The 484,593-nt window shown below is 43.3% G+C and overlaps 4 protein-coding genes and 1 long non-coding RNA gene across 13 annotated transcripts; all 5 read right to left on the reverse strand.

The window, feature by feature from the left end:
* Nucleotides 1-1,260: 1,260 nt before the first annotated feature.
* Nucleotides 1,261-249,928, reverse strand: nlrc5 (NLR family, CARD domain containing 5). 6 transcript variants are annotated; one of them, XM_068049596.1, is made up of 55 exons: nucleotides 235,849-235,996; nucleotides 229,145-229,281; nucleotides 228,383-228,501; nucleotides 208,111-208,418; nucleotides 195,676-195,750; nucleotides 186,287-186,367; nucleotides 184,687-184,827; nucleotides 179,073-180,813; nucleotides 171,343-171,426; nucleotides 167,711-167,794; nucleotides 167,535-167,618; nucleotides 160,606-160,695; nucleotides 158,377-158,439; nucleotides 158,209-158,277; nucleotides 132,532-132,615; nucleotides 130,193-130,276; nucleotides 129,509-129,598; nucleotides 120,227-120,289; nucleotides 118,996-119,082; nucleotides 118,386-118,469; nucleotides 114,936-115,019; nucleotides 111,846-111,935; nucleotides 110,085-110,132; nucleotides 109,780-109,875; nucleotides 109,489-109,572; nucleotides 108,252-108,335; nucleotides 107,426-107,515; nucleotides 104,445-104,489; nucleotides 102,928-102,978; nucleotides 102,763-102,846; nucleotides 102,287-102,370; nucleotides 101,171-101,260; nucleotides 94,647-94,709; nucleotides 93,458-93,541; nucleotides 82,792-82,875; nucleotides 81,561-81,644; nucleotides 81,115-81,201; nucleotides 72,054-72,134; nucleotides 68,079-68,126; nucleotides 67,780-67,863; nucleotides 61,546-61,629; nucleotides 60,143-60,226; nucleotides 45,033-45,116; nucleotides 43,760-43,849; nucleotides 35,661-35,744; nucleotides 34,265-34,348; nucleotides 30,812-30,895; nucleotides 29,539-29,622; nucleotides 25,889-25,972; nucleotides 22,506-22,589; nucleotides 19,493-19,576; nucleotides 15,975-16,058; nucleotides 14,440-14,523; nucleotides 9,018-9,101; nucleotides 1,261-1,555 (listed from the first exon to the last, which is right to left on the reverse strand). In XM_068049596.1, the coding sequence occupies exons 4-55, from the start codon at nucleotides 208,415-208,417 to the stop codon at nucleotides 1,474-1,476; spliced, it is 6,120 nt and encodes a 2,039-aa protein (XP_067905697.1). In that variant the 5' UTR covers nucleotide 208,418; nucleotides 228,383-228,501; nucleotides 229,145-229,281; nucleotides 235,849-235,996; the 3' UTR covers nucleotides 1,261-1,473. The 6 variants fall into 6 exon arrangements, with proteins under 6 accessions (XP_067905697.1, XP_067905695.1, XP_067905694.1 ...); XM_068049594.1 differs by lacking the exons at nucleotides 228,383-228,501; nucleotides 235,849-235,996 and adding an exon at nucleotides 249,872-249,928; XM_068049593.1 differs by lacking the exons at nucleotides 228,383-228,501; nucleotides 235,849-235,996 and adding an exon at nucleotides 244,933-245,608.
* A 7,579-nt stretch (nucleotides 249,929-257,507) lies between these two features.
* Nucleotides 257,508-305,938, reverse strand: cetp (cholesteryl ester transfer protein, plasma). Of its 2 annotated transcripts, none has more exons than XM_068049599.1 (16): nucleotides 305,839-305,938; nucleotides 301,539-301,653; nucleotides 289,626-289,757; nucleotides 285,435-285,505; nucleotides 284,292-284,379; nucleotides 280,836-280,905; nucleotides 278,551-278,611; nucleotides 277,607-277,698; nucleotides 275,265-275,441; nucleotides 269,352-269,402; nucleotides 268,485-268,652; nucleotides 264,063-264,130; nucleotides 263,927-263,969; nucleotides 262,548-262,617; nucleotides 260,505-260,590; nucleotides 257,508-260,413 (listed from the first exon to the last, which is right to left on the reverse strand). In XM_068049599.1, the coding sequence occupies exons 3-16, from the start codon at nucleotides 289,739-289,741 to the stop codon at nucleotides 260,324-260,326; spliced, it is 1,251 nt and encodes a 416-aa protein (XP_067905700.1). In that variant the 5' UTR covers nucleotides 289,742-289,757; nucleotides 301,539-301,653; nucleotides 305,839-305,938; the 3' UTR covers nucleotides 257,508-260,323. The 2 variants fall into 2 exon arrangements, with proteins under 2 accessions (XP_067905700.1, XP_067905699.1); XM_068049598.1 differs by having other exon boundaries at nucleotides 305,673-305,938.
* A 33,007-nt stretch (nucleotides 305,939-338,945) lies between these two features.
* On the reverse strand, nucleotides 338,946-361,397 carry herpud1 (homocysteine-inducible, endoplasmic reticulum stress-inducible, ubiquitin-like domain member 1). Of its 2 annotated transcripts, none has more exons than XM_068049601.1 (8): nucleotides 360,922-361,397; nucleotides 352,717-352,794; nucleotides 350,392-350,469; nucleotides 347,871-347,986; nucleotides 347,658-347,780; nucleotides 344,736-345,074; nucleotides 342,289-342,436; nucleotides 338,946-341,018 (listed from the first exon to the last, which is right to left on the reverse strand). In XM_068049601.1, exons 1-8 carry the CDS (start codon nucleotides 361,060-361,062, stop codon nucleotides 340,836-340,838), a joined length of 1,206 nt encoding a protein of 401 aa, XP_067905702.1. In that variant the 5' UTR covers nucleotides 361,063-361,397; the 3' UTR covers nucleotides 338,946-340,835. The 2 variants fall into 2 exon arrangements, with proteins under 2 accessions (XP_067905702.1, XP_067905701.1); XM_068049600.1 differs by having other exon boundaries at nucleotides 347,871-347,989; nucleotides 360,922-361,396.
* Nucleotides 361,398-412,848: 51,451 nt separating this feature from the next.
* On the reverse strand, nucleotides 412,849-470,232 carry slc12a3 (solute carrier family 12 member 3). 2 transcript variants are annotated; one of them, XM_068049602.1, is made up of 25 exons: nucleotides 469,841-470,232; nucleotides 466,075-466,212; nucleotides 463,106-463,181; nucleotides 460,756-460,851; nucleotides 458,491-458,630; nucleotides 456,924-457,034; nucleotides 454,996-455,107; nucleotides 453,950-454,080; nucleotides 451,965-452,049; nucleotides 448,945-449,099; nucleotides 445,804-445,911; nucleotides 443,316-443,439; nucleotides 442,552-442,653; nucleotides 441,712-441,867; nucleotides 441,037-441,136; nucleotides 439,954-440,059; nucleotides 437,944-438,078; nucleotides 433,464-433,570; nucleotides 428,785-428,867; nucleotides 425,912-426,013; nucleotides 424,988-425,099; nucleotides 422,640-422,726; nucleotides 422,376-422,511; nucleotides 420,798-420,865; nucleotides 412,849-416,628 (listed from the first exon to the last, which is right to left on the reverse strand). In XM_068049602.1, the coding sequence occupies exons 1-25, from the start codon at nucleotides 470,156-470,158 to the stop codon at nucleotides 416,487-416,489; spliced, it is 3,030 nt and encodes a 1,009-aa protein (XP_067905703.1). In that variant the 5' UTR covers nucleotides 470,159-470,232; the 3' UTR covers nucleotides 412,849-416,486. The 2 variants fall into 2 exon arrangements, with proteins under 2 accessions (XP_067905703.1, XP_067905704.1); XM_068049603.1 differs by lacking the exon at nucleotides 425,912-426,013.
* A 5,542-nt stretch (nucleotides 470,233-475,774) lies between these two features.
* LOC137379013 (uncharacterized) lies at nucleotides 475,775-483,532 on the reverse strand. Its single transcript, XR_010976720.1, has 3 exons — nucleotides 483,489-483,532; nucleotides 482,126-482,372; nucleotides 475,775-476,237 (listed from the first exon to the last, which is right to left on the reverse strand). It is a non-coding gene; the product is annotated as an uncharacterized lncRNA (long non-coding RNA).
* Nucleotides 483,533-484,593: the final 1,061 nt, after the last annotated feature.

A 484,593-nucleotide genomic window follows, 5' to 3' on the forward strand; every position in this document is an offset into this window, starting at 1 on the left:
GGGGCCCAGTATTCTTCTTAAACCTTGTTCGCTGTAGGAGACTTTTCTCTCTTGGGGTTCATGTGTCTTCAGTGGATTCAGAAGCTTGTGAGAAAGAGATGGGAGCAGACAGGAGAGGCTGTGGCGAGCCAGCCAGGAGAAGTCTTTGGAGTCCAGGAGCAAACAGACATTCTCAGTTCAAACTCTGTGGCTAGTTCAAAAAACCCTGGAACAGCCAGTTAGTCATGTGACCAGCTGGTCCAACCAGCCCTAGCCGCTGTGGATTGCTTCACCCCAGCAGGCCCTGGAATGCGGTTCCCCACTGTCCGGTGACCAACATCCATTGTGGGTTGAATGTGACAGGGAATGGTCCTTTGTCTACACAAGCACCATTTGTTAGTATGCAAATGTTTTTCCAGCCACGGCTGATCTATTCAACAAGTCATTTCCTTGCTCCAGCAACAGATCAAAATCAATGTTCATATGACAAAACCAATGTGCCTCATTCTTAGCAGGTGGGGGCCTGCATGACAATATATATATTAGAAATTACATATTTCAAAGCTACCTATTCCCATGATTTCACAGGAACACAAGAAATAGGAGCAGAAGTAGACCATATATCCCCTCGAGCCTGATCCGCCATTCAATACGATCATGGCTGATTTTGGGCTTCAATTTCACTTTCCTGCCCCCTCCCCATATCCCTTGATTCCCTGTGAGACCAAAAGTCTATCCCTCCCAGTCTTAAATGTATTCAATGATGGAGCATCCACAACCCTCTGGGGTAGAGAATTCAAAAGATTCACAACCCTTTGAATGAAGTAATTTCTCCTCATCTCAGTCCTGAATGATCGGCCCCTTATCCTGAGACTATGTCCCCAACGTTCTAGATTCTCTAGATTTCTTTAGAGAATTGTTAATTATGGAAAAAAAATATAGACATTCTCCTATATGTCCTTGGCAGAGGGAATTTCACCCCTCTGCTGCATGTTTAAATCTCTTCCCGTCTCTTGATAATCTGCTTCAGCAGAGAGAGGAGAGGAGTGAGCTCGCTGCTTGTGAACCCTCACAGGGAAGAAGCCCGAACCTCGACGAGAGGAAATACATGGTGAAGAACTGGCAGAAAAAGGCAAGGGGAGCAAGGCCAACACTAAAAACAGAACACCAGAAGAAAATAAAGTAACCCATTGATTAACTTTCAACAATTTTGTTGCTCATAAAACATGATAAATAAAGAGAAAAGTGAGTGAGGAGAACAAGGAGAGGCAAACCCATCAAATAGATACAAAAGTTTTTATTCCCATGTGTGACATATGAAATGGCTGGTAAAGTTAGCAAAACAGATGGTCTTAGAATAAATATAATAAATAGATTTTAAAAAACGTGTTGAGGACAAAGTGCATGAAATTGTGCAAAATTCAATGCTGCTAATACTGCAAACAACTCAATTCAAATAACCTGGAAGATCTTCCAGTGTTATACAGTGCAGCTCTAAACAGAGAAAAAATTTAATCTTGGATCCTGTTCCTGAAGGTTCTGTTCCCTGTCCTTGGATATACTGTTCTTCCATAACCTGTATAGATAGGAAGGTAACATCTGGTTAATGACCATGTTCCGTTTGCTGGCTATAGTTGAAAGAATGGAAGATTGAAGAAAACATGTAGGTTCAGAACATTTAGGCCTGAATTTTATTGTGGGTGTTGGGATCCCAATGTCGTGGTAAAAATCAGGTCCTGAGCCCACACTTGCCAGCAGTGGGACCTGCTCGACAATTTTGCCACAGGTGGCTTCCTAATTGTCCACCTGCAGACCCATTATCTAATTAAAGATGGAGGGCAAGCTCCTGATGCTGGCTGCTCAATCAGAGGGCCAGCAGCTCTGAAGCCTCGGTAGCATCGGCAGGAGAGGTGGTCGGTGCTGAGGCAGGCAGGAGACATAAGAAAATAAGAAACAGGAGCAGGAGTAGGCCATTCGTCCCTTCAAGCCTGCCCCGCCATTCAATAAGATCATGGCTGATCTGCCCCAGACCTCAACTCTTCTTTCGTGCTAGCTCCTCATAGCCCTCAACTCGCCGATATTTCAAAAATCTATCTACCTCCTCTTTAAATACTTTCAGTGATCGAGCCTCCACCACTCCCTGGGGTAGAGAATTCCAGACATTTACTACTGTCTGAGAGAAGAAGTTCCTTCGCATCTCAGTTTTAAATGGGTGTCCCCTTATTCTGTAACTATGTCCCCTAGTTCGAGATTCCCCCACTAGTGGAAACATCTGCTCAACATCTAACCTGTCAAGCCCCCTCAGAATCTTGTACAAGAGCTGGGCCAGGTATGTATAAAAAAAATGATAGGGCCCACTGGCAGAGGGCCAATCCCTCTAGGGAGGCTGATGGGGCCACAAAGACTGCCCTACCTGTCCGCAGTCCCATCTTTGTGCCATGGAGCCTGATCCCCCAGGCTACCACAGGGAGGCTGTTTCTATTTAGCTGGCAAAATGCCGATGGCACCGTAAAATGGCCCTCAATTGGCCCTTTGGTTATGACAATTGGATGTCCACCTCCTTGGAATAGGCGGCCTCTCCGTCTCCGGTCCCACCACTGGGAAAAACGCCCCAGGGGCAGGACTGCTTTGGGGAGCCAATCTGACTCTCCATGACTTTACTGCCCCCATTCCACCCCCCCACTCCCCACTGCCTCCCGGGGCTAGTTACATCCTCATCAATTGGGCTGTGGTAAGATACTGTCACTGTCATACAGCTAGAGAAATGAAGCAACATTAGTTTGGTTCCATGGGAACAGGAACTGAGCCCTTTAAGCCTATTACATTGTTCAATGGCTGATCTGTAACTCAACTCCATTTATGCTTCATCCCAAATTCATTGAACTTCAGCTGCATTTTCGGTTGCTTTCCATTGCAACTGATGCCCTTTTGAGGCTTCTAGCTGCTCTTCATTATCCCACCGATTGGTTTCATGTGGGTATAGAAAGAGCACCCAGATCCTGAAACGTGCAAACACTGTACCAATATACACAATATTATCGGATGTATTAAATTACATGTATCCTCCTATAAACAACCTGCTAAATAACATAACTATATAAACGTGCATAATTTTCTGTTTTTCAGTAAAAAAGCACATATTATTCCTTTAGTGTTCAGTATTTTTCTTAACTATTGATCAAATAACTGTTTTCAGTGGGTGATAAGCTAATTTAAGTTTTTATTCTCTTCAAGGTCCTCACTAAACTACAACAAACCTTGGAACTATTTTTCCTAGGACTTTGCAGGTGAGAGGAAAAGTTGGTAAGGCTGCTAAAAAGGCATGTAGGATCCTTGGCTTTATTAATTGAGGCAGAATACAAAAACAAGGAAGTTATGCTCAATCTTTATAAATCATTGGCTAGGCCTCAGCTAGAGTACTGTCTCCAGTTCTGGGCTTCACACGTTAAGAAGGATGTCATGGCCTTCAAGAGATTGAAGAGGAGATTTACTAGAAGCGTAGCATGGATGAAGTACTTGAGTTATGTGGAAAAACCACGAAATTAGGGTTGTTCTCCTTAGAGTAGAGAAGGTTAAGGTGAGATTTAATACAATGGTTTAAAATGATGAGTGGTTTGATAGAGTAAATAAGGAGAAGCTGTTTCCACTGGCAGGAACGTCAGTTGGGGATAAAAACAAGAAATGCTGGAACCACTCAGCAGGTCTGGCAGCATCTGTGGAAAGAGAAGCAGAGTTAACGTTTGGGGTCAGTGACCCTTCTTCGGAACTGACAAATATTAGAAATGTCACAGGTTATAAGCAAGTGAGGTGGGGGTGGGGCAAGAGATAACAAAGGAGAAGGTGTAGATTGGACAAGGCTATATAGCTGACCAAAAGGTCATGGAGCAAAGGCAAACAATATGTTAATGGTGTGTTGAAAGACAAAGCATTAGTACAGATAAGGTGTTAACGGACTGAAGATTGAACAGCAGCAAGTACAAACATGAAAAAAACAGTGAGTAAGCAAACTGAACAAACTAAGATGAAATGAAATAAATGCAAAAAAAAAAGATAGTAAAAAATGTAAAAAAGAAAAAATAACTAAAAATGAAAGTAAAATGGGGGGCTGTCATGCTCTGAAATTATTGAATTCAATGTTGAGTCCGGCAGGCTGTAGTGTACCTAATCGGTAGATGAGGAATAGCACACCCCTGTCAGCATTCCGAAGGGATCGTTCCCTCCGCGACACTCTGGTCCACTCCTCCATTACCCCCACCACCTCGTCCCCGTCCCATGGCACCTTCCCCTGCAATCACAGGAGGTGTAATACCAGCCCATTTACCTCCTCTCTCCTCACTATCCCATGCCCCAAACACTCCTTTCAGGTGAAGCAGCGATTTACTTGTACTTCTTTCAATGTAGTATACTGTATTCGCTGCTCACAATGTGGTCTCCTCTACATTGGGGAGACCAAACGCAGACTGGGTGACCGCTTTGCGGAACACCTCCGCTCAGTCCGCAAGCAGGACCCTGAGCTTCCAGTTGCTTGCCATTTCAACACTCCCCCCTGCTCTCATGCTTACATCTCTATCCTGGGCTTGCTGCAGTGTTCCACTGAACATCAATGCAAGCTCGAGGAACAGCATCTCATTTACCGATTAGGCACACTACAGCCTACCGGACTGAACATGGAGTTCAATAATTTCAGAGCATGACAGGCCCCCCCATTTTACTTTTATTTTTAGTTATTTTTTATTTTTTTACATTTTTTATATATTTTTTTTCTTTGTTTATTTCACTTCATTGTAGTTTGTTCAGTTTGCTTACCCACTGTTTTTTTTCATGTTTGTACTTGCTGCTGCTCAATCTCCAGTTCGTTAACACCCTATCTGTACTAATGCTTTGTCTTTCAACACACCCTTAACATATTGTTTGGCTTTGCTCCATGACCTTTTGGTCAGTTATGTGGCCTTGTCCAATTTACACCTTCTCCTTTGTTATCTCTTGCCCCACCCCCGGCTCACTTGCTTATAACCTTTGACATTTCTAATATTTGCTAGTTCCGAAGAAGGGTCACTGACCCGAAACGTTAACTCTGCTTCTCTTTCCACAGATGCTGCCAGACCTGCTGAGTGGTTCCAGCATTTCTTGTTTTTATTTCAGATTTCCAGCATCCGCAGTATTTTGCTTTTCTTACACTATTAACATATTGTTTGGCTTTGCTCCATGACCTTTTGGTCAGTTATGTGGCCTTGTCCAATTTACACCTTCTCCTTTGTTATCTCTTGCCCCACCCCCACCTCACTTGCTTATAACCTGTGACATTTCTAATATTTGTCAGTTCCAAAGAAGGGTCACTGACCCGAAACGTTAACTCTGCTTCTCTTTCCACAGATGCTGCCAGACCTGCTGAGTGGTTCCAGCATTTCTTGTTTTTATTTCAGATTTCCAGCATCCGCAGTATTTTGCTTTTATGTCAGTTGGGGAGATAGTGGTGTAGTGGTAATGTCACTGGACTAGTAATCCAGAGGCCCAGGTTAATTCCCTGGGGACATGGGTTCAAATTCCATCATGGTAGCTGGTGGAATTTAAATTCATTTATTTCATTAAAAATGTGGACTTGAAAGCTAGTCTCAGTAATGGTAACCATTAAACTTAGGAGAATAGGAACAGGTGTAGGCCATTCAGCCCCTCGAGCCTATTCCGCCATTCAATACGACCATCCACTTCAATGCCTTTTGCCCCACACAGTCCCCATATCCTTTTATGTCATTGCTATTTAGAAATCTGTCAAACTCTACTTTAAACATACTCAATGACTGAGTTTCCAAAGCCCTCTGGGGGAGAGAATTCCAAAGATTCACAATCCTCTGAGTAAAGAAATTTCTCCTCATCTCTGTCCTAAGTGGCTTCCCCCTTATTTTGAAATTGTGACCCCTGATTCTAAACTCCCTAACCAGGGGAAACATCTTACCTGCATCTACCCTGTCTATCCCTTTAAGTATTTTGTAGGTGTCAGTGAAACTCTCGAGAATACAAGTCCAGTTGGGCAGCACAGTGGTGCAGTGGTTAGCACCGCAGCCTCACAGCTCCAGCGACCCGGGTTCAATTCTGGGTACTGCCTGTGTGGAGTTTGCAAGTTCTCCCTGTGTCTGCGTGGGTTTCCTCCGGGTGCTCCGGTTTCCTCCCACAGCCAAAAGACTTGCAGGTTGATAGGTAAATTGGCCATTATAAATTGCCCCTAGTATAGGTAGGTGGTAGGGAAATATAGGGACAGGTGGGGATGTGGTAGGAATATGGGATAAGTGTAGGATTAGTATAAATGGGTGGTTAATGGTCGGCACAGACTCTGTGGGCCGAAGGGCCTGTTTCAGTGCTGTATCTCTAAATCATAAATCTAAATCAAATCAGTTTCCCCAATCTCTCTTCCTAGGACAGTCCCGCCATCCTGGGAACTACCACTGATTGTCATAAAAACCCATCTGGTTCACTAGTGTCCTTTAGGGAAGGAAATCTGATGTCCTTACTTGGTCTGGCCTACATGTGACTCCAGATCCACAGCAATGTGGCTGTCTCTTAACTGCCCTCTGAAATGGCCTAGCAAGCCACTCAGTTGTACCAAACCACTACAGAGAAGTCAATGGACTGCAGCCGTTCAAGAAGGTGGCTCACTGCAACCTTCTCAAGGGCAATTAGGGATGGGCAACCAATGCTAGCCTTGCCAGTGATGCCCGCATCCCATGAAAGAAAAAAAAGCAACCAGAGAACACAGATTTAAAATAATTGGCAAAAGAACTGGAAGAAATCGATAAATAATGTTTTCATATAGCAAGCTATGATCTGGAATGCAGTGCCTGAAAGGGTGATGGAAGCAGATTCAATAGTAATTTTCAAATGGGAATTGAAGAAATACTTGAAGGGAATAAAAGTGCAGGGCTATAGGGAAAGAGCAGGGGAGTGAGACTAATTGGAGAGGTCTTCCAAAGAGCTGTCACAGGCACGATGGGCTGAATGGCCACAGTCCATACTTTTTTTCTTGCCAATGTCCTCACTAAGGTGTGATGTTTATTTCAATGTGTGGGATTGATGGAACTGCCCAATTGTTTCTATGACAGTTGATGTCTCTGGGATATTGCCTACAATCATTAAAACACTCACTTGCACTCTGTACTGACAGTCTGTCATAGCTAAAGATGTTATTTTGCTAATATAAGATTGTGAGCAATCCAGAGCATCCCATGTCAGATGCTCATAAAACACTCCACACTGCCAAGCCTTGCAACTGAAGCAAAAATAACAGGCATTTTAATTTATTTTGTCCACAATGTAGCAAAAATATTGTTAAGAATATCAGTTACCACATTGGGCTATCCCATTGGCTCAGTGATTAAATGTACCACATGATGTGATAGTATCAGCTGTTGCTCAGTGGTAGCACACTTACCTCTGGCTCAGAAAGCTGTGGGTTTAAGTCGCACTCCAGAGACCTGAGCACAAAATCTAGGCGAACACTCCATTGCAGTACTGAGGGACTGCTGCACTGTTGGAGGTGCTGTCTTTCAGATGAGACATTGAATTGAGGATGTAAAAGATCCCATAGCACTATTATATCGCCCTGGTGTCCCGGACAACATTATATCCTCAATCAACATCTAAAAACAGATGATCTAATCACATTGTTGTTTGTGGGAACCTGCTCTCTGCAAGTTGGCTGCTGCTTTTCCTACATTACAATACTGACTGCATTTCAAAACTAATGCATTGGCTGCAAAATGCTTTGTGATGTTCTGAGGTTGTGACAGCCGCTATGTAAATGCAAGTCTTTTTCTTGTTGGTACTGAGCCATACAGACCAGAATAGTCCTATTTTCAATCCCCAACCTATGCTGAACCAGCTAACTTTACCCAGGGTATCCATAGGGGATTTGCCAACCAGCATCCGTGTCCTAGGTCAAAGGAGAGGAGGGAAAGGAGGGGGAGGGGATGTCACCCAATATGGGTTCTCTTGTTTGGCATCTAGTGACACTGGCAGGAGAGTGGGTACATGTGGCTGTTGGGTAAAGGCAGGGTCAGGACCAGCTGTGATACCTTCATGGTTAAATAGCCTGCCAACATGCACCTGTCTTGGCTCACACACAAAATATGGCCATTTGCGGTAAGGCACATGTGAATGCCTCATGGACAATGCTGCACGTTCAGGAGAGGAGAAAAATTAGAGACATAAACAAAAAACATTCAATAAAAACCTGGCTGCCATCATGGGAAATAGTAATGGCAGAAACTGGGGTATATTAGAGTTAAGGAAAAGTGAAATTCCAGTCAAAACCCAGAAAACTGAGAATCAGTAGGAAGTATAGGCATGAGATTGAATGCTGAATAATCTATATATCCTCTACAAATTCTCAAGTGACCACTATATGGGTGTAAGTCTCACATGCCAGATCACAATCTCCTGCCTTATACCTCCCACCTCCCCACTTCAGGATCACAATCTCCCACCTCCCCACTTCAGGATCACAATCTCCCACCTCCCCGCTTCAGGATCGCAATCTCCCACCTCCCCGCTTTAGGATCGCAATCTCCCACCTCCCCGCTTCAGGATCGCAATCTCCCAGCTCCCCGCTTCAGGATCGCAATCTCCCACCTCCCCGCTTCAGGATCGCAATCTCCCAGCTCCCCGCTTCAGGATCGCAATCTCCCACCTCCCCGCTTTAAAGAAAGGGCCTTCACAAGTTCAGGACATCTCAAAGCACTTTACAGCTGTTTAAGTACTTTTGAAGTGCAGTCAATGTTGTAATGTAAGAAAACACAGCAGCCAATTTGTGCACAGCAAGATCCCACAACTAACAATGAAATAAATCACCAGATATCTGTTTTAGTCATGATGGTTGAGGGATAAATGTTTAGGATCTCAATCTCACACCTTTTCCCTTTAGAATGATCATTTCATGTTTGATCAGTGGGTATACTGAAGTGCACAGATTCTCAGAACTCTCAAGGCTATGTCATGCACCACTGCAAGGGTCAGTTCACAACATAAGCTACCGTTCCAGCACTTACCGAATTGCTTCAATAAAGGAGCACTGTTGGAGACTTGCTGCTAGCTTTTCTGCTCCAGCTGCTGTGATTTTGTTTCCTTCCAAACTGGAATAAAGGCCAGAAAATGTTTTGTTATTCAGAATAATGCCCATGTATAAATGGCAACAGAAAACACATGCACCCAAAAACAAGAAAACATTTTGTGAGGGTTACTCATAAGGACCCTCTGTTGATTTCCAATGTTTGCTCAGAACTTAGAATGTAATTGGACAACCAAGAGACTAAAGCCTATTTATTGCAATCAAAAGTGTTCCTATTGGGCTGATATTTTTTAAATAGCAGCAAGCAAGTCAACATTAAACTAGGGACCTCACATAATCAAAATGTTGAAATGTTGGGCTGTGATGTCTCTCATAACTTAACATATCACAAGAATATTGCTTTAGGTTATCTCAAAGAGATTACATCCAGATAGACACTTTACGAAGACCCTATACATTATGGTTACATGTCCAATGCAGCAGTACATAGATATAATAAGGTTCCTTATCATACACGTACTGGGAGTAATGCAGATTCAAGAGTTGTAACAATTAGTTGCTTTTACATCCTAAATGTTCAAATGGGTCAGGGAAAACAGGGTTTGGGCTGTTTGTGGTCCTGTTGTTGTGGTCACTGTCTTTGCTTCTTCTGGTGAGCTTCCTACTGCTGACTTATTCCTCTCACCTCCACACATATGTTCGGCTGCCTTCAATTCCTGGGATAAGACTTTTCTACTTGGATGTCCAACTTGTTCACAGATCCCCAGAGAAGGTAGACAGGGTCCTAGATGCATTGCAATGCCGCATGAACCCTCTGCTTGAAGAGAGACTTGGACCTTCCTTCCTGAAGGTCTCCCTGGGTTGGTCTATTTCTGTCCAGTCAGATGCAAATGACAACTTTCAGGAGCACTAACTCGAATGGATTTAGAGCCTGACACAAGAAACAGCATCACCAGACCAGGTCAGCTCCTCCAGGAGGTCCACAAATTTGTCCACTAACTGTTAGAAGGGCATATTATCTTACCAAGCATGATCAATATTGCTACATCTGGAACCCAAATCTTCCACCATCCCCTGATTACCCCAAAAGATACTTCTCCATCCTGTGACACATAACACACAGACATCCTGAAGAGTTTCTGGGAATGGGACACAGGCCTTAATAAAACACAAATGGCAAAAGGTTTGGCCCAGAAACCTCTGAGCCCTTACTGCATCAAATTGTGTAAGCCTTAAATTTATGATCGTTTGTAAAATAACAACGGAAAGGTTAGAATTTTTTTTAAAACATAAAGGTGTTTTTAGGACTAGAAGCAGTGGTGAAATAGAATCCACTTTTAAAATAGAAGTGGATAAATATTTGAACATTTTGAATGGGCTGACACCTCCATTAAAATACCAGTGAGAGGAACTTCAGACAGACAGACTCATTGAGGGTTTGTCCACTTGTGTACCAAGATGTAAATTGGAGAGTTAGATTAAAGCCACTTACTCCTTTTTACACAATATTCTGTAATTCAAAAAATAAACAAGTCTTCATTATCCAAAGAAGGATTTCACATTTTAATTTAAGCCTTCATTCTACTTTGTATTGTGTCTCATATTTGACCCCAAGATGAGCTTTCAATCACATATCCATGTCATCACTAAGGCTACCTATTACCAATTCGTAACATTGCTCAACTCTGTTCCCTGCTCTGTCCCTGCCTCAGCTGTTCTGTTGCTGAAACTTCATCCATGCTTTTGTTATGTATTCTAATGTAATTCTGGCCAGGCTGTCACATTCTACCGTCCATAAACATGAGGTCATCCAAAACTCTGCTGCCCGTGTCCTAACTTGCACCAAATCCCACTCACCCATCACCCCTGTGCTCGCTGATCTACATTGGCTCCCGGTTAAGCAATGCCTTGATGTTAAAATTCTCATCCTTTTTTTAAAAAATCCTTCCATGGCCTGGCCTGCACTTCCCTATCTCTGTAATCTCCTCCAGCTCTCCTACCCTCGGAGATATCTGCACTCCTCTAATTTTGATGTCTTGAGCATTCCTGATTTTAAGCACTCCACCATTGGTGGCCGTGCCTTCAGCTACCTAGGCCCAACGCTCTGGGATTTCCTCCCTAAACCCCTCTGTCTCTCAAGCTCACTTTCCTCCTTTAAGACACTCTTTGACATCTTAACATCTACCTCTTTGACCAACCTTTTGGTCATCTAACCTAAATACTCCTGATGTGGCTTGGTGTCAAATTTTGTTTTATACTGATTCTGTGAAGCACTTTGGGACATTTATTATATTAAAAGTGCCATATAAATACAAGTTGTTGTTGTGTATTCCATTGCTCTCTAAGGTTTCCGCTGAGCTAAACGTTAACCCTGCTCATAAGTTAATGTAAAGAAAACTTACAGAGCTAAGAAAAAAGATTTATTGATGAGGCTGGTGTGCACACTTTTGAAGTTTAGGACACAGATCATCATGCAGTATTCAGCTTAAAGTGTATAATATGGATGGCTTTAAATTATTCCAAATCTTAAGCCTGATGAAAGGCTACAAATATATTTATATGGTAGAAACCTCTACATTGCCAGCTACAGGTTAATAGGTTTGATTAAACTGGGAAATGCGGACAGAATGATGTCTAGGCTTCACTGAGATGGCCAAAATGTAGAAATATACGTTTTCTTTTTCATGGGACTGACTCAATAATAGAGTATTAAAAGACAACACTGTCTGGGTAGAGTTAAAGTTCCCACCCCTCCTGCTTTGGGCAGGAGTCTACCGGAAAAGACATTTGGTCTCCTGGGCAATGCTGCTGGTGACTTGGGAGAAATGGTCCCTATTTCACACATGCACAATAATCTGACAACATTAGATGTGATTCTGCAAATGGACAACATTTGCTAAATAATCCTCAGTGTGCTAAGAATTATGCTGACAACCAATTTAAGATTGTCAGGAGGGCTCGCAGTGTGGTGCATGTGTGTGTACTGGAAGCTACATATTTCAATACACAGGGCCTTGTTCTTTGCAGACAGAAAGAATATGTACAAACATTGCACCTGTTTTAGCTGAACAAAATAAGTGACAGCCATTCGCTGGTTCATTCCTCAGGACAATCAATGCTTTGATCAAGCTGCCTGGTTTAAATTTCAAACAAAGCTTGGCAGTTAACTGTCAGTCACTGTAAACTGGTCCATTCCCCATTACAAAGCCTCTACCAACCAGAGTTCACTTGCCAACCAATTAGCACTCTCTTCTCATGCAGTATTGGTTGTTGTTTTCCCTTACATTGTTTATTCTTGCAGATTGCCCTGATGAGTGCAAGACGAAAAGCTTTGACAACATTTTCAGCAATACTCAAGTTCTGTACTACTAAACGACTATTAATAATCTGACAGTTGTCGCTTGCAACCAAACCATATCTTCTGAGCCCCGCTGGTCACCTCACCCCATGTTATTTGGAACTCACTGCTTCATTGCCCGTTATGAAGATGACTGCAGCGGGGCGAATTAAAATCACCTGGAAACTCTGAATCCTGAGAGAGCAACTGGGTAAGGGAGAGAGAGAGAGAGAAAAAAAAAACACAAATAAAAACAAGAAATGCTGAAAATACTCAGCAAGTCTAGCAGCATCTGCGGAGAGAGAAGCAGAATTAATGTTTCAGGTCAGTGACCCTTCATCTCCCTGACCTGAAATGTTAACTCTGCTTCTCTCTCCACAGATGCTGCCAGACCTGCTGAGTATTTCCAGCATTTCTTGTTTTTATTTCAGATTTCCAGCATCTGCAGTATTTTGCTTTTTAAAAAAAAGCACAAAGTGGGGAAGGGAAAAGAGGAACACCATTTGGGGGACAGAGAGAGCAAGGGAAACACAAACTGGAGAGGGAAAGCAAGAGAGCAACAAACTGGAGGGAGAGTTCATGTCAGCCTGTGTTGTGCACTGTTGTACATTGTGTTTTATTACGGGAGTCAGGCAGCTTCAATGCTTCTCTCTGAGGGCTAAGCCTAACCTCCGGAATCTGGGCCTTAGTGGTGGGGTGTGATGGCACTGAATCGTTCTGGTTTTATTTATTATTTTTATAACTTGCTGTGTATTGTAAAAAGTCATAAAATTACATGAAAACTTTATTAGCAGTTACATATATTCATGATGTTTTGTTGAATCAGTGGTTATTCACTTGCTGTTTTTCTCTGCAGTCAAACTGTAGAAACATCACAGAAGTAGTTTTTTTGTATTGAAACATTACTTATCCTTAAATCTTTTCATTCTTCTGTATTCTTTCTTTGACTTACAAACTGTTATTCATCTCACTATATGAGCTGAATGAGAAGTTAAAGTACAATCCCACATTGAAGTACAAGACTGTAAGAAAGATAGCTGGAATAAGCACAGGGAATTTCTTGGATAATTAGTTGTGGGAAAAGGTGTCAAGATTGTATGTGCTAAATTACCCTAAAATGGATGCTTTTGGAGAATATTTGATGTGAGAAATATTTCCACATCACAGACCCAATATGAGTGAAATAATTAATAATGCTCCAGTTTTCCATGTGGTTATCCCTCCCCAACACCTGCTTGTATCCAGTAATGGGAAGAAAGGCTGGTTAAGTGCTAGGATTCCAAGAATGTTAGGAGAGCAGCAATCACAGTCAAACATCAGTCATGGCTGTTAATACATTGGAATTTTAAATTTCTGGGACTGTAGGGATTAGCTATAGGGTTTGAGATACATTCTGACCCTTTGAACTGTGGGCACAATAAGGAACCAATTTACATATAGGAGGAAAGAAAAAGTCAACAGTGAATCATACAGAGCTGCTAACATGACTTCTCCGCACCTTCAGTTCCTCGCTTAAATAGCATCACCTCCAGGATGATGATGAAAATTCTATCAGTCCTGTTTATCTGAGGCAGTCACACGTAAAAGTCACTGCAAGCAATGATACCAACTAAAGTGTATAGATACAGCCACAATTTTCTAAGTGACAAGAGCATGAAATGCTTTTATGTTCATCATTACATATACAATCATCTACTAATAATTAAAAATACAACATAAATCGATATCACAACTGTATAAGCAGTACCAACCATGATTTTTTTTTTACACACACATTAAGTATAGTGGGGTTTGTGTAGGTCCCTGTGTGATCACCTACACATTTATACTGTAAACTGGATGAACCCTATATCCAGCAGAGGAATTGCTGAGCTTCTAAGATATATATACTGCAGCCATATACTCCATGGATGATAACCTTCAAGTCCTGCATATTATTGTTAGGTACTACACAGTGTGCCATTGTCATAACTGTTGACAGTTAAGACCCTTTTGGTTGAATATCTTGCACCAGTTCAGAGCCTTGTCAACATTATCTGTCACTGGGGTTCAGTGTTGTACTCACTCTAGTTTCTTTAAACACAGCATTCTCGGTAGAACTTCAGCCAGCCTCATTGCACCCTCGTCACTGATGTTATTCCAGGATAAGCTGTGCGGAAGTGCAGGAAAAAGTGGGCACATTTAGAATTTTCAAAAACATCTTTGACAGGATCTCAGTTATCAAACTATAGGATATGACATCGCAGACCTGTGACTGTCTCCCACAACTGGGGAAAACCTAGAACTCATGAGTAACTCTGCTACATGTAGAAAAAGGCTCATGGTTTAGCATTTGATGTTTCAACATCATTCACTCCTTCATATTAAAGAAACATTTCAAGTGGAAATGCTTCTGCAATACGCTGCGATCCCCATGCTTACAACTTGGGGCTGAATTGACAGCACTGCCCTACTCTTCTTCACATAGTGCCAGGGGGTCTTTTAGGTCCATCTGAGATCCTGAGCCTCTGCTTTCAAACACAGTACAAAGGCTGAGGACTCAACTTCGGATGTGGCATTCTGAATCTGTGCCTTCCAACTCCGATTTTAACCTTTTCTGGAGGAGGTAGTGTGTGCTGAATACCCTTAAAATGATATTTTGGGCATGAAGTTCCCTTCGCAGTTTGATGAAGGATACATTATCTGGCGATGTATAATGCCCGTTGCTGGGATGGTCAAGAAATCAACTGCAACTGTCCATAAAACCAATCACCAGACCAAATAGGGGACACATGTCTGCAAGTCCAGTCACCATAAGAGGAATGAAAAAAGAAAAATGTGCCTCTATTATACAATCTGGATGGCTGCATTAGCTGCTGTTGTCTCAGCCACAGTTGGCAGCTTGGCACTGGGCCTGAGTTGGCGCTGGAGAAATGTACAGTAGAACAGGATGAACTACCCACATGAACATCTTGGGGGTCATTTTCTGAATTCACACTGCTGGTGACAGCTTTACTCACAAGCTGGAAATTCACGCAGCGCGCTCCCTAATTTCTGGCATGCATTACCAGTGACGTCAAGAAGTCGGGAAATTAACCGTCAGCCGACATTTCTTTTTAAAGACTCTGGCTAATCGTAAAACAAAGCTATCAGATTGATCAAAATGTGTTTGCAGAAATGAATCCAACACAGGTCAACTCAGGTCACAAATTTGCCTGCTCCACATTGATGCATAGCCAGAGTGCACTCCGTTGCTGCACAGTGAGGTCAACAATGCAACTGGATAAGTTTGCTATTCCAGTACATTTCGATCCAGAGAAGAGAGAGAGAGGGAGCTCTTCCGCATTTGAACAACGCTTCAACTGTTCAATCTAAACAAAATAAAAAATGTTAAATTTCCATATGGTCATCAGAGGGAGGGAGAAACAGGAAGGAAACTGCTAAATTGAACCCTTTTGTGACTAACTAGAAATCTGTTCATGTGTCTTGAAATGACAGCCGGCTTGATGTTGTTGATTAAAACCGTGACAACCGCATTAAGCTAAAGCTTCAATTTATTTGAATATGCAGATGCCAGCAGTCACATGCAACTATTTTGCATCCAGGAAATTTAACACTTACATGACCTCTTCAATGCAGGGACAGCATACAAGTCCAGCTGCAAGCTTCTCAGCCACGCTGTCATCTAAGCTGTTCAACTGAAGACTAGAAGAGAGAATACTGAGGTTAGTAAATCCTGATACCCTGAGGAACACAGAAGTGTTTATAAAGTCTTCTACAGAGCAAACATGCTTTTCTTCTCCCTTGTATACTTTCCATCTCTCCTGGTTCCATAAATCCCAGCAAACTCCTGGCACCTCACCCCAGTAAATATTCAAGTGTGACCCAAACCAATCGGTGTTTGGCTATGGAACCATCACAGTTGAGCCAGATCTTGTCCTCCTCAATGCGTAAACCTGTGTATTTTCCAGCTCCAGCATAGGGCCATGCTTAGCCTTCAGGAGGAGGGTTCCCTGGATGATTTATTTACCCCCTCTCCCTCTGGCCAGTGCTAGTGAAAGACAATGCGAGTGCCCCTTACTATCACCCTGGTTGATATCAGCCAGCTCAACACAGACCAGAAGCTGAACATAGGCCCTTCCTGTATTAAATCGGGAAGGACACTTACCATCTGTTACATGGGGAGCTCTGAGCACTCAAAAGATCTGTGGTTTCCAGTGCTACAAATGCACATTAGTGAAGCTTTACAAATAATTTTATGGTAATAGCTTTTAACATTCCTAACGATGCATAACTTAGCATATGCTTCATATCTCAGTGTGTTATTCTTTTCTGTTTAAAGATGCACTGCCTCATTGGTTTTTTTGTGGAGGATACTTGGGGATTAAAAAACAAATCATTTGTGATTGGTACCACGATCCCCAAGAGGGTTGCTGTCCACAATGGTTATATCTTCCTTAATCTGAAGGTGGGTAGCTCACCCTGCAAATATTCCATGGATACTGATCCACCATTAGGTACATTCAAACAGTGTGGGAGTCAATCCTACCACTGTCAGGTTTCCATGTGCAACTTTCACCTTGTGGGACCCAGCTAATAATCATAATAATAACAATGACAACAATAACAACAACTTGCATTTATATGGCACCTTTAACATGGTAAACCGTCCAAAGGCACATCACAGGAGCATTATCAGGCCGAATTTGACACCGTTCAATCACCATTAGGAGATATTAGGCTGAGCCCTGCAACTTTGCCATCTGAGACTTTCAGTGAGGACTCAGTCCTGTGTCTCTGAGTTAAAGGTACATGAACACGCTTCACAAAATGATGCTCACACTGTGGAGTATCCCTGTTTCTTTGCATTGTTTTAGTTTTTGGCTTTCTTTGTGCCAAGTTCCCACCAATTGGGCAACCAACCACTGAACCTCCAGCAATGCCACTGTGAGAATGACAAGCAGCTGATCCTGCCACATGCTTTGTCTTCCCTCCCTCATAAGAAGTAACAGGGTTTCACTGCATGACTGACAACATGGCTGAAACCAGAGGGCTCACCATGTGCAGCACTACAGGGGAACTGAGGTCCACAAATTCTGTCGTATCACAGCACCACCCCCGCCACCGCCCCCACCCCGCCCCCAGAATAAACCATTCCAACCTCAGTTCACCAGCTTAAGCCACCTGCTTTCTGAAGAATTTATTGCAAAGAGGATGTTTTTAATACTGGAGGCGGGAGGTGGGAGGGGGAGTTGGTTTCAGACAGAACACGGTCATGAGACCACCAGGATTGGCCTGCTCTCAAAGCTCAGCTAAAGGTCTGCTGCACTGGTCACCAGGGAACATTCACATTGCAGCAGGTGAACAATTTGTTGATGGTGAACTTTACTGGTTATCATAGAACCATCGAAATTTACAGCATGGAAGGCGGCCAATTGGGCAACCAACCACTGAACCTCCAGCCCATCATGACTGCGCCAGCTGACAAGTAGCAAGTCCGAGGCATTGTAGGTTACGGCACTTCAAGTGCATATCCAAATACTTCTTAAATGTTATAAGGGTTTCTGCCTCTACTACCCTTTCAGGATGTGAGTTCCAGATCCCCACCACCCTCTGGGTGAGAAAAATTTCCCCTCGAATTCCCTCTAAACCTCTTACATTTTACCCTAAATCTATGTCCCCTGGTTATGGACCCCTCAAACAAGGGGAAAAGAGCCTTCCTATCCACTCAGAATTTTATACACTTAATTTAGGTTTCCCCTCAGTCTCCTCTGTTCCAAAGAAAACAACCTTAGCCTATCCAATCTTTCGTCATAACTAAAAAAGTGTTTCCTGATTTAACATCAAGTGATCCTGTCACAGTCTTATTATTATTGTTGAAAAATTCTCACTATGAGGCAGAATAAATAAACATTCTACCAGGAGTAGCCATTCAGCCCCTTGAGCCTGTTCCATCGTTAAAGCATATCATGACTGATATGTATCTTAATTCCAATTACCCACATTAGCTCCATATTCCTTAATACTCTCAACTAACAAATTTTCAGTTTGACGTTTTCCAATTAACCTCAAGCTACAACAGCTATTTAGGAGACAGAGTTGTAGATTTAGACTGCCTTTGTGTGACAATACAATGTTGGAGCTTCATAACATTAATACAGAAATAAAATAGTTATTTATCAAATAATTGCAACACTTTTCAGGGAAAAATCTGGATAGCTGAATGAAAATAAAGGCATGATAAATTAAAGACAGAAGGAAGAACCTTATTAAAAACCCCTGTATCAAGGCCTGGGTTTTCCCACTTAGTGGGCTGAATTTTATGAGCGTGCCGCGACCGCGCTGGTCTTCCCGCGCGGATGAGCAATCGCTGAGCCCCCGCGATATTTTGTGCGGGGGCTCATTTAAATGGAGGGGGCAGAGTGGGAGCCCCCGCTACATCATCGGGGGTGGCCGCCCCGTCCCTGGCAATGGCGTCCAGTGCCACCATGCAGGTGTCGGCGCCATTTTTAAAGGGCTTCAGGCCCTTCAGTCTCATTTAAATTTTTAAAGGTCCGGTTTCAAAGAAAATTGCGAATACTTTTGATTTTACTATGATTTCCCTCTCCCCCCCCACCCCTATGTCTTCATTTAATAATTTGACATATCCCCACAAAAATCACCTTTTGATATTCTGATCTTTCCCCCCTGACTTCAGCACCTTTGACCCTCAATCCCTTCCCATCATCCCCGCAACCACCAACAATAGTTTTCCCCGCTCCTCCGCCCCCTGTGAATTACACTCCTCCCGACTCTCCACTAGTGTCTCACCTCGGTTCCCCGAATGGGGATCTGAGGGCATGCGACTTCCGGCCATTGGCCGGAATATCACCGTGGGACAGCCGCCTGGTCCAGGTAAGTTATTTAATATTTATTTGCATTCATTATAATATGCAAATGAAGGCGCTGCTGCCGTGCAACGGGGAGTCCGCACCAAGGCCTCGTTGCCACCAGTAAAAAGCGGCGGAGCCTGCCTGGCATCGGAGGTCATGGCGGGCCTCTCCTGGAAGAATTTTCCGGGCACCCCGCCATGATCCCCGACATCGGACGGCCTGTAAAATCCATCCCAGTCTTGTGCACACTGCATGCAAGGCACTTACTCCAGCTTCTTTAATAATTTCATTACTCGTAGTGCCATTGCAAGCTCCATCACTCCTTTGTTCCCAATGTTATTTTCAGGTAAACTGCAGGGGGAAAAGAAAATTTTCAATGAGTATTATCACACAGCATTTTAATATCAACAAGGCAGAGCTGGCCATGTATTAACACATGGGCCTGTGGGGCTCCTGCCAAATGTGGGCCCCTTTTCCCTCCACCGCATGTCCGTGAGCAGGGCAGGGAGCTTCTAGAAACCTCTGTGGCTCTTTGCAAAGTTGGATATTTAATCTTTAGGCCATTTATTTGGCATTTGCATTTTAATGCATGCAGACAGGGGAAGGGGGGGACGTGAGATAATGTTCTTGGTGCCTAGGAGTCTGAAGATTTCTTAATGCGGCAATGAGTTCCGTGCAATTATTTTAATTTTAAATATTAATCTTCATGAAATTCTTAGGGATGCAAAACAATTGCAGTCTGTGAAGTGGGCAGCACCCTCTGATGGATAATTGTGTGATGAAAACCCCACATGCTAAATGGAAAATATTACGTTCCTCATGTGGAACTTTGCCTGAGATTTTTACTGGAAATTGTTACAAATAACTTTTAAAACAGAACAGCTAGCAGCCAAGAGGGCCACAAACATTTGCATTTGAAAGAACCAAAGGATTAGGCTGGGGACAGTCATGATTGACGTAGCCTAGCCAGAACAATGGGTGCTCTTTGATTCAATTATCTGAGATATCCTTGTCAATGTTGGTCATCAAAGCCATCGACACCCACTGACTTTGAAAGAGCCAACTCTCCCACCCCCCTCTACACCACCCCCCCACCCCCCCAACCAAGTATGTCTGGGCAGCCTGAGGGGAGAGCCTTGAATTTCAGAGTCCATTCCAGAAGATTCTGATTTAAACACAACAAGGTGGTCATATCATGTGACTGCTTGGGCCAGTCTAGAGATTGTGAGTAGTGACTCAAAGGGCAGTCTGTAATTGTAAGTCATCAAGGGAGCTGCAATCTCTTTCCTCTATCCCTCTTTCCAGAAAAGACCCAGAGAAGCCTCAGCTGCAACTACTAAGCCTCAAACCTCAAAGCCCAACACAGCCAGCAACTAGGGGACATTGATAAAGCCTCTCTTCTGCCTTCCAGTACCTAAGATGCAAGCCTGAACCATGCACAGGCCCAGTAAGGACTTCAGGACTACAATTTCAACTAAGAACCCTAGGTCTGAGATTCAGTATTTGAATTCCATTTATTACAGACTCTACTCCAACCTCCCAATTCTGTTTTTCCCTCGGTAATCTACTTGTGTGTGTGGCTCTTGTGTGAGTGTGGGGCATGGATGCGTAGCGTATTTTAATAATTTTAACTGCTTTAGAGTGAAAATGCTAATAAACGTACACTTTTCTTGTTTAAATTCAAGAAAACCTGTCTGATTGGTTAATTTGCAATTATATTAGAGGAACAGGAGCAAGTGCTCACTGAGGTGGTAAGCTCAATCACTGTGTTAAAAAAGGAAAAACCCTGTTGCGGTCAAACTAGAGAAGGAGCGAAAGGGGAGCCTGAGACCCCCTCCTCACCTGGTCGTAACAATTGGAAGAAGGAAAGAACATCCATGTGTATAGCGTCTTTTATGACCTCCCAATTGGGGTTTACAGCCAATGAGGTAATTTGTTTGAAGTGCAGTCACTATTATAATGTAGGAAATGCAGCAACTAATTTACACACAGCAAGTCCCACAAACAACAATGAGATAAATTGCCAGGTGCATCTGTTTTTAATGATGCTGGTTGAGGGATAAATATATTCAGGATACAGGGAGAGCCTTCCCCCCCACTCCACCCCCTCCCCCGACTGTTTCTCTAAACAGCCGTATGGGATCTTTTGCATATACCTGAGAAGTTTAACTTCTTTTCCAAAAGACAGCACCTCTGACAATGCAGCACTGCAGTGAACTATCTGGCTGGATTATGTGCTCAAGTCTCGAGGGGCAGAAGCTCGAACCCATGACCTCTGATTCAGAGACAGGTGCTATCTTAGTCAATTCCATGAGGCATGGGGAGTACAGTTTGGCAAGGATAGTGGCAATAAAGATGAGGGACTTAGTGTGGGTAACAATGGTGCTATGGATGACTTGTAGCTTACATAGGATGGAATGGTGGGAGATGTCAACAGATAGCAAAGAGGACAGTGGAGAAATCCAGCATCAAGTTGATAGAGGTGTGGATTGGGGTTACTGGCAGCAGAGAGGGTAAGGCAAGGGCAGAGCTGAGTGAAATAACTGTGGGCAGTGAGCAGAACAGATTTCTTCATTTATTGGCCTGCAGTAGGCAAGAAAAAAACATCTTACTTGCTTATTTATTTCCCAGTAAGTAATGAAAAACTATTTACATCACTGTCTCTGTAATCTTAAATCATTTCAGTTCGTCTTAAGTTGTGTCTGCTGCAAAGAGTCATTGAGAAAGTAAAGGAGGCATGTCTAGATATGGGTTAAATGGGTAATAGCGTCACTAATTAGCATAGGTTGGTTAGGGGTAGATAAAGAACTGCCTCAAAGGGGAGGGGTAAAACAAGAGTAAAGAACAAAAAAACCGTTGCAACATATGATTGCCTGTTCGCCAAAGGACTGGGGTAATTGCAATCTTTTGTACTGACTACCTTGTCACTGTGTGTAACTAGTTGCACTGTAAGCATTAAAATTACTGATCACCACTGTATTGATGGTCTTGTTAAACTGATCGACATCTCTCAGCATATCTCTTACATGTTTTTTTCTAAATCTCCCTCCCTCACCTTTTTAACAGTGTAATCACCACCTTTCAGTGAGCAATGCAGTGGAGAGTCAGTAGCAACATTTAGTATTCAAGGCTTCTTTACAAAAAAAGACAAATTGACAGCATCTTTACAAGACATTCTTCATCAGAAGGTATTTTTAATATTTAAGTGACAACCTTCAGTTCAGACTTTGCTGTTTGCTTCTGTTAACAAGAAGAGAATGAATCCTAGAGCATCCCTTACCTTATCTCTTCAAGACTCGGGCAGTGCACAAGGCCCTGTGCCAGGCTTATTCCACCATCGGCGCTGAGCTCACTGCAATGAAGGCTGAACAGAGAGGTAGATAAGTGTAGATTATTATTTGCTCGAGTTATGCTATGGCCTTCAGCCAAACAAACAAATACCAATGGATTCATTTTAACCTAATTGCAAGTGGGAAATCCATGGAATTGGGTGGAACACCAGTGTTAGGCATTGCCCATAGAACCATAGCAAAATTACGGTACAGATGGAGGCCATTCAGCCCATCGTGTCTATGCCAACTGACAAAACTAGTGGCCCAATCTAATCCCACCTTCCAGCACCTGGTCCATGGCCTTGCCCGTTACAGCACTTCAGGTTAAAGGCCGGCTACCCGACCCGAACCCGACGGGACCCGACGACATGTGCCAGGTTCGGGTCGGGTCGCACTTCCGGGTCCGGCATCCAGGCTCGGATCAGGTTGGGCCGGGTCGGATATGCTCTATCGCAACCTCAGGTAAGTGGCTCCACTGTTAATTTATTTTTTGGGCTTGAAAGGTGGTTTTGTTAGTTATTTTAAGCTTGTGCAGATAAGCAAAGTGAAAAACGGAAGGGAGGTTAACTGATGGTCGGGTTGGGTCGGACACGGGAAAAAATGGAAGGACTCGGGCTGGGTCAAGCTCGGGGTCGGATACGGATCTGTCGGGCTTGGGTCAGGTTTAATTTGCAGACCTGAGCCGGCCTTTACTTCAGGTGCATGTCCAGGTACCTGAACTGAGGGTTTCTGCCTACACCATCATTCCTGGCAGTAAATTCCCGACACCCACCACCCTCTGGGTGAAAATGTTTTTCCTCATGTCCCCTCTAATCCTTCTACCTTAAATCTATGCCCCCTGGTAATTGACCTCTCCGCTTGGAGAAACAGATCCTTCCTGTCTACTGTATCTAGACCCCTCATAATTTTGTACACCTCAATTAAGTCAGCTCTCAGCCTCCTCTGTTCTAAGGTAAACAGCCCTAAGCTTATCCAATCTTTCCTCATAGCTGCAACTTTCGAGCTCTGACAACATTCTTGTAAATATCCTCTGTACTCTCTCCAGAGCAATTATGTCCTTCCTGTAATGTGGTGACCAGAACTGCACGCAATACTCCAACTGTGGCCTAACCAGCATTTTATCCTTGCTTTTGAATTCTATACCTCGGCCAATAAAGGAAAACATTCCATATGCCCAATCCTCCTCTCCATTTTCAATGTATAAAGCCAGCATTGCACTCAATCCTAGCAGGTTCCTGGCAGATGGGTGAGGTTAAAAACTTCCTCTAACAGAATCACAGAATAATACAGTGCAGAAGAGGCCCTTCGGCCCATCGAGTCTGCACCGATGCATTAAAGACACCTGACCTGTCTACCTAATCCCATTTGCCAGCACTTGGCCCATAGACTTGAATGTTATGATGTGCCAAGTGCTCATCCAGGTACTTTTTAAAGGATGTGAGGCAACCTACCTCTACCACCCTCCCAGGCAGTGCATTCCAGACCATCACCACCCTCTGGGTAAAAAAGTTCTTCCTCAAATCCCCCTTAAACCTCCTGCCCCTCACCTTAAACTTGTGTCCCCTCGTAACTGACCCTTCAACTAAAGGGAACAGCTGCTCCCTATCCACCCTGTCCATGCCCCTCATAATCTTGTACATCTCGATCAGGTCACCCCTCAGTCTTCACTGCTCCAGCGAAAACAACCCAAGCCTATCCAACCTCTCTTCATTGCTTAAATGTTCCATCCCAGGCAACATCCTGGTGAATCGCCTCTGCACCCCCTCCAGTGCAATCACATCCTTCCTATAATGTGGCGACCAGAATTGCACACAGTACTCCAGCTGTGGACTTACCAAAGTTCTGAACAACTCCAACATGACCTCCCTGCTTTTGTAATCTATGCCTCGATTGATAAAGGCAAGTGTCCCATATGCCTTTTTCACCACCCTATTAACCTGCCCTTCTGCCTTCAGAGATCTATGGACAAACACGCCAAGGTCCCTTTGTTCCTCGGAACTTCCCAGTATCAGGCCATTCATTGAATACTTCCGTGTCACATTACTCCTTCCAAAGTGTATCACCTCACACTTTTCAGCGTTAAATTCCATCTGTCACTTTTCTGCCCATTTGACATATATCTTCCTGTAATCCAAAACACTCAACCTCACTGTCAGCCACTCGGCCAATCTTTGCGTCATCCGCGAACTTACTGATCCTTCCCCCCCACATAGTCATCTATGTCGTTTATATAAACGACAAATAATAGGGGACCCAGCACAGATCCCTGTGGTACACCACGGGCTTCCAGTCACTAAAACAGCCGTCTGTCATCACTCTCTGTCTCCGACAGCTAAGCCAATTTTGAATCCATCTTATCAAGTTACCCTGTATCCCATGTGCATTTGCTTTCTTGATAAGTCTCCCATGTGGGACCTTGTCAAAGGCTTTGCTGAAATCCATGTAAACTACATCAACTGCACTACCCTCATCTACACACCTGGTCACATGCTCAAAAAATTCAATCAAATTTGTTAGGCATGACCTCCCTCTGACAAAGCCATGCTGACTATTCCTAATCAAATTTTGCCTCTCCAAGTGGAGATAGATTCTCTCCTTCAGAATTTTCTCCACTAGTTTCCCGACCACTAACGTGAGACTCACTGGTCTGTAGTTCCCTGGCTTATCTCTACAACCTTTCTTAAATAGTGGGACCACATTAGCTGTTCTCCAGTCCTCTGGCACCTCCCCTGTGGCCAGAGAGGAATTAAAAATTAGGGTCAGAGCCCCTGCAATCTCCACCCTCGCCTTCCACAGCATCCTGGGACACAAATCATCTAGACCTGGAGATTTGTCCACTTTTAAGCCTGCCAAAACCTCCAATACCTTGTCACTCCCTATGACAATTTGCTCAAGAACCTCACAGTCTCTCTCTCTGAGTTCCATATTTACATCCTCATTCTCTTGGGTGAAGTGAAGTATTCGTTCAACACCCTACCAATGTCCTCTGGCTCCACCCACAAATTTCCCCCTTGGTCCCTAATGGGTCCTATTCTTTCCCTGGTTATCCTCTTCCCATTGATATACTTGTAGAATATTTTCCCTACTTTTACCAGCCAGAGACTCTAATCTCCCTCTATATTTCATTGAACTTTTCTTTGAAATGAGCTCCAAATTACTGGACGTAGTAAATCAACATGAATTTTAGAAGAGTGGAAATAGCCAACAAAACATTCTCATTCAACTGATTATAGAAACAGATTGAACCTTAATAAATTACACCAAGAACACTGATACACATTGGCACAGCATGCACACACACACACAGGAGTGAACATCAGACAACACTTACTTCAGAATCTTTAAGCAGGGCAGCTTCGGCAGGGCTTGAGCCAACTTTGTTGCAGTTTGATCACCGATCTTGTTCGTGGACAAACTACATGTTTACATTGGTTGAGTGGATTGAAAAAGATTGTCATCAGTATTCAACAATTCTTAGCCAAACATGGGGAATACAGTGAGCTGTTGCATCAGATATAAGTGATAAGACAAGGACACTTGGCTCAAGAAAATGCTGAACAATATTTGGGCTGAAATATCTTCAGGTTGGAGCCAAAGTAGGGAAAGTAATGTCCATTTCTGATTTGATTTTAATAGAAGGAGCACACAAAAATTAAAGAAAAACTGAATTTAAAGATAAACATTAGGAAAATGGCTGACTTGCAGATAGAATAAAAACAACAAAATGACTCCTGACAACACAGAGCATGTGCAGAGCGATCACAGACATCATCAGTGTGTGTGAACATTTGCCAGCCTGCCAGTCTGAATGCGTGCATGATGTCACCATGCAATGATGCCCTCCCACCAGCCCTGCTTCAATTGACGCTACTCGTTCCCCCTGCCCGCTTCCCCCTCCCCCCACTCAGCTGCTCGCTCCCGCCTCACTGGCCGCTCTTCCCCCCTCGGCCACTCGCTCCAGGCCTCGACGTTTTCTCCCCCTCCCCCTCCTCCCCACCGGCCGCTCCCCCCCTCAGCCGCTTGCTCCAGACCTCACCACTGCTCCCCCCTCCCCTTGGCTGATTGTTCCCCACTCCTCGCTTCCCACTGGCCCCCTGCCAACCCGCTCTCCAGCCACTCGCTCCCCACTTCCCCCTCTCCCCCTCATTGCCCTGTTACCCCTTGCAGCCCACCTTGCTTCTTCAGGCGACGCACTGAGAATGATCGAACGTAGTAGCGAGTGGCCGAGAGGAGGGAAGCAGCGCAGCCTGGAGCTGGCGGCTGGAGGGGGAGGGTGGAAGCAGGATATGAGCAGCTGGAGAGCGGGCTGGTGGTGGGGGGGTGGGGAAGTGAGGGGAGCAGTGGTGAGGTCTGGAACGAGTGGTTGAGGGAAAGGGGGGGAGCAGTGAGGCTGTAGCGCTTAAGGGAAGGCAGTGGGGAGCCAGCGGCGCTAAGACGGGCGCAGGAGGGACCGATAGAGAGAAGCACAATGGCAGGAGGGAGCAGGGGACTGTGAAGGCAGCGATGGCAGCCATTGAGGGGATTTTTGGGTTGAATTTGTTTTTTGTGATAAATTGAGCAGCGCCATCTTTAATCCTGGCAGCTGCCTGAGATGTCGCAGACAGTGACGTTTCAGTGGAAGCGGCTGCATTTGCACTTGTGATAGTACTGCGCCACCTACTGGTTGTGTTGTCAGCAAACGCAGCCGAAAAACAATAGTTTTCAGGCTCCTTTTAACAATGTGTCAGAAGCAAATAGCATGCAGGAACTGGCAGTATTGCAGCAATAACAACAACTACTAATATTTATATAGCACCTTTAATGTAATAAAATGTCCCAAGGTGCTTCACAGAAGCATTATGAAACAAAATATGACACTGACCCATATAAGGAGACATTCAGTCAGATGACCAAAAGCTTTGAGTCATAGAGTTATACAGCACAGAAACAGGCCCTTCGGCCCACCGTGTCTATGCCGGCCATCAAGCACCTATCTATTCTATTCACATTTTCCAGCACTTGGCCTGCAGCCTTGTATGCTATGGCTCATCTAACTACTTCTTAAATGTTGTGAGGGTTCCTGCCTCTACCACCCCTTCAGGGCTTGGTCAAAGAGATAGGTTTTAAGGAGTGTCTTAAAGGAGGAAAGCGAGGTGCAGAGGCAGAGACGTGTAGGGAGGGTATTTCCAGAGTTTGGGGCCTAATCAATTAAAGGTGCAGGGATGCACAAGAGGCCAGAATTAGAGGAGTGCAGATATCTCAGAGGGCTGTGGAGCTGGAGGAGATTACAGAGATAGGAGAAGAGATGCCATGAGAGGATTTGAAAACAAGGATGAGAATATTAAAATCAAGACTTTGCTTGACTGGGACCCAATGTAGGTCAGTAAGCACAGGTTCACTTTGACAAACCAGCAAAGGTTGTGAACAGAAATTGTAGGGTATATTTTCCAGAGCAATTTTTCAATTCATGCACATAGTGGGTAAGGTGCCTCACCAAGGGAGAGAATCCAGAATATTTGCCCTGAATAGTGAGCGTAGAAATAGTTTTGGATTTTCAGTTTCTTTTTGCTCTGCTGCTGACTTAAAGCCCACTCTTTTTAATTGTACACTCTTCAAAGTGGAAAGATTTTAAAGCTAAGTGTTTTTGATCATTTATGGGATTTTTCTGTTTTCTTGCTGGTACTGTATTAGGGGGTTAGGCTTTCATGAGCCTTTGTGTAAATTATTAGTTATTGCCTTTGTCTCAGCTCCTTTTACTGGTGGATTTCCAAATGGAAACCTCTGAGCCAATGTGTTTGGAGAGGCAATCCAGCCGGCTAGCGAGGTGCTCCAGGCCCTCACATCAGCACCTGTACACCCACATCTGCAGAGAAATATGAAAGTACGTCACTTTGGCAGGATGAAGTGCTGATGGGGCTTCTCTTTCCAACTGATTCCCTCCCTCTCTCCATAATAGATCTGATGTGAATGCCTGATTAGTCTGGATAGCTCTACAGAAACCCTCTAAACACAGTGTGCCATGCTTTAGGTGGGATGTACAGTAAAAGAAAGCATGCTGGATTGGTCAAGCGCCAGCTTTATCAGATAGACTATACCCACCAAGGTGACACCAACTCATTTCTACAAGCCCTGGCACAACTAACTGCCTTCTGAGTGTCTGGGTCAGCAAAGAGGCAGATGCTGAGCTGTGCCAACTGGGAGCCTGAAATTTGGCTGCACCTTCATGGCCTTTGGGATAATGTAGTGGAATGGCACAGAGGGCACCACGCCTCACGAGAACATCATACACCAACTCCTCAATGTTAGTGAGCATCAAACGTTGCTCTGTCTTTACACAAGATTTCCCTTTCCTTTGAGTTTTTCCACCACTTCTTAATCCCTTGTCCCTTCAGATTTTGTAAAGGGCGCTTCATGGGTTGAGATGGGTTTCTGAAACTCCCCAACTTTTCAGATACTCCCTTCGATTCGCCGCATCTCTTCACATGCACATAATTTCCCTGCCCCATCACTAATCTCCTTCCTACACCTGCCTCAGTCTGCACCCGGTGCTATGAATATTTAAGCAGTGAGGCTCTTAACAGGAGAATTGAACACTACCTGAAATGACCCTTTGGGTGGAATTGGCAGCAGTTCTGAACCATTTAGAAGTTGATAAATTTACCCCCTTTTCAAAAACAAAACTCAGGGGAAGTCAAATTGTTTGCAGTGATCTGATGGTAGACAAAGCAAGCTGCTGTCAGTGCTCACTCTTCAATTCAGGTGGATCGTATTACTTCAAACCGTAACATGACCAATCAGCATGACAATACACGTTAACGTTCCAGGTCAATGACCTTTCATCGGAACTGAGTTTGGATGCAAGGTCATCGATCTGAAATGTTAACTCTGTTCCTCTGTCCACAGATGCTGCCAGGCCTGCTGAGTATTTCCAGCATCTTCTGTTTTTATTTCAGTTTTCCACATCCACAATATTATGCTTTTGTGACTACACACTGCACTCACTGAATCTCTTCCAGCGATGGGCACTGTCTCAGAGCTTCTGCCAGCATCTCTCCGCCAGTTGCTGTGATGTTGTTCTGTGTCAAGCTGGTGGTGAAAAAGAAAAGGTTGCAAAACATATTTAAATGTACCCAATGCTGAAGCTACTCTTGGTTTAATATATCACTTACCGCCTCACAATAACAATAAACGGTTCGCTAAAACTATCTGTAGCTGTGTTAATGTCATACATTACATAAGAATCTTACAAGAATCTGAGGATGGACTGTGCACTACATGCATGTACAAGCAGATTATTATTTAAGTAAAATCCAATGTTGATTGATATTTTGTTGTCTCCCACACTCCATGGGGTTGTGTGAGATTTGAATCTTTAACCACCTTACTTTAGGATAAAGCGACTGAAAACCTTGAACATTTTCAGCTGATCAGAGAGAGCCAACTTGGATTTTTAAAGGGTAGGACATGCCTGATAAATCTGATAGAAATCTTTGAAGAGGTGACTCGAGCAGGGATAGGCACCAACATGTTGCACCATGGACAGGTGACAAAATTATTGACTCAGCCATGGACATGGGTGCAATTAATTTGTATATAAAGTGTATAGCCGATCTCTTATCTGCAAATGGTAATTGCTAGATTAATTGTTAATTTTAAATCTGAGATTGAAAGATTTTCTTTAATCAAAGGTATTAAGGATATAGCGCAAAGGCGGGCATATGGAATTAGGTTGCAGTTCAGCAACTATCTAATTGAATGGTGGAACAGGTTCAAGGGGTTAAATGACCCATATTTAGGCCTACACAGTCCATGAAAACAAAGCTTGAACATCTACATGAATTGAAACTGCCCTGTACCTTTCTTCTGAAAATGTTGATTTAAGTTGGCGTTTAAAGGTCACAGATACCAGCAGGCCTCTGGCATCTCCTCCAAGTGGGCTCTTCATCTGTGACCATAGGCAATGTACATAGACAGCATCATCGCTAAGCCTAATCCTGCCTGACCTGACATCCACATGCATGCACTTTCCTGTGTGGAACATGAGATTGTGAGTGGAAAAAGGGGCATGGCTGAATTTTCTCATCCCAAGGAGGAGTATGGAGACCAATTATACAGCTCCAGTGAGATCTGTTAACTCAGCACAGACTGGGGAATGAACTTGGGACCCTCCTGGTTGCAATGGCTCAGTACTACACTGTGCGGTGCCTGTACCAACTGAGCCACCGGACAAGCCTATGGGAAAATACATATTTATGATCAAAACACAACCACTTACTTCAGTGTCTTCAAACTTTTCATAACGGGCAGTACATCTGCTAGTTTCATTGCTCCCACATCCTCGATACAGTTGCCACATAAGCTGAAAGGAACAGATGGTCTATTTAATTAGGAGTTTACAGGTAAGTAGCTGTTCTCACTCAACAGCAAAATGATAAAATAATATGTCTTGCATTTCTATTATGACTTGGTTTTTCATGCATTTTGATAGCGTGTTGTATGTTTGACATCAGTGATATTAAACCCACACTAGACTGAATTCTTTTAGTCCATGCTTCAGGAATATAGGATGTTGTGTGATTTCAGTAACAAACCCGTTAATACAGTTATGTGAAATTTCTTTGTCTGCTTTTTGAACTAAAGCATTACCCTGGGTTATGAACCTTGCCCAGACAGCAGCCAAGTGAATTTAATACAATGTGTTGATTGCCGATATTGGGCAGATATCAAACTGCTAGTGTGAAACACAAGAGGATACAATCAAACCTTATATCAGATTGCAAACTGGCCTTTTTCCTATTTATATCCAAGTAGTTGTGAGTTCATCTTAAAGCTGGAAACCCTCTGCATCGGAGGTGCAAGCATTTAGGATAAGGAAAGTGCTGCATTTCATCCTATCAATTAGACCATCTCCAAGAAGCAGTCTTGGGTTATTTTCATTTGACATCCCCTTTCATTTATTTATTTTTTTTAACAACTTCCATTCCATTCTCTGTTCTAGCAATTGGAAAGTGCCGAATGTCCTGCTAGCTCTTTTCAATCAGCAGCAGTACAATAGACCAGGAAGGGGTACACCATGCCCTTTGAGGCCCACCTACTCTACAGCAAGAAAAAGCACAGTGCAGTGTGGCAGCAGCATCATGACCATAAAGTAAAGGTCTGCTGATTCCTTCTTTACAGTTGGAGGTTCTTTATCATTTCTTAAACATTCCTTTTTTTTCTTTCATGGGATTTGGGTGTCACTGGCAAAGCCAGCATCTGTTGCCCATCCCTAACTGCTCTTGACAACTCTGTCTTGCTAGGCCATTTCAGAGGGCAATTAAGAATCAACCGCATTGCTATGGGTCTAGAGTCACATGTAGGCCAGACCAGGTAAGGATGGCAGAAAAGTTATGGCACAGAAGGAGGCCGTTCAGCCCATCGTGTCTGCGCCAGCTTTCCAAAGGACATCAGTGAACCAGATAGATTTTAACAACAATCGATGATAGTTCCATTACTTAACTTTCAATTCCAGATTTTTATCAATTAGTTGGGGAATTTTTAAAATTCCACCAGCTGCCATGGTGGGATTTGAACTCATGCTCCCAGAGCATCAGCTTGGATCTTGGGATTACTAGCCAAGTGACATTACCACTACATCACCATCCCATCAGGAAATTATATTGCAAAGATAACAACAGTCTCATCACTTGCTGGGGGATGTTACTGAGGCTCCAATAGTCTCAAGTTGCTATGAATCACCATCATCCTTCACTATTTATTCCATAACTGGAACAACTGTGGAAAGAGTGTTGGAGTTACTTTCCTTTCATCTCAATTAGAAAACATGCACCAGTTGGCAGGCATGATCTAACTGAAGGGTCAGACTACTTGCTAAAAACACAATTAGGGAGGCAACATCGGTTATTTTTACTTTATAGGGATAGTTGGGTGGCTTCTCCCTTTTATATAAATGATCTTCATCCTTCCAGCTGGTCTCCTTCAGATTGGTGCCCAGCCTGTTCGCAGGCTGCTGACCTTCCCTACAGGTGGTCAGAAGGAGGCACCAGGGACCACCCAGGAATGACTCTCCACAACTGATTTTCTCTCCACTAAATTAAATGGATGGCAAATCAGCCAAGTTCCCTGACAGGCATGCTCCGATCCAGCAGAGGCACCAAAATCTTGCACCATGAACATTTGACAAAATTATTGACTCAGCCACGGACATGGGGGCAATGAATCTGTATATAAAGTGTACAGTCAATCTAATGACATCAAAACACAGTCCGATTTAAAACACATTTCTCCCTATTTAGTGAGATACCTGGCATTGTTTTTGCTTGCACAACTAGTCAATGTCTGCCTGCATACTTGATGTCACGATGTGGAGAATCTGGATAGATGTCCATCTGTCAGGTGTGATCTTGATCTTTTTCTCTCCCCTCTCACTCGCTCTCTCCTTCTCTGTGTCAATCCCTATCCCCTCTCTGTGTCCATCTCTCTCCCCTCTCTCTCCTCATTCTGCGTCTATCCCTCTCCCCTCTCTCTCCCCCCTCTGTGTCCATCCCTCTCCCCCCTCTCTCTCCCTGCCCGCCTCACCCCCCTTTCTCTCTCTCTCTCCCCCTCCCCTCTCTCTTCCCTCTCTCTCTCCCCTCTCTTTCCCTCCCCCCTCGCTCTCTCTCCCCCCCTCCCTCTCTCTCTCTCTCTGACCGTTACTGAGACCGGGAACAGCAGTTTCTTAACGTCGGACAGATTCGGGATTTTCCAGCAGGCTTTTAAAAAAAACTTCAGAACCCTCTAGAAAGCCCCGAATTTGTCCGAAGTTGGGAGACCGTTGTTCCCACTCCCAGCACCTGTCAGCTGTGAAACTGACAGCATGATTTAAAAAAAAAGCTGGTCTGAAAGAAGCCAATGGGAAATTTCTCATCCCTGAAATTACCAGTCACGGACCCCAAAATCTTTTACCACAGACATTGGTGCCCGTGTACGATCACGTTGCCGAGCCCTGCTCCGATCCCCACTCCATTCTCCTGAACATTCTTCACCCAGGAGATTCAATAGCCCCAGCTGCTGGAACAGGAAATCTGCCTCTGTATTTCTCCACAACACAGTGCCAGATAATTCAAAGGATTTGTATTTGTGAAAGAACTGTTAAAGTGCATTCATTGGCTACGTAACAGTCACTGGACTTCAAAGTGAAAAGAACTTGCATTTATATAGCGTCTTTCATCACCTCAGGATGTCCCAAGTGCTTTACAGCCAATGAAGGATTTTTGAAGTGTAGTCATTGTTGTAATGTAGGAAACGCGGAAACCAATTTGTGCACAGCAAAATTCCACAAGCAGTGATCTGATAACAACCAGATAATCTGTATTTAGTGATGTTGGTTGAGGGATAAATATTGACTAGGAATCTGAGGAGAATTCCCCTGCTCTTTTTCAAAATAGTGCTGTGAAATCTTTTATGTTCACATGGGAGGGCAGATGGGGCTCGTCCAAAAGACAGCACCACCAATGGTGCAGCATTCCCTCAGTACTGCACGGGATTGTTGGCCTAGATTTTGCACCCAGTTCACTGGAGTGAGATTCATTCAAAGCAATTAGCTGTATGCAAAGTATCTTGAAGTGTTTCTGAAGGATCCCATAAGGTGCTATATAGATGCAAACCTTTTTAAAATTAAGTACACCAGCGTATATTCTGAGCAATGCACGTAGTGGAATCAGGCAGATCAATGTAACGATGTACTTACTCTATTTCTACAATCCCAGTGCTGTGCTTCAGTCCATTTGCAAGATGTGCTGCCCCTTGGCAACCAATGGCGTTAGACCTCAAACTAAGAGAACAACATTAGATGATTTTAATAATAACTGCAAGGACACTCTCATCTATGCCAAAAACAATTTGGAGATGCAGAGAAGGTGTTGGAAGAAAGTGTTTGAGTTTCTCAGTAATGCCCCTTTCTTTAATTTTCCTGGGTAACCTCAATTCAACGCCAGACACATTCACCAGTTGACAGGCATGGCCTAACTGTACAGACAGCTTGTTAAAAGTGCAATTGACGGGGGTAACCGTTTTCTTTTTGTATATTACATTAATGGGGATATTTATGTTGTTGGCTCCTCCCTTTTGTTTTTGTAATCTTCTTCCCTTTCTTTATCCTTCCATTCAGGTACCTTAAGCTGAGGTGCACAGCCTGCTTCCAGGTTCCTGACAGTGATTCCTATTACTGGCCACAAGGAGGCACCAGAGACACAAACAGCAGCAGAATGGTGTTGGTTGCTATCAAGACACCAGAATTCACCTGCTCTTGTTCAAATAGTGCCTTGGGATCTTTTGTATCTAAAAATACAGGGCCTCGGCACCTCTGACAATATAAAGCTTTCTCAAAACAGTACTGAATGCTTGTATACTCAAGACTCTGTACTGGGAGGGACTTGAACCCATAACCTTCTAACTTAAGCACTACATGTGCTATCACTGAGCCATGTTTGAGACAAAACTTAGCTTACTAGGCACAGTCTGGAATTTCACTAGACTTCAACGAAGCCTACAAATTTATACTAGATTACAGAAGACAGGGATTGAAGATGAAAATCTATTTCCACTGGTTGTGGTGAGTCGATAACTGTTCATCATAAATTGAAGGACATCAATAGAACAAACCGAGAGGTTAGGAGCATTTACTTCTGCGCAGAAGGACATGGAATTCCTGACCAAAAACAGTGGTGGAAGCAGAATACAAAATATAAGAGAAATGGATAACTAGTTGTAAAAGAAAATGGTCAAAAGGCATGATGGGCCAAATGACCTCCTTCAGTAAATTCTTTGGTTTTATGAGGTAGATTCTTTCACTTGTTGCCCAGCAATGCGGATTGTCTGCCTGTCATTGAAAGCACCCAACTTTCAACTCGGGCGGTTTCTGTAATGGGCAATCAATTGGCAATGAAAGCTTCATGTCCAGGGGATCACCTGAAAACCTACCCTAATGATTCATATATCAGGAATTTAGATGCAGAAGTCTGTATAGCCCAGGGGATTTCCTGTCCAGTTATTTGCAAGTTGTGAAATCTACCCTGTAGCTTTCTTTCGCCCTACCAACCTCACTTTGATCTTTGTTCAATCTGAATAGAATGCTGAGAACTCACTTTAATTTCTTCAGACGCATCATTCTTAGTATTCCTTCAGCTAACAGCTGTACACCGCTGTCCTTCAGCATCAAGGAATCCAAGCTGCACAAGAATCAAGAGGACAGGTATGCATTAATGTTTCCTGTGCCATTCCTGCAAGTGTCACAGATTTCAATTGCTTTGCTGCATATTAATTAAAGAGCACACAGTGTCTATTAATCAATGGATCAAAATGGATAGCTTCATTGATTGACTGATGGGATTTGTTACAATGTTGCAACTCCACAGGCCTTCATTATGCGAGTGTTACCTAGTTTCATACTTGCATTATGATGTTTTAATAATGCAACAAAACACACAAATGAATGTTATATCTAAGTTTGACTGAAAGTCCCGACTTCAAAATGTAAAAAAAACAAGCAATCATTTCAAGCAGTTCTTTTAAGTTCTGGTCAGATAAAATCCTCCGTTTTGTTCCTTGTGCCTGGGTTCCTGTGTGATAAATTAAACTACACAGCAAATTGACACAGCAAAACCTAAACTGTCACGAAAGGCAAAAGCAAGAGGAGTTTGCCATTTTATGGCAGAACAATTCAACAGTATCAATGTCTTTCATTTCCTGTTGGAATCTATTCTTACCGACTTTCTTGTATGACATTTTAAATTGTAATTTTTGTATTTGTAACTTTTCTGCTTCAGATCTCTTTTTAAGTGTAAATAAATATTAGTTACAACAGTCTGTGTGATAAAACCGCCATTTTCAATTTAGTTGATTGTTGTCATGGACCACACAGAGTATTCCACATGAAAGGCGGAATTTAGTGCGGCCGTTTGGAATGGTAATCGAGGCGTGGGGGGCCTGGAGAACAGCATTGGAGATGTCCGCCTGGAAATCCGACATCATGATGTCGATTCAGGACTTAGCCAGTGGAAGGAAAGCTCCAAGGTGGCATTGCTGCCTCAACACGACGGGAGTGTAATTTAAATCGCTGAACAGATTCTTATAATATATTTGCATGTAATTGATAGCGGCTTCATAAATAAAGGCAGAGAGTACAAAAGCAGAGAACTAATGCTGAATCTTTATAAAGCTCTGATTTGGCCCCAACTAGAGTATTGCGCCCAGTTCTGGTCACCACACTTTAGGAAGGGTGTGAGGCTCCTTGAGAGGGTGCAAAGGAGATTTTCCAGAATGGTTCCAGGGATGGAAGATTTTAGTTACAAGGTTAGATTGGAAAAGCTGGGGTTGTTCACCTTAGAACAAAGGAGATTGAGGGAAGATTTAATAGAAGTGTATTCGAGATCAGTGAAGAGTATAAGGTTAACTACACTATTCTATCTGGGTTGGGAGAAATATCAGTCCAGCATTTCCCAGATACTTGTGCCTACAATGTTGGGTTAGTTTTACATGATAGAAATCAGGATAGAAATTATGGTGTAAGTGAGTAATGCCTTTATTTACACTGTTCTGCCAATACCCTCACTGAAACTGTACAAAGTTGATGACTCTCAGTTGGACAGCAATCGGAAATTTTCTGGATTTTCACTGGTTTTCTTGCTATCGTCACAACTGAAAACTAATGATGCAGGTGAATATATTTAAATTCATTAGGTCAGAATAATTGATTAAAGCAAAATAACATCTCCGCTCTTGAAATTTTTGTTTCTTAGCTAAAATAGATCAAAACACTTCTTCTTCTTTGTGGTTTTATGGGCGTTGTGTGCACATTGTGGGAAACCGAAGTGCCTGCATGTGATACAGATGAAATGGAGAGCAGGGGAGAAATTTGTTTAGGATCCTTTTCAGGCCCAAAATGATGGTGCGCTCGCAGCAACTCCAGAAGCCGGCTGCCCGAGACTCATCTGAAATTAGGCCTCAGGCCTCATCTGAATAATTCCGATGAGTTGCAGGCACCTGACTTTGTCTCCTGAAGCAGCTTGCTGTTTTTCTTGGGGCCAGTTTGGGCCAAGTTGTGGTGCCAGCCTCAGGTAGGTTCTGGGAGGCAGGGGAGGGCTAAGCGTGGGTTGGCAGCGACAATAGCGCTGAGGACCTTACACCTGTGTTAAGCCCTCTTAGCATATGCAAAGGGCCTAATGCCTGTTTAAGGCAGCTGCCAGGATGCCCGAGTGTTGCTCGAGTTGATATCACATGGGACATATCTCAGGTGCCTTCGTGGCGCAGGACATAGCTCTCGTAATTGAACTTCATGCTGCCATTTCACACCCAACAATTGGGTGAACTGATGTCCAATTTTGCAACCTCTCCATCCCCACCCCATTTGTTTAATCTGAGACATTTTAGATGGTTTACATTAATAATGCAATCTTCTAAATAAATGTTAAAAAATAAATCTGTAATTTGGAGCATTTCTGAAAAGTGGACACAGCTGTCGAATGTGTCCAATACTCAAACAATTTACTGCAGTTGATGAAGTTCAGAACAGTGAAAGGATTCAGCATTAGGCGTCCTATCACTCAGCTCAGGCTGTATTGACCTGTTGAATTGATGGAGATGGGAGCCGACCATTGGCTGCACCACGTCGGTGGTCCCTGATTTGCTATTAAGGTCACTGCGGCGTATTCAAATTAAATTTCCAGTGAGTTCACAAGAGAAGATAAGGGCAGGAAAGTGCAAGTTTCCAGAATCTCCTGGCCAATAAACTTCCTGGGAAATCGTCAGACTGATACAATTAAAAGGTCTTCTTGGAGAAAGTGAATGGCATGCTATGATATTCAGTCTTATAGGCAAGGAAGGGCCCTGTTTTGATGTACAGATCTCTAACTTGAGGGTCTTCCCCAAAAATTGTGAGCACTGTTGTTTATGCAGTAAACCGACTTATGTAGAACCGACTAGGGAGAAAGCTATCTTAGATCTCGTATTGTGTAATGAAGTAGGGTTAATAAGCAACGTCATAGTAAAAGATCCACTGGGAAATAGTGATCATAATACCACTGAATTTTATGTTAAGTTTGAAAGTGACACATTTCAATCATAAACAAGAATCTTAAACTTAAACAAAGCCAGTAACAAAGGTATGAGGGGAGAACTGGCTAAGGTTAATTGAGTAAATAGACTGGAAGGTATGGTGGTAAATGAACAGTGGGAAACATTTAAAGAAACAATTCAATGGGTTCAACAAAAATACATTTCGTTCAAAAGCAAAAACTTGTCAAGAAAGACCCATCCATGGCTCACTCAGGAGGTTAAGGAGAGTATTAGACTAAAAGAAGAGCCTTACAATGTTGCAAAACATAGCAACAAGTCTGAGAATCGGGAGTGTTTTAGAAAGCAGCAAATGGTCAGCAAAAAGTTGAAAAAAAGGGAAAAAATAGAATGAGAGTAAATAGTGAGCAATATAAAAACAGATTGTAAGAGCTTTCATAAGTACATAAAAAGAGAGTAGCTAAAGTAGACGTTGGTCCCTTAGAGGCAGAGACAGGAGAAAGCATCATGGGGAATGAGGAAATGGCAGAGGCATTGAACAAATATTTTGTGTCTGTCTTCACAGTAGAAGACGCAAGTTTCATACCAGAAGTAGGCAGTAACCTAGGGACTAAGAAGAGTGAGGAAATTAAGGATATTGATATCAGCTGAGAAAAAGTATTGGAGAAACTTGAGGGACTAAAATCTGACAAGTCCCCGGGACCAGATGGCCTACATCCTAGGGTTCTAAAAGAGATAGCTGAAGAGATAGTGGATGCGCTGGCTATGATTTTCCAGAATTCCTTAGATTCAGAAGAGCCGGTGGCGTCAGATTGGAAGTTGGCAAATGTTCCACTGCTTTTCAAGAAAGGGGGTGGAATGAAAATGGGGAACTAGAGGCCAGTTAGCCTAACATCAGTCATTGGGAAGATGCTGGAAACTATTATTAAAGAAGTCTTAACATTGCACTTGGAAAAGCATAGTATGATTAGAACAAGTCAGCATGGTTTTACTAAAGGGAGATCCTGTTTGACAAATTTATCAGAGTTTTTTGGGAATGTAACTAGTAGGGTAGATAAAGGGGAACCAGTAGATGTAGTATACCTGGATTTTCAAAAGGCATTCGATAAGGTGCCACATAAAAGATTAATAGGCAAGATAAGGGCTCATGGTGTTGGGGTAATATATTAGTGTGGACAGAGGACTGGTTAACAGACAGGAAGCAGAGAGTGGGCATAAATGGGGTATTTTCAAGTTGGCAAGCAGTGAATAGTGGAGTGCCGCAAGGATCAGTGCTGGGGCCTCAGCTATTTACAATTTTATTAATGACTTGGATGAAGAGACAGAGAGTAGTTTATCTAAGTTTGCTGATGATACAAAGCTTGGGGAAAGGGTAAGCTGCAGGGAGGATGTAGAGAGGCTGCAAAGAGATATAGACAGGTTAAGTTTGACAGAGGTATTCAAAACCATGAGGGGTCTGGACAGAGTAGATTGAGAGAAACTGTTCCCACTCGTGAAAGGATCGAGAAGAGAGGGCACGGATTTAAAGTATTTGGTAAGAGAAGCAAAAGCGACATGATGAAAAACTTTTTCACGCAGCGAGTGGTTAAGGTCTGGAATGCTGTGCCTGAGAGTGTGGTGGAGGCAGGTTCAATTGAAGCATTCAAAAGGGAATTAGACAGTTATATGAAAGGGAAGAATGTGCAGGGTTATGGGAAGAAGGCTGGGGAATGGAACTGAGGGAATGGCTCTTTCAGAGAGCCGGTGCGAACACGATGGGCCGAATGGCCTCCTTCTGCACTGTAACGATTCTGTGATTCTGAAGTTAGTGGACAACAAGATGGCAAATGGAGTATAATGTAGGGAAGAGTGAAGTTGTTCACTTTGGTCGTAAAAATAAAAAAGCAGAACCTTTTTTAAAAGGTATGAAACTTGTAAATGTTGATGTTCAGGGAGACTTGGGTGTGCTCGTACAAGGAACACAGAAAGTTAACATGCAGGTGCAACAGGCTATTAGGAAGGCAAATGGCATGTTGGGCTTTATTGCAAGGGGATTGGAGTACAGGAATAAAGACATCTTACTAAAATTGTACAGGGCTTTGGTGAGACCGCACCTGGAATACTGTGCACAGTTTTGGTCTCCACATTTAAGAAAGGATTTACTTGCACTGGAGGCAATGCAGCAAAGATTTACTAAATTGGTCCCTGGGATGAGGGGGTTGTCCTATGATGAGAGGCCTATATTCTCTGGAGTTTAGGAGAATGAGAGGCGATCTAATTGAGACATACAAGGTTCTGAAAGGCTTGATAGGGTAGAAGCTGAGAGATTGTTTCCACGGGTTGGGGGAATCTAGAACACGGGGACACAGTCTCAGGATAAGGGACCAATCATTCAGGACTGAGATGAGGAGAAATTACTTCACTGAAAGGGCTGTGAATGTTTGGAATTCTCTATCCCAGAGGGTTGTGGATGCTTCATCATTGAACATATAATAGGCTGGGATAGACAGATTTTTGGTCTTGCAGGGAATCAAGGGATATGGGGAGCGGGCAGGAAAGTGGAATTGAAGCCCAAGATCAGCCATGATCATATTGAATGGCAGAGTAGACTCGATTGACCATATTGTCAACTTCTGCTCCTATTTCTTGTGTTCTTGTGTTCATGAGTAGGCAGGGCTCTTTCATTTGATTGTTTCAATGTTTTATTGACTAATCTCAGCTGGAGCCAAGATAGACAATTATAAAATTGTCTTCAGTGCCTTTAGGATATAGGGAATGGGAAAAAACATCCGAGGCTGACCTCTACCCTGTGACACCCCCCCCACCCACCCCCCCCCCCCCCTCTCCCGCATAGACAAGACAGGAAGGGGTCAGACTCCAATCCTATCATTAATTATATTGTAACACAACTCTTCCCCTGTACCCAGCTAGTCAAACAGGAATAATAGCCTCTTTGTTGGGGCAGCAAAGAGGTGGAACCATCCCTCAGAATGGGTCAGTGCCTTTAGGACAGGAGGAAGGACCAGTAGGGGAAACTCTGAGGAGGGAGGCAAGACAAAAAGACCACCTTCCTCTGCACATCTTGCTACTTTGCTGAGAGGTAGTCATACATGATAGGAAGTGGTGGTTGAGGAAACATTATAAAGAGTGACATTGGGCCTCATAAACCACAAGATGGTGGACAAGTGGGTTATAGAGCCTGCACTTCGTTTGTGATTTAGTTCTGCAGAAACCACAGGGCCCCATCGTGAATTATATTTAGTCCAATGGCATTTAGAATGAAAAAGAGAACTGAAATGTATTTCATACACACAGAAGCATTGAATCAGCAAGATAGACAGTAAAATAGCAAAGTTGTTGGAGGTGTAGGGCCTCTTCTGTATGTTACACAAACATCATAGCCACTACTACTGCCCCTGCCAATGCCTCCAGCCCCCCCACCCCCAAATTCTCCTCAGAAGGCCAAGAGCCTGATGAAAAAGTGGAGTGAACAATGGGAGACGGGGTTCAGATAAAGAAAACGATTTACAAAGAACCATGGAATCACACAGGAGACCACCGGCCCATCATGCCTTTGCCAGCTATTTGAAAGAGCACACAGGCTGATAGGAAATGAAAAGCAAAGATAGAGAAATAAAATGGGGAGCGGGGGGAGGATAAGACACACACATAGAAAACAACCATACCATCTGGTCATGAGAGGATGGGCTCCAAAACAACCTATGTTCAGTCCAAAACAATGATAATAATATAATTATTGTCATTGGAAATCAGTTCAAATAACCCCTAGACTTGACTGTGCTTATTCCACAGGTAACCTTCACTTCCCTGCTACAATATAAAGGATTCATGTCCTTTTACAGCCTTCCAGACTCAACATTGAGTTCAACAACTTCAGATCATAACCACTGCTCCCATTTTCTTCAGACAGAATCACCAATGATTGTGTTTTTGCCATTAATTGCTCCTCTAGACCCATCCTTTGTTTTTTTTATTCGTCCCATTACCATCCTGTTTTGCTTTGCACCATCGTCCCTTTTGTCATTTAAGCACTCCTGTCTTCTCATCCTATCATAGACCTTCCCTTTAGTTCATTCCCCCCACCCCATAGCCCTGCACCTGTATTACTTACAACCAGTTACGTCAGTAACATTTTCCAGTTCTGACAAGGGGTCACAGGCCTGAAATGTTAACTGTTTCTTTTCCATAGATGCTGCCAGATGTGCTGAGTGGGTGCAGCATTTTCAGTTTATATTTCAGATTTCCAGCATCTGCAGTATTTTGACACCAGCCACATGATAGATTTTTTAATAAATGTGACATTGTGAACAATTGCAGAGCTCTGAGATGCAGAGGGATCTGGATGTCCTAGTGCATGAATCGCAAAAGGTTAGTATGCAGGTACAACATGTAATTAGAAAAGCTAATAGAATGTTATCATTTATTGTGAGGGGAATTGAATACAAAGATAGGGAGGTTATGCTTCAGTTATACAAGGTATTGGTGAGACCACATCTAGAGTACTGTGTACAGTATTGGTCTCCTTATTTAAGGAAGGATGTAAATGCATTGGAAACAGTCCAGACAAGGTTTACTGGACTAATATCTGGAATGGGCAGGTTGTCTTATGAAGAAAGATTGGACAGGCTAGACTTGTATCCGCTGGAGTTTAGAAGAGTAAGAGGCGACTTGATTGAAACATATAAGATCCTGAGGGGTCTTGACAGGGTGGATGTGGAAAGGATGTTTCCTCTCATCAGAGAATCTAGAACTAGGGGTCACAGTTTAAAAATAATGAGTCGTCCATTTAAGACAGAGATGAGAATTTTTTTTTCTCTGAGAGTTGTGAGTCTTTGGAACCCTCTTCCTCAAAAGGCGGTGGAAGCAGTGTCTTTGAATATTTTTAAGGCAGAGTTAGATAGATTCTTGATAAGCATAGGGGTGAAAGGTTATTGGGGGTAGACGGGAATGTGGAGTTGAGGTTACAATCAGATCATCCATGATCGTGTTGAATGGTGGAGCAGGCTCGAGGGGCCGAGTGGCCTACTCCTGCTCCGAATTCATATGTTCTTATGTGACATTCTGAAAAGTTACTTTCATTACATTGTTCCAACCAATTCCTATCAGCATGTGGATGAAGTTCCTGGAATACTTTATGGCTTGTGTAAGAGAAAAAAGGCAGTATTTCACTCACTTTATCTCTTCCAGTCTGGTGCAGTTACTGAGCCCTTTGGCCAATCTATTTGTTCCAATCAAACCAGCATCTGTAAGGATTCTGGACAAGCTGAAACAACAACAAAAAATACTCATCAGAAACCTTACGGCAACACTTAACCCTGCTCACAATGCCCTGCTTCCTAACCGTATGATGTCAATTCTGCCAGGTGTCTAATCTGCCAGCCACTGTTGGGACTCACTGAGTTTGTGTCCTCATTTCATATAACTTACAAAAGACCTGGCCTCATTTTATGGAAAGCAGAGGAAAGAAAAAGTGAGACTGGCAGCTGGTTACATAGCACTGACAATGGTCAAGCAGCCCTCAAGTATAAATGATTGCACAAGGGCAACAAATGCCAATCTTGCCAGCAACACTTAAATTACATGAATGAATAAAGCAAAACTATGAAATGCAAGATTTAATGACATCCTAAAGCATTATCTGGTGCCTTGATGATTCTATTAGAGCAGCTTTATTTGGAGATAGTTGTACAAAGATGAGGTATACAAAATTATGAGGGGCATTGATAGGATAGATAGGAAGAAACTTTTTCCCTTAGCAGAGAGGTCAATAACCAGGGGGCATAGATTTAAGGTAAGGGGCAGGAGGTTTAGAGGGGATTTGAGGAGGAATTTTTTCACCCAGAGGGTGGTTGGAATCTGGAACACACTGCCTGAAGGGGTGGTAGAGGCAGGAACACTTACGACATTCAAGAAATATTTAGATGAGCAGGTGAAACGCCATAACATACAAGGCTATGGGCCAAGTGTGGGGAAATGGGATTAGTTAGGTCAGGTGCTTGATGGTCGGCATAGGCTCATTGGGCTGAAGGGCCTGTTTCTGTGCTGTAAAACTCTATGACTCTATGAGTCTAGCTTACAGGGAAGCATTATACCTGCAAATATGGATGGTTGAAAACAGTGGCAAATGAATTGAGGATTTGAGATGAAACCAGAACCATGAGGGGTGAACCCAAGATTAAACTCCAGCCTCATGTGGATTCCCATTTTCCCTGGATTATAGTTTCAAGCAAGTGAAAGCAATGTTAAGGACTGGTAAATCCATGGAACTACAGGAACTGAGAAATTATGATGAGGAAATCAGTATGGAATACTAGTGTCACATGGTTTACAAGAAGGTTTAAGGGACTGAATCAAAATTAGGGAACAAGTTTCTTATAACTTTAAAACTAGACTGTACGGTACAATGGTTAAAAAAAATTAAGACAAATCTGATCTTGAGTTCATACTTGATCTTCTTCAGCTGTTCCAACCCTGGTAGGATTTTCCCCAGTTCAGTTGCTCCCTCCTCTCCCAGTTCATTTTGTGACAAGCTGAAATGAAAGAAAAGCAACAGAGACTTCATGAGCAGCAGGACCTCAGCTTTAAACAATGAGGAAGACCTTGAAACTTTACCTGCTGACCTTAAACACTTTTACAAGCTGATAATCTATTTTAGTGATGTTAGTTGAGGGATACATTTTGTCCAGGGCACCGAAGAGAACTCCTCTTCTTTAAAATGGTGCCATTGGATTGTTTATGCCCACCTGAGGGGGCAGGCAGGGCCTCTGTTTAAGGTCTCATCAGGAAAACGGCACCTCCAACAGTGCTGCACGAGTTCAGATGAACACAAAGGCACTGGCGATTTAGACAAGGAATGGCATAGTTTAGACCAGCATGCATCCTGATCCTCCAGTGGTGAATTGATGCCAAAATTTACAGAAATGCTGGTCTAAATATGCCACAAATGGTGAATCACAAATGGTACAGATAATGGCCACATAAGGTCTGAATTTTCCTGCGGGTGTTGGGAATCTAACGTCAGGACCATTTCCAGGTGAGCCTGTGCGCTTCGGTAGCATGTCCTCTGGCTTAATTTTACAGGAGGCAGTGAAGCAGTAGGCCTCCTCCACATTTGCTGTCCAACCAGGGACAGCAGGCAGCACTCGGATGTGGGAGAGGCAATCGGATGTGCTGAAAGGAGGGCCGGCCGGCAGCCCACTGGGAAAGGAGATTGCTGCTCAGGCAAAGGGAGAACGCAAGGGCACCAGAAGATGGAGGTGCTCACCTAATGGTCCAAACGACAAGCAAAACTAAGGGCCAGAACTGTCAGGGGCATCAGTCTGCAGGGGCAACACCTCCAGATAAATGCATTTGGCTGCGAATGGGCCACATAAAACCTTTCTGCTCCTTTATACCCAAATGTGCTTAATTATATGATAGCGTTCCAACCACCTGCCTTGAAATCGCCTCCGATGCATTGCTAGCCACCTGACACAGCATGGGGCCCATACGCCATTTGGAAAATTTCAGTGAAGTGCAAAAATAGGGGCTAATTCCCTTTTTAAATCCCCTAATTGGCTACTGTTGTCGGATGTGTAGCCATTGCCACTGAGAGTCCGCCTCTGGGAAACCCCCCGGAAAGTAGAACACACTGGGAGCCAACCCGAAGTGCTGTTTTAAATTTTCAGGCCACCTCCTGCCTCCAAAGTCACCTCCATGGGGCTGGGAAAATTCTGACCATTGTACCTATTGAGAAATTTGTATAATGGGCACCGTTCAAAAAGATCAAGGTTACTGAATCAAGAAAGGAGGAATAACTTTCATTTTGATAGCTTTTAATTGTATTTCTAGGATATTTACAGCACCAACAGTTGCAACTCTTTCAGTTATTTGTGTATCAAACTGTGGCTCAGTGGTAGCACTCTTACCCCAGAGTCAGAAGATAGTGGTTCAAATTCCACTCCAAAAACTTGAGTGCATAACTTTGGCTGACACTCGAGTGTCATACTGAAGGAGTGCTGCACTGTCAGAGGTGACATCTTTCAGATCAGAAGTTAAACTGAGACTGTCTGCCATGAAAGATCCCATCGCACTAGTTGAAGAAGTGAAGTTTTCCTCTGTGTCCTGGCCAATATTTATCCCTCAACCAATACCTAAATTATAGATCATCTAGTCATTTAACTCATTGCAAGCACCCTACCAAATTTACGGTATGCAAAATGATTCACGGACTGTGAAATCTCAGGTCCTCTGTGAAATTGGCCATTTCACGACCTTCATGCATTTTAGTGATTGACACAAGGCTCAACTCGCTGATTGGTAGATGAGGGAGGGCTTCAGGTGCAGTTTTTATAGAAGCAGTCTCAAATATTAGCAGACAAGTGAGAATGCCAGAATGAACAAATCAAAAACAGTCACAACCATTACTGCAGCACATCGAGTGAAAGAATTTGGAAGCCAAATTCTGTATACCGATAGTGGAATATTGCTTTGTACCAGTTGCAATGTTTCATTGGATCACACATGGCAGGCAATGGTTCAGCACCACTTAGAGTCTGAAAGCCATCACAGGAGAAAGAGAGCATGTGATGCCACACTGCTGGAAAACGAACACGCAAAAAAACGAGCAACTACTTCATCTCTTTTTAAGAATTTGACAGAGAGCTCAGAAAATAGTCAGTTGGTTACAATGGAACTGGTAGATGCTTTTGCAAGCGCCAACATACCATTGGAGAAACTTGATCGCCCAAAGCAATGTAATTCAATGTAATGCAAAAAATGGTGGCTGCTTGCCAGGTGCAAATAAACTATGACAGAACTACCTACCGAAGGTTTTTGCTACACATTGTGAGGACAATTCCAACAAACTCTATGGACAAGGAGAGAGCTGTGTCTAAACACGAACAGGTGTTCACAGCGCTGAGACAGGGAATGAAGAAAGAGACAGTTACAGATTGCTCCATGCTCACATTCAACCACTGACTTCAGTGAGTAAAGAATGTGACCAGTTATAGTCAGCTTTTTTTTTTAGATTAGAGATACAGCACTGAAACAGGCCCTTCGGCCCACCGAGTCTGTGCCGACCATCAACCACCCATTTATACTAATCCTATATTCCTACCAAACATCCCCACCTGTTCCTATATTTTCCTACCACCTACCTATACTAGTGACAATTTATAATGGCCAATTTACCTATCAACCTGCAAGTCTTTTGGCTTGTGGGAGGAAACCGGAGCACCCGGAGAAAACCCACGCAGACACAGGGAGAACTTGCAAACTCCACACAGGCAGTGCCCAGAATCGAACCCGGGTCCCTGGAGCTGTGAGGCTGCAGTGCTAACCACTGCACCACTGTGCCGCAGTTTTTGAGTATACAATAAATGCCATTTGAAACCAGAAACTTCCTTTGTCTTTTTCTTTTGTTTCAAATAGATCATTTTCATGGCTTGTTGTGACACCGTGAAATTTATGATTTAAAAAACGTGAAATTTTCGATCCTTAAAATGCCATGACCATGAAATTTGTAAAATTTGACCATGAATATGGTAGGGCCCTATTCTTCCTGTGGGATCTTGCTGTGCGTAAATTGGCTGTCATGTTTCCTACATTACAAGAGTGGCTAAGCTTCAAACAGTATTTCATTGGCTGTAAAGCACTTTGTCCTGAAACCATGAAAGAGGCTACAAAAATACAAGTTTCTTTTTTTCCTTCACCTCACACTAGTATCAGACGCTGATTAGTGTCTGCAAAGACTCTGTAACCATAGTAATGCAGGGCCAAGCTGCTGTTTTATCTGAAGTAAAGAGTTTGACTTTAACACACAGGGAGACACAGGAAGTGGACTCTCTGTGGCCACAGCAATGCACAGCCAGTCAACCTGACCACCTGATGGCAAGAATACTTCACAGAAGGTCCACCCACGGCCCTCTGACAAGAAAAGGAATAGTTTGCTTAAAGCCTCTATAAAAATAACAGTAAACAACGCTTCCCAATCAGATTGCCCAATCGCAAGTTTGCCAGAATCAATCTCAATGCATGTACGTGGACTAATTTTTATTTTAAAATTAGCAAATGGCCAGAAACCTAATGCAAATTAAAGAAATTCACCATTGCTGCTGTTTAGGATGAAGGTGGAGGTTTTAACATGAACGTTTACCTGTTTTGGTTAGGTTAGTAAATCGTATAGGAAATTTTGGCATTACATAGTAAGTGGCATGACTCCGTCTTGCCAGAATTGTCTGACATTTCAGCTCTAGAGCAATGGCATATGCCACAGATGCACCATTACTGTGGCACAGGCCACCGTGCATTGATATTTCACGGTGCAATTTCAGGGTCAGTGTGAATAGCCACCAACAGTGACTCCAAAACACATCCATTTGCTGTCCATCCCTCACCGGAATCAGGTTATCATGATCAGTTTGCACCGGTTCCAAATGATCTCTATAACCAAATGATCATTCTGCCAGAAGGTGGCAGTGCCTCATAGGACATCTGATAGAGCAGTGGCATTAAGTGGCTCAACAGCACCCACCAACACATTAACGTTCACCCTTTCACACAGCCATCTAGTTGTGCCTCTCAGCTTTTCAACAATAACTTTGGTAGTATAAAATCAATCATTACTGTTGCCTAAGGCTTTTGTTCTGGTTCCCATTCATTATAGAGCAATGCTCGGTTTAAACTGCAGAGGACTGTGACTCTGACAACATTTACTGGCCGGGTATGTGAACAGCAGGCAGGTGCTGCACAGCTGTTCAACAACACTGCACACTGACACTCTGAGGTAGAAAACAGTGGGGAGTAAGTACAACTGACAACAAATGTGAAGACTTAAGACAAATGAGTTGATACAAGCAGGATTTGAGCAAAATAGCTTCAGAATCACTGCAGACAGCTTCCTCTTTATTGTATTAATAATTGTGATGGAATCCATGGTTGCAAAGCTTATTTTTTTTCAGATCCTAATTGAGAGGAAAACTAGAATTGAAGCAGAAACTAGAACTGAAACAGAAACATAAACCAAAACTGAAACAAAAGCTGAAAAAACAACTTCAGGTTTTTGGGGAAACTGACACCGGTTAGAACCAGATAAAAGGAGATTGAGCTCTTCCCAGACCAGGCAGGTCATCCAGGAGTGGAGCATGGAAAGCAGAAGAAAGTGACCACTGAATCCAGGAGCTGTTTCTGCTCCTTAAAGGAGCTGACTAACCAGATCCAGCCATACAGTGCACAGGTTGTCACTAAAGGGCTCTGATAAAGGGAAGGCTGGTAAATCAATGCCATCAAGACTGTCGTGAGCAGAGCTGAGGAGGTTCTGGAAAGTGCATCTGTGGTGAAGACTGTACCCGTGGAGTGTGGATTGAGAGGGAACTGCTGTCAGAAGAAGAACAGCAGCTAATTCCTTGAAGTAAGGAGCTGAAAATCTACCTGAGGAACTTCAGAATTGTGAAGAACTGTGTGACTGGGCTTGTTACTATATATGCTAAGTGGACTGCCCAGTGAAACCATGAGACCCATCTCTCTTGTATCTGATAGTTAAGGGGAAATTTGTAATATATATTTACCATCATCTGCCTTTTCCTTCATGTTTAATTTAACTTGATTTTGGTTTGAGTGTTAAAGTAAAATTTATAAAAGTGAAATCTTGTCTGTTTAGTTTGGTTTCCTAAATTGGGGTCATTTGGTGGATTTGATTCTTTTCGTTTGTTAGTGTCTCCACAAGGATCAGAACATAATGAATGCACTTGTGGGGCAAGCCGGGTGGGTATTTTATACACTTACTTGCGGCATACCATCTGCTCAGATTGGGTCTATAGCTGGGCTGCCAATCACAATGGCTCCACCAATCTGTGCCCTGTCTATAGCATTCAGGCAATGATATTATTAAAGCTACAGATAGCCGGCCTGATTGAGTGAATGTAACAAGCTAGAGATTATGGAAGGGGATTATCCATCAATGAAATCAGTTGACACTTGGCAGCTATGCAGGTCTATGGCAAATGATGTTTGACAGAGAAGTATGCAATGACAAGTAGAGGTGCTAAAAATTGTAATGTAACAGAAAAGGGGTCTGGGTATAGACTTCAACAGCGAAAATGTAGTTCCTCAATGTGAGTGAAGCCTTTTTCTATTCGTCCTTGGGATGTGGGTGTCTCTGGCAAGGCTAGCATTTATTACCCATCCATAATTTCCCTCGAGAAGGTGGTGGTGAACTGCCTTCTTGAATCGTTGCAGTCCATAGGGTGTAGGTACACCCACAGTGCTGTTAGAGAGAAAGTTCCAGAATTTTGACCCAGCGATAGTGAAGCAACAGCCAGAGATGTCCAAGTCAGGATGGTGTGTGGCTTGAAGTGGCCTTAGAAATAGTGGATGCATTGGTGGTCATCTTCCAAAATTCTATAGACTCTGGAGCAGTTCCTACAGATTGGAGGGTGGCAAATGTAACCCCACTAGTTAAAAAAGGAGGGAGAGAAAAAACAGGGAATTACAGACTCCTTACATCAGTGGTGGGGAAAATGCTAGAGTCTATTATAAAGGATGTGATAGCAGAACACCCGGAAAGCATAAACGGGATTGGACAAAGTCAGCATGGGTTTACGAAAGGGAAATCATGCTCAACAAATCTACTGGAGTTTTTTTGAGGATGTAACTAGTAGAATTGATAAGGGAGAACCAGTGGATGTGGTGTATTTGGATTTTCAGAAGGCTTTTGATAAAGTCCCACATAAGAGGTTAGTGTGCAAAATTGAAGCACATGGGATTGAGGGTAATATACTGGCATGGATTGAGAATTGGTTGACAGACAGGAAACAGAGAGTGGGAATAAATGGGTCTTTTTCTGGGTGGCAGACAGTAACCAGTGGGGTACCGCAGGGATCAGTGCTAGGACCCCAGCTATTCACAATATATATTAATGATTTGGGTTAGGGAAATGTAACATTTCCAAGTTTGCAGATGACACAAAGCTGGGGAGGGGGTGGGGGGGGGGGAATGTGAGCTGTGAGGAGGATGCAAAGAGGCGCCAATGTGATTTGGACAAGTTGGATGAGTGGGTAAATGCATGGCAGATGCAGTAAAACATGGATAAATGTGAGGTTATCCACTTTGGTTGTAAAAACAGAAAGGCAGATTATCTAGATTGGGAAAGGGGGAGGTGCAACGTGACCTGGGTGTCCTTGTACACCAGTTGCTGAAAGCAAGCATTCAGGTGCAGCAAGCAGTTAGGAAGGCGAATGGTATGTTGGCCTTCACTGCAAGAGGATTTGAGTACAGGAGCAATGATGTCTTACTGCAATTATACAGGTGAGAATTATGTGCAGTTTTGGTCTCCTTATCTGAGGAAGGACATCTTTGCCATGGAGGGAGTGCAAAGAAGATTTACTAGGCTGATTCCTGGGTTGGCAGGATTGACGTATGAGGAGAGATTGGGTCGACTCGGCCTATATTCAGTCGAGTTTAGAAGAATGAGAGGGGAATCTCATAGAAACCCATAAAATTCTAACAGGACTAGACAGGCTAGATGCAGGGAGGATGTTCCCGATGTCTGTGGAGTCCAGAACCAGGGGTCACAGTCTCAGGATACGGGGTATGCCATTTAGAACCGAGATGAGGAGAAATTTCTTCACTCAGAGGGTGGTGAACCTGTGGAATTCTTTGCCGCAGAAGGCAGTGGAGGCCAAGTCATTAAATATATTCAAGAAGGAGACAGATATATTTCTTAATGCCAAGGGGATCAAGAGATATGGGGAGAAAGCAGGAACAGGGTACTGAATTAGACGATCAGCCATGATCTTTTTTGAAAAGCGGAGCAGGCTCGAAGGGCTGAATGGCCTACTCCTACTTTTTATGTTTCTATGTTTTGAAGGGGAACTTGCTGGTGATGGTGTTCCTATGTGCCTGCTGCTTTTGTCCTTCTAGGTGGCAGAGGTCACGGGTTTGGAAGGTGCTGTTGAAGAAGCTGCAGTGCATCTCATAGATGGTACACACTGCTGTCACTTGCTTCGATGGTGGTGTATGTGAATGTTGAAGGTGGTGGATCGGTGCCAATCAAGCGGGCGGCTTTGTCTCACATGTTGTCAAGCTTCTTAGGTGTTGTTGGAGCACTCACCCATTCAGGCAAGTGGAGAGTATTCCATCACACTCCTGACTTATGCCTTGTAGATGGTGGACAGGCTTTGGGCAGTCAGGAGGTGAGTTACGCATCAGAATTTCCAGCCTCTACCTGCTCTTGTAGCTATTGTATTTACATAGGAACACAGGACTTAGGAGCAGGAGTAGGCCATTCAGCCCTTCAAGCCTGCTCCACCATTCAATAAGATCATGGCTGATCTGGTTGTGATCTCAACTCCACTTTCCTGTCAATCCCCCATAACCCTCGACTCCCTTGTTTATCAAAAATCTATCTAACTCAGCCTTGAATAAATTTAATCAAGCAGCCTCCACTGCTTTCTGGGGAAGAGAATTCCACAGACTAACTACCCTTTGAGAAAAAAAAATTCTCCTCTTCTCCATCTTAAAAGGGAGCCTTCTTATTCTTAAACTCTGTCCCCTAGTTCTAGTCTGTCTCACAAGAGGAACCATCCTTCCAGAATCCACTCTATCAAGTCCCTTCAGGATCTTATATGTCCCAATAAGATCACCTCTCATTCTTCTAAACTCCAAAGGGTGTAGGCGCATATGGCTGGTCTAGTTAAATTTCTGGTCAATGGTAACCACCCCACCCCGCCCCCAGGATGTTGATAGTGGGGGTTTCAGCAATGGTAATGCCGTTGAATGTCAAGTGGTTAGGTTCTCCCTTGTTGGAGATGATCATTACCTGGCACTTGTGTGGTGCTTGCCATTTATCAGCACAAGCCTGTATGCTGTCCAGGTCTTGCTGCATGCTGTCTTGAACTGCTTCAGTATTTGAGGAGTTATGAATGGTACTGAATACTATGAATCAGCGGACATCCCCACTTCTGACCTCATGTTGGAGGATAGGTAATTGATGAAGCTGCTGAAGATGGTTGGTCTGAAGACACTACCCTGAGGAACTCCTGCAATGATGTCCTGGGGCAGAGATGATTGGCCTCCAACATCCATCTTCCATAATCTAACCAGCCATGATCTTATCAAATGGCACAGCATGCTCGAGGGGTCAAATTACCTACTCCTGCTCCTAAAAAAAATTCATGTGTTTATGCTAGATATGACTGCAACCAGTGCAGAGTTTTCCCCTGATTCTCACTAACTTCAATTTTGCTAGGACTGCTTGATGCCATACTTGGTCAAATGCTGCCTTGATGTCACTTTTACCTCACCTCTGGAATTCAGCTCTTTAGTCCATGTTTGGACCAAAGCTGGAAGGAGGTCAGGAGCAAAGCGGGCCTGATGGAAGCCAAACTGAGCATTGGTAAGCAGGCTGTAGCTGAGTGAGTGCTGCTCGATAGCATTGTCAATGACACCTTCCACCACTTCACTGATGATTGCAAGTAGTCTGATGGGGTGGTAATTGGCTGGATTGGATTTGTCCTACTTTTTCTGGACAGGCCATACCTGGGTAATTTTCCACATTGCCGGGCAGATGCCAGTGCTGTAGCTGTTCTAGAACAGCTTGGCTAGGGGCGCAGCTAGTTCTGAAGCACAAGTCTTCAATACTACAGATGGAATGTTGTCAGGGCCCATAGCCTCTGCAGTATCCAGTGCTTTCTGCCGTTTCTTGATATCACATGGAGTGAATTGAATTGCCTGAAGACTAGCATCTGTGACGGTGGGTAACTCAAGAGGAGGCTGAGCTGGATCATCCAATCGGCACTTCTGGCTAATGATGGTTGTAAATGCTTCAGTCTTGTCTTTTGCACTGACGTGCTGGGCCCTGCCATCATTCAGGATGGGGAAGTTTTTGGACCCTCCTCCTCCAGTTAGTTGTCCACCACCATTCACAACTGGATGTGGCAGGACTGGAGAGCTTTGATCTGATCCGTTGTTTGTGGGATCGCTTAGCTCTGTCTATCGCATGCTGCTTCCACTGTCTAGCATGCATGTAGTCATGTAGTGCTGTGTTGTAGCTTCACCAGGTTGGGACCTTATTTTTAAGTACGCTTGGAGCGACTCCTGTCATACTCTCCTGCACTCCTGGTCCCCTGGCTTGACAGCAATGGTAGAGTGAGGGATACGCCGGGTCATGAGGTTACAGATTGTGGTTGAGTAAAATTCTGCTGCTGCTGATGGTCGACACCGCCTCATGGGATGCCCAGTTTTGAGCTGCTATATCTGTTCTGAATCTATCCCATTGAGCACAGTGCTAGTGCCACACAACATGATGGAGGATGTCCTCAGTGTGAAGATGGTACTTTTTCTCCACAAGGACTGTGCAGTGGTCACTCCTACCGATACTGTCAGGGATAGATGCATCTGCGACAGGAAGATTGGTGAGGGTAGGGACAAGCAGGTTTTCCCACTTGTTTGGCTGGATTTTACCAGCCCCCCGACATCGGGAGTCGTGGCAGGGGGCCCAGAAAATACCTCCGGGTAAGGCCCGCCACGAGGGCCTCGACATAGGGAAGGACCCACCCCATATTACTGGTGGCAGTGAGGCCTCGTGGCACCCGCCACCACCCCCACCCCCCCACCCGCTTGGCGGCAGAATCTTAATTTAAATATTTAAATAAATGTTAATGAATGCATAATCACTTACCTCGTCCTGACGGCCGTCCCACGCCGATATTCCAGCTGGTTGCCGGAACTCCTGCGCCTTCGGATCTCCACTTGGAGATTCGAGGCAAGGCACTGGTGGGGAGGGGGAGGGGTGAAGTTTTTAGTGGGGGAGCAGGGGTTGGGGAACAGGGAAAACACTTGCTATTGGTTGCGGGGATGGTGGGAAGGAGTTTAGCGTCAAAGTTTATGAAGTTCTGGGGGGAAGTTCGGGTTCGGAATAAAAGGTTTTTTATGGGAAGCGGGTAATTTATAGATTGATTACTCATTGTGGGGGTGTGGGAGAGGGGATTTAAAGTGTTATTCAAATTTTACTTTTAGCAGATTGGGACCTTTAAAAATGTTAATGGCCCTGAAGGGCTTGAAGCCCTTTAAAAATGGCACTGGCGCCTGCGTGGTGGTGCCGGACACCATTGCTGGGGAGGGTGCACCCACCCTCTCCATGTAAATGAGCCACTGTGCTAAATATTGTGGTGACTCAGCGGCACACATCTCACGCATGCGCCACACCATTTTTGAAACTCACCGGCGAGATTGGAGGCAAGCTGTAAAGATTCGGCCCGTTGATTCTCTCACCATCTGACGCAGGTCCAGTCTGGCAGATATATCCTTCAGGGCTCAACCACTCTTGGTGATAGGCATTGAAGTCACCTACCCAGCGTACACCCTTGCTATCCTCAGTGCTTCTTCCAAGTGTTATTCAACATGGAGGAATACTGCTTCATCAGCTGAGGGAGGGTGGCAGGTGGTAATCAGCAGGAGGTTTTCTTCTCCATGTTTGATCTAATGCCATGAGACTTCATGGAGTTTGGAGTCAATGTTGAGTACTCCGAGGGCCACTCCTGTTAGGATCTGAAGTTCTGTTAATGGATGATAAATACCTGGTAGTTCAAGATAATAAGGTGAACAGGTGTTGTGTGTTAATTAGTTAATTGTATTCAAGTGTGTATATATAAAGAGCCAGGCAGCACTAGCTAGTGGTGTTGTTTGGAGAGCAGAAGTGAGCTCTGGTGACAAGCAATAAACAATTGACACCAAAGCATCCCAGTCTTAGTGTCTTCTTCACAAACAGGCTTGGAGATTTCTCTAACATTGATAGCAGAGGATGGTTGCCTGAAAGTGAAGATTGGAGACTAAGATTTGTTTTCAGACAGGATATTAAAATTGGAATTTTTGGGGGGGGAAGAAAGATGACTGAAACCAAGCGTAAGGTGTCAGGATATGATTTTTCCTCCACTGTTTTGTGAAGCCAAACCTTTACATCAATGGAAGAATGATGTTGATATATGGACACAGGTTATGTCTTTACCTTAAAATGAAGCAAGATTGGGGCAAAGTGTTCTTGGAGTTAGAGGCTCATCATCTGGACGATGCAGAAGGTTTGGACAAACTCTTGAAATATATGGATAAAATTTATATGAAAGAGGACTTATTAAGTGCCTATGAGGTGTGGTCAGACTTCCATAAATTTAGAAAAATGGATGGTTCTTTCATAGAAGAATATATTCTGGAGTTTAAACGACTATATGCAAGGTTGCAGTGATTCTGCTTGGAAATTCCTAGATCAGTATTTGCCTTCAAATTGTTGGATTGTGCTTAGATATTGATTCAACGAAAAAGATATGCTGTTTGATCAGAGGTCTGACGCTCGAGAACAATTCTTGGAACAGTCCTTTCCGGCTGCTTTCATGGTGCCGATGGGCTCTTTTGCGGTGACTCCGAAGGTGGAGGATACAATGCTAGCAGCATTTCGAGGCCGTTCAAGTATGGAGCCCAGAGGTCAGTATGAAAGGAGAAACACTCATAAAACGAATGAGGATAGAGACCCTTTTGGCAGCTATAACAGATGGCAGGAATTGGATAATTATGGCAGAAGGATGAACCCCAGAAATAACCAAGGGGTGGTCAACAGCTGTTTCCGATGTGACTCAAAGTATCACTATGCGTTGCATTGTCCAAAAAGGGATAACAAGGTTTTTGAGATGACATATGATGTGGAAGGCGAGGATGACGCTACTGATCAATCAGAAGGAATTGTACTCTTCATGAGAAGCATCAGTCTGGTAATGAGTGTCCTAGTCACAGATTCGTTCAATTGCGCAGTACTAGACAGTGGGCGTACATCCACGGTATGTGGAGTGGACTGGTTAAGGTGTTGCATTTCTTTAAGTAAAGAAGACTGAAATATGGTCAAAGAATGTGATAGTTCCACCTGTCTCAGGTTTTGGGATGACAACACATTGAAATCACTAAAAAGAGTGGTAATTCCGTGTAAAACAGCAAGAGTAAACCATTTTATTAGTACGGATGTAGTATCCAGTGATGTACCTTTTCTGTTAAGTAAACTGTCTATGAAAACAGCATGGATGACATTGTATATGAAACATGATTAGGCGAATGTCTTTGGGAAATCTGTAGTTTACGCAGTCGGGACATTATTGTATTTCTTTAGCAAGACCTAACATCTCTAAGCAGGATGTTAAAGAAGTATTAATCGCATCCGGGAGGGTAGGGATTTAAAGGAGAAAAGGCAAATTATTTCAAAACTACATCGACAGTTTGCACATCCATCTAGTCATAGGCTGAAGATTCTATTAAAAGATGCAGGGGTAATAGATGATGACTACACTAAACGTATCGAGAATATCAGTGAAAAATGTGATATCTGTTTTTTTAAAAAAAATACAGGAGGATGCCATCACGACCCATAGTGAGTCTTCCATTAGCAAGGGACTTGAATGAAACCGTAGCAATGGACCTGAAGGTATGGGATTATAAAAATTTTTATTCTACCACTATACTACCCTGAGCAAATTTGTCCCAACAAATATCAAGAAGGGAGGGAGAGAAAAAACCAGGAATTACTGACCTGTTAGCCTTACATCAGTCGTTGGGAAAATGCTAGAATCTATTCTAAAGGATGTGATAAATGGACACTCGAATAATCTTATTGGGCATAGTCAACATGGATTTATGAATGGGAAGTCATGTTTGACGAACCTGTTGGACTTTTTTGAGGATTTTACTAACAGAATTGATAAAGGGGAGTCGGTATACCTGGATTTTCAGAAGGCTTTTGATAAAGTCCCCCACAAGAGGTCAGTTAGCAAAATTAAAGCACATGGTATAGGAGGTAATATACTGGCATAGATTGGCTAACAGGCAGAAAACAGTAGGAATAAATGGTCATTCTCGTATTGGCAGGCTGTGACTAGTGGGGTACTGCAGGGATCAGTGCTTGGGCCCCAGCTCGATGGGCTGAATGGCCAACTCCTGCTCCTATGTTCCAACGCAACTATTTGAGACTGTACCTATCTTTGTAACCTCCATTCCACATTAGATGGTAATCTAGTTGCTTTTTGAAGGAACTAATGATGGTACTTCAACACTAGAGTGAGTTTCTTCTGAAACTTAAACCAATTCTAGTACAAAAATGTAAAAAGTTTATATTTTCCCCCAGGGATCTTGCACATTAAAAAAAATGCTGTATTTATTGTGATCAAAGAATGGGAAGGTGGGGTGGGGGCATGGCAATAAGGAAGAAGGAAGCAATGTTTATACTGGCAGAAAGTTGGTCATGCCTAGCATTTCTGATGGACAAGGCAGCTCACCCAGTGCCACTCTGGTCCATTTATTAGTGACTGCTTCAAGAATGTAAATGCCAGCTGCCCAAGACCAGATAACCTGCTCATAGATGGTACAAGCCACAACCTAAAGCACAGGGACTGAAATGAAATTAGAATTTAAGAGTCAGGGAATAACAAAGCTCTGAAATAAAAAGGTACTCATTGCATCTTTCCCAGACATATATTAGAGTTCATTTTTATTCTGTTAATACAAGAGTTGGTTCACTTGTTACTCACCAGGAACATAAAGTAAAACATCAGTACTTGGAACAGAAACCTGCAGCTGCAGTATTTGCCAAACACTGGGAGTTGTCCTCTGTTTCTGTAAGTGTCGCTCTATAAAATGTTGGAACAGGATGCCCTAGAGTGGTGCTCTAACTGCATGTTTGGCACATAATAATTTTCCTTTTTGGAAAAGCTTAAAAAAACCTTTAGTTTTCTCATTTGAGAGCAGAACACCTAAATAGAACCAGTGGGTTTGCCCTATACTGTCCTTGGTGAGTCCAAGTTTGGAGAAAGATATGATCAGATGAAGTATCTGTTGGCAAGGCAAGGGTTATCAAAGATTACAGAGTCAAGGCAGGGAGATGGAGTTAAGATACAGATGAGCCAGTTTCTGCTGCCATTGTTGAGCAGAGATCTGGATGAGGATCCATGGTGCAAGTTCCCTCAAATTAATCTTTAAGATGAGGCTTTTACCATATGGCTAGTGGGCCTCCTTTGGCATTTCTCAGATGATCTACTGTTTATAGCATATTCTGCTTCTAAAAAAGACTTACATTTATATAGCACCTTTCTTAGGACATCCCAAAGTGTTTCACAGCCAATTATGTACTTTTGAAATGCAGTCACTGTTACAATGTGGGAAACACAGCAGCTAAATTGCACACAGCAAGATCCCACAAGCAGCAATGTGATCATCTGTTTTTTTTAAGTGTTGCTTGAGGGATAAATATTGGCCTGGATACTGAGGAAAACACCCCTGTGCTAAGGTGTTTCAGCTGACTGATCTTACCTAAAGTATATGAGCTGGGGAGGTGCAGAGATCAAAAGCTGCAGTGTCACCCAGCAAAGCGAAGGAACATCAAGGGAGAGAGCTGCATTGAGGTCCCTGGCCCTCCTGGAGGCAGGATATATGGAATATAGGTAGTGGCAATGGAGCAAAGGTCAAATGAGGTGGCTCAAGAGACCTACAAGAAACACCCAGAAAAGAAAATTTAAAGGGAACATAATATCAAAAAAATCAAACTTGCTTTATCTCCTCGATGCTGCGGCATTTGCAAAGTCCTGCTGCCATCGTCACCATCCCTTTGGTACTAATGTTGATGGATTCAAGGCTGTGAGGAGAGATGAAATGTAACTGGTCACAACAGCAACATGCTATATATAGTAGGACCTGTCAACAGTCATGATCAAGGCAGATTTTGTGCTTGGGAATGATTAGCACAGTACATCTCTAAAGCCAGGTAAAGTAAAGCATTTTCCCAAAGTGAGGAAGGAAGCTGATTTTAAGTCATTAGGAAAAAGCAGTCAGCTCCAGCCCATCCTACTGAGATTTCTAGATTCTGCTTTCAAGACTTGAGCTCACCTGCTTGTCCTCTGGGTTGAGGCATACATGCCTCAGTGGGCAAGAAAATAACTAATGATATAGCCATCTGGAGTATAGGCAGTGAAGAACTCCAGAAACCAAACCTGGACACTCTATGAAAATCACACCCTACCATAGCCCCCTTCCCCTTAATCGTCTTCCCTTCTCTCAAAGATACCAACTACTTTTTAAGGTACAATTCCACTGGCACTAACTGCCCTCCAGTCCCTCAATCAAGTGGCTATTGTCATGTGAGGCCAGACATAAAGCGATGGCCGGCTTTCAGACCACGAGTCATCACAGCTGAGGCTGATCTTAGTATCTAATACGTCCGACAGCAGATAGCAATCAGGAGGTGTCTGATTTACCCCTGCCTCTTCCCTCCTCAGCCTAGTAGCACTGATGCTTGCGATAGAACCTCTACCATTGTACTGAGTGGGGGGATGGTGGCGTAGTGGTAATGTCACTGAACCAGCACTCCAGAAGCCCAGGCTAATGCCCTGGGGACATGGGTTTAAATCCCACCATATCAACTGATGGAATTTAAATTCAATTAATTAATAAAATCTGGAATTGAAAGCTAATCCAATGGTGACTATGAAACCACTGTCAATTGTTGTAAAAACTCATCTGGTTCACTAATGTCCTTTTTAGGGAAGGAAATCTGCCGGCCTTACCTGGTCTGGCCTACATGTGATTCCAGACCCACAGCAATGTTGTTGACTCTTAACTGCCCTCTGAAATGGCCTAGCAAGCCACTCAGTTGTCAAAGGCAATTAAGGGTGGTCAACAAATGCTGGCCTTGCCAGCGACATCCATATCCCATGAAAGAATAAAAAAAAGTTAACTCATTACAGGCTGAGGATTAAAAACAGGACCGGTCAGTTGTGTTGGCTCAGTTTCACATTATGTAGCACATACAAACACCACAAACACCAAGGGAGCTACACATCCCTTATGAATCAATGTAATGTCAAATCAGACAGATTTACAAAAGGCTCTCCAATATTCATGAGGGCTTTAAAAACAGGCATCAAATGCCAGCTTACTGGCCATACCAGAACTTACCTAAGCTTCCTCAGCCCCTGGAAAATATGAAGGATCTCAGCCAGTGTTTCTGCTCCTTTGTTGCCGATGTTGATTTGGTGTAAACTGAAAGTACAAGAGGAAGATCTGTAACTCCATAATCCAGGATGGAGTGATATCACTGACCAGCACAAACAACAACTGAACAATTATTTCCATCTCAGTACGACACAGGAGTCTGCAAACTTTTTCACTTGAAGAGTCTTTTTAAAAAAAAAACTGCTGAAAATAAAAACTATTCAGAGCCGCAAGACGAAATTTTGGCATTTTGAAACCAAATGCTTGGCAAATTTCCAAATGTCTCTAGTAGAATTAATAATTTGCATATCTAAATGAAATATACATTGCATTTATATTTCAATAGAGAAAAGAAATCAAAATTATACCTAACTCTGAATTATGTTTTTTTAAAACTTTTTTTAACCATAATTTTGCCAGTAAAGTTGCGTAGAATTATTATAAATTTTCAGCTATTGATTCTTGTGATGAAAAAAAGCTTCTAATAGCACATCCAGAATAATTTGTTGTCTCAGCTATATTAGAAACATAAAACCTGTACCTTGAACCAAAGGCATTATCTATAATGATGTAGCTGTTCCACACAAACAGGCTTATTTAGAGAATGATGTTTTTTGTTTAAAAAAAACATTTGAAACTATAAAGTGCAGCATAATTAGCTTTTTATCCCACAATAAAAACACAACTCCTACTTTTTGTGACAATTTTCTTTAGGCTTTTTTCACGTTAATATGATCCCACTAGAAAATATTGGTAACTGCAAATAAGATGTCAAAGAGCCACATGTGGCTCCGGAGCCACAGGTTGCAGATCCCTGGTAGAGTAAATTCATGACGTGACTTGTGGAGTGCAGACCTGCACCTGGATAACATTCACCCATTGTCCTAGCCATCCCAATATCAAACACAGCAGAAATTTCCAATGACTTCTGCTCAGCAATTATGGTCACTGAATAAGTATCTGGTGATTGCAGCATGCAATCCCCAGTCTATTCCTTCTTGCTTTAAATCACAGCACTACCACCGACGACCACCTGAACTGCAGAGGCAGTGCCACCTCTCGTAGCCAATCCCCTCAAGAGATGCCTTTCTGCTTCTCTGGAGGGAGCTGTGCAACTGGTATCAAAATTAACAGCTGCACCGGGCTGGCAGCAATCGCTGTCATTTGGTTCTTCTTAAGAAGAGACAGAAGGACACATCCTCCCAGAACCTCCGATCATAACAACACACAGATGTTAGAAAGACTTGTAGTTTATGCAGCCGTTCATCGATCCTCTTTGAAACTTCCCAATTCAGTCTACATGCAGTAAATTCATTTGAATCGCAGTGATTGTTGTTAAATATAGCAAGCATATTACATATAACTGAAAATGACAAACTGCAATAGGAATGACCAGCTAATCTGTTCTTGCTGGTGCTAGTTGAGGGAAGAATCTTGGCCAAGACACCAAGAGACCTGCTTGCTCTTCCGTGAGCGCTGAGAGATATTTAACAACCAACTGAACAAGAGGAGAAAACTTTGGCTTACTGTCCCATCCAAAAGATGCCATCTCTGACAATGCAGCACTGCACTGGACTATCAGGTTAGATTAGAGGGCTGGAATGGGATTTAAGCTCAACCTTTGGACACAGAAAATTAAAATTGCAAGCAAATGCACTTGATGCACCGAAACGCCATATCGTGTGGTAGGAGGGAGAAGACCTACATGGGTTCCTGCTTTGGGCAGGATCACTATTTAATTCACTGTGTAATAGATATACAGCACAAGAGTTAGAGAGCAAGCGAACGTCAGAAACTTTATACATTCAGGGCTGGACTTTATTATCCTGCCGCTATAAGCAGTGAAAGTGAAAAAAAATGGCGGCAGTCCTGCCTGTGATGTTTGCGGCCATGCCACTGCGATTACGTAGCGGGCGGTCACCCTCACCAACCCCTCCCAATCATATGGCGGGGGCAGCATTGATGACACCGTTAACGGCGTCACCTGAAGTTGGATCAGGTGCTGGTGCCATCTTTAAAAGAATGTCAGCCTTGCATTTACCCTCCTTGCATTGAAATGCAACTTACTGCAGCAACACCTCAATGGTTCACTAGAATTTTGCAACTCGGCAAGTATCTTCCCACCTCCAGGCATCATTCTGACCATGTCAGATGCCAGAGCAAGGGTGGCCCCACAGTTCAGTGATGCCTCCCTGTTGATTCTCCTCCAGGCTCAAAAGAAAGGTGGCAGGTCCTCTTCCCCAGCAAAGGCACGAGGAGATCCTCCTGCCTGAGCAAGCAAGTCTGGACAGAGGTTGCAGAGGAGGTTAGTAGCCGTGGGGTCACCTGTCGTAACTGGGTGCAGTGCAGGAAGAAGATCAATGACCTCCTACATTCAGCCAATGTAAGTTGTGCGGTTTCACTTAGCTTACTGTGATCTGCTTGTTCTCAAATGTAAAGGCACACGGTTGACGCAGCCATCCTAATGATAGCAGGCTCATATCATAATGATAGCTGATTACTGACTGCATAGATGAGACCAGTCTCCCTTGTTTCTATCTTAGCTGAGTTTAGACCCATGTCAGATAGTCATTATGACAGCAGTGACATTCCCCAGATGCAGAATAGGGGCACATGTTAGTACAGACATTTAGAACTTAATAGTGACTGCATCCTTGATCTTTCAGAAGAGGGCCCACAACAGTAGGGAGGCGGCCAGGATCGGTGGCGGAGTGTCCAACCTGCGGTTTCTATCTCGAGCTGAAGAGGAGGCGCTGGAGTTAGTCGGGAGCCAAAGAGCACATGCCATCGAGCTCAGGGTCCCAGTTGAAGAGTGATTATTGACAAGCACAGAATGAATCCAAATTACATTTTATAGAGAAACACAATGCTGTAATTATTGTGATATGCGTACCATAACACCTAAATGTCTGTTCTTTACATTGTATCTTGCAGGACATGGCTCAAATACTTGGGGACAATGAGGAAACAATGACAACCTCTGTGGATGAGCTACACTTAGAGGATGCCCCATCCCATGACACTCCTGCACCTTTCACTAGCACAGCTACACTCATTTCTGTGGGTATCCAATCAGCATTCGATTCATGGTCACAAGCTGGTGAGAGCACCACAGATGTATTTGAGCAGCTGGCTGAGGCCTCCGACAGTTGGAGGACTGTGGGTGGCCAGGCCCGTGCTCAGCCCCAGGCTGTTGGCAAGCCTCTGGTGTCGACAGCACAGGGCATGCTGAGGTTGCAAGGAGAGGTAAGGCAACATCTGTTGGAGATGCCAGAGGCCTTGAGCAGAGGATGGAGGAGTCCATCCATGCCATGAATGCTGCCATATCCCAGACATGTGAGCACATGGCTTCTTCCATCGAGAGGATGGCAACCCTCATGGATAGCCAGATCTCTCAGATACGCCATGACCTGCAAACCCTTGCCTTGGTCATGACTTCAAATCAGCAGTGGCAAGGCGAGAGAAGGACCAGGAGCCTGGAGACTTTCCTGCTCTTAGTCCTTCTCTGGAGAGCAGGGAGTGCCAACAAGCTTTGAGAGGGAGGAGGAGAGGCTGCACTCCATATCTGGGGGCTCCCCTCAGAGCGACTTGAGTGTGGACACAGGCTCCTCAGCACATCCGCCAGTGAGTCCAGCTCCAGCAGTCGCAACGCCTGAAGACAGTCCTGTACCGTCAGTCATTCCCAGGCCAAGGGGCATCCAGATCAGCAGCCTGCCACCAGTCCAACTGTTGTTGAAAAATCCAATCACTCTGGAGTCCACGGGATTAAAGCAAATAAAGACTCTGTGACCTTTCTTCAGACCTGAAACGTTAACTCTGCTTCTCGCTCAAAAATCTCTGCCTGACCTGCTGAGCATTTACATCACTTTGTTTTTATTTCAGATTTCCAGCATCTGCAGTATTTTGCTCATTAATTGAAAGAAACCCCTTTCTGTTTATGAAGGCATCTGATTAGTCCATGGGAGCCTTGATGGCCACATGCGTGCTGTTGATCACACCTTGGACCTGTGGGAATTCCACAATGGCCCTAAATCCAATGGCCCTCTCAGACTGACTCTCAGGGTCTTTCCTGTAGTGTACATAGTCACTGGCCCTCCTGAACAGAGCATTGGTCACCTCCTTGATGCAGCGGTGCACTGTGGATTGAGATACCCCACACATGTCACTGGTGATCCAGTGGCATAAAAGTTTAGGGCCATGGTAATTTTGAGGGCCACAGGCATAGGGTAACCACCAAAACCCATTGGTTGCAAATCATCATTCAGCAGTGCGCAGAGGTGTGTGACGACCTCTCTGGACATCGACAGTCATCTCTGGCACTGGCTGTCAGACATCTGCAGGAATGCCATCTGAGTCCTATGGACTTGCTGGCATATCTGGGCTCTTCCTTGCCTTGGTGGCTGCTGCTGCTCGCATCTAGGAGCTGCCTCTTGGGCCTGCCTCCGGCGGAGATGCCTCATCACAGCAAGGGGATCCAGGCAAACAGGGTGAATCATACCCATCTCTTGTAACTTCGGCTTCCTTCAAAATGTCAAGTACGCCTATCTGGACAAAAATTTGTGTTAATTTTGTTTCTGCAAAATTCTGGCACGTGCTCTATGGTGTGGCTTGATATTGCTCTCTCAATTTTTCAATAAGTACAATCCATCATGACTATATCAATACCATTTGAGTTGCTTGCACTGGACCTCCAAAAAAAAATCCTATACAGTTGTCGATTTCTGACCACATCCCCCAGCTCCACAGCAACCACTTGCAGAGTCCCCTTCCCGCTCAACAGTTTCCACTTGCAGAGTTCCATCCTCCCCTCACATCTGCAGATTGAGCTTAGTGACAATGTCCGATGCTAAAAACAATTCCACAAGATAACACATAACTTACCGAACCTTTGCTGGCACCGAGGACTCTCGCCTGGTGGTGCCAGTCTTTTAAAGACAGGAAAATGAACGCATGCAAGTGCTGCACATTATGCAGAAGATTGCAAATGCCTGGTAGGATCATGGTGAATTAGATACAAATTCATGCAAAGCAGTATTTAACAGATTTTAAACTATGATACCGTCGCATCGCGGTGTAGGTGCCGCCATGGAACTTCACTGTCTGAGAAAATCAGAAACTGGCATTACAGCGTTAGCTTCCATGGTGGATAAATCTATGCTCACTTATGATTCTCTTTCCACCTCCCCTTCCCCACCCTGAAAAACCACCCTCAGAATTTTGTAATAGTAATGTACAAGAAGTCTGTACATTGCTCAAAACAATACTATGTTGGCATCAGCACCAGACTGCAAGTAATACAGCTCACTACACCTTTGCATGATACACAACCATAATACTTTTAGACTCACACTCAACATACATCAAACTCTTAAGAATTAGGATTAATCCTAAACTTTCTTTTGTAATATCTGTGGAGTATGGGGATACTTTTGTTTAAACACATTATTATGATAACAGGTTTGATCAGTTCTGGAGCCTGACGTGACGGAATGGGAGCTGAAATGACCTCACTGTTGGAGCACTTCCACCCAGATTAATAGCCAAGGGATGGATGTGGTTTTTTTTTTTGCATCTAAAGATGGCAATGGGAAGCTGATAATTTGAATATTCCACTGGTGTTATTCTGATATATTGACAGAGGAGGAGAAAGCAGTGGGAAGAAAAGAGAAGGACATTGGCTAGGAGGCATAGAGACTAGTTATACACAAACTTTTGAAAAGATATCACAATGAGGAGGCCATGGGCAGGGCCACTGCTTTACAGTAACAAAATACATTCAATGCTGTTTGAATTATGTGAGGTTCCTGGATTCTTGTTGGTGTTTGGAGTTGAAATTTGCAATTCCACCCTTTTCCTTGTGACAAACAATACACAACACTGAAAACTCTGGCTACACATTTGTAGGAGGAACATTGTAGGACAATGCTTACATAAACAAGCACAGCATAGAACTGCTCTCCCTCAGAAAATAATCACTCCAGTAAACCATGCGGCTTATATTGCAAAAGATCTAAAAGATTGTGGGCTGTCATTGGATCATGTGACTACCAGAATGGTCAAAGGTGAACGAGACGGAGCTCGGTCTTTCTTAGCCTAGCAATTCCTGTGTTCCTGTGGGTTTGCGGCTCAGCCTATAAGCATATCATGTGCCTACACATAAATAATATAACAGAATGGTATGATAAGTGGGAAACTTACTGGAGCTCCAATAGGTGCGGACACTGTTTAATGATAGATGAGAGATGAAGAAGTTGGGGAGCTTCAATTCCACATTGGTACAAACTGAAAATTAGCAAGGGACAAATACATTGATTTGACACTCAGGAATATTAAGAACAAATAATTCATCCCATACAATTTAACACTTTTACATAAATGCTCACAGATCAGCCGTCTGTATATTAGGTATAAAAACAACGACCATTGAACATGTTCAAAATGTGGTTTTGGTTCAGATAATCAAAAGTATTTTACAGTAAATCAAATGGAATGGTTACCTGATTAATCGCAGAGAAGGATGCTGTGCTCCAGTATCCATTCGGGTGCTGGAAGGGATCAGAAAGATTTCAGATCAGCTTTCGTTATTGTGGTATCCCTGGAGTTCAGAGGAGCTGTGAATGTGTAACGCTGGTGAACCATGTGTCTTTAAAGGCAGAATACGGTTCAGTCAAACACAGACTGTACACCTGTGCTGCCTTAATTTCCCATGCGTTTACTTCCCACACTGTGAAGCTGATTTGACTGGTGCCAGAAGGTTTAATTAAAGTACGGAGACACCCGCACTCAGTTCATTCACAAGGAGGCGTGTCAGCTAGACAAAGGGGCCGTGCAATGGGGCAGGCTCCTTTTAGGAACCACTGTGAATACAGTAGGTACATGGCTTAGTGAAGCCGAATCCGCATTTTCTTTATGTGAAGCCAGGAAAAGCGAATGTAGTAAAAAAATTGTCCCAAGCAGCGACCTCCTGTCCCTTTATGAACTGCTGCTTAATACGCTCAGCGGCAGTATTCACAGGGGTAAGACCTCTGGAGGGCTGTCCACTGAGCCCATTACTGCCCAGTTAACACTGATTAAAATCGACCCCAGTCGGAGAATTAAAATTGGTAGCAGGAGCCAGGCTAGTGACCTACTGTTTATTGTAGGGCTTTGTCACTGATCCTGTTTATGTCCTCACATGTTTCTAAGGCAGTGGGTTTATTTATATACAAACCACATCATAATTTTGTTTGTGACTAGTATGGAATTGCCATCAGGTTTTTGGTAAGTCTGGTTATAAGCACTTAGCTGTCATATTTCTTTCAGTACCAGGAGCTGAGTACATATATTACACAGGATTATAGTTAAGTCCCACCTCCTCTCCACCCCTGGGTCAAATAATTACTCCACTGACACTTGCAGTTCAGAGCAATACTGAAGAAAACCTTTGATAGACCGAGTGAGAACCTATTATAAATGGATGGTCAAAAATCAGACATTATCAAAATACATTTAACAATAGAAATAAATAGGACATTTCTTCCTGTAATATATGCATCATACAAGTTTAAATCTCTTCAGAAGCAGACGGTGTCAGATGTGTCTTTCCCACGTTTCATTCTATTGCTTGTTATGGAAAGTGGAAGGAGATGAATGTGGACCCAATGTATGAACCATATTTTCTCTACCCACCCGATTCGCTCAAAGCTGGAGATTATAACTTTAGAACTTACAATTTACTTCCTAAAAATGGGATAATTTAATGCTGTTACCACCACCCCCACACCCCCAGCGATGTCCTTCACTGATGAATCTTTCATCGCTGACCTGAACACAGTGCCAGGAATAATGCTTTGACATGCAGTGCTTATGGTCGAGGGCAAATAGTTTTAGTATTCTGCAAAATAACAACGGACTAGCTATCTTGCTGCTTACAGGGTGGGGTCTCTACCTGTTTGGGTTTAGGAACATGTTATTCCCCTTCAGACTTTTTTCCAGATATACACTTAATTCATAAAATTTGTAAAAGTTCAAATTTCACATTACATAAAGTGCCATACAGTTCAGTTTCTTTCAATACAGTATGTGGCACTCTGAGGTGTCACACTACAATATATATTTTGTGTTAAATATACAGCCCACAGGGTTTTACATGGGTTCCGGTCTCTCGGAGTACTATGGCAGGAGGGCCTTAGACTGTGGCCTTTCCCCATTGAGCCTTTGTGGCGGCTGCTCCAAGCTTTAGTGAGTCCCCCAGCGGGTAGTCCTGGATCTTGGAATGTGCCAGTCTGCAACACTCGGCTGTGGACAGCTCCTTGCACTGGAAGACGAACAAGTTTTGGACAGACTAAACAGCATCTTTTACTGGGTTGATGGTCCTCCAGCAGCAATTGATGTTTATCTCGGTGTGCAACCCTGGGAACAGCCCCTACAGCAGAGTCCTGTGTTACATGCAGCTTGGATGAACCTTGACAAAAACCACTGCATCTCTTTCCAGACTTGCTTTGCAAAGGCACATTCCAGAAGGATGTGGATGACAGTCTTGTCCCCACCACTACTGCTGTGAGTGAGGACAGCGCACAGTGATGCTGAGACTCTGGGTGTGCAGGAAGGATCTGACAGGGATCTACACCTTGGTGCTTGTTTGAAAGTTCTGTTGATGAAGTATTCTGCCAAATGAGTTTGACAGTCTGCTCTGGGAACCATCTGACAAGATCCACCATCTCCTTTTCCTGCAGGGCCTCGAGGACATTACGTGTGGATCACTGCCTGATGGACTTGTGGTCAAAGGAGCTTTTCTGCACAAACTTTTCCACAAGGGGCAGGTAGTACGACATGTCCCAATTGAATGGAGCGTTCCGCAGCAATGTGGCCAGATCTATTCTTCATAACACCAGGGACAGATAGAACCTCAGCACATGAGGACACTTGGCGTTTGTGTAACAAGGCTCCTCGCACAGCTTGATGCAGCCACACACAAAGGTGACCATCAGAATCAGGTCGACATTGGGTACGTTTTTCCCCTCTTTAGAGATTTGTACATGGTGTTGCTGTGGACATGGGCCATTTTTGATGTCCAGATAAAGTGTAGAGCACCTTGCACCTGATGACCAGATTCTTACCCACAATGGAAAGTGAGTATCGCTCCCACCTGCCCAGTTTCTGTTTGACCATGGCTACATGCACCTCCAGTTTTTGGTGCACGCTCCAGCCACTCTGAACCCTATCTCCAGCAACTTCAGGTAGCCTGTTCTGACGGTGAAGGGAACAAAGGATCGGTCAGTCCCATTCCCAAAGAACATGGCCTCACTCTTGTCGCGCTTTAGTTTGGCTTCCGAGGTCAATTCATACTAGTCGCAAATCCTCATTAGTCTGCGAATAGACAACAGATCTGAGCAGAAGATGGCAACGTCGTCTGTGTACAGGGAGGCTTTGACTTGAATGCCTCCACTGCCTGGGATTGTCACCCCTCTTATGCCCACATCCTTCCTGATGGACTCTGCAAAAGGTTTGATACAACACACAAACAAGACAGAGCAGAAAGGGCAGCCTTATCTGACTTCAGATTTGATCGGAAAGCTTTCAGATTCCCACCCATTGATTGAAACAGCTCTACTAATGTTTTGTGTAGAGCGTTGGATTCAACTGCAGATTCCCTCCCCAAACTCCATTTTGGAGAACACGTCCATCATGTAGGTATGCGATATTCTATCAAATGCATTTTCCTGGTCCAAGCTGATGAGGCAGGTGTCTGCTCCCCTGTCCTGCATGGAGGTAATCACATTCCTGAGTAACATGAGGCTATCAGAGGTCTTCCTGCTAGGTACAGCACAGGTCTGATCAGGGTGGATCATCAAATCCAGAGCAGACTTGATTCGATTGATAATGATCGTGAACAGAATTTTGTAGTCCACACTAAGCAGTGATATGGGCCACCAATTTCCAATTTCCTCCCTCTGCCCCTTCTCTTTGTTGATGAGGGTAATGATGCCTTTCCTTTTGGATTCTGACATGCTGCCGGCCAGAAGCATACTCTCGTACACATCCCACAGATCTGGGCCAATCCAGCCCCAGAGTGGAATATAATTCGGCCAGTAAGCTTTCACTTCCGGGGATTTTACTCATCTTGAAGGACATGACGGCCTTTGTCAGCTCGTCCAGAGTTAGCGGTTTGTCCAGATATCATTGACACAGTGATGCCCCTACTGAAAGGGTAAATGTATTTGAAAGAACCCGTTTATGATTTAGCTAGAAATAACAAACTGAAGAAATCTTCATTTACGACATAGGACAGCCAAAGAAACTTGTGTGTTTCCTTTTTGGTTGGGATATAAAAGTGTTTTGAGAATTAAACTGAGTTAAAACTAAGTTCAATTTCCCAGGAACTGCATCCCTCATTTTAATAAACACAAAGAAAGATAAAAGTCTACATTACAGGGTAGGATTCTCAAATTGGGATCAGCTCATTCTCTATATAATGTCATCAATCTCCATACCTGTCATAATCAGACTGAAGGGTTACAGCAGATTGGCAACTATTGTCCACCAGCCTTATCAAAACTTTGTTGTTCTTTACCCTGAAAAAATAAGTTTTCATTGACATCAACAAAAATAAAATGTAGATGCTTAAGCTTGGATTGTTTCTCTTTGAAGTCCTTATCCAGCACCCCACACAAACTGGGACTGAAATGAAAATGGTGAGAACAGGTGGCCAGCCATAGCAGATTTGCTTTAAGGTAATAGTTTATTGTTAGTAAATGAATCACAGTCAACTCCAGAGAAAGCCGATTGTAGCGACTTCTCCTTCAGTATTCTTTACAGCCACTACACAGCAGTGCTGGTGTCTCCAGTGAAGCAGAGAACCACCTCAAGGGAGGTGGCATCACTTGAGGCAAAGGGAAAAGATGTCACCAGATGATGCCAGTTGGCAACTTGCTGGCCATAGCCAGGCTGAGTGCCGTCACCAGTCTGATACCAGGGCTTGGAGGGTTAAATTATGAGGGCAGGCTGCATAACCTTGGCTTGTATTTCAATAAGTATAGGGAATTGAGGGGTGATCTTACCAAAGTGTCTAAAACGTTGAAAGGATTTGATAGAGTAGAAACGGAGAAACTATTTCCTTTGGTGGGAGAATCAGAAATGAGGGGACATGATCTAAAAATTAGAGCTAGGCCATTTAGGAGGGAAATCAGGAAGCACCTCTTCACATAAAGGATATTAGAAATCTGAAAATCTCTCCCTCAAAAGGATGTGGATTTTTAGGACAATCGGAGCTTTCAAGACTGAGATTGAAAGATTTTTGTTAGCTAAGGGTTTAAAGGGATAAAGAACAAAGGTAGGGAAATGGAGTTGAGCTGCAGATCAGGTATGATCTAATTGAATGTGTGGAGCAGGTTTGAGATGCTGGATGGCCCACTCCTGTTCCTATGATCCTGGATGAATAGGCCTACAGTGCAGCTTCCTGATTGGTCAACTGTCCAGAACCTCTCCAGCCACTGGGAAAGGCCTCCAGGCAATTAAACAAATTGAAAAATACAGATTCACTAATTTCTAATGACTGTGCATGCACAAAACTTTCCACATGGGCAGCTGTTTGTGGTGAATCTGCCATGCACAGGACATGTGGTGGGTTCCACATCAAGACAGCCGCAGCATGCTATGAAACCACTTTAATAGGAGCAGTTCCACACGGCACAGATGGTGTCAGTCTGAAGAGGTTTCATTTTGTTTCACTTTACCTTTGTCTTTCACCTCAGATCACTGCAGAAACCTCAAGTACCATGGATGCAGGAGACCAAACCATTTCTAAATACTGCAATTCAACTATAAATACGTGTTATTATCAAACAGCAGTTTGAGGAGAATGTTCCTGGAATAGGTCATTCTGCCCCAGCATTGATCATCAGCCCCAATTCTCCTTCACATTTCCAGTGTGAAAATTTTCAATGCAGATTTTATGGAAAATAATTGAATTTTAATGAGATGGGTGGATGATTCAATATAATTCATGTTATATGACAACTCAAAGTCAAAATTACCCCCACTGAGTTCTTGCTACATGGCAAATTCCTGATCTCACACTCCCAGCAACTATCAGGGAATATACCTTTAACCTACCCCCTAAAAATCATTAGAACTCTAAGACCATTGTTTTTTTTCATATATCATAGAATGGTTACAGCACAGAAGGAGGCCATTTGGAGATTCAGCGATCGTAATGTCAAGGGGAGATGGTTAGATTCTCTCTTGTTGGAGATGGTCATTGCCTGGCATTTGTGTAGCGCAAATGTTATTTGCTGCTTATCAGCCCAAGCCTGGATATTGTCCAGGTTTTTCTGCATTTCTACACGGACTGCTTCAGTATCTGAGGAGTTGCGAATGGTCCTGAATATTGTGCAATCATCAGCGAATATCCCCACTTCTGACCTTATGACTGAAGGAAGGTCATTGATGAAGCAGCTGAAGATGGCTGGGCCAAGGACACTATCCTGAGGAACTCCTGCAGTGATGTCCTGGAGCTGAGATGATTGATCTCCAACAACCACAACCATATTTCTTTGCGCTAAGTATGACTCCAACCAGCAGAGAGTTTTTCCCCTATTCCCATTGACTCCAGTTTTGCTCGGGCTCCTTGATGCCAAACTCGGTCAAATGCTGCCTTGATGTCAAGGGCATTCACTCTCACCTCACCTGTATCCCTGCACATTCTTCCTTTTCAGATAATAATCCGATTCCCTCTTGAATGCCTCGATTGAACTTGTCTCCACCACACTATCCGGCACTGCATCCAGATCCTAATCATTCACTGCGTTGAAAAGATTTTCCTCATCTTGCCATTGCTTCTTTTGTCAATTACCTTAAATCTGTGCCCTCTGGTTCTCGATCATCCCACATCTACTCTGTTCAGACTCCTCATGCTTTTGAATACCTCTATTAAATCTGGGTGGGAGGGTGAGTTGTGAAGGGGATGCAGAGAGGCTTCAGGGTGATTTGAACAAGTTGAGTGAGTGGGCAAATGCATAGCAGATGCAGTATAATGTGGATAAATGTGAGGTTATCCACTTTGGTAGCAAAAACAGGAAGACAGATTATTATCTGAACGGCTATAAACTGAGAAAGGGAAATATGCAGCGAGACCTGGGTGTTCTCATACAACAGTCGCTGAAGGTAAGCATGCAGGTCCAACAGGCAGTAAAAAAGGCAAATGGTATGTTGGCCTTCATAGCGAGAGGATTCGAATACAGGAGAAGGGCTGTCTTGCTGCAATTATACAGGGCCTTGGTGAGGCCACACCTGAAATATTGTGTGCAGTTTTGGTCTCATCTGAGGAAGGATGTTCTTGCAATAGAGGGAGTGCAGCGAAGGTTTACCAGACTGATTCCTGGGATGGCGGGACTGACTTATGAGGAGAGATTGAGTCGGTTAGGATTATATTCGCTGGAGTTCAGAAGAGTGAGGGGGGATCTCATAGAAACCTATAAAATTCTAACAGGACATGACAGGGTAGATGCAGGAAGGATGTTCCTGATGGTGGGGGAGTCCAGAACCAGGGGTCATAGTCTAAGAATACGGGGTAAACCATTCAGGACTGAGATGAGGAGAAATTTCTTCACCCAGAGAGTGGTGAACCTTTGGAATTGACTACCACAGAAAGCAGTTGAGGCCAAAACATTGTATGTTTTCAAGAAGGAGTTAGATATAGCTCTTGGATTTAAAGGGATCAAAGGGTATGGGGCGAAAGTGGGAACAGGTTACTGAGTTGGATGATCAGCCATGATCATAATGAATGGCGGAGCAGGCTCGAAGGGCCAAATGGCCTACTCCTGCTCCTATTTTCTACATTTCTATGTTTCCTCTCAACCTTCTCCAAGGAAAGCAATCCCAACTTCTCCAATCTAGCTTCATAACTGAAGTTCTTCATCCCTGGAACCATTCTCGTGAATCTTTTCCGCACTCTCTTTAACGCCTTCACATCCTTCCTGAAGTGTGGCGCCCAGAATTGGACGCAATACTCCATTTGAGACTGAATCAGTGTTTTATACAAATTTAACATAACTTTCTTGCTTTTGTACTCTACGCCCCTATTAACAAAGCCTAGGATACCGCATGTTTTATTAACTGTGCTCTTAACCTGTCTGCCACCTTCAAAGACTTATGCACATATACACCCAGGTCCCTCTGCTCCTGCACCTCCTTTAGAATTGTACCCTTTTATTTTATATTGCTTCTCGCATTCTTTCTACCAAAACATTTCCTGTTTCCCTGCATTAAATTCCATTTGCCATGCGTCAGCTCATTCCACTAACCTGTCTATGTCCTTTTGAAGTTCTACACTATCCTCCTCACAGTTCACATTGCTTCCAAGTTTTGTATCATCTGCAAATTTTGAAATTGTGCCCAATACACTAAGGTGTAGGTCATTAATATTCATCAGGAAGAGCAGGGGTCCTAACACCAACCCCTGGGGAACTCCACTATAAACCTTCCTCTAGTCCAAAAAACAACCATTAACCACTACTCTCTGTTTCCTGTCACTCAGCCAATTTTGTATCCATGTTGCTACTGTCCCTTTTATTCCATGAGCTACAACTTTGCTCACATGTCTCTTGTGCAGCACTTTATCAAATGCCTTTTAAAAATCCATGTACACCACATCAACAGCGTTACCCTCATCACCCCTTTCTGCTACCACATCAAAAAACTCAAACAAATTAGTTGGATATGATTTGCCCTTAACAAATCCATGCTGGCCTTCCTTAATTAACCCACATTTGTCCAAGTAACTATCATTTTGTCCTGAATTATTGTTTCGAGAAGCTTTCGCACCACTGAGGTTAAACTGATTGGCCTGTAGTTGCTGGACCTATCTTTACACCCTTTTTTGAACAAGGGTGTAATATTAGCAATTCTCCAGTCCTCTGGCACCACCCGAGTCTAAGGAAGATTGGAAAATTACCAGTGCCTCTGCAGTTTCTACTCTCACTTCCCTCAGTATCCTTGGAAGCATCTCATCCAGTCTTGATGCCTTATCAACTTTACGTACAGACAGCCTATCCAATACCTCCTCCTTATCAATTTTAAATCCTTCTAATGTCTGAATTATTTCCTCTTTCACCATAACCTGCACGCCATCTTCTTCCTTGGTAAAGACAGATGCAATGTATTCATTTCATACCTCAGCTATGCCCCCTACCTCCATGCGTAAATCTCCTTTTTGGTTCCACTCCTCCTTTTACCACCCTTTTACTATTTATTTGCCTATAGAGGACTTTTAGATTCCCTTTTACGTTAGCTCCCAATCTCTTCTCATATTCTCTGATTTTTCATTTCCTCCTCTGAACCTTCTATATTCAGCCTGGTTCTTGGTTGTCTTATCCCCTTGACGTCTGTCACAAGCACAATTTCTCTTCTTCATAATTTCTATCTCTCTTGTCATCCAGGGAGCTCTGGATTTATTTGGCCTATATTTCCCTTTGTGGGAATATACTTTGTGCGTGAACTATCTCTTCTTTAAAGGTAGCCCATTGTTTAGTTATCACTTTGCCTGTCAACCTTTGACTCCAATTTATCTGGGTCAGGTCCACTATTAATCCATTGAAGTTGTGTTTGCCCTAGTTAATTATTCTTACTCTGGATTCAATAGTCACAGAATCACAGAACCGTTACCATGCAGAAGGAGGCCATTCGGCCCATCGTGTCCGCACTGGCTCTCTGAAAGAGCAATTCCCCTCAGTTCCATTCCCAACCTTCTCCCCGTAACCATACACATTCTTCCTTTTCATGTAACTGTCTAATTCCCTTTTGAATGCTTCAATTGAACCTGCCTCCACCATGTCCTTTTCTATACCTTACCTAAACCTTATGATACAATGATCACTGTCCCCTAAATGTTCCCCTACTGACACTTGATCCACTTGGCCCACTTCATTCCGAAGAACCAGGTCTAGCAATGCCTCCATTCATGTTGGACTGGAAACACACTGCTGTAGAAAATTTTCCTGAACACACTCTAGGAACCCATGCCCCTCTCTGCCCTTGACACTACTGCAATCACAGTTAATAGGACTTAGATATTGGAACACAGAGTAAAATTTCAAAATTTGCTGATGATACCACACTTGGAGGTGTGACAAACAGTGAGGATAATAGCAATTGACTGCAACAGGACGTACACAGGCTAGCAGAATGGGCAGACAAGTGGTAGGTGGAATTTAATACAGAGATGTGAGAGGTGATACATTTTGGCAGAAGGGATAGGAAGACAAAACATAGATTTAATGCTTAAAACCTAATTCTTTTCTAACTTTGTCAGTTTTGATGAAAGGTCACAGACCTGAAACGTTAACTTTACTTCTCTCTCCATAGATGCTGCCAGACCTGCTGAGTATTTCCAGCATTTTTTGCTTTTATTTCAGATTTCCAGCATCTGCAGTATTTTGCTTTTAATATAGACTTTAAAAGTGGACAGAGGGACCTGGGGGTTCATGTGCATAGATCTTTGAAGGTGGCAGGACATATTGAGAACAGTTAGCAAAGTATATGGGATTTTGGGCTTTATAAATAAAGGTATTGAGTACAGAAGCAGGGAAGCTATGCTGAACCTTTATAAACCTCTGGTTAGGCCACAACTGGAGCATTGCATCTAGTTCTGGTCACCACACATTAGGAAGGATGTGAGGGTTCTTGAGAGGGTGAAGAGGAGATTTATCAGAAATGGATCCAGGGATGAGGAATTTTAGCTACAAGGTTAGATTGGAGAAGCTGCGGTTGTTCTCCTTGGAGCAAAGGAGATTGAGGGGAGATTTTGGTAACGGTGTACAAAATTATGACAGGTTTACATAAGGTAGACAATGAAAAGCTGTTCCCATTAGCTGATGGTACAAGGACTAGGGGACACAGATTTAAGGTTTTGAGTAATAGACGCAGGGGGAATGTAAGGAAGACCTGGAGCCACTGCCTATGAGGGTGTTGGAAGCGGAGATGATGAATTAATTAGATGGTCACTTGCAGGAAATAGTCTAAGAGGGCTAGAGGGATAGAGGGGGGTGGCGGAATGGGGCTGATTGGATTGCTATGCAGAGAGAAGGCATGGACTTGATGTGCTGAATGGCCTCCTTCTGTGCTGTAATTACTCTTATGACATGGCTTTCAAAGCTGTTACCAGCTGGATGCAATGGGTGTCCTTGAATGAAAGGGTTTAATACATTTGGTGAAATGTTGAGCAATTCCTATTTTAACCAGTTTATTAGAACAGCATTTAAACAGAATTACACAGCCTTGTGCATCAAAACAGGTACTCTCCATTCTGAGAATTTGATTCAAATTCACCCAGAAGGACATGATTAAAATCTCCTTTCTCTGTTTTTAGATATAAGGCACCTAAGTGAAATTTGTTTGAACAATCTTGTGCCAGGTTCTAGTGGGTACAGATCCACAGAAAGAACAAATATGGTCCTACCCCAGCACTAACTGGTACTGGCACTCAGTGAGGGCACAAGGAAAGCTGGTGCAGAAATTAAAAAGTTCACATTGCACTTTATGAGAGGTATTTTCTGAGTTTGAAAATTGAGGCACTTCGGAGCAGAGGTCTGGGAGCTTCCCTCCATGTCTGACCAAAACTCTTAGCTAATTCAGATTGCTTGACACTGACATGGAGAGAATGGGGTGGGCTCGCATTGGATTTTCCAGTTTTTTTTCCCTTATTGGCCCTTTCTTTTCCTTGGTCCCGCATGGCAGACTGGTGCAAAAGGTGAAGTCACACGGGATCAGAGGTGAGCTGGCAAGGTGGATACAGAACTGGCTCAGTCACGGAAGACAGAGGGTAACAGTGGATGGGTGTTTTTCTGAATGGAGGGATGTGACTAGTGGTGTTCCGCAGGGATCAGTGCTGTTTGTAGTATATATAAATGATTTGGAGGAAAATGTCGCTGGTCTGATTAGTAAGTTTGCGGACGACGCAAAGGTTGGTGGAGTTGCGGATAATGATGAGGATTGTCAGAGGATACAGCAGGATATCGATCAGTTGGAGATTTGGGCGGAGAAATGGCAGATGGAGTTTAATCCGGACAAATGTGAGGTAATGCATTTTGGAAGGTCCAATGCAGGTGGGAGGTATACAGTAAATGGAAGAACCCTTAGGAGTATTGACAGGCAGAGAGATCTGGGCGTACAGGTCCACAGGTCACTGAAAGTGGCAACGCAGGTGGATAAGGTAATCAAGAAGGCATACGGCATGCTTGTCTTCATCGGTCGGGGCATAGAGTATAAAAATTGGCAAGTCATGTTGCAGCTGTACAGAACCTTAGTTAGGCCACATTTAGAATATTGCGTGCAATTCTGGTCACCACACTACCAGAAGGACGTGGAGGCTTTGGAGAGGGTACAGAGGAGGTTTACCAGGATGTTGCCTGGTCTTGAGGGCATTAGCTATGAGGAGAGGTTGGAAAAACTCGGATTGTTTTCACTGGAACGACGGAGGTGGAGGGGCGACATGATAGAGGTTTACAAAGTTATGAGCGGCATGGACAGAGTGGATAGTCAGAAGCTTTTTCCCAGGGTGGAAGAGTCAGTTACTCGGGGACATAGGTTTAAGGTGCGAGGGGCAAAGTTTAGAGGGGATGTGCGAGGCAAGTTTTTTTTACACAGAGGGTGGTGAGTGCCTGGAACTTGCTGCCAGGGGAGGTGGTGGAAGCAGATACGATAGCGACGTTTAAGAGACATCTTGACAAATATATGAATAGCAAGGGAAGAGAGAGATAAGGGCCCCGGAAGTGCAGAAGGTGTTAGTTTCGGCAGGCATCAAGATCGGCGCAGGCTTGGAGGGCCGAATGGCCTGTTCCTGTGCTGTACTGTTCTTTGTTCTTGTTTTGGTCTCTCCTAGGAGATTGAGTGGCTATGGCAAGGTAGGAAGTGTCCAATCATAATGCTCCAGGCATCATGAGTGTGGGGTAGGTTTGATGGACCAGCTGGTCTTTTCCTGCCCGTCATTTTCTTATGTATGGATAGGTATGGATACCCAATTTACACCCAGTCTGATTTTACACTCATTGTGCGGTGGCCGAAAACGCACCACCATGTTGCTGCGCAGCAGCTTATTTAAATACCCTGGTCAGCCCACCCCCTCCAATCACGTGGAGGGGGTGGGCTCTCTGACGCTGGCAATGGCATCAGGTGCCTGTGCGCTGGTGCTGGCGCCATCTTTAAAGGGAACCGCACCCCCTACTGCTCAAACCAAAATTTTTTCCCACCTGCCAATAACAAAATTAAGTATCTGCCCTTACCCACAAAATACCTTACAATTATGACATTCCCCTCCCAAACTGTACAAAGTTCACAGTTCACCCCTTCCCCCCATCCCCTACACTAATGACGAGTGTCTGACCCCACTCCCCCCTTCAGTTTCCAGAATTGCTCATCTCAACCCCAATGAACAAACATAAAAATGAAAGAATAAATTTTAAATCCAAACAGCCAAACATACAGTCCATTAATAACAGTACAACATTTCAATCAGACAGGTGATAGAATAATCGTTCCTTTTGATCAGTTCTTACTGACCTTATGTCTTCAATCTTCATATGGGTACAGACACACTTCACTACAAGATTAGCAGCATCTGCACCATATATCCAACACTCTTCAAACCTGAAATAGAAACCAAAATCAGCAATGTCAACATCTGCGTTTCAATTTAAACACTACAGATTCTTATATGATCAAGTGTCAATTTGGGATCTTGAATTGACATTCCTTCAGTCTTTGTTGGAATTTTCAATGTACCAGTATATTAAAGATTAAAAAGGACTCCCTTGATAATTCACGAGCAGCAGCCTGGCAAGTTTGGTCATAATTCAGTCAAAAGGCCACAGATAGAATTGTTAACAGGTATGCAAAGCTGAAAATAGCAAAGTCAGTACCATTAGGAAAGGCTGTGGGAAGTCGAAGAATTTGAAAATAAAGAACACTTGCACTATTCCTTTCACCTCAGACAGTAAGGCTCTTACCTGACCGTTAATGCTTTCGGACAATCTTTCAGTGCCATTAAGAGATTTTCCATGGCAACAAGAGAAATCCCGTTCTTCTGCAGGCTGGAAAATAAAACAACTTTCTAAAGTCTGCATTTCCCAGGAGGCAGAGGATTATTCCCTGTCTGACAGCTCTGTGGGGACTGGCCATATTTCTGCACCCCAAACAAAACTACTATGACGCTGTAATCCTGACTTGGTGCTTTAATTCGGCCATGTGATGCCCTCTTTTATCTGGATGTATACAGCCTCACATCTTGAAAGCTGTATGAGAGTGTACTGGCTCTGAAATTCCATGGAATTGCCACTGGTCTCCTGCTGTAACTCCATTGTGAAACCAGCAGAACCCCCAGCAGACGTAGCTGAAGATGGCTGGCTATGCTGTTTCCTGGTGTTTCTTCCAGTTTCTCACTGAAGTTACCATGGGAGATTGGTGGCTGCCCAGCAGAGTTACAGGGTCACCTTTTATTGTACTGTGCAACTTTAAATCTCTAATCAATACTTAAACACACAGTGTTGACAAATTGTAGGTGTTGTCAGCAGTCTAAGTCTCAGTGCTTACCAAGTTGATACTGGGCATGTAATTTATGCTCCCTCAGGCTTTATCTGTTGAATTATGATTTTCTTGGCGTACAGGGGTGGAGTTAAGCATACGACTGAAAGTTTGAAATAAATTTGTAGGAAAGACATTGTTTTGTGGCCACCTTTATTCACAAACCAGGCAAAGTCTCTTTTGGATATTTAGCCAGGCGAGTACAGTATATTCCTTTAATGTTACTATATATTCTTTTTAAAAGTACAATGTTCTCCCTGTCCCCACCACCAAATGTTCAGTGTAGAAAGCACTGCTGAATTCTGCTCCAATTCAGAAGTGCTGGGACAAATGGAGCTTTCAAGACTGAGTTAAGATAATTTTTGTTAGGTAAGGGTATCAAGGGATATGAAGCTAAGGTGGGAAAATGGAGTTAAGATACAGGTCAGCCATTATCTAACTGAATGGCAGAGCAGGCCCAAGGGGCTGAATGGCCCAGCCTGTTTCAATGCTCCTAACTGGAGGCTTCTAATACCTCAATGATATTGGTGCTTGCCAGGAAAATAAAGAAACTAGATTCACAAAATGCCTCCTATCCCATTAATGTGACTGAATCAGCTTTTCAGGTCTCCTTGCAGATGTTGTACTGTACATCTGTTTGATTGGTGCTCTACTCACTTGAGTTCCTTTAAGTCTTTGAGATTGGCCATGACTTCCGTCAGATTTCGCAGGCCCTCATCCCCCAGCATGTTGCAGGCCAAGCTACGATAGAACATAACAGTTCAGTTTGACAATGACTCAAGCAGCTCTCCTTATACAACATTTCCTCATGACTAACAAACTGCCTTCGCAACTGCTTGCCTTGAATTACGAAGTCAATTTGGAAGGGTAGCAAAATCTTTACCGTAACTGTGTGAATTCCAGACTAAAAACTAGCATTCAAATAATATGGCACAAGTCACAGGAAATCATACTACACTGCACAGACTCTGGTCAGACCACATGTCCAGAAAGACATCCAATTCTTGGAAACAGCAGAGAAGAGTTGCAAGATCTGGTCACTGAGATACAAAGAAAGACTGGAAAACTTGGGATTTTAACATTGGAAGTGGGATAGCGTTGGAGAAACACAAAACATTAAATAGTATAGGAAACGTAGATGCAGAACACTACTGGGGGGTAAGTTTGACTTTGGTAAATAAGTATAAAAGAGACAACATCAGATCAGATACTGATTACACATCTCTCTCCCGATCCCAATGACGACAACGGAAATGAAAATCGAGAGAGATAAATTTTGGGTTCCTTCGGAATGGATGAGCTGTCCTTATTTTTATTTATCTGTGACCCAGAATAGATCTGGGGAGATCACTTGGCTGATAGGAGTCTTAAATTCTACGTAAAATCTCAAGGTGACCTCTTTTGCTTAGAACAGATTAGTGTGGTGTGTGTTGAAAGTAGTATTCAGTGATCTAAAACATTGGTCACTTACTTGATTATAACTATTGTGTTTCTCCAACTTTGGAAGCAGTTCAATACAAATGGAACTCCCACCCCCACTCCACTCCTGCCCATCATAATGGAGAGAACCTTACCCCCAAACGCCATCAGATAATGGAATTTGTCAGATAATCAAGATTCGATGGTGCATTCTTGGGATTAACTATGCCCAGTAGTTCTCATGCACTTTATACTGTTGTCAGTTTTGGTACTTTTATTTTATACAATTACTCTCCTTCAGGTCTGAAATAGGACTTTCTACTGGCCTCCCCGCCCTTGACTTACACAAATACCATCATGGATGATCAAGAACACAGGTATTGAGACATGGATAATCAAGGTTCCATGGTAATGTAATGCATTTTCCTCTCCTGATCCGTGAGATAGGTAGGTGATTGGATCTCTTGTACTGACCACTGGGAAACATATAAGAATACTTTCTGATGATTATCTCTCTGCCACCCTCCCTCTCATTTGGGAAAGTGTCCAGCCTCTGCTCTGCAGTTCCTGATATTGGAAATACACTTGTGAGAAACATGACCATGAAGTCTTACATTATAAGTACATGAGGACATCAGTGCACAATGCTACCAGGTGGGCATGTTTTTTTTTTCTCCACTTCTGTTTCTCTTACCCTTGCTCCTCATCCCTTTACATAGGTTCAATCCTCACACCATTGAATTCCCATTGTTAAATACCAGTAAGCTTGTTATGGAAGGATAATGCTGGAGCCTATCTTTACTCAGTTTCACATTTATTGTACAGAGTAAAAGGATTACAAACATGTAGCTCCTCACTCAAGTCCTCCACCAGACTCAGTAAGAGTCTCCTTATAAGTGCTCAAGTAAGATCCCAGTTAACACCCTCTACCTGCATATAATTAAACAATTGATACACAATTAACAAATTCCCTTCTTTCTTTTATAATAAAACTTAAATTAATATGCTCAAACAACATTTCAAAATTCCATATTAGGTACAATGTATTAACATGCTCAAAGAACATTTCAAAATAAATCAAAATAACTTCCATATTAGGTACAAAATATTATGTTGCGAGACGCCCCTCCTCTAGCACCCCTAACAATTTCTTTATCACCAGCATTTGTTTCCATCACACTTTTTGTAGAGTATACATTGTCCCACAAAGAATGATTACCCACATAACATTCAATGGATATCCTATCTTCAGTATATCCCTCGTTCAGAATTTCAGCTAAAATATTTGGCAAATAGAACCACATGTTCACTGCCTCCACAAGACCCAGTGTTTCTGCAGTTAAAATGCTTTTAATGACCACTTTTATTTTCTTAGCCTCCCAAGCTAAAGGACAACATTTCCCATTTTCACCCATCAGGAAGATTAACATGGGAAGCATCACTAAAGATGACTAGCTTCATGTTCTTTGGGTCACCTAAGGATGGGAACTTCAGCACACATTTCTCCAGATTTAATTTTTCTGATGTTTTATTTGCCCTTAAAACATTCTCAACTTTTGGGTCTTTCATCATTGTACTTATCTCTAGCACATTAAAACTAGTATCAGGTCTAGTCTGAGTACACAACCAATTTAATTGACCAATCAAGCTTTGCAATTGCTCAGTCTCTGCTTTAGATATAACATCATCGTTCTGTGATGACCTAGCATGATTAAGCGGGATGGGACTAATATTCCCTAAATAGGATTTTTGATTTAAAGTTATTCCAGACCTCGTCTGCTTAATATGTAAACCTTAAATATTTAAAGGCCTCACAAGCCTGACTCCCAATCTTAAATTCTGCCCTAATCTTATTAACATATTTCCCAAAATCTGCAGTACCACCCCATAGGAAATCATCAACGTGCATCATGAAGATGCCTGAAAGTTTCCCTTTATGATACCAATAAAACATTGCAGGATCTGCTTTTAGTTGAACACAACCAATTTTCAACAAAACAGATCTCACTGAGAAATACCACACCCTGGAAGCATCATTAAGGCCATAGACGCATTTGTTCAGTTTCCATAATTTTCCTTCTGCATCTGCTGCCTCTTTGGGTGGTTTCAGAAACACTTCTCTCTGAAAGGTTTCACCCTGCAGAAATGCGGCTTTTATTTCAATGGATCTACACTCCCATGAATATGTGGCCAAAAGAGCTAAGAAGACTTTCAAGATTACTTTTCTAGCTGTGAGAGAGTCCACTCTAACATCTGTATCACCCAATCGCTCTTCAAAGCCCCTCACAACTTGCCTCGCTTTAGCCATATAATTCCCATCGGCAAGGACATTCTCAGTACAAATCCATCTATGTGACAAGGCTGGTTGTCCCCTATCTGGTACCTCAGAATAAACTCCAAACTCTCTTCAACTGTCTAATTCCTTATGCTTTGCTGGCATGAAAGAGGAGTTGAGGTCTGGGGCAGATTAGCCATGATCTTATTGAATAGCGGGGCAAGCTTGAGGGGCCAAATGCCTACTCCTGCTCCTATTTCTTATGTTCTTATCAGTTTATCCTCAAGTTCGTTGGCAGCCACTAAAACTTCAGTCATGAGGACTTCTGCTTCTATTCTGAGACTGCTCTCTAGTCTTCATTTCATTGTGGAATCTGTTCAAACTATGGCCTCTATTAGCACTTTAATGTCTTTCGAGACTATTGCTAGAAGATCTCCCTCACGCGCTATCGGAGGCTCTTTCTCCAGTACAGGATCATTTCCTGATGCAAGAGTCACTTGCAGACCCACTATTAGAACTTGCACTGATCTTTCTTACTCTCCACTCTTTCAAACCCATTCTGCCAGTCCATGGATCTTGCTTCTTGGCCATCTTCTTGAACATTCAACCAATATTTAAACTTGCCAGTACATTTTCCTGCACATCCCACAATTGTTGCATCCCTCCATTTATTAGACCCTCTGGAATATATGTTACCCAAGTACCTACTTGGGGTGATTGTTCTTTGGATGCGATAGCTCTTTCTTGAGCGTCATGATCGCTCACATTACTATCCAACCCTTCATCTACCTCATTCTGTTCCTCAGGACCTTCATCACAAAACACATGATCATTTGAGGTACAAGGTGCCTTGCTTCCCTCTTTCAGCTGCTCAACTTCTGAGATTTTGTAATCAACCCTGAATAAATGTGAGGAATGAACCTTAACAGTTTGATTTCCATGCTTGATAACTATTATCTTACCATCATGACCTATTACCTTACCAGGGCCCTTCCATTCCCTATGATCCTCTCCTTTTATAATACACCAAATGTCCTGGATGAAATTCTCAGAGCTCTCAACTTTGATTAAAGCCCATCTCCCTGAATGTAAAGCATTCAAATGTGCAGAAAAAACTGAACTAATTATAGTACTTTCTTGAGCAGAAGGCAATTTGGGATTCTGCCCATTGATCAATTGATAGGAACTGTATCCCCCAACCATCTGAAGTGAATTCTTTGCATGAACCCCCCATGCCAGGACAGTTGTCAATTTGCAGCTTGGTTGGTCAGCTCAGATTTTATGCAGCATTTCATTAATCACTGCATTATTCCTTTCACAGAGCCCATTGCTGAAAGGACTTCCAGCTGCAGTATTCATAACTATAATGTTCATGTTCTCACACATGTCTCTGAACTCATCATTCGCAAATTCCCCTCCATTATCAGTCAGAAACTTAGCTGGTTCACCAAGTCCAGTCCCTATCTATTTCTCTATGATTTTATCTATAATCATCTTTTTGTCTTTGCTATTATTGTAGAAAGACTAAATCTAGTTGCTAGGTCTATAAAATGTAGAATTAAAGTATTCTTGCCTTTGTCCCATACCTTTAAATCCATGGCAACTACCTCGTTAAAGTCACCTGCCAATGGAAGGCTTACAATAGGACTTGATGGCGTCCTCTGATACTTCTTACAGATTTCACACTTTTCACTAATCTCTTCTATAATCCTTGTATACTCTTCATCAATCACACCTGCATCCTTTAGCAAGGTTTTTAATCTTTGACGAGAAGGGTGAGCAAATTGTCTGTGCAACTTTAAGACAATTTGCTTTTTATCTCTTTGATTCTTATCACCTAATGCCATTAATACTGCTTCAACACTCTGACTAGAAATATCAGGTTTTGTTAAGGGAATACAATAATGCCCTGACGGGGTAAACTGCAAATTCACTAACTTTCCAAAAACAATTGCCTTATAATGCTCCATATCAAGTTTCATTTGTGCCTTTTTCATTGAAGGTTTACTCAACAGTAAAGGTATCTCACTAGAGACTACATCAGTACTGATAAAGTAGCTTATGGCTTACTCCAGCTATTTTACATTGAATTACGACTCTTTTCAGTGACTTCAATGTGTTGTTACTATCAAACCTGGTAGTACTTTTATACTCCTTGCGATGATCCTCACTACTGAGTGAATCCAGATAGCATTGTAACCAAGCACTATCTAATATAGTGTAGTTGAATGAATCCACAACTAACACATTTACCACAGGACTAAAACTCCTTTTAACTGGTAAAATTTGTTCAGGTTTATCAGTATCTTCCTCTTTTGCCTCAGAATTCTCTGTGTCATGTGTTATTTCGAGGACTCTGCCCCTCCACTTTGGGCAGTTCATTGCATAATGATACTTTCAGTCACACCTGAAGCACCGATTAAGAGTTCCTTGGGCATTTATGGGATTCATTTGCCTGTAATTGGTGTTCCAATTCTGTCTTTCACTGTAATAGTCAGCCCTGCTAAAGGTGCTTCATCCTCATTCCTCCTATCTTTAACTCTTCCATTGTACTTATGCCTGCGTTCAGTATCTGGACCATTTTGAAATCCAGTAAACATCAAGTCCTCCATTGTTTGTGTCACTGCAGAATGCCCTGTTGTGCTACCAGGGCTGCTGGCAATGACTATTTCCCCAGGAATTACTTTAAAGCAGCAGACATTTGATCTAACAGGGAGTCTTTTTTCCAAGAACCGAACCCAGTCAGAACCAGGAGCCTGTCCATATGCCACACCTTAGCATAATCTAGCAAGTTAAATCCTAGTGCTGAACCAGGGATTTCCAAATTGAATTTCCTCAATGTTCTATACAGTTTGTTAAAGTCCATGATATATTCCTCCATTGAATAACTATCTGTTTCCAAAATCTATCAAAGTCTGACCATGCCTCATTAAATGGGTCATCTTTCTTGTAAATTTCATGCAGAAATTCAAACCGAAGATCCAAACTTTCTTGGGTATTCAACTGACAAGCATCCAGTTCACAAAACATTTTACTTTTGATTTCACTTTTTGTAGGAAGTGACAACACCAAGACCATACCTTGTTTCCTCTTTGGTAGGGATGAAACCTGTGTCCACATGTCCACTTCATTCTTCCACTGGTCATATGGTTCAGACACAGAGAACATCGGAGGGTAATCATACCCTGACAAGTTACACTTGCTTTCTGCCATATTTTCCACATTAGCCAGTGAGATTTTAGTTTTCTATGTCAAAAAAAAAAATCCTAGTTTCTAACTTTCAGCTTTAGGCAACCATCCTCTGCCACCATGTTAAACTCCAGAAAGCTTGTTATGGAAGGACAATGCTGGAGCCTATCTTTACTCAGTTTCAAATTTATTGTGCAGAGTAAAAGGATTACAAACATGTAGCTCCTCACGCAAACCCTCCACCAGTCTCAGTAAGTGTCTGCTTATAAGTGCTCAAGTAAGACCCTCCACCTGCATATAATTAAACAATTGATACTCAATAAACACCAATCTTAGCTATGCTGCAATGGGCTTGTACTGAAAAAGGAGACTAGGCCAGAGAAGTTCCTGTTAGGGAGAGGAGATGCCCTGGTGAATGCACGCATTTGCTGTTAATATGTGCTCCTGCTGCTGACTAAGAATAGCACTGATGGTGCCTGAGGATAAGCTGTCCACCCACCTTTTGGTACGCAGGATTTGCGTGACCTGCACGGTAGGCAACAATGGGAGCATATCATTTGGGAGGGGGTGGGGGAACAGGTGTAGTGCCCTCAGAAGTGGGTGCAACCCCTAAAAAAAATCCTCATCTTGGAGTTGCTGTACACCATGTTGGAGCACAAGCTTCAGCTAGTGAGTATAAGTACTTACCCTTTGGGCTGGGGTTGGGGTAAATGAGAACAGTCATTCATGGGCCACTGTCATGCACCTCCTAGTGGTGTTTGTATAATTTGGATCTATAAGAATATTCTTTACCATTGCATATTGCTTGCAAAGTATATAATGAACAAAGAACCCACCTAAATCCTTTTCTGTGGTTGTCCTGAGGAGACAGAGTCTTACCTTAAATATGAAGCAAAAAAAACTAATCTGCCAGTACAGGTATCTCAATAGACATGAAGTAAGAACAAATATCACCAGATCTTATTCAAACTTTGGCAGTCATTAAATTGTTGTTTTGTGGTTTTGAATACTGAAGTGAAACCAACTGTAGCAGAGATTAATGGATACCAAGTACTGCTTAGATCACTGCCATAATTTAATACCAACAGTAGGGTAATTACATTTCACCTGTAACACCATGACAGCATCTGATGTGAATAGTTTGACTCAATAAAATGTCTGTAATTGCTAAGTGGAGTGTCAGGAAGGTCTGACAGATGAGGAACAATGGACTCCGTGTGTACCAGTTCCTGACAATTAGAGTTCAATCTCAAAGATCACAGTATTTTAATCCTAATGGTGAGAGTACATTCCCATATGACAACTATGAATCATCACTGAACTCATTTAAATGAGCGAGAATAGAGTTTGGAAGAAGAGGAAGTAATATTCCAGTGACAAACATTCAGTATGGCACTTTTAATTTATAGATCAATACAAGTAACCTTTACTGTTTTATAGTATTCGTATATCTGTGGACAATTGGGGTGATGGTTCGTTCAGTTTAAGTAGTCAGTGAAAGGGGCACAGTTTGGCTTCTTAGCATGCCCCAAAATTCAATGAGGAACAACATGTGCAGAAACTGCTGACAGCCTTGTGCTACTAGAGTCAATAGTTTATTTAAATTTTTCTGATATTTGTGGTCAAACTGAGCCATGCCAATGCAGGGAAATGGGTCCATTTCCATGTTTGGCACCTTATGTCAGTGCCAGTTCAAAGCTTAGGTTCAATGTAGTTTAAAGGCAGTGTAATACCCCTCTGCATTCCCCAGAAATGTGACTTATTGTACACTGGCTATTGTTGCAAAACTATCAAGTACTGTGGGGATTGGATTGAACTCAGGCTCATTGCAATTAGGTCATAAGACCCAAGACCAGATGAGAAAGGCCATTCAGCCTATTTTAGTTTATACAACTAGGATAATCCAGAGATCATGCCACTGGTCTGTAAGAGGTTCTTAAGTGATTCCAAGGTTTTCAGCTCTACATGGGAGTCCAATGACGTATTTGTTTAGTTTCCATAGTTTCCGTTCTGCATCTGCTGCCTCTTTGGGCCATTTCAGAAACTCTGAAAAGTAGCATCCTGCAGAAAAGGGGCTTTTATGTCGATTAATCTACATTCCCATGAATATGTGGCTAAAAGAGCTAAAAATATTTTCAAGATTACTTTTCCAGCTGTCAGAGTGTCCACTCTAACATCCATAACACTCAGTCACTCTTCAAAACCCCTAGCAAATAACATCGTTTTAACTTTAAGTCCAATCTGCAAGGACTTTTTCAGTACAAATCCAGCAATTTGAGAAATATGCGATTAATAAGATCAGAGTAGAATTTAAAATTGGGAGTTAGACTTATGGGGCTTCTAAATGTATTGGTTTAGATATTAAGTGGAGTCAATCTGGAATAACTTTGAATCTACAATGCTGGTTGTCCCTTATCTGACACCTCAGAATAAACTCCAAACTCTCTCCAACTAAATAATTTCTGTTGTTTTGCTTCTCTTATTAGTTTATCCTCAAGTTTACTGGTAGCTACCAAACCTCATGATCATGAGGACTTCTGCTTCTAGTCCTGTTATGAGAGTGTTCTGTGGCCTTTACTTCATTGAATAATCTATTCAAGATATGGTCTTGACTTGCATTTTTATGCTTGTGGGACTACTACTGCAAGATCTCCCTCTTGCCGCTATCGGAGGCTCTTTCTCCAATATGTACTTATTTTCTGACGCAAGACTCACTTCCAGACCAACTATCAGTACTTGCACTGCGCTTTCTTACTCTCCACTCTTTTACCCCGATCTGCCAGTCTATGGACCTTGCTTCTTGGTCATCATCCTGAACATTCAACAAATATTTAAACTTGCCAGTAGCCTTTCCTGCACATCCCATAATGTTGCATCCTTCCATTCACTAGACGCCTCTGGAGTATATGTCACCCACTCTAGGCAATTGGCCTTTGGATGCGGTAGCTTTGTCCTGTGCGTGATGATCACTCACATTGCCACTATCCAGCCCTTGATCAACCTTATTCTGTTCTTCAGGATCTTCATCACAAAACACGTGAGCGCTTGAGGTATAAGGTGCCTTGTTTACTTCTATTAGCTGCTCAGAGTCCAATATTTTTAAATTAATTCTGAGTAATCACGAGGAATAAACCTTAACAGTTTGATTGCCATGTTTGATAAGTACTGTCTTACCATCATATCCTATTACCTTACCAGGCCCTTTTCACTCCCTATGATCCTCTTTTTTTATAATACACCAAATCTCCTGAATTAAATCTGTCTTGGATGGTCTTATATGATGCCTCAGCGATCTCATAATTTTCTCTGAGAACTCAGCCTTGATGAAAACCCATCTCCCTGCAAGTAAAGCATTCAAATATGCAGGAAAAAATAGAACTAATTGTAGTACTTTTAGTGCATGAGGACAATTGCACAGCACAGAAGGCAATTTGGGATTTCACCCCTAGACTAATTGATAGGGACTTTACCCTCCAACTATCTGAAGTGAATACTCTGCATGAACTGCCCATGACCAGGATCATTGTCAACTTGCACTCTGGTTAATCAGCTAAACTCTGATGCAGCATTTCATTGATCACTAAATAATTCTTTTCAAAGAGTCCATTGCTGAAAGGACTTTCAGCTGCAGTATTCATGACCATAATGTTCATGTTTTCACACATGTCTCTAAACTTGTCATTGGCAAATTTCCCATCATTATCAATCAGCAACTTCACTTGTGCCCCAAGTCCAACCCTATCCATTTCTCCATGATTTTGGCTATAATAACCATTTTGTCCTTACTACGTATCATTGTAGAAAGATTAAATCTGGTCATCAGGTCTACAAAAAGTAGAATGAAAATATTTCTGTCTTTGTCCCATACCTTTAGATCCATGACAACCACCTTGTTAAAATCACGTGCCAATAGAAGGCTTACAAAGAATGTGACAGTATCCTCTGATGCATTTTTCAGATTTCACACTTATTGCTAATCTTTCCTATTTTTGTTTTTCCACCCCACCTCACCTTCATTTACTCAAAGCCGACTACATTTCTAATCTTTGCCAGTTCTGATGAAAGGTAACAGACCTGAAATGTTAACTCTGTTTCTCTCTCCACAGATGCTGCCTGACCTACTGTGAATTTCCAGCACTTTCTGTTTTTATTAACCACAGTTTTAGACTGTGTCTACTTACAGAGACTCAAGTGAATACCAAGTTAATGCCACCACCTGCATACAATTAAACACAATTAATATACAATTAACACCAATCTACTATAAACATATACCCCTTACATTGTGGACACCATTGTCCTCAAGTACAAGGGACACACTACTACTGTGGGTCAAATCAATATTTGCTGTAGTGTGACGAGAGTTGCAAGACATCAAATATAAGGCCATACTCAAACACCACTGAAATAGGCAACATCTTAGGGGGAAACTGTACTTACTTCAGTTCTGTCAGATGGGTGCATTGTTCAATAATGGAGAAGAATTGCACCAGCTCTTCCTTTTTAAATCTGCATTCCTTCACACTGTACACAACCCCATGAAGAAGAGAAATAATGCACGTCAATATTATCAAAGAGAGTTCTGCATTCATTAGTCCCTGCAGTGTGTAAAACTTAACCAAGCAATGAAAGATAACTGGTGCTACAGAATATCAACTAAACAGCAAGCATCAAGTTACAAAGAAAATTAAGCAGGAAAGATAGCAATCAAGAATAATTAGGAACTGAAAGCTGGTAAGAGAAAAGTACCTAAGTGGAAATATAGGAATTCATATAATAAGGGAATGAAATGAATATAAACAAAGGTACAAGGAAATAGTGCAAGTGATGAAAGTCGATCATTTCATAACCTTGGATAAACGTGATCCCTAGTTATGAAATATATTGATAAATTGGGTGCAAAATTCGGAACCGTATTGCTCTTTTTTGGACGTTGTTAATGTCCATACAGGTTCGAAATGGCATTCACGGCACACGTGCACATTTCGGGTTTGAGTTGTGCTGGTCACTATTTTGATGAGGGCATTAGCATGCGCACAGTGAGTGTCTGATGAAAGTATTCAGGACGAAACAAAACCATCTAATAGAAATTAATAACTACCCAACTGTAGTTGTAGTGACAGTGTTTTAGCCACATGCACTAATTGTATTAGAAAAGATCTTAATATACTCACGAATTACAGGTAAACATGAATCATGTATTTATATTTATTTAACAAACATCTATCCCCAGTTAGTAACCAAGGAAATAAAGCGATCACAATGATGAAGAAAACTCACACATTTGCTTTTTTATCTTACTATTTTACCAACAAATGCAGAAAATATAAAAGAACATGTGCAAAAACCATGCAATTGTGAGTATTGAGATCACATGCCCAACAACAATGTCTGTTACTTATTTTTTATTTACTAATCAGCAATGCAATCAGTCATATTTGAATTTCCAACTAGCCACATGTGGCTAATGGCTTATGTATTGGGCACCTGGGTTAAGGACCCAAATCCAGTTAAATCTCATTTAGTGACACTCTATGCTGGTTGAAGATCTAATCATTTAGAAGTGCAAAATGTGATGATGGAACAAGAAAAAAACAAAAGGGGGAAAAAAATCAATGAACTCACTCACTTGCACACTTTCTTTCCACATCTCTTCACAAACTTGATAAGGGATCTACAATTTGAAGCCAAGCTATGGAAACAAATGAAGACATGCAATAAATTTCATCTGTGTTTCAAAGACCCTAACACAAAATGTGTTAAAAGATTACTGTAACAGCCGACCTCAGACAAATCCAGCCTAAATCCTGATTGATCCAAGTTTAGTACCTGATTATCCAATCAACTGCCCATTAATTTTGTTGTACAGAGTTCTGACAGACCAAACTACTGTCATTGTAGGGATTGCTAATGGATTGAGCTTTCCCTACTCTCTGGTCCTTTATACAATTCCTGATTATCACAAAACCTCACCCAGCTATGTGGCTTATAAATCCTAGGCTCGCTATATGGTCAATCCACTGCCATGTTTCAGTGAGACAGCAGTGATTTTACATGATATAGGATCTGCAATACTTGCTGAATGCCCCATTTTATTTGTGTTCACTGGAAATTCTGAACCAAGTATAAATCCTGTTCCAGGGCAACATTTCACGGCAAATTAACCATGTGTTTGTCAAGATCTATCAACACTAATGCATGGGGAAGAAACAAACATTAGTCAATTTTGACTGCATGCCTTTTTAAGAGTAGGTCAGAAGAGCCAAGCAATAGAACAGAAAATATTAAGAATACACTGCAGGTCGATTAGTACTTGACAGGAGCAAGGTTTCTGGGGAGACCTCTCCTCGCAATTCAGTTTTTATGAAGGATCTCAGCTCTAAACCATAAGCTGTTTTTTTCCCTTTACAGATACTGACTGACCTGCTGGGTATTTCCAGTATTTTCTGTTTTTATTTTTGATTGCCAGTCTCCCTAGTAGTTTTTCTTTTTATACCCGCAACTGACTCTACAATCTTACTCAGAGTCTTGTTACCAGATAGGATAAGTCACTGGTATCACTGTTTACTGATCAAATTAGCCTATATTCCTGGCAGAGAGTTTATTATAATTAGATAATCTAATGAATTGGCATTCAGGTTTCAATTCATATAAAGGCCTATTTCAAACAGTTGTGAAAGAGAATGCGTCAGGACTTTCTAAAGCTGCATGATTTTAAAAATCAAATTAATTGTTTAAATGAGAGTGGTGTAAGATGCATATAGAACTAGAACTGTTTCCTACAACGAATGCAGCACAGCCAGAATCAGAAGAGAATTCCAGTTGTAAAGAATAAGAATTACTGACTCGGAAATGTTAAAACAATCAGAGGTCAGCTCAGTGCCACTTACAGTCTGTGCGTTCTGTACTAGGAACACAATCAAAGACATTACCTGATAAAGAGTTACAATGGACTAATTTATTTGACTAAGTTAACAGTTCTTCACCAAGAAGAGCCAATGACAGTCTCCCCACCGAACTATAAAGATTTATTTATGTTTAAGAATAAGTAATCTGACAATCTGTGCACGTTTTGGCCTGTACTAAAGTAAGAATCCCTGCTCCTCCACCACACTAGACGGGTTAGAGGAGGAGGAAGGCACTTGCTTTAGCATTTGTTTCATGTATAAAAGATCACTGGGATTGAAGCTGTAAAACTCAAAGATTATTTTAAAGGAATCTAACTTCTCAAAATTGTTGATACAGCTGAATAATTATATAAAAAAGTAAGAGAATTCACAGCAAAGAAAGATCCCTCAGTCCATTACAATCACTCCATCAAGCCACCTGCTAATCCCTCACTTCATGAAACAGTGAGTTATTTTCCCTACCTCCCCTGAAAAAAACTAATAATGCTATTAATCTTCCTATAAACCACAATCCCTTGGTCAACACTGTTAGGATCATCTAGTTCATGGTTTATATGAATTGTTTTATATGAATTGTTTCTTTTAGGAGGTTACTTTTAGTTTTGGGGAAATTAAAATTGTAGATGTAAGGGAAGTGAAATTTTGGAATTTGAAAAGTTCAGACCACCCAAGATATTTACACTTTAAAGGTCTCTACATGTATACTTACAGGGTCAGGGTTAGGGGGATGAGAGCCATAAAACAGTAGATAGACCTGTTTAGTTGGGAACTGAAGTCTGAAGTAAGTCTGAAGAGAATTACCCTATCTCTGTTAGCAATGTGAATTATTCGTGTGGGTACCCAGAACCAAAGGGATGTTTTGGAGTTGGAGTTAATTAGCTTAAATTTCTATCTGGGACATCCCAGTGTACCACATTACTATGGAGCTAGATTATGCAGGGAGATGCCTTTTGGTTAGGTGTTTCATCTCTGTGTTTTCTCACAGAATGTCAGTTGGTGTTTGGAAGCAGCTTGAACCAGGTGGAGAGAGAAACTGCCAGAAACTGGGGCAAAGAGCAGAGATTTGGAGTCACTATGCAAGGATGCGAGTGAAGCCCATCCTCAGGCTGGGGAGGGTTCACCTAGCTGGTTACTCGAGGAAGAATCCCTAAGAAATGTCTCATTTCAGAAGATAGCTGGGGAAACTAAGGAAAATTGAAATGAACTCCTGTGAGCCTTGGATTGGTCCCAGAAGAAATGAAGGAACCCGCAAGATCCTGTACAGAAGAACTCTTGAGTGGAAGTAAAAGTCAAACGGGGAAAGTTCTGTTGAGATTCTCAGGTTTAAAGTATAAGACATTATGTTCCGTTGAGATTTTGGATTTAAAATCTAAGTGATTACAAATTATAATATTAAATTAGTAGTGCTTGCTTTGTTTAACTTTTGTACAGTAAAGGTTTTTGTTGAAAACGTGAAATCTAGTGGCGTAGATCATTCAGTTAATAACTGGGAGATCAAATTTCTCTTGAAAAGTTATTGGTCTCTAACAAGATCGTAACAACACATTGATTCAATTCCTTTTACAAGAGATAACTGACTCTGAATCAACTTTTTTCTTTGGGAGTTTGTTCCACACGACCACTGTCCTGTGGGGGGAGAAGATTTTTCCAATCTTGCTGTAGATTTGTACATCTTGTACTTGTGTCCTCTAGTATTCTGTTCATTGTCCAAGTTAAACAGATTGTTTACATTTCATGATTTTGATGATCTGTAATAAGTCTCTCCTCAAACTTTTTTCTCCATTCTTTTTTTTCTTTTCTTTCTTTTGGGCCTCCTTATCTCGAGAGACAATGGATACGCGCCTGGAGGTGGTCAGTGGTTTGTGAAGCAGCGCCTGGAGTGGCTATAAAGGCCAATTCTGGAGTGACAGGCTCTTCCACAGGTGCTGCAGAGAAATTTGTTTGTTGGGGCTGTTGCACAGTTGGCTCTCCCCTTGCGCCTCTGTCTTTTTTCCTGCCAACTACTAAGTCTCTTCGACTCGCCACAATTTAGCCCTGTCTTTATGGCTGCCCGCCAGCTCTGGCGAATGCTGGCAACTGACTCCCACGACTTGTGATCAATGTCACACGATTTCATGTCGCGTTTGCAGACGTCTTTATAACGGAGACATGGACGGCCGGTGGGTCTGATACCAGTGGCGAGCTCGCTGTACAATGTGTCTTTGGGGATCCTGCCATCTTCCATGCGGCTCACATGGCCAAGCCATCTCAAGCGCCGCTGACTCAGTAGTGTGTATAAGCTGGGGGTGTTGGCCGCTTCAAGGACTTCTGTGTTGGAGATATAGTCCTGCCACCTGATGCCAAGTATTCTCCGAAGGCAGCGAAGATGGAATGAATTGAGACGTCGCTCTTGGCTGGCATACGTTGTCCAGGCCTCGCTGCCGTAGAGCAAGGTACTGAGGACACAGGCCTGATACACTCGGACTTTTGTGTTCCGTGTCAGTGCGCCATTTTCCCACACTCTCTTGGCCAGTCTGGACATAGCAGTGGAAGCCTTTCCCATGCGCTTGTTGATTTCTGCATCTAGAGACAGGTTACTGGTGATAGTTGAGCCTAGGTAGGTGAACTCTTGAACCACTTCCAGAGCGTGGTCGCCAATATTGATGGATGGAGCATTTCTGACATCCTGCCCCATGATGTTCGTTTTCTTGAGGCTGATGGTTAGGCCAAATTCATTGCAGGCAGACGCAAACCTGTCGATGAGACTCTGCAGGCATTCTTCAGTGTGAGATGTTAAAGCAGCATCGTCAGCAAAGAGGAGTTCTCTGATGAGGACTTTCCGTACTTTGGACTTCGCTCTTAGACGGGCAAGGTTGAACAACCTGCCCCCTGATCTTGTGTGGAGGAAAATTCCTTCTTCAGAGGATTTGAACGCATGTGAAAGCAGCAGGGAGAAGAAAATCCCAAAAAGTGTGGGTGCGAGAACACAGCCCTGTTTCACACCACTCAGGATAGGAAAGGGCTCTGATGAGGAGCCACCATGTTGAATTGTGCCTTTCATATTGTCATGGAATGAGGTGATGATACTTAGTAGCTTTGGTGGACATCCGATCTTTTCTAGTAGTCTGAAGAGACCACGTCTGCTGACGAGGTCAAAGGCTTTGGTGAGATCAATGAAAGCAATGTAGAGGGGCATCTGTTGTTCACGGCATTTCTCCTGTATCTGACGAAGGGAGAACAGCATGTCAATAGTCGATCTCTCTGCACGAAAGCCACACTGTGCCTCAGGGTAGACGCGCTCGGCCAGCTTCTGGAGCCTGTTCAGAGCGACTCGAGCAAAGACTTTCCCCACTATGCTGAGCAGGGAGATTCCACGGTAGTTGTTGCAGTCACCGCGGTCACCTTTGTTTTTATAGAGGGTGATGATATTGGCATCGCGCATGTCCTGGGGTACTGCTCCCTCGTCCCAGCACAGGCATAGCAGTTCATGTAGTGCTGAGAGTATAGCAGGCTTGGCACTCTTGATTATTTCAGGGGTAATGCTGTCCTTCCCAGGGGCTTTTCCGCTGGCTAGGGAATCAATGGCATCACTGAGTTCCGATTTGGTTGGCTGTATGTCCAGCTCATCCATGACTGGTAGAGGCTGGGCTGCATTGAGGGCAGTCTCAGTGACAGCATTCTCCCTGGAGTACAGTTCTAGGTAGTGCTCAACCCAGCGGTCCATCTGTTTGCGTTGGTCAGTGATTATGTCCCCCGATTTAGATTTGAGGGGGGTGATCTTCTTGATGGTTGGCCCAAGAGCTCTCTTCATGCCATCATACATTCCTCTGATGTTTCCGGTGTCTGAGGCCAGCTGAATATGACTGCATAGGTGTTGCCAGTAGTCGTTTGCGCAACGCCTAGCTGTTCTTTGTGCAGTACTTCTGGCTGCTTTAAGTGCTGCGGATGTTAAATCGCTGGGGGCTTTCTTGTAGTTCAAAAGTGCAATGCGCTTAGCGGCTATGACAGGTTCCAGCTCTTCATTATGAGATTGAAACCAGTCTGCATTTCTCTTCGCACTTTTGCCGTAGGTGGTCAAAGCTGACTCATAGATGGCGTCTCTGATGTGGGCCCACTTGGTCTCAGCATCCCCTGTGGGAGTGTTTTGAAGGGATGTTACAAGTGAATTTAGAAATTTTTGTAACAGCTGTGGGTGAGAAATTCTGCTCGTGTTGATGCGCGGGTGGCCCTTCTGCTTGGAATGATGCAACTTCTTTGGTCTGAGTCTAACCTTGCTGCACACCAGGGAGTGGTCGGTGTCGCAGTCCGCACTGTGGAAGCTGCGTGTGATTTGAACACTGTTTAAGGCGGCTCGCCTTGTGACAATGAGGTCTAGCTGGTGCCAACGACGTGATCTTGGGTGCCTCCATGAAACCTGGTGACAGGGTTTAGTGTGAAAGAACGAGTTGGTGATGCAGAGGTTTTTTTCTCCATTAATACTGAGTTTAGTTACTTGACGGTTTCTTTATAACTTAGTTCCTTAAGATCAGATCACTCTCCTCTAAACCCTTTCTGGTGCAGCATATATTCTTTTTCAGATAAGTAATTCATTATAATGTTCTCACTTGTAGACCAATGCCCTGCAAAGACATCCCAGTACTCAGTCTACCTTACACTGATCTGATGCTTTTGGACAATTAACAACCATTTCCAAATCCTGTTCATTCTTGGCCTTTGCCAATACACCCTTTAAAGGAAGCACTTGACTGTGTTCCTGTGGGGTCAGGTATCTCTGTGCAAAATAGAGTTCTTTTGTGTTGCCACTTTAATAGGATGCACTTGCTGTATCCTGATGAAACTGCCAGAGTTCCAATGGCCTAGTTAAAATAGGGTCCTTTTATGCTTGACGTTTATTGTTACCTGTTCCTATGCACATCACCTGACATTTACTCACATTGAAATCCACCTGCCATATTTCTGCCAATCTACATACTTTATGCTTGACCATTTCTACATTACATATATTATAAACATACAAAAATGACAGGGGCAGGAAAAGACCAGCTGGCCCATCGAGCCTACCCCACACTCATGATGCCTGCACCATGACTTAAGACCTCCCAGAAGCCATATTGTCCTCAAGTATATAGATAGCACGAGCGATTCATATTTGTGACAGATCAGAATTGTACAAATACATTGCCAGCTCCTAAAAGAGGGACATTTTATCAGTAGAAGAGAGCACAGCCTGCAGAGAAAATGAAAAGGAAGATTACGGTGTGCTTACCTCACTTCAACCTCCACCACATTCCTGCAGGTATTGAGAGATTCCACCAGGTACAGAACGCCGGCTGAGGAGATTCTGTTGTTGCTAACACTGGAGCAGAATCAGACATAAAACACTGGTTTCGGCAAAATTATTCAGTCTTACTCTGTGAGCAAGACTATAAATAACAAGGAGGAAAAGCTGATACACTAAATAGAATTAGTCCAATTTACTTCATCAAGTATGTTTAATATAAACTTCAAAAACACACTGGTAGTATACTCTGGGCCCTCACTCTGGCTACACTCTTCTGTAGTTCTGAGGGTAATGGTTTGCAGCACTCATTAATGGCAGTAGCAGCATTTGGTAAAGAGCTGAACCATGTGTCTGACCATTCCCATTATGCTTGTTGGACTGATCAGGGAGGAAACACTGGAATATATTTTTTAATTTTCCCCTAGGTGTAAAACTGGCATTGCAGATTGCCCACCTTACATTCATTTCCATTGATTACAGTGTCTATAGCAGGCAGGGTCTACCATGGGCAGGTTCTACAGAGGATGGGTCTACTGCGGCCAGGGTCTACAGTGGACAAAGGCTACAGTGGGCAGCTACAGAGAGCTGGGTCTATAGAGTGCAGCGTCTACAGCAGATACTATCTACAGCATGCATGCCAAAGCGAAGAGCCGATCTGCCATGCCAGTTTTCTGCCTGGGCGACAATTTGAGAATCTTCCCCAGTTTATTCAAAACAGTCTATGTTTGACTTCTGCAGTAGATCCTGGCTATAATGCAATGCTTGGGAAATCAAACTTTCTAGTCAGCAGTCACTGCTAATGAAGTAGTGAGAATCAATTAGTAAAAGACGAGAGCAATTGGTGCAGAAACACAATTAAACTTAAGGCATAACAATCAGCGTTTATACAGCATCAGACTATTTGACCCACGAGTTTTATATAAGCAGAAACAGAAAGACTTATTTCAGTCATCATTGTTCTTATACATTTCAATAGCTGTAATGTAAGAGTGACATTAATTGTGCAGTTGCTATTAAACTTGAAGGTGGTGAAGGAAGACGGTTTAAGGATTTGATTTTTCAGACTCCATAGTTTTCAGCATAATAAAAACAGATACTCACTCCATTAGTTTTAAAACATGCAGCTTTGGTAAGAAATCCCGCAGACATTGCAATCCTTCATCTCCAAGTAAATTGCTGGACAGGCTAAAGAATGATCAATAAAACTCATTTTACTTCACATCGGAGGAGTACATAATGCACATCAGCAGTTAGCTAGGCCATTTATAACACTTCCTTAAAGTTTAATCTCCAGGAGGAGATTGAGATCAAGCTTTTCCATTCAATACTGGCAGTTTGCATGAGCTCCAAAGTAACAGCTTACTCTGCTATCTTCACCATTTAAATTGGACTCAACCTTCAGATACTGCAAGGGATGTTCACAGTTGTGTCTTGTAAGGCAGATAGATGCCACCCTCTCCTCACAATGACATCGAGGTATATAAATGGGCACTAACTAGGATATACCAACTAAACTATGCCAGCCTAACAATGTGCTCCAGGTACTCAGTTATAGCTCTGGTCAACAATGTACTTACTCCAGTTCAGTCAGGTCTTTGCAGTGTTCAAGAATCTTGAATAGTTTTTCCACACTCCTCTTGTCCAGGTTACACTCCTTCAGACTTTGAAAACAAGAGAGAATGTTGATTTTGCTGCAGAGTGAACCAAATTACCACTCCCCATAGCAGAAGGTGAAGGATTACCTGAGAATCCGTGAGCAAGGAGGTTCTGGTTTCTTCCCATTTCCTTCGAGTCTGCAAAAAAGAGACAGCATTGACACAGGAACAAAGGAGATCACACAAACAGGGTTGTTACTGATACTGCAACAGAATCACAGAATCGTTACAGCACAGAAGGAGGCCATTCGGCCTATCGTGTCTGCGCTGGCTCTCTGAAGGAGCAATTTACCTAGTGCCACTCCCCCACCTTCTCCCTCAAGCCCTGCACATCCTTCCTCTTCAGATAACAATCCAATTCCCCCTCTTGAATGTCTTGATTGAATCTGCCTCCACCACACTCTCAGGCAGTGCATTCCAGATCCTAACCACTTGCTGTGTGAAAAGGTTTTTCTTCATATTGCCATTGCTTCTTTTGCCAATTATCTTAAATCTGGGCCCTCTTGTTCTCGATCATTCCACCAATGAGAACAGTTTTCCCTGTACTCTGTTCAGACCCCTCATGATTTTGAACACCTCTATCAAATTTCCTCTCAACCCTCTCTTCTACAAGGAAAACAGTCCCAACTTCTCCAATCTATCCACGTAACTCAATTCCTCATCCTTGGAACCATTCTCTTGGAACTTTTCTGCATCCTCTCTAATTTCTTCACATCTTTCCTAAAGTGTGGTGCCCAGAACTCAACACAATACCCCAGTTGAGGGCAAACCAGTGTTCTATACAAGTTTAACATAACTTCCTTGCTTTTGTAATTTATGCCCCTATTAATTAAGCCGAGGATACTATATGCTTTATTAACTGTGCTCTCAACCTGTCCTGCCACCTTCAATGATTTATGCACATATACACCCAGGTCCCTCTGCTCCTGCACCCCCTTTAGAATTGTATCCTTTTATATTGCCTCTCCACATTCTTCCTACCAAAATGAATCACTTCACACTTCTCTGCATTAAATTTCATCTGACACTTCTCCGCCCATTCCACCAATCTATCTATGTTCTTTTGAAGTTCTACACTATCCTCCTCAAAGTTCACAATGCCTCCAAGTTTCCTATCATCTGCGAATTTTGAAATTGTGCCCTCTATGCCAAGGTCTAGTGATCTCACCCACAAAACACTGAGGTTTAGAGATTGGGAATAGATAACAGCAACTCCTCCATTACAAATGCATTCTCAATATCAGTTCCTATGCTGTTGTGGGAAGAAAAGTGGCAGAATACTTGTACTTGATTGGGTCATATTTTTAAATTAGCCTGTAATGTATTCCAACACCATGCCAGAGGTTTTACACTGAGCGCAGTGGAAAGCTCTGCAAATCAGAAGAGGTAATGGGAGACGAGCTTAAACAAATGGCTCTTTTCACAATATTGCTGCATAACTCTGATCCTTGCTTAACCCTGAAAAAATATAAATCCCCAATAAACCTCAGATACCACAGAAAAATAGGTAGTTCTACAGGAAGACATGAAATAGTGTCAGCTTACAGGCTATGCAGGTGCAAAACAGGAATAAGGCTCATAGGGAAATATTACAAATACATTACCTGTAAACTCTCTTCATGAAACTTATTGAGGCTCTCCTACTTGCTCTACAACAGAAAACATGATAACATATTAAGATTCTGTTCCTCTCTGTTGTATTTGTGTAGAGTGTTCTGTAATCATTGGAGAGTTTGGCTAGGGAGTAATGGGGTGGATTATTAAGAAGAATGCTCATGTCTTATCATAAGCGTACTTCCCCTGAAAATTCACAGGGCTCGTACCTATCTCCTCTGTTCTGAGTTGTTTCTCCAGGGCTTCTGTTGGCCTCCTGCCGGAGCTAACATAGGAGACTGCCAGTAACTGAATGGAATTCCTTTCTAAAGTCACTTACACGGTCACGAGCGACCAGAGCAGTTCTTGTCGCTGGCTCCCATTCAGTTGTGTGAGTGAAAGCAAACCCCTTTATAGAGAACTCTGGCTCATCACAAAGATTTTTGTACACCCTCAGGAGTATTTCTGACTGCTTGATGAAGCAGACTGTAGTTAGCGGTTCACAAACTGTCAACATGAACTACAATTGCTTGCTTCATGTTAGTTCAAGGCCTGAAAAAGGTGCTGTGCTTTTTGCTCCTTTGAATTGTAAGTCTGACTAAGATTGACATTATGAAGAAAGCACTGTGACCTTGCGAGTGATCGTCTTTGATGCAGAACAGATACACAAGAGTGGGGAAGACGTTTAGCTCAGTGAACAGACTGGCATCACTACATCCTTTGAATGGAACATTAAAGCTGAGGTCTAGCTGGTTCCTATAGCTTAGGTGAATGTTAAAGGCCCCATGACACTATTAAAAAAGCAGGGAGCTCCCTGACAAACAATTATCCCTCAACCTGCACCACTATAAACAGAGTAACTGCTCATTTGTCTCATTGCTGCTTGTGGGATCTTGCAGGGGATATAATTGTTATCCCTCTTGCATAGATAACAACAGCATTTCAAACTATCTCATTGTCTACAAAGCGAGTTGAGATGGTTCTGACAGACTACATCTTCCTCCATGGTGGGGTTTCAAACAGAACTGTATCAGGACAAGGCTTTCACGCATATGGTGTGACCCTGCTCTGACTTCAATAAATTTTCCAGAGCCAGGTTGACTAAAATATTCATGGAAGTGTCACCGAAGACATTTTTTTCTTTACAAATACATTTTAATCCCCTTAATTTCCACATGCAATCAGTCATCCAATAATTAGCGGTGAGAGGCTAGTTGGCTGCCATTTTGTAGCTCCCCACCCCCACCCCCACCTCCTCCTCACTAATATTGGGCAGGAATACAATGACATTTTTTTTATTCATTCATGGGATGTAGGCGTCACTGGCTATGCCAGCATTTATTGCCCATCCCTAACTGCCCTTGAGAAGGTGGTGGTGAGCTGCCTTCTTGAACCGCTGCAATCCATGTGGGATAGGTATACCCACAGTGCTGTTAGGAAGGGAGTTCCAGGATTTTGACCCAGCGACAGTGAAGGAACAATGATATAGTTCCAAGTCAGGATGGTGTGTGACTTGGAGGGGAACTTGCAGGTAGTGGTGTTCCCATGTACTTGCTGCCCTTGTCCTTCTAGTTGGTAGAGGTCGCGGGTTTGGAAGGTGCTGTCTAAGGAGCCTTGGTGCACTGCTGCAGTGCAGCTTGTAAATGGTACACACTGCTGCTACTGTGCGTCGGTGGTGGAGGGAGTGAATGTTTGTAGATGGTGTGCCAATCAAGCGGGCTGCTTTGTCCTGGATGGTGTCGAGCTTCTTGCGTGTTGTTGGAGCTGCACCCATCCAGGCAAGTGGAGAGTATTCCATCACATTCCTGACTTGTGCCTTGTAGATGGTGGACAGGCTTTGGGGAGTCAGGAGGTGAGTTACTCGCCTCAGGATTCCTAGCCTCTGACCTGCTCTTGTAGCCACAGTATTTATATGGCTACTCCAGTTCAGTTTCTGGTCAATGATAGCCCCTAGGTTGTTGATAGTGGGGGATACAGCGATGCTAATGCCGTTGAATGTCAAGGGGAGATGGTTAGATACTCTCTTGTTGAAGATGGTCATTGCCTGGCACTTGTGTGGCGCAAATGTTACTTGCCACTTATCAACCTAAGCCTGGATATTGTCCAGGTCTTTCTGCATTTCTACATGGACTGCTTCAGTATCTGAGGAGTCACGAATGGTGCTGAACATTGTGCAATCATCAGCGAACATCCCCACTTCTGATCTTATGATTGAAGGAAGGTCATTGATGAAACAGTTGAAGATGGTTGGGCCTAGGACACTACCCTGAGGAACTCCTGCAGTGATGTCCTGGAGCTGATATGATTGACCTCCAACAACCACAACATTTCCCAATGCCCACGTTTTACCGTCACCATCCTATAATTCGATCACACTGTCCCTTTTGGCAGGAAATTCTGGAAGTGGCAGCAGGTACTCGAGAGCTGGTGAAGTGGCTCCATGACTCAATTCCCACTCCAGAAATTCCCCCAAAATGGACATAAATACAGAAAAAAAATCAGAGTCATGGCTATTTAAATGCAATGCCCAGTGGCTGTTGCCTGGTCTTTCTGCCTTTGCTATTCTGAAGCAGTTGCCGGGAAAAATGTAAGCACTTCAATGGAACTCTAGAACTTCCCCAAAAATGCTGTTGAAGAGACTTTAATTGATAACTTTACAACTGTGATTGAGAGACTTTTGCTTGGTAAGGGATATGGAACCAAGGTGGGTAGATGGAGATCAGATACAGATCGGCCATGGTCTGACCAAATGGTGGAATAGGCTCAAGGTCCTGTTCCCATGACTTTCCTATTTCCTCCCCCACCCACCTCCCCACTCGCTGTTGAGGGATAGATGTCTGACTCTCCTCAGCACTTTCCACAACGGTATAGCTGAGACTAACAACTCAGGTAACTGGACTTTGCTGATCTGACCCGGCTTACAGTAAAGTGCATTTTTTTTCATTTTATAATCATTACATTTGATTTCAATGCAAGATCTCTATACACTTACCTCACTTTTACTTCTAGAACATTTTCACAAATGTTCAGGGAATTAGCCAGCAAAAGGATAGTGTCTGGTGCGATGATGCTATCTGTAATGCTGTGGGGTGTAAGGGGTGGAGAAAGACAAATCAACAATTGAGTTTTTCTAACGTAAACATAAAGCACTTTGGTTGGTATAAGAGACAGGCTATCCTTCTATATGCTATCACATCAGTTTCAACTGGCCAAAGACATCACAAACTCAGTCTGAGAAAGGTAGTTTTCAACCAAGTATTTTGCTAATGTTGCCATTTTGTAGTACACAGCTGTACTGCACTGTAGATATGGCAAGAAAAAAATATTACAAGCATCTGTGACAAAATGTCACACTGATGCATCCTGCACCGGACCAAATTGTTCACATCTCCATACTGCATGTTAATATGCAAATTCAAGTGAACTGTTGAACCTCAACATGTAAAATAATCCTTGCGCAGCTTAGTATGAAGGAGCAGTGTAGGTCCTCAATAAGCCAGTATCCAACTAATTTTACTTCCTGCATTACAGCAGTAACTACATTTCAAAAGGATTTCATTGGCTGTAAAGCACTTTCAGACATCCTGTGTTCATGGAAGGCACTACATAAATGCAAGTCTTTCTTTCTTTAGTTATTTTTATTTGTAATAAAGCTACTCCTCAGTAGCACTGTTCCTGCTGTATTTGGAGATCTTCTCAACATCATAGTGTGTCAGTTCATAAATTACAGGGATTCAGAATTCCCTGGAGCTTTCAGTAGTCTAAATATAATGTGGCAATAATGAATCACAGTGCAGAAAAGGTATTGGATGGATTACTTCAAAATCTTCAAGTCACGTAGTTTTGGTAGATGATCCAGTAGTTTCGTAATAGCCTCATCACTCAGTGCATTATTTGACAAGCTGCAAATAGAAAGAGCACAGGTCAAACTACAGTAAATTGTTTACCATTTGAGGTATTCTACAATTAATTCTTATAAATGCTTGCAAGTCTGAGTGCATGGTGAAACAGAAGTTTAACTGGGGGAGCATTAACTTCAGCAGAAATCCTGGAGAAATAGCACCAATGGCCACTTTTACCCGTTTACTCTGTTTCTCCAAGGGTTTCACTAATTTTCTGCTAAAGTTAAACCAGTAGATTTGGAGAATTCCCACTGAAATTCCAGACTAACAAGTTAGGTGCTGTCCCATATTCTCCAATTATTGGGACATCTTGGAATGTAGAGATCCCTTTTTAGAATGCTGTTATACTACACCTACCAGTCTTAGACCAATAGGCACAGTTTATTACAGACACCAGAAGACCAAAGGAATACTGTACTTCAGTGCTCAGTTTAAGAGACTCTTTGCATGGAAATTTACTATTCACTCCTCAAATAGTAAGCTTTTGATGTTTTGACAGCACAGCTTGGAGCAGCAACATACTCTTAATGTTGAAAAACATGCTGCAATAAGGTTATAAAGTGCTCAGGCTCTCCAAATGACCACTTGGACATTTTAAATGATGTAACATGCCTGGTACAAAGCAAAAGGGTGTGTGACTCCAATTATTGGAGAAGTCACTCCATGAGCAACACTACACTCCAGGAATAAGATCACCAATCTAATTCCTAAGTGATATTGTAGATTATGCATTGATATTTTCTCCCCACTTTCCCTAAAGGTGTCAATCACACTGACCGGTGGGGCAGTGAGTTGGAAGTGGGAGGGATGCAGGTCTCTGATACCTCACCCAAGTGCTCTTTGACCCTGTCAGCATCATATTCTGATGGAAGGTTGTAAAATTGTGTTCCTGGGCCAATCTGTTTCCAGTTCTAAATAAGCTTTATTGCATGTTGTTTTTAACTCATCTTTGATACAAGTCATTGTTGCCAGCTGGACTTTATTTGCAACAACTCAGATTGCTTATCCGCTTTTCCAAAATGAAATACTTCTATGAAGTACAGCCCAAGTACTGACTGTTGCTGCCAAGTTGATTAAAAAGAAGTGTTTGATCTTTGGTCCCTTTATCCAATGTCTTTCTAGAGCCCATTTTTCATCACCATATTTTACTTACTCAAGTTCTGTAAGTCCAGAACACTGTTCAAGTACTAAGCAGAGATCTCCCATGGTTTCACCATCCATTTCACACTCTTCAAGACTGTAATACAAAGCACCATATTTCATTGAAGGATGAAGTATTAAAGAGCTGTACATATACACACACACACACAACTCTAAACTTCTGGACCTATGATAAGAACTGTGAGTATATTTGTTTTAAATCAGCCTTTTCCAATATTCTTAAAATATTTCAAAAAATAACCTGCAATGAAATTCTGTTTTTTTAATAACAAGATACCCATACCTAATTTTCTTTGGCACACATAAATCCTGCTTTCCATATTTAGCTCCTAATGACAAGACTTCTGACGATTCTTGAAATTCTTTTTCCTGTTGAAATCTAGAGAAGTTGAAACAAAAGAAATCATCTGACAATTCTTCTTCTTTGGCCTCCTTGTCTCGAGAGACAATGCTGACAATTACTCAATGCATTTTCATGTGGATGAACATAAAGTGATGTCGAGTGGAACAGGAAACATACCAGGGTATGGGTGAAAAAAGTAAAAGATTTGGGCCATTTGATTATTGACCATTCATTACAAGAATTACCTGTATTTCCCATGGAACTTGATTAATCCTTTTCCACTCTTCCCCAAACTAAAATAGAAATGAAAAGGTGGGTGAAGTTTACTAAACATCAAACTGAAAGCAGTTAGAAAGTGTATTGCTCCAAATCTTTCCTCCTGCAAGTCACCACCATCCTGACATGGACATATATCAGCATAGCTTCATCACTGTGGAGATAACTTCACCATACGGACTACAGCCATTCAAGATTCACTACCACCTTCTCTAGAGCACCTAGGGATGACCAATAAATACTGGCCTTGCCAGTGATGCCCACAACCCATGAGTAAATACAAATTTTAAAACATTTGATTGTGACAGCTCACTGCTTGTGGTCTAGGCATTCTGTGTTTTAAAGTGGCAGTGCCATTAGTGCCCCGACAGCATGATTTGGAGCAGCTAATAGTACAATAGATTTTACTGAAACACTGAAATGTTTCTGCTGCCCAGTATGACCTAGGCATTTCAACTAACTTGGTAGTGGGAACTTCACTGCAGCAGTTCAGAGGCATAAACCTGCCCCTCATTGCCATAATCATGAACCTTTTACTTAAATCTCTGAAGTAATACAATGCCACTTGTGTGTACATAGTAAACAGTGTGCCATCGTGTAGATATCAGAGGCTGAAAACTGCTTTAGAGCTGCCCCTACCCCCACATCATGTGAAAACAACCCCTGAAACATTTTGTACTATGCAGACGTGATGGCAAACTTCATTTGCTCTGATGACAAAACAGGGAGTGTTCTGTATACTAAACAGTTGTTATTTACACTCCACAGTTTGCCCATGGAGCTGCTTAAAAAGGAAACTCCATTTATCATAACCAAAAAAAGTCTTTGATTCGAATGCAGAGAATATCCTTCGGGGTTTTCCCTGATCAGCAGTGTAACTTCCACAGCAAATCAACATAAACCCAGTTTATGCACGTGTCCAGCATTTTCACGGATCTTCCACCAAAGTTACGGTGGCCAATTCGAAGGAACTCCCCTCCCCGCGCCCCCAGGTAATTTCTGGCCTAAGTTGCTAACTAAACACTTATTTACCATTCCAGTGATTCAGATGGAAAATCACAGTACTATTTCTTACAAAGATAAAAAATATTGAGATGGTTTTTTAAATAGAATTTTGATTTTGCATCATGCTTTGAAAGTGGATGATGTAGATCAGCTGCATGGAGGGACATGGGGCACTCTGATTGTGTCATTCATAAAATCAAAGACTGAATACATATAAAGTGGGAGCAGGGATTCCATATGTGGAAGAAAAGAAGATTTTGTACTTAAAAAACTGGTGGTGGCTTTTAACTTCACACTTTAACACTGGTTTGCAAGAGCACTCTGGTTTAGCATGGAATTAAATGGTTAAGTACAAACTGAATGCTGTGTGAAGGGAGGGTTCCCATGCTCCTGAGATCTTGGAATTATCATCAGAAAGAAGGCAGAACTTTTCCTCACAGGGTTAAATGGGTGAGGTGGAGACGATGGTAAAACAAATTGTACACGATCTGTGCAAGGAATGGGACAAATAGCTTTCTCCCCTTCAGTGCCTTTTTATTTCTTAATGGGTTTAAGCTTTCTTGGAATTTCCCTCTGAGAACATCTTACTCCCAAACAGCAATTTTAGCTTCATGGTTGAACAATGGGATGAACATCCTAACCTTTAAAATTGGAAAATATAGATGTTTTTCTTCAGTCAAATGCAATTAATGATTTTTTCAGTCTCCTTAACATTTTTAACTTACCTTATTGCCACCTCAGTTATGTTTCTGACCATCTTCAGACATCCAGCCAAGCAAAGGGCTCCAGCCAATGAAATGAAATTATTGCTGACACTGCAGTGAAGGTAGAAAGTTACTTTGAACATCTTTGTGTATGGCTTGTTGTGGAGACAATTGCTGTGGTTATCAATAATCAATAGCATTAAAAACAGATCTCTCCAAGAAAACTTTGGGGAATTGTTTTAAAAACTGACAGTTAACTCATCCCAAGAGGGTCAAAATCTTGAACTTACATCTAAATAATAACTACCAAGTGACAACACTACCCTTTTCTGTTCCAACCATTTTTTTTAAAGCAAAGGCTTCGCTATGGTCTGCAGCTAATAGCACTGTCATTTATTTTCTAGCCACCATCTGGTGGAAATCTAGACTTCCCTGGGTATCAATTAGCTTTTTTTTCATTCATTCATGGGATGTGGGTGTCGCTGACCAGGCCAGCATTTATTGCCCATCCCTAATTGCCCTTGAGAAGGTGGTGGTGAGCTGCCTTCTTGAACCGCTGCAGCCCATGTGGGGTAGGTACACCCACAGTGCTGTTAGGAAGGGAGTTCCAGGATTTTGACCCAGCGACAATGAAGGAACGGCGATATAGTTCCAAGTCAGGATGGTGTGTGTGACTTGGAGGGGAACTTGGTGGTGTTCCCATGTACTTGCTACCCTTGTCCTTCTAGTTGGTAGAGGTCGCGGGTTTGGAAGGTGCTGTCTAAGGAGCCTTGGTGCATTGCTGCAGTGCATCTTGTAGATGGTACACACTGCTGCCACTGTGCGTCGGTGATGGAGGGAGTGAATGTTTGTAGATGGTGTGCCAATCAAGCAGGCTGCTTTGTCCTGGATGGTGTCGAGCTTCTTGTGTGTTGTTGGAGCTGCACCCATCCAGGCAAGTGGAGAGTATTCCATCACACAGCTGACTTGTGCCTTGTAGATGGTGGACAGGCTTTGGGGAGTCAGGAGGTGAGTTACTCACTGCAGGATTCCTAGCCTCTGACCTGCTCTTGTAACCACAGTAGTTATATGGCTACTCCAGTTAGATTCTCTCTTGTTGGAGATGGTCATTGCCTGGCACTTGTGTGGCGCAAATGTTACTTGCCACTTATCAGCTCAAGCCTGGATATTGTCCAAGTCTTGCTGCATTTCTACATGGACTGCTTCAGTATCTGAGGAGTCACGAATGGTGCTGAACATTGTGCAATCATCAGCGAACATCCCCACTTCTGACCTTATGATTGAAGGAAGGTCATTGATGAAGCAGCTGAAGATGGTTGGGCCTTGGACACTACCCTGAGGAACTCCTGCAGTGATGTCCTGGAGCTCAGATGATTGACCTCCAACAACCAAAACCATCTTCCTTTGCGCTAGGTATGACTCCAACCAGCGGAGGGTTTTCCCCCTGGTTCCCATTGACTTCAGTTTTGCTTGGGCTCCTTGATGCCATACTCGGTCAAATGCTGCCTTGATGTCAAGGGCAGTCACTCTCACCTCACCTCTTGAGTTCAGCTCTTTTGCAGGTTAGCAGATGACTCAGAGGGTTTCCTTGCTAATTAAAGATTTAGTCTCCCACTGTCCACAAATTGCAGGAAGAACATTGGAGCCACACAGCTGACAGGGAAATAGGCGAGTCAGATATTTTGCTTACTCTACAAATGTTATTTTGCTTCCAGTGACTCAGCCCAAAGGCCAGCTAGCTGAAAGGAGATCACTAAGTGCATATGGTGAAGAGAACTGTTACTATATACCAGATTCAATCTAACACTCAACATTGCACTTTGTGCTTCCGGGTTAGTTCAATTTGTGGGTACTGTAAATGAAGATAAACGCTTTGGGGGGAATTTTATGCTCTCCCCCATGGCAACTTTGGAGGCGCCAAGAGTATATAATTGGGTGGGATAGTGGCAGGGGGACACCGGCATCCTTGTGCCTCCACAAAAGTTAAGTCCGGGGCGGGAAGGCTTGTGAACGGCCTTCCCACCCCACCACCAATTGAGGCCCTTAATTGGGCAATTAATACCCAATTAAAGGGCCTGATCCTGCCACTGCCGGTATTAGCCCGGCAACACTGGGCCTGTCACTACACGGCAGAGCACAAGCAAACCCATATGACTTGCTTTCCAGCTCCAGGGCTGGCGGGGGGAGGGAGGGGTCTCTGATTAAAAGGCACTTAAGTGCCTGATTGAGGGACCCAGCATCGGGAATGTGGGAGGCCCACTGAGAGCCACCCTCACCCCTCACCCTTACTGCCAACCCCACTACAACCCCCTCCCCCGCAACCCCATCCCACAAAATCTCTCCCGCTGTGACTTACCTGTGGCCTGGTTTCAGGGCTCGGGTAATTCCAGTACTAGCAGCAGTCGCCGCCTCCGCGGTGGCGCTGCTCAGTTAAAGAGCTACTAGCTTCTGATTGGCCAACAGCTCTCAGCAGGCGGGACTTCCGTCACCAGGGTCATTAATCCCGGGGAAGGCCCACTGCTATCCACTTAAGTGCCTAATTGGCACTTGATTTCGCGGGCCCTCTCCAAAGGAGGCAACGTGGACCTGTTGCTGGAGCTTTTGCCGGTGATCGAGACCCTCCTCGCCAAGAAAAAATCCCGGCCTGTACGTCTGTGTTACAAAGCAATATGGAGATAAATTTTATCCTTGATGGATCACTGCTAACAGGAGTTTCTTTCATAACTGTCATTGTTTCTGCAGTTTAGCAATCCACAAACTTTGCATCATATAACAATCACCTATTTGTGGTATCCTTGCTATTTCCTGCTTCAGATCTATGCTGGGACAGGGAAGGATTCTATAATGTACCACAGCAAGTGCCATCATAACACATGGATATAACAGCACAAAATACAACTTGGAAGCATTGCAGTAACGCTCCCCTTTACATTTGCGACAGCAAAATTTATCGAACCTAATTCATAATATGCTTAGATTTTAACTGCAATTCAATCCATTTATTCTATAAAGTATGTTGACAGAGGGCAGAATAAAATGCCACTGAATGTTAGTAAAAGTTTACGTTTTGTCTTGCATGATGATATCAATTGGGTTTTCACATGAACTTACTTTATTAGTCTTGAAACATGTAGTTTTGGTAGGAGCTCAACTAACTTTCTAAATCCTCCATCTCCAAGTGAGTTATTAGATAAACTGCAAAGAGAAATGAGTTGTGAGTACAGAGCCATAGAATGTTAGAACAGTACAGCACAAAAGGAGACCACTTGACTATAAAGTCTGCGCCAGCTCTCCCAAAGGGCAATCCAGTTAGTCCCACTCCCCAGCTCTTTCCACATACCCTGCAATCCTTTCTCCTTCAAGTATTTATCCAATTCCCTTTTGAAGGCTACTACTGAATCTAATCCATCACCCTATCAGGCAATGCATTCCAAATCCTAACCACTCATTCCCTAAAATGATTTTCCTCATGTCACCTCTGGTTCTTTTGCCAATCATTTTAAATCTGTGCCCTCTGGTTATTGATCCTTCAGCTATTGGAATCAGTTTGTCTTTCTTTACTCTATCTAATCCCTCGATCTAAAGAAGGACAATCTCAGCTTCTCCAATCTATTCATGTAACTGTAATCCCTCATCCCTGTAACTATTCTAGTAAATCTCTTCTGCACCCTCTCCAAAGCCTTCACATCCTTCCGAAAGTGTAGTGCCCAGAATTGGACACAATACTCCAGCTGGGGCCGAAGTAGTGTTTTATACAGATTTAGGATAACTTCTGGCTTTTGTACCATATTCCTCTAATTATAAAGCCCAGGATCACATATTCTTTATCAACTGCTTTGTTAACCTGTCCTGCCATCTTTAAAGATTTGGGTGCAAACAGCCCAGTTCTCTCTGATCTTGCACCCCTTTAAAATTGTACCATTTAGCTGATATTGTCTTTCCTCATTATTCCTACCAAAATGTATCATCTTACACTTATCCATGGTGAATTTCATCTACCAAGTGTCCACCCATTTCACCAGCCTGTCTATGCCCTATTGAAGTCTATTGCTATCTTCCTCAGTGTTTACTACACTTTCAAGTTTCACATCATCTGCAAATTTCAAAATTGTGCCCAGTACCCCCAGGTCCATGTCATTAATTTAAATCAAAAACAGCAGCAGTTCTACTACTGAACATTGGGGAACTCCACTGTATACCTCCCTCCAGTCTGGAAAACAGCTATTCACCACAACTGCTTTCTATCCCCTAGATATTTTTGTCTTCATGCTGCTACTTCCTCTTTTATCCCATGGATTTCAGTTTTGTTAACAAGCCTAATACGTGGTATTTTATCAACCACCTCAAATAAAAACGTTATTCAAAAAAATCCCTCACTGTCTTTTTTATTCAGTTAGTAAGTTTGCAAGTTCTCCCTGTATTCTGATTTCGAAATCACCCCTATATATTGAGTTTCGGCTCATCTCATCTATCGAGTTAGAGATCTCCCATATATTGAGTTAGAGGTGCCCCTTCTACTGATTTTGAGCTCTCCCGTATATACAAAATAAGCATACTCAAGTAAAAATGTTAGAGTCACAAGAACGGCCACCACCCCCCACTATTTTTTTTGGTTCGTAGGTTTGAGAGTTCTTCCCATATACTGATTTTGAAATCACCCCTAGTGATTTCAGTCTAGGATCATCTAATGTATTGGGCTTGCGATCCTTTCATATATTGGCAGAATTTTATCTTAACAGATCTGCACAGAGTGGGGAGGCCGCTAAGGGATCGGAAACCCATTTGTCCTGTGAGCAGGCTTTGCTATTGGTCTTTAACACAGCCACGGCATTAGTATCCTGCTTCCAAATTTCCCAACCAATCACAGAGTGAAGGTGTGATGATGATCCCGCACTCTGTGAATGAAGGCTCTCTATTTAAAGGGACCCTGGCAAGGGTCAGAATGGCTTTTGGAAAACTTGTTTGTGAAGGCTACTGGAGGCAAGAACATGGAAGGAAGATGTGGGAAGGCTGAAACCCCCACCACCACCCCTCCCCTTCCTTCCCTGGCTCTTCCCTGGAGGTCATGCTGAAGGCCAGAAATGACATTTCTTTCCTCTTGGTGACACTGCCACTTGGCACTTAACTGTCACTTATGTTGAATTGATATCACCACTAACTGAAATGTCATGTTATACAACATGTTGGGTTTGTGCCCTTTACCTGCGTCAGCTCTAATTCATGTCTTTGATCTCCCACAGGCCTTTCAGGAGTGATGGAGAAACTGATGAGGGAGGAAACTGAGAAGTCCCCAGAGGAGGGTGAACATTCTGAGGATGTACAGTCACATGACTCCTGCACATCCTCCACCAGATACACACACCTCAGTGGGTCCTGCATTAGAGATAATTAGGTTGTTACATGATGAGGCGCACATCACACGTGAGTAGGAGCAGGTGCTGGAGACAGCATTGGAGATTCCTCATCGGAGGGCGTAGGACACTCTAAGCTCTGCTCAGCCTCGGGGGTCATCCACGAAAAGGGGACTTGTGGAGCAGCAATGGGAAACGTGTGTGCCTCTGACAGCATTTCCAGAGGCAGTGTGCACCCTTGGAGGGAGATCGAAGGAGTCCATATCTAGCATGGGTGCCATGATGTCTCAGGCATGTGCACTGAAGATGACCTCCATAGAAGGAGTGGCCACCTGCATGGAGAATCAAACAAGGCAGGCCACTGAGTGCATGCTCGCCCAGACCAGTCGCCTGCACACTCTGGCTGCCACTTCACACAGGATGGAGCAAAGCCTTGCCTTGATGGCTCAGTACCTCACTGACATGTAACCAAGTGCTCTCCAGCAATTGGCCAGCAGGGAAGGGCAGGTGGGCCATGAAAGGGAAGATGGTGAAAGGGCGCATGCAGATGTTCTTACTGTGGGAGGCTTCACTGAAATTACAGACTCTATTTTAACCCCGAGTGGATTGCATGGCAGGGGGTGGGTGCAGTGGGTAGGGAGGGGAGAGGCACCAGGGCAATTACCAAATACACTTGGCAGCTTAAGTTTCAGGCCAGAGATATTTTAATTCCTAGGCCTTACTTAAATGCCACTGGTCCACTCTCTGCCCAGAAGAAGCAGGAATAGGGCACAGAGCTGGCAGGCAAAGATTGGGCAATCTAAAGCCACCCTCCAGTGTCCAAGTAAATGGCCTCACAAAGGAAATGTTTTGACTTAGCTGGAGGGCCTCTTCCTGCCTCCCACAGACTGCCAACCAGCTTCAGCCAAGGAGAAAAGCTGCCACAGTTAAACTGCATTCCTACTCAAGACTCCCCTTGGCCAAACTATTAAACTAACAGTTAAAAAACTATCATTTCTATCTTTGTGATGGCACACAGCTGAGCTGCTGTGATATTAAAGCACTTATTGTAACTTGAAAAAATAGCTAAATAAGGAGCAATATTATTGAATAATTTTTAACTGTATATCTACACACGGAGCTAAAAGGACAACTGCTAATGAAAACAAGAGCAAACTTTTTGAAGACACTAAAATAGCTTGGTGGATAAAACTCTTTTGCCATCACTTACTCTAGTTCTGCTAGATCATTGCAGTTTTCCAGTGTAGAGCCCAGCTCTTCCAAATGCTTCAGTTGAAAGTGACAGTTGGTGAGACTGCAAAAAAATTTCATGGAAAGATTATTTAAATTGTTCAGCACAGGGAGTTCAGTGATTACCCAATTGACTACATGCCTCAGCAACTGACCCCTAGGACCTCTTACATAACAACACTTCCCTGGAACCTGAAATATTGGGCAGGATTGAACAAGGAGGCAGTGGCCCCAGTTGGGGGCAAGCCCACCTGTGCCAGCCCTGGAAGCCACAACTGTATTTTACTGATGAAAGGTCACAGACCTAAAATGTTAACTCTGCTTTTCACTCTACAGATGATGCATGACCTGCTGAGTATTTCCAGCATTTTCTGTTTTTGTTTCAGATAGCCAACATCTGCTGTACTTTGCTTTCGTATGGAATTTGATGCTTATTGTGCTTCTCTGCATTAAAACAGTAATCATGAAACTTCAATCCATCGGTTGTGAAGCGTTTTAGGGAATCCTGAGGAGATAAGACAGGTTCCTTCTTTGGACACTTATCTTGGCTACTCATTAAATGCTTTCACTTACTCCTTAGACCAGATTACCTTAGTTTTCTTAATGGTCCGGGCATGGTCTTTGAATCTCCAGTGCTGCTCAATCTAAAATCAACCAGCTGGGCATTTAGTTCATCTCTGTAAAAGGAAAAGGATTGTCAGATCACTGAAATATCAGTCCTTTGATATACAAAAAGGAATTTAGAATAGAACTAGTTCTTATCAATAATGATAAATCCCAATGCAAATACAACAAACCAATATCTGGAGTTGATATGGATGCAATATAAACCTGAAACCTTTTCCTACACTTGGACCTCTGTGTCTGGCTGGTAGCTTACCTTTGCTTGGGATAGAAAGAAGTTTAAGTGACCAATCCACCATATTTTTAGCAAAGCTGAAACATTCCACTCACTCACTGGTCAAACACAACCGCCTAGAATATCTGGCGGGGTTCTCCCCAATCGACCACTGTAACTCTGATAGAAAGGCCACTTACATGGTATATTCAGGATTTCAGATTGATAGAACCCCACCCCACACTGAGGAAATTCACAGTGAACTTATTTTCCAACACAGGAAAGCTGGAAGACAAGGTAACCCATCAGCTTCCAAGTCCCAGCAGTGTGATTGTTCCTCCAGCTCTAAACCTAACTGACTAGCTCATTGTTTACAACAAAATGGTGAGTTCTTTTCTTATTCAAGGCTCAAGTTGTCTGCTGATTGTTCAAGTAAAATCTTAATCTATGTGAATTCAAACATTGTACTTGCCAAGTGAGTCCCAGCACATTTACCAATTTGGACCAGTTTCAGTGTGATGGACCGAACTAAAATTGCGCCCAATGAAATGAAACCAAACCCAAGCATCACATGAAGACTATTCAACCATCACAACAAAGAATATTTATTTGGAAAGGTCATTGACAACAAATGGTAGAAGCCACCATTCTGTGGTTTTCACGGAAACATAAATGGAATCATGGAATGTAAAGCCCAAAATACCAGAAACTACCAAGACAATCCCACTATTTCCATCTAACAAAATCCACAAACCAATGGCCCCAATTATAAATTGACAGATCCCAAAACACCAGCAAAAGTCCTAGAATCCCATGTGATAAAATCAGAATTTGACTGATTCCATCACCATAAATCAATGACACTGATAATAGTGGGTAAGCAAAAAGAAAGGAGTTTGGAAAGCAGCATTCAGGAGTTCTCTATTGTGTACAAGTTTTTGAAGAAGCTGTAAACATATACCTTTCTGTATAGAATTTCTCACCTCACTTCAGTGTCTTCATGCTGTTCTGAAAATTTAAGTAACACTGTCTGGTGATGTTTCAGGCTGTAGAAAGTAAATTACAAGCACAAAATTAAAGTTAAATGCATGTGGACACGTAGATCACCTTTTGTTTGCAAGGTCTATGAAACCAGTTATCTTGCCTCAATAAACCATTAATGCATGGTGGTGAAGGTTACTACTCATTTAATCTGGACGTTAGAGCATGAATCTCCTCCATATAGCCTCAATCCTAATACCACTGTTCTGTTAATGAGAGATTGTGACAATGTAATATTCAGATGAATCATTTGTATAAGTATTGTGATGAAAGTACCTCTGTCTTTGTTAAATGTATTTTTTGAGGATTCAAAGAACAAAGAACAGTACAGCACAGGAACGGGCCATTCGGCCCTCCAAGCCTGCGCCGATCTTGATGCCTGCCTAAACTAAAACCTTCTGCACTTCCGGGGTCCATATCCCTCTATTCCCATCCTATTCATGTATTTGTCAAGATGTCTCTCAAACGTCTCTATGGTACCTGCTTCCACCACCTCCCCCGGCAACAAGTTCCAGGCACTCACCACCCTCTGTGTAAAGAGCTTGCCTCGCACATCCCCTCTAAACTTTGCCCCTCTCACCTTAAACCTATGTCCCCTAGTAACTGACTCTTCCACCCTGGGAAAAAGCTTCTGACTATCCACTCTGTCCATGCCGCTTATAACTTTGTAAACCTCTATCATGTCGCCCCTCCACCTCCGTCGTTCCAGTGAAAACAATCCGCGTTTATCCAACCTCTCCTCATAGCTAATGCCCTCCAGACCAGACAAAATCCTGGTAAACCTCTTCTGTACCCTCTCCAAAGCCTCCACGTCCTTCTGGTAGTGTGGCGACCAGAATTGCACGCAATATTCTAAGTGTGGCCTAACTAAAGTTCTGTGCAGCTGCAGCATGACTTGCCAATTTTTATACTCTATGCCTTGACCGATGAAGGCAAGCATGCCATATGCCTTCTTGACTACCTTATCCACCTGCTTTGCCACTTTCAGTGACCTGTGGACCTGTACGCCCAGATCTCTCTGCCTGTCAATACTCCTAAGGGTTCTGCCATTTACTGTATACTTCCCACCTGCATTAGACCTTCCAAAATGCATTACCTCACATTTGTCCTAATTAAACTCCATCTGCCATTTCTCCGCCCAAGTCTCCAGCCGATCGATATCCTGCTGTATCCTCTGACAATCCTCATCACTGTCCGCAACTCCACCAACCTTTGTGTCGTCCGCAAACTTACTAATCAGACCAGCTACATTTTCCTCCAAATCATTTATATATACTACAAACAGCAAAGGTCCCAGCACTGATCCCTGCGGAAAACCACTAGTCACATCCCTCCATTCAGAAAAGCACCCTTCCACTGCTACCCTCTGTCTTCTATGACCGAGCCAGTTCTGTATCCATCTTGCCAGCTCCCCTCTGATCCCATGTGACTTCACTTTTTATATCAGTCTGCCATGAGGGACCTTGTCAAAGGCTTTACTGAAGTCCATATAGATAACATCCACTGCCCTTCCTTCATTAATTATCTTTGTCACTTCCTCAAAAAACTCAATCAAATTAGTGAGACACGACCTCCCCTTCACAAAACCATGCTGCCTCTCGCTAATAAGTCCATTCGTTTCCAAATGGGAGTAAATCCTGTCCTGAAGAATCCTCTCTAATAATTTCCCTACCACTGACGTAAGGCTCACCGGCCTATAATTTCCTGGATTATCCTTGCTACCTTTCTTAAACAAAGGAACAACATTGGCTATTCTCCAGTCCTCTGGGACCTCACCTGTAGCCAATGAGGATGCAAAGATTTCTGTCATTTTTGAAAGATTGAAGAAATGGTAAAATTAGGGGTTTTCAAAAGGGGGGGTCATGTAAAGGCCATTTGACTTTGGAAAACAGTGCCTGGAGATGTTTTTTAAAAGGGGCACTGAGAGGTCTTGTGAGGAAACCAAGCCTTTCTGGGAAATCACCTGACTTTCAGCAACAACAACGAGCCTTTCTGGGAAACTACCCAACCTCCAGCTCAATAAACAACAGAGAACTTTGGACTAAAACAGAAAGTTCTAGAAATACTCAGTAGCTCAGAGAGCATCTGTGGAGATCTTTGGACACCTGGTGAAGTTGTTTACAAGGAAGTGACAGGCCACGATTGATGGAGGTCAAAAGGTTGAACTCCTGTTGTTGGTTTTGCTTTTGAACTGTTTTGAGTTGGGGTTGAATTGTATAAAATGGGGAGAACTTTCAAGGAGGGAAGAGAACTTCCAAAGAAAGAACACAATTCCCAAGGAAGGACAGAAGACCACAATCCAGCTCATCTTTCCAGCACCTCACTAAAAGACCCTGAGAAGTCCACTGTGTCAACTCATCTCATCTCCTGTCTTTGAAGAAAAGCCTATTAAATTAATTTTCAACACCGCCTAGAAAGAACTGTTCGAAAAGATCCCAGTAACCTGTCTACGTGTACTCGGAGGCCAGACTGTATGCCAGTTTTGGAACACAGCATATGTCATCTACTGTTTCTTCAAGAATGAACAAGTATCCTTTTGTCTGTAATAGAATTCTAAAAACAAAAATACCTTTATTTTTCCAGTTAACCGATATATTTGTGTATGTGTGAGTATGAGGGGCTAAGGTAAAAAGGGAACTTTAATATTTCAATCTGTGTGTTTATGCTTTAATTCATTACCGGTTAAGACTTGTTTTATTAAAAAAACGGATAATTTTGTTGTTTATTAAAGAAACCTGGTTGGCGTGTTTTATTCTGGGATAAAAATAGAGGCTATGATTGACTGTAACGGTAAGTGGGAAAACATTTAAATATATGTTGTGACCCTTGGAGCAGTGGAACTAGAATAAACAGTGCACTCCTCCTGCCTCAGTCATAACAGTGTCATGTGTTCTGTCATATAGCGAGGCAATGTTCAGTGCATAGTGAGTTGTAGGAACAGGATTAGGGCATGTAGGTCCTCTCGCCCACGGGTTATCTATTCTTAACACCTAATAAATCCAAAATCTGATGGCTCAGTAGATAAATGCACTCGGTGATATGATATTCAGTCATACAGGCCAAAAAATGCAGAGATCCATTAGCTAATTTAGGAACATAGGAAATGGGAGACAAAAAAGACCAAGATCGATCTAGTTCACCTTCTACTATCCTGGTAGTCACATGTTTTAATGGTATGGAGTTGTTTACTACTCATAGCAATCAATCTATCAATTAGTCTACAACAGATACAGATTTAAGACTATCAGGTGACTAATCAGAATACTAATTGCTAAAATCTAGCTATTATAAACTAAAGGCCTGCTACCCGACCCAAACCTGATGGGACCCGATGACGTTTCGGGTTCAGGTTGGGTCGGGTTGCACTTCAGGGTCCGACATTCGGGCTCGGGTCGGGCCGGGTTGGACACGCTCAATCACAGGTAAGTGGCTCCACTGTTAATTTAATTTTTGGACTAGAAAGGTGGTTTCGTTACAGTTTTATTAAGCTGTGCAGATCAGCAACAAAGTGAAAAACGGAAGGTAAGTTAACTGATGGTTGGGTCGAGTCGGGTCAGGCGTGGGAAAAAAATGGAAGGACTCGGGCTGAGTTGGGCTCAGGTGGGATGTGGTTCTGTTGGACTTGGGTCGGGTTTTTTTTGTGCAGACCCGAGCAGGCCTTTATTATAAACTAACAACTGACATATTATCATTAACTAACATTTATCTTTATTAGAACCCTTCTTTGCAGAATGGTAAATGGGAAAACTTAGGAAATAGGATACAGTATAGACAAGATGTCAAAGTAGTGGGATCCTGGGAAATTATGTCAAGATTTAAAATGCTTACTTGCAGCAAAAGGGTGAGACCTTGGAGCAGTCAGTGAAAACATCTTCTATGAAAACGAAATGTAGATTTGTCTCTCAGTGAGATAAGGAACCATGGAATGTGAAAGCATGGAGATAAAGTAGTCAACACAAAAGGAATTACCTACGTAAATCGGAAGGGTTAGAATGAGCCAAAGAATGATCCTCAGTTGGTTAAGGAAAGCATCCATTAACACAAGGCTAAAGATGATTGGGGAACGGCAAGGGTTAATTGGAAAGCAGCCAGGATAAAAGATGCCCTGTCTTTGTCCCTATACAGCTGAGAGAATTTTCGAACAACCAAGACCAAAAGAGTCGAGAGAAAAAGCGAGAGAGAGAAAGCTTGAAGACCAAAGCTGCAAGAGAAACTAGTCATCCGCTCTAGCCATCCAGTTCCTACTATGCGTAGTATAATCTGTGTTAGACTGTTAATCATTGCCTGCCTGAGTTGTGACAACAGTTTATCTGAAATCTTAATAAACTTGTCCTTCCCTTTATCTGAATAAAGTCGATTCACAACAAAGCTTTGCTGCCAAGTCTGTTCCTGCCTTAGAAGGGGGCATAAAGCCCCACAAAGATCTTATCCTACACAGACATGAGGTGAGGAAAATCCTAGTGGTGGAGAGCTATGGGACTCATAGGTCCAAAGTCACCTGTTCCTCCCAAACTACACTTACATGTCATATCTTAAATTCCTCATATAGTGTATCTCAAAATATTATTTTCTGAAATAAACCTATCTCATTTTCATTTAAATAAATGCTTCCACCATTTCCCGAGGGAGCCTATTCCATAGATTGACCTCTCGCTCACTGAAATATTGTCTCTGTAGATTAGTATTAAAATTACTCCCCCTTCATGCTGTGCACTACAGTTCTGGTCAAACTAAAATAGTTTGTCATGGGCTACATTATCTAGTCTCTTTAGAATCCTAAAACCAGCAATTAATGTGACACTTCTCTGCTGCAATTGACTTGGCAGCTGGTTCGACATGGGGAGATGAGGAAGAGCGAAGACTCAACTCGAAATTTAGCTTCCTGATGGCTACTGGAATACCGGAAATTGTGCATGCTTAATCGTGGGTGGTGATAGGATTAAGCTTGGCTGTCATACTCTTAATGAGAAAATCGCCAGCCAACAATTGCAAGGCAGATAATGCAATGTTTGGTACCTGTACCACTGCTACACATTGGGTGCTGGCTCTCTGCAGTAGGAGGTGTTGAATCTTGAGCCCTGCTCAGTGCCCCATTCACCCACCATGTGAAAACATGCCTCCAAAACCGACCCTGAGCACCTACCATGTGCTGGGTTCATTACAGCCCTACCTTCTGTAGAATTACATAGAGATTACAACATGGAAACAGGCCAGTCGACCCAACTGGTCCAAATTGGTTCTTATTCTCCACAAATAAGCCAACTTTAACACAAATTAGGAGCCATTCCCACAATGCATTGGATTGTCTGAGTAGTGCTTCAGGCACGAAACACCCCCTTCTGGTTCAGGGGTGGCCAGGGTAAAGATATAAAATTCTGCTCTTGAATGATCCTCTCCTTGTTACAGGGCCACCAACGGCTTGTACTTGAACTCAAATGGCTAATTCCTGAAAGGGTCGTATTCCCCAATGTAATAAAAAAAGGAAAGACTTGCATTTATATAGCACTTTTCATGACCACTGGATGTCTCAAAGCACTTTATTGCCAATGTTATGAAAATGATTCTGTTCTGTTAAAAATATTTTTTTTAAAAAGGAATTTTTAGTTAAACTAAAAGAAATGTTTAATATCAAGAGGACAGTGAGGGATGGATTGGCAACAGTGTTACTTTTTGTCACCTGGTTCGGGCTAGGCTTAGAGCAGAAGCCATGGCAACTGGGGCAGAAAATTGACAACTCTTCTTTGATTGGACAAGCCTAGTAGCAGGCACAGCACATCTGGGTGGGCAAAAACTGCCAAGCTGTTCAGATGTTGTGAATGTGTGCGTGTGTCAAGCTTGGAGAAGGAGTCAAGAAAGAACAGAAGACCAGAACCCAGCTTCTTTTTCCAATATCTCTGAAGGATCCTGTGAAGTCCACCATGAATTTGTCTTGTTTCCTGTGTTTCAAAAAGGCCTGCTAAATTACTTTCAACGCTGCCTGAAGAGAACTAATTTCTGGAAGATTTTAACGATCTTAAAGATTCGTGTGCTCAGAAGGTTGGACTGTATGCTAGTTTGGAACAACATATGTCATCTGCTGTTTACTTCAAAAAATGAGCATGTGATCTATTAGTGTTTTATTGTCTGTCACATAGCTCTGATCTAAGAATCCTTTTTACTTTTTCCTGTTAACCGATTTATGTATAGGAATATATATATATGTGTGTATGTGAGTGTGAGTGTGAAGGGTCTAAGGTAAAAAGGGATTTTAAAAATTGGTTAAGGTAGAAAAGAGGACTTTCTAAAAAAATTAATGTTGGATATTTTAACATGTAATCTATGCGCTATTGTTTTACTTCATGACTAGTTGAGACTTGTTTTATCATAAATGGTTAATTTTATTGTTCAGTAAAGAAACCTTGCCTAGTGTGTTCTATTCTGTGGTGGGGTTGTGGGGGCGGGGGTGAAATAGTGTATCCGATTGACTGTTTCAACAAGGCAAAATTTAAAGAATATGTTGTGACTTGTGGAGAAGTGGGATTGAATGAACAGTGCACTCCTCCTGCCTCAGTTGTAACACCAATGAATTACTTTTGAAGTGTAGTCACTATTATAATGTAGGAAACGTAGCAGCCAATTTGTGCACAGCAAGCTCCCACAAACAGCAATGTGATAATGACCAGATAATCTGTTTTTTGTCATGTAGATTGAGGGATAAATATTAGCCAGGACATCAGGATAGCTCCCCTGCTCTTCTTCAAAATCGTGCCATGCGATCTTTTACATCCACAAGAGCAGGCAGCTGGAGCTTCAGTTTAGCTTCTCATCTGAAAGACGGCACCCCCGACAGTGCAGTGTTCCCTCGGTACTGCACTGGAGTATCAGCCCTGATTTTTGACTCAAGCCCTGGAGTAGGACTTGCACTGGGAATCTTGTGACTCAGAGGCAAGAGCGCTGCCCATTGAGCCATGGCTAATACTAAGACACTAAAATAAAACAGTGATGCTTACAAGAACAATCAGGGGCCCTTCACTGATACTGCTCCAGGTATCCCAACTCTGAGTCCTGGAGGTGCTCCCAGCAAGTCACACAGTATGGGCTGGATTTTATGGGACCCCTGAGGTGGGGCCCATAGAATCGTGATGGGTGGAATGGGGTGGAGGGCCCATTGCCAAGCAATTTTCCCGGAGGTGGGAAAGGTCAACAACGGTCTTTCCACTCAGAGGTCAATTGAGACCCTTAAGTTGCCTATGGAGTTGCCTAAGTTGCAGTGGCCGATACTGCTGAGCTGCTGGCCCTGTGATTGGCCGGCAGCTATTGGAGGCAAGATCCTTGTCTTTAAAGGGACGTTGATCCCGGCTCCGGAAACTTCACCTCCGGAACAACAGAGGATCGTGCCGGTGTAGGAGGCATGAAAAGGCCGAGGCTGGGTTCTCCCCCACTTTTCGGCCCAGTGCTAGGAGCACCCCATCCTCCCAAAAATCCAGCCCTATGTGGCAGGAGTACCCAAGAAATATTGAAAGGAGTTGATCCCGGTTGTACGGGGAAGCACGGTCTCGGCTCATACTGAAGAATGGGCAGTTGGCCGAGGCAGCAGATGTTTGTGGCTCTGCATCCTGCTGAATCACCACAATTAACGGAGATGGGTTCGTGAAATTATCCAGGAAAAAAGTTAAATAAGCAAGAACAGGGCACCAATTACACTGTTAGAACATTGGACTTGATGAAGTTTTTGACTTATTTCTCAATAAATATTTAATCGGCACCCCATCCACTGGTTTATAGAACTATTCCCTCCACAGCATACCATGACAGCAGGATACAGTGCAACGTTCCCAAGATTTTTTTAAAAAATTGATTCATGGAATGTGGGAGTCGTTGGCATTTATTGTCTATCCCAACTGCCTGGCAAAGGTGATGATGGGCTTTCTTCTTGATACTGCATTATAGTGGGTTGATACAACTGGATGCTTTGCTAGGCCACTTCAGAAGGCACTTAAATGTCAACCACATTGGTGTGGGACTGGAGACACATGTAGGTCAGGCTAGGTAAGGATAACAGGTTTCCTTCCCTAAAGAACATTAGTGAATGAGTTGTTTTTTTACGATAACCAACAGCTTCATGGTCACTTTTACTGAGATCAGCATTTAATTTCCAGAATTTTTTAAACTGAGTTCAAATTCTCAAATTGCCATTGTGAAATTTGAACTCGTTCTCTGGATTAGTCGTTTAGTAGTACAGAACTTGAGTACTGCTGAAAATAGAGACATGTTGTCGAAGCTTTTCGTCTTGCACTCATCAGGACAATTGCAAGAATAACCAATGTAAAGGAAAATGTGGGCGGCACAGTGGTTAGCACCACAGCCTCACAGCTCCAGGGACCCGGTTTCAATTCTGGGTACTGCCTGTGTGGAGTTTGCAAGTTCTCCCTGTGACCGCGTGGGTTTCCGCCGGGTGCTCCGGTTTCCTCCCACAGCCAAAGACTTGCAGGTGATAGGTAAATTGGCTGTTGTAAATTGCCCCTCATGTAGGTAGGTGGTAGGGAATATGGGATTACTGTAGGGTTAGTATAAATGGGTGGTTCTTGGTCAGCACAGACTCGGTGGGCCGAAGGGCCTGTTTCAGTGCTGTATCTCTAAATAAATAAATAAACAAACATGTCTCTATTTTCAGCAATACTCAAGTTCTCTGGATTATTCGTCCAGGCCTCTGGATTACTACTCTAGTAACATAAGCACTACATGACCATACCCGTCTTTGGGGGCAACTTGATGTCATTTCTGTTTATGAAATCTCACTTCTCTGTTGGCTTTATTAACCAATTTTCAGCCTGATCCAAATGGACAGATGATTGAGATGTTTATGAATTCATTGTATGGGTTGATTCTGATTTATATGGGGTCTGTGACTGGGAGCGGTAGGTAGGCAACGTGCAAGGACAAGAAAAGGAGATTCCTTACCAAGATCCCATAACAAGATTTTGAATATATCGTTAAAAAATCAGGTTTTAACTAACTCTGCATTGCCATTTGCAGATATAGTAATGCAGCACAAACCCACTAATTGGTACTCAGAACATTAATTTTTTTACTTCTACATTCTGTAATGTACATTTAGCTGAATGGGATGTTCTGCTCATAATCATCAGATTAAGAGGCCACTGTACCTCTGAGCCTCACCTCGTGCTCTGCACCCTGCATGTTACTATCTCCATTAACAAAGGCTTTAATTTGTTCTTATTTACCTCACTTCAACCTCAAGCATCCTGGGACATTTCTTCAGGACAGTTGCCAAGCAGAGAATACCATCTTCAGAGATGCCATTGTTGCTGAGGCTAAGATAAAAAGGATTTTAAAAAGCTTGAACACTAGCAATGGATATATAAACACATTTTATTTCTCAAGGTATCAGTAAGCACATGAAATACTGGTTGAATCACAGTAAAGCATGGTCAGTATTCCTCTTCACTAATGTATACATGGCACTTGAGCCCCTTTGATTGAATGGAAATGATATCCTTGAGCTTAAACTACCCACTCTTTCCTCACATCCCAATTCTACTCTGGTTAACTCTGACAAATGCTCATTTACAAGTAACATTACTCACTCAATGTCCTTCTGTATAGACCACATCCTCACCTCAGTGCAATGTGGCAGCAGTAGTTTTTCATAAATAAAAGAATAAAAAGTTACTTATCTAATGCACCGAGTAATGTTTTGGACTGAATTTCAGATGGTTAAAGAGTCCCTCACTGGCCATTGTGTGTTATGTACTTACATTCTGTCTGAAAAGAAACTGCGTCACACATCTGTAATTCAACCCTGAACCATCATTTAATATAAAACAAGTGTGCTTACTGTTACCAGTTAATAAACCATGAGTTGAACACACATCTTACTGTTAATAATCAATGATCTATGGACTTACTTAATCAGTTTGGAAATATGAAAACTTGGTAGGATCTCAACAAGTCTTCTTAAACCATCATCTTTCAGTTCATTTCCAGACAAACTAAAGAAAAACATAGGAAGGATTGATACTCCTGATAGAAAAATGCATTCTATTTAAGATTTAGAATCAGCTGCAACATAACCAGAGATGTGTGTGAAATATCGGGGAAGCTTTTTCCTTAAGGGGCAGTATCACCATCAGAAGTGGGCCAGGCTGGACCTCTGCCCAACAGTCAACCTCGCCGTGAGCCTGACCATTTTCCTGTGTAGGATCAATTTAAATTAGGGCCTGCTCAGGTTTAAATTGAAACCCGACCCGACCACGCCCGACTGGGCGCTTTAATTTTTTTCACGCCCGACCCGACCCGAATATCACAATAAATTTAATGATATCAAACATGTTATTGTGCTCTACCTTGTCCAAATGGTAATACTTGTGATCCTATTCATTCGTTCCGGCAGCAGGCTATTCCTGCAGATGGAGTTGTGGGGAATCATGGCTGAGGCTGATCCCGTCACCAGGAACCAACCCAACACCCCGCCCCCTACCGACCCCCACCCTCCCACCAACCCCCTCCCCACCTATCCCACCAACACCCACTTTCACACACAAATCTTGACTAATGTGTTATTCTCACATCAAAGGAATTGTCGGTCATAATGAGGAAGATGAATTAACGAATGCCATTCTCGGGGTTGCTCAGGCCTCCCTGGGAGAAGGCGACTGTATCAAAGATGATGCTCTATAAACATTCAGTAAATATTGCCTCTTGGGTTTTCCAGCTATAATTTCAGTGCTTTTCAACATCTTGTGATTGGTGCTGTAGCCTGGTTATCAAGGTTATCTGCGTGTTACATTCCTTTGTGTCTGTGTGAACTTCAAAGTGAAGAGCGGGTATAATGAGTTCTGTATCAAGGTTTTTTCAGTGAATCTTGGGCTACAGTACAAGCGCGATGACGTCACACAGACGCTCGCTCACTCACTGCAGAGTGCAGACTGCACGTTTCCTGCCTTGACCTTAATGTTGAATGGAAGATTACTTCCCGGAGGCAGCACTATCCAACCTGACCTGAGCCCAAATGCTGGACTTGGAATATAGACCTGACCCCGACACATAGTCGGGTCTAATCCGGTTTGGGTCGGGTTACAGAGTTTCGGTCAATTTGCTTCTATGTTGTGGGCTTCTGGTGGTATCTGCACTCATCAGAGGGACTCATCACTGCCAGAGAGGAAAGGATCATGTTACTGCAGAGAGAAACTTACTGCAGCAGATGAGATAGTTCAGGCTCAATGTTCCCTCTAAGCTGTGTGGCTGCTTAGCAAGCCGATAGTTCTTGTGCAGACTGCGCACAAGTTGGTCCCTCGAAGTTACTGCACAAAAAAATTTAAAGGGCCCATGCAGTCAAACAAATTACAGTGCACTACAATAAAAAATTAGAGGGTGTGTTGGTAATCACTATTTGAAAGGAGGCAGAAATCCTTTAAATGTTCCAGCACTGAATTTTGGATGGGTTCTGAATGAAGTTAGGTGAAGCAAGGAACCAATAAAAAGTGGGCTCAAAGGAGATTTGCAGCAGGTCAGTGGAAGGATGTGGCCAGAATGTTGCCAGGATGATCAATGCCAATACTAAAACATAGGGTTGATGCGAAAAGACATAAAAGCAGATGGTCAAGTATTGCTAACTGCAAAAAAAAAAATCAAAATTGAGTTGGAAATAGGGAGTGCATTTCTACTGGGATTTCCTCTTTATGCCATTTTTCCAGGGTTTCTGTTGCTCTTCCTCTGAAGTTATTGTGGTTGAGTGGAGAATCCCCAGGGTTTCTGGAAATCTTACTAATCCAGTCACTGGACCCCTCAAATTCACCCCAATCTTTTTTTTGCAGTGCCTAGTAACCCTGGATACCTGTTGTGTTCACTTTCAGCTGACCTGTTTTAAATTATTCTATGTTGGGAGTTTGCCTATTGGTGGCATTATGCAATTAAAGTCACTCCTTCACTTCCCCTCACAAACACTATAGATTTCTATAAACAGTTCAACATGGATAACAGGCATATTGCATTAGCACCAATGTGCCGGCTATAAGCAGTGGGGACTGCATTTACGAAACAGAAAGACAAGAAGGTTCCAAAAGGAAGATAGAGAAGTTGAGCTTCATAAACTAGAAGTTGAGAGGAGAAAGAAGAAAATGAACCATGATATATGTGTGCTCTTGTCTACACAGCTCATCTGTGACACTTATTTCAATTGTTTTGAACCTCACAGGCCAGGGAACTTTACTATTTCAAGACATTACAAAGAAGCTATTGGACTTACTCGAGAGATGCCAGCTGGGGACAGCGTTGCAGGATTATGCTGAGAGTTTGCACATGTTCTGCTGCTAATGTGCAGTTCACGAGACTGTAAAAGAAAAATATCTGATAAACACCAGTGCTAACAATTTAATGATAAAATAAACCATTTAACACAATTACTCTTCCCCTCCCCACGCCAATCACCTGATACTTAATTTTTTTAATTTTAATTTTTTAATTTAGAGATACAGCACTGAAACAGGCCCTTCGGCCCACCGAGTCTGTGCCGACCATCAACCACCCATTTATACCAATCCTACACTAATCCCATATTCCTACCACATCCCCACCTGTCCCTATATTTCCCTACCACCTACCTATACCAGGGGCAATTTATAATGGCCAATCTACCTACCAACCTGCAAGTCTTTTGGCTTGTGGGAGGAAACCGGAGCACCCGGAGGAAACCCACGCAGACACAGGGAGAACTTGCAAACTCCACACAGGCAGTACCCAGAATTGAACCCGGGTCGCTGGAGCTGTGAGGCTGCGGTGCTAACCACTGCGCCACTGCGCCGCCCAATGATAATATTTAAGGTGTTAGCCGAGCTTTGGTTGGTGGCACACTTGCCTCTGAGTTAGAAGTCCCATTCCAGAGACCTCAGCACCTAATCTAAGCCAACACTCCTCTGTAGTTCTGAGGCAGTGCAGGATTGTTGGATGAGATGTTAAACCAAGGTTTCATCTGCCCTCTAAGGTGAGCATAAGAACATAAAAAATAGGAGCAGGAGTAGGCCATTCAACCCCTCAAGCCTGCTCTGCCATTCAATAAGATCATGACTGATCTGTCCCAGTCCTCAACTTCTCTTTCGTGCCTGCTCTGCCTAACACTCGACTCCCCAAGATTTCAAAAATCTATCTACCTTCTCCTTAACTACATTTAGTGATCTAGCCTCCACAACTCTCTGAGGTAGAGAATTCCAGAGATTCACCACCCTCTGAGAGAAGAATTTCCTTCACATCTCAGTTTTAAATGTGTGCCCCCTTATTCTGTAATTATGTCCCCTAGTTCGAGATTCCCCCACTAGTGGAAACATCTTCTCAACATCTCTGGGGATAGGCTGTCTACTGATATTCATTATAAGCCCACCGACTCCCACAGCTACCTCGACTACACTTCTTCACACCCTGCCTCCTGTAAGGACTCCATTCCATTCTCCCAGTTTTTCCGTCTCCGATGCATCTGCTCTGATGATGCTACCTTCCATGACAGCGCTTCTGCTATGTCTTCCTTTTCCCTCAACCGAGGACTCCCCCCCCCGACTGTGGTTGACAGGGCCCTCAACCGTGTCCGGCCCATTTCCCGCACCTCTATCCTAAACCCTTCCCCTGCCTCCCAGAACCACGACAGGGTTCCCCTTGTCCTCACTTTCCACCCTATCAGCCTCCATACCCAAAGGATCATCCTCCGCCATTTCCGCCGCCTCTAGCGTGATGCCACTACCAAACGCATCTTCCCCTCCCTTCCCCTGTCAGCATTGCAAAGGGATCGTTCCCTCCATGACACCGTGGTCCACTCCTCCATTACCCCCAACACCTTGTCCCCTTCCCTTGGCACCTTCTCCTGCAATCGCAGGAGGTGTAATACCTGTCCATTTACCTCCTCTCTCCTCACTAACCCAGGGCCCAAACACTCCTTTCAGGTGAAGCAGCAATTTACTTGTACTTCTTTCAATGTAGTATACTGTATTCATTGCTCACAATGTGCTCTCCTCTACATTGGGGAGACCAAGCGCAGACTGGATGACCGCTTTGCGGAACACCTCCGCTCAGTCCGCAAGCAGGACCCCGAGCTTCTGGTTGTTTGCCATTTCAACACTCCCCACTCCTCTCATGCTCACATCTCTGTCCTGGGATTGCTGCAGTGTTCCAGTGAACATCAACGCAAGCTCGAGGAACAGCATCTCATTTACCGATAACGCACACTACAGCCTGTCGGACTGAACATTGAGTTCAATAATTTCAGAGCATGACAGCCCCCCAGTTTACTTTCATTTTTAGGTTTTATTTCTTTAAAAAAAAAAATTTTTGTGTTTATTTTATTTTATCTTAGTTTGTTCAGTTTGCTTACTTACGATTTTTTTTCATGTTTGTACTTGCGGCTGTTCAATTTTCAGTCCGTTAACACCCTATCTGTACTAATGCTTTGTCTTTCAACACACCATTAACATATTGTTTGCCTTTGCTCCACGACCTCCTGGTCAGCTATTCTGTGACCTTGTCCTATCTACACCTTCTCCTTTGTAATCTCTTGCCCCACCCCCGCTTTACTTGCTTATAACCTTTCACATTTCTAATATTTGCCAGTTCTGAAGAAGGGTCAGTGACCTGAAAGGTTAACTCTGCTTCTCTTCCACAGATGCTGCCAGACCTGCTGAGTATTTCCAGCATTTCTTGTTTTTATTTCAGATTTCCAGCAAATGCAGTATTTTGCTTTTATTCTCAACATCTACCCTGGCGAGAGCCCTTAAAATCCTATATGTTTCTATAAGATCACCCCTCATTCTTCTAAACTCCAATGAATAAAGGCCTAACCTGTTTAGCCGCTCTTGATAAGACAACCCCTTCATCCCAGGAATCAGCCTAGTGAACCTTTTCTGAACTGCCTCCAATGCTAGAATATCCTTCCTTAAATACAGGGACCAAAACTGTACACAGTACTCCAGGTGTGGCCTCACCAACACCCTGTCCAGTTGTAACAGCACTTTCCTATTTTTAAACTGTAACCCCCTAGCAATAAAGGCCAAAATTTAATTTGCCTTCCTAATTACTTGCTGCACCTGCATGCTAACCTTTTGTGTTTCATGCATAAGAACACCCGATCCCTCTGTACTGCAGTATTTTGTAGTCTTTCTCCTTCTAAATAATAAACTGCCTTTTTATTCTTTCCACCAAAGTGGATGACCTCACACTTTCCCACATTGAACACCATCTACCAAATTTTTGCCCACTCACAACCTATCTATATCCCTTTGCAGATTCTTTGTGTCCTCATCACAACATGCCTTCCCGCCTATTTTTGTATCATCAGCAAATTTGGATGCACTACACTTTGTCCCTTCCTCTAAGTCACTAATATAGATAGTAAATAGCTCAGGCCCTAGGACCGATCCTTGTGGCACCCCACCAGTTACGGCTTTCCAACCTGAAAAAGACCCATTGATCCCGACTCTCTGCCTTCTGTGTGTTAGCCAATCCTCAATCCATGCCAACACATTACCCCCAATACCCTGAGATCCTATTTTGTGCAATAACCTTTTATGTGGCACCTTATCAAACGCCTTCTGAAAATCCAAATACACATCTACTGGTTCATCTTTATCCACTCTGCTTGTTATATCCTCAAAGAACTCTAACAAATTTGTCAAACATGATTTCCCTTTCATAAAACCATGTTGACTCTGTTTGATTGCATTATGTTTTTCTAAATGGCCTGCTATTTCTTCCTTAATAATCAACTCAAGCATTTTCCCAATGACAGATGTTAAGCTAACTGGTCTATAGTTTCCTACTTTCTGTCTCCCTCCTTTCTTGAATAGAGGTGTCACGTTAGCGGTTTTCCAATCTGCTGGTACCCTACCGGAATCCAGTGAGTTTTGGTATATTATGACCAATGCCTCTACTATCTCTGCAGCCACTTCTTTTAAAACCCTTGGGTGCAGGCCATCAGGTCCTGGCGACTTGTCTGCCTTTAGTGCCATCAGTTTCTCCAGCACCTTTTCCCTTGTGATAGAGATTGTTACAAGTTCCTCCCTCCCATTTACACCTTGTTCATCTATTATTGTTGGGTTGTTTATAGTGTCCTCCACCGTGAAGACTGATGCAAAATATTGGTTTAACTTATCTGCCATTTCCCTGTTCCCGGTTATTAATTCCCCATTCTCATCCTCTACTCGACTTACACTTACTTTTGCTACTCTCTTCCTTTTAATATACCCGTAGAAGCTCTTACTGTTTGTTTTTATATTTCTTGCCAATTTACTCTCATAATCAATTTTCTCCCTCTTTATTAGTTTTTTAGTCATCCGCTGCTGGTTCCTAAAAACTTCCCAATCCTCTGGACTACCACTCGTTTTTGCCACATTGTACGCCTTTGTTTTTGATTTGATACTCTCCTTAACTTCCTTTGTTATCCGCAGGTGGTTCATCGTTCTCTTCAAGTCCTTCCTTCTGACTGGAATAAATGTTTGCTGAGTGTTATGAAATATCTGCTTAAAGGTCTGCCACTGCTCATCTACTGACTTCCCCTGTAGTCTATCTTCCCAGCCCACTTTAAGACAACTCTTTCTTCATTCCTCTGCAATTGCTCTTGTTTAATCTGAAGACACTGGTTTGAGACCCGAGTTGCTCACCCTCAAACTGAATTTGAAATTCTATCATGTTATGATCGGTTCCCCCTCGAGGATCCTTAACTACGAGATCTTATTAATCCTACCTCATTACACAATACCAAATCTAAAATAGCCTGTTCCCTGGTAAGTTCTGCAACATATTGCTCTATGTAACAATCCCTGATGCACTCTACAAATTCGTCTTCCATGCTACCCTTGCCAATTTGCTTTGTCCAGTCTATATGCAGATTAAAATCACCCATGATAATTGCAGTGCCCTTCTTACATGCCTCAAGTGGCAACTCTTCGGGGGCCTATAGACCACTCCCACCCGTGATTTCTTTCCCTTGCTATTCCTTATTTTCACCCAAACTGATTCTACATTACGATCTATTACATCTATATCATTACTCACAATTGCACTGATCCCTTCACTTAATAGCAAAGCTACCCCACCTCCTTTTCCTTTCTGCCTATTTTTCCGGAACGTTGAATATCCTTGAATATCCCATGCCCTTCTTACACACCCCCATTATTTCCTGATTGTTATATCCTCAAAGAACTCTAACAAATTTGTCAAATTTACATTAAGATTCCAGACCTGGTTATCCTGCAACCACGTCTCAGTGATAGCTATCAAATCACATTCATTTATTTCTATCTGTGCCGTCAGCTCATCTATCTTGTTACAAATGCTACGTGCATTCAGATAAAGAGCCTTAAGCTTTGACTTTTTACTATTTTTACCTACTCTGGTTCTAATTTCTGCTGTCTTGTGCTTGTATTCTCTGTCCCTTCCTGTCACTCTCTGATTAATGTATGTTCTTTCACTATGCTGCACCTCTCCTCTCTCGTTACTTTTTGACTTTTTAAACTTCCTTTCAATTGAACCCTCCCCCCCACTATTTAGTTACCCTAGTTATATGATTCGCCAGGACACTGGTCCCAGCATGGTTCAAGTGAAGACCATCCCAATGGAAGAGCTCTCTCTTTCCCCAGTACTGGTGCCAGAGTCCCAAGAATCGGAACCCATTTCTCCTACACCAATCTTTGAGCCACGCGTTTACCTCTATAATCTTATTTACCCTGCGCCAATTTGCACGTGGCTCAAGTAGTAATCCAGAGATTATTACCTTTGTGGTTCTGCTTTTTAATTTGACCCTGAGCTGCTCATAGTCCCTCAGCAGAACCTCTTTCCTAGTCCTACCTATGTCGTTGGTACCTACGTGGACCACGACAACTGGATCTTTTCCCTCCCACTCCAAGTTCCTCTCCAGCCCAGAAGAGATGTCCTTAACGTTGGCTCAAGGTAGGCAACACAGCCTTCAGGACTTTCTATCTTTGCTGCAGAGAACAGTATCTATTCACCTAACTATGCTATCCCCTACTACAACTATATTTCTATTTTCTCCCCCCATTTGAATGGCACTCTGACCCATGGTGCTGTGGTCAGTTCACTCATCCTCCCTGCAGTCTGTGACCTCATCCACACCGGGAGCAAGAACCTCGTACCTATTGGATAAGGGCACTGGCTGAGGTTCCTCCAAAGCTAAATTCTGGATCCCCATACCTGCCTGAGTCACAGTCACACCCTCCTGTCCCTGACCACGGTCCAGATTGGATGTAATTAATCTAAGGGATGTGACTGTCTCCTGAAACACACTGTCCAGGTAACTTACCCCCCTCCCTGATGTGTCACAGTGTCCGCAGCTCGGACTCCAGCTTATCAACTCTGAGCCGAAGCTCCTCGAGCAACCAACACTTGCTGTAGATGTGGTCACCGTGGATCGCACAGGCGTCCACCAGCTCCCACATACTACAGCTGCAACACATCGCCTGCCCAGCCAGCTCTATTCTAGTTCATTCATTAATTTGGATCACAGTATTTAAGAAAAAAACTATTTAAGTGCAGTTAACCTGCAATGATGTCGCCTGATTTAAATTACTCGGCCAAAACCAAAACAAAACAAGAAAATACAACACGAGACACGGAAGAAGCAAAGAAATACCCACCAATCACTTACCAGCCCTCCTGTGACATCACGCTTTGATTTTTTTTGCTGGTCTGGTAGTTCCACTGAACAGAACAGAACGCTCTCACCACTGCCACTGCTTCTGGTCTTACGCCTCGCTCTCCGCTCCTTTTATACCCCGGCTCCTCTCACTGCCGCCGCCGTTGCTTCTGGCGTTGGGCCTTGCTCTCCGCTCCTTTTATACCCCGGCTCCTCTCACTGCCGCCGCCGCTGCTTCTGGTGTCGGGCCTCGCTCTCCGCTCACTGTCTCCGCCGTTGCTTCTGGTCTTACGCCTCGCTCTCCGCTCCTTTTACACACCGGCTCCTCTCACTGTCTCCGCCGTTGCTTCTGGTCTTACGCCTCGCTCTCCGCTCCTTTTATATCCCGTCTCCTCTCACTGCCGCCGCTGCTTCTGGTGTCGGGCCTCGCTATACTACACTTGTGTACGTCTATTGTACCTTTAAAAATGTAAATCTTTGCTAAGGGTTTACACTATTCCAAAGAAGAGCAGGGGAGTTTTTCCTGGTGTCCAACCGATGTTGATTCCTCAACCAACATCACAAAAAAAAATTGCCTGGTCATTATCACATTGCTGTTTGTGGGGCCTTGCTCTGTGCAAATTGGTCCCACCATTTCCTACATTACAACAACGACTACAATTCAAAAGTTATTCCATTGGCTATAAAGCGTTTTGGGGCATCGGGAGGTCATGGAATGTGCTGTATAAATGCAAGTGCTTTTTTTTCTATTAAGTGGGTGCACTCCTGCTGCCAGGTTCTTGCTGATAATACAACCTATGAATCATGGCTGTAAATTCAACCACTACCATTTCTTGAGGCAGTGGACCAGTACATTATACAGTGAGGCCAAACAATCTAAATAGCAGCTGGGGTCAATATAATGTTGCACATAAATCTATTTTGTTATTTACACATTGTTATGTCTTCTGGTTCCCATAATCACACTTTAGGCTTAAAAATACCAGAGCTCTTTGTTTATTTCATTCAACTCACCATACTGCTTGGTAAGGACTGCCTGCAGACCAGTGTAGTGTTAGGTGTCACATGACTGTCCAGTGTAACAGTGAATGTGGTCCCGAAACACTTCCATATAACAATTAGTTCCTAGCTCTTTACAGATATTATAACAACACATTAAAGCTAAATTTTCACCAATACAACTTGAGGTCATGCTGTGTGTGTATGCAATGAGTAATGAGCAGTCTTTCTCCTGAAGTGATTTTTATCTGATGCGTGCACATGGTAAGACCTGCACATTATATCTTTAACACAGCTGTCAAATTGCTTCACACCAGTGAGCATACAACAGCGACAGCATTGGGGGAGTTTTAACTGTGAGCAGAATTCAGGAGGGCAGGGGGTGGAGCAAGTGTCACACTAATATCAGCAGGGGCTGATTTCAATAGAGGGGGCGGATCGGCCTCCCCCAATGACGTAGAGGGGGTGGCTGCTGTGCCCCCGGCAACAGTGTCCGGCACCACCGCACAGGCGCTGATGCCATTTTTAAAGGTCTTTAAGCCCTTAGCAAAGATTTACATTTTTAAAGGTACAGTAGACGTGATTTTAAAAAAATAAATAATTAGGAGATAGAGGCCCTTTCCCAACTCCCCCAATGGTCTTTTCATTGCCTGATATTAACAAAATTTACTTTATTCCCTGCCCAAACATCCCCCCAACCTTCTAACATTTGCCCTTCAACTCCTTCCCACCATCCCCACAGCCAATAAAAAGTGTTTCCCCGCTCCCCCACTCCTCCCGCCCTGAAAATTTTATTCTTCCCCCCTCCCCACCAGTGTCTCGCCTTGGAACTCCATATGGAGTTCTGAGGGCACGCAAGTTGTGATCGGCAGCCGCAAAATCGCTGTGGGATGGCAGCTGCCAGCTGGTAAATTCTGATTTATGTTAATTTACATATTTAGATGAAGACCCCGCCGCTTGGTGGGGGGGTCTGCACCGAGGACCCCCTCACCGCCGGTAATATGCTGCAGGCCCTTCTCGACGTCGGGGGTCGAGGCCGGCCTCTTCCTGAAGAATTTTATGGGCTCCCCCCCCACCACTGCGATCCATGGCATCGTGGGGCTGGTAAACTTCAGCCCAACAGCTGGTAAAGGAAGGTTGTGAAGCCCGGAAGCCTCCTGCTGGCTCTCAGGTTAAGTCATGAAAAGGTGTGTTGGAGAAACCTGGAGCAATAGAAGCCCAGAAGTTCTTTTGGGAGAATTCCTACTCCTCTGGGTCCCACAAGATCAGTTTAACATTACCTTTCAGGACCTCTCCTTCTTTCCCTACAGGTTTTACAGAGCGGATGGCCACAGTAGGCACTAGGCCCAGTCGACGGTTAAAATGCCATCAGGGTCCTAATGGCATCATAGGATGTTAGTTGCTGGAATGCCCTCCCCACTGCTCAACTGGATGTGATAGGGCTGCAGAGCTTTGCTCTGGTACATTGATAGTAGAACACCTTAACTCTGCTGCTAAATTCTGAATTCTGCTGCTTTTTACCTTCAGCATATCAGGAGCCATGATTTGTAGCTTTACTTGGCTAGTGTTTCATTCTAAGGTATGCCTGGTGCTGCTCCTGGAGTGCCTTTCTACACTCTCTTTTGAACCAGGATTGGGCTGCCAACTTGATAATGATGGAGGAATGAGGGACATGTTGTGTCATGAGGTTACAGATTATGGTGGTGCACACTCTGCTGCCACATCCACTCAAGACCTCATGGCTGTCTGGGACTGTTCGACCTATCACAGCAATGTTATCACAACTGATGGTGGGTGTTTAACACTATGAAGATGAGACTTTATATTCGCAAGGACTGTGTAGTGATCACACCTGCCAATGCTACTGTGCACAAACATGTCTGCAACAGCTAAGTTGGTGAGGACAAGGTTAAGTAGGTTATATACTCGATTTATTCCTTCACCACCTGTTGCAGGCCCATTCCTACAACCAGAACTCAACTACCTTGGTCACTGGTGATACTAAAGAGCCACACTTGGTGGACATTTTATGACTTGCTTCCTCCAGGTAACATTAAATATGATAGAGTACTGATTTGTCAGCTGAACGGGAGCAATAGTTAATAATCTGCAGGCGTTTTCCTTGGCCTTGTTTGACCTGAAGCCACAAAACTTCATGTTGAAGACTCTCAAAGTCAGGGCCACCCAACTGTATATCACCAAGCCCCAATGCAGGGATTTGAACTCATGGGGGAGGAATCTCATGCTCTCCCCTGCAGTGGGTTTGGAGGTAGGGAGAGTATGAAATTGGGGGGGATGGTGGCGAGGGGATTCCCGCCACCTTCCCGCCTTCACCAAAATTTAGACCAGGGTGGGAAAGCCTGCGAATGGCCTTCCCGTCCTGCTGCCAATTGAGGCCCTTAACTTGGTATTTAATCCCAAATTAAGGGCCTCATCGCACCGCTGCCGCAATTAGCCATGTGGCAGGTGGCCTTGTCGCCACACAGGAAGCACGGTATGAAGAAACGTGTGGGCTGCTTCCTGGCTCCAGGGTCGAGGGGGCGGTTCTCTTGTTAAAAGGCACTTAGATGCATCGGGAATGGGGTGCCTGCTGACAGCCACCTCCCTGCCCTTGCTACTAACCCCGCTACACCCTGCTCCTCCGCGCCCCCTCCCGCGCTGACCTACTTGTGGCCAGGGTCCAGCGCCGCTCCTGGGCCTTGGGTAGGTGCTCCTTCAGCAGCAGCCTACACCTCCACTGATCAGTGGAAGAGCTGATGGCCTCTGATTGGCTGGCAGCTCTCCGAGGGCAAGACTTTCGGCACTGGGGTCCTTGATCCTGTGGAAGGCCCGCTGCTGTCCGCTTAAGTGCCTAATTGGCACTAGATTTGGTGGGCATTCCGGAGAAGAGATGACGCGGGGCACTTAGTGTTGCTTTTTCCAGATGTCAAAACCCCCAGTGCCAGCATAAAATCCTGGCCATGATCTCTGGTTTGCAGTACAATATGGTATGCATGACCATATCTTAGGGTAGGTAATAGGAATCTTTTCATGGCATGTTACCACAGTAACTGCCCCCAACAACTCATATGTCGCTCTATATTTTCATGGTTGCCTGAATAAACATTGTCCTAAACTTTGTTGTGCATTCTGGCAGCAGCCTGTGTATATTCTGGATTCTCCCCGGTAAAAGCTCCACACAATTACTCCCCTCACCTAAAGATAAACTAGTCACATTTCAGATTATTCATCATGCTACCTTCCACTAACAACATGCCCAACTCCCAGTAAAAAGCACCCGGCCTATATTCTTTCCTTCTGCCTTTTTCCCTCTGGTCCTGAAGGTGCTGTCGCACATCCGTGTTAGGTCCACAGATGGCAGCACCTCCTATGTGGATATTCTGTCCTTCATCTGTTTACCGCCCTTACTTCTTCTGTTTTGCATTTTGTAGAAGCTCAGCGTTTAGCATTCGGGCTTTCCACTCTGTCACCCACTTGTTTACTTCCCTGCTCAAAATTAAAAAGGTGACAGTAGGGGAACATAAGTATCTGCAGCCTCTGATATGGTTCAGTTTGTGCTCACATGCACCACCAAATAGCAACACATTTGATGAGAGAAACAAAACCGCTCATTGCTGGAAAGTCCCCTCATCGAGAGTAAAGAGAAAACATTTGCTTCCATTTTCAGTTGCCCTCCTGGAACCGCACCAACATGCTCTGGCACGCAGGACAGAACAGAGCTGCAACGTTGCTTTCACAAAGCAGCACAGTTTGCAGCCAGCTGACTCAGAGTGAGAAGGCATCACAGTAAGGTATTTGCCCATTTAGTTTAACAGCAGTCGCTACCACTTAACAAATAAAGCTGAATAAATACTTAACCAGTTCCTGGCTGTCACATATTGTTATATTATCTGTAAAGAGCTAGGAACTAATTGTTCCAGGGAGCCACATTCACAGCTGCACTGGAGAATCATGTGGCATGTAACACGACATGGGTCTAGAGCAGATCCTACCAGGCAGCATGGAAGCTGAGTGAAATAAATAAAAAGCTACAGTATTTTTAAGCTTAAAGAGTTATTATCTCTAACTTATGGAAACCAGAAGACATAAAATGGTGGCAAGAGGTGTCTGTGAGTAAGCCTAAAACATTTTAAACGAATTTAATGCTGAATTAGATTGGGAAAAATCAACCCAAATTAGTGCCAGAGAGAGAGAGGGGGAAAAAAAACTGAGTAATTCATGCGGAAACGAAAAATTAAATATCGGCTGCCAAAGCAATGAATGCACAGCTACAGCCCATAATGAATTGGGAAGCTGATGATGTCATAGAGACATAGAGACATTTGAGAAGCTTAAACAAAAGTGCAAATTGACATTCAGTAGTTTTCTAAAAGGCACTAGTGAAGAGGAAAGGATCAACTATATCCTTCTGTGGGCATGTGATAAAGGGTTAAATTTGTTTAATAGCTGGGAGCTGAGAGAAGAGGACAGCAGAAAACCCGACAAAATTTTTGAAAAATTCAGCACCCATCTCCAGCCAAAATCAAATCATCTGATCTACATATATAAATTTCAAGGCCTCAGACATGAATTAGGTGAGCCTATTGACAATTTTGCAACACGATTGAAAAATGCAGCCAGAAAATGTAAATTTTAGGACACACATGAAAGGCTGATAGATCAGCTAATTTGGGGTTCTGCACAACCTGAAGTACAGAAAGCTCTAATTGGAAAGGATAAGCTCATAATACCACAGACTGTAGACACTGCCAAAGCACATGAAGCCACAAAGAGACAGATGAAGGCACAGTGACTACCCAAATAGATAGCCTTCAGTTAAGCCAAGAGAAAGGCAGCAGGGTTGAGGCAGTAAAACAACAAAAGAATACACACCAGACAGAGAGAAAGATGTGCAGGCACTGTGAACAACCATATGAATTCACAGACAAGGAAATGTCCTGCATATGGACCAATCTGCAGAGCTTGCAGAAAGACCAATTACTGGGAAAAGACGTGCAGAACAGAGGAAGAAGGTGGTAGATGAGTCACCAGAGTCAGAGAAACAGGGCGAATGAGTAGGAAAAGAAACCAAAACATCCATAACCTGGAAAATGCTGATGCGCTTGAGAACACGCTAGACATAGAAACCATACAATTGCACAAAATGGATGCAACATTTCCCAGAGAAACGAAATTCAAATGACCATTCCAATCAGGAAGAGGGTGAGAAATAAACACACAATGATAAATCTGAAGGTGAAGATGGATACTGGAGCACAGAGTAACATCATCTCACTCAGACTATACAAGAAGATCTTTCCTGAAAATTTGGAAGAAAATGGTTATCCAAGGAAAGGTGCTCTGAAACCGAACAACATCACGCGAACAGCATACGGGGGAACTGAGATTTGACAGCTAGGAACAATCCAAATCAGAGGCACACACAAAGGAAAAGATATTAAATGTATGTTCTACGTCACTGAAACAGATGGTCCTGTTATCCTGGGGTTGAGTAGTTGCGAAGAGCTGCAGATTATCTCAGTAAACTATGAGGTGATGGAGGCAACACTGCAGGTTGACGACAGTACTCCCATTGAAGAGCGCCCTCCAATCTGAAGCAAAGAGGATCTGGTACAAATATACCGAGCATGTTTCAATGAGACGGTCGGATGCTTTGAAGATTTTGAGTATCATATCACAATTGACCCAGCAATGAAATCAGTGATTCATCCCCCACATAATGCACCAATAGAACTAAAAGGAAAGCTCAAAAGAGAGCTCCAAGAAATGGAAACAAAGAAGATGATTGCCAGAGTCACAGAGCCTGCAGATTGGGTAAATTCTATTGTGGTGAGAGAGAACCAAAAGGACAACTAAGAATTTGCCCAGATCCCAAAGATCTTGACCAAGCAATATAGAGGAATCACTACCCGATTCCAGCACTGGAAGAGATCACACCAGCACTGGCAAGGGGTAAAGGTTTTCAGCAAGCTTGATGCCAGAAATGGCAACTGGAACGTGAAGCTTGATGAGGAATCTTCGCTGTTGACAACATTCAACACAACCTTAGGACGTACAAATTCCTGCGTCTACCTTTAGGCCTTAAAGTGTGCCAGGATGTGTTCCAGCCAAAAGTAGACAAGATATACAGGGAATGCAAAGTAACAGTCAGCATGGCAGGTGATACCCAGATATATGGTGAAGATGAGAAAGATCATGACTACCATCTACATGAAGCCATGGAGAGAACCTGGAAATCTGGGATCAAGTTAAATGCAGACAAATGCATTGTGAAGGTGATAGAATGTCAGTTCTTCAGAATAGTGTACACACTGAGTGCTGAAAGAACCTCACCTATCTCTGGGTTGGAAGCCTCAAGAGATAAGAGAGAGTTAAGAAGTTTCCTTGGCTTGATCCAATACATGAGCTCCTTCGTACCGCATATGTCAGAACACACAACAAATCTGATGAAAGAAGATGTAGAGTACCAGTGGTCAGAATCACATGACAAGAGTTTCAACAAACTCAAAAAGGTAGTATGCAAGGAGACAAGTCTGTCATACCACAAAGGAAAGAAACCTATCACTCTGCAAGTAGATGCTTCCACAAAATGACCTGGTACAAGAGGGAAAGCCAATAGCAATCACATCCAAAGCTCTAACATCAGCTGAGACCAGATATACCAATATATAGAAAGAGAGCTTTTGGCAGTTGTGTACGGATGTGAGAAGTTCCATATATATCTCTATGGGAGAAAGTTCATAGTGGAGAGTGATCATCATCTATTGGGTCAGATCTACAAGAAAAATCTATGTAAAGCACCAACAAGACCTGGTAATTATAGACCTGTGAGCCTTACTTCGGTTGTGGGTAAAATGTTGGAAAAGGTTATAAGAGACAGGATTTATAATCTTCTTGAAAAGAATAAGTTCATTAGCGATAGTCAGCACGGTTTTGTGACGGGTAGGTCGTGCCTCACAAACCTTATTGAGTTTTTCGAGAAGGTGACCAAACAGGTGGATGAGGGTAAAGCAGTGGATGTGGTGTATATGGATTTCAGTAAGGCGTTTGATAAGGTTCCCCACGGTAGGCTATTGCAGAAAATACGGAAGTATGGGGTTGAAGGTGATTTAGAGCTTTGGATCAGAAATTGGCTAGCTGAAAGAAGACAGAGGGTGGTGGTTGATGGCAAATGTTCATCCTGGAGTTTAGTTACTAGTGGTGTACCGCAAGGATCTGTTTTGGGGCCACTGCTGTTTGTCATTTTTATAAATGACCTGGAAGAGGGTGTAGAAGGGTGGGTTAGTAAATTTGCGGATGACACTAAGGTCGGTGGAGTTGTGGATAGTGCCGAAGGATGTTGTAGGGTACAGAGGGACATAGATAGGCTGCAGAGCTGGGCTGAGAGATGGCAAATGGAGTTTAATGCGGAAAAGTGCGAGGTGATTCACTTTGGAAGGAGTGACAGGAATGCAGAGTACTGGGCTAATGGGAAGATTCTTGGTAGTGTAGATGAACAGAGAGATCTTGGTGTCCAGGTGCATAAATCCCTGAAGGTTGCTACCCAGGTTAATAGGGCTGTTAAGAAGGCATATGGTGTGTTAGCTTTTATTAGTAGGGGGATCGAGTTTCGGAGCCACGATGTCATGCTGCAGCTGTACAAAACTCTGGTGAGACCGCACCTGGAGTATTGCGTGCAGTTCTGGTCACCGCATTATAGGAAGGATGTGGAAGCTATGGAAAGGGTGCAGAGGAGATTTACTAGGATGTTGCCTGGTATGGAGGGAAGGTCTTACGAGGAAAGGCTGAGGGACTTGAGGTTGTTTTCGTTGGAGAGAAGGAGGAGGAGAGGTGACTTAATAGAGACATATAAGATAATCAGAGGGTTAGATAGGGTGGATAGTGAGAGTCTTTTTCCTCGGATGGTGATGGCAAACACGAGGGGACATAGCTTTAAGTTGAGGGGTGATAGATATAGGACAGATGTGAGAGGTAGTTTCTTTACTCAGAGAGTAGTAGGGGCGTGGAACGCCCTGCCTGCAACAGTAGTAGACTCGCCAACTTTAAGGGCATTTAAGTGGTCATTGGATAGACATATGGATGAAAATGGAATAGTGTAGGTCAGATGGTTTCACAGGTCGGCGCAACATCGAGGGCCGAAGGGCCTGTACTGTGCTGTAATGTTCTAAAAAAAGACCACAGAGGTTACTCTTGAGGCTTCACAGTTACGATTTCACTCTGAAGTACAAGCCAGGAAGAGAAGTGGTGCTGGCAGATACTCTATCTCAGTCGTCGTCACAGGAGAAACACAAGATAAAAGATCTACGTATAAAGATTCATCACCTAGTGAACGTAACACCACCTAAACTGTGACAAAGTATAGATAAGACCAGCAAAGACAAAGAGTTACAGATGCTCTTTCAGCAAGTGATCCAGGGATGGCCTGATAAGATACAGCAAACACAGCCAGCATTACGGCAGTACTGGTCTATCAGAGATGACATCTCACTAGAAGATGGTGTTCTGCTAGCCGGATCCAGAATAATCATACCCAAAACAATGCAGGAAGAACTTCTCCAGAAGATACATGAAGGCCATATGGAAATGGAGAAGTGTAAGCTCAGAGCCAGATCAGCTGTGTACTGGATAGGCATTTACAAAGACATCAAAAACATGGTGTCTACAAGCAATGTGTGCCAGAAGTACAGAAACACACAGCAGGAAGAGATGATGATAGCTACTGAAATACCACCCAGACCATGGCATACTGTAGGAGCTGATTTATTCACACACAATCAAGAATGGTATCTCATAGTCGCAGACTATTTCAAAGTTCCCTTTTATCCAGAAAGTGAAAGATTTGAGAGCCACAACAATCATTTCATCATTTTGCTCATTATTCTGTCATTAACATTCTCTCTGGACTAATGCTTTGTCTTTCACCACAAGCATTAACACACTCTTTGCCTTTGTCCCAGGACAGCTTTGTTATTTAATCTCTCCTGCCCTATCCCCTTTCCCTTTGTTCTCTCCCCCTTCCCCTCCCCTTCACTTACTTAAAACCTAATTCTTTTCTAACCTTTGCCCGTTCTGATGAAAGGTCACAGACCTGAAACGTTAACTTTGCTTCTCTCTCCACAGATGCTGCCAGATCTGCTGAGTATTTCCAGCACTTATTGTTTTTATTTCAGATGTCCAGCATTTGCAGTACTTTGCTTTGATTTATATTAATCATCTCAGCAGTACGAGTTCTGTTCGCTGAGCAAGGGATTCCTGAAAGATTAAAATGTGACAATGGCACCAAATTCACATCCAGAGAATTTAAGGAATTCACTGAACAGTACGGGTTCAACACCTTCACCTCATCACCACACTACCTATGGGGACAAAGATTTATAGAAAGACATGTCCAGGCGGTCAAAAGAACCCTTGTGAAATACCAAGAGACAAAGGAAGACCCAAATCTGGCCTTATTGTCACTCCGATCTACACCTCACAAGGCTGACATGAAATCACCTGCAGAGCGGTTGAATGGTAGAAAATATAAGACAAATCTGTCAAGCAAAATACATCCTCCAAGTGACCAGGAGGAAGTGAGACAACAACTCACGGAAGCACAGGCAGAAGGAGGTCAACACTTCAACAAGCATGCTAAATCCCTGCCTGAGCTGTTCAAAGGACAAACTGTACATGTACAGGATCCAATCATGAAAACCTGCAGCCTGGCAAAATTTGTTGGTGAAACTGAGACTCCAAAATCAAACATCATTGAAACTGAAACTGGTAAGCAAATGAGAAGGAACAGAATCCATATTCAATCTATAGCTGAGCTGGAAAAACAGAAAAGACCATCAACAACACTGGAAACATAACTATCCAGCGACACAACATTAACAACGTCACCAGCAAGTGACACAGCATTAGTAACAGCAAGCTCAGCTCCTACACCAGGAGCAACAAGCACATTGCCTGTGCAGCGTGCCAATTCACCCCTGACAGCAATAAATGCCAAGTCTACAAGATGGGGGCACAAATCTTTCCACCAATGCAATGCTGTGAATAATATTCTTAGAAAAGAAAACAAGATAAAGAAGACTCTAAAAGGGGTTCGGTTTATTTCCAAAAGTTGATTGTTAATCTTTTTTAGTTTAGAAAAAGGTTGATGACTATAACAGTTATATTGATATAGAAACATTATGTTTTTGAAGAAAGATGGATGTTATATGTTGTTATATTATATTTGTTATATTCACGAATTGTTGTAAGTTTTCCAGGGGGTCATATTCATGGCTGCACTGGAGAGTCATGTGACACATAACACAACACCAGTCTTGAGCAGTCCCTACCAGGCAGCATGGAAGCTGAATGAAATAAACAAAGATCTCCAGTATTTTTAAGCTTGTAGTGTAATTATTTCTAACTTATGGGAACCAGAAGACATAACACTGGCAGACCTTCACTTCCCCTGTAGGTCACCACAGCCATCTTACAATCTACTGGTGGATTTCCACTGAGGTACACTTCAAAAAGCAGTTCGACAATGCTATCTCAGGACCCTTGGAGCCTGGCATCTGTGTCAAATGTACTGCAGGTTGCGTTATATTGCGACACTGGAACAAAAGACTACTGGCTGCTCCTGCACAGGATTGCACACATGTGCAATTGAAGATTAATCACCTGGAAACTGCTGCAAGCAAACCTGGAGAAAAATCATAGGAACCTTAAAATAAAATTATGCATTTTTAAAAGTTTTCCTTGATTTGTTTGTTAAATATTAGAGATGAGGGAAAAGGCTGTTTGATTGGGCAGGATGGTTGGAGGCAGGAGATCATGTGATGAAACTTCCATGAACACATTCAAACAGAGTTGGTAACTCCAAGCCTGAGCTGCTCTGCCTCTGCCAGTCAGAAAAGATGGCTGGCCATGCCTTTGCTGGCAAGGCTAAGATTGCTGCTAGAGGTGGAGTCACTGGAGAAACTCGACCCCTTGGTTTGATCTATAAGTCTCCAGCAGCACCTACGTGTTTGCCTAAAATGGTGGAGAGTGCATCATCACAAAGTAGATCCAGCATAAATAAACCATGGAAGAGTGGGCACATAATAGGCACATCATTCCATTTTGGCCACACATCAGTCATACAAGTGCCATAACTAACTGAGGTGATAGACACAATTAACGGCAGCCTTCTTCCATAAAGCTGATGGAATCACTCTCAAATTTCTGCATTCAGGGGAAGCAGCTTCACCTGTTTACAGTAAACAAGTTTGGAGTTCACCAAAAACAAACACTGTACCCAATTGGAGTTGCACATAAACATTGAGTCAGAGAACAACAGCCAACTTCCTCTGCTGCTGTGGGATTCCATGTCAAGTTGTGCACTTCAACAGGGCACATCAGGTAAAAGATAATGGGGACAGATTTTCAGCTTGCCACCTGGGTGTAAAACAGGCGCTGTTAATCGGACGCCCTTAATAGAAATTGCCCAATCCTCATTTCTATTGAAATGAATGGAATTAAAATCGGGTGATTTCTACAAGGGCCACCAATCTACCAGGTCAGTTTAACACCCTGGGTCGCCAAGCTGAAAATCTACCCCAATGGCCTCCCCTTCCACATATTTTGGCAATTCTGGAGTGAGTGGCACCAGAAAATTCCCTTCTTCTCCGGCAACCCCTCTACCATTTTTTGCTTACAGAACTCAGTAGCAAATGGTACACCTGCCCCATACATGGGTGGGCATATTGTATTTAATTTAATTTAATTTTAATTTAGAGATACAGCACTGAAACAGGCCCTTCGGCCCACCGAGTCCGTGCCGACCAACAACCACCCATTTATACTAACCCTACAGTAATCCCATATTCCCTATCACCTCCCTAGACTAGGGACAATTTACAACGGCCAATTTACCTATCACCTGCAAGTCTTTAGATGTGGGAGGAAACCGGAGCACCCGGCGAAAACCCACGCAGACACAGGGAGAACTTGCAAACTCCACACAGGCAGTACCCAGAATCGAACCCGGGTCCCTGGAGCTGTGAGGCTGCGGTGCTAACCACTGCGCCACTGTGCCGCCCATTTAGATGCAAATGAGGGAGTATGTCTCTAATGTATTTCCCGAGATTCATGCTCTTTGAATAGGTTGGAGGACATCAGTAAAGAAAATATAAAGAAAGTGACACTATCTCCAAACTATTTCAGTTTCTGCAGCAAACTTGAGTCATAGAGTCAGAGAGTTATACAGCACAGTAACAGGCCCTTCGGCCCACCGTATCTGTGCCGGCCATCAAGCACCTAACTATTCTAATCCCATTTTCCAGCACTTGGCCTGTAGCCTTGTATGCTATGGCATTTCAAGTGCTCATCTAAATTCTTCCTAAATGTTCTGAGGGTACCTGCCTCTACCACCTCTTCAGGTAGTGTGTTCCAGATTCCACCAGCCTCAGGGTGAAAAATGTTTTCCTCAAATCCCCTCTAAATCTCCTGCCCCTTACCTTAAATCGATGCCCCCTGGTTATTGATCCCTCCGCTAAGAGAAAAAGTCTCTTCCTAGCTAACCTATCATTGCCCCTCATAATTTTGTATACCTCAATCATGTCCCCTCTCAGCCTTCTCTGCTCTAAGGAAAACAACCCTAGCCTATCCAGTCTCTCTTCATAGCTGAAATGCTCCAGCCCAGGCAACATCCTGGTGAATCTCCTCTGCACCCTTTCCAGTGCAATCACATCCTTCCTATAGTGTGGTGCCCAGAACTGTACACAGTACTCCAGCTGTGGCCTAACTAGCGTTTTATACAGCTCCATCATAACCTCCCTGCTCTAATATTCTATGCCTCAGCTAATAAAGGTAAGTATCCCATATGCCTTCCTAACCACCTTATCTACCTGTGCTGCTGCCTTCAGTGAACAATGGACAAGTACATCAAGGTCTCTCTGACCCTCTGTACTTCCTAGGGTCCTACCATCCATTGTATATTCCCTTGCCTTTTTAGTCTTCCCAAAATGCATCACCTCATACTTGTCAGGATTAAATTCCATTTTCCACTGCTCTGCCCATCTTACCAGCCCATCTATATCTCCCTGTAATCTAAGGCTTTTCTCCTCACTATTTAAGACAACACCAATTTTCGTGTCATTTGCAAACTTACTGATCATACTTCCTATATTCACGTCAAATCATTAATGTACAGTACAAACAACAAGGTTCCCAGCACCGATCCCTGTGTACACCACTGGTCACAGGCTTCCACTCGCAAAAACAACCCTCGACCATTATCCTCTGCCTCCTGCCACTAAACCAATTTTGGATCCAATTTGCCAAATTGCCTGGATCCCATGAGCTCTTACCTTCTTAACCAATCTCCCATGCGGGACCTTATCAAAAGCCTTACTGAAGTCCATGTTGACTACATCGACTGCTTTACCCTCATCTACACATCTAGTCACCATCTCTAAAAATTCAAACAAGTTAGTTAAACACGATCTCCCCCTGACAAAGCTATGCTATCTCTGATTAATCCCTGCCTCTCGAAGTGGAGATTAATCCTGTCCCTCAGAATTTTTTCCAGTAGTTTCCCTACCACTGATGTTAGACTCACCGGCCTGTAATTATTTGGTTTATCCCTGCTACCCTTCTTGAATAATGGTACCACATTCGCTGTCCTCCAATCCTCTGGTACCTCTCCTGTGGCCACAGCAGATTTGAAAATTTGCGTCAGAGCCCCTGCTATCTCCTCCCTTGCCTCACATAACAGCCTGGGATACATCTCACCTGGGCCTGGGGATTTATCCACTTTTAAGCCTGCTAATACAACTAATACTTCCTCCCTTTCAATACTAATATGTTCAAGTATATCACAATTCCCCTCCCTGATCTCTACACCTACATCGTCCTTCTCCATAGTGAACACAGATGAAAAGTAATCATTTAAAGCCTCACCTATGTCCTCCGGCTCCACACACAGATTGCCACTTAGGTCCCTAATGGGCCCTACTCTTTCCCTGGTTATCCTCTTGCCCTTAATATACTTATAAAACGCCTTAGGATTTTCCAGTCAGTTTCAACAACCAGAAGTAACAAAATACACCTTAAGGTTAGGTGTCAGCCATGATTCATTGGCTCTTGCCTTTGAATTAGAAGGTCATGGGGTCAAGCCCCTCTCCTGAGACTTAAAAACGTTCTCCCACTGTCAACTCACTCCTGTATTGAAGAAAACTGATTTCCATTGCACTTTTTGGAATGTCAACTTGGTGCTGTTTTGAACTGTGTTGTAATGTATTTTTTACAGATTTTTATGAATAAAGTATATTTTTGGAAACAAATAATAACGTTCTCCCATAAGTAAGGTCCTCCCACCAAAGTGAACTGAGGTGCTGGACCCATGGGAAACCCCTCGGGCTGTCTCCACCAAATATGGGTTTGCTGTAAAATGTACATGGCATATAAAATGGAATGGAAGGGTTATGAGGCAACTCACTCCTGCATTGAAGAAAACTGATTTCCTTTGCACTGTTTGGAATGTCAACTTGGTGCTGTTTTGAACTGTGTTATAATGTATATTTTTACAGATTTTTATGAATAAAGTATATTTTTGGGATTTTAAAAAAACCCACAGGAGGAAAAATTCACTCACATCGCACTGCTTCTGGCAGCACAACACAGACTTCGTTTGATTCCCCTGGGGGGCAGATATCACTGTGGGCCACTACCTGCTCAACCTAGATTTTTTTTTTATTAATATCATTGGAGCATGCCACCCAGGCTGCGCAGATAGCGGCCTGCGGTGCTGTCTGCCCCTGGAGAATCAACAGAGTCTGAATAGCACTGTTTGAAGTGGGACTATGCGAACAAATTTTTCCCCTATAATCTCAGCTGACTACTGCACTACTGAGGGAATGTTGCACTGTCGGAGGTGCAGGTTATTGGTGAGCAAGTGATAGCACTGTTGACGACCCCTTTCATCATTTTGCTGCTGATTGAGAGTACACTGATGATTGGCCGGGTTGGATTTGTCCTCCTTTTTGTGGACAGGGCATACCTCAGCAATCATCCACTTTGTCGGGTGCATGAGCCCATGTGCCTGATTTTCCAGCCTGCGGTTGCCGCTGGAGATGCTCTGAGCCGCTTGTGAGGCTCTGCACTGTTAACGATGCCTCGGAAATTCAAGGCCTTAATATCCACAAAATAAATTTGTGAGAGAAATGTGCGGTGAGTACACACAGAGAAATGATTTAACACAAAAGGGCTCAGTCGAAAATCTTTTTTTTAGACTGATACACCCAAATTTAAATGGATCTAAAAATAACATGAGCATTTGACTTTGTGCTAATTAGATGCAGAGACTGTGTCAGCACCTGTATAAAACAACAAAGTTGCTCCGTTGCCAAGTGATTTTCAACAGCGGCTGGTTGAACAATGGCAGTTTGTAAAGGAAGTGATCAATAACAATACTAAAGGAGTATGTGAGAGAGTGGTATAAGGTGTCAGAACATAACTGAGCAGATTTAGCAGAACATTCAAGCATTTGACATTGGCAATATTAACAGCACCTGAGACTGACAGAGCAGCTCTCAACCTGAAACTGAAATGTTATGTTGAGTTATATAAATGAGTTAAGTCTCATTTAGCAGCCTGCAAGATCTTGCAGACATAGGATGCCTTTTATGGACCTAGTAAATGCATTCTGTCACATGGCAGACACTGCAAATGGCGCACTGCATATTCAAAGTTCAACAATAGCTGACTGTTCTGTGCTGGAGAATGGTGGAGAGGCCTGACCTGTCTGAAGGACAAGGGAAGTAGGGTAGATCTCTCAAGTCCTCACACATGCCTTGCACGCATTGAGGGACTTGGGCCCACCATTTTCTAATGTGTGTCTGCAGTATGTGGGGGGCTTCATTGTGTGCCAAAAATTAGAAAAGCCACACCAAGAGGTACGGTACTGGTGGAGTCATTTATTACAATCCAACCAACTTCATCTGACAGCTGGTCTTTTCTGGCTCACACTGTGGACACATTTGTCAGGCCTGATTAAACACAATTTGCGAGCCCTGATCAGAGCAGGAGTCAGTAACGTGTCTCTACATGAACACCAGTATCTGTGCTAAAAATTTTGAGGTCTGTGACTCGTAATTTTGAATGTCTTGCTCCAAGCCTTTAAACTTGTGTTTTAAAATAATCCAGCAGCTAAGTTATTTTAAAACACAAGTTTAAAGGCTTGTGTTATGTAAACTCATATTAAAATGACAAAAGTCACGTAGGGAATGTCTTGATTTCCACCTCTGGCACATATTATGTTTGCTTGGGACACAAGTTCAGTGACATGTTGAAAGTTGCTGGTCATTTACTTCGATATAAATGTCGCAATTTCCCTACTATCCATTTGGAATCATATCATTCCAGAACTTGTATTGAGGGGAAAAAGGCAAGAAAATTCAAGGAATCTCAAGAGGTCAGCACTGTAAGTTCCTCAGGAATACAAGAATATGGTCTAATGGGACAGAGTGATATTGACGAAAACAGGGTGCTGTTGACCCATACACAATAATTAGTAAATACAATGTAACCCATAGCTTTAATAAACCTTGATCTATGATGAACTATCTACAATTCCGTAACAAAATCCATGCTGCATTTGCAGATTTTAAAACTGTCAGGGAAGACATAGTAAAAACTTATTATGTTTCAATGGCCATTTAGAAACAGTCATTAACTGATGTATTTGTGCTGCAAATTGGATGAAAGGGCAAGTTTTACAATTACATCAAAGATCAGTAACTGCAATGTGCATCATTTACTATCCAGCTTGAGGGCAGGTAATCTGAGCAGGCAATGTCATTTGAAAGTTGTCTGTAGTATGTAATTACATTACTTTAAAAGTGCACCTTTGCTAAAAGGTAGGAGGTTTGGCTTGGACATAAATTGGTTAGTCTGGTGTATAATCATATAGATCGTGACTAAACATTGCATAACTGATTAATACATGCAGTTACAACTGTTCAACTTTTTGCAGAAAAGATTTTTGGTAATAATTATCTTGTCAGAGCTGAATCAGAATCGACAGTGACAAACAGATATAGACATCAGTGAATTTAAGAGAATGGCTTTATTGGAGGAACTGAAGGGTGCTCTTCACTTATAATTGTGTTTTATCTAATTTTGTCACTAGCTTTGGTGAGCAAATAACATTTTGTCCATGAGAGATACTGTTGTTTCCGTATTTTAGAATCCAACAGCCTGTCAAGATGACTAAACTAGTCTTGGTTACCTACCATTAATCTCTATGTCCCTTCCTGTCCCACTCTGCTTTTCTGTTTTACATGACTTTTCTGAAGTACTATCTGCTCCATCCTAAAAAATTCCCCTGATTTGGAGATCATTGCACTTTTGTTGGCTGTCCTGTCTTCAGGCACATATTACAAGCAAGTGGAGAAGTTGCACATACAATGGCCACCACGGGTTGAATTGTCTTGTAACAACAGCAGTGTAAGAAATGGGTTGTCTTCCTATTGCTGATTTTTCTACTGCCTCACCTCAATAATCACAATAACAATCCTCTCCTTGAATTTCATTGGATGAATTTGCACTACTGACAGAGTGTGAATCCACAGAGGTCATCCTACCACCCCATGACATAGTGTATTCTGTCAACAAAAGTAATTTACATTGGCATTGCATACTGTTTTGCTTGCTAGCTAGCTGTTACAGTTGTGCTGCTCTCCACTGATGCTTGAATGCTTAGTTACTTTATTGATAGGGAGAAATGTATTTTAAATCGCATTGTGTTTTGATAGCATTAGGTTGGCTATACACTTTATATACAGATTAATTGCCCCCATGTCCATGGCTAAGTTAATAATTTTGTCAAATGTCCATGGTGCAACATATCGGTGCCTATCCATGGATCAGAGGCAGTGGAAGGGGCTGAGGCACTTTGAAAGGGCAGAGTGCAGGGTATTCTACACCTAACTATGTGATGCTAGGAAGAATGCCTGAAATGGAACTTAATCGACTTGCCAGCAGTAACCTTCCACACAAAATTTTTAAAAACTGGATTAGAACAGCCTCCAACGTTACACTTGAGTCAAACTACAATCTCCATGTTCTCTTCCTACCTCCACCATAATACTGTAATTGTCTTAGAACGGTATCTCCCACCTCCCCCTCATCCACCATCCACTGCAGTCGGTATAGAATTTTTCTCCAGCACCATAGTACACTCAGTGTAGAATGGTTGAATTGGAGCTGGGCATCACAGCCTGTGTGTACTGAGAAAGGTGAGATGCCAGAATGCAACCCTCTTTTAATGCCACCTGTTACCTGAGTCTCCTGAGCATGGCCTCGTGACTGCCTTCATATTCCATCGCAGGTGATAAAGACCTGGAGGACCTGCACAGTGAAAGTAAAATGAGTGTAGGAACTCTGGAACACCATAATCATCCGAGTCAATTCACTGGTACTTAATACTTCTAATTTAAACTGAAATACCTGTTAATTGGGATGCTTGTTGAGCCTGCGAAAAATCTAATTGTTGCAACATTCCCACCATCACTGGAAGAAATTCAATTTATATATTAGTTTGAATTCTTTGTCACCTTTACATCAGTATCTCCACAATAGTGTCTCTTAGCGAATAAGAATGACCAGAACTAGTGACTTGAATTTTCCTCTGATACTAAAAAGTACCAACATTAGACAACAGCTGATAAAAGCTAATATGATATCACACATAAAGATAGTGAGGGAATGAAATCGCAGCTGTTTGAATCTAAAAGGATTAGTTGCTTATTCCAAGTAGATATTGCCACCATGCTTCCCTGAAGAAATTTTTCACTGCTGCACAGCCTCCTTAAGCCAGGGTTACAGGGCCTGTGTTCGAGTTCAGCATTCCCACTTTCAGTGCCAATCGAACCAGGTTATTAAACGTGTAGCAAATCGTTCCCAGCCCCCATCAGAGATTTGTTAGAGTCAGAAGATGGAAGTCGATCTTGAAAAGATTTGTCTCTGAGGAGAACTGCTTGGGTGAGCTTGAATCCACAGAAACTTAGGTATAACTCGGTCTCCCTTGCATGCTTCTGCACTTGTCAGTAGTTAAGTTTTGGGCCCGTGTCTGCAATACACAGACTAAAGAGTTGCATTGACCAAAACTTTTGTCAGAAACCACATTCTGCAAAAACATAGACCATGTGTATGAACACATCACGTGTTTGACTGCAACCATTTCCGCTATTATTTAAGTGAAGATATTTAATTAGTTTAAAATAAATGAGTGAACACCTCCACTAAATGGCATTAAGGGTTTACACATCAGTATCTCAAAGTGGGAATTCAGGGCAAAAGAGGATATTTTTATTTTTGATAAATAGTTTTTCTTCCTGAAGTCGTTGATTCACATTAGGGTGTCTTTTACGTCAGTCAAGTGACTATTATCATATGTAAACCTAGAAAGTACGTGTTGGCAGACTCTCTAGCCAGAGGGTGGAGGGGCATCACAGCTGACTTCACATCCACAACTTTCCAGCAGGAGTTACTGGTGAGCGGTTAAGAACGGGGTGATTTTTCTTTGCTCCTTAATCTGGGGACAGGAGAGACAATTGTAACTTCCTTAATACTGCCCTAGCTGGCATATGTTAACTCAGCCCAAACAAGGATGAGCATTTTAAAATGGAGGAGTTGACAGTCTGGGAGCCAGTGTACGTCAGCGAGCGCATGGGTAATGGGTGAACAGGACTCGGTGTGAGTCAGGATATAGGCAGCAGAGTTTTGGATGGCTGACGTTTGCAAAGGTTGAAAGATGGGTGATCAGCCAGTTGAGCAACGGAATAGTCACGTCTGGAGGTGGACCTTCCTGGACTCGGCTCCACGCTGAGCTGTGCACTTAGCAACAACCATGAGGGAACTTGAAAAGAAATAGAACTTTGCACCTAATTATAACAAACATGTAGGGCTTTTCTCTCTAGTCTTAGATTTAATGCTAAATTGACCAATCTCATGTTCCCTCATCGGGGGCTTTCCTTGAAGGAAGCATAGTTCAGAGATGGGACCACAACATTGTGGCACCAATTCCCTGACCCACAATTGCTTTCAGCACTGCTCCTCCCCGCCAGAAAGTGGGAGCACTGAATTTACCCTGTAAATGTGAGCCCTGCATCAACAGCAATATAAGGTGAAAACAGCCAGAATGGTGCAAATCTGGTTATTATTACTATTGTGTGATACATTTATCAACACAACCACCTCGCGACATTCCAGCAATCAGACTCACAGTCAGCTCAGTGTCAAAAACAAAACAAAGGGAGCAGATATGGAGACAGAAAGAGTCCTTCCAAAAGAAGCTTTAAAAAAGCTCAATCACTCCCAACCCCAGCATTCGGCTCGACCTCTCCAGCCATTCGCTGCTGCCTGCAACCACGGCCCAATTAAAAGTCCTACCCGCTCTTTCAGCCTCAACCCCCAAGACATTCTAGTCCACCCGAATAGGAATAACCTCAGGGCTTATCACTCAGCAACAACCCACCCCCAACACCCACCACCACCCCCCACCCCCCCCCCCCCCCCCCCACCACCTTATGTAGGGGTCTGTATTACTATATACGATCCTCAGTGTATGTATCCAGAAGGATGGTGCAGTCTATTATAAAGGATTTATTCCGTATCACATCATATCAGAGAATGAGCAAATAGCTTGTATAAATGTTGTTCAAAGATCTCTCCTACCTGACTTGGATATCCAAGATATTCGAACAGGTGCTTATAGCATTTGCTATAGTAAGAACACCTTGTACAGTGATGTCATTGCAACCCAATCTGGAGTAAAAGAAGGAATTTAAGTTACATTTATAGAGTTCTTATTTCTTATGAACTTACATGGAAATAGATAAGGACCAGCTGGTACATCAAGCCTGTCCTATATGGTCATGGTGTGGCTTCTGCACACCATCACCCCCATTCTCATCAACACACACTCCCACCAACGAGCCACCCATCTCCTGGGAGAAGCAACAAAAGAGAAAAATCCCAGATCAATTTAGGAAAAAAACTCTTGGAATTTCCTCTCTGATCACCACCCCCCCCCCCCCCCACCAACTGAACCCCAAAATGATAAAACAAGTTTCAGGGGACCACGGTGACTAGAAAACATATCCAAGGGTTGGCAACAGTCACCAGTGTTGCGGTAAAATTTTTGAGGTCCGTGACTAGTAATTTCAGGGATGAGAAATTTCCCATTGGTTTCTTCTTTCCTGACAAGTCCAACTTTAAAAAAATTCACTGCTGGCAGTTTCAGTTTCACACTGACAGGTTCTGGGAGCAGGAACAGCGGCGTCCAAACTCAGGACAAGTTCAGGGTTTTCTGGCGGGTTCCGCTTTTTTAAATGCCCGCCGAAAACCCCCAAACTTGTCCTGATTTTGGAAGCCGTTGTTACTGCTCCCAGCACCTGTCAGCTGTGAAACAGATGGCTGTGAATATTTTTAAAAATTGGCCAATCACAAAGCAGCTCTGGGGAGAGTTCCCACTCTCTGCAACTGTCAGAGAGAGAGAGAAACAGGGAGCAAGAGGGAGAGGGGGGAGAGAAAGGGAGGGGGGGAAAGTGGGGAAGGAGAGAGAGGGGGAGGGAGGGAGAAGTAGAGTGAGGCAGAGGAGGGGGAGGGAGAGATGGGGAAAGGAGAGAGAGGGGGAGGAAGAGAGAGGTGGAGAACAGAGAGAGAAAGGGGGAGAAAGGGAGAGGGAGAGAGAGGGAGGGGGGAGAGAGAGAGATGGGGAGAGAGAGAGATGGGGAGAGAGAGAGATGGGGGGAGAGAGAGTGGACAGGATGGATGCAGAGAAGAGACAGAAAGAGGGGGAGGGGAGAGAGAGAGATGGAGAGGGATGGACAGAGGGGGGAGAGAGGGGAGAGATGGATGGACATAGAGGGAGGAGGGAGGAGAGATGGGGGACAGGGAGGGAGAGAGAGATGAACACAGAGGAGAGAGTGAGAGAGGAGAGAGCTGGACAGAGAGTGAGAGTGAGAGGGAGAGAAAGAGATCAAGATTACTCCTGACAGATGGACATCTATCCAGATTCTCTGCATCGCTACATCAAGTATGCAGGCAGACATTGACTACTTGTGCAAGCATAAACAACGCCAGGTACTCACTAAATAGGGAGAATTGTGTTTTAAATCGGACTGTGTTTTGATGGTAGATTGATTTTATATACAAATTAATTGCACCCATGTCCATGGCTGAGTCAATAATTTTGTCAAATGTGCATGGTGCAACATGTTGGTGCCTATCCCTGGGCATATCTGCTGTTGCTCATCTATCTGCTTACTTAGTAACAAATACGCAGGCATAGTACAACAGTGCAAAATGATATGGAAACAAGATATAAGAAATATCACTTTGAAAGTGTTAGTAACAGATTATAAAAACTTTACTGTAACTGATATATCTCATGCATAACACTTTGCCTACAGTGAGGTCAGTATCCCCTCACAAGGTATAGCCACAAACTGACCCAGACTAGTGCAAATGCAGCACAGTTCAGGAACAGAGGGCTGGATTTTAAGTTCCTGAACTGTGGGGTGCGGTCCTCTAGTATGTGAAAACCCAGAAATAAGTACAGCATGTCTACCAGTGGCTTTTTAACCCAGCAAATGCATTACCATTTAATTTCCAGCTTTCCCGACCAATTAGCATAATTGGGCACAATGACGACCTACATGAGTCGATTTCAACCCCAGTATTTAAAGGGACAGTCCAAACCTGCAATTTGCTGGAGTTTGGAATTGGGAGCACAACAGAAATAATTGGCAGAATGGAGTCCAGATGTTCAGATGCTGCGCCTTGTTTTACTAACACCTCCGTGGATGTGATGCTGGGAACTGTAAGGGCCCACAGGGAGAGACTCTTCAGTACTCATATGAGGAAGAAGCTTGCAAGTGAGACAAAGAAAGCATAGCTGGAGGTTGTCCATGAGGTCAGCAGTAGGAGTGTGGTGTCACGCTCATGGATTCAATGCTGAAAGTGGTTTAATGACACAAGCAGGGCAGGAAAGGGTTTACAGTAGTACATTCACCAGCATCCTGATGTGTGATTCACCCCAACCCCCTCATACTGCATCTCAAGCCTACTCCATCACATCACTTCTCATTACTCCAGTAATGTTACTGGACTAGTAATCCAGGGGCCTGGACTAATGCTCCAGAGACAAGAGTTCAAATCCCACCATAGCACTGCTGGAATTTAAATTCAATCAATTAATAAATCTGGAATTGAAAGCTAGTCTCAGTAATGGTGACCATGAAACCACCGGATTGTCGCCAAAACCCATCTGGTTCATTAATTTCCTTTAGGGGAGGAAATCTGCCATCCTTACCCGGTCTGGCCTACATGTGACTCCAGACCCACAGCAATGTAGTTGACTCTTAACTGCCCTCTGAAATGGCCACTAAGTTCTATCAAACCACTATAAGAAAAGTAGCACTATGGGTGTACCTACACCACATGGACTGCAGTGGTTCAAGAAGGCAGTTCACCTTCTCAAGGGCAATTAGGAATGGACAATAAATGCTGGCCTTGCCAGCAATGCTCACATCCATGAAAGAATAAAAAATTTACCTTGAAGGTACACCCATCACTCTCTGCCTATGGACTTCCTTCCATCCCTTGTCCATCTACTCATCCACCACTGACACTAACCCTCATCCTTATGCAATGTCATGCCTCTCCCTCAGTCACTCTCAATAAATTATCTCAATCCATCTGTTCAACACATGTCATTACTCTCACTCATAGGTTTCTTCTTTCTTTCCTCGCAGAAGAGAGCACAAAACATGTGAGAAAGTCATAGGACTGGAGGTGGCCCTCCACAGATCTCACAGCTAACAAGTGCAGAGGAGGAGGCACTGGGTATTAGTGGCATCTCGGCGTGCTTGGCCATCAGAGGTGGTGACCTCCCAGCTGCCTGGCGACAGAATTAAATATCAGACTGCCACATGGTATACAACACTCAGTCACACTGACTTATGTCAGCAGTGAATGAAATATGATCAGGTGCACAATGATCACTTAAAGCATTCATACCATGACACGTCTAATTCATGTCTTTAATCTCCCTCAGGGCCTGCAACCCTCCCCCAGGAAGTGGTCTAGGTGGGCAACAATGACTCCTCAGAGGAGTTCAGTCCCTCTCAGGTTTAACTGTCACAAACCATGCACCAGCTCAGATACTCTCACTTCGGTGGGACTGGAAAGGCAGATAGTTGGGTTTTCACCTTGTGACTCAAACATCACAAGTGAGCAAAAGCAGATAGTGGAGACAGGGACAGCAGTAGCGAGTCTGCATCGGAGGCCACAGGATGCTCCAAGTTCTGCTCAGTTGATGCAGATGCTGTATCCTGGGGGCTGTTGACAAATTGGATACTTCTGGAGCAGCAGCAATAAATGCACAATGTACTGGCAGACGTCCAACTACACCATGCACGCATGTAGATAGATTGGAGGAGTTCACCTAAAGTATGAATGACATGATGTCGCAGGCCTTTGTGATGATGATTTTGGTCCAAGGAAAGGGTAGCATGCTGCATGAAGCATCAAATGCAGTAATCAAATGCAGACTATGAATGTCACCTTAAATAGGATGACCAATATCCTAGCCTTGGCCGTCCATCGCCCCAGCGATTTATAGCAAAGTTTTCGCCATTTCATTGCCAGCAGGGAAGTGTGGGTGGACCATGAGAGTGATGATGGTGAAAAGGGACATGGAAGGGAAGACTCAGCTCAAAGCACTTCCACTTCTCACCCGTTGTCCCCCTCAGTCAGTGTTCTACATGCTGCCTTGTGTCCCAGTGGTCAAGTCTGTCCCTGCACATGCACTGATGGAGCAGTCTTTGGCAGGGCCCTCAGGGGCTCCAAAACCCAAAGGACATCAGCCAAGAACATCTCAGCAGTCAGAGCAGTGGAATGAACAGCTTGCATCTACCACTGCTGAAGTCACAGGGTGTGCACCACGCAGTACTAGGAAGAGGAAGAGTAAAGATTTGCAGTTGCAGTGGGTGTGCACATAGCTGTGTTACACAATGTTAGATTGGTAAGTTTCTGTTTTACTTCTGAGTCACATAAATATTATTTCTGTTTGAAGCAGGTATTGCTTATCTCCAAACAGCCAGATGGTTCGAAGTGCAGAGATCTGGGAGGGTGGATGGACTGCTGCAGGATGAAAGCAACATGGCAGCTTTCCGGGAATCTTGCACACATGTGCATAAGGATCTTTTTTGTGGTTGCACATCAGCTGCACATTGATGGAGTGGAAGCGTTTATGGTTGATGAACGCTCCTGGATGATCTTGTGGGGGGCAGGGGGGGGGGGGTGCCTTAATTGCTACATGTGCAGTCAATGACACCCTGCACCAATGGGAAACCAGTCAGAGACGTAAACCTGAGCACCCGCTCACTCTGACAGCATTGTCACCGGCAAAGTTGACATCATTGCTGACCCCTGATTGCTGGCCCTGGAAACAAGCCATCAGTCACCTGTATTATGTATTTGTGGAACTTTGACTGTGAGATCCTGCAAATGTCTCCAGTAGAGTCCTGGAAGGATCCAGAGAGAAAGAAGTTGAGAGCAATGGTGATTTTGAGAGCCTCTGGTAAAGTGTGGCCACAAGTCCAGCTGACAGCAGGTCTTGTTCCAACAGACTGTAAATATCTGCCCTCCCCCTGGTGCAAGACCCTAAGCTTCCTGAGACACTGGCGTTCTGACATAGCAAGGAAGCTTATCCTCTGTCTGTACAGCCTGTTTCACAGTCCTGTGAGCTGCATCTCTTCATTGATCCTCTCTCTTTTGTGGAGCTGCAGGTCTGTGAGGAGCAGGCTGTTGTTGCTGGTGCTGCCCCTACTGCTCCTGCTGGTGCTTGTGTTACTGGACCTGTTACTGCTCCTGCTGCTGGTCAACTTGGTCTTCACCCGAGGTCCAAAGAACACAGCGTGAGTGACATCCATTCTGATCCATTACACCAGAGCTCCAAAGTGCAGATCAGACATACAAACCTCCAAAGTGTGTAAAGTTACTTCTCAGCACAAGTACTGTGAACAAAACCTTTCACACAAGCAGGCAAGAAAGCAGCTGTGAGGCTTCAGTATATATTGGCATATCCCCCTGTCATGACTTCAACCCTCTCAATCAACACTGTGTTCTCGTCTTGCTTTCACTGCCACACTCCAGGAAGTTCAGGAAACCCTTGGACCCTCAGTTAAATTGCAAAAGCCATGTTAATATCGCTGAAATTGAGCAATTAACATATTGAAAATGACAACCCGCCTCCCTGGAGAGGGTTGTTCACAAGCAGCCTAATGCACTGTAGTTAAATGTCAATTTCCCCTGCTTTAATCCCCCATCCCCGACAGCTGCCAAACCCACTTGCTCCTGCCCTTAAAATATAAGCCCAGGGAGATAGGAAAGCCACATTTGCCTAGAGATGATAACAGAAGGATGATCACAAAACAAAAATATAAACAAGGGATTCAAAATGAACTGTTTTCTTTTGTACTAAGAAAATCCAAGGTTGAATAGAGTAAAGGATGGAATATACCAGGAAGTAATGAGCAGGTTGAAGACCAGAAGGTATCAAAGGACAAGGAAAGACTGAGGGTGGTAAGGAGGTTTACAGTTCTGAAGTTCTAGCAAAGAAAGAATCTGAATGAAAAACTGTGCTGTAAGGAAGAGGATACACTCCTTGGATTACAGAACTGAGAAGAAAGTTCAAAGGACAGTGGCCAAAGGTGCATTGATAAAATAAGGAAAGGCAAGAAAGGTTCCAATGAAGATGAATGGAGTGATTACAAGTAAGTAGTCTAAAAGAACGGTGTCAGGGCATTTTATAGAAAATAATGGATAGCCAGGAGTGTTTACAAGGCACTACTCAGAATGAATGATTCAGCTGATATATACAGGGAATCATCAGTACCTGATAATAATTCTATGGTTAGAATCCAATCAATGGGTTCATATCATCCATACAGGCAATAAAGAATACTTAGGTTAATCATTGACAAGAATTTAATTTAGGGATACAGATAGTTTATGATTGACAGGTATTAATCTTATAGGTTAAACACCGTCTTAAAGTAACGTTGGTAGCAAGCTGGCACAAGTGCCTCAAGTGTTGAATCAAAAGAACACCCATTTGAAAATGTTCTCTTATGTTTCATATTGCACAAGGCGGACCTGATGTTTTAGCCAGAATGATCCACGTACTTGTTGGATATTGACATCCACACTGAAACATTAATGGTTGCAACATTATCTTTGCAATGTAATTCAGTTCATGAAAATCTGCAGTTGATTCAGCAAAAGAAAAATTATAGAACTGGCAAATAATGGTGTGGAGTGGATGGGATCTTCCTCTGCAATCCCAACTGAAATCTGGTGGGATTGTGGCAAAAATGGTGAGAAATTGGATGGAGCCTCGCTCTCCCTACTAGCAGTTCCCTTCCGCAGCCTCCACCAGGACGACCACTGTCTGCTCCTTCCCTACCCTCCACATGTTAGGGTCAGAGACTGGGTCCCCAGTTGCTTTTTCTTCTTTCCACCCAGGTTTCTGGATGCATGAATTAAGATGTCCTACTTTATCCAGATGTACCTAGTGATATAAAAATTCTACTTACTCAATTTTTCTCAAGCTTCCTGTTTGAGGAAGTGCGTCAACAACCGTTGCTATCCCAACATCCCCCAGTTCATTATCATGCAAGCTGGAAAGAAATTGAAGCACAAAATGGTAAGAAAAATCAGGCATGAGTTGAAGAGAATCATGCAACTTGGTAGAATTGTTTGTGATACTTGCTTTATTTCTTCCAGGTGATGACAGGTTTTCAATGCAGAAGACAAGTGGGTAACACCCTTCAAACTAATACTGCAAGATGTAAGGCTGGAATCAGAAGTTTGGCTTACGTTAATATCTCCAAGTAAAGCAACAACAATTTAGAAGGAAAATGATTAATACTATTGTGATACACAACAAACAGCAAAAAGAACAACTTGCATTTATATAGCGCCTTTAATGTAGTAAAACATCCCATTACCTGACAAAACTAACACTGAGCCAGGAAGGATATATTAGGACAGGTGACCAAAAGCTTGGTCAGAAGGGTAAGTTTTAAGAGCCATCTTAAAGGATGGGGGAGAGGCAGAGAGATTTAGGGAAGGAATTCCAGAGCTTAGGGCCTAGAAAGGGACGGCAACCAATGGTGGAGGAAGGAAGTGGGGGATGGTCAAGAGGACAGAGTTGGAGGAACACAGAGCTCTCAAAAGGTTTTTGGGTTGGAAGAAATTATAGAGATAGAGAGGAGTGACGCCTTGAGATTACTGCCAAGTCTCAATCTCTCCTTACCCATTGCCCAAAAACGTACACTTTCCAGCAGTGGTCACTGGTGACTGAGAAGGAACGGGAATGTTGGCTGATTCTCCCCTTCGCTAGTGCAGGAGCCATTGTACAATTATATTATCCATACTTTCACACTAAACCCTGTCACCAGGTTTCATGGGGGCACCCAAGATCGCGTCGTTGGCACCAGCTCGACCTCATTGTCACAAGGCGAGCCGCCTTAAACAGTGTTCAAATCACACGCAGCTTCCACAGTGCAGACTGCGACACCGACCACTCCCTGGTGTGCAGCAAGGTTAGACTCAGACCAAAGAAGTTGCATCACTCCAAGCAGAAGGGCCACCCGCGCATCAACACTAGCAGATTTTCTCACCCACAGCTGTTACAAAAATTTCTAAATTCACTTGTAACAGCCCTTCAAAACACTCCCACATGGGATGCTGAGACCAAGTGGGCCCACATCAGAGACGCCATCTATGAGTCAGCTTTGACCACCTACGGCAAAAGTGCGAAGAGAAATGCAGACTGGTTTCAATCTCATAATGAAGAGCTGGAACCTGTCATAGCCGCTAAGCGCATTGCACTGTTGAACTACAAGAAAGCCCCCAGCGATTTAACATCCGCAGCACTTAAAGCAGCCAGAAGCACTGCACAAAGAACAGCCAGGCGCTGCGCAAACGACTACTGGCAACACCTATGCAGTCATATTCAGCTGGCCTCAGACACCGGAAACATCAGAGGAATGTATGATGGCATGAAGAGAGCTCTTGGGCCAACCATCAAGAAGATCGCCCCCCCCTCAAATCTAAATCAGGGGACATAATCACTGACCAACACAAACAAATGGACCGCTGGGTTGAGCACTACCTAGAACTGTACTCCAGGGAGAATGCTGTCACTGAGACTGCCCTCAATGCAGCCCAGCCTCTACCAGTCATGGATGAGCTGGACATACAGCCAACCAAATCAGAACTCAGTGATGCCATTGATTCTCTAGCCAGTGGAAAAGCCCCTGGGAAGGACAGCATTACCCCTGAAATAATCAAGAGTGCCAAGCCTGCTATACTCTCAGCACTACATGAACTGCTGTGCCTGTGCTGGGACGAGGGAGCAGTACCCCAGGACATGCGCGATGCCAATATCATCACCCTCTATAAAAACAAAGGTGACCGTGGTGACTGCAACAACTACCGTGGAATCTCCCTGCTCAGCATAGTGGGGAAAGTCTTTGCTCGAGTCGCTCTGAACAGGCTCCAGAAGCTGGCCGAGCGCGTCTACCCTGAGGCACAGTGTGGCTTTCGTGCAGAGAGATGGACCGTCGACATGCTGTTCTCCCTTCGTCAGATACAGGAGAAATGCCGTGAACAACAGATGCCCCTCTACATTGCTTTCATTGATCTCACCAAAGCCTTTGACCTCGTCAGCAGACGTGGTCTCTTCAGACTACTAGAAAAGATTGGATGCCCACCAAAACTACTAAGTATCATCACCTCATTCCATGACAATATGAAAGGCACAATTCAACATGGTGGCTCCTCCTCAGAGCCCTTCCCTATCCTGAGTGGCGTGAAACAGGGCTGTGTTCTCGCACCCACACTTTTTGGGATTTTCTTCTCCTTGCTGCTTTCACATGCGTTCAAGTCCTATGAAGAAGGAATTTTCCTCCACACAAGATCAGGGGGCAGGTTGTTCAACTTGCCCGTCTAAGAGCGAAGTCCAAAGTACGGAAAGTCCTCATCAGGGAACTCCTCTTTGCTGACGATGCTACTTTAACATCTCACACTGAAGAGTGCCTGCAGAGTCTCATCGACAGGTTTGCGGCGGCCTGCAATGAATTTGGCCTAACCATCAGCCTCAAGAAAACAAACATCATGGGGCAGGATGTCAGAAATGCTCCATCCATCAATATTGGCGACCACGCTCTGGAAGTGGTTCAAGAGTTCACCTACCTAGGCTCAACTATCACCAGTAACCTGTCTCTAGATGCAGAAATCAACAAGCGCATGGGAAAGGCTTCCACTGCTATGTCCAGACTGGCCAAGAGAGTGTGGGAAAATGGCGCACTGACACGGAACACAAAAGTCCGAGTGTATCAGGCCTGTGTCCTCAGTACCTTGCTCTATGGCAGCAAGGCCTGGACAACGTATGTCAGCCAAGAACGACGTCTCAATTCATTCCATCTTCGCTGCCTCCGGAGAATACTTGGCATCAGGTGGCAGGACCGTATCTCCAACACAGAAGTCCTCGAGGCGGCCAACATCCCCAGCTTGTACACACTACTGAGTCAGCGGCGCTTGAGATGGCTTGGCCATGTGAGCCGCATGGAAGATGGCAGGATCCCCAAAGACACATTGTACAGCGAGCTCGCCACTGGTATCAGACCCACCGGCCGTCCATGTCTCCGCTATAAAGACGTCTGCAAACGCGACATTGATCACAAGTCGTGGGAGTCAGTTGCCAGCGTTCGCCAGAGCTGGCGGGCAGCCATAAAGACGGGGCTAAATTGTGGCGAGTCGAAGAGACTAAGTAGTTGGCAGGAAAAAAGACAGAGGCGCAAGGGGAGAGCCAACTGTGCAACAGCCCCGACAAACAAATTTCTCTGCAGCACCTGTGGAAAAGCCTGTCACTCTAGAATTGGCCTTTATAGCCACTCCAGGCGCTGCTTCACAAACCACTGACCACCTCCAGGCGCGTATCCATTGTCTCTCGAGATAAGGAGGCCCAAAAGAAAAGAAAAAGAACAGGGTTCAGCCAACTCAACACACCTAAAGATAGCTCAGTACCACTAAGCAGTTAGGGGAGTTTCAGTCTCCTGCACTAGTAACACCAGAAGGAGATTTTATTAACTTCATTCATGGGTTTAAATATGTAGCACCAAATAGTAACCAGATAGGTGCCCACTAAAAAGAGTATCAAGTTGTTGCATAAGGTGATATTCAGTTAGGGTCACATTTTTATTACAGGACTGGAACTCCTTGCATTTTTACTGTCATTCCTTATCATAATTGGCGCAATTCCAACATGAGTTATCAATCAAATGGATTCAATTAGATAATATATTTATTAAAATACAGTCTTAGTGAATTTCTTACATAAGCTTCTTTAGGCTGTTGACTTGAGGAATGATTTCAGATAATGTTCCAGCAAATTTGTCCTCGTATTTTCTGCTTTTGAAACTGAAATTGGAATAGTGAGAATTAAAACATATTTCTTTTGTATTATTTTATAAGTAAAACAAAATTCTAACATTCTTTGTCAGACAGTATTGAACTTTGGATTTCAGATATCAATAAATTTGCTTTTCACCATCATAGCCATAGCATCTAGAATCTGAAGGGTCATATTATAGGAAAGCATGTTGCACACAGATTCTCTCTGTTCGTATAGGGGCACAACCACTGTGGAATGGGGGGAAATGATGCAGTCACCTTTTCTCCTCCTCCACAATTTGTGAGATATACTTAACAAATGGATTTGTACCATGGCGTAAGGAATCTTGTAAATCAAAGATTCTATGAGCCTGTCATTGGGATACAGTAGTTGTATGCAGTGATATTGTAAATTGTAAACACATTCTTTTTCAACAGAGTAATTCTTCCCTTTCTCCATTTAAGAAATGGTTTAAAAAATGGTTACAAATGATTCAACATCCCTTCACCCTGGAACCTGTGTTTGAATCCAACTGATGCATCCTCTTTATCATGGGTCATGGTCCTACGTTAAATGAAATCAGTTAATCTCTGCCCAGTTTCTACTTAGGATAGGCCCCACAGCACAACATCATGCACTACATGCCACCAATTGTTAATTTACCAATCTGGTTCAGGGAAGCCCATGGACATCTGGTATGCGAAATGGGAAACAAGGCACTGATAGAGGGCATTTTACTAACATTGGGGTTAAGGAACATTGCTAGAACAGGGCAGGAAGATCTTTACCCTGCTGCTGACCTGTGCACATCATCTGCAAGTGGTTGAGAGGTCTGGTCTCAGACCACCATCAATCCCACTCTTAGCAGCCAATGGGAGAAGTGAAAGAGTTGTCCAGAACTCCCGCCTTCCCCCTCCCCCCTCTGGTTTTCTTTCCCTCCCCAAGGTTTTAGCTGGTCTCAGTGTCTCCCTCAGTTGTGTGGCTGAAGTACCATAGTGTTGTTCTGATATAGCTCTTCACCTGTGGTTAGACACCAGAAATAGAAGGAAGAAAGATGAAGAGCAATCAGTGCACTAGTTGCTGAAAAGTGTAAGTATTACTCTGGTCAAATATGAGTCAGTACCTCATTGCCAGTCTAACTCAAGTATGTAGGTGCTAAGAATGAAAAGGTCAGAAGTGAGGGGTAAGGGAGGGAGATAAAGTTTAATTGCTGTTCTACCTACAACCTGAGCTCTTTAGCTGAAGGAGGACAAATGAGGAATGGGGAGTTTGCAGTTCCATAGAAACTCCAGTCTGTTAAATTTGCATTTAATAAATTTCATGTTGTACAATAAAAGAGTGATGCAATTGTGTAAGGGAATATATTATTTGCATGCAAGTTTGATATTTCTGGCTGGACCCAATTAAAAATAATGAAATATAAACAGAAAATATTGGAAATGCTCAGGAGGTGAGGCAGCATCTGTGGAGAGAGAAACAGAGTTAATATTTTTGTCAGAAAAGGATGAAGTTAAGATTTAACAGTTTACAAACAAGTACAGAGACAGGTAAGTGGGGGTGCAGAAGAACAAAAAGGAAGATTTGTGATGGAATGGAAGGAGGAGTGATTAAATGACAAAGGGATGATGGTGCAAGGCAAAAGGGGATGGTCATGGGACAAGTAAGGAAACAAAAGATAGGTCTAGTATTAATTGTATATTAATTGCATTTACTTGTAAGCAGGTGGTGGGCATTAACTGGGGATTACTTGTGCCCCTATAAATCGAGATAGACTGAAACTGTGGTTGTTGGGTTAGGAGGTGCATGCTTGCAATGTGTAATACTGTAAACAAATGCTTATAAAATTGTGTGAAGATTGGCTCCAGTTCTATCCTTCACCAACTGGTTTTCTGGAGTACACAATCCCACAGAGGTGTTACAGTAGAACTAGTACCAGCACCTGCTGCCCGAGAAAATGGGAGCAGTGATTATGATCTGAAGTTGTTGAACTCAATGTTGAGGACGGAAGGCTGTAAAGTGCCTAATTGAAAGTTGATGTGCTGTTTCCCCTTTTCCTTGGCTCTGATCTTGCTTATAGTGGCAAATCTCTAACCTCATACAGTTCTAATGACAGGTCATCAGCCTGAAACATTAACTCTGTTTCTCGCTCCACAGATGCTGTCTGACCTGCTGAGCATTTCCAGCATTTTCTGTTTGTATGTCAAATCTCCAGCATCTGCAGTACTTAGCTTTTTTAAAAAAGTAATAATGCCTCTGGCTTATTTCAATGGTATATTTATCCAACAATCTATAAGACATTGGGGTACAATTTCAACTTTACCTCCTGCTTGAAAACATCACCAGGGTGTGCAGAAAGAGAAGCATCTATCAGGGAGAGACACCTGTCAGGGAGGGGCATTTGGCAGGGAGGGGCCATCTGGCAGGAAGGATCACAAACCCATTGTAGAGCCACGCAATTGTCCTTCCATTTACAGAAGGTCATATAGGTTCTGTTATGGACGTGTGATCCTCGTGTTGAAATGTTTTCTTTGTACTCTGTCCAAGGCAATGCTTTATGCCTGGGGTAAAGACAAAATGCTATTCCACTCTAGGTTTACTCTTTGCTGATTTGGGACTTCTTTTGCCTCATTTGCATATGTGCAAGAAAATGTGGTGTATTCAAGTTTTGCATTCAGCATTTTATACTTTCATTTCTGCTCTTCATTGGTCTCCATTTTCCATCTTCTGCTTTCTTCTTGAACTTCCCTGTTGTTACTGGAACTGACAGACTGTCTGTTCCTTCATATCAAGTTGCAGACAGAGAAAAGCACCATTGAACGCATATGCGCTACATTCTCCATCATTTCCAGTGTCCTTTTGTCTATATTCTGGTGTCTGAATTTTGCAGGGATGAAAGCGGAGGCTCTCACTTTTGCTGGGAGTGATCCAGAGGCTAGGTGGCTGGAATGGGAATGGTGAATCTCCGTGTGATGGAGTGGAGCAGCCAACAATAACAAGGAGATAAGAGATAGAGAAAGGGGTAAAGGGATCTGTGAAAAGGAACAGAGGGAGGAGGACAGGGAGACAAAGCAACAAGGAACATTTTCAAAAACTTTAAACACAGCAGAAAACAATAATAAAAACTGTCACCAGGGAGAGGGACAGGATGAATTACAAACAGGTTATTTTGATTAAAGTTGCTTCTCCGTTTCCCTCCCCTCCATTGTCTCCTATAAACAGAACTGGATTCTCATTGTGGATGTTTGCTGATTTTCATTCTATGAATGGCGAGACAAGAAGCAATGAGTCCTCAATACTCAGAGCTGACAAGCTCGTTCAGTTGGAATATGTTTTACTCATTTTGATATGAAAATTTTGATCTATTGCATTCTAAGCAGTAACAGGTGTGTAATCTGCTCCACTCTTTATGGTGACATAAATCTCACTCTATTCCCCTTATTGGCCTGTTGCTGACTGCTCTATATCCTATGCTGCCAATTTAGTGCACCCAAAATATACGGAGTGGATCACCATCCTCAAGTTGTTAAAGAAAATAATTTTGGAGGAAAATTTCAAGTTTGGTGGGGGCACAAAACAGGCAGTAGTGGATCAGTCACTTGTAATACACCATGCTCAATTATCCTCACCACTGAAGATCGTGATGTACCCTCGCAGAGGTTGAATTTAACCCCATTTGACTCTTCCAATATTCTGACCAACTCTGCTCTCCAAATAATGCATCCATTAAGTGAGCAGTGGGAAGAATTATAGACAGCCGTAATCAGTGTATCTGTTTTAATATCCCATTGTATAATTAGGAGCCAACATTTTAACGTACATCTGTCTCCTTCTCTACACCACATTTCGCTATCCACTTCTTTTTTTTACCTCTAACCAACTTTGCATGGGACAACACATAGATAGAAAGAGAGAAATGAATGGAGATGGAGACAAACAAATACATTAGTTTTGAACATCAGTTACAAAAACTGAAGGAAAAACATGGGTCTGGGGGATGCTTTCCTCTGAGCCCTGGTGTAACAAAACAGCAAAAGCATTCTTTATAAATAACTTCAACCATAGCATCACAACCCTCCCTGTAGATTTCAGACAGGTGGAAAGAATGGGTAATGAGGTTTAAGTATAGTGGGGAAGAGTGCTGGCTGAAGGCTTATTATGGTTTTGAAGTATGTAGATTAAGAAAAAGGAAAGTCCCCAAGCCAGGGAATAGAGAAATCAACCTACCGAGAAAATAAAATGTTTCACACTGCAAGCTGTACACAACTAAATCTGATTTTCCAGTGTTCAATGTTCTTTAGTTCTTCCTGAGGAGAGCAATAAAGACAATTGCCGACTTCACTTAAACTTCTATCCAAACTACACTGGGTATGATTCGCTCAAGATACAGGTCAATGGTCTGCAACATTTGCAATAAACCTAAAGATCCAGCCATACCAAGCAACCTAGGAAGCAGGCCATATCAATCCAATACTATCAATCCATGTTGACGCTGGTCAAGTGACACAGAACAGAATTTAGATTCTTGTTCCACACTGGACTGATGTCCATAGATTCTGAGAGGATGGTTCCCTTCATGGGGGAATCTAGAACTAGGAGGCACAGTTTAAAAATAAGGGGTCTCCCATTTAAGACAGCGATGAGGAGGAATTTCTTCGCTCAGAGGGTCATTAATCTTTGGAATTATCTTCCCCAGAGAGCAGTGGAGGATGGGTCATTGAAAATATTCAAGGCTGAGTTGGACTGATTTTTGATCTACAAGGGAGTCAAGGGTTATGGGGCAGGCAGGAAAGTGGAGTTAAGGCCACAATCAGATAGTGAACAGCAGAACAGGCTCGAGGGGCCAAATGGCCTACCCCTGCTCCTATTTCTTATGATCTTCTATCCACCCTGTGAACTCCACTCCAGTGCTAGCATCAAATTCATGGCCAGCAGGAGATAGAGAGGTGAGACTTTACCAGCAACAATGATGTCAACGGTTTAGATGAAATTTTACAAGACTCTATTCCTGGTAAAAAGCCTTGCCCAATGGGAGCCAAGCACCACAGATCAGTATGATCTCTGTGCCTGATTCTCCAATCTGCACTCTTATGAAGTGACATTCCTCACTGGGAATGACAAAAGAACAAAGAACAAAGAACAAAGAAAATTACAGCACAGGAACAGGCCCTTCGGCCCTCCAAGCCGACGCCGATCCAAATCCTCTATCTAAACATGTCGCCTATTTTCTAAGGGTCTGTCTCTCTTTACTTCCTGCCCATTCATGTATCTGTCTAGATACATCTTAAAAGACGCTATCGTGCCCACGTCTACCACCTCCGCTGGTAATGCGTTCCATGCACCCACCACCCTCTGCGTAAAGAACTTTCCACGCATATCCCCCCTAAACTTTTCCCCTTTCACTTTGAACTCATGTCCCCTTGTAATTGAATCCCCCACACTGGGAAAAAGCTTCTTGCTATCCACCCTGTCTATACCTCTCATGATTTTGTACACCTCAATCAGGTCCCCCCTCAACCTCCGTCTTTCTAATGAAAATAATCCTAATCTACTCAACCTCTCTTCATAGCTAGCGCCCTCCATACCAGGCAACATCCTGGTGAACCTCCTCTGCACCCTCTCCAAAGCATCTACATCCTTTTGGTAATGTGGCGACCAGAACTGCACGCAGTATTCCAAATGTGGCCGAACCAAAGTCTCATACAACTGTAACATGACCTGCCAACTCTTGTACTCAATACCCCGTCCGATGAAGGAAAGCATGCCGTATGCCTTCTTGACCACTCTATTGACCTGCGTTGCCACCTTCAGGGAACAATGGACCTGAACACCCAAATCTCTCTGTACATCAATTTTCCCCAGGACTTTTCCATTTACTGTATAGTTCACTCTTGAATTGGATCTTCCAAAATGCATCACCTCGCATTTGCCCTGATTGAACTCCATCTGCCATTTCTCTGCCCAACTCTCCAGTCTATCTATATTCTGCTGTATTCTCTGACAGTCCCCTTCAGTATCTGCTACTCCACCAATCTTAGTGTCATCTGCAAACTTGCTAATCAGACCACCTATACTTTCCTCCAAATCATTTATGTATATCACAAACAACAGTGGTCCCAGCACGGATCCCTGTGGAACACCACTGGTCACACGTCTCCATTTTGAGAAACTCCCTTCCACTGCTACTCTCTGTCGCCTGTTGCCCAGCCAGTTCTTTATCCATCTAGCTAGTACACCTTGGACCCCATGCGCCTTCACTTTCTCCATCAGCCTACCATGGGGAACCTTATCAAACGCCTTACTGAAGTCCATGTATATGACATCTACAGCCCTTCCCTCATAAATCAACTTTGTCACTTCCTCAAAGAATTCTATTAAGTTGGTAAGACATGACCTTCCCTGCACAAAACCATGTTGCCTATCACAGTTTTTTAAAAGGCAGCTGCAGGATTTTTTCCGTTAAAAGTTTAATGTAAGTTTCCAACTGGTGAGTTAAAATTTCTCATTTGGCATATCTACCTGGAATACTTTGCATCACTACAAATGTGAAGGCAATCATTGACTGCTTGTGCAAGCAAAAAAAGCAGTGGTTAGCACTGCAGCCTCACAGCTCCAGGGACCCGGGTTCGATTCTGGGTACTGCCTGTGCGGAGTTTGCAAGTTCTCCCTGTGTCTGCGTGGGTTTCCTCCGGGTGCTCCGGTTTCCTCCCACATGCCAAAGACTTGCAGGTTGATAGGTTAATTGGCCATCATAAATTGCCCCTAGTATAGGTAGGTGGTAGGGAAATATATAGGGACAGGTGGGGATGTGATAGGAATACGGGATTAGTGTAGGATTAGTATAAATGGGTGGTTGATGGTCGGCACAGACTCGGTGGGCCGAAGGGCCTGTTAAAGTGCTGTATCTCTAAACTAAACTAAACTAAACTGATAAGCCCATTTTCTTCCAAATGGGAATAGATCCTATCCCTCAGTATCTTCTCCAGCAGCTTCCCTACCACTGACGTCAGGCTCACCGGTCTATAATTACCTGGATTATCCCTGCTACCCTTCTTAAGCAAGGGGACAACATTAGCAATTCTCCAGTCCTCCGGGACCTCACCCGTGTTTAAGGATGTTGCAAAGATATCTGTTAAGGCCCCAACTATTTCCTCTCTCGCTTCCCACAGTAACCTGGGATAGATCCCATCCGGACCTGGGGACTTGTCCACCTTAATGCCTTTTAGAATACCCAACACTTCCTCCCTCCTTATGCCGACTTGACCTAGAGTAATCAAACATCTGTCCCTAACCTCAACATCCGTCATGTCCCTCTCCTCGGTGAATACCGATGCAAAGTACTCGTTTAGAATCTCACCCATTTTCTCTGACTCCACGCATAACTTTCCTCCTTTGTCCTTGAGTGGGCCAATCCTTTCTCTAGTTACCCTCTTGCTCCTTATATATGAATAAAAGGATTTGGGATTTTCCTTAACCCTGTTTGCTAAAGATATTTCATGACCCCTTTTAGCCCTCTTTTAATCTCTAGTGCACAAAGCCTGCACTGCCTTAAGATATGCTGTAGATTGAAGTGGACAGCAATATTCAGGCAATGCAAGGCCCTTGAGATTCTATGGTATGCCCACGAAGACAACAAAATTGAAAACTCCTGATGTAGATCACTTTATTTACTTACATTAAAACTTCTACGTTCTTGCAAGTGCCCAAGACGGCCACACATTCTAGGTCCATGGCACAACCTCCAATATCCAGGCAGATGCAGCTGGCTCCACTATTTATAACAAAAGTCAAAACAGTCATATCCGCTGGAGTAAGCCTGAAGTTTCGAAGCTCAAACTTGTACTTCAAATGTGCCGCAACATCCCGCGCAAGGTCACAGTCATGTGTCTCGTACACACAGTGGCACAACTCGATTATTTTTGGCCCAGTTAGATTTGTGGTGGCTAATTTCCGCAAGTTCTGTAAAATGGCCTTCTGCTTCTTTTGCACCCACACTTCATTCTTGCTCGCCAAGATACTAAGGAACTGCTTACATTCTTTTGAAGCTAACCCAGATAGAAATATATGAACGGCATCTGTGAACTCATTTTTCATGTCATTCTTCGACGTCCATTTTGATTTCAGGTAAAACCTGCGTTTTAGCATTTGGTCAGTAATCTTGTTGTCAATCATCTGATGAAGTGCTGCCAGGAACTCTTGCAGGGTCAAGTGCACAAAGGCGTGTCCATTCTCTTGGTTCTGGTCAATCGTCTTCACTTCAAAAGTGGTAAGAAATCCATACGAAGAAGCAAAATTGGTGACCTTTTCAGAAAGGAGATCTCTTAAATAAAACACAGACTTACTTTCCTGAAGCCCTTTTATTGCGAGATTGCAAAGTCCATGAATCTCTTCTCTGTGGTTGTTTAGCAGCAAGGTTTCAGTGGTCTCTTTAATCTTGCTACCTTTCCTTAAAAACACAGTGAGCATCTTGATGTAGAATTGTGTCATTGTATGAGGTAGCTTGGGTTCTAAATGACTCTGAGATAACAAGTGCTCAAGGCAAAGGAAAACTACCCAGCACAAGGCAGGAATGTAGCACATGTTTAAAATCTTCATATTCTTCTGCAAGTGGGAGGTCGCCTGACAATTGTGTTCACTGTCCTTGAAAAAACGACCTGCGTATTCTTTGATTTTACACTGGTTGAACCCCGAGACTTCCCCGACCTGACCCACGACATCTAAAGACAAGCAGAGGATGTCTTTGGGCCTGGAAGTTATTAGGATCGTACATCCAGGGAGCAGTTTCCCATTATACAGGCTGGAAAATAACTGTCCCACTGATAGTGGCGCGTTGGGGTTGCTGGAAACAGCCAAGTTGTGGACAGAGGCTTTCCCTGCAAATTCGTCGAAACCATCAAACAGGATCAAAATCTTCTGCGGGTTTCTTATTATAAATCTAAATACGGCATGGGAGTTCCTTTCTGGCTGAAGAAACAAGTCGAACAGCATACTCTTCAGATCTATATTTTTGTTAATCAAATTCAGTTGACGGAACTCAAACAAAAATACATACTGGAACTGACTGATAGCTCCTCGCGCCCACTCGTAGCAAATTTTGTGCATCAACTTGGTCTTTCCAGTTCCTGCTTTTCCAAGTAGGATGTTGACTCTATAATTGGAGACATGCTTTTTGCTGAGGAATGCCACTAGGTTTACAGCTTCGTCCTGATTCTCTTCAAGCCCCTGTGAACTGAGCACATCGTCCCGGCTGGCATCTATTCTCTCCTTCAGTTTGGCTACATTTCCGTCTTTCATGGTGAGACTTCTAAACGTCTGGTCAAGGGTCACTTGTTTCATTTGGTCTGCTTTTGCCATGTTGGCTTCATACTTCTGAGAGATGATCTTTACCAACAACGATCTATAATCCTCTGCAAAATCTGTTGACACAAAACATAAAGATCTTCAGAGTCTGAAAAATGAAAAATCAGTCTAGTATCATAAAACTATCTGTAACTTTAAAAATCTAGTGCACATCCATTATAGGAGAGCTCGCTCCAGTGTCTTGGCCAATATTTATCCCTCAACGAAAATCACTTGAAAAAAATTCTGGTCATTATGATATTGCTGTTTGGGGGAGCTTGCTCTGAGTAAATTTGCTGCCGCAATTCTTTCATTGCAACGGTCACCACACTTCAAAAGTACTTCACTGGCTGTAAAGCACTTTGGGACATCCAAAGGTCATGAAAAGTGCTTCATAAATGCAAGTCCTTTCTTTTATTGCATCGCAACTTATAAAAGTATAAAATCTGAATGAATCCCCTGAAAATATCGCACCTCAGTGTCACACTTCTGGATAAAAGTTCATGGTTACTGACATGTGGATATATCTACTAAATTATCCATCAACTGTGAGCCAATCGAAGGATGTTTGATTGATTCAGTAAGCAGTAGAACCCTGAGCAATCAAATTGCACAGTTCCTTTTTGAGAGCGATCAATTTCAAACTGTCATGTGGCAGGAAGCAAAAAATCAAATCGCTCCAAAAGTATTCCGACTTTAATTTCAGCTGCTATCTTGAACTTTTCCCTCAGCTAAAAATGTATTTAAAGTAACCTTTATAACATTAAAAAATGTTAATTTTTACTCCTAAGGCTCCCTCCATGGTGTAGTAAATTCCTGGAAAGTATTTTCTCTAAATGGCTTACTGCTGTTGAGAACCTGGAGTTCAATTTGGCGTATTGGACTGGAGCTTGGGTCATTGTGTAGGTTTTCTGAGAAGCGCTCGAGCTGATGTGTGAACACTTGGCCAATGAGTACTTGGGATAGGTGGGGACAATGCTTTGTTGATAATCTTTTACAGCCTTAGTTCATCCAGATTGGCCACAACCCATTGGCAACCGTGAAAAACCCTTGGCCTCTTCAATTTTGCTCCAGAATGTCAGTTAGGGCTCCTTACCTGCTGAGTTTAGTGAACCCGACCACCTACTGGAGCTGGAAGCAGCACACCGGATTGACATTGCTGCTTGCAAACCCTGTCATATTTCTTCACTTCCTAATGTTGGAAAAGTGCAGAAGCTTGTGTGTCATGTGGAATAACCCTCCTGCCAGTGTAATGCATTGTGTGTCACATGGTGTAACCTTCCTGTCATTATAAAGTAAAGCTCACTCAGTCGCACATGCCACAAGATATCAATTAGAATATGTAATTAATGTACATGCTTTGTGCCTACTGCATACATGTCAACACTTTGGATAGTGCACTTCAAAATTTCAAAAGCACAAAAGAAACTCAGAGGGAGAAATTAGTTCACATAGCACTGCTTCTACAGCACTGATATTACTGAAGAAGACTGTGTAGGATGTGCAGGTAACAGCCTGAGGTGCTGCCAGCCCTGGTGAATTGACATAAGTCTGCGGAGCGCCAAGTGAATTTGTCCCCCTCAGCCATGTCCTGCTGGTTTCCCGAGCTTCACAATCAGACCTTCCTCCAGGGACAGGAGCCAGGGATTCACAAGGAGCTGGCAACCTGGACAAAATCCCCTCAATTTACCCTCAGGATATGCCTTTATTAGACCACTTGTCCACAGGGAATACCTGAGCTATGAGCTTAAAAGTGACAGGAAAGATTGAAAACAACCTCGCCTTTGCAGCTAAATATCACAAATTTGCTTCATACCCAACACCACCCCTGAGCAATGCTAGTGCAAGCCATTTGGCTAGTACAGTGTGAGACGGCTGCCTACAAGACTGCAGCACCCTCGAGGCTTTCAGAGAACATCATAAACTGCAAGCAGAATTTACATACTCCATCACACAAGCTTCAACACTCTATCCAAGGCACATGCCTCCTACCTCAAAAAGTACACTTTCTGTCAGATGATTACATGTTACACTAATCTGCTGAAGGAAGGAGCATGAAGATGTAGGAGACAACATGGAAATAAAAATCTATACTGATATCCTGTTAGCACAGTGTAGGGGTTGCTTTTTGTGTCTTTGAAGTGTTTCTATTGAGAATCATAAAATAGAATCATAGGGGGCAAAATCGGATAGGTTGAGGCAGGTGAATTGTTCCCCGTAGACCCTGGGTAGATATGGCATCTTGCTGAGCACCCTTCTCCCCTTCCTCTTCCTCCCTCTATGAGCAGCTTCTCCTCCTCTGTGTCACCTCTGCTCATTCTGCCTGTCACGCTGCAGGTCAAGAGGCATGGAAATTAAAGGCCTGCTCCCTGACCCGGACCTGACGACATGTGTCGGGTTCAAGTCGGGTCGGGCCCCTCTTCTGGGTCCGGCTTTTGGGCTCGGGTCGGGTCAGGCCAAGTCCAGGTCATGCTCGGGTCGGGTCGGGTCGGGCCGGACACACTTGGTAAGTGCTCTGCCGGTAAGTATTAAAAATATAAAACTTACCTGAGCTGGAAGTCTGGGACGAAACTGAGTCTGCGCAGTGAGCGAGTGAGACGTCACTATGACATCTCACGCATGCGCTGCAGCTTCGTGAAGCTTCCCAGTTGGAAGATAAGTAAAGGGATGGTTGGGTCGGGCTCGGGTCGGGTTGTGTGGGGTCGGGCTCGGGGCAAAATTGGAGGGACTCGGGCTGGGCTGGGTCGGGCTCGGGTCCTCTGTGGATTGGTCAGGTTCGGGTCGGGTTCTTTGTCCCAATCTAAGCAGGCCTTTAATGAAAACTACTTGGAGAAAGTGACGTGAGCAGAACCCTTAAAGTCAAAAGCAAAGACTTCACCACATGTCGCATCACTCCCTGTAGACTTCACCAACTTTAATTACCAATACAAAGCACCAAAGACTTCTGCAAACTCAGCAACCGCCAGTAAAAATCAATCAGCAAACAAGTTGTTGATGATCCCTATAAAAAGTGCAGGGGTCAGGGGGGTGAAGAGGGGGTGTTCTTTCCTGTTGTGGACACATGTTCAGCTGTGTGAGGTTAAGTGAAGATGTTGGCTGGAGCATTAAAGTGCGAAAATGGCACCTCTACAGTCAAATCAGCATTATACGCTGACTGTCATCATGATCTGGCTATTCTGCCTACTTCTGGCACATGATCCCATCACCACCACTAACAACTTAACTAAAATGGCATCCTCCACAGCCTGAACCATTAGTGTGCGGTCGTCATTTTGGACCCAAAACTGCATCCACGGTGCCAAAAATATAGGTGCTTTGCATCCAAATTTTGCAGCCACAGAATTTGACAGCACAGAATAAGGCCGTTCAGCCCATCATACCTGTGCCAGCTCTTTACAAGAGCTCTCCAATTAGACTGCTCTTTCCCCATAACCCTGCAAATGGTTCTTTTCTAGTAGACATGCTTTTGAAAGTTACTATTGAATCTGCTTCTATAGTGAATCCCAGATCATAACAACTCACTGTGTAAAAAAACTCTTCATCTCCCAGTGGTTCTTTTGAAATTATATTAAATCTGTATCTTCTGGTTATTGGATCTCCTGCCACTGGAGACAATTTGTTCTTATTTTCTCTGTCAAAACCCTTCATAATTCTGAACACCTCTTTTAAATTTCTCCTTAACTTTCTCTGCTCTAAGGAGCTTAACCTCCCTTTCTCTACTATCTCCACATCACTGACGTCCCTCATCCCTAGAACCATTCTACTAAATCTCTTCTGCACCCTCTGAAAGGACTTGACAAACTTCCTAGAGTGTGATGCCCAGAATTAGACCCAATACACCAGCTGGGTGATTTATAAAGGTTCAGCATAACTTACTGGCTTTTGTACTCCATGCCTCTATTGGTAAAGAGAAAGAACAATTTGACTTAAAAATAGTATGTAAAAATGACCTGAAATTGCCGGCAAATTCAAGTACTCTTCTCCTGTTTGAAGTAGCGTGTTGTCCATTTCTTCAGGGTCAGGGGTCAACATAGTGTTGGTGAATGCAGCCATAGAACTGGATTTTAGTGCGGCTGCTTTGTGACGATTACCTAAAACGGAATAGGAAATCTGCTTTCAGGCTTACATACAAACAAATTAAAATAACGGGCAGGAAACGACCAGCTGATCCGTCAAGCCTGCCCCACACAAATATGGAGTGAGGACAAATCAGGAGCATCATGACTAGACATTTCCTGCCCCCCCCCCCCACCCTTCCCCACAGCCATATAATCTCCCGGGAGAGGCAAAAAGGAGGAAACAAAATAGGGTTAGTAAGGGAAAAAGACTCTGAAAAATTGCTGTCTGACCCAGTCAAGTGTTTGAAACCAATCCAGGAGATCATTATCAACAGTGAGATCAGCAGGATAAATATACAGTGTGAGTCATCAAACTCAACATTGTAGGACTGTCTGGGCCACCATGTCCATGTACTCATTCAGCCAAACACATGTCAATATCCTTCCTTGATGCTGGGTCAAAATCCTGCAATGAACAACCTACTGTCAATGTGATTGCACCATCGCCACATGGACATTCAGGATTGGGTAATAAATCGGGCCTTGTTCCACGAACAAATCAGGCAGTTGAACTGTATAAAGCACTGGCATGAACATGGGCTCCTGATCACAGCAAGCCTCCATTCTAAGTCAGGGGGCTGAATTTTCCTGGCTCTGGGATGGCAGGCGAGGAGCTGGGTGGGGGGCCAGGAAAATAGCGGGGACCAGAATCGGGACAACTTCCCAAAGCATTCCCACCACCAGGCAGATTTCCTAAAGGCAGGCCAGCATGCAGATTGGTTGCCCGCACGACAGAGGTGGGCAGCCAACTGAAGTAATTAAGGCCCCAATTAGAGGCGATTTTTCACACTCGTCGTCTTTTTGCCAGTTGTGGAGCAGCCCCCACAGCATTGCAGAGACCACCAGATCAATGGGGGACGCCTCCCTGCAGCAGTCCGGGGGGTGGGGGAGTGGCCATCAGAGCCACAGGCTTCATCTCCTAAAGAAGGGGCCATGGGCATCAAAGGTCACCCCAACAGTCCCAACGATCCAAGCAGAGAGGTTTCTACTCTGATCCAAGGGGCCTACCACCTTCCCGCCTCCTAAATTATTATTTATCTTTTAGGCTCCGAGGGTGCCTCCATTTTGAAGTGTCCTCGTGTTCTCTGAGTTGCCTCAGCAGTGCCACCTCTCCCAGTGGGGCTGCCGAGGCTCCAGAGCTGCCCATCCACTGATTGGGCCAGAACCATCGAGAGCCTAGCCGCCCTCTTTAATTGGACAGAGAGCTCAGAGGCAGCCAATTAGGAGGCCGCCTCTGGGAATCTCCCTGTGCTGGTCTCGCTGCCAGCAAGTGTGGGCTTGGGACCCCCATTTGCAGGGAAACTAAGTCTATCGCGGAGTGAGCATGAATGCCGAGCACAAGGATTTACCATAGATCTACCTATCATTAGGCTAGCTTCTATTGCAACTCAAAGCTATTGCTATCTACATCATTGTTAGTGCTTCTATTTACCTTTTCTCAATCGTTTTACTTCTGTAGGTTTAAGGCTCTCCACTTGTGCTGCTTTTCGTTTTCTTCCACTCTGTGAAATATCTAAAGAAGTTGTGAAAATTTCAATGACATGCTACTGAACAGACTAAGAGGGAATGTTAGTTCATGGCAACAAGTCCGAAGTGGGATTATTCAGATTGCTGGAAACTCAGTCAAAGCATTTCAAATACTGCCATGCAGGTTAGTTTTATGGTAAGTTATTAAATATTTATGTAACAAGCCACATTTTACAATGTGCTGTTCACACGCACAAATGAATTACATACAAATATTATGCAAAGACTATTCCCTAGTTAGGTCTCAAACATGGCTCAAAGGTAGCACTCTTATCTCTGAGTTAGAAGGTTGTGGGTTCAAGCACCACTCCAGAGACTTGAGCACAAAATATAGCCTGACACTTCACGGCAGTACAGAGGGAGTGCTGCACTATTGGAGGTGCTGTCTTTTGGGTGAGAAGTGAAATCCGTCTGCGCTCTCAGGTAGATGTGTAAGATCCCACCTCATGACTTTGAAGAAGAGCAGGGGAGACCTTCCCAGTGTCCTGGCCAATATTTATCCCTCAATCAAAACAGCAAAAAAACAGATGATCTAGTCATGTATCTCATTGCTGTTTATGGGACCTTGCTCTGAATTAACTGCCTTGTTTCCTATATAAATGCAAGTCTTCTTTTTTGTTCCTTAAGTCTGCCAGGCCTCTGCCAGTGCCATCCTTGTGTTGGCTGAGGAAGCTGCCCAAAATTGGCCTGGGGAAGTTCACTGTATAACTTCTCTCCTCTATCACGGCCCCAGCAACATGGGCAAACACTGAAATAAAAGCAAAATACTGCAGGTGCTGGAAATCTGAAATAAAAACAAAAATTGCTGGAAATACTCAGCAGGTCTGGCAGCATCTGTGGAGAGAGAAGCAGAGTTAACGTTTCAGGTCAGTGACCTTTCATCAGAACTTTTTGTTTTTATTATAGGCAAACACTGCACTGATATAATTCATCCTAAGACCACAAATGGATAAACACATCCTCTTTAAAAAATATCTAGACCTGAGTGTTGCATCTTTGTTTTAATGACAGATCTATTATGTTCCTTAGTTTTGGTGCCATCACATAGTAACTGATCCATGGGTTTTATTTGCATTGTTCCTTTTGAGTGTTCATGTCACTACTTAAACAAAAGGCAGGCTTAGGTTACCCAATGAATGACAAGCTTCTATTACAACTGCCCCATCTTCATTCTTTCATGTATAGATTGATGCAGTTCAGGGTGTTGTAATTGATACAGTTACAGGATTACTGCAGTGTAAACTTAGCAAAGGCATTCCCAAAGAACACCTCAGCCCGATGACCAGTTATTTGGGGGCGCTGAGGTGGAGAATGATAGTTTAACATTACGGCCATTATAGCTAAAATCTTCACTATAATTCCAGTTCGAATTCTAGGCTGGATAGAACATAAGAAATCGGAGCAGGAGTAGGCCATTCAGCCCCTCAAGCCTGCCCCGCTATTCAATAAGATCATGACTGATCTGTCCCAGTCCTCAACACCTCTTTCATGCCTACTCCGCCAAACCCTCAATTCCCCAAGATTTCAAAAATCGATTTACCTCCTCCTTAAATACATTTAGTGAACCAGCCTCCACAACTCTCTGAGGTAGAGAATTCCAGAGATTCACCACCCTCAGAGAGAAGAAATTCCTTCGAATCTCAGTTTTAAATGTGTGACCCTTTATTCTGTACTAGGTCCCCTAGTTCGGGATTCCCCCACTAGTAGAAACATCTTCTCAACATCTACCCTGGCGAGAGCCCTTAAAATCTTATATGTTTCTATAAGATCACCTCTCATTCTTCTAAACTCCAATGAATAAAGGCCTAAACTGTTTAGCCATTCTTGATAAGACAACCCCTTCATCCCAGGAATCAGCCTAGTGAACCTTTTCTGAACTGCCTCCAATGCTAGTATATCCTTCTCTAAATATGGGGACCAAAACTGTACGTAGTACTCCAGGTGTGGCCTCACCAACACCCTGTACAGTTGTAACAGGTCTTCCCTATTTTTAAACTCTAACCCCCTAGCAATAAAGGCCAAAATTCCATTTGCCTTCCTAATTACTTGCTGCACCTGCATGCTAACCTTTTGTGTTTCATGCACAAGAACACCCAGATCCATCTGTACTGCAGTACTTTGTAGTCTTTCTCCGTCTAAATAATAATCTGCCTTTTTATTCTTCCTATCAAAGTGGATGACCTCACACTTTCCCACATTGAACACCATCTGCCAAATTTTATGCCAACTCACTGAACCTATCTATATCCCTTTGCAGATTCTTTGTGTCCTCATCACAACATGCCTTTCCACCTATTTTTGTATCGTCAGCAAATGTGGATATGCTACACTCTGTCCCTTCCTCTAAGTCATTAATGTAGATAGTAAATAGCTGAGGCCCTAGGACCGATACTTGTGGCACTCCACTAGTTATGGCCTTCCAATCTGAAAAAGACCCATTAATCCCGACTCTCTGCCTTCTGTGTGTTAGCCAATCCTCAATCCATGCCAACACATTACCCCCAATACCCTGAGATCCTATTTTGTGCAATAACCTTTTATGTGGCATCTTTTCAAACGCCTTCTGGAAATCCAAATACACATCTATTGGTTCATCTTTATCCACTCTGTTTGTTATATCCTCAAAGATCTCTAACAAATTTGTCAAACATGATTTCCCTTTCATAAAACCATGTTGACTGTTTGATTGCATTATGTTTTTCTAAATGCCCTGCTATTTCTTCCTTAATAATCAACTCAAGCATTTTCCCAATGACTGATCTTAAGCTCTTAAGGTCTGTCGTTTCCTGCTTTCTGTCTCCCTCCTTTCTTGAATAGAGGTGTCACGTTAGCGGTTTTCCAATCCGCTGGTACCCTACCGGAATACAGTGAGTTTTGGTATATTATGACCAATGCCTCCACTATCTCTGTAGCCACTTCTTTTAAAACCCTTGGGTGCAGGCCATCAGATCCTGGCGACTTGTCTGCCTTTAGTGCCATCAGTTTCTCCAGCACCTTTTCCCTCGTGATAGAGATTGTTACATGTTCCTCCCTCCCATTTACACCTTGTTCATCTATTATTATTGGGTTGTTTATAGTGTCCTCCACTGTGAAGACTGATGCAAAATATTGGTTTAACTTATCTGCCATTTCCCTGTTCCCGGTTATTAATTCCCCATTCTCATCCTCTACTCGACTTACACTTACTTTAGCTACTCTCTTCCTTTTAATATACCCGTAGAAGCTCTTGCTGTTTGTTTTTATATTTCTTGCCAATTTACTCTCATAATCAATTTTCTCCCTCTTAATTTTTTAGTCATCCGCTGCTGGTTTCTAAAAACTTCCCAATCCTCTGGCCTACCACTTGTTTTTGCCACATTGTACACCTTTGTTTTTGATTTGATACTCTCCTTAACTTCTTTTGTTATCCACGGGTGGTTCATCGTTCTCTTCAAGTCCTTCCTTCTGACCGGAATAAATGTTTGCTGAGTGTTATGAAATATCTGCTTAAAGGTCTGCCACTGCTCATCTACTGACTTCCCCTGTAGTCTATCTTCCCAGCCCACTTTAAGACAACTCTTTCTTCATTCCTCTGCAATTGCTCTTGTTTAATCTGAAGACACTGGTTTGAGACCCGAGTTGCTCACCCTCAAACTGAATTTGAAATTCTACCATGTTATGATCGGTTCCCCCTCGAGGATCCTTAACTACGAGATCTCTTATTAATCCTACCTCATTACACAATACCAAATCTAAAATAGCCTGTTCCCTGGTATGTTCTGCAATATCTTGATTTAAGTAACAACCCCTGAGGCACTCTACAAATTCGTCTTCCATGCTACCCTTGCTAATTTGATTTGTCCAGTCTATATGCAGATTAAAATCACCCATGATAATTGCAGTGCCCTTCTTACACGCCTCCACTATTTCCTGATTAATATCTTGTTCTACGGAGAGGCAACTCTTCGGGGGCCTTAAGACCACTCCCACCCGTGATTTCTTTCCCTTGCTATTTGTTATTTCCACCCAAACTGATTCTACATCACGATCCATTACACCTATATCATTACTCAAAACTGCACTGATCCCTTCCTTTAAAAGCAAAGCTACCCCACCTCCTTTTCCTTTCTGCCTATTCTTCCGGAACGTTGAATATCCTTGAACATTTAGATTCTAGTCTTGGTCATCCTGCAACCACATCTCAGTGATAGCTATCAAATCATATGCATTTATTTCTATCTGTGCCATCAGCTCATCTATCTTGTTACAAATGCTATGTGCATTCAGATAAAGAGCCTTAAGTTTTGAATTTTTATCATTTTTACCTACTCTGGTTCTAATTTCTGCTGTACTCTTGTGCTTGTATTCTCTGTCTCTTCCTGTCACTCTCTGATTAATGTATGTTCCTTCACTACGCTGCACCTCTGCTCTCTCGTTACGTTTCGACTTTTTAAACATCCTTTCAATTGAACCCACCCCCCCACTATTTAGTTTAAAGTCTTATCTACAACCCTTATACAATTTGCCAGGACACTAGTCCCAGCATAGTTCAAGTGAAGCCCATCCCAATGGAACAACTTTCTCTTTCTCCAGTACTGGTGACAATGCCCCATGAATCGGAACCCATTTGTCCCACACCAATCTTTGAGCCACGCGTTTACCTCTCTAATCTTATTTACCCTATACCAATTTGCACGTGACTCAGGTAGTAATCCGAAGATTATTACCTTTGTGGTTCTGCTTTTTAATTTGGCCCCGAGCTGCTCATAGTCCCTCAGCAGAACCTCTTTCCTAGTCCTACCTATGTCGTTGGTACCTACGTGGACCACAACAACTGGATCCTTCCCCTCCCACTCCAAGATCCTCTCCAGCCCAGAAGAGATGTCCTTAACCATGGCTCCAGGTAGGCAACACAGCCCTCAGGACTCTCTATCTTTGCTGCAGAGAACAGTATCTATTCCCCTAACTATGCTATCCCGTATTACTACTACATTTCTCTTTTCTCCCCCCACTTGAATGGCACTCTGAACCACAGTGCTGTGGTTAGTTCACTCATCCTCCCTGCAGTCTGTGACCTCGTCCGCACCAGGAGCAAGAACCTCGTACCAATCGGATAAGGGCACTGGCTGAGGCTCCTCCAAAGCTAAATTCTGGATTCCCATACCTGCCTCACTTGCAGTCACACCCTCCTGTCCCTGACCACGGTCCAGATTGGATGTAATTAATCTAATGGGTGTGACTGTCTCCTGAAACACACTGTCCAGGTAACTCTCCCCATCCCTGATGTGTCGCAGTGTCCGCAGCTCAACTCTGAGCCGAAGCTCCTCGAGCAACCAACACTTGCTGCAGATGTGGTCACCGTGGATCGCACAGGCGTCCACCAGCTCCCACATACTACAGCTGCAACACATCACCTGCCCAATAATCTCTATTCTATTTAATTAATTAATTTGGATCACAGTATTTAAGAAAAAAACTATTTAAGTGCATTGTTAACCTGTAATGACGTCGCCTGATTTAAATTACTCGGCCAAAACCAAAAAACACAAGAAAAAACAACATGAGACACGGAAGAAGAAAAGAAATACCCACCAATCACTTACCAGCCTTCCTGTGACATCACACTTTGATTTTTTTTGCTGGTCTGGTAGTTCCACTGAACAGAACAGAACGCTCTCACCACCGCCACTGCTTCTGGTCTTACGCCTCGCTCTCCGCTCCTTTTATACCCCGGCTCCTCTCACTGCCGCCGCCACTGCTTCTGGGTTGAATCTTTGTTTTGCCTCATCATTTCTCACATTAGGAACATAGCAACATAGGAACAGGAGTAGGCCATTTCGCCCCCAAGACAGTTGCGCCACTCAATAAGATCATGGCATCTGCGATCTAACTCCAGAAACCTGCCTTTGCCCATGTCCCTAAATACCTTTGGTTAATAAACATATCAAATCTAAAATCAACAATCGATCAAGCATCAAATACCATTTGTTGACAATAGTTGCAGACCTGTACCATCCTGAGTGTAAAAGTGTACTCCCAAGTCCCTCTGAACATCAACATTTACAAGTTTCATGCCATAAAGTATTCTGCTTTTCTATTCTTAATACTAAAGTGAATAACCGACATTATACTTCATCTGTTATCTTGTTGCCCACTCAATTAACCTGTATATATCTCTTTGCAGCCTCTTTGTGTTCTCCTTACAGCTTACATTCACACCTAGCTTTGTATCATTGGCAATCTTGGAAACATTACTCCGTCTCTTCATCTAAATCATTAATATAAATGGTAAATAGCTGAGGCCCCAACACCTGCGGCACTCCACTATTTGCAGTCTGCCAACTTGAAAATACCCAGTTTATCTCTACTCTCTGCTTCCTATCCATGAACCAATCCTCCATCCATGCTAATATATCACCCCCCAATTCCATGAGCCCATATCTTGCATATTAATCTTTTGTGTGACACTTCATCAATGCCTTTTGGAAATTCAACTATACTAAATCTACTGGCTCCCCTTTATCTACCTACCAGTTACATCCTCAAAAAACTCAAATAAAGTTGTCAAACACGATTTCCCTTTCCTAAAATCATGTTGGCTTTGTCTGATCATATTGTGATTTTCTTAATAATAAATACCAGCATTTTTCCAATGACAAATGTCAGGCTAACTGGCCTGTAGTTCCCCGTTTTCTTTCTCCCTCCTTTCTTGAATAGTGGTGTTATATTTGCTAACTTCCAATCTGCTGGGACAGTTCCAGAATCTGGGGAATTGTGTAAAATCATAATCAGTGCATCCACTATCTCTGCAGCTATCTCTTATCGAACCCTAGGATGTAGACCATCAAGTCCTGGGGTTTGTCATCTTCTAGTCCTTTAAATTTCTCTAATACTAATATTAATCACTTTAAGTTCCTCACTTTTATTAGCCCCTTGGTTATCCTGCATTTCTGGCATGTAATTTGTGTTTCCTTCTATGAAAACAGACATAGGAACATAGGAGCAGGAGTAGGCCATTAAGCCCATCGAGCCTGCTCCGCCATTCAATTAGATCATGGCTGATCATCTACCTCAATGCCACTTCCCTGCATTATCCCCATATCCGTAGATGTCATTAGTTCCCAAATATCAATCGATTTCCGTCTTGAACCCCTCTGGGGTAGAATTTTTCCAGCCCTTGGGAGACAGGCTGGGAGGTGGGGAGGGGCCATAAAATTGCAAGAAAAGGTGGGGGTGGAATGCCTGTTGCATTCCCAATGCTTGTCGATTTTGTTGGGGGCGGGGAGGGCCAAAGACAGCCTTGCTACCCAGAGGGCAATTGAGGCCGTTAAGTAGCCAACTAATGGCCACTTTTGCCTCTTCCTGCCATCGCTGGCTTTTTACCAGCAGCTGGTGGGAGCCCCACCATTTGGGGAGGTCATCCAATAAAACCAGGCAGCCTTCCTGTGGCTGGTGGCGGCTCCTCCATGGGAAATCTGTGGTCCATGGAGGGATACTGGCAGCAAAAGCTGTCCCTCTGCAAACAACCTCTTCCTCGCCCTCAATGACCAGCCTCCCCCTTACCTCCCCTAGCCAGGCCTGCCTGACTGGCCCTGTTGAGCCCGCCCAACTTACCTGAGGTCCAGGGCTTTAGCGCTGCTCCTGGTTCTGGGCCTCCTGTAGTCCCGCCAGTGGCAAGTGCTCCCAGTGACACAGACAGTACTGCAGAGCTGCCAGCCCTCTGATTGGACAGGGACACTGTTGCCAGACAGTTAATTGGCTTCCAGCCGTGGAACCCGGCCGGGTGTGCAAAACAGGGCTAAGGTAGGGTCACCTTCCAGCCTATCACCAGGACCCCAGCTATCAGGGTAAGAACCAGCCCACAAAGTGTGGAATCCTATCGATCCCACAATGGTGAGTTTGATGGCAGGACAGGGAGGATGCTAGGATGGGAGGGCATCGGGTTGGCAGGCCGACAAATTCCTGCCTCCAGCCGATCTTGCAGGAGGTGGGGTGGAAGCAGCTAGGGATCCCCGCCAATTTAAATATCTAACTGCCAACTTGTAGACAGATTGGGGAGGGCCTTCACTGAAGGCAAATCCTGGCAGGTGCCTGGAAGCAGCTTGACAGTAGCCAGCCGGGGGAGCTGCAAGGCCTGTTATACTTACCCCACCACCGGAGCCACAGGGTTCAGCAGGCCAGAGCTGTGGCTGCAGACCATCCTGCGATGGGTCAGAGCTTTTTTTTTAAATGGAAAATTTTTCTGAGGACACCTCAAGATGGAGGCACTTTTGCGGTCCCCGTCCTTCAGTGGCAGCAGCCACATCTACCAGTGGGGCTACTGTCCTTCCAAGGCTTATTTTATTCATTCGATTTTTTTCCCCTTTTTGTCAATTTTTTGCTCACTCTTTGCTGCTTTCGAAAACTCACCCAATCCTCAGGATTATTCTTCTTCACAACATTATAAGCCTCTTCTTTTAATCTAATATTCTCAAAATCCCTAGTAAGCCACAGATGGATCTTTGTATTCTAGCCCTCTATATATAAAGCCTAGCAGTCAATTAGCTTTTTTGATTATTTCCTGTACCTTTTCATGATATTTTAATGGCCTATTTAACTGGACCCACAAGCCTCTATTGTTTCCAGCTATTCGCCATTTAGAAAGTATCCTGTTCTATCCTTTTTAGATCCAAAGTGGATGACATCACATTCACCAACGTTGAAATCCATTTAATACAGTTTTGCCCATTCACTTCATCTTAATTTTAGGCTTCCATCTACCCTGCTTACAATGTTGCCTGTCTTTGTGTCATCAGCAAATTTGGATATGTGGCTTTCTGTCCTGTCATCTCAGTCATTAATAAATATAGTGAATAGTTGAGGCCCCAACACAGACCCATGCCGGACACCACTAGTCACATCCTGCCAATTAGAGTACCTACCCATTGTCCCTAATTTCTGTCACCTGCCACTCAGCCATTTCCTCACCAGATCAATAATTTGCCTTCAATTCCATGAAATTCAACTTTATCTAACAGTCTTTCATGAGGAACTTTATCAACTGTCTTCTGAAGGTCCATATAAATCACATCCATAAATATTCCCCTATCCATTACTTTAGTCACCTCTTCAAAAATTTAATCTATGCAGACCCTTTCTGATCATCTGGAAATGTTCAAGGTGTTCAGTCACCCTGCTCTTAATTGTTGACTCCAGCAATTTCCCAACAATAGATGTAAGCTAACTGGTCTACAATTTTCTGGGTTTCCTCTGTCACCTTTCTTAAATATCCTTTTGTTTTTTTCTAAAAATCTATCCTCTAATTTCCAACCTTACCTTTTGCACTTGATTCTACTTCAGAGTATGATGTGTTGTCGAAATTAGATTCATTCCCTTGCTGGAATAACACACCTGGAAAAAAAAAAGGCATTTATGCTGCAGTGACATTTTTCATAAACTGGAGGAATTGCAGAATTGTGCCTGCCAGGCATAGCCAATTATACTCAAGGCCTAAACCTTTCCTTTGTGGAAGCTGACCAGAACAGTGCTCATGCCATTCAAATTCTATACAGCCTATAAGCATCTGAACTTGCTGTTTTGTCCCCGGACAATTAAAAGAAACAAAATGATGTCAGGCAGCTTCGATGCAAACATTTTTGGGTCAGGCCAAAGGCCAAACCAGACAAATTTTGCACATGCAAATAGAAAGTAGTGGAGAAGATAAATAGGCATCCATTTCAATAAAAGTAAAATACTGCAGATGCTGGAAATCTGAAATAAAAACAAACAGTGTTAGAAATACTCAGCAGGCCACAGCATCTTCCCATGCAATCACAGGAGGTGTAATACCTGCCCTTTTGCCTCCTCTCTCCTCACTATCGAAGGCCCCAAACATTCCTTTCAGGCGAAGCAGTGATTTACTTGTACTTCTTTCAGTTTAGTATACTGTATTCGCTGCTCACAATGCGGTCTCCTCTACATTGGGTGACCGCTTTGCAGAACACCTCCACTCAGTCCGAAAACATGACCCCGAGTTTCCTGTTGCTTGCTATTTCAACAAACACCCCTGCTCTCATGTCCACATCTCTGTCCTGGGCTTACTTCAGTGTTCCAGTGAACATCAACGCAAGCTCAAGGAGCAGCACCTCATTTATCGATTAGGCATGCTACAGCCTGCTGGACTGAACATTGAGTTCAATAATTTCAGAGCATGACTGGCCCTTTCTTACTTTAATTTTAATTTTTAATTTTTATTTTATTTTAGTTTGTTTCATCATTCATTTTTTTTACCATGTGCCTGCCCACTGTTTTTTTCATGTTTGTGCTTTTGGCTAAGGATGTTCATTATTCTGACATTTAACACCCTCTCTGCACTAATGCTTTGTCTTTCACCACACCATTAACACACTCTTTGCCTATGCCCCATGACCTCCTTGTCAGTTATTCTCTGCGACTCTTTGTCCTATCAACACCTTCTCTTTTGTTCTATTTTCCCCCACCCCTACTTTATTTGCTTAAAACCTATTACATTTCTAACTTTTACCAGTTCTAATGAAAGGTCACTGACCAGAAACGTTAACTCTGCTTCTCTCTCCACAGATGCTGCCAGACCTGCTGAGTACTTCCAGCACTTTTTGTTTTTATTTCAGGCATCCATTTCAGGTCTCTTTAATTTCCTTTAGTAATTTATAATTTCTTTCATTCATAGTTATTTTCTTTTTGACTATTTCCTTCTATGCACTGTTTGCTGCCCAATTGAAAATGGCCCTTTTTGCACCCATGCTTGACCACTGGTGAAAATAGGGCCACTGTCTGTTCTTTCCCGTTAGGGATCAAACCTACACAATGGAATGTAGGTCTCGGCTCTGATGATTGTTAACAAAATTAGTTTTCAGACATTTTGCGGTGGATGTAGATTTGTTCAAAAACTATCTACAATTCAGTATTGGTTAGCTAATTGAGCCATTTCTGTATCGGAAATAGAAGTATAAGAACATAAGAAATAGGAGCAGGGGCAGACCGCATGACTCCTCCAGTCTGCTCTGCCAGCAAATATGATCATGGTTGATCTTCAGCCTCAACTCCACTTTCCCACACACTTCCCATATCCCTTGCTTCCCCGAGTGACCAAAAATCTATCTCAGCCTTGCATATGCACAAAGATGGCGCATTCATCTCTGGGATAGGGAATTTCAAACATTCACAACTCGTCCAAAATGATCTACCCCTTATCCTGAGATTGTACCCCCATGTTCTAGATTTCCTCAGCCAGGGGAAACAGCCTCTCAGTATCTACCCTGTTAAGCTCCTTCAGAATCTTTTATGCTTCAATGAGATCACCTCTCATTCTTCTAAACTCCAGTGAGTATAGGCCCAATATACTCAGCCTCTCATCATAGGACAACCCTCTCATCCCTGGAACCAATCTAGTGAAACTTCAATGGAACCGCCTCCAATGCAAGTGTATTAGGTATGGAGACCAAAACTGAAGAGGGTACTCCAGGTGTGGTCTCACCAAAGCCCTACACAATTGTCGCAAGACTTCCTTATTCTTGTACGCCAATCCCCTTACAATAAAGGCCAACATACCATTTGCTTTCCTAACTGCTTGCTATACCTGTATGCTAACTTTCTGTGTTCCTTGTATGAGTACTTCAAGTCTCCCTGAACATCAACATTTTAAAGTCTCATGCCTTTTAAAAAAGTATTCTGTTTTTCAATTCTTACTACCAAAGTGAATAACCTCACATTGCCCCACATTATACTCCATCTGCCACCCTGTTGCCCACTCACTTAAACTGTCTATAGCTCTTTGCAGCCTGTTTGTGTTCTCCTCACAGCTTACATTCTCACCTAGCTTTGCATCATCAGCAAATTTGGGTACACTACGCTCAGTCTTTTTGTCTCAACCATTAATATAGATTGTAAATAGCTGAGGCCTCAGCACTGATTCTTGCGGCACTTCACTAATTATCGCCTGCCAACTTGAAAATGCCCCATTTATCTGTACTCGCTGCTTCCTGTCTGTCAACCAATCCTCCATCCATGCTAATATATAATAGAGTCATAGAGTCATTTACAGCATAGAAGGAAGTTATTCGACCCATTGAGTCCATGCTGGCTCTCCACAGAGCTATGCAGCCAGTCCCACTCCCCAGCTCAATTCCCGTTGCCCTGCAAGTCTATTTCTCTCCAGTGAACATCCAACTTCCTCTTGAAGTTATTGATCGTCTCCACTTCCACCACCCTGTGGGCAGCGAGTTCCATTTCAATATCACCTACTGCGTAAAAACTGCTTCCTCATATTCCCCCTGCATCTTTTGCCCAAAACCTTCAATCTGTGTCCGCTAGTCCTTGTACCATTTGTTATGGAGAACAGCTTTTCCTTGTCTACTAATCTAAGCCTGTCATAATCTTGTACACTTCTATTAAATCTTCACTCAATCTCCTATGTTCTGAGGAGAACAAACCCAGCTTTTCCAACCTGACCTTGTAACTAAAATCTTCCATCCCTGGAACCATTCCGGTAAATCTCCTCTGTACCCTCGCAAGGACCCTCACATCCTTCCTGAGTGTGGTGACCAGAACTGGACCCAATACTCTGGTTGGGGCCTAACCAGAGTTTTATAAACATTCAGCATAACTTCGCTGCTTTTGTACTCAATGCCTCTATTTATGAAGCCCAGGATCTCATATGCTTTACTAATCACCCTCTCAATATATCCTGTCACCTTCAAAGAATGATGCATATGCACCCCCAAGTCCCTCTGTTCCTGCACACTCTTTAGAACCGCACCATTAAGTTTATATTGCCTCTCCCTATTCCTTCTTCCTTCTCCCTTTTTATCAACATTTTGGTCATAAGATCATAAGAACTAGGAGCAGGAGTAGGCCGTCTGGCCCCTCGAGCCTGCTCCGCCATTCAATAAGATCATAGCTGATCTTTTTGTGGACTCAGATCCACTTACCCGTGCTCCCACCGTATCCCTTAATTCCTTTATTGTTCAAAAAGATATCTACCTTAGCTTTAAAGACGTTTACTGAAGAAGCATCAACTACTTCACTGGGCAAGGAACTCCATAGATTATCAACCCTCTGGGTGAAGAAGTTCCTTCTTAATTCAGTCCTAAATCTGCTCCCTCTAATCTTGAGGCTATGCCCTCTTGTCCTAGCTTCACCTGCCAGTGGAAACATCCTCTCTACTTGTATCTTATCTATTCCCTTCATGATTTTATATGTTTCTATAAGATCCCCCCTCATTCTTCTGAACTCCAATGAATATAATCCCAATCTACTCAGTCTCTCCTCATAAGCCAACCCCCTCAACTCCGGAATCAACCTAGTGAACCTCCTCTGCAGCCTCTCCAGTGCCAGTATATCCTTTCTCAAGTAAGGAGGCCAAAACTGCACACAGTACTCCAGGTGCGGCCTCACCAGTACCTTATACAGCTGCAACATAACCTCTCTGCTTTTAAACTCAATCCCTTTAGCAATGAAGGACAAAATTCCATTTACCTTCCTAATTACTTGCTGTACCTGCAGACCAACCTTCTGCGATTCATGCACAAGGACACCTAGGTCCCTCTGCATAGCAGCATACTGCAACTTTTTACCATTCAAGTAATAATCCTTTTTCCTGTTACTCCTACCAAAATGAATGACTTCACATTTATTAACATTGTATTCCATCTGCCAGACCTTTGCCCACTCACTCAATGTATCTATCTTCCTCTGCAAAGTTTCACAGTCATCTGCACACTTTGCTCTGCTACTCATCTTAGTGTCATCTGCAAACTTTGACACCCTACACGTGGTCCCCAACTCCAAATCATCTATATAAATTGCAAATAATTGAGGTCCCAACACTGATCCCTGAGGCACACCACTAGTGACTGATTGCCACCCAGAATAGCACTCATTTATCCCCACTCTCTGCTTCCTGTGAGTCAACCAAACCTCTATCCATGCTAATACTTTACTCCTAACGCCATGCACCCTTATCTTATGCAGCAGCCTCTTGCGCGGCACCTTGTCGAAGGCCTTTTGGAAATCTAGGTACACCACATCCACTGGGTCCCCATTGTCCACCTTGCTTGTAATGTCATCATAGAATTCCAAAAGATTTGTCAAGCATGACCTGCCCTTCATGAACCCATGCTGCGTCTGCCCAACGGGACAATTTCTATCATATTCTGCTGGTTTCTGAAACTCTTCCAATCCTCACGCTTACTACTATCCTTCACAACATTATAGCCTCCTCTTTTAATTTAATACTATCCTTAACTTCCCTAGTAAGCCATCCAGATCTTTCTCACTGAGTTCTTGTTTTTTAATGAAATGTATTTTGTTGAACATTTTGAATCGTTTCTGTAAATGTTTTCCACTGTTTATTTACCACCATCCCTTTTAATCTGTTTACCCAATCAACCTCAGCCTGCCCTCCCCTCATAACTATGTAATTGGCTTTGTTTAAGTTTAAGATTTTGTTTTAGACTCATGTATGTCATTCTCCAACTTAAAATGGAATTCAATTGCATTATAATCACTTTTTCCCAGAGGATCTTTTACTATGAGATTATTAATTAACTCCTCTTCACTACACTATACTAGATCTGAAATAACTTAATCCCTCATTAGTTCCACAACGTATTGTTCCAGGAAACTGTCGTGAAAGCAGCCTACAGGTCATCTTCCAGACTACCTTTGCCAAGTTGATTTGTCCAGTCTATATGAAGATTAAAGTCCCCCACTATTATTACATTGCTTTTGTTACCCAATTATTTCTTGCTTAATGTTCTGTTCAATGGCAACTCTAGTCCCACCAACATTTTCTGAATCTTGTTATTCCTAAACTCCATCCATACTGATTCTACTTCCTGATTTTCTGAGCAAAGATCATTTCTTACTACTGTCATCTTTTACTCTCAGGGCTACTCCACCTTCTTTTCCATTCTGCCTGTCTTTGCCCTGGAATATTTAATTCCCAACCTTGGTCACCTTGTAACAGGCCCCCAACGTCAGAGGTCACGACGGGGGGCCCAGAAAATTCCTCCAGGAGAGGCCCGCCACAGGCCTTGACCCTGGGAAGGCCCCGCCCTATTTTACTGGTGGTGGCGAGGCCTCGTGGTGCCCCACTGCCCCCGCCGCTCGGCAATGGAACCTTAATTTAAATAGTAAAATAAATGTTAATGAATGAATAATCACTTACCTCGTCCCGACAGCCATCCCACACTGATGTTCCAGTTGGATGCTGGAACTCCCGCACCTTTGGATCTCTGAACAGAGATTCGAGGCGTAACACTGGTGGGAGGGGGAAGGAGTGAAATTTTCAGGGCCAGGGCAGGGTTGGGGGAGCGGGGAAAACTGTTCCTATTGGTTGCAGGGGTGGTGGGAAGGGGTTGAGGGTCAAAGTTTATAGAGTTCGGGGGAGAAGTTCAGGATCACAAAAACTCTTTGGGGGAAGAGGGCAATTTGTATATTGATTACTCAGTGGGGGGGGGATGTGGGAGAAGGTATTCAAAGCGCAACTAAAATTGTAATTTTATTTTCTGAAGACTGGGACCTTTAAAACTTTCAATCTAACTGAAGGGCTTGAAGCCCTTTAAAAGTGGTGCGGCGCCTGGGCGGTAGCGCTGGACGCTGCTGCCGGGGATGGAGCACCCGCCCCTCTACATCATCAGGGCGGGCGGTCCGCCCCTTCCATGTTAATGAGCTGCCGCGCTAAATATCGTGGTGGCTCTGCGGCGCACATCACGCGTGTGCGCCGCACCGTTTCTGAGGCGGTGAGCTGTAAAAATTCAGCAATTAGATCAGGTTGTCCAACCTTTTCGGGCAAAGGACAGCATTGCAATTTTTGCTCGATCCGGGGGGCCAGTGAGCAAATTTCGAAAGATAAAGGCATTAAAAATTTATCTTACATATAAAAACAACAAATGTGCATTTTTGTGAAGAAGCTTTAAATGAGGAGACTAATTTATTGACTTACTTTCTCGTCACGATATTGAAAACTGATTTAGTGACAATGGCATTGTTTTTGCTTTAATAATTAATCAATCTCTGCCCGCACACTTGATGTAGCGATGCAGAGTATTCTGGATAGATGTCCAACTTTCAGGCTGATTTCTCTTCCCCCTCTCCCTGCGCTGTGTGTGTGTGTGTCTCGATCTCTCTTCCCTCCCCCCTCCCCTCTAGGACTAGGCAACATAGATTGAAAGTTTTGTGCAAAAGATGCAGGGGGAATATGAGGAAGCATTGTTTTTACACAGTGCGTGGTAATGACCTGGAACTCGCTGCCCACACGGGTGCTGGAAGTGGAGACAATCAGTGACTTCAGGAGGAAGTTGGATGGCCACCTGAGAGAAATAGACTTGCAGGGCTGCGGGGATCAAGCGAGGGAGTGAGACCTACTGCAGAGCTCTGTGGAGAGCCAACATGGGCTCAATGGACAGAATGGCCTCCTTCTGTGCCATAAGTAAATGACTCTTTGACTCTCTCTCCCCCCTCTCTCCCGTCTTACTGTCTCTCTCTCTCCTCCTCTCTGTATGTCTGTTTCCCTCTTCCCCCTCTCTCTGTCTTCCTTTCCCCTGTCTCCCTCTCCCCCCTCTCCCTGTCCCTCTCCATCCCCCCCTCTGTATCTCTGTCCCCTCTCTCTCCACCACCCCCCCATGTCTCCAGTGTTCCCCACTCCCCGCTCAGTGTTCCTCGCTCTCTCTTTCCCCCGTCTCTCTATCCCCCTGTCTCTTTGTTCCCCCTTCCCCTTTCTCTCTCTCTCTGTCCCCCTCTCTGTCTTTGTCCCCCCTTCTCTCCCTCTCTCTCTCTCTCTCCCTGTTCCCCCCCTATCTCTCTCAGTATCTCCCCCTCTCTCCACCACTATCTCTCACACAATTGCAGAGTGGAACACTCTTTTAAGTCCTTTTAAAAGTCAGTTCTTTTAAAAAAGACCATTGTCAGTTTCACAGGTGACAGCTGCTGACATCAGGAACAGCCATTTCCCAAGAGGCTCAGGGTTTTTATAAAAACAAGTCAGAACCCGCCGGAAATCCCAGTGTCCGTTGGGAAACAGCTGTTCCCGATGTCAGCAGCTGTCGCCTGTGAAACTGACAATGGTCTTTTTCAAAAGAACTGATTTTTAGAAAAACATTAAAAGAGTGTTCCACTCTCTGTAACCTGTGAAACTGACAGCACAATAGTTTAAAAACCAGACTAACAAAGGGAAATATCTCATCTCCAGTCGCGGTGAGGATGAGGAACGGCCCCGGGTACAGTTTACACCTCTGGGCTGGATGGAAACGTTTGGCGGGCCAGATCCTGGCCCATGGGCCGTATGTTGGACAACCTTGGATTAGATCGAAATGATTTATCTATATTTGTGCCGCTGATTTGTCTATCTTATTATGAATATTTCCTGCATTCAGGTAAAGAGCCTTTAATTTAACTTTTTTACCACTATTCTTTGCATGTATCTTATTTGCTGATGCACTTTTGCTGTTGTGTTCTTTCCTGTCCCACTCTGCTTGTCTTTACCCAAATTGCAGCACTGCTCTGTTGCCTTGACTTTTCTCTTTAGATTTCTAAATCTCCCTTCAACTGACCCCTCCCCCACCCTTTTAGTTTAAAGCCCTATTCACAGCCTTAGTTGCATTATTCGCCAGGATGCTGAATCCAGTGGAATTAAACAGAGCCCATCCCAATAGAATAACTCCCGCTTCCTGGTGATAGTGCCCCATGTATTGAAACCCTTTCTTCCCACATCATTCTTTGAGCTGCATGTTTAATTCTCTAATCTACTTGACTTTATACCAAGTCACACATGGTTTAAGTAGTAATCCAGAGATTATTACCCTTGAGGGTCTGCTTATTAATTTACAACGAGTTCTATAAACTCTGTCCACAGAGCCTCATTCTTAGGTCTACCTATGTTGTTGGTTCCTACATGGACCACGATAACTGGACCCTCCCCGCCCACTCCAAGTTCATCCCCAGCTAGGAGGAGATGTCTTTAACCCTGACACCAGACAGACAACACAAGCTTCGAAATTCCCAGTCTTGGCTGCACAGAACAGTATTCATTCCCCTGACAATACTGTCCCCTATCACATTGCTTTTCAGTCCCCCCACTTGAATGGGCTATTCCACCATGGTGCTATGGTCAGATTGCCCATCCATCCTGCAGTCCTTGTTCTCACCCACACAGGCAACAAAAACCGTGTATCTGTTGGACAAAGACAAGGGCCGAGGCTCCTCCATCACTACAGCCTGGATCCCCATACCTGTCTGGCTTGCAGAAAGTATACAAACTGGTGCTGTAGGAGATAGCGTTGTGAAGCAAAGGATGAAGTTTTTTAAAATTCCATTTCGGGATATAAGCGGCACTGCCAAAGCCACAATTTATTGCCCATTCCTAACTGCCCTTGAGAAGGTGATGGTGGACCGCCATCTTCAACCACTGTAGTTTGTGAGGTGAAGGTACTCTGACAGTGCTGATTGGTAGGGAATACCAGGATTTTCACCCAGCAATGATGAAGAAAGATCAGTGATAAATGTCCATGTTGGGATGGTGTTTGTGATATGTAGGGGAACTTAGGGTGATGGTGTTCCTCTGCATTTGCTGTCCTTCTCCTTCTAAGTAGTGGAGGTCACAGGTTTGGGAGGTGCTATTGATATACACTGTGTAGACAGTGTAGAGGGAGATCCATATTACATCTCATCTGTGCCACACACCTGCGTCAGAAGGACCCAGTGCTGGGTATAAAAAAAAGGAAATCTGGTCCACAACACAACTGCAATGGTTTGTAACACATAGTGTAAATACAGCTTAAATCCTGAGTCATGGCTTGATGCAACGTAAGAAAGTAGCCACAGGACAAGCAAGTCTAACAGTCTTTGCTCTGTGATCAAGTCAGATCTTAACTCCGATTTGCACGACACAAGTAATGCAAGCATACCCTTTGATAAACCAAGAGTTTACACACAAAATACATGTGATTTCTTGAAAACAGATATCTCATATCTCAAAATAAAGTATAAAACAATTAAAATTAATTTAACACAATCCCCAAATATTTTTGGTTTTATTTTGTGCACTGATGTGGATAAATTACTAGTTGTATTCACTTAGACTGTTTTGAAACACTGATTCTGATGTTTAATGGAATCCAATAGAACAAAAACTGAACAAGAACAGAATGGCAAAGTTTAAATATTTAACATCAGGTTCAGGAATTAATATTTTGGGGGTACAGTATCTCAGAAATCTGAACCATGATCGGCTGGATTTTGTTTCCAGCCACATCAGGTTCCATGGCGGAGGGTGGGCCGGAGAACCGGAGCGCCACGGAACCCAACGCCGGGATAGTCGGGCCCGATCTTCCTGGTGGTGGGGAAGCTCCATGGGCAGCCCCTCTGCCGCTGTGCAACAGGACCTGGCTTAGCATATTTAAGTAACATATTTGCATGGATTAAAATATAAAGCGCAATGATCTTAAGTTCAGTTTCCGATCTTCAGCGTGATGTGCAGTACTCAGTGCCTTCACTTTCCCAACCAGGGAAAGCTGGCGCCACTGAGGTGGGGAAGGGGTGAACTCTGCACTCTGATGGGTGGTGGGGAGGGGTGAACTCTACACTTTGATGGGTGGGTGGGGAAGGGGTGAACTCTGCACTCTGATGGGTGGTGGGGGGAAGGGGTGAACTCTGCACTCTGATGGGTGGGGGGGGGGGGGGAAGGGGTGAACTCTGCACTCCGATAGGTGGTGGGGAGGGGTGAACTCTACACTTTGATGGGTGGGTGGGGAAGGGGTGAACTCTGCACTCTGATGGGTGGTGGGGGGAAGGGGTGAACTCTGCAATCTGATGGGTGGGGGGGGAAGGGGTGAACTCTGCACTCTAATGGGTGGGGGGGGAAGGGGTGAACTCTGCACTCTGATGGGTGGTGGGGGGAAGGGGTGAACTCTGCACTCTGATGGGTGGGGGGGGGGAAGGGGTGAACTCTGCACTCCGATAGGTGGTGGGGAGGGGTGAACTCTACACTTTGATGGGTGGGGGGGGGGGGAAGGGGTGAACTCTGCACTCTGATGGGTGGGGGGGGGAAGGGGTGAACTCTGCACTCTGATGGGTGGGGGGGGGAAGGGGTGAACTCTGCACTCCGATGGGTGGGGGGGGGGAAGGGGTGAACTCTGCACTCCGATAGGTGGTGGGGAGGGGTGAACTCTACACTTTGATGGGTGGGGGGGGGGGTGAAGGGGTGAACTCTGCAATCTGATGGGTGGGGGGGGAAGGGGTGAACTCTGCACTCTGATGGGTGGGGGGGGGAAGGGGTGAACTCTGCACTCTGATGGGTGGGGGGGAAGGGGTGAACTCTGCACTCTGATGGGTGGGGGGGGAAGGGGTGAACTGTGCACTCTCTTGGGTGGCGGGGTAGGGATGAACTGTGCACTCTGATGGGTGGAGGGGGGGGGGGAGGGAACTTTGCACTCTGATGGGTGGGGGGGGGGAAGGGAACTTTGCACTCTCTTGGGTGGCGGGGTAGGGATGAACTGTGCACTCTGATGGGTGGAGGGGGGGGAGGGAACTTTGCACTCTGATGGGTGGGGGGGGAAGGGATGAACTCTGCACTCTCATGGGGGGAGGGGGGAAGGGAACTTAGCACTCTCTTGGGTGGCGGGGTAGGGATGAACTGTGCACTCTGATGGGTGGAGGGGGGGAGGGAACTTTGCACTCTGATGGGTGGGGGGGGGGAAGGAGTGAACTGTGCACTCTCACGAGGGAGTGGGGAAGGGAACTTTGCACTCTCTTGGGTGGCGGGGTAGGGATGAACTGTGCACTCTGATGGGTGGAGGGGGGGAGGGAACTTTGCACTCTGATGGGTGGGGCGGGGAAGGGATGAACTCTGCACTCTCATGGGGGGAGGGGGGAAGGGAACTTAGCACTCTCTTGGGTGGCGGGGTAGGGATGAACTGTGCACTCTGATGGGTGGAGGGGGGGAGGGAACTTTGCACTCTGATGGGTGGGGGGGGGGAAGGGGTGAACTGTGCACTCTCACGAGGGAGTGGGGAAGGGAACTTTGCACTCTCTTGGGTGGCGGGGTAGGGATGAACTGTGCACTCTGATGGATGGAGGGGGGGAGGGAACTTTGCACTCTGATGGGTGGGGGTGAAGGGATGAACTCTGCATTAAGGTGTACTGTTTACAGGCCTGACAGACTTTTAAAAATGGCGCCAGTACCTGCTCCTTCAACAGGTGGCATTGTCGCTGAGGCCGCCCCCACCATATGATTGGGGGGGGGAGGGGGGGGGGCACCATGCATATGTAAAATGGCCGCCCACCGTATAATTGCATCGGAGCAGCGGCACGGGTCCTGTGGAGGACAGCTGTCATGTTCTGCACTAGAATACAAAATCCAGCTCTATATATAGTATGTGTTATATATTTAGGAGGAATAGGTGACTTTGGACCTATGGTTCTCAAAGCTTTCCATCACTAGGGTTTTCCTGGTGTCAATTGTGAGTCTGTTGTTGACTAATCGATAGAGATTGACTGCTATGATTAGTCAACATCTCCATTACTGTTGTCTCATGTAGCTACCAGATAGAAGGAGAACTAAATGGACCTTGGTCTTTTTTCATCTACCAATCTGTATGTTGGACAAAGTGAACCAATTCCAATTAGTTTGGGTCAAAATTGAATAATTCCAAATTCACTCTACTTTATAGTTCTACTTCACAGACTCCATGGATTCATATGCTCCATAATCTATTTAAGCACACCATAAATTACCTTCTGTGTTGTCATCTCCGGCTGTCATAAGCAAGTTCTCCAGACACATGGGGAATGAGTTACAGGGCATAATGATAATGAGCATTTCAATGAATTTCTTGCAGGTGTCATTATCTTTGGTCATCAATCTGTTTAGCAGCATTGAAACTTTCTCCACATTGGTTCTTTGGCTCATGACAAGTTCCAGCTCCTCCTTGTTGAGGATACTCTTGGCCTCTTCAAGGACATGGTTAGCTTCTTGGCTGAGACATTCCACCAGTTGCCCATGGTTACTCTCCAGCACTTCCTTAATTCCACTGGTGCTCATCCTGGGAAATAAATTAGATGGACAAGTTGGACATGAATATACTGTGAGATGTTTAAATAATTCAATTAACCTTTGAAGTTGAAAAAGAAAAGTTTAACAAGGCTCACTCCACTTGAAGCTAATTTAAACAACTACTTGCATTTATATAACACCTTTACTGCAGTAAATCATCCCAGGCACTGAATTTAAAATCACAAACTTTAGTCCAGAGTGAATTTGGTGAGGATTTTCATAAACCGTGTAGTCATACCAGCACCTAAACTCTTCTCGGTGAGGTTCATGCGAGGTAGTTCAGTTTGATGCCATTCCCCACTGCTAATCCCCACATGGCCAATCTAGCTAAAAAAAAGTTGTCATTGTATTTGATTTTCAGTCAGGCACACTGTTTGCTTCTCTGCATTTACTGCATATCTTTTGTTTGTGAAGTGAAAACAATTGCGTTTTAATATACACTTAAAGGCTCATTCAAACGACAGCCTTGCATTGCTCTGATGCCAAATCTGGAGTTAGACCATGATTTGACTTTTGAGTGAAACACCGTGAGAATCTCTTGTCAAGGAGCCTCAGTCTGGATTTACACTACACCTAAAGTTAATGCAAAATCAAATGTCACCGTGATAGATGTAGTGTAAATGCAGCCTAAAATTTATTTTTTAACGTTGGCACAACTAGAACCAACCCTGGTTCAATGAAGAGTGCAGGAGAGCATGCCAGGAGCAGCACCAGGCATACCTCAAAATGAGGTGTCAACCTGGTGAAGCTACAACACAGGACTATCTGTGTGCCAAACTGCGTAAGCAGCTTGCGATAGACAGCTAAGCGCTCCCATAACCAACCGATCAGATCTAAACTCTGCAGTCCTGCCACATCTAGTCGTGAATGGTGGTGGACAATTAAACAACTAACTGGAGGAGGTGGCTCCACAAATATCACCATCCCCAATGATGGGGAGCCCAGCACATCAGTGCAAGAGATAAGGCAGAAGCATCTGCAACAATCTTCAGCCAGAAGTGCTGAGTTGATGATACATCTCAGCCTCCTCCTGAAGTCCCCAGCATCACAGATGCCAGACTTCAGCCAATTCAATTCACACCACATGATATCAAGAAACGACTGAAGGCACTGGATACTGCAAAGGCTATGGGCCCTGACAATATTCCGGCAATAGTACTGAAGACCTGTGCTCCAAAACTTGCTGCGCCCCTAGCCAAGCTGTTCCAGTACAGCGACAACACTGGCATCTACCCTGCAAAGTGGAAAATTGCCCAGGTATGTCCTGTCCACAAAAAGCAGGACAAGTCCAACCCGGCCAATTACCGCCCCATCAGCCTACTCTCAATCATCAGTAAAGTGATGGAAGGTGTCATCAACAGTGCTATCAAGCAGAACTTGCTTAGCAATAACCTGCTCAGTGACGCTCAGTTTGTGTTCCGCCAGGGCCACTCAGCTCCTGACCTCATTACAGCCTTGGTTCAAACATGGACAAAAGAGCTGAACTCAAGAGGTGAGGTGAGAGTGACTGCCCTTGACATCAAGGCAGCATTTGACCGAGTATGGCATCAAGGAGCCCTATCAAAACTGAGGTCAATGGGAACCAGGGGGAAAACCCTCCGCTGGTTGGAGTCATACCTAGCGCATAGGAAGATGGTTGTGGTTGTTGGAGGTCAATCATCTGAGCTCCAGGACATCACTGCAGGAGTTCCTCAGGGTAGTGTCCTAGGCCCAACGATCTTCTGCTGCTTCATCAATGACCTTCCTTCAATCGTAAGGTCAGAAGTGGGGATGTTTGCTGATGATTGCACAACGTTCAGCACCATTCGTGACTCCTCAGATACTGAAGCAGTCTGTGTAGAAATGCAGCAAGACTTGGACAATATCCTGGCTTGGGCTGATAAGTGGCAAGTAACATTCGTGCCACACAAGTGCCAGGCAATGACCATCTCCAACAAGAGAATCTAACCACCTCCCCTTGACATTCAACGGCATTGCCATCGCTGAATCCCCCACTATCAACATCCTAGGGGGTACCATTGACCAGAAACTGAACTGGGGTAGCCATATAAATACCGTGGCTACAAGAGCAGGTCAGAGGCTAGGAATCCTGTGGTGAGTAACTCACCTCCTGACTCCCCAAAGCCTATCCACCATCTACAAGTCACAAGTCAGGAGTGTGATGGAATACTCTCCACTTGCCTGGATGGGTGCAGCTCCAACAACACTCAAGAAGCTCGACACCATCTAGGACAAAGCAGCCCCCTTGATTGGCACCCCATCTACAAACATTCACTCCCTCCACCACCGACGCACAGTGGCAGCAGTGTGTACTATCTACAAGATGCACTGCAGCAACGCACCAAGACTCCTTCGAAAGCACCTTCCAAACCTGTGACCTCTACCAACTAGAAGGGCAAGGACAGCAAATGCATGGGAACACCGCCACCTGCAAGTTCCCATTCAAGTCACACAATCCTCACTTGGAACTATAATCGCCATTCCTTCACTGTTGCTGGGTCAAAATCCTGGAACTCCCTTCCTAACAGCACTGTGGGTGTACCTACCCCACATGGACTGCAGCAGTTCAAGAAGGCAGCTCACCACCACCTTCTCAAGGGCAATTAGGGATGGGCAATAAATGCTGGCCTGGCCAGCAACGCCCACATCCCATGAATGAATAAAATAAATGAAAGAATAAAAAAAGTAACTTTCTTTGAAACACACGAGAGGAGGCATTACTAATTTTAGATGGTACACTGCTTCCACAGTGCTCTGGTGGTGGAGGGAGTGATTGTTTAAAGTGGTGAATGGGGTGCCAATCAAATGCCCTGCTTTGTCCTGGATGATGTCAAGCTTCTCGATTGTTCTTGGAGCTGTAGTCATCCAGGCAAATCGAGCATATTCCATTGCACTCTGACCTATTTATTGTAGATGGTGGAAAGGCTTTTGGAACTCAGAAGGTGACTTACTTGCCACAGACTTCTCAGCCTCTGATCTGCTCTTATCGCCACACTACTTATGTGGCTGGTCCAATTAGATTTCGGTGGCCACCAGGTTTTTGATGGTGGTGGTTCAGCATGGTAATGCCATTGAACATCAATGGGAGATGGTTAGAATCCCTCTTGTTGGAGATGATCAATGCCTGGCACTTGTGTGGCGTGAATGTTACTTGCCACTTATCAGGTCAAGCCTGAATATTGTCCAGGTCATGCTACATGCGGGCACAGACTGCTTCAGTATCTGAGGAGTCTAAATGGTACCCAACACTGCATAATCATCAATGAACATCCCCAATTCTGACCTTATGATGGAGGGAAGGGCATTGGTGAAGCAGCTGAGGATGGTTGGGCTGGGACACTGCCCTAAGGAACTCCTGCAGCAATGTCCTGCAGCTGAGATGATTGACCTCCAACAACCACAACTATCGTACTTTCTGCTAGGTATGATTCCAGCCAATTAGGAGTTTTTGCTTAATTTCCAATTACTTCAATTTTACTCGGCTCTTGACCACACTCAAAATTCTATCCTTGTTTTCAAATCCCTCCATGGCCTCACCCCGCCCTGTCACTGTAACTTCCTCTAGCCCTACAACCCTCAGATATCTGCACTCCTTCAATTCTAGTTTTTTGAGCATTCCTGATTTTAATTACTTCACCATTAGCAGTTGTGCCTTTAGCTGCAAATGCCCCAAACTCTGGAATGCCTTCCCTAAACTTCGCAACCTCTTTACATCTCTCTCCCCCTTTAAGACACTCCTTAAAATCTACCTCTTTGACCAGGATTTTGGTCATCTGCCCTAATATTTTCTTCTGTGGTTCAATGTCAAATTTTGTTTGCTAATGCTCCTGCAAAGCATCTTAAGGTGTTTTACTGTTATAGGTGCTATATAAATACACGTTTTTGTATCGGCACTCTGTTAATATTGAGTAAATCAGACAGCAACCTCCAGCATCTGTACATGCATTACTAAATGCGGAATCAACAAGTTGCTCTCTGAATTGCCCCACTCCTCCACAAGCATTGCTTCATAGGTAACTTGCTGATACATTCATCATTGCAACACATGAACAGCATGAATTTCTGGTACTTACCATTAAACATGCCAGAAAAAAAAAGGGTTCAACCATTCTGAGCAGATGATTTTTTTAAGGCATAATAAGTCATAATTACTGCCAAACAACCTCTCTGCATTGAAAATTTACCGATGTAAATATGGAGTCTCATTTCTTTAGAATTTAATTATTCTTGGAGATTTTTTTCTTTCTTTTGGCTATCTCTGCCTTAATCCCATCTTTCTTTCCCTCACTCTTTATTTCACTTTCTGTACATGATTTTTCATTGAACAAAATATATTAGCTTACACTTCCTCGTTTAGACTCTGCATGCCTCAGTGAGGATTCTTCAATATGATTGGTTGGGGACAGACATTGAAGCTTGCCCTGTTCACACATGCCACAGATCACCTGTAGAGGACACCTTGCCAAAAAGGCTCTCTAATTGCCATGAATTGCCACACAAAAGCCTGTGAACATTCTGCAGGCAATTGCAAGCATAATGAACGGTGAGTGCAATTCGTTCACCACTGAGCGCAAAATCCAGACCAGTTCTATAGGAGGTGCTATACTAAAATATATCTTCCATTGGAGATGTTCCCAGGAGAGATATTTTCTATAGGAAGTGTCCCAGGACATATATTTTCTATAGGAAGCATTTTGAGAGATACCATGGGAGTAGAAAAAAGTGACACAGCTATCAGCAACACAGAAATAGAATGTAAGTTAATAGGAAAGCATCAATTACACTAATAGGAGGTGGTCTACAGACTGCCTAATAGTGGAAGGGAGGTGGAGGAAGAAATATGCAAACAATTTAGGTAGTTGAGTAAAAAAAATAATCACAGGGAATTTTAAATAACCCCAAATTATAGGTCAGCAGAGGTAGATGAAGGGGTTAAGGGAATGGAGTTCCCATAATGTGTACAGGACCCCTTTCTAGCCTAGTATGTATGAAACCCAACAAGAATTCACCACTGGCTCTAGGAATGGGGAATGAGCCAGAGCAGATAAGAGACGTAAAAGTAAGTGAATATCTAGGCAATAGTGACCATAATATAATACGGTTTGAGATGATAATTTAGAGACACATAAGCATGACAAAGACCAGGATAATAGATTGGAGAAAAGCTGATTTTGAGGGGCTGAGAATAGAACTTTGGAAAATAAATTGGACAACAATATCGGCAAACAATGATATAGAACAGCAGTGGGAAACATTTAAAATAGTGATCAACAGAGCTCAGGAAAAATATATTCCATTAACAAACAACAGCAAACTAAGCATAAATGACACACCATGGATGAATTAAAACATGAGGGAAAAACTGAGGAAAAGGAAAGAAATACACTAAGTACATGGACAACAGCGGAGAGCAGGACAAGGGGGAATATGAACAGACTAGGACAGAAATTTTTAAAAATCAATTAGGAAGGCAGAGGGAACTATGACATGAAATTATCAAGGAACAGTAAACAGAATAGTAAATTATTCCACAGACACATAGGTAAAAAAAAAGAAAAGTCAGGATGGAAATATGGCCATTAAGAGTAAATCATAGTGTGCCGAAAACCACACCTACCAAAAATGGGACATATTAACCAGATGGATTTTGATCAAGAGGCAATGAATGGGCAAAAGGTCAGCATTCCATCTGCACCCCATCCCCTGCCACCTCCACTCCCCCACCCCACTGAGAGTGTCTGCCAAGCTTGGGGGAAAATCCACAAACCTCGCTGTGCAGGTTGTTCTAAATAAGGAGCTAGTCGCATCACTAACCTGCTGGCCCACTTGGAGTTTTTTAAATTGTGCCACACAGTTGGAGAACAGACTGCAACTGAACTTGAAGAATAGAGTACCCATCTCTCTCTCTCTCAAACAAAGTTCCAGGGACCCATGGAAATATCTCAAGCCTCAAGAGAGAAGACTCCTGCAGCATTTTGATACCAGCTAAACAATTGAAAGTGTGCACTAGGCCCCAACAAGAACTGCAAGACTTAACTATAATCAAAGGCTCTACATCAAATCCCAAAATGAGTAACTGAACTCCATATTACTTCAAACCTCTCCTCTTTAATTCTTTCTCATTCTCTATTTGCAGGTTTATTTATTGCATATGCATGCTAGAGTGGTCATGTCATGCATTTTTAGTAGTTTTAACTGAAATAGAGTTTTAAGGCTAATAAACTTACACCTTTCTTGTTTAAATCTGAGAAAACCTGTCTGGCTGATTGCCATTACAATTAGAGGGATGTAAACAAGGATTCACTGAGGGGAAGCTAAAAACATGGTGTTTTAAAAATTAAACCCTGTTACGACCAAACCAGGAATAGGCTGAGGGGGGAGCCCTAGACCCTTCTCCTAACAGAAATCTGGGGGCTAGTGTCCGCGATTGGACCCACAAACGGGAAATTCTAAGTGGGAAATCAAATTTATCCCAATCAAAAAGAGAAAAGATTTCAATACAGGTTTTCTTGTGGTTGTGTGTGCTAGAATACTAACATGTCCGCGACTGAAGCCAGGAACTCCCAAAGCGAGGGTGAAGTAACTTGGGATAAGTTAAAGGCATTGTCTATGGAGGAGTTGAGAAATATGGCTGAGCAGTGTGGGATCACAGTGCCAGGGCTCGGAAGTCTGAACTCCTAAGACTTGTGGCCAACCATTTTTCCCTCGAATCTGAAGAAGCAGAGACAGGGTTAGTGTTACAACCCAGTGAGAAAGAGATCTAGGGGTCCCTTTCAGCCTTCACCTGGTCTAACCATAACACGGTTTAATTTTAAACACGTGTTTTTAGCTTCCCCTTGGTGAATCCTTGTTCATCGGTTTCCAATTGTAAGACAAAGAAACCAAAACAAACAGGTTTTCTTAGGTTTAAAGAAAAGAAGGTTGAAATTTATTAAACTTGAACCTAAATTCTAATTCAGTTGATGCCTACGGATACACACGTGCCCACGCTAGCATGCATAAGCAATACACACATGCAAATAGAGAAAGAAAAGAGCAGAAGAAAAATAAAGTGGAAAAGTTTGAGGCAATATCTGAAGAGTTTTTATTACGGTCCTTCGAGCTCACTGTAGAGTCCTTGATTGTACGTAGATCTTGCTTTTTGTTGGGGCCCAGTATTCTTCTTAAACCTTGTTGGTTGTAGGACGCTTTTCTCTCCTGGGGTTCATGTGTCTTCAATGGATTCAGAGGCTTGTGAGAAAGAGATGGGAGCAGACAGGAGAGATCTTCTCAGTCCAGGAGAAAACAGTCTTTCGCAGTTCAAACTCTCCGTACCCGGTCCAAAAAAAAACCCTGGAACAGCCTGTTAGTCATGTGACCAACTAGTCTAACCAGTCCTGGCCCTCCTTAGCAGGCCCTGGAATGCGTATCCTCACCTTCGATGTCTGTTAGTATGTAAATTATTTTTCCAGCCACGACCGATCTGTTAAAGAAGTCATTTCCTCGCTCCAACAACAGTTAAAAATCAATGTTCACGACAAAATTGATGTGTATCATTCTTGGCAGGTGGGGGCCTAGCATGACGACTCCACACCCAGCAGAATGAAATGCAGTTTGAGAAAGGCACTTTTCATTAAAAGGGTCCAGAGAAAATATAAGAGATAAAACCATGCATTTCTCTCATTCATTCCCATTCATTCATAAATCCTAAAACTTATTACAGCCTGTCTTGTTGCCAGTGCTGCTTTAATTTCCCCCTTTTTGGCATCCCAGTAAACATGTGGTTCTTTGGGGAAGTTTTTTTTCAGTTTGCCCATTTCCATGGCTGCCTAGAGTCTTTGAAATCGTTAGGTTTAATTAGCCCTAAGTTGGACTTTTTTTCTCAGGAGAATCAATAGTGGGCGGGTCTAACCTGAACTCTCTTTCAGTGCTTTGCTGGGTTATGCAAAGGCTTTTGATTTTGGGGGATGGGTGGTTCTCTTTGATTCTTTGCTAATCTCTGCACTGTCCTCTGGGACACCTCTGCTTGCAGGTATTTGTGCAGACTCCACTGCATTCCCCTGTGGCACCTTGACTAGGTGAGGCAACACCCTCATGGTCTTTCTTTGTCTCTGCAGGTTCCTGTACATGCTGCTAGCAACTCTGGTGGGGTGCATATAGTGTCTGTATTAACATTGGAGGATGTGGGGTCTAAATTTTCAAATTTTTCGGGGTTGGCTGAGCAGACAGTAGGGGTTTTCATCTGGGATTTCTCCCGGACTTCCTTTAACCTGCCCTCTTGGTCACTTTTTCCACTTCCCTATCTAACCTTTTGCCAGCCGTGTGCCCACCTGTCCCTTTTTGGTCTCGGCAGGGCTCCCTTACAGTTCACCAGCCCTCTGCTGGAGGGTCCTCCTGACACCTGTACAGGACTTAGGGGTGCAAGTTTCAGTGTAGGTTGGGGTTTCCCCAGAACCTGGCACATGTGGCAACTCCTGCAGTACTCCACCACATCTTTGTGGAGTTTTGGCCAGTCAAACTGCTGTCTTATGCAGGCTTTGGTCTTTCGTATACCAGCATGTACAGCCACTATAGTCTCGTGGGCCCTTCTTAATATTTCTCTCCGGTACCTCTGCGGCACCACTAACTGGTGAACTACTGTCCACTCCTTGTCCTCAGGTCTGTGTGGAGAATTCCATTTCCTCATCAGTACCTCATTCTTTAAATAGTAGCAATTAGGTACTCCCTCTGCTTAACTTTCAGACTGGGCAGCCTGTGCTAACTCTTGCAATATTGGGTCGGCTCGCTAAGCCTCAGCTAGGGAAAATCCATTTAATTCATTTAGACAGTCCTGGTCATCTGTCTGCAGGGCGAATTCAGTCTCCTCTGGGGGAGCTGGTTTGATCATGGCCTGATCCACTACACATTCAGGGAAACTGCAGGGGTCCGTCTCCTGCCACTGCCCTGTCTCTCTGACCTCCTGCGGTCTTTCTTTCACACTGGGGGCTACCACCTTCATCCCCGCCAGATCATTACCTAGTAGCAGGTCAACCCCGTCCACAGGCAAACTAGGGATATTCCCTACGGTCACTGGTCCCGAAACTAGGGCGGCACAGTGGCGCAGTGGTTAGCACTGCAGCCTCACAGCTCCAGCGACCCGGGTTCAATTCTGGGTACTGCCTGTGTGGAGTTTGCAAGTTCTCCCTGTGTCTGCGTGGGTTTTCTCCGGGTGCTCCGGTTTCCTCCCACAAGCCAAAAGACTTGCAGGTTGATAGGTAAATTGGCCATTATAAATTGTCACTAGTATAGGTAGGTGGTAGGGAAATATAGGAACAGGTGGGGATGTTTGGTGGGAATATGGGATTAGTATAAATGGGTGGTTGATGTTCGGCACAGACTCGGTGGGCCGAAGGGCCTGTTTCAGTGCTGTATCTCTAATCTAATCTAATCTAATCTAATCACTCCAGGTGCACCCAGTGTAAAGGTACAGGCATACACTGCCCTCCAATACCATTCACCACCACTCTGGTGTTCACTGCACTCTCTGGGGGAAAGGTCAGGCTGTTTGCCAGTAAAAGGGATCTAGTGGTCCCTGTGTCCCTGAGAATTACTATAGTCTTGCTTGCCCCACTCAAGCGGTATGGGGTTACTTTCCCTTCAGACACAAAACCTTGATAACCCTCAGGAATACTATTGAATTTTCCTGCACTTGCAGCCGTAAGCTTCCTGGGACTTACTCTTACTGCAGTTAAAGCCACAGCTTATTCTGCTGTGCTTTCCAGCAGGGTCCCATCTTCACTGAGTAGGTGTGCCCTGATTAACCCTACAGGTTTTCCCTTTAGTTTCCAGCCATCAGTTTTTAAATGACCCTACCTTATGACAATGGAAGCACACAGATCTCCGGGTCTCACTCCTGCTCACAGCACCTTTTTTGGCTAGAGGAGGACCCCCTGTGTCTCCTGCTTTTCTTTCTCTCCCAGGACTGCTTGGGCAGATATTACCTTCCCACCCTTTGTCCTTTTTGGATTTGTGGGGGTGACTAGGAAAGGTTCTCCCCTGGGAAACCAACTTACAAATTAAAGCAAACTCATTGGCCAGAACGGCCGCTTGTTGGGCTCTCTGGACCCACTGCTCCTCTACATGTGTCTTTGTGGAGAGTTGGAGAGTGTTTAAATTCCTCTAAAAGAATTACTTCTCTGAGATTCTCATAGCTGAGCTGTACTTTAAGAGCCCTCAGCCATTGGTCAAAAGCCAGCAGCTTACTTCTTTCAAACTCCAGATAATTTTGATTAGCTTGCTTCGTGAGGGTTCTAAACTTTTGGCGATAGGCTTCGGGTACTAATTCATATGCGCCAAGGATAGCATTTTTGGTCAGTTCATAATTTTATGAAGTCTCATCTGGCAACAAGGAATAAACCTCATGGGCTTTTCCAGTTAGCTTGCTTTGCAGTGGCAGAGACCAGGTCTCAGCTGGCCATTTTAGCTGCCTTGCCAGTTTCTCAAAGGACACAAAAAATTAGTTGAGCTAGTTTTAACAATTTTGTACCCAGCCGTGAATTACGCTCCTCCATATTGGCCATGCTTTCACTGGGATTACTCTGTCGCCCCCTAGTTAACTCCAGCCATTTCAACTCTCTCTCTTTGCATTCTTTCCGGAAGGTTCTTTCTCTTTCTCTCTCCTCTCTTGCTTTTTCTCTCTCCTCTCATTCTGTTTCTTCACGTTCCTTCTGGAAGGCTTTCTTCCTCCCTCTCCTACCTAAACAGGGAAAAATGTGATGTAGTATCTGAAGAGTTTTTGTTACGGTTCTTCGAACTCACTGTGGAGTCCTTGATTGTAGGTAGATCATGCTTTTCATTGGGGCCCAATATTTTTCTTAAACTTTGTTCACTGTAGGAGACTTTTCTCTCCTGGGGTTCATGTGTCTTCAGTGGATTCAGAGGCTTGTGAGAAAGAGATGGGAGCAGACAGAAGAGATCTGTGGCCAGTTCAAAAAAAAACCCTGGAACAGCCAGTTAGTCATGTGACCAGCTGGTCTAACCAGTCCTGGCCCTTCTGGATTGTATCCTCCTTAGCAGGCGCTGGAATACGCTTCCTCACCTTCGATGTCTGTTAGTATGTAAATGATTTTTTCCAGCCACAGTTGATCTGTTTAACAAGTCATTTCCTCGCTCCAACAACAGTTAAAAATCAATGTTCATGACAAAATTGATGTGCCCCATTCTTGGCAGGTGGGGGCCTAGAATGACAGTTAGAAATAGACTCCAACAGGGTATTGCTAGCAAAGATACAATTGGAATAGAGGAAACCTGAATTAGAAGACAGAGAGACAGAAAGACAGGAGAGAGAGAGAGAGAGAACCTTTCAGTGAGGAAAGAGAGCTGAGGCGGTTTGAGTTAGCTAAGGGGCAACAGAGTAACCCCAGTGAAAGCATGGAGAATACAAGTTTGGGGCTGTGTATGGAATTGTTAAAATTTTCCCAATTGATTCCAAAATTCAATGAGGAAGACATGGAAGCATTTTTTGTACCTTTTGAAAAACTTGCAAGGCAGTTGAAATGGCTGGCTGAGACTTGGACTCTCCTGCTGCAAAGCAAGTTAACAGGAAAACTCCATGAGGTTCATTCCCTGTTTCCAGATGAGAGTTCATCAAATTATGAACTGACAAAAAATGCTATCCTCGGTGCATATGAGCTAGTACCGGAAGCATGCTGCCAGAAATTTCGAACCCTCAAGAAGCAAGCTGATCAAGCATACTTGGAGTTTGAGAGAAGCTTTTAACCAGTGGTTGAGGGTTTTTAAAGTGCAGCCCAGCTGTGAAAACTTCAGAGAGGTAATTCTGCTGGAGGAATTTAAAAACACTCTCCCACTCTCCACAAAGACTCATGTAGAAGAACAAAAAGTTCATAGAGCAAGACAAGCCGCAGGTCTTGCTGATGAGTTTGCTGTAATATACAAGTTGCTAACAGCATTTACAGAAACCTGCAGAGGCAAAGAGAGTCCTCAAGAGGGCAGAGAAACTGTGAGGGTGATGCCTCACCTAGCTGAAGTGCCGCAGGGGAGGACAGTAGAATCTGGACAAATACCTGTAAGCAGGAGTGTCCCAGAGGACAAAGGGAAGATTAGCAAAGAATCCGCCCCCTAAAGTCAAGAAAAAAGGGAACCAACCACACCCTAACGTGAAAAGACCTGCATGACTCAGCAAAGCACTGAGAGATCAGAGTGGAGCCATCCACTGACGACTCACATGAGCAGGACTCCAAACAAGGACTAATTACATCTAACCCTACCCCCTGCAGACCTCAACAGGAGCAAAAGGCACCCGAGGCAGTCATGGCAATGTGCAAACTGCAAACCTCCCCAAAAATCACATGTTTATTGGGATGCCAAAAGGGGCAGTTTAAAGCAGCACTGCTACAAAGGAAAGACAGGCTGTAACAATTTTTTAGGATTTCTGAATGAATTAGAATGAATGAGAGAAATGTATGAGCGTTTTCCTGTTCTTTCTCCCCTTTCTATTTTTTTTAATTGAAATGTTCTCTTAATATCGCGTTTCATTCCGCTGGATGTGAAAGTGTGATGAAAACCACACCTACCAAAAATGGGATATATTAATTTCATCATATGGAACATATTGAACTGTTACTGGATTTACAATAACTTGCTTAAAGACACCATAGCAGTGGCTGAAAATATGGCTGCATATTTGCATTCTAAAAGACAGTTGAATAAGAGAGACAATGGAACTGCTCCCTAATTCAAGTAACCAGATGGATTTTGATCAAGAGGCATTGAATGTGTAAAAGTCCAGCATTCCAGCAACCCCACCCCACTGAGAGTGTCTGCCACGCTTGGGGAAAAATCCACAAACCTTGCTGGGCAGGTTGCTCCAGATAAGGAGCTAGTCACATGACTAACTTGCTGGCCAACTTGGAGTTTTTTAAATTGTCCCACACAGTTGGAGAACAGATTGCAACTGAACTTGAAGAAGAAAGCACCTATCTCTCTCTCTCTCTCACACACGCAAGGTTCCAGGGACCCATGGAAATATCTCAAGCCACAAGAGAGAAGACTCCTGCAGCCTTCTGATACCAGCTAAGCAAGTGAAAGTGTGCACTGGGCCCCAACGGGAACTGCAAGACTTAATTGCAATCAAAGGCTCTACATCAAATCCCAAAACGGGTAACTGAACTCCATATTACTTCAAACTTCTCCTCTTTAATTCTTTTTCCTTCTCTGTCTCTGTTTGTGAGTGTGTTTATCGCGTATGCATGCTAGAGTGGTCACATCACGTATTTTTAGTAGTTTTAACTGAATTAGAGTTTTAAGGCTAATAAACTTACACCTTTCTTGTTTAAATCTGAGGAAACCTGTCTGGTTGATTTCTTTGCCATTACAATTAGAGGGAAATGAACAAGGATTCACTGAGGGGAAGCTAAAAACACGGTTTTAAAAATTAAACACTGTAATGGCCAAACCAGGAATAGACTGAGAGGGGAGCCCTAGACCCCATCATCACCCTGCCGTAACATTAGGATAAAAATTAAAGGCAGCAACAGTGAAATGGCAGAAATATTAAATCATTTTTTTGCTTCAGTATCTACCAAGGAGAAGGATCGGGTAGATATGACATCAGAAAACAAGATTAGAAATGATACAACTGCATTTAAAATAAAAAGAGGAGAAATATTTTTTAAACTAATCAAACTCTAAGAGGATAAACAACTGGTCCAGACAGATTGCTTCTGTGCATTTTAAAATAATCTGGGGAAGATAGCAGAGGCACCAATACACATATTTAATAATTCATTAGAAAAAGATGCAGTGCCAAAGGGCTGGTGAATAGCTAATACTATACCTATATTTAAAAAAGGAAAAAGAACATATCCAGGGAACTATAGGTTAGCCAAATTAACATTGGTGGTAGGAAAGAATATGGAATTCCTATTAAAGGAGAAAATGGGAAAGCATCTAGAAAACAAAACTATAGTAATGAATAGTCAGCATGGATTTCAAAAGGAAAAGTATTGCCTGATCAACCAGATTGAATTCTTTGAAGAGGTAAGAGAATAGACAACGGTACTGTAGTAGATGTAATATATCTAGATTTCCAAAAGGCCTTTGATAAGTTGCCACTGAAGAGATTAATGAATAAGGAATTAATGCATGCAGAGTCAAGAGACAAATAGCAGAATAGATTGCGAGCTGACTGCAAGACAGAAAGCAGAGATTATGGGTAAGGATAACTCTTCAAGGCGGTAGACAGTGGGAGGTGGAACCCATGAGGATCAGTGTTGGGACCATAGTTGTTCATAATTTATATTAATGATTTAGTGTGAATGACACCAAATTGTGGGAGATAGTCAATACTGAGGAGTCTGCAACAAATTACAAGAAGACTTTCATAATCTTGATAATGGCATATAATTGGCAACTGAATTTCAACATAGCTAAGTGTGGGTATTATACTTTGGTAAAACAAAAGATCACATATTACTTGGAAAATAAGAATCTAAGTTGGGTAGATGAGCAAAGGAGTACAAATACGCAAATCACTAAAGGTAGCAATGCAGTTAATGAGATCATAAAAAGGCAATCAAGCACTAGGGTTTATTTCTCGAGGAAAAGAATTGAAAGCAGAGAAGTTATGCTTAACCAATATTGAACCTTGGTTAGACAACATTTGGGAGTGCTGTGTACAGTTCAGTTCAGAATGGTTAGGATATAGTGACACCAGAGAGGGTGCAAAAAAATTACAAGGATGATACCAGAAGTGCCACGTTATGCCCATCAGGAAAGGATGAAGAATCTGGGTCTCTTTTCACTTCAAAAGAGAAGACTCAGGGGTAACTATTAGGGTTCTTTAAAATTCTGAAAGGTTTTGATCGAGTAGACACAGAGTGAATGGGCTGAATTTTACAAGCGCGCTGCCAATTGCGGTGGAGCACTTTGAAGATGACAGTCCGCCCATCGCTGAGCGCCCGCTATATTTAGCGCAGTGGCTCATTATACTAATCATGGTGCGGCATCCCCCAAAATAACATGGAGGGGGCTGTATTTCCGGCGCCAGTATCAGCGCCGGATCACCTGGTGTCAGGAGCTACGTCTCCAAGAAGCCACCCCTCCATCTGAGCCAGTTCAGTGAACAGCAGGATGAACACATCATGGCAGCTGCCTGAGAAGCATGCACACATTTGCATGAAGCGTCTCCAGTGATCAAATACCAGCTGTACCTATAATGAGAGGGATCCCTTAATGTTAACGTCTGCAGCTAGTAGTCTAGCGGGAGCCCTGATGGCCACATGGGTGCAGCCTATGACCCCTTGCACCTTTGATTATCCGGCGATGGTGCCGAAACTGATAGCCCTCTGGGCCTGGCTGTCAGGGTCCGTCCTGAAGCAGAGATACTCACTGGCCCTCCGGTATAGGGCATCGGTGACCTCCCTGATGCAGTGGTGCATTGCTGACTGTGTGACCCCAGAAGGTAATCGATGGGCCCCTGGAATGGTGCATAGGCGTAAAGTTTAAGAGTCACTGTCACTATGAGGGCCACAGGCATAGGATGTCCACCAAATCCCATGGGCTGCAAGTCATCGTAGAGCAGGGCACAGAGACAATCGGTTAACTGAAGTGCCCTGTTCCTGACAGTGTGCTCCAGATTATTTCAAAAAAACAAATTTCTTCAAGAGTAAACTGTCTCTATTTTATCAGAATTAATATATTTGGGACTTAGGACAGGTAAAGAATCAACACATCTCTACGTATTGGCTTCTGCGCTCTGACTCTTGCCTTGCTTATGCTTTGTTGCCTGCCATTTCCAAAGACACCGCCCAGACGTTTACAGACCTTTGGCTCATGGCCAACTTCCTGTAATCTCTCCTTTTAAGCCAATAGCATCCTGTTGCTTTGAATCGCTCGTTTCAACAGATCTATTAAGATGAAGGCTGAACACATTAGGATATTGTTACATCGTCCCAGCTTGCCAAAATTGCACATTTCAACCTTCACTGGCAACCATGCAGCACTGTCCCTCGCTCACACACTTCAATTGGTTTGTGAAAACTGCCAACTACCAGCTAAACAAAACCAAGTTCTTCAGTTAGCATAAAATTATAGAATCATAGGAAGTTTAAGGCACAGAAAGAGGCCACTTGGCCCATCATGTCTGTGCCGGCCAAAAAATGATCCACCGATTCTAATCCCACCTTCCAGCATTTGGTCCGTAGTCCTGCAGATTACAGCATTTGAGGTGCATATCCAGACTCCTTTTGAATGAGTTGAGGGTTTCTGCCTCAACTACCCTTTCTGGCAGTGAGTTCCAGACTCCCACCACCCTCTGGATGTGAGCATCTCTTCTGTCACAAGATTCCACGAGAAAATTTCTACAGCAATTGGACCACTGTCTTTCCAAAGGTTGGCCCTGCTTTCACAGCACTTCACAAAGCTGTCCCACAGATCTAAATGTATAGTCATCAGGGGAACCCAGAGAGAATAGGGACAGAGAAGGTAACAAACGGCACACTATTTTTCTTGTTTTATTGATCAAGTGGCCCTTCAGCTTCCAGGTCACTAGAAACCCGATAACTGAACTTTATTCTGATAAACATAGTCACGGTCTGATCAATATGTGACTCCTGCCTAACAGCAGTGTGGTTGATTCTTCCTTGCTCAATTAAGGGCGGATGACAAATAGCAGGCTAGTGAGTAACACCCATACTCATACCCACTGCTGCAACTTTAAAACAACTCAGTATTGCGTGGCTCTAAAAATGAACACCATCAATTCATCAAATGTCTGTGGCTGATCCACCACACGTGGCTAGTGGCGAGTGTATTGGACAACACTGTTCTATAGGAATAAAAGAAAAATACTGTGGATGCTGGAAATCTGAAATAAAAACAGAAAATGCTGGAAATACTCAGCAGGTCTGGCAGCATCTGTTGAGAGAGGAACAAAGTTAACACTTCAGGTCGGTGACCTTTCATCAGAACTGCAAAGATTAGAAATGTAATAGGTTTTAAGCAAGTGAAGCAGGGGTGGGAGGTAAAAGAACAAACAGGAAGGTGTGTGATAGGGCAGAGGGCAGCAGAGATTGAGCGACAAAGATGTCATGGGACAAAGGCAAAGGGAGTTGCTAATGGTGTGGTGAAAGACAAAGCATTAGTCCCAAGACAGTGTTAATAACAGAATAATAGACTGCTCTGTCCAAAAGTACAAACATGAAAAAACAAGTTTAAGGCAGGCACATAGTTAAAAATAAATTTAAACAATAATAAAAAAGGTCAGTCAAACTCTGAAATTAGTGAACTCAATGCTGAGTCCAGAAGGCTGTACAGTGCCTAATCAGAAAATGAGATGCTGTTCCTCAAGCTTGTGTTGATGTTCACTGGAACACTGCAGCAGACCAAGGACAGAAATGTGGATGTGAGAGCAGGGTGCTGAATTGAAATGGCAAGCAACCAGAAGCTTGGGGTCATGCATGCAGACTGAGCGGTATGCTATCAGCATTCCGAAGGGATTGTTCCCTCCTCGACACGCTGGTCCACTCCTCCATTACCCTCAACACCTCGCCCTCTTCCCTTGGTACCTTCCCATGCAATCGCAGGAGGTGTAATACCTGCCCTTTTACCTCCTCTCTCCTCACCATCCAAGACCCCAGGTGAAGCAGCGATTTACTTGTACTTCCTTCAATGTAGTATACTGTATTCGTTATCCACAATGCGGCTTGCCTCTACATTGGGGAGACCAAACGCAGATTGGGAGACAGCTTTTCAGAACATCTCTGCTCAGTCCACAAGTATGACCCTGAGCTTCCAGTTGATTTAGGGAATATACATTGCCTACTAACATGTTCGAGGGCAAGATATTTCCTATAGATGGTCTGAGGAAAAATATTTTCTATAGGAAATATTCTGAACATCTAAAGTGACCTTTCAATGAATATTTCAGAATATACAATTTTCCATTTTTTTTCTATTTAACATAGAAAAAATTGACATATTGGGATGTCAAAAAGTAAAAGGTGAATAAAATATAACTGTAGCATTCAGCATATGAAGAAATTATTTGCAATTATAGGTTACAAACACACTTAAGTGAGTTATCACATCAAATAGAAAACCAAATCAAATTCATTATATGAGACAATTATGTTTTATTGGAATCGTATGTGCCAGAACAATTTTCTCAGCAAATGTGTATAAATGGGTGGTTGATGGTTGGCACAGACTCGGTGGGCCGAAGGGCCTGTTTCAGTGCTGTATCCTTATAAACTAAAGACCACTGACTTTTGCATTAAGTGTTTGAGGTGGAAGTACTTGTAATGAGTGAGGTGAGGGTGGGTGGGGGACGGTGTCTATTATGTTATAGAAGGACAGTGATTGTTGTTTGAAGTTCCTAGCATTCCTCTTTTCAAATATAGCCGCCCTGAGCCACGTGATTTTCTGTAAATCAGCACTGAGTACATTCTGTAATCTGGGACAGTAGCCAGCAGTTACTTTCAGTTCGGTGCAAGGGATGTTGGTGCTCAGGCAGGCGAATGGAGCCGATTAGTATAAATGGGTGGTTGATGGTTGGCACAGACTCGGTGGGCCGAAGGGCCTGTTTCAGTGCTGTATCTCTATAAACTAAAGACCACTGACTTTTGCATTAAGTGTTTGAGAATCGTGACAGCTGCAGATCCTCATCTGTTTACAGTATCTTACACTGCAACACCCAGACTCAAACATCATCTATAGATACATAGCATCTCTTCATGGATATTACTAAATTGTTCTCTTCTTACTCTTTAAATATGTTTGAAAGAAAAAAGAAAGAATTGCATTTATATTATGCTTTTCATGAGCTCAAGATATTCCAAAGCTCATTTTATCAAATAAAGTACTTTTGAACTGTAGTTACTATTGTAATGTAGGAAACATGCAACAAATTTGTGCACAAGGTCCCACGAAGAGCAATAGGATAATGACCAGATAATCTGTTCTCGTGCTATCGGTTGAGGGATAAATATTGGTCAGGATACCATGGAGAACTCTCTTACTCTTCCTCAAAGTAATTCCATGGGATCTTTTGGGCCTTTGTTTAACATATCAATCAAAAGACAGCAGCTCCAACAGTGCAGCACTCCCTCAGCACTGTACTGGAATGCCAACCTTAATTTCATGGTGGCTCCCAGAGCTGTATTGCAAGTCCAATGGGTGCTGGCGGAAATCAATTTAAAGATGTTATAAATGTACAAATCAGATGGGCACTGCAAGTGGCCTCAGTGCTGCTGAATGCAGGGAGTGAGATGGGGTTCCTGATCCTGGTCGCTTTGCAGTTGGAAGGTCTGGATGTGTGGACATTGACTGAGGGCAGAAATGAGCCACTGAAAGTAGCAATAGCCAGTTGGCAAGATAGAGGACAGCGCCCATGGAACACACCAGTGTAAATGAAGGGAGAGAATTGGGCCATTAAAAATTGAATTGTTAGGGGAAGAATATACGAAGGAAAGCACATGGAAGGAAAGAGTCCACAATATAATACATTGTTCACCACATATGGCCCAGAGCATTTCTATACTGTACTCTATTGGCCAACGTATTTCCTTGGATGTCCTGAGATCATGAAATAAATTCAAAATTTTTTCCACGTGATGTTTTTCTCACTTTGGACCCAAACCCTGCAGCCCCGATTTGCATTTACAAGCGAGTCCTCGCAGGAGTTCTCGTCTCAAGACACACCTCATCTTAGCATCAGCTATGGATGTCAGGTATCAGGTACAGGACTAATTACAAATCATCAAACCAGCTTACAAGCATGCAGAAGTTAACTCTCCAAAATGCCACAGCAAGTTCACCACAATGTGCTAATTGTTTAGACCTCGGTGTAAAAGTTGTATTTATTACTGGTTACAAAGTCCTGCCATAGCACTGAATTATTTTGCCAGTTTCTCTGTCACTGTGGCCGTTCTTTCATTTTGTACACGTCCCCCCTATTTTTAAAAATTACTCTCTTACTTTTCCTGTACGTCGCTTCTGATTTGCTCTCCGTTCCCTTCCCATTATAGAAAAGATAAAAGATACTGCCCGCCGTTTCCCTGTAGCTGCCGGCTCCGTCCTTCTCACACTGCTAACACCTTGAAAGGAAAGACGCACGTTCATTTAACTCCCTCAGTCACTGCATCCCTCGACTTTCATAAAACTGAATCAAACTTAAAAAATATAATTTTTGCAGTTCTGACAATCTCTCAATTCTTTCTATAGTGTTTCAGCTACGAGCTCGCTAAGCAATAATGTTACTCATCCATGTACCCATTATATTTCGCTGTTGGGTGATTCACCCCAGGCTTCATTGAAATAGCCCCTTAAACAATTAAGGAGCCAAAAGCAGCTCCACACCTACCCAGTAACCGGCGGCTCTTCATCGAGTTGCTGCCACAAAGAGAAATAAACGGCTCCATTCGCCTGCCTGAGCACCAACATCCCTTGCACCGAAACTGAAAGTAACTGCTGGCTACTGTCCCAGTTTACAGAATGTACACCGTGCTGATTTATAGAAAATCACGTGGCTTAGGGCGGCAATATTTGAAAAGAGGAATGCTAGGAACTCCAAACAACAATCACTGTCCTTCTATAACACAATAGACACCGTCCCCCACCTACCCTCACCTCACTCATTTACAAGTACTTCCACCGATAGACACGTTATTACTCAGAATCAAAACAAGTGCTGCAGCCCATTGACATTGAAATTCCAATAATAGGTGAACACCGGGTTACCTTGTGGAGTTCTCGTCATGTGGGTGGAATCATGCTTGCAGCCTTTTCAACCTGACAAGCGATTTGGTCTCAATATGTGCCCAGAAGAATGCTCCTGAAGTGATCAGAGGGCCAGCAAAATCTTCATGGTAGGAATCCTAGAAGAAAAAGTAATCACGTCATCTTTCTTATTTTTCATCGTCCATACTTTATGCCCTGGCAGCTAAAGAGAGTTAATGTTTCAGGTCTGTGACCTTTCAAAGGAACTGAAACGATAATATCCTAGTTCGGTTACTGGCCTAAGCAGAATCATCCAATCATACAGCTCAGAAAAAGCTATCTACTCAGTCCCACTCCCCTGCTCTTTCCTTGTATTCCTGTACATTTCCTCCTTCAAGTATTTATTCACTTCCCTTTTGAAAGTTATTATGGAATCTGCTTCCACCATCCCTTCATTCTACATCATAACACCCAACTGTGTATTTTTCCTCATGTCAATTACCTTAAATCTGCGTCCTCTAGTTACCAACATTTCTGCGACTGGAAACAGTTTCTCCTTCACTAGTGTTTGTTGCATTGTGCGGTCTTTTTAAAGTTGCTGTATGGTCACTCATGAGCAAACATTGGGTGGCACAGTGGTTAGCACCATTAACACTATTAAAACCCTTCATGATTTTGAATCATTGTATCAAATCTCTTTTTTTTTAAACCAAAATATACTTTATTCATAAAAATCTGTAAAAATTACATTACCAGTTTCAAACAGCACCAAGTCAAAAAATACAAACAGTGCAAAGGAGGTCCGTTTGCATCATTACAATCATGAGTTGCCTCACAACCCTTCCATTTCACATTTACCATGCCAATTGCATTTTTACATTTTACAGCAAATGAAAGTTTTTTCCGATACAGTTCGAGGGGTTTCCCATGGATCCAGCCCCTCAGTTCAGCTTGGTGGGGGGACCTTACACTGTGGTCTTTCCCCATTGAGCCTTTGCTGCGACTGCCCCAAGCTTTAGTGCGTCCCTCAGTACCATTGTATCAAATCTCCCTTTAACCTTCCCTGCACTAAGGAGAACAACCCCAGTATCTCTCGTCTCTCCATGTAACTGAAGTCCTTCATCCCGAGTACCATTCTGGTAAATCTCCTCTGCACCCTCTCTCAGGCCTTGACATCCTCCTAAATAGAGTCATAGAGAAATACAGCACTGAAACAGGCCCTTTGGTCCACCAAGTCTGTGCCGACCAACAACCACCCATTTATACTAATCCTACATTAATCCCATATTCCCTACCACATCTCCACCATTCTCCTGTCACCTACCAACACTAGGGGCAATTTATAATGGCCAATTTACCTATCAACCTGCAAGTCTTTGGCTGTGTGAGGAAACCGGAGCACCCGATCCAGGCCCTGCCACTCCATAAAATACCTCTCACTATTTACCACTCCCTGGAATATTATTCCAAATATAGCCTATTCATGATGATATCAGTCCAGACCTTGCCATTTTATCGCATATGAATCTAAATCTTATTGTTATGACCAGGTCTTACCGTAACAGGGTTTGATTTTAAACACACTGTGTTTTAGCTCCCCCTTGGTTTATCCTTGTTCACTGCTTTCCACTTATAAGGCAAAGAAACCAGCACAAACAGATTTTCTTAGGTTTAAAGAAGGTTGAAATTTATTAAACTTGAACTTTAATTCGGTTAACACCTACAGATACATGACGCGCCCACGTTAGCATGCATACACGATACACACATGCAAATAGAGATAGAAAAGAGCAGAAGAAAAATAAAGTGGAAAAGTTTGAGGCAATCTCTGAAGAGGGTTTTTGTTACGGTTCTTCGAGCTCACTGTAGAGTCCTTGGACTGTGCCGTATCACCTATCCTTCATGGAAAAGTGTCTGCGGGAAAACACCTTTGACCACCAATCCAACGTGGATGGATCCAAAAGGGAAATTCCTTGAAGAGATACTTACTGACCCTTCTATGGAAGCCCCTGACAGATGCACAGAGGCAAAACGACCAATGCCACCTGCTCAGCAGGCCAAGCATTGAACAGGCCATCAGGTTTCTGAAGATGCGATTCCAGTGCCTGGATCAGTTGGGTGATGCCCTGCAATACCCTGCAAGGGTTTCAGTCATTATGGTTATCTGCTGTGTTCTCCATAACATGACCCTCCAGACAGGTGTGGATCTTGAGGACAGTGAGGCCCTGCAAGGAGACAGTTCTTCAGGGGAGGAGCAAGAGTCAAGAGAGGAAGAGGGGGATAACACTGAAGAGAGGGGTGCCCCTGCTGCACGATGAGGTGGCCTCCACCTGCTACCCTCTGGGAAGAGGACCTCCCTCCTCTCCCTCACAGACTCCAGCATTAGATCCAGGTTGGCATTGATGAAGCAAGAGTCTGCCCTGCCCCTAGTGCCAGCTCTCCAGCTTTCCAGTGGCATCTCACCTCCCTCTGGTACTGTGAAAAGCAGATCTCTCCTTCAGGATAACAAGCAACCTCAGTGTTGGCTGCACTAGGAGTCTACATGAGCCCCACACAAACTGACCCACTGCTATTTTCAATCCCACTGGCTTTAAGTGGACAGAAAATCCATCCCCATACCAATTAAGGGCTTACCTTTGAAAATTACAATCTGAATCAGTTTCCCCAGTTCCGAAGAAGGGTCACTGACCCGAAACGTTGGCTCTGCTTCTCTTTCCACAGATGCTGCCAGACCTGCTGAGTGATTCCAGCATTTCTTGTTTTTGTTTCAGATTTCCAGCATCCGCAGCATTTTGCTTTTATCCCACAGGAGGTGGGTTTGTGACCCAAACCAGACCCAGTTCCTGTTTCCTGCCTCCATAATAAAAATTCAGCCCATGGAATTTTTCATCATAAAAGAGAAACTTGACATTCCACAAATATAAAATTATTTTTTCAGAGCCAGAGAAGTTTTTCAGCAGTAATTATAAACTTAGCATGCCATTATAAACCCAGCCGCAAGGTATAATTTTAACAAGGTGTAACTTTTTCAAGGGTTTTACAGTAAGACCAACAGCAGAAAAGTGGAAGTTCTCATCAGTTCAATAATTTCTATCTGATTGCAGTCTTGGAAGACTTCAACTCTCTCTGTTCACCCACTCTCTCAATATATAAAAAACACTTTTTCCCTCTCTCTGTCTGTCACCTTCTCTATATACAACACTCTCCTCGCTGTCTGTCACCCTCTCTATATACTTAGCACTCTGTCCTTTGTGTCTGTTACCCTCTCTATATATCTGTAACACTCTCTCCACTTTCTCTGTTATTGCAAAAGGATTTGAGTACAGGAGAAAAGAAGTCTTGCTTCAATTGTATAGAGCCTCGGTGAGACCGCACTTGGAGTACTGTGTACAGTTTTGGTCTCCTTACCTAAGGAAGGGTATACTTGCCATAGAGGGGGTGCAACAAAGGTTCATCAGACTGATCCTTGGGATGACAGGATTGTCCAATGAGGAGAGATCGAGGAGACTGGACCTATATTCTCTGAAGTTTAGAAGACTGAGAGGTGATATCATTGAGGCATACAAAATTCTTATAGCACTTGATAAGGTAGATGCAGGAAGGATGTTTCCATTAGCTAGGGGTCCAGAACCAGAGTTCACAGTCTCAGAATAAGAGGTAGACCATTTAGGACTGAGATAAGGAGGAATTTCTTCACTCAGAATGGTGAATCTTTGGAATTCTCAAATGGCTGTAGAGGCTCAGTCATTGAGTATATTCAAGACAGAGATCGGTAGATTTCTAGATATCAAAGAGATCAACGGATATAGGGATAGTGCAGAAAAATGGCGTTGAGGTAGTAGATCAGCCATAATCTAGTTGAATGGTGGGGCAGGCTCAAGGGGCTGAATGACCTACTCCTGCTCCTATTTCCTATGTTCCTAACAGTGCACCCTAAGGTGAAGCATAGAATTTCTCACATCAACTTCTAGATTTCTGTGTTTAGCAGTGCATATGCAGACTCTAGAATTTGCTGTTAGTTTCAGAGGAATAATGATGGTGAATGCTCACAGTTGTGCCATTGTTACTACCATAAAACCTCAAAACCCAGCCCATGATCTCTCAATTCTGGTATCATCCTACTAAATCGTTTTGCACCTTCACTTTCCTTTTTACAATATGGAGACCAGAGCTCTTCAAAGTACTCCAAGTGTGGTGTAACTAAGGTTAAACTGAGGTCCTGCCTATCCTCTCAGGTGGACGTAAAAGATGCCACTGCACTCTGCCCAGAAGAGTAGCAGTGTTCCCCCAGGGTCCTAGTCAATATATATCCCTCCATCAATATCATTGAAACATATATCATATATCTCATTTCAAAAGTACTTCATTGGCTGTAAAGCACTTTTGAACTTCCTATGGTGGTGAGAGGCACTATATAAATGCAAATTCTTTCCATTACTAGTCTCAAAGTTGTTGTTTATGTGAGAGTATAAGTACATTCTTTAATAGCAGTGTGGGTGTGAAGGAAACCACATTGCATCTAGACTATATAGCACCCTAAACAGTGTATTCATCTGAATTCACCCAAGGGCAGCTGCAGATGACAGTTTCATGTACTATTCAAGCTATAGAGAGTTCCTCACAGTAGGCAGTTCTTGTCTTGCAGTTATCTATGCCTTGGAATAAAACACATTGGCCCAGATTTTGTGGTAAAAATGACCTGCACTCACCATTATTAAAGTGTAAATTGGACAGCAATGTCCAGTGACCACACAATGCACACTAAACATGGAAACCATGAAGCTGCTCGCCTAGTTGTCCTCCAGAAGCTTTGTTACACCTCCCTGGGAAACTTGGCATTGAAACACATGAAGGGCATCAGGTTGGGATGCTTACGTGATAGTTACCCACTAAACACGTCAGAAAATGTTAAGGCTTGTCCATTCAGTTTAAGTGAATTCTTACGTCGTGTTAAGTCATAATTATTGCCAAACAACCTTACATGCACTGAAAATTAACTATGGAGATTTGTTTTTACTTTTTTTTTGCAAATCTTTTCTCTCTGTCTTAATCCTATCTTTCTTTCTCTATTTCACTTTTTGTACATGATTTAGCACTGATTTTCATTTTAATTTTGGAAGGTGGGCATCACCAGCAAGGCCAGCATTATTGTCCATTCCTAATTGCCCTTGTGAAGGTAATGGTAAGCCACCTGCTTGAATACAATGGAATGGTTTGTTAGTTGAGAGTCAACTACACATTGCTGTGGGTCCAGAAACATTTGTAAGCAGCCAGATAAGGATCACAGATTTCCTTCCCGAAAGGGGATTAGTGAACCACATCTGTGTTTATAACAACCAGTAGCTTTATGGTCACTATTACTGATGCTAGTTTCTTTTTATTCCATATTTATTTCATTAAATTTAAATCAGTTACTTAATTGAATTTAAACTCCCTAGCTCCAAGATGGGATTTGAACTCAAATCTCCAGATTATTAATCCAGGCCTCTGGATTGCCAGTCCAGTAACATAACCACTATGCTACCATAAAGGGACCTGGGGGTGCATGTGCATTGATCTTTGAAGGTGGCAGTACATATTGAAAGAGTGGTTTGTAAAGCATATGGGATCTTGGGCTTCATAAACAGAGGCATTGAGTACAAACGCAGAGAAGTTATGCTGAACCTTCATAGAGCTCTGGTTAAACCCGAACTAGAGTACATAGTCCAGTTCTGGTCACCACACTTTAGGAATGGTCCTTGACAGGGTGCAGAGGAGATTTGGTACAAGGAATAGGGGACACAGATTGAAGGTTTTGGGTAAGAGATGCAGGGGGAACATGAGAAAGAACTTTATACACAGTGGGTGGCAATGAGCTGGAACTCACTGCCCACAAGGGTGGTGGAAATGGAGACAATCAATGCCTTCAAAAGGAAATTGGATGACCACTTGGAGGAAATAGCCTTGCATGACGACTGAGATGGTGCGGGAAGTGGGATTCACAGGACAGCTCTGTGGAGAGCTGGCATAGACTTGATGGGTCGAATGGCCTCCTGTGCCGTAAATGGCTCTTTGACGCTAAGGTCTTACGTTTAATTAACACTTCCTGGTTTAGACTGTATGGCTCAGTAAGGATTCCACAATCTGATTAGTTGAAGATAATACAGTTGCTTTCCCTGTTCACATAGGTCCCAGATTCACTGTAAAGGGCTGTTCCCAAATGGGTTTCTAACTACTCCAAAGTCCAGTATCTATTAGAAAGTTTATGGACAAGTTGAAGTGCAATGAACCACTGGCACCTGTTGGTTCACTGCTGACCTCAAGATCTGGGCACGATGGAAATGAAGAGCTCACTTCCAGATGGAATCCCGCCCAGAAAACTTCATAAAATCGACAAGTAGCCAAAAACATTTAAATTAAAAGATTAAATGAAAGTCCGAGAACCAGATTCGGGGTGTAGTGAAACTGAAACTAACTTGTTAAGTAATAAGACAGTATCGCTGATACTAAAAGGGAATTAATTCAGAAAATTTCACAAATTACAGTAAGGTGGAAAACTCAATAACCCCGTTTACTATGTAAAGAAGCGCCGTTAAAGGGCCCAGGTAAAGGTGCAATGTAGGAATCCACGGAAATAACATCTTCCTGAAACTCTGTCGCTGTCCTTTGTTACAGACTTCTCAATACCAATGGCATTGGATGGGTTAGGAACCTGTCCCAATCTTACATTGTTAGAGGTTACATACCTTCCCAATTTCAGATTCCTACGCGTCTGCCGCCTTTGCTCCGTGTTATTTTTTGAATATTTAAGTTTAAAAGAGACGTATTCATTTCAATCCCTTGCTAATTACTGAGAATAGATTCATTGTTGCGAGATTTCTCTTTTAAGTTAGCCATGCCAAAGGCGTGGTCTAAATTCAGGGTACTTCTCGTGCAGTTCACAGAATCGCTTTCACTTGCGCTATTTTGCGATATTTTCAGTTTATCCTCTGTCCTTAGCCGAGGCCAGTTCGGGGTTTGAACTTTAAATGGCAGCGTTTATTGATCTCAAGAACGTTTGAGTCAAATACCCAGTTCGATTCAAAGTATGAGCTTTTAGAGATAACTTTAAAGTAAAAGTTCAATTAGCGTTTTCTCTCTCTTGTTTTCTCTTTCCTTCCCTATCATTCTCTCCCTCTCTGTGTAAGTTCTGCCTCCAATCTTAAGTTGCTATCCATCGCCGTTACATTAAGTCTTCAACATCCCCATTTTAAATGGTCTGTATTATTCGCCATTACATTAATAGTTTCTCTGTTTAAAGGTGTAACTTCACCATTGTGTTAATCGTCTACTTTGAAAGTTTAACGACTGTTCACCATCACATTCTTTCGGTCTCCAAAATATTTTATAACGTTTACAATGCCATTTCCTCACTTCATCGCCCACATACACACACTTAAGTCAGTGCAGCTGTATTTTAAAAGTTACACTGCTATTACAAGGGAGAATATTGCTGTTTTGGATATAAATACTTTAAATATTTTAAAATCTCCTTCTGCTAGGAAATATTCCTATTTGTAATCATCTTAGTGAGCTCCCACGGCTGGAATTTCATCTCCTCACACCGTTATGTGGGGTCAGCGTTGAGGGCGGCCTGTTTGTACATTAAATCAATTTAAGCTATTGGGGTTTTCTCCTGCAAGTTACACAAATCGGAGTGGCCTTTTTATAAACATTTTTGTTTGTCTTCGGAGAATGGGAAAACTATTTCAAGGCGGAATATAATACATTAGATATATATCAATATTTAATATCACAAATACAAACCATACAGCATCAAGGATGGAGAACAATGTTTACAGTTTCCATCCTGAGGCTGCTGTCATACAAACACAATTAAATCCCTGCGGCATGAATATATGAAAAGTTAACTAACTTACAAACCACCAACTTATTTAAATATTTGAAGTGTATGTGAGAATCAGACTGCAACAAAAAATGAGAAGCCAAGTCACACAGCAACTTTAAACCATTTAAATCAAGTTCCTACAGTATAAGGGCGGTACAGTGGTGCAGTGGTTAGCACCGCAGCCTCACAGCTCCAGAGACCCGGGTTCGATTCCGGGTACTGCCTGCGTGGGTTTTCTCCGGTTTCCTCCCACAAGCCAAAAGACTTGCAGGTTGATAGGTAAATTGGCCATTATAAATTGCCACTAGTATAGGTAGGTGGTAGGGAAATATAGGGACAGGTGGGAATATGGGATTCGTGTAGGATTAGTATAAATGGGTGGTTGATGTTCGGCACAGACTCGGTGGGCCGAAGGGCCTGTTTCAGTGCTGTATCTCTAATCTAATCTAAACAGTGACCACACTTCGAAAAGTATTTCATTGGCTATAAAGCGGGTTGAGGCGGCCTTAGGCAGCTATGTAAATGCAAACTATTTCTTTTATTTTTCTTTCACAACTATGAGTATTTGTTCCTCATGGGGGTCAGGAACTGGAACTTGATGGATATAAAAACATCACCGCTTAAAAGTAATGTTTGTCAAGATACAGAGATATTTTATCCATATATTCCAATTATGGCCACCTGGGTTTTGTTATTATAGTCCCGGTGTCAATGTTTCCTTGGTTTTCTTTATTGAGATTCCCACTAGTCCTCTCCTTAAGTAAGTGTTCACATTTTAGTTGCCTAAATACAGACAGCTGACAGCTTAAGCACCATTTAGCCGTTTCTATAGCTGATGCTGATGGTAAACAAAGATGAACCTGATTTCACCAGTAACTTTAACAGCGCCATTCACTGATCCAACGCCCCAGCCCCTGCAGTCAGAATTCAAACACACTCCAAATCAAACAGATGAACTCTAAGCCCAATACAAAGCATAGCATTACATTAGGACCCCGAACAAACACAACCCGCAACACAGGAACCCCAACCATAGCTCAAAACAGTCCCACCGAGCCAACACGAATCTTCACCAAGCAAACGTGAGGATCCGTAACCTCGAGCCAATCATTTATTTATGCACACTAACACCAAAACACTGCCGGCGAACAGAAATCTGTCCAAACCATAACCATACTACAAACATCCTAATCCTTATAAGAATTTATTACATTTTGCTGCGTGGAAATTAATGTTCTCCTTTAAATGGGAATAAATTGCCTAAAATGATAAATACGGGAGAGAGAATTGATGCAACTTTGAATACAACTTTAAACATGGACAACCAATGTGATAGTGAATATAAGTACAGCTTAAAGGGACAACAGAGAGAACGAATACAACCGTAAATAAGCTTGAACATTTAAAATAGCGAAATACAAAATGATGACTGTAATGAAGAGAGAAAAACAATGTACAGTAGATGTAAATTAAACTTTAACTGGAGAGTTATTCAGAGACAGAGACGGGAGGAGAGACAAAGAGAAGTGAAGTATTTATGGGTTATTTACCATAAAGTCATTGGCATAAGGAATACTAATACATAACTTGAGCACAAACACTAGCCATATTAAACCTAACACACGAACCCTGCTCCTAATCCAACTCGAGTTCTACCTCTTAAAATCACAAGTGAGTTATGATAACTTTTGAATGCGATTCCATCCGCCGTTTACCGCATTAGTCAAACAGGTGGATATGAGGGGAGAGAGCGGCTCTTCATAAGCTGAAAGGATCAGCAATACAAATAATATTCAGAAAATATAAGTAGCCATTCATGTTCATATAAAAATCTAAAATCTCATCATCAAGGCCTTCATTGAAACCAAGAGTCAGGGAGTCAATGTAGGTTTCCACTTGCCTGGATGGGTTCAGCTCCAACAACATTCAAGAAGCTTGATAGCATCCAGGACAAAGCAGCCCACTTTATTGGCTCCCCATCCACCACCTTCAACATTCACTCCCTCCACCACCGACGCACAGTGACAGCAGTGTGCACCATCTACAAGATGCACTGCAGCAACGCACCAAGGCTCCTTCGACAGCACCTTCGAATCCCACAGCCTCTACCAACTAGAAGGACAAGGGCAGCAGATGCACAGGAATATTACCACCTGCAAATTCCCCTCCAAGCCACACACCATCCTAACTTGGATTGCCGTTCCTTCATGTCGCTGGGTCAAAATCCTGGAACTCCCTTCCTAACAGCATTGTTGGTGTACCTACATCACATGGGCTGCAGCAGTTCAAGAAGGCGGCTCACCACCACCTTCTCAAGGGCAATTGGGAATGGGCAATAAATGCTGGCCTAATCAGCGACACCCACATCCCATGAATGAATATAAAATAAATAAACTGAGCACAGGGTAATGGGCTAGCAGTGCTTAGCATGGGTTGTGAATGGCTGCTGAGTCTTGGATGAGCTGAAGTTGAAGGCGAGTGGAGGTTGGGAGGTTAGACTGGGTAGCAGTTGTTTACACATAATTTATGGATATTTAAAGGCCTAGGTTTTGACCAGGACTTCTGAATTGTTCATGGTAACGTTGAGTCTGGAGAGAACCGAGGGCTGAAGACCAGATGGACTGAAGTAAATGTATTTCAAGGCATGAAAAATCACAATGGAACTGTTCAAATCAATCTATAATGGAACAAACACCATTTGATACAGTAATGCAGTTTGCTGCACCCCTCACTGGGCTGGTTTTCAGTTAGTCTGAATAGCCCAAAAGACAAAACAGCACCATTTATATTTCTCACCATTTGGTAATATTTTCTTGCTTTTCGACCTATGTCCATGTTAGTGAAGGGAGGAACATATCCATTGATTCATCATTTAGGACTGAGATGAGGAGAAATTTCTTCACTCAAAGCATTGTGAATCTTTGGAATTCTCTACCCCAGTGGATTCTCCATTGCTGAATATATTTAAGGCTGAAATAGACAGATTTTTGGGGCTGAATTTTCAATCCAGGTTGGGAACCCGACACCCGGAGCATTTCTGGTTCGCAACCCCAGGTTGCATCAGCAGCATTGATGTGATAATATTTTCAAATGCAAAGGGCTTAACTGGCCCCGGGGTGAGTTTGGAGCCCAACTAGCAATGCCAGGAGTGGCCTGGAGGCAGGACATAGTAACAGAGGGGCCAGTGAAATGGGGCATGGCAGCCATGACTGGGCTTGCCATTCACTGAAGCTATGGAGGAGCAGAGAGCTCAGAGGGCCAGCGCTGGCATAGGCAGCCATCCCCAGGTGGCACCATGAGTTTCTGATGCCTCTCTTGAGGCTGTAACGGTCACAGTAACAGACAAGAGAGATGTTTTGTTTCCAGCATCTGGAAGATGGTATCCACAGAGGGAAACCAAGAGAGCAGATAGAGGTGGTGACAGAGGTCGGCAGCTAGGGAGCCACAAGAAGGACGTGGGTCCAGTGTCGAAAGAGATTCAATGATCTGATAAGGTCTGGTAAGGTGTGTGGCCAGCAGCACCCAGGTGATAGGTCACCAAATCTCTGAACACCAGCATGCAGATGAGCTGACCTCACTTAATGGGTCACCTGGGTGCTGTTCTCCACATTTGTCTGCTCTCCTGTTTTCATTACAATATCACTTGTTTATGTGCTCAAACTGATGTGTGTTATTTGTTGTCAAAAGGTATATGGCGTTTTGTTGGGGTGGTGCAGCTGGGGTGGGTGGGGGGTGGTCACCTGGGATTGCTGTATTTCCATGCTTTGTGATGTTGGAGAGTGATAGCGATGGAAACCTTCTACTCCATAGTCATGGCTGGAAATGGGACTTCACAAATGTGAAATTTCGAGGAGTGATAGCTCTCCATTCTGGAAGGTGTATTCACGTTTCTTTGGTCATAAGGGCTGAAGGGAGATCAAGTGAAACAGTGCTGAATCAGTGTGGCCCTTGCGGTCATGACAGCCTGCAGTTCACCCCCATCACTGGGGGTCCTCTAGTGCCTGGACGCCGGCCACCTCTAGCACGATCTCTTCGTCCTCTTCTTCCACCTCCCAGACCTCCTCCAAGGTGAAGTGGCATTCCAGGTCCTTCTCCTAAACCATCTCCAAGCCTCTTTGTATTGTCATTTGTGCAGGGCCCAACAGACGACCACAATATGAGACACTCTGGAGGGAATCCATCGATGCTACTGGAGAGCACAACCTGACCAGGCAAGGCAACAGACGCACATCTTTCAAGATGCCAATGGTCTGTTCAATGCAGGTCCATGTTAGAGGTAACTCTGGTTGTAGTGCCTCACTCCATCCGTGTCTGGGTAGTGAATGGGCGCTCTCACAGGCTCGCTGCCCGGGACCCGGGTGCAGACCTGCAAGATTCACTTCCTGTGGTCACAAACCAGCTGGGCATTCAATGAGTGGTAGACCTTTTGGTGCGGGAATCTGACTGGTTCGACAGTCACTGCCTTGATGACCATGTGGGTGTAATCAATGACACCCTGGACCTGAGGGAATCCGTTGATTGGGGCAAAGCCCGAAGCCCTCTGTGCCTGTGCTGGCCCATCTGTGTCAATGTGGATATATTGCCCCCACCCTCTAGAATAGGGCATCCATGACCTGCCCGATGGCATGATGAGCTGCTGACTGTTACCTAGGTCCACAGCTGATCCGTGAAACAATCCGGTTGCAGAAAAATACAGGGTGACAGTGACCTTGATGGCTGCAGGTATGTTATTGCCACAGGGGCTGCGAGGTCTCAGGTCATTGTGGATCAGGGCACAAATGGCTGCATCCATCTGGATACATAGAGAGATACAGCACTGAAACAGGCCCTTTGGCCCACTGAGTCTGTGCCGACCAACTACTACCCATTTATACTAATCCTACATTAATCCCACATTCCTACCACATCCCCACCTTCCCTCAATTCTCCTACCACCTACCTACACTAGGGGCAATTTACAATGGCCAATTTACCTATCAACCTGCAAGTCTTTGGCTGTGGGAGGAAACTGGAGCACCCGGCGGAAACCCACGCGGTCACAGGGAGAACTTGCAAACTCCACACAGGCAGTACCCAGAACTGAACCCAGGTTGCTGGAGCTGTGCTGCTAACCACTGCACCACTGTGCCGCCCACATAGGCATAGTCTCCTATGACACTGGTGCTCTTTCACTTGCAGGTAGATGACTCTTGGGCAGTAGATCCAATGTGTTGGGCAGCGCCTTCTTCCCCTTGCAAGCCCCCTGCTGTGCGATACTCTGGCCTCTTCCTGTCCGGGAGGTTGAATCTGCTGCAGCTCATCCTGGCTGCTCTGTTCAATGTCAAAGAAGCCTGTTCCCATCTGACCGCTATCATCAGGGCTTTGTGTGTTCACCAGGCCTTCCCTGCCAACCCCAGCTGCCCAAGTGATGCCAGTGGCCCATGACCCTCTCCAGATTCCCACCATTCACCACTGAGAAATGCAAGTCTTTTAATTCCAGCAATGGCTACTCTATGGTACTGTTTGAGCAGCTGAGCTTCATTCTGCACTTCTACAATATATTAATCAACCCTTCCAATAACCCTTATGGCCCCATGCAACGTGCAGGGCTTCTACATCCTGCCATATTCCAGACATGGCGATTTTCCCACGCCCTTCTACTGAAACTTGCAAACTGCTCCTGCCAAGCCACTTAATTTGAGGCATGTGGGCTTCCTGTTCTCTCCCTCCCAGAATCCCTTTAAAAATTGCACTGCGTTTGGGAGGCAGTGAGTCTCAGTGCCAACCTCCGAGAACACAATTTTCAAATCACGTATGCACTTACCCCCACTCCCACTGGCATTTCAAAATTCAGCCCTTGGTCTCTCAGGGAATCAAGGGATATGGGGAGCAGGCAGGAAAGTGGAATGGAGACCGAAGATCAGCCATGATCATACTGAATGGCGGAGCAGGCTCCAGGGCCCGTATGGTCTCCTCCTGCTCCTATTTCTTGTGTTCTTATGTTCAGACTACCAGGAACTTTTGGGAAGAAAAATTCAAGATTGTAGACTGGGTTTCAAAAGTTATCGACCTGAAACAATGCTTCTCTCAGATGCTGTCTGATCTGCTGAGTGTTTCCAACATTCTCTCTTCGTGTTAAGTGGCCTGCACAATATATTTTGAGATGACCTGAACACCTCCCATTGGCAGCTGGTAAGCGGTTAACTCGTTCCTTCTAAAGCAAGTGGCTGAGGTGTTCACATTGCTCCATACGCATGTGAATTCAAGGTCTGTGTAAAAGGCCAAGCCACAAACTGACTTCTCCAGAGTTGTACAAATATAGAATGAGTGAAATCATCACTTTCAGCAACCATACAATCCAGGAGCATTTCAAAATGATTGATGAATGATGAGCCTCTTATATGAGCATATGAAACAGATAATGGTGAAACATCAGATATGTTTTAGATACATATTCAGAGTGATCACTGAGTTCTAAAGGAAGTAACAATTCTTTACATGTATTACATAGAGATTTGGTGGCCTGGGTATTAATGGTAACACTGAATGTGTGTGTGTAACTTGGCTGCATAAAGTATGTACAGAAAAAATGCTTTAAGCCAGGAAAACTCAAATATATAAATGATTTCTACAATTGCTTGCACTTATTTGTAATGTAGCTTAATCACCTTTTTCTGAAAGGTCCTTGACCTGAAACGTTAACTCTGTTTCTCTCTCCACAGATGCTGCCAGACCTGCTGAGTATTTCCAGCACTTAGTTTTTATTTCATCTATGACTCTAAACACACGCTCACTCTTTCTGTGTTAGGCTCTGTGCATTCTAATCTGGTGTGGGATTTAAACAGATATCGGAGTTGTATTAAACAACCTATGCTTAATAACTATTACAGTAATTGGTGATCACCTGATATCAGTAAGTGTGGTTATAGCATCTGACCTTGTAACAGCCGAATCAATCTTCGCAATGGAGGTTAGATCACTGGGACCATTACCTAACTTTAGAAGCAAAGTTTGGTCCTCTATTTATTTATACTTCCTTTTCTCCCAATTTACTCCTCTCTTCTTAACTGAAGATTTTTGGCAGGGTGCAACTTCAGTCGTTGTGGCATCCTCACAAACCTTTAAACCCAAGTGACCATTTTAACCTCTGAGCCTTCACATTGTGTGTTTGGCAGTTTTTCTTTCTGGGGTGGGGGTGGGGGGCGCGGTGGGTGATCACAGCCTGACTTTATCAAATGTCTCCATACCCACACTGCTAGCAGGGTTGGCCATGAGGAACATCTGGCGCACTGTCCCTTCTGAATGGGACATCCAGTCTAATTACCATGTCCCCATCACCACCAACACCGGGGAATAAACCTGGCGCCTTCCTCGTGTGACTCAGAATCACAGTGTGGGGAGGCCATTCGGCCCATCGTGTCCGCACCGGCTAAACTGTAACCAACTGAGACTTAGGGAAACCAACCGAAAATACTATTTCACTGTGTAATAAGGAGGCTGTACAAATGAGTACGTGTTTATTTCACCATGTGAGCTCCGCCCCTCCCCCTCACATGAGCAATAACATACAACTTGAGATACTTTGAAAACATTTCAACAAGTCTTTCCAAAAGCTCACAATTCCCTCTTATTGGTGTCATCCGGCCAATTGCAACATTGGGTATTGAGATACTGAACAACAGTCGCCATCACCTCTGAGGATTCTGCCCCGGACCTGAATAGCAATTGGAGGTTCTCTCTGTATCCGGGCTGCCTGCAGTAATATTTGTATAGGGGAGGAGCAGACTCAGCGCTGGCACTGCCCTGGCACACCTGCAGCAAGGTGGCAGCTAACTGGCAGACCTTTGAACATCACAGGTTACCTTTTACGCTGTTTATTTTCCCACTCCTCCTTCGAAAGATCAAACCACAGGGAATTAAGTTTAATATACCTTTTATTTAATAATCACTTATCCCGCCTTACCTTCTGTTAAACTGTCTGATTGGTCAGATCTCTAGAAGTTCAGGCACACTGCCCAGGCTTCTCTGCATTTGTCTATCGCTCTGAACAGATGGTGAAGTTAATCAACCTGTTCGTCCGCCTCTGGACCACCCGGTATTTTTTTGAGAGAGAGCCTGTTATTTCCTTTTCAATTTAACAGTATCCCTTAACCTGGGGATGCATGGTAGCAGCAGACACGCGCGAGGAAGCAAGGCTTCGGTAACTGGATGGATGAAAGTGAAAGTTAAAATTGAACATTGCGGAGGATGGCGCAGTAAATATGCACAGGCTGCCAAGGAGAGCGCACTGAGCCTTGTGCTATTCTGCCACCTTTCCATGAATGGGCTCCTAACGCTTTCGAGAACTCAACTTGTGTACGAGAGAAAGGGAACCATTGCGAAAGTTTGAAATCAAATGTTAAACGCTACTGGAACCCCTGCTGTACCTTTTCCTCCAAGCGACAGTTTCCAAAGGGGTCGGGGGCGGAATGTAAATGTCCATACTCCGAGGGGGTCACGGCTGGACGTCATCCTTAACCCCAAGTGTTCAGGCTCCGCCGGCACAGACAACATTTAAAGACTCACACCCACACGTTAAAACTATCAAAAACGTCGATGCCGAGCAAATGGAAAGACTTTTCCATCCAGTGTTGGCTTCAGGTGCTCTCATAGACCATTGAGAGCAGGCATCAGGTGTGGTGTAAGACTGCCTCTGGTCTTTCCCCAGTAAGGTAACTTGACATCACACCTGCTCTGGACCCATCTTTTCCACCCCCCTTTGCCTTGCACCATAACCCCCGTCATTCCCTCCCGCCCTTCACCCGATCACAGACCTTCCCCTTTGGTCTTTCCTCCCCTTCCAATTCCTTTTTCCATGGCTCTGCACTTGCTTATAAACTGTTCAATCTCTCCTTCCAGTGAAAGGTGAAAGGTCACTGAGCTGAAACGTTAACTTTGTTTCTCTCCGCACAGATGCTGCCAGACCTGCTGAGTATTTCCAGCAGTTTTTTTTTATTTTAAATAGTTTGACTGCAGTCGCAGATAAGCACATGGATGTGGCAGTTCTGTTTCCCATGCCTGAGCTTTATTTCAAGGCCAACTTTTTAACCACTAATTGGGCAATTTTTCCACACAGGGTCGTCTCCACCAGAAATTGGCTGCTTATATTTATGGAATCGATTCCGGTAACAGCAAGAGATTGTTATACCACGGGTCTGAACTTGACTCAGTCGGGAAAAGGTAAATAATTAACAATGCCACTCGGGGCCTATACTTACACTTCTATCCAGATCTTAGGAATATGGCTTCTTTTTTTCAGGACTGCATTTTCTAGAAGCAAGGATTTGACACTAAGAGGATCTTTCCATGGGGTTGTCCAGCAATTGTTAGCAATGATGGCAAATTGGAACACTGGCAAGCTAGTTAAATAGAAGAGCAACGTTATCCCACTGACTCCATAAATGAGGAAAACTTGAGGGGAGGGCTCTAAGTTCTTTCAAGGTTCACTCATTGTCTTCACTATACTCAACAGAAGAGTTCTTGAACCTTCTATAGAAACATAGAAAGTTTAAGTCACAGAAAGAGGCCACTTGGCCATCGTGTCTGTACCAGCCAAAAAACGATCCACCTATTCTAATCCCACCTTCCAGCATTTGGTCCGTAGCCCTGCAGATTACAGCACTTGAGGTGCATTTCCAGACTCTTTTTGAATGAGTTGAAGGTTTCTGCCTCAAATATCCTTTCAGGCAGTGAGTTCCAGACCCACACCACCCTCTGGGTGAAAGTCTTTCCTCATCTCCCCTCTAATTTTTCTACCAATCACTTTAAATCTATGAAGCCAGATGTAACCATACTAATCACTGAAGGAACTAATTCATAAACTAAACAAACCTGCAAGGGATCTAGTATGAAAGGGCAATTCTCGGGAAGGTAAAGTAAAGGAGTTCCTGGGTAAAAGGTAACCATCTCATGTCAGCCAGTACTACATGGATAGTCTCATTATTAACTGTGTATATCCAGGATACATATATTGTACACTAAAATAAAAGCAAAATACTGCAGATGCTGGAAATCTGAAATAAAAACAAAAAATTGCTGGAAATACTCAGCGGATCTGGCAGCATCTGTGGAGACAGAAGCAGAGTTAACGCTTCAGGTCAGTAACCTTTCATCAGAACTGGCAAAGGTTAGAAATGTAATAGGGCTTAAGGAAATAAAGCAGGGGTGGGGCAAGAGATAACAAAAGGGAAGGTGTTGATAGGACAGAGGGTCACAGAGAATAACTGACAAGAAGGTCATGGAACAGAGGCAAAGGGTGCGTTAATGGTGTGGTGAAAGACAAAGCGTTAGTGCAGAGAGGGTGTTAACTGACAGAATAGCAGCCCTGGCCAAAGCAAAAACATGAAAGTAAAATGGGCAGGCACATGGTTTAAAAAAATGATAAAACAAACTAAAGTAAAAAGAAAAAATATTACTAAAAATAAAACAGACCCCTTTTTTATTTTTAGTAATCTTTTTTCTTTTTCTGTCAATTAACACCCTCTCTTAAATTAGCTCACCCCTTAATCTTCTTTGTTCATGGGATTACAAATCTGGTAAATGCAACCTGTCCTAATAATTTAACCCCTTTAGTTCAGATACCATTCTGATGAATCGGCACGGCACCCACTCCAACGCTAATATATCCTTCTTAAGGTGTGGTGCCCAGAACTGAATGCAGTCCTCCAGCTGCAGTCTAATCAGCCATCTTTACAGATGTAACATAACGTCCACCCCTTTATATTCCAGTCCCCTTGAGATAAAGGCCACAATTCCATGAGACCTATTAATTATTTTTTTGCAACAGTAGCTTTGAGTGATTTCTGTGCTTGGACCCCTAAGTTTCTCTGCTCATTCACAGTTCCTAGCTACGTGCCATTTGAAAATATTCAGATTTATCTGTCTTTGGACCAATGTGGATGATCTCAGATTTATCTACATTGACCTCCATCCACCACAGTTTTGCCCACTCACAATCTATTAATGTTCCTTTGGAACTTTCTTATCCCATCTACAATATTTTCTATGCCACCTAACTTGGTGTCATCAGTAAACTTGGACATATGTCTCTCTATTACTTCATCCAAGTAAATTATAAATATAAAGGTGTCTCCCAGTATCCAGCCTTGAGGACACCCATTAATCACTTCCTGCCAATTTGAGTTCATACATTACATTATCCCTAATCTTTGTCACCTACCTCCCAACTAATTCCCGATCCAAGCCAATGGGTTGCCTTCAATTCCATGCGCTCTTATTTTTGTTAACAATCTCTTATGTGAAACCTTACTGAATTGTTTCTGGAAGTTATCCACAGCCACTCCCCTACCTACCATATTAATTACCTTCTCAAAAAGTTCAACTAGGTTCATTAAACATGCCTTACCCTTTACAAATCCATGCTGAATCTGCTCATATTTGTCCAAATGCTCATCACTCTGTACTTAATATTATACATTTGGTGAATGTGCAAAAGTGGATGATAGTGAATTGACAGTCCATTTTAGTCCATACCTATTTTCTTTTCCTCCCTGACTTCAATAGAAAAGGAAATCAGGTACAATGCAACTTGGATTGCAAATTCACTATTGCCCATTTCACACTTTCATAAAAGACCAAAATTCATCCCACAATGAGGTTTGGCCAACCATGAATGCAAACCACCCGATTTTCATTTCATGCCTGGCGCAGGGTTGGGGTGGGGGAAGGGGGTAATCTCAGGGCAACAGTGGCCCTGATTATTTTTGTAGGGCCCAAGATGCATTCCCCACAAAAGTAATTCCAAATTTACCGTTGCTGACCCATGGAACTGATCAGAGCTTGCACAGCACACGCACCAACCAGTTCCAGCCTAAAATGACAACTGGGCTCTATTTTCATCATAGGACTCCTATTTGCATATTAAAAAAGGGGCCTACTGTGTAAAACAGGCTCTTTGGATGTCCAGCAGTAGGCCCCTTTCAAAACGGAGCCAGCTGTGTCATCACAGTTGATGGGTTGGTAAGGATACTGGCCCCATTTTAAGGCCCTAAGGGAAGTAAATGAAAATCAACACCAACAGCCACTAGCTGGTTATGTAAATAACTGCAATTCATACACATCAGTTTCCTCATTCACCAATACACACACATAACCGAGCTGTATAATGTGACAAAACGAACCCTCCAGGATCTAGAATTGGACCTATAATGATAATTTAACTACTCACATGGAGAAGGGGCCACCTAAAATGGTCCTCTTTTTCCATTATTGCTCTCTCATTCTCCTCCATAGTGTAGTAAAACAATGAATCTATACAAATTTACATATCATTTCTCATGAACCTTTCTGCCACTCCCACTGCCACATTTTGAAGATTCTTAGTTATTTTTCTCTACTACTTTGCCTGACAGATTATTCTACAGATTATTCTCAAGGGTCACCCTTTGAGATCTGTTTCAATTCTATTTTTTAATCATTTAAGTTGATCTCCAATCCTAGCATTCTGTTTCATATTGAAGTAATGTCATGGGCGCATCTTATCTTTATACTTTTACACTGTTCCCCTGCCCCATCACCGTCTTATGTAAAACATAAGATTCTCTCATTTTTACACCTAGTTTATCCCCTTTGCACTTGAGGTCAGTCCTGTGGCCCATCTGTCGACCTTTACCAATGTATACCTTTTTTGCGGCATGATTGCTGGACCCAAGTGTACACTATGCACAGTCTGAGCACTCCATTGCAAAGTTTGAAGGTGACTTCATGCATCAATCAGATAGAATGTTTAATGTACCAGCAATAGGCTAAATGCGTCCTTCCCACCATATCAACTACGAATGAGGGAGAATTCTAGCCATGTTTTCAATCCAATATTTTATGATATTATTTGAAGTACAGCTTACCGAAAGATGAATATCCGCAACAGCTGTATGAAGTGATAGCTCTGCACTATGTGAAAATGAAACCTAAAGCTTCATGCACCTTTTGGCACTATATCAAACCACTGTCGATTTGAATGTACACAAAAATAATATGTGTGCTGATCGTTTTTACTATAAAATTATTTCGCTTTCAAATGTGCTTCAAGACTGGACAGCAAACTAAATTCAATAAAACATGTTTTCTTAGAAAGTTGTAGATCCAATATCTGAACTTAGTTTCACTTGTGAGTGATATTATCCTCACCTAGTGGCGGATTCGAGAATGAAAATTCATAAAACTCAGCAAAAACAAATTTTCATCACATGACAGGGATTGGGAGGATCCATTTCAAAATGCTACAAACAAACCTGATCACTGATATAATATTAAAAAACAAGAAGCTACTGCACCAAAATCCAGAGGATGCGGGTGGTAGGGGAGATGGGGGGCAGGGATGGGCACGGAAGGATAAACCGAATTGAACACATCACAAGTGAGATAAGAAGTTTACCTAGCCAAAATTAGCTGGGTAGAAAAGCTACCAAGCAGGTTGACAGATCAGCAATAGGAAATCTTCAGGCTGGGTAGAGTACTACTACTACTACAACTACAACTTGTATTTATATAGTGCCTTTAATGGAATAAAACATCCCAAGATGCTTCACTGGAGCACTATAAAACAAAATTTGCCACTGAGTTACGTAAGGAAATATTAGGTCAGATGACCGAATGTTTGGTCAAAGAGAAAGGTTTAAGGAGTGTCTTAAAGGAGGAAAGCTGGATAGAAAGGAAACAGGTTTAAATTGGGAATTCCAGAGCTTAGGGCCTTGGCAACTGAAGGCACAGCCATCAATGGCAGACTGATTAAAAACCAGGGATGTGCAAGAGGCCAGAATTAGAGGAGCACAGGTATTTCAGAGTGTTGTGGGGCTGGAGGAGGTTTCAGAGAGAGGGAGGGGTGAGGCCATGAAGGGATTGGAAAACAAGGGTGCAAATTTTAAAATCAAGACGTTGCTTAACTGGAAGCCTATATAGGTCAGCGAGCACAAGGATGATGAGTGAATAAATTAATCATTGAGATGAATGGAAGGAAAATCAGTCGTGTTTTACAATGGGCAGCTGATCTGCTCCATCAGAGTATCACCCAGGCAGTGATGGTGAATATCAACCCAGGGATTCTAATTGTGAAGATTGAAAATAAGGTAGTTATTAAATAAATATTTTGTATCAGTTTGTATAAATTATAATGTAAGCGAAAATGTAAGTACACTAGAGGTCTGGTCAATACGTGATTCCAGTCCCACAGCAACATAGTTGACTCTTATCTGCCCTGAGGTGGTCTGGCAAGCTACTCAATTGTTTGAAACTACTGCCTGCAGTGGGTCAAGAAGAAGGATAATTAGGAACGGTCAATAAATGCCCATTGTCAGCAATGCCCACATTCTGGAATGAATTTATTTAAAAGCCCAGGGCAGAGGATAAGTTCATGTCTGATCAGTATTAAAATTTCCTCAACCTTTTTGAACAGTATACCGTCTAACCTTCCAAAAGTTACTTTTTCCTTTAATTTTTGTTTACAGTGCCATTTTATATTTTAATAAATATATTTTAAAAATGCCCCAATGGTTTGTCATTTCAAATATATATTTTTCTATTTTCTATCCTTTGCCTGTTCTGCATGACTGCTGCTGCCTCAGAGTGATAGAACTTTTGGAAACATCATACATTTAATTCTGATTTTAGATACTTACACATTATAGGAGTGGACTCAGAAGCAGACAGGTGTTTCTTCAGCTCCGAGCTAGATATAAGCAGCAATCTGCTCGGCACAAAATGCACAAGTATCATGCATTTGCACCCTCTGGCGATCAGGTCTCTGAGCTTCACTTCAAAATCCGGTGGATCCATAGGAGTGGATTTTCATCTTCGCCACCCAGGAGGTGGGGGAGTCTTGTAATAGAACTAGTTGAGGTCAGTGGAATGACGACCGGGCGGATGGTCTACTCCACCAGATTAGTCCCCAGGCGGTGAAGGTGAAATTCTACTCCATAGTAAACAAATATCAGTAAGAAATATTAGATGAAATCAGTGCACATAGATCGTTCTCCCAAGACAGGAACAAGGTGAAAGAAAGGAAAGATAAAGCACTTCAGAAGACCCAGAACTCAGATCCTTTGGATTCGTGCCTTAATCTGATGGCCAAATAAAGAAGTTAGTGCATAGGGAGGGTGTTGCCTCTCTCAACCCATTAGGGATTTGGTACGGAATTCCCATTAAAGTGTCATGATTTCCCATCGCTAAACTAAGAGGATCAGATATAGTTGCTACATTAGACTGCTGGGCATCAGATCCATAACCACTCTCCTCCTGCAGCTTAATAGATCACCAAGAAATTAATATGTAGCTCCCATTAGCACACACAATTAAATAAACTAGCACCAACAATACAGGTAAGCTAATAATCAGGTTTTTTTTAAATGATAATGAAAAATAGAAGGATTATAGTCACCCACCATCACTCCTACAAAGAGGGACAAATTCTGCACAAGATGACATGCATGGTTTGTTAAAGGAACAGGCTCTTTCAACACTTCAAATTCTCTTAACTTTCTCTCAGTTAGAATCATAGAATCTTACAGCACAGAAGGAGGCCATTTGGTCTGTCATGTTCTTTGACAAAACCATCCAATTTACTCCCACATGCACCAGCTTTATCACCATAAACCTGCAAAGTAGGCCTCTTCAAGTATATGGCCCAATTGCATTTTTAAAGTTCCAATGGAATTTGATTCCACCACAAACTTTGCAATTGTACTTCCTATACCCAAGTCCAGGTCCTTTATGTACAACAAGAAAATCAATGATCCTAACACTGACCTCTGGGGTGGAAGGTCGTGGGGTTGTGGGGGGGAACCCTGCTGCACATTTCTCTCCAGTCAGAAAAAACATCTGTTCACCACCCCTCTCTGCTTCCTTTCCCTTAAACAATTTCATACCCAAGTTACCATTGTCGTTTCAATGCCACGAACATGTATTTTCCAGATATAGTCCATTATCAAATGCCTTTTGAAATCCCATAAATATATCTACTGCATTACCTTCATTAACCTTCTCCTGTGGCGCAGGCGGCACAGTGGTTAGCACCGCAGTCTCACAGCTCCAGCGACCCGGGTTCAATTCTGGGTACTGCCTGTGTGGAGTTTGCAAGTTCTCCGTGTCTGCGTGGGTTTCCTCCGGGTGCTCCGGTGTCCTCCCACAGCCAAAAGACTTGCAGGTTGATAGGTAAATTGGCCATTATAAATTGCCCCTAGTATAGGTAGGTAGTAGGGGAATATAGGGACAGGTGAGGATGTGGTAGGAATAGGGGATTAGTGTAGGATTAGTATAAATGGGTGGTTAATGGTTGGCACAGACTTGGTGGGCCGAAGGGCCTGTCTCAGTGCTGTATATCAAAATCAAATCATTACTTCATCAAAGAACTCAATCAGGTTAGTCAGACATGATTTGCCTTTAATAAATAAATGCTGGCTGCCCCTTATCAACTCAGGCTTCTCCAAGTGAGAATTAATTTTGTTATTGACAATTATCTCTAGTAGTTTTCCTGCCACTGACATTAGACTGATAGGTTTGCCAGTTTATCTCTGTGCTGTTTTTTGAATGTGGTGTAACACTCGCAGTCTTCTGGCACCTCTCCAACATCCAAGGAGGATTGAAAGATTGTGGTCAGAACTTCTGCTATCAGCATCCCAGCTTCCCTCTGCAACCAAGGATGCATCACATCTGTACAGGGTGACTTGTTGACTTTGAATGATGCCAACCTATTTCGAACCTGCTTTCTATTTTTATCCTATCCAATATCTCTAATGGTACACCCCACCCCTGACAATGACTTCATCCTCTTCTTTCGTGAAGACAAAAGCAAAGTACTTCTTCAGTACCTCGGTCACGCCCACTGCCCCTCAAGAAGATTTCCTATTTGTCCCTAATCAGTTTCACCATTCCCTTAGCTATCATTTTACTTTTTACATAGCTACAAAAAAAATGTTGGGTTCCCTTTTATGTAAGCTGCTAATTTTTTTATCATGCTCGCTCTTTTCTCTTCTTATATCCTTTTTCAATATCCCCCGTCCTGTTCTATCTCCTACTTTAATATAATGTGAGTATGAAATATATAATTGTTGATGGATTTATAATAGAAGTGAAGTGGAGACAATCTCTTGTACAGTGCCAAACATCATAACTGCTGAACTTTGTTTTATCTTACCAGTCATTTGGTTCAGTAAGTTTCAGTTACAGCACTATTTAGAGGAAACACAGTTTAAGTCCATTACTTTATGTAATAGTTTGTGGAAAACCAACAGTAATCCTAAAACCATCAGACACCTGGTATCACCGCTTACTATTTCCTAAGTGCTGCTGGTGCTCTTCAACTTTCAGAAGGGTCTAGTTCTTAAACTCCTCCATGTCAGTCTATTGTAGACATGTCCTACTGGCTGTCAAGTAGCTGGACCATATTCAGGGGCTGTTGCTTGGAAATGTCTTTCATTTCATCCTTGTCTCCTGTTGAACAGTTGCATTGGCCCAGATTTTGCAGTAAGAATACTGATGAGGCTATCAGTATTCACTGTTATTATGGAGTAAAGTGAACAGCAACTTCCAGCATCCACACATGCACAGTTACATCTCGAAATCAGGAAGTTGCTGTGTGATTTTCCCTGCTGTTCTACAAGCTTTGCTACACCAGTACCTTGCTGAGACACTGTGTATTGGAACTCATGAAGGGCATGAAGTTGTGGTACTGTCCAACTGATACACACTAAATAAAGTAGAAATAGTTAGGCCACGTCCATTCAAATGTAAATGAATTTTCAACACTGTGATAAATTTTAATTACTGCCAAAAAAAAATCTCTGGCACTGAAAATTTACTTTTACAAGTGTGAAGACTCATTCCGTCAGGTTTTAATTATTGTAGGAGATTTTTTTTTAATGTTTACTTTTTTCTTTCTGGCTCTTTTATCTCTCTTTATTAATCCCAGCTTTCCTTCCCTCTCTTTATTTCACTTTCTGCACTATTTTACTTTGAATTAAATGTTCTTACACTTCCTGGTTTAGACTGTATGTGCTCAGTAAGGATACTTCAATCTGATTGGTTGAAGAGACACAATGTTGCTTTTCCTTTTCATACAAGTCCGAGATGCCATGGCTGTGCAATATTGGACTCCTGTTGATCATAAATTGCCACTCAAAAAGTTTGTGGGCAGCTTTAAGGGTAATAAATGTCGTGCACTGTTCATTCGCCGCTGACTGCAAAATCCAGGCTGATACCTTCAGCTAAAAAGTTGATTTTTCCGCAAAATAACTTTAGTTTTTGGTACCTTTTTAACCTTATGACTCACCTGAAAGCAATGTCTTTAGTCAGTGCACCCACAAACCTTTGCAGTTTCCAACACATTGTGGGTGGATTAGAGAGAAATTGACCTTACTTTCAATCAGCAATATACAAATAAGTCCAATCTTATATGCAGTGGAAACTTTTGGGTGAGTGTCACAACCATGCTCACAGGTTTTACTCTGTAAGAGTCTGGCAGCTGGTTGCACTGATGACAGGATTATTGTCTTCATGTAAAGAATATTTGGCAAGCCTGTATTTGGGCAAGAAGGGCCAGAAGGGCAACATTAATGTAACAGTGGCATTATGTGATGACTTTACATTCAATTTGCATCATTGCACACTGTATTTACCTAGCACCTTGATTTTAATGAAATTGATTCCCCTTTAAACCAGCCAAAGTGAAATGAGCGGGTAAGTAATATTTTGAGAAAAGCACAATGGGAAGGCTCCGTATTGTGTTCTGCAGCTTTTTTAAAAAAGTAATATACAGCAACAATTTACGTTTAAGACATCTTTAACAGTAAAATATCCTAAAGCACTTCACTGGAGTGAAATCAGACAAAAAGTAGCACTGCGCCAAATAAGGAGATATTAGAACAGGTGAGTAAAAGTTTGGTCAAAGTTGTAGGTTTTGATGAACACAGGCATGACCGGGGAACAGGAAGGTTAGGAGTCAAAAAAGAAGCACCAAGAGGGCTAAAGAGAAGAGAAGGAAAAAGGAAAGTAGAAGCAATAAAGTCAGGTCCGGATTTGCAGCCAGAATGTGCACGCAAATTGACAGAGGGAAACTCAGGTTGCATAAGGATGGCAAAAATTTGGCCATTTGCAATACAAGAAAAGAAGGCACTTATATAGGGCAATCTAAAGTGCCTCATAGCCATGCATTTACACCCTGTAGTGATCAGATCTCTAGGCCTACAGAAGTAGATTTTTATCTTCATCTCTCTGCCAGAACGGATCGTCAGCCCTTTGTAGAACCCATCTAATTCTCATTACATTGAAAAAGTCTGCCTCACCAGATTATTGCCCAGGCAGTGAGGTGAAAACCTATCCTATCGAAACCAAAAGTCAATGACAAATATAAAATGATGAACACAGAGCAAGAAAGTAAAAGCACATTGGGAAGATCAAAAACTCAGATCTTTTGGATTCAAACCCAAATCTGATAATCAAATAAAGGAGGCCAGTGAATTGGTAGACAGATTGTCTTTCCCACAACAGTGTAATCAGACAAATATTGACACCGAGCAAAAGAACTATATAGAATTTACAGCACAGACACAGACCATTCAGCCCAAATGATCTGTGCCAGCGTTTATACTCCAAAGAGCCTCTTCCCACCGTACTTCATTAACCCTATCAGTATATCATTCTGGAGGGAATTTGGTTTTGGTGGTGTTGGCCGAAGGAGGTATATTAGACAGGACGCCAGAAGAACTCCCGGCTGTTACTACCAGGAGACAATAATGTCCATTTGAATGATCATAGAGGTCAACATCTCATCAAGGAGATGACAATGCAGCACCATAGCCTCCAGGCCCAGAACATTCTATCACAAACCAATGAACAAACAAACAAAACAACCAACTTTACTTATAAGATGGTTTGCTTGTAATCATCCACTTAACAAAAGGCAGACAGACTTCCTTTGTGACAAAATGAATGTGGATTATGTGCTCAGGTCTGTGGACTGGGGGCTTGAATTCACAACCTTCAAGACAGAATGATAGATTTTTGGGTAGTAAGGGAATTAGAGGATATGGGGATCATATATGAAGGTGGAGTTAAGGTAGAAGATCAGCCATGATCTTATTGAATAGCAGAGAAGGCTCAAAGGGCCAAATGGCCTACTCCTGCTCCTATTTCTTACATTTTGATCCTATATCAGCCCAGTGAACCAAAGTTCACAGTTAAAGTCTGCAATTTGGCTGTCAAATTTCCTACATTACAATGACGATACTTCCAGAAAGTACTTAGTTAGCTGTAAAGCTGCATCCTGAGGTCATGCAAGGCGTAATATAAATACAATTCTTTATGTTAAGTAATACTGTTTAAATCTGCCCCTCACATAGAAAATCCTCCAGAAAAATAATTTTCACATAATAATTGAGAGCTTGGCCCATCCATAGAACTTCCCCAGATGTATTTGAGTTGCAGAAATACAACTCTGACACTTACATGTAATATTAACATCTGGTGGTCTGTCGTGTTTTCTCCAGTCTCTTTAGTTCAACTTCAAACAATGCAATATATTTAGGAAGCTACATGATTACTCACAGTATTGTGACATACAGACAAAATCACAAGATAATATTAGACGACATAGGTCATCGGTTCACCTTAGCTCATTCAACAACAGCTTGCATTTGTATAGCCTTTAACATAAAAAACATCCCAAGGCACTTCACAGAGCCATTATCAGACAAAAATGTAGGTCAAGCTAAAGAAGTAGATATGAGGATGGCTGACCAAAAACTTGCACAAAGAAAAGGATTTTAAGGAGACTTGTAAAGGAGGAGAGGACTTGGAAAATTAGAGATGGTTCAGGAAGGGAATTCATGGGGCCTGGAAAGATGAAGGCACAGCCACCAATAGTGGGATGAAGGGCGCAGGAACCAGGGGGGGTGGGTGTAGGTGCAGGAGGTCAGTAATGGAGACGTTATTTTTGGGATGGGGTTTACTGTAGGGTTGGAGGAGGTTACGGAGATCAGGAGCAGCAGGGCCATAAAGGCCATACAACCAGATTGGTTCTAAGCTCCCCAATTGCAGCAGCCAATCAGTCTTTAAAGGATTCCAGGGATTTCACCTCCACTATTCTATCTGGGAGTCCATTCCTTGTATTAGTCACGCTGGGCTGGATTTTGGATTTTGTGCTGGAGACAGGGCTCCTGGTGTGAGCCAAAAAGACGGGGCGAACCCTGCCTCTGCCTTTCCATCCACGGAGCGATCCTCCGGTCTTCTTGTCTCAAAGTTTTAGGAGGCGGGATCCCCATCCCATTAAATACTTTAAAGGGACGGAGACCCCACCTCCAAGAGCTGCCAGTCAATCACAGGGCCAGCAGTTCAGCAATATCAGCAGTGTCACCGGGAGCAGTGGTCACTGCCGGTACTGAAGAGGCCTCGGACCCAGGCCCAACAATGGAACCCTGGACCAGAGGTAGGTGAGGTGGGGTCAGCAGGGCCAGTCTGGAAGGCACCCGGTGAGGGTGGGGAGTGGTTGTTCAATCCAGGGGGACGGGGATAAAGTTGTTCCCGGTGAGGGTCCGCCGAAATTGCCCACAAAGAAGGGACCCTCCCCCCCCCACCCAAGCCCACAGGGAGGGTGCCTAACGCCAAGATCCCTCTCCCCCAAGGGGGTAATTTCCCAGCGGCGGCAGGAAGAGGCCCTTACAAGGCCACTTAAGAGCCTCAATTTGCCTCTGGGTGGGAAGGCCACTATTGGCCTATCCCGCCCCGGGAAGATTGCTGTGTGACAGGGAGGTGACGGGCCCTCCGCCTGCCAACCTCCACAACTCTCCATAACTCCCCGCCTACAATCCTGCCTTGGGTGGGCCCATAATATCCCAGTGTGAAGTAATTCCTGATATCAGTACCAAATTTGTTTTCTAATAGTAAACTAATGACTGCTTTTCCTACTTTTGCAGTTTAATGTTCAGTAATTTTCCAATTTTACCTTTCACCATTGTGCATATCTCTGTAAGTTCACTTCTCAGACGTCTCTCCTCAATGACGATGAACCCAAATTCCTCCAGTTTTATCTCATAACCCACCCCTCTCTAGGCCGGGGATCATCATTGTGACTCTTTGCACTGTTTCCAGATCTTGAATGTCTCGCTTGTGTCTCATTGACCAGAAATAGATGCGGTACTCAAGGTGTGACCTGACCACAGCACTGTACAGTTTGGTCATAATATCCTCTGGCACATTACTGTTTTGATCGTATAGTTTAACATTCCATTGGCTTTGTTGTTAACTTGTCCAAGCAATGCAGAACAGTAAAGTATTGAGTCTACCAAGTCTCCTTTGGTCTTTATCAGTTTCATCCTTAACCATTCCATCAGCATTCAAGGAGTACATGTGTTGCCCATTTCCTTCTTCTCACATGCAGTATTTTACATTTGTCTGTATTAAATTTCATCTGCCATTGCTGCACCCACGGAATGTGTTAGGATTCATCCCCAACCTGTTCTGAGTTATCTAATGTCAACTACGACCATAGGTGGGTGCAGTGTGGGGGGGTCGGGGAGTGCAATATAATTCGACCATTTCCCGAGGCTAGGAGAAGAGGCGGGGGGGGGGAAGGAGGAAAGAGCAGGAAATCATTGAGAATGGTCCTCCTCCTATTGCTATGCAGTGTGTTTCTGCTGGAAATTGCATGGTTGACTGGAACAAACCTCTAGGCCTAAAGGGCCTCCTCAAACTCATTGACCAGGCAAACATATTAAAATGGCTACCTGCATGGTGCTTCTGACAGCAGAAGTCATCAGCCCCTTCAAAAGATGAAGGAGAAAACTGCTGTGACGTGGGGTCTGAAAAATTGACTAAAAAGTAGATATTCCATATGAGTTTTTTAAAAATCACTGAATTTCCCCCTTCTATATTTTGCCCAGAAAATTTGCCATCCATTCCCTACCCCACCGTTTCCCCAGAGTAAAACCTAAAATATTCTTCAGGGCTAAAAAGGTTGAAAATGGGTAATCTCATTAGTGGTAAGGAATGAGCATAAGAGAGCAAGAGTCAGCAGGAACCTGAGTGTAGTAGCATAGGAGAGGATTGACAAGATAGCATGGATTAGAACTGAAGGGATAAGGATAACATACAAAATTAAACACATTGAACTTTGCAGTCTGATATGGAGTAATTCAGTGCCTTCTATATCAAATTTGATTAAATGCCATTCACAGATATAGGTCAACATATGTCATAGTAATCGCAGTAAATCATTGATTGGGAAACTCAGTTAAGCATGGCTTCAAGTTAATGGGAGCCCTCATTTCATTGGCTCCAAATCCAACCAAACCTCACCATTTATTCTGGATTTAGGACCTTGTTATTGGCATGAGGTTTTGGAGGAAATTCTCCAGTAACTGGCGTGGAAAGCCAAAGTCTGTCGCAATGGATACATAACCCTGCAAGAGACAAGACCAGAGAGTTTCATCATCCTTTTGGTCACCCTGCCATCAAAATGCTTTACAAAAAGCATATGCAATCTTTCTCTACCTCATCTGTCTCGAGCAGAGGGTTGGTAATATTAAAATAGCTCAGTCCTTTTTTGTCAAGCATGGCTGTTATGTAAAATTCCACATCTAGTTAAAGAAGAAAAAAAATAGTTACATTCATTCACCTTCTTCACTCTGGCTTTAGCCAGGACACCACAGATAATCAACACTTACTGTATTCTGTTAGTTAACATTGAATATTTAGGTCATAGCTAAAACTGAAGGTAGATTAAGGGGGGAATTTTATGTTCTCCCATGGCAGGTTTGGAGGTGGGGAGGGCATATAATTGGGTGGGATGGTGACGGGAGGGGGGGAGCCCCGCAATATTCCTGCCTCTGCAAAAATTAAGTCCGGGGCAGGAAGGCCTGTGAATGGCCTTCCGCCCTCCTACCAATTTATGCCCTTAACTGGATAGTAAACCCACAATTAACGGCCTCATCCTGCCACTGCAATTAGCTCTGCAGTGGGTGGCCCTGTCGCCATACGGGCAGCACAACAGGAAAAACCATGCAGGCTGCTTGCCAGCTCTAGGGGAGTGGAGTGGGGTGGGGTGTGTCCTTAGTGCCCGAACAAAGGACTCGGCATCGGGAAGGAGGTGCCCACTGAGAGCCACCCCACTGCCCTTGCTGCCAACCCCCCCTACATCCCCCTGCCCCACGACCCCTACCCCGCGAGATCCCCCTTTCCCCTGACCTACCTGGGTGATCTGGGTCCTGCTCTGCTCCTGGGCCTTGGGTGGATGCTCCACCTGCAGCAGCCACTGCCTCTGTGGAGACGCTGCGCAGTGAAAGAGCAGCTGGCCTCTGATTGGTTGACTGCTCTCAGAAGGTGGGACTTCAATCACTGGGGTCCTTGATCCCGTAGAAGGCCCGCCACTGTCCAGTTAAGTGCCTAATTGGCACTTGATTTGGCTGACCTCCCACAGAAGGGGCGACACATAGAGGCTCCCATTGCCCAGATGAAATCTCGGCCCAAGACTACAAATACTCTCACAAACATAAATAGTGGTACCAACCTTGATATCATTGAGCAACAAAAAGCAGGCAGCAACACGGTCTCAATAAAGAAAAACATATTGTTGCCATGCTTGCACATGCTGTTGTGCACTAACGGACAAAACAGCTCATGGTAGGAAAGGCTGCTGCTGGCTGAATAGATGAATAATAGACCCACAGTTGAGGCTTCACATTTGATCTCTCCTGTTTCTAGGGATCATTCTGCTTACACCACAGAGCTGCTTATGGACCAGTGAGAAAAAACAATGTAGAAAGACTCCTCAGGGTGCTGTTTTCACTGGCTCAGCATTCAACACAGTGGATTTAGAAATCAAAAGGTGTGCTTGGGGGTCTGGGTTGGACAGAAAGGGAAGAATTCACTTGATGGTATTTACAGCCCAATAGGTAGTAGGCAATATAAATAAGGAATATCCCTGGATTGATGCCGTGTCTCTGCTGCGTTAGTAGTTCTCAATCAAGACAGCAATCCGAGTGCTCCTGTTGACATCAGAATTACTGTGCCAGAGATGGCAAAAAAAATTATTGGTATCCAGCATGCATGCTCATACATGAAGACTGGCACCTGTGGAACCTTGAGGAAATAAGAAGACAATAACAAGAATACAGAACTCATTTGCACATTAGGTACTTGTCAGCTAAAACCAGGATTTTGATTCTGATGTTCAAGTCAGAGTCAAGCCATCCTTAACCTGATATCAGTCTTGTATGACACAAAGCCTAATTTACGATGGCCGGTCACTATCTTTTTTTACATTAAAGAAATTGCATAGCGCATTCCACTTGGGACTATGAACTTGAGCTACTGTGTCATTGATCTGCCCTATTTGGAACCTGGCTAGTGTGTATGCATTCCAAGATGTACATTAACTAGCAAGATGTCTGTCTCATTGAAAGTAAGGAGAAATGTAAAACAGGGTGCCAACTCGCTATCCCCTGCTTTACACTGTATCCCACAAAGTCAAGATCTACCCTGTGCTTTATGTTTATCTGCTCAATCTCCCCCCCTCCCCACAACAGATATACTTACACGAGATTATCTTTTCCAATCCTCCTGCTGAGAAAAATGCCTCCACATAACATTTAGCTTTGCTCTCATCCTGAAATAACAAATTTTCCACAGTCTGAAACATTCCTGAATAACACTCCTTATTTAACACAAGGTGATCACATGAACGAACCACATTTACAGCTTGGGGGCACCTCTTAGTTTAACTTTTGACAAACTAAAATGAACACAGGAATATACTGAAGAATTGGTTTATTCTTCAAGTGTTCAGACGCAGAATGGTGGAGCATGTGTTATGGAAATACAATTGTTGGATTAGTGGAAATATGGAAGGGACCAGATCCCCACTCTTATCTTTGTGAAACCAGCTAGTTTAACCAGATGACACATCATTTTAGATCCACATTTTCATGTGCCTGCAATGAAGTTGGCTCCCCAAACATGGTGCCTGTTATACTATAGACCATAGGCAATGGACAGCAACCTGTGCATCTCCTTTCAGTTGCAATCCAACTTCTCAAGTGGGAAAGCATCAAATGGTTTAGACAGACTGGTCTGATTCAAGCCAAGGAGCCAACAAGTGGAATCATAGAATATTGCAGCACTAAAGGAGGTCATTCAGCCCATTGCACCTGTGCCAGCTCTCTGAAAAAACTATCCATCTAGTCCCATACCCCTGCTCTTTCCACAAACTTTTAAACTTCCCTTTTAAAAGCTACTACACCTCCCCCAGTGTTTCTGGTAGGACATTGCATAATAGCCTTTTATATAAAAACAATTCTCATAAACCCTCTCTTTATTCTTTTGCTGATTTCCTGGAATTCATTCTCAACAAACTGGCATTAATGGTAGACTAGCATTTATTGCCCATGCTTACTTGCCCTTCAGAAGATGTAGTGGGCCTACTTGAACCACTGCAGTTTGTGCGGTAGGAACGTTAATTTATACTCTTTACATCTTGACCAGTGGAAATAAGTTTCCCCTGGTTACCTTATCAAAGCACTTCAATTCTGAATTCCGAAAGGGCAGACAGCCACAATCAGCTTAGTTTTCCTCACATACATGAAACCCATGCCTGAAAGAATTAGGGAGAAGACACTTTTTTTTTGGCTGTTAATATTTAAAAAGCTACACTCCTCATCAGAAAGTGTTAGGCAGCAGCGGTTTTCCACACTTGCAAACAGAGTTGCATCAAAATAATGTGATACTTGTTACCACTGGGTCATCACGACAGAGTAAAACAGCTGTTTTTATGACTTCAAAATAACAGAAATAAAGGTTATTGAACATTGCTTATTTAAGATAGCATTTCTTTCAAGCTACAGTCAATATATGAAGCATCTAGAGCCTGCTGAAACAACTCAAGCTTTCCAAGATATAAAGATTCTGTGTGTACTAACCAAAGCGATCACAGGATTACTCCTTACAACTTTGAGGGCCCAGCTGTGGAGAGACGCACAGTTTGAAAGGTTAATTAATCTCAGGGATGACATGCACAATGTTCCAAATAACTTGTATAGCGACCGAGGCACTTACAGATTAGAAGAGGGTTGCAAGTGGATTTTCCTATCTGCATAAGATGCACGGACAATAGTTTCAGCATCCTAAAGATAAGAGGAAGAAGGTCTTAAGTAACACTCAATCAATTATGCCTTTAAATTGAAACATACAAGACAAATTTTAACTAGTATCAAACAAGAGATCTGAATTCACATCCTCCCTACTCGCACCAGACCCTGTACCATTGAGAACCAGTTAAGGCACCTGTGCTGAATGTTTCTAGGCTGACAGTAAGTGACTTTCTCCAACTACGCCTAAGAGCCACAGCATTAGTTCTTTGTGGGTTCCAGATTTTTACTGTGCTATTGCATGGATTCATTACTTGGATTCCAAAACACTGAAGGAAGAAACGCAGTGACATTGGCAGGCTCTCTACCACAGCAAGCTCAGTAAGGAATAGGTAGAGACCTGGGAGTAGGCCACAACCTACAGTAGATGCATGGACACTGAAATCAAAAGTGGCAGAAATAGAGAAGAGGGAGAAGATTAGTAAGTTGAAAGTACATCACACGCATGGGTGCAACTGTTAGACAAACTTCATATTCAAAGGGTTTGTGGTATCTGGTACCAGACTGTGGTACTTGATTAAATAATGGCCTGGATTTTGCTATAATAATAACCGTGAGGTTATCAGCGCTCATTGTTATGACAGCGTAAATCTGACAGCAACTTTTGTCTTCCACATATGCACAGTGAAACGTGCAAGCCCAGATGTTGCTGTCAGAGATACCCTGCTTCTCCACAGGGGCATCTTGCAGTCTTAACTAATAAATTCAGTACTGAAATCACTGCAATGGTGTGAACTTGGGATATTTCTCCACAAGTTCCACACTAAAAATGCCTGAAAGTTAAGGCTGTTGTTGTGAGGAGTGAGTGAGTTTTTAACAGCATGATAATAATTGATAATTACTGCTGAACAAATCTCTCTGGCCTTGAAAAATTAATTTTCCAATTGTGGAGTCTCATTCCCTCAGAAGAAAATTCATTTTGAAGATTTTAGAAACATAATTTAAATTTATATTTCCTGTTTTTTACTTCCTGGTTTAGACACTGCATGGCTCAGTGAGGATTCTTCAATCTGATTGGTTGAAGGGTCTCGTTGTTGCTTGCCCTGTTCACAGACGCTACAGATCCCCTATAGAAAGCGCTGCATTGAAACAGACAACAGATTAGTAGAAAGCTCCATTGATAAGCCCACAAAAAGTCTCCGGCCAACTGTACACAAGGTGAACCGTAAGCGCCATTCCTTCGCCACTGAGAGGAAAATCCAGGTCATAATGTTAAACAGCACTATCACGAGCTGAATAACTCACCAATTTATAATCATCCCTTGGAAAAACTTCAGTGAAATATGAATAAATGAATGGGTCAGATTGTTCTACAGAGGGTGTTGTTATCTTGTGGAGAATTGTTGTATCAATCTTGGTTGCCGCTACAGAACTAGGATGTTCAAACACTGACTCATTAAAAGCCTCATGAAAATAACATGTAAAAAATTAGTAGGAACAGAAATATAAAAAGGTTGAAATGCAGATCTGCAAAGTTCATATACAAACGCTCATCCTCGGGTGCTTTTTTCTTTAATTAACTTTGCCGTTTAGAATATCTACCCTATATTTTATGTAAATGTCCCACCATATTTGAACCCTGTGGTCAGGAGCATGAAGTAGAATAACATTACATAATTGAAAATGTAAGGTCATGGGACAAGGAAACTAACACACACATTCTCAGCACCAATTGTTGTGTGGAAGAGGGGACTGCTTTCACTGTAAAGTGTGCCTCCATAGAATTAAGTTGAAAATAAATAGCTGTGGTAACTTTTCACAAATGGTGGGGAGGATTGGTGACTTTCTTGGCTCCAGACGTTGATCTGAAGGAAACTCTCTGGATTGGCATCAAGAATGGAACACGTTAGAACAGCAAGACCCCCAACAAAGATGAGTGAACCTCCAGCTTTGTCACCGACTGCTGGAGTCAGGTTATTGCAGAGGCGGAAAAATGTAAACTTGCTCTGCAGATAAACACAACAGGATGTTCATTATTTGACATGGCAAGGGGATAGGAAATAGGTGGTTAACTGTGGGCACCACATAAAGTACTAAGGTTATGTAGTTTCACTTCTCCCAGAAAAGAACAAAGAATATAGGTGGGCAGGTGTCATCAGTGGGATGGTGTCATGAGCAAGGCTTTGGCCTGCAAATGCAGAGTGTGGTTAATGAAGGTTCCACAAGTGAATATGTAGTAATTTCCTCCATTCAAATATTTATGCTGTACGTTCAGACTCTATAGTACAGTTTCAATTTAAGTAGCTCAGTGGAATCAAAGCACATAGAAACATAGAAAATAGGAGAAGGAGTAGGCCGTTTAGCCCCTTGGGCCTGCTCCGCCATTCAAAAAAGATATGGTTGATCGTCTAATTTAGTACCCTGTTCCCGCTTTCTCCCCATTTCTCTTGATCCCTTTGGCATTAAGAAATATACCTATCTCCTTCTTGAACATATTTAATGACTTGGCCTCCACTACCTTCTGCAGTAAGAGAATTCCACAGGTTCACCACCCCGAGTGTAGAAATTTCTCCTCATCTCTTTTCTAAATGGCATACCCTCTATCCTGAGACTGTGACCCCTGGTTCTGGACTCCCCAGCCATCGGGAACACCCTCCCTGCATCTAGCCTGTCTGGTCCTGTTAGAATTTTATAGATTTCTATGAGATCCCCTCTCATTCTTCTAAACTCTCGTGAATATAGGCCCTAGTCAACCCAATCTCTCCTCATACGTCAATCCTGCCATCCCACATTCAGACTGCATGTTTTTCTGAAGATTTGAACTGAATTGCTCAACCGCATTCATTATCTCCAAAGTGACAGCACAATCATAGATTGCTTCAGCACAGAAACAAGACATTCAGCCCATCTAGTCCACACTATTTTTCATCCACCTAAGCCAACTAGTGTGATCCCACCCTCCTACTCATTCCCCATACCTTTAGCATTCCTTTGTTAAAGAAACTATCTAGTTATTTTTGAAAAGTGTAATTTATGGACTCTGCTTCAATGATGGTTTGTCACAGAGAGTTACACATTCTTATCTGCGTAAAGGAATCTTTTGTAACTTTCTCTAACCTATTTTTGTAATAATTTAATATTTGGGCCCTCTTGTTATTGTCTCACTGACCAATGGAAACAATCTATCTCCATTTATCTCATCGCAATTTTGAAGGTCTTTATTAGATCACACCTTAAACACTGAAGCCCATTCCCCACTAACTTTTTTTTTTAGATTTAGATTTAGAGATACAGCACTGAAACAGGCCCTTCGGCCCACCGAGTCTGTGCCGACCATTAACCACCCATTTATACTAATCCTACACTAATCCCCTATTCCTACCACATCCTCACCTGTCCCTATATTCCCCTACCACCTACCTAGACTAGGGGCAATTTATAATGGCCAATTTACCTATCAACCTGCAAGTCTTTTGGCTGTGGGAGGAAACCGGAGCACCCGGAAGAAACCCACGCAGACACAGGGAAAACTTGCAAACTCCACACAGGCAGTACCCAGAATTGAACCCGGGTCACTGGAGCTGTGAGGCTGCGGTGCTAACCACTGTGCCACTGTGCCGCCCCTTTTTGAAGAGACCCCCCCCCACCCCGCCACAAGCTACTTTCCCCTCCCCATCCCCCTTTTGTGTTTCTCCTGCTTCTTTCTGAATTCAATTATGTAAATAAAATGAAAAAAATTGCCCATCCCAAGAGGTCATGGAGAGCTGCTCATCCTCGCCCCATTCCCTCATCATCCAATGAAAAAGCTTTAACTTCCCAAGTATTTCCTCATACGTGCAACTGCTGAACCTTCCTAAAATCCTGGTGAAGATTACAGTGCATCTCTTCCCATTGCTTTCATATTCTTTTTATAATGGAGGGCCCAAAACTGTACATAGTTTCACTGAGGCCTAAGACATTTGTATTAAATGCATCGAGATACAAAACCACATTTCCTACTTCCTTTCCAAGATACCGTTAAGAAAGAATTGCACTTATGTAGCATCTTTCACAATCTCAGGATGTCCCAAAGTGCTTTACAGCCAATGAAGTACTTTTGATTTGTCATCATCATTGTAATGTAGGAATGGCGTTTTGATCTGAACATCAAGGTCTCTCTACTTTCCTGCCCTATTTAAATCTTAAGGCATTTTTCCGACCCCCAGTCTTACTTCCAAAAATTATTCATTCACATTTTTCTGGATTGAACTGCATCTGCCTTGTCTACCATGCTAACATATCTTTGTTTTCCTGCAGTCTTTCCCCCCCACATTCCTCTTCACAGTTTGTCATCCCTCCCAATTTGTTGCACTAATAATGTTGTTTCTGGACTAGCCCCAAAACTACTAACCATTTCCAAATAGAGTGCTGTGTATGAGTCTTCACTGCCGGATAACACACCAACTTCCACAGATACAGATGATTGCAAAACGGTGCCTACACGCTTGAAGAGAATGACAGGTGGTCTAAGAGGCCCAAGTTTGATCATCAGGTCACTCATAGGAACGGTAGGGATCATCTGTAAAATAGCATCAAAAACATTTTGACAGCAGAGGCAAGAGTGACAGTCTTGATCTTCTTCTGCACTGAACAAATCAGTTGAGTTCACAGAGGCTGTACCAAAAAAATGGTATTTGCAACAATGTATTGTGCTGGTTGCACACACACAGACAAATATGCAAGTTTATGCAAGGGTAGACACACACAAATCGAAAACATGGGTGTAATTTGCATCATCGCCGCGTGGGGATAAACGGGTCGAACAGATCGCCCGTCTAATTTTCATTGCATCGATTAAAATAGGATGAAGATCAGGGTGTGATCCTCAGCACCACATTACCACCCAGACAGTGAAGGTGAAAATCGTCCCTCATCAACCCACTTGCACTGATAATATATCAGAAGCAGTAAAGAGGTCTGTACCCAGGCTCCAGTTCAGCTGACGAACTGAAGCAAATGAAAGGGAATTTAGTAATAACTTGAAACTTACAAAGGGGTCATCAACCTTTCATTAAGACTGTGAACAATTTTCTTTCTTGTTTTCTTTATAAATGTACAATGTGATGATGAAGACACATCATCATGTCAGTGACACATGAGGTCACCATGTGGAAATGGACAGGTAGCTCCTCTGACTGCTTCCTCCTGAAAAAGTGTTAGCAAATGTTTTATCCACAAATAGGCTACACACTTATTAAATAATGAAATGAAGACATACCTGCTGTAAAATGTTTGGCTGGTTTTTAGATCCTCCATCTTCAAATAGTTTCTGAAATGGCAAATTAAACAATTTTAGTGTTTATGCTTTCTCCTGTCTCAGGCCTTCCCTTAACTCTCCTCTCCTGGAGAAAGCGCCTCTTGATGGGGCACTTTCACAAGCACTGGGGACTCTCCAATATCTCACCCAAGTGACCACTCGTCACCTTCACAGTGAGAGCCATCATGCCATTTGGCCATGGGGACCATCATAATGGAACCAGGTACAGCCCTCACAAAGGCTTTCCAGGACAACAATCAGGATTGGGGATCCTGCCGACTTCTCCCCTCCGACTAAAGACACTAAAGCAAATTTGTAGCCTGCTGCCACAGCTCTGATGGAAATTAGGGCTCGGCCATTCGGGGTGATGTCGGGTAGCACTTCTTCACCCAAAGGGTAGTGGAAATATAGAACTTTCTCTCCCAAAAAGCTGTTGAGGCTCGGTCAATTGAAAAATTCAACACTGATATTGATAGATTTTTGTTAGGTAAGGGTACGAAGGGTTATGGAACCAAGGATGGTAGTTGGAGTTCCGATGAGTTTTTAAAAAATTCATTCATGGGATGTGGGCGTCGCTGGCCAGGCCAGCATTTATTACCCATCCCTAATTGCCCTTGAGAAGGTGGTGGTGAGCTGCCTTCTTGAACCACTGCAGTCCATTTGGGGTAGGTATACCCACATTGCTGTTAGGAAGGGAGTTCCAGGATTTTGACCCAGCGACAGTGAAGGAACAATGATATAGTTCCAAGTCAGGATGGTGTGTGACTTGGAGGGGAACTTGCAGGTGGTGGTGTTTCCATGCATTTGCTGCCCTTCTCCTTCTAGTTGGTAGAGGTCCCGGGTTTGGAAGGTGCTAAGGAGCCTTGGTGCATCGCTGCAGTGCATCATGCAGATGGAACACACTGCTGCCACTGAGCGTCGGTGGTGCAGGGAGTGAATGTTTGTAGATGGGGTGCCAATCAAGCGGGCTGCTTTGTCCTGGATGGTGTCGAGCTTTTTGAGTGTTGTTGGAGCTGCACCCATCCAGGCAAATGGAGAGTATTCCATCACACTCCTGACTTGTGCCTTGTAGATGGTGAACAGGCTTTGGGGAGTCAGGAGGTGAGTTACTCGCCTCAGGATTCCTAGCCTCTGACCTGCTCTTGTAGCCACGGTATTTATATGGCAACTCCAGTTCAGTTTCTGGTCAATAGTAGCCCCCTAGGATGTTGATAGTGGAGGATTCAGCGATGGTAATGCCGTTGAATGTCATGGGGAGATGGTTAGATTCTCTCTTGGTGGAGATGGTCATTGCCTGGCACTTGTGTGGCGCGAATGTTTCTTGCCACTTATCAGCCCAAGCCTGGATATTGTCCAGGTCTTGCTGCATTTCTACACAGACTGCTTCAGTATCTGAGGAGTCACGAATGGTGCTGAACATTGTGCAATTATCAGCGAACATCCCCACTTCTGACCTGATGTTTGAAGGAAGGTCATTGATGAAGCAGCTGAAGATGGTTGGGCCTAGGACACTACCCTGAGGAACTCCTGCAGTGATGTCCTGGCGCTCAGATGATTGGCCTCTAACAACCACAACCATCTTCCTTTGCACTAGGTATGAGTCCAGCCAGCAGAGCGTTTTCCCCCTGATTCCCATTGACCTCAGTTTTACTAGGGCTCCTTGATGCTATTATCGGTCAAATGTTGCCTTGATGTCAAGGGCAGTCACTCTCACACCTCTTGAGTTCAGCTCTTTTGTCCATGTTTGAACCAAGGCTGCAATGAGGTCAGGAGCTGAGTGGCCCTGGCGGAACACAAACTGAGCGTCACAGAGCAGGTTATTGCTAAGCATGTGCTGCTTGATGGCACTGTTGATGACACCTTCCATCACTTTACTGATGATTGAGAGTAGGCTAATGGGGCGGTAGTTGGCCGGGTTGGACTTGTCCTGCTTTTTGTGTACAGGACATACCTGGGCAATTTTCCACATTGTCGGTAGATGCCAGTGTTGCAGCTGTACTGGAACAGCTTGGCTAGGGGTGCGGCAAGTTCTGGAGCACAGGTCTTCAGTACTATTGCCGGAATATTGTCAGGGCCCTAGCTTTTGCAGTATCCAGTGCCTTCAGTCATTTCTTGATATCACGTAGAGTGAATCGAATTGGCTGAAGTCTGGCATCTGTAATGCTGGGGACTTCAGGAGGAGGCCGAGATGGATCATCAACTCAGCACTTCTGACTGAAGATTGTTGCAAATGCTTCAGCCTTATCTTTTGCACTGATGTGCTGGGCTCCCCCATCATTGAGGATGGGGATATTTGTGGAGCCACCTCCTCCAGTTAATTGTTTAATTGTCCACCACCATTCACAGCTGGATGTGGCAGGACTGCAGAGCTTAGATCTGATCCGTTGGTTATGGGATCACTTAGCTCTGTCTATCGCATGCTGCTTATGCAGTTTGGCACGCAGATAGTCCTGTGTTGTAGCTTCACCAGGTTGACACCTCATTTTGAGGTATGCCTGGTGCTGCTCCTGGCATGCCCTCCTGCACTCTTCATTAAACCAGGGTTGGTCTCCTGGCTTGAAGGTAATGGTAGAGTGGGGGATATGCCAGGCCATGAGGTTGCAGATTGTGGTTGAGTACAATTCTGCTGCTGCTGATGGCCCACAGCGCCTCATGGATGCCCAGTTTTGCATTGCTAGATCTGTTCGAAATCTATCCCATTTAGCACGGTGATAGTGCCACACAACACGATGGACGGTATCCTCAATGTGAAGGCGGGACTTCGTCTCCACAATGACTGTGCGGTGGTCACTCTCCTACCAATACTGCCATGGACAGATGCATCTGCGGCAGGCAGATTGGTGAGGATGAGGTCAAGTACGTTTTCCCCTCTTGTTCGTTCCCTCGCCACCTGCTGCATACCCAGTCTAGCAGATATGTCTTTTAGGATTCGGCCAGCTCGGTCAGTAGTGGTGCTACCAAGCCAATCTTGGTGATGGACATTGAAATCCCCCACCCAGAGTACATTTTGTGCCCTTGCCACCCTCAGTGCTTCCTACAAGTGGTGTTCAACATGGAGGAGTACTGATTCATCAGCTGAGGGAGGGCGGTACGTGGTAATCAGCAGGAGGTTTCCTTGCCCATATTTGACCTGATGCCATGAGACTTCATGGGGCCCAGAGTCGATGTTGAGGACTCCCAGGGCAACTCCCTCCCGACTGGATACCACTGTGCCGCCACCTCTGCTAGGTCTGTCCTGCCGGTGGGACAGGACATACCCGGGGATGGTGATGGCAGTGTCTGGGACATTGTCTGTAAGGTATGATTCCGTGAGTATGACTATGTCAGGCTGTTGCTTGACTAGTCTGTGGGACAGCTCTCCCAACTTTGGCACAAGCCCCCAGATGTTAGTAAGGAGGACTTTGCAGGGTCGACAGGGCTGGGTTTGCCGTTGTCGTTTCCGGTGCCTAGGTCGATGCCGGGTGGTCCGTCCGGTTTCATTCTTTTTTATTGACCGTAGCGGTTAGGTACAACTGAGTGGCTTGCTAGGCCATTTCAGAGGGCATTTAAGAGTCAACCACATTGCTGTGGGTCTGGTGTCACATGTAGGCCAGACCAGGTAAGGACAGCAGATTTCCTTCCCTAAAGGACATTAGTGAACCAGATGGGTTTTTATAACAATCGACAATGGTTTCATGGCCATCATTAGACTAGCTTTTAATATCAGATTTATTAATTGAATTCAAATTTCAACTTCTGGTGTGGTGGGATTTGAACCCATGTCACCAGAGCAATACCCTGGGTCGTGAGATTATGCATTTGGTACAGATTACAGATCTGACTTGGGACCCCCCTAATCTGCATGTTTCAGTGCTATTCAAAGTGGTGTGTTTATACTAAAGGAACTGATTTTCAGTGCTGTAAAATAAAGGGAGGAGTTTTTCCAGGCTGGAGGAGATGGGTGTTGGTAGGGCCGGGAAAATTGCAAAAAATATCGTCAGGCTAATGACCCGACATGCTCCCGCCTCCTTTCCCAGTAGCAGGTCAGCAGTGAAGTCAGAAACTCCTGCGGTTGAGGCAAGAAGCCAATTAAAGTTTTTAAGCAGGCAATTAAGAGCGATTTTGCACATAGATTCCTGCTTTCCCAGTCCCATGCTTTATCTCCAACCTAGCAGTTTGGAGAAGGCAAAAGCACACAGGGAGCGTCTTCCTCAGTATAACTGACAAGCTGATCAGTTACACTGAAGAGCTCCCGCCATGGCCAGGAGAGAGACAGCTCTGCAAAGCATGCCTTCTCTCAGAGAGTGCTATCGCTGTTTGACAGGTGATCGCCAACATCTTGGCAGGCACTCCACCTGGCCAACCCTTCACCCACCTTCTGCTTCACTTCCCTGCTGCCAGTCTTCAGAGTGGCATGGAAGCAGCTTGTGCCGCTCCACAATTCACCTCCTGTGAAAGAGTCTAGGCTTATCACTGCTACATGCTCCAGCAACAGTGGGAGCAACACCAGCAGCAGCACCAGCTGCTTTCTCTGCAGCCACATGCCCCTCCACAGGGCAGAGGGATGGACATCAAGATGCAGCTGGAGTGAGGTGAGACCCTCAAGAGAGGGTCTACGGGCATAGGATTAGCACTCTCGACATGACTGAGCATGTGCCTCAGGAGGTTCAGGCTCTCGAGGCCAGCTGCAGCTGACATCTGCATCCTCATGGTGCTGGACTGCCTTCCCAGTGTACCAGGTGGGAATGCATTGCTAGTGGCTGATAAGGTGTCAGTTTCTGGAAGACCCCCCCCCCCCCCCTCTTCCCTGTATCTCTGCCATTTGCCAAGTTGTGTGCTCTCTTCTCTGGCAAGGGGAGAAAGCAGGAGGTGTGAGCGGTCGTAATGGCTTGTTAGGGAGAGAAGAAGTGAAGGCGACCATTTGTGGAAGGTTGTTAATTATATATTAATTGTGTTTAATTGTAAGCAGGTAGTGGGCATTAACTGGGGTTTCACTTTCATCCCTGTAAATAGACACAGACTAAAACTGTGGTTGCCGAGTTAGGAGGTGTATGCTTGTAATGTGTAATAAATAAAAAAAAATATAAAGATTGGATTCCGTTCTATCCTTCACCAACTGGCTTTCTGGTATAGAACTGGGTGACTGGGAGGCATGATTGCAAGAGGACAACAGTCTGAGAGCAAGTGTGTGTTTGCTGCTCAGATGCAGATGTGAAGGGCCTGCAGGGAAAGGAATGAATGGAGCTGTAAGGTGTTGTTGACCTGATGCCTACTGTGCCTAAGAATGCTGGGCAAGTCAGAGTGTGGGGCTTGGCATCTGAAGATGCTATGCCACTCACCTGCCCTGCCCTCCTAGGTCCTAGATCGTCTTGATACACGGTCTCCAGCTTAGAGGGGACACATTGCTGCTTCTCACTTCCTCGGTCACTTCCATCCATGCATGTTCAGTTGGAGAGGCTGTTTTCTTCCTCCCATCCTTGGGACAGCTCATCTCACTGCAGCCCCTCTGGTCTCTCAGCTGGACCTCTCGGTAAGAGTGGGAGACCATGGGGGTCAACCTTCCCTGGTCTGCTCTCTATTCCTTTGGGTGCTGCAGCCTAAAAAAAAACTGCTGGGAAGCTTCTCAGAAACATGCTGTGGTACCTTTAAGCATTTAAGAAATCATTCCTCTGACAAAATGGCCACTTCATCATGCCCACCCTCCCTAATAGGTCAGGGAGCCTGGAGGTAGGCTCTTAATTGGTCGCTTTCTGGTGAGAGCAACCTGAAACTCCACTATTCTTACGTTGGGGTTCTTGAGCTGAAAATGGTCCCAACGCTGCACCAAAAACTCAGGCGGTAAGATTCTGTCCACAGAGTGGAACCAGCTGCATTTGGTATAATTCTGTAACTCACCAGTAAGTCACCGTCCGTGAGCTTCAGAGTCAGGCGATTATCGCGATATGCTGCAAAAAGGAGTGAGTTGATCACTGGCTCCGAGACCCACACATTAAACATTCTGGTCTCCACTCTCTCAACCGGGATGGCACTGGGCTTCTGCAAAACTGAAGAGTTCTTGTAGGAAACACTACCCTGTGAGACACAGCAATGGATTGGAGTAAGCAGCAGGCATCCCAGAAACCAACAGAGAGAACAGTTAGAGAGTCCAACATTTTGGGCTATGGTCTATGTATAATTTGAGACATGATATTTGGTAAGTGTACTATGCTTGGGACTAAAAAGGTGACTTTAGACCTATGATTCCAAATGTTTTCCAGCACTGGGGTTTTCCTTGTGTCATTTCTGGGTCTGTTGTAGATTAATTGATAAAAGATTAATTGCTCGATTAGTCAACAACTCCATTATCATTGTACGATGCAACTACCAGGATGGTAGAGGTAAATTTGATTGCCTGTATCTTTTTTCATTTAGCAATTCCTAGAGAGTGATTCAGGCGAGTGCGTCTGCACATTCACATGATTCCAGCCTTTTTATTGGCAGTATCAATCATTGCACTGACTAATGGGGGAACAGGAGGGATGGGGGTTAGGATAAGAACCAATGTTACAATCAGACAATACGGAGAAAGAAACAGTCTCAACCCAGTAGTGCGAAATAGTACAATAAATGACATGAACATAACTGATGACCATCTCTTTACTTCTAATGTTAACTCAGCTCCTGCTCACCCTCAGGTTTATTATTTCTAGGATAGCTACTTTGAAAAGTTAACTCAAGAGGTCTGTCCTATGGATAAGAAGGACTAAAACAGGGAAGTTAAGAGTATACCCAATGGATACTAAGCATTACCTTTGTGGAACCCTATACACCTTCCATTTTGTGGTTAAGCAATGAAGCAGCTTCTTCCAATCACCAAACTCTAGCCAGATTGTCCGTGTTTGCCCAAGGCCGGATCATTTTCAGACCAGGCTGCAGTCCCGTTTGCTGAGGGATTGCCCAAGGCCGTATCATTTTCAGACCGGACTGCAGTCCCATTAGGCATAGGTTGTCCAAGTTGGGATCACTTCCAGATCAGATTTGTTTAACCCTCGACAAACATAGCAGAGACTCAAAAGAATAACAAAGGCATTTGAATTTTCAGAGTGGGCATTTCCAAGTAGAGGGGCTACCTGAAAATTTCTAACTAAAAAGGCTGCACTGCCAGTGAAGGTAAATAGTTCGACATTTTAAAGCAGCAGCAGTGAATGCAAAGAACAGTACAGCACAGGAACAGGCCATTCGGCCCTCCAAGCCTGCGCCGATCTTGATGCCTGTCTAAACTAAAACCTTCTGCACTTCCGGGGTCCGTATCCTTCTATTCCCATCCTATTCATGTATTTGTCAAGATGCCTCTTAAACGTCGCTATCGTACCTGCTTCCACCACCTCCCCCGGCAGCAAGTTCCAGGCACTCACCACCCTCTGTGTAAAGAACTTGCCTCGCACATCCCCGCTAAACTTTGCCCCTCTCACCTTAAACCTATGTCCCCTAGTAACTGACTCTTCCACCCTGGGAAAAAGCTGCTGACTATCACTGCATTCAGTGATGTAACAGACAGCACTGTTTATTCACGATGTAATGGAATGATAAACAGTTCCACTGCATCCAATTTAACTGGAATCCAGTTTTACAGATATTCTGGAATATTTCATGTAACAGAAGAAACTAAAACAGTCCATTTTGAATTTTAATTTTAATCCCTTGGGTTATAACCCATCTAATCCTGCTACTTATATATTTGCTTTTATGTATTTCTTTTCTTTGTTTTAAGTGCCTCCTCCCCGTCATTCCTCAGCAAGGGGCTCAATAGTTAGCCTGGTCTCAATAGTTAACCTGGTCTCAGACTGCTCCAACCTGGTTTATTATCTGACCACAAAAGGAGGTGCAGGAGAGTCCTCCCTCTCTCTTTGCTCTCAGTGCCTCATCCTCTAACTGTCCCTGCAGCCTAAAAGCACCTGGCCTCCACTCAGTACCTTCCTCTGATGTGAGACCCAAAATGGGTAACTCACCCCATCCCCCCACTAGAATATGTAATGAGCAGTCCCCTTACCCCACACTCTCTGGTGTACCAGTGTAGTCTATATGTTGTCAGGTTCATTAGAACATTACTAGTTCACATTACTAATAGCAAGATCACAGAAGAAAGCTTTTCAATAGGGTTCTGTACTATAAGTTAAATCAAAATAGCAGGTGACTGATTTTCACTACATTACTCTAAGGCTGCAAAGGATTTTCCTGCTGGGGTTTTGCACAATTACCTTGTGCCGTGATTCAATGTATCCTGAAGTAAGTGCTGGGTCACCGGTTAATTCGATACTTGTGGCAATCTCCCCATCCTGTATGAACAGTCCTGTATGAAGAGAAAAGCTGCTTGTTATAAAGAAGCCACATTGCTAAAAGTGCATTCAGCAGGTTTTAAAATAGATAGCCTGGTAATTAGTGCTAGAGCACTGGAAAATCCAACTTCAATTTTGATTGATGTCTCCACTTGGACTTGCCCTAAAGGAAGAGATAATTGTCAATCTTCCATTGTAGGCTAAGTGCCACCTTCATAGTACCCTTGCCTCACAGTCAGAAGACTATGCGTTCAAGCCCCACAATGGACTTGAGCAAAATAATCTTGACTGATGCTTCGGTGCTGTACTGAGGGAGGTGATTTGGATGGAACATTAAACTGCAGCCCTGTCTGCCTTCTTAGGCAGACCTGGCACTATTCAGAGAGCAGCAGGAGGTTCTCCCCAGTGTCCTGGCCAACATTTCTCACTGAACCAATACCACTGCGTGCAAATTGGTTGCTGCATTTGGGCTTAGATACCAACAGTAACTGCTCTTCAAAAAGTAATCTTTTGGGTATAAAGCACTTTGACGCATCCTGAGGAGACACTTTTTAGTTGTAAGACCTTCCTTTCATTTGTGGTAGAGGGAAAGAAATAATACTGGCTGGTGGTTTTCCTGCCCTTATTACTCATTCAATTCTATGCAATCCCTCTCTTTTGTTATGCTGGCAAAAGACTGCGATTGAAGGCATCTGTGTATTTATGGAAGGCCAGATTGTCCCATCAACTGATGATGGTAAAGAGAGTAATGACTTTGGAAGGGATGACAAAAATGAAAAATATGATGTGAATAGCGACAGTAGAAAGTACATGAACTATACATTGCAACATTTAAAAGTTTTACCACCGTCCAAGATAACTCTTACCTGCTTGATACAGAGTGAAGTCTGCCAGTAGATTTGCCATTTTATGAATTTCCACACAGATCTTAAAACACAAAGAAAGTTTAGGGAGAATGCTGGGAACATTCTGTTACAAGTTTATCTTTCATTACCAGGGAATGCTGATAATGATTGCTTCTCCTATTGGTTTTGTTTTGGATATGAAGGGGAAGGGGATCAGAGAGGATAGATATTGTACTCAGAGTCAGAATCATTTACGGCACAGAAAAACTTAAAATGTTTAAGTCCGGAAAGAATGTATCATTTTTCAGGGAGTAACAACTCTATTATTAGGTGGTTTACACTCTAAAAAAAAGGCTCATTACTGTTGTCTAAAGTAGAGGGTGGCTCCCTTCCATCAAGCCTGGTGTCTACAGGCAGAAGGTGGCTCCCTTCCATCGGGCCTGGTGTCCTCAGGCAGAAGGTGGCTCCCTTCCATCAGGCCTGGTGTCTACAAGCAGAAGGTGGCTCCGTTCCAGCAGGCCTGGTGTCTACAGGCAGAGAGTGGCTCCCTTCCATCGGGCCTGGTGTCTACAGGCAGAAAGTGGCTCCCTTCCATCGGGCCTGGTGTCTAAAGGCCGAGGGTGGCTCCCTTCCATCGGACCTGGTGTCCACAGGCAGAGGGTGGCTCCCTTCCATCGGGCCTGGTGTCTACAGGCAGAGGGTGGCTCCCGTGGCTCCCTTCCATCGGGCCTGGTGTCTACAGGCAGAGGGTGGCTCCCTTCCATCGGGCCTGGTGTCTACAGGCAGAGGGTGGCTCCCTTCCATCAGCCCTGGTATCTACAGGCAGAAGGTGGCTCCCTTCCATCAGGCCTGATGTCTACAGGCAGAAGGTGGCTCCCTTCCATCAGGCCTGATGTCTACAGGCAGAAGGTGGCTCCCTTCCATCAGGCCTGGTGTCTACAGGCAGAGGGTGACTCCCTTCCATCAGGCATGGTGTCTACAGGCAGAGGGTAGCTCCCTTCCACCAGACCTGGTGTCTACAGGCAGAAGGTGGCTCCCTTCCACCAGACCTGGTGTCTACAGGCATAAGGTGGCTCCCTTCCATCAGGCCTGGTGTCTACAGGCAGAGGGTGGCTCCCTTCCATCAGGCCTGGTGTCTACAAGCAGAGGGTGGCTCCCTTCTATCATGCCTGGTGTCTACAGGCAGAGGGTGGCTCCCTTCCATCAGGCCTGGTGTCTACAGGGAGAGGGTGGCTCCCTTCCATCAGGCCTGGTGTCTACAGGCAGAGGGTGGCTCCCTTAGATCAGGCCTGGTGTCTACAGGCAGAAGGTGGCTCCCTTCCAGCAGGCCTGGTGTCTCCAGGCAGAAGGTGGCTCCCTTCCAACAGGTCTGGTGTCTACAGGCAGAGGGTGGCTCCCTTCCATCAGGCGTGGTCTCTACAGGCAGAGGGTGGCTCCCTTCCATCAGCCCTGGTATCTACAGGCAGAGGGTGGCTCCGTTCCAGCAGGCCTGGTGTCTACAGGCAGAGGGTGGCTCCCTTCCATCAGGCCTGGTGTCTACAGGCAGAGGGTGGCTCGTTCCAGCAGGCCTGGTGTCTACAGGCAGAGGGTGGCTCCGTTCCAGCAGGCCTGGTGTCTACAGGCAGAGGGTGGCTCCCTTCCACCAGACCTGGTGTCTACAGGCAGAAGGTGGCTCCCATCCATCATGCCTGGTGGCTACAGGCAGAGGGTGGCTCCCTTCCATCAGGCCTTGTGTCTACAGGCAGAGGGTGGCTCCCTTCCATCAGGCCTGGTGTCTACAGGCAGAGGGTGGCTCCCTTCCATCAGGCCTGGTGTCTACAGGCAGAGGGTGGCTCCCTTCCATCAGGCCTGGTGTCTACAGGCAGAGGGTGGCTCCCTTCCACCAGACCTGGTGTCTACATGCAGAACGTGGCTCCCTTCCATCAGGCCTCATGTCTACAGGCAGAAGGTGGCTCCCTTCCAACAGGCATGGTGTCTACAGGCAGAGGGTGGCTCCCTTCCATCAGCCCTGGTGTCTACAGACAGAAGGTGGCTCCCTTCCACCAGACCTGGTGTCTACAGGCAGAAGGTGGCTCCCTTCCACCAGACCTGGTGTCTACAGGCAGAGGGTGGCTCCCTTCCATCAGGTCCGGTGTCTACAGGCAGGGTGAAGTGAGACCAAATGCCTGTGCTACTTCCCATGTTAAAAAAAAAATTCTGGCACATAGCAGCTCAACAGAATTTCACTCTTTAATTGGAGAATTTTTAAAGAAGGGGGAGAAGAAATTTCTATATTTGCGAATGAAATAAAAAAATGCCACTTTTACCTGTCCCTTAACAATATGTCTCAAAGTGAAAGAGACAATATCCGTGAATAGTTGTTTAATCCAGTTGACTCTGTTTGGAAAGAACAGGAAGAGCATATTGTGAAAACTATCTAATTTCTTAATTAGTTTCAATTTATGATGTTAAAAACAAGTCAGTGATTGTTTTTAGCAAAATGCAGAAGTGAGGTAAATAGATCAAATTAATAACATTTTAAAAATTCATTTCCAGATGTGGGCAAAGCCAATTTTTATTGCCCATCCCTAGTTGCCCTGTGTAGGCAGCAGTGACCCTTGTTCTTGAACTGCTGCCATGCATGAAGAGATTATTCTTTATGTGGTTTAATACAACTGAATGGTTTGCTAGTTCATTTCAGAGGGCAATAATGAGTCAACCACACTGGTGTAGGACTGGAGTCAGGTACAGACTAACCGGGTAAGGAAGGCAGGTTTCCTTCCTTCAAGGATATTGCTGAACCAGTTGGGTTTTTATAAAAATCCGTCAGTTTCATGGCCACTTCTACTTATGACATCTTATGTCCAGATTAATTTTTTTTAAACTGAATTCAAATTCTCACACTGCTATGGTAGAATCTGAAGTCAAATGCTCTGAATTACTCGTGCTGTGACATTACCACCACACATCCATACCCTTCCCACAGCTTCAGAACTGAGAAAGATTAGGACTAATTGAAAGTTAGAGAAATCCAGATGACAATTGCTTGGTATAATAAGCCTATATTACTGTTGTATCCCCATTTGCATCCTAATTGGTCCAGAAATCAGATTTCAAAAGTAGCAACAGAAAGCTGGTATTTCTGAATTCCTGGTGCAGGGGAAAATATAACAGACAAAATAACTAGTACACACCTGTCCCACTCCCATTTAGACCCACTCACGTAACCCAGCCCCCGCAGCCTTAGCCTTCCCCCTCGAATAAATGTCACCTAGCCCAACTAATAGCTACCAAGTTATGCAGAATTCCTCAATCAACCGCCCATAAGTCCTGCTACCCATGTGCCGATGATCTACCTTAACACAGGAAGGTTTTAATGGGCATGCAATATCGTTCGATCCTCGGCAGTTATTTTGTTCTATGCCCCACAAGCAGGTCAGAAGTCCTGGGTTTTCAGTAATCGTGTGTAACTCACTCCTCTCTTTTTGATAATAAAACTTGAGGCAGATTACAGGCAATCCAAAACATGTTTCAATGCAAACGGAATGAACTACAGGTTGGTAATCACAGGGCACACATTGAAGGTGATTGGCAAAAGAGCCGGACTCAACATGAGGAAAACATTTTTTACGCAGCAAGTTGTTATGATCTGGAATGCACTACCTAAAAGGATGGTGGAAGTAAATTCAATAATAACTTGTAAAGAGAAATTTGCAGGGCGATGGGGAAAGGACAGGGATGTGGGATTAGTTAGATAGCTCTTTCAAAGAGCTGGCATAGGCACTTTAGGAAGTAAATTTTTTAAAATGAAATAAAAAAAAAATAAGTAAAAGTTCCACTTAGGGTGCAATTGCACCCAAAATGTGTTTGCAATTGTGCTGGTTCGGTTATACTTCAGGTTTCCACTAAAATTCATCTGCATAATCACAAACAAATAATCTTCCATGAATCAGTGCAATCAGGCAGCATTGTAGAACATAACTGTTTCTTTTCTCTTTCAATTAAAATATATTCTGTGATGTATTTGGAGTGGCGCAGTGGTTAGCACCGCAGCCTCACAGCTCCAGCTCCCGGGTTCAGTTCTGGGTACTGTGTGGAGTTTGCAAGCTCTCCCTGTGACTGTGTGGGTTTCCACCAGGTGCTCCGGTTTCCTCCCACAGCCAAAGACTTGCAGGTTGATAGGTAAATTGGCCATTATAAATTGCCCCTGGTGTAGGGATGTGGTAGGGAAATATGGGATTAATGTAGGATTAGTATAAATGGGTGGTTGTTGGTCGGCACAGACTCGAAGGGCCTGTTTCAGTGCTGTATTTCTCTATGTTTCTATGTATTTAAGAGTGATAAGCTGGTGCAGTTTCAGTAATACAGCCAAGAATGTCTTTCTCAGCAAAATTAAGCATTTTTATAAGGGTGACCAGTCATCCACCTGTGAGTAATCTGATGTAAAATCACTGAGAATGACTTTACAAACATACTTTAATAGTTTCACTGGTGCAAATAGCTCAGTTTTTTATTAGACAGCTAGTGTGTGATGCAGAAAGATGACAACAATGCGGGTTCAATCCATGTAGCGGCTGTGGTAGTTCATGGAGCCTTTCAATAGGCTTGAGGGGTGGTGACCCTCAAACTATACATTACCAACTGTCTCTCTAACGGAGAGAGATGCCTGGGGTCCTTTCGGACTATGGCTAAAACAACAACAATACTAGTGCCTATGTGTCTAAGACAATGAGTGTAATTTGAAGAGCCTTCCTGAATCAGTGCCATCGGTGAGATCTCACAATTTCACCCCGGGGATGCAGCCAGTTTATTGGCTGAGTCGGCTTCAGCTGAAGTGTTTTTTAACTAGCGGAAAAGATCATGGAAAACACAAGCGCAAGCTGTTTCCTTTCCATGATCCTTGGCACTGAATTGGTGAATTCTGCCCAGATTGCACTGATATACTGGCAAAAACAAGTGAAAACTCGACCCCTAGATGTCAAGTGAGTAGAAAATGTACCTAGGTGCTAAAATTCACCCTCAAAGGCAGAATGACCATTAAAATGATGCTCTGTCCCTGGCTAACAGATTCATTCTGTGTTATTTTTTAATGTCATTAAAGGGATGCCATTTCAAACAAATGTGTTTGACAAATCTTTTAAACTGCAAACAGAACTTCTTTAGTACAACAGGCAGTTAAATATTGACCACCGAATAGTGATACGATATGTGCTGGGGGCCAAGAGTAGCCCACCTTCCCTTTACCTGTGGATCTCAGTTAAGCAGTGGCTCATTGGGATCATTTTAATCTTACTTGTCAGGAAGGGAACCTATCGGATCAGGTGGAATGGCAGTTTTACACTCCATTCATGGAGAGTAAAACCAGATGGGGTACAAAACCAGCATTGCACCCTATCCCATTAGTTGCCCAACAGGACAGTTAGGTTAAAATTGCCCCTATTATGTCTGGCTGAGGAGTATTACTAGAACTGGCACTCAGTGTCCAATATGAGAAAGCGAAGAAATGTTATAAGGCAGGGTGCCATCTAACCACCCATGGAGCAAGTGAAAAGAGTCTGTTACAACCCTCGGGCCTAGCTACAGCTCATGTCATTTTTTGAACCAACAGGTATGGTATTTCCATTCCAATCCCTCCGCATACACCTCATGTAAGGTGTTGTACCTGTAGCAGACTGCAAGGTAATCCTTGCGAGACAATCCTTGAGATTCTCATGGGTTCTGTGTATTTTTGAGAAATCAAAGAAACCACAGATCTTTCCATTGGAACAGAAGCTTCAACTTACTCTCTGAGTTTTTGTATTTGCAGTGTTAACTTGTCAAAGTTCAGCAGACAATCAGAGATGGTTACAGCAATTCGCCCGTTGTTACAGGCTGCAAGGAAGCAAAAGTTTAGATGCAATATCATGTCAAGAATTACACAGGATCCACCTGGGATGCAGCTGGTCATTTTATTGGCTGTAAATCCAGAGTGATGCAGTTCTTGGCAAGATGTCCAAAAAGTAGGACCTCACAGTTTTTTTTAAAGGTTGGATCAAAAGTATTTTCCTGATAAAATTTTAGACACACTGTGCTGACGTCAGGACCCCATGTACACAGCCAAAAGTGTCTCTAGGTTATTCACAATCACAATATTTGTGTACAAATGATCTACAAACTGTTGTCAATTACGTGACTCGTATAAAGATTATCAAGAACAAACCATCATCGGTGGGACAAAATGGGTACATTTTCTGTATGGAGTAGCTCCACCCCCACTCTCTATTTATAGGAGATAAAATAGTTGCAGACTCGCTACTTGACCTCTGACAATTCCTCCTTCCACTCAGTCAACAGGTGGTTAAAAGGACTGGTCGTAGTTGTTTTTTTCCCAAATTGTTCACAATGGTTCCTTTAACACACTCTTCCCTGGCTTCCTCATTGCCATCCATTATAAAACTCAGCTATTTCAAAACTCAAGTAGCCCAAGAGCTGCTGACCTTCACCACCTTGTACCCACCCACCCCCCCCCACCCCGCTCTCCAACCCCCTCACACCCAGTTCACACCCTCCGCCCCCGTATGCAAGCTCTGTTTCTGTGCTTCTAGATTACAATCTCTGCCCTACTCTCTCCCTCCCAATACCAAAGGTTAATCATTCAGTCTTTGGTCACAAATTCTACCTTTATCTTTATCCCTCTCTCCCAACCATCAAAAGCTTCCTAAAAAATGTGTTTCTTCAATTATGCCTTCCCAATCATGCCTTCAATTTTCCTTCCTCAAATTCCTGTACTTCCTTCTCAGTGTCCATCTCCCCACCCCCTTCCCCAGCAATCACCGCTTTCCCACCCACACTGCAATGTCCCAGTCAAAATTAAAAAGTATTGACATTTGGGAATTATATAACAGTGAGTCTGACCTGTTTGATAGAATGTTAAATACCACACTCACCTAAAGTTAGAACAAGATTAAGATCAGTCTGGGACTCAATTTCAAAATCCAGTGAGTGATTTAGATTTAACCTAAGAAAAAGAAAAACAATTGAAGGAGGCTGGGGTATATTCAATCACAGTCTGATAGAAAGACATTCACATCGTCGGGATTCTGGTGAATGTAATCCCATTGCACAAACTGTGCCACAAAATTTACCCCTAAAAGCAGCGTGCTAGAACCTTTAACATTCAGACACCCATCACAAGTCAGCAGACTCAATTACACCAATATTTCTTCAAAAGTGTGCAAGTTATTCAAGATACCTGCTCCAAGCTTCTGAATCTAAAAGCTTTTAAAACCCAAGCTTTGTATTACTTTCTCGCTTTACCTCAATCGCTCCTCAATCAGGGTTTTACAATCTAAAAAAGCTCAAATCAATAAAAAAAACTCATTGCAGTTAAGAATAACTCTTTACAATTACTTACTAAAACTAATGGTTTAAAGATGGAGGGGTAGAAACAGTTTCAAGCTGTTTTCGGGTCCATACTCGGCAGCAAGCACACGGCATGTGCCAAACCAGGAACTTCCAACAGGCGTTATGTAAGTAAGGGGGCTACTTTAGGTGGCTGCTCGGGCCACCTGAATAATGGATCTCATATACTTAGCGGTGGCCTGAATGAATGTGCAGATTGGGTGTGACCCATCCATTGCTAATTAGGTCATCACGGTACCTGTTTTACGCTTGATGTGTAGACACAACTCTGCAATGTTGCCATTAGTTAAATTTTTACAGCAAGAATACCATTAAAATAATGGAGTAACAAGCTCCTGTTCATAAGCTTTCATATGGTGAGTACTAATCATACTTTTGGACCATCAAGCAAAGACAGAGTATGAGAAGAGACGGAAGCGAAGAGGAAGTATGAGAAGAGACTCGCTGCTAACATAAAAAGGAAATTAAGAGTCTTCTACAGGCGCATAAATAATAAAAGGATGGTAAAAGGAGAGGTGGGGCCGATTAGGGACCTAAAAGGGGATTTACATGTGGAGGCAGAGGGCATGGCTGAAATACGAAATGAATACTTTGCATCCGTCTTTACCAATGAAGAAGATACTGCCAAAGTCATGATGAAACAAGAAGTAGTTGAGACTCAAAAAATTGATAAAGAGGTGGTATTAGATAGGCTGGCTGTACTTAAAGTTGATCAGTCACCAGGACCAGATAAGATACTTCCCTAAGTATCCTTGGATGCAAGAGTGGAAATTGTGGAAGCATTGGTCATAATCTTCCAATCCTCCTTACATACAAGGGTGGAGCCAGAGGACTGGAGAACTACAAATATTAAACCCTTGTTCAAAAAAGGGTGCAAGGACAAGCCCAACAACGACAGTTCCTCATCCCGTTCAGTTTAACCTCAGTGGTGGGAAAACTTTTACAAATAATTTGGGACAAAATCAATAGTCACTTGGACAAATGTGGATTAGGCAAGGAAAGCCAGCATGGATTTGTTAAGGGCAAATCATGTTTAACTAACGTGAGTGAGTTTTTTGATGAGGTAACAGAGAGGCTTGATGAGCGTAATGTGGGTGGTTTGATATACGTGGACTTCCAAATGGCATTTGATAAAGTGTCACATAACAGGCTTGTGAGCAAAGTTACAGCCCATGGAATAAGTGGGGCAGTAGTAGCATGGATACAAAATTATCTGAGCGACAGGAAATAGCGGGTAGCTGTGAATGGTTGTTTTTTCAGATTGGAGGATGGTATGTAGTGGGCTTCTCCAGGGGTCGGTGTTGGGACCCCTGCTTTTCTTGATATATATTAATGATCTAGACTTGAGTGTACAGGTCACAATTTCAAAATTTGCGGATGACACAAAACTTGGAAGTATTGTGAACTGTGAGGAGTATTGCTGAACTTCAAGAGGACATAATCGGGCTGGTCAAATGGGCAGACAAGTGGTAGATGCAATTTAATGCACAGAAGTGTGAAGTGATTCATTTTGGTAGGAAGAATGAGCAGAGGCAATATAAAATAAAGGATACAATTCAAAAGGGGGTGCAGGAGCAAAGGGACCTGGGGGTATAGGTGCAGAAATCATTGAAGGTTGCAGGGCAGGTTGAGAAAACGGTTAATAAAAAGCATATGGGTTTCTGGGCTTTATAAATATGAGCAGAGTACAGAAACGAGGCAGTTACCTTAAACCTGTATAAAACACCAGTTTGGCCTCAGCTGAAGTATTGTGCCCAATTCTGGGCACCACATCTTTGGAAGGATGTTAAGGCATTAGAGAGAATGTAGAAAAGATTCACGAGAATGGTTCCCCGGATGAGGAACTTCAGTTACATGGACAGTTGGAAAAGCTGAGTCTGTTCTCCTTGGAGAAGAGACGATTTAAAGGAGATTTGATAGAAGTGTTAAAAATCATGAGGGGTCTCGACAGAGTATATAGGCAGGATGATCCAGAAGCAAAGGACACCGATTTAAGGTGATTGGCAAAAGAAGCAACAGCGACATGAGGAAATAAGTTTTTAACTCAGCAAGTGGTTAGGATCTGGAATGTACTGCCTGAGAGTGCGGTGGAGGCAAATTCAATCGAGGCCTTCAAAAGAGAACTGGATAATTACCTGAAGAGAAAAACATTTGCAGGGCTAAAGGGAAAAGGCAGGGGGTGGGACTAGGTGAATTACTCTTGCTGAGAGCCAGCATGTACACGATGGACCGAATGGCCTCCTTCTATGCTGTAACCATTCTATGATTCTATGATTACTGAGGCATTGTTGCCGAGTCTGTCTGCATGGGAGAATTCTAGGTTAGTGACAACTCTATCATTTCAACTATGTATTAATTCAACCCCTTTATGCTGCTATGCTGGCTAACCATTCCACATCAGAACCTCCAATAATAGCAACAGGCTAAATAACAAATATTCTAAAACCAGGATTTACATGAACCAGAATTCTTTGTAACTGTTTGACATTTTTGAAGGGATTGGACGATCCAATAACTGCTCAAAATAAGTATTTAATAATTTATAGTCTTTATCATCTTCAAAGATAAATACTAACAGCCATAAAGGGAGCAAATTCAGGTCTAGCAAACATGGCAGTGGTCACTGAGTTAACATAACCCCTTTCTAAACATTGATACTTTTGACATCTTACAACCTGCCCGCTCACACATCTCTGAATCCATCAGAACATTCATTACACTACATACACCATGCTGAGTAATTTAATACTATGCCAGATGGGGTGTAATTAATTTCCACAATCTGTTCAAAGGGCAACTGCCTTTTCTCTGCCTGGTCTCTTTGTTAACTCCACCTCCCTTTCGAAAGATGCCTACCCCTTGACAAGGATGATATCCTTACGTACAAGTGTTTAACATTTCTCTCCTTGATCTATGCACATACAAAAACATATTTCAAATTGAACTGCATTATTGGCCACTATTATGAAAATATTATCCACTTCTTCCCCTAGCAAGAGTTTTAACTCCATCTTTTATGCTCTTTTCTAGCATTTCCTTATCCCTTTCCCATGGCCCTGAATACTTGATCAAGAAGTGGCGCAGTGGTTAGCACTGCAGCCTCACAGCTCCAGCGACCCGGGTTCAATTCTGGGTACTGCTTGTGTGGAGTTTGCAAGTTCTCCCTGTGTCTGCGTGGGTTTCCTCCGGGTGCTCCGGTTTCCTCCCACATGCCAAAGACTTGCAGGTTGATCGGTTAATTGGCCATTATAAATTGCCCCTAGTTTAGGTAGGTGGTAGGGAAATATAGGGACAGGTGGGGATGTGGTAGGAATATGGAATTAGTGTAGGATTAGTATAAATGGGTGGTTGATGGTCGGCACAGACTCGGTGGGCCGAAGGGCCTGTTTCAGTGCTGTATCTCTAAACTAAAACTAAACTAAACTAAGAGGGCAGGCTTGTTCTCAGACCTCTATCATGTTGAACCTCTCTCATTTGGTTTTGGAACTAATGACTAGGTGGATTTTTGAAAGCAATACAGAATGACTTGCTTTCTCACCTCTGGGCCACAACACTGGGGGTGGGGAGTGTGATCAGAGAGGTACTAGGCAGAGAGAAACTTATACCTGTCAACAATATCCAATTACTCTGCAAAATTACAATATCCAATTACTCTTTATTTTTGTCTTGCAAAAAAAACCAACCACAGAGATTTCTTAGTTAAAGTGAATACTTGCAGCCAGTTTGAGTATGCATAGTTCATGGTTCCCTTGAAGACAGCAGCCACATTTTGGATAGCGAGTAGGATTCCTTTTTCATCACTGAGGTCGACATCACTCTTTTCCACAGACATATTTTTTATCTGCAAACTCAAGAAACACACAGAGAAATATGCTTTTGTAAACAGCGATGATTTACCTGACAACATCATATACAAGCTCCTGTGACCAGAGATTTATTTCCACATTAGATTGGAGCAATTTGCATCCATGCACAATTTATGCCTCAGTGATGTGTGAACAATTCAGATCACAGTCAATCGCCACCAATGGTCAGTCCAGTGCAGTCAAGGTTAGTACAGATGAAAGTGTTTAGAAAAATGACTGTATAATTGAGCTAGGTCAACCTTGGCTCTGTAGCACTCTTATGTCTGAGTCAGCAGGTCATGAGTTCAAGCCCCACTCCAGGACTTTGGCACATAATCTAGACTGGCACTGCCATATGGTACTGAGGGAGTAGTGTCTACCATTAATTGAGAGTGTGTTGGTGCCAATGTAATTTGCCTGCCATATTGGTTGTATGGTTTAATGCCTCCATCTGCAACAATGGTGATGTTCAGAAGAACTGAAATAGAGTTAATGCTAAACTGTCAATAGCTACATACAGAAGAAATAATTTATCAAGATTCAACTACTGCTTTTAGAAGTACGTGTTGATTTTGGATGTTTTAGAATATTCCTTAAGTAGGCGTAGGTAGAAAGCTGAAATATAAATGAGCAAAGTACAGTTGTAAGATAGGCAGTGGCAGCGGTTATATTTCTACCATAATAAGGTGCTATTTATGTTGTTACTGCAGTCAGTGCTGAGCAATGCAAGCTGTAACCCAACACCAGTTAGAGGTAATTAAAATGTACAAGGTAATAGCACCTAATGAGTGTGACGGAAACCACACCTGACAAAATTAATATGTCTCATTTTTGGGATATGGAACATTATTTTTGACCTGTTAGTGGACTTGAAATAACTTGTTTAAAAAAGACAACAGTGGCTGAAAACATGGCTGCACATCTGCATTCCAAAAGACAGTTGCCTGAAGAAGACAATGGGAGTGCCTCCCTGATTCAAATAGCCAGATGGATTTTTGGTCAAGAGACGTTGAATGTATAAGAGCCAGCATTCCACCCCCCCAACCCCCCTCCAACCACCCCACACCTCTAAGCTTGGAGGAAATCCACAAACCTCGTCAAATAAGGAGCTAGTCACATGACTAACCAGCTGGCCGACTTGGAATTGTTTGAAATTGTGCTCACAGAATAGTTTTGGGAAGAGGCTGCAATTTGAAGACCAAAGAGAAGGAAGGTCTCTCCCTGTCTCTCTCTCACACACAGAATTCCAGGGACCCACGGAAGTAACTCAAGCCTCAAGACAGAAGACTATTGAAACAAGTTTGAAAGTGTGCACTGGGCCCCAACAAGAACTGCAAGACTTAACTGCAATCGAAGTCTTTACATCAAACACAAAGCCAGTAACTGAACTCCAGCTATTGCTTTAAACCTTTTTTTCTTTAATTCTTTCTCCTTTCCTGTCAGTATTTACATGTGTGTTTATCGCGTATGCATGCTAGCATGGTCGCATTGCATATTTCTAGTAGTTTTAACTGAATTTAAGGTTAATAAACTTATACCTTTCTTGTTTAAATCTGAGAAAACCTGTCTGGTTGATTTCTTTGCCATTACAATTAGAGAGCAGTGAGCAAGGACACACTGAGAGGGAAGCTAAAACACGGTGTTTTAAAAACTAAACCCTGTTGCAGCCAAACCAGAAAAAGGCTGAGAGGGAACCCTTAGACCCTTTTCTCACCTGGTCGTAATATAAGTCAGCACCTATTTCTGCAAAAAATAGCAGGTGCGCTGAGCATGCTTTCAGTGCCAACTTTGTAATTGGCTACAATGGAAATGGAAACTGCTCAGCACATTTTGCCTGATTTAAACATGGGGCAGTGCAAGTTGTTTTTTTATTCTTTCATGGGATGTGGGCAAAACTGGCAAGGCCAGCATTTGTTGCCCATCCCTAATTGCTCCTGACAACTGAGTGGCTTGCTAGGCCTTATCAGAGGGCAGTTAAGAGTCAACCACATTGCTGTGGGTCCAGAATCACAGGTAGAGCCAGGCCAGAAAAGGACAGTAGATTTGCTTTGCTAAAAGGAAATGAATGAACCAGATGGGTTTTTATGACAAGCAATGACAGTTTTATGACACCATTACTGTGACGAAATTTCTATTGACTAATCAATTTAAATTCAACCAGCTGCTATGGCTGGATTTCAACAGAGATCCAGACGACATTAGCCTGGATTGCTAGCTCAGTTTATTTCACTCAGATATACTGTTATACCCCGGTGGTACATGGGCAGATTCACTCAGATATACTGTTATACCCAAGTGGTACAGGGGTAGATTCACTCAGATATACTGTTATACCCCAGTGGTACAGGGGTAGATTCACTCAGATATACTGTTATACCCCAGTGGTACAGGGGTAGATTCACTCAGATATACTGTTATACCCCAGTGGTACAGGGGTAGATTCACTCAGATATACTGTTATACCCCAGTGGTACAGGGGTAGATTCACTCAGATATACTGTTATACCCCAGTGGTACAGGGGTAGATTCACTCAGATATACTGTTATACCCAAGTGGTACAGGGGTAGATTCACTCAGATATACTGTTATACCCCAGTGGTACAGGGGTAGATTCACTCAGATATACTGTTATACCCCAGTGGTACAGGGGTAGATTCACTCAGATATACTGTTATACCCCGGTGGTACAGGGGCAGATTCACTCAGATATACTGTTATACCCCAGTAGTACAGGAGTAGATTCACTCAGATATACTGTTATACCCCAGTGGTACAGGGGTAGATTCAATCAGATATACTGTTATACCCCAGTGGTACAGGGGTAGATTCACTCAGATATACTGTTATACCCCAGTGGTACAGGACTGGATTCACTCAGATATACTGTTCTCCCCTGGTGGTACAGGGGTAGATTCACTCAGATATACTGCTATACCCCAGTGGTACAGGGGTAGATTCATTCAGATATACTGTTATACCCCGGTGGAACAGGGGTAGATTCACTCAGATATACTGCTATACCCCAGTGGTACAGGAAGAGATTCACTCAGATATACTGTTATACCCTGGTGGTACAGGGGCAGATTCACTCAGATATACTGTTATACCCCAGTGGTACAGGGGCAGATTCACTCAGATATACTGTTATACCCAAGTGGTACAGGGGTAGATTCACTCAGATATACTGTTATACCCCAGTGGTACAGGGGCAGATTCACTCAGATATACTGTTATACCCCAGTGGTACAGGGGTAGATTCACTCAGATATACTGTTATACCCCAGTGGTACAGGGGCAGATTCACTCAGATATACTGTTATACCCAAGTGGTACAGGGGTAGATTCACTCAGATATACTGTTATACCCCAGTGGTACAGGGGCAGATTCACTCAGATATACTGTTATACCCTGGTGGTACAGGGGCAGATTCACTCAGATATACTGTTATACCCAAGTGGTACAGGGGTAGATTCACTCAGATATACTGTTATACCCTGGTGGTACAGGGGCAGATTCACTCAGATATACTGTTATACCCAAGTGGTACAGGGGTAGATTCACTCAGATATACTGTTATACCCCAGTGGTACAGGAGTAGATTCACTCAGATATACTGTTATACCCCAGTGGTACAGGGGTAGATTCACTCAGATATACTGTTATACCCTGGTGGTACAGGGGCAGATTCACTCAGATATACTGTTATACCCAAGTGGTACAGGGGTAGATTCACTCAGATATACTGTTATACCCCAGTGGTACAGGGGTAGATTCACTCAGATATACTGTTATACCCCAGTGGTACAGGGGTAGATTCACTCAGATATACTGTTATACCCCAGTGGTACAGGGGTAGATTCACTCAGATATACTGTTATACCCCAGTGGTACAGGGGTAGATTCACTCAGATATACTGTTATACCCCAGTGGTACAGGGGTAGATTCACTCAGATATACTGTTATACCCCGGTGGAACAGGGGTAGATTCACTCAGATATACTGCTATACCCCAGTGGTACAGGACTGGATTCACTCAGATATACTGTTATACCCTGGTGGTACAGGGGTAGATTCACTCAGATATACTGTTATACCCCAGTGGTACAGGGGTAGATTCACTCAGATATACTGTTATACCCCGGTGGAACAGGGGTAGATTCACTCAGATATACTGCTATACCCCAGTGGTACAGGAAGAGATTCACTCAGATATACTGTTATACCCTGGTGGTACAGGGGTAGATTCACTCAGATATACTGTTATACCCCAGTGGTATAGGGGCAGATCACTCAGATATACTGTTATACCCTGGTGGTACAGGGGCAGATTCACTCAGATATACTGTTATACCTCGGTGGTACATGGGCAGATTCACTCAGATATACTGTTATATCCCAGTGGTACAGGGGTAGACTCACTCAGATATACTGTTATACCCCAGTGGTACAGGGGTAGATTCACTCAGATATACTGTTATACCCCAGTGGTACAGGGGTAGATTCACTCAGATATACTGTTATACCCCAGTGGTACAGGGGTAGATTCACTCAGATATACTGTTATACCCCGGTGGTACAGGGGCAGATTCACTCAGATATACTGTTATACCCCAGTGGTACAGGGGTAGATTCACTCAGATATACTGTTATACCTCGGTGGTACATGGGCAGATTCACTCAGATATACTGTTATATCCCAGTGGTACAGGGGTAGACTCACTCAGATATACTGTTATACCCCAGTGGTACAGGGGTAGATTCACTCAGATATACTGTTATACCCCAGTGGTACAGGGGTAGATTCACTCAGATATACTGTTATACCCCAGTGGTACAGGGGTAGATTCACTCAGATATACTGTTATACCCCGGTGGTACAGGGGCAGATTCACTCAGATATACTGTTATACCCCAGTGGTACAGGGGTAGATTCACTCAGATATACTGTTATACCCCGGTGGTACAGGGGCAGATTCACTCAGATATACTGTTATACCCCAGTGGTACAGGGGTAGATTCACTCAGATATACTGTTATACCCCAGTGGTACAGGGGTAGATTCACTCAGATATACTGTTATACCCCGGTGGTACAGGGGTAGATTCACTCAGATATACTGTTATACCCCGGTGGTACAGGGGCAGATTCACTCAGATATACTGTTATACCCCAGTGGTACAGGAGTAGATTCACTCAGATATACTGTTATACCCCGGTGGTACAGGGGCAGATTCACTCAGATATACTGTTATACCCTGGTGGTACAGGAGTAGATTCACTCAGATATACTGCTATACCCCAGTGGTACAGGGGTAGATTCACTCAGATATATTGCTATACCCCAGTGGTACAGGAGTAGATTCACTCAGATATACTGTTATACCCCAGTGGTACAGGGGTAGATTCAATCAGATATACTGTTATACCCCAGTGGTACAGGGGTAGATTCACTCAGATATACTGTTATACCCCAGTGGTACAGGAGTAGATTCACTCAGATATACTGTTATACCCCAGTGGTACAGGAGTAGATTCACTCAGATATACTGTTATACCCCAGTGGTACAGGGGTAGATTCAATCAGATATACTGTTATACCCCAGTGGTACAGGACTGGATTCACTCAGATATACTGTTCTCCCCTGGTGGTACAGGGGTAGATTCACTCAGATATACTGCTATACCCCAGTGGTACAGGGGTAGATTCATTCAGATATACTGTTATACCCCGGTGGAACAGGGGTAGATTCACTCAGATATACTGCTATACCCCAGTGGTACAGGGGCAGATTCACTCAGATATACTGCTATACCCCGGTGGTACAGGGGTAGATTCACTCAGATATACTGTTATACCCCAGTGGTACAGGGGCAGATTCACTCAGATATACTGTTATACCCTGGTGGTACAGGGGTAGATTCACTCAGATATACTGTTATACCCCAGTGGTACAGGGGCAGATTCACTCAGATATACTGTTATACCCCAGTGGTACAGGGGCAGATTCACTCAGATATACTGTTATACCCTGGTGGTACAGGGGTAGATTCACTCAGATATACTGTTATACCCCAGTGGTACAGGGGCAGATTCACTCAGATATACTGTTATACCCCAGTGGTACAGGGGCAGATTCACTCAGATATACTGTTATACCCAAGTGGTACAGGGGTAGATTCACTCAGATATACTGTTATACCCCAGTGGTACAGGGGTAGATTCACTCAGATATACTGTTATACCCCAGTGGTACAGGGGTAGATTCACTCAGATATACTGTTATACCCCAGTGGTACAGGGGTAGATTCACTCAGATATACTGTTATACCCCAGTGGTACAGGGGTAGATTCACTCAGATATACTGTTATACCCTGGTGGTACAGGGGCAGATTCACTCAGATATACTGTTATACCCCAGTGGTACAGGAGTAGATTCACTCAGATATACTGTTATACCCCAGTGGTACAGGAGTAGATTCACTCAGATATACTGTTATACCCCAGTGGTACAGGGGTAGATTCACTCAGATATACTGTTATACCCCAGTGGTACAGGGGTAGATTCACTCAGATATACTGTTATACCCTGGTGGTACAGGGGCAGATTCACTCAGATATACTGTTATACCCCAGTGGTACAGGAGTAGATTCACTCAGATATACTGTTATACCCCAGTGGTACAGGGGTAGATTCACTCAGATATACTGTTATACCCCAGTGGTACAGGGGTAGATTCACTCAGATATACTGTTATACCCTGGTGGTACAGGGGCAGATTCACTCAGATATACTGTTATACCCCAGTGGTACAGGAGTAGATTCACTCAGATATACTGTTATACCCCAGTGGTACAGGGGTAGATTCACTCAGATATACTGTTATACCCCGGTGGTACAGGGGCAGATTCACTCAGATATACTGTTATACCCCAGTGGTACAGGAGTAGATTCACTCAGATATACTGTAATACCCCAGTGGTACAGGGGTAGATTCAATCAGATATACTGTTATACCCCAGTGGTACAGGACTGGATTCACTCAGATATACTGTTCTCCCCTGGTGGTACAGGGGTAGATTCACTCAGATATACTGCTATACCCCAGTGGTACAGGGGTAGATTCATTCAGATATACTGCTATACCCCAGTGGTACAGGGGTAGATTCACTCAGATATACTGCTATACCCCAGTGGTACAGGGGTAGATTCACTCAGATATACTGTTATACCCCAGTGGTACAGGGGTAGATTCACTCAGATATACTGTTATACCCTGGTGGTACAGGGGCAGATTCACTCAGATATACTGTTATACCCCAGTGGTACAGGGGCAGATTCACTCAGATATACTGTTATACCCTGGTGGGACAGGAGTAGATTCACTCAGATATACTGTTATACCCTGGTGGTACAGGGGCAGATTCACTCAGATATACTGTTATACCCCGGTGGTACAGGAGTAGATTCACTCAGATATACTGTTATACCCCGGTGGTACAGGGGCAGATTCACTCAGATATACTGTTATACCCCGGTGGTACAGGAGTAGATTCACTCAGATATACTGTTATACCCCGGTGGTACAGGGGCAGATTCACTCAGATATACTGTTATACCCCGGTGGTACAGGAGTAGATTCACTCAGATATACTGTTATACCCAAGTGGTACAGGGGCAGATTCACTCAGATATACTGTTATACCCCAGTGGTACAGGGGCAGATTCACTCAGATATACTGTTATACCCAAGTGGTACAGGGGTAGATTCACTCAGATATACTGTTATACCCCAGTGGTACAGGGGTAGACTCACTCAGATATACTGTTATACCCCAGTGGTACAGGGGTAGACTCACTCAGATATACTGTTATACCCCAGTGGTACAGGGGCAGATTCACTCAGATATACTGTTATATCCCAGTGGTACAGGGGTAGACTCACTCAGATATACTGTTATACCCCAGTGGTACAGGGGTAGATTCACTCAGATATACTGTTATACCCCAGTGGTACAGGGGTAGATTCACTCAGATATACTGTTATACCCTGGTGGTACAGGAGTAGATTCACTCAGATATACTGTTATACCCCAGTGGTACAGGGGTAGATTCACTCAGATATACTGTTATACCCCAGTGGTACAGGGGTAGATTCACTCAGATATACTGTTATACCCCAGTGGTACAGGGGTAGATTCACTCAGATATACTGTTATACCCCAGTGGTACAGGGGTAGATTCACTCAGATATACTGTTATACCCCAGTGGTACAGGGGTAGATTCACTCAGATATACTGTTATACCCCAGTGGTACAGGGGTAGATTCACTCAGATATACTGTTATACCCCAGTGGTACAGGGGTAGATTCACTCAGATATACTGTTATACCCTGGTGGTACAGGAGTAGATTCACTCAGATATACTGTTATACCCCGGTGGTACAGGGGTAGATTCGCTCAGATATACTGTTATACCCCAGTGGTGCAGGAGTAGATTCACTCAGATATACTGTTATACCCCAGTGGTACAGGGGTAGATTCACTCAGATATACTGTTATACCCCAGTGGTACAGGGGTAGATTCACTCAGATATACTGTTATACCCCAGTGGTACAGGGGTAGATTCACTCAGATATACTGTTATACCCCAGTGGTACAGGGGTAGATTCACTCAGATATACTGTTATACCCCAGTGGTACAGGGGTAGATTCACTCAGATATACTGTTATACCCCAGTGGTACAGGGGTAGATTCACTCAGATATACTGCTATACCCCAGTGGTACAGGGGTAGATTCACTCAGATATACTGTTATACCCCAGTGGTACAGGGGTAGATTCACTCAGATATACTGTTATACCCCAGTGGTACAGGGGTAGATTCACTCAGATATACTGTTATACCCCAGTGGTACAGGGGTAGATTCACTCAGATATACTGTTATACCCCAGTGGTACAGGGGTAGATTCACTCAGATATACTGTTATACCCTGGTGTACAGGGGTAGATTCACTCAGATATACTGTTATACCCCGGTGGTACAGGGGTAGATTCACTCAGATATACTGTTATACCCTGGTGGTACAGGGGTAGATTCACTCAGATATACTGTTATACCCCAGTGGTACAGGGGTAGATTCACTCAGATATACTGTTATACCCCAGTGGTACAGGGGTAGATTCACTCAGATATACTGCTATACCCCAGTGGTACAGGGGTAGATTCACTCAGATATACTGCTATACCCCAGTGGTACAGGGGTAGATTCACTCAGATATACTGCTATACCCCAGTGGTACAGGGGTAGATTCACTCAGATATACTGCTATACCCCAGTGGTACAGGGGTAGATTCACTCAGATATACTGCTATACCCCAGTGGTACAGGGGTAGATTCACTCAGATATACTGCTATACCCCAGTGGTACAGGGGTAGATTCACTCAGATATACTGCTATACCCCAGTGGTACAGGGGTAGATTCACTCAGATATATTGCTATACCCCAGTGGTACAGGGGTAGATTCACTCAGATATACTGCTATACCCCAGTGGTACAGGGGTAGATTCACTCAGATATACTGCTATACCCCAGTGGTACAGGGGTAGATTCACTCAGATATACTGTTATACCCCAGTGGTACAGGGGTAGATTCACTCAGATATACTGTTATACCCCGGTGGTACAGGGGTAGATTCACTCAGATATACTGCTATACCCCAGTGGTACAGGGGTAGATTCACTCAGATATATTGCTATACCCCAGTGGTACAGGGGTAGATTCACTCAGATATACTGCTATACCCCAGTGGTACAGGGGTAGATTCACTCAGATATACTGCTATACCCCAGTGGTACAGGGGTAGATTCACTCAGATATACTGCTATACCCCAGTGGTACAGGGGTAGATTCACTCAGATATACTGCTATACCCCAGTGGTACAGGGGTAGATTCACTCAGATATACTGCTATACCCCAGTGGTACAGGGGTAGATTCACTCAGATATACTGCTATACCCCAGTGGTACAGGGGTAGATTCACTCAGATATATTGCTATACCCCAGTGGCACAGGGGTAGATTCACTCAGATATACTGCTATACCCCAGTGGTACAGGGGTAGATTCACTCAGATATACTGCTATACCCCAGTGGTACAGGGGTAGATTCACTCAGATATACTGTTATACCCCAGTGGTACAGGGGTAGATTCACTCAGATATACTGTTATACCCCAGTTGTACAGGGGTAGATTCACTCAGATATATTGCTATACCCCAGTGGTACAGGGGTAGATTCACTCAGATATACTGTTATACCCCAGTGGTACAGGGGTAGATTCACTCAGATATACTGTTATACCCCAGTGGTACAGGGGTAGATTCACTCAGATATACTGTTATACCCCAGTGGTACAGGGGTAGATTCACTCAGATATACTGTTATACCCCAGTGGTACAGGGGTAGATTCACTCAGATATATTGCTATACCCCAGTGGCACAGGGGTAGATTCACTCAGATATACTGCTATACCCCAGTGGTACAGGGGTAGATTCACTCAGATATACTGCTATACCCCAGTGGTACAGGGGTAGATTCACTCAGATATACTGCTATACCCCAGTGGTACAGGGGTAGATTCACTCAGATATACTGCTATACCCCAGTGGTACAGGGGTAGATTCACTCAGATATACTGTTATACCCCAGTGGTACAGGAGTAGATTCACTCAGATATACTGTTATATCCCGGTGGTACAGGAGTAGATTCAGTCAGATATACTGTTACACCCCAGTGGTACAGGAGTAGATTCACTCAGATATACTGTTATACCCTGGTGGTACAGGGGTAGATTCACTCACATATACTGTTATACCCCGGTGGTACAGGAGTAGATTCACTCAGATATACTGTTCTACCCTGGTGGTACAGGAGTAGATTCACTCACATATACTGTTATACCCCGGTGGTACAGGAGTAGATTTACTAAGATATACTGTCCCATTCACTTCACACTTAAGTTCGAATTTTGTTCTTCAGAGAAGCAGCCCAAACGTACAGTTCCTGGGAAGCTGTTCTTTGTTGTGAGCATTAAGAGTGCAGAGAGAAAACTCAAATTGTAAAATAAGAAATTTCAAATCCCACACATATGACACAATGGACCAAACTCCCAAAAAGGTGCTTGATCTGAAGTCAACTCATACTTTTAAATACAGTTCAGCCATAATCTTATTGAATGGCAGAGCAGCTCAAGGGGCTGAATGGCCTTCTTCTGCTCTTAATTCGTATGTTTGTATGTTCGTAAAAGGGAGCTGAATCAATATGTTTAAGGTGGGTGGTTGTGGAGTCGAGAGATATGAACAGCACTGTGTAATCTTCCCTACTCCACACCCTCTTGCCCACCCTCCTCACACCTTCAGGAGGGACAGAAGAAACAAAGTGTTCCTTATCCTTAAGGTAGGGATCACCAGATGGTGTGCTGATAATTATAGATAGACTTTGCACAGACTGGATATGGCTTAGCCAAATGGGCCACTCTGCATTTATTTTTGTTCTTCTGTAAATGGCAATGCACTCTGATTCACTGAGTACTATGAATGTATCATGGCTTTCAGTGCTTTTGAAATTCATACAGGATATGGTCTGTTTTAAAGGATGCTTTTATTTGGGTAAAACATGAAACAGTTCATCAAAACGTGCAGCTACTAAATTCAATACACACACACAACTGAATGCACACAAAGAGGTTAAGGACATTTCAAAAAGCTTACTTTTTTAAAATGTATGAAACTGAGCCGAGAAAGAGATTTGATTTCTCCCCTTCTATGTCAGGGAATGAAGCATGTCGGAAAGCTGCCTGGATTACATCACTGGTTTCTTGGTTGACTAGAAAACATGGAGTTTTAGAGTTTCATTAAATTGTTCTGAATATTCTCCTGTTATCACCGTCTGATCAATCCAAACTCTTGAATGATTAAACTAAACAGTATTAGTTGTAAGGTGGTGTTAAAATGATTATCCCAGTCAGCTGGCAGGTGTGTGACACTCAGCATAATAAAGGAAACACTTCGTAAGCAAAATCTCAAACTTAAACCTTTGATAATCCTAATCCAGTATAAAGGAGGATTTGGCCCTTGTAGTAACTTTTTTTTATTCATTCATGGGATGTGGGTGTCACTGGCTATGCCAGCATTTATTGCCCATCCCTAATTGCCCTTGAGAAGGTAGTGGTGAGCTGTCTTCTTGAACCACTGCAGTCCATGTGAGGTAGGTACACCCAAAGTGCTGTTGGGAAGGGAGTTCCAGGATTTTGACCCAGCGACAGTGAAGGAACGGCAATATAGTTCCAAGTCAGGATGGTGTGTGACTTGGATGGGAACTTGCAGGTGGTGATGTTCCCATGCATCTGCTGCTCTTGTCCTTCGAGGTGGTAGAGGTCGCGGGTTTGGAACGTGCTGTCTAAAGAGCCTTGGTGTGTTGCTGCAGTGCATCTTGTAGATGGTACACACTGCTGCCACTGTGCGTCGGTGGTAGAGGGAGTGAATGTTTGTGGATGGGGTGCCAATCAAGCGGGCTGCTTTTTTCTGGATGGTGTCGAGCTTCTTGAGTGTTGTTGGAGCTGCACCCATCCAGGCAAGTGGAGAGTATTCCAACACGCTCCTAACTTGTGCCTTGAAGATGGTGGACAGGCTTTGGGGAGTCAGGAGGTGAATTACTCGCCGCAGGATTCCTAGCCTCTGACCTGCTCTTGTCGCCACGGTAGTTATATGGCTACTCCAGTTCAGTTTCTGGTCAATGGTAGCCCCTAGGAAGTTGATAGTGGGGGATTCAGCGACAGTAATGCCATTGAATGTTAAGGGGAGATGGTTAGATTCTCTCTTGTTGGAGATGGTCATTGCCTGGCACTAGTGTGGCGCAAATGTTACTTGCCACTTATCAGCCCAAGCCTGAATATTGTCCAGGTCTTGCTGCATTTCTACATGGACTGCTTCAGTATCTGAGGAGTCACGAATGGTGCGGAACATTGTGCAATCATCAGTGAACATCCCCACTTCTGGCCTTATGATTGAAGGAAGGTCATTGATGAAGCAGCTGAAGATGGTTGGGCCTTGGACACTACCCTGAGGAACTCCTGCAGTGATGTCCTGGAGCTCAGATGATTGACCTCCAACAACCACAGCCATCTTCCTTTGCGCTAGGTATGACTCCAACCAGCATAGAGTTTTCCCCCTGATTCCCATTGACTCCAGTTTTGCTTGGGCTCCTTGATGCCACACTTGGTCAAATGCTGCCTTGATGTCAAGGGCAGTCACTGTCACCTCACCTCTTGAGTTCAGCTCTTTTGTCCATGTTTGAACCAAGGCTGCAATGAGGTCAGAAGCTGAGTGGCCCTGGCGGAACCCAAACTGAGCATCACTGAGCAGGTTATTGATGGGGTGGTAATTGGCCGGGTTGGGCTTGTTCTGCTTTTTGTGTGCAGGACATACCTGGGCAAGTTTCCACATTGCCGGGTCGATGCCAGTATTGTAGCTATACTGAAACAGCTTGGCTAGGGGTGCGGCAGGTTATGGAGCACAGGTCTTCAGTACTATTGCCGGAATATTGTCAGGACCTTTGCAGTATCCAGTGCCTTCAGTCGTTTCTTGATATCACACGGAGTGAATCGAATTGGCTGAAGTCTGGCATCTGTAATGCTGGGGACTTCAGGAGGAGGCCGAGATGGATCATCAACTCGGCACTTCTGGCTGAAGATTGTTGCAAATGCTTCAGCCTTATCTTTCACACAGATGTGCTGGGCTCCCCCATCATTGAGGATGGGGATATTTGTGGAGCCACCTCCTCCAGTTAGTTGTTTAATTGTCCACCACCATTCACAACTGGATGTGGCAGGACTGCAGAGCTTAGATCTGATCCGTTGGTTATGGGATTGCTTAGCTCTGTCTATTGCATGCTGCTTATGCAGTTTGGCATTCAAGTCATCCTGGGTTGTAGCTTCACCTGGTTGACACCTCATTTTGAGGTATGCCTGGTGCTGCTCTTGACATGCCCTCCTGCACTCTTCATTGAACCAGGGTTGGTCTCCTGGCTTGATGGTAATGGTAGAGTGGGGAACATGCCAGGCCATGAGGTTACAGATTGTGGTTGAGTACAATTCTGCTGCTGCTGATGGCCCACAGCGCCTCATGGATGCCCAGTTTTGCATTGCCATATCTGTTCGAAATCTATCCCAGTTAGCACGGTGATAGTGCCACACAACACAATGGACGGTATCCTCAATGTGAAGGCGGGACTTCATCTCCACAAGGACTGTGCGGTGGTCACTCCTACCAATACTGTCATGGACAGAAGCATCTGTGGCAGCCAGATTGGTGAGGCCAAGGTCAAGTATGTTCTTCCCTCGTGTTGGTTCCCCCACCACCTGCCGCAGACCCAGTCTAGCAGCTATGTCCTTTAGGACTCGGCCAGCTCGGTCAGTAGTGGTGCTACCGAGCCACTCTTGGTGATGGACAATGAAGTCCCCCACCCAGAGTACATTTTGTGCCCTTGCCACCCTCAGTGCTTCCTCCAAATGGTGTTCAACATGGAGGAGTACTGACTCATCAGCTGAGGGAGGGCGATAGGTGGTAATCAGTAGGAGGTTACCTTGCCCATGTTTTACCTGATGCCATGAGACTTCATGGGGTCCGGAGTCGATGTTGAGTACTCCCAGGGCAACTCCCTCCCTACTGTAGACCACTGTGCCGCCACCTCTGCTGGGTCTGTCCTGCCAGTGGGACAGGACACACCCGGGGATGGTGATGGCAGTGTCTGGGACATTGTCTGTAAGGTATGATTCTGTGAGTATGACTATGTCAGGCTGTTGCTTGACTAGTCTGTGGGACAGCTCTCCCAACTTTGGCACAAGCCCCCAGATGTTAGTAAGGAGGACTTTGCAGGGTCGACAGGGCTGGGTTTGACGTTGTCGTTTCCGGTGCCTAGGTCGATGCCGGGTGGTCCGTCCGGTTTCATTCCTTTTTATTGACTTCATAGCGGTTAGGTACAACTGAGTGGCTTGCTAGGCCATTTCAGAGAGCATGTAAGAGTTAACCACATTGCTGTGGGTCTGGAGTCACATGTAGGCCAGACCAGGTAAGGACATTAGTGAACCAGATGGGTTTTTACAACAATCGACAATGTTTTCATGGCCATCATTAGACTAGCTTTTAATATTTATTAAATTTGTGCCCTTGCCACCCTCAGTGCTTCCTGCAAATGGTGTTCAATATGGAGGAGTACTGACTCATCAGCTGAGGGAGGGCAGTAGGTGGTAAACTTCTGCTGTGGTGGGATTCGAACACATACCTCCAGATCAATACCCTGGGTCTCTGGGTTACTAGTCCAGTGATAATACCACTACGCCGCCTCCCCCTCTTAAAATATAAGCTTGTGCACAAAAAGCTGAAGGAAGAATTCTTCATGTCTATGAATATTATACTGTACAATTAAAAATCGTGTTTTCAAACTATATATTGTGCATTGAAAAATAAATTAACCAGCATTCAGTAACAATTCGTAATTCACATTCGGAAGTGAGTAAACTTTGTACAATACTTCCATGTTATAGATAGAAATGGGTTTTCGTACTCCTCCTGGCAGAAACTGTGTATGGAAAATAAGCTTGAGCAGAGTGAGTCAAATTCAGAACAATGCAGGGTCACCGAGTTCATCAATTCCTTCCATTAACCACAGCACTTGCTCATTGATAACACTCAGACTTCATTTGCAAGGCTGTTGAACCCTTGCAGAATCTCACCACTCGCGTCACACGGCCGACATTCAGATTGTGTCATATCATGGTGGGGTGCGGTGGGGGAGGGGAAACGTCACCGTTTTGATTCTTTTTTTCCCGAAGTTAAGGAACTTACATACTAAACCCGCTTCCTTGGTAATCCTGCAGATAATCCCCGTGCTGTGCATGGATGAAGCGGGGGATCCACGATCGCAGGAAAGTGAGGCTCCAGCCAGGAATACAAACACCAGGATGAGCTGTCTCAATAGAAGCATGTTTCCAGCAGCATGTGGCAGTGTTACCTTGCGCAGGATGGAGGCTCAGTGTACTGCTGTCCTGGATGTTACCAATCTTGTTATATATGGTGCAGAGCTACCTTCTACTCGACAGTGTCACACTATAATCCCCTCCCAATGCAATAACATGATGCATTTCCTGCCCATGTACACAATGTAAATATATCTTCACTCGCTTTTTTTAAATCACCTTTTGACCTTTTTAATAATCATTCAGAAGAGTCCCCTATCCTACTCACTCGTTAAACTAAACTGAGCCAAAATTGTAAATACATTTTAAAACGACATTTCAAGATCACGTTTTTGATAAGATCGGTGTATTTAAGGGAGCCCCGTGAAAAACCCCAAAAGTATCAAGATGTATCAATTTCACTGAGATTGGGATCTTAATCTCCTGCTAAACTGATTTACACGGTGAGACAAACTCCTCTCACCAAGAGCCAACTCTTAAAAGCTGACTCCAGGAACGGTGCCCCTGTTGTTATTGAATTGATCTGTCGCTTTAAACGTGTGCTTGTAACTGCAGTGGGCAGAAATTAGTCCAATTTTCATTCCTCAAGCAGCAAAGCCCAGAGCAGATTGTGTTACAGAAAGCAACATGACTGCAATCAGAATAACTATCCAAGACAGCCATCAGTTAATTTTCACCTCTTAGAAATGATGGATTCTGTTTTTGAAGCTTGACTTTAGTGCCGTTGTGGCTGATGGATGGGTCACACAAAAAGTCCAAGAGTCCAAGGACGCCTTCAGTTATCCAGAGTTTGTCAAAACAATGGCTGGGAATACGAAACATTTGTGGAAAACATTTTTCTTCTGTTTTGGTGAGGGGAAAGATTTCAGTTTCCCCATCACCTCAACACTGCCCGTGTACCATTCCCCATTGAAAGGGCTGTGAAGATATAGGACACGAAATTACATGTCCTGTTAACTGGTGCGGAGACCCACTAGAGCTGCAGTACAGCAGCAAGGCATGTTTTTTTTATTCGTTTCATGGGATGTGGGCATCGCTGGCCAGACCAGCATTTATTGCCCATTCCTAATTTCCCATGAGAAGGTGGTGGTGAGCTGCCTTCTTGAACAGTCCATGTGGGGAAAGTACACCCACAGTGCTATTAGGAAGGGAATTCCATGATTTTGACCCAGCGACAGTGAAGGAACAGCAACATAGTTCCAAGTCAGGATGGTGTGTGGCTTGGAGGGGAATTTGCAGATGGTGGTGTTCCCATGCATCTGCTGCCCTTGTCCTTCAAGTTGATAGAGGTCGTGGGTTTGGAAGGTGCTGTCTAAGGACCCTTGGTGCATTGCTGCAGTGCATCTTGTAGATGGTACACACTGCTGCCACTGTGCGTTGGTGGTGGAGGGAGTGAATGTTTGTGGATGGGGTGCCAATCAAGTGGCCTGCTTTGTCCTGGATGGTGTCGAGCTTCTTGAGTGTTGTTGGAGCAGCACCCATCTCGGCAAGTGGAGAGTATTCCATCACACTCCTGACTTGTGCCTTGTAGATGGTGGACAGGCTTTGGAGAGTCAGGAGGTGAGTTACTCGCCTCAGGATTCCTAGCCTCTGACTTGCTCTTGTAGCCACAGTATTTATCTGGCTACTCTAGTTCAGTTTCTGGTCAATGGTAACCTCAGGGATGTTGATAGTGGGGGATTCAGTGATCGTATTGCCGTTGAATGTCAAGGGGAGATGGTTAGATTCTCTCTTGTTGGAGATGGTCATTGCATGGCACTTGTGTGGCACGAATGTTACTTGCCACTTATCAGCCCAAGCCTGGATATTGTCCAGGTCTTGCTGCTTTTCTACACGGGCTGTTTCAGTATCTGAGGAGTCACAACACTCGTTAAAGGAGACACATGTTCAACATCACTTGGAGGAAGCACTGAAGGTGGCAAGGGCGCAAAATGTACTTTGGGTGGGGGACTTCAATGTCCACCAAGCTGTGCGTAGAGTCTCAGTACGCAAACATCAAGTGTCACTACGTGCTGAGGTTCTATCTGTCCCCGGTGTTATGAAGGATGAGTCTGGTCACATTGCTGCGAACGCTCCATCCAGTTGGACCATGCCATACCACCTATCCTTCATGTAAACGTTTCTGCGTAGAAACGCCTTTGACCACCATCCCATCAGGCAGTGATCTGCATGGAATGTCCTCAAGGCCCTACGGGAAAAGGAGATGGTAGATCCTGTCGGTTGGTTCCCCAAGCAGACTGCCAAAGTCATTTGGCAGAATGCCTCATCACCAGAACTTTCAAACAAGCACCAAGACATAGCTTGGCTGGTGGTGAGAAGGGCTCTCCCCGTCAGATCCTTCCTGCATGTCCGGAGTCTCGCCCCCTCCACACGTTGCCCTCGAGGTGGCTATGGTGGGGAAGAGACAGTTGCCCACCTCCTTCTGGAATGTATCGTTGCAAAGCAGGTGTGGAAAGAGATGCAGTGGTTTTTGTTGAGGTTCATCCCAAGCAGGTCTGTAACACAAGAGTCTGTGCTCTACGGGCTGTTCCCAGGGACACACAACAAGATAAACATCAACTGCTGCTGGAGGACTATCAATTCAGTGAAAGAAGCTCTTGGTCTGCCTGAAACTTGCTGGTCTTCCAGTGCAAAGAGTTGTCCACGACTGAGTGTTGCGGACTGGCACATTCCAAGGTCCAGGACTACGTGCTGAGGGACGCACTAAAGCTTGGGGCAGCCGCTGCAAAGGCTCAATGGGGAACGGTGTGTAAGGTCTTCCTGCCATAGTGAACCGAGGGAAACCCCTTGGGTTGTATGCACCAAATATAAGCTTGCTGTAAAATGTACATGGCATGTAAAATGGAATGGAAGGGTTGTGAGGCAACTTACTCCCGTATTGAAGATAACTGATTTCCTTTGCACTTTTGGAATGTCAACTTGGTGCTGTTTTGAACTGTGTTGTAATGTATCTTTTACAGATTTTTATGAATAAAGTATATTTTTGGGAAAAAAGTTAAAGAGCTGCTGGCCTCTGATCGGCCAACAGCTTTCAGCAGGCGGGACTTCTGTCATCGGGGTCCTTGATCCCGGGAGAGGCCTGCTGCTGTCCACTTAAGTGCCTAATTGGCACTTGATCCAGTGGGCCTTTCCCAGAGGAGGCGCCTTGGAGCTCTTGGCAGCAAATTTGCCAGTGGTTGAGACCCCCATTGCCGACATAAAATCACGGCCAGTGGCTATCCTTGAACTGGAATTAATTGAAAGTCACATAACGCATCTGGAAAAATATTTTCCCTGATGCATCCCATTTATAGTTTCTAGTTCACAAAGTTGTATTGAATGCTAAAAAAAAATAGCCAATACTAACAAAGCACCATATCCACAGTCGTCGCACTTATGGAGTTGGTGCCAAGGTTGCACGTGTGCCCTCTGTATTATTCACATGCATTGGGGGAGTTAGGATATCAAAAAGGTGAACTCTGAGGAGCTTTTATTACTCTTGACTTTCTTATGTTCCAAATTAAAGTGTCCTGGTTGGAGAAAGTTAAGGAATAATTCAAAGCTATGTAGCTCAGAATAGATATCCTGATTTAAGAATAGTCAAACAGCTTGGGCATCTCACAAGTCAGGACTGTTTCCAGGTCCCAAACCTGCCCCCTCCCCCGCTCCACCCCCACCCAAAGGGAAACAGTCACTCTTCGGCTGTTTGACCAGGGCGTCCCCTTAATTGGCATGGAAACAATCCAATTAAGGGCGGTGGGTGGGTTCTCGTAGCTGGAGGCCTTCCAGCTTGAAAGGAGCAGCAGCCTGCAGTAAGGGGTAAGGAACTGAGAGGGTGCTTCATCAAGGATGTGCCCTCTCACCAACTTTTTTTAAAAGTTTAGTTAAAAAAAAGAAAATTCAGCCAGGCCACCATTGTGACGGGGAATCCCTCTACAGGGTGGCCTTTGACTGCACTTGCACCCAGGCAGGCAGGGAGGGCCTCTAGGCCTGCCAGGAGTGCTGGCCTCTAGGCATGCGGCTGGGTGCATGCTAAAGGCCTGCTACGCGACCCGAATCCGACGGGACCCGACGACATGTGTCAGGCTCCGGTCAGGCCTGGCCTGATACGCTCTATCACCACCTCAGGTAAGTGACTTTAATGTTAATTTACTTTTTGGACTTTAAAGGTGGTTTTGTTAGTTATTTTAAGCTTGTGCTGGTAAGGAACAAAGTGAAAAATGGAAGGTAGGTTAACTGATGGTCAGGTCGGGTCAGGCGCAGGAAAAAATGGAAGGACTCAGGCTGGGTTGGGCTCGGGTCGGGTCTCATTTGCAGACTCAAGCAGGCCTTTAGTGCACGCCTCCAGGCAGTTAACCTGCCTTGGTCACATTGAGAAACTGGAAGTCGACTGGAAAATCACAGTCGGCCTCATTTAGGCCAGTTAACAAGTCTCTTAATGAGCCTAATTGGTAGCACTGCCAGACCCCAACTCAACATGGCAGAAATAGCCAGCTAGGCCCAAAATTTCAACCCATAGAGTCGACAGCACAGAAATAGGCCATTCAACCAAACTGTTCTGTAAGTCTCCTTCCACCTATCTTCATCTAATACTTATCAGCATATCCTTCTATTCCTTGCTCCCTCATATTTATCTAGCTTTCCCTTAAATGCATCTATGCTATTTGCCTTATCCTGTGCATGTAGTAGCCTGTTTCATATTCTAACCACTCTCTGCTTAAAGAACTTTCTCCTGAGTTCCCTATTGGATTTATTAGTGGCTATATTATATTTATGGCCCCTAGTTTTGGTCTCCGCTCTCCCCCCACAAGTGGAAACTTTTTCTCTACGTCAAACTTAACCTTAAAGGTCTCTATCAGGTCACCTCTCAGCCCTTTTTCTAGAGTGTAATGTCCAGATGAGAAAGGGGTCTAGGGGGTCCCTCTCAGCCTTTGCCTGGTTTGAGCTTAACAGGGCTTAATTTTTAAAATGCCGTGTTTTTAGCTCCCTCTCAGTGAATCCTTGTTCACTGCTCTCCAATTGTAAGGCAAAGAAATCAACCAGACAGGTTTTCTTAGATTTAAACAAGAAAGGTATAAGTTTATTAACCTTAAAACTCTAGTTCAGTTAAAACTACTACGAATACGCGATGCGACCACGCTAGCATATATATACGATAAAGACACCGCAGATAGAGATAGAAAAGGAGTAAGCATAAAGGGGAAAAGTTTGAAGCAATAGCTGGGGTTCATTTACTGTCCTTTGAGTACAATGTAGAGTCTTTGATTGCAGTTAAATCGGGCCATTTCATTGGGGCCCAGTGCACGCTTTCAAACTTGTTTCGATGTAGGAGTCTTCTCTCTTGAGGTTTAAGTGGCTTCAGTGGATTTGGAAATTCATGACAGAGGGAGAGCCAGGGAGAGAGACCTTCCTTCTCTGCTATCTTCAAAGCAGTCTCTGTGCTCACAATTCAAAATCCCTGGGCCAGTAGGTTAGTCATGTGACTAGTTGTTTTTTAATAAACTCTCCTGCGTTTATGTGGATTCCTTTCATCTTAGCAAACACCTGCAGTGGTGGGGGTGGCAGGGGGTGGGGGGTGGGGGGTGGGGGTGGGGGGTGCGGTATGGAATGCTGGCTTGTTCCACCTTCAATGTCTGGTGATCAAAATCCATTTGGGTTAATTGGATCAGGGAGCAGTTCCATTGTCTTTTCCTAGACAACTGTCTCTTAGAATGCAAATTTTTCCAGCCACTGCTGATTCTTTAAACAATTCATCTCTTCAGTCCAGCAACAGTTTGAAATTAATGTTTGAAATGACGAAATGAATCTGCCTCATTCGTGGCAGGTGGGGTCTTCATGACAAGAGAAAAAAGCCCCCATCTGTTCATCCTTTCCTGATAAGGATATTCTCTCAGTTCTGAAATAAATTGATAAATTTAGAGAAGAGAAATTGTAGGAAAGATTCTTAATTTTAACATTCATTCTTGTAATTTTATTTGAACAAATCCCTGAATGGATCAAGTCAGAGAAATTTCCCATGGAGTTTCGAATCAATTCATTAAAATATTGGCACTGTGTTACTATCTGTGTCTGATCCCATCCAGAATAAAAATCATTATTATATCCTAACCCTTTTCCTGAACCATTTGTGTTTCAGGCAGGCCTAAGGCTGTTTGAAGATTTGTGCACTAAGCATCTATCTAGGAGTAATATTGGAATTGAGTTTGCAAGATCCCAAACTTTTTGGGCTCTAAAACAGAAATTAAAACTAAAGCTTTCGCCCCAACTGCCTGCCACCCACCATCCCAAAGAAAACAGCATGTCCATAGTAACTACTGTCACCATGACAACAAGACTGGGATTTGATACAAGCCCTATTCTGAGAAGCAAACATTAAACACTGTTGACCAACTTGACTGGGAAAGGCCACTCGATATTGTGACTAGGCCAAATGAAAATGTCTGCTGACCAGCCTTTTGAGACCAGCCAACAGGAAGTCCATGGAAATGGGAGGCGTTCACTTTTCCTGCAGTTCTTCCTCCCTCCCTGCAATGATATGATAGATATTGACCAATCACCATTCTACCACTCCACGACTGTGCCAAAACTGAAACTTTGTTTTCTAAGGCCAACTTTTGAATCAGTTCAAGCATTCAGTGAACGTAGTTAACTGCAGGGAAACACAGTAGGTGTCCTTGAACTGGAAGCAATGAGACAGTTCCCTGGTAACATGCACTATTTCAACTTGATTAGAAATGTTTCTAGCTTAATCCAAAAGCTACTGTGCATTCTAACACAAGGATGAATAATACTGTCAAAATATTCCTACCAATACTTGTAAGTAGTGACAGTAATTACTTGTGTCTAAGATCACCAAGCCTGAATAGATTGAACTGATATGTTAAGAATTAAATAAATAAGGAAAGAATGCAATTCAGTGTCAAATAACACAACCCAGATATAGACAAACAACTGTCATTTTATGCTGTTAACTGCACAACATGATAAAAGGAAAAGACTTGAATTTACATAGCACCTTTCATGACCTTTTGCTAACGCTGTTGGGGAGGGTTTAAACTAATGTGGCAGGGGGATGGGAACCAAATGAGGAGGTCAGTGGACAGTAAGGAGGTAGTAACGAAAGCCTGTAAGGAACTAGATAATGAAGTCAGCGTGACTAAGGGGAAGAGTAGGCAGAGAGCTGATGATGAACGCAAAGGGAGTGGTGGTCTGAGGTGCATTTGTTTTAATGCAAGAAGTGTAGTAGGTAAGGCATATGAACTTAGGGCTTGGATTAGTACCTGGGAGTATGATGTTATTGCTATTACTGAGACTTGGTTGAGGGAAGGGCATGATTGGCAACTAAATATCCCAGGATATCGATGCTTCAGGCGGGATAGAGAGGGAGGTAAAAGGGGTGGAGGAGTTGCATTACTGGTCAAAGAGGATATCACAGCTGTGCTGAAGGAGGGCACTATGGAGGACTCGAGCAGTGAGGCAATATGGGCAGAACTCAGAAATAGGAAGGATGCGGTAACAATGTTGGGGCTGTACTACAGGCCTCCCAACAGCGAGTGTGAGATAGAGATACAAATATGTAAACAGATTATGGAAAGATGTAGGAGCAACAGGGTGGTGGTGATAGGAGATTTTAATTTTCCCAACATTGACTGGGATTCACTTAGTGTTAGAGGTCTAGATGGAGCAGAATTTGTCAGGAGCATCCAGGAGGGTTTTCTAGAGCAGGATGTAAATAGTCCAACTCGGGAAGGGGCCATACTGGACCTGCTGTTGGGGAATGAGCCCGGCCAGGTGGTTGAAGTTTCAGTAGGGGACTACTTTGGGAATAGTGATCACAATTCCGTAAGCTTTAAAATACTCATGGACAAAGACGAGAGTGGTCCTAAAGGAAGAGTGCTAAATTGGGGGAAGGCCAACTATACCAAAATTCGGCAGGAGCTCGGGAATGTAGATTGGGAGCAGCTGTTTGAAGGTAAATCCACATGTGATATGTGGGAGGCTTTTAAAGAGAGGTTGATTAGCGTGCAGGAGAGACATGTTCCTGTGAAAATGAGGGATAGAAATGGCAAGATTAGGGAACCATGGATGACAGGTGAAATTGTGAGACTAGCTAAGAGGAAAAAGGAAGCATACATAAGGTCTAGGTGGCTGAAGAAAGATGAAGCTTTGAAAGAATATCGGGAATGTAGGACCAATCTGAAACGAGGAATTAAGAGGGCTAAAAGGGGTCATGAAATATCTTTAGCAAACAGGGTTAAGGAAAATCCCAAAGCCTTTTATTCATATATAAGGAGCAAGAGGGTAACTAGAGAAAGGATTGGCCCACTCAAGGACAAAGGAGGAAAGTTATGCGTGGAGTCAGAGAAAATGGGTGAGATTCTAAACAAGTACTTAGCATCGGTATTCACCGAGGAGAGGGACATGAAGGATGTTGAGGTTAGGAACAGATGTTTGATTACTCTAGGTCAAGTCGGCATAAGGAGGGAGGAAGTGTTGGGTATTCTAAAAGGCATTAAGGTGGACAAGTCCCCAGGTCCGGATGGGATCTATCCCAGGTTACTGAGGGAAGCGAGAGAGGAAATAGCTGGGGCCTTAACAGATATCTTTGCAGCATCCTTAAACACGGGTGAGGTCCCGGAGGACTGGAGAATTGCTAATATTGTCCCCTTGTTTAAGAAGGGTAGCAGGGATAATCCAGGTAATTATAGACCGGTGAGCCTGACGTCAGTGGTAGGGAAGCTGCTGGAGAAGATACTGAGGGATAGGATCTATTCCCATTTGGAAGAAAATGGGCTTATCAGTGATAGGCAACATGGTTTTGTGCAGGGAAGGTCATGTCTTACCAACTTAATAGAATTCTTTGAGCAAGTGACAAAGTTGATTGATGAGGGAAGGGCTGTAGATGTCATATACATGGACTTCAGTAAGGCGTTTGATAAGGTTCCCCATGGTAGGCTGATGGAGAAAGTGAAGGCGCATGGGGTCCAAGGTGTACTAGCTAGATGGATAAAGAACTGGCTGGGCAACAGGAGACAGAGAGTAGCAGTGGAAGGGAGTTTCTCAAAATGGAGACGTGTGACCAGTGGTGTTCCACAGGGATCCGTGCTGGGACCACTGTTGTTTGTGATATACATAAATGATTTGGAGGAAAGTATAGGTGGTCTGATTAGCAAGTTTGCAGACGACACTAAGATTGGTGGAGTAGCAGATAGTGAAGGGGACTGTCAGAGAATACAGCAGAATATAGATAGACTGGAGAGTTGGGCAGAGAAATGGCAGATGGAGTTCAATCAGGGCAAATGCGAGGTGATGCATTTTGGAAGATCCAATTCAAAAGTGAACTATACAGTAAATGGAAAAGTCCTGGGGAAAATTGATGGACAGAGAGATTTGGGTGTTCAGGTCCATTGTTCCCTGAAGGTGGCAACGCAGGTCAATAGAGTGGTCAAGAAGGCATACGGCATGCTTTCCTTCATCGGACGGGATATTGAGTACAAGAGTTGGCAGGTCATGTTACAGTTGTATAGGACTTTGGTTCGGCCACATTTGGAATACTGCGTGCAGTTCTGGTCGCCACATTACGAAAAGGATGTGGATGCTTTGGAGAGGGTGCAGAGGAGGTTCACCAGGATGTTGTCTGGTATGGAGGGCGCTAGCTATGAAGAAAGGTTGAGTAGATTAGGATTATTTTCATTAGAAAGACGGAGGTTGAGGGGGGACCTGATTGAGGTGTACAAAATCATGAGAGGTATAGACAGGGTGGATAGCAAGAGGCTTTTTCCCAGTGTGGGGGATTCAATTACTAGGGGTCACGAGTTCAAAGTGAAAGGGGAAAAGTTTAGGGGGGATATGCATGGAAAGTTCTTCACGCAGAGGGTGGTGGGTGCCTGGAACGCATTGCCAGCGGAGGTGGTAGACGCGGGCATGATAGCGTCTTTTAAGATGTATCTAGACAGATACATGAATGGGCAGGAAGTAAAGAGATACAGACCCTTAGAAAATAGGCGTCATGTTTAGATAGAGGATCTGGATCGGCGCAGGCTTGGAGGGCCGAAGGGCCTGTTCCTGTGCTGTAATTTTCTTTGTTCTTTATTCTTTGACCTCAGGACATCCTAAAGTGCTTTACAGCCAATTTGTAGTCTAATTACTGTTGTAATGTAGGGAAACACAGCATCAATTTGTGCACAATAAGGTCCCACAAACAGCAATGAGATAAATGACTAGATAATTTGTTTCAGTGATGTTGATTGAGGGCTAAATATTGCCCAGGACGCCTTGGTTTAAATTCTCATTCAAAAGACAGCACCTTCAACAGTACAACACTCCCTCAGTACTACACTGGAGCGCCAGCCTGGATTATGTGGGCAAATCTCTGGAGTTGGACTTGAACCCACAGACTTCTGGTGCAAGAGTGCTTCCCACTGAGCCACGGTCAATACTAGTGCAGTTTATTTTTTTATTTAGAGATACAGCACTGAAACAGTGAGTCTGTGCCGACCATCAACCACCCATTTATACTAATCCTACACTAATCCCATATTCCTACCACATCCCCACCTGTTCCTATATTCCCCTAACACCTACCTATACTAGGGGCAATTTATAATGGCCAATTTACCTATCAACCTGTAAGTCTTTGGTGGTGGGAGGAAACCGGAGTACCTGGCGAAAACCCACGCAGACACAGGGAGAACTCGCAAACTCCACACAGGCAGTACCCAGAATTGAACCCAGGTCGCTGGAGCTGTGAGGCTGCGGTGCTAACCACTGCGCCACTGTGTAATGAATGTTGCAGCCTGTATCATTTGCAGAAAATATACTTTGGTATTCTCTGTTCTGAAAAATCAAATTGAGAATGTGTATTTTTCTGTATGTGGAACACAAGGCTGACCAAAAAAAAAAATTAACAATGTTCAGATCCTGACTAAGGAAGAGAAATGATCCTGATTAATCTTCTCGGAAATTACGATGATTGTGAATTCACAGATATTGGGCAGGATTTTTATTGGAATGAGAGCGGGAACGGAGGCGGGAAGTCAATTAAATCTGCAAAATTGACATGCTCGAAGTTTAAAAGGCTTTGCGGAGAGCAGGAAGAGGCAACCCACCTAAATTATCAGTTCAGGCTCTTAACAAGCTTGTGGACAGCTCATTTAGGGCCAGTTTGGAACTTTCTTTATAAGGCACGGGATCCACACAGGGTCTCAACCACAACAGAGAGGAGGAGGTGCTAACACAGTGGGGAGCAAATCAAAATGGTGAGACAGCAGCAAGAGGCACCATTGAAGAGGAAAGGCTCAGAGAAGGCCCTCATTCACAGGCAATTGGTTGAACAACTTCAGGAGAATTATCTGTAATATCTCTTCACTCTGGGCAAGGGCATTTTGGTGAGCGAGGGCAGCTTTGAGGGGTGGACAGGTCCTTTTGCTTACTGGCCTCACAGATTCATGAGAGGGAGGTTCAGGAAGATTCCACATTCCAATTGAAAGGAAGGAAGGACATAACAGGAAATGGGATTAAGCTATTCCGAAATAGGATCAACCAGTGATGAGGAGAAGCATCTGCAGCAGCAGAGGTAGACTCCTGAAAAACAGGGGCACAGGGGTGAGGAACGAGGAACAGGAAGGCAATGAAGGCAAGGCCCTCAGCAGAGGGTCTACGGCCAAAAGAGAAGCTAGCTGGACATGTCAGAGTGTCAGTGCCTCAGATAGCTATGGCACTGTCCAGGCAGGTGGTTGCTGACTTGTGTAAGCCATATAAGGATATGTTAGGGCAGGAAAAAGGTAGGTTTTAAGGAGCATCTTAAAGGAGGAAAGCAAGGTAGAGATTGAGGCACAGAGGTTTAGGAAGGGAATTCCAGAGCTGAGGGCTACGGCAGCTGAAGGCCTAGCCACCAGTGGTGGAACGATTAAAATCAGGGATGCTCAAGCAAAACATAGAAACAGGAGTAGGACATTCAACCCTCAAGTCCCTTCTGCCATTAAATTAGATCATAGCTTATCTGTACCTTAACTCCATCTGCACGTCTTGGTTCTGTAATCTCTAATACCCTTGCCAAACAAAACTCTATCAATCTCTGTTTTGAAATTTTCAATTGACCCAGTCTCAACAGATTTTTGGGGGAAGCGAGTTCCAGATTTGCACTACCCTTTGTGTTAAGAAGTACTTCTTGTCACCACTCGTGAACGAACTAGCTCTAATTTTAAAATGAGCTCACCTTGTTCTGGACTCTCCCACCAGTGGAAATCATTTCTGTCTATGTATCCTAAAAAATCCTTTAATCATCTTTCACACCTCAGTGAGATCACCTCTTAAACTTCTATACTTAAGGAAGTACAAGCCTAGCCTATGTAACTTGTCCTCATAATTAATGTATCATTCTAATGAATCTCTTCCAAGGCCACTTTATCCTTTGTGAGGTGCAGTGCCCATGAATGCAGTTCTGCAGATGGGGTCAAAGCAGAGTTCTGTACAGCTGGAATATAACTCCTACCCCTTTATATTCCAAGCCCCTTGAGATAAAAGCCAACATTCCATTAGCCTTTTAAATTATTTGTTGTACATGTCCACGAGCTGTTCATGATTTCTGTACTTGGACATCTAAATCTCTCTGCTCCCCCACAGTTCCTAGCCTCTTGCTATTTAGAAAATACTCTGATCTATCTTTCTTAGGTCTAAATTGGATGGCCTCACACCTCTTCACGTTGAACTCCATCTGCCACAGTTTTGTCCACTTACTTAATCTATAAATGTCCTTTTGGAACTTCCTGCTCCCATCTACACTGTTTCCTGTACCACCTAAGTTGATGTCATCAGCAAACTTGGATATATGTCTCTCTATTCCTTTATCTAAGTCATTTCTAAATATAATGAAAAACGGAGGCCTCAGTACCGATCCCCAGGGGATACCATGAATTACATCCTGCCAATTGGAGTACATACCCATTATCACTACTCTCTATCTCTCACCTCCTAACCATTTCCCACCCATGTCAATAGGTTGCCTCTAATTCCATGTGGTCTAATTTTTGTTAACATTCTCTTAGGTGGAAATTTATCAACTACCTTCTGGAAGTCCATATAAATAACATTTCCACACACTCCTTTATTTACCTCATTAGTTACCTACTCAAAATATTCAACTAGGTTTGTTAGACAAGGCATACCCTTTACAAATCAATGCTGGCTCTCTCTAATCATTTCATGTTTGCCCTAATGCTCAGTCACATTGTCCTTAATAATAGATTCCAGTAACTTCCCCGCAACAGATATTAAACTGGTAGGCTTATAATTTCTTAGTTTATATCTCTTAACCTTACATAATGGAGCGACATGGCAATTTCCCAATCCAAGGGGACAATTCCTGAATCAAGAGAGTTTTGGAGGCATATACACCTTTCGAGGTATATACACCTTCCTAACCTACTTCTTTTAGTACTCAGGGTAGAAACTATCAGTCTTACAGATTTTTCTATCTCTGGTCTCATTTTCTTCATCACCATTTTATTTCAACTTATAGTAAATCCAGGGAGTTTTTCCTTTTGATTTATTTATACCTTTCCTTATATTTCCAGTACTTTATCCTCGTCCTCTATTATGATGACCAATAAAAAGTAGGAATTTAGTAAGTTGGTCATTTCCTGATTTTCAATAACAATATCATCTGTATCTGTTTTTAAGATGCCCACATGACCCTTAGCCACCCTCTTTCTCTCACTATATATGTAAAATCCTCTAGTGTTGTTCTTCATATCCCTTGATGTCCTCATTGTGTCAAGCTCAGAAACACCCTCAGCCACTTTTCTAATAACGTCATCAAAACAGCATTAGAGACAATTGAAGCATGTTAAAGCTTATCATAGTCCCTTGAAACCTTGAGATAAAAACGGCAAGATGTTTGCTTTAAGAAATGTAAAAGAATGTTAGTTTTGGTAAAAGGTTGCACACGTGACCATACAGTATATTCTGTGGCTTGGGGGAATGGAGAATCGCGTCGGAACCGTCCGCCAGGTAATCCAGCGTCATGATGTCTGCTCCAGATTTTGCCAGCAGCAAGAAAGCACCATGGCGATATACATTGACACCCTGATGCGACGGGAAGTTATGTTAAATTGCTGAACTGCTTTTTTGAATACATTTAAATATAATTATTTACGATTTAATGATTGGCCCTTGATTTTATGAATGGCAGCAGCACTCATGTGCCTTCGGGTTCTCGACCCTTAAAACCTGGCAGCACCGGGACGAGAGTCCTTATTGCTGTGACATGGAGGCGGCCCGGAGCATTGCTGCATAGGGAAATGGGGGGTTCGGAAGCCATTGTCGGGCTGTGCTGCTTTGTGCTGTGCAAGGGGGTTTGTGGTTTCAGGGACTCTGTAAGGGATTTCAGGGTCTCAGGGGCTGTGCAAGAGGGTTTGGGATCTTGGGGACTCTTCGAGCAGGTTCAGGGTCTGGGGGGGCTCTTCAAGCAGGTTCAGGGTCTTGGGGACTCTGCAAGGGTTCATTCAGTGTGGGTTTGGGGGTCTGTATTGGGTTACCAAATTGCTGCATGATGTGTTTGGTCGCTCACACAGCTGGAACAGAGGATGGGTGATCAGCAAGGTTGAGCTCTGAGGTCCATCAGGGACTCCGCCAAGAGAATTGTCAACAGCTCAGAGCCGAGGCAGGGTCGTCTCTGCATCGACAGTGATCTGCAGGCGCACAGGTCACCTGGCATCGGTATCATGCACCCTGTATTTTTGGACCTCGATGGTGTGATGTGGCGCCTCCAATGGAGGGAAGGCCAGAGGCAGCTGTGCTTGCCTGTGAAACTCCACGATGAGAGCAACAGCAGCCAGCCATGCCAGAGAGTTTACTGGATTCAAATCAGCTACTTCCAAATGTCCGAGCAGCATTGTCAGTGAAGACTACAGCTCTCCAGGGAGACCATCACCAACTTATGCGGACTGCTGCAGGATGGTTTGGGAGTTACCCTATACCAGCGGCCTTGAAGATCACTATGGCACTAAATGTTTATGCATCTGGATCTTTCCAGGGATCCACTGGGGACATGTGTGGGGTCTCCCAGGTCACAGCCTGCATCAAGGAGGTGACCAATGCCCTGTTCAAGAGGGCCGGAATCTATGTGCACTACTGGACCGCCCCTGACAGTCAGGCTGAGCAAAACCATCATTGGATTCCCCTAGGTGCAAGGTGTGATAGATTGTGCGCATGTGGCCATCAAGGCTCCCACAGACCAGCCAGCCATCTTCATCAACAGGAAGAGCTTCCATTCAATCAACTTTCAACTGGTCTGCGACCACCAAAAGCATTTCATGCAAATGTCTGCCCATTTCCCAGGAAGCAGGCACAATGCCTGCATACTTCAACAATCACAGATGCCACAGCTTTTTTGGCCTCCCACTTACCTTCAGGGATGGATTCTCAGGGACAAGGGCTATCCATTGAAGATATGGCTATTGACGCCTGTGAGAAACACTCGCAATGCAGCGGAGGAGAGGTATAACAATTGCCACAGCACTCAAGCAACCATTGAGCACGCCATTAGGCTGCTGAAGATGAGGTTTAGATGCCTCAATCGATCCGGTGGACCCCTGCAGTATGTCCCAGTGAGGGTGTCGCGTATTGTGATGGTCTGCTGTGCTCTGCACAATCTAGTACTGCAAAGGTGGGGAGGCCTTACATGATGATGAGATGCCTGAGTGGTCCTCATCCACTGAAGAGGAGGAGGGAGTGGGGCAAGCAGCAATGGATGATGAAGACACAGCGCTGGAGGCCAGACAAGTTGAACGACGCACAAAGGAGGCAAGACACAACCTCATAATTACCTGTTTCCAGCCACCCTGATGTCCACTCACTGACAATCCAAAAAAGACTCATCTACAGACTTGAATTCTGTCACCTCCTTTCCATTTGTGTTCTCGGACTTGCGACCAGCTGCAATGCGCACTGGTGCCCATGGGAGAACACACATGAAAGAGGGTCATGGTCACATTAGTTTTCCACTAAGGGGGAAGTCAGTTCACAAGGCATTATGGCTTTCATACAATGGTAGCTAATGATTTGTCCAAAGTAATTTTTAATTTAACATTACATATTTCCTACACCCATGAATCCCAAGGTGTAGCTATGTGCTCTTCTTAAAATGTTTGTAAGTATGCCTAGGTAGTGAGATCCCTGCAGGAGCAGCTGGGCTGGAGGCAGGCTGCTGATCAGGACATCCTTGGCTTGTGATGACTTTGGCGGTCGTCCTGTGGCTGCCTGAAGCCTGGAAGGCCCCGGGTACCTGAGGGGTCCTACACTGGTGCAGGGCTCTCCTCAGGCATTACAGCTGTTGGAGCTCGACTCACTGGCAGAGGGGCTGAGGAACCACTGTCCACACTCAGTGCGTTCTGAGGGGAGCTCCCAGATGTGGGCTCCCACATAGGCCTGGGCACCCACTGCCTCTCCTCCTTGAATGTTCACTTGAACCTCCCTGCTTGAGAAGGATAAGGATCGGGAGAAGTCTCCAGGCTTCTAGTCCTTCTCTCACCTTGCCACTGCTGAGTGGAGCTTATGGCCAAGTCGATGGTGTGCAGGCCTGCGTGCATCTGTGAGATCTGTCTCTCCATGAGGGCCGCCAGCTTCTCAATGGAGGAAGCCATGTGCCACATGCCTAAGACCTGACAGCACTCATGGCATGGATGAACTTCTCCATTGTCCACTCATGGCTGTGCAGGGCCTCTGGCTTCTCCACCAGATGTTGCCTTACCTCTCTCTGCAATCCAGCATACCCTGTGCTGTAAATACCAGAGGCTCGTCATCAGCCTGGGGCTCAGCATAGGCCTGGGCACCCACAGTCCTCTGACTGTTGGTGGCCTTGGCTGTCTCAGCCTCAGCCAACTACTTAGGCATGTGTACGGTGCTCTCACCAACTTGTGACACTGATTCTAATGGCGAGTGGTTACCCACCAAGGTGAAAGTATCTGCGCTGGTGGAGGCTGCAGGAATAGGCCTCCTCCTCAGTTGTTGATGGCTGTCCCCCTGTAGCTGCAGTTTCCTGCGTGTGTCAACCTGCATGAAACAACACAAACATATTATGTGAGTCTGGCTGTGCAAAACTCATCATGCCAACCATGTATGATGTGGGTCTCCAAAATGAATGAGTATGTCAATGGAAGCCAATCCTCACTCTCTTGCGCAGGGACTCCAGTTTCCCCATCCGAAATTGCATAGCTGCCCGGGGTCCCAGTCAGCTCCAAAGCCTCTTCCTCAGCAGTGGTGAGAAGACGCAGATCAGGAACTCCTCCACCAGTCCGGGCCGTCTCCCTCCTGTTGTGGGCACTTTTGTCCTGCAAGAGGAAGGATGGAGATAGTAGAGATTGGCAGAGAAATCAACATGGCAGTTCTGCTGGTGTCACCCTGCACACCCCCCTCCAACCATGCCCTACTGGGGGAATCTGATATATCTCATGCTGTCACATGTTGTCAGAGGAGGAAATGGGGGTGAGGAAGGCAGCCATGTATCAGGATGAGGTGATCCATTGGCCCCTCTGTCATCACCTGGTAGTGCCACCCTCCCAATGTCACCCACACTCCCATGTAGTCACATGCCATCCCCAAAAAGGCGAGTGATATGGGACCAGTGGTGGGGTGATTAAATTCAGACCCTGGCAACCATCAGCATTTCTTACATTGCAACTGTGTGTCAGTGCTTGTTGACAAAAAGCAACGTAGGCTGCACTGCCAGACTGCTGGCCTGAGAACACTCAGAGTACTGCGGAAGGTCATCGATATGTGTGGAACGTGAGCTCTGTATACTCTATTAGAAAAGGTGATGTAAAATGCACACTCGGGGAATAATGCATGTAGGCAGGAGTGTGTGGGGAGAGTGTCAATGTTCTAGAAAACAATGCAAGAGACTACCAGCTTGCCTCTTCTGGTGAATAGGATTTTATGCTTGAGGTACAAACACCTTCTGAATTCCAGAGCGGTTTTCTGGTTTCTATCCACAAGAAATGGATAATAAAGGAATAATAATGAGCTCAAAAACTACCCAGGAATCTTGCTGAAAGCAGTGATTCTTTAGCTTGTTGTGACACACATATGGCACAGAATAAGGCCACTTGGCCCATCAAGTTCAAGCTAGATAGATACTGGATGCTTTGAAGGCCTATATAATCAACAGAAAGCAACTGGCTAGATTTTGCTTTTAAGAATAACATGTAGGGCAAGCTGTTGCTTTGTAAGAAACTGTGGAATGCTGTAAACACCTGCACTGATTTAATAAAAGCTCATATGTCTTTCAATGTTGACATATGCAGCCCTGATGAAGAGCCTGGGATTCATGGGTGTATATGCCAAATCTTGGATTTTATCTGAAATTCCATTGAAGTTGTAAACTAATACGAATCATAAACAAACTGGATTAGCTGATCTGAACCAGTTCTGACTGGCCTCATTACCCTTGAGTTAAGGAAGGTAGGTGATAGAAATTGGCCAGGTTTCCTGCTCCTGCTTGCTATAATGTATCTCCTGCCAGAAAGCCCTGTGAACTGCAGGCAAAAGATTGAACTCAGCTGTGATGGCCTCCGCAGTCAATTAGCCAGCCGATAACCTCCTGGTCAGGGCTCATGCACGGACAATGAGTGATATAGCAGTGGCCTGCCAGTCCTGTGATGCCATATGTCAGTAAGACTGAATGTGTTCAGGAGAGGAGGGAAGAAACTGGGGGGGGGGGGGGGGAAATGAAAGAAATGTGAAGAATTGCAAAATGCAATTCAGTTTAATTAGCTATGAGTTTTATTCATGCTTTAATACATTGACCAGCAGGTGGAGGAGTATGACTGCATCCTCAACCACCTCTTGTGCTGAAGGCTGCGTTCTCTGCTATCACACAGTATTTCTCTTTGTGGTTGAGAGTTTTGCAACCTGCTCTTCATAGGATGTGGTTCGAACTGCACCAGCTTCTCTTTGAGGCAAAGTATTTGACATGGCAGCCAGATTACAAGCTGTAGAAGGATGGCCACGTGCACCCTGTCTACTTTCTGAAAGCAATGACTCTTTAGCTTGTTTTGGGACACAAACCGGATGCCCTGAAGTCCTGTGGAGTCACCAGAAAAGAAGGGCTAGATTTTGCTTTCAAGAATAACATTTAGGGCAAGCTGTTTGAATGTGAACCCTTCATGTGTTGGTGAATTGCAGCATGATCTGCTACTGAAACAACAACTTTATTGTAATAAAACATTCTAAGGCGCTTCATGGGTGTATTATAAAACAAGATATGACATCAAGCCACATAAGCACGGACATAATGGACCAAATGTCGTAAATTTTTCTATGATTCTATGATAAGGAGATATTTGGTCAAATGACCAAAATCTTGGTCAAAGAGGTGTTTAAGCAGTGTGTTAAAGAAGGAAAGCGAGGTAGAGAGGTGGAGACATGTAGAGAAAGAATTCTAGAGCTTAGAGCCTTGGCAACTGAAAGGGACAGTCATCAATGATGGAACGATTAAAATCAGGGACGCATAAGAAGCCAGAATTAGATGAGTGCAGATATCTCGGAGGGTTGTGGGCTGGAGGAGATTGCAGAGAGAGGGAGGAACAAGGCCATGGAGGGATTTGAAAACAAAGATGAGAATTTTGAATCAAGACGTTGCTTGACCGGGAGACAGTGTAGGTCAGCGAGCACAGGGGTGATAGGGGAACAGGACTTGGTGCAAGGTAAGACATGGGCAGTAAAGTTTTGGATGACCTCAACCTTACGGAGGGTAGAATGTGAGAAACCAGCTAGCAGTGCGCTGGAGTCAAGTCTAGAGGTAACAAAGACATGAATGAGTGTTTCAGCAGCAGATAAGCTGAGACAGAGGTGAAGTCAAGCGATGTTATGTAGGTGGAAATAGGCGGTCTTAGTGATGGCACAAATATGAGGTCAGAAGCTCATCTCGGTTGGTTCTGAACCTATGAACATCCGGCCTATCTCAAAGCAACAAAGGATGCCAATGTGTCAGTTCAAACCATGGGACTCCCAGCCCTGCTTCATGTCCTGCCTGGTTATCTTTCAAAACACTACAGCACTAAGGCCTCAGTTTCCTCCACCTTTTCAAACAAATGACACACATAATGTGGGGGGCAGGCAAATTCTGTGTCTTAAAAGATTGCGGAGTTTTGGGTGTTAGTGAGTTACCCGCATCACCATGATACACCCAAGTCTCCTGGATCTTTTATGTTGGTCCATCAAACCATCCATGTGAATGAGTCCCCGCCCAACCTGCTGGCCAAGTCACCTGACTCAACTGTGAGCATCTTCCAATCGTACTTGTTCTGTTTTGGAGAACAGGGATGTCTCTCAACATTGCACTCAGCTTTTTGAGAACAGTAGGAGCATTCATTTTCCTGGTCTTTTGATTCCAATATTGTAAGCATTTATTTTTTAAAAACGTTATACTCACTCAGACCAACTCTGTACTTTCTGTTTCTTTTAATGGGTTTTTATGGCATAAGTATGTCACATTAAAAAATGAAAAGCTTCCCAGATTACAGATTCTTAAACCTGCTGTGTCTGATATGCATGAATAATGGTTAAGTGAGTTCAAACCTCTTTAAGCCTTAAAATTTAATGTTTTAACTCATTCAACCATCATTCATGCACAGAAATATAATGGTTTTGGTTCACCGTTTCCTTGAGCTCCAATTATTTACACTGATTTACGCCCAGTTTAAATTCGGGCATATTCTAATGAGATTGGGAGGATACACAGGCATTTCTCGACATCGGCAAAATGTGCAGAGATTTGGATTCACCCGTGGAGGAAACACCAGGCCTGTAGTATTTCCCCACAGACCATTGCTAAGAGTCACACCTTCTGCTCATATAAATGCCATTAAGGATTTCTGAAGGAGTTATTACATCAAAAGCATTTGAAAAGATCTTTTTGCACCAGGTTTACACTGAAACTCATTGGCCCTAAACTTTTGTCATCGGGGTTTGTTCCGCTGTCCCGCCAACTTTGCTAGGACCCCTCCCACCCCACTCCGCCAGAGAAATGGTGGCAATGGCCAGTTTATGACATTTCTCTGGTGATTCTGTGAGTCTCCCTCAGGAGATTGGAAATTTGGGGCTGTTGCCTTAGTCCAAGATTGTTGATGTAGGTCAGAGGTTGTACAATAGGACATGCATTTTTAAAAAAATATTCATTCATGGGATGTGGGCATCACTGGCTACGCCAGCATTTATTGCCCATCTCTAATTGCCCTTGAGAAGGTGGTGGTGAGCTGCCTTCTTGAACCACCGCAGTCCATTTGGGGTAGGTATACCCACAGTGCTGTTAGGAAGGGAGTTCCAGGATTTTGACCCAGCGACAATGAAGGAACGGCAATATAGTTCCAAGTCAGGATGGTGTGTGACTTGAATGGGAACTTGCAGGTGATGATGTTCCCATGCATCTGCTGCTCTAGCCCTTCGAGGTGGTAGAGGTCACGGGTTTGGAAGGTGCTGTCTAAATTACTAACACATGATGTTACTCATGCTGAATCAGAGGGACCCACTATAACACAGGCTCACTAAGACAGACACTATACTTGCTCCTCTCAGCAGAGCTCTAACTGGCAATGCAGTGGTTACTGCCTCTTGTTCTTCTTAGAGCACAGAAGGTTAAGGGGAGATTTAATAGAGATGTTCAAAATTATGAAGGGTTATGGTGGAATAAATAAGGAGAAACTGTTTCCAGTGGCAGGAGGGTCAACAACTGGAGGATATGGATTTAAGATAATTAGTAAAAGAACCAGAGGAGAGATCAGAATTTTTTTTTACACAGTGAGCTGTTATGAACTGGAATGCACTCACTGAATGGGTGTAGAAAGTGGATTCAGTTGTAATTTTCAAAAGGGAATTGGGTACATGTTGGAAAAGGAAAGTTTGCAGGGCTGTGAGGGAAGAGCAGGGCAGTGGGATTAATTAGATAGCTCTTTCAAAGCAGTGGCACAGGGACGATGGGCAAGATGGCCACCTTCTGTGCTGTATGGTTCTATGTATTGTATTTCACGTTAGAGGTTTTATTTGAGCCATGTGGGACTGCATTGTTCCAGGGTGGTATAGATGATTGATCATCAAACCTGGATCATTGATGGAACCTGGAGGGGTAGACCTGTCACCATATGCTGGGACTAGCAAGAAACCTCCTCCCGCCCACCCCTCCCCTCACAAAAATTCACTCCTATGTCTCTGTTTGCTCCTTTCCCATTGATGCATCTGCACCCCGTTTCCCACCCCCCACCTCCCCCCACCACCAACTCCAACCACTCTCCACATTGGCACTGAATCAATACAGAAGAAAATAAACCAACTGGGTAACAACCCTGACAGTGTCATCAAATATAATGTACACGACAGACACAAGAAGTTCTATTGAAAAGATATGATAGGCGGAACAGAAAAGAAGTAGCAAGTGGATTGGGAGATGTAATAAGTAGAGCCAGAGAGTGGGAGAAAAGCATCCCCAGCAACAGTCTACATTGTTATATTCACCAGATGTTGGTGAAAGTGCATTTCTAATACTTGCTAAAAGGAGAGAGAGAGCCATCTCTGTGACACTCAGCAGATATGGCAATCACCTGACATGGAATTTTCTATTATGTCATTTACACGTCACTAATATTCTGCACAATGTGGTCGTGTGCCTCCTCTCTCTCTGTGCGACTCCAAGAAGCCTTTGTGTCTCCTTCTGGTGCCTGGCATAATACAAACTACATTCCAAGGGCCACAAAGAAATATTTTTTTCACATTGTGCCTTCTGAGCCTAGAGACCTTTAAGCTGCATTTTTAAATGCAGCAGTTGACAGCAGAAAATGAAACTGGATTTTTGGTTAGTTGGATCACATGAAGGAAACTGACATATTTTCTGCTATGGTTATAGATGAATAAGCAGCCTTGTTGTGTGGGATACACTGCAATTGTCAGCCTGCCTCTAGATTAATTGTTTTGTTCTTTTCACCCCTCCTTTCTTGAAGGTTTTGACTTCCTGTGGAGCAAACTTTCATAGCTGACTGGTGTCATTCTGCCCCTCGAGCTTATTCCATCATTCATTTAGATTATGACCTCAACTCCATTTACCCTTACCTAACAACAATCTATCAATCTCAGTCTTGAAATTTTCATTCATGTGTGTTTCTTATCTGCAGGCTATCTAGCTATGCTGTCCAAGAGCCATGTCCAAGCTGTCCTCATCCAAACTCCACTTATGTGCATTTCCAATAGGTATTGCTGGATAGTGATTAATACTGGGAACACTGGCTAATTGCAGCACTTGCATCACCCAACTGCCTAATATCAGCGAGCTCAGCACAGACTGAGGATTGAATGTGGGAGCATCCCGGGCTGAATAGGTCAGAAACTCACTGAATAATCTGACCGAGGCATCTGTTCAGTCTTTAAAATATAAATCAGTAGAATCAGTCCATCTATACTGACCTGCAATGTAGTTTAGAGATTGCTGGATGGATCAAACTTTCCCCTGATTTACAGGAAAGCCGCAGACAGAATGACAAGTGAAGAACAGAGTGACAGATTTCCAGTGGTTGTGATTTGAGGCTGTTTTTCCATGCTTGAATCTCACACACACACACACACACACACACACGCACACATGTGCAGTTCCATGCTTTCACCAATTCCACCCTACAGTATACACAGAGCAGATTTGATGCAATGTTGAACTGTTACCAATGGGTCAGTGATATACAAGAGGTGCCAATGAGAAGTTGTAGCGATGGAGCCAACAAGGCCACGATTTTGGAAGTTGGGAATTCTGCTGCCAATGTCATCCATCCTGGACTTCTAATTGGCAGCATAACAAGATAAACCAAACACAATGCTGATGGTTCTGAAAGAATCTCATAAGCAATGATAGAGGTTAAGTCCATTTTTTTAATAAGATGGGGTCTGGATTGTTGTATCATTATGCCCAGTGGCCTGAGATTTTAGGCTATCCAAAATTGTACTTCACAGTGACCTTACCATATATTTACACAAGCAGCCTCACTTCACTCTTTTGAGGGAAATCTATAAAGTGACAATCAAAGGAGTTTATATCAGCACTTCCTGCAAATGACTACCAGGGTTAGCAAGTGAACCCTCTGATTAATCAATGGGGAGTTAACAGGAGTCCATTAGGAGAGGAGATGCAGGTTTTAGAGGGATTCCAGCATCTCTGTGGAATGAGGCAAACAGCAATGGAATTATTCTGGGAAAGTAAATCTGGGCTTTTGCGGTATTTCTAATGCTGCTTTGCTGTACTGAAGCTGTTCAAAGAGGACAAATTGATAGTTCCACACCTGATTTCTATTGCAACTTCCAGCAGTCTTTAAATATTTTTAAGGTAGAGGTAGGTAGATTCTCGATAAGCAAGGGGGTGAAAGGTTATTGGGGGTAGAAGGGAATGTGGAGTTGAGGTTACAATCAGATCAGCCATGATCTTATTGAATGGTGGAGCAGGCTTGAGGGGCCAAGTGGCCCATATTTTCTCTTTTGAAGCACAAAAGATTTTCCTTCATGAACTTCACTGAAAAAGGATTTTAAAAATTGCCCCAAAGAAGTCAGCCAGTCCACAAAATCCCTCAACTTACAGTCAAACAGCCAAAACCCACATTTACCTGATGGTCTAATGCAGGGATGTCCAGCCTTTGCAAGCTGGGAGGTGAAATAATGTGTCAATTCCAGTGCTGAGTGTGGGAATCAAGGTTGCAAACATAAAAATATAAGCACTGTGTGTAAAAAATGAGTCTCCCAGTCCACATAAAGGCAATATGTGCATATGCAAAAATGTAAAATCACACCAAGCCTTCAATCTTCCTCTCCTCCTCATCGTCCCTTCTCTCCTGCCCCAAAACCTGGCTCTTTTACTCTGCTCATCTTAATCTTTTTCTTTGTCCCTAATTTCCTCTTCACACTTTTCTGATCCTAACTTTCTCTCCTTTGCCCCTTCCCTCTCCTCTTTTTTCCCCCAAAATATACTTTATTCATAAAAATCTGTTAAAAAAAAAAATTACAAAACTGTTCAAAACAGCACCAAGTTGACAGTCCAAAAAGTGCAAAGGAATTCAGTTTTCTTCAATACAGGAGTGAGTTGCCTCACAACCCTTCCATTCCATTTTACATGCCATGTACATTTTACAACAAACCCATATTTGGTGTATACAGCCCGAGGGGTTTCCCATGGGTCCAGCCCCTCAGTTCACTTTGATGGGAGGAGCCTTTGCAGTGGCTGCCCCAAGCTTTAGTGTGTACCTCAGCACATAGTCCTGGACCTTGGAATGTGCCAGTCTGCAACACTGGGTCGTGGACAACTCATTGTGCTGGAAGACTAGCAAGTTTGGGGAAGACCAAAGAGCGTCTTTCACCAAATTGATGGTCCTCCAGCAGCAGTTGATGTTTATCTCGGTGTGCGTCCCTGGGAACAGCCCATAGAGCACAGAGTCCTCTGCTACGGAGCTGCTTGGGATGAACCTTGACAAAAACCACTGCATCTCTTTCCACACCTGCTTTGCAAAGACACATTCCAGAAGGAGGTGGGCCCCTTCTCTCTCCTCATCTCTTCTCTCACTTTGTTTTCCGATGCGCTCTCTCTTCTAGTCCTGTTTGTCTCTCTGTCCTCTGCTTCTCACTGCCCCTTTTAGGTCACAGCATATCTTCGGAAAAATTCCATTATCTCCAAGAATATAATGCCCACTTTAAAATACATGCCTTCTGTGTACACAGGCAGTGGGAAAGATTTGCCCAAGGCTCTTTAAAATTGTCTGGCCTGCAGACAAGGCTGCCCCGTGACTGATCAAAATCCACCCATCACAAAGCAATCTTTTCCAGACCTGCAGGCTTGGAAACGTGACACAGTTTGAAAGAACCACTGTCAGTTTGGCACACAAGGATAAGGAGAACTGACAAGTGATTCACAGGCCGGGTCAAAGAAAGCTGTGGCCAGTGGACAACCTCTTGGAGATCACTGGTCCATAGAACTACAACTAGGGTTGCCAACCTTCTAGGACTGTCCTGGAGTGGCCAGGAATTGAAGATTAATCTCCAGAACACTGCTGCAAGCAATCCAGGAGAAATATCATAGCAGAATTAAACAATGCATTTTTCCTTTCGGTTGAACATTTTCATTTATTAATATAAAAATATTGGAGATTGTGGGTGGGGGGTGGGGGGAGGGAACAGTCAAGATTAATCCAATTGGGTAATATAGGGTCTGCTTCCTTTCCAATTGACAGTGCTCCTGAAGGGTGGGCCAATGGCAGTCGTGTGAGGACAAAGCTGTTCAAGGCAGGAGGTCATGTGATAGAATTTTCAGGACTACACCCAGCAGAGTTGGCAATCCTAACTATAATCTCCAATGAAACACATTTCTATAGATTCTCTCACTCGGAGAGAAACTGTGCAAATCACCCCCATTAAAAATACAATTTTTAATGGCTCTTGAAAGCGGCTCAATGAAGGTGAGTCTGCTTTAACAATAGCACCTCACAAACCCACAACTTCTACCCGAGAAGGAAAAAGCAACAGGCGTACAGCAACACCATCACCTCCAGGTTCCCTGCCAAGTCACGCACCACATATATCACCCATTCCTTCATCAGCACTGGGTCAAAGTGCTAGAAGCTAACTGCAGAGTGGAGCTGCCTTCATCACACAGACTGAGGTTCAAGAAGGTGGCCCACTTGCCCAAAAGACCATTCCAAGCATTAATCACTCAGTATGAGAAGATATGCTTCCCAATATCAGTCCTGAACTTGCCTTTTATTTGTAAGTAACTATATCCCTTTATCCTACAGTCATGGTTTAATTTCAAATAGTACTCTGGATTAACCTTTTGTACTTCATGTTCTATCTTACATACCTCGATAGGATCACCTCTCATTTACCTCATTTCAAGGTTAGGAGTCCAAGGTTTTATAATCTGCCATTATAACTCCCATCCTACGACACTAGGGATCATCCTTGTGGTCATTCTCTGTACTCCTTCTGGATTTTGGTTGTTTCCCTCGTGACTCAGTGACTAGTACTGAATGAAATCCTCAAGGTGCGGATGGCCACAGCATGATCCAGCTTCAGCATGACCAGCTTCTGTAGCACAGACTAGATTGATAAATTACATGTCGTATGTCGAGCAATTTGTGTATTGTGAATGAGCATAGTAGACTTTGGCACAATACAAACATGGCATCACTTGTCACTTTGAGGGTGCTGTTGTCAGATCAAAGATCGTAAAATGATTTATTGTCAAATGTTTAGTGAACTATATTTTTAATCCTGGCATAAAGGAAATGAAGGTTTTGCAGAATGATAGTTTGCTGATTGACTATATCTTGGCCATGTGAGCCGCATGGAAGATGGCAGGATCCCCAAAGACACATTGTACAGCGAGCTCGCCACTGGTATCAGACCCACCGGCCGTCCATGTCTCCGTTATAAAGACGTCTGCAAACGCGACATGAAATCGTGTGACATTGATCACAAGTCGTGGGAGTCAGTTGCCAGCATTCGCCAGAGCTGGCGGGCAGCCATAAAGACAGGGCTAAATTGTGGCGAGTCGAAGAGACTTAGTAGTTGGCAGGAAAAAAGACAGAGGCGCAAGGGGAGAGCCAACTGTGCAACAGCCCCAACAAACAAATTTCTCTGCAGCACCTGTGGAAGAGCCTGTCACTCCAGAATTGGCCTTTATAGCCACTCCAGGCGCTGCTTCACAAACCACTGACCACCTCCAGGCGCGTATCCATTGTCTCTCGAGATAAGGAGGCCCAAAAGAAAAGAAAGAAATATCTTTCAGCCTGCAATCTCAATGAACAAATAGTAGCACAAGTTGTAGATCTGAGATTCCCAATTCTTTCTATTAGTAGACCACTGCATCTAACTGAACCATTCAGGATTTGCACCTTCACCACATACGCAAAAAACGTTATAGCAGGGATAAGGATGTTTGAGGAATATTGAAGCAAATCCAGTAAAACAGAAAAGTGCAATCTAGGGGTTTGCGAGTACAGCAAAAGAGTCCTGCTATCTAGGAATGGCATGGAGGAGTCGAGGGAGGGATTTGAAACAAGACTGGGGAAAGAATTTCGGAGAAATAACAGACCAGAGTCTGCAGCAGCATTAGTTGTTGGGTGATGGGAGCCAGCAGTAAATGGGGGAAGGGGTCATGGGGTGGGGAGGGGGTGGAGAGGGGAGTGTCAAACCCTGTGAATAAAAAAAGAACAAAGAACAAAGATAATTACAGCACAGGAACAGGCCCTTCGGCCCTCCAAGCCTGCGCCGATCCAGATCCTCTCTCTAAACATGTCGCCTATTTTCTAAGGTTCTGTATCTCTTTTCTTCCTGCCCATTCATGTATCTGTCTAGATACATCTTAAAAGACTCCATCGTGCCCGCATCTACCACCTCCGCTGGCAATGCGTTCCAGGTGCCCACCTGATAGGGAGGGGCCAATAAGAATGGGACAAAAACTGCCCTCAATCCTGTAAGGTTTGGTTTGGCGGGTGGGGGGCACAGATTATTCAAAAAGGGATGAGAGTCAAGGAGTCACAAGTGGTTTAAAGGGAAAACCTACTTGACCTTATCCTCAACAATCTATCTGTTGCAGATGCACTTGTCTGTGACAGTATTGGTAGGAGTGATCACTGCACTGTCCTTGTGGGGATGAAAACCTGTCTTCACATTAAGGACACCCTCCATTGTAATATTTTGCACTACCACTGTGCTAGATGGGATACAATCAGAACAGACCTAGCAGCTCAAAACAGGGCATCCATGAATTGCTGTGGGCCATCAGCCGCACAACTGGGGACAGGCAATAAATGGTGGCCTTGCCAGGGACATCCACAACCCATGAATGAATTAAAAAAAACTTTATCCTCAAAAGGGTTTCAAAAGAGGTTTATTTTAGAGTAAATGTGTAGAACCAAAATTAGATTAAGAACCAATCTATTCATAGGAAGTGATTTTGTTGCTTTTTTTCCTGACCACCAAAGATATTATGATGACAGATTTCAGAGAATTTCATATGGAAACAACATTTCTTAATACAGGTCAGCGCTTACCAGAAATAAAACTTTGAGAATTCAATGTCCAATTTTTTTCTATGTCTTTTGGAAAAAGCTAAGAAATGGTCAAACCTGCACAGGATGATGGGACAGACCTGCCTTTCAACTCCTGGTAACACCCAAATTGCATATTGAGAAATCCTGCCAACTGCACATGCTCAGAATGCACATATGTGGTTGCAAAGGTTGAAGAAAAAATTGGAAGCAGCCTTGACTTTGACAGGTTGAGGTTCTGAAGTTAAAATGTTTTTAATGAAAATTAATAGTTGAGATAATATAATGGATAAATTTAGTCGTCACTAAAATAGTTCATGTTTTGAATTTGTTTAAAACCTTACTTTAGACCATACCAACTTCAGTTTGAGGGAAAAAAAGTTGACAAATATCTTTGATAAAGGATTAAGTGATTCAATGGCTTTATCAGGAAATCATGATGGCCAAATATGCACATGGGGAATCTTCATGTCCTTCGATTGGTGTTACCAATTTCAGGTCAGCAATAGATATTTTCTCATGTTTAGCATAACTGGTCTCTCCCACAGGTCCAACCCTTATGATCACAAGTTTACCTTTACTGCCCAATTGACCCATGGATTGTAACAATGAGACCTCTCATTAGGAGTCTTGGATACTGTAATCTCCCATGTGATTCCAAGTATTTCTCCCATATTCCAGAAGGTAGATTAATAAACACTCCAGTGAGACAAGGCCAACTGTAAAGCAAACTGGTTTATTTTACATTTAATATGAACATAGTACAGTTTTGAATATAATTTATTTTATAGTGCTCCTAGTTACATAGAGAATAACAAAGCATGCCAGTCTATGCTATTTACAGGTTAAAACAAGCTAAAAACTAGCAAATCCCTGGAAGTAGTCAGCTCTAATCTTAATGAGAGAGAGCTCTGAGTAACTGTTTGCACTCCAAAATTACAGAAAATTGTCTTTTTGCCCCAAATGGACAGTAACCAAATATTTGACCTCTGCCTTCCCAGTCCCAGTTCTCCAAATTGGGGATTGGTCATTTTAGCTGCCAATCTAATTTGCTGCCACCCTCCTAACATGCAGGTCCCTTGGCAACTTCTCCTCTCCTGCTGGCCTCAAATATTACTGGAATGCATCAACAAACCCATCGTGTCAAACTTGTGCATTATGCAAAAAAAAAAGCACCATTTTAGGCAGACACTTCAATCAAAAAGTTCCGTTCATTTGAGCAGCATGGAAGGCAAAAGATCTGTTATGGAGCGGAAGGTTCTTTTTTATTTTCAACAGCTATCTTGGGAGTCAAAAAAAATCACCATTTATTTTAAATAGACCCATGGAGGGAAAATTGTATATGTGGAATTCCCACATTTGGGAGCCCTGAAATACTCGATGATTATTATGTTACCAGGTGTCCTTCACAGTTAACATATTAAAAGTGCACTGAATAAGCTTACATGCCCAACAACACTGATTATCTCAGCACACAAATGAAGAATGGGCAACCGGACAAGATATCAGAGGGCACTTTGTAGCCATGTCCCAGTGTTTTTAAGACAAGAAAAAGCAAGCAAATTGCCGGGGCGGCGCAGTGGTTAGCACCGCAGCCCCACAGCTCCAGTGACCCGGGTTCAATTCTGGGTACTGCCTGTGTGGAGTTTGCAAGTTCTCCCTGTGTCTGCGTGCGTTTCCTCCAGGTGCTCCAGTTTCCTCCCACATGCCAAAGACTTGCAGGTTGATGGGACAATTTATAATGGCCAATTAACCTTAGTATAGGGAGGTGGTAAGGAAAATATAGGGACAGGTGGGGATGTGGTAGGAATATGGGATTAGTGTAGGATTAGTATAAATGGGTGGTTGATGGTCGGCACAGACTCGGTGGGCCGAAGGGCCTGTTTCAGTGCTGTATCTCTAAACTAAACTAAACACAAAGAAGGGAGAGGTTCAAAAAGGTTCAAAAGAGTTATTGACAGAATAACTGGGAACTTATTAACTTTTTTAAAACTTTGCCACAATTCTTTCCCATTTGATTATATTTTGAATATGTTGAACTGTGAATAATTACTTAATATACATCAACATAATTTATTATTTAGCAAACAAAAAAAATAGCAGCACCACAGTTGCAATGTCTCAATATTTACCTTGGGCTGTCCTTCATATTGGTTGATACATGGCAATGTTTAAAGTTGCACAGGGTCTCATTCGCCGGTCATTGGCAAAAGAAGGAGATGCAGTGGACATTGTGCAGTGGATTGTCTCTGCACTGTCTTCAGCTCAAGGTTTAGACAGCCAGTTAGGACTGGACCAAATACATTCAGTTTAGAGTTGTGGTACACTTTTCTGACTGGAACTTCCAAAAGGTGAGTGGATGGGGAACAAATGATATAAAACAGGGGAATAAAGACAGAGTTTGCCCAATATCAGGTCATTACCAAATCCTCCCACTATAGCTTGGATCTGATTTCATTACCTGTGTGCAAGCTCCCTCAAATGGAAATGGAAAGATTAGATGTTGATTTCTCCCATGAGATTAGATGAATAACATAATCATAGGACTGTTATTAATTCATCTTTAGGAGACAGTCTGGTTTAGAAATTGTTAGAAGGCAAACTAGACATTATCAAAATGTCTGGATTTAACAAGACATGCCTTTGTTCTGTGCCTTGTCATGCAGACAGATTAGTTCTGAACATCTTTGATGAATTTTCATCAGTAACAAAAGAAACACCAGTATTCAACGCTTGATCTCACCTTCAGATTTGGACATAACAAACAAAATAAAAGCAGCAACCACAGGTGGCACAGAAGTAATCCCACCAGACAGTGAGCATTGTTCCAGCCTCCCTGAAGTAACAGCCCTGAACCATTAACCAGAGAAGATAATTGGACCATCAGTCAGGGACACAAGCAAGATAAGATCATTTTCAATCTTTACAGCAGAATAAAATGTCTAACATGTCGTTGTCTTAAAAATCTGGTGGTGGAAATAAGCAGACAATAGAATGCTCAATGGATAAGGATTTGGAATTTTAATATCTTGAGGGCACTTTACATGGAATTTACATGGTAGGTGTTCAAACTCCACATGGGCCTCCTAACATTTTAAGAAGAGGGATGACTAGGGACTAGGGTGATTGAAAAATTAATGGTTTGTAAGTTTTGCTCCATTCAATTTGGGCCATCAGGATTTTATTTTCAGTTGTACAACGGAGCAAGTGCAGGATCTGTTAAATTAGCTCAGACATAAAGGGAATGTTCAAACAGAGGCCAGTGATCATAAAATATCACTCTGTGGTGTCATGAGAACCAGTCTCTCACAGAGGATTGCACGCAGATTATTGGCCAAAACACCACGTCCAACACTTGCAGATGAAGACAGATCCACTCTCTGCTTTCCCAAGCTAAGACCTCACCAGGTGTTGCCAGCATTCTTCGATTCTCAAAGCATCAGCTACAATCTCCAGCCAGTCGTCATCTCCAGCAGTACAATGATTGTGGAGGAGGGAAGGGAGGAGGATAAACAGGGAAATGGGGGTTTCTACAGCATTAGTTCTGATGTTTGCTCTTACTACAGGTGATGGCATTCTTGATCATCCCTCAGTATTGTTAATAGTGGGGTGAAGGAGACAGGGAGGCAAGCATTATGGCTTATACACCGAACCTGAGCCAAGTATAACTTCCACTCTGAAAATATTGCTTTGGTTCATTAGTCTGTAATGTTGAAATTTTTTTAAAAAGACAAGCCATGTTGCTAAAATAACTGCCAAGTGTGGTAATGAGTCTAATCAGACAGCCCCCAGGTTTTGTTTCTGCTCCATGCTGAATTAACTGGTTGTATTTGGGACACTATAATTGGCCTTAGGTAGAGAAGAGGATGGGGTTAGGGGGTTGGAATTAGTCTGGATACCAAATTATGAGTGATTGACCCCTGCTGGAATAAGTGTTGTTACGACCTGGTGCAAAAGGTGTCTAGGGGTCTGTTACTTTCTTCACCTGGTCTTATTGTAACAGGGTTTAATTTTAAACATACTGTGTTTTAAACTCCCCTTTTGTGAATCCTTGTTCACAACTTTCCAATTATAAAGCAAAAAAATGAGCACAAACAGGCTTTCTGTGGTTTAAAGAAGAAAGATGAAATTTATTAAACCTTAAACTTAAATTCTAATATGGTTCACGCCTACGGATATACGACGTGCCCACGCTAGCATACACACATGCAAATAGGGACAGAAAAGAGCAGAAGAAAAGATAAGTAGAACAGTTTGAGGCAATATCTTGTTACTGTTTCTGAAGCTCACTGTAGTCCTTGATTGAAGATATGGTCTTGTGTTTCATTGGGGCCTAGTAGTCTTCTTAAAATCTTGTTCACATAGGAAACCTTTCTCTCTTTGATTTTCATGTGTTCTCATTCCATGGGAAGGAGATGGAAGCAGGCAGACTGGAGAGATCCATGAGCCAAAAGACTTGCAGGTTGATAGGTAAATTGGCCGTTATAAATTGCCCCTGGTATAGGTAGGTGGTAGGGGAATATAGGGACAGGTGAGGATGTGGTAGGAATATGGGATTAGTGTAGGATTAGTATAAATGGGTGGTTAATGGTCGGCACAGACTTGGTGGGCTGAAGGGCTTGTTTCAGTGCTGTATCTCTAAATCTAAAAAATCTAAATCACACGGCGTTGTCTCTGTTCCAATCCCTTTGTTGGGAGATCAAATTTTTTAAAACTCCCAGATTGCCCAGCAGGTTGGTCATGTGACTAGCTCCTTATATGGAAGGAGCTCTCCTGTGAGGTTTGTGGATTGCACCTTAGCAGTCTCTGGAATGCTAGCTCCCCCCACCTTCAACTTCTGGTAATCAAAAGTTAATTGTTGGTTGAATGAGTCAGGGCATGGCCCTTTGTCCCTTGTTCCAACACTGTTGGTTATCATGGAAATGTCTTTCCGATCAGGGGCTTGCAATTTTAAGTTTTAATGTTCATGTGGTGAAATCATGTGTGCCTCAATCTTGGCAGGAGGGGGCGGGGTGGTGGTTTGCCTGACAGTGTGCAAACATTGGGTGAAGATAACAGGCCTCCATTGTGCTTCACCCTATGGTTCAATATCCTGCTGAACACTGCAAAGTTAACACGTAAAGAATGAGCATTTTGGTGAGATACTGAAAGGCTCATGGCACCGTTGGAACCTAACCCCAGTGAGGGAAACAGTACATTCATCAGAGCAGAGGTTGAAAATTAAAAACAAACAAATGATGAAGATGACATTCCGTTTACTCGGATTTCTGGGTTTAAATTATGAAGAGGCATTAAAAATTAAAAGAAAATAAATGGAACAGAAGTCTACATTGTGTGGTTTTATAATCTGACGCATGACTTACATGGCTCACAGTCAGCACTATTTAATGAAAACCAAAAGTCCCAGCAGAGCAGCACACACACTCTGCCTCCGTCCTAGGAGCTTTCAACAGGAACTAAAAGTGGGTCAGAGAAAGCGGATCACTGGGAACAGTCAGTTCACATTTCCATCAAAATGCTTTTATTGAGCTTCCTGTTCTGTAAGGTGAAAACGACATTTACACCTTTGCAAAGGTATCAACATTGGCAAAATTTCCACCTTAAAACTTGCACAAGAACGAATAAGCAATTTTAACAGTGTGAAGCCATATTTGCCAACTGCTATTGGCCACAACTGTTGGAGAAATTGTAACTACGCTGTAAACTGTCAGCACACTATGGAGTCATTCCATGATCCAATCTGCAGCTTCAAATATTAGAAGAGTCTAAATTGCACATTTTATAATAGTTCTATATCTTTCCTCTAATAATGTTACAAAATTTACACTTTTATATACTACCCTGCACTCCATTTGGAATCACATTTATAGATCCAGTCAAGGCAGAAACAGTCTGACTTCATTTTGCACAAAGCCCGTAAGCACTGAAACTAGGATTGCACTTTTTTTTTTACAATAAAAAATGCACAGCAGTCCTGCTTGGAATTGGAATTAGTTCGCCACAACCTGGGGACCTTCAGGAATCAAAGAGGAAAAGAAGGTTTTGAAAAACACCCAGGCTTTATTCACAAGCGTGATCCTAGCCACCTCAGCCTCTGGAGCCAGAGCCGTATCTGTGATATCATTGCTTCCAGAGTCACTCACTCCTTCAAGATCTTGATCCAGTGTCCCGCTCTGAAATTTACACACCGAGCAAGTCAGATTAGTATTCAATTAGTACTTATCTCACACACACATGTTAACCCTCAGCACATTTTAACTTAGATCAGGGGTGCAGAGTTACTGTTTATTCTGCATCCTTTAAAGACTTTCCCACCCAACAAGATCTTGCATTTATATAGTGCCTTTAAAAACATCCCAAGACATTCACAGGAGTGATATCAGACAAAATTGGACACCCAGTCACATTTTCAGACAGTAAGCCAAAAGCTTGGTCAAAGGGTTTGGTTATAAGAAGTGGCTTAAAGGTGGCAGCAGGAGGGGGAGGGGGAGAATGAGAGAGAGCTGGAAAGGTTTAGCGAGAGAATTCCAAAGCTTAGGGCCTAGACAGCTGAAGGCATGGCTGCCAATGGTGGCAGAGAAAGATATCAGGGATGCAGGAGAGCAGATTGGAGGAAGAGTGTTCTCGGAGGGTTGGAGGAGGTTACATAAATAGATAGGGGTGGGCCCCAGAAGGACGACGTTAAAGATGCAGCAAGGGAGCAACCTGGCCATTAGGGACTGGACATTGATCTGATTTATGGAGGGTATTTTATGCAGGTTTGCTATCAGCAAAGGGAACCAGGAATGATCAATATGACATGTATTACAAAGGTACAGCAGGGAAAGTGACATGGAAGCTGTACAGTAACCACTGAAAGTTTCAATCTCCTGTTCTGCCACATTCTTTGTATGAAGAGATACGTAGAATAAGCTTGTTTGTAAGGTACAGTGTTGGCTGTTTTGCCAAGCATTTTGGTTTTCTAAAGTCCTTCCGTTGTCGTCCACCTACTCATGATGGTGAATGGCCTGGAGATTTGCCCCATCCCTCCAGCAACATGACTCTGCAAAGCGCATCAGGGCCTGCTCAATCACTGCCTGGACTGACTGGAACCCTGAATTCCCCTTTCCCTTCAGTGGGTGCACTCTACTTCCTCACAACTGAACAAGTGAGACTGAAAACCTCATCACGTATGCAATCAGTGGGACACCTGCATCCAACTTCATTCACATCAGTTGTAGTTTAGCTAACAACACCAGTGACTTCAAAGGGTGCTATTTAAAATACACTTAAAACAATACAACTAGACAAATTGCAAAGGTTTTGCTTAAATACTATCAGCTATGTTGTAAACGGCTGTCTTACCAAATATCGCTGGGTAGACTTTATTTGAACTTTTAACAGCTGTTGTATTACCAACTCCGTACCCTCTATCTCAATAAACTGTGGGTAAATTCCACTGACCTCTTCTTGCACAATATCCTGGTTGTCCTGATTCTCTTGGTGTTCCTGGTTTTCACGATTAGGATCGGCTGCCTCCACTGGCACAATGTCATTTGGTACTGGCTGTACAGGTACTGGATGCCTGAATGAGAACCAACCAGCACGATGCCTGTGGGGAAAGCACAGGACACAAGTATCAGGCAAACAGTATGCACGTAGCCCCTCAGGAAGAAGGATTATTCAACCCCTGGGCAATAATACGGTATTTAATTCGCAACAGGTTAGTTACCATGTGAATGTAACAAAACTGAATATTACGACAAACTTGTAGAAGAATCTACTGGATAGTGTATGGATCGGAATGCCATCAGATTTCAAGGCCACCACCTGCTTTCAGCATGAATTGGAAAGCTCAATAGTTAAGTGCGCCATGTGATGTGGTACTAAGCAGTCCATCAGCAAGGCCCCGGTTTACACTGATATAGTTAAACCTCAGCAGGGGAGGCACAGGGATGCCAGTTTCTGTGCCTCTGGGCAAGACTGTGTTGGGTTAATGATTAATAGGAGCCTTACTCCCCATCACTATCCACTGATCCCCTCCCCCACTGAAGGTTTCATGTGGGTAATTTTAAATTTTTTTTATCAATAGGCAAAAAAAAGGGCATGGGCAAATTGGCAGTCTGTTCTAATACTTGATTGGGAGGGGGAGAAAATATGTGTAAAACAGGCTGTCGATTCACTATTGTCCCCCTGCAAATTATTAACTACCCCCCACCACCTCGCACTGCCCCCGTGTGTTGGTATGTCAGCTGTGAGTAAGATTGGGCTTAGTTCACTCTCCCACAGTTGAATAGCCTGCCAACACTGAAATAAAATATCTGTGCAACTACTCACTCCCTATGGAGCATTTCCAGATGTTGTGTCAAGACAAATAGGCATCGTCACCCCAAACAAATTCTAGAAAAGTCTGTCCAAATGGTTGATATATTTTTGTGATTCTTTTCCATACAGCTGGTTTTCAGTAGATAAGAGGTTGAGAAGGAACATGATAGGATCATTATAAACACTGAATAGCATGAACAATGTGGATGTGAGCCAGCCATTTTACTTCAGCTATTAGTAACACAAATAAATTGAGAACTTGAAAACAGCACTGAAACTAATAAGCATTAAATTAGATTAACAAGTAGAAAAAAACTCAACAGAACAGAATGAAGGCAGTATTCAGAGCCCCAGTGTGTAACGCTTAGCATTGATCTCAGCAGTAGCACAGATTTGCGTTCAATGATCTCGTGGACTATGCAGCATCTAGTTTACTGAACCCTGACCCTTCTAAGCACAGCCCACTGAGATATGTCAAAAGGAACATCAAGTAAACTGCACAAACTTAAACAAGCCACATTGTCAAATAAAAAACTCAGTACACCAACTCTCCCAGCTCCTATCAACCTCATTCCAGTTACTCCTGACATCCTCAGCTGTAAATTCCTCCAAAGAGAATTCTCTCTTCCCTCCACACAAACCACACAAGCTTTCACCATATTAGAATATAGGAGCCAGGAGCAAATACAGAATGGGACAGTTACCAGAGGCTGCTCTTAATCCCTTCTCATCAGTTTACCACAGACAGATTTCTGAACTATAGGACAGTCAAATGTTTATCCGGAACAGGCAGGAAAGGGGAGTTGAGGCCAAGATCAAATCAGCCATTATCTTATTGAATGGTGGAGCAGACTCAAGGGGCCACATGGCCTACTCTTGCTCCTACTTCTTATGTTAACAGCACTGACCCAGTGTTGGTTGTCTGGTTATGTTTGTGTTCTATGTACAGAGCAATGCTGTGGCCCAGGGGAGCTTGGTGGGGATGATGGAAGTCACAGTGCTAATAACTGAAGCAAAAATAAATGTTATTACCAACATAATTAATGATATTCAAACATTGTGCCAGATTGGTGTCAATCTGCAATGATCTTTGGAAATATTGCCAGTTGTGGGACTTAAACCAATTGTTTTTATAGATATTGCAGTCACCATCACCTGCTGCATTTTCTTACGAGCCAACTGACCAGGTTAGTAACAAGTGAAGAGTGTAAATAATGTAGTCAGTGATGCAATGACATCAAACATAGGGTTGCCAACTCTGGTTGCACATAATCCTGGAGGTTTTGCACAAGATTTCACACCTCCAACTGCCGCATCCAGTCACACAGCCTTCCCCTGATCTCCAATTATTTAGAACTAATAAAGTATTCAAGGAAAATGCCATGATGATCTTTCTTGTAGCACTGTCCAAGAGTTGGAACTTTAATTCCTGGAGATTCCAGGACACTCGAGGGTTGGCAACCAGACCGCACATATCAATACTGTGTGTGAACGAGAACAAGCCAGGAACAAAATACATGGGATTTTGCACATAATAAAGGACAGAAGTTGGTGCTAGATCATTAAAGGCACTGAAGAATACTTACAGGTATATCAGCAGAATGGCGCTCACCACCAGCACCACACGGCTCAGAGACGAGTAGAAGTACACAACGCTGAGGAAAAAGCAGGCACGGGCAGCCAAGTAGAGCCAATCCAGCCAATCACGGTTCAACTCCTCGTCGTCATCCATCACCGGGCCTCCCTGAGCATTCATCCGTAAGTTCTGGTTAGCTGGTGGGTTGTTCAGTTGAGGCAGGGGGACATTCCGATCTGCGGGAAGGTTGACCAGAGGGGGCTGGTTGGGCAATGCCGGAGGCGTCGCTGGGGTAACCACAGGATGTTGCTGGGAGTTGGTGGCGGCGGCGGCAGCAACTGCAGCTTGACTGTAAAAAAAAATTCAGAAACAAATCAGATCATATCTGACTTGCTTTGTTACTGGGTGAAGATTGACTGCACCGAACAGAGACAAACAATTGGCCCCAGGGTTACAGAGATAAGCTGAAGAGTTTTATTAGCCCCAAAAGGGCACTTCTGGCCATTAATCAAGAGGGCTGATTGCTACTGCTATTTATTTTGAAAAGGAGCTAGTGGATCTCCCTTAGCATTGACTATTGGAGTATCGAGGCATGCTAGCCTAGATAGAATCATAGAATGGTTACAGCATAGGAGGCCAATTGGCCTGTTGTGTCCATGCTGTCTCTCCGCAAGATAACTCAGCTGTTCCACATCCCTGCCCTGCAATTTTGCTCTCTTCAGGTGCTTATCCAATTCCCTTTTGAAAGCCACAATTGAATCTGCCTCCATCACACTCTCAGGCAGTACATTCCAGATCCTAACCACTTGCTGCATTATAAAAAGCTTTTCCTCGTGTCACCGTTGCTTCTTTTGCCAATCACCTTAAATCTGTGTCCTCTGGTTCTCGACCCTTCTGCCAATGAGAACAGTTTCTCTCTATCTACTCTATCAGACCGCTCATGATTTTGAACATCTCCATCAAATCTCCTCTCAACGTTCTCTTCTCTAAGAACAACCCCAGTTTCTCTGATCTATCCACGTAACTGAAGTCCCAACATGGGTACTCCCCAGTCATTAGAAGCGGGTGTCAGTCAGACTCAAATGAAACTGCTGTTTCCACCCAGTTTTCTGACCAGCTCATTAGCATAGCTTCAGGCGCAGATTGGCCCAAATTCCTTGATACCCTTACCTAATAAAAACCTATCCATCTCAAAGATTTCAATTAATTCATCATCCACAGCCCTTTGGGTAAGAGAATTCCAGATTGCTATTCTCCTGTGTGTGTAAAAGTGCATCCTGATTTCACTCCTGAATTGCCTAGCTCTAATTTTAAGATGGTCGTCCCTCGTTTTGGACACAAGAAATAGGAGCAGGAGTAGACCATATGGCCCTTCGAGCCTGCTCTGCCTTTAACAACAATCATGGCTGATCATTTTGGATGGGTTCAGGGTGGCACAGACGCTAGCACCGCAGCCTCACAGCTTCAGCGACACGGGTTCGATTCTGGGTACTGCCTGTGCGGAGTTTGCAAGTTCTCCCTGTGATCGCGTGGGTTTTCGCCGGGTGCTCCGGTTTCCTCCCACAGCCAAAGACTTGCAGGTTGATAGGTAAATTGGCCATTATAAATTGCCCCTAGTATAGGTAGGTGGTAGGGGAATTGAGAGAAGGTGGGGATGTGGTAGGAATATGGGATTAATGTGGGATTAGTATAAATGGGTGGTTGATGGTCGGCACAGACTTGGTGGGCCGAAGGGCCTGTTTCAGTGCTGTATCTCTAAATAAAATAGAAAGTAAAATAATGGAAAGGCTCAAAAGACCCAATAGCTCATTAGCAGCCTTTGCTAATGATGAAGGAGGAGAGGATGAAGAAGTGAAAGGCAGAAATTTAGCCAAAGGCATACCCAAGGTGCAGCCATGGACTGCAGACAGGTGATGGTGATGCTGCACAAGATGGCTGCCAAGAGGGTTGCCCTCTTTTCTACTCCATGCCAGTGTCCCCATAGGACTTCCAGCTTGCCTGAAGGAGGTGGTGACAGGTTGGAGGCCGTAGCTGGCAATGATTCTGCCAGCCCTTTACACACACTACCTGCAGATGTGTAAGATGCAAATGGCAGAGCTCTGTATTTGGCAACCCACAGGCTCAGAATTGGTGAAGACAATATCCATGATTGTCACCAGGGAGGTGCATCAATACCTGCAGATATAACTGGTGGCATCGTGATGGGCGAGGCCAATCAGGCCATGTTAACTGCTGATCACCTGGAAATGCCTTCTCTCAGCCGGATGCTAAAAGCAGCACATTATATGATTGCGGGGTGGGGGTGGGAATGGGGGGATTGGGGGGGGGGGGGGGGTTGTTGTTGAACATTCAGATATCTTAGAGGTGTCAATAGGTCCCTTATCCCTTTGGGAATAGGAGCCTCTGTTTGCACTAATCACCTGCCAAAAGACAGGGAGACAGCACGTTCCCTTCTGAATGCAGATGAGGTCGTACACTCACTGGTGGAAGGAGCTCTCTCCTATTGGCCGTGCTGCTGCTGCAGCATTTCCTTACACTTAAAGAAATGTGTTGTGAGAAGCGAGCCATTTCAATGCAGTGACACAGCATTCTCAAAATGTAAGCTTTTCGCATATTAATACTAAATAACCTTCACTTACATTCAAACTTTAAATCACAGACATTTAAAAATACAATAACTCACTAAGTAATGGGTACATTTTACGTGTGACTATTTGACTACATTCACCATGAGGCAATCTCTCCTTTGGCAATTGGCAGTAGGTACAAGATGAGGAGAGCACCACATTCTGGTCATAAACAACATCGATCTGTGGTTGCAACACGGTAGCAGAATTGGCAAAAAGGAGGAGCAGGGCAAAGCAGGAATTACCGCAGGAAAACCCTTCATTTTCATTTTTTAAATAACCCACAGAACAAATTAAATACTTACTATTGTATATAATACTGCCTTGCGTACATCTGCTGGAGCCAAACGATTTGCTGAGAGCTGTATAGATTGTAGGCTGCCAGACCAGATATTCCCACTGGACTCTGGGGCTCTTCTCCTGCAGGCCTTTCAACGATAAATTGAAGACCAGATGAAATACATACCAATGAAGAAAAATGTCAAGTCAGCGATGAAGAAGACTCCCTTCATACTTACCAGGCGCCATACATCCAAGGGAAGGAGGCAGGTCCTCTATGTCGGAGGCCATCTGCAGCTGCTGATGTGGGGACAGTGAGGGTTTCCTGGCCAGAGGCTGTAGGTGTAGCTGGTTCCTGCTTATAGGAGCAATAGAAAAAAAAAAGAGAAGTTAACTTGTTACCCAGTCACAGAGAAACACAACCAGTGGACAGAGGAACAAGTTGATGTCACTGAAACTTCCTATCTGCCAATTTACTTATTTCTCCCTTTAAATATCCTATTTCCACTTGGGAAAGGTTAGTTTTGGCCCATTCTCAGCTCAGCAATAACTCACAGCTACAGTTCCATGTGAGTCTTTCTGCCTTGCTCGATCTTTTTCCTTTATTCGGCAACCCACAGCTTGTGAGTTCCAATAACAAGAGCAGACATGATGGAGGCATCTTGTTGCATATTCTGCCCGATGCTATATTTGATCCTAAAACAGATATAATTCACACCTTGGAGTTAAGCAAACAATTTGCTTCAGGCTGGGCACTCAATAAAGACAACCTTCTTTGGCTCTGTCCTCTCAGACACAAGCCTCAATGGGGTAAAAATTCATCGCGTGATAGCAATCTGTTTTACACTTTGCCTGATTTTCTATTCCACTGAAGTCAATGGGCAAGCTGCCGATATACTATTGCCTGTTCAGTACCTCCACCCACAATGAATCCCTACCCCAGTAACATTGGTTAAATTCATTCAAAAAAATTTACATTTTTTATTAAATTCCAATGCACAAGTTATAAACTAAAAAAAAAAGTAGGAACTAGAATAGCAACAACTTCCTCTGTAGGATTTTAACAGAAGACTGAAACCAATTAGGATATAAATAACTTGCTCTCAGCTCATGGTACAGCTGGGCACTTTGTATTACCACAAGTATGTAAATCTTCAGAACAGGGGGACCACATTTGTTGAAAATAGGTTTCAGTCTGTGCTTGGCACAGCACCTGTTCTCATCCTGTGGACAGCTCAAAGCAGCAAATGACAAGCTTCACACCCCCTCTTACTGCATTTCTCTGTGTGCATTTCAATAGCTGGGCTGAATTTATTTCCTCCACAGCATAGATTTAAGTGTAAACATCAAGTCTCGATGTTAACAAAAGTTTACATTTATATGGTGCTTTGAATGTATGAAAATGACCCAAGAGGAAGAAAGTAATTCCTGTCAAATCTTAGTGGAAGTTAAAAGACAGAACGGAAGGTTCAAAGGGATGGATTTCCAGGTGGCTTTGAAAGCAGGGAGAGAAGCAGAGGGGTTTACAGAGGCAGTCCAAGCATAAGGTCCCAGTTCCTGAAGACTCTGTCATCAACAGTGGATTGGAGGGGGCTGAGCAGAAAGACCTTGTGTGTATATAGTGCCTTTCACATCTCAGGACAGCCCAAAGTCCTTTACAGCCAATTAATGACTTCTGAAATGTGTCACTAGTTTTTTTTAGGTAAACGTGGCAGTCAATTTGTATACAGCAAGGGCCCACAAACACCGATGAGATGAATGGCCAATTAATGTTAATTGGTGATGTTGCTGAGGGATAAATGTTGGCCAGGCAGTAGGAGAAGTTCTTTGAATACTGCCAGGGGATCCACCTGAGAGGGCAGACGGGGCCTCGGTTTAACATCTCATCCAAATCATCCAGATAGTGTAGTTCTCGCTCAGTACTGCGCTGAATGTCAGCCTACATTAAATGCCGAAGTCTGTGGAGCTGGGGTTTGAACTCACTATTAGAGTTAGAACCTGGAGAGTGAAGAGAGAACATAAGACTGAAGGATGGTCGCAGAGGTAAAGTCTTAATGTCATCGGAGTCAACGACTTAGAGTTACTAAGTCTAACAGCACAAGGGCTGCAACTCACTGTCTCTATCTCAGCTGATAATTCCCCAATGTACAAATTTGGCATCCATAACTTTCCAACCCAGCACTGTCCTCTTCCGCTTCTCCCACCCTCACCTATATTAATTGTGGGGTGGGATGAACTGCATAAGGGGCCTCAGAGGAGCCATTCATTCAATTGCTCTTTGATCATCTACCAAACATCCGCTGAAACATCCGCTGAAGTATTAACAAGAAAGCCAATTAACTTCTGGCTCAGAGTAAAGGGACATGGGCTTGGTATCAAAACAAAAGGCAGGTCAACACTGTTAGTGAGTCATGCAGGAGATGGAATGGCTAAATAATCTTTTTTGATGCCCAGTTTCCTACAGGAGTATGAGCAATCTGCAATTCGTTGTTCAGTTTAAAGCTCCTGGTGAACAGATTCTGTGGCAATCGTGCTGAATTGTACAGCAGTGTGCCACTTACAGCGGTCTTCATTTTAGACAAGTGAGTATCAGACTAAACAATGACCACAATTCCTCATCTCAGAGGAAGTTGACCACATTCCTGCTTGCACAATGATGCAAAGCTGCACAACATCCCTTCCCATTCTACACAGTGGTGCTTACGGGTGTGTGTGCATGTAAATGCTTTCCTCCACCCCCTGCCACTTTTATTCTTTTACCTTCACATTCGCTGCCTGTGTAGATTCAGATCCACTTCTAAAGTTACAGACCAGATGAAGTGTGTGGTATTGGTCACACTGCAGGGGACAAATGAGAGAGGCAAGACAATTAGTACAAAACATACTCTCAGTATTTCTGGCAGTCAGTCAGGCAGCAACTGGTCTGAAAGATCTTAAAAAGGACTTATAATTTTAAATTATGCATTCTGGTTTACATTTCCCCAATCCATCCGAGTAAGGGAATATTAATTCTAAGTCTATTCATCAAAACTCTACTTTAAAAAAAAATTAAAACTAAAGAAATAATTTGCTGAGGAAAGATTTTGTGAATAATTCATATTTGAATGTTAACATCACAAAGGGAGACACCAACTTGTTAATGTAGTTTGAGTGAAGTATTCAGTTTACTTATTTTGGTATCAGATGATGTTCTAACCCCTTCCCGCGAATTCAAACATAAAGAACATACACCAGATGCAAATTGGTGCTTCTTATATTGTACAAGCATGGCTTGTATATGGTTCCAGCACATGAGTGCTGTAAACTGGGCAAGTTGTGTGACCAGCTTGGCTAAGAACCCAATATCTGACAGCTACCTGATTAACATTGCAACTCATAACCTTTTCATCCCTGGCACCTGGGATCAAATCCATCCCAGGAGATGAAAATCTCCTCTAATCAGATATGAGCTTGGGTCAATCCAAACAATATTCTTAGCAACCACGAGACCACAGCATAATTTGCTGCTGATTGGCAATGCCCATGAGAAAGTTCACAAGCCTAGTTGGTGTGGGTAATGCAAGCCTCATTACAGCTGCAGGGAATAGTAGCTAGAGTTAAAGCGCTCTGCTAGGGAACTTTATTCTGCCTAATCTGTGCTCTAGTTGACCTGCGAGTGCTGAATGCTGTTATCAAATGTGTCAATTGAATAAAGTGTTGCACTGACATCACCACCCTGATAAGCAAGAGATATTCAACCAAATTACACTTGCTTAATGACAGTGAAACGCCACCCTCCTTCATGTCACCACTCATTATTTCATTATATGACTCACATTGTTACATTAATGTGCACATATCACAAAGGTAGAAAGAAGAACAAACTTGCATTTTTAAAATGTCCTTTCACAATCTCAGGATATTTCGAAGTGTTTTACAGCCAATGAAGTACTTTTTGAACTGTGTCAATGTTCTAATGCAGGGAAATGCGGCAGTCAATTTGCACACAGAACATAAATCATCAGATAGCTGGTTTTATTGAGATTGGCTGAGGAACAAATATTGGCTAGTACAATAGGGGAATTCCCCTTCTCCTTTGAAATATCGCCATGGAATCTTTTATATCCACCTGAAAGTGTCCAATATCTCATGTGAAAGATGGCACCTCTGACAGTGCAGCACTCCCTCAGCACTGCACTGAAGTGTCAACCTAAATGATGTGCTCAAGGTCCTGGAATGGGACTTGAACCTGCAACTTCTGACTCAGAGGTACAAATGCTGACAAATGAGCCAAGGCAGACAGGAATGCAAGAAATAAGAGTAGGAGTAAGCCTTGGGCCCCTTGAGCCTAGTCCGCCATTCAATACAACTTATCTGATCTTGGCCTCAACTCCACTTTCCTGTCTGTTCCCCACAACCCTGAACTCCCCTATTGTTCAATGATCTGCCTACCTCAGCCTTGAATATATTCAATGACCCAGCCTCCACAGCTCTTTGCGGTAGAGAATTCCAAATATTCATGACCCTCAGAGAAGAAATTCCATCTAAGACAGAGATGAAGAGGGTGCCTGAAGAGGTGGGAGAGGCAGGAACCCTCACAACATTTAGGAAGTATTTAGATGAGCACTTGAAACGCCATAGCATACAAGGCTATGGGCCAAATGCTGGAAAATGGGATTGGAATAGATCGGCTTGATGGCCGGCGCTGACACGGTGGGCCGAAGGGCCTGTTTCTGTGCTCAATAACTCTATGACCCCTTATTCTAAAACTGTGCCCCTAAGTTCAAGATTCCCTCATGAGGGGAAACAGCCTCTCAGCATCTACTCTGTCAAGCCCTTTTAGAATCTTAGATGTTTCAATAACATCACCTTAAGGGAGAGAGAACATCGTCTTTCTTCTATCCCCATTAATTGCACACTTTAAAACAATACAGAAGCAATAAATGGTTCCCAAAATCACGAGCACAACACTGACCTCAACAGTTTTAGTGTTTAGCTGACAAAAAATACCAATATTAAATTCTTCAGACCCACACAACCTGTTTACAGTACAAGAAATGTTTTACTGTTGCTTTCTCGCCCCCAGTGGGTGCTCACAGTACTGACCTTTCGTAGCACGTCCTTCAGCAAAAGGTGGTCAGGCAGCAGCTTCCCCGAATAAATCAGCCTTTGCTCTGGTTCAGTCTGGAATAGCAAACACATGCAGGAAATGATCAGTCACAGACACAGCTGGCACTGGATGTGTGGAGTTTCTTTCAATCCTCCTGAAATTTCAATGATGCTCCATTTATTCAAACTGTCATAAGTAAAGTGGTCTTGGATTCGCTCATGATCTTGTCAGGATAAGGCATACTGTGTCACAGTACAATAAGTGACACAATATATACCTACACAAGTGTCAGTGCACTTCAAAGTTACTTCTTTTAACAAAGCACTTTTGAGACACTTCTGGGAGATGAATGCACTTTCTACTCTAGGATAAATCAGCTAGAAGGCTGCTATTCAATTGAGTGATTCTGAGGAAGTTAAACAATGAGCAAAGAGTGCCAACACAGCCAGTGCTGCCTTAGACTATTTTCATACTGTGCCTCAAACAGAAAGAGTGTCTTGCATTTATAATTGCACCTTAGCAGTCTCGGAGAAATGTAAAACTGCTTCACACAAGTTACTTCTTGAATTGCAGCGACTGGTATGAGGCAAACACAGCAGCCAGTCTCTGCACACCAAGATCCAACAAACCGCAAGGAGATAAATAACCAGCCAATTGTTTGGTTGTGTTGATTGAGGGAGGAATGTTAGTCAGGACACTCTTCACCATTCACTTCAGCATGTAACTGGAGCCTCAGTTTGATTTGTCATTAATGAAAAGTAGCCACTGTTGCCGGCATCACTTGTTTTGTCTGTATCTCACGACGTATTAATTTTAAAAATGCTTTAAATGATTTAGTGATTGAGCAGGCTGCTTTCCATTTCTACTGCGAACTGACTGTCCCTTCAGATATTTCCAACAGGCAGGATCTGGGTGGTAAATAATGCTCGCTAAAAACACGTCATTGTACTCTACGGAGTTCTGCCCAACCTCCACCCCCAAGTGATACAAAAAACAAGGCAACAGTGACACAATACTACATTGTGGAAGTAAGGTTAGTACTGTGCCACCTGGCGCACTGTGACAACAGCATTACACTAAGTGCCAACTGTCTGGGACCTGTAACTAAAAGTGCTTGTGTTTAAAGTAACATCTGCTTCGGGTTCTTCTTACAGATAGACAAGTGCACTGAAAGCAGTCGAAAGACCATGTTGTATGTGAAAGAGGGATTGAAAACTGTAGCAGATAAGTATGAAGTATCTTACTATAAAGAATATATACCAACCCAGAACATTACAGAACAGAAACAGGACATTCAGTCCATCAGGTCTGATGAAAGGTCACTGACCTGAAACGTTAACTCTGCTTCCCTCTCCACAGATGCTGCCTGACCTTATGAGTATTTCCAGCACTTTTTGTTTTTATTTCAAATTTCTAGCATCTGCAGTATTTTGCTTTTATTATAGTATTATATAGGTCTGTACCACTGCCTTTTTTATAAGTCAGCTACTCCAATTCCACCCTCCTGCCTGCCTGCTCTCTGCACTAATATCCCAGCATTATCTGATTCCTTTTTAAAAATAAAACCTACAGATTCTGCTTTAACAATGATTTGTGGGAAAGAATGTTACAATCCCAGCACCAGGCCATTTATTATCAAATGTGCTGTTTATACCTCAGCTAGCTATTCATTTGTATGCACAGTTTTCAGTCAGCGGACAGTGAGGACTACTCAATATTTGTTTGCGTGGGAGAAAAGAGCCTTTTAAAAGGGTCATCACAGGGGTGTTAGGATGTGTCTACTGGTTCAATTTAAACATTGGTCTTGCTGGCGAGGGAAAAAATAAAGCTGAACATTGGATTATTGCACTGGGGGATAATGACTCAGTGTCGTGACCGGAAAGTGTCATGGTGAGCATGGGAAACCTTCATATTATGTCCACTCTGCTATAACAAAATACACAATTACAAATTTTGTCCGCCCACAGCCTGGTTTGTTTTTGGAGAAAGCATCTACATAATACCAGGCTGAGGTACCAGCGGTTATATGTTTGCCATTGACAGTGCAGCAATTTGAGGTGACAAGTTATGGCAATCACAAGAACAAACTTAAGCTTCCATGCTGCGCATTCGCCTGGGTTATTTCTGGAGAAAGCAGTGAGTGAGCCCAGTTAACACCACAGATATTACCAGTAACATGAGAACACATTTTAACCCACATAAAAAAAGGCAGAAAAGCATAAGTTATAGAAAGGGATAGTCAGTAAGCACAGTGAACACCAGCTTGATTCTGTAACAACAATGACCTTTTGCAGGTGACTATTTACAAACTGGGGGAGAGCTGAGAAGTGAGAGTGTAGGAATCATAGAAGGTTTACGGCACAGAAAGAGGCCACTTGGCTCATCGTATCTGTGCCAAGCCACCCAGTCTAATCCCACCTTCCAGCATTTGTTCTGTCTTCTCCAATCTATCCTCGTAACTGAAGTTCCTCATCCCTGCAACCATTCTCGTGAATCTTTTCTGCACTCTCTCTAATGTCTTCACATCCTTCCTGAAATGTGGTGTGCAGAATTAAAAACAGTACTCAAGTTGAGGCTGCATCAGTGCTTTGTAAGATTTTGAGCATTTTAGAACCACATGTCATAATCAGTTTTATTTGCTTTAAAGAAGTGAATTTTCTTTTTCCCAGCTTATAATGTTGGGATGCCCAAAATATTCAATCATTTCTCCTAACTTCATTTTCCCCCCAAGATCAGCCCTCCTGCTCAATAAAATGGAACTTTACAACAAATAAGTAAAGTACATCATCATGTACTGAGACTTGGTGTGAATCAGCTGCAAATGTACACTGGAGTTTCAGTGTGCTGCTTTTAGTTCAGTTACATCAAGAAGGCTAGATGATGCAGTGGAGTAGCACACAATCTTGAGTTCACAAGATTGGTATTTCTCATCTGTAATCGTTTACTCATTCCAAATTCTTTCATCCATAAAGAAAGATCCTACATTTATGTCATTGTAGCACTGAATTGTTTCTTAAATCTTTCCAGGGTTTTTGCCTCCATTTCTCTATATGGAGGTAAACCACAACAACTTGCTTTTAAATAGTGCCTTTAACGTAGGAAAATGTCCCAAGTTACTTCTCAGAAGCGTAATCGGACAAAAAAATGACAGAGCCAAAGAAGGCAATATTGGGGGTGACAAAAAGCTTGTTCAAAGAGGTGAGTTTTAAAGAGGAGCTTAAAGGAAGAGGGAGCAGTGAAGAGACAGAGAGAATTCTGTGTATTCACTCAACACATGTTTTCTGTACCTTTTTAAGATCACTTCTCAGACACCTTTTCAGGCTGAACAACCCATTTCTCTAGTTTGTCCTCATAACTCAGATGTCTTGTACTAGGATCAACCTCATGGTCCTTTTCTGCATCATCCTCCAGCACTTAAATGCCTACCCTGTGACTCAGCGGCCAGAATTGGACATGATACCCAAGATGCATAATTTGATTACAATTTCCTCTGACTGTTGTTTTAGCTGTGTAGTTGACTTCGTTGGCCTTGAAATCCTGACAGATGGGATAAAAGTGCTCTCTGTGTGTCCTAGCTGTAAGGGTTAAGTCTTTGTGGATTGTGTTAGGGCAGTCTCAGCTAAGTTTATTTGGCACAGATTGGCAATCTCTGAGGCACGTGGAAAGAAAATTCACAGTGTTGTTTCTCTGGTAAGCAGTTGCTATTTCTGGAGTCACAGACAATTTTGGGGTGGAGACAAGTACATTTTATGGATTATTTTAAAATATTGTGGAAACAAATCAGAAACAACTTTAAAAACATTAAGATCCCAAAGTTAAAAATACACTTCTACTCTTCAACATATCATTGGATCCTATTGTTCATTTTAAAAAAAAAGAAAATGACTTTTTAAATTAGTGACATATGCAGCAATGCATAAAATGTGTAGCTGCTTCACATCTCTGGCTTTGAAAGCAAACTAAACCAATCCATCAAAGCCATTTAAACCTTTATTTTAACGCAATATGACCGAAAGTCTAAAAAATTCTTCCTGTCCATAATTTTAAATGAAAAGCCTGAATGGGGAAAGGCCACTGCGTAAGACCCTCCCACCACAGTATACCGAGAGGCTGGAACCCATGTAACACCCCTCAGGCTGTATGCACCAGAAAATGTTTGACGTGGAATGTAAATGTACATTGTAAATTGAAAATATAACCTGTAATGGGAAGTTCAGTAAGGTATCTCATGTCCTGTACTGAAAGAAACTGATCTGTATTGCACTTTATGTAATGTCAGATTTTAATTACGAAATTTTACAAATTTTATGAATAAAGCATATTTTTGGATAAAAAGGGCAAACTGAATAAACAATATCTGCTTCAGCTCAAACTTGTACAATGTTACCTTGTGATGTGTACTTTGAAACTTTTCAGATCTGTGGCAGCAGATATAACATTGCTATACTACTATTACAGCTTTCTCAAATTTACATTTACAATTATTTTTCTTTCTCCCCTTCCCTTTCACTGTTGAATGTGTTGACACCAGGAGCCCTCCAGTACCTCACCCAAATGTCTACTCTTCATGTGTAATTGTCAGCAGGTTATTTATTTATTTTTATTTAGAGATACAGCACTGAAACAGGCCCTTCGGCCCACTGAGTCTGTGCTGACCAACAACCACCCATTTATACTAATCCTACATTAATCCCATATTCCCTACCACATTATCGTTACTGAACAGTGTGGGGCATCACAGCCATTCTGTCTTCATTTGAAGCCTGGACATGTCTACTTCCAGAAGGGGGAGCTGGATTGATCAGAATACAAGCTTGGGATGACGTGCCCTCCTTGACCCAGGGCACTGAAGCCAAACACCCACCCACTATCACCACCCCCTGGGATGCACTGACTCAGCACAGACTGGGGATGGAGCCCGGGATCTTCTTAGTCTGCGTGTTTCTTGTGCGCATGGCCTTAAGCAACAGAGCTATCACAGGTACTCCTGTATACAAATCAAAAGGCAATGGTTGTCCAGATAGTAGCAATTCTAACCTGTTTAAGAGGCAGGTGCCGAATTAGGAAAATAAACGTCTGGTCCACATTAGCATTCTTAATGTTCAGAAAACTGGTTATTGGCAGGCCTGAAAATTGTAGCCATGGTGACAGTGTGGGTTCCATCTGAAATATCCTGTAGCTGCCGGATGCACAAGGATTGTTAAAACATCTGGTGCTTCCTCCCTTACATTTCAGAGTGGAGATCACGTTACCAGATTGTGACAATCTCCCCACTCTTATGAGTCACAGTACAGTGGGTGGGTCGAGCTTTGGCATCCAAGTTAATCCTAAAGTAATGCAGGCTCTTAAATGCCACATGCTCATTTCAGACAGGGTTTGGGGCATCTCATGTAATGTTAACTGCATGTATGAAAATTCTACATACATTTTATAACACTTTTATAAAACACAATCAAGCTGGAATTATAGGTTAATTTTAGCATCTATAATCAATTGGAAGAAAAGCAAATAGCAGGATTTTACGTACAAACTCTTCAATGTATAGATGCGAGAAATTTTGTTTGACATTCACTGGAAAGTTAACGTCAGATTCCAAGTAACTGAAGGACACACAAGCAATTCCCTCTCACCACCTGATCCATTGGATTTGGAACCAAGAATTGTGGGAATGCAACAAAAGCAGCTCTGGTCCTTTCTTTCATTATATACTAGGCCTCTCTATCGTTGAGTTTGATCCAAAATCTCTTGAAGTTTATGTGTTACTCCCCAAAGCATTTTAACCCTAAAACAAGTTCACAGCAGCTTCACTTCTGTTTGATATATATTCCGTCAAAGTGAGCATGCACTTCCCTGTCTACACTTTTCCTCACTCACACCAGATGCTAGGTTCTGTGCAATTTAGTCTGAATCATTACCTCAGGTTGGGAGATGAAAAAGAGTCTCCAACAGCAGCTCTCTGATCAAGGTATAACAAAAGGTGTGTGGGGGGGGGGGGGGGGGGAGAACATAGTGCTGATTGTGTTCGTAAAATATGGGAAACCACAACTGATGGGTGACAGCTAATGTTGCCGACTTTCCAGAATCACTCTGGAGTGTCCTGTAATTAATTAATCTCCAGGAAACTGCTGTGAGCAACTCAGGAGAAAAATCAGAGGGCATTAAAAGAGCTGTGTGTAATTTTCATTTTTGTTTAGTTATAAAAATACTGGAGGAGGATTTTTAAAAATGTCTGTTCGACTGTGTGGGGCAGTTGCAGGCGGGATGTCGCCTCCAATATGAAGTCCAACCAGGGTTGATAATCCGATTAACAGCACAGAATTGTGTACAGGTTTTTGTTATTTTGACACAGGTGCCAATTCTGTTCCACTTTCTCAATCCTGCACTCCGCCAACCAAAAATGTAACCTATCCTGTGTCAGTATGAGTGTTAAATATGACACCATTGAGTCACAGAATGGTTACAGCACAGAAGGAGGCCATTCAGCCTGTTGTGTCCATGCTTGCTCTCTGCATGAGCACCCAGTCAGTCCCACACCCCCACTTTTTCTCTGTCGTCCTGCAAATTGTTTCTCTTCAGGTAATTATCCAATTTCCTTCTGAAAGCCATGATTGAATCGGCCTCCATCACATTCTCAGGCAGTGCATTCCAGATCCTAACCACTTGCTGCATAAAAGGTTTTTCCTCACTTTGCCTCTTTTGCTAATCACCTTAAATTGGTGTCCTCTGGTTCTGTATCCTTCCACCAATGGGAAGGGTTTCTCCTGATCTACTCTGTCCAGACCCCACATGATTTTGAAACCTCTATCAAATCTGCTCTTAACCTTCTCTTCACCAAGGAGAACAACTCCAGCTTCTCCAATCCCCATAACTGAAGTTCCTCATCCTACGGGATAACGGAGATGGTGGATCCTGCTGGATTGTTCCCCGAGCAGACTGCCAAAGCCATTTGGCAGAATGCCTCATCACCAGCACCAAGACGTAGCTTGGCTGGTGGTGAGAAGGGCCCTCCTCATCAGAACCTTACTGCACGCCCGGAGTTTCATCCCCTCCAAAAGCTGCCCTCGAGGTGGCTGTGGTGGGGAAGAGACTGTTGCCCACCTCCTTCTGGAATGTGTCTTTGCAAAGCAGGTGTGGAAAGAGATGCAGTGGTTTTTGTCGAGGTTCATCCCAAGCAGCTCTGTAACACAGGAGTCTGTGCTCTCCGGGCTGTTCCCAGGGACGCACACTGAGATAAACATCAACTGCTGCTGGAGGACCATCAATTTGGTGAAAGACACTCTTTGGTCTTCCCGAAACTTGCTGGTCTTCCAGCGCAAAGAGTTGTCCACGACTGAGTGTTGCAGATTGGCACATTCCGAGGTCCAGGACTACGTGCTGAGGGACGCACTAAAGCTTGGGGCAGCCACTGCAAAGGCTCAATGGGGAAAGACCACAGTGTAAGGTCCTTCCACCAGAGTGAACCGACGGGCTGGACCCATGGGAAACCCCTTGGGTTGTATACACCAAATATGGGTTTGCTGTAAAATGTACATTGTATGTAAAATGGAATGGAAGGGTTGTGAGGCAACTCACTCCTATATTGAAGAAAACTGATTTCCTTTGCACTTTCCAGAATGTCAACTTGGCACTGTTTTGTAATATACTTTATTCATAAAATTTGTAAAAACAAAAAATGTTTTTGGAAAAAAAACGTTCCTCATCCCTAGAGCCATACTCTTGTTCACCATAACAACTCTCTGGCTCTCCAAGGCTAGTTCTGCTCTAGATGGCGTAGTTTGCATATTTATTGCAGTAACGTGTGGTGCAGGAGTGGCCAAAAGTCTCAAGCAACCCTGCCCGATCTCAACTAAAAGATTTCTTACGCAATGCTTTGTCCTATTTGAATTTCTTGGGCCTTAAAGCTTGGTAAGAGCGGCTCTTCGTGTCGCCTCGCTACCAGATAGATACATCGTCAATCGTATCAGGTAGATCTACAAGTGGGAGCGGAAGCTGACAGGAAACGTTGTTTTAAACTTCATATACAGGCCCTCAAACGTCCACTGTATCCAGAAGAAGCAGTCCAACAACATTGAAAAAGTTTTGGACACTTACACTGTGCCTCTAATTCCTTACCTGGTATGAAAGCCAGTGTCCGCAACACAGTCAATTGCTCGCTCTCCCCACCAACCTCAAACTACTTGCTCTCTCGATCCTTTACTTACTGGGTGACTCGGGTACTTCTCGCTCAGATACGTTTTCAGGCTCTTCACTGTCCAGCCCAACTCTGCCTGGATCCTTTGGTCCTCATATCTTTGGTTGGGTGCTTTAATGACCAAGGTCACCATCTCCTCGTTCGTCCCCATGCTCGCCCCGTCTGCTTCTGCTCTCTGATCCTGGTCTGTTCCTTCTTGATCGAAACAACCTTCTCAACGACGCAACAAGTGAGCTCGCCCAGATACCAGGAAATACCCAGCGCAACCGTGAACAAGTGACAATAAGTGGAAGGAATCCTGCAGGCTGATCAAACGCTGTTTATAATGGTAAAACAAAGTCTGCTATGGGCAAGTTCCAGCAGTAAACTCCAGCAGTTTCAGCCAGATACAACTTTAATCTTCCTTTAGTTTCAAGAAACTTTTCCTGTAACATTAGTGTCGGGCGTCCTGTTGCAAATCAGAGTGTGGCTGCTTGCGATTGGTCGGATGGAGGAGCGACGTGGAGCTCAGAGAAAACAACGTGTAGAGGGAGGGAGGGAGCGGGCGGAATCCCCGCCTCTCTGCGGACTCGCGGGCCCCGACCTGAACGCAGGGAGCCGGCAGCTGATGCAATCTCCGCTCCTCCCAGGCTGGTCACTTTCAAGTGAACTGCAGGCGGTCTCAGGGATCCCATCGCCCAAGAAACATTTTGTTTTATTCTGGACTCAGATGCAGAATCTTACAGTACAGAATGAAGGCCATTCTGCCCATCGTGCCTGTGCTGGGACTTTGAAAGCTATCCAGTTAGTCCCCACTCGCCTGCTTGTTCTCCAGTGCCCTGTAAGTTTGTCTTTTCTTTTTAAGTATTTATCCAATTCTGTTTTAAAAGTTACTATTGAATCTGTCCCACCATTCTTTCAGGCAGTGCATTCCTGATCATAACAACTCGTTATGTAAACAAATTTCTCCTCACCTGCCCTTGGGTTCTGTGACAGTGTTATAATTTTAGAGAACATTTTGGCTTCCCCCTCGCAAAAAAGGATCCATTTTCATTAGGCCCTTGCTAAACATTGTATTCATGAGGGAGAAAGATCGAAGTTTCTATTAGATGGTGCAGCCCTTTTCCCATGCATCATTCAACTGGTTTTTAAAGGATTCTGGGTTTCACCTCTACTACCCTACTCTCCACCTGTTGAAAAACAGTAACAACTTACATTTGAATGTCTCAAAGGGCGGAGGCAGAGGAGAGTCTAAGGCAACCAGAGATGCGGGGGCGGGGGGGAGAAAGTAACATTAAAGAAAGTGAGACAAGTGTGAAGAAAACACGATATGCCAAATAAGGAATCTTAATTCATCGGTTGGAAACTTATATTAAACTTTGAATGGAAAATAATCCTACAGTTAACTTTTAAAAAAAAAAGCTGGCAGCCAAGATGACCACCACAATTTGCATCTGAACACCTTACACATTCCAGAGCCTCCAAAAGGAGACATGTCTGATGAGCTTGTACCCAAAACAATGTCTTGCTCTAATGATTGAATTATCTAAGATTGCTTTCATTCGCATGGTATTCAAGGCCATCCTGACACATTGACTTTGTAAGAGCAAACTCCTCCAAGTGTAAATATTGGCATCCTGAGGTCTGAAGAGATGAAAACTTCTAACCTTGAATCTCATTAGAAGGTTTCAGAGAATACACTGAGGCAGTCATGTCACCATCTGTCCATCTCTGTGAAAGCTGGGAGTTTCCCTTGGACAAAGACAGACAAGCTAGTGATTGAAACTGTGCAGAAGCAGAAGGGCTACGTCCCTCTCTCTCTCTCCAGATAACATTGCAAGTTTGACAACTGTCTGTGACTGTGGACCCTCCAAGCCTACAGATGCTACAGACAGAGACACCAGGGGAAGAGAGCCACAAGTCTGCCTCCAAGAAAACCCTGAGCCAAGGGGGCCAGCCACAAAGTGCACTTCGACAAGCCAGAGACTTCAAGATTACAACTTCAGCCAGAAGACCACGGAATAATCCAACCTCACAGACTGTGTATTAATCTTTTATTTATTCTGGACTCTAATCCAACCACAAATCTACTTCTCACTCTAGAATCTATTTGTGTTGTGTGTGAGATTCTCGTGTGAGTGTGTGTGTATGAATGTGTAGCGTATTTTTTATTATTTTATTTAGATCAGGTTTAGATTGTTGGGTATAATAAACTCACCTCTTTCTTGTTTAAACCCAAGAAAACCTGTCCAATTAATTCTTTCATGATCATAACAAAGGTAAAAGGTAAAATACTCACTGCGGTGGTAAGTACATTCACTGTTTAAAAAGGAATAAACCCTGTTGTGGTCAAATAAGAGGAAGAACAAGAAGGGAGCCTGGGACCTCCCCTCCTCACCTGGCCGTAGCACAAGTACACGGTAGACTGATATAGCGATTGGAGACAGGGTCATTAGTGACTAAATACTCAGTCACTGAAGGTAGAGCAGAGGAAGCAGAGAAATAACAGTGAGCCATAGTTAAGAGTATGTGGTATGGAAAGGGAGGAGATCACTTGGATGGGAAGGGATGAGGCTCGCAAATGAGAATAAGGACCTCGTAATAAATATGCTGGGGTACAGAATCATAGCACGACAAGGGTAATGGCAGTTATACAAAATGACTTGGGACAAGAGTTTGTATTAATTGAAGTTTCTGAAGGATGGAGGAGGAGTCGGACTGCCCTTGAGAAGAGTGGTACTGTAACAGCAGCCCTAAATTTTCAGATTATTTGAACGTGGCCCTTGTCCCAATGCTGTGGTTTGGTAAACAATATTGCGCAGGATTTACCTTGTATACCTCTGTATAGAAAGGCAGAATGGCACAGGGCTTTAGGAAGCTGGAGAGGCATGGTACTTAGATTGGAAATTCCAGAGATTGGGATCGAGGCAGCTGAAGGCAGGGCTGTCAACGCTGATATGCAGGGAAAGGGGCAGGTGTCAGAGGAGAGGGTGTAACATTCTAATGAAAGGTCATCAATCTGAAACGTTAAGTCAGTTTCTCTCTCCACAGATGCTACCAGACCTGTCGAATATTTCAGCATTTTGTGTTTTTATTTCAGATTCCCAGCATCTGCAGTATTTTGCTTTTGTATTGAAGGGTTTTAGAGTTGGAGAAGATTTCTGAGATAGGGCAAGGTGAGGCCTTGAAGGGAGTTAAAAATAAAGACAAGAATTTTAAATTTGAGGTGTTCTGGAATCTCAGACATGAAGTTGGGTGGGAATAATTCCAAACGGAGTGTAATGGAGTGCACCAAATCATCCGTTTGTTTAAATTAATGAGCTGGAAACTTGGTGGGTAACGTTACTACCATGTGGCCCTTCCCATTTGAGGTTTCTCTATGAGTAAAGGAGAAAAATCTTCCCTCATAAATCTAGTTTGTAAAACAAAAGACCATTAGTTGTAGTTAATTTGGACTCCTGTGATGTAAGTATCAGTAGTCATTAAGGTTTTCAATCAATTTTTATCGGCAGTAAGGCCAGTATTGGAACACTCCCTGTCCAATCTTCAATCTGGAAAAGGATCTGATGTTTAAAAGAGGGCCTTCATTAATTTTGTGGAGGGAAGATGATTATAACTAGTCTGCCTGATATTCAGTGCTTAATTCTGCAGTCAGGTATGAAGCGAGTGTAGAGAAATTGGCATTTGAAAGAAAAAAAATGAATAACTTGCATTTTTAAAAATTCTTTCATGGGTTGTTGGCATCGCTGGCTAGGACAGCATTTATTGCCCATCCCTAATTGCCCTTGAGAAGGTGGTGGTGAGCTGCCTTCTTGAACCGCTGCAGTCCATGTGGGGTAGGTACACCCACAGTGCTAGCAGGAAGGGAGTTCCAGGATTTTGACCCAGCGACAGTGAAGGAATAGCGATATAGTTCCAAGTCAGGATGGTGTGTGGCTTGGAGGGAAACTTGCAGGTGGTGGTGTTCACATGCATCTGCTGCCTTTGTCCTTCTAGGTGATAGAGGTCGTGGGTTTGGAAGGTGCTATCTAAGGACCCTTGGTGCGTTGTTGCTGCAGATGGTACACACTGCTGCCACTGTGCGCCAGTGCTGGAGGGAGTGAATGTTTGTAGATAGGGTGCCAATCAAGCAGCTGCTTTGTCCTGCATGGTGTCGAACTGCTTGAGTGTTGTTGGAGCTGCACCCATCCAGGCAAGTGGAGAGTATTCCATCATGCTCCTGACTTGTGCCTTGTAGATGGTGGACAGGCTTTGGGGAGTCAGGAGGTGAGTTACTCGTCGCAGGATTCCTAGCCTCTGACCTGCTCTTATAGCCATGGTATTTATATGGCTACTCCAGTTCAGTTTCGGTCAATGGTAACACCTAGGATGTTGATAGTGGGGGATTCAGCGATGGTAATGCCATTGAATGTCAAGGGGAGATGGTTAGATTCTCTCTTGTTGGAGATAATCATTGCCTGGCACTTGTGTGGCGCGAATGTTACTTGCCACGTATCAGCCCAACCTGTATATTGTCCAGGTCTTGCTGCATTTCTACACAGACTGCTTCAGTATCTGAGGAGTTGTGAATGGTGCTGAACATTGTGCAATCATCAGTAAACATCCCCACTTCTGACCTTATGGGTGAAGGAAGGTCATTGATGAAGCAGTTGAAGATGGTTGGGCCTCAGACACTACCCTGAGGAACTCCTGCAGTGATATCCTGGAGCTCAGATGATTGACCTCCAACAACCACAAACATCTTCCTTTGCGCTAGTTATGACTCCAACCAGTGGAGAGTTTTCTCCTGATTCCCATTGACTCCAGTTTTGCTAGGGCTCCTTGATGCCATACTCGGTCAAATGCTGCCTTGATGTCAAGGGCAGTCAGTCTCACCTCACCTCTTGAGTTCAGCTCTTTTGTCCATGTTTGAACCAAGGCTGTAATGAGGTCTGAAGCTGAGTGGCCCTGGTGGAACCCAAACTGAGCGTCACTGAGCAGGTTATTGCTAAGCAAGTGCTGCTTGATAGCACTGTTGACGACACCTTCCATCACTTTATGATGATCGAGAGTCGACTGATGGGGCGGTAATTGGCCAGTTTGTATTTGTCCTGCTTTTTGTGCATAATACTTTTTATTTATACAGCATCTTTCATGACCTCAGGATATCTCAAAGTGCTTTACAGCCAATCAAGTACTTTTTTGAAATGTAGTTCAGTTAAACTACACCTCAGCAGGAGTTTGTTTTGAATAATGTCGAGTCAGTTTTATTGGTTGTTGAATGGATTTTTGTTGTTACCAGCCCAACAACAACTTGCATTTATATAGTGCCTTTAAGGTCGCAAAACCTCTAAAGGCACGTCACAGAAACTTAATCAGAAAATAAATTGACACAATATATATTTAGTTTATGGGATGATTGCACATGGCTGTATCACTGTTTCATTCAGGTAACAATTTTCTCTGGCGTTCTCCAAGTGGGGTTTGAGTGAAACAGGGAATGATTAGAGTTAGCAACTGCTGCTCAAAACAGATTGGATGATTTAACCCAGAAATATTTTCAGTTTAACTGAAAGGGCCCATTCCCTCTCCACACTTGGAAATTTTAATTCCAAAGAAATAGATTGGACTGCTAGAGATTGCACAGTGCGACTGAAATGTAGGATCCCTGAATTAATTAGAGGTTCAGCATTTTTAAAAAAAGACACGGCACAGAAAAACCTCAAATCACCTTGGGCTCTGGGCAATTCTCTGCCCTGATTCAGATGCCTCAAAATGTTTCTCTGGTTATAACACAGCAGAGATTACAAAGGCAGCCTCATCAGTAAAGTGCAATTAAAAAGGCTTTCCATTTTATCAGGGAAACATGAGCAACAATGATATATTTTACATTATTCTGGCAGAAGAAACACAATCACTCTGCATAATGCCACCATGCATTGCTTTTTTCACAACTGTTAGATTCACCTTTTCTTGACAAAATTGTAAGCACCTTTTTTTAAACATCAGCCTATGTTGTCAAGTTAAAATTAAATTGAACTGAGCATGGTGTGTCCTAATATTGGCTTTGCTGCAAAATAGTAATTGATTATGAATTAATTAATTGAAAACCATAATAGCTAATGCTTCCACATCACAGGTCACAGAATTAAGTGGAAACAAACGGCCTTCTGTTTTCAAAACTAGACTTCTGAGGGAAGATTTTTCTCTTGAGTCAAGGAGTAAAGATTGATAAAGATAGAGCGTGAAAGAATATCAGGTCTTTCCTGCCCAGCATTCCTCTTGAGGCACCATCCATTTATGGCCATTGGCCAAAGAGGAATATCTGCCTCATGCTATCTGGCTTAAACGTTAAGAGATTTCTGCCCTAAAACTCCATTCCAAATAGGAATGATTGCCCTTGTTTATTTGCTGAGCCACCCTCCAGATCAGGAGATAGATTGGGCACACGCTAGCAGGTGCACATGAGCAGTCAAGGAGGACTCAACCACTGCGTTGCTTCCTCCCCCTTGAGACTGTAAGTGGATCTCCCGCCCCCACACACACACAGCCCTCCACAGCATCACTGCCTCAAATCCTTTACAGTTGAGAAGGATGTGGGAGGCAGTTTCCAACTTACATTTTTGAAAAGTTCTTCAGCAAACAAAGTATTTAGTTACTTGGGGTAGTACTGATGAAAGTGATAGCAATGGAACAATGATAAAAAAAAAGATATTTAGCATACAGAACCATCTATATTCCTGATGGTATCAATTCAAACAGCTCCACTATATTCCCAACAGTGACCGTAGCATCACATTGGTCACCTGTTGGTCTGATGCTGCAGCACAATTCCCTGCATCCCGGCAATCAAGTGCCAGGATAGTTGACAGCTGGCTATTTTCATCTTTGATTGAATACACCCTTTTTTAAAAAAATGTTGATTTTGCTTTTACATCTGGTTGCCCTGTGGCAAAGTAAAGTTTGAGAAAAAATATTACTTTGGAAACTGATCATAAACTTGTGAAACCATTTTCAAAGAGTCTAATTAGTGTTTCAAACAGATCCAGAGTGTGATGTGATGTCTTCAAAGGTGCAAATCTGGTGCTGCCTGTGAGTCAAGGAGATGTCCCTTGTTGAGCAGAGTGTACATACTTTACTTGTCAACAAAGGGGGATAATCAGGAAGCCATATTGATTGGCACACACTCTGAAACAGTAAAACAACAACAACTTGTATTTATATAGTGCCTTTAACATAATAAAACATCACTAGGCACAGGAGCATGATAAAACAAAATTTGAGATCAAGCCATATAAGGAGATATTAGGGCAGATGACCAAAAGCTTTGTCGAACAGGTCAGTTTCAAGGAGTGTGTTATATATTGTTATATTAATCGTAAAGTGCTAGGAACTAATCAGATAGGAACTCATTGTTATGTGTAAGTGTGTTCTGGGGGGGGCCACATACACTGCTGCACTGCAGTCATGTGATGTGTAACACTACACTGCTCTGGAGCAGTCCTTACCAGATATCATGGACGCTGAATGTGATAAACAAAGAGCTCCAATATTTTAAAGTTTAAAGTGTGATTATTTCTCACTTATATGAACCAGAAGACATAACAGAGTGACTTAAAGGAGGAAAGAGATGAAGAGAAGCAGAGGGGTTTAGGGAGGGAATTCCAGAGCTTAGGGTCTTGACAGCTGAAAGCACACGTGAAAAATGTAAATGTATACTGTAAATATAACCTGTAATGGCAAGTGTGGTGAGGCACCTCATGTACTGTATTGAAGAAACGTATTGGTATTGCACCTTATGTGGTGTTAAATTTGAACTATTATGCACTTTTACAAATTCTTATGAAAAGTATATTTTTCAAAAAAATGGCGGAGTGAATAAAATTGGGGTGCTCAAGAGGCCAGAATTGAGGAGTGCAGAGATCTCAAAGGCTTGTAGAGCATGAGGAGATTACAGGGATAGGGAGGGGCAAGGCCACAGAGGGATTTGAAAACAAGGATGCAAGTTTTAAAATCGAGGCATTGTTTGACCAATGTGGGTCAGTGAGAATGGATGATGGGTGAACGGAACTTGGTGTGAGCTAGCAAAAGAAATCAAATATGTGAATGTGCTGCAAAAGTTGTCCCTATATGAGGATAGAATAACCAAGGTTCATCAGGCTAATAGAGAAGAGGAATCCAGCAACTGTTGAGAACAGCAGTTAGCAAAGACTAGCCGCACACGAGAGAACTACCATTCCAGAGTGCCGTGTATTTCAACATTAGAGATGAACCGGGCAGACAGGATGGATTTGCATTCAAGGGAGAATTTGTAGTTACATTGCAAAGTACAAGAGAACAGATTCAGCAGAGTTTCACTGAAGCCACATTGAAATTTCAACACTCCCCCCTGCTCTCATGCTCACATCTCTATTCTGGGATTGCGGCAGTGTTCCAGTGAACATCAACGCAAGCACGAGGAACAGCATCTCATTTACCGATTAGGCACGCTACAGCCTGCCGGACTGACATTGAGTTCAATAATTTCCGAGCATGACGGGCCCCCCATTTTACTTTTATTTTTAGTTACTTTTTTCTTTTTCCTTTCTTTTATATATTTTTTGTGTTTATTTTATTTTATTTCTTCTTAGTTTGTTCAGTTTGCTTACCCACTGTTTTTTTTCATGTTTGTACTTGCTGCTGTTCCACTTTCAGTCCATTAACACCCTATCTGTACTAATGCTTTGTCTTTCAACACACCATTGACGTATTGTTTGCCTTTGCTCCACAACCTTCTGGTCAGCTATTCTGTGACCTTGTCCTATTTACACCTTCTCCTTTGTTATCTCTTGCCCCACCCCCGCTTTACTTGCTTATAACCTTTTACATTTCTAATATTTGCTAGTTCTGAAGAAGGGTCACTGACCTGAAACGTTAACTCTGCTTCTCTCTCCACAGATGCTGCCAGACCTGCTGAGTGTTTCCAGCATTTCTTGTTTTTATTTTGAAATTCAAGGATGTCTTCTGATGAGGAGGAAAAAGATTTAAGAAAGAGGAAAAAGATTTAAGAAAGAGCGAAAATTCATGGGGAGGCACAGACCAAATTGTGACATAAAAAGCAGTTTCATGATAAGCAACAAACAATCTCTTTATCAGTTACTAAATACAATAAAACCAAGCTTGAGAACTAGCAAAAGCTGACCAACAGCTTCAAACAGCTCGCACAGGCCATAAATAGCCGACAACTCAAGCATGGTCTTGTTTATAAGCCTATTACATGTGAATATAAGAAGTTTCATGTGCATGTCATTTACAATATAGGTATATTTACTATAAGTACAAGAAATCTGAAGGGGGAATCCAAATGTTGAAGGCACAAAATTGGTGGTTACTTTCTAGGGGGGGGGTGGCAAGGGTTTTTTTTTTGGGTGGGGCGGGGTGCAGTTGTCTGGGGATATGCTGTTATGCTGTCCTGGAAAATTTTGGAATTTTACAGTAAAGCTGACCATGTTGGTTAATTTTAAGCAATTTTATAATTCACATTTGATGATTTTCAGTTGTTTTTAAATTCCCTGCCCGATTCCTTTCAGTTAATACTGGATTTCTTCCTCCTCTACCTCATTGTGCTGCCACCAGTTTCTGCTCATTCTTCCCAAGAAACTGTTCCTAGCTACTGCCCCTTCCTTCTCCCTTCATTGCCATCCATTATCCTAGTCCTTCCATATCTTTGCCATCCATTTCCATTTCTGTTATCTCTCCTTTGCTATCCAGTTCCCCTTTCCATGTCTCTATCAGTGTTTTCCACTTCCTCTTTCCTTCTGCCTTCATCAACATTCATTTCACCCTTTCTTTTCCAATTTATTCCTATTCATTTTCCACCTGATCCCTTGGTGCTGCTACCAGCATGCCTCAGTGGTCAGAAGCACCGCCATTAGCAACAGGAGCAGTATTGAGGGGACAAGGGCCCAGTCTATCCGAATTTGTGTCAGCTCATCGGACCAAGCTGACAAAATGCTGAAGCCAGCATGAAACGTTGGCGGGTATGTCTGCTTAAACCAAACAGAAGAAATTACCTCATATTTTCTAATTATCCATTGTGAGTCAATTCCTTTTACAAGGAATTGGACCTATTACAGCATTTCTTGCAGCAGGTGAAGCAAAGTGGTTTGTAGCTGTGTGTTATTTGGTTTGTAAGAATGTGGGGCTGGTGAGGGGGTGGTGGGTAGTTAAGTAAAGTATTGAGAGTATTTTTTGGGTGGGTAGTTGGTAATTGGGGTATAGAAGTGACGGGAGAGTTGTTGGGTAGAAATTCTAATGAGGTATTGGGTATTCAGGGGATTGGCTGAATACGGTTTGTAATGAACAAGGTTTGGGAAGAACATCATTGGCTGCAAAATGCTTTGGCATGTTGTGAGGCTTGCTAAATGCACATTTTATTTCAAAATATGCTGCTTAGATTTTGGGTCAGTGTTTGGAAGGGAAGAACACAGTTTCATACAGGAGTTGAAAAAATATGGCAGGAGGTATGAGTTATGGTAAAGAGATAGTGGGGTAGAGAATTTCCTCAATAAAAATAACAGACAGCAGAGAAGAGGTTTCTAAAAATAGTACTATTATGTCTCCTGGTTGTCTTCTGGCTCCCATATGTTAGAAATAATCACACTTTAGACTTAGAAAGGCTGGAGTTCTTTGATTATTCATTCAGCTTCCATGCTGCCTGGTATAGGACTGCCCTAGGCCAGTGTCCTATCACACATCACATGACTCTCTAGTGCAACCGTGAATGTATCCTTTACTAAAAATATCATTCATGGTATCACTTAGGTGGTAAGGTGCTACACCTCCATCTTGTAGATTTGGCCATTGTTCTCAGTGGTGAGTTGGCACGCTGCAAAGGCAATGTTGTGCTTATTGTTGCTAATCTTGTGTCACTCGCTGGTGACGTTGTTAATGTTGTCTCGCTGGATAGCAATGTTTCCGGTGTTGTTGATGGTCTTTGCTGTTTTTCTAGGTCAGGTGCAAGTCAAATGTGGATTTTATTTTTTCTCATTTGGTTACTGGTTTCATTCTCAATGATATGTGACCTTGGAGTCTCAGCTTCACCAACAACTTTTGCTGGGCTCCAGGTTTTCATGATTCAAGGGGAATAATCTCTGGATTATTACCTGAGCCACGTGTCAATTGGCAGAGGGCACATAAGATTAGTGAAATGAATATGTGGCTCAAAGACTGGTGTGCGAGAAGTGGGTTTTGGTTCATCGGGCACTGGCACCAGTACTGGGGAAAGGGTGGGGGTGGGGGTGGGGGGGTTGTACTTTTGGGATGGTCTGCACCTGAACCATGCTGGGACTAGTGTTCTAGCAAATCATATAACTAGGGAAGTAGAGAGGACTTTAAACTAAACAAGGTGGGAGAGCGATCAAGCTTGGGTAGATGTAACAAATTAAGGGGTAGAGTCAAGGCAGGAAAGCAGAATAGTAATATGGGAAGTGAAGGTCAGAGAATGGCAGTAAGGTACAGAGAGAAAAAAACCTAACACCACACCAACAGTCAAGACTAGATGTTACAAAGATAACAAAAAGACAAAACTAAAGGCTCTGTATCTGAATGCACGTAGTATTCATAACAAAGTAGACTAACTGATAGCCCACATTGAAGTAAATCAATATGATCTGATAGCCATTACGGAGACATGGTTACAGGATGACAAGGATTGGGTCCTGAATATTGAGGGGTATATGACATTTAAGAAGAATAGGAAGCTAGATAAAGTTGGAGGGATAGCACTGTTAATCAAGGATGGCATTGGTGCAATAGTTAGACATGACCTTGGTTCAGGAAATCAGGATGTAGAATCGGTTTGGGTGGAGATGAGGAATAGTAGGGGAAGGAAGCCACTTGTGGAAGTAGTTTACAGGCCCCTTAACAGTAATCATAATGTAGACGAGGTATACATGAAGAAATACTGGATGCTTGTGATAAAGGACGACAATAATCATGGGTGATTTTAATCTACATATAAACTGGAAAAATCAGATTGGCAATAGTCGCCTGGATGAGGAGTTCATAGAACCCTCTTGAGATAGTTTCTTACAGCAGCACGTTCTGGAACCAACCAGAGAGCAGGTTATATTAGACTTGGTATTGTGTAATGTGACAGGATTAATTAATGACCTTAGAGTAAACACACCTCTAGGTAGCAGTGACCACAATATGATTGAATTTTACATCCAGTTTGACAGAGAGAAGAGTGGGTCTAAGACTAGTACTTGAAACTTAAATAATGGCAACTATATGGACATGAAAGCTGAGCTAGCTGAAGTGAACTAGGCAAGGAGATAGATCAATAGAGAAGCAGTGGCAGACATTTCAGGGGATATTTCAGAATTCTCAGAATTAGTATATTCCTACCATAAAGAAAAATTCTAAGGGGAGGACCCAACATCCGTGGTTAACTAAAGAAGTTAAGGAAAGCATCAAACTTAAGGAAAAAGCATATAATTGTGCAAAGATGAGTGTCAGATCAGATGATCTGTCAGAATATAAAGAAAAGCAGAGAATGTCTAAAAGGTTAATCAGGAAAAATAAATTAGAGTATGAAAGGAAGCTAGCTAGAAATGTAAAAACAGATAGCAAGAGTTTCTACAGGTTTCTGCCGAGTGCTCCGGTTTCCTCCCACAGCCAAAAACCTGCAGATTGATAGGTAAATTGGCCATTGTAAATTGCCCCTAGTATAGGTAGGTGGTAGGAGAATTGAGGGAAGTGGGGATGTGGTAGGGAATATGGGATTAATATAGGATTAGTATAAATGGGTGGTCGGCACAGACTCGGTGGGCCGAAGGGCCTGTTTCAGTGCTGTATCTCTCTATAACTCTATGAAAAGAGTAAGTAAAGTGAGTGTTGGTCCTCGAGAGAGTGAGAATGGGGAGCTAATAGTAGATAATGAGGAAATGGTGGATGAAATGAACAAATATTTTGCTTCTGGCTTCACTGTAGAGGATGCAAAAAACATTCCAGGAATAGCTGTAAATCAGGAGGTGGAAGGAAGAGAGGAACTTGGTAAAATTACAATCACAGGGGAAGTGGTACTGAGCAAACTGATGGAGCTGCAGACTGACAAGTCCCTGGGTCCTGATGGGCTTCATCTTAAAAGAGGTGGCTAATGAGGTAGTAGATGTGTTAGTGTTAATTTTTCAAAATTCGCTAGATTCTGGAAAGGTTCCATCAGACTGGAAAGTAGCAAATATAACCCCTGTATTCAAGAAGGGGGCAGGCAGAAAACAGGTAGGCCAGTTAGCTTGACGCCCGTCATGGGGAAGGTGTTAGAATCCATCATTAAGGAGGCTATAGCTGGGCACTTAGAAAAACTCAAGGTAATTGGGAATAGTCAGCATGGTTTTGTGAAAGGGAAATCATGTTTAACCAATTTATTGGAGTTCTTTGAAGGAGTAACATGCACTGAGGATAAAGGGGAGCCCGTTGACATACTGTGCTTAGATTTCCAGAAGGCATTTGTCAAGGTGCCACATCAAATGTTATTGCGCAAAGTAGGTGCTCATGGTGTAGGGGGTAACATATTAGCGTGGTTAGAAGATTGGCTGGCTGACAGAAAACAGAGAGTATGCATAAATAGGTCCTTTTCTGATTGGCAGGATGTGAGGAGTGAAGTCCAACAGGGGTCTGTGCTGGGGCCTCAACTTTTTCCAATTTATATCAATGACTTAGATGAGGGGAACGGCGGCATGAAAACTAAATTTTCAGATGACACAAAGATAGGTAGGAAAGTATGTTGTGAAGAGGACATAAAGAGGTTGCAGACCGATATAGATAGGTTGAATGAGTGGGCAAAAATCTGGCAGATGGAGTATAATGTGGGAAAATGTGAAGTTGTTCACTTTGACAGGAAGAATAAAAAAAATTGAGTATTACTTAAATGGAGAATGACTGCAGAATTCTGAGGTGCAGAGGGATCTAGGTGTTCTAGTGAATGAGTCACAAAAAGTTAGTATAGAGGTACAGCAAGTAATAAAGAAGGCTAATGGAATGCTATCCTTTATTCTGAGAGGAATTGAAAATAAAAGTAAGGATGTTACGCTTCAGTTATACAGGGTATTAGTGAGACCACATCTTGAATACTGTGTGCAGTTTTGGTCTCTTTATTTAAGGAAGGATGTAAATGCATTGGAGGCGGTTCAGAGGAGGTTTACTAGATTGATACCTGGAATGAGCGGGTTGTCTTATGAGGACAGACTGGGCTTGCTTTCACTGGAGTTTAGAAGAGTGAGGGGAGACTTGATTGAAGTATATAAGATCCTGAACGGTCTTGACAAGGTGGATGTGGAAAGGATGTTTCCTCTTGTGGGGGAGTCCAGAACTAGAGGACACGGTTTTAAAATTAGGGGTCGCCCTTTTAGGACAGAGATGAGGAGAATTTTTTTCTCTGAGGGTTGTGCAACTTGGGAAGTCTCTGCTTCAGAAGGTGGTGGAAGCAAGGTCATTGAATATTTTTAAGGCGGAGGTAGATAGATTCTTATATAAAAGCAAAATACTGCGGATGCTGGAAATCTGAAACAAAAACAAGAAATGCTGAAATCACTCAGCAGGTCTGGCAGCATCTGTGGAAAGAGAAGCAGAGTTAACGTTTCGGGTCAGTGACCCTTCTTCGGAACTGTTCGGAGTTCCGAAGAAGGGTCACTGACCCGAAACGTTAACTTTGCTTCTCTTTCCACAGATGCTGCCAGACCTGCTGAGTGATTCCAGCATTTCTTGTAGATAGATTCTTGTTAGGCAAAGGGATCAAAGGTTATTGGGGATAGATGGGAGTGTGGACTTTGAGACACAAACAGATCAGCATGATCTTATTGAATGGTAGAGCAGGCTCAAGGGGCTGAATGGCCTACTTCTGCTCCTAATTCGTATGTACATGTACAGTTTGCCATTTCAACTGCTCAGGAAGGGATTTAGCATGCTTGCTGAAGTGTTGCTCTCCTCTTACCTGTGCTTCAGTGAGTTGTTGTCTCACTTCCTCCTGGTCACTTGGAGGATGTATTTTGCTTGTCAGAGTAGTCTTATATTTTCTTCCATTCAACAGCTCTGCAGGTAATTTCATGTCATCCTCGAGAGGTGTGGATTGGAGTGACAATAAGGCCAGGTTTGGGTCTTCCTTTGTCTCTTGACATTTCACAAGGTTCTTTTGACTGTCTGAATGTATCTTTTTATAAATTCGTGTCCCCATAGGTAGTGTGATGAGGTTGAGCCTGTACTGTTCAGCGAATTCCTTAAATTCTCTGCATGTGAATTGGGTGCTGTTGTCACATACTAATCTTTCAGGAATCCCTTGCTCAGCGAACAGAACTCGTACTGCTGATTGTTGTGGCTCTCAGGTCTGGATAAAAGGGAACTTTAAGTAGTAGGCTGCGACTAGGAGATACCATTCTTGATTGTATGTTAATATATTGGCTCCTACAGTATGCCATGGTCTGGGTGGTACTTTGATAGCTATCATCTCCTCTTCCTGCTGTGTATTTCTGTACTTCTGGCGTGCATTGCATGTAGACACCATGTTTTTGATGTCTTTGTTTATGCCTATCCAGTACACAGCTGATCTGGCTCTGAGCTTACACTTCTCCATTCCCATGTGGCCTTCATGTATCTTCTGGAGAAGTTCTTCCTGCATTGTTTTGGCTATGATTATTCTGGATCCGGCCAGCAGAACACCATCTTCTTGTGAGATGTCATCTCTGATAGACCAGTACTGCCGTAATGCTGGCTGTGTTTGCTGTATCTTATCAGGCCATCCCTGGATCACTTGCTGAGAGACCATCTGTAATTCCTTCCTGGTCTCATCTGTAATTTGACACAGTTCTGGTGGTGTTACATTCACTAGAAGATGAACCTTTATACGTAGATCTTTTATCTCTTGTTTCTCCTGTGGTGACGACTGAGATAGGGTATCTGCCAGCACCACTTCTCTTCCTGGCTTGTACTTCAGAGTGAAATCATAACTCTGAAGCCTCAAAAGTAACCTCTGTGGTCTTGCTGGTGCTTTATGTAAATTTCTCTTGTAGATTTGCTCCAGTGGACGATGATCAGTCTCCACAATGAACTTTCTCCCATAGAGACATGTGTGGAACTTCTCACATCCAAACACGACTGCCGAAAGCTCTCTTTCTATGTTGGCATATCTGATCTCAGCTGAGATTAGGACTTTGGATGTGAATGCAATTGGCTTTCCCTTTTGTACCAGAGCTACTCCCAGTCCTTTTATGGAAGCATCTACTTGCAGAGTGACAGGTTTCCTGCTGTCGTAGTGTGACAGACTTGTCTCCTTGCATTCTACGTTTTTGAGTTCGTTGAACCTCCTGTTATGTGATTCTGACCACTGGTACTCTCCATCTTCTTTCATCAGGTTTGCTGTGTGTTCCGACATGTGTGGTATGAAGGAGCTCATGTATTAGATCAAGCCAAGGAAACTTCTCAACTTTCTTACTGCTTAGAGCATCCATCCCAGAGATAGCCGTGATTCTTTCAGGACTTGGCTTGATTTCGTCAGGTGTGTACACTGGCATTCCATCACCGTCACAGTGCATTTGTCTGTGGTTAACCTGATCCCAGCTTTCCTGGTTTTCTCCATGGCTTCATCTAGATCAGGGTTGTCCCACTGGCCAGGAAAAGGCTCGCCAAAGGTTTCCATCTGGCTCGAGGATGTATTTCAGAGATAAGAAATTTCCCATTTGCTGCTTCTTCCAGACAGGCTTTTTAAAAAAATCACAAGTCAATTTCACAGCTGACAGGTGCTGCATGAGAGCGGGAACAGCAGTTCCCCAAATTCGGACAGATTTGGGGTTTCCGGCAGATTCCGACTTTCTTCAAAAGCTTGCTGGTAAACACCGAATCAGTCCAAACTTCAGAAATTGCTTTTCCCGCTCTCATGCAGCACTGATCAGCTGTGAAACTGACTTGCAATTTTTAAAAAACTGTCCAACCACAAAGTTGCTGTGATGAACGCTCCCACTCCCTCCAACTGTCAGAAAGAGAGGGAGAGACACTGGGGGAAGGGGGGGTTGCAGAGAGAGGAAGAGAGAGAGAGGGATGGAAAGAGAGAAGGGGAACAGAGAGAGAGAGGGAGGAGAGGGAGATACAGAGAGATGTGGCACAGAGTGAAAGGAAGGACAGAGAGAGAAAGATGGGGAGACAGAGAGTGAGGAGGACGGGGGGGGGGGGATCAACACAGAGAGGGAGGGACAGAGAGAAAGAGATAGAGAGAGAGAGGAAGGACAGACAGAGTGATCACGATCACTCCTGGCAAATGGACATCTATCTAGAATACTCTGCATCGCTACAAAAGGTGTGCAGGCAAACATTGACTTCTTGAGCAAACAAATGCCAGGTATCCCACTAAATCAATGTCCAACACAGTGACAAGAAAGTAAGTCAATAAATTTATCTTCTCATTTAAAGCTTCTTCACAAAAATGCATGTTTGTTGTAATTTTGATCAATGGTAAGATAAATTTGTAATGTCTTTATTTTCCAAAATTGTCTCACCAGTCCCCTATATAAGATAAAAATTGTAATGTGGCCCCCCCCCCAACTCAACGCGAAAAGTTTGGACAGCCCCAATGTAGATGGTAGTCATGATCTTTTCCATCTACACCATATATCTGGATATTATCTTCTATGCTGACTGCTCCTCTGCATCCCCTATATATCTTGTCTACTTTCTGCTGGAACACATCCTGGCACACTTTAAGGTGAAAAGGTAGACACAGGAATTTGTACTTCCAAAGGTTGTGTTGGATGTTGTCAACAGTGAAAATTCCACGTCTAGCTTCACGTTCCAGTTGCTATTTCTGGCATCAAGCCTGCTAAATACTTTTGCCCTTGCCAGTGCTGGTGTGATCTCTTCCAGTGTTGGAATTGGGTAGTGATTCCGTTTTATTGCTTGATTAAGATCTTCGGGATCTAGGAAAATTCTTAGCTGTCCATTTAGCTTCTCTCTCACCACGCTGGAATTTACCCAATCTGTAGGCTCTGTTGATTCTGGCAATCGCCTACTTTTCCTCCATTTCTTGGAACTCCCTTTCAAACCTTCCTCTTAGTTCTATTGGTACTTCATGCGGGGGATGAATCACTGGTTTCATAGCTGGGTCAATAGTGATGTGATACTCAAAATATTCGAAGCATCCAACCGTTTTATTGAAACATTCTGGGTAGACTTGTACTGGATCTTCTTTGTTTCTGATCAGAGGGTGCTCCTCAAGGAGTGTACTACCTTCAACCCTCAGTGTCGCCTCCTTTCCCTCATGGTTTACTGAGATAATCTGCAGCTCTTCGCAACTGCTGAACTCCAAGATAGCAGGACCATCTGTTTCAGTGACATAGAACATACAGTTAACATCTTTTCCTTTGTGTCCCATTCTGATGTGGGTTGTTCCGAGCTGTCGAATCTCAGTTCCCCCATATGCTGATAGCATGACGTTGTTGGTTTCAGAGCACCTTGTCTTGGATAACCATTTTCTTCCACATTTTCAGGAAAAATCTTCTGGGAAAGTCTGAGTGGGATGATTTTACTCTGTGCTCCTGTATCAATTTATCGTTGTGGGCTTATTTCTCATCCTCTTCCTGACCTGAATGGTTGTGTGAATTTCTTTTCTCTGGGAATTGTCACATCCAGACATTTCATGCAGTTGTATGGCTCCTATGTTTAACATATTCTCAAACTCATCATCATTTTCCAGGTTATGAATGTTTTGGTTTCTTTTCCTATTCATTCACCCTGTTGTTCTGTCTCTGGTGACTGATCTACCATCTTCTTCCTTTGTTCTGCACTTCTTTTTCCAGTGGTTGGCCTTTCCGCAAACTCTGCAGATTGATCCATATGTGGGACATTTCCCTCTGTCTGTGAATTCATGTGGTCGTCCACAGCTGCTGCACATCTTTCTCTCTGTTTGGTGTATATTCTTTTCTTGTTGTTTCACTGAATCAACCCTGCTGTCTTTCCCTTGACTTAACTGAAGGCCAGTTGTTTGGGTAGACAGTGTTTTCATCTGTCTGCTCATGGCTTCATGTGCTGTAGCAGTGTCTACAGCCTGTGATATTTTGTGCTTGTCCATTCCAATCAGTACTTTCTGTTCTTTAGGATGTGCTGAACCCCAAATTAGTTGATCTATCAGCCTTTCATCGGTGTCCTTAAATTTACATTTTAGAATCATAGGGCCCTTGGCCCATCGTGTCTGTGCCGGCCGAAAAAGGATCCACCTATTCTAATCCCACCTTCCAGCATTTGATCCGTAGCCCTGCAGCTTACAGCACTTGAGATGCATATCCAGACTCCTTTTGAATGAGTTGAGGGTCTCTGCCTCAACTACTCTTTCAGGCAGTGACTTCCAGACCCCACCACCCTCTAGGTGAAAAGCTTTTCCTCATCTCCCCTCTAATATTTCTACCAATCAATTTAAATCTATACCCCCTCATCACTGACCTCTCTGCTAAGGTGAATAGACCCTTCACCTCCACACTATCCAGGCCCCTCAAAATTTCGTACATTTCAATCAGATCTCACCTCAGTCTTCTCTGTTCCAAGGAGAACAACCCCAGGATCAAATCTTTTCTCATAGCTGCATTTGTCCAGTCCTGACAACATCCTTGTAAATCTCCTGTATACCCTCTCTTGTGCAATTACATCCTTTCTGTAATGAGGTGACCAGAACTGCACACAGTACTCAAGTCGTGGCCTAATCAATGAGTTATACAGTTCCAGCATAACCTCCCTACTCTTATATTCAATACCTCGGCCTATAAAGGAAAGGATTCCATATGCCTTCTGAACCACCTTATTGGCCTGTCCTGCTACTGTGAGGGATCTGTGGACAGTTGCTCCAAGGTCCCTCACTTCCTCTACATTTCTCAGTATTTTCTCATTAATCGTGTATTCCAATGCCTTGTTTAACCTCCCCAAATGCATCACCTCATACTTCTCCAGGTTGAATTCCATTTGCCACTCTTCTGCCCATCTGACCAGACCATCAATATCTTCCTGCAGCTATCCTCCTCACTTTCTACCACATGGCCAATCTTTGTGTCGTCTGCAAACTTCTTGATCATGTCCTCTACATTTATGTCCAAATCGTTAATATATACTACAAAAAGCTGGAGGCCCAGTACAGAGCCCTGTGGAACGCCACTGGAAACAGCCCTCCAGTCACTAAAACACCCGTCAATAATTAGCCTTTGTTTCCTGCCACTGAGCCAATTTTGTATCCACCTTGCTGCATTTCCCTGGATCCCATGGGATTTTATTTTTTTAACCAGTCTGCCATGTGGGACCTTGTCAAAAGTCTTGCTAAGATCCATGTAGACCACATCAACTGCACTACCCTCATCTACCTTCCTTGTTACTTCTTCAAAATATTTGATCAAGTTGGTCAAACAAAATCTTCCCTTAATAAATCCATGCTGACTATCCTTGATTAACCTTTCTAAGTGACAGTTTATCCTGTCTCTCAGAATAGATTCCAATAATTTGCCCACTAATGAGGTTAAACTGACTGGCATGTAATTATTCGGTCTATCCTTCACTCCCTTTTTAAACAGAGGTATAATGTTAGCATTTCTCCAAACCTCCGGCACCAACACCTTTCTGGCTGCATTTTTCAATCTTGTTACAAAATTGTCAATAGGTTCACCTAGTTCCTGTCTGAGGCTTTGAAATTCATATAGGTAGATCCGATGATTTGATTTTGGCTGGAGATGAATGCTGAATCTTGTAAAACATTTGTTTTGGTTTTCTGCTGTCCTCTCCACTCAGCTTCCACCTATTAAACAAATTTAATCCTTTATCTTCTGCCCACAGAAGGATATAGCTGACCCTTTCCTCTTCACTAGTCCCTTTTAGGAAAGTACTGAATGTCTACCTGCACTTCTGTTTATACTTCTTAAATGCCTCGACAACATCATCAGCTTCCCAATTCATTATGGGTGTAGCTGTGCATTCATTGCTGTGCCAGCTGATATTTCATTTTTCTTTTTGCACAATTCACTCAGTTTCTCTTCCTCTGGCACTAATTTGGGTCAATTTTTCCCCAATCTAATTCAGCATTAAATTTGTTTAAAATGTTTTAGGGTTACTCACAGATACTCTCTGCCACCATAATATGTCTCCTGGTTGACTTCTGTTCCCATATGTTAGAAGTAATCACACTTTAGACTTGGAAAGGCTAGAGTTATTTGTTTATTTGTTCAGCTTCCATGCTGCCTGGTATAGGGTTGCCCCAGGCCAGTGTCCTGTTACACATCACATGACCCTCTAGTGCAGCCGTGAATGTGGCCCTCTGGAACACTTGCATATAACAATTAGTTCCTAGCACTTTACAGATAGTATGACAATATATAACAAGTACAGTGGGGGATGAGCCTTCAGTAAAAAGACAACAGGGGTGGGGGCACGGGAGGAGAGAAGCTGAACTTTGTGAAATGGGACTTCTAAAAAAAAAGAGACCAAGTCACAAAAAAAGTGCTCACCATAGATTAATAAAGAGTGAGACCAGGAATATTAAAAAAGGAGGGTCGAGGGGTTAAAGAAACAATGGAACTTGAGGATAAACAAAATAACAAAGAGGTACACTATGGAACAGGCTATGAAAATACAGAGATAGAGAAAAAAAGAACTGGGGTATTGATAAATGAGCAAAATTGAGGAAACCAGAAAAAATGAATGCAATACCATGATGTCTGTGAGTGAAAAAAAGGGGAACGCCCTTTAAAAATGCAAGGAGTCTGCAAAAAAGGAAGTAAGAAGAAGTGAAGCTACAGAAACATTTATCAATAAAGTTGCTGCTCGACTGTATAATGATGTAATGGGGCTGGAAGGGCCATATCACCTGATTGTCCCCAACCAAAGACTGGTAAGTATATAAGTAAAGATTGGTGTCACAGTACTACCTGGTGTGAAGTTCAGCCCCGAGAAATTAGTCACCAGCATTGAAATAATCTGGAAAATTGAAGGGTTGCAGGAAATGTGTGACAAAGTAAGGGTGATGAACAGGAAGAGTGTGCTAGATGCAAGACTTTTTAATATGTTATAGATTGCTCTGATTTGCTTGAAATTGATAGGCTGACTAATACATGAAGGAAAATAAGTCACTTTTCAAATGAAATGTGATTTTTGCACTCTGATATTCCAGTTGGGATAATACCAGACAATGAACCGCCACTTAACTCCTGGGAATGGTAGGAGTTTGCATGACAGAAATTTCAGTCATGTCACGAAATGAAAAAAGACCTTGCATTTGTATAACACCTTTCATCAGCTCAGGATGTCCCAAGATGCTTCACAGTCAATGAAGCATTTTGACGTGTAGTCACTGTTGTAATGTAGGGAAATACAGCAGTTCATGTACAGCAATGTCCCAGAAACAGCAATTAGGTAAATGACCAGATAAATCTGTTTTGGTGGGTTGGTTGAGGGATAAATGTTGGTCAGAATTCCAGAATAACACACTTCTCTTCTTTGTAAATTGCCATGGAATCTTTTATATTCACTTGAAAGGGAAGATTTAACATCTCATCCAGAAGATGACAACTCCAACAGTGACACACTCCCTCACTACTGCACTGGAGTGTCAGTCTGTACTTAGTGCTGAAGCCTCTGGAGTGGGCTTTAATAGCACTGAGCTAAGGCTGATACCTCAGAGAAAGAGAAGTTGTCAGAATGTAAACAAATGGCAGCTATATCCTAGCAAAAATGTAACAGCAGGCACATGTCAGATCATGTTGTGTAATAAGAAAACTTGGAACTTATTTTAGGGAGATATTTGCAAAATCAACAGGAGTGGGAATTTGGATAATGCAAGTGAAGTAGTTCAGATAATGTCTAGTCAAAAAAAACACAGTTTCAGCAACAGAGGATAACAGGAAATAACATGGAGAACCATCAGTCAGAATGAAAACCCAGCAAACCCCAGATGAAAAAGACTGCCACAAACATCAAATCTGGCTCACGAACAAAATAAAGCTGGCAGAAATAAAGTAATGTTGATTTTATATTCCAGTGACTTTGTGAGTCATCAAACCGTTCATACAGGGGCCTAGAAAATAGATTGTGATCCGGGGGCTGTGCATGCTGCCCACACCTAATGAGACTGGCGACAGGATCATGGCAATTTGGACGACCAGCCTCACTGGGATTGAACAAGTCAGCTGCGGGCCCCCACTGCAATCCCAGAAGCTGGTCGTGGAGGGTGAGTGAATTTGTCAGGTGAGTCTGAGGGTTGGGGTGGGGCAAGCAGTGGCGAACAGCGGCCTGTGCTTTTAACATTGAGCCAGCAGGAGCATTCCTGTTTCACATTAAAGTAAGTAAAAGCTTTAAACTTACCTTCCGGGTTGGCAGCCTCTGGTGGTTCCTTTAAGCGTCAGTGGTTTAGCTACTGTGTGCCTAAATAAACTGACTGCGGAGGGGAATGGTGTCTCAAGCAGTCAGTCACAAACCAACTTCACAAAGAGGCCTGCAACAGGATATAAAATAAACAATATAACTGGTGGAGCTGGAGAGGAAATGGTTTGGGTCCAAGATTAGGAAGCTTGGTAATGAATAGATACCCATGTTTCTTGGCAAAGTGGTGGTGATGCGAATTTTATCCCAGCACTCTTAACTTGCTCTCACAGCAAAAAGGCAGAGGACATCTCCTGTTCTTCTGGGGGAGGGTGAACAGCCAGAGGTCATGGTCCACGTTGATACCAACAACATAGGTAGGAAGAGGGATGAGGTCCTGAAAACAGAGTTTAGGGAGTTAGGAAAGAAATTAAAAAGCAGGACCTCAAAAGCAGTAATCTCAGGATTACTCCCAGTGCCACATGCTAATGAGCATAGGAATAGGAGGGTTGAGCGATTGAACACGTGGCTGGAGAATTGGTGCAGTAGAGAGGGCATCAGATTTCTGAGGCATTGGGACCTGTTCTGGGGTAGGTGGGACCTGTACAAGATGGACGGGTTACACCTTAGCAGGACTGGACTAACATCCTCGCAGGGAGATTTGCTCATGTTGTTGGAGAGGGTTTCAACTAGATTGGCAGGGGGTTGAGAATTCAAGAGGGAGCTCAGATTGTAGGGATGCAAAACTGGTAACAGGAAGTAGAAAAGTAGTAAGCGAAATGAGAAGGCAAATGAAACAAAGGCAAACATCAAATAGGATCAAAATGAGGAATAATGTTAAGATAAAGTTAAGGGCACTCTATCTGAATGCAAACAGCATTCGCAACAAGGTAGATGATTTGAAGGCGCAAATGGTAGATGATTTACTTACTTACGGAGGAGACATGGCTACAGGGTGACCAGGACTGGGAACTGAATATTCAGGGATATTCGTCATTTAGGAAGGATAGGCAGAGGGGAAAAGGAGGTGGGGTAGCGCTGTGTATAAGGGATGAGATAAGTACATTAGTGAGAGAGGATCATAGATTGAAGGAGCAAGACGTAGTATCAGTTTGGGTGGAGCTAAGAAACAGCAAGGGGCAGTTGACATTGGTGGGAGTTGTTTATAGGCCACCAAACAGTAACGGTAATGTTGGGCAGGGTATAAATCAGAAAATTAGAGCTGTATGTAGCATGGGCAATAGAATAATAGAGTGACTTCAACTTACACATAGACTGGGTAAACCTAATTAGCACTAATGCTGTGGAGGATGGATTCTTGGAGTATGCACAAGATGGGTTTCTGGAGCAGTATGTTGAGAAACCATTTTAGAATCTATTTTAGATTTAGTATTATGTAATGAGAAAGGGATAATTAATAACTTTGCTTTAAAGGAACTATTTGGAAATAGTGAGCACAATATGATAGAATTTTACATTAAGTTTGAAAGATATATAGTTCATTCTGAATCTAGCGTCTTAAATCTGAACTATGAAGGTATGAGGGGCAAGTTGGCTATGATGGATTGGGAAAATACATTAAAAGATTTGATGGTACACAGGCAATTTAAAGAAGTATTACACAGATTACTATAATTGTACATTCCTCTAAGACACCAAAAACCAACAGGAAAGATGAATCAACTGTGGCTAACAATAGAAGTTAAAGATTGCATTAAATCAAAGGAAGTGGCTTATAAAGTCGCCAGAAAAAGTGGTAGGCTCGAGGATTGGGAGCTATTTAGAATCCAGCAAAGGAGGACCAAGAATCGGATAAAGAAAGGGAAAAGAGAATATGAATGCAAGCTAGCTAGAAACATAAAGGCGGGTTGTAAAAGCTTCTGTAGGTATATGAAAAGGAAAAGATTAGCAAAGACAAATGTAGGTCCATTACAGGCAGAGAACTTGTGGTGGAGAATGGGGAATTGGCAGAGAGACTAAACAATTACTTTGTGTTTGTCTCCACAAAGGAAAATACAGAAATATCAGGGAACCAAAGGACTTGTAAAAATGAAGAACTGAGAGAAATTAGTATCAATAAAGAGGTAGTACTCGAAAAATTGGATTGAACGTTAATAAATCCCCTGGACTAGATGAGCTACATCCCAGAGTATTGAAGGGGATGGCTATAGAGATAATGGATGCATTGGTGGTTATCTTTCAAAATTTTATAGATTCTGGAAGGACTCCTGCAGACTGTAAAGTAGCAAATATAACCCCTCTATTTAAGAAGGGAGCGAGAGAGAAAACGGAGAACGACAGACCTGTTAGCTTGACTTCAGTAGCAGGTAAAATGTTAGAATCTATTATAAAGGATGTAATAACTGGGCGCTTGGAAAATAATGATATGATTGGGCATAGTCAACATGGATTTATGAAAGCGAAATCATGTTTGACAAATTGTTGGAGTTTTTTGAGGTTCTAACTTGTTGCATAGATAAAGGAGAACCAGTGGATGTGGTGTATTTGGATTTTCAGAAGGCTTTTGATAAAGTCCAACCCAGGATGTTAGTGAAAATTAGAGCACATGAGATTGGGGGTAATATACTGCCATTGATTGAGAATTGGTTAACAGACAGAAAGCAGAGAGTAGGAATAAATGGGTCATTCTCAAAATGGCAGGCTGTTACTAGTGGGGTACCACAAGGATCAGTGCTTGGGCCACAGCTATTCACAATCTATATAAATGATTTGGATGTGGAGACCAAATGTAATATTTCCAAATTTGCTGATGACACAAAACTAGGTGGAAATGTAAGTTGTGAGGAGGATGCAAGGAGGCTTCAAGGGGACTTGGACAGGCTAAGTGCATGGGAAAGAACATGGCTGGTGGAATATACTGTAAATAAGTTTGAAATAGAAAAAAACAGAAAGGCAGAGTATTTCTTAAATGGTGAGAGGTTGGGAAATGTTGATGTCCAAAGGGACCTGCGTGTCCTTGTTCATGAGTCACGAAAAGCTAACATGCAGGTTCAGCATGTGATTAGGAAGGCAAAAAGTATGTTGGCCTTCATTGCAAGGGGATTTGAGTACACGAATAAAGATGTCTTGCTGCAAGTATAGAGCCTTGGTGAGATCACACCTGGAGTATTTGGAGTATTGTGTACCATTTTGGTCTCCTTATCTAAGGAAGGATATACTTACCATAGGGCGAGTGCAGTGGAGGTTCACCCGATGAATCGCTGGGATGGCGGGATTGTTTTATGAGGAGAGATTGCAGAAACTGGACCTGTATTCTCCAGAGTTTCAAAGAGTGAGAGGTGATCTCATTGAAACTTACAAAATTCTTACAGGGCGTGTCATGCAGGCCCCCACCTCCCAAGAATGAGGCACATTAATTTCGAAACATGGACATTAAATTTCAAATTGTTGCTGGCAAGAAGAGAAGGTCTGTGACAAGGGGTTGCCAGGCCCCTGGCTGGAAAGACATTTTTGCATATTAACAGACAGTGCCTGTAGACAAAGGAGCTATTCCCTGCTCCAATTCAATAAACAAACAGACGTGGTCAGACCAGTTAGTCACATGACTAACTGGCTGTTGCAGAGTTTGAACCGAGAGCCTGCAGAAAAGCAGAATGCTCCTGGACTGAAGCAGACCCCCCTCTCCGGTCAGTCTGCTCCCATCTCTTTATCACAGAACTCCAAAACCCACTGAAGACACATGAACCCTAAGAGAGAAAAGTCTCCTATAGTGAACAAAGTTTAAGAAGAATACTGGGCCCCAACGAAATGTAAGATCTTCCTACAATCAAGAATGCTTCAGCGAGCTCGAAGCAAAGGAACAAAAAACCCTCTTCAGAGATTGCCTCAAACATTTCCACTTTATTTTTCTTCTGTTCTTTCTGTCCCTATCCGCACGTACATATCTGGTATGCATGCTAGCGTCAGCATGTCGTGTATCCGTAGGCTTTAATGGAATTAGAGTTTAAGTTTAATAAATTTCACTTTTCTTCTTTAAACCTGAGAAAACCTGTTGTGTTGGTGTCTTTGCCTTATAATTGGCAAGCGGTGAACAAGGATTCACCAAGGGGAGCTAAAAATTAAACGGTTACAGTAAGACCAATGAAGTCTGAAATGGAACCCTAGACCTCTTTCTCACCTGGTTGTAACAGGGTGTGACAGTGTGGATGTGGATAGTGTAAGGCATTTGGATATCTCTTGCATTTTTGCTATGCTTTGAGGCATTTGTTAATATCTCCTGTCTTTCTGTTCATAAGTAACATGTAACCAGTTGAGGTGTGGACCAGCATGTGGAGCTCACCGGATGGCAAAAACATGGAGACGAAGGACAGCTGGACGAAGGGAGAAGAATTCTGACTGAAGACATCATCTCTGGGGTTCATATTGGACTTTTTAAAAATAAAAGATAATGTAACTGAACAAGGACCCCTACATACACACACAGACAGATACGTCAGGACATGCAAATGATATGGTAGCCTGGGCTGTTACAACATCAAACAGCCTATCTACAATGACAGTCATGGACAATGGCCTTTTGAAATATGTGTGAATCACATCCATGGGTGGTATGCACCTGAGACCCCCTCTGCTGAGAGCAGGATATCATCAATTGCAGATGGTCTTGCATAGCCAGGGTGGGATTGATAAGGCACTTGTAAGGGTGCGGACTTGCCCCGATATCCAAAAACACTTTGAGAGTCAGATGTCTTGTACAAACAAGCGATCTTTATTATGAGCATGCAAGGAGAAGTCCTACTCTCACGAATGATTGTAGGAGTTCTGCCAGTACAATGTTCCAGTAGTCATTTTATACAGATTTATAGGAGGTTTACTTGATAAGGATTACCTTCCCTAATCTCATCCTGCCTTGGTTATATTATTCACCTCGTCAACCTTTTGAATAACCTATTCATATGATTTGGGTGTCTCCCTCCTGATCTCATTACCTTCTGCTTAGGCTATTCATAGGATTCGGGTGTCTAGCAGGAAAGCCTTTCTGAAGTTTTCGGGGATCTAAGTTATGCTAAGTATCCCAGGATTCCCATACGCCAGTCTCCCCTACACACTGAAACCCAATTGGATGACCCAATTCAAAACATTACCTTATATGTGAAGGGGCCAGGGTCAGGAAGGGGTATAAAGCCATAGCTCACAAGGAGACTTGCTGCAGCCAGGAAGTGTGACTTGGTCAATCACAGGATGTCGTGTGGGAGAAGTCGTTCAGTGGACTTGACCATCCAGGAACGAGCCCTGTAGGTGGGTCTACAAAGCAACTGGTGTTGTAAGTATATACCATTGCTTGGTGAGTTAATAAAGGTGTTCCACATAAAATGGAAATTGTATCCAAAGTCTGTTTCATGCGATTGATACTCAGCACCAGGTCAGGACCTTACAGGGAAGTGAGACCTCCTTTTTAAGAGTCTTACAATGGGATATTTCCTCTGGCTGGTGAGTCTAGAACCAGGGGATGCAGTCTCAGGATAAGGGGCAGGCAACTGAAGACTGAGATCAGGAGGAATTTCTTTATTCAGAGGGAGGTGAATCTTTGGAATTCTCTACCCCAGAGGTCTGTGGAAGCTCAATCATTGAGCAGGTTCAAGACAGAAATCGATAGATGTCTAGATACTAATAACATCAAGGGATATGGGGATAGTGGGGAAAAGTAGCGTAGAGCTAGATGCTCACCCATGATCTGTTTGAATGGTGCAGCTAGCTCGACAGCCAATATGGCCTACTCCTGCTCCTATTTCCTACGTTCCCATTAACTGCAACCTATGCTCTTGTGTGCCTTATGAGTAGAACAGTGTACCACAAAGCTAATTACAGTATATTTCACCTATGATCATGTACATAGCTGTCAACTCTGAAAGGCTTTACATACCTGGTTAAAACTAGTGAGCTTTATTTGCAAGATAATAAATAAAAAGTAATAAGACACAGCAAGGTAATCAATGCACTAATACTTGGAAAACAATAAACTACAATCGATTGACAAAGAAAGGATAATGTACCCTTTTAGGAGCATAGGAACATTGGAGCAGGAGTAGGCCATTCAGCCCATCAAGCCTGCCCACCATTCAATATGATCATGGCTGATCATCCACTTCAATGCCTTTTTCCCACACTATCCTCATATCCCCTTATGTCATTTGTATTTATAAATCTGTCAATCTCTGCTTTAAACATACTCAATGACTGAGCTTCCACAGCCTTCAGGGGTACAGAATTCCAAAGATTCACAACCGTTTAGGTAAAGAAATTTCTCCTCATCTCTGTCCTAAGTGGCTTCCCCCTTATTTTGAAATTGTGTCCCCTGGTTCTGGACTCCCCAACCAGGAGAAACATCTTACCTGCATCTACCCTGTCTATCCCTTTAAGTATTTTGTAGGTTTCAATGCGATCACTTCTCATTCTTCAAAACTCGAGAGAATATAGGCCCAGTTTCCCCAATTTCTCTTCATAGGACAGTCCCGCCATCCCGGGAACAAATCTGGTGAACCTTCGTTGCACTCCCTGTATGGCAATAATATCCTTCCTAAGGTAAGGGGACCAAAACTGCACACAGTACTCCAGGTGCAGTCTAACCAATGTTCTATACAATTAAAGCAAGACTTCACTACTTCTGTACTCAAATCCTCTTGCGATAAAGGCTAACATACCATTAGCCTTCCTAATTGCTTGCTGCACCTGCATGTTAGCTTTTAGTGACTTATTGACAAGGAAACCCAAGTCTTTTTGTAGATCTACATTTTCTAATCTCTCACCATTTAAGAAATACTCTGCACATCTGTTTTTCTTACCAAAGCGGATAACCTCATATTTTTCCACATTATATTCCATCTGCCACGTTCTTGCCCACTCACTAAGTCTGCCCAAATCCCCTTGAAGCCACTTTGCATCTTCCTCACAACACATATTCCCACTTAGTTTTGTGTCATCCGTGAACTTGGAAATACTACATTTGGTCCCCACATCCAAATCATTGATGTATAATGTGAACAGCTGTGGCCCAAGCACTGATCCTTGCAGTACCCCACTAGTCACAGACGGCCAATGTGAGAATGACCCATTTATTCTTACTGTCTGCTTTCTGCCCGTTAACCCATCTTTAATCCATGCCAGTATATTACCTCCTATCCCATGTGCTTTAGTTTTGCGAAACAACCTCCTGTGGGGGACTTTATCAAAAGCCTTCTGAAAATCCAAGTATACTACATCCACCTACTCCCCTTTATCAATTCTGTTAGTAGCATCCTCAAAAAACTCCAACAGGTTCGTCAAACATGATTTCCCATTCATAAATCCATGTTGACTGTGCCCAATCAGATCATTATTATCCAAGTGTCCGTTTATCACATCCTTTAGAATAGATTCTAGCATTTTCCCAATGGCTGATGTAAGGCTAACAGGTCTGTAATTCCCTGTTTTCTCTCTCCCTCCCTTCTTAAATAGTGGGGTGACATTTGAACCCTTCGAATCTGCAAGAACCGCTCCAGACAAGCAGTTAAAGCACATGCCTCTCACCATTTCTTGGGAATTTTTTTACGTGGAACCCAAAAGAGCAGCTGTTAAGCAAGATGGAATTTGTGGGATTTTTACCTAGCCAATCTCACTGTCAGCTGTGTGCTTCCCAAGAAACTCAAAGCTTCCTTTAACATTTTGTTGGAATTGCCTTGATAAAGAGATGGAAGGGCTAAAAATAAAACAGAAAATTGATTAACTTTTTTGAATACTTACCCACCTGGGAAAGCTTCACCAACTGTTTAAGAATTGGTCAATAGAGACTATCAGTATTTGTTGAGTTACAATGCAGAATCTTCTAATCTAAACAAAACTCCCACTTGGCATAATGCAATAATAATTAAATGCACTATGCAGTGATCTTACTTCGAAAGCACTGCTTTTGAAGAGTTTTAACTGTGTGATCATCACATACAAGCTGCCGATGAGAAGGCCACAGGATTTAAACTCTTGAAGATGTAACATTATAAACAGTCTCCCACTTTGCCATTGGCAACAGATTCGTGTTTAAGTGGATACTGTACTGGACTCATCTTTTCCTGCACTGTTTTGTTATGAGGGTGCTTGTTGTCAGTGTAACACTACTCCTTGCTGTCGTTCTCCAGTGAAGGAGACATTTTGTATCCCACGCTGCCCTGCAGTGAACCTCGGATGCAGTTATGAAATTAGTATATGTATTTGTTGTTGTTGGGACGTTTATATATTTAAAGAAAAGCAAAATAGCTCTTATTCTTTTGAAAGGCCTCAGGGAACTCATGCCAATTTAGGCCAGGCCTTATTCCCAATGAAGCTTTCTAAATGTCCCAAACCTTCACCAGAGTGAAGTAATTAATCCTGCAGAGGACCAATTTCTTTCTCTAGTTGGAGTGGCTCCAGTGGCAGACCTTTATTCAAAACTAATTTTCCTTTGAGACTTCGAAGAATTCTGTTGTGCCTTAGATGAATAGATTGACTGGTTGAGGCAGCCTGACAGGTGCCGTGGTGCACTCCAACTGAGTGAGTGTATGGAATTTAGTAAGGGATATCCTTCTTTAGGTGAGTATTCTGCTCCACTGCATTTACCCCAGGAAACTCCAGGCCATTCGGTCTATAAGGGGCCCTTTAACCCTTTTTTAGATCCTGTTTAAGTTTAAAGTAATGAGGGGGGGATAGAAATGTCATCTGGTTACAGACAGTAAAATGTATATACATATGAAAGAGACTTAAACTGCACAAAGGTTTAGTCCTTCCTAATTCAACTTATAATTGCTAATTTTATTCACACGAGAATTAATTTCATTTGTTTGCGTTACACAGTTTACCTGCCACATCCCAAGGTTAATCTCAAAAATACCAATTGCTGATACAGTTTTCATTCCAAGGTTGAATGTGGCCAATGCATTCTGATTCTGAGCTTTTAACTGACCTCTTCCAGATGGTTTGTGTAGGTACAGTATTGTTAAATCAGGTCCCAGCTCCAGGATAAAGTATTCCCACGGGCTGACTGAACCCTATCCATCAATTTAGGTGGAACAACGGTTTGGGTTTTTACATCAATTTTGGATTTTTCAGCTCCATTGGAGTGGCAGCAGATTCTCATAGCCGGCAGAATTCTGGCTGATTAAACACTAATATAGAAGCAAAATTTCCGGATCCTGGAAATCTGAAATAAAAACAGAAAATGCTGGAAATACTCAGCAGGTCAAGTGGGATCTGTGGAGAGAGAAACAGAGTTGACGTTTCTGATGACCTCTGATGAAAGGTCATCAACCTGCAACATTAACTCTTTTTCTGCCTCCACAGATGCTGCCTGATCTGCTGAGTATTGCCAGTATTTTCTGTTTTTATTTATTTCTGATGAAACATTGGTAGTGACTGAGTTGGGGAGGAACGTAAACAGAATAGGCAGTTGTATGTTTTGTTAGGTGGGACTGTCGGTTATAGGGAAGCAAGTCCATCAAGAAACTCCAAAATAAACTGCTTCTACTGTGCCTGAGATTGGTTCAACACAGTTTATTTTTGAGTTAAACTGGTTGAAATATCGGAAATGGTACCTTCAAATAACGAGACAAGGTTTTGTACATGGTGTCAGAAGTGACATCTGTGAAAATATGCCAATGAACTGATTACTACCCAAAGAAAACCAAATAAATAGATTTAATTACCTGATGTTGAATAACATAGAAGACATCATGTGTTGTTTTGGATTATTGGATGAGGAAAAAAAGGAAGTTGCTGACTGGAAACTTGAAAAGCATTTTGCGGTACATGGACAACTAACATTTGAGCAATCTAAGCCTAACCACAAGACACAAGGAGAATGCAAACAGTCAGTTCATTTATCATTTCATTCATTCAATAGGTAGCACTCACACCCACTCCAGGGACTTGAACCCAAAAATCTAGGTTGACACTGTATTGAGGGGAAGCTGCCATGTTGGAGTTGCTGTCTTTTAGATGAGATGTTAAGCCAAGGCCTTGTCTGCTCTCTCAATTGGATGCAACAGATTTCATGACCCTATTTCAAACAAAAGCAGGGGTTTTACCCCTGGTATCCTGGTCAATATTTATCCCTCAATCAACATCACCAAAACAGATTATCTGGTCATTATCGCATTGTTGTTTGTGGGAGCTTGCTGTGCGCAAATTGGCTGCTGCGTTTCCTATATTACAACAGTGACTAAACTTCAAAAGTACTTCATTGGCTGTAAAGTATTTTGGGTGGTCCTGTGGTCATGAAAGATGTATACAAATGCAAGTTTTTAAAAATTAGTTTTACTGTCTCTTGCAACACTGTGGTTGTGGTGTTTTGAATAAGAAATTAATCTGTGACAGTCTAGATGCAGATTTATGAGATGCAAAACACTCAAAGATCCCAAGTGGACAGAGAGTTCTCTCTTAAGAAAGCTATTAATCAGATGTAACAAAGCAGAATAGTTCCATTAGAATGCACCTCACAGGATCTAATCAGATAGCTGTTCTGAAAGTACAATTGAGACTAATGTAAAATTCATTATAATATAGGACTCATTATAATTATGCACATCCCAGCAGCATTTATTAATAGAGGAGGAGACACAGAGCTAATTAAAGCACAAGGTAACAATCTATTAAATAAAAAATCTATATCCACTGAGTCATACACTGCAGAGTAATAGCAGATCACTCAGAATCAGAAACTTCCACTCTTCTTTCAGTTAAATATTTTTCATCCATTGAATTCCTGGATTTAGATTTAGGAATTTCTTTATCATTCTGTACTTTGCAACCCTTCTGCCTTCTGATTTTCTTGTATTCACGTGATTCCTGCCTATACACTGGATTCCTCAGAAATATTATTCACTGATCCACTGCCTTTTTTTGCTATATATAAATGACTTGAATCTTGGATCACAGAGTAGAATTTCAAAATTTGCTGATGATACCAAACTTGGAGGAGTGACAAACAGTGAGGATGATATGAACCGTCTGCAACAGGCCATAGATAGGCGGGCAGAATGGGCAGACAAGTGGCAGATGGAATAAAGAGAAATGAGAGCTGATACATTTTGTCAAATGGATAGGGAGAGGCAATACAGACTTAATGGTGCAGTTCTAAAGACTGTGCAGGAACAGAGGGACCTGGGGGTGCATGCGCTTCGATCTTTGAGGGTGGCAGGACATGTTGAGAAAGTGGTTCATAAAGCATATGGGATCTTGAGCTTCATAAATAGACACGTTGAGTAAAAAAGCAGGGAACTAATGCTGAATCTTTATAAAGCTCTGGTTAGGCCCCTGCTAGAGTATTTTGCCCTGTTCTGGTCACCACACTTTAGGAAGGATGTGAGGGTCTTTGAAAGGGCGCAGATGAGATTTACCAAAATGGTTCCAGGCATGGGGGATTTTAGTTAGATTGGAGATTCTGGGGTTGTTCTCCTTGGAGCAAAGGAGATTGAGGGGAAATTTGATAGAGGTATACACGATTATGACAGGCCAAGATAAGGTAGACAAGGAAAAACTGTCTCCATTAACTGATAGTACAAGGACTAGGGGACACAGATGGATGGTTTTGGGAAAGAGATGCAGCAGCAATGTGAGAAGAAATTTTTTTATGCAGTGAGTGATAATGACCTGGAACCCACTGCCTATGAGGGTGGTAGAAATGTAAACAGTCAATCAATGATTTCAAAAGGAAACTGAATAGGCACTTGAAAGAAATAAGCTTGCAGGGCTACGGGGATCGACGGAAGAGTGGGACTGACGAGATTGCTTCGTGGAGAGTCGGCATGGACTCAATGGGCCGAATGGTCTCCTTCTGCGCCATAAATGATTCAATGATTAGGAGTTCAGTGAGATTTCTGCCTCCCCATTCACTGAAGTCTTAAATTGGGGCAGACGATTGTTCAGATATTAAATTTTTTAGCCATGATCTCATTTAATGGCAGAACCAGCTTGAGGGGCTGAATGGCCTTCTCTTGTTCCTATGTTTCATGCAGTTCTGATGTGGTAGCTGGTTGAAATTACAGAACCTATGCCATTGGCAATTAAGCGTAGTTCAGGCTGAAAACCTGAGATGATGTATAATGTGTGCAAAGAAAATACTTAACAGGAATATGAATAACAAAAATCAGTCAGTTACTAGACAATAATACAATAGCTGAAAATAGTTTAAGACAGAGGGAGGGTGAAGCTGGTTAAATAAGCATGTGCTTTCACAGACCAAAAGGCCTTTATTTTCCTTGACCTTTATGTTACATTTTCGTATGAATAGGAGTGTGCCATTCAGTCCCTCAAGCCTGTTCTGACATTCAATTAGATCATTGTTGATCTGTACCTCAACCCCATTTACCTGCCTTTTCTCCATATCCTTTGATACTGTTAAGCCCAAAATTGACAGATTTTGTTGGTTGAGAGCTCCAATGGATCGAGCATCCACAGCCTTTCAGAGGGGAGCATTCCAGAATTCTCCCAGCATTTGTCTGAAGAAATGTTTCTAGATTTCATTCCTGGATGGCTTGCCTCTAATTTCAGTGAATATTTGCCTGTGTTCAGTGAAATAATAATGTCAAAGGGAAGAGATTGATACATCTCTCAGTAGGTGGTGCTGTTGTCTCTCTGCAGCTACTCAAAGGTGGGTTGGGTAACAAAGACATCAGAGCAAGGAGCTGGCACTAGGAGGAATTCATTTCAAAGTTTTCAGGTCTGAGAATAAATTTATTTCTAGAAATTATTAAATATATTTTTGTTTAGATGCTGAGCCTGAAAGTTGAATTATGAAATGCAACACCAATACTTGCCATACAGTAACTGGTGATGCATCTGTTAGCTCAAACTCAGGCCACATTTATCTGTCGCTCTGTAAACAGATTATGTGCAATGTGGGAACAGTGGAGTAACTCAAGGGTCTGGTCAGTCATTGGATTTCTGAATACACTAAAGTGAGGGCAACTCTTGTAGATAATCTCAGTGTTGCACTGGATGTAGTAAAACTCCAGCCTAATGCAAAGCCTTTGCAGGAAGATGGCCTCGATGCTGGTGATGTTGGCTGTTTCCAGGACTTCAATGTTTGTGATGCGGTCCTGCCAGCAGATCTTGAGGATGCTGCGGGTCACGTTGCCCGGAGGGACGACAGTCGCCTGCCCAAGATCGTGTTGTATGGAGAACTGACCATATTTGCCTGTGTTCAGTCAAATAATAATGTCAATGGGCCCCATTCAAACGTTAAGGACTCCTTGAAGAATTCCGTCTCTGTGTGCCACATCGACCATCGCCAGTGGGAAGCACAGGCCATAAATCGTGATGTCTGGAGAAGCTACATCAGGAGGGCTACTGACACCTTTGAGAATGAGCAAAGAACCAGCATGAAAGAGAAAAGGAGGAGAAGAATAGATCCAATTGCACCCAGCAGCGACTACACCTTCACTTGTACCCGTCGTGGGAAAACCTGCTGATCACGGATAGGCCTGACTAGCCATCAGAGGGCCTGCAACTGACACATACGAATTAGGAGCAGGAGTAGGCCACTCGACCCCTCAAGCCTGCTCCACCTTTCAATAAGTTTATGGCTGAACTGATTACTCCACATTTCCACCTACCCCCGATAACCTTCCACCCCTTTGCTTATCAAGAATCTATCTACCTCTGCCTTAAAAATATTCAAAGACTGTACTTCCACCGCCTTTTGAGGAAGAGAATTCCAAAGACTCATGACCCTCTGAGAAAAAATTTCTCCTCATCTTTGTTTTAAATGGGTGACCCCTGATTTTTAAACACTGATCCCTAGTTATAAATTCTCCCACAAGGGGAAACATCCTTTCCACATCCACCCTGTCTAGACCCCTCAGGATCTTATATGTTTCAATCAAATCGCCTCTTACTCTTCTAAATTCCAGCCTAGCCTGTCCAATCTTTCCTCGTAAGACAGGCCACCCATTCCAGGTATTAGTCTAGTAGTTCAATAATTTCAGAACATGACGGGCCCCCCATTTTAATTTTAGTTTTAGTTTTCTTTTTCATTTTTTAAAAATATTTTTTTTTGTGTTTATTTTATTTCATCTTAGTTTGTTCACTTTGCTTACTCACTTTTTTTTCATGTTTGTACTTGCGGCACTTCAATTTTCAGTCCATTAACACCCTATCTGTACTAATGCTTTGTCTTTCAACACACCATTAACATATTGTTTGCCTTTGCTCCACGACCTTCTGGTCAGCTATTCTGAAACCTTGTCCTATTTACACCTTCTCCTTTGTTATCTCTTGCCCCACCCCCACTTTACTTGCTAATAACCTTTTACATTTCTAATATTTGCCAGTTCTGAAAAAGGGTCACTGACCTGAAACGTTAACTCTGCTTCTCTCTCCACAGATGCTGCCAGACCTGTTGAGTATTTCCAGCATTTTTTGTTTTTATTATATTAGTCTAGTAAACCTTCTCTGTACTGTCTCTAATGCATTTACATCCTTCGTTAAATAAGGAGACCAATACTGTACACAGTACTCCAGGTGCGGTCTCACCAATGCCCCGTAGAGCTGAAGTATAACCTCCCTACTTTTGTATTCAATTCTCCTCACGATAAATGATAACATTCTATTAGCTTTCTTAATTACATGCTGTACCTGCATATTAACCTTTTGCGATTCATGCACTAGGATACCCAGATCCCTCTGAATCTCAGAGCTCTGCAATCTCTCACCATTTAGATATGATGCTTCTTTTTTATTCTTCCCGCCAAAGTGGACAATTTCACATTTTCCTACATTATACTCCATTTGCCAGGTCTTTGCCCACTCACTTAACCTGTCTATATCCATTTGTAGCCTCCTTATATCCTCTTCACAAGTTACTTTCCTACCTATCTTTGTGTCATCAGCAAATTTAGCAACCATACCTTCGGTCCCTTCATCTAAGTCACTTAACCTTCCCAAAATTTTTGTCCGCAAAGAAATGCCAAGAAAAAAAAGTGCAACGTCACATTTTCAAGGTGCACGGGACCTCTCAGGGCCTTTAGAAACTTACGTTTGCCTACTGATAATGATAAGAAAGAAATGAAACTTTCGTCCATGCTCTTATACTAAAATTTAGCCATTGAGGTGGGGCAGGACAGGTTGAGTTTACAGCACCTTGCAATAAGGCACAGCCAGTTACATAACCTAGGTTTGCCACTCTGCATTGCACTATATAGATACCAGTCTGAGACCAATACCTGGAATACACTGGTAACCCCGGAACCTCACTCCAGACTTTAGGCTCCTTGTACTAGGGATTGAATTGGTCTGAATAAATCAGGGGAAGCTTTACTAACACTGGGGATTCCCAGAATAAAGTCATTCCAGGTTGATATCTCCTATGTAAACCCAGCCAAAATATTTTATTCCCATTTAAAACAGGAAGTGCCACAGCAGCAATGAGTTCAACACTAGTTACACTGCTTAAGCAGTTTGGACTTTTCTCCAGGAAAACCCCAGAACATTAAATTGAAAAGTCCCTTTGCCTGGAAACCATGCAAATTGAGTTGCATAATATAAAAAGCTTGTTGTAGTTAGGAGTGATGTGCTGCTGTGATTCTGTTATAAATGAGCTTTGCTGTTTCTTCATGGTGCCTGGGTAATCTCTCCCAGCTAATACCTGCTGTGTGGTTTTATATTACAGTTCCAGTATTTAGTGGCCACTGACTCTGATCACAGTAGCTTGGCCGAGTCTATGCCAGATGTCAATGCCATTTCCCACTATACAGGACAGGGTGACTGCTGCTGGGGTATTGGGATCTGGGATCCCTTCAGTGACCATTTTCATGTGTATGAGCCAGCACACTGAGTGGTGTTATCCTAGTGAAACATGTCAGCAGTGGGGCGCACCTAGATCCTGTCCTCACACACACATTAAAGTAGGGTGTCACTGCATGGTGGTCAACGTGTTACCCTGGATAAATATTGGTGGACCATTAAACAACTAACTGGAAGAGGCGGCTCCACAAACATCCCCATCCTCAAAGATCAAGAAGCCTAGCACGTCACTGCAAAGGACAAGACTAAAGCATTTGCAACCACCGTCAACCAGAAATACCAAGTGGATGATCCACCTTGGCCTCCTCCTGAAGTCCCCAGATGCCAGTCTAAAGCCAATTTGATTCACTCAACGCGATATCAAGAAATGACTGAATGCATTGGATACAGGAAAGGCTATGGGCCCTGACAACATCCCAGTGTAGTACTGAAGACGTGCTCCAAACTAGCCATGCCTCTAGCCAAGCTGTTCCAGTACGGCTACAACACTGGTACCTACCGGACAATGTGGAAAATTGCTCAGGTATGTGCTGTCCACAAAAAACAGGACAAATCCAATCCGGCCAATTACTGCCCAATCAATCTATTCTCAATCATCAGCAAAGTGATGGTATGTTCAGTTTGGGTTCTGCCAGGACAACTCAGCTCCAGTCTTCATTACAGCCTTGGTTCAAATATGGACAAAAGAGCTGAATTCCAGAGTTTTTTTATTCATTCCTGGGATGTGGGTGTCGCTGGCCAGGCCAGCATTTATTGCCCATCCCTAATTGCCCTTGAGAAGGTGGTGGTGAACTGCCTTCTTGAATCGCTGCAGTTCATGTGGGGTATGTATCCCCACAGTGCTGTTAGGAAGGGAGTTCCAGGACTTTGATCCAGCGACAGTGAAGGAATGGCGATATAGTTCCAAGTCAGGATGGTGTGTGACTTGGAGGGGAACTTGCAGGTGGTGATGTTCCCATGCATTTGCTGTCGTTGTCCTTCTAGTTGGTAGAGGTTGCGGGTTTGGAAGATGCTGTCTAAGGAGCCTTGGTGCGCTGCTGCAGTGCATCTTGTAGATGTTACACAATGCTGCCACTGTGTGTTGGTGGTGGAGAGAGTGAATGTTTGTGGATGGGGTGCCAATCAAGTGGGCTGCTTTATCCTTGATGGTGTCGAGCTTCTTGAGTGTTGCTGGAGCTGCACCCATCCAGGCAAGTGGAGAGTATTCCATCACACAGCTGACTTGTGCCTTGTAGATGGTGGACAGGATTTGGGGAGTCAGGAGGTGAGTTACTTACCGCAGGATTCCTAGCCTCTGACCTGCTCTTGTAGCCACGGTATTTTTATGGCTACTCCAGTTCAGTTTCTCGTCAATGGTAGCCCCTAGGATGTTGATAGTGGGGGATTCACTGATGGTAATGCCATTGAATGTCAAGGGGAGATGGTTAGATTCTCTCTTGTTGGAGATGGTCATTGCCTGGCACTTGTGTGGCGCGAATGTTACTTGCCACTTATCAGCCCAAGCCTGAATATTGTCGAGGTCTTGCTGCATTTCGACACGGACTGCTTCAGTATCTGAGGGGTCGCGAATGGTGCTGAGCATTGTGCAATCATCAGTAAACATCCCCACTTCTGACCTTATGGGTGAAGGAAGGTCATTTATGAAGCAGTTGAAGATGGTTGGGCCTCGGACACTACCCTGAGGAACTCCTGCAGTGATGTCCTGGAGCTCAGATGATTGACCTCCAACAACCACAACCATCTTCCTTTGCGCTAGGTATGACTCCAACCAGCGGAGAGTTTTCCCCCTGATTCCCATTGACTCCAGTTTTGCTAGGGCTCCTTGATTCCATACTCAGTCAAATGCTGCCTTGATGTCAAGGGCAGTCACTCTCACCTCACCTCTTGAATTCAGCTCTTTTGTTCATGTTTGAACCAAGGCTGTAATGAGGTCAGGAGCTGAGTGGCCCTGGCAGAACCCAAACTGAGTGTCACTGAGCAGGTTATTGCTAAGCAAGTGCTTCTTGATGACACTGTTGATGACACCTTCCATCACTTTACTGATGATCGAGAGTAGACTGATGGGGCGGTAATTGGCCGGGTTGGACTTGTCCTGCTTTTTGTGTACAGGACATACCTGGGCAATTTTCCACGTTGCCGGGTCGATGCCAGTTTTGTAGCTGTACCGGAACAGCTTGGCTAGGGGCGCAGCAAGTTCTGGAGCACAGGTCTTCAGTACTATTGCCGCAATATTGTCAGGGCCCATAGCCTTTGCAGTATCCAGTGTCTTCAGTCGTTTCTTGATATCACGTGGGGTGAATCGAATTGTCTGAAGTCGGACATCTATGATGCTGGGGACTTCAGGAGGAGGCAGAGATGGATCATCAACTCAGCACTTCTGACTGAAGGTTGTTGCAAATGCTTCTGCCTTATCTTTCGCACTGATGTGCTGGGCTCCCCCATCATTGAGGATGGGGATATTTGTGGAGCCACCTCCTCCAGTTAGTTTAATTGTCCACCACCATTCGTGGCTGGATGTGGCAGGACTGCAGAGCTTAGGTCTGATCCATTAGTTATGGGATTGCTTCGCTCTGTCAATCGCATGCTGCTTATGCAGTTTGGCATGCAAGTAGTCCTGTGTTGTAGTTTCACCAGGTTGACACCTCATTTTGAGGTATGCCTGGTGCTGCTCCTGGCATGCGTTCCTGTACGCTTCATTGAACCAGGTTTGGTTTCCCGGCTTGATGGTCATGGTAGAGTGGGGGATATGCCAGGCCATGAGGTTATAGATTGTGGTTGAGTACAATTCTGCTACTGCTGGGCCCACAGCACCTCATGGATGCCCGGTTTTGCACTGCTAGATCTGTTCAAAAGCTATCCCATTTAGCACAGTGATAATGCCACACAACACGATGGATGGTATCCTCAATGTGAAGACGGGACTTTGTCTCCACAAGGACTGTTTGGTGGTCACTACTACCAACACTGTCATGGACAGATGCATCTGCGGCAGGCAGATTGGTGAGGATGAGGTCAAGTATGTTTTTCCCTCTTGTTGGTTCCCTCACCACCTGCCACTGACCGAGTCTAGCAGCTATGTCCTTTAGGACTCGGCCAGCTCGGCCAATATTGGTGCTACTGAGCCACTCTTGGTGATGGACATTAAAGTCCCCCATCCAGAGTACATTTTGTGCCCTTGCCACCCTCAGTGCTTCCTCCAAGTAGTGTTTAACATGGAGGAGTACTGACTCATCAGCTGAGGGAGGGCAGTAGGTGGTAATCAGTAGGAGGTTTCCTAGCCCATGTTTGACCTGATGCCATGAGACTTCATGGGGTCCAGAGTCGATGTTGAGCCTCCCAGGGCAACTCCCTCCCGACTGCAGACCACTGTGTCGCTACCTCTGCTGGGTCTGTGCTGCCGGTGGGACAGGACACACCCGGGGATGGTGATGGTGGTGTCTGGGGCATTGTCTGTAAGGTATGATTCTGTGAGTATGCCTATGTCAGGCTGTTGCTTGACTAGTCTGTGGGACAGCTCACCCAACTTTGGCACAAGCCCCCAGATGTTACTAAGAGGACTTTGCAGGATCGACAGGGCTGGGTTTGCCATTGGCGTTTCCAGTGCCTAGGTCGATGCCGGGTGGTCCGTCCAGTTTCATTCCTTTTTATTGACTTCGTAGTGGTTATTTGAGAGTGACTGCCCTTGGCATCAAGGAGCCCTAGCAAAATTAAAGTCAATGGGAATCAAGGGGAAAACTTCCCACTGGTTGAAGTCATACCTAGCACAAAGCACAAAGGTTGTGGTTGTTGGATGCCAATCAAATCTGAGCCCCAGGACGCCACTGCAGGAATTTCTGAGGGTAGTGTCCTAGGCCCAACCATCTTCAGCTTCTTCATCAATGACTTTTCATCAACATGAGGTCAGAAGTGGGAATGTTTGCTGAAGGATTGCAGTGTGTTCAGTACCATTTGCAACTTCTCACATACTGTGCCTGCAGAAAGACCTGGACAAAATTCAGGCTTGGGCTGATATTGGGCTGGTGTATTGTGTGCAGTTTTGGTCTCCTTACCTAAGGAAAGATATACTTGTCATAAAGGGAGTGCAATGAAAGTTCACCGCTAATTTCTCGAATGGAGAGGTTGCCCTATGAGGAAAGATTAAATAGATTGGGCCTGTATTTTCTAGAGTTTAGAAGAATGAGAAGTGATCTCATTCAAACATACAAAATTCTTACAGGGCTCGACAGGGTTGATGTAGGAAGGATGTTTCCCCTGGCTGGGGAGACTAGAACCCAGGGACATAGTCTCAGAATAAAGGGTAGGCCATTTAGGACGAGATGAGGAGGAAGTTCTTCACTCAGAGGGTGATAAATCTTTGGAATTCTCTGCCCCAAAGGACTGTGGAGGCTCAGTCGTTGAGTATGTTTAAGACTGAGATCGATAGATTTCTACATATTAAAAACATCATGTGTTACGGGGATAGTGCAGGAAAATGGTGTTGAAGTAGAAGATCAGCCATGATCTCATTGAATGACGGAACATGCTTGAATTGCTGAATGGCCTACTCCTGCTCCTATGTGTTGTGCTCTTATGTTCTTATAAGTGGCAAGTAACATTCGCAACCACACAAGTGCCAGGCAATAACCATCTCCAGCAAGAGAGAATCTAACCATCTGCTCTTGACATTCAATGGCATTACCATTGCTGAATCCCCCACCACCAACATCCTGGGGGCTATCACTGACCAGAAACTTAACTGGACCAGCCATATAAATACTGTGGATACAAGAGCAGGTCAGAGGCTGCGAATTCTGCGGCGAGTAACTCACCTCCTGACTCCCCAAAGCCTGTCCACTGTCTACAAGGCACAAGTCAGGAGCGTGATGGAATACTCTCCACTTGCCTAGATGAGTGAAAATCAAACAAGATTCAAGAAGCCCAGGACAAAGCAGCCGGCTTGACTGGCACCCTATTCGCCACCTTAAACATTCACTCCCTTCACCACCAGCGCAATGTGGCAGCAATGTGTACCATCTACAAGATGCATTGCAGCAACTTGTCAAGCCTCCTTAGACAGCACCTTCCAAACCCATGACCTCTTCCTAGAAGAACAAGAGCAGCCGATGCATGGGAATACCACCACCTGCAAGTTCCTCTCCAAGTCAGACACCATCCTGACTTGGAAATATATCGCTATTCACTGAGACTTCCTGGAACTCCCTCCGTAACAGCATTGTGGGTGACCTGCACCACAGACTGCAGTGCTTCAAGAAGGCAGCTCACCAGCACCTTAATGGCAATTAGGGATGGGCACCAAATGTTGACCTTGCCATCAATGCCCACATCCCGTGAACAAAACAGGAAATTCCATGGCTTGGAGACACTAGGGGTAATTTTGACTTTGGATGCTAGTGTAAAATGAATGTTCAGATCAACCAGATCTCTCCCAATCCCTTTAATTGTAATGGAGATAAAAATCAAGAACGATGCACAATGGGCAGCTAATCTAATATTGCCAGCTCTACACTATCATCCAATATTAACATTACTCTCACCAAAATTATTCAATCTGTACACAGAGCAAATATTCAGGGAATTAGATGTACTTCCAGGTATGAAAATTGGAGGTAAGAATATAACAAACTTGCGGTACGCTGACAACACAATGCTACTTGCAGAATCAGACGAGGCCCTACAAAATATCATAGATCAAGTAAAATCTAGATGTTCAGATTATGGGTTGAGTCCGAACACCAAAAAGACAAAAACAATGATATTTAGAAGGAATACATTAGAAGAAACCAGAATGAAGATTGAAGTGAATGGGGTCACACTGGAACAAGTAGATAAGCTTGTTTATTTAGAACAAATGATAAGAGAAGATTGTAGATGCGATGCCAAAGTCAGAAGAAGGATAGAGATAACAAGAAGCAATTTTGTGAAGGATGTTTTTACAAGAAAGCTTAAGCTTTTAACAAGGAAAAATTCATAAGCTGCTACATTCTATCCACTTTCCTGTATGCCTCAGAAACCTGGACAATAAGTAAAGAATCTGTGGAAGAAAATGGAAGCCTTTGAAATGTGGATGCTAAGATGTATGCGTAAAATTCCTTATATTATTCCTTATATTATAATCCTTATTCATTGATCAGAGCTGAAAAGCTACAGACTCTCTTCTAGAGGTCAAAGTGGAGGGCAGCAGAAAGAGGGGTCGACCAAGGCGTAGTTGGATGATGGACATCACAGTGCGGTTACGGATGAGCTACAGTGGATGTGTATGACATACCATGATGGTAGATCTCCTGGCAGGAGTAGCTACAAGCAGCAGCAGCGTTTCTAAACATCGCAGCACCCTCGACAGGAGATCTGGGACCTGTGTGAGCAGGGTAAACAACCAATCACATTGAAGAATCTTTACTGCAGCCACATAGTCTAAATCAGGAATTGTAAGTTAGAATATTTAATTAAATGCCAAATAATGTACAAAAAGCAAAGTGAAGAGAGGGGAAAAAGATGGGATTAAGAGAGAGAGTTAAAAGACAAAGAAAATGGTAAAAAATTATATAAATTTAAAAAAAATCTCCAATAGTAATTAAAATCTGAAGGAATGAGACTCCAACTTGTCGTAGTATATTTTCAGTGCCAGGGAGATGAGTCTCTACAAGATAGTATGTTGTCCTAATGAAAATAGACCCCAGTTTCTCTCGTCTCTCCTCACAATTAAAACCTCTCATACGAATAGAAGAGAAAACCAAGGCCCATCAGATTTACCTCGACCATCCTGGTAGTTGTATGATACAATGATAAAGGAGTTGTTGACTAAGCAATGACTATCAATTAGTCTAGAATAGATGCAGATAGGATACAAGGAAAACCCTAAAGGTGGTGGAGAGCTTGGGAACCAATGGTTCAACAGCATCTGTTCCTCCCAAAAATGTTACATTTACCACATCATGTCTAACATTACTTATATACTGTATCAAAAAATTTTATTTCCAAAAAGATCTCATCTTTGGTATCATCTTAGTGAATCTCTTCTGCAGCCTTGCATGATCCTAAAATAAGCTCACATTAAATGTATTCTTCAAACATGGGCCACTCACTCTTTACATGACAGAATGCTGCCACAGAACTCATGTGCTGTCTTATTTGCTAATTTAGGTTTCCAATATATCTGAGCAAGTTGCCTTTTTACCTTACCGATTTTGGCTTTTTTTTTTCCACTCCAGTACCATTTATCTTTGCTCACTCTCCTTTCACTTGGTATGAAATAGTCACTACTTCTGGACTTATCTTTTGTCTTACTCTTTTCAATCTTGGTCCTGTACTACAGGCCTTGGCCCTTCGAGGAAAGAAAATATAATAAAATCGATTGATCCATTTATTCACAGTTTCCAGCCCAGTACACAGGGAGATTAGTCTCTCGACATTCCAGTACTTAGAGAGATCAGTGACTTTTATCTTTAAAAGATGTAAGACAACATTTAAAAATACATTGGAGCATTCTATATGTACAACCCATTTAAATAATGCTCTGTGTTTGGGTAACCAATATAGTGCACTGTTCTATAAAAATTATAAGGATGCCTCACAATCAAGAGCTGGCAGATTTTCAATTTGCATCCAACATTGTATCTGGTGAATTAACAGCAGAATCTTCAGAACACAATTCTGAACATCAGGTCAGTGAGCACAGGGGTGATGGGTGAACGGGACGTGGTGAGAGTTAGGAAATGGGCAGCAGAGTTTGAATGTATTCAAGTTTATGGAGGATGCAAGGTGGGAAGCCAGCCAGGAGAGCATTTGAATAGTCGAGTCTAGAGGTAACAAAGACATGAATGAATGTTTCAGCATCAGATTAGCTGAGGCAGGAGCAGAAATGGATGATTTAGGGGAAGAAGAAGATGGTGATGTCTCAGGATCATGAGAATACCTGTCAATAACTTACAACTACCATTATTGAGGTCTCTCTTAAACATCCCATTCATCTCCAAAGTCCTGAATGTATTGTCGTCTCCCAAATCTGTGCTCATCCTTCCTGCAACTCCATGTTGGAACCCTTCAATCAGGTTTCCACCTCTGCCTCAGCACTGATCAGCCCTTATTAAAGTCACAAATGACATTCTATGTGACTGTGACCAGGGTAAACTACCCCTCCTCTTCTTTCTCGACTTGTCTGCAGCCCTTGACACAGTTGACCACACCATCCTCCTCCAATGCCTCTCCCTCTCCATCATTGTCCAGCCGGGTGGGAATACACTCACCTAGTTCCATTCTTATCTATCCAGGCATACCTACAATGGCTTCAGTTCCCGTTCCTGCATCATTAGCTCTGGTGTATCCCACTGATCCATTCTTGACCCGTTCCTACTTTTCATCAATATGCTGCCCTCATTGACATCACCCAAAAACCCGGCACGTTCCATATGCACTCGGACGACGCATAGCTCCACCTCACCACAACCACCCTTTAACCCTCCGGTGCCTCTGATTTGTCTGACTGCTTGTCCAACATTCAGTACTGGATGAGAAGAAATTTCATCCAATTAAATATTGGGATGACTGAAGACATTGTCTTCAAACTCCATTCCCTAGCAATTGACTCTGTCTGAGATTGAACCAGACTGTTCATAACCTTGGCATCCTATTTGTCTAAACTGAGCTTCTGATCCCATATCATCTCCATCACCAAGAAGGCTTACCTCCACCTCCCTAATATCATCCATTCCCACCCTGTCTCAGCTAATCTGCTGCCGAAACACTCATTTAAGTCTTTGTCACCTCTAGACTTGACTATTCCAATGCTCTCCTGGCTGGCCTCCCATCCTGCACCCTCTATAAACTTGAGCACATCCAAAACTCTGCTGCCTCTTTCCCAACTCACACCATTCACCCATCACCCCTGTGCTAGCTGACTGACATTGGCTCCCCAAAAATGCCTCGATTTAAAAATTCTCATCCTTATTTACAAATTTCTTCATGGCCTCACCCATCCCTGTTCTGTAATCTCCTCCAGCCCCACAACCCTCTAAGATCTCCAGGATCTGTCATGATTGTATGTGTGGGCTTGAGTATTAGACACTATATAATATTTGGAAGTGAAAGTGAAAATAACTGGTGTTTTGGGGAAAACATCTGACCTGGTTGTTGTTGTAAAGTTAAATAGGCAAATGCTGCAGCAGTGAGCAGAACTCTATTAAAGCTTGTTAAATCTTTGTTAAAGTTAAATCTGTGACTTCAAGTGAGATTCTACAGCCTGACGTGACAGGATATTTTTTAAAAGTTACATTTTTCAAATTTGAAAGGTCATAAAAAAATCTCTTGGGAACAAGTGCCTGATTTGGCGACGATTCCTGCGTTAATAAAAGAAACTTTGCTCATCAGATCAATGCCTCTCTTTCACTGCTTCTCTCTTTATTCCTTTAACCTCCTTCACAGTTTAAGTTTTGGAGGTGAAAGCAGCTTTAATAGTTAGCTCATTATTTCAAATATTAACCCTTTCAGTTCTGAAAGTAATCTGCTTTTGAAACATGCCTCTCTCTGTTCTTTCATACAACAGCCGTAAAACTCACTTGGTGAGCTGAAACTGAAAATCACAGACTCCCAGTGCCATAATGAGAATGGATGCAGCTTCGAATCACCCCCGCCGCCCCCGCGCTCAATTTTTGATCTAAGCCAAGACTGCGGTACGTCCCAAGAGATTGGAATTATGTTCCGGCAGCCCCTGGTGTCTCCAGGTGGCCACTAAATCTTTATGCGCAACGTTTCTCGAGGTCAGCAGTGAGCGCCGTCCCTTTGTTGCTGACGGCAAAATACGGACCATTGACGCTGTTTCTCTCTCCACAGATGCTGCCTGACCTGTTGAGTATTTCCAGCACTTTCTGTTTCTACATCAGCTTTAACTCGGAATCGGCTCAAAACTGAGACAAACAGCTGCCTGCCAAAAATGGATTCCTCTAAAGGAAGTGATTCTGTAGAAAACTAGTTCAACCCAGTCCCAGCTCAGCTGCTCACATTAATATAAGCCAATGACAGAACAGAAAGATTTAAGTAAAGAATTTCTTAATTTAAAGTTTTAAAACCTCCAATCAGTTCTCAGATTAAACAAAAAATTATGAGAATCAATATTGAGGTGCACCAGTAAAACAATATTTATCTCTGCAATATACACGATTTTAAAAAGTTTAGTGCTCAATAATGAATAAAAAATAAATTCAAACTTCTGAGATCTTCAATTATTCTATCCCTGGAATAAAACCATACAAGCATTCTACCCCAGAGATAGAGTGGTTTCTCTGCCGCTATGGATGCTGTGTAAATGAGCCCTCCATTCCATAAAAGCGGTTTCTTTCACAGAACCCACTGCCACCTTGCACTGACCTGCACACACTGACCTCATGAAAGTGATGGGCAGAAGAGAATTTGGGAGCAGAAGTTAAGCAGACTGCAAGGGGGAAGCACCAGCGATCCTGACTCAGTGCAATGGGCTGTCTCCCTCATTTTGAGCTGTAAAAGGGCTTGGTACATTGAAGGCAGTCTGTTGTTCATAATTTGAGTGTGTTTGTGATTTCAGAGTATCTCTTGTACATTTTACAATGCAAGTTATTTGGGTCTCTCAATAAGTTTGCGTCTGTTTATATGGGTTTCACTATTTCCAGGAAGTTTGCCTCCACTAATCCACCTGGAAGTTACCCTTTCAGTGAAGAACTTTCTGACCTTTGTCCTAAGTGTTCTTAATTTGCAGCTATCAGGAATCTCAACTTCCATGCTTTACCACACTTGCTGGAACAGAGCTTCTGGTTAGAGACAGACTTGGGATGAACTTCCTCCACCAGAGCAAGACTGAAGATCAACAACAGTGACATTACAATGAGAAGTTCTGCACAAAAGGAATACTTTCAATGTTACAGTCTCAGTATTTTATTTATTCATTCATGGGATATGAGACTCGTTGGTAAGGCCAACATTTATTGACCATCCCTAAATGCCCTTGAGAAGCTGGTGGTGAGCCACGTTCTTGAACTGCTGCAGTCCACGTGGGGTTGGTACACCCAGTTTTGTTAGGGAGGGAGTTCCAGGATTTTAACCCAGTGACAATTGATATATGTCCAAGTCAGGTTAATGTGTGAGGAGGGGAACCTGGAGATGGTGGTGTTCCCATGTACCTGCTGCCCTTGTTCTTCTAGATGGTAGAGGTTATGGATTTGGGAGCTGCTGCCAAAGGAGCCTGGGTGAGTTGTTGCAGTGTATCCTGTAGACGGTAGACACTGCAACTACAGTGCGCCGTTGGTGGAGGGAGTGAATATTTAAGGTGGATGGGGAGCTGATCAAGCAAGCTGCTTTCTCCTGAATAAATCCCCTTTGATACCTACATATACAATACCATACATAATGTACCAACCAAGAGGACCCTGAAGTGCCTGCTATTGCAGGCAAGTTGCACAAATGCCCCACTGGATTGTACTGTGTGCAGAATGGCCAGAAGGCTCTCCTGCACAAAAGATCTTCCTGGATTACCCAAAATGTACAACATAGCAACATAAAACTTATCAAATTTCTGGATGTATCAATCTCTAGAGAACTCAGAATATGCCCATGTAAAATAAACAGGACTGCAGCCAGTAATTTAATCAGTGGTGAATTATCATTTTAAAAGAAATAGCTAAAGCATTAAAGTTGATTTCAGTGAGTTTACCGGATTCCAATTACATCTGCCACTTATTCTCCCTCCTTCACACATACTCAATCCTATGTACATTCACTTCATCATCTAATTATTCACTTTCTTTTTTATTTACTTTTCCCTCTCTCATACGGTGCCAACTCTAAGCGGATAGTCAGTGATCAGTGCATTACAGTTTTTCAGTCTCTGTATAGGTGGATGGTATTAGCTCCAATGTTATTCCTGTCCATTCCATTCCACCTTCTAGCTATGTTCTTCACTGCCTACCTCTTGATCTGTTGCCATTATATTTTCCAATGAGTAAAAAACTGAACCTCAACTAGATTCGGTGATCTGTGTATAAAATGTCAACATTTTAATAAAGGGCCACATCATATTTTTCTTGTGCTAGCTCCAGGGCAGGAATTTTACATTGAGGCGGTAACCCTGCCCACTAGCTGAAAAGTCGAGGGTGAGCCCACTTCCACCAAGCCGGCAAGGCACGCAGCGTTTGCATGGCCCAGGGCCTTGATGGGCCTCGGTTGGGGCTTCTGCCTCTCTGAGGCAGGAAATCATGCCTCCAAGAGCTGCCAGCCAATCAGAGGGCTGTAAATAACAGAGCCCCAACAGTGGCCACCGCTCCCAGTGGACACTGCTGAGACTGCGCCCAGCAAAAGGAGGGCAGTGGACATCGCCCTTCAGTGGGGGTTGGGCCTCTGCTGGGAGTCAGAGAGCAGGGCGGGAGTGGGTAGTTTTAGAGGGGGTGGTCAATGTTGCTGGGGGTTGGGGGGACACCAAATGCCTGATCAGAAGAGCCCCTCAACCTGCGAGGAGGCTGCCAGGTATTACTGGGTTGCCTCCTCAGTTGCCCAACCGCCACTGATAAGATACCAGCGGCAGCAGGGGGAGGAGGCCCTTAAATGGAAATTAATTGGCCAATTTAGGACCTCAATTGGCCTGGGGCAGGTAGGCCCAGAAAAATAGTAGTGGGGGCGGGTAGGTGACAGAAATGGCACCCCCTCCTCTCACTCAATTTTATGCACCCCCGCCTCCCAGCCTGCTCCCAGAGGGGAGTAAAATTCCAGTCCAGGAATTCATTAGTCAATTTTCTTATACAACTAATTCTCAAAATCCATCTGTCACACTAGAACTTGAACACCTACTATGGCTATAAATGTTGTGCATGTGTCATGGTAAATCAGATATTCAGCAAAAGCACAAAAATTCAACCCAGTATTAATTTTTATTTCAGGATTAATTGTAAAAGTATTCAGCTCTAGCACTAAATTTAGCCTAGAGATTACATGATTACAAGACAATATTTAAATCAAGGGATTTAGGTAATTTAGGTAAAAAGTAATGGATACCTTTGAGTAATATTCGCTCTAATTTTTGCTGTTGTTGTGTATGGTCTATTCATTTAAGCAGGGAGGCGCAATCAATTTTTATGCATGGTAACGTAAAGGGGCCGACTTATGCTCGGCCTACGCAGGAACTTCTGGGTTGCCATGCAGCTTAGAGGGACTATTCCCTATAAGTCATTACTAGTCACCACTCTGATCGAGGGATTCAGGTGTCCAGAGATTAAATAATTATCTTATTGTTCCTTGGTGTGTATAATAATGAAAACTATAAACTATTTCCATTGTTGCTGCTGTGTTTTGTTGGTTTTAGTACCAAAATTTTCTGCCAGTATGAACAGCAACCATTAGTGGGCTACATGTCCTTAATAAGTAATGATATCAAGGCAGGTTTATCTGGAAATATTGTGCAGTTCATTTCCAGGAAACTTCACAATGTATATGTGATTGGATCACTAGGCTTTCTTATATTCCACCTGGACAAGCACTAAGGTAGGGAATTTCCTCAGGCCTTCCATGGCTCTGCAGCTGCAATTTTGCCGGAAGTGCAACAGATACATGTGCAAACAGTGGGAGAATCCCCAAGAAATTCCCAGCCTAAATTTCCATTAAATTTGTCAATCAGTTGTCAAGAAAACATGATATGCCAAATGAGGAATTTTAATTAATTAGTTGGAAACTTACATTAAACTTCTAATTAAAAAAAGCTGGAAACCTACAGTTAACATTAAAAAAAAATTACAGCCAAGATGGCCACCGCAATTTGCATCTGAAACACCTTTCAAGGCATCAAAGAGGAGACACGTGTCTGATTAGCCTGCACCCAAAACAATGGCTTGCCCTATTGATTGAACTACCGGAGATTGCTTTCATTAGCATGACACTCGAAGCCATCCTGGAACATCAACATTGAAAGGACAGACCCCTCCAAGTGTAAATATTGGCATCTTGAGGCCTGAGACATGGAAATTCCTAACCTTGAATCTCATTAGAAGGTACCAAAGAGTACCCTGAGGCAGGCATGTGACCATCTGTCCATCTCTGTGAAAGCTGGGAGTTTCCCTTGGACAAAGGAGACAAGCCAGTGACTCAAACTGTGCCGGAGCCAGAAGGGCACTCCTTCTCTTTCTCTCTCTCCAGAAGGTGGTGGGGCATGCGAAGCCTAGCTGCTGGTTGCTAGATCCAAGACAAAGACACCAGGGGAAGAAAGCCACCTACAAGTCTGCCTCCAAGGAAACCCTGAGCCAGATGGGCCAGCCACAAAGTGCACTTTTACCAGCCAAAGGTTTCAAGTATACAACTTTAGCCAGAAGACAACAGAATCATCCAATTCCACAGACTGTATATTAATTTTTATTTGTTCTGGACTCTAAGCCAACCACAAATGTACTCCTCACTCAGTAATCTATTTGTGTGTGTGTGACTCTCATGTGATTGTGTACATGAATGTGTAGCTTTGTTTAATTTAGATCGGGTTTAGACTGTTAAGTATAATAAACTCACTCTTTCTTGTTTAAACTCAAGAAAATCTGTCCGATTGGTTCTTTTACAATCACAAGAAATTTAAAGGTAAAACACTGAGGTAGTAAGCACATCCACTGTTTTCAAAAGGAATAAACCCTGTTGAGGTCAAATAACAGGAAGGACAAGAGGGGAGCCTGTGACCCCTCCTCACCTGGCCATAACAGTTTATTTTGTGGAATCTATCATGAACTCGCTCCTCAACCAATGCTGTTATCAAAGTACTTAACAAAAGGTTGAGGCTCTCTAGTGCATGTCTGCGACAAACACAATCAATCATCCCAATTTTATCTACTTTTAAACTTCAGGTATTCAAAACCGGAGAACTATCTAAAATATATATTTTTCAGGAATTCACTATCCATCTTGTGTGTTTCTGTCAACTGGCGACCTGCTGACAAACCACTGTCAGTTCCGTTCTTAACCCAGCAATATTCTGGGGTACATTCTGCTCTGATTCTGTATTCCTGTCAGAAGTTGTGCCGCCACTTAGCGTTGCCTCATGGCAAACCGGCACCTAACCATTCCATGCTGCACCACACTAAACACACCATGAGGACTTCTATTGAAAATGTGAAGTTGTTCACTTTGACAGGAAGAATAAAAAAGTAGAGTATTACTTAAACAGAGAACGACTGCAGAACTCCGAGGTGCAGAGGGATCTAGGTGTACTAGTGCATGAGTCGCAAAAAGTTTGTATACAGGTACAGCAAGTAATAAAGAAGGCTAATAGAATGCTATCCTTTATTACAAGAGGAATTGAAAATAAAAGTAAGGATGGTACGCTTCAGTTATACAGGGTATTAGTGAGACCACATCTCGAACACTGTGTGCAGTTTTGGTCTCCTTATTTAAGGAAGGATGTGAATGTGTTGGAGGAGGTTCAGAGGAGGTTTACTAGATTGATACCTGGAATAAGCGGGTTGTCTTATGAGGAAAGGTTGGACAGACTGAGCTTGTTTTCACTGGAGCTTAGAAGAGTGAGGGGAGACTTGATTGAAGTATATAAGATCCTGAACGGTCTTGACAAGGTGGATGTGAAAAGGATGTTTCCTTTTGTGGGTGAGTCCAGAACTAGGAGGCACTGTTTTAAAATTAGGGGTCGCCCTTTTAGGACAGAGATGAGGAGAATTGTTTTCTCTCAGAGGGTTGTGTGACTTTGGAACTCTCTGCCTCAGAAGGTGGTGGAGGCAGGGCCAATGAATAATTTTAAGACAGGGGAATCAAAGGTTATTGGGTGTAGATGGGAGTGTGGAATTCGAGATACAAAATGATCAGCCATGATCTAATTGAATGGTGGAGCAGGCTAGAGGGGCTGAATGGCCTACTTCTGCTCCTAATTCGTATGTTCGTACTTATTATTTTATAAGGAATTTTAAAAATTGGATTCTGTCAGCTTTGGACAATTAGGAGAGTTCCATGTTTTAATAGGGCAGTGTCCACACTTGTTAGATGAGCAATTTATTTGCAACTTATGAACAGGTTAGAGCACCGTTCTTTGTACACATGTTAAACTCTGCCAATTGCCCTTTCTAGTTTCTTTTACTGTTAAGTGATGGCCCTTGAGCAGAGGATGAACAATCTTGGTAGTGTAGTATATTCAAAATATACATAGCTTTACAATGATCAACTTCCTACAGGAATTAGCAATACTATTGATTTGGTTGGCTGGTGCATCATGTAGTGTCCAGGATCAACATTGATGAGCTGACCTTTTGTATGTGTGCATTAAAATTACTTCTCCTTTAAGTAGAGGTTTTACTTCACAAAATTCAGCTTTTTAAAGTTTTGTTCTTCTTTCACAGTTGCTTTTCTTTCATGCTGGTTTTATATTCTCAACACTCCCAGATGTACAAAACATTATACAGCTTTACCGATTCATTCCCAACATACTATTGATTTTGTTGTGTTAAACATTTGTGCAAATATTCAGTTCAAGCGTGTGTTAAAGTGAATAAATGACCAGTCCTTTAGCCAGTGTTATTGACAGTAGAAGGTCAGGACATTTTGCTGGTTTCCTCGGATTAAGAGGACAGGAGGGCGTAGGTCCTGAGAAAGTGTATCCAGCCATGCCAGGTACAGTGTGCTTGGGCATTTATCCTTTCTTGCAACAGGCATAGTACTGGAAAAAAAATTAAAGAACCATGGAATATTACATTTTGTTCAACAGAAACTCAACAATGTAAAATAACAAATGTGCTAATTTTGAGAATTCCAAGCTACAAACATGTAGACGGAACTAATTTGGTTAAAGTTACTTAAATATGAAATTTCACCATTGTCACTCATGCCTTTTTTAAAAAAAACCATTATGAAGCATTATTTTAACTTTAATATACTTGTAAATTCTCAGGTGGATTCAGAAAGGGTTCAAGGACAATCCTAGCAACTACAAGCCAGTTAGTTTAACATCCATGCTGGGTGAGGTATTAGAAACAATTATCAGGGGAAAAAATCAACAGGCACTTGGAGAGGTTTGAGTTAGTTAAGGAAAGCCAGCACGGATTTGTAAAAGGCAGATCATGCTTGACTAATTTAATAGAATTTTTTGATCAAGTAACAAAGAAGGTTGATGAAGGGAATGTGGTGGATGTTGTCTATATAGATTTTAAGATTTTGATAAAGTGCCACATAAAAGGCTGGTTAACAAAATTGAGGCTCATGGAATAGGAATAGGAATAGTGTCTAATTGGATAAAAATTGGCTTAAGGACAGAAAACAGCACATGGTTGTTTTTCAGACTGGAGGATGGTAGACAGTGGTGTTCTCCAAGGGTTAGTGCTAGGACCACTGCTTTTTTGCTATAAATAAATGACTTGGATCTTATAATAGAATAGAATTTCAAAATTTGCCGATAATACCAAACTTGGAGGAGTGGCAAACAATGAGGATGATACAAATCGCCTGCAACAAGTCATAGATCGGCTAGCGGAATGGGCAGACAGGTGGCAGATGAAATCTAATACAGGCAAGTGCGAGGTGATGCATTTTGGTGGAAGAGATAGGGACAGGGTAATGTGTTAATGGTGCAGTTCTAAAGAGTGTACAGGAACAGAGGGATCTGGGGGTGCACGTGCATTGATCTTTGACAGTGGCGCTCTCATATTGAGAGAGTGGTTAGTAAAGCATAGAATACAAAAGCAGGGACATTATGCTGAACCTTTATAAAGCTCTGGTTAAGCCTCAACTAGAGTATTGCTTCCAGTTCTGGTTACCACACTTTAGGAAGTATGTAAGGGTTCTTGAGAGGGTGCAAAGGAGATTTTTTTTTAAATTTATTCTTTCATGGCATGTGAGTATCACTGGCAAGACCAACGTTTGTCGCTCACCCCCAATGGCCCTTGAGAAGGTTGTGGCGAGCTGCCTTCTTAAACCACTGCAGTCCATTTACCAGAATGGTTCCAGGGATGGGGGAATTTTAGTTGCAAGGTTAGGTTGGAAAAGCTGGGGTTGTTCTCCCTGGAGAAATGGAGATTGAGGGAAAATTTGATAGAGGTGTACAAGATTATGACAGGCTTAGATAAGTTAGACAAGAAAAAACTGTTCCCATTAACTGATGGTACAAGAACTAGGGAACACATTGAAGGTTTTGGGCAAGAGATGCAGGGGGGATGCGAGGAAGAATTTTTTGACGCAGTGAGTGGTAATGACTTGGAATTTTCTGCCAAGGGTGGTGGAAGAAAGACAATCAATGACTTCAAAAGGAAATTGGATAGCACTTGAAGGAAATAAAATTTCAGGGCTACAGGAATTGAATCGGGGAGTGGGTGCTCCATGGAGAGCTGGCATGGACTTGATGGGCCGAATGGCCTCCTTCTATGCCGTAAATCACTCTATGAGGAGCATTTTAAAGATCCAACAGCAACATATGACTGAAAAGGAAGTGATAAGATCAGGTAAGTTTTGCAGTGTGGGAGAGGGGGAGTGGGGTCACTCATCTGATTGGTTCAGGTAATGGTGGGACGGGGTAAAGATTAAAGTTTATGAACGTTTGGGGCAGAAGGTAAGGTGGGCAGGGGAAATGTTTTTGGGGGGGAGGGGGAGAGGGCAAGTAGTTAATTATATGGTTATTGGGGGGTGGGAGAGGAAGTAGGCGACCTTCTCCAATAGGGAAGATGTGTCTGTCAATGGTACTTCCACAGCCAATATGAAGACTGAGTGATAGGCATCTCTTAAACAAGCTTTGTTCTGGCAGCTCTGGGAAGGACATCCTGACATATTGAGAGACACGTAATGCAGACAATTTGAAGAAAAATGGAAACAATAATAATCTCAACTCAGAGGAAATGCCAAAAGAACATGGGATCGGAGATCTGGATCAAGCTGTAGGTAAGTTATTTTGTATCTTTCTGTCCTTTCAATTATATTTTTCAAACAAACGTTTATACAATTACATGTTTAATAACTTCACAGAGGATATTCAAATGCATGTGTGTATCATAGGCTTATATGTATAAGTGTACTCACATAACTTAAATATGAATTTACATATTTGTGTACCATAGCTTCATAAAATGTGAATGTACTTTCTTGAGAATCCAATATATTTTAAAAGGTTCTGGTTAAACAGGATAATATCAGACACAACTGGCTTGGAGAAATTACTGGGCTGGATTTTATATTTCTGCCGCCTATCGTGAACAATGGTGGTCCACCCACGCAGATCGCACGTGCGGAACCACCGCAATATTAAGCTCGACAGCTCATTTAAATGGCTGGGGTGGACTGCCCCGCCAAATGACGTGGAAGGGGTGGGCAGTCTGTCCACAGCAATGGCATCAGCAGCCTCTGCGCAGGTGCTGACACTATTTTTAAAGGGCTTTGAGCCCTTCCATTTAACTTAAATTTTTAAAGTGAAATATTGGGGAAAAAAATTAAAACTGTTTAATTTGCTTCCCTCCCACCACCCACCCCCCAAATAACCATGTAATTAACTACTTGCCCTCTCCCTCCCAAAACACTTCCCCTTGCCCACCTGACCTTCTCCTCCCAAAGTTCATAAACTTTAATCTTTACCCCATCCCACCATTACCTGAACCAATCAGATGAGTTTGACCCCACTCCCCCTTTCCCACACTGCAAAACTTACCTGCTCCCCATTCCCCGCCAGTGTTCCGCCTCGGATCCACAGGAGTGCCGGCCACCGGGACCAATATTGCTCCGGAACGGACGGCAGGAGCGGGTAGGTTATTTATTCATTAACTTACAGTTATTTAAATATTTAGATTGAGTTCCCGTTGCTGAGTGGCGGGGGTGCCACCACGAGGCCTTGCCGCTGCTGGCAATACGGGGCTGGGCCTTCCCAGCATCGGGGCCCGTGGTGGGCCTCTGCTGGAGGCATTTTCCAGTCCCCCCACCACAGCCCCTGAAGTCTGTGTTGGGGGTGGGGGGGTGGAGGGCTGTAAAATTCAGCCCACTGTGTCTGATAACATAATGGAGCTGAGCTGATATCAGTATAGATAATTCATTCAGTGTTTCAATAATCATGCCAGTTCAACCTTTTGTCTTATTATTCTGCTCCCGAATACACTGGGCTCAGTAACTCTACATTCCACTTAAACAAAAATAATTTATAAATAACTAATTGACATAAAAAGCAAAAGTGGGGCTAAAGTTAATCAGAATTCTTTGGATTCTTTTTTTTCTGGAAACATGTCCTGAATCCAACATGCTCTTTAAGTACGCAAATCTTTTTTCAAAGAAAATAAAAGTAAAATACTGCAGATGAAGATGCTGAAAATCTGAAATAAAAACAGAAAATGCTGGAAATACTCAGCAGGTCTGGCAGCATCTGTGGAGAGAGAAGCAGAGTTCATGTTTCAGGTCTGTGACCTTTCATCAGAAGTTCTGAAACGCACATTTTTTTTGTTTGCCTGTAGAGTTTACTTTAAATATCCTCAGACTTTTAGCAGCGTTGATCCACAAAATACAACATAATTGCACTGTGGCTATGGCAGCCTTCAGAACCGGTGATAGCATCAGATCAACCCACAGGCTGGGCAACAACATCACTGCAGCAGCCACGGAGGCAAGACAAGAAATGGCAGATATACATTGAGATAGATAATTGGATGCTTTTTAATGAAAGGCAATGGATATTTTAATGAAATTAGGGGAGAATTTTGAAATAAAATTTATTCCTTTCACTAAATATCTAGCGACAATTGCAAAACAAAGTGTAATAATAATCCAATGTTTGGTACACAAATCTAACTGACTGGACACACTACACAGAGGAAGGGACAAAAATAATCAAAGCTGGAGGCCACACAGAACAGGTTTCATACTTACACAACTATAAGTGCAGCATCACGGGAGTAATCCAATAAAATCTCATTCAGTCTCACCTGTCGAAGTGACTGCACAGAAAACAATCACATTATCAAACTCTCCCTGAACAATCATGTCTCAGGTATTTTAATTCTACACCTACAGTTGAACAAAAGTATAACCTTGATCCACGAGTCTAATGGATACATAAAGAAATTAAAGTGGAATAATGTCAGTAGCGCATAATAGTACTATAAGCCCCATTGCTGCGCCAATCTAATTTGTTACACTTTGTTGTGACCGAGCTAAGGAGGTTATTAAAGACTCAAAGCTCAGTGGTGACGTACATACACACATCTATTATGACATCATGATATCCATACACCAGAACATTGTGATTATGTAGTATCATATATCTTCTTCTTTGGCCTCCTTATCTCGAGAGACAATGGGTAAGCGCCTGGAGGTGGTCAGTGGTTTGTGAAGCAGCGCCTGGAGTGGCTATAAAGGGCAATTCTAGAGTGACAGGCTCTTCCACAGGTGCTGCAGAGAAATTTGTTTGTCGGGGCTGTTACACAGTTGGCTCTCCCCTTGCGCCTCTGTCTTTTTTCCTGCCAACTACTAAGTCTCTTCGACTCGCCACACTTTAGCCCCGTCTTTATGGCTGCCCGCCAGCTCTGGCGAACGCTGGCAACTGACTCCCACGACTTGTGATCAATGTCACAGGATTTCATGTTGCGTTTGCAGACGTCTTTAAAGCGGAGACATGGACGGCCGGTGGGTCTGATACCAGTGGCGAGCTCGCTGTACAATGTGTCTTTGGGGATCCTGCCAACTTCCATGCGGCTCACATGGCCAAGCCATCTCAAGCGCCGCTGACTCAGTAGTGTGTATAAGCTGGGGATGTTAACCGCCTCGAGGACTTCTGTGTTGGAGATACGGTCCTGCCACCTGATGCCAAGTATTCTCCGGAGGCAGCGAAGATGGAATGAATTGAGACGTCGCTCTTGGCTGACATACGTTGTCCAGGCCTCGCTGCCATAGAGCAAGGTACTGAGGACACAGGCCTGATACACTCGGACTTTTGTGTTCCGTGTCAGTGCGCCATTTTCCCACACTCTCTTGGCCAGTCTGGACATAGCAGTGGAAGCCTTTCCCATGCGCTTGTTGATTTCTGCATCTAGAGACAGGTTACTGGTGATAGTTGAGCCTAGGTAGGTGAACTCTTGAACCACTTCCAGAGCGTGGTCGCCAATATTGATGGATGGAGCATTTCTGACGTCCTGCCCCATGATGTTCGTTTTCTTGAGGCTGATGGTTAAGCCAAATTATATATATATATATATATATATATATATATATATATATATATATATATATATATCTCTTTATGTATACACAAAATTATATTCCAACATGCTTTGCTGAGAGGAGACTGATTAGAGTTTCTCCATCAATAGCAGTCTAACTACTATCAGACTAACCTCTAAACCATTCCAGTCCACAATCAGACTAGCGTGAACACAACCCGGGCACATCAAGTCATCTCTGATTGAGCACCACTAACTGAACTGAATCTCCAACCTGATCTTTACATACTTTTGTCTTGCTTTTCTTAATCTCCTCATCTGAGATCTTCCAAGGACAATCTTTCCTCAGCTCATTAACAATGGCTTCATCCTTGAAACCATCATTCAGTCTGTATGGAGCAATCAAATCCTCGAACCTCTTTAAGCTACAACATAGGGGAAAAAAATGAAAGAATGGCTTATTAAAAACAAAAGGCTGCAACTAGAACCACTAGCACTCTTTATGATGCAGAGAGTTATAAAAATACAGGAGCTGTGCTGAAATATTCCTTACTGTTCAGGACGTGGTTTCTGGTTGATGTCTGTCAGGACATGGACCTCATGGAAACCAAGACGGAATTTGCTTAAGAGAGTAATCATCCTGAGGCACAGAAAGAGAATTGTTAATCGAGTATCTTTATCTGCTGATGTGAGAATTTTCTCTTTAATATTGGCAATGAGCCTGACCTGGAAGGGATTGACACCAGCATCAAGGAGCCTTAAAGAGGAACTAATCCACTTTCCAGCACTAATCTCCCTCCCTCATTTTGAGTACAAAAGTGGACATAAAAATTACATATTTTGAAAAATTGATAAAGTTTGTGGATGCTGGTTCTATTCAATTTTTGATTACTGTCATTGACTAGCGAAGTATCTTGTGGTAAGAACTTTCCCTTCCGAATAACAGTGAAAGGAAGTAGAGGCTAAGGTTATAGTCAGGTGGGAACTAACAATTACAGTAAATGAATGATTATAAATACATGGAACTAAAACCATAAGTAAACTAAAGCAATGAGGACACTATGACACTTCATTTGATTTTCAATTGTATTTTATAACATGCCTGGTAGTGTAATTGTATTTGTGGTTATTTTTCTTTTTTGTAATACATTTAGGAGCCATGCCATAAAATTACTGTTTCACTCACAAAGGGGAAAAAGGTACCAACATTGTCAAATAAGCTCTAGGTCCTGGAAAGTTAAATGGATATATCTTGGACATATAGTATCACTAACTGAGTAGCACAGTACATATCACATGGGTTTACCGGAGAATTAGGGATTTTGGTCTTCACTGTAAGGACACCAACCATCATGTAGTGAGGTACTACCACCATGCTAAGTGGGCAGACTAAACCGATGTAGCAGACTAAAATTAGGTATCCATGAGGCACTGTGCAACATCAGCAGCGGCAGAACTGTTTACCACCACAATCTGTAATATCATGGTCAGGCACAATGTGGGTATGGTAGCATAGTGGTTATGTTAATGGACTAGTAATCCAGAGGACTGGACTAATGATCTAGAGACACGAGTTCAAATTGCACCTTGGCAGCTGGAGAGCTTAAATTCAATTAATTAAATAAATCTGCAATAAAATGCTAGTTTCATTATTAATGATCATGAAACTACCGGATTGTCAAAAAATCCATCTGGTTCACTAATGTCCTTTAGGGAAGGAAATCTGCATCCTTACCCAGTCTGGCCTACGTGTGACTCCAGACCCACAGCAATGTGGTTGACTCTTAACTGCCCTCTGAAATGGCCAAGCAAGCCACTCAATTGTCAGCAAATCTCAAGGGCAATTAGGGATGGGCAATAAATGCGACACCCACATCCTGTGAATTAATTAAATAAAATAACACTCACTTAGCCATCATCATAAAACTGGAACACCAACCTTATGAAGAGGAGACTATGGGTTGGATTTTACCAGTCCCCCGACGTCAGTGATTGTGGCAGAGGGCCTGAAAAATGCCTCCGGGAGAGGCCCACCATGGGCCTTGACGCCAGAAAGGCCCCGCCCCATGTTACCATAGGCCTCATGGCGGCTCCCCCCACCGCTCAGCGACAACACCATCATTACAATATGTTAATGTATTAAAATAAATAATTACCTTGTTGCGCCAGCCATCTCACTCCCATTTTACCATCAGTGGCTGGCACTCCCATGGTGTCCGATCTCTAACCAGAGATCCGATGTGGGACACTGGTGGGGAGGAGGTAGGTACTTCAGTTTGGGGGGGGGGGGTGGGGGGGCGGCGGCGAGAGAAAAAAAATTACCTGATTGGCCGAGGGGTGATGGGAAGGGGTAAAGGTTAAAGTTTCTGAAGTCTGGTGGGGGGTTGGGGGGGGGGGGGGTGAGGGAAAGGTTACTTATGCAAGGAAGGTATTTTGGGGCAGGGTGGAGAGGGCAGGAATAATATGTAAGGCTATTGGGGGAGGGGGGTGTGAAAGAGGGGCTGGAAAGATTTCTCCAATTATTTTTAATGTTTTCAAATGATCTGCCTCTTTAAATATTGAAGCTGTCAATAAGGGCTCTAAACCCTTTACAAATGGCGCCGGTGCCTGCGCAATGGCATCAGACGCCATGGCCGTGGACAGAGCGCCCACCCCCTCCGCATCATGGGGGGGAGGGGGCAGGGTGGGGGTGGGGGAGCAGTCTGCCCTGGCCATTTAAATGAGCTGAATATTGTGGCGGCTCCAAGGAGTAATTCTCGTGTGTGCGCACTGCCATTTTTGAAGCTAAAATTCAACCCTATGTCTTCACAAGGCCTGCACAGTGGTCACTCAAACCAATGATATCATAGTCAGACACTCGACAACAGGCACATAATAATCCCCAGACCCACGAGTACTTACGCCTTTCTCTCCTCATCCATACGATTGATTTGACCTCCCACAAACACACGAACCTTGCAATTGCGCCACCTCTTCTTACGAGTGAGCAGATATGGAATTAAGAGGGTGAGACCTACAGGAATGAAAAACAAACTGATTAAAACAGCAACAGTGTGACAATAGGGCATGTTGGATTACCACTCTGTGAACTACCACCCCCCCCCCACCCCCCAACCCCGCTAGGAGATAACCAGGCTTTACCTGGCTGCATCTCCCCATAGTGGCGGACCCCTCCACCTTCTATAAAATTGAGGTGGAGGCGGGAAGAGGTACTTAAGTGGCCATCTAAGGGCCTCAATTGGACTGGGTTGGGAAGGCCGTCCCAGACAAAATGGAAGGGGGCCAGGCAACTTCTGGAACGGTGCCCCCCTGCCATTTTGCTTGCTCCCTGCCTCCGTGCCCCTCTCCAAGGGCAGAACAAAATTCTGCCTGCTGTCTCAGAAAATGTATCTGTATCTATCATCGTGATATCTGAACCTACTTCTATCCAAGCAGTAAGGCTGCAATGCTGGCTACACTCTGAAGTTGCACCTAGTGGTAGTACTAGGCCTGCTGTGTGATGCAGATCACAACAGTTAATAGGATGGGAAATTCCATTGAAGGGAGAGCTACAGGAATGACAGGGAATGGTGATGGCCAAGTGACATCTTAACTTTGGAAAATCCCAGAGTGGGCGATCACCTATCTCCCAGATAGAGTGGATAGCACACAGATCAATTTAAATATATTGTACTCTATGACTTCTCTTTCTAGATAATGTTACTGAATTTATCTCATATTCTAAACAGTTTTGCAGTTGCATAAGGTTGCGAAACAGAAGATAATAATCAAATATGCAGTTCTTCCTCCTAACTGTTATGTAAGAAAAAAATTTCTGATTACTACCTCCATCATCAAAGAGCCAGTAGATGTCAATGGTTTTTTTGCCTTGCTCCAACTGGAAGATGGTACTGGCCTGCTGTGCAACAAACACAGCACTGGGGTCCACTGATAAAAAGACAGTTAGGACTATTTTAAGTATTAGAATAAGCAAATGGCAGAGACACCACTCAGTTTAAATCTACACAATCCCATTAAGCTGCCCATGTTTCATTACAAATTCTCATTAAAATGGCTTCAGTTATCACAGATGTGTATTTCTCCATCAATTTTGACTCCATCTACATCTCCATTTTAGCATGGAAACAGCATGGTATAATTCAACAATGATGATTCTAACAGTGAACATTTTTTTATTCTTTCATGGGATGTGGGTGTCGCTGGCAAGGCCACATGTGTTTCCATTCCTAATTGCCCTTGAGAAGGTGGTGGTGAGCTGTCTTCTTGAACCACTGCAGTCCATCAGGTGCAGGTACACCCACAGTGTGATTAGGGAGGGAGTTCCAGGATTTTGATCCAGCGACAATGAAGGAACGGTGATATATTTCCAAGTCAGGATGGTGTGTGACTTGGAGGGGAACTTGGAGGTGGTGGTGTTTGCATGCGTCTGCTGCCCTTGTTCTTCTAGGTGGCAGAGGTCACAGGTTTGGAAAATGCTGTTGAAGGAGCCTTGGTGAGTTGTTGCATTGCTTCCTGTATTTGGTACACACTGCCGCCACTGTGCATGGGTGGTGGAGGGAATGAACGTTTAAGGTGGTGGATGAGGTGCCAATCAAGTGGGCTGCTTTGTCCTAGATGGTGTCAAGCTTCTTGAGTGTTGTTGGAGCTGCACTCATCCAGGCAAGTGGAGAGTATTCCGTCATACTTCTGACTTGTGCCTTGTGGTGGACAGGCAATGGGGAGACAGGAGGTGAGTTACTCGCCGCAGAATTCCCAGCCTCTGACCTGCTCTTGTAGCCACAGCATTTATATGGCTGCTCCAGTTCAGTTTCTGGTCAATGGTAATCCCCAAGAGGTTGATAGTGGTAAAGGTGATGTCAGAGGTAAATAACAGACTTCATTGCTAATTTAGGCCCTTCATTTATCATGTTTAAGTTATTTCAAGGCATCATTAATCTTTCACATTTTGTATTTTGTTATTGGTAGGCTATGCTATGTTATAACTCACATGTACCATTAACACCATTTCCCATTATTTTCTCATTTTCATTTTCTTCAAATGTAGGGTTAAACATGGACGGTGAATATAAAAAAATCAAATCCACGTCAGGTTGGCAAACTGATCAGCAGCAGAATTTAAAAATTCGTACTGTTTTTAACACAGAAAGGTGGGTGAGGGGCCAAGACATATAATGCAGGATGCCACCAAGGTTAGAGAAAAGAAGGGAAACACTAAGCTTCCATTTGTCTGAAGATTGAATCAGGAAAGAAAGAATGAGAGTAATTGAAAAGTGATATTGAATTTGATGGAAGAACAGCTTAGTGTATGTGATTTTAACACAGTGAAGATACGAGGAAGAGAAAATAGGTAGTGTACTTTCAGCCTAGAATGGACGAGAGGAAATTCAGAGGAGCAGTGACCATATCAGTATTAAGAAATGTTATGAAATATGAAGCTTAGATATATTGAGGCTTTAAATTCCACTTTCTCTTAATCAACTATTCAGCTTACGGTTTTCTAATTACAAATTTAAAATAAAAGGCAAAGGATAAATAACAATATGGCGGAGACGTGAGTAGGAAAGTGGTCAGAACCTTCGCTGACAATTAGAGAGGTAGATATTTCAAATGCAGAACCCCCTAAAGTGCCAGTGACATTGACTGTTGAGGAAGGTTGTAATGAAGCAATTGGAGTATTAGATGAAGAATGGGATCTGAAATTAAAAAGGATTGGGATTAGAATTGACGGGACAGAGGAAGAGAAAGATCATGTTTGAGGCAGTAGAAGATAGAGTCTAAAGGTCACTTGCGTAACGGTGAAAGCAGCAGGGGCAGTCAGTCAGAGAGAGAATTAAGAGAAGGTAATAGAGAAAGAGGAGCATAAAAGGGAGAAATACAGAATGAGAAGCATAAAAAAGACAATAACAGAGAAGCACAGAAAAAGGACAGAGAAACAAGAGACAGAGAAAACATGGGGAGGTAAAAAAGAGAGATACAGAAAGGAGAGATTAAGATAGATAATGTTGTACAGAGCTTTGGTGAGACCAAATCTGGAGTACTGAATATAGTTTTGATCTCCGTACCTAAGGAAGGATATACTTGCCTTAGAGAGGGTGCAATGAAGGTTCACTACATTGATTCCTGAGATGAAAGGGTTTCCCCAAGAAGAGAGGTTGAGTAGAATGGGTCCATAATCTCTGGAGTTTAGACGAATAAGAGGTAGGCTCATTGAAACATATAAGATGAGACGGCTCCACAGAGTAGATATTGAGAGGCTGTTTCTCCTGGCTAGAGAGTCTAAAAGTAGGGGGCATTATATCAGATTAAGGGGTTGGCCATTTAGGACCAAGATGAGGAGAAATGTTATCACTCAGAGAGTTGTGAATATTTGGAATTTTTTACTCAAAGGGCTGTGGGTGCTCAAGCACTGAATATATTCAAGACTGGGTTTGATAGATTTTTGGTCTCTCAGGGAATCAAGGGATGTGATGATCAGGCAGGAAAGTGAGGCTGAGGTTGAAGATCAGCCATGATCTTATCGAATGGCGGAGTGGGCTCGAGGGCCGTATGGTGCTATTTCTTATGTTTAATCACACAATGGCCATACTGTAATTTCCGCTGAGGAATTAATGGAATTCATTGCATACGGGACCCATATGCCCTGGCCTCTGAGCCCTAAATACACGTTATCTGTGTTGAAATGTCTGTCATATACTCACCATGTGCTTGCATCATTCTTGAAATGTCAAGGCCCTGCTTCATTCTCATCATGCATACACCATAATTAAAGTCGAAAGAGTCACTATAATTCAAATACAGATTTTAAACATAGCAACAGACATTGCCAAGTAAATACAAAAGGTAGCATTATGTTCGCCTGGGCTAGTTTTGATCATCCACGGTGGTGGGGGGAGGGGCGAAGAGGAATTTTCCAGATAATTTTTCAATAATTGATCTGGGGTTTTATCTTTTTTTTTCACCTAGCTCAGGAGATTACAGTGTTCTGTGTGGGGTGGTAAGTGTATAATAATGTTGTGTACAACAAGCTGGATGGACCAGTGGGTCTATTTTTATAATGTATTCTTTAATGGGATGTGAGCGCTGCTGGCAAGGCCAGCATTTGTTGCCCTTGAGAAGGTGGTGGTGAGCCGCCTTCTTGAACTGCTGCAGTCCTTCTGGTGTAGGTACACCCACATTGCTGTTAGGGAAGGAGTTCCAAATTTTTGACCGAGCAACAGTGAAGGAGTGGCGATACAGTACCAAGCCAGGATGATGTGTGACTTGGAGGGGAACTTGCTGGTGGTGGTGTTCCCATGTGTTTGCTGCCCTTGTCCTTCTAGGTGATAGAGGTCACAGGTTTAGAAGGTGCTGTTGAAGGAGTCTTGGTAAGTTACTGCAGTGCATCTTGTATATAGTACACACTGCTGCCTCTGCACTGGTGATGGAGGGAGAGAATGTATTTTCAAGTGATGGATGGGGTGCCGATCAAGCGGGCTGCTTTGTCCTGGATGGTGTTGAATTTCTTGAGTGTTGTTGGAGCTGCACCCATTCAGGCAAGTGGAGAGTATTCTGTCACACTCCTGACTTGTGCCTTGCAGATGGTGGACAGACTTTGGGTAGTCAGGAGGTGGGTTACTTGCCACAGAATTCCCAGCCTCTGACTTGCTCTTGTAGCCATAGTATATATATGGCTGGTACAGTTCAGTTTCTGGTCAATGGTAACCCCCAGGACGTTGATGGTGGGGGTTTCATGATGGTAATGCCATTGAATGTCAAGGGGAGATGGTTAGTTTCTCTCTTGTTTGAGATGGTCATTGCTTGACACATGTGTGGTGCGAATGTTACTTGTTACTTATCAGCTCAAGCCTGAATGTTGTCCAGATTTGCTGCTTGTGGACATGGCCTGCTTCAGTGTTTGAGGAGTCACGAATGGTGCTAAACGTTGTGCAATTATCACTTCTGACTTTATGATGGAGGGAAGGTCAATGATGAAGCAGCTGAAGACGGTTGGGCCTAGGACACTACCCCGAGAAACTCCTGCAGCAATGTCTTGGGACTTAGATGTTTGACCTCCAACAGCCACAGCTATCTTCCTTTGTACTAGGTATGACTCCAACCAGTGGAGAGTTTCCCCCTGATTCCCATCGACTTCAATCTTACTCGGGATCCTTGTTGCCACTCGGTCAAATGCTGCCATGATGTCAAGTAGTCACTCTCACCTCACCTCTTGAAATCAGTTCTTTTGTCCATTTTTAGATAAAATGAGGTCTGGAGCCGAATGGCCCTGGTCAAACCCAAACTGAGCATCGGTCAGCAGGTTATTGCTGAGTTAGTGCCGCTTGATAGCACTGTCAACACCTTCCATCGCTTTGCTGATGATTGAGAGTGGACTGATGGGGTGGTAATTGGTGGATTGACTGGTCCTGCTTTTTGTGGAGAGGACATACCTGAGCAATTTTCCACATTGTCAGTAGATGCCAGTGATGCAGCTGTACTGGAACAGCTTGGCTAGAGGCATGGCTAGTTCTGGAGTGCAGGTTTTCAACATTACAGCCTGGTGTTGTCAGGGCCCATAGCCTTTTCTGTTTCCAATGCACTCAGCCATTTCTTGATATCACATGGAGTGAATTTAATTGACTAAAGACTGGCATCTGTGATGCTGGGGACCTCAAGAGGAGCCTAAATTGGATCATCCACTCAGCACTTCTGGCTGCAGATAGATGCAAATGCTTCAGCCTTGTCTTTTGCACTGATGAGCTGGGCTCCCCCATTGGATGAGGATGTTTGTGGAGCCTCCTCCACCTGTCGGTTGTTCAACTGTACACTGCCAATCGCAACTGGATGTGTCAGGACTGCAAAGCTTTGATCTGATCTGTTGGGTGTGGGATCACTAAGCTCTGTCTATCGCATGCCGCTTCCGCTGTTTAGCATGCACGTAGTCCTTTGTTGCTTCACCACGTTGGCACTCATTTTTAAGTATGCCTGGTGCTGCTCCTGGCATGCCCCCCTGCACTCTTCATTGAACCAGGGTTGATCCCTTGGCTTGATGGTAATGGTAGAGTGAGGGATATGCCAGGCCATGAGGTTACAGATTGGGGTGAATACAAATCTGCTGATGATGGACCAGAGCATTTCGTGAATGCCTAGTTTTGAGCTGCTAGATCTGTTCTGAATCTATCCCATTTAGCACAGTGATAGTGCCACATAACACGATGGAGAGTATCCTCAGTGTGATGTCAGGTCTTTGTCTTCACAAGGACAGTGGTCACTCTTACCAATACTGTCATGGACAGATGCATCTGCAACAGGTAGAGTGGTGAGGGGGTGGTCAAGCAGGTTTTTCCCTCTTGTTTCCATCACCACCTGCCACAGACCCAGTCTGGCAGCTACGTGTTTAAGGCCTCGGAAGGTAGTAGTGCTACTGAGCCACTCTTGATGATGGGCATTGAAGTCCCCCACCCAGAGTACATTCTGTGCCCTTGCCACCCTCAGTACTTATGCCAAGGGGTGTTCAACATGGAGGAGCATTGAATCATCATGGTTATCAGCAAGAGGTTTCCTTGCCCAGGTTTGACCTGGTGCCATGAGACTTCATAAGGTCCAGAGTCAATGTTGAGGACTCTGTCACAACTATATACTATGGTGCTGTCACTTCTGGTGGGTCTGTCCTGCCAGTGAGACAGGACATACCCAGGGACAGTGATGGAGGAGTCTGGGACATTGGCTGTAAGGCATAATGTGGTGAATATGACTATGCCAGGCTGTAGCTTGACTAGTCTGTGGGACACCTCTCTCAATTTTGGTACGTCCCCAGATGTTAGTGAGGAAGATTTTATAGGGTTGACAGTGTAAGGCGTGCCGTTGTCATTTCTGGTGCCTAGATCAATGGTGGGTGTTACCTCCTTTTCTTTACGCTTATTCGACTTTTCTGTCATGATTTGGTACAACTGAGCATCTTGCTAGGTCATTTCAGAGGGCGGTTAAGGGTCAACCACATTGCTGTGGCACTGGAGTCACATGTAGGCCAGACCGGGTAAGGACGGCAGATTCCCTTCCCTAAAGGGCATTAGTGAACCAGATAGGTTTTTATGACAATCTGGTAGTTTTATAGTCACCATTACTGAGACTAGCTTTTAATTTCAGATTTATTAATTAATTGAATTTAAATTCCACCAGCTGCTATGGTGGGATCTGAACTCATGTCCCCAGAGCATTAGTCAGGGCCTCTGGAGCCCTGTAACATTACCACTATGCTGCCATCCCCAATGTACATCATTTGATTTATGCCTGTTGGGTTAGGTTTACTTAACTCCATAACTCCATTGACCAACAGCAAGATAGGACCCATTCACCTTATCAAATATTAATGGTGTTGACCCTTTAAGGAGGCACTTGGATATGCCCCTGTGGGACTAAGCTTATATGATCTTAAATTCCATTTGTCCTATCTTATCATAGAACCCCATCATGTTGTCCCATATAGCACCTTTATAGACACACTGTTTTATAAGGACATAAACATTAGACCGTGGTGATAGTGTTAATTACTGCCAATCAACCACACTGGCACTAAAAATTAACTGTTACAAGTGTGGAATCTCCCTCCTTAAGGTATTATTTTCCCTTTCAGTTTCTTTTTGTCTCCGATCCAATCTTTCTTTCCTTCTCTTCATTTCTCACTCTAATTTACACTTCCTTTTCAGTCCTCCTGCTCAACAATCTGATTGGTTAAGGAAACACAGTTGCTTGCCCTGTACACTCAGATCCCAGGTGCCTGGTTTCTCTTGCTGCACCATTATCAGCTCGCACCTTCAGCAACTTGCCACAAAAAAATTTAAAAACCTAAACTTTCAAGGGCAAATTTAACTAACAAAAGGCAGATGCCCTGCTATAGCAAATTATGGCTAATTGTGTGTGTGCATCTTGGTTATTGTATTGTATTATCACCTTCCTTATCTTTCTGCTTCTAATAAATTTATCTGTATAAAAAAATCTCAACAGTAGTTTTAGCCTGCAGAGAGCTGTCTCTTTTCATTTTCTGAAGTGGTAGGAGAATGTGGTGGGCATCTCATGTACTCCCCAGAAAGCATTTACTACAATTCAGGATTAGCTGTTAGGTCTGCGTGCTCCCATAACCAGTGGACCGTAAAGATGTAAGTTACAGTTCATGATATGGTCTGTAGTCTAGCCTTGAAACTGAGAAAAGTGTTGGGAAAAAGCCCAAAATAGAATATCCTTCAAATCAGAATATGATGAAATTTGTTTAAAATTAAAACACACAGAACACTTTTGGAATAAATTCTCATCATTCACAGTACTTAAAGTCTAAAGTTACCTCTCCTTTTAAAATCATTTGCCTTTTACACACTAAAGTAATACAGAGTAGTTGGATACTCACTAGATGATGCCAATGTAGTTTTCCACATTCTGTGGATGATCCGATTGCCAATTCCTTTTATATCCCATCACAAGTACGTTGGGCTTCATCTTTCCAAGACCTACAGCCTATTGAATATGTAATGCAATTCATTTTAATTTATACATACCTTCTTACACGATGGGGGAAAAAAAATTAGTTAATTTAAACAAAGAGAATGCCCTGGAATTTTGTGTCGTAATAATAGTGAAGCTGTCAGTGCTCACCATTAGTACTCAGTAAAACTGACAGTAATTTTTGGCATCTGCACATGCACAGAAATTTGGAAGTTGCTGTCAGAAATTGTGCTCTTCCACAGGGACTGCTGTTGCAACCTTTGCAGGTGAAATGAAACTAGAAATCACTGATTTATCATGAACGTAAACTATTTACCCACTATTCTTGCTGTAAAGACCAATGAAAAAGGTAAGCTATATTTATCAGATGTAACTGAGTTTTTAACATGTGTGCTAAATTATAATTATTGCTGAACCACCTCTCTGGCTTCGAAAAATGAATTTTACAAGTGTGAAGTCTCATTCCCTCAGAACAGTATTTAAAAATTGCAAATTTAAAAAAGTTTTTTTTGTTTTAAGATTGTGTTCCAATCTAGAAGTTGCACCCGTACTCCCATGAGTATGTCCTAATCTTTAATTCACTTTCTGTGCAAGGACTTAAATATGATTCATAGTCCTTGTTTTTACTGCCTGCTTTATCCTCTGAGAATTCTTCAAACTGATCGGTTGATCATTCTGTGTGCTGCCGGCTCTGTTCCTGGATACTGCAGACCCACTGTAGAAAGGCGTCAAATTCAAACTGACATCAAAATAGACGAAGTCTGTGTTCTAGAGCCCACTAAATCTTGTGAGCAGCTTTTTTTTTTTGAGGTCAGAAGCAAAATGTTCCTTCGCCGCTGATCACAAAATCTGGGACAATATGTTTGGAGACCATAAGCTATTCATTCATTCCGTAGCAGAAGAAATATCATTAGTTTTCTTATTCTAGCTTATAATGGTCAGCACAGGTGTGTTGGAGTAAATCCATGTTTTTTTATATGGCAGCAAACATTCACAAATAAAACTACAAGAAAGAAGATTTTTACAATGGTACAGTTGCATTGATCTGCATTTTATGATTAGGAGGTACATATGGAGTGCAGGATGATGTTCTTTTCTTCCCTTTTCTCCATCCTCCCTCACCTCTGCCATTTGCCAACCTAAGAATGTTGACTGCTCCAGACCTCTACTATGAGTCCTGGGCAACTGGCTTCTTATTTCAGTAAAGCATAAATGTAGGCATCATCACCCAGCATATGCATTATTTGATTTGTTTCTCTTTAATTTTTATCTTTCTCTTATTTTTAGTTTCTTCTGTTTTTTAAACCGTATATGTCTTTCTCCTGCTAACTTAACTTGAAAGACTCAACTACCTGTTCGTGGGGGACAGATTGATCAACTCTGCTTAGCAAAAGTGAAGCCACTCTATATCCCACAACTGATTTTCTACCATGCTGATTGAGGCAGGGTTTAACTTGCTCCTCGGTGAACATAATCACAATGGGCAGGATTCTTCCCGTCATCACAGGATTCTACCAGCAAAGAAACCTCAGTGGCGAGGCTGCCCACTGGGTGGTCAATTGAGACAATTAGGTGCCAATTAAGGGCCATCTCCTGCCCCTCCAGCATTTTATCAGCATTAGGAGGGCTGCCGCCATATGGGGAGACCACCAGGTAACTCCTGGTGTCCTCCCAGCGCGTTCCCAGGATGGGGCCCTCTTTTATGGCCGTTCCATGGCCCACAGAGGGGCCCCCGGAAGGAGGACCCTCTCCCTACCCCTGCCCAATTACAGGGGCCTGTCTCCTGGCCTGGAAAGGTTAAGGAGAAAACTTACTTGGGCTTCAAGGGTGCCTCAGCACGGAGATGCCCTCTTCTTCTTTGTGTAGCCTCAACAGTGTCCACTTCTTACAATGGTGCTGTCGAGTCTGCAGTGCTGCCGGCCCTCTGATTGGGCCGGCCACACTGGGAGGCAGGGATGGGCACCAACATGTTGCACCACGGACATCTGACAAAATTATTAACTCAGCCACAGTCTTGGGGTCAATTACTCAGTATATAAAGTGTACAGCCAACCTAATGCCATCAAAACACTGATTTAAAACACATTTCTCCCTATTTAGTGAGTACCTGGCATTGCTTTTGCTTGCACAAGTAGTCAATGTCTGCCCACATACTTGATATAATGATGTGGATAATTCGGACTGATGTCCATCTGTCAGGAGTGATCGTGGTCTCTCGCTCTCTCTGGGTCCCGCCCCAGCTCCCCACTCCCCCACCCCCGGACCCTGCCAAGTGTCCATCCTCCCCCCACCCACCTCACCCTCCCCTTCCGTGTCCATCCCCCTCTCCCCCAACTCCGTGTTCATCCCCCTCTCCCCCAACTCCGTGTTCATCCCCCCCTTCCCCCCCCCCCCAGTGTCCATTCCCCTCTTCCACTGCCCCCAGTGTCCATTCTCCTCTTCCCCCCTCCCCATGTCTATCTCCCTCTTCCCATCCATCCCCTCTCCCCCTGCACGGTGCTTGTTTAAAGGATTGCCTGACACTCTCTGTGCCGGCCCTCAGCGCCGCACCGCTGGCTGTGTGCCGGCCTGCTTCCTGCTCTTCCCTGGGCCTCTTTCTCCCTCTCCCCCACAACAGCCATTCCCGCTCACTCCCTGAACCACACAAAAATAGCAGGGGCAGCTGATCTCAGTGCATCCGTGCCGCGTACTGCCAATCAGCACTCTTCCGCTCAGGCAGCCTGCTGTCAGTCACAGACACTGACCAATCACAGACAGGCATCTGCCATTCATCAGACGCAGGCCCCACCTCCACCTTACATACACTTTAAAAGGAGAGCCATCAATCAAAGCTGAGCCACAAGCATCTCACTGTCAGTCAGAGAATTTGCAGGCCAGATGGAAACCATGGACCACAAAATCCTTTCACCACAAACACTAGTGTCCATGTACAGACACATTACCAACCCCTGCTGGGAGGCACGCCACCATCGTCAATTGGTCGACGGTCCCAGCAGCTGCCTCTTAATTGGCCACCACCAGTAGGATGCTGTCCAGGGTCCCACCGGCCGCCTGCTGGGGTTGGGTCCCATTTTGGGTCCCAGTGGCGGACGGGGTTTCATGTCAAAATTCAGTCCAATGAGTTTTAGAGTAGTTTCATTCTTGCTGAACAGTATTGATATATTCTACCATTTATATGAAACTCACTTCTTCTCAATCAGCAACAATAGGAGAACCCTACCGCTATTAAAGCATATTAGTCCCTATGTGGGGTTGAATATTGTAAATGAGATATTTACTAAGATATTGGGCTGAATTTTAAAGACCCCCCCCCGGACGTCAGCGGTCGTGGTGGGGGTGGGGGCCGGAAAATGCATCTGGCAGAGGCCCACCATGGGCCTCGACACTGGGAAGGCCCAGCCCAATATTGCCAGCGGTAGCGAAGCCTTGTGGTGGCCCCCAACCCACTGCTTGGCAATGGGAGCCAAATTTAAATATGTAAATTAATTTAAATAAAGGAATAAATTACCTTCTTGCTCCCGCTGTCTGTCCTGGTGCGATATTGGTGCCGTCTGGGGATCTAAGGCGGAACACTGGTGGGGAGGGGGGAGCAGGTAAGATTCTCTGTGTGGGAGTGGGGGAGCAGGGTCAAAATAATATCATTGGTGTAGGGGATGGTGGGAAGGGTTAGAGTGTAAAGTTTATGTACTTTGTTGGGGGGGGGGGAACGGGGGGAAGGTCAGGTGGGCAGGGTAAGTGTTTTGGTAGGTGGGGGGAAAGAGGGCTAGTGATTAATTTTATGGTTTTGGGGGGGTGGGTGGGAGAGGGGTCATTTAAATGGATTTAAATTTATTTTTTGGTTACCTTTAAATATTTAAATTGAATGTTGGGGCTCGGAGTCCTTTAAAAATGGTGTCACGCCTGCGCAAAGGCGGCTGATGCCATTGCTGGGGATAGATCGCCCACCCCCTCCACGTCATCGGGGTAGGCAGTCCACCCCAGCTATTTAAATGAACCGCCGCGCTGAATACCGCAGCGGCTCTGCAATGCATTATTTTCGTCCGCCAGGTATAAATTCCAGCTCATTGATTATCTTATGGCTACACAAAACATACAAAATATCCCAGTCATCTTGATCTTCTATTTTGATTTTCTGTTGTGAAGATTCTTCTTGAGCTTTCTTCTGTGCTGCACTTCACCTCTACCCTGCCCTGTGCCCCACTTCACCCCTACCCTGCTGTGCCCTCACCATGTCTCTGCTCTGTGCCCTCACCTTGTCACTGCTGTGTCCTCACCTTCTCACCACTCTGTGCCCTCAACTTGTCACTGCTCTGTGCCCTCATCTTGTCTCTGCTGTTTCACCCACATTGTCTCTGCTCTGTGCCTTTCATGTGTCATGCATTTACCTGCATCAACATTTGGGTTCCACTTCGTAAATCATCTGCAGCTACTCCTGTATAAAAGGATTTGATCTTCCTCTTGGTCAACCACTTGATGTGTCCATTTGAAGATACCTCAGGCACCTTTTCCTTGTGAAGACCCTTGGGTTAAACGCAGGGCATAATTATATATGAAACTTGTTGCTACTCAGTGTATCCTCACCATCCAAGGCTCCAAACACTCCTTCCAGGTGAAGCAGCGATTTACTTGTACTTCATTCAATTTAGTATACTGTAATTGCTGCTCACAGTGTGGTCTCCTTTACAGTGGGGAGACCAAACACAGATTGGGTGACCACTTTGCGGAACACCTCCACTCAGTCTGAAAGCATGACCCCAAGCTTCTGGTTGCTTGCCATTTCAACTCGCCACCACCCCCACCCCCCCTCATGCCCACATTTCTGTCCTTGGCCTGCTGCTGTGTTCCAGTGAACATCAACTGAAGCTTGAAGAGCAGCACCTCACCTTTTGATTAGCCACTCTACAGCCTTCCGGACTCAACATTGAGTTCAACAGTTTCAAAGCATGACTGGCCTTTTAAAAAAAAATTTAATTTTTTTTTACCATGGGCCTGCCTTAAACTAGGTTTTTCACGGGGTGCTTTTGGACAGAGCTGCTCATTATTCTGCCATTAGCACTCTCTGGACTAATGCTTTTTCTTTCACACAACCTCTTTGTCTTTGTCCCATTACATCTCTCCTGCCCTCTGCCCTATCACACAACTCCCCCCCACCCCTTCACTTGCTTAAAACCAAATACATTTCTAACCTTTGCCAGTTCTGATGAAAGGTCACCGACCTGAAATGTTAACTCTGTTTCTCTCCCCACAGTTGCTGCCTGACCTGCTGAGTACTTCCAGCATTTTCTGTTTTTATTCCAGATTTCCAGCATCTGCAGTATTTTGCTTTTATTCAAATGATTTAGCTGACTGAATAAGGTAAATTTGGTTTCTATTACCTGGTATCATTTACCAGCAATCAAGAGCAGGAACCCTGGAACCAATGCTGAAGTTACGGTAGAAATCCAGAGGTAGGGTTACAATAATTGGCTTCAACATCCTAGGTTAAGGATGCTGAAATCAGCCAGTTCCTGATTGCTACTAAGTGATCCTTGCCGCAAGTGAAGTGTATGTGGACGTTGGATATGGAGAGGATCAGGCTCAGGTGGAAACCTACCAACAGTCACATAAATCATGAGAGATCCAATGAGTTAACACGTTCAGGAGTTGAGGGAGTGACAAAGCAAAACGAATCTAAATAATTATTAGGTCCCCCAGGTTACACAAACATGTTGAAACAGTTCCAAAATCCAGCTAGTCTGGGTTTCGTTCCTGTAAACCTATATAGTCTCCTCTCATCAATTCTACAGAGAGAGAATGGCAGCCTGATACCAGAAGGAAGATTCCTCCATCCTGCCATCAGCCTAGGCCTCTCAGAAATTCCAGACACCAGACCCATCCTAGCCCAACCAAATGTTCTCCCGTCCTCCCCTCCCTGTCCTGCCAATCCCATGTCCACTGCCAACAAACTCTGGGCAATAGCAGCACTGCTATGACAACAGGATTGAATGTCAACGAGCAAAATGTACAGCTGCACCAATCTGCAAACCAGTATAGCGTTCTGTTTTCATTTTATGTTGTTAAATATGGAGATTGTTCCCAGTTTGGACAATCCATAACTCCTGTGCAGAAGGTCGTGCAAGATTAGGCCAAAAATCTCCAGCAAAGTAAACAGTCCCAGGTGTGTCGGAAGATAATACAGTCTGAGACAAGTTCAGCTGTTCTTTTCTATGTCTGTATGCACACACATCGATGATAGAAAATTTTAAAAAGGAATAGCTTTATAAAAGAAGTGTGCAGCAAAATATTTGTAAGTTAAGTGTATAAGCAAAATCTCCCAAACGGCTATTTTTTTTTAAACAAGCAAGGGTCACTACTACACAGTGATGAATCAAAGTTTCAAACACACTCACACTTACCACATTACCGCACACCATCAGACTGTGGTTTTTGGTGACAGTCCCCACAAAATCTACCAGTGCAGGACGGAAGTTAGGAGGACCAGTAAGAACCAAGCACTGAGGCCTGGAAAAAAAATATAAAAGCTTTGTATTAAGGAAAACAGCATTGTTCCATTGGGACATTATCAAAACTGAGGTAGGTGGGTGGGTCGGGGTGCGGAGGGGTGGAAAATAACACACCATATACTAATGCTGTTAGAACCAGACCACAAACACCCTAAAATAAATGGGCATGAACTAATACTTGTCAATGGATGCATAACCATTTTTCAACACAATCATACTCAGCTAAAGAATGCGTGATATTTAGCAGGATTATAACAGAGATTCAGTAGTATTAAATGAATTGAGGCAACTACAACAGAGTTTCTTAGTCTTACACAGTATGTCAAGTAGCCACTTTATTTGAATTTTTGACTGCCAGTCAAACAGCCATTTCTACTCTCTACCCCACCTACAACATTTTTATAACTAATAAGCAAAAGGAAATTAAAATAAAAACACTTCTTGAATGCCCCAATGGTTGTTCTCCTAGGTTGCTCACAGTGGTGTCTGGGAGATTAATCTTTAATTTTTGGACATTCCAGGATACTGCTGGAGGATTGGCAACCCTAGTATCTACCAATTACCGTGGTGATCTTTACTTTCCTCATGACTGCCACTAGTGAGATATGTGAATTATTTTGTCTGTGTATAGAAAAACAGAGAAATAAAAACTGATATTAACACCTGACTCAGTGAGAAAGGAACTAGAGGTTTGAAGCTAAGACAATCATCTAAGTATGGTGGCCAACTACTGCTTAATTGAGCTTTTAAGATGGACAACAGTCAAACCCGAAGAGGCAGAACCCTCTCTGCTTGCAACAATTCAAATTTGTTCTATAAAAATCAATTGACTACTCTTTTTTTAATGTAATGCAGAATCATTCTTCTGCCTGTTGTGAAATGACTTGTGAGAAATTGTTGATGACCCCTGGATGGGAGAAATAAGTCAGACTCTGTGGCTACCTGCTGCAAATTGTGTGGTTATTTGCACATTACCTGTAATTTTTAATGTGATCATCCACTTCATTCAGCCCCACAGAATAGGACAAGGCCACATTATAGGAACCAGCTTGAACGGATGACCCCCAATTTACAGCTGAAAGCGGAAAACAAGAAATATACAGAAAACATATGCATCGAGTTATCTAAATACTTCTGCAAACATATTATGGGCTCAATTCTTCTTTGGCTTTAAATGCAAAAATATTATTTACCATTTGGAGCTACTGCAGGTAAAACTTGAATAGGTCTGTACATCAGCTGTGAATCAAACACTAATATAAATACTTAAACAGAGTTCACCACTGGCTTAGTGGCTAAGTTCATCCTTTAGGTGGTAAGAAAGGAAAAGACTTGCATTTCCATCACGCTTTATTACATCTCAGAAGTTTCTCAAAATGTCTGACATGCAGAGCTTTGAAATGAGCTACTGTTGTTATGCAGGCAACCATGGCAACCATTTTGTACCATCACACATACTCCAAGTCATAAAGACTGGGATAGTCGCAGGTTCAATTCCAGTCTGTGCCAAATTAACTGACCTTAATCATGGCAACACTTTGGAGGCGAAGACTGACCTTGCTACCCTGGGACAAAGGGAGGTGGTGGTTCCTGCTCTTGAGTATTAGCTAGTGACAACTTTACAGTGGCAGCAGCTTTCCTAGCACTTACCAGGCTTTTTGTACAATGCATAAGCCAGAAGAAAGCCAACAATTCCAATAGCGATGAGGGCCGCCCACCATGTCAGTAAGAACATGATGACCATTGAAATGACTGCACCAAACAGGGAGGCCCACTTGTTGTAATATCTGAACGAAGGTCTCCAACCTTTTGAAAAATAAAGCAAAATGAATAATTTAAAAGTGATGCGAGTGACTGGCTATTCTGTGGACCTCAGTGGATGTCACCTGTATGGTTAAACTGTATGGTCCGATTCTTACTGACCATACACATTTTTCTACAGTGTTGTTGCTGCTCTTTTTGAACCTACATGAACATTTCCAAATGATGTACGGATTTCTATTAACAAGGACAATATGTACATTGTACAGTAAAATACACAGTACTGGGAGTGTACACAGATTACATACGAAGGAAAAGTTATTGATAAAAATGTAGCTTGCAGGTTATAGAGGGCAAAGTTCACCTACAGGAACTATGAGAAATCTGTTGACAGAAAAATCCCAAAATTGTAAGAGTACCATCTTCTCTTCACAACTCAGAAATAATTAAGGCTTCTGAACCACAAATGCTTTGGCTAGGGGTCACAGAGGTCAGTTGGAAACCACAGTAAGGAAATGGAAGGCTGTCATACCCAAAGTGCATGAGAACCAGAACGGTATATAAGAAACCACAAACTGGTGAAGTAGAGGATGATGGATGCAATCACGTGTCGTTTGTCTCTGAGCTCTAACATACTTTTGTTCTTCATATTTTACTTACCTGTCTTTATTTGGTGTCAGATATAATAATCAAATCCACAACAAAACCTCTTGGAAATGGAAAACTTGCCTGGAGAGTTGGTAATTGAAGCATGGAAGCAGCTAAAATTGATGAGAGCGTATGAGCACAGGAAGAAGTTGGAGATGATGGGTGCAATCATATTCAGTTCCGCTGCATGTAAGAAAACAGAACAACATTGGTTACAGGTGTTTTAGGCATCTGATAGGGGACTTTTAGAATGCATTGTCCAATATTGTATAATACATAGCAGCATTGGGCAATTTCCTTGAACCACAGCAGAATTGTTCTTGTGTCATGTCATGACACAGTTGAAGACTTTGATCCATACTGTGCTGTGTCTATTCTGCAATGGGAGCCTCTCTCTCCAAACTACTGTCCTGTTAGAAATTTGCAAAGCATCTGTCTCTGCAGAGCCTTTATGGCTTTGGAGAACTTTGCAGCAAATAACAGCTTGAAATTAAAATGCTAATATGCAACCTCTAGATATATTGTGTAATTATTCTGCTGGGATGCATTATTAGCCTTATAAAAATCAATTGATTTCTATAACAGTTTAAAACACATGCACTCCAATCACTACTTCATATCTATATGAGTAAATTAAGTTAAAAAGTACACAATTATTTATGAAGTATATTAGATATTTTTGTTCAAAGTTAAATGATTTGGAATTCCACATTCACTTTTAGCCTTTTGAAATGAAAAAATCTTGCCACAATTGCCTATGTCACCTGATGCAGATAGCACTTAGTGCAGGTGCAGTTTTAGGCCTCACCAGTCTAAGGTCAGAAAAGACATTCTGAGTGACTTACCAATAAGAATGAAACCAACAGCAATGGCGTAGGTGAGGACATAGCTGTAGATGGGCTCGTTGTTCTTCCCATAGCCCTTTCCAAAGAAAGCAATACCAGGATAAAGATTGTCCTTGCACAGACACTGTTGGGAGACAAAGGCAAAAAAAAAATCTGTTTAATTGAATTATTTACATTTACACAATAAATACTTTAGAACATTTGTATGATTGATAAACATTGTAGCCCAAGAACCTTCACTCCATGATGTTCACTAACCCAATATACATATACTATATAGATATAGTGCAACAGCCCCAACAAACAAATTTCTCTGCAGCACCTGTGGAAGAGCCTGTCACTCCAGAATTGGCCTTTATAGCCACTCCAGGCGCTGCTTCACAAACCACTGACCACCTCCAGGCGCGTATCCATTGTCTCTCGAGATAAGGAGGCCCAAAAAGAAAAAAGATAGATATACATAACAGAATATAAAACTGGGATGAATTACAAGCTTGAAACCTCACAGGATAAAGTAAAAATAAAAATTGTTTATAAACATCATCCCAACTCTAGAAATTGTTTGGAGTGTTAATTTACAACCTGATATATAATGTATAAAATAGATAGAACTCAATTTTAAGATATCTCCAATTTTTATAAAAGTTCCAGAGCTTCTTAGCAGTTTGGTGCATCACATTGCAGGGCTGGGTAATGTTTACTGAAGGATATTCTATTATTTTGTCTCACCAGAAACTAATTCACCATACTACTGTATATTTGTATCAAGGGTTTTATACCAATAAACCATCTAGTTTGTGTGTGTTTGGCATTATTTAAGTCAAAACATGTAAACTAGATGTTCAGTGTTATAACTGTCAGAATTAAGAACATGGAAAATGCAGAAAACAATGGAAATGAAATTGCTCTTGGACTGTAGCATAGAACATAGACTGTGCAATAGTGAATAGGCAGCCCATATTACATTCTTTTCCGCATAGTAAGAAAAATCAGGTAGAGTGTAAGTCAGGCGGCCGTTCACTATCACCCATTTCACGCCACCAGCCAAGACAAGTTTCACCCCCAGTGTTTCCTTATTCTGGTTCTATTGTTATTAGTCCACTTTAATTGATTTCACAGAATTATAGCAACCAGTAACTCAGCAGGCATTTTTCTTTCCAATTTGATAAAACTAGATAGTGTCACCCTGCACATGATAGCAATGACTACTTGCATTATTATGGCACCTTTAACAAAGTAAAACACTGTTTATAAACTGATATCTCAGCTGGTTGGGACACCATTAGAATGGCATGTTGTAGGTTTTCTCTGATTTTTGTACACAGTGCATTGTTAGTTTCTGATGGGTCGATGGAGAGGACATCAAGTATAAATCAGGTAATTCCCCACAGGGTTTGAGGGCAAACCAAATCAAACTACTCTTACATCCCTTCCATTCAATTCCAGAATGCTTAGAGAGTTATTGCATGCTTAAATGGGCTAAAAAGGGTGCATAATAAAACAGGGAGAAATGTTTCTCATTTTCTATTAACTCTATAAGTAAATATTTGGAGAGGAAAATATTTGCTTATGGAAAGTGTTGAATGTGACAGAACTAATTTTAATCAATCACTTCCATAATTCTAACTGAACAACATTACTGAGATGCACGACAGTAAAGTTAAAACAGAAAGGCAGATTATCTGAATGGTGATAGATTGGGAAAGGAGGAGGTGCAACGAGACCTGGGTGTCCTTGTACACCAGTCGCTGAAAGCAAGCTTTCAGGTGTAGCAAGCAATTAGGAAGGCGAATGGCCTTCATTGCAAGAGGATTTGAGTACAGGAGCAAGGATGCCTTACTGCAGTTATACAGGGCCTTGGTGAGACCACATCTGGAGTACTGTGTGCAGTTTTGGTCTCCTTATCTGAAGAAGGATGTGCTTGCCATGGAGGGTGTGCAAAGAAGATTTACTAGACTGATTCCTGGGATGGCAGGATTGACATATGAGGAGAGATTGGGTCGACTAGGCCTATATTCACTAGAGTTTAGAAGAATGTGAGGGGATCTCATAGAAACTTATAAAATTCTAACAGGATTAGACAGGCTAGATGCAGGGAGGATGTTCCCGATGGCTGGGGAGTCCAGAACCGGGGTCACAGTCTCAGGATACGGGGTATGCCATTTAGAATCGAGATGAGGAGAAATTTCTTCACTCAGAGGGTGGTGAATCTGTGGAATTGTCTACCGCAGAAGGCAGTGGAGGCCAAATCATTAAATATATTCAAGAAGGAGATAGATATATTTCTTAAGCCAAAGGGATCACAGGATACGGGGGAAAAGCAGGAACAGGGTACTGAATTAGACGATCAGCCATGATCTTTTTTGAATGGCGCAGCAGGCCCAAAGGGCCAAATGGACTACTCCTGCTCCTATTTTCTATGTCTCTATGTTTTTTTTTTAAACTATGGCAGTTGAGTAGCTAAAGAAAATGAAGAAATGTCCAATACCTGGAAGACTTTGGGTGCAGACACAAGGCAGGCAAGAGCTGAGGAAAGGGTTGCTCCAAAGATCCCAGCTGTAATCAAAGGGGCAAATCCAGACACTAGACTCATAGTCTTTAAAAGAAGAGGGGGAAAATATTTTTGTTATTTCATCAAATACTGGAATTACATTACTGTCATACAAGTTGTTTTAATTTTAAGGAAGATGGAAAATAACCATGGCACACCACCCACTGACAGTGCAGAACTGCAGATATGCTACAGATCTGTTAGAAAGTGACCACAGCACCACATATGCTGCAGGTGTGAAACTGCAGCTGTGTGATGACAATATCAGTCTGGGCAGCAGCACTGCTGAAGGTGAATAAAGAGGCAGAAGCTATTCTGCACCTGGCCTGTTTCTCAGCTGAGGAGTATAGGTGACTGTCAATAAGGTTCTGAAGTGTGTTGAAGAAAATTCTCCTGATCAGTACTTTTCCAGCCCAATGAGGAAGGAGATTTTATGGGATAATTTCAGGAAAAGTGATCATAGCATCATAAGTTGTAGATTAGCTATGGAAAAGGAGAAGGAGCAATCCAGAGTAAAAATACTTAATTGTTGGAGGGCCAATTACAGTGTGTTGAACAAATCTGTCGTGGGTAAATTGGAATCAAAGACTGGCAGGCAAAACAGTAAAGGAACATTACAGTCGCCTTTACAGTCGAGGTGCATTCCCATGAGGGGAAAGGCAGGGCAACCAAAGAGACAGAGCTCCCTGGCTGATGAAAGAGATAGTGAGTAAGAAGATGTAGAAAGAGAGTGTGTCTGACAGATGTCAGGTTGATAGCACATGAGAACCAGGCTGAATATAAAAAGTTCAGAAGGGAAGCGAAAAAGGAAATGGAGAAACAAAGAGAGAGTATGAGAAGAGGCTGGTAGCTATCATGAAAGTGAATCCAAAAGTATATTATAGGCATACTAACAGTAAAAGATTAGTAAGAGAAGGGTGGGGCCAATTAGGGGCCAAAAAGGGGATGTGTACATAGAGGCTGAGGGCATAGCTGAGGTACTAAATGAGTACTTAGCATCTGTCTCTACCAAGGAAGAAGATGCTGCCAAAGTCATAGTGAAAGAGGTGGTAGTCAAGATACTGGACGGGCTAAAATTGATGAAGAGGAGGTATTGGAAAGGTTGGCTATACTTAAAGTGAGTAAGTCACCACAACCGAATGGGTTACATCTGAGGAAGATGAGGGAAGCAAGGGTGGAAATTGCGGAGGTACTGGCCATAATCTTCCAATCCTTCTTAGATATAGAGGGTGGTACCAGAGAACTGGAGAATTGCAAATGTTACACACTTGTTCAAAAATAGGTGTAAGGATAAATCCAGGAACTTCAAGTCAGTCAGTTTAGCCTCAGTGGTGGGAAAGCTAATGGAAATGAAACTCCAGGCACAATTAGCAGTCACTTGGGCAAGGGTGGATTAATTAAGGAAAGCCAGCATGGATTTGTTCAAGACAAATCATGTTTAACTAGCTTGAATTAGTTTTTATGATGAGGTAATGGAGAGAGTTGATGAGTGTGATGCGGTTTATGTGGTCTATATGGACTTCCAAAAGGCATTGGATAAAGTGCCACATAATAGGCTTATCAGCAAAGTTGAAACCCCCATGGAAGAAAAAGGACAGTAGCAGCATAGATACAAAGTTGGTTCAGTGATAGGAAAACAGAGAGTAGTGAATGGTGGTTGTTTGGACTGGAAGAAAGTATACAGTGGGGTTCCCCAGGGGTCGGAGTAGGACCGCTGCTTTTCTTGATTTATATTAATGACCTAGACTCGGGCAAACAAGACACAATTTCAAAATTTTCGGATGGCACAAAACTTGGAAGTATTGTGAACTGTCAGGAGGTAAGTGACAGACTTCAAGAGGACATATCCAGACTGGTGGAATGGGCAGACACGCAGCAGATGAAATTAATGCCAAGACATGTGAAGTGGTACATTTTGGTAGAAAGAATGAGGAGATGCAATATAATCTAAATGGTGTGATTCTAAAAGGGTTGCAGGAGAGGAGCGACCTGGACGTATATGTGTACAAATCGTTGAAGGTGGCAGGACAGGTTAAGAAAGTGGTTAAAAAAGCATATGAGATCCTGAGCTTTATAAACAGAGGCACAGAGTACAAAAGTAAGGAAGTTATGATGAACCTGGATAACCTGGAGACCTGGTTCGGCCTCAACTGGAGTATTGTGTCCAATTCTGGGCACCACACTTTAGGAAGAACATGAAGGCTTTAGAGAAGGTGCAGAAAAGATTTATGAGAATGATTCCTGGGGTGAAGGACTTCGGTTACGAGGATAGATTGAAGAAGCTGGGGTTGTTACTCTTCGAGAAGAAAAGGTTGACAGAAGATTTGATAGAGATATTCAAAACCACAAGGGGTCTAGACAGACTAGATAGAGAGAAGCTGTTCCCATTGGTGGAAGAGTCGAGAACCAGAGGATGCTGATTTAAAGTAATTGGCAAAAGAACCAAAGGCAACATGAGGTCCAGCTTTTTTACGCAGTGAGTGGTTAGGATCTGGAATGTACAGCCTGAGAGTGTGGTGGAGACAGATTCAATCCTGGCTTTCAAAAGGGAATTAGATAAGCACCTGAAGGGAAAATATTTGCAGGGCTATGGAGATAGGGCTGGGGACTAGGACTAACTTAATTACTCTTGCAGAGAGCCAGCATGGACTCGATGGGCTAAATGGCTTCCTCTGTGTTGTAACCATGCTATGGTGGGTTCAACTCCAGAGATGGAAGCCTGAAGGCATAGAATTTCAACATGACAAACCATGTCCCATTCGCTACCATGTGCAGAATTCCAAAATCCCAAACAACCTCCCATATATTTTAACAATATGAAGTTCCAATGCACCAATCCTTATTCCTATTCAATGCTATTACACATAATTCCAACATGCCAAACCATTGCCATTGTGCAGAGTGTATAGTTCCAATGTACCAGACTAACTCCCATTTACTCCTGTTGTAGAGAATTTGAATTGACCCAACCCCATTTGCATTCTTTATTTCCTATTCTATAGGTTTTAAAGAAAAAACATTTTTTAAAAAACTGCTGATCCAAGTACAAACATACACTCGTTGCCACATTGTTTTTACCTGGTAGTAGTTAATGAGTCCATATTTACAAGTACCAGTCTGTGCGCATTCAGTGAAGTTCCACCCATAACCACAGGCAAGGCCCTCACAATCCATTGACTCAATAGGAATACTGTCATTCACATTACCAGAAGCATCACGTATCACACAAGATCCTAAAGTGGAGGGTGGAAGGAGCTATGTTAAAGATATATAATGAACTTCTAAACATTGCTACATCCTCGTCAAAGACTCTTGTTTCAAAGCAGGTACATGAGAAGCAGTTATCTCTTGTGGTGGGGGCTTACGAACATACGAATTAGGAGCAGGAGTTGGCTACTCAGCACCTCGAACCTGCTCCGCCATGCAACAAGATCATGGCTGATCTGATTGTAACCTCAGCTCCACATTCCCGCCTATCCCCAATAGACTTTCACCTCCTTATTAAGAACCTATCTACCTCTGCCTTAAAAATATTTGAAGACTCTGCTTCCACTGCCTTTTGAGGAAGAGAATTCCAAAGATTCACGATCTTCTGGCAGAAAAAAATTCTCATCACTGTCTTAAGTGGGTGACCCCTTATTTTTAAACAGACCCCTAGTTCTAGATTCTCCCACAAGAGGAAACATCCTTTCCACCTCCACCCTGTCAAAACCCCTCAGAATCATATTTGCTTCAATCAAGTCGCCTCTTACTCTTCTAAACTCCAGTGGATATAAGCCTAACCTGTCCAATCTTTCCTCATAAGACAACCCGTCTATTTCAGGTATTCGTCTAGCAAACCTTCTCTGAACTGCTTCCAATGCATTTACATCCTTCCTTAAATAAGGAGACCAATATTATAAACAGATGTGGTCTCACCAATGTCCTGTATAACTGAAGCATAACCTCCCTACTTTTGTATTCAATTCCTCTCGTAATAAACAATAACATTCTATTAGCTTTCCTAATTACTTGCTGAAACGGCATACTAACCTTTTGCGATCCATGCACTAGAACACCCAGATAGGTCTGCATCTCAGAGCTCTGCAATCTCTCAAAATTTGGATAATATGCTTCTTTTTTAATTCTTATTACCAAAATGGACAATTTCACAATTTCCCACATTATACTCCATTTGCCAGATCTTTGCCCACTCACTTAACTTATCTATATCCCTTTGAAGCCTCCTTATGTCCTCTTCACAACTTACTTTCCTACCTATCTTTGTGCCATCAGCAAATTTAGCAACCATAACTTCGGTCCCTTCATCCAAGTCATTTATATAAATTGTAAAAAGTTGAGGCCCCAGCACAGATCCCTGTGGCACACTACTCGTTACATCATGCCAACCAGAAAATGATCCATTTATGCCTACCCTCTGTTTCCTGTTAGCTAGCCAATCTTCTATCCATGCCAAAATGTTACCCCCTACACAATGAACTTTTATTTTCCGCAATAACCTTTGATGTGGCACCTTATCAAATGCCTTCTGGAAATCCAAGTACAGTACATCCATCAGTTCCCCTTTATCCACAGCACATGTTACTTCTTCAAAGGGTGGAGACAGAGTCCCTCTGGAAACCACTTTAGTGCTCTTGGCACTACGAATGCGTACCAAGGGCTCTCTCACGCAGAATCAAGGTTGCAGCACAGGTGCAGAAAGCATCAGATCTCTAGTACAAAGATCTGAAAACTCCACCATCTATACACAGTCACACAGTGGCCAAATACAGGTCACGATGTTTCTTCCCTCCCTTCACCAAAAATGGAACTCTGTGGGATACAAAACATGCGACTGGTTGAAGATCTTTGTGTTGCTGCCGATGTCAATGATGGCACACTTTTATGTCATTCACTATTGGTATAATAATCAGACACACCTTTGTGCTGCTTTACAAATCCAAATCTCCATTGTTAAAAAAGCACAGCGGAGAACAAGCGCTAATATAATCACCCTGAAGCAAAACAAACCCCTGAAAAATCATGAGGACTGTGTAAACGTGCCATAATAGCACCTACAAACATAACATTATGTCATGCTACCTTTTTTGTAAAATGTGTTACTCTGACCTTAAATCATTTGTTTACCTTTAAAAGGTAATTGGTGTAAAGCATGGCTTATGACTGGGAATATTCCATTCTCAGAAACAATAAGTTTCAAATTGTTTTTGTGTGCATCAATGCTGAATGCATTTATGTAACATTCTTTTACCCATTATTTAAAAGGAAATGTTAGCCCTTTCATTTTAAACAGGCTAACACCTGCTATAACATTGGATAAGGGAATTTTACATAAACATGTTAAGTGTTCTTATACTTGTATCACAGTCAGCCACTTCTAGGTTTGTGCGAGCTTAGCTTAGTTGATAGCACTCCTACCTCTGACTAAGTTGGTCATGGGTTCAAGCCCCACTTCAGAAACTTCAACACATGAGGAACACTAACATATCAATGCAATACTGAGAGTACTGAATCAATGGATGTGCCAACTTTTGATTGAAATGTTACTTTGAGGCTCTTCAGGTGGACATAAAGGTTTCTTTTGCACTATTCACAGTGAGGTTTCCCAAAGTCTTGGCCAACAATTCTGCCTCAACCCATAAGATGAAGACCGATGAAATAATCATTTAGCATATGCATGAGATTTATGTGCAAAATGGCTGTCATGTTTGCCCACACAACAGAAACTTTGCAATATAAATGTAATTCATTGTATGTAAAGTGCTTTGAGGTATTTATGAGAGCTAAATAAATATAACCTCTTTCTAGTGTTGATGACAATGACTTGATATTTTGTATCTATACTGGATAAGCACAAATGGCAATGATGTACAGTTTACAGCTAATAATTCAAAATTGTTTTTACTCTAAAAAACAGAATTACCAATTATTTGAATTAAGCAATGTAAACAGCACAGCAACCTGAAATCTGATCATTTGTAATAAGTAACTATGAATGAAGGACAGTAGATTGCATATATTTTCCAAAGTCAGGAGAGTGTTATAGTGCTGCATAGCAATGTGGTAGTGATAAATAATAATTGCTCTGTATAACTTACCAATGGTGGCAGAGATTACAACGTAGGAAAAGGCTGTCCAAATAATGGCTGACAAGGTTCCCTTGGGAATGGATTCAGCAGGATCCTACAAGTGCAATGCAATGGGAATGAGGTGATACAATGTACAAGGAGGTTACTAACTACAGGCAGAATAGGGGTAACACACACACCAGAAGATAATTCCCAATTTTTGTTGTTATTCATTCATGGGATGTGAGCATCATTGGCAAGGCTAGCATTTATTGTCCATCTCTAATTACCCTTGAGAATGTGGTAGTGAATTGCCTTCTTGAACCGCTGCAGTCTGTGTGGTGAAGGTACACCCACAGCGTTGTTAGGTAGGGAGTTCCAGGATTTAGGCCCAGTGACAATGAAGGAATGTGGAGACATATTTCCAAGTCAAGATGGTGTGAGACTTGGAGGGGAACTTAGAGTGGTGTTCCCACGTGCCTGCTGCCCTTGTCCTTCCAGGTGCTAGAGGTCGCAGGTTTGGGTGGCTGTCAAAGAAGCCTTGCAAGTTGCTGAAGTGCATCTTGTAGATGGTACACACTGCAGCCACAGTGGAGGGAGTAAACCCAGTATTTGTTCTTTTTACCTAATTAACTTTAGTGTATATTTTAAGCAGAATGATTTCAGAATATAAATCACATATCATGTTGGTATTCAATTTGTGATGTTGATCATAAACTCACTTGCAACTTTGGGATTGATTTTCCTAATCATCTAAAGACAGCAATAGTAAGAGCACAGATTCAATCTTTCATAGTTGCTGGGGGATACTAGTTTCTGACTTAGGTTTATGGAGCTGAAAATGGGTTTGTGGACCTACCATAAAAAGACCAATTCAAGAAACAACTAGGATGTGTTTCTGGAGAAAGTGTGAGTAATATGCCAAAAAGGTGAGAACATGTGGTTGATATTAACCAAAAAGGAACATGCTTACTTGCCAAATGGTTTTTTACCAGCTGTTAAACTTTTCTTATACTAAGAATTAAACTCACCCACCTGGATGTGTTTGATTGAGTCAGGTAAGAACAGGTTTCAAGAGGTTTAATTCAACTTATGTTACAAAAATGGATTGAATATTTTTGTCGAGATAGTCCTAGGCCAGATGAAAATCTCAGAGCAAAGGCATAATTTCACCATTACAATTAGAATTAGACTTGGACCTGACTAAGTTTGAGCAGCTTGGGTCATGCTAGGTCTAATTGGCCTGAAAAACCAACCAAAGGTTGGTTCTCATATGCCTACAATGTACCCCAGCTCGTTTGGCAACTCTAACTTTGACTTCCCAAACCTTTCATCCCCTCTTCTGCTGCCCTCCCAATAAATTTTGTCCATTCCATGCAGGCATATTTTATAACCCTAATTTTAATTGGGTTGGATGGCCATTTTACACCCATCCAATTTTAAACATTGTTCCTAATTTGACACTAATTGATGGAGTTTTTCCACATTAGAATTCATCACCTGATAAACTGCAACACATAAACTTTGAAGCAAGCCAGTTTGTGGATCCACAGCTTTTTAAAACATCCACTTTCTTTCCAGTAATATTAGGAAGTTGCATTCTCAAGTATATGACAGGCCCCAATCGTGTTGTCATGTTACATGAGGCAGGGGAAGATTCTACACAAACATCTAGTCGATAGCTGCTTCTGAACCAGAAGTTTAAATCATAAAACAAGTAACAAGAAGAACACCATTAAAATGCACACTTAGCTTGCTTCATAATACTTAGGAACGTTTGTTAATTAAAATGAATACAGCTCCTATTAAAACATAAAAGCCTGAAATATGTCTCTTCATTCAAGAATCATTTAACTTTTTTATCCCCTGCTGGATATATTTTCCTGCAGTTGTGAATGTAAGTGAAGAAGCTGCTGCAAGAAAATAAGGAACTTCCCTATTTAATACTTCACGACTTAAAAACTAGACGAAGGTACAGCCATGGATTTATGTATTCATTCAGTGTTTTAAATTACCTTCAAGTCGCCAGAGATGTTTGCACCTGCCAGAATGCCAGTTGCAGAGGGAAAGAAAATGGAAAACATGCCAAAGAACGATGCATCTTCACCTCGCCAGTTAGGTAAAAAGTTTTGGGTAAATATATCGGCTGCAAAGTAAAATCAATATCACAGTGAACAGCGGAGGTGACCACCATTGTCTGAACTAAATCACTCACCACACACCTACATACAGCAATTCATCATGATGTCATGGGTGCTGCAATCAATTGTGAAACAATCGAAGCAAACTCATTTGTTATAGCTTGAAGTTGCCAATGTGACAGCGATCCATAGCAGGCTGTTCTATGAATGGATCCTATTCGCAAAACCCGATAACCAAGCAATAAAGCTCCTTATATTGGTCAATGCCGCTTCATTCTGCAGTGTCTTTTGCTTTCTCTTCCGCGCACAGAGGAGACAGAGAGGAATGTGTTTATTATTGTATCTGATTTGAGAGTCAAATTCATCAAAGCATTCTAGAGTAAGAATAGAAGATTTCAATGAGAACTTCAAAAAGTTATACAGCTAACCCCCTCACCATGCATCTCCACTCCTCTCCCAAAGGCACTGACTCATGTTGAGGTAATGTTTCATGGATTCTGGTTGCCCTCGGTACTTTGCCCAAGTGGCAATTCCTCATTCACGACCTTAGGCAGTGGCCATTGCCAAGGTATTCATCAATGAGGAACCAAACTCAAATCTTTCCTCACTCAATAGCCACATGTGCTCATTTTCCAGCAGAGGTCACACAACAGCAGTCAAGAGCAGGAAACCGGTCTGATTTTCCCATTCCCTAACCCAAGGCACTAAGGCCAGCTGTAGCCCTTCACATTGAACCTACGATCTGCAGAACAATGGAAGAGGGAGCCATGCTCCAATATATAAATCAATGAACTGCGCCACAAGGTTCCTTAATGAATTGGCTACATTTATTTAGAGGAAATAATGAAAAACTGTATGGCAATCAAAAAATGTTGCTTGAAAATAAGGCAGCTCCACAAGTGAGAAAAGCCAGTACACACCTTTGTAATTGAAGAAGCCTTTGGCTTGTTTTTCTTTTGATGCTGGGATAATGGTCCCCACAATGTAGTTTGCAAGGGAAACCATGATCACAAAGAAGAAGCCAACCTGTGCCTATCAGAAAGGAAAAGAGAGATGGATATTCTTTGGAGCAGAAAATGCTGGAAAAGTAACAGTCCTGCATTGTTTCTTTCTGCCCCTATTTGTTTATGTTATTTCCCTTGCTAACTGCTCATCACTAACTCCAAGTGAGGCAATAGGGTGGTGACCTCTTTAAAACCACCTACTGCTAATATGCCGGCAGGAGTGTCAATTAAGCGAAGGAATCAAACATTGCTAAGTTATCCCTTCCTTTCCCTCCCTAGGTGAAATCCACTGCTTCAGCACAGAGCTCCATCTGGCAGCTGTGATAAGAACAGTGAGATGCACTGTTACTGTTTAGAGATACAGCACTGAAACAGGCCTTTCGGCCCACCAAGTCTGTGCTGACCATCAACCACCCATTTATACTAATCCTACAGTAATCCCATATTCCTACCACATCCCCACAATTCCCCTACCACTTACCTATACTAGGGGCAATTTATAATGGCCAATTTACCTATCAACCTGCAGGTCTTTGGCTGTGGGAGGAAACCGGAGCACCCGGCGAAAACCCACGCGGTCACAGGGAGAACATGCAAACTCCACACAGGCAGTACCCAGAATCGAACCCGGGTCGCTGGAGCTGTGAGGCTGCGGTGCTAACCACTGCGCCACTGTGCCACCCCTTTCTCATATTGAATCTTATTATATAGCATGAGAAAAAAAGTATAGAATTTGAAAATAAGATTCAATGAATTCCAGCTGTATCCTATCATATACCACTACAAAAGGTATGCCAGGTGTTGAGGCCTTCAAGCATTCTAATATTTTGGATCTTTTCTGTAGAACTCTCTCCCCAAATCCTCTCAGTTTGTTCTTCAACCACATGAAAAGCCTTCTCAAAACCAAATCTTTGACCATCACATCCCTTATACTCCTCTTCCACTGAACCACTTCTCCTGTGTGAAGCACCTTGGAATTTTTTTTACATTATATGCACTATTTAAATGCATAGTGTGTTATGCCAGGAGTAATACCCTGCATCCTGCTTAGAGTTTAGTAATAACCTTTGTTCTATCCCAAGAAGCTCAATAATACCTTCAGTACTACCAACCTGATCAGCAATAACTTTTGGATTCAAATCTAGCTAAGCTTACAGATGATGGGGATGCACATTGAGAGAAGAGACAATGTTTCTCTGATTCTGTGAGTACATGTCTCTGATTGTATTCTATATTTCTCACCTATACCAGTAAAACTAATGCTATTATGCCTAAAATTCAAAAGGAGTAATACCCCACCTATTACTAGCATCAAACTGGCAAGGTCTATAGTCTAAGCGTTCATTGGGAGGGCATTTACATGAGTAGTACTTAATGGCAATGACAATTTAGAGCAACGTTGGTCATCTCAGTATTTTAGCATTTTGCACTAGTTGCTGGCTCCAATGGGCCATACTATGACTTCATTGGACGTGGCTTTGCCACTGTGGTCCCAGGCATGCTGGTTTCTGAAATCTTTCTTGCCATCAAGGAAAGTGCCAAGCATTGGTCAGATATTTCTCTGTGGGGAGGGAGAAAAAAACTTGGAGTGGACAAGTCACAACAGGGGCCTTTCATCTACCTCATCGCAGCAAGGATAGTGAGAACATTTGCCTATCTCTCTATACATGGGAGTGCATATGGTGCATGGCAGTGGGCAACCTAATTAGGGAAAAAGTACATTAAAAATTAGGCAAAATTAAGAAGCACAATTAAGGCATAATTAAAATGGATCATCAACACTTATAATCCATTGAATACAAGGACTCAAAACTTGTATGATGTTACAGTTTCTGTGGCTTTACCTTTGCTTCCCATTCCATTCCAGCCAGTGAAATCCCAAGTAGCATGGTTACTGTTATGACCCCAATAATCCGGATATCATTTATGGGATCCACAATTGTTGCATTGTAGTCCTGTGGAAATAGTAATGCGTCTGGATTAACAGGAGTTTTGCATAGTTACATTAAATCACATCAAAATTGAGAATACACATTCTGGGTTTTGACCGTTACTGGAGTTACACAGTTCCAACAAACATATTGTCATTGCACTCAGTGTACCTCATTGGAGGAGCTATTCTTGGGGCTGCTAACATCAGAGACACCCATCCAGGAATAGCATAATCCTGTGAAATGCTTTTTTACAAAACTTTAAACTCAATATTGATCTTGTGCAACATAATTGGCCAAATTCAGTTTGGTTTGGTCCTTTGGCCTAAATAGGCTGATCACAAACAGACCTATCTATTTACATATAATGCTGTACTGACAAAGTTATTGAATGTTTCTGTGATTCGAACAATGAATTCTATTAGCAAAATAATACGGCAACAGACCAGTTAAAAACCACACATAATCAAGGTTAGTCAACATTTGTCATCTAACTCTGAAAACTGTTGTTACGCAAAGGATAGTACTGACAGCTTCTGAAAACTGGTCATTATGCTAATCATTGGGGTTTGTCTGAGGCACACAGTATTTTGGACGAGTTCTGGATGAGCGTAGGAACCTGATAATGGTGAATTTCCAAACTAGTCAGTATTCTGAGAGTTATCTAGCTATCGAAAAAAGAACTAAGTTGGCAATAAATCAATTAAATTTAAACAGATTAAACAGCTGATGTCATTGGTTTGTTAATTAGATTTAATATAGTTCATAATATAACCAACGATGACTCATTTATTAAATATAATGTTGGGTTAGATTGTTCATCCATTCACAGTCAATGGATGAAAAGTCTACCTGCACTTCACTTTGTTGTTGTGTATACAGATTGTTTTTTCTTGCTGCTACCAGTCTTTAATTCTGGATAATCTTTGTAAATTAAGGAATGTGCTGAAATGTTCTCTCTGCAGGTATCAAGTTAAAACCAGTGCGCCCATGATATATCCTCAACACTGCTTGCAGCAGACATCCCTTTAATTTGTGACCCCTGACAGCCTTTCTGCTCAATGCACCTCTGGGTTTTCATTCATAACCCAGCTAGCTCTGAAATGTTGACAAAGCTGAAATTCAACATTATTCTGTCTCCTCCTCTCTGGCAAAGAAAGCAAAGAAATGCTATTAGGAGGCAGGGATATCCCAGCACCCATTACCAATAAAAGGACTATATTAAAAATAAGATATGCAGTTTTAATGCAGAAATTGGTCTAATCATATTTCCCCCTCCTCTCCTTTGAGGGAGTGTCTGGTCTTCACTGAAGAACTGTCTATGGTGGAAAAATTGAGCTTGGTACCTTATGTGGGAATCATGAGAGCTGACCTGCATCCTATCATCCTGCATCACACTGCTTGAGCATTCTTGAGAGTGGCCTTTCATGGCTCTTGGAAAAAGGTAGAGTGACAGTAGATTAAAATGAATCTAACTTACAACAAGGAGATCTCTCACAGTCTCAGCAAAGCCTACAGTGTGCATAGAAACTGCCACCGCATTTGCAAAAGCAAAAATGAGACCGATGGAACCTCCAAGCTCTGGTCCAAGGCTTCTGGAGATGAGGAAATATGTACCACCTGAACCACAGCAACAAAGAACAGAGGAATGAAAAACAGTTTACTGTAAGCAGAGGCCGTGAAAATGTACAGTACAAAAACAAAGGCCTATCATCTTCAACATGGACCTGATTTTAAAAACAGACTCCTATAATTCCTGATTTAGTCATAGTGAAATGTAAGCAGGTGTCCTACGTTTGTAATTTCTACTATTTGTACAGAATCCTGTGTTTAAACAGGACCTATAATGTGCTTCACCCCTGCTGGCCCAGTCTACAATGCTTTCCTTTCTTATATTTCAGTTCAAAAACAGGAGGAATCCTGTCAAATGCAATAGGAACAAGAAAAAGCTGGTAATGCCTCAGACTTATGTATGACAGGACAGGCTGTTTGGACCTTTTATAAAACCTGTTTCTGTGAAACCAAACCCATGTCCACCATCCCCGCCCCGCACCATAGCTCTGAATCCTCATCCTTCTGGTTTCACTGCCCCATCCCATACTTTCTCCAAGCTCATCTTGTTTATGAGACCCACCTTCTGCTCCTTTTACCCCATTCTTAAACTGCTGACCTTCCGATTTTCCTTCCTGGCCCCAGTGCTAGCTGACATTGTAAATTGTTCCCTCTCCTCAGGTGCTGGGCAACTTATTTTCACAACTATCGTTACCCCACCATCCCCATTCCCCCAAAAAACTCACCCTTAACCCCTCTGTCCTTGCAAACTACAGACCCATCACCAACTTCTCTTTCCTCCCAAATCTGTGCTCAGTTGTCTTGCCAACGTCAGAAATTACATTCTCACATTGGTACTATTGTGCATTATACCTCTTCATTTGCCTCAACTTCTCTGTTGCCTTTGACATGGTCAACTATACCACTGGGACTAAAAGGGTTAAATTATGAGGTTAGGTTGCATAGACTAGGCATGCATTCCCTTGAATATAGAAAATTAGGGGGTGATTTAATTTAGGTGCTCAAGATGATTGAAGGATTTAATAGGGTAGATAGAAACTATTGTCACTGATGGTGGAGTCCAGAAGAAGGGGCTATAATCTTAAAATTGAAGCTTGACCATTCAGGAGCAGTCAGAAAGTATTTCTTCATGCAGGGGGTCGTGGAAATCTGGAATTCTCTTGCCCAAAGAGCTGCTGAGAGGCTGGAAGTCAATTGAAAATTTCAAAACTGAGATTGATGGATTACGTTAGGCAAGAGTGTTAAAGGTTACAGAAATGAGGATGGTAAATGGAGTTAAGATACAGATCAGCCATGATCTCACTGAATGGTGAAACAGGCTCAATGGGCTGAATGGTCTACTCCTATGTTGCTATCCTTTTCCAATGCCACTCCTCCACTGCCCAGCTTGTTGGACTTTCCTCACTTGATTCCATTCTTGCTATCCAATCAAAACCAGAGGATCTCTAGCAATAGCTTCTTTTCCAGCCCTTGAACCATTACCTACAGAATTGTCCATGGGTCTCTCCTTCATTCCTTGTCTTCAGCATCTACATTCTTCCCCTTGGCAGATGTGGAGTCCGTTTCTATATGAACACTAATGATATCCAACTCTTCCTCTCACTAACTACTATAACCTGACCACTGCCTCTATGTTAGGCTGCTTGTCCAACAATTTTAGATAAACCCCAATTAGCCTGAGTTAAACATTGGAAAGATGGAAGCCATGATCTTCAGCCTCCCCACAAACTTCGTACTTTGCCAATGACTGCATCTCCCTCCCGTCACTGTCTTTGGCTGAGCCAGAGTATTTATGATCTCAGCACCTATTTGGCGCTGAGCTGAGTTTCTAACTCTGTATCCTCTCCATCACAAATATCCCCTTTTCCCATCTCTGCAACATCAACCCTTTCTGAACCTATGACAGGCCAGCTGCCGCTGCTACCCTCAATCATGCTTCTGACTATTACAATGGCCTCCTGAATGACCTCCCATCATATACCTTCTAAAAACTTTAGCTCAATCAAAACACTCTGTCCATATCCTAACCCACAACAAATCCCACTCATCAGTCAACCCCTGTCTTTGCCAGCCTACATTGATTCCAAGTTCAAAAGAACAGGCATGCACAATATAGGACTCAAGCAGAAGAAAGAATAGCAAGTAATGTGAGGAAGCAGGAACCAAAGAATACCTGATTTGACTTTGCCATTTGTAGATATTGCTGATATGGACAGACCTGTAATGCTGGTTACAATTACGGACATAATGATGATTAACCACGTCAGAGCTGTAATGGAAGTCAACGAAACCAAAATTATTAGTGTTTTTACTGCCACTGGAAAATACCCACTACTTCATACTTATATGTTTATGCAACTATGTATCCTGAATGAGAAAAGGCCATCAGGCCCAGAGATGCTCAGCGCATGTTTTGACTGATTCCACGATTACATGTGTGACGAATAAGACCTAGTGTAAATTGTTTAGAAAGAGAGATTACTGCATACTACAGAACTCTGGGTACAAAATCCTATCTTTACTTCGCCCCCCCCACCCCCCACCAAAGTTATTTACCTCTTATTGAGTCACAGCCTTCGAATGAAATAGGATAAGAGAAGGCTAGAGTGGAGCATAAACACTGGCACAGACCAGCTGAATGGCCTGTTTCTATGCTGTAAATTCAATGCAACATTTCTATCTTACAAGAAATAATTATGTCCAAGGATTTATACCAATATTAATAAAATAAATTTTTTTTATCGATCTTCAGAAAAAGCCGATGATGAGGCCACATGTATTTTAGACCAATGATTGAACATGAATGAATAAAACCCTTTCTTATCCAACATGCGATAAAATTATTCCATCAAACTAAATAGCTAGTAATAATATAGGAAAAGCTGTGTAGCATACAGAAAAATCAGGATCATAAATTGTGGCAATGCAAGGCTGTTTACATAAAATTCATTTGACTTGAAATGGTGTTAGTGTTTTAAATTAAAGATTGAATGTGAAACAAACAGCAGCTCGTGCTGCTGATATAACAACTGAAATAGATGAAAGCTGCTGGTTCAGTGATCAGTTTCTTACTGTCTTGGCACAGCATGGAAGCAGGATGTGAGAAGCGGGCAGGAGATTGTTTTTGACAAAACAATTGAAGTTATCCCTCTTGTCTAAGATAGAATGACACTGGTTATTTTAGGGATGGCCACAACCCTGTCTCTCCCAACCTCTCCCTCATTTTTAAAAAAGTAGTTCTCGGGATGTGAATGGTCCTGGCAGGATGCATTTATGGCCCACCGCTACCTGCCCTGAGTAGATAAGGGTGGGCCTTCTCCTTAAACTGTTGCAGTCCTCGAGCTAAAGGTGGTCCCACAAAAATACAACAGCTTTGATAGACATGTGTGGTTGTGCCTCACCTGTCAAAAAGCCACTGTGTTAGGGTGCCCAACAACCAATGTATCCTGATTGACCACATCCAAGATGCCACCTAACTTATCTGCAGGTCCTTGCAAATTCACCCGTCATTGACCATAGACAGGTGTCGTCACAGGTCCAGGTCATCAGGGAACCAGATGCAGCTGCCATGCAGCATAGTAAGCTGTGACCTGAAACTAGGTTCCAGCTCCCTGCAAGAATGCTGCAATATCAACCCATGAGACGGGTGCCATGGAGTGGCACAGAGGACAACCCTCCAAGCAACAACCTCATGCAGCACTAGCTCCATTTCTGCAGCCCTCAAACAGCAGGTCAAGTGCTATGTCACTTGTCTGTACTTTTGATTTCTTTTCATTTTTACCAGTCACTTCTGACTTGCCTCTCAGCCCTGGCTAATAGATTCAGGCTTTTATCAACTGATTATGATATGCCTCTTAATTGTCCCTTTAAATCTTACCTACATGCAATTTTCCACTCACACCACTATTGGGTTCCCAGCACGTCTTAGACCTGAACCTACATACACAATTATGATAGTGAGCTAATCTCAGAAAATTGGGTAAAAATAGCACACATCCATTCTTGTCATTGCAAACCTTATTTAAAACTAGTGTATTCAGGGACATCACAGCTGAGCCCAGTCCTGTCATCTTTAAACACACGGCATCTGTTAAGAGTTTGCTGGATGACAATCAGTCGAGGGAATTCTAACTGATTTTCCCCTCCTAAGCGCAAGGTCACTGAGGCCAAAATCAGCTAACTCAGCAAGGAGCAAAGATCATTGTGTGGCTTAGCAGCACACCAAACAATTTATTTACCCACTGACCCACGAGGGAAGCATATGGAAGTATTTTAGCATACATTGTAAAGAAAAGAAATAAATTGTGAGCAGTACTCAACATACATAGTGCTCACATCACAGCATTTACTCCAGAATTACCTTCTCCTTAATCTTTAACATACTAAAAACATTGCTCACTAAATTGTAGCTTTTGATCTGTTTCTTTATTCGTACAATAAATTCAAATTTTCATGCACAGCTGTTTTTTTAAAAATGAAAACTGAAAGCTAACATATTTTGAAATTCACAAATGTACCCTTACCTATTCCAGCCTGTGCAGTAATCCATGACAATCGCAAATACAGAATAACACCCCAGATATTTAACATACATCGAATCTAGGTAAATGGAAAAACAGCAATAATAATTACATTATATGCATTTAGAACGGCACTCAATACTTAAACCAGTCAGCACAAGATGCTGACTAGAATGTGCACAATGCCATTGCTATCTAGTCTATAAGGAATAAGGTGTGGGTTAAAACATATTGTTAATAGTTTAACGGGTAGTACACCGGGAGGGAAATAAGCTACATACTTTGATATTACAGTACTAGTTACATACTTGCAGATTCTGCGCTATCAGCTTTTCTAACTTTTTATCTGTCTCCTGCTGTCACTAATGTGCATCATTGCTCAGCACACCTGCCGTTTAATAAACAAGGCTTGAGATTAGGAAGATCTTTTAGCCTAGAGAGCTGTAATTATACAAAATAGACTTTCTTCTAAAAATGAGCTGAATGAATATCTGGCTAGGAATGAAATTGAGAATTATAAGAAAATGCACAGATAGAGGTGACTGAATGGCATGTGGAATATGATGGTTCTTGAATCACTGGGTCATAGAAATGCAATGCCAAAAAGTCAACCACATAAGGACATATGGCATCTGATGTAAGGTTAGCCAGGAAATACTTAATGGGCTGAATGGCCGATTCGAATTCCATACTGCCTAATGGTTTTTGTAATGCTGTTCATGTTATATACAATAAATAACTGGCAGCAGCTTTAAACCTTGGGGTTCTGATACTTTATGAACAACTTGACTTTTATTCCCACAGTTTATTTGATCAGAACTGCTCAATTGGATTGCAGTCTCAAAATGCCCTGGCCTGTAAACTCTCACCTGACAGCTGAGGTGCAAGTTCCAGGCCAAGTGGATTAAAAATCGTCTGATGTGCTGAGCGTTGACAAAGAAACAGTACACATTGTGATTCTATAACCACATGGGGTATCTGTGCAAAATAAATGACATTCCGAAGTTTAACTGGATACAGGCTCATGTCTTGCACCAGGTCCAGGGTTGTTTCATCTCAGTTCTGACCTTTGTGCACAGCTATAAACAATAAATGAGAATCCTAACAAATTTCACACATTAATAAAACAAATGATCAGCAGCATTTCTTGCTCCTTTTTCTGCCAATTCTCTCTTCCTCTCGAAGATATTGATTTCTTGCTCCAGTACCTTAACCAATTGATCATTCTTCCTGCTAAGGTCAAGGCAGCGAGTGTTAGTAGGCTTTCTACCATGGAGAGGCAACACTGTTTTTTTCACTGGGCATCTACTAGCAAGAATCCTTGGAGAGTGATCAGTAATGGGAAATGTGGCAAGTTTTCTCTTCCTCAATTAAGCAACAGTAAGGCCAATCATAGTACTTCCACCACTATTCCAGCTGAAATGAGTTAACTCAACATAGATCAAGGATTGAACCTTAGACATTTCTGGTCCATACATTTCAGCTACTCACTGCCGTAACCAGCTAATCAATGTGGGGAGCCCGAACTGCAGCATTTACACTCTGCTTCAAGTACACAGTGAACTGCAACATTAGTACTACCTATTAAAGGAGAAGCTTCCTTTAGTGGGTAACTGATTTCAGTGCAAAGTTCTTGTTTTATTATGTCTCTCACAGACTTGATTCCTTTATTAATTCTCAGTAGGGTGCTTGATCCCTCCACCACTAGTGCACAGTGGCAGCAGTATATACTATGTACAAGATGCACTGCAGCAACTTGCCAAGCCTCCTTCGACAGCACCTGCCAAACCCACAACCTCTACCACTTACAAGGAGAGGGGCAGCAGATGCATGGGAACACCACCACCTGCAAGTTCCCCTCCAAGGCACTCACCATCTTGACTTGGAACTGCATCACTGTTCCTGGGTCAAAGTCCTGGAACACTCTCCCTAACAGCACTGTGGATGTAGCTATACCACATGGACTGCAGCGATTAAAGAAGGCGACTTACCACCACTTTCTCAAGGGTAATTAGGGATGGGCAATAAATGCTGGTCTCACCAGCAATGTTCACATCCCAAGAATGAATTTTTAAAAAATTGACCCAGTGACAGTGAAGGAACAGCGACACAGTTCCAAGTCAGGATGGTGAGTGACTTGGAAAAGTACTTGGAGATTGTGGTGTTCGTATGCACCTGCTGCCTTTTTTGTTCTAAGTGGTAGAGGTCGCGGGTTTGGAAGGTGCGATCAAAGGAGCCTTAGTTAGTTGTTGCAGTGCATCTTATATATGGTACACACTGCTGCCAGTGGTGGAGGGACTGAATGTTTAAAGTGGTGGATGGGGTGCCAATCAAGCAGACTGCTTTGGCTTGGATGGTGTTGAGCTTCTTGTATGTTGTTGGAGCTGCACCCATCCAGGCAAGTGGAGGGTATTCCATCACACTCCTGACTTGTGCCTTGTAGATGGTGGACAGGCTTTGGGGAGTCAGAAGGTGATTACTTGCTGCTGAATTCCCAGCCTCTGACCTGCCCTTGTAGCCACAGAATTTATATGGCTGGTCCAGTTAAGTTTCTGGTCAATTATAAACGCCAGGATTTTGATGGTGGAGGATTCAGCAATGGTAATGCTGTTGAATATCAAGGGGAGATGGTTAGATTCTCTCTTGTTGGAGATGGTCATTGCCTGGCACTTGTGTGGCGTGAATGTTACTTGCCACTTCTCAGCCCAAGCCTGAATGTTGTCCAGATCTCGCTGCATGCAGAAACCACTGGGTGCAGCTGTTTAACAATATCACTAGGCAATGACTGATGATTCCATCACATCATGTGACAACTTTATAAAATATGCTGTGTCATCAAGACAGCAATATTATTTACTATGGAATATTGGCCAACAGAAACTAATTGGCAGTCAATAAAAATCATTCTAGGAGATAACTCCACATTGTACTTTCTATGAAGGACAGTGGTGTAGGGGCTAAATTAGACATACCATTACACCTTTTATCCAGCCAAATCGGACAGGTTCTTCTGGAACTTTATTGCTGCTCAATCGTACCTCCCCTTCTTCTTTGCCAAGTTCATTATCAGTTCTGTTCTCATACAATGGGGGTGGTCTTTGTCCTATATCCTGGAAGGTCATACAATAACTTCAATAATGTAGTAACATGAATTATCCAGTTGTCATCAGTGCACATCTGGTTCAGGAATGAGTGAGCACAAAATTCTGCTGAACAAAATAACTCTGTATTCACTAGGTATATATAACAAAAAGCAGCAAAGGCTGAAAATCTTAAATATGACCAGAAAATTCTGTTCTGAGATGGTTGCGACCCAGCACATTAACCTATTACTTCTCTTTTCAAATGCTCCTGAACACACCATGCATTTCTGGCATTTTGTGTTTTTATTTCACGCACTTGTACCAAACTACACTCCATCCATATGATAGTAATGTAATTAGAATTACACATTGTCTATTTCTAAGCACAATGTAAGGTGGCCTCCTGCCAAGGTGATGTTCACGGCTTTCCCCAACTTGCTCTATTTGGGCTGTGGTTGATGACTCGTTGTTGGACTAATTTAGAAGTCCCACCTTCCTCTCTGTTGCTCTGTCATATCTACAAAGTTCTTCGCGAATCACCCAAACATCTATTCTCGCTGATTATTCATTCCACATTCATCAATTTCCTTTGGATCAAATGTACTCAGAGCCTCCATCTTCTCTCAGTACGATAACTGTATCTTTATATCTTGGCCTTCTGCATGCTAATCCACAAGGCAATGGAAACCATGCTGCTTCTTGCCACTTACAAAGTTATTCTTCATCTACAGCCTAGCCTCTAACTTCTTTGGCCTCAGTTAGTATTCTCACCCCAGCCCAATTGATAAAGCTGCTTCCAAGATGCTTGGTTTCCTTTTGTGCCCAAAACATCATTTCCTCTCAACAACTCCACTCTCTATAAAGCCCAATCTTGTCCATGTCCTGAATACTATTCCCATTGTGAGGTTATTCTTCCACCTCTCATGCACTCCTAGACAGGATACAAGAATAAACATCATCCAATTGATGATACAAGTCACACTTCTAGTGTCCTATCTCCTTCCTTCCATTTGAAAATCTATCTGTGGTCACTGTTTGTCTGAATTTTCCATGTTTGTTCCTTTTAAACTCTAAATGTGTCATCCTACTTTCTCTTCCTCCTCTCTACATCCCACTATATTGAAATCAAAACATCTCTCCTAGTCAATCAAATTCTTCCTTGGAATGTACAATTCTCTATCAGGGCAGAAAGGATTAAGCAAGGTAATCAAACTTTAAAAACATCAGTTTGGCATCAATAAATATGTCTTCCTTATTCAGTCCTTTTTTTCAACCTTGATTGTGTCCTGCATTATGAACTTTAACCCTTCACCTTTGCTTCTTGGTGGAAAATTAATCACTCCTGCTATGCACTACTGAATTACACCAAATATTCGATTAGAGAAAGCAATGATTAATTTACTACTCTCTACTGGACTCTCAATGTGGTGACCAGATAGTCAAGACCTATAGTATAACATCTATTGCATAGATTTGAGGCATTATTCAGATACAGTTTATATACTTTTAATTTGGTTGTGATATTTGCATACTACTATAACCTATGGATTAAAAATTTGTGAAAAGCGTTGATGAACAATAAACATGTTGACCAAAATTCCTCAGATTTGTGGCCATATACGACAGGATGAGGATATGAATATATCACTGAAGATTCCCTTGAGTTGGCTACCATGATACTGGATCAGAGATCTGCAGGATAACTGAACAAATAAGAGGATTTGTTTCAAATTATTACATTTGGCAAAAGTAAAAAAAAAATCAGTTTTTATAAACCCAAGAACATGCTTTTATATAGTGCCCTTCACATCCTTAGATGTTCCAAAGTGCTTCACAACCAATAAATTACTTTTGTAATGTTGTCACTATTAGGCAAATGTGGCAGCCAGTTAGTGTACAGCAAGGTCCAAAAAATAGGAAATGAGATAAATGACCAGTTGACCTGTGTTTGTGATGTGAATTTTAACACTTCTTTAATGGTCACTTATTTTGTATTTTCTTTGCTTCCTTTCCAACAAATTGTCAGCATGAATCTCGTTCTATGTTGTTAGAGCTGGAATTACTGCTAACTTCTAGGATTTGCAAGCAGACCATTAAATGGTTATAGCTAAAGGAGCATAGCTTGTTTCTAGCCAGATAGAACCATGTTTGCATTATGGCCTTCCCAGAAACCAGCAGACTTCAGTCTTTTTTTTTCTGAACACCAGTTATTTTCTGTTGTTTCGGTGTTTTAACTCCTCAAGAGTTCTGCCTGGGTTAGAACTAGGGATTTTATCCTGAATTTCTTTTGGGCCTCCTTATCTCGAGAGACAATGGATACGCGCCTGGAGGTGGTCAGTGGTTTGTGAAGCAGCGCCTGGAGTGGCTATAAAGGCCAATTCTGGAGTAACAGGCTCTTCCACAGGTGCTGCAGAGAAATTTGTTTGTTGGGGCTGTTGCACAGTTGGCTCTCCCCTTGCGCCTCTGTCTTTTTTCCTGCCAACTACTAAGTCTCTTCGACTCGCCACAATTTAGCCCTGTCTTTATGGCTGCCCGCCAGCTCTGGCGAATGCTGGCAACTGACTCCCACGACTTGTGATCAATGTCACACGATTTCATGTCGCGTTTGCAGACGTCTTTATAACGGAGACATGGACGGCCGGTGGGTCTGATACCAGTGGCGAGCTCGCTGTACAATGTGTCTTTGGGGATCCTGCCATCTTCCATGCGGCTCACATGGCCAAGCCATCTCAAGCGCCGCTGACTCAGTAGTGTGTATAAGCTGGGGATGTTGGCCGCTTCAAGGGCTTCTGTGTTGGAGATATAGTCCTGCCACCTGATGCCAAGTATTCTCCGAAGGCAGCGAAGATGGAATGAATTGAGACGTCGCTCTTGGCTGGCATACGTTGTCCAGGCCTCGCTGCCGTAGAGCAAGCCTGAATTTAGTTGGTTAATAACAGTATGAAAGTTAGGAGTTGAGAAGGGGTTTGGGCTGGGTTAGTGTGAATCTGAGAATCCAACTGAGTAGCAGTTGATGATGAAATGGAGTTAAGTAGAGATTAGAAGAGAGCTAGGATTAGGATTACAGATTTTTAAAATCATTTCCACAGTAAAGGAAACCATTCTAAACTATATTTAAAGCAACAGCCGCCACCTCAGCATGATCAGACAAGAGTGGACAACTTAAACAGTGAAACTCGGACGTCTGCACTTCATTAGAAATAGAACTTTTCAATGAACTATGACTGGACAAGAATTACTTTGATGTTTGGAAGATGAACATTTAATTAAAATAGTCACGATTTACACAATTATATATTTAAAAGAGGCTGGGGGAATGTTAAAGGATCCTAAAGGGCGGAAGGGGGGAGAAAGCTTGAAATAAAATTCAATATAAAAGGTCATTTTAAGAAAATGGGGAACAATGTCTGAAGCCCGTGAATTAAAGATGAACTCCTGACAAAGTTAGAAAACTATATTAAAATGTGCATTTAAACATGTTAAAGTTCATTCTAACTTGCCCCCTTTAAGAGCTAGATAGTCTTGAAGAAACGCCCTACAGCTGGGTGTTTGTATGAACTTTGTTTGGAATTGAGATCGGACCCACGTCTGGAGAAAATGAAGTTATTGACAGGTTCTTGGGCGACACAAAGTTGCTCAGCTGTGGATCTCTTACCATCATGTAGCAGCGGAGATCTGCCAGTGTGGGTCTGTTTTTCTTCTCCTCCCCAGGCATTTGGGTGTTGGCATAATGCTCGTAACTGGGCACGGCATCGAGGGTGTTATAGCCGAAGGTTCTCAGGTAAAAGGCGTTGTTTTGGGTCAGGTTGCTGGCGCTCAGGCTGTCGTAGGTGGGCTCGGGCTGGCAGTAGATGATCTTTGTGTCCTCATCATTGCTGATTTGGGTGCTGATGGTGAACCTGCCATGGGAAATGCCTCTGATAGCCGAGCTAGGAACCGCCCCTGAACTCTCGGAGATAGTGGGATCTGCCATAGAGGCAGCTCACAGCTCTGTGGTAGGATGGGGGAATGATGGAATCGGAAGGAGCCCGACCTCGAGCTGAAGCACAAGGTTTTTATATGGTATAAAGGAACCGGTGTGAACCTACAGTGGACGGAGATGAGGAGATAACATCGCAAAATATTAAATCGGCCCCACAGGGCAGTAGTGACTGGAGAACGCCAGAAGGAAGTTTATTACAAAGGTCAGCTGCAATCTCCATCATGAATCTGATAAACATTTCCTATCGCCAAGAAAACCATTAATGGGCGATTGGTGTTTAAACTTGCTTTGCTCAAATGACTTCAAGGACGTGAGGCTAATTTACATATATCGTCAAAGGATATGAAAGCAGTCTGAGGAAATCCAGAGGCGAGGCTCTGCCTGCACCCCCTGCTCTACTTTATTAAAACACGTTCGATAAAACTTGTTTAGAGGCAGAGGTAAGCGAAACCTCACGTACAACTAACTGCAACAAATCTTGGCGGGGTGCGAAAGACACTGCCCAAAGCACTTTACGGCCAATGAAGTCCCTGGCCCCGTTGATGAACACACTATTCAGGTTGGGGTGGGATTCATTTCGGTCTGAAGGAGATGCATCAAAACCCACCACAACCTCAAGAGTTTCCAACTCGAGCTATAACGAAATCTACACCCGTGTAATCCGTTTTCCCAACATGAACAGTAGCGCCTTTTCCTTTAAGAACGAATTTACTGATGCAGAAGAGTTCAGTTGTAGGATGGTAAGAGCTGACCAAGACTTCAGAGTCCCCCCCAAAATACGTGCAGAAACTTACAGCAGGGCACTGGTCAACTTCCAGCGCTTGTTCAAGCTAGCCATCCAACAGCAGGAATTCACAACTCGCCATAAACAGCACTGGTGTATTAACACCATTTTACATCGAACAACAGCTCTATCAAGATTTGGCAGCAGTGGCATAGTGGTATTATCACTGGACTAGTAACCCATGGTATTTTTCTGGGGACATGGGTTCGAATCCACCACAGCAGAAGGTGGAATTTGAATTTAATTAATAAATCTGGAATTAAAAGCTAGTCTAATTAGATTAGAGATACAGCACTGAAACAGGCCCTTCGGCCCACCGAGTCTGTGCCGACCATCAACCACCCATTTATACTAATCCTACACTAATCCCATATTCCTACCAAACATCCCCATCTGTCCCTATATTTCCCTACCACCTACCTATACTAGTGACAATTTATAATGGCCAATTTACCTACCAACCTGCAAGTCTTTTGGCTTGTGGGAGGAAACCGGAGCACCCGGAGAAAACCCACGCAGACACAGGGAGAACTTGCAAACTCCACACAGGCAGTGCCCAGAATCGAACCCGGGTCCCTGGAGCTGTGAGGCTGCAGTGCTAACCACTGCGCCACTGTGCCGCCCATAATGATGGCCATGAAACCATTGTTGATTGTTGTAAAAACCCATCTGGTTCACTAATGTCCTTTAGGGAAGGAAATCTGCTGTCCTTACCTGGTCTAGCCTACATGTGACTCCAGACCCACAGCAACTCTTACATGCCCTCTGAAATGGCCCAGCAAGCCACTCAGTTGTACCTAACCGATACGAAGTCAATAAAAAGGAATGAAACCGGACTGACCACCCGGCATCGACCGATGCACCGGAAACGACAACGGCAAACACAGCCCTATTGACCCTGCAAAGTCCTCCTTACTAACATGTGGGGGCTTGTGCCAAAGTTGGGAGAGCTGTCCCACAGACTAGTCAAGCAACAGCCTGACAGTCATACTCATGGAATCATACCTTACAGACAATGTCCCAGACACTGCCATCACCATCCCCGGGTATGTGCTGTCCCACCGGCAAGACAGACCCAGCAAAGATGGTGGCATAGTGGTATACAGTAGGGAGGGAGTTGCCCTGGGAGTCCTCAACATCGACTCTGGACCCCATGAAGTCTCATAGCATCAGGTCAAACATGGGCAAGGTAACCGCCTACTGATTACCACCTACCGCCCTCCCTCAGCTGATGACTCAGGACTCCTCCATGTTGAACACCGCTTGGAGGAAGCACTGAGGGTGGCAAGGGCACAAAATGTACTCTGGGTGGGGGACCTCAATGTCCATCACCAAGAGTGGCTCGGTAGCAGCACTCCTGACCGAGCCCTAAAGGACATAGCTGCTAGACTGGGTCTGTGGGAGGTGGTAAAGGACCCAACATGAGGGAAAAACATACTTGACCTTGTCCTCACCAATCTGTCTGCCACAGATGCTTCTGTCCATGACTGTATTGGTAGGAGTGACCACCGCACAGTCATTGTGGAGACGAAGTCCCGCCTTCATATTGAGGATACCGCCCATCGTGTTGTGTGGCACTACGACCATGCTAAATGGGATAGATTTCGAACAGATCTAGCAATGCAAAACTGGGCATTCATGAGGCGCTGTGGGCCATCAGCAGCAGCAGCAGAATTGTACTCAACCACAATCTGTAACCTCATGGCCCAGCATATCCTCCACTCTACCATTACCATCAAGCCAGGAGACCAACCCTGGTTCAATGAAGAGTGCAGGAGGGCATGCCAGGAACAGCACCAGGTATACCTCAAAATGAGGTGTCAACCTGGTGAAGCTACAACACAGGACTATCTGCGTGCCAAACTGCGTAAGCAGCATGCGATAGACAGAGCTAAGCGATCCCATAACCAATGGATCAGATCTAAGCTCTGCAGTCCTGCCACATCCAGCCGTGAATGGTGGTGGACAATTAAACAATTAACTGGAGGAGGTGGCTCCACAAATATCCCCATCCTCAATGATGGGGGAGCCCAACACATCAGTGCAAAAGATAAGGCAGAAGCATTTGCAACAATCTTTAGCCAGAAGTGCCGAGTTGATGATCCATCTCAGCCTCCTCCTGAAGTCCCCAACATCACAGATGCCAGACTTCAGCCAATTCGATGCACTCCGCGTGATATCAAGAAACGACTGAAGGCACTGGATACTGCAAAAGCTATGGGCCCTGACAATATTCCGGCAATAGTACTGAAGACCTGTGCTCCAGAACTTGCTGCGCCCCTAGCCAAGCTGTTCCAGTACAGCAACAACACTGGCATCTACCCTGCAATGTCGAAAATTGCCCAGGTATGTCCTGTGCACAGAAGCAGGACAAGTCCAACCCGGAAAAGTCCAACCCAGCCAATTACCGCCCCATCAGCCTACTCTCAATTATCAGTAAAGTGATGGAAGGTGTCATCAGCAGTGCCATCAAGCGGCACTTGCTTAGCAATAACCTGCTCAGTGATGCTCAGTTTGGGTTCCGCCAGGGCCACTCAGCTCCTGACCTCATCACAGTCTTGGTTCAAACAAGGACAAAAGAGCTGAACTCAAGAGGTGAGGTGAGAGTGACTGCCCTTGACATCAAGGCAGCATTTGACAGAGTATGGCATCAAGGAGCCCTAGCAAAACTGAGGTCAATGGGAATCGGGGGAAAACCCTCCGCTGGCTGGAGTCATACCTAGAGCAAAGGAAGATGGTTGTGCTTGTTGGAGGTCAATCATCTGAGCTCCAGGACATCACTGCAGGAGTTCCTCAGGGTAGTGTCCAAGGCCCAACCATCTTCAGCTGCTTCATCAATGACCTTCCTTCAATCATAATGTCAGAAGTGGGAATGTTCGCTGATGATTGCACAATGTTCAGCACCATTCGTGACTCCTCAGATCCTGAAGCAGTCCGTGTAGAAATGCAGCAAGACCTGGACAATATCCAAGCTTGGGCTGATAAGTGGCAAGTAATATTCACGCCACACAAGTGCCAGGCAATGCCCATCTCCAACAAGAGAGAATCTATCCATCTCCCCTTGACATTCAATGGCATTACCATTGCTGAATCCCCCACTATCAACATCCTAGGGGCTACCATTGACCAGAAACTGAACTGGAGTAGCTATATAAATACCGTGGCTACAACAGCAGGTCAGAGGCTAGGAATCCTGCGGTGAGTAACTCACCTCCTGACTCCCCAAAGCCTGTTCACCATCTACAAGGCACAAGTCAGGAGTGTGACAGAATACTCTCCACTTGCCTGGATGGGTGCAGCTCCAACAACACCCAAGCATCTTGACACCATCCAAGACAAAACAGCCTGCTTGATTGGCACCCCATCTACAAACATTCACTCCCTCCACCACCGACGCACAGTGGCAGCAGTATGTACCATCTACAAGATGCACTGCAGCAATGCACCAAGTCTCCTTCGACAGCACCTTCGAAACCGGTGACCTCTACCAACTAGAAGGATAAGGGCAGCAAATGCATGGGAACACCACAACCTGCAAGTTCCCCTCCAAGTCACACACCATCCTGACTTGGAAGTATATCGCCGTTCCTTCACTGTCGCTGGGTCAAAATCCTGGAACTCCCTTCCTAACAGCACTGTGGGTGTACCTATCCCATATGGACTGCAGCGGTTCAAGAAGGCAGCTCACCACCACCTTCTCAAGAGCAATTAGGGATGGGCAATAAATGCTGGCCTAGCCAGCGACACCCACATCCCTGAATTAATAAAAAAAAAGTTGCTTGCGCCTCTATAACCTGAATCATGGCCAGCACCAAAACCCAAAGATTTGTGAATGCTCATAGACAGCTTCCAGGTAACACCTTCGAGCAACTGCCATCACTGCCTTGGCAAAGTTCCTTATCAGCTACATGGCAGCAACTGCCTTCAACATGGTAGAAGTTGTCAGGCAGGACATGGTACATCAGCCACCTTGCTATTCTAGATATCCAGCTCCCGTGTTTTGTACCAGGTTTACTCATCACAAATGGCTTAATTAATTACAGAATCACAGAATTGTTACAGCGCAGGAGGCCATTTGGCCCATCGTGTCTGCAATGGCTCTCTGAATGAGCAATTCACCTAATGCCCTTCTCCCTGTAGCCCTGCCCATTCTTTCTTTTCAGAGAACAGTCTAATTCCTTTCTGAATGCCTCGAATGAACTTGCCTCCGCCATACCCTCAGGCAGTGCATTCCAGATCCTAACGACTCGCTGTGTGAAGTTCTTCCTCGTGTCGCTTTTGCTTCTTTTGCCAATCACTTTAAATCTGTGCCCTCTCATTCGTGATCCTTTTAACAAGGGCTTTGGAAGGAAGACACCATCTTGAATACGTCCCTCCCAGGAAAATTCCAAATTTGATGCCACAGGGTTTGCTGATCTCAGCCGGAGTAGAGATTGTACAATTGCCCATGGCTAGTAAGGACATTTAATAACTTCTGCTGGAAACTGTGCCCAGGTGGGTATTAAGGGCAGAATCAGGTTCACTTGTACTTAATCACCTCTTTCTACCTCACCCAATTTCCCGTGAATAGCTTAACACTCATGGCCAATCAAGCAAGTATCGGATGCTGGACTATACTGTTCCCCCACTTTTTTTTTCAAAGAATTAAAATTACAACATCTCAATTAACCCAGATATTAAGAAAATTAAGATTCCAGATATTAAATGTATTTCAGTTATGTTTCTTCAAATCAAACAGGATGAACAGACAACCTTTGTGACAAATAAAGAATGTATAAAGCAGGAAGAAAAAGATTAAAATTTAAAATTTCAGGTTGAGTGGCTGATTGGATTCACATTTACTATTTTCACAAACATGTACTTGATCTTGGGTGGATTGTTTTATTGAAATGATTTCTCGGTGTTGCTTATCTAAAGGCTGACTTTTTTTTTACCAGTTTAAGTACTTTCAACCCACTCTGGACAGCCAGTTAGGAGAGATAAACACAAGAACTACAATATAAGTACTGAATTACATTCGATTTACATGGAAACAATGTGAAAACAAACCCTGTAACCTGTGCAGTTTGCCTTTGTGAAGTCAGGGTTAACTGCTTTTGTGCATTCAATGCTGCAGGGTTTTTGAATTTCATATTCAAGGGTTATAGTAATTAAGTAATGAAGCAGTTGTAATATTTCCAGGGAACTGATTATATGGGCATCTATTTCCTTCATGTCTACGTCACCAATGTTAAGTCAATAATATTTCATTTTAAAAATGTAGTCTGTTTTTTTCCTCAACTGGACCTAGTGAAACAAAAAAAACTTAAATACTTATGAAGCATTGAAATTTACCTCTTGCAACCCCCCAAAATAACTACAAGATTAACACAAACCATTCAATTTTATTTGATAGCTAATCATTCAACCAAGTATAATTTAAATGAGAAAATAAATTAACTTCATTCTTGGGATGTGGACATTGCTTGCAAGGCCAGCATTTATTTCCAATTCCTAATTGCCTTCGATAAGGTGGTGAGTAACCTTCTGGAACACAAGAAATAGGAGCAGTAGACCCTTTTTTTTCCTATTCATTCATGGGATGTGGGCATTGGTGGCTAGGCCAGCATTTATTGCCCATCCCTAATTGCCCTGGAGAAGGTGATGGTGAGCTGCCTTCTTGAATCGCTGCAGTCCATGTGGGGTAGGTACACCCAGTGCTGTTAGGAAGGGAGTTCCAGGATTTTGACCCAGCAACAGTGAAGGAACGGCGATATAGTTCCAAGTTATGATAGTGTGTGACTTAGAGGGGAAATTGCAGGTGGTGGTGTTCCCATGCATTTGCTGCCCTTATCCTTCTAGTTGGTATAGGTCACAGATTTGGAAGGTGCTGTCCAAGGATCCTTGGTGCGTTGCTGCAGTGCATCTTTTATACGGTACACACTGCTGCCACCGTGCGGCGGTGGTGGAGGGAGTGAATGTTTGTGGATGAGATACCATTCAAGCGGGCTGCTTTGTCCTGGATGGTGTCGGGCTTCTTGAGTGTTGTTGGAGCTGCACCCATCCAGGCAAGTGGAGAGTATTCCATCACACTCCTGACTTATGCCTTGCAGATGAATAGGCTTTGGGAGTCAGGAGATGAGTTACTCACCGCAGGATTCCTAGCCTCGAACCTGCTCTTGTAGCCACGGTATTTAGATGGCTACTCCAGTTCCGTTTCTGGTCAATGAGGATGGGGATATTTGTGGAGCCACCTCCTCCAGTTAGTTGTTTAATTGTCCACCACCATTCATGGCTTAGATTTGATCCGTTGGTTATGGGATCATTTAGCTCTGTCTATCGCATGCTGCTTACCCAGTAGTCCTCTGTTGCAGCTTCAATAGGGTGACACCTCATTTTCAGGTATGGCTGGTGCTGCTCCTGTCATGTTTCTGGCACTCTTCATTGAACGAGGGTTGGTCTCCCAGCTTGATGGTATTGAGAGTGGGGAACATGCTGGGCCATGAGGTCACAGATTAAGGTCGAGTACAATTCTGCTGCTGCTGATGGCCCACAGCACCTCATGGATGCCCAGTTTTGCATTCCCCGATCTGTTCGAAATCTATCCCATTTAGCACGGTGATAGTGCCACTCAACACGATGGATGGTATCCCTCAATGTGAAGGCAGGAATTTGTCTCCACAAGGACTGTGCAGTGGTCACTCCTACCAATACTGTCATGGACAGATGCATCTGTGGCAGGCAGATTGACGCGGATGAGGTCAAGTATGTTTTTCCCTCTTGTTGGTTCCCTCACCACCTGCCACATAGTCTAGCAGTTATGTCCTTTAGGACTCAGCCAGCTCAGTCAGTAGTGCTGCTACCGCACCACTCTTTGTGATGGATATTGAAGTCCCCCATCCAGAGTACATTCTGTGCCCTTGCCACCCTCAGTGCTTCCTCCAAGTGCTGTTCAACATGAAGGAGTACTGAGTCATCAGCTGAGGGAGGGTGGTAGGTGATAATCAGCAGGTTTCCTTGCCCATGTTTGACTTGATGCCATGAGACTTCATGTGGTCCAGAGTCGATGTTGAGGACTCCCAGGGCAACTCCCTCCCTACAGTATACCACTGTGCCACTACCTCTGCTGTGTCTGTCCTACCGGTAGGTATGACCATGTCAGGCTGTTGCTTGACTAGTCTGTGGGACAGCTCTCCCAATTTTGGCACAAGCCCCCAGATGTTAGTGAGAACGACTTTGCAGGGTCGACAGGGCTGCGTTTGCCATAGTCGTTTCCGGTGTCTAGGTCGATGCCGGGTGGTCCATCCGGTTTCATTCCTTTCTATTACCTTTGTAGCGGTTAGATACAACTGAGTGGCTTGCTAAGCCATTTCAGAGGGCATGCAAGAATCAACCACATTGCTGTGGGTCTGGAGTCACATGTAGGCCAGACCAGGTAAGGACAGCAGATTTCCTTCCCTAAAGGACATTATTGAACCAGATGGACTTTTACAACAAATCGACAATGGTTTCATGGCCATCATTAGGCTAGCTTTTAATACCAGATTTATTTATTAATTGAATTCAAATTCCACCTTCTGCTGTGGTGGGATTCGAACCCATGTTCCCAGAGTAATACCCTGGTAGTACCCAGTGACAATACCGCTACCCCACCACCTTCCCATAGGGTCCATCGCGTCTGCTCTGCCATTCAATATGATCACAGCTGATCTTAGGCTAAAATTCCCCTTTCCCACCTGCTTCCATATCCCTCGATTTCTTGTGACACCAAAAATCTGTATCCCAGCCTTAAATGTATTCAACAACGGAGCATCCACAACCCTCTGGGGTAGAGAATTCCAAAGATTCACAACCTTTGAGTGAAGTAATTTCTCATCTCAATCCTAAATGATTGGCCCCTTATCCTGATACTGTGCCCCCATGTTTTCTCAATCAGCGGAAACAATCTCTCAGTGTCAACCTGATCCAGCTCCTTCAGTCTTATATTTCAATGAGATCACCCCTCATTCTTGTAAACTCCAGAGAATATAGGCCCAATCTACTCAGCCTCTCATCACAGGGCAACCCCCTCATCCCAGGGACCAATTTAGTGAACCTTTACTGTACCATCTCCAATGCAAGTATATAATTTCTTAAATATAGAGACCAAACCTGCATACAGTACTCCAAATCTGGTCTCACCAAAACCCCGTACAATTGTAGCTTCTCTTTCCCTGTACTCCAATCCCCTTGCATAAAGACCAACATGCCATTTGCCTTCCTAATCAAAGTTTACGGCACAGAAAATGGCCACTTGGCCCATTGTGGCTGTGTCGACCAAAAACAAGCCATCCAGCCTTATCCATCTTTGAGCGTTTAGTCCCTCGCCCTGCAGGTTACGGCACTTGAGGTGCATATCGAGACACCTTCTCAGTGATGAGAGTTTGTGCCTCTACTAATCTTTTGGACAGTGTGTTCTAGACCCCCACAACCCTCTGGGTGAAAAAAAAACTTTTCCTCCTCTCCCCTCTAATCTTTCTATCAATCACTTTAAATCGATACCCCCCTAGGCACTGACCTCTCTGCTAAGGTAAACAGGCCCTTCTCAGCCACTCTATCCAGGCCCCTCACAATTTTGTACATTTCAATCAGATCGCCCCTCAGCCTTCTCTGTTCCAAGGAGAACAACCCCAGCCTATCAAATCTTTCCTCACTGCTGTATTTTTCCAGTCCTGGCAACATCCTCGTAAATCTCCTCCGTACCCTCTCTAGGGTAATTACATCCTTTCTGCAATGAGGTGACCAGAACTGCACACACTACTCAAGTTGTGACCTAACCAATGATTTATAGTTCCAGCATAACCTCCCGGCTCTTATATTCTATAACTCAGCTAATAAAGGAAAGGATTCCATATGCTTCCTTAACCACCTTCTCGACCCATCCTGCTACCTTCAGGGATCTGTGGACATGCACTCCAAGGTCCCTCACTTCCTCTATGCCTCTCTGCCATTATCTGCCACAATTCTGCCATTAATTGTGTATTCCTTTGCCTTGTTTGACCTCTCCAAATTTATCACCTCACACTTCTCCAGGTTGAAATTCATTTGCCACCTTTCTGTCCACCAGACCAGTTCATGGATATCTTCCTGCAGCATACAGCTATCCTCCTTGCTATCAACCACACGGCCAATCTTTGTGTCACCTACAAACTTCTTGATCATGCCCTCTACATTTACGTTCAAATCGTTAACATTGCTTGCTGTACCTGCACGCTAAATTCCTGCGTTCCTTGTACATGCACACCCAAGTCTCTTTGAACACTTACAAGTTTTACACACATTAAAAAATATTCTGCTTTTTATTCTTACGACCAAAGTGAATAACTTCGCACTTCCCTACATTATACTCCATCTGCCATCTTGTTGTCCACTCACTTAACCTGTCTATATCTCTTTGCAGCCTGTGTCCTCCCCACAGCTTAACTTTCCACCTATTTTTGTATCAACAAATTTAGATACATTAATCTGTCGCTTCATCCAAGTCATTAATATAGATTGTAAATAGCTGAGGCCCCAACACTGATTCTTGTTGCACTCCACTATTTACTGCCTGCTAATTTGAAAATGCCCCGTTTATGCCCACTCTTTGCCTCCTGTCTGTTAACCAATCCTCTATCCATGCTAATATGGTAATAAAGTGGGGAGGCAATGGCGTCGTGGTATTGTCACTGGACTAGTAACCCAGAGACCCAGGGTATTGCTCTGGAGACATGAGTTTAAATCTAATGATGGCCATAGAACCATTGCCGATTGTTGTAAAAACCCCATCAGTTTCACTAATGTCCTTTAGGGAAGGAAATCTGCTGTCCTTACCTGGTCTGGCCTACATGTGACACCAGACCCACAGCAATGTGGTTGACTCTTAAAATGCCCTCTGAAATGGCCTAGCACTCAGTTGTATCTAACCGCTACGAAGTCACTAAAGAATGAAACCGGACGGACCACCTGGCATCAACCTAGGCACCGGAAATGACAAAGGCAAACCCAGCCCTGTCGACGCTGCAAAGCCCTCCTTACGAACATCTGGGTGCTTGTGCCAAAGTATGGAGAGCTGTCCCACAGACTAGTCAAGCAACAGCCTGACATAGTCATCGCCACGGAATCATACCTTACAATGTCCCAGACCCTGCCATCACCATCCCCGGGCACGTCCTGTCCCACTGGTAGGACAGACCCAGCAGAGGCGGCAGCACAGCGGTATACAGTCGGGATGAATTGCCCTGGAAATCCTCAACATCGACTCCAGCCCCCATGAAGTCTCATGGCATTAGGTCAAACATGGACAAAGAAATCTCCTGCTGATCATCTATCGCTCTCCCTCAGCTGATGAGTCAGTACTCCTCCATTTTGAACACCACTTGGAGGAAGCACTGAGGGTGGCAAGGGCACAGAATGTACACTGGGTGGGGGACTTCAATGTCCATCACTAAGAGTGGCTCAGTAGCACCACTACAGACTGAGCTGGCCAACTTCTAAAGGACATAGCTGCTAGACTGGGTATGCGGCAGGTGGTGACGGAACCAAGAGGGAAAAACATACTTGACCTCATCCTCACCAATCTGCTGACAGATGCATCTGTCCATGACAGTATTGGTAGGAGTGACCACCACACAGTCCTTGTGGAGACGAAGTCCCCCCCCCCCTTCACATTGAGGATACCATCCATCGGCGTGTGGCACTATCACCATGCTAAATGGGATAGATTATGAACAGATCTAGCAATGCAAAACTGGGCATCCATGAGACTCTGTGGGCCATCAGCAGCAGCAGAATTGGACTCAACCACAATCTGTAACCTCATGGCACGGCATATCCCACACTCTACCATTACCATCAAGCCGGAAGGCCAACCCTGGCCCACATCCCATGAATGAATAAAAAAATCAGCTCCAACTCCATAAGCCCTTAGCTTGCCTATTAACCTTGTGTTGCATCTTATCGAATGCCTTTTGGAAATCCAGGTATACTACATCTACTGGCTCTCCTTTATCTACCCTACTAGTTACATCCTCAAAAAACTATTTGTCATACAGGATTTCCCTTTAGTAAAACCATGTTGATTTGTTTTAACCATACTGTCCTTTTCCAAGTGCATTAAGACTTCCTTATTAATAGATACCAGCATTTTCCCAATGACTGATATTAGGATAACTGACCTATAGTTCCCTGTTTTCTCTCCCCCTTTCTCGAAAAGCAGTGTAATGTTTGCAACGCGGTGTAACATTTGTGAACCACTGAAGTTCTTGTGGTATAGGTTCACCCACAGTGCTGTTAGGCAGGGAGTTCCTGGATTTTGACCCAGCGACGAAGGTGTGTGACTTGGAGAACTTGCAGGTTGTGGTGTTCCCATGCACCTGCTACTCTGGTCCTTCTAGGTTTTAGAGGTCACAGGTTTGGAAGGTGCTGTTGAAGAATAATTGTTTCATGTTAGTGAAAAATCAATCAGGTTGGCCTGTTACAGTGCAGTGCTATCACCAACTTTCACCATCTCTATAGTAGTCAGTGATACTTTACCAAACATACATTTTCAGGTGTTTAAGATTCTTACGTGAAGAATTTATTTGTAGCATTTGATTAAATATATATCTTTCATTTTCATTATAAAGGGGTCAATTTCACATTTTTGGTACACAATTTTTCTATCGGGTAATATTTGGTATGGTAAAACACTTGCAGTTCTGCACTTTCATAAAAATCTTTACTATTGCATATGTTTAAACTAGAAAGGAGAATCAGCTTTCAAAAACAGGATGGCACAGCCTACTTTAAACAAATTTGAACAGTCTACCACATGATTTCAAGCTTATAACTTGAATATTTAGGTCGAAATAAATCTTAGAGATGAAGGAAGATTTTTGCTGCATTATGGGGGAAGGTGCTGCGAGTGCAGTGAGACGGAAACATTTCTCTCACCAGAGGGATGGATATTTTCTTACTAACTCATTAAAAGTCACAAATTCAATTCCAGCTCATTCAGGTTTTTACAAGAGGGGCAGAGGAGGTGAAAATGGAACAGAAAGAAATGGGCACTCAAAAGATTTTCAAATAAACAGGACAATTGCAGGCACATCAATTACTTGATCCAATGAAAATGATCTTGTATTCCTGAACATCCTCTCAGGTCAAAGACCCTTGCAACAAATTTCAAAAACATTGCTCAAAGCGCTCATCATTTTATGGGTTTCCATCTACGCTCCATTGTACTTTAGCTGATCAGGTGCTGCTGGCCTTTCCCTACCTTGTCTACTTCAGCTCTGTGGCTTTTCACCAAACTGAAAAGAGACCAATAAATACCCTACAACAACTCTCCAATTTTTCCCACCAGGTATAGGAAACCTGGTTCTGCTCAACACTTAATAAATCGGAGATGGATAATCACAGCCTTGAAATTGTGACCTACTGCTCCCTAACGGAGGGGTTCATTGTGTCTCTTTACAGTCAATAAACGTGCTGCCAGTTTTTCTTTTAAGAAAAGAAATCGCCCAATTGCCTAAATAGGAAATAGTGATTTTCACTTACCCATCTGTCGCATGGTACAAGGTAGATCTTGCATTGAAGACAGTGGTATGATGCAACCCTGGTGTTGTGAAATAGCCGGATCGTAGCAGTTGCTTTTTGCCGGCCTGATTCACAACACCAGCTGCTGCACCAATACCAAGTTCTGATTGACAGTGGCACGTCAGCCATCCAGCCTGGCACTTCTGCGAATCTCTTCCATGATGGCTATAAAACGGAGTTATCTCGTGTACACTTTACGCAATCAAAATTCATCTCATTTAAAAAAACTGAAGGTTCAACATTAGAATCAAGTACTTTTCAGAAAATATCTAAAATGCACCGGCAGAACTAAAGATAAATGTATGATTCATTTAACCGTCTTTAGCTTATGAGATCCAGCTCAATGCTTGATTTAGTGGCCTCCAGCACCAGGCCAGTTTTATGTAGGCTTTCCTCTTACCTTGAAAGGTTCAGAGCCAGTCTTTTTTTTTTATGATATAAATGGAAAATAACGCTTCCCAGATAAGGTAGGAAGTTCATACAGTGATTAAGCTGTATTATACAAATCAGGAAAATTCCAGGTTTGATCTCCATTCTGAGTTTGTGGAATTTGACTGAAGCTCTGTAGGTGCAAAATTATCCTCAGTATCCCCAGTTAGGAAGGTGGCGTGGGGATTGTAGCCATGGTTTCTGCTCCTATTTTCTATCTTGACTCCTGCTGCAGTTTATGTGTCAGCATCAGGTAAAGACAATATTAGGCTTGGCTGTGATGCCCTCCCATCAAAATAGCCACACATTTACTCTCAAATCATGAATAACTGCCATCAGAGCGAAGTACCAGAGGATGGGAGGCAGTGGTTTCAAGGGCCAGCACTGCATGGATCTATATGTCAGCAAGGAATCAATGCCTTTCGGAGGGCAGGGAAGAAAAATTGGTGGTGAAAACTGGAGTAGAAACAATTAACTCAGTAATGGGGTTATTGTCTCACACCTTGTACCACAAGTCGAAGATGGGCTACTTGCTGTGATCCCTCATAGTGAGTTCCCAACCTTCATTAGCATCCCAGCAGAGGCAAAGTACATTGTTAAAGGTGGGGGAGGGGAATGAATGGCCAAGTTCTTAATG

This window comes from Heterodontus francisci, chromosome 17 (assembly GCF_036365525.1).
Source record: "Heterodontus francisci isolate sHetFra1 chromosome 17, sHetFra1.hap1, whole genome shotgun sequence".
Lineage (NCBI taxonomy): Eukaryota > Metazoa > Chordata > Chondrichthyes > Heterodontiformes > Heterodontidae > Heterodontus > Heterodontus francisci.

Bases quoted from the DNA above. Each gene is read 5' to 3' on its own strand.
- nlrc5 (XM_068049597.1), bottom strand. From the start codon at position 228,847: ATGTTGGTGCTCAGGCAGGCGAATGGAGCCGTTTATTTCTCTTTGTGG. The intron at 81,202-81,560 runs GTAAGAGCCTTA...TTTCTATTTCAG, and splicing joins CCGAAAGCATTAACGGTCAG to GTTTGAAGAGTGTTGGATAT. The intron at 14,524-15,974 runs GTAAGTGTTAAA...ACTTCCGCACAG, and splicing joins CCCTGCATTGAAGAGGTCAT to CTTATCCTGGAATAACATCA.
- cetp (XM_068049598.1), bottom strand. From the start codon at position 305,811: ATGCTTCTATTGAGACAGCTCATCCTGGTGTTTGTATTCCTGGCTGGA. The intron at 285,506-289,625 runs GCAAGTATTCAC...TCTTTTTCTTAG, and splicing joins TATGCATACTCAAACTGGCT to GTTAAATCTAAATCACTCAC. The intron at 269,403-275,264 runs GTGAGTTACAGA...TTGCCATTTCAG, and splicing joins TCACGGACGGTGACTTACTG to AAACTATTTGAAGATGGAGG.
- herpud1 (XM_068049600.1), bottom strand. From the start codon at position 361,062: ATGGGGACGAACGAGGAGATGGTGACCTTGGTCATTAAAGCACCCAAC. The intron at 352,795-360,921 runs GTAAGTAAAGGA...TTGCTATTCCAG, and splicing joins AGAAGTACCCGAGTCACCCA to ACTGAACCAGAGCAAAGGCT. The intron at 350,470-352,716 runs GTCAGTACTGTG...TGTCCCCTGCAG, and splicing joins TGAAGGACGTGCTACGAAAG to TGTGACCAATACCACACACT.
- slc12a3 (XM_068049602.1), bottom strand. From the start codon at position 470,158: ATGGCAGATCCCACTATCTCCGAGAGTTCAGGGGCGGTTCCTAGCTCG. The intron at 433,571-437,943 runs GTAAATGCATGA...CATATTCAATAG, and splicing joins GAACCCAAATGTTGATGCAG to GCTGTAGGTCTTGGAAAGAT. The intron at 420,866-422,375 runs GTATGTAAAGAT...TTTTCTGTGCAG, and splicing joins TTAAGAAAAGCAAGACAAAA to TCACTTCGACAGGTGAGACT.